The 576,716-nt window shown below is 42.0% G+C and overlaps 2 protein-coding genes and 1 long non-coding RNA gene across 20 annotated transcripts; 2 read left to right on the top strand and 1 right to left on the bottom strand.

The window, feature by feature from the left end:
* The first annotated feature begins 22,021 nt into the window (after positions 1-22,021).
* Positions 22,022-231,996, top strand: ARHGAP21 (Rho GTPase activating protein 21). Of its 6 annotated transcripts, none has more exons than XM_045003537.1 (25): positions 22,022-22,256; positions 24,051-24,135; positions 107,952-108,134; positions 116,447-116,471; positions 149,435-149,527; positions 154,471-154,549; positions 162,064-162,118; positions 180,956-182,888; positions 202,588-202,746; positions 202,905-203,007; positions 203,112-203,148; positions 203,762-203,887; positions 204,713-204,997; positions 206,538-206,602; positions 206,681-206,829; positions 215,508-215,650; positions 215,776-215,931; positions 216,042-216,120; positions 216,883-216,956; positions 217,044-217,133; positions 222,437-222,562; positions 222,754-222,795; positions 223,124-223,229; positions 225,157-225,188; positions 229,440-231,996. In XM_045003537.1, exons 2-25 carry the CDS (start codon positions 24,061-24,063, stop codon positions 231,171-231,173), a joined length of 5,949 nt encoding a protein of 1,982 aa, XP_044859472.1. In that variant the 5' UTR covers positions 22,022-22,256; positions 24,051-24,060; the 3' UTR covers positions 231,174-231,996. The 6 variants fall into 6 exon arrangements, with proteins under 6 accessions (XP_044859472.1, XP_044859470.1, XP_044859471.1 ...); XM_045003535.1 differs by having other exon boundaries at positions 23,861-24,135; XM_045003536.1 differs by having other exon boundaries at positions 22,022-22,298.
* A 5,930-nt stretch (positions 231,997-237,926) lies between these two features.
* Positions 237,927-485,063, bottom strand: KIAA1217 (KIAA1217 ortholog). Of its 13 annotated transcripts, XM_045004437.1 has the most exons (21): positions 484,915-485,048; positions 472,858-473,141; positions 362,118-362,313; positions 336,410-336,608; positions 333,186-333,279; positions 302,942-303,774; positions 296,092-296,196; positions 295,491-295,540; positions 286,995-287,164; positions 278,664-278,839; positions 271,621-271,751; positions 271,224-271,371; positions 267,213-267,702; positions 264,919-265,099; positions 253,267-253,421; positions 252,445-252,591; positions 245,745-245,864; positions 242,867-242,944; positions 241,068-242,756; positions 240,485-240,607; positions 237,927-239,484 (listed from the first exon to the last, which is right to left on the bottom strand). In XM_045004437.1, the coding sequence occupies exons 1-21, from the start codon at positions 484,982-484,984 to the stop codon at positions 238,993-238,995; spliced, it is 5,931 nt and encodes a 1,976-aa protein (XP_044860372.1). In that variant the 5' UTR covers positions 484,985-485,048; the 3' UTR covers positions 237,927-238,992. The 13 variants fall into 13 exon arrangements, 11 of the variants coding, with proteins under 11 accessions (XP_044860372.1, XP_044860364.1, XP_044860361.1 ...); XM_045004429.1 differs by lacking the exon at positions 242,867-242,944 and having other exon boundaries at positions 237,927-239,175; positions 484,915-485,053; XM_045004426.1 differs by lacking the exon at positions 242,867-242,944 and having other exon boundaries at positions 484,915-485,047.
* LOC123363462 lies at positions 317,043-324,300 on the top strand. The gene is made up of 3 exons (XR_006576766.1): positions 317,043-317,093; positions 318,141-318,224; positions 324,133-324,300. It is a non-coding gene; the product is annotated as an uncharacterized LOC123363462 (long non-coding RNA).
* Positions 485,064-576,716: the final 91,653 nt, after the last annotated feature.

Below are 576,716 nucleotides of genomic sequence, written 5' to 3'. Positions count from 1 at the left end.
AAAGTAAGAAACAAACTGGGCTTTTACTCTACAAGTAATATTAGCAAGTTTCACATCTTACGTGGATACGAAAGTTACTTTAAGTATTTCAGAAAATACTTGAAGTGGGGAGAATAGTGCCAGCAATGAAATCACCGTCGGCGTTCTGATTTGCAAACCCTTCCAGATGCTTAGAAGTGCACTAATGAGGCAAGCTGTGTAGGAACTTTAAATTATCTAGAGCTCAGGCCTTTGATTTAGGCCCAGGTCATCTCTGAAGAGCCTCCAGCACTGATGGATGTTAAATACAAGTAGCCAACTAGTGGATTTGATTGCTGGGAAGGATCAATCACCCTAGGAGCTGTCATGCAAGGCTGATGCAGCACTTTGGTGTGATATGTCTGAGTGGGTAACTGGGGAGAGGAAACTTTTCTAACTGTCACAGACTGGTAGGAACCAGCAAGAAGATGACATGGGATAACCAATAATGCTAATTGCTGTGGAACACTGCTAATGAGGGCCCAGCAAGAACACTATCAGACCCTAGCCTGTAAAATCTAACCCAAAAGCTCTGTTGCCCTCCCAGAGAGGAATGGCTTTCAAAGGGCAACCCAGGCTAGGCCTAGGAAACCATAAGGCTTAAGATTGCTCGTATACCTACTTGTTCGTCTGCCACCCTGTGAATTTATTTAGGATATTTTATTGCAACCAACATCATGGATATATGGTATTTCCTTTGTGCAATCACTAGTAAAGACTTATATTAGACTTGAGGGTGAATCCTTAATAGGAACCCACTAGGTTCTATAGCTGCATGCTTTACAGCTTCACCTTGTTTTGATGCTCCCTTGTGGCAGTTGTCACTGGCTTTAATGCTAGTTCCTTCAACCACATCCATTTGCAGCTCCCCAGCTTCTGTATTGTCCCATTGTGGAGCTCTGCTGTTCCTCTTCCTTGCTGCCCCCTACGTACTGTTCTAGCTGACCCTAGGTAGGAGACAGATAGTGGTTTGTATGGAGTCACTATTGATTGGATCCCAAGAGTACTAGGGGAGAAAAGCATCAGTGAATTACACTGGGAAATTCCTGTTGTAAGGCAAGATCACATTCACATTCTAATTTCACTGTTGCATATAAAAAGGTGAATAATATATAGCAAAATCTATCAGCTTTTATTAAAGACAGTTTTGTCTGTGAAGGTGTAAACACAGAGAAGAGATGGGGATTATTTAGGATTGTCCAACAGGAAATAACTGGGAGTAATGAGATGGAACAGAACAAAGGAAAACTACAGGAGGCGGAACATCAGGAAATATATCCTGACAGTGAAGTTTATTAGACTGTGGACTAATTTCCCGAGGGAAGTGGTAGAAGCTCTATCTCTTGAGTCATTTAAAGCTAGACAAGACAAAGCACTGAAGAATATTGTGTAGGGAACAGCCCTGCTGCAGTTGGAGTGGGATAAACTAGATGGTTTAAAAGAATTTTTCAATCTCAATTTATTTTATTCCACAATAAAATATTATGCCTTATTCAGGGCCAGTTCAGACAAGATTGGCAAATTGGCAGCTGCAGAGGATTCTCCCCACTTAGGGACAGGTTGAAATGCTAATATAATGTTCACTGATCATTCTCCAGTGCTGTGTAGTATGGAGTATGAGCTGTTTCGTGCTGATTTAGAGCTCTGTGGTGGTAACTTGAGCCTGTTAGGGAATTGGGAAAGCTCCCCCTTTATTGCAGCCTTGGTTGGGATGGAGCACATGTTCGTTCCTTCCTTTCACCAACAAGCTCACCAATTCCAGACACATTCCCTATTGTTTTCCCCACTCCACTGACCCCGTTGACCAGAGCCCTACATGTGGCATAGTTGAGAAATTTGGGGAAGCTGTGAGATGTGCTGAGTCTTGGACCTCACAGCGTGGTAGGGACCGGGGTGGGCAGCTGAATGGTTTCTCTGAAGGCCCTGCATTTGCTGGAACCAGCCTTGACTGTGATGATTTACTCCAAACAGCATCTGTCTTTTAGTCAGTTGGGGACTAATCCTACTTTCAGTGCAGTCAATGCAGCCAGGGTTGAGACCCACAGGTTTGTTGTTTCACAAAAATGACTCTGATTGAAGTTGAAAGCTGTCAGTGTGGGCCTGCTGAGGAAGCAGGGCATGCCTGCCTGCCGTGTCATTCTCTAGCAATCACCATGGTTCAACTATGCATAGGATTTTTTCAGCTCTGTATTTGGTATGTGCAAATACACGAAATGAAAGGGCAATAACAGCACAACTAGAGCACATAGAGACAAATGTTTAGAAATCTGTGAACAATTCCATGTGATTTTCTTGCTTGTTTGTACTTTCTGAGGCTCTTGCTATGTGAAAAACTCAACTCTTCTTATTAGGAATGTTTGGTCCATAGAGTTTTATTTCCTGTGCACAGACATATTCCCTATTAACTGAAATTAACAGTAATACATTTCATTCTTCCAGGCTGAGGTCCTGAGGAAATTTGGGCAGTGCCAGAAAATTAAATAGAATACTAATCTTATGCAGCACATCTTGTGGATCTGTTTTCTCTGGAATTATACAGGTAAATTTCCTGCAACCCGTAGTGACTGCTACAAGTTATTTGACCTTTGTTATTGGTCTTTCACAGTTTGTAGAAGAGGAAAAAAGAACAGAGACTCTTTGTGTGGTGACAATCAGCACTGACACCATGCAGTTTTCACGAGGTATTATTTTACTGGCCAGACACATGAACTGAATGTTGTCTGTCTTGCAGCCAGAGGCATAATAAATAAGCTGCTGTGGTTGTTGTAAAGGAGGAAAGCAAATGGTTCCAGAAGCAATAGAATTGCTTTGAGTGATTCAGAGAGCCTGCTCCTCTTACACACCTGTGGATGTAAGTGTAGATGAGGGAGTGTTACTACCCAAAACACAGCAGGGTGTAGAGAGTGGCCAGAAAGTCAATTATTTTACCCATGTTACCTACTGGTCTCCATTTCAGGTAGAAAACTGTCCCATGAACTTTCTTTCCCCTGACCTGTATACTTTTACACAGTTTATTTGTTGAAGAATTAATTCTGTTATATCAAGAGCCCCATTTATTTTTTTTCCCCAACAAAGAATGGCCACATTAACTTCTAGCATCACTTGTTTTACCTGTTACTTCCATTTTCTCTCTTCTATTCCTTTTAATAGTTTTAACATTTGCCTTAGTTTTCTAATTTCCACAGGCGGTCTTTCTTTAATTTTTCTTCAATTTATATTTTGTTAATTGCATTTCACTTCATCACTTTGTCGTCTGTTATCTCATATCTTGTTTTCATAACTTCTATATTCCTCTTGATTTTCCACAGCACAGTTTGAGTATGAAATATTCACTTTGCAAAATTTCCCTCACATAAAGATCATCAATAAGTGAGCTGAAAATCATCTTTATATCATGATATTTGGCAATAAGAAGGGCAGCTTTTAAAAGATCTCCACCCTACAGCTGCATCTCATCACTGATCTATTTAAATTTATTAATCTAACTAGAAGGCATATGTTTCCCATTACAAACAGTCTCTAAGTGATATCTATGAGCTAGTTTTAGGAATAGATCTTTGTAATTTAACTACTTTGGAGATATCAGGAAAATATATTCTTCTGGTTCAGTGCTAAACAACTATAAGTCTTTAGTTTGAAATATCTGAGGCATATGCTCCCTTCTCCTTACAAGGTGTGTAAAGTAAATTTGGATCCATATAATTGCAAAGAATGGTCACTAAAACCAAATGATGTGATTTTAAGGGTTATGTACATGATCAGAACAAGTGGAACAGGAATAACTCAGCTCCTACTTCCCATTATGTGTCATAAAACACCTTTATATCAGTGCACATATATATATGTGCATCCACACTAGGAGTATCGTACAGCTTTAACAATAATGGTGTAGTGAAAGCAGTACCACCTTTGTGTGTAGATAAGCTCCAAGCAGTATATATACTAGGTGTTGGAAGGTGTCCCTCCCTGACCTTGTTTGAAGGAAAGTCATACTCAGGGTCTCTATACACTGCAGTGCATTGGACCTAAATTCTATAGGAAGACCCCCTGTTATCTTCAGCATTGCGTTGCTGAATTGTGTGGCAGAGTGGAATTTCAGTGGCAGCTTTAGGTAAGTTAAACAGAAGGATTTTTGTAGAATTAAATATAATCAGTAAATTATTCCTTATTTGATTAATTTTTATGCTAAATCTCCATTTTAGAATGTATTTTAATTAACGCTTTCCATAAATTTTCAATGTCTAGTGTGCTGCAGGATTTTGTATTGACAATGAATAATTGTCAAGGTAGTCCTGGGCAAGCTTGGATCTTTAATAACGACATAGTGGGCACTCAATAATGGGTCAGAGGCTGTTTGGCTTCCTGGAACCCAGGCTAATTTGAGGCTTTTGCCAATGGAGAGGAGGATGTATCTTACCTCCACCCCTACCCACAAATGGAGAGTGAACTTGAGATTTAAAAATCTGTTAATCATCCCTTAGCCTATGACAGCAACCAGAAGCCCCTTTGGCCCTCATGTGTGCCCCACCATTGAATTCAAGTCGTGGATACATGTATTTGATAGATGTTCTGTTAAAATGATCAACACTTTACATTAGGCTTCAGAGTTAACATCCTAGCTGAGATGAATGGGGTGGTTCACACATCACAGAGCTATCGTTTCATGCTGTTTATTTGCAGTCTCAGGAAAACAACTGCATTGATTTTAATTCAAGTCACATTCTGAACTAGGTTTCCTTTGCAATCTTAAGGGCTAGAGAGTTATCTTTTTAAGGAAGGCATAGATTCCAGAGCACAATCCTATAACCGGGATAGATTCTTTATCTAAAGAATCATGGAAAACAACGGCCCTGCTAATTTCTTAATGTAGAGTAGTTTGGAGAGCAGCTGTATTGCTTAATTATCTGCCTATGGGGCAAAAGTAACCTTCAGGAAAGAGTATTAGGAACCCATCTACAATTTAAAGGATATAGAACAGATTACCATTGCCAAGTGAAATATGCACAAAACAACTTATTATACGACTATAGATTATTCATAAATTTGGTTTCAATACATCTGGCATATATGATATACTGGATATAACCCCTTACTATTCACCTCAGTGGAGGTTGTGTTCCAGTAATTTCATTTTATCTCTATCTGTGCACAGACGACTAATATGTTCTCTACAGAAGTTTTTCTAATTACCTTTAGAGCTGATGGACAACTCTGCCCAATTCTGTACTACTGTTGAATAGACGGTACACTGAAATCAATAAAAATCATATGTACCAGGCAGATTGGTAGCAATCAAAAACTGCAACACATAAGCAGTTCTGTAATGTGATGAATGGGGACTATATTGAAAATCAATATTTTCTTTTTCTATAGCGCTGGAGAAGTATTCATTATGAGGATCTTGATCATTACAAGTATTACCCCAAGCAAAAAACTTAACTGACAGTTACAAATGCTGCAGCAAATAGAATCCTTATATAAAACACTCAAAAAGAACTTTACAGTTTTTAAAAGTCTGAAGCCTTAAAGCATGGAAATAACTCATTACAGTAATTTAAATAGCCAATACAGTTCACACTGGTTTAGTATGTATATATAGATGTTCAATTATGTCAAACAGCACTGCAAAATTATATTCCTCCACTTGCCCTGGGTGTGTAATATATTGGCGGGGGCTAAAGTATTACTTTAATTGTAGTCTTCATGGTAAAGGGCAGACAAATAGATTTTGTAAGTAGGCCAGTGCATTTTCATTACAATTTTGCAAAGCTGATGTAAACTGTATAGGCCTCCATCCTGCAAAGGCTCCCATGTGCTTAACTTTACACACGGTGAGTGGTCCCCTGAAGTCAATACGACTACTCCCTGTGTGTAAGGTTAAGCATGTGCAGAAATCTTTGCAGGATCAGGGACATAATGGTGTATGTATTGAAAGAGTTTGTAAGTTTGTCTTATGGGTTAGAGATAAAGTTGGTAGTTGGAAGTGTAAAATGAATTTTTCACATTTGTGAATTATAAGGCATATTTCTTTAAACTACCCTGGCTATTTCCATACCTTTTAAGGTTTACATTTCTGAATTATAACTTTCTTGGCACATTCATGTTTTATATAAGATTTATATTTACTCTAGCAACCTGAAATCTAAGAAAAGGAAGTTGTTTGTATGGGACTTATGTTAAAAATGAATCTATCTAAAATGGATATGACCTGGTGTAAAGTAAAGTTCTGTGCTGAGCACACATGGCTTTCTATGCCATCGGGGTCCTACACTAGGTGTTTTGTAAAAAATAAAGCACCAGGCACACACAACTTTCTACATCAGAATTTTTTGTGTGTCCCCAGACTTCCAGGAGTTTGTGTTGCTGAGGTCCCCTCCCTCACAACTGCAGGAGGAGATTCTTACTCCAGCCAAACTTCTAAAGTTTATAGCAGCTTGTAGAGGTAAACTAATTTAAAACTCAGACAGATTAGTGCTGAAGTGCTTAGATTTCTGTGCATAACTGTAAGTGCTGAAGCACTCAGTGAATGTTAACCCATGTCGGGAATGTCTACATTGCAATAAAACACCTACAGCTGGCCCGTGTCATCTGACTCGGGTTTGCAGGGCTCAGGCTGCAGGGCTATAAAATTGCAGTGTGATCTGTGATCTGGAAACTTCTGTTAGTTGATCCTCCTGGTCTGGTGGTCTATAGCAGACGCCCACCACAACATCACCCTTGTTGCTCTCGCCTCTAAACTTAACCCAAAGACTCTCAACAGGCTTTTTTACAGTTTCAAATTGGAGCTCTGAGCAATCATACTGCTCTCTTGCATACAGTGCAACTCCTTCACCTTTTCTCCTCTGCCTGTCCTTCCTGAACAGTTTATACCAGGGGTGGGCAAACTTTTTGGGCCGAGGGCCACATCTCAGTGGGGAAATTGTAAGCAGGGCTGGGGCTGGGGTTTCGGGTGCAGGAGGAAGTACAGGGTGTGGGAGGGAGTCTGGGGTCCATGAGGGGGCTCAGGGAAGGGGTTGGGGTACAGGAGGGGTGTGGACTGTGGGAGGGGGCTCAGGGCAGGGGATTGGGGTGCAGGAGGGGTGCAGGGTGCGGCAGGAGGCTCAGGGCACAGGGTTGGGATGCAGGGAGCTCAGGGCGGGGGTTAGGGTGCAGGAGGGGTGTGGGGTGTATGAGGGGGCTCAGGGCAGGGAGTTGGGATGCAGGAGGGGTGTGGGGTGCAGCAGGGGGCTCAGGGCAGGGGGTTGGGTGCAGGAGGGGTGTGGGGTGCAGCAGGGGGCTCAGGGCAGGGAGTTGGGATGCAGGAGGGGTGTGGGGTGCAGTAGGGGGCTCAGGTCAGGGGGTTGGGTGCAGGAGGGGTGTGGGGTGTATGAGGGGGCTCAGGGCAGGGAGTTGGGGTGCAAGAGGGGTGCAAGGTGCAGGCAGGGGGCTTAGGGCAGGGAGTTGGGTGGCGGGGTGCAAAAGGGCTTCGTGCTCCGGGCTGGCTCCCTGCATGCCTGCCCTGTCCCTGTCCCCGCTCCAGGAAGCACTGCGGCCCCTGCGGGGGTGGGGGCAGAGGGCTCCGTGTGTGCTGCCCTTGCCACGCCTCCAAGTTTTAGTTTCTTGACAGTGCCAGGACATGGACAATGCTTCTAATAGATTGCACCTTTGTTATGTCCTTGGGGCAGCCGGTGTAGGAAGCAATCACTTGAGGCCAGAGAGCAGACAGCTAACCAAAACCTCCATTTTATTTACAGACACAGAGAGCTCACTCAGCCGGTTGAAACCGGCTGAGCTATCCCTTAATAGTCTAACTCAGTTGCCATAGTAACAAAACCCATGACAACCAAATACACAACATATTCCTCCCCCCCTAATAAGAACATCCCCAAAATAAAACACACACTAAACTAGAGAAGGAGGGTAGACTGCCTCCATTCCCGGCTAAACCCTGGGGATTATTTTGCCCCATAACCGTGGGTTCGCCCTAACTAAAGATCCAGCCGATGAGGAGGCCTTCTGTCTCTAGGTGGATTACGGCGAACTTCTGGTGTTGTTGCACCCGAAAGTACTAGGGGCTCAGGGTCCGCAGCACGAATAGGTGAGGAGGTGGTATCAGCTCGTGCTGGGCAAAGGGGTATCTCAGCTGCCGGCGGTAATGGAGGAGAACAGTCAGGAACAGGTGACTCATGATTCGGTGTCTCACCAGGAGGGGTGAAGTCAGACCCCTCAACTGCAGATGCGTCCTGAAGACTGGCATGACCTGGCAACAGCTGATCTACATGTCGCCGCCAGGTAAGATTCTCTGCAGTCCGGACTGTATAGGAAACAGGTCCTGTTTGAGTGATGACTGTGGCCGGGACCCATTTAGCTCTGGAAGTATAATTCCGAGCCAAAACTGGCTGTCCTGGGCTAAAGGTTCGGTCTTTTGCTCTGGGTGCCCGTCTGATGACTTGATATTGCTGCTGATGTTGCACAGTTTGTCTGGGTTCAGAAGGTTTCAGCAGATCAAAGCAAGTGCGCAGCTGTCGTCCCATCATTAGAAAGGCTGGGGAAGCCTGGGTCGTAGCATGAGGTGTGTTGCTATAGGAAAGTAAGAAGGTATCCAGACGCTTTTGAATGGAGTGTTGTCCCTTTGCTGATTTCAAAGCGTTTTTCATTGTCTGCACAAATCTTTCAGCTAATCCGTTGGTGGACGGATGATATGGTGCTGACGTGATGTGGTGTATCCCATTTGCCTTCATAAAATTTTGAAACTCCTGAGAGACGAACTGTGGTCCGTTGTCGCTCACAAGTTGTTCTGGCAGACCAAAACGACTAAAGAGTCCTCGTAGTTTTTGAATAGTACTCTCTGCAGTAGTGGACTGCATTATAGAGACTTCTGGCCATTTAGAATGGGCATCTACTGCCACCAAGAACATGCTTCCTTCAAGGGGGCCAGCAAAGTCAACGTGAATACGTTGCCACGGGTTTTCAGGCCAGTCCCATGTGTGTAGGGGTGCCAACTGGGCTGCATTTCTTACACCCTGACATGACATACAAGCTTTTGCCTTCTCTTCAATAGCACTGTCCAATCTAGGCCACCAAAAATAGCTTCGTGCAATTTCCTTCATGCGCACTATTCCACAGTGACCGGAATGTAGCTGTTCTAACATCTGTGATCTCAGGGGTGGTGGAATAATGACACGCCTCCCCCACAACAAACAACCAGATTGGACCGATAACTCCGTCCGCCTGGACATGTAGGGAACAAGGTCGGGTGAGACCGGAGAGGTTTGTCGAGATTTTCCATGCATCACCAGGTCCATAACTTGGGATAATACTGGGTCAACGCGGGTTGCCTTCTTTATCTGAGTAGCAGTGATGGGTGTATTCTCTACCTGTTCAAAGTAGAAGATTTCCTTTTGGGCACTATCTTGATGTTTGACCGGTAAAGGCAACCTTGAGAGGCCATCTGCATTGCCGTGCAGAGTGGATTTCCGATATTTGATTTCATATGTGTGTGCAGAAAGTATCAATGCCCAACGTTGCATACGACTAGCAGCTAATGGGGGAATGCCTGTGTAGGGTCCAAAAATTGATGTCAGAGGTCGATGGTCTGTAAAAAGAGTAAACTTTTGCCCAAACAGGTACTGATGAAACTTCCTAATTCCAAAAACAATTCCTAATGCCTCACGTTCGATTTGGGCGTAGTTAGTTTCTGCTTTGCTTAGAGTGCGTGAAGCAAAAGCAATAGGTCTTTCTTCTCCCGAAGGCATAATGTGTGACACGACCGCTCCCACTCCATAAGGGGAAGCATCGCAGGCCAATTGCAGGGGTAAGGATGGATCAAAGTGCGTTAGAACTTCAGAATTTAACAATGCATCCTTAGCTTTGTTAAATGCAACATCACAGGCTTCAGTCCACTTCCAGGCCTTGTTCTGCCCAAGGAACTCATGAAGTGGTTTTAGCAGTGTGGCTAACTGTGAGATGAACTTTCCATAATAGTTCAGTAGTCCTAGAAATGAGTGCAGCTGGCTTACATTTCGAGGTGGGGGAGCCTCCACAATAGCTTTAATTTTTGCAGGGGCCTTATGAAGACCTGCAGAATCGATGATGTGTCCCAAATATTCAACAGAGGGCTTGAAGAATTCACACTTGTCTTTGCGAACTCGTAGGCCATACTCTTCCAGTCTTTGTAGGGTAGCCTCTAAATTCTTTAAGTGATCCTCTTCATTTCTTCCAGTGACCAGGATATCATCCAGATAGCACTGAACTCCTGACAAGCCACACAAGATCTGGTCCATAGCCCTCTGGAACAGGGCAGGAGCCGATGTGATTCCGAAGGGTAGGCGACAGTATCGATAAAGCCCCTTATGAGTCACAATAGTCAACAGCTCTTGGGACTTTTCATCGACGTGCATCTGTAAATATGCTTGACTCAGATCAATCTTACTGAACTTTTGTCCCCCAGCCAGGCCTGCGAAGAGGTCATCGATGCAGGGAAGCGGGTATTGCTCTGCACACAACACTGGGTTGACAGTGACTTTAAAATCACCGCAAATCCGGAGAGAGCCATCTTTCTTCACTATTGGAACGATAGGAGTGGCCCATGAGCTATGGGTAACTGGTATTAGGACTCCATTGGTGACCAGGCGCTCCAGGTCTGCTTCAACTTTTGGCCTGATGGCATATGGCACAGTTCGGGCTTTCAGATATTTTGGTGGACTTCCAGGTTTAATGTTCAATGTCACAGTGATTCCCTTCATACTTCCCAAATCATCTCCAAAAACAGCAGCATGTTTCCTTAGTATAGGGGTTAGACTGGTTTCTTCTTTAGTCATCCGGTGCACTTCTGCCCAGTTCAGCTGAATCTTCCCAAGCCAAGACCTACCCATTAAGGCTGGGTAGTTACCTCTCACCACAAACAGTGGCAATTTAGCCGCCCGTCCATTGAGCTCCACCTTAACATCAATAGTGCCCAACATGGGCACAGCTTCACCTGTATACGTCTTCAGAACAGTTTTTGTTGCCTTAAGCGGAAGATGCTGTAGCTTTTCCTTATACACAGTCTCAGGAACCAGCGAGACAGCTGCACCGGTGTCTAGTTCCATGCGTATAGGTTTGCCCTCCAATAAGGGGGTTACCCAGTATTCATGTGAGCCCGCTGCCAAAGACAAAACATGCAGTGGCACTTCCTCTTGTGAGGCGGTGTCACCTTGATCATCCTGGGTCTGCTCTAGGGTATGCAAGGTTCCTCTTTTTGTCGGCCAGACCACAGGCCTCTTTTTCTTTTGTTTACAGGCACACTCAATGTGTCCCTTTTTGCCACAGTGTCGACACACCAGGTCCTTACACCAGCATTCTGATGCCTGGTGTCCTGGCTTACCACAGCGGTAACATTCTTGACTCTGCACAGTTTTGTGGGTCGGTTCTTGTGACACTTTTTGCACCCTGGGGGGTGCACCGATGTATTGTGCCTCCCTTGTAGCCAGTTCCATGGAGACAGCAATATCAACAGCCTTCTGTAATGTAAGCTGAGCCTCTGTCAGTAGGCGCTTCCGTATAGCTTCACTGCAGAGGCCACACACTAACCTGTCACGCAGGGCATCATTTAACATCTCTTTAAATTCACAGTGTTCTGCTAGCTTTTTTAAAATGGCTACAAATTGTACAACTGTTTCATCTTCCTTTTGGTCTCTTTTGTGGAACCTATATCTTTCAGCAATTACCAGTGGTTTTGGGGAGAAATGAGACCCCAGGATTTCCACAATGTCACTGTAAGATTTAGTCTCAGGCTTAACAGGGTGTAGTAAGCTGCGTAGCAGAGAGTAGGTTTTAGCCCCTACAACAGTTAAGAATATTGGCACCTTCTTTGCTTCTGTAATGTCATTTGCAATACCAAAAAGCTCAAAACGCTCAGTATACACATGCCACTGCTCTGTATTCTCATCAAAAGGCTCCAGGGGCCTGGTCAGAGTAGCCATGATTTTTAGTTTCACTTTCACAGTCAGTGCAAACAAGCAGCTTTTTTTCTTTGGTCTTTACCTTGACTTCTACTTCCTTCTGTTACTGGAGCAGCACCAGGATCCCATCCTCGTCGCCAGTGTTATGTCCTTGGGGCAGCCGGTGTAGGAAGCAATCACTTGAGGCCAGAGAGCAGACAGCTAACCAAAACCTCCATTTTATTTACAGACACAGAGAGCTCACTCAGCCGGTTGAAACCGGCTGAGCTATCCCTTAATAGTCTAACTCAGTTGCCATAGTAACAAAATCCATGACAACCAAATACACAACAACCTTTTAACCGAGGATCTCAAAACACTTAACAGATGTTAATGAATTTAGCCTCATTTTGCTCCTGGGTGGTGAATAGCTAACCTGGCCTACATTTTACACAAGGGAAAACTGAGTCTCAAATTTTCAAAAGTGGCTTCTACTATTGATTTCCTTAATTCTGAATTCAAAATTGAGATGCCAAAAATGAGGCCACTTTTAAAACTTGGGCCTAAGTGCCCTGCTTGAGGCCACAGAGGAGTCGATGTCAGAGGCAAGAGTAAAACCCCAAAATCCTGATTCTGTGTTGTGCTCTGACTGCTAGACAATACAGACCCCCAGCAAAGCCACTGCTGAATTCCTTTTAGATTCACTTGTCCACAGATCACTGTGATTGTTTATACAGGACAATAGTGTAAGCATCTTTTCCTACATATTCTAGTACAGTTGTGCATACATGCTGCAGTAGCTAATCCTAAGTAACAAAAAAATGTGCATAAGGCACTTTTTACACATGAACTGCAGAAAGAAGAGAAAGCAGGCTCTGGCCAACTTAATGGGAGTGTGTGGAGTGGAAACACCATCTATGCTTTGCCCCAGTCCATGGGCTGGTAAGGGCCTGACACAGTTTAGAGCAATTTTAGTGATGCTCTAAATAGCACCCAGCATCCTATAGTCCCAAGAGAGGTGCTCCAGCCATGCCCTATTTGCCTGGCCATGCACCCTACATACCTCCTATGCCAGGTACTGCAAGGGGTGGGTAGGCTAACCAGAGAGCCAGCATAACCAGCACTATTGCCACAGGGAGATTCCCTTATACTGGGAGAATCCTTAGGAGGCTGGGTAAGCTGTCTCTGTAGCTCGTTTTGCCACCAGAGCAACACAAAGAGTCTGGAGAACCGGGTCCTTTATGGTCTAGTTTTGTCACTGGTTTTTGGGCACTGGTTTTCTATAAAGGGTGTGTGTTTGTTTCTTTTTTGTTTTGTAAACTTCTCAAATGGATTAATTATTTGACATATTCTGTCTATCATGTGAAGTAGCATCATAGAATCTCAGGGTTGGAAGGGACGTCAGGAGGTCATCTAGCCCAACCCCCTGCTCAAAGCAGGACCAATCCCCAACTAAATCATCCCAGCCAGGGCTTTGTCAAGCCTGACCTTAAAAAGTTCTAAGGAAGGAGATTCCACCACCTCCCTAGGTAACCCATTCCAATGCTTCACCTCCTAATGAAAAAGGACAATCACCATGGACAAGAAGGGCATGATCCTGTAAGGTGCTTGGAGCTGAAGGCACAGAGCATCTTGCAGCACTGGACCTTCTAGTGAATAGTTGTATGCTGTGGAGCTTCACTCGGTTCAATACAGGTCCCCCTCTCCCTCCCCCCCCCCCAAAAGCTAGCAATCAAAATGGCCCACCGGCACTAAAAGAGCTGAAAACACTAGAATCTCAGACATCTGTTTTTGCCTCTGTTTTCAAATGTATTTAGTCTGTGAAGATATTGCTGTAATCTGTGTTTCTTTTCTTTCATTCTTTTTGCTCTCCTGAGGCATGTGACAGTTCAAAAGGCAACATCACTAAATATTAACAAACTGTTTCTTATTGTAGTGTTGGCAATGTTTTAGCCACTGATTCCTCTTAAAAGAAAGGCAATAAATAAAGGAAAGAAGATTAAATAAACGTAGTGGCTGTCAACACAGTAAAAGAGTCTGGGTGAACAAAAAAAGTTGACAAATGATGATTAACACAAATCTTGAGTCACATGTTCTCTGGCTTTTATCAAGATATTTCTAAAAGTTAATGATCTTCTGCAAAAGAGGAGCCTTGACTTTAGAGAACTCTGTGGGTTTGGGAAGGGGAATAAACTCCTGCAGATGGCAGAGAGCAATATGAGGAGGTTGGCGCCTTAACAAGCAGAACAGGAATACAGATGAGAATGCAGTGAGCAATATGGTACTCCCTCCAGATTTCTGTTTTATATTAATTATGTGGATTAATTTAATTTTATACAATGTGTACCGTATTTCTGGCCTCCGTCCCGACAGCTTCTTCCTCCTGGAGTCTAACAGTCCGTCTACACCTCATTAAAAGCAAAGACCACACTTTCTATATCAAGAAACTGACATTTTATTCTTATTTTTGACTTATGAAGAAAAATGCTTTGGGCCCAACTGTGCTTAGAGTTTTGTACAGTTTTTAGGCTGGTGATCAGTGGCTGCCTTGAGTGTTAAGTTAACTTCAGCTGTTTCTCCTGCCTCCCTTTTAATACTTTGGTCTGCTGACTATAAGGCCTTGATCCTGCAATAAACTCTTGGGGTGGACAGACCCCTGTACTGACATAGGTGCTACTCTGCCAAACGGATCTAAGTTAGGAGTTGAGATGTTATGATATTGTACTAAAAATAATTCAATTTATTTAATGAGTTAAAACATTTTGGCTGCTGCTTTCTTCAGAGAACAAGCAGTGTTGAAAAGAACATCCAAAGTTGTCTCATTTAGCAGAAGACTGCTGAAAACGTTTTGTTAATGTGGCTTTGTTTCTCAGTTCGCTATCTTCATTTCCTCTTCTCAGCCAGTGTTATGTGATTGCTGATCATACTTCTGGGTTGGTATTTTTTTTTAATCAAGATGCATTTCAAAGTCTATAGCATATTGACATAAACTGATGCAGAGTGGTAATAATTAATTTAGTCACATTATAAGCACATTATGCCCAATGCTTTAATCTCTGTCAGTTCAAAAGCACATTTCATCTTTATATATTGCAATCTGCATTGGCAATCAGTATAGCTAGTTTTCAGAGATGAAAATAAAACCACATTTCTGTTCATTAAATGCGCTGATCTGCACAGCTGGGTTTCCACACATGCTTTTTTCTTACAGGCAGATGAGCCACTTAGAACTTGCCAAATATTGGTACTCCTAATTCCTGCTGTTGGCTATGTCAATCCCTAATGCCAGACATTCTATTCCTGTTAGGTTATTAATTATATGAGCTTCCCAAAATTAGTCTTCAAATGTATTAGAAAAAAGAGGATTATCTCAAACAGCATCACTAAAAATAATGGTCCTGATTCTGCTCTGCCTACCACCTTGTATCTGGATAAAAGAAAAATAGGTATGGAGAGAACAAAAAATAAATTAAAATTTCTAGATGAGTGAGACAAGGAGGGGACTGGAGGTAAACAAGATTTTGAGGCAGGGACTTAGGGGAACAGAGCTTATATGGGCTTGCCATGTCTGGGGTCCCCTACTTCTACTTGTCCTGGAAATTCTGGCTGAGGCGGTAGTGAGTTAGGTAGAAACACTACTTATGCTATAGTGCTGAGTACATTATAAAATGTAAACCCCCGATTCTACAGATTGATTCAAAAAGGTTGCGCCATGTGCCCATCCAAAACCCTACTGAAGTAAATGGGTCTGCATTTGGTCACATGTGTGTTTTCTCAGGGATCTGATTGTAGGGTCAGGGCCATAGATACTTAAGCATGTAAAATAAATCTGAAATAGGAGAAGAAGAGTGCAGTCATTTATGTAGATACGACCTTGATAAGTTATGCTAGTAATGGGCTAGCTGTTTTAATAATCAAATTAAACAATTTACCATCAAGGCTAATTCCCACTAGAGGTCACAGATCCACACACGGGAGCTGTTACTTCAGGAGGGAGATGTAAGGTAACCCAATTTGTCCTGTTTCACTATCTGAGCACCTAAACCTTTTCTAACATGGCTGATTTTAAAGAGATTAAAAAAAAACAGTTCTGAAAAGTAAATAAATGTAAAATGCTTTACATCAGATAATTCTCACTCGTTTTCTAAAGTAAACTCATCATCGTTTAACTGAATATCATATCATTTACTGAAAAAAGTTAATAGACCCTCAGCAGGATTGAAGCTGTTCACTTATTTGTTAGGCTACAGCCTCTTTAATTAAACAATGGAGGGAATTTACAGATATTATTTACTGGCCAGTGGAGGGCTCCTTATTGTTACATGAATGCACTAGTAACCAAGAGAATTACAGTGAAATATACTTACTACAAAAAGATATATATGAAGACTATAAAAATCAAATAATGTGCATTCCCAAGTTTGTACAAACATCTAGGTCCATGGAAAAATGTTTTATCATTTAGACTTAAAAGTACACTGTCAACCTACCGTAGTTTTTTTTATCAGTATTCTTTAAATAGAATATTCTGAAGATTTTTTTTAAAAATCCTTAAACAGCACTCTAAGAAGAGTATTTTTGTTCCTCTGTTTTAAAGATCGTCCCGTGGGTCCCCAGGCCTGCAAGTCACAAAGCATGGACAGACCTGTGCATGCATATGGAGCCTCACTGATTGAATGGGGAGGTGTGCAAATGTGGAGATCTGCCGACATGCTTCAACATGTATGATTTGGGCCTTTTATCAGTTTCTTCCTTGATGGATGTCTTTGTATACACTCAATTTCATTGTTGCCCTATAAAATTGTGTCAAAAGCACAGAGTAAACATCAGACTCAAAAAAATTGAGAAATTGAATTTTGCTTGCTAAGTTCTTTCAGTTTTAGCAATTGAGGAAGTTATTTTAACAATACTATGACACTTTCAGAAACAAGTATTATTTTCATGTTGATGATGTCCTGTTTATCTTACTGTGTTTTCTTTCAACAAAATATGAAGAGTAAGAGTTTTGTTTATGGGGACAGAGTGGTGCAGTACATTTTCCTTTTTCTCTCTAGAAATGCAGGTCAATTAAAATGAGTTCTGATTGGCACTTTCTAGTCCCAGTTTGTGGATACTATTGCTAGCTAGAATGTTATACTGCAACCAACATCCCAGCACACCATGTAATATGTGTTTTTGTCTGTGGCTGGTCTATATGGTGAACTCCTTTGGATACGGATCATGCCATATTTGTTTGTAGAGCACCAAGCTTGCTCTTGGGGGTCAAATACTAATATCATAAAACCCATGTAAGCTCACACAGCCAGCAGTCTCTTCTGTACGAAGGCCAAACCATGAATGGAAGGGATGGTCTTAGTTAGGATGAACAGTAGGGGCTCATTCTTGTAAAAGGTGTGTATTGATGTAGTTTTACTCAGATGGGTAGTCTCACACGGACACTTCTGGGGTGGATTTCAGAGGGATTATGTGAAGAATAAGGTACCACTCAGTGTCAGTGATGGTGACAAATTGGGCCCTGAGGATCCCTCTCAAACTGCCATTGGAGGCACCAGAATACTTTCCACTCATCTGAGAGAAAGGTGTCTGTCTGTTTCAAAAGGACATCATTCGGGGTTAGATAATGAAATAGCAAAAAGCCCTGAAGTAAGGGGCAGCAGTATAACTTTATGTGTAGAACAGTTACTTCTTCTTTGTGTGCTGTCTCTGTGGGTGCTCCATTTTAGGTGTTCGTGTGCCCCAGCGCTTTTACTCAAAGACTTTTGATAGCAGTGCCCGGTTGGGTTGCATATCAGTGGTCCCCGTCTCGTGCTGATTCAGGCAGTTAACTGACGCTGCGCGACCAACCCCCACTCAGTTCCTTCTGTACTGCAGAGGCTGAGTAAGTCCTGTTAATAGTTCATCATGCTTCATACACTTCAGAAAAAGTGCACATTAACTGGGCATATATATTGTGCATCCTGGGAAAGATTAGAAAGCCAAACTACACGTTCACATAATGAGGTTTGAAGTCTTGCAGTGGTGCACTCCATTGTATTCCCTGCAACATTCAAACAAATAATTGTCACAATTAATCTAAAAAAAAAATACTAGCTCTAGAGGATTTGTTCTGTCTAGACCATGTGGGGAAAAAAGGCTGGTGAGGACAAACTCCTTTCTATAGTTATCATAAAACCAACCCTACTTTTGATAAAACTGTAATTACTGCCTAACCACACCTGTTTGTTTTATATAAAACTAGAGTAATTTTTGCTCAGGATTATTTTTAAGGTTCAAAGTTATACCAGTTTCACTGGTGATTCAAACATTTGCCCAAATTACCTGCTGTAGTCTGTAGTTTTTAAAAAAAGTTCGGATTGATTTTAGTATAAAATCTTAACAGCCCCTGTTTAAAGAGGGTTTCTTGTAACAAACAGATTGCCAAAATACAACTCCTTGAACTGTTATGTAGTTATTGTAACTACATAGAAGCAAACCTTATGTACTCAACGGAAAAAAGGTTCTGGAAACGTTTTAAATGCAAATATATCTCATTATACAACCAAATATGATGGACCAAATTCATCTAGGGAATGACTTCATTGAAATCAGTGGAGTAACTCTAGGGATGGTGACTCAATATATATTTCTCTTGTTTGAATAAATAATTTAAAGGTGATCTATTTTTGATTTCTTGGGTTAGTCTAATGTATCTGATGATATTTTTAATTAGGAAGTCTTTAGGCATGAGGAAAGTTCCATTCCATTGCTCGAAATGGAATAAGTGTGAGTACATCTTAGGAAGTTTGTATTGGTACAGGTTCACACACACACACACACATTGTAAATATTTTAAGCCGGTGGGGACTAGATGGATTGTTCAGGGAATTGGTAAAGAGACACAGAGCCTTTTGGCTCCAAGCTACCTGTCTGCATCGACCCCAGTGGCTTAAGTTAAATAAATTGGTTGTCTTAGTCCAATTCAAAATCAATACAGCACACAAAAATCATTGTCACTCTTATGAGTAATTCATAGGACTACTTGTGTGAGTAAGAGATTATTCAGATACCATGGAGATGGGTGTGGTATAAGAACTTCAGTAGAATTGAGTAGTTCTCTCTGTGAATAATAGTGGCAGAATCAGGTCTGTAGCCAGCACCATAGTTGGCAGTTTTGGTAAATTGACAAAAATAGAAATGGTGTGGAGAATGAACTATCCTTGCACTTCTAGAAGTGATTCCTACAGAATTTGGGCGAGGGGTAGTGGGGGGGAAACTTGCAATACCATTGCTCATTCCACACATGTTCTGTGAACAAAGAACTTAAGGCTGGAGTGCATGTGTTTACAATCACACTTTCCTATACAAAGAAAATAAAAACTGAGGTCTTTTCTATGCTGTGTTTTTCTGCACCTGTGTAGCTACACTGATATTGCTCCACTGGTGGATGTTGCTCACTGATGTAAAAGAGACTTTCAAGGCACTAGCAATCAGGCCTGGAGTTCATTTGTGTTAAAATCTGCCTATTAAAATAGTTTAAAAACTTTCTAAGTAGATACTATGATAATGTAGATTTGCAGTTAGTATTGTAGCTGCTGTAGTAGTTACTATAGTGCAGGGGTCAGCAACATTTCAGAAGTGGTGTGCCGAGTCTTCATTTATTCACTCTAATTTAAGGTTTCGGGTGCCAGTAACACATTTTAGCGTTTTTAGAAGGTCTCTCTCTATAAGTCTATAAACTATTGTTGTATGTAAAGTAAACAAGTTTTTTAAAATGTTTAAGGAGCTTCATTTCAACTTAAATTAAAATGCAGATCTTATCAGTTTAGTGCAGTGGTTCTTAACCTGGGGTGCACGCACCCCCTGGGGCAGGGCCAGTGCAAGGATATTTTGCGCCCTATGCGAAACTTCCACCTTGTGCCCCCCTGCTCCTCGCACATCAGTTCATTGAGGGGCAAATCCCAACGAGTCTTGATGGACCCCAGGAGCCAGCCGTGCCCAGGGGCTGCTCCCCAGACCAGGTTCCCGCCTCCCCACACCCTGAACTCCCCTGGAGGGTGCACAGCCCCCCCGTGAGCCCTCCCCACCCAGGTGGCCCCCCACCCTGAGTCCACTCACTGGCTTTGCCGGGCTTGGGCTGCTGCAGCAGCTCAGCAGGGAGGAGCCACCTTCTGGAGGCACCGGAGAGCCAGAGCATCCTGCTTGTGGCAGCAGCGAGCCCCAGCCACGGAAGCCACGGAGGAGCCGGCGCGGTGCAGGGGGGGAGCAGCCCTGTAAAGGCTGCGGTGCCACTAGCGCAGAGCAGCTGTGCCCCTCCTGCCCAGGGTGGCCCGGCACCCCCCTGGGGGCTCCTGCAGGCTGCAGTGGATGTATGCGGGCACCAGCCCCCATGCGCCCCCGGCTCCCCCCTCACCTAGGGTTACCATATTTCAACAATCAAAAAAGAGGGGAGAGCCCTGCCCCCGTCCACTCCCTCCCACTCCAATTGCCCCAGTCAGAACCCCCAACCTCCTCTGCTTCTTGTTCCCTGACTGCCCCCTCCTGGGATCCCTTCCCCTAGCTGCCCCCCAGAACCCCACCCCCTACCTAAGCCTCCCTGCTCATTATCCCCTGACTGCCCCAACTCTTATCCACACCCCCGCCCCCAGACAGACCCCCAGGGACTCCCATGCTCTATCTAACCACTCCCTGCCCTGACAGGACCCCCAGGACTCCTGACCCATCCAACCCTCCCCCTGCTCCCTGACTACCCCCTGGGACTCCCCTTACCAGGCCCATGCTGGTCAGATGCTGGCTCCACGGGGAGTTTTGCCTCCATGTGGAGTGCTGAGGCAGTGGGAGGGGAGGAGCTGTGGGAGTGTGAGCCGCTGCCCCTCCCACAGCAGGCTCAGGGTCCCCCGGACCAGTGGCTCACACTCCCAGGAGCCACAGAACCCGAGCATGGTGAGGGAGGAGCTGGGGGGGTTGCGCCTGCCGCCAGTCTGGGGTCCTGGCTGCGGGCCCCATTCAGCCTCTGCCAGCCTGGGGTTCCAGCGGCCAGGACCAGTCAAAATCAGCTTGTGTGCCAAAGGTGGCACGCGTGCCATAGGTTGCCGACCCCTGCTATAGTGCATATGCACAAACCTGAAAGGTTTTTAAACACAATAGATTGTTTGGCAGTGATTAGTTTGTAACCTTAAAATAAAAGAGTTGGTTTTTTATTTTGTTTTAGGATAGCATATTAACAGGAAAAGTATTTTTTTCACCCTTGGAAAAAGTCAAATGGACCTAAGTACTCCAGCTGAAGTCAATGGAAGTGCATAAAGTTAAGCACCTGTATGAGTTGTTGCATAATCAGAGCCCAATGTTGTAATCTAATCCTAATTGCAAGGAGTGCAATTGAGTTTTGAATTAAACAAAGCCTGGTCTACCTGGACATGAAAGATCCTATCCCACTTTGTAGGTGAGGAGGGTTGATCCATGTTCTCTTTTTCAGAGTTTTCCATTTCCTTACAGTTGTGTAACATGTTTAGTTGGTGGTGATGGCTGCATTTCAGTGGTGGTTCTCACCACCAACCCATATGAAAGGGGCTTCTGCTTAATTAGTGTGCTTGTGGATATTTGCATAGATGCAAAAGGAGTCAGTATTTGGACAGTTAGAAATCTTTGCCTCTGGGTTTGGACTGAATAATATAGACACCTTTCTTGGCATTCTAGATATATTATCAGGAGGAGCAGATATTGTGTGGTTGGGAGGCACAATTATCTCTTCTGTGGGACCCCCTAGATCAGAGCAGGAAGAAGGTTATGTAGGGGAAAAACATGCAACTAAGGAGACACTTCTTTGCTTAGGAAGGTGGGGAAAAGATGGATCAAGAGAACAAATCAACGCTGAATGATTTTGGAAGTGGAAAGAGTTTGTGTTCTCACCTTTAAACAAAAGTAAAACCAAAGGCCTCAAGACTTTCATTAGGAGAATTATGAGTCCTATTGACCCACTATCACAAAGAACCCCAAGGCATGGGACCTGAGTAACATCTCCCCGCCAGAGATTATTACACAAATATGGTTCAGCTGGGGGGCAGGAGATTTGTTTCCAGGAGCGATGAGTAATTGGTAGGGAAAGGGAGTTGGGGGTAGTTACTGTTTCCGGATTAAGTCACCTGCTCTTGAATGCTGGACCGGAGGTTTTGGAATCTCTCAAGACGTGGGGGGAGTGTTAGGTTTATTGTTATTATGGTGGGAATTTGTAGGTAGCAAGGTGTGAAAGAGCATTTAAAAGGGCCCTGGCCCTACAACTGTGTCAACTCAGTAGGCAGACAGCAGCTTTAGAGGGAACTTGTGCGTTTTTGCGGAGCTGGTTCCCTGGGTTGTGAACTCAGGGTAGGCGGCCAAGGGCTCCGGATCGGAGGGGCATTATAGTTGGTCAGTCACTGCGTTTTTAATGTTAGCCCAGAGCAGGCAGCTCTCGGAGAAAGCGCCTGGAAATTTGGGGGAGAAGGGCGCCAGCCCAAGCGGTAGGACTGGGCCGCGGATAACAGCAAGTTGGTGCGGCAGGAAGGGGACAGGAGTATGGGGCTACGCTGGTTTCTACTACCAGGCCTGGGCAGGAAGAGTTTTCCACGGCGCCCTCTGTTGGCTCAGCCAAGCCAGGCGTGGATCAGAGGGTGGAGCGGGTCAGGGAGGCATTTTCTGACGCTATCAGGGCCCCGTGTGTTGTTCCTCCGGGCTGAGCTTGGAGCTCCGGGCCCGTCTGCGGGTAGAGCCGGGGACCGGGGTGTGGCGATTTGGCGCGGGAGCAGGAGCCAGGCCCCTTCTGCTTCAGCCCGGGTGCGGGAACCCTGCTGCGAGTTTTGGGGGCAGGTCCCGCTCTCCCGTTAGCCAATGAGGAGCTAGTGTTGTGGGGGTCACAACGTGTCCTGTGACTTGTTGTCCGCGCCGGGCAAGCGCGGGTGTATGGGAGGTGGGGTCACACCGTGCCGCTCCGGAGCGGGAGTCTGTGGGGTGTGTCGGTGGCCGCAGGGGAGCCCCCTGGCCCCGAGGCGGCGCTTGTAAACTTCAAGCAGCAGCTGTAGTAAAAATATAAACAAGAGGTGGAAAATGCCGCCGCCCGGGAACGCAGCGCCCAGCTGGCGCCGATCTGGGTGCAGCTGGCACCACCGGCCCGATTGCCCCCGGCACCGCGGTGGGGGATTGAGTGCGAGCTTGGCTTTCATTTGCCAGGAGGCACAGACTCGTCTCCCCGGAGGGATCCGCTCAGGCGGCTCCAGCTCCTGCTAGGGACTGTGCGTTAAATCTCACCGCGTGCGCGGGCAGCTCGGGGCAGGAGCTGTCGGGTTGGAGGCAGGGAGGTGTCTGTGCGTGTGGCTTTGATCAGGAATAGCTCTAGCTAATGCAGAGAATCGTGGGGGCGTTTGATGCAAACTCCCACTACATCACAACCCCGACTTTACCAGCTTCTCCTGCTGTAATACGCGGGGTCCCCCCCGCCGCCTTGGGTCAGCAGAGGGGTTGTCTGGGACCCTGTAATTCTGCAGACAGCCTGCAGCTGGCCCGGCGGCCCCCGTCTCCACCCTGGCTGCAGGAACGGGAAGCTCCCTGCAGTTGCCTTTGCCAAGACGCTTTTTCCTTCTCGCCGAAGTTGCTCAAAGTTGGCCGAGCCGAGGTAGCAAAGTCACCACGAGCGCTGCGCCGGGCGGACTCCTGCCCCCGCCGTGCCTGGGAGGAGGGGTCGGTGGCCAGCGGGATTTCTTTCCACACCCCTGGGTCACGTACCCACCCCCTCCAGGGGCACGGCCGATTGTGTGTAGCGGAGGCGGTGGGCGCTTCCCGCTTTCCCCCCCCCCCAGTGTCTGGGCTCCGGAGAGGAGGCGGCGGAGGAGGAGGAGGAAGATGACGAGCCAGTGCAATTAGCCTAACAAGGGACGGGTGGCGGCAGCGGCCGCTTTACCCCCGCACTGACACATCTCCCCTCTCTCCCGCGCCAGCCATGAAGGTGGAAGGCGGGGAGTTCAGCTGAAGTCCAGGGGGATCGTCCTGCCCTGCCCCATGGCAGCTCCGTGAAGCCTCCCCCCAGCCCCGGCGCGGGGCCGGCTCGGGTTGCTGCTGGGCGTTGGGCGGGCGAGCGTGTGTTTTCCAATGAGGGCTCCAGAGGATTTGCTCCTCCTTTGTAACCAGGAATGAAATAATGGCGACCCGATGGGCAGCGGGGCCGCCCGGGGCAGATGGAGGCACCGAGCCGCCCGCAGGCAGCAGCAGCCAGGTAGGAGAAGCGGGGTGTGTGTGTGTGGGGGGTGGGGGCTGTTCCGTCAGGCGGGGGGGCTGGGTACGCCGCGCTAGGCCGGCTGGCGCTGAGCACCGGGAATGGCTTAGCTGGAGCTGGTTTAATGGCCGCCCCCTCCCTCCTTCCTGTCCGCCCGCCCGCCTCAGAGTGGGACGCTGGGAGCCGGGATCTGCCGGGAGGCGCCGCTACTCCTCTAGGGGGATCGCCGCAAAGTTTAAGCGGCTCCTTCTGCCCCAAACACGCACTCGTGTTGTGGGGGCAGCTGGGCTTCTCCCCCAGCTTTCGGGTGTGTTGTCAGTGTGAGGGGCAGCCTGGCCTGCCTGACCCCCATTACTCCCACCCTCCCCCGGGATGTCAGTGGCTGGGGCAGCTTGGAGTGCCACTGGTGTATGGATCCCCCTCTCCTTTTGCGGGCGAACTCCAGCACCTTGCAGTGAGAAATGTCTGTGGGCACAGCTTTAACTCCTGGATATGCTGGTAGCCGGGTCCCTGAACCCCGCGAACCTGCTGCCCCAGGCTCTGGTTTAAATGTCTGTGTGGGAGTATTTATATGCCAGTGTTGTTGGTGGAGCGTTCCTGTGTGTATTAAATGCCTTTTGGTAGCACTGCCTGTTCAGAGTGGTAGTCCTGGCTTGAAGGGCCCCCACCTCAAACCCTTCAATCTACACTCTGTATTATAGCATTCAGTGCCCCCAGTGCTTCATCATAATCAGTGCTGGACATCAAGAGTGACTTTATTCAGATCTTCTTGTATATGGCTTCAGTTGAACTCTCAATTCAAAAGTTCAATAAGAAAATCAACGTATTGTCACCATCTATTATACCGAGCCTGCAGCCTGCACAAATTCTATCCTCTTTCCCCTGGCTGTCTTTGATATTAAGGAGGAACCACCCATACTTTTGAATTTCATCAATAAGAAGAATGCTTTGCTTCATTGAGTTCACCTTAAGTGTTTTATTTAAAAAAAAAAATCTTTACATTACAACTGTCTCTAGTCTGACACTGGCCTTGACTCATTCCAGTGCCTTGATGTAACAGCAGCACACATGGTATTGTAAGATCATCCCAGTGTTGAGACCCCGGTAATATCTTAGTACAACAGGTTGAGATCGGGACAAAGTGTTAGTTTTAATGCAGAATATGTTTTGCTTTTGTTTTGTTAGTTTAAAACCTTAGCGGAAAAACTGTGACTTTTGTGCTGGGAGGTGACAATGTTAATTTCACTGATTTTTTTTAAAAAGTTATCTGCATAACTGAAAACTTGAGAATTCTTGGAAAATGCATCACATAACTTTATTGGAACATTATGGGAAGAGAAGAAACTGCACTTTTTAATGCACAAATGAAACTGCTTAGTAATTCAGCTCATACTGAATCTATTGGATCTTTGCTTTGGCACTGAGGTTTACATATAATCCACCTATCATTAGCATGGAAAACCATAATGAGTCCTTTGGAGTTTAGTCCATGTTAAGGACTCTTGGTGACTGTTTAATATGTACACTATTAACAAATGAACTAATTGTTATGGTTTGAATTAAATTATATGTGAAGCTATTTAATCCTCTGATTATAGGCATGATAGTCGTAATAGCCACATTTTACAGGCAAATTATCTGTTGAAAATAAGCATTTATAGTGGAGGTTCTCAGCTACAGCAGTTGATACAGCAGTAGTATGACCGTGGATAGCATATGTGATGGCTGAACAGATCCATCAAGGCTTTTCAAGTTTTCAGTTAATGCCATTTACATGCTGCTAGATATTCTAGAAGTAGGAGTTTTTTGCTAGGCTCTAACTTTACAAAATATAACTTTTGACCTAGAAGGCTGCCACAAAAGTGATTAGTGTTTCTAGTTTGGGACCTCCTCCCTTATATGGTTGGTTGAATTAGGGTTATGTGTACAGCATTTATTAAGTATAAATGGAGTTAAGCTCTTAAAGTGTGAATTGCCGTTTGATTTGCAAGGCTGATAATTTGCATTGGGATATTAAGAAAACAATTTAATGAAACCATCTTAATGTCTGTAATAAAAGGTATTTTATCTTTGCAGAAATATTATAGATTGCAGCTAATAGTGGGTCTTACTCACTGTGGTCATCCTGACACAAGACAACATGACAGTTACGTGGACTAGATGGTGACAAATACTGTCAGCTTGGGACACCATTATTTATGTGCAATTTCTCTTCACCTCTCAGTATTACACACGTACATTTAATAGTTGGCTGCAAATTGATTTACATGCAGATGACGCTATGCTTGAGGACTTCACATATTGACCTGTACTTACTATACGGAGAGGAGCTGAGCTTGAGTTGCAATAAAAATTACAAGGATGTAATTCCAAGCTAGTTGTTAATACAGTTCCAAACCCTCTGTGACCGTCAAGTATTGCTTTCAAGTCTTTGGCCTCACCCTCTGTAAGCACGGTAATAAGACTTGATTGTTATGGCAAGAGAAGAAATATTGGATGAGAAGGGGTGTGTCCCTGTGTCTGTGTCCATGCACACAGAAGTGGGAGAATGAGGACATGCATCTTGATTGTTTCAGCAGGTACATACTGTATCAGTAGTCTCCTGCTTTGTTGGTAGTGGGATGCGCCACTTGTTCTGCTATGTTCCGCCACAATTCCTATTAATTTTTAATTCATATTTTTCTCCTGTTTTTTCTTCTTGTCTTGGTTTCTAATTGAGTGTTGGCTTTTTCCTGTTTGCTTTTGCTTCCCCTTTGCTTAAATGATTGTTGTGAGAGCAGAGATCAGAAAGTTGGGCTTAGAATTCTGCCTGAATTCAAGGGAGCTGCGCCTATGGAGTTGGGTTTAGACTTCTGCCTAAATTCAAGGGAGCTCTGCCTACTGGGAGCTGGCAGAGAAGGGAAGCAGCTTTCAGTGAAAGGGCAGCCTGCCGCTTTTCTTGAAATTGTAGAAACAGAATTGTAAGCTGAGGCAATGATCACTGAGCTTTCTCTATCACTGCTGATCCTTCACTTTAAGGCCCCCTCCACCCCACCGCACCCCCATGTAGGGGAACACAGCATATTAAAAATGGAACGGTATGGTACACTAGAACCTCAGCAATATGAACACCTTGGGAATGGAGGTTGTTCATATCTCTGAAATGTTTGTAAGTCTGTACAAAATGTTATGGTTCTTCCAAAAGTTTACAATTGACCATTGACTTAATACAGATTTGAAACTTTACTATGCAGAAGAAAAATGCTGCTTTTAACTATTTTAATTTAAATGAAACACACACAGAAACAATTTCCTTATCTTGTCAAATCTTTTCTTTTAAACTTTCCCTCTATTTTTTTTTAAGTTTAACACAAGTTTAAAAAAAAGTATTTGCTTTTTTTGTCTCTACTGCCTCATTGCGTACTTCTGGTTCCAAACGAGGTGTGTTTTTCACTAGTACGTTAGTAACACTGAGGTTCTACTGTATTATAAAATGTCCAGCTTGCTGAACAGTTGACCAATAATCCACACTGGGGTTACCATCTTGGATTTCCTCTGAAAAGAAAGCATCCAGATCACCACTTGCATAGCTTTAAAAGCTTCACTTTTATTTTAAATAACATTACTGCTTATATATCAAATGTAATACAGGTGTGTGCTGTTTGCCTTTTACTTCTATACAGTAAAATTATAAGATGCTATTTGCACCACAAGCTCAGTTTTGGAGAACAAACTTGTATTCCATTAGCATTATTGCTTAAGTAAAAGCTATTAAGCACAGCTCTGAACTCCAAAGGATATTATCACAGGCCTACCTTTTTTTTAATCCACTACCTTTCCCCTTATGATAGCTAAAGATTTGATATGCTGGAAATATAGAGCAAGTAATGTATTACTTAGTTATGTTACTTAGAAATAATGTTTGTACTAAAATCTAGAGATAAGAGGTCTCAAAGATAAGTTTCTATTCAGTTTAACTACCAGCTAAATTATTAGGAACAGCTATCTTAGAAAACTTTCAAAGTTTTCCAAGTGGGGAATAAATGCTCAGATAGGGCTAGGTATCTGAAGGGTTTCTGTCCGTGAAGTCTGAAGTACAGTGGTAAATTAGATTAGCTGTTAAGTGTCAAGTCACAAAATACTGTATAGGTTTAAGCAGCAGAGAGTCCTGTGGCACCTTATAGACTAACAGACGTATTGGAGCATGAGCTTTCGTGGATGAATACCATGAAAGCTCATGCTCCAATACGTCTGTTAGTCTATAAGGTGCCACAGGACTCTTAGTCTGGATCTGTAAAAGCAGCAAACACGGCTACCCCTCTGATACTTGTATAGGTTTAGTAAGCTAAGGACTGTGTATTTGCATCATATTTAAAACTTTGTGGATGTATTTGTGTTCAACCCTTTAAACTCTTTGAACTTTGAAAGCACCACTTTTTCAGGACATCAGTGAATCTGGGACTGTAAAGCTTAGCTGGTGTGTAGTGTGTGTGTATATATTTAAAAAAAATAATAGATTCATAACAAGTTTATGAAATGCATGGACAGAACTTTCTCTTATGCTTACTGAAAGGAGTACTAATCCTGTGTAATTTGTGTTGGTATGGAATTATGCACATGTTTCAATCAGAGAATAAGTATGTATAATATAAATTCCAAGATTACCAAAAAGGGTGGTGGCCAGCTTTCAAAATGGCTGGGTCAAGTTTTGCTCTGTCATGCTAGAATGATGTTGATTTCAAAGGAGTTATTTTTGACCTACACTGGGGGAAAATAGAGCAGAAGTTGGAACTCTCTTTGGGAGAAAACATTACCTGTTTGGAAATCTAAACAATTTCTATTTTGGCACTATCTTGGGCTAATATAGATGAGGTATAGGCAGAGCCTTCTAATGTAGCTATGGATAACAGGTTAGGCAATCCCCATCTCCACCAAGCCTAGTTGATGTCTATCCTTAAGGATTTTGAATCCTGTGCCATGCAAGGGACCAAGTCCTGCAAAGTACTTAGCACTTTTGTAGGAGGCACGTCGTGACCTTGCAGAGTGGATCCTAATATCTCTGAATGCAAAATAACTTGTGTGCTTTTTCTAATGTGTGCTGAGCACAGATAATACACCTGTACACACTGCAGCAGGAACTGTCTAAATAGTTTAGTGTTTATTTTATTTATTTATTTTTATAAACTGGTTTGGTGCAAACAAAGTTCGAGGCCCAGTCTGGACAGGGTTTGTGTTCACTTTTGTAAATCTATTATTTAATCTAAAATGTACCAATTAATGTTAAAATGACATTTCACTGCCATCTCTGCTCCCATAACTTTTTGTTTTGTCTTTCTGAAAGATGATTGATGTGGTTACAGGGAAAACTTGTTCTGCTGACATAGTTTATATATTTCAGGATTATGCTTTTTTTGAATGTGGCATACTCTTTAAAATATGTAAAACGTCCTCCGTGGTTGGACACTTGTAATTTAATGGTAACAGAAATGGCTTGGAAAATGTGGGACAGCTTTTACTTTTTCAAGAAACTGTCAAATGATCGCAAGCACATAGTGCTGTGATGCTGGTGCCATTCAATAGAAATGCATGTAATGTGTAGACTTTTTCAGGCAAAAGGTTTTAAACACTTTTTTTTTCTTTAGTATGTCTGTAGTTCAGCTCTCTGACTAACCATTTGGACAATACAACCCCGTTCTCCGCTGCTGGTGGTCTTTTTCCCAATGATAAGAGCTGGAAGGGGGCAGAAAAGATAAGCTTGTTTAATAGATACTGTTCAGTGACTTTTTTCCCTACAGTTTTTATGTCTATTTTATATAGGATAGGAATAGAATTAATTTTTTAGGAAACTGTTGAATAAAAATGGATTTAAGCTGTTAATAAGGTGTCATTGTTTTGAATAGAGCAATAGCAGGACTTATTAATGTGAGCTACTAGCTGTGCAATATACACGGAGGGGTTTTAAGTCCATATTTTGAGCTTACTTCTTTCTTTGGTGGCAGTGTGCTATTCACCTTGTACAGGTAGTGGCCCTCATTTATTTGGCTAGATCAGTGTTTCTCAAACTTTTGTATTGGTGACCCCTTCGACATAGCAAGCCTGAGTGTGACACCCTCCCCCCAATTAAAACACTTTTTTTTTGTTTGTATATTTAACACCATTATAAATGCTGGAGGCAAAGCAGGGTTTGCGGTGGAGGCTGAAAGCTCACAACCCCCCCATGTAATAACCTCATGACCCCCTGAGGGGTCCAGACCCCCAGTTTGAGAACTGCTGTGCTAGACTGAGGGGTACAGGGGGATAATTGTCTTAATCTGTCTGTTTTTATAAAAACAAATATATATTTACATACTTCCCTCCTCCATGCCCTTTTCACAGATCACTTCTTAAAATGTATATGTTCTTTGGAAAAGGACCTATATCTTTGTGTGAGTTTATTCAGCACCCAGTACAATGGGTTATGATCCCGGTTGGGACCAATGGGTGTTACAGCGAAGTAAGCATTAAACAAGACTTGGCTTTTAATGTGAATATAGCCAGTGTATCATTTGTACATGAATATGTCTAAACAGAAAATCCCTTCTTCACTCCCAATTCCATGCTGATATAAATATTTAATAAATGTATACAAAACCCGTAGAACTTCATCAAAATGCATCCTTTTTGCCAGAGACAAGGTGCTGTTTGGTTACATTGGCTTTGTGAGGATTCTAGCCATTATGTCAGTGATGTATGCTTTGCATTGTGACTTCTTCATCTTAAGATCAGAAAGTTATTTAGTTTTATTTTTGCATTGTAAGATGCAACATTAATGCTCTCTCCAAAAGTAAGATGTTTAGAAAGTTGCTTTTATATTTTTTTAGTAGCAGTGCTGCATATATGTTAAGCTTTCCTTTTTAGATCTGTTCCTCTCTCCTCCCCTCCCCCCACCCCCCACCCCGCTTCCTTCTTCAGTTCCTTAGTTTTTGGTAGAGGAACTGTACAAATAGTGCCACTGCTTCTTTCTGGGTTAGTCAGTGGGATATAAATGAATTGCTTTCAGCTGAAAGCAAACTGTTTTTGCCTTATATTGTCTGGCTTCAGTTATAACAGCTTGTGTACTGTGAGCTCTCTTATACAAACTACCCAAAGCATTGTGGGCTGTCACTAGACTGAATGGGCATTGTAGTTTGGGGAGCCTGGTATGGATCACGCTGTTAGTAAATACTTTGTGCTAGACATGTGGTTCAACGTCAGCACCCTTCTTTAATTCTGAAAAATACGAACAGCTGTTTAGGTTTTGAATGTTGCTTGCAGTCATGAGTTTACACCCTTGGGAGGATAGGTAGTGGACCTATTTTTGTTTCCAATTTCTTTATTCCCTTTTGCCAGCTGCTACTGCTTCACTGAGGGTGAATGAGGTGTCTCCTCTGAGGCCAGAACTAATTATGGATAGTCTATTTGCTTTTATATATGTCATTTGCATAATGTGTTGGGGGATACTGTATGGTTTGCACAAAGCACTAGAAAATGTACTGTAGGGAATAATCCTGTACTAGCACCTGGGGGTGGACTGCCCAAATGAAATGAAAGGAGAGCCTTGACCCTGCTTGTAAATTAGTCTTACATTTGTACTTTCCTCACTTGTATTCATTGAATGAAATGGTAATATAACTCAGTGATTACTGGAAGGAAGAACTTGCATATATTCATTCACACTTTTTTAACAATTGTCTTTTTAAAAAAAATCTAGCAAAGTCCTCTAAAGACAATGGTGTGGTGCTTTTTTTGGGGGGGGGGGCAGCTTGTACCACTCCTCAAGTGTAAGGATTTCCTTGGGTGGAGGGGATGTTGGGTTGTAGGGATAAGTGTGAGTGTCTGGGTTTCCGTAATCCCTGCTTGTCAGAAGAGCCATTGGCGGCCAGTGTAAATGAGAGCCAAGTAATTACTAACTTTTACTCTGGGGGCTGGCTCAAGGTCCCTGAGGACAACTGTGTGATTGGGGGAGTGAAAAATAATTTGTCACCCTTGTGGTCCCTTAACACACCCAATGTTATGCAGATTGCTTCTTGGCCACAGCAGAGGATCTGGGTTAGTTTATAATATAATAAATGCACATGGTGAATAAAAGAGAAACCTATTTTTCTTCAAGTATGTCCATCTATAGGAATGTCATGTGTTTGTCATGTTGCCCTTGCTCTGGTTGCTGGGTTTCTCAAATCAAACCAATCAAATCAAAATCTTGGTGGTGGTGTGTGGTGTGTTTTTTTTTTTTTTTTTTTTTTTTTTGAGGGATGCGTGCTTTTCTGTTGACTACTGGTTGTGTTTAAATCTGTAATATTTCTGTGAAACCTTATTCAGATGAAATAAAAAGTGGGTTCTGCTTTTTTTTTTTTATATTAAGAATCAGGGAAGGATGTGAGAATGGGAGTGGATTTTCTTTTGTTAGGTTGCTACCTTGGGAGGGCTGCTTGGGAATAGTTGGGGCATAGAAGTTGTGTATATCCAAATAGCTTAAATGGTCCGTGAGCTATGCTGAAGAAAGAGTAAATAGTGTGTGTGTGTGTGTGTGTGTGTGTGTGTAAAATAAATATATATAATAAAATTAACCTTGAAATTTTCCCTGTTTAAAGGAATGTAGTCAAATACATGTAGTGAATTTATTTCCTATTATGAGGACCAACATTTGGCAACATGGCAGAACCTTTCTTTATAATGGAGCAGGCCTCTTTGGTGCCACCTATGCAGATCTGGTAACTGAATTGAATGTTTAAATTCACAGTAAACATTCTTGCAGCTAAACTGGTTTCTGATCTGGTCTGGCTGATCAGCATGGATTGGTTCAAACCTTCTTAGAACATGGTTTAAAAACAGTGGTAGCTTAGATAAAGGCTTAGGCTAAATATTTTGAAACTATTTCTAATGAGATTTGTACACACCCATGCTGTTTGGCCAAACTGTTAGATTCCATCTACAATAATAGTTCATTTGTATTAGTACATGGAAACCTCCAACTTGTTGAAGTGTGGTTCTCTTGCATAGTAGATGGATCCAAGCTATGCGGTAACAATGTGCCTGAACTCTACTAGTGTTCAAGGCTTTTGTGTAGTTAAGCCCCATTTACCTTGTGGGGGCACTGTGTTTTAACTTTGTCTTGGGACTCTAAGACATGACTGGTTGGTAATTTTAATTAGGACCTTAATTCAACTTGGTTTCAGACAAACTTATCTAAGGAACTGTGTTTAAACATTCAGTCCAATGTAGATTGACCTGTTTTGAACCTGGGTGTGTCTTAATCTTTCTATGATTCAAAGGGCTTTAAAGGGCTAGAGTTCATTGTATGCCTAAAGGGGGTGCAACACTGTGGCCACCAGGGACTTCCCCTTTGCACAAAAAGAAGTTGTAAAATCTTTTCAGAATTTGGGGTGAGGAAGGGAAGATCAGATTTGCAGACATTCACTTGCTTTTACCCTTATCTTTTTGGCACTGGTTAAGGCTCATTTGGAGGAATTCACCTTTTGATAGGGATCTCCTGGTGAAAAGCAGTCTTGTCACATTACTTCCTTTCTCTTTCCCAGTGGCTACTGTTCATTCCATCTCTTTAATCCCTTTCCTGATAAATAGGGACCTATTATGATTCCAGTGACAAGTACTTCCATTGTGCAGCCACGCAGGCTTTTCATCCCTCAACTGAGTCTTGCAAAATTCTGTTTGCTCACTCTTGCAGCCATTTATTTTTGTTGTTTGTTTCCTCATCACTCACCATGGTAGAGGGCAGATAAGTAAACTTTGTGCCTGGGTTGGTCAATTTTTATGGCAAATATACTAGCCATTCACTTCATACAAGACTTTCCCTTACTGATCTCTGAATAGGGTCTGGCCATTTACTGTGTATTTTCACTAGCTCATGTGGTCTTTCAGAGGCTGCTGAAGGGAGAGGATGTGTAATACAGGTCAACTGGTGAAGTAGTGGGCCATAGCAACTGACTTGTAGGTAGTTTTCATGTGTATGTGGCTTTTTTTTTAATATCAACTGCATTCAATTTTTGTCGGTTATAAGAACATAAGAGAGGCCGTACCGGGTCAGACCAAAGGTCCCTCTAGCCCAGTATCTGTCTACCGACAGTGGCCAATGCCAGGTGCCCCTGAGGGAGTGAACCTAACAGGCAATGATCAAGTGATCTCTCTCCTGCCATCCATCTCCATCCTCTGACGAACAGAGGCTAGGGACACCATTCTTACCCATCTTGGCTAATAGCCATTTATGGACTTAGCCACCATGAATTTATCCAGTCCCCTTTTAAACATTGTTATAGTCCTAGCCTTCACAACCTCCTCAGGTAAGGAGTTCCACAAGTTGACTGTGCGCTGCGTGAAGAAGAACTTCCTTTTATTTGTTTTAAACCTGCTGCCTATTAATTTCATTTGGTGACCCCTAGTTCTTGTATTATGGGAATAAGTAAATAACTTTTCCTTATCCACTTTCTCAACATCACTCATGATTTTATATACCTCTATCATGTCCCCCCTTAGTCTTCTCTTTTCCAAACTGAAGAGTCCTAGCCTCTTTAATCTTTCCTCATATGGGACCCTCTCTAAACCCCTAATCATTTTAGTTGCTCTTTTCTGAACCTTTTCTAGTGCTAGAATATCTTTTTTGAGGTGAGGAGACCACGTCTGTACACAGTATTCGAGATGTGGGCGTACCATGGATTTATATAAGGGCAATAATATATTCTCAGTCTTATTCTCTATCCCCGTTTTAATGATTCCTAACATCCTGTTTGCTTTTTTGACCGCCTCTGCACACTGCGTGGACATCTTCAGAGAACTATCCACGATAACTCCAAGATCTTTTTCCTGACTCGTAGCTCAATTAGCCCCCATCATGTTGTATGTATAGTTGGGGTTATTTTTTCCAATGTGCATTACTTTACATTTATCCACATTAAATTTCATTTGCCATTTTGTTGCCCAATCACTTAGTTTTGTGAGATCTTTTTGAAGTTCTTCACAATCTGCTTTGGTCTTAACTATCTTGAGTAGTTTAGTATCATCTGCAAACTTTGCCACCTCACTGTTTATCCCTTTCTCCAGATCATTTATGAATAAATTGAATAGGATTGGTCCTAGGACTGACCCTTGGGGAACACCACTAGTTACCCCTCTCCATTCTGAGAATTTACCATTAATTCCTACCCTTTGTTCCCTGTCCTTTAACCAGTTCTCAATCCATGAAAGGACCTTTCCTTTTATCCCATGACAGCTTAATTTACGTAAGAGCCTTTGGTGAGGGACCTTGTCAAAGGCTTTCTGGAAATCTATATTATATTAATTATATTGTGATTAAAAGCTCAAAGTACATATTATACAGAATATGAACGTGTATCCCACTATACAGCATAGTTAAGTGAATTAGGCCTTGTCTCGACTATACATTAAGTCGACATAAGGCAGTTTGTGTCAGCCTAACTGTGGAGGTATACACACTGCAATGCCCCTCCCACCAATTTTAACTCACCTGCTACTCTGACATAGTAAAACCACCTCCAACAAGAGGCGTAGTGTTTTATGGCAATGTAGTTATGTCTCCCTAAGTGGCCTCCAGGAGGTGTCCACAATGACCATTGTGACGGCTCTGGTCACCAGTTTGAGCTCCACTGCCCTACAGCCAGATACACAGGCATGCGCCCCTCCCCCTTTAAAGCCCTGGGAATTTTTGAAATTCCTCTTCCAGTTTGCTCATTGTGGAGAGCTCATATTGCATCTGTCCAGCTAATTATGATGGCTCCCCACAGCAAATGCACTCTTGCCTGGAATACACCGGAGTTGTTGGATCTGCTGGGTCTGTGGGGGAAGGAGGCTGTGCAGGCACAACTCTGCTTCAGCTGCAAGAACTGATTGCTTGTGACATGGAGGCAAAAGAGCAGTGCCATGCCAAGATAAAGGAGCTGAGGCAGGTGTACCAGAAGGCAAAGGAGGCCAATCATCAGTCTGGTGTGTTGCCAAAAACATGCTGCTTCTACAAGGAGCTGCATGCCATCCTCGGTAGTGACCTCCTCTCCACTGCCAGGAGCCCGTGGATACCTCAGTAGGGCTGGAAACAGTGGCTGGTGGAATGAATTCAGAGGACACCGTGGTGGACGAGGAAGGGGAGTTGAAGGATGGGGGACAGGCGACAGGGATGTGTGGTGGCTTGGCAAGCCAGGAGCTCTACTTAAGTCCTGAAGAGTCTAGCCAGTTGTGCTGTGGCACACCTGATGCAGAAGAGGGGAGCTCTGGTAAGTACTCATTGAGTTTTGATACTGCAGGGAGACATGAGCTAGATCTGTGAATAACCAACACGGGCACTGTTTGTATCTGCTTCTCATTCCCCTAAGCAGTTGGGTAGAGGAGGCCCTGTGGAAAAGTTTGATGCATATTAGGATGCCCTGGGAGTTCTCCATAGGAATCTCTAGGAAACTTTCCTGGAGCTACTCTCCAATCCTCTGCACCGGTTTCTTGGGAGAGCAGCCTGGTTTCTTGGGAGAGCAGCCTTGTTTCTTCCCCCTCTGTAGGAAACTTTGACATACCAGTTGGCAGTTATTTCTGCAGGTAACAAAGCAGCACACAGTGAGCAGCATATGGACTCGGTCTGCAGCCATGCACAAGCAGGAACTGCACCCTTGGTTACCCACAGGAGCAAGATATCCGCTGCTATCACCCTCACCTGGGGAAAACAGTGCCAGTATTCAGAATAGTGGCCCTAGGCACTTGTAGTGATACCCCTCTGAAACCCTTCCACCCTTAGTTTTTTATCTTGCCCCTTCCCCCTCTCTCTCTAGGCTGAGCTCACCTGGGGCTAGGGCTTGAACTATTCTTTGTGCCTGCCAAGGGGAAGTGAGAAAGTGGTGTTTCTCTAACTTGTTTGAGTCAAGTCTGTGAGTGCATCTCAATAGTGCCTCTGTCTATTGTTTTTTTTTTTTTAAGCTTCTGCAGACGTGCCCTTGATGGTCATCTCCTGCACACAGACTGAGTGCCTCTGTCAGATAAGGAGAAGAAACAGGAGGATTAAGGAAGACATATTCCAGGAGGTGCTGCAATCTTCTAAGTGTGAACAGAGAGCATGAAGAGAGGCTATGAAGGAGAAACGGCATATGGATAGCCAGGAGAGGAACTGGGCAGGATAGAACTGCTTCAGGACCAGGCAGACATTCTGAGGTTCCTGATTGAACTGCAGCTGGAACACATCTTTGCTCTCCTTCCCCTGCAGCTCGTACAGAACTACCTTCCATGCCCACCCCACTTTCCTCACATGTTCCTGGGCCATCTTGGTAATCCATGCACTTCACTCTGAGGGATGTGTCATAGTGAAAGCTGGACATATACTCAGCTGTGAGAGCCTCACATGGAAATGTGCTCTTCATTTTTATGTCCCTTTCAGAAAGTAATTGTATTACTGTTGAATAAAAATGTATTTCAAGAAAGCTAAGGAATCTTTATGGATCTTCAACAAATGGTGATTGCCCCATATATGAATTTCAGCAGCAATCGGAGCATTTTCATTGTAAAACACACACTCACTCATTACAAGGTTCATACTACAATGCCTAGGTAAATGCATTACAGACCGACACGTTACTGGGGCTCTTTCAAAGCCTCACTGATTAAATAGCTGCCTGTTGAGCCCCATACCAGCCCTGTATCTGTCTGCTCAAAATCAGCATCCAGCTGATCCACCTCTGCAAAAACTTCTCCCCCTTAACTTCACAAATGTTATGCAGAGCACAGCAGACTTCTATGACCATCGGGATATTTTTCTCATTGAGGTCTAACCTGCCAAAAAGGCAGCATCAATGACCCTTTAATCAGTCAAAGTCATTGTTCAATAACAGGCTCAGTAGATGCAGCACTCCATGCTGCTGTCAAGGGTTCTGGTATAAGGTTTCATGAGCCACAGGGGCAAAGGGTAAACTGGGTCTCCAAGGATCGCTATTGGCATCTCCACATCTGTGACTGGAATCTTTGGTCTGGAAGATTCCATGGTTTCCAGGTCCATGTTCTTGAAGATGCATGTGTCATGCACCTTCTGTCACCACTGCACATTGATATCAGTGAAATGACCCTAGTGATCCACCAGAGCCTGCAATACCATAGACAAGTAGCCCTTTCTGTTGATGTACTCCTCTGCAAGGTACTCTGGGGCCAAAATGGGGATGTGTGCACCATCTGTTGATCTGCTGCAGTTTGGGAATCCCATTGCTGCAAAGCCATCTATTTCTCTCATGTTCCCCAGTGTCAGTCTTTCATTGCAGGAGGTGATTAATGGCCCTGCACACTTACATCACTACAACCCTCACAGTACTTCCTGACTCCAAACTGATTTGCCACTGAATGATAAGTCTGGAGTTGACAACTTCCACAGAAGCTGGTGTCTTTGTGCCACAGTACTGGGGCAAGCTCCACACACCGTTCTAAGAAGGTGGCTTTACACATCCAAAGGTTCTACAGTCAGTCCTTGTCTTCCCTAACCTGCATAACAATGCAATCCCACCACTCAGTGCTTGTTTCTTGCGTCCAGAGCCAACAAAGCAGCTGCTCCGTGAATGTCAAAAACAATCTTGAATTGTTTCTTTCCATGGCACACAGCAGGGCAGACACACCACAGTGTCATTCAGTTTGTAGCTCATGGAATACTACAGGATCAGCCATGTTGTATTTATAATGCTCATCACAAAACTAGAGAGCACTGCAGGATCCATGCTCTGAGATAGAGATGGTGGGTGTGCAGTTTACAGGGGCTGTTGAAAAGTAGCATGAAATGTAATTAAAGCCCATGGTATGCTGGGACAGAAAGAACTGCGTTATGGGGCGGTGAGCCTGCCCCCATGAGAAACTGCAAACCCTTTCCAGAACACCCAGTGGCAGATGGTGGTGAGTTGCACAGTGGGATAGGTACCCATGGTGCACTGCTTTCTCGGCCAATGCCATCAGTGGCTATCCATTGATATGAGGCTGTCTGCTGGGGGAAGTCATTGGACTCCTCAGCCATCTTAAGTATCATCAATTTGTGCCCTACAGGTTTTTCCATATGTGACAGGTGCTTGCTTGGAAAGAGCAGGATGCTGTACCCTTTCCTTCCATTCTCTGCCGCTTCTCAGCCTCTTGAACAAGGTGATTCTCTTCAAAACAGGCTGAGGCTTGATGTCTGATGTGATACCATTGCAGTCTATTGCCAGCCAGCTCTTCCGATTCCTGGGGTCAATGTCTCCCTTCTTAAAATGTACTTTCAGGGTGTCCTTGTAGTGTTTCCTCTGTCCCCTGCGGGTCCTTTTACCATGACTAAGTTGAGAAAAGAGGACTTGCTTTGGAAGTGAATATCAGTCATCTGTGTACAATGACCGCCCAGCAAAGTTGCAGAAAGAACACTGGTATTGGCGCGATGGTCTTCCTATCTGATACAGAGAATCTTCCTAAGGCAGCATTGTTGGTACCACTCCAGATGCTTAAGATGGCTTTAGTATGTCATCCATGTCCCCCCCACCATAAAGAAGAGTGGGTGTAACTACTGCATTGTAGACCAGGTTCTTAATTTCCATCTTCAGAACTCTGATAAAGACCTGATGGAGCAACTTTCCAAAGGATACACTGGCACAATTGGTCCTATGTTTAGTCTGCACATTAAGATTGGATTTCTGGGAGAGGTGGGAAATACTCATCCTTTTCCAAGGGTTCACCACCAATGACAATTCTGTCAGTGCAAGATCACTGTGGTGGGGCTAGAGTAGGCCAGTGCGGCTTCACAGGCTGGCAGCCAATCAGGGCTGAGATTAGAGCCAGCCAGTCAGGTCTAGGCTCGGCCCTATATAAAGGCTGCCTAGGAGAGGAGCAGGCAGTCTCTCCCAGGCCTTCAAAGGGTGAAGATCTGTCTCCTGCATGAGGAGACTAGCACCTGGGACAGTGCCGTGCTGGGCTGGCTCGGGGGAGCCGAAGGGAACTCCAGCCCGCTACCTGCCAGGCTGCAGGCCCTGAGGGAAGGGCCTAGCCAGTGCGAAGGGGCTGAAGGGGAAGTGGCCCAGGGGGGAGACGCACCAGGGGAGAGAAGGAGGACAGGAAAGCTGCTGCCAAAGGGTCCCTGGGTCAGGACCCAGTGTAGAGGGCAGGCCCCCCCTTCCCTCTTGCACGGACACCCAGCCATTGAACGTGGCAGTAGTGGACTGCACCGGAACCCTGACACAATGGGTTAGACTTTAGGGTGTGGATGATCACTGGCTGGGGTGCAGAGAGACTGCTGTTAATCCCCCCCCAAAGGGGGTGAGGATGGACTAGGGGCACTGCCAGAGGGCAGTGGCCTGAAGGATGCCATCAAGTGGGAGCAACGCGGGTCCAGACACCAGGGAGGAACAGACGATGGATGGGACACCACCAGCAGAAGGCACTCCATGGACTGAGCTAATTCCCGGAGCGACCAGTGGGAGGCGCTGTGGTGGTGAGTCCCAACCATAGCACAATCATCAACTGTGGATGTACTCTGCCATCACAAGGAGTGTTGTGTGGATGTGCAAAAGAGGTTTAATTACAGTGGAGGATGATCGTCAGTGTAACTAAATTGACTTAACTTTGTAGTGTTGACATGGCCTTAGTCAACAAGTAACTCCATTTTCTACAGTTGTGGTGATTCATAATATGTAGTCATTTGCCTTTTTGAAAAAGTTGCGTGAATGAACTTCAATTTCAGTTGAATGATGGATATTGGATTAATGGATAGTCAAATGGAAAAGAACCCTCTGTTTGGGAGCACAGATAAGGACTTGTTGATAGTGGCCATTAAGATTTTCTGTACAAAACATTACCACGAGATTTTGTTTGTAATCTACTATGATTAGTCTGGGCAGAGTAACTTATGTTACCATTGTTGTCTATCACTGTCCTTTTTCCAATATGGTGTCAGGACAAGAATTATGTTCTCGCTGTTACAGGAGTAGAAATAGTAATCTGGATTCCAGAAGGTCTGATATTCCTGGAATTTTGTATTATTTTTTTCTCCAACTCTTCCTGACTTTTAAACTTTCTCAGAGTAATGTATATTTTCATTGATTTAACTATTCAGTATGTAAGAAACATTAGCAGCTGAGGCCAGCATCTTTTATGTGGCTGAATGTTAGGGTACGTCTATGCTACCTGCCGGATCAGCGGGTAGTGTTCGATGTATTGGGGATGGATTTATCGCATCTCGTCTGGACACGATAAATCAATCTGCTAATTGACGCCCGTACTCCACCTTGGCAGGAGGAGTAAGTGGAGTCGACGGGGGAGCTGCGGCAGTCGACTTGCCATGGAGAGCACGGACAGGTAAATCGAACTAAGATACTTCAATTTCAGCTACGCGAATAGCGTAGCTGAACTTGCGTATCTTAGTTCAACCCCCCACCCCTACCCCCCTGCTAGTGTAGCCAAGGCCTCAGAATACACTTGGTGAACGAAGACTTTTTTTTTGTTAGAGTGCTTGGATAATTCCTTAGCTACAACACTTTATTTTAATTAGGGTTTGTAGTGTGCTTAAACTCTGCTATATTTAATTTTTAGAATTGGGAAAACTATATTCTCCTTGTTCTCTGAAGCAAGGAACTACTTACAAGAACTTTGTTCAAAATATTTACTGAGCAGTATGCAGCGCAAACTACGGGCAGAACAAATGTTGATAAGAAAATGCATAGATGTCGTCATTGAATATAGCTGGTTTAATTCCAGGACAACTCGACAGTAATTGTAAACACTTCTTTCTCCTACCAAATTGATGTAATTTATTTTATTAAAATGGAGGCCTGTTAAACCTTCAATGGCAATGGTTTTTAATTGAAAGTGAGATATATGCTCAGGGTGGATTTGATTTAAATCACCAGTCAGGAAGACTTTTGATTTAATCATGGATTTCTACATAAAAATGCATTCATGTTGGTGGTTATAACCTTAATACATATTCTTCACAACTCAGATCTAGGTTTCATTTTTAGAAGGTACACATTATACATTTTTAAACATTTATTTTGAAAACTTTTCAGATTAGTTTTACAGCTATATCAGAAAATGAATGATTGGTTATTTCATTTACCAAAGGTAATTGAAGAGAGAGTTCACCTCCCAATGACTTCATAAATATCTCCAATTCAACAGGTTAATCAATATTTGGAGGATTTTTTTGCCATGCTGTATTAGGAGGAGAACATCACCAGACAGACATTTAAATTGTTTTATTTAACTAAAACAACAACATTAATGTATTTTGGATTATTTTTTTCAACAGCAAACATATTTTAACAAAACAAGCATATGACTCTTTGAATTTAGTTAAACATCCAAGTTTTTCAATTTTTAAAATTTCATTTAACTCAACTATGTCAGCCAGGTCAACATGAGAAACTTAAATTACTGGCTTCTGCAGCTAACTCAGTCGTCTTCGCCTTCATTTTCCTGTTTGTTCATAATCTGGAAAAAAAAACCCAAGCTTTTTTAGGTCCCAAATGATTTCTCAATTTCGAATGAATTAGTCTAAAGGAAGAAAATGTTCTTTCTACACCGGCAGAAGAAGCTACTGCTGTTAAAAGTGAGATTATCACTTCAACAGTCTCTGAATCCAAGTGCTTAAGTGACTTCCACCAGTTCACTGGTGTGCCTTTCTTTAAAACATCATCAGCAAACATATATGTCTTGAATGGTTCACCCTTAGCTCTGAATTTTATTATAGTTGGCCTTATGGAGGGATGATTGCTGGATGTCCATGTCGTAGCCAACTCCTCTTCTTCAACAGTTAAGGTTTGACTCTGGTACCGAGTATTGAGAATATTTGCAAGAAAATGAGCTGGAGATAGTGCTTGTCCCATTTGTTTTTTTAATGCTTGTAATTTAACTCTGTCAATGCATATTTCTCTTTTTAAGATCTCTCAGTTTCTTCAAAATTTTAACAGCATCAACAATAAAACAGCTATTTCTCTGCATTTTGTTCAAGACTACAGAAATAGGCTTCAGGGTACTCAGCATGTGTTCAACATTTCTCTTAATCCCAATGTTGAGAACTCTGGCTGTGACAGTGCCATCTGTTTTTTCACTATTTTGATCACAAGCTGTCATCCATTTAGGTCAGTTCTTGATATAGTGCTCAAAACAGGCCACTACTGAGTTCTATCACACGTCTTATGGAGAGTTAGCTTGGTTCCTCCCACTTTTTTCAGAGCAGTTGCTGCAAAGTGGTGGTTACGGAAGTATTTTGCAAGTTCAACAACGTTAGTCTTTATTTCTGGAACACTGACGTCTTTGGCTAGGAGGTGCATCAAATGAGCACTGCAACTGTATGTTAGCTTGGTACTCTTTTTTTTTTCCTAAATTTCTTCTCATCTTGGATACGTTTGCCACATTGTCTATGACCAAGCTGTGTATTAGACATTTGAGGTTCTCTTCCCCCCCCCCGCCAAGTTTGTTATAGCTTTTACTGCTACTTCTTGTAAGTATTCTGCTTTGTGTGCATTTCCTGATATATCAATTGTTTCTGTAAGGAAGACATTCCCTTTTTCTGTTGTCACACAGGCACATACAACAGGATCATTGTGGATATTGCTCCACTCATCAAGACTCAGATTAACAGTTTCACCCTCTAGACCTTTTGCACACTGCTCAATTTCTCTTTCATACACTTTATCCAGCAATTTGCCTGCGACATCTGCTCTGTTGGGTGGACTGTATCCTGGTCTTAACGACTGACCCATGTTAATGAAGTGTGGGCTCTCAATCATACGGAAAGGAGAGTTTGTTGCATAAACAAACCAGGTAGTTTTTGATCAATTACCTTTTTGTAATCTGCTGGTTCTTATCACAAATTTATGTATTGTTTCTGGATGATGGAGAGTGTGTTTTTGCTACAGTTTGCTACTGTGGCTATGTGACAAACATGATGTGACTGAAACACTATCATTGGCAGATAACTCTCTGAAACTATAGAAAATGATGATGATCTTGAAGGTGGATAGTCTTCAGAATCCTGTACGTTGAGGATGGATTCTCCTAAACAAAATTATTACCATACTGCTCATTTAGTATTACTCACTGGATTCGCTGACACTCGGTACTACTGTAAAGGTGAAATTGTAAAAGGAAGATCTGCCTATTTCAGCTATTTATTTATCACAACTGCATCTAAAATGATAGTACCATAGAGTAACAACTATATTTTTTACTCAAACGTGAAAATTCAAGAATATTCCAGAAGGAGGACAGGAAGTCTTAAAGAAAGAAGTATGAAATAAAAAAGTACCAGCCTGAAGATCCTGCATGTTCGGACATGTTCCTTTCATCATCTTCAATGTAGCTTCCTCTGGAGAAGGAACACTTCATGACGTTGTTTCATTCGGGCAACCAGGCCTTGCACTTCTTTGCTGCACTGTTTGCATTTTGCACACATGCCTGCTTACCCACAGGTAGAGGAACTTCATTAAAATATTCCCACACTGGGTCTCTTTTATGGCCTGCTGCCATTATAGGTTTTCCCTTCTAGTGAGAGAATGGTATGGTAGATCTCAAATCAATGAAAGCTACACTGAGAGAGACCTCAAGACTTCTGGAATATGCTGCTCAAACAGTTTCACTTTTGTTTCTACTGCCTGCCCCTCCCTTCTCACACTTATCTCCAGATCTATTCGCCCCCAACAATCTTCTATTCAGTATGGTGCAAGAAATACATTGGCATTTATTAATCATTACATGCGTAGTGCATTTTCTTCAATGTGCAGTCACCTATTGTTTTCGGATGGAGACCTCCTCTTGGCCATCAGTGTCTTCATCTGAGTTTGACTATTGTAAGCTCTGCCTAGGGGAGTGGTTCTCAACTCGTGGTCCATGGGCCACTTGCAGCCCAATCAGTACACAGCTGTGGCCCATATGACATCCTTGGCGCCATACAGTGTGTATATATGTGTGTGTGTGTGTGTGTGTATATATATATATATATATATGTGTGTGTGTGGTTACAGCCCATGTTAACAAAGAGAGAGCTGGATATGCGGCCCACAATGGTAAATAGGTTAAGAACAACTGATCTAGGGGGGGAAACTATGAAATCCCTTCAAAGGCTCCACATACACTCTCCTTCAGAGTGAAATGGGTGCTGTCAAGAGCATGTCATATCTATTTTGTTCTCTGCACTGGCTGCTCGTAATCTTTTGGGTGAAAACAATGGTGCTGTTCACTTTCTTCAAAGGCCAAAAAGCGTTGGTGCCAAGTCATCGACAATTTGTTCTGTTGCTTTTGACCCTCTGAGAGCTGTGGCTCATCTAAAACATTGGCACTAACCCTTCCTAAAGGTGAAGTTTGCAGGAGCTGTAGGCAAAGCATTCTTCTGGAATGATGTTTACATGTGGCTAAGTTCATGATTAGAGTTACAAGAGCATTTTCACCCAGATTGTTGACTGTGGGTTACACAATTCTGGATGCTTCATCTGTCTTAATCAGCTAAAGGATTAGGTTAAAGTTGCAAGCCACAGTGTTCTGCTCCTTGTATTTGGAAATATTAATGACCCAACTTAAGTCATGTAAAGTATGGACTGATACTGTTGTGGTGAGAGCCTTATAAATGTGAGTTAAATATGTATAATCACTGACAGAATACTGGCAATGTATTTTTTCTGCAGCTGAGTTATGGTGTTGTTACACTATGGGAATTCTAACTTTTTAAATTTTCTCGCCCCTCTGGGGAGACCAATATTTATCAAAAACTTTGTTATTCCCCATTTACCCCCTGCCTCCATTTTAGTTGAAATCTTTATACCTCATTGAGCCATGGGTACTAGGGCATTGACCTCTTTACTGTCAATGAAGGTAGCCATTCAGACTTCCAGACGGTTTCAGACCTGTCAAGTAGAGATCCTGTAATGAGCACACTAACATGCAGAGAGTGATGCTTACTAGCAGCAGTAGTAAACACCGGTTGTCAGTTTAGGAAAAAAGCTTGTCTAGCATTTCATAAGTTCATGCCACCAAGATTCACACTTACTATGTTTGTATAGTGTCTTCAGTACTAAATTTTGCTTCTGAAAATAAGTAAATTGCTTTGATGCCGTATTGCTGCTAATGCTCTTCTGTGATTTTTGGTTAATTGTGTCCTGTCACTGATTAAATAGACTTTGTTCCCTCATTTGCAGAAGACAGAACAGTAGCATATGCCAAACCTTTGGAAATGTTGGTGTAGCTGTTTTGTTGTAATTATCATCTGCTTTTACATGCCTGTTGAACTCGTATATCCCTCCACTGCGTAAAGTTCTTATCTTCATTTTCAAGTTTTACAAAGGTTGCAGCTGTTGGGTAGCACACACTTGATAAGAGCAACACAATCACGAGACATCAAGACCTAGTGAGAGCAGCTCATCCTGCTGCTGCTGTGGATGCTGCTTCTGACTCCTTCTCATAGTCACTCTAGAACAGCTCCTCAGCTTCTATGCTACTACCTCTATTCCAACCTACCCCACCCTACCAGAGGACTGAACTGCAGGGGAACAGCATCACAGATCCTAATGAGTGCCCTGTCTTGGCCACCCATTTGTGAGAGGAATCCAAGCCTCTTTGCTCTGGTTCTCCTGGGGTGTGTTAAGCTTTTGGAGCCTGACTGGAGTTCTGCCACTGTCCCTAGGCACACTCATGGCACAGACCTTCTCTCCGGCACACCCTCCTCCCCCCCCCCCCTCGAAGTGTTGGAACTCACTGTCCAGCCACCTCACCCCTCTGGGCGCTAGGCTGACCCTTCAGACTCCCCTGTACTTAAAAACTCCTCTCCCAGAGAGCCACCCTCAAAAGTGTGAAACTTCTGGATGTAGCTTAACTCCCTTAGGGCCACACAGCAGTTGTGAAGCAGTCAGCACCCCCACACACCTTGTTCAATCTAATGTTATGCTCTTTACTTAACAGGTAAAGTACAGATCCTGCAAAAACAATAAAACATCTTAAACACAGTGTCCCTCACTAGCTCACTCTCCCTTGGGAGTTCTTTTTTGTGTGTGTGTGTATGTATCTGTCCTGTCAGGCAGGCAGGCATGGTCCTCTGCCTCCTTGCCTACCCTGTCCTTGCAGCAGCCATCCCCATCTTAATCTGGTTAAAAATGTCTCTTTTACAGTTCCCTCAGTGACCTCCCCCCACCCCTCCAAATTCCTTTATAGACTCCTGCTGGGGCCACCTGCTTTTTTGTTCTGCCTTTTGGTAGTCTTTCATTACTCCCAAGCCTACCTCTCTTCAGACCAGAGTAAGTGTCTTCTCCAGGTAGAGCGAACCAATTGTCCAAAGGTATTTTATTTTGAACAGACTATCTTTGAGTGCTGATCATTCACCATTGTCTCTGGCCTGGCAGACACAGGATACCACCTTTCTTCCTCATGGGGATCCATGTACACATAGGCTTTCTGTGATACAGTAATTTCATGATACAATTTCATAAAATCATGCAAAGTTCAGAAGTGGTACAGACAGAACCCCTCATTCATCACAAAGGGAAGCAGCACTTTAAGGTTTTATGTATACTGCAGTTAAACACTGACTGGCCTGTGTCAGCTGTCTCAGACATTTGGGCTTGAGCTGGAGCCTGAGCTCTGGGACCCCAAAGCAGGAGGGAGGGCAACATGCCTCTGTTACTGCTTGGGTCTGCAACTCACAAAATGCCGGTAAATAATCCCATTACTCAATTGTGGGGGTTGCAAAGTGATTTTTTGCTGTCTTATGCAGGTGATGGATTCAAAAAGGGTAAGAACTGATACTTTACACTACTCTTTGGCTGGCCATTTTTAAAAAACTAGTATCCAAAAATATTAGGTGCTACACAGGAACATGAAGACACAGTCACTGCTCTGAATGACACATGACTTGATGGGGACAATAATACTAAGTTTTGTAGGGCAGGGAAGGCGAGGCAGCATAAGATCACACAAAGTGTGTACAATAGAAACAAATAATTCGCACTGGGCAGATGTATTGCATAGAATACATACCTCATTCTTCTGGTACTGATAGAGTAGTGCATTTGTTCATTTCCTCTATTACAAATTTTAAGGTGACTCCTGATAAATTATTGTGGGCTCACTTTAATGTTTGATATTTTAAAGCCTCTGATGATCTAGTTGCCAATATTTTGAGACCCTGTGTTATCTGATGTGGGTTTATTTGTGGGTGTGGGTATGGTGTGGGTTTTTTTTTTTAATTTATTAAATACTTTGTCCTCCAGGACCCCTCTAGGCATATCAACCTCTTCCTCCATCTCCTGGACCAGGAGAGTGTGACCATAACTCCCTTTGGGAGCTATCAAATACGAGTTGGATTGTCTGTCCGAGGGCTCCTTGATCAATATAAGATGTTCCCTTGGTGGACAGTGTTGTATCCGCAGCCTTCTTCACACCTCTCAACTTGGAACCTGAATGTTGGAATCTGAATGCTGTCCATATCTGTCAGCCTTAAAAGCTGCCACTGGGTGGTACAAGCCGTAACAGTGTAAAAATCCCAGAAATGTGGAACATTTGTGTTCTTTTTGTGCGTGGTGCAATAATTGATGGATTATAATAGTTTTTTAATTTAAAAACAATTGGGTCAGTGTGTCCTGCAACCATTTTTGCAGTCTGTTACAGACAGAGGGAGAGATCAGATTGCTTGGGAGTGGGGGTAAGCCTGAGTATCTTGTGTGGGGACTAAGAATGCGGGCTTGGGAGGAGTGAGGTCTATCCCAGCCCAAGGTTGACCTCCTTTTCATTAACACTGCTGCCTGCTCCCTCATTGACTAATTTAGCTTGCCCCTACTTTATCTGGGCGCCCTTACTGCTGCTGCCCTCTACCCGTTTTATCCACTTGGGCCCAGAAGTCCTTAAGTTTCTGCTTCTTAGGAGCAGGCCTTCTACTGCTCTTTTCCACTTCGTGGTGGTGGGTGGGTGTGTGGTGTGGTGGTGGTGGGGGAGGGGAGGGATGGGACGGGTGAGAATACCCTACAACCGGTGTTAGAACACAGCATCTCCGGGCCTACTCTTTCCTCCTCCTTCCCTCAGATTGAAGGGTAGAGAGGAGCAGAGGCTCTCTAGACCTGCTGGAGGACGGTCTATCCTTTCTTTCACTGTTGCCTGGTAGCTGCTCCTTTTCTGCGGAACACCACTTTAGTTGGTGAGGTAGTGGAACATCGGAACCTAAATCCACTGCAATGCAGAATGTACTGAGAAACGCAGGACACCTGAGAGCTTGGATTTCCTTGTGTGATGTGGCAGAAATTTACACTGCCATGCACCATCAATAGTGTTGCCATGCTTGAATAAGTGCTGTATTTATACCTTCTTTCTTTCCCCCTGCTATCACAGATATCTGTTTGAGAAGAATGCAGTGTCACTGAGCAGCAACATAGGCCCTGCCCTCTTACATTTTATGCCACAAATGTGCTGCTTAAACAGAAAATTCTTTCCGTTTTAGAATTATTGTATACTACACTATTCTTTTAAAAGATCTAACTGGAATTAGTATTCTTTTAAAATCTAGATTACACTTGTTTCTCTTTGTTAGCCTTGATTTTTAGTTACTGTGTATTTTTTCCATACCACTATCTGTGTGGAGGGACTGTATTGTATTGTTGCACTATTTGTACTTTGGCATTAAGCTACATTAAATCTCTTTATGTATTAAAACAGCTGCGGTCTATGATGCTCAAAATTCTTGGCTCCTATTGGAGTGGAATGACTTTAGTATGGAAGCTTTCAGACATTGCTGAGAATATAAATATGTAGAAATATTCTATTCCAAGATGGCCTATGTGAATAAGAGTATATCTTTTAATTGCGACCAGGGAGGGACCGTTTTTAACATTATGTGAATCTCAGTATTGGATGAAAATTTTGTATTGCCTTCTAAAGTCCTTTTAAAAAATGTATAAAATCTAGGCTCTTTCTTTTTTGTTAAATTAATATAACTAAACTAGGGCCCTTGACTCAAAGGCTCCCATTGACTTCAACAGGTTTTCTGTTTGTTGAGATGAGTTCCTGTCTGCATCCTGTAAAACTTGCCCATACCGGTATTGCCCTGGCCTCTTCTTTTGTCATTCAGTGTTAAACGCATTCTAAAACAATATGCATTTCTTCACCTTTTGGGGGCGAAGCCAGACTTTAAGGCACCTGCTCCCCTACTTGGTGTAAACTTTGCTTGTGCCAATCAGAAACGAACACAAACAGGTTTTGGGCCCCGTCCCCTATGACACTTCTATGATGTCATAGTTGGTACTTTATAGGCCTGCCTGCCATGTGCAGGCAGGGAGAGGAGAAAGAAAAACGAATCCTGTGTATCCTGTGTATACCCGTAACTGAGCCTGATCACCTCGAAGCCTCTCTCTCAGCTCACGTGTTTCAAACAGAGTTTCTACGTTTGCCGGTCGTTATGCGTTGGTTTGTATTTGTAAGTATCGGTTATTACTAAATGCTGCATCTTTGTTTATAAATATTGTTAGTAGATATTTTAGTCATTTTGTGTTTTAAGTTTCATTAACTCTATTAGCTAATCATACGCTGCTCCCTTACCCCTTGTAATTATCACCAATAAAACTTTAAATTGATTAATTTTAGAGTGTGTGTGTGTGTCTGCAGTTTGCATCGTGACCCATACTCTCCTTGCATCCCTTACCAGTATAGTCTATTGCCACGTGCAGCCTGGTAAATAACAGGCCTGCATTTTCTTTCGCCCCTGCGTGTACGTGGCAATTTACATGGCGTCACGAACAGGATGCAAGGGAGTTGGGCCATGCCCATGGTACGCTGCAGACCGCGCAGATAATGAAACTGAACAGTTCCAACATTTGCAGTTTTACCTTTTTACTAGCCAAAATTCGACTAATCCAAAAATAGAATGGATCTGTTCCCTTGGCTCGGTTAAAACTCTAAAAGGCTATACTGTACCATTAACCCTGGCAGATACGGGATGCCTCCACCGGTGCCACCCGAGCTTTAGGTGTCAGCCAGCTGATTGTTCCCTGCGGCCTCAGTGCACGGAGACTGTGGAGAACCTCGGTGCTGCAGATCCCTCTCAGCTTTGGAGAGAATGTAGCCGCATTGTTAGAAAATCCGGAGGTACCGTTTCCAAATTGATTCCCCCACCTCGGGTAATGCCTGCTGATCCGGCACACAAATTATTATGCCAAATGATAAAAGAATTAGATTTAATTAAGAAAACCAAAAAATTGCGACCCGATGAATATAAATCTGAGGATGTTTCCACCATCCTGTTTAGCATGATATGCAAGGCCCTCAATCTGTGCTCTGTCCTCTACGGGGGCACAATGTTTGCAGCTAAACAGGCAGCCCCAGGCTTTCCTAAAGATGATAATGAGGAGAAGACAGAAAAGGTAGAGCCCATCACTACCCGCCCCCCAAGTCCCTCTCAGAAAATTTTGCCACCCCCATATGAAGCTCCTAAAACTCTTCTGTATCCAGCTCTGCCAACAGCCCCAGAATTTACTGAATCTGAAACTGTAGCAGAAGCTTTGCCTATTGCAATAACTAAAACTAAAATAGATGCACAAACAGGCAACACCACGCAGGTTACTGAACTGCGAACGCGTACTAAGGCCGAACTTAAAGAGTTTTTAAAGGAAACAACGAAAAACCGATGAGGCATCTATGGTTTGGGTCGGACGGCTAGCATTAGAACACGGAGCCGAATTGGTGGAAGCTGGCATCTTAGCCAAAACGGCCAATTGGGCACGAGGCTTCCCGGGTCATGCTTTATTTTCAACAGGTTTTCTGTTGTCTTACATGAGCTTTTGGATCTGGTCTTTATTCCTTAGAGGAAACAACTGCCCCTAAGACAGCTTGTCAACATTACATTAGCTACCAGAATAAAACGTATATAACTCATAATAATGACCTTACACAGGCTCTGTTTCTGTTGAAATAAAGCCAGCTTTGTGCCCAATGTGCATAAGAATGGTCATGCTTGGTCAGACCAATTTGCCATCTATCCCAATATCCTGTGTTTAAGCATCTGGCCGGTCAGAGGCTTACGACACCCAAAGCATAGGGTTGCATCCCTGACCATCTTGGCTAATAGCCACTGATGGATTTATCCTCCATCAACTTATCTAATTTTTTTGAATCCAGTTATACTTTTGCCCTGCACAACATCTGCTGACAATGAGTTCCACAGGTTGACTGTGTAAGGTGAAGACCTTTTTTTTTTTTTTTTTTTTTAAATCCTCTGCCTATTAACTTCATCAGGTGATCTTTCCTCAGATGGAAGCTGTTCCATACCCTTCATCGTTTTTTGTCATTCTTTGTACCTTTTCCAATTTTAATCCTTTTTTGAGATTGAGGGACCAGATCTGCAGGTAGTATTCAGGGTGTGGAAATCCCATGGATTTATATAGTGGCATTAGGATATTTACTGTCTTATTATCTATCCCTTCCCCAGTGGTTCCTAACATTGTTACCTCTTTTGACTGCCGCTGCACATTGAGTGGATGTTTTCAGAGAACTGTCCATGATGACTCCAAGATTTTTCTTGAGTGGTAACAGCTAATTTAAGTCCATTTTATATGTATAGTTGGGATTGTTTTCCAGTGTGCATTACTTTGCATTTATCAACATTCAGTTTTGTTGCCCAGTCACCTAGTTTTGAGAGATCCCTTTGTACCTCTTCCCAGTCTGCTTTGGATTTAACTATCTTGAGTAATTTTGTATTATCTGCCAACTTTGCCACCTCTCTGTTTATCCTGTTTTCCAGATCATTTATGACTGTTGAACGGTACTGGTCCCAATACAGACCCCTGGGGGACACCGTTATTTACCTTTCTCCATTCTGAAAACTAACCCTTTGTTTCCTATCTTTTAACCAGTTACTGATCCATGAGAGGACCTTTCCTCTTATCACATGACTGCTTAGTTTGCCTAAGAGCCTTTGGAGTGGGACCTTGTCAAAGGGTTTCGGAAAATCCATGTACACTGTATTAACTGGAAAAGCAGCAAAGAATCCTGTGGCACCTTATAGACTAACAGACGTTTTGCAGCATGAGCTTTCGTGGGTGAATACCCACTTCATCGGATGCAAGTAGTGGAAATCTCCAGGGGCAGGTGTATATATGCAAGCAAGAAGCAAGCTAGAGAAATTTCCACTACTTGCATCTGACGAAGTGGGTATTCACCCATGAAAGCTCATGCTGCAAAACGTCTCTTAGTCTATAAGGTGCCACAGGATTCTTTGCTGCTTTTACAGATCCAGACTAACACGGCTACCCCTCTGATATATTAACTGGATCACCCTTGTCCACATGTTTGTTTGACACCCGCTCAAAGAATTCTTACAGGTTGGTGAGGTATGATTTCCCTTAACAAAAGCTATATTAACTCTTTCGCCAACAAATCATTTTCATCTATGTCTCTGATAATTCTGTTCTTTACTATAGTTTCAACCCATTGGCCTGCTACTGAAGTTTTAGGCTTATCACCCTGTAATTGGCAGGATCACCTCTGGCGCTTTTTAAAAAAAAAAAAATTAGCATCACATTAGCTATCCTCCAGTCACACGGTACAGAAGCTGATTTAAGTGATAGGTTACATACTGCAGATAGTAGTTCTGCAATTTGAGTTCCTTCTGAGCTCTTGGGTGAACACTATCTGGTCCTGGTGACTTATAACTGTTTGTTTTTTGTCAATTTGTTCCAAAAACCTCTCCGAAGTGTAGCCACTTTGTAAAACGTCTCTTCTCTATATTTCCAGCCTTTTTCTTGTAAAATGTTCTTTTGCATATTAATAATCAATGTACATACCTATCTCTCTAATTAATTATGCCATGTGTAGTACCTAGAGGGTTTCTTTATAACTAATGTGTTATTGAGGCATTGTTAAAAAAAAGGCAAAGCATCGTAAAATGGTAATACTTAAACACTAATTTTCTTGAGCGATGTATGTCTGAAGCAGTGTTTGAAACTTTTTTCCAGAAAGCATCATCTCTTCCTCCTTTTTTCCACTCCTCCATTCACTGAATATCTGATCCTCTCTAGAACATCACTTCCTTTACAAAATCAAAGGTGGAAGCTCTGTGCGAAAGAGTAGCAGGCAGTTCTTGATTTGCTTGATGCTTTGGAAATATGCACACATCTTACCTAACAGCAAGGTTTCCAATATACAGTCACTTACTTAACTGGCAACTATAATTCTTGTAGGTTAAGGATATTAAATAAAGCCTTGAGGGTCTGATAGTGACAGATAAATGGAAGTCCACCAATTTTAATCTATAAAAGCAGCAAAGAGTCCAGTGGCACCTTATAGACTAACAGACGTTTTGGAGCATAATCTAGTGTCTTGATTTTTTTTTTTTTAATAGTTGAAGTTTAACATTAACATTTTGAAGAGCTAACTTGACAGACTCCTGCATTTCTGGAATTTTCTGAAAAGCAAGTTAGAAACTATGATCTGGGCTACACCTAAAACATAGATTGACCTAGCTATGTTGCTTTAGGGGTATGAAAAATTCATACTTCTGGGAGATGTAGCTAAGCCAACCTAAGCCCTGGTATAGACAGTACTTGGTCTACAGGAGAATTATTATTTGCTCGGGGGGTGGGGGTGGATTTACTACTGTGACAGGAAAAACCCCTTCCGTTGCTGTAGCAAATGTCTGTGCTACAGTGGCATAGCTGCAGCAGCGTCACAGCTGCACCATTGTCTCATGTATTGTAGATGTACCTTAGTGTATGAATGACTTGGGAAATTTATTTGATACCTGCTAGGCAGAATGCTAAATGTATTACCCTGAGGCCAATGGAAAACATGGTGACGAGTGGGAAGGTAGTAAGATAAAGCTAATGATTTGTTGAGAAACCTAGCCTCCTACTCCCTGTTGCTGGGAAGTGTGAGAGTACAAGGATTCCTCCGAGGATCTTGTGTGTCTACTGAAAGAACTCCATTTTCATATTGGCTTTGGGCTGATAAACTTAAAGCTCCCACTTCAGTGCTTTTAGTTGCTGTAAGGCAGATGTTTCTTCTTTGCCTACTCCATTACCTTTTTGGATGGGAGGATATGGGAGGGGGATTAATTTGCCCCAGCCATTGAGGGGGAGGTGGTCTGTTACACTACTTGTCCCCTAGCTTCCAGTTTTATATGTGTGGGGAGCCTTCTTGCTGAATAACCCTAGTAACTGCCTTTGCTGTCTTCTCTTTTTCTGAAGTAGCTGCTGTCTGAAATGGACATGATTCTTGTCGGTTTCACATCTGCAGGCCAGGAATATACAGGTTTTACATAGCAGTTACACAAAGCATACAGATCACTGCTGCTCCTACAATAGAAGTAAGGCTATGGCTACACTTGCACTTTGAAGCGCTAAGTGTAGTCAAAGCGCCGTACTCCACCTCCCTGCGGGGAATAACGTACAGCGCTGGGAGCCGCGCTCCCAGCGCTGGGGCTTTGACCACACTGGCGCTTTGCAGCGCCGCAATTTGCAGCGCTGGAGAGGGTGTGTTTTCACACCCTGCTGCAGCGCTGCAAATTTCAAGTGTAGCCATAGCCTAAGTGTGTGTGTGGTGCTCATGCACCTTGGGTTCTGCTTTGACTCTTATTTATAGCATGTCAATCATGGTAGTATCTAGGCATTTTTTTCTTGTTGACGGATCTCTGTCTAATCATCATTGTTGACTTTGATTCCCATCTGTCAGCTCAGCAGTGACAATAAAGTCGAATGAATTCTTTCCAACATTTTGTTGGAGGTTTATGGCTTTGTTCATCTTTAAACCTTGTTATTCTATGTCACTCTTCACTTGTCTGCGCACACACATCCTCAGTCTTCCTCTATTTCTAGTTCTTTGCAGTCTGGTATGTATCGCTAAGTGTGATATCCTTTCCTGGTCCATTCTTGGCATATGTCCAAACTAATGCAGTCACCTTTCTTGGATCTTCTTTAACCAGTGTGTTCTTGTTACTTCATTTTTTATTTTCTATAGTTTTTGAAATGGTCAGTATTCCCCTCAGTTCATTTTTGCAATCAATATCTTTCATTTATCAGCTTTCCTCATACTTCAAGATTCCAACTGGTACAGCATTTATTGTCATAAGTTTTCATATATACTGATTTTCATTTTATCAATGTCTTTAGCCTTCCAGATCTTGCATTCAGAAAATTGTAGTAGCTGCTAGTCTGATTCTTCTTGTCATCTTCACAATTCAAGTTCTTCAGTAGGCCTCCAAGGTACACTTTTTTTTTTTCCTTCTTCCACTTCTTCTAGTACTTTGTCTCTGAAGTTATTCTTTATCTGTTCCACTTGTCTTCCAGTTGCCGTAATTTTTGTCTTTTCCATGCTGATTTTTCAGTTCGAATTTCCTGCTTTCTAGGTATACTTTGTCAGTTATTCTCCAAGTCCTCCTGGGTCAATATTGTCTGTCTTCTCACATAACATGACTCCTCTCATTTAATCTCTGTTACAGCCATTACTGCTTCCAGTAACAAGTGGAACAAATCTGGCAATAATATATATACTTGTCTCACTCCTACGGTTGTTCTAAACCATTCTGTTGGCTTCTTGTCTACTCACAACGTTCATTGATTTGCTGTAGATGTTTTCTATCAGTTTGATCAATTTCTTGGATGTCATAGATTCTCAAGACTTGCCATAACCCTTTCTGCCAACTGCTATCAAATGTGTGTTATAAATCTGTTGTAATGGGTTTTTGTGTTTTATGTACTACTCTGATATCTCTTACTACAAATAGCTGATCTGTTGTAATTTTGTATGGGTGTAAACCTTGTTTCTTTGCAAGCACAGCTTCCGCCTGCCTCTTAATTATCCTCTGCAGTGTCTTGGTGAATATTCTTCCTGGCACACTCACAAAGCTGATTTTTCTGTTTACTTGGTGCTTGCTCTTGTTGGTAAATCTTGTCAGATAGCTTGGGCATTGCCTTTACTGTGTGTTCCTCACTTGTTTGTAGGATCTCAGTGGGTATGTTGTAATTTCCCACTGTTTTTCTGTCTCCCAAACTTTCTATCAAGATCTTTACTAGTTTTCTAAGAATTCTGGTATCTGCTCTTTTTTTGTGAGTACAGAGGAATTTCTTTAGAATCATTTAATCTGTTGTGTTCTCTTCAAAATATTTTTCCATTACTTACTCTTTACTTGTATGCCCTTAATTATTTGCCCTTGCTTGTATCACCACTGATATCAACTCACGTGTCCCACTCCTTTCTCTTATTTTGCAGTACAGCCCCTATCACCTTTCTCTATGGGTATTTTTTTTGTTTCTTTATGTTATTCACTTATGTAGTTTGTCTCTATTCACTTTCTGTTTTCTCTCTGGTTAACCTGTTATACTCTACTCTTAGACTTGCTTTTTCCATTTTATTTTCCTTAAGTTTCCTCTGTCACTCACCTGCAGGACTTCATCTGTTAGCCAGTTTGGTTTCTTCTTTTTGGCCTTGTAGCCCAACGCTTGTTCAGCCACTCTCATATAATATCATTTTTTTTTTCACACTGTTCCATGTCTCTTCAGTGTTCGCATCTTTCACCAGAGACATGATTTTTCCCTCCTGTCCCCAACTTTTGTATTATTTCTTAGTGTCTGGCTCATTCAGTTTATCCATGTCCTAGATCTTAATTCTTGGCATTCTTTTTGGTTGCGCTCATCCCAAACTTCATTGAAGTCAGTGCTGGCATCAGTGACAAATGATCTGCACAACAATGCACTGAATTTCCATCTGCAATTCACAAATATGAAGTCCTGTCTTGCTCTTTGTTTGGCCATCTGGTGATTCAAGTCCACTTGCTGTGCAGAGCAACTTTGTTGTTATGGAGTGAATTTAAAAGGTAGTACCTTTTGCATAATAGACAGATGCACCTGCAAAGCATGGTTTGCTTGCAGCTGGTTCTGGTGACTCATTCAACTCTCTCATTGTTGGTACTAAGTAGTTGCATGCTTGCCGCAGCACCGCGTGCTGGGTTTTCATAACTAGGGTAGATAAAATTTTGTGACTTCTTAAAAGAAAATTTTCTTTTAGTTGCTAGTTTACATGCTTCTCATTTTGTAGCCTTGTAGCCATGTTGCTAACAAGCATGTCTTATAATTTAGTTTTCTACTTGTTAGAAGAACTTCAGATTTTATATTTTTTTTCTACAAAGTTCTACACGTAATGTTTGACACCAAAGAAGACAAGTCCCAGGAACTTCAGTGTCCTGTTGTGAGAACAACAAAGTCAGAAACACAAAGCTCCTAAGTAAGTAGCTTATGCTGTATTTATGACTCTGCCTTCTGATATACTGAATGTTCGCAAGTCAAAGAATTTCAGCTTTCTTGACAGATTACCCTACTCTATTGGGGTTTACAGTGGCTGGACCTTTCCTCGATTAAGTGGATTAAAAAAGACTAAATGTTCTTTTAGAAACTGTCTTGTGAGCAAGTATAGAAGGGTGGCATAATGTTCACAACAAACCTATTATATGTTCTGCAGGGTGGAGCCTGTTGACTTGTGTGACAAGCATGATGCCTTTTGGATGTCCACATTCATTTAAATATTTGACTAAAAGTGTGTGTGTGTTTAAAAAAAAAAAAATCATTCTATCCCAAATCTTTTGGTTGTAAGCAACTAATATGGCTAAAATGGGAGGTTTGCAAGAAGATCATATAACCTATGTTTGTTGTGCACTTTCTTTAAATTTGCTATCCATTGTTCCACCCTAACAGATGCATTAGCTCTGGTTGGTGGGTCAGTGTGTGTCTGTATTTAGCTGCTTTTCTGGTTTGTTGCCTCCTCATAACTCCTCCTTCCCATGTGTGTGCTTTCCTTCCTTTCCTCCTCTTCTCTCTCTCTCTCTCTCTCTCTCTCCTCCCACCTTCAAAAAATAAACCAATCAAAAACTAAAACCATAGTCATACATCAAAAATTGATGCTTGGCTTAGTAGTCTATGATGGTTTTACTTGTCTTTGGGTATGGCTACACTTACAAATCTGCAGCGCTGGTAGTTGCAGCGCTGGTTGTCCAGCTGTGCAGGGCCAGCGCTGGTGTGTGGCCACACTCACAGCTACCAGCGCTGGTGTGTGGCCACATTTGCAGCATTTACAGCGCTGTTGGGAGTGATGCATTATGGGCAGCTATCCCAGCATTCAAGTGGCAGCAACGTGCTTTTCAAAAGAGGGGGGTGAGGTGGGGCGTAGTGTGACTGGGAGCGGGCGAGAGAGAGAGAGAGTGGATTTTTGGAGCCGACACTGTGTGTTACCTTCCTGCCTTGAAAAATCAGAACATGTTCCCGATCCCTTACCCTTAACTCTTAACTGCAAACAGCCTGCAGCCAACGGACTCCCTCTCTCCCCTCTGCCCCGTTTCTGTCAAGCAAACACTCACTCCCTGCCTGCCTCATTATCTCATTTGATTGTTCACGGATTGATCACAGCAAACAGGAGCTGTGTTTGTAGATAAGCAGCTCCGGGATCAACGGAGCTACGGAGCTCTGAGTTCACAACAAAACAAAGAGAGGCTGCATAACAAAACAAAGAAAGTAATTTATAAAAGCATTCTGGGATATCTGCTAATACCCTGGAGGCCAATAACAGCGCTGGTGTGTGGCCACACTTGATGACCAGCGCTGCAATCTTTATTCCCCATGCTGAGCCAGGTGTACGGCCAGCGCTGCAGCCAGGGAGTTGCAGCGCTGGATGTGCCCTGCAGGTGTGGACACTTACTAATTGCAGCGCTGGAAAGCCTCCATCAGCGCTGCAACTCGCAAGTGTAGCCATACCCTTTGATTGAAAAGGACTTGAGGCAGAGTGCACACTACTTTGGGTAAATCAAGGGCCATTGTTTCTGTCCCCTAACCCTAAATAAGAACCTTCATTTTTAAAAGGATACCTTTAAAAATATTGCTGCTTTCTGAATTCTTCTGAATTCCTACAGTTACAAGTAAACCTGTCGTCATTGTATTGGAACAAAATGTTACAGAAAAAATATTTTTACATGTTGTGTACTGGACAATACTTTCATCATCATTTTCCTTGTTACCCCATATAATGTAGTAAGCAAGTCAGTCAGATGCACTGTGTCACTGTCAACAAGGGAGAGTAACATTCCTAAACATAGGAACATATGATTGTAAAACTACAACAGTTGGCTGGGTTTTCAGGGGTAGGTGTAGTACCTGAAACTAATTCTAGCTTCTCTTTTGCTGTTGACTAGATTCCTTGTTCATAGTGCCACTTTAAGTTTTCCTCTCCCTTGCCATATCAGGGTTGTTTTGCTGTAGTATTATGTGTAGCTAATTATGCAAGATGCAGCAGTTGACTACAATTATCTGTGCTGTTACTCTTTTTCTCTCAGTAATCTTTTCTTTTAAGGCATAGTTTTTCATTTTATTGGTGTACGTATTACACCAAGAAGTATGTATTTATTTCATTAGGTTTATACCAAAAAGAGCACTCATGCAAGCTCTGGGAGCCCTTTCCATAAATTATGAAAACAAAATTAGATCTGCAGAACACCAGATTGTCCTCTCCCTCACACATTTGATTTTTCTCATGTGCAGAAGTGTTTGTGGGGCTGGAGCCTGGGTAGTTCGGTTGAAATCAGTGGCACTATTTGGGGTAGCAGAGTTACACACCTGCATAAGTATTTGCAAGATCAAGGCCTTAAATAGCACTTTTATGTATGGTGGTGCAGTGGGAGTACTCCTAAGATTTATAAATGAGTTCTGTCTATGATGTAAGACACTGGTTCTCAGCAGGGGTACGTGTACCCCTGGAGGTATGCAAAGGACTTCTGGGGGCACATCAACTCATCTAGATATTTGCCTAGTTTTACAACAGACTATATAAAAAGCATTAGCAAAGTCAGTGCAAACTAAAATTTCATATGAACAATGACTTGTTTATACTGCTCTATGTACTATACATTAAATGTAAGTACAATATTTATATTCCAGTTGATTTACTTTCTCATTTTTACCATATAGTTATAAAATAAGCAATTATTCAATAACAGTGTGACTTTTTTTTGTATTTTTGTCTGATTTTGTAAGCAAGTAATTTGTAAATGAGGTGAAACTTGGGGTATACAACACAAATCAGACTCCTGAAAAGGGGTTACAGTAGTCTGGAAAGGTTGAGAGTCACTTCTATAAGATGCCCCTTCAGTTTGGGTTTTTATTGTAGACTTAGGTAGTCATGTGATAAAAAGGAAAAGTCTGTTCTTTTAGATTGTTTGTTTTATGTCAATTATGAGTTATTTAGGCTTCTGTTGAAATAAAAATTTTTTTTAAAGTGCATGTAAAGCAGTCTGTTTGTATCTTATTAGTAGCAGAATCCCTTGTATAGTGTCTCAAAATGGAGCCTTATATTGAGTATGAAATGTAGACCTGATTCTATTTTGATTACTTCAAAAGAGTTGCTGATCTCTTTGTTTAAATCCAGTAGTGTTAAATAGACGCTATTTAATATTACGTTAACAGTTAACTTGAGAATTACAAAATATTATTCTGAGCTTCATAAAAAATATTTTGAGCTATTTACACACTGCCCCTGAGGTACTGAGTCTGTTGACTTCTGTGGACTTTTTGCAATTGGAGCCAAGACTATATTTCTTAGCACAAACCACTGAACATTATCTTGGCTTCAGAGTGTAATATAAGTCTTGAGGAAGATGTATTTTTTTTCTTAAGCCAGATGATGAAGCCTGGAACTGTAATGTGGCAGTGCTTCTAGTAGATGAAAAGGCTGGTCTTTAGTTTACCCATAGCTTTGTTTGTATCTTGCATGGTGTGTTTTTTTTTTTTTTTTTTTGCTTTCACAAAATGCTTGTCTGTCATCCCATGGTGAGAAAATACAAGAGACTTTTTAAAATTCTGGTACAATACAAGCATTCAGTATCATGTAGAGTCTCTTTCATGCTTCAGATAATTGCCTATTATATAATGATAAATTTAGCCACCTGGAACGATATGTATAGCAGTTTCTAGGTTTTTGATCATTCAGAGCCAGATTAGACTAGAATTTTGTTTTTCATACTCTCTCTCAAAATGCTCTGTAATGAATTAAATTAATGAATGAAATACTGGTAGCAATGCAATAGCTCTGGGGTGCACTTTCAAAGGCCCAAATGGCAGTTTTATGCTCAGTTCCCATTGAAAGTTAAGCACCTAACTGCCACTTGTGATTTAGAAAATCTCCTCCCTGCAGACCATAGAGTAAGCAGCAACAGCTTAGATATTAGAATTTACTTTGTTGTGAAAGAGTTCATCAGAAAACCTGGAGTTCTTCAAATAGAACTATATGGGTAGACACCTTCCCCAATAATTTTATTTTCAAGATTAGGGTTTTAGTCTCTCCTTTTTCCAAAATTGCCATGGGAATTCCCTCTCCCCGTGCTTGAAACTCTGTGTTACTGACAGATTTACATGCTCAAAAGATTGTTTTTAGTACTAATAGAAACACCAGGCACTAATTTCAGTTTAAACTGTTTTGAAAAGTTAAAGGAAAGCCTCAAGGTTCTTTTGTATATCTGGAAACAATAGCTACAGAATTGTGTAGAAGCCTAGGGAGGAAGGGGAGTGGGTGGAGTTAATGCTTGGAAAGAAGGGTGTGTCTAGCTGGAATAACTGTTACTGAGTATTGAAGAAAGGGGAGTTGGTGTGAACATTGAGGGGGAGGGCTTGGGTTGTTGGAATCCAGTGGTTTCTGCAAGGTGGTTCTATATAATGTTGGCTAGCTTGCCTTATACCTTCACAGTATTGAATATACTAGGTGGTCTTGTGCTAACTGGAGTAAATATAAAGTTGCTGATAAACAGGTAATTAGTATTTAGTGATTAGCAACCGTCTATGAATTTACCTTACACAAGGATTCGTGATTCTCTCAAAAGTGCAGAAAACTGCTTGTTTTCTCTGGTGTGTGTTTTTTTTAATTTTTTTTGTTTGCTGTGCCACGGAATGAATATTTAGTGGAAGAGCAGAAACTTGCTCAGAGGAAAAGGGCTTTGACTAAAATGGCGCATGCTCTGTGCAGCGGAGCAGCACTACATTTACAGTAAGAACTGAATGAGGGAGGTTATGGAGGAAAAGGACTACAGGCTGACACTACTATGCAATCTCATTGGAAATCTGGCTTGAGCTAATTTAGAACAGAGAACTGAAATCACAGAAGGACAAAAATAGAAAAAGTTATTGAGGGAAATTGTGGAATCTTTCCACTGCTTAATCAACTGACTACATCCAGATAGGGGATCAGATGATCCCAGAAGAGAAGGGAGAGGCTGGTAGAATGTAATCCTCAATTTCTCTTCTTCTACCAGTGTAGATTAAAGATAGATTCTAAATCTGTATTTGTGAAGAAGGCAATGTATTATTATTTATTATTTTTTAAGCAGGGGGTTAGTACATTTGGTTTGGTTTGGTCAAAACTCCACTAGGCTAGTTGTCAAGAAAACAAGTGAGTTGGTAAAGTTTGTCAAAAAGGACCAGTACAAAGCAATGGTAGACCTAACTAAAATTACCAGACTGTGTTCTTGTGTTTTACTTACTTACTTCTGCACCCTGTTGAGAAACCCAGCCCACATGTCACTCGGGCAGGATGATGCTTCTGCTGGGTGCTGTGGCTTAGCTGTGTCCTCTTTGGGGGCACTGTGTTTTGTCTAGTCTCTGGCTAGTTAGATGTTCGATAAATTGTGGAGCTTTAACCCATTCTATCTTTGGGGATAAGGATGTGGAAGCTAAAGTGTTTTCAACTGCTCCCCCCCCCGGTAGAAATTACAATGTGGAAGTGAACTATATCACAAGATTTCATTGTTAAGGAGTAGCTTAAGGTCTGGTTTTGTATGTTTCTTGTGAACAAGAAATTCTGTACAGAACAAAAAATATGTGAGAAAAATGATGCTCTGGCATTTGGGTTCCCTACTTGGGTAACTTTAAAAATGCACAAGGTTCTTGAACAATGACCTTTTTTTTGATATGTTCATAGTGATTTCCAAATGTAACTTTTAAAACTATTTTATATTGCTTGAAACACGAACATTGGTCCAAATTATTTTTTTAACTGAACTGTTCAAACTGCAATGAGTAAATGCAATGCTAATAATGCTCTCTGCAGGAGTTAAATAACATAAAAAATGCTGAAGTCCTGTTCACACCTTAATTTATGAGGTTACAGATAGGGAATGTAGAATGCAATTCCAAAGACTTAAATGAAGCAGTGCTTTGAGATCTCTTGCAGCATTGGTCAAATGGTTCAAAGAGAATGTTCAGCATTCCAGGGAGTCTCATGATGGCATGTGACTGCATTCAAAAACACAGTTAGCTGTGAGATAGCTCATAACTATTGCTAAAAAAGAAGCTTACAGTGGTGTGCATGATTTAGGTACTCTGTTTATGGGCTCTATATAATGTACCATTTAATTTCTTTATGCAAGAACTTTTGATATACACCTGATGACTTTACTTTTTGAAATGTAAAATACCAAACTTAAAGGAAATTCACACGTTGATTCTTAAAATCTTATTAGAAAAATTCTGAAGAGCTATTGTGTAGTATTTTAAGTATTTTGTGTACTGCTTATTTTTTCTTCCTGACTCTGGGGTGGGTGGGAGTGCATGTGCGCATCAGTATAGGAATGGACATAGTGGGGAAAATTATGGATACATTTTTTGTTTTCCTTGAAATGAAAATTGGAGTCAGGATTACAGCAGTGGAATGCAGTCGTTAGCCTCTTTCTTTAATTCTTTCTTGCTGCTGATTGTTGGAGGAGCTGCAGGAGTCAAAATGAGAGCTCTGTGTTAAAGTAATATTTTGTAGGGGTCACTTATAGCACAGGCATCAAAGGAAAATAGCGCTACTGTCATTGGTTTATGAGCAGAAAAGTAAAAATCCATTTAAAAAAAGCCTGACATCCAAATTGCCTTACTTCTATACCTTATCCTCTTTAGTTCTGTTCAAATTGGAAAATGGCCTCGTTGTAACCCCTTTTACTGATGAGCAATAGCTAATTTGCATTTTTCAAATTAAACATTTTTTTTATTCTGGTTTTCTTAATTATATTTAAAATGCTATTTTAAAAGAAAATAAAATTTACAATTGTCTTTTTAAAAAAAATTGTTTATAGATTAAAATGATTGCAGTTTAAAACATGGTTCAGTCCTGGTACATAGGTATACATGCTGCAGTAAATATTTTGGCACAGACAGAAAACTGTGACTGAAACTGATGGCATGTCTACACTACCCACCAGATCAGCAGGTGATGATTGATCTATCAGGAATTGATGTATCGCATCTCGTCTAGACACGATAGATCAATCCCCAAATGCGCTCCCCGTCAACTCCAGAACTCCACCAGGTCGAGAGGCAGAAGTGGAGTCGACGGGGGAGCGGCGACCATCGATCCCACACCGGGAGGACGTGAAGTAAGTCAATCTAAGTTGATCTAAGATACGTTGACTTCAGCTACACTATTCTCGTAACTGAAGTTGCATATCTTAGATCGATTCCCTTCCATCCCCTTCACCCCCCCAGTGTAGACCAGGCCTAAGTGAGCAAGAGAGAGGGGAATTAACTGGCCTTACAGTGTATTCTGTTTTTCAGCATATTGAATGAGTAATAGTCACATCTCCAAATCTGGTCTAGGTTATGCTGTTTTGTACATGTACATTTCTTAAAGCATCTTGTATTCTTATATAACTGTTCTCTGAATTTGTGACTGATGTCTTTGGCACTCTTAAGGTTATTTTTGACATTAACACATTTTGAACATGTAGTTAAAATATATATTAAAATGTATAGTGCAGATGGCACCATTTTAGATTTCATAAAATTACAGACATGAATTTACCCTCCAGATGGTCAGTTTCATTTTTAACATGTGTTTTTATAATGATCCATGTTTTTTCTTTAAAAACAACCCCCCACACACATTGGAAAAAACCCTGCTTTTCTGAAATTGTAAGATTAAAAAGTTGACTGAATAGCTTTTTTAAGACGGCCAGGACCCAAGTTCAGGTCTTTGCTTTTCTCGTGTTATTGTTAATGCCTAAAGCAGAGTAGGGAGTTGTGCTCGAAATCACAGAATATCAGGGTTGGAAGGGACCTCAGGAGGTCATCTAGTCCAATCCCCTGTTTTGTTTTTTTTTACCCCAGATCCTTAAATGGCCCCCTCAAGGATTGAACTCTCAACCCTGAGTTTTAGCAGGCCAATACTTCAGTAGATGTTAGCAGTGAAGGGGTGTGTGTGTGTGTGGGGGGGGAAATAGGGTCTTACTAGGCATGCAAGTAAATAAGAGAAAAATGTTTTTTCTAGTTTAAGACTAGACTACCACCTGTTTTTTCAGTTTATACCTCTACCCCGATATAACACTGTCCTCGGGAGCCAAAAAAATCTTACTGCGTTATAGGTGAAACCGCATTATATTGCTTTGATCTGCCGGAGTGAGCAGCCCCTCCCCCCTGGAGCGCTGCTTTACCGTATTTTAGCCGAACTCGGGTTATATCAGGTCGTGTTATAGCGGGGTAGAGGTGTACTTGTAAGGCTTGACAGTGTGCTCTTCATTCATTGTACCATCTTCCTGCTACTCAGTAGGCTGCCCAACATTTGTGGGGTGGGGAGAAAAGAAAGGGCACTTTTCTCTAGTTTAAAAAACCTGAATTACTTTTGTGTTCCGATATCTTCATTTATTTTTTAAAACTCACCTTTTCTTCCCTCCAGCTGACATCAGGAGGGGCCTAATCAGTTTAGCTGCTTTTCAAGGGGTGGTCCCCATTCAAAATTTTCAGTGTTGTAGTATGGCAGGTCACAAAACCCCCTAGAGTGTATGAAATCTTCTGAGTGTGAGGTCTAATAAACACACAGGGTTTACTAGTTTTAATGATTTATTTTAAATTGAAATACTGTAGTACAGTTAGACCTATGCTGGCAATAATTTTGAGTTTTGCTTATTCCTATTGTTTTGCTTTAAAAAGGAAGGAAATTGAGGGAAAATGCAATAATTGATATTTTAATGTATTTAAGCACAAGTTGGTTAGGAAATTTAGGTGGGGTTTTCATTGCAAATATAATGCTATTTCACACAAGCATTAAGGCATTAAAATTCCATCCTATATAGTAATACATCTTATCACATGTGGATTGTCTGAAATAGGGTGGCTATAGGAACCATAACACTGAAATTTTATTTGGGTATTTTAAAAATCTCAGCTATCTATGTTTGCAATACAATATTTTCTTAATATAAAATGGTATTGCTGTTGAAATGTGGTGGAAGATTTCACATCTAGTGCATGTTTATGAATTGATTAGCAGCTGTGTGAAATATTTTTCTTTTGAAGATGATACTGTGCTAGTTACCCTGCTGTTTGACTTTGTTCCTCAGAGACAACAGTCTCAAGAGCGAGTGGTAATTTACCCTGCACATAGCTACCATGGAGAATATCTCCAAAACAGAGTGCTAGTTGTACCAAGTGAAAGGAGGTCGATTATGAACTGGTTTATCTTTAGATGTCAGATTGACCCTCCAGACATAAAATTCCAGTGCCTTTATTTGGTGAATATCCTAGTTGTCTCACTCCAGTGATGCAAATCATATGTATATACATCCTAGTCTCTGTATTTAGATAAATTAAGAGTTGATTGTTACTCCCCTGTACCAATTTGAATTCTCTTGTATATGACGGATTGAATCCTTGCATGTGACATGGTGTGCATTTAAAGAGCTGCTGATGCCTCATGGAAAACTTCATAATACCATTATCTGTTTAAGAACTACTCTGCCTATAGTGTCATATTTCTCTAATTTGTTCGTTTTTTTTCTTTTTTTTTAAACAAGAGATGCTTTCATGAAAGTAAGATCGGGTTCTGCTGTTTATTACACACCTTAAATCAAAATGAAAGTTTTCATTTTGACCGTGGGAAACTAAATTCTGCAGCAAGATTTCTAATTTGTGAGTCATTTTTGGTGCAACAGATGGGAAATTCTGTGGCAACTTAATTTATATTGAAAAATGAATTCAACATAAACACTGTTTTTCTTACAGTAATCTTAACTTCAATTTATTTTATCATTGCTTACTTTCATTTTTTTATATACAAAAGAGTTTTGTGTTGACTGTGTGAAATTGCATTGTAGAATTTGTCAAGGTTGAAACTGGTGGTTTTAGCAGTTTAGTAAGGGGTAGTTGGGGATTTTGGTAATTGGGAGGTGTAACCTTTGTGTTGAAATGTTCCTAATTTAGTACTGAGTTTTACTGCACCCTTATCTTTAACAACTTAGTTTTAGATTTGAGCCTTTAGGTAGGTAGATCTAGGAAACAGATGTTCTGTAAGACTACTAGATGACACTCTGAATGATGCAACTAAATTTTATTCAAAAGAAAAATGATTAGTTAAGCAAACAGGCCTAAATTATTACTATAGTTGTACTTGCATTTAAAGATGAAATAGCATATTAATGGGTGATTAGTTTACTGCCAGAGTTAAGTAGAGCCTCATTCTGGAATGTAACAGTACCCTTTTCATATTAATTGGAGCTTCCTCGCAATTTAGCAAGGCTACTTTTTATACTTTATTATAATAATTAGAATTATTGTAAAAAGTAGGTTTTTTTGCTACTTCCTTAATGGCTCTTTTAATTTCGCATACTATTAATATAAATATTTTAATAAAACATTTACAATTTTTAAAATACTTTGCTCAAACTAGTTATATAATCCTGGGTTATGTCTTTGCTAACTCTTACTTTTTTATAACATTTTGTTTTTAACTTATTTTAACCTTTTTTCACACTTGTAACTTCAGTTATTTTACTTTTCTACATTTAGCCTCACTTAGGTCTAAAACTTTAACTTTTACTTTTTTTTAACCTAAACTATTTTATAGGCTACAGAGATGTCAGAAGTAGTTTGGAATCATGGTATAAGTACACTAGTTAGATGTTTCCTCTAACACTATCAGCAGTGAGATGATGATTTTTGACATCTGAAATTATTATTATTTAGGTTTCAGACTTGCCAATCTCTGACTGCTCGCATCTGAGTTGTTTCAGGCTGGCAGCTGGACTTCGGAATACAACAGCATTGATTTATACTCTGTACCTTTTCAAGGTTTTCTGCAACCATAAGGGCTACAAATGTATTTTTCAGCCTCAATTAATGGAGCCCTGATTTTATTCAAGAGAAAGAAAAGGAAACAAGTAAATAGAAAGGAAGTAATTCAGAACTCAGATAGTTGAGAAAGGTACCTCTTTCCTGTATAATAGAGTTACTGCAGCCAAAATGTAGGCTGAAAGCCAACCTTGGACCTACATATGTGTTCAAACAGACCTCTGAGACTTTAATGCATGTGGGCAGGCTGTTGAGTTGAAGCACTGAATTCAATGTTATTACACTGCTCCAGTAGACACAGATGTTAACACGCTGCGTGCTACTGGAAAAAGGTGCCAGTAAGATTTTTGTTTGGGTATATCTAAACTAGAAAACCTTATCCTTGTTTTCTGTGTTGGTAGTTGTGGTGTAAAAGCTAATGTGTTTCTGTCACTGTTAACGAAAACCTGCTCAGAGTGCCTTAGCACTGCTATAGCTGTCTCTTTTCTGGCTGCTGCTGCAGTATGGGTAGTAATTTTTCTAGGTACACCATTACTGGTGCAGATTTCCAGGTATCTTTGCAACAGTAGCAAATTTAGTGCAGCTAAGAAGAATCAGCACTAGTTAATATGTTACTGCTGCAAAGGGAACCTGGATGAGACTGTGTAGTACTTATAGGACTGAGGGTACGTCTTCACTACCCGCCATATCGGCGGGTAGCGATCGATTTCTCGGAGTTTGATATATTGCGTCTCATCTAGACGCGATATATCGAACTCCGAATGCGCTCCCGTCGACTCCGGAACTCCACCACCGCGAACGGCGGTGGCGGAGTCGACGGGGGAGCCGCGGACGTCGATCCCGCGCCGTGAGGACGGGTAAGTAATTCGAACTAAGGTACTTCGACTTCAGCTACGCTATTTGCGTAGCTGAAGCTGCGTACCTTAGATCGACCCCCCCCCCCCCCAAGTGTAGACCAGGCCTTTGTTGCAACAAATGGAACTAATAGGCAAATTATAGGCCAGGATGTGTCACATCAGAGCAGGTGTGTAGGTTTTGTACAGTTACTTCAGTGGAAAAATACTAATGAAATTTCCCCCAATCACTTTTTTAAGAGTGTCTTTATTAACTTGATTGTTGTACTCCTACTTCCCCTCACCTATGGGTATTTTAAAAAGATAATCAAAACAGATGGATAGATGCTAAGACATTTATTTTGTTTCTTGGACGCTGGATGAGACAAACCCTTGGTCTGCTCCAGTATGGCGGTGTTCCTTCTAGCATGGAGATCTCAAGTTAAAAAGCAATTGCTCAGTTGTGGTGATGACAGTGTAAGGTGCTGAACTATAGATAACAGTGATGATGATGTGGGACAACATTTGCATTCCTGTGGGCTTAGACTAGTTAGCACAGTAAACATTGCAAAGGTACTTAATAGGAGGACATACACCAGGGAGGAGCATCTTTTGACAGCTGAATAACATAATTTGTCTACTTAATTAGGACTTGTACTGTTGAGGCTGAAACATGGTGGAAAACTGAATTTCGAAGGCTTACAACTTCACTTTTACCACGGCTTACATGTTGCAGAATCCCATGTTTTTATTAGACCTCCTTGCACTTAGCATGGATTGTTAATTTTTTATTTTATAAAATGCATCCATATCATGCTTTTCCATGGTAGTCAGCAAAAAGCTGACTCTTCTTTGCCTGTCCCTTTGTTCCATGAAATAAACTAAATGAACCCATTACCCAACCACACTTCAGATAACAGCCTGAGAAAAGAGGAGTGTCCTACATAATACCTGAAGTCAGTAGACTCAGAAATGTCTGACTAATGGAGAAGGAAATTCAAGAACCTTTCACTGTGAACAGACGGCAACCAACCAGCTCTCTGAGGTTAAAATCTAGAGATGGTTAGCAATACTTCAGCTGACCTCATGTTTTGACAGTACATTGGGAGAGGTATTCCCTTAGCCAGGGTCCAAGCCGTAAGTCTTTACAGATCAATTTCAATATCCTGAATTCTTCCTGGAAGCAAATACTACGCTATTGAAGCTGTCTGAGAATGGATGTAACGTGATCGCTGAGGGCTAACAGTGGCAAGTAGATGGGTAGCCTCATTTTGCACAAATTTTACCTTTCAAATAGCTATTGATGATAGCTTTGTTTATAGGATAATGCAGAAATTGTGGTTTTAAAAAAAAGTGAACACTTTTATGAAGTTAAACACAAAATGCATAGTAAGAGATTCACTGCATAAGCATATTTATTCCTCAAACATAAAAAGGTGCACACATTGTATAAAATGAAAACCTTACTTACGGAACTGCAAAACACAAGAATGGAGACCCCATTCTAACTAGTGAGCAGTACCACTCTTCCATCAGATGTTAGAAACTGAGATCTTTATTACCTTGTTTGCTTTTTTCAGTACTCAGCCAATTACAAGGTTTGGATCAAGCTACAAATGGGCTCAAATGTTGCTGAGCTGGATGGTCAAGAATGCAGGGTGTGTGTGTGTGTGTGTGTGTGTGTGTGTTTTAAAGACAATTGTGAATTTAACTTGCCTGTCAGCTGTGACTTGACTCCACAGTTTCCCACCATTTTATATAACAAACTGTCACATAATCTCCTTCACATACGTTGATTTGTGGTTGAAGCTTGTAGATCAAAATTTCTATGCTAGAGGGAAGAAAGTCAGAATTACATTCCATCAGCCATATTTCAGCCTTGTCTTCCTGTATTAGATTCAACTTGTATGAACTTTCTGGGGGGGATTGAGTTTCGTAGTTTCTCTGGATCATTTTTCTGTTTTGTTCTTCTGTGAGTCTAGCTTTCTCTTTAATTAAAACAAGACAGATTTCCACTGAAACTATGATAGCATTATCAGACTCTGTCTTGTCAAGTACCTCCAAAATCTTCTTTAGTTGCTTTTGTATATTTAATTCATCTCTAAAATCCTTGATTGTGTGAGATTTTTGTTTTTTTTAAATTAGTTGTCCTTGTGCTCAGTTCATATTTCAATATACTAATGGTAGTTAGATGGAATTGGAGAATGTGCCTGAGAGTTTCATTGAGTGTCATTGGGGAAGCTCAGGCATCAGTCCTCTTTCAGCTAGGCAACCATGAGGCTGATGGTTACTGCAGAAATTTTTTTGAATGTCCACAATGTGCTTTATGATGGTTTTAAAAGTTATTGAGAGAGAACTAAAGTTGAGTGTCCTGAACACTTAATAAGTCAGAATATTATAATGAGTGCATCTTGAGAAGGGACCATTCTTTTAATTCTTTTCTCATTGTATGAGCAAATGACAAGGGAAACTGACACAGTATTCTTAAGCTTTCTTTTTAGGCATGGAATCAATAACATTAAAGTATAAATGCGCTTTTCCCAGTATGGGCACTTGTAGCCATTATCGGTTGTTTCTCTTGTTTGACCAATTGTCTTTCATTAATGTTGGTGACAGTGTCAAATTTTTTTTGCTCTTCCTTTAGTTCTGACTCATTTTTTCACATGCGGTATACAGTAGTGGACCTGTAAGTTTAAATCTGGCTGGGGAATACATCTGGGGGAAGTGCTTCAGTTATTTCTTAAAATTAAGTTTTAATTTATCATAAAATTAATGTAGACAATGGTTTCAACTTTCTTTTCAAATTGTCTCCTTTCAGCTGTTTTATGGTATAATCAGATTTCCCCCCTCTTGCCCCCCCCCCCCCAGTTGTTAGCTGTGGGTTTAACAGACTGCTCCTGATTTTGAAGCTAATGTTGAAGGTCTAGAATAGGGACTAAAGTATTATTGTGGCTACTTTTTGTTGTTTTTTGTTTACTATGTATTAAGATGATGGCATAGAAAACCCACTTACAGGATCAAACTCCTCAGTATTCTGCAATTCCACTTCAATGGCAAAAGTTTCATTGAGTGGCAGCTGAGTTTTGTGATGCCCCTGCCAACCACAGAATCATGCAGATGTTTTTCTTAAAATCAATATGTTGATTACACCATAAGATGCAACCATGACGAACATAGAGACCAGTTCCTCAAAGTGATATCCCAACAACATTCCCAATATAGAAGTAAAGTCACAGTCCCAAAGCTGTAAAAATAGATGAGCCTGTCTAGGGGTTTTGCCTTTTAGGGCACATACACGCAAGCAGACACCACTTCCTCAGTTGGTGCTGTCTTCCCTACAATTGCCTGAGAAGAGGAGCCTGTATTATAAAGGGCTCCTATTTCTCCCCTTCCCTGGCATGCTTTACCACGAAAAGTGACAGCCAGGCCTTCCCTTTCCCCAGTGTGCTACCAGAGTGGCTCATTCAGCCTCACTTCAAAATTGCATATACATTGCAACTTTGACTAGGAGGTCTTCAAACCAGAACAAGAGTGCATCTCCAAATAGATTCAGCAGGACAGTAGTACAGATTCTGGTTTAAATCAGCAGTATTAGTTGAATATTTCTCAAACTCTCCCATGGATGAGCTAAAAGAGGTAGAGGAGATGATTGGTTGCCCAGGTCTGACCATTCAGTTGTTGCCAGTTAACCAATCACTACAGAAATAAGATACATCTAAGACGATAGGTATGTGCAGCCAGGTTTAGTTGTAGCAGAGGTCTCGGAGTGGAAGTATTTTTTTTTTTTTAAATATGAAGGCTATGTATTTAATAGGTGGTACTTGTCTCTGAGTTACTGCTGGTCCTGGCAATTTGGTCAATTAGTGATCCAGTGACATGTTTTGTAGAAGTAGGGATGGTTAACACTGATGTTATGGATAGTTCCAACTTGAATTACATTTTTCCTACCTAGCCTTCCCCAGCAGTTTCCATTTGGAAACTGTATTATTCACTCCACAATTGCCACATTTCACTCCATGTGGCTGGCTGAATTGATCCCTGTGTATAATTTGTATATCTGTTTGGAATCCTTTAGGATGAACATCTGTGACACACAGACCTCAGGATGCCAACTGGCAGAGGGCACAGGGGTAGATGGGGTTACAGGGGTCTACTGGGTTCACCCAAAGGATGTTGTATATGGTCTCTAATGAAAGCCTCTGTCACACAGGTGAGAGCCTTGCAAGATAATGAACTTTTTACAAGTAAAGATAATGAACTTTAGGAAGTATAACTATAACCTTTGTCTAGTGGGTTTGCGACATGAAAAAGAATCTCAGCCAGACTTGGTTGAAAATGCGGGGAAGAACTTTTGAGTGAGAGATCCTCCTATCTAAAGAACAGGGCCGGCCCACAACATTTTGGCGCCTGAGGCGGGGAGCTCAAATGATGCCCCCATACCCCCTCGCTTGGGCTAAAACTTTGAAAGTTCTCAATTCTGCCTTCTTCCTGTTCTTCTTCTCTCATGGTACTGCTCTGCTACCTACCCCAATAAAGGAGAATTAACACCTTAAAATGCCTTGTTCAAAAATTTTAAGTAACTCTTAACTTTCAAATGCCTGAGCAGCAAACTTTTTTGTCTGCATAGTAAACACTGGCATTTTTATCTGTTTGAATAATCAAAGTGGGGCTCTCCGTGCCGCTTTGGTTGCAAAGATTTGAACTGCTTCCTGCTGAAGGTTCACAGTCTGGGCCAGCTCATGCTCTGTTGAGATAGTTGCAAGGCCGACCAGCCTCTCCTGTGTCATTGTGGAATGTAGATGTGTTTTTATTAACTTCAGCTTGGAGAAGCTGCATTCTCCACTGGCAACTGTTACAGGAAGTGTTAGAAGTATGTGCAGAGCAACAAAAGCATTTGGAAAGAGGGTGTTCATATATATTCCAGAACAGCCTTTGGAGTTGATCCTGCTGAAATGTATCTTGAAAGGGCTTTCAGTTCATCACCTTAATCACTCGCATCAATATCGTGCATGCCATCATGTGTCAACACTGTCTCTAGTGCCCTGCATTGCTGGTTTAGCCCTTCTTCAGGTATGATATTCCAAAACTCCTCACTATCCAATATCCCAAATATACTGCTGTGCTCCTTGAACTGCATGAAATGTTCTTCAACTGACTGTATTGCACAATCTAGCACCTGGTTAAAGAATTCAACGTTGAATTGTTGTTTGGGGTCTCTTATGGGAATATCTGGTGCCTCGTAATCAAAATGTTGTCTTCTTCGGTGACTCTTGTATTCTTGAATGGGTGGGAAAATATATTCAGTGTGAAGTTCCTCTGCCAACTTCTGTGCACTCTTCAGAAGGTTTTGAAATCCCTCATCTGACCGGTAAGACTGTAGGTATGACTTTGCTTTGTCCAGTTGTTCCATTGCTCCAGATATATCAAGGTCAACACCTTGGAGTCTCTTGCTTACAACATTTATGTCAAACAGTATGTCATGCTACAAAACTAAGCCACACAGAAATGTGAAGTTATGTATGTTTCTGGTGATTCCATTTCCTTCTGCCACTGTTCTCCCACACACAGTTTCTGTCATAGCATTGTTCTCCATAATGGCAGCTATGGCATCATCTATCTTCCCAGTTTGGTGGTTGATAGGCTTTATTGCCTCCACTCGACTTTCCCATTGTGTGGCACTCAGTGGTTTCAGTGTCAGAGAGGATGTTCCCAGATGTTACTTCAAAATTTGCCATCAATAAGTTGATGCAGAGAAAAATACATAGATGCTTTGAAATACATAAAAAAATACAGCAGCCTCACTAGAAGCTGATGCTGCATCACTGACCACCAAGTTCAGTGAATGAGAACTGAATGGGACAAAAATAGCTCGAGGATTTAACTCTCTGATCCGTGTCTGCACTCCTCTATTCTTTCCTCTCATGTTGGCACCATTATCGTAGCCCTGACCTCTCATGTCAGGTATCGCAATTCCCGTATCTTCCAGCTTTTTAAGAAGCACATTTGTCATACCAGCTCCTGTAGTATCAATCAGTGTCAATAAATTCTAGAAAATGCTCTGTGACAATCACCATTGCAGGGACATTTTCACTAGGTTCTGTTGTTGTTACAAAACGCACCATTAAAGTAATTTGTTCCGCATGGCTGGTGTCAGGTGTGCAGTCCAGAAAAACAGTAAAATCTTGCCGACATCAGATGTGCCACAATCTTCTGTTTGACTTTTGTTGCCAGTAAGTGTGTGTGATCTAATTTTGAATATTTTTTTCCAAGGTAGTGGTGTGTGTACATTTCTTGGATGGTGACTCTTAGATGCTCCTGGAGTACAGCATCAAACTCAATCAGCTCTGCAATTTTAAGGAAGTTTCCATTGTTTGGCACATACAGGTGATCTGAAGTGCTAGGTTTTGGGTAGCAAGCATTCTCACAATGGCAATGAGCCTTTTCAGAACGTTTTGCCAGTAAAGAGGCTCTGATGCAATCTTCTCTTGATGCTGATCATCTGTGGTGGTCTTTAACCTTAGTCTCATCTCAAGCTCTTTCCACCTATGGAATGCTCTCTGGTGATTTGCTGCCTTCTCATGGCATGCCAGATTTCTAGCCAGATTTTTCCAGTCCTTTGTTCCTGTAGAACACAATGTGGCTGGAACATTAGACTGGAAGAATTTGCTACAAAAACTGCATGCAACATTCTGGGTTTTTGAGTACATAAGCTCTCCACTTTGTCACCATTGGGGATTTCACACTAGTAATGTGTTTGATGGAAACTTCTGTTTTCATTGTCTTTGGGGAACATGAAGCTTTTTACTTGCTGTGACCCATGCAGTACAAGGAAGTCCCTCAGGCTACTGCTCAAGTGAGTCCACAGTCCTGGATCATCTAGACTTAAGGAACTAAACTCAGCAGCAGCTGTTTCTTGCACCTCCACCACACTCTTCTCTGATCTATACTTTTCTTCAGGAATGTGCATGGTTACATCCATTAGAGATGGAGATATGGTTGCAGCAGTACTGCCAGGTCACCTGCACTCTGACTAATTGGACGATCAGGCATCTCCTCACCACTCACATCCTCACTGGGGCTGGAAGACTCACCGTGAACATTTGTGTCTATGTATCTCAGGAGAGCTCCTTCCTGCTTAGATAGAAAAGCTTCCTTTGCTTGCTTTCTTTTTTCTGAATGCTGCCCCAGAGGGGCGTTTTCTTCCTTCGCTCATGACTGCTGTTCTGTGCCAGATATAGTGGCTCTCAACACTCAGTTGAAGGGGACAAATAAGCAGGCTGGTAGCAGGGCCTGGTGAGGGAAGATATCAGCGTCTTAAGGGCCTAACTGGCTCCTCCTACCTCAGTTGACTGCCTGTTCTCCTCAAGTGGGTTCAGGGAAGCAGCAGGAAACAGGAAGCTTCCTGAGAAGCTGGTGTTAATCAGTCCAGGCTCCTGGGGGTGCTAGAGAGGTACATAAGAGGCTGTTCCTCCTCTCTCTCTCTCCCTGCAGCTCCTGCTGCTTTCTGTTATTCCCTCTCACCTTTTCTCCCGCCTGCCTGTTATGTCTCTTGTGCCCTCCTTCCTTTAGCACAGCACTCCACCATCTCTGTGCATGGAGAGCAGAGAGAATACATATACACCAGCAGCAGACACAATTTTCTACACTCTGGGTCATAGTGCCACCCCCCACCCCCGCCCCCCTCCAGCCTGGCACCTGAGGCGGTGGACTCCTGGTAAGGCCAGCCCTGCTAAAGAAGGATATAACTTGTTACAACAGAACCTCTGAGTTATGGACACTCAGAAATGGAGGTTGTTAGTAACTCTGAAATGTTCTGTAATTCTGAACAAGACGTTAGAATTCAGCCATGGGTGTGTGCAGGTTCTGATTCTCGGGGCACCAGGGCTGGGGGCGGGGGGAGCTCAGGGCTTCTGCCCCACAGGAGCACCAGGGCTTTAGGTCTGGGAGGAGTGCTGGGGCTTCAGCCCTGCAGCTCTGTTCCTGGCTTCTACCCTGTGGGGGGCTCAGGGCTCCCCATGGTTCTGCTCCTGGTTTCAGTGGGGGGAGGGGTCACCAGGGCTCAGGGCTTTAGCTACGGGGGGAGTGCTTGGGTTGAAACCAGCAGTTGCCTTGTAGCTAAAGCCACGAGCCCCAGCACCCCAAGAGAATCACAGGGCTGAAGCCCTGAGCCGCAGCACTCCCCCTGCGTGTAAAACTCTGAGTCCTGGTGCTCCTGAGAGTGAGAAGCCCCGTACAACCCCTCCACCCCAGCCTGGAACCCTGACCTCCCCCATAGCTGCAGCTCCAATCTCCCCGTGACTGAAGCCCTGAGGCAGTACAGTCCTTGCGGGGTGTCTGTGTGGTGGTTTTTTATTTTTTTTTTGACTCCGCTGCTGCCTGATTAATTACTTCCGGTTCCACATGGTGTCTGGTTGATGGGTAAGTCTGTAACTCTGGTGTTTGTATCTTTTAGGTTCTACTGTAGTTAAGTTTATTCTCAAGAAAGCGTATTTTTATTTTGTTTTATACGTAACCATTTGTTCCCATTTCCCACTGGTTTTTATTTGAATCTCTGTTTTCTTAAATTTTATTTTGTTTTATAATTGAACTTGGGTGCAGCGTGTAATACAGGAATTGTGGCCTAAGATAAAATTTGGTAAAGTGTTTTGTATACTATTCCTTTGGGAACAGAGGATCTGGGATTTCTGTGAGCAGTCAGTGTTGAGGAGCTGGATCCCACAGGGGGACCCTTTTTAAAGGGACTTGGGGTGGGAGTGCATCTGTTGTCGACCTGTGAGACAAAGGGCTTGTCTATACTGCACACCTCCTTCTCCAGCCAATATAGCATGGTGTAGACACCATGTTAGATCGATGTAAGCTACAGCAGTGTAGACCAGGCCAAAGACAGGACTCGTGTAAACCAAAAGAGCTCTAGTGGGTAGCCAGCTAGCACAGGCAAGACTCCCTCGTGGGGAAGACAGATGGTAACAAGGTAACTTTCAGCCGTCACAAGACCCTCTTTCTGTAAGTATAAGACTAGTATTACCATTTCTAGGCGTTCAGGTGAAAGGTTAAATAAGCGATAGGCCTACTGTGGAAGGTTCTCTTAGGAAAATCCTGCCTAATCTCTGCTGTCCTTTTTAACCTCCTGGAGTCTGGACATAAGGCTGATACCATCCTTTTATTTGTCATTTTTTAGATATTATTGATAGCTTGTGTTTTTTGATCTGGAATAGACCAACATTGCTGAAGTCCTAAGTTTCAGGAAACAGAATTTACCTTGATTGATTTTTTTTATTGATTTTCTGTATTCACATTTACTCACCTCAGAACAATTAGGCCTCAAGCCTGCAATTTATAACACATGGACAAATCTCTGAATCTGCATGGAGAGCCCCTAGAAGTCAGTGGGGCTCTGCACCTGTGCAAGTATTTACCTACACTTTTTGTAAAGTGCAGGATTGGGTCCTAAGAACATAATCAAACAATGGTCTCTCCTTTGTGTCATAAGCGACCCACTAAGAGCCAACTTCTTTTAAGTTCACACCCTTCTACTTAGCAGAGAAGCCATCTTTAAAGCTCCTGCTGGAAGCCTGGGCCCTTGAATGTCATCTTCCCTCCCTTTGGGCAGGGAGTGTTGAGTATTCTGCTCTCTAGGGCCTAACAATGTTGACCCTTGTGTCATCTGAATGGGTCAATCTATAGCCATGTGAATTCTTCTGAAATCATGTTGACCTAGGATTTTATACCTAAAATTAACTCTCCACATGGCAGCATGTTTTTATATCCACCCAATCAAAAATTCTGTACATTTTTTAATTTTAAAATTACTTCACAATGCAGAGCGCTCAGGTTTGATTTGTTTTTTTGTATTTAACTTTTTCAGGTGGGATTAACACTTGATCTGTTAAAGCGAGAGAGAGCTCTCATAATGGAGAGTCAATCATTTAAGGGCGGCTTTGTAAATTTATTCTGTGTGAGTAGTTGCCATGCCAATAGGAACTATAGATAGAACAAATTAAAAAAACTTTCTAGAGGTACAAGAGTTGGTGAGACATGACATGGGTATTTGAAAAGAGACCTAGATAAGAATCAGGGAACTACAGACTGGTTAATTTCAGTTCACCTCTATATTGTGAATGATTCTCAATCTGTTGGGGACAAAAAGAAAACAAGTATAGGCTAGTTAGAGATGGCCAGCAAGGCAGGCCATCCTTCACAAACTTGACTTTTTTTTTTCTTGAGGACATGGCAGTGGGAAAGTGTTTAGTTTGAAGCAGTTAATATAACTTACTGTTTGTTTAGATATGTCTATCACTGTAGATTCTGAGCTCCCACCTGGACTTCAGCACATTATGGGTGGGACTCACAAAAGCTCTGTGTTGTTCCAACTCATCTCCTGTTGAAATAAATCTGTTTTAGCATCGACTTCAATGGGAGTTTAAATAGGCCAATTCTGAGTACTTTTGAAAGTTTCATCCTACAGCTGTATATTGACATTGAGTTAAATCCACTGTATTTAAGAACCTCTTGGACAAATAACTGAAGCGTTTAGGTATCAATGCTGCATAGGAATCTGATAGTTCAATTTTCAATTGGTTTTGAAAACAGATTTCAAAACAGAGGCCAAAGAGTGATAAGTTAAGAAAGTAAGGCCTGGTCTACACTTGGGGGGGAAGATATGCAACTTCAGCTACGGGAATAGCGTAGCTGAAGTCGACGTATCTTATTTCGACTTACCTCCTGTCCTCATGGCGCGGGATCAACGGCTGCCGCTCTCCTGTCGACTCCGCTTCCGCCGCTCACCCTGGTGGAGTTCTGGAGTCGATGGGAGCGCATTCGGGGATCAATATATCGCGTCTAGACGGGACGTGATATATCAATCCCTGATAGATCGATCGCTATCCGGTGGATAGTCTGGATGTACCTGTACTCATCTAGTTTTGGGAGTTCACCAATGCAGTTCGGACAAGTCTAACCTTTGAACTAAAGTTTTTCATGTTATACAGTGCGCTAGAAGACTTGAGTATTCAAGATCTGCAATTTTTCAGTTGATATGAAAGTAGGAGGACTGATCCATACAAGGAGAAAGTGGGGAGGAATCTAGAGGACTTGGGGGGAAAACCGAAGGGCCTAGATGATAAGTAGCTTATGAAATTTAAAATAAAAGACACAATTTAAAAGAGGAAAGCATAAAGCAATAATGATACTGACAACAGCAAAATAAATAAATTATTGTACAAAGTAATCTGGGGGGAGGAAAAAAGAAAACATCAAGTCCCCCAGGCCCCCAGAAAATCTAAACTGATAAAATTTTAAAATACTGGCAAAGAGGGATGCTAGCAGGGGGGAAACTTACTGCAGCTGCTAAAAATCTTTGCTGAAATATGGCCTATTGCACGTGATGAACATGGAGGGAAAATGCTAATTTTTTCTCACTGCAGCATTTATTACCTAACTCTCCTGCCTCCTCCACTCTTGGCGTCTTTTTGCAGTAACTTCACTTCTAGAAAGACTTTTCCAAAATCTTCCTCCAGGTTTTCTCAGAACTTGGACTGGCTATGATGTGTGTGATCTGGAAATGTAAACTTTTACCACCTAGCAATAGTTGCTAAGTGGGACATGGTTTCTAGCCTCCTGTCTGCATAGGCTGTTAAATAGATACAGAAGGTTTCCAAAGAACTTATGCACCCAAACCTTTAGCTTTTTCCTCCTCCTCTAAACTTTTCCCAGAAGCACTTGTGACGGCTTTGACAAAAAACACATGCATGCACCAAAACCCAAAAAGATAGCAGTAAGGGGCTATAATTCTTGCAGTGACATGCTATCCTTCAGTCTAGTATACATGGCTGGATTTTTTTAGTACTAAAAACATTTTGTACCCAGAATTTTTCAGGGTGCTGTAGAATCATGCTTCCTGCCATATATCTGGACAGGCTTCTGTCAGAAAGACCTCAGCCATCATAATCTTGGTGCTTCTGAAAAAGTGATGAATGGATGCTTGTCTGAACTCGGGTGTTGACTACCAATGTTCTCAAGTTTAGAAATCAGAATGGGGTATTTTAGTGTAGTCAGGCAGGCCACATCTATAATCTTGTGTACAAAGCTACAGCTACCATTCAGCTAAGCTTTTTTTCTTGGCTCTGAATCATAAATCTCTTCTTGACATACATTTTCATGGTCCCTGCTTTGATCCCATTGGTTCTCTTTCTCGTAGCTATGGCTTCTGCTAAACCACAGGGTGAATCTGTCCCTGCAGCTTTTCATGTTTAATATTTAGATAAAGCAGTCCTCAGCCAGGCACAGGGATTCTTCCCTAAGGCAATGCAAGGGAGATAGAAGAGAAATTGACCCCAATCTCTTCCGTATCCTTTCCTGGAACTGGGCTTGGAGACAGCTAAATGTGGCCTGAACAGAGGATGCCATTTCTACAAGACTGACTCTTCATGTTTTCTTGTCAGCTTCAAATAAGTTTCTTAGATGCCCTCTTTGTAGGCATGTTGGGAAACTGAAATGCACATTCAGCAGATGTAGCTTTTGGTTTTAAAGTTTCTTGAGCCACTGTTGATTGAGTTTAATAATCTCTGTCTTTTCATTTCCTCTTAGTTCTTTACTTAAAACCTATTGGTCTTTACTGGTGCTGTTTAAATCTGAGAAAATATATTTTTTGTTTCAAAACTGTTTCAACCTATTCAGATAATAATCTTTCAAAAGCTAAAGTTTCTGTTGAGAACAAATTGGATGTGTTCTCTTTTTTTTCCATTTTCAAACCCGAAGGGAGAAGGGGAGATGCAAGGTAGACTTTCTTTAAAAGCATAAAAGGGAAAAGTAAGATGCATGGCTGCCTGTGGTAGTTGCTGAACAATTGTGGGTGTTGTCAGTCTGCTTGGCTGCTACACCTGCATTTAACAATTTCCTTTTTTCCATATTTTTCAATTTATCAAAACCCTGAGACTTTTCTCATTGTCTGGCAACATGGCAGCCACAATCCTTCTGGCTATGGAGAACTGGACACCCTTTGGAGCCAGTCAGTACCACTTGATAATTTACTAGGGAGGCTGCTATTCAACAGTATGAAGGAGAAATTTGGGATAAGTAAAAAGATTTTATTAAAACTTAGTATATTTTGAGTCTCCAAGGTTGGTGACTGTTCTGCTATGTTTAAATCAGTATTGGAATTTAAGGTTCCCTGAGCTCAAAAAAGCCTTGTCACTATTGTTTGAATTTAAAAAAATGTTCAGATACATACATGTTATGATTTGTCATAGCCAGAAGGCTGATACATTCAGATTCTTTTCTTTAATAGACAAAAAGAACAAATGAGAGATCCTCTCAGGATTTATTCTAGTGAGATTTCTCAAAATTATCTTTTTTGCCTCCCCCAGGCCTTTTTTCCTAAGAATGCATAATTTAGATCTACCAGAATATTTTTTAAGTATACTTAACAGTTCTTCCAATTTGCTATCTTGCTGACTTGACAGATGAGGGAGGAAGGGGAAAGTCCTTGTTCCTGAATCTCATCACTGCATAGCTCTGACAGTGTTGAGTACCATACGGACAAAAGCTGAGTCAGAGCAGAGAAGCAATCTGCGCTATAGGCAGGCATGGCCCAGTTCAGGATTTTAGACTGCATGATCAACCACAACTGGAGTTTGATATGTAACCTGTATTGTGCTTGGAGCGGTCAGGTTTGTCTATTCACTATATTTAATTGTTTATGAAGAGAGGATTTTATAATTATTTTGTCAAAAAGAAAAAGCTCCAAACAACCTTCCCCTTCCCCTCCCCATTCCCCAAGAATCCTGTTAGAAACATCTATAAAGCAAGGCTTACCTTTTAACCATAGAGTAATCCTTTGTAAATGGTAAATTGTTGTGTATTGCATTTGCTTTCACTATAACTGCTTGATATATAAATTTTTTAATTCTTAAAGTACTGACTGTAAACTGTCCCTGCAGAGGCTTCAATTTTGAAGGTTTAACTTTGTAAATTGCAGGAAAAAATACAGCATGTAATGGCTAGCTCAAGAAAGAGGGGAAATACAAAACAAACCCACTCCCCATCAAAAAAACATTTTTTAAATCAATCTTTCTTTAATTTACTATTCTAATATGATTCTAAACTTCCTTGACTATTTTGATAAAGGGAAGCGTTGCTCTCGTTTGTTTGTGATAGAAGAGCTTGTCATTACAAGATGAAGTTCAGATACACAGAACTATGCTTTAAAAGCACATAAGCTAAAATAAATGAACTCCCCCAGGAGACTGTCTAGTTTGTAATAGGGACAGCATGGAGCCTAATAGTGTTCTTTATGGCAGAACTGAAGAGAAGCCATAGATTGAGTTTTAGAAGATAGGTTTGTTTATAAAGAGTACAATTTTTCATTATTTAAAATACTGCTATCCAGCTGTCATAATATTTTCAGAGCAGTCTATATTTTACTTTGATTATGCCTAACAAACTTTATGCAAGCCACTGAAAATAGGACTCTAGGTAATGCACATATTTCACAATCATTCCTATATAATGTGGGGGAAATTGCTATTTGTTTGTATAAACCTATAACTTAACTTTCTAGATACCTTGCTGGTTCAAAAATAACTCCCAGGCATCACTAGCCCCTTTCAACTCTTTTCTTAAACTATAAACAGTCTTAAACACCTTATTTATACTGATACTTTTTAACTAAGCAAATATATTGTTGCATGTTAATTAAATCACTTGGTTTTTTTTTAACTGATACAGATTTGGGCAATAGCTGTCAACGTCTCTGTTTCTGTGCTAATGTATTTTTAAAGTCAGATCTATTGAAAACTTTTAATTGCAATTAGCTTGATTAGTTGCAGTTGAAAATGTAACTTTGTTGCTTGCTCTTCTACCTCTCCAATACTACCTTTTTTACTAGTTTTATTTATTTATTTAAGAAGCTGCATCATAGCTGGGCTTTTTGCCAGGACACTGAGTTTTCTCAGGAGATTGTCCTTCATATTGTGGGGAATTTCAAGGAAGGGGAAACTTCAAGCCTTATGGTTTCAAAGAGACTTGAGCAAAAAACTAATGTTTACATTATGGAGTAATGGATTCTAGGTGCTCAAAGTAACAAGAAATGACAAATGTTTCTATTAAGGTAAAATATACACATAAATGGGCCTCTTTTCTCTTTGGTTCTCATTATATTCCCTACAGTGTCTCATTACATTTCTGAATCTGTTTTGATTTCTAATCTAGTTTGCTCAGAGGTGGCAAGAAATTACCTGATTAGAGTTCAGTATGAAACACAAATCAAAGCTGACAACTGCTACCTGTATTCCAGGAATCAAGAAGACTAAAGAAAAGGGATGAGATTGTCCCCCATGATTTATTTAAACATTCAGACTAAATCATAGGTTGATATTAATATGGACAAACTGTGTGGGGATGAGTTTTTATGACTGTCAATAGAGAAAAGTAAACAGAATAAAGCAAGCAGGGATTCACATAGCTGACAAAAAGCTAGAATCAGATTAAGATTAATTTATTGCCCTATCTTACAATATTTTTCTAAAGCAAATTAGGCCTCTATTTTGAAATTTGAAGTAAGATGCTTCTAGTAATTAAGCATAACTAATGTATATATTTTAGTTGAGAAATACTGCTGAAATGCCTTGTCTTGCTAACTTTATTTAAAAAAAAATATGGAGGAATGCTGCATAGCTTTTCCCATAAGTAAAATTAAAATCCCTTTGTCAGTGGTGCACTTGTTTAATAGCTTTTCTCTGGGCCTTCATGTTTGTTTATGGGTAAATAGTCTTTTCCTATGGATTTGGATGGTCCCAGCTACAGCTAACGCTATACAGTATGTGTGGCAGATGCTTGGGACCACCCACCGCCAGACAGAGACCTACACCCCCTGTATATTATGGAACCAACCTCTGCTCAAGCTCCCTACTTCATAGTGTTCAAGGAGGGTGCTGATGGGAAAGGAGATGGATGGGGGCAGGGTTAGTCTGCTGGAGCTGTGGCTGCATGTATCTACCAGCTATTCCTCCCACACCTAGTGAATGGGGAGCACAACACTAGTTTGAGCTACTGTAGCCTCCATGAACAGTTCTGCAGTTTAGTGTGATTCCATTGCCCTTGACCCCAGTAGAACTCCAGAGCAGTTCCTAATTACATGAGCTGTGTGGGCTGTAGGTTTGCACCCTCTGGGGAAAAATAATATTTTTGTTCTGTATAGTCACTTAATATATTTTCGAGAGAAAAATAAGCTTGTTAGGTTAGTAGTAAGTATATGCAATTACTCATTAATGTAATGGAAGAGACATTTGACCCCTGAAGGCCCCTTTTTCTATTACAACACCTAGAGGGTTTTTTCAAGGCAGGAAAAAACACTAATATGAGAAAGGCAAAGGATATTTTCTGCTCGGTACTGGGTGTCTAAGATTTTAAGAACAAGCATTATGGTCTTATCAAAAATGAAAGTTAGTGTAAGTGGGAACTACTGGGTCTTATATGGAGCTGTAATTGTTTTTACTTTTGTTAGGTTGTGTATTCTGACTACATACTGTATGTGTGTATTAAAAAGTTATATTTTAAATTATGTAATGTTTGACACTAAGATGTAAACCTATAGGGACAAATCCTTCGCTGATATAAGTCCATGTTGTTCCTTTGACTTCAGTGAGTTAGGGTTTTCACTGCAAGCCCTGTGGGGGGATGACGACAGTGTGTTTCACAGGGTGCCACCTATATCTTCACTTGAATGCTGTCACATCTCATTTTTAATTTAACGTAAGATTATGCCAAAACAAATTAAGCATTTTTTTTCACTTTTTTTCTTCTTTATTGGGCCACATTTTGGCTTCTCTCCCACCCTTTCTTAAAATCACCTCATGTCTCACTGTGTGCTGAGATCTCCTGCTGCTCCTTTCTTGCATCATGTCTGACTACATCCATCTCCAGGGAGATGGGTAGTTTCAACAGTGGGAGATGCACAGACTGCTTAAAACTTCCACATGATTGCAAAATTTAAGGATTAGTTAAGGGGGTGGGTAGCAGATGGCAAGCTTATATCATGTGGGAGATTTGTCTTGTAGAAACAGATTTACATGCAAGCCTATTTGTGTTGTATGCATCTCCAAATTGTTCCATCAGTATAATAGATTATTAATCCCAATGTTAACAGATTCCAGTCTTTCTGACAGGACTAATAATTCCCAATCTGTTTTTTGAGGACTTAGCTTTATCTTTTGAAAATTATTTTAAAATTCACAATGAACTTTGAATGTTACAGGGAATCAGTGTACATTGACTTGAAGTATCAGAAACAAACTTCAGTAGAGTGAAGTGTAACTTAAAGAAGCTTTCTTTCTCTTTTGGCAAATGTGTGGAAAATAACAGCATAAACTGTACCTTTACTCAGCAACCTAACTTGGTCCTTTCTTTAACATGGAGGTGGAGGAATTGTTCCTCCGTGGTGTGTATTTTTTTGTTTTTGTTTTTGTTTTTTTTTTAATGGAGTTTTGAGGATACATAATTTCCTCAGCCTTTTAAGATGCATACATACCTTTTGGAGGTGATTCTATCCCCTTTCTGGCAAAGGAACTGCACAGACCAAGTATTTGTGAGTTGATCAATACCTTTTCTATAGTTGATCACGGGGGTTGTTTTTGAATAAAGTAAGGCTCTCATTTTCCTTGCTCCCTTCACAAACATTCAAGAGATCATGAATTGAATCCCATAGTAGTGAAGAAGACAGCCCCCACTAGGCCATGAGTCTCCTGATATAACAGCTTTTATTAATTTATTGAGGAGCAGAGCTTCTGAATGTTTCCATCAAGAATGGAATTATTCACTGTAGCTAATCACATGGTTTCATTGTAAAGAATAGGCCTGACTATTTGAATGGGTGGAGTTAGAGGTCTTTCTAGTACTGTATATGCAGAAGTAGGTATATAAAGGAGGCTTGCTATGCTTGTATTATAGGTTGGACTAATGCATAGAGTGGCGTGGCTTTTTAGTGTAAAACAGATTGACAATATAATAGTTCTGTTCATTGTCCTGGGTTTTCTTTATATGAAAGTACTGCAGTTCCCTCTGCTTCCAAATATTGTAAAGTAATTTTGGGGAAAGAGAATGAAAACAGTGCAGCAGCCTAACTATCACATTGCATACTGGCTTCAGAATGTAGAAATGCTGCAGAGATTGCTGCACTGCAGGGATACTCTTCTTTAGGAGAGTCTGTTAACATTAAAAAAGCTTTACCAAATTAATCATTTCTCAGTTAATCTAAAGGATAACAAAATAACCAGGGTGACTAAATTCCTTTTGGGAGTGACTGCAGGTTGATGGCTATTTGGCAATTTTTACATTTTGCATTGGATATTTTCATACAGTATTCATATGTTTGCATTCTACCTCCCTTCTCTTCCCCAGGAAATCTATGCATAAGGCATTTTCATCTTTCACTAGTTGTGCAGTGATTTTTTGTATTGCATTTGATTTAGAATTTTTTAAAAGAGGTACAAAATTATTCATTAAAGGAAACAGTTGATGGTTGAATTCCCTGTCGATGGATTTGTGTGGGGGCAGTTGTGGGTCTAGGTGTTAGCTTTCTTGTTGTCTCAGACATTATAAAACTAAGGGAATAAGACTGTTTTCAACATTTGGCTTTTTGTGGAATGTTTAGGTTTGAAATGGAAAACTTTTCTATAAAATCTGTTATGTAGTTTATTATTCTGAAAGCTGTCTCTTTAGGAGCCAGGCAAATCTTTTGAAGGTGGAATCTAAAAAGCTGAAATAGTGGCTCAAAGAATAGCAATCAAAGATGGCCTCATGGTTAGGGTGTTAGCTTGGACTTGAGACACAGGTTCTCTTCCCTGCTCCATCACAGACTTTGTGACCTCATACAAGTCACTAAAGCCTGGTCTATATGCTGGTTTAACTAAATTGTTGCAACTTTGCATGTTTAATTTTACAAGTACAATTTATTTGTGTATACAAACCTTTGTCTGTGTGGTGTGTCAATTTCCTATTATTACTAGGTCAAAGATGCTGCCTTGTTTTCCTCTTTTGGGTAAGGAGTTGCAGTGAGGTACGGTCTACTTCTGGCAGTGCAGCCAGTTGGGAGACATCTGGGCTGTACTGCTGGCTCAGTGTAAATCAATGTGGCAAGGCATAGCCTCAAACTATGATGAGATTGGCAGGCACAGAAACCGTGCTTGTACTGCTGGCATCACTTGCTATTTAGTCTGAAGGTGGTTTTGCCTGTGGTTAATGAAGTGGAGTTACTCTCTGAAGGCCAGGTGTTATGCTGTACATTACTTCTGATTAGTGCTTGTGCAAACTTGTCTCAGGTGTGTAACAAAGTGTGTACTGTAATGGGCTCTGATTAGAGTATAGTGAGAGATAGGGCCAGGCTATCCATTACGTTCCATCTCTCAAAGACCTGGTCATTTCAAGTAGGGAAGCAGAGAGCCTGTCTATCTCCTTCATACCTTCTTGGCAGCCATTTCATCTAGGAGCATTAATAAGTCTTTTTCAGCACTTATAGGAAGTGGAGTGGGGCATGGAAGAGCTGTGTGGGAGAGTGTGGATCCTCTAGCTGTCCCTCTGGCACTGGAAGAGAGCTGGCAAGGCAGTGACTGGCAGCCCCTCTAGGCAAATCATTCTTTATTATTTCTGTTGAGCCACTGGGAAAGCTTTTTTAACTCCTCCTCTGAGGGTTTGATCCCTTTTCCTTCTTCCCTTCCAAGTCTTGTTGCTGGAAACCTCTCTTTTGTCACTGAGAATCCCCATCATGCAGTGATGTTACCTGTTGGTAACAAGTACAGCCTTTATTACTGAAGAAGGAATGTAACCAACTTAAGCTCACATCTGACAAATGTTGCTGTTGATATGCCGCCAGTCCTGCAGATGTTTCCTTTCTTTCCAATTTGAAGAGGATGTAGCTGTTAAAGAATGGAGGCCTCTGTTAATTAAGCTATAATAAAACACGGAAGCCCTTAATTTCTTTTTGTTTTGAATTTTTTCTGACCAGAATTAGATGGAATTTTAATATTTTTAGTACTGTGATCTGGCATTGTTCTGTAAAGGGACACATTAATGGCAAGACATAAACAGAACTGCAAAAGATATTTTGTTGTGGAGGATAGGTCCATCAATGGCAATTGCCAAGGTGTTCAGGGGTGCAACTCAATGCTCTGGGTGTCTCTAAATTTCTAACTGCCAGAAGCTGGGACTGGACTACAGGGGATGGATCACTTGATAAATGGCCCTGTTCTGTTCATTCCCTCTGAAGCATCTGGCGCTGGCCACTGTCTGATGGCAGTATACTGGGCTAGATGGATCATTGGCCTGATTCAGTATGACCATTCTTACGTTCTCATGTGTTGGGATATCCTGTTCTCCCATGCTTCCGTGTGTGTGGTTTTTTTTTGTTTAAGCAGTGTTCCCTGAAATCTTCTGTTATGTAAAGTATAGGCCCTGATCAAAGTTGCACTGATTTAAATAAAGTTAGTTTAAACAGTAGTTGAATCAATTTAACTAGAATCAGTTTAAACTTCCGTGTGTCAACCAGGCCTAATCTGCTATTTAAAAAATAAAGAAAAAAAGTTGTTTTTATTATCTCCTGTGGAGAAGGAGATCCTCAAATGGAAAGTGATAGGTCAATATCCTTTTCTGATATTAAGAAACATTCAGTTTAGAGGTGAAACAAAACTCCTGATGTTTCCTGAAATTACCCCCCTACAGATGAGATGGGTGAGGTAGTATCTTCTATTGGACAGACTTCTGTTGTGAGAGACAAGCTTTCGAGCAACACAGAGCTCTTCTTCAGATCTGGGAAAGGTACTCTGAACCTGCAAGCTAAATACAAGATGGAACAGATTATTTAGCATAGGTATCAAGTATCGGGGTAGTCGTGTTAGTCTGTATCCACAAAAAAGACTAACAGATTTATTTGGGCATAAGCTTCTGTGGGTAAAAAACCTCACTTCTTCAGATGCCCAAATAAATCTGTTAGTCTTTAAGGTGCCGCCGGACTCCATGTTGTTAGAATATGTGCGAACTGCCTGTGCTAAGGGACCATGAAAGGTGAAGTGGCCTGTTAACACCTCTGCAGTCATTGAACAAAATCCTGCAGGTTGTCAGAAGTCACTCTAAGGGCTTGTCTAGACTACCACATTACAGTGCTGCAACTTTCTCGCTCAGGGGTGTGAAAAAACACCCTCCCCCCGCACTGCAAGCTTCAGCGCTGTAAGTTTCAGTGCTCTTTTTCACACCCCTGAGCGACAAGTTTTGCTGACATAAGTGCTAGTGTAGACATGGACTAAGAGTTTAGTGAAGATGGTGAAGGCAGGAATAATATACTAATTAAATATCCCCATTCACAGTGGAAAACTTACTAGCATGCAAGTGCCTTTTTTACCTAAGCACTACCGTAGTGTTCTCCTTCTGAAATTTCATGGAAGAAACTGGAAACAGAGGGAGTGTTCATGGTTTGGATCTTATTGCATTGTTCCTTTTCGTGACTTGTTAATTTTTTTGTACACTGCAGTTAATGAGTTGGCAAGTTAATGACCAAACCTTTGTAATAGTGGGAGGCTGTCTTTGACTATTTTGCTATTCCAACCTCAACATTTCTGGGTGGCTGCTTGTTACAGTGCAACAGGGAATGAGTTTCTATACTCTGGATATATTAGAGCCAAGCAGTATAGCCCAGGTAGAAGTAGCTAGTTGCCACCTCTGGTCTTAGTTACACGTCTGATTTTGGGTCCAGACCAAGGAAGAGGGCAAATCTTTCCAATTCTTCTGTCATTTAAAATATCCTGCTAATGAGGTTAGAGATTGAGCTGCCTATGAAGGAACAACAATGTAAATAAGGTGATGTTAGTCTGCAGGTTTTATGCTTTTGAGCATGCTCAGTGTGAGCTAGATGTTTCCAGAAGCCTGACTGGAGACAGACTAGGGAGCATGCTCCTACAGCTGATTAAAAATACTGCCTTCTCTGTAAACGCACCCGACTCCAGAGTGCTCTTTAAACATTTATAATTAAGCTCACCAGGATTTGATTTTTATTTTTTTTATAATTTGGATAGATATTGATGTTTGTAAGCTTTTTTTTAGAATTCTAACAATCTTTTTTTAAAATTTTCACAGTTGTGGGAATTTATGAAAAGATCAGATAACAGGGGTGAGACAGTAACTATTTAATGACAGACGTTGAGATTCAAAAAGTTAAGCTTTATAACAGTTAAATTGTCAACATCACACATTAAAATATACAGCGTAAATATCCTTAAATCAAACTAAGTTCTCAAGCATTGTTTTTCTTTGCCATCTATATATTTTGATTATTATCGATGGAAATATTTTTTTCACTGGTTTCACTGGAGTGTAGTGAACTTGACATTTGCTGATTAAAAAGCTAATCTTTCCAAGCCTATATATAATCTTTACCTTAATACAAATGATCAGTAACAAAGTGCTTAGAAGGGAGATATTTAGGAAAATGCTCTCGGTAAACTACTATGTCAGGGATGTCTTTATTGCAGAGTTAACCAAGATTATTTGGATGTTGCCCCTAATTAGGCTTCTGTCCACACCCAAAACATCTCATTTGAGTTTTGGTGGCGATTTCAACCCAATCTAGCTAGCTGTTTGGGGATTAGCTAAAGCCTGAGTGCTGCTTTCACTTGTGCTGGTAACCCACCCACTTTGCATTGGGGGCATAAGCAAAACAATTTAAATATTTAGTCCATCAGTGCTCTTTCCCCTGTGTGCCCAGAAGGAGAGACACGTTCTCCCACAATTTACCGGGAAAGAATCAGAGTGGCTCAACTTTCTGCAGGGCTAAGAACCATGTGACGTGCCTTTAAAAATCCTAGCAACACACTTGGGTGAAAACCAATAAGGAGTCTTGTGGCACCTTAAAGACTAAGGCACCTTATAGACTAACAGACGTTTTGCAGCATGAGCTTTCGTGGGTGAATACATCTTGCATCCGAAGAAGTGGGTATTCACCCACGAAAGCTCATGCTGCAAAAACATCTGTTAGTCTATAAGGTGCCACAGGATTCTTTGCTGCTTCTACAGAACCAGACTAACACGGCTACCCCTCTGATACTTAAAGACTAACAAATTTATTAGAGCATAAACTTTCGTGGGCTATGACCCACTTCTTCACATGTATGGAGTGAAAATTACAGTAGGCAGGCATAAATATACAGCACAAGAAAAGATGGGAGTTGCCTTACCAAGTGGGAGGTCAACGATTCAATCAGGGGGATGTGTCCCATTTCCAACAGTTAACAAGAAGGTGTGAATGTCAACAGAGTAAAAAAACAATTTTTTTGTAGTGCTAATGAGGCCAGTTCCATCAGGGTGGATGGCCTGTACTTAACAGTTGATGGGAGATTACTTCTTGTAGTGACTTAGCCATTCCCAGTTTTTATTCAGGCCTAATTTGATGGTGTCAAGTTGGCAAATGAATTTCAGCTCTGCTGTTTCTCCTTGAAGTCTGTTCTTGAAGTTTTTTGTTGAAGAATGGCCACTTTTAAGTTTGAAATTGAGTGTCCAGGGCGGTTAAAATGCTCTCCCACTGGTTTTTGAATGTTTTAATTCTTGACGTCTGCTTTGTGTCCATTTATTCTTTTGCGTAGAGAATGTACATTGGCCAAACCAGACATGGCAGAGGTTGCATTGCTGGCAAATGATGGTATATATCACATTAGTGGATGCACAAGTGAATGAGCCCCTTATGGTGTGGTTGGTGTGGTTAGGTCCTGTGATGGTGTCACTTGAGTAGATATGTGGACAGAGTTGGCAATGGGGTTTGTTGCAAGGGATGGTTCCTGGGTTGGTGTTTCTGTTGTGTGGTGTGTGGTTGCTGGTGAGTATTTGCCTCACGTTGGGGGGCTGTCTGTAAGCGAGGACTGATTTACCTCCCAAGGTTTGAGAGACCAAGGGATCGTCTTCCAGAATAGGTTGTAGATCCTTGATGTGCTGGAGAGGCTTTATGTGGGGGCTGTAGGTGATGGCTAGTGGCATTCTGTTACTTTCTTTGTTGGACCTGTCCTGTAGTGAGTGAAGCACCAGTGAAGAGACAGTAACTCAAGAATAGCTTTGCTTCTTCCACCCAAGCTAGGCTAACCCAGATGGACTGCATTGAAGACATAATTAAGGCTATTGCTCTCAGTAATAAACTCTATTAAATGGGGGGAGGGATAGCTCAGTGGTTTGAACATTGGCCTGCTAAACCCAGGGTTGTGAGTTCAGTCCTTGAGGGGGCCACCTAGGGATCTGGGGCAAAATCAGTACTTGGTTCTGCTAGTGAAGGCAGGAGGCTGGAATTGATGACTTTTCAAGGTCCCTTCCAGCTCTATGAGAGAGGTGTATCTCCATTATTTAAAAAAAACCAAAAGTTTCAACTTACTTTTGGGGGAGATTTTGAAAGGCACAAAAGGCACTTGGAGCTCAACTCCCATAGAAAGTAAATGGAAGTTGGGCACCTAACTCCTGTTTGTGCCTTTTAAAAATCTTCCCGTGTATGTATGTAATCGACCAGACATGCACGTAAAGAATAGGGAATATAACTTTAGATTTTCTGGTATTTGCGTGTACCTTCATTCAGAGAATTAATTTACAGTGTAAGTAGGGTAGTCCCCTGTAACATTTTACTGTTTGTTACATAAACCAAAATGCAGTCAGGGTTGTGACCTGCCCGTCACACATTATGCCACAATTTGTTGACTTGACTCCGTAGACCCACAACCCAAGTGACTCCCTCAAACCTCAGTGGGAGTCACAAAATTTACCACAAATGACTGAAGATGTATCTATGGTATTTAAACTTTCCGACCAGCAGTTGTATACTTGACTTGCAGGGTTGTTCTGAGGATTCATTGGTTAATGTTCTTCCTTGAATGTAAAGTATGTTGGATATTTTTAAGGCAACTATTGATATATCTGTTTGTTTAGTGGTGGTCAGCTGACCAGACAGTGTTAGTGTTCTATATAAAGAGAGAGAGGGGGTGTGTGTGCGTATTGTGAGTATGGGAAGGAAGCCAACTAGATGATTTCTCTGGATTTAGGATTTTTTGTTGCAGTTATCCATGCCTTTGTCACCTCCAGGCTGGACTAGTTTTTATTGCATAGGGCTACCTGTGTGAAGCACACAGAAGCTTAAAGATAACCTGCTAATGATTTGTAAAATATTGACTTGCTTTTGTGCACTTTATTTGGTCCACTTTGTTGTATGAAGATGGTCTGAAAATTTGTATATTTTGTCTTATGTGAAATATTTTATTTAAAAACATCAAGAATGTCTACTAATCTTATTTAGTTTAGTTGGGCAGCTTATTGGAAGGCTTTCAGGATGCTAATATATTGTTAAATTAAGTTCAAGGGTCTATCCTGCAGTCTGTGGATATCTTCACCGGTCAGAAAACTGTTTTATTAAATTCAATATTCAAGGCAAAGCATTTGCTGTAAACTTCAGCATCTCGGGTGTATTATGGTAACTACACAGAATAGGAAATGGTGTTTTCAGATTTGGAAAAAAACCTCCTTTCCCTCGGGACTTCTAGAAATGTCTCTTGAACTCTTTTTAGGGAAAGGGTACTTAAACTTGGGTTGTTCAGCTCCTGTCTGATTTTGATGGTTCAGTTTCTGACTGTGATCTGATAATCCATAGAGATTCAGGGATTTATATTCTGTTTAAAATGAAACTGAGAGACACACAGCTTTATTAAGATGTATGTTACAAAATAGTCTAGTTTGTCAGAACTTACGTTTAGTGAATTTAAATTATTCATTATGTAACTACATTTTTCATGCTGATGAAATGCAAGTGAAGCCTCTTTAGAGAGAAGTCACCTTTAGGAAATGATGTGTATTCTTCTACTTGACTATCATATTCAGTTCACAAGTAAAAGTGTGTAGGAGCTCTGCCCTCAGTAAGTCATTCTTGTCTATAGAAAGCAACATCTCTTTCCTGTGCACATTTTTTTTCTTGTACATCATACAGCTTCATTTTATATCGGAAAGCTTCTTCTTTTCCTTCCAAAAAGCTTTTCCTAAAGAGGGAGGTTTTGGTGGATAGGGTGTAATTTTGGGGAACACCCAGGGTGTTGGTCTGGATGGTTCATGGGCGTCTTTAACTTGTAACTAATTGATTCTTCTCTGGTCACAGCAGTGGCTGAAAATTGCTGCCATCTGATGGCTATTCATGGGGTGACATTAAAGAAATTATGTTGTGACATGAGTGATTATTTTATATATCTATATAAAATGTGTGACATGATTCATTGTAAGTAATACTTTCAGACCCATTGTTGGCAGTCTCAAAGAGCTAAAGATTGAAGATGGAGAATTAACTTTGTACATGCTCTGTGAATAAATGTCAGTCTAACATCTTTCATAGACTTTAAAGTCAGAAGGGACCACCATGATCATCTAGTCTGACCTCCTGCACATTTCAGGCCATAGTACCTCACCCACTCCTGAAATGGACCCCTAAACTCTGGCTGAGTTGCTGAAGTCCTCAGATCATGGTTTAAAGACTTCTTAAGTTACACAGAATTCACCATTTACACTAGTTTAAACCTGCAAGTGATCCATGCCTCATGCTGCAGAGGAAGGTGAAAACCCCCCAGGGTCTTTGCCAATCTGACCTGGGGGAAAATTCCTTCCTGACCCCAAATATGGCAGTCAGACCCTGAGCATGTGGGCAAGACCTACCAGGCAGATACCTGGGAGAGAATCTCTGTAGTAACTGAGAATCCTCCCCATTTAATGTCTCGTCTCCAGCAGTTGGGGATTTTTGTTACTGGCAGTTGCCAATGGGCCATATGCCATTATAGGCAATCTCATCAGTGCTAAATTTTGACATAAATTTAAGTTAATTCCCTTACAGTTTTAACTTTTAACTCAGTGTTGATCAAAAGCTTGTCTCTCTCACCAACAGAAATTGAGCCAATAAAAGATACTACCTCACCCACCTTGTCTCTTAACTCCAGGGACATTCTAATCTCAGGTCAGTCAAATTGCTATGTTACAATGCTACTTGTAGGTTTTTTATCGATCAGGTTTCAGTTTCAGGAGAATTTAACTTCAATGACGATGAGTAATTCATTCTGAAATTTCTATTTGATTAACTAGGCCATTGCTATCTACTTAAATTAATGGTGTGTGTAACACTTGTAATAAACGGTATTACTTTAAACTTTTAAAAAACATTGGCGTATACATGACACATCTAAATATTTATCTTACATTTGAATGTGTAACATTCACATCTAATGTGATTTTTTTATCTTATTTCTATCACTTGTCTTGCCCAAAATTTTTCAAATGTACCACCTATTCTGTACAAAATTGACAGTTATCTCTACACTACTACATGGGAATTAAATAACTGAATCCCTGCACTTCAGCTTGAAAAATTTAGTAATGAAGAGTTTTTTTTCCTCTATGTTCTGAGGCCAGTGGTTCAAGTACTGTCCTGTTTGCCCAGTTAATGGGATCAGACCAGCTCTGTCCTTCATGGATTGGTTCTCTGTTTTCTCATGAGCATGTAAGAGACTTTTTGAGAGGATACACTCTTACATACAAGGCAGTCTGAGGGTTACAATTTAAAGCATCTATCAACATTGTTTATAAGATCCAATTTATTGAACTGAGGGGAAAAATCACATATATACAGAAACTGCATAGTAAGGTAGTGATGTGAAGTCTTAAATAGCTAACTTGATAGCTATGTTAAAAGGTTGAATAACTTAACTAAACCTAAGTATTTAAGTTTCTTGGCCTGTCTGATCACCTAATCCCCCTCTCCTGGATTGCCCATTTCCACCACACCAAGCACAGGTTTCCTATCCTCACTTTCAATGTCCATCATTTAGGCTTCAAGTTGCCAGGATAACTTCTTATCATGACATTTACCACCCTCTTTCACTCTGCTGGTGACATTGACCTATATCATCCACTTGTTCACTTTTTTTCCAACAAGCATCTGCCATGACTCCCTTTGTGCTTGGGTAGAGAGCATCTCACTAAAATTCATAAATGACCACCTGAGTCTCTCTTAAATTCTCCTTAAAACCTATGTTTTCCATGATGCCTGTAGGTACTGCTGCTGTCAGAATAATAAATACTATACAAATAACTTCAACATGTGCTTGGGGCTTTTATGGGATTCTCCCTTTGACATCAATCCAGTTCCACCTGACTTCTGTGGGCATTGGATTACGCCCACATTATGCAAGATTTTTTGTTTCATTCCCCCCAATCGATTTAGCCACAGATGAAGAGTGATGTGAGTACTGCTATCATTCATGACTCTTGGGGAAATAGCCCATGCAGAAACCTTCTTTCCCTGGATAGTTGCCTTTCTTCTCTCAGATTCAAATTAATTCTAATCTTTCTAATCCTTTATAGATTAAAAAAATTGTAGAGAAAAGTATTATATTGGAGACCTAGCCCACTTTTAATCTAAAAGGTAAAGCTTTAATATTTTTCTTCGAGTGCTTGCTCATGTAGATTCCATTCCAGGTGTGTGCACGCCCACATGTGCGGTCGTTGGAGATTTTGCCTTAAGGCTATTTGTAGGGTTGGCAGTGGCACCCCCTCAAGTGCCACGCTCATGCGCTGATATATCAGCATCACCGACCCTACATCTTCTCAGTTCCTTCTTATCACCCATGGTGGTTAGTCAGAGCGCTTTTCCTTGCATTGCAAGGGCTAGTGGTTTTTTGTCTACTGACTTAGAGCCTTGTAAATAGTTTGTGTATAGTACAGTAACTTCTCGCTTAACGTTGTAGTTATGTTCCTGAAAAATGCGACTTTAAGCTAAACGATGTTAAGCGAATCCAATTTCCCCATAAGAATTAATGTAAATATCGGGGTGGGGGGGTAGATTCCAGGGAAATTTTTTCACCGGACAAGACTTATTTTATTTATTTATTTTTTATTTTCTCTCTCTCTCTCTCTCTCTTTAACAAACAATATAATACTGTACACAGCAATGATGATTATGAAACTTGGTTGAGGTGGTGAAGTAAGAGGGTGGGATATTTCCCAGGAATGCCTTGCTGCTAAATGATGAACTAGCACTTGGCTGAGCCCTCAAGGGTTAACACGTTGTTAATGTAGCCTCACGCTCTACAAGGCAGCACAAATGGAGGCAGCATGGCAGACAGACACACACCGTGTGTGTGTGTGTGTGTGTGTGTGTGAGAGATGCACATTGCCCCTTTAAGTATGCTGACCCCTCTCAAGTAATTACCTTTTTAAGTAGATCAGCAAGTTGAGACAGCAGCTGCTGCCAGCATGCTCCCTCTATCCTGAACCCTGTCATTCTCTCCCCCACATCCCGTAGAGATGGGGTAAGCGGGGAGCAGGAGGGAGGGGGGCACCCTGACATTAGTGCCCCCGTCTTCCCCACAACAAGCAGGAGGCTCCCGGGAGCAGCGCCAAGGCAGAGGGCAGGAGCAGCACATGGCAGTGAGGGGAGGGACAGCTGAACTGCTGGCAATTGATAGCCTTGTGTGTGGCTGCCACACAGGAACTTAGGGGAGCTGATTGTGGGGAGAGGGGGTTTGGTCCATCCTGGTTCTAAGCCCCCACCAGCTCGCACCAATGGGCTGCTCTTCCTGCAAGCAGTGGGCAAAGCAGGTGGGTGCCAAACAAAGTTAAGGGAGCATTGCACAACTTTAAACGAGCATGTTCTCGAATTGATCAGCAATGAAACAAAGTTAACCAGGATGACTTCAAGTGAGGAGTTACTGTATTTAGTGTTAAGTGTAGTTAGTAGTTAGCAGCTAGGCTTACAGTGGGGACTTCGTCTCAGGCGGGACATGCCCTGGTCTCCTGTGTTTAAGTTCTGCACGTACTGCAATAGGTCTGTGCCTATACGTGACCCCCATAGCAGCTGCCTCAAGTGCTTAGGAGAGTTGCACATTAGGGACAAGTGCTGAATTTCTAAAAACTTCCAGCCCTGCACGCAAAAGAAGCGGGATATTCGACTATGGGTTTTCCTCATGGAGTCCGCCCTGCATCCACCCTCTGTGCAGCCCTGCTAGGACTCACCAAGTATCTTGGCCGCAGTGTGCCCCTGGACTTGGGCTCCGCCTAGCACCATTTCCCATCGCCAGTGCCCAAAAAGAAGACCCAAAAGCATGGATCCCTGGCACTGGGCAAAACAGGCCATGGGTCATTGGCAAGGGACCCCCTTTGGGCCGCCCAGCCACTTCATAGCTCTGCGCTCATACCTCCCAGTCGCATCTTTAGCCCTGTGAAAGGTCCACCACTAACTCCTGGGAGTGGCATGGGACCAAAAAGCCTGATGACACTGACACCTTCACAGGCTTCCTATGCCAAGAGAGCACAGGCCTCTGTCCTCACCACCAATCCAGCATGTGCCTCAGGAACCAGCAAAGGCTCCCCACGAGGGCAAGCCAGCGCCTAAAACCCCTTGGGGGCAGTGGAGTGCCGCCGATCCCCTGAGATGAAGCAGCACTCTCTATCTCTGCTGCGGATCGCTCAGAGCAAGATGCAGGTCTCCGCATTACCAACACTGCTCACCTTCTGGCTGGTTGTCATCTCAGAGCAGGTCCCGTTCGCCTGCCTTGTGGCAGTGCTCCCTGTCGTGTCCCTGGTCCCCCTCCCCCCCAGCATCGATCACGCTCGGGGCACCAATCTCCGACCGTGATGGTCAGCAAACAAATCCAGCCGTTCACAACCCCACTGTGGTCACCAGAAGGGGATTCCTCCAGCACGGAAGCCCAGTTCAATCCTTCGCCTAGACTTTACTGGTGCAAATGGACACCCGAGGCCATGTTGACATCTATGGCACTGACTTGGTAGCACGACTAGTGGCCAGCACAGTGTTCTCATTGGCACGTATAGGGAACATTGGTTATGGCAATGCCCCCTTCACATTGCTCATTGACTGCCGCCTCGTAGCGACAGCTGGCGGCTCTGATGGAACCGGGCTCAGTGCATGAGGCACACTCAATGGTAGAGTTAGAGGGAATTGCGTCCACCCCTGAGCCTCCCTCCCCTGTGGGGAAAGATGCCCCAGAGCCTCCCCAAGCTGTGTAATCATCATCTTCATCCCCAGACGAGGCGGTTGCAGGACCCTCAAGTGTCAGCCTGTCGGATGATTTAAAAAAAGACCAAGCCCTGCTGCAGCGGGTGGCTGAGAACTTAGGCCTGGAGGTGGAGGAAATGGCTGAGCAAGCAGACACCTTGTTTAATGTCTTGTTGGCTTCTACCCTAACCTGTGTTGCACTACTGGTGCATGACAGTGTCCTTAAGATTGCCAAGGGTCTCTGGCAAACTCCTTCCTCCATTCCTCCCTCCTCAAAAAAGGCCAAGGGATACAAATACTTTGTCCTAGCCAAGGGATTTGAATACCTCTACACCCACCCTCCCCTGGGCTCGCTAGTGGTCTCTGCGACTAATGAAAGAGACAAACAGTGGCATACCAGCTCAAACCCCCCAAATAGAGGCCAAACGGTTGGATCTGTTTGGAAGAAAAAATTATTCGTCAGCCAGTTTGCAGTTCCAGGTGGCAAACCACAACTGATGGGACTTCCTCCATAAGTTCAGAGTTTGGCCCAGGAATTTGGCATCCTGCTGGAGGGCTCTGCGGCTGCCAGGTGATCCCTCCAGATGACATGGAATGCGATGGACTTGGCAGCCAGGGTGGTTGCATTAGCGGTGGTAATGAGGTGCAGTTCCTGGCTTCAGACCACAGATCTTTCCCAAGAAATGCAGACCTCGATCTAGAACCTCCCATTCAATGGGAGCGGTCGCTTTTCTGACCAGATGGATGCGAGGGTGCATGGGCTTAAAGGACACCAAGGACACCCTTCATTTGCTGGGCCTGCATACAGCCTATGAGAAAGCAGTTCCAGCTACCCCTGCTGGCTAGGCCTTGGCAGTCTTGTCCGGGATCTGCAAGGAGGAGGAACAGACACTAGTTTCAGTTGGCGTTGCCCTTCCTCCTCCCACTTAGCCCCGCAATCCACCCCGGCAAAACATCCTGGGGGCCAGAAGCGCTCTTTTTGAGGGTGTGGCCGAGAGCGACACTTTCCCAGTCACCACCTCAGGTCCACCCTGGTCTTTCCTCACCCGTCTTCATCCTTTCCATTGGACCTAGTCCCAAGTCACCTCAGACTGTTGGGTGCTGGACATAGTGTCTCAAAGTTACACCATGCAGTTTTCGGCCGCCCCTCCCACTCCTCCTTCTTCCTGTCCCTCTCATGACCAGATCCTTCTCATGAACAACTTCTTTTTCAAGAGGTCGAGAACCTCCTGCACCTGGGAGCGGTGGAGGAGGTCCCTCGGTACATGAAGGGAAAGGGGTTCTATTCCCACTACTTCCTAATCGCAAAAGGGGGCCTCAGACCCATCCTGGACCTGTGATGTCTCAAGAAGTCTCTCAAAATGTTGAAGTTTTGCATGGTCTCCCTGGCTTCCGTCATCCCCTCCCTGGATCTGGGAGACTGATACGCCACCCTCAACTTGAAGGATGCCTATTTCCATGTCTCCATATTCCAAGGTCAGAGACATTTCCTCCATTTTATAGCGGGCGAATGCCATTTCCAATTTATGGCACTCCCCTTTGGCCACTCATTGGCTCCAAGGGTTTTCACAAAATGTATGGTACCAGTGGTCGCTTACCTCTGACGTCAAGGGGCCCAGGTCTTCCCACATCTCGACAACTGGCTCATCAAGGACAGGTCTTGGGACCAAGTGAGGAGGAGCCTCAATCTGGTACGTTCCACTTGCCATGACCTAGGTCTGTTGCTAAACGAGAGAAAAATCCATCGTAAGACCAGTTGAACTCATAGAGTTCATAGGGGCGGTTCTCGACTCCACGCTAGCCAGAGCCTTCCTCCCAGAGGTGTGTTTTTTCAGACTATATCAAACCTGATCTCCCTTGTAAAGAACCACTTGCTAGCTATGACTTTAACCTGCCTGCAGTTGCTGGGCCATACGTGGTCAGTCATATCAGGCTCCACTTCTGGCCTCTGCAAGCGTGACTGGCATTGGTTTACAACCCCAACAAACACGATGTAGAGTGGGTGGTCAGGGTGCCAGATCACATCTTGTCATCCCTGGATTGGTGGTTGGACACCGGATCGTTGTTGGCGGGATTCCCCTTTGTGATCCCCTCCCTGTCGGTGACACTGGTCTACGACACTTCGGGCCTGGGCTGGGAAGTGGTGGAAGAGGCACTGGACCTGGGCGATGTAAGCACCTGGGGCTGATGGTTGCGGGACGATCTGGCTCTCCACATCGTCAAGGAGCTCAGAGTGGTTCATCTGGCAGGCCAGGCTTTCTTTCCCCACCTGAGGGGCAAGGTGGTGCAGGACCTCATGGACAATAACACAGTGATGTATTATATTAACAGAAATGGCGGAGCCAGTTTGTCAGCCCTTTGCCAAGAAGCTCTCCGCCTTTGGGACTTCTGTGTGTGGCATGCCATTCATGTGATAGCCGCGCGCCTACCCGGGACCGAGAATGTGTTGGCATATTGCCTCAGCAGGACCTTCTCGTCTCGCCACAAGTGGTCGCTCCATCCGGAGAGGGCCAGTATGATCTTCTGAAAGTGGGTAACTCCCCAGGTGGGCTTGTTCATGCCCTGCCAGAACAGGAAATGCCATGTGTTCTGTTTGCTCTGGGGGATGGACAGGAGTTCCTTGTCAGATGCTTTCCTGCTTCCGTGGTCAGGAGCCCTGATGTACGCCTTTCTGTCCGTGCCATTGATCCACAGAATCCTTGAGAAGATCAAACAGGACAGGGCGAGGGTTATCCTGATAGCCCCCGAGTGGCCTCACCGGCACTGGTTTGGCACACTGCTGGACCTTTTGGTAGTTCTGCCACTGCGACTCCCTCTCTGGCAGGACCTGGTGTCCCATAACCATGTCAGGCTCCTGTACCCGAGCCTGGAAGCATTGAACTTGACAGCGTGGCTGCTACGCGGCTAAATGCAGAAGAAACAGGTCTTGTTGGGTAGCAGAAACCCCTCCACCAGAGTGACCTACCAGGCAAAGTGGAAAAGATTCATGTGCTGGGCCTTGGATTGGTGTGTCAGGGCTGAGCAGGCCTCATTGCAAGTGATCCTGGACTATCTTCTGCACCTCAAACTTCAGGGCTTGTCCCTGTCATCAGTCAGGGTCCACCTGGCTGCTATTTTGGCTTTCCACCTTCTGTTGTAAGGCAGGTCAGTTTTCGATCACAACATGGTGGCCTAGTTCTTGAAAGGTCTGGATCATCTTTACCCTCATGTCCAGGATCCTGCCCCTCCTTGGGATTTAAATCTTGTGCTATCGAGGCTCCTTCTCTCCTGGAAGGTTATGTTCCTGGTGGCGATTTACATCCACTCACAGTATGTCTGAGATCAGGGCACTTATGTTAGAACATCATATAGGGTGATTCTACAAGGACAAGGTCTGGTTGTGGCCGCACCCAGTGTTCCTGCCCAAGGTCGTCTCCTAGTTTCATACTGGCCAAGATATTTTCTTACCGGTCTTCTTTCCAAAGCCTCATAATTCTGAAGAGGCACGCAGATTGCATGCCCTGGACATCCAGAGGGCGCTGGCCTTCTGTATTGACAGGACATGGCCTTTCTGTAAGTCAGTGCAACTGCTTGTTGCAGAGGCTGACAGGATGAAAGGTAGCCCAGTGTCTGCTCAGAGGATCTCATCCTGGCTCTCAGCCTGCATCCAATACTGTTATGAGCAGGTGATAGTCAAAGTGCACTTGACTAGAGTGCAAGCATCATCAGCAACCTTCTTGGCTCGAATGCCGATCCAAGAGATCCGTAGAGCAGCCACCTGATTCTGTCCACACATTTACATTGCATTATTATTATTAAATTTTATTAAATTACGCACTTACCCAGCAGGCCCGAGACAATGCTGGCTTTGGTAGAGCAGTATTACAAGCTGCATGACCGTGAACGCCGAGCCCACCTCCATGAAAACTGCTTGTGAGTCACCTAGAATGGAATTGACATGAGCAAGCACTCGAAGAAGAAAAAACAGTTACCTACCGTTTGTAACTTGTTCTTTGAGATGTGTTGCTCATGTCCATTCCATTACTCGCCCTCCTGCCCCTCTGTCAGTGTTGCAGGCAAGAAAGAACTGAGAGGGTGTAGGGTCGGCAGTGCCTGATATACCGGCGCATGAGTGCAGCACTTGAGGGGGCACCACTGCTAATTCTACGGATACCCCTAAGGCAAAAATCTCCTACCGCACATGCGGACACCTAGAATGGAATGGACATGAGCAACAGATCTTGAAGAACAATAGTTACAAAAGGTAGGTAACCATTTCCCCCCCCCAACTAAAGCTGTGGGGCTGTTCATGCTAATTGAAAAAACATCTGTGTGATTACCAGGTCAAATACCCAAAGTAGATACAGAACACTGGATCCGATTTGGAGGGCCTCATAGGTTTTCACACACTACTTTTTTTTTTTAAACCTATTTTGACTTTAGCTTTGAGGTAAATAAGCATGAAGTGGCATTGGCTTGGAAAATCACAATGCCTGAATATGCAGCTGGATGAAGGGATAAGAGATAATTTATTTAAACTTTATAATTTGTGCTAGTTTTATGAAATCTACATAAATATTTGGGTTATTTTTAAATACGTGCTTTTGTTTATGCTTGGAGGAATAGGGTGTAACAAGATGGAATTTTGACTTTGCTACTTGTATAATTTTGGGTGACGTTGGCATACTGAAACATCTGGGGGGTGAGTCACTCTAGGAATGAACTCAAAAACAAAGAAGTTGAGTCAGTATTTTCTCGAATAGCAAAGGATTAAACCTCTGTATCAAGAAGCCTAACAAATGAAATGCCTTTCTTATTTCCATTGTAACATTGCTCTAAATGTTGTGTAAAGTAGAAGTTGGATTTGTTTTTTGTCTAACCTTGTATAGTTCCTTTTCAAGGACAGAACACTTAACTCGTGGACCAGTTATGGAAGGGCCTTTACTACATTTGTCAGTTTTGTCAGATGGAAGGTGATTGTTGGAGGGAAGTAAAGAGGTTAAAAAATAAAAATTGATCTGGTTCAGCAGCTGCTGCTCTCAGAATACCAGTTCTGTGCACACTATATAGTAAAGAACAGAATTATCAGATAGAAAGATGCACACAATATGTTGGGGAAGAGTCAACATGGCTTTTGTAAATGGAAATAATGCCGCCTCATTCTGTTAGAAATCTTTGAGGTGATCAACAAGCATGTGGACAAGGGTGATCCAGTGGATATATTGCACTTGGACTTTCAGAAAGCCTTTGACACGGTCCCTCATCAAAGGTTTTTAAGCAAAGCACGTAGTCATGGGATAAGAGGGTAGGTCCTCTCATGAATCAGTAACTGATTAAAAGATGGGAGAGAAAAGGCAGGAATTAAATGGTTAGCTTTCACAATGTAGAGGGGTTAATAGCGGGGTTCCCCAAGGATCTGTACTGGAGCCACTGCTGTTCAACATGTTCATAAATTATCTGAAAAAAGGCATCAGTGAGGTGGCAAAGTTTGCAGACAATATATAGTTAAGCCCAAAGCTGACTGTGAAAAGTGACAAAGGGATCTCACAAAATTGGGTGACCGAGGAACAAAATGGCAGTTGAAATTCATTATTGATAAATGCACAATAATGCGTGTTGGAAAACAGAATCCCAAATATACATATAAAATAGGGGGGTCTAAATTAGCTGTTACCACTCAAAGAAGAGATCTTGGAGTCATTGCAGATGGTTCTCAGAAAACATATGCCCGATGTGTAGTGGAAGTGCACAAAGCTAACAGTGTTAGGAACTATTAGGAAAGGGATAGTTAATAAGACAGAAAATATGCTGCTGCTGCTGCTATATAAATCCTTGGTACATCACACCTTGAATACGGCATGCAGTTCTAGTCACTCCATCTCAAAAAAGATATATTAGAATTGGGAAAGGTACAGAGAAGGGCACCAAAAATGATTTGGGGTATGGAACAACTTACATACAATGAGAGATTTAAAAAGACTTGGACTAGTCAACTTAGGTATTAGGGATCTATAAAATCACAAATGATGTGGAGAGAGTGAATAGGGAAGTATTATTTACTCCTTTACATAACCAAATAACCAGGGGTCACCCAATGAAATTAATAGGCAGTAGTTTTAAACAAATAAAAATAAACACTTCACACAGTGCACAGCCAACCTGTGGAACTCATTGCCATGGGACATTGTGAAGGCCAAAAATATAGGTTGGTTTTAAAAAAAAGAATTAGATAAATTCATGGAGGTTAGGTCCCTCAATGACTATTAGCCAAGATGGTCAGGGGGACAACTGCATGCTTTGGGTTTCCCTAAGCCTATGATTGCTGGAAGCTGGGACTGGATGATGGGATGGATCACTCAATAAATTGCCCTATTCAGTTCATTGCCTCTGAAGCATCTGGCACTGGCCACTCTCAGATGATAGGATACCATTGGTCTGACCCAGTTAGGCCATTCTTATGTGAATTACAGGCCAGGACAGAATAGTCTATGTACAGTATGTATGTGTTTGTGCTATGTAAATATCTGAAATGGAATCCTAGCAGACACCCAGGAAGAAGCTTAGTGTTTGTACATGAGTAAATTGAGTCAGTCAAGATTGCAATCTGTATGGATCTCACTAGATTAGTTCAGTACACAGTATTAAACTTTAGTGCTTGGTGTATTTTTTGTTTTTGTTTTGTACGTTGACTTTCTGAGATACATACAGCTTCACTTACAATTTAAAAATAACTATATTCAGAATATAACCTGAGATTTAATCTTTGGTGGAACAAGTCTTAGTGTATTAGGCAAACTTACAGCTTGATGATATAATGATCCTGTGTGTGTATTTTGTCTTGTACATTTTATTTCTTGAAGATGGATTCTCTTGAGAGAAAAAACAAAATTGCAAATTCCATTTTTTTTAATATAGTACTTTTTTTCTAATCTATTTTAGGTGTCAAAACATAAAGATGGAAATGAGCAGAGTGAAGTTGTATCGCCATCGGAGGAAGAAGAAACATTCTCTTGGCCTGGTCCAAAAACAGTTGTGTTAAGGAGGACGTCTCAGGGCTTTGGTTTTACCTTAAGACACTTCATTGTTTACCCTCCTGAGTCTGCTGTTCACTTTTCTTTTAAAGTAAGTGAAATGAATGATGAGGGATATTTTTCAAAACACCTCCATGTTTCAGAAACAGCATTATCATGCTTTGTTATGGGTTTTTTTACTCCTTACGAGTGTGTAGTAATTAGAAAAAATGATCCATGTCAAAATAATCATCTCCTTTTAAGATAATGAAATCTTTCCTGTTTCCATGAGTGTAAATCTTACACTGAGGTGAAATACCTTCATGCATACTAATAAATGTCAGGCTTATTTGCTGTCTTCAGTACAAACTTCTTGATCTGCTTTATTCTCGCAGTGTATACTCCTTAGATAAATTGTTGCACTACTCTTCTCGCTTAGATCACAGACCAGTCCTCCTCCTCCTGTTTTTAATTCTTTTCTCTGCAAAATTCTACAGCCCATCAGTGTGGGCCTGAGACTTTATTTTTTAATTGACTTGAAAGAAACTGAAAATAATTATATGAAAAGGATAATTTAAATATACTTTTATTTTAAAAAAGCTTCTGTTTTAATAACATTTTATTTGGTAACTAGGAATAAGTGCAGTAATACTTTGTTACTGTAAAACTTGAATGTATTGCTGCTAAGCTTGGCAAATTTTTGACCTAAAACTATTGACACATCTGTCCAGATTAAAAAAAAAAAAATACAGTTTACTCAAGTGTCTATATCACAGTGTCACATTTAGAGAACAACCTGGAAAAAGAAGTAAACAATACAAGGTAGGAAATCTGCTCCACCTTTCATTGTTTACATCTGAAGTTAATGTGTGCTGCAAAGACAGTTTTCGTGATTCTTGTATTTATGTTATCTACTGAAAAGGGCTACAGCTTTCAGTTCCCAATTAGCCAGGAGAGACAAAAGATATGTATTTGCATATTCTGGAAAAAGTCTGTCAATTTTACAGTATACAGAAACCAAAGCTCATAAGTTTCCTCCTTTCTTTAAAACAACTATGAAGTAAGAAAATCTCTACGTAGTAGGTTGGTCTCTCTCAAATGACCTTGTAAACTGGAGTAATAGTAATAGGATGAAATTTAATGGTGAAAAGTGCAAAGTCATGCATTTAGGGATTAATAAGAATTTTGGTTATAAATTGAGGACACATCAGTTGAAAGTAACAGAGGAGGAGAAGGACCTTGGAGTATTGGTTGATCACAGGATGACTGAGCCGCCAGTGTGATATGGCCATTAAAAAAGCTAATGCGGTCTTCGGATGCATCAGGCGAGGTATTTCCAGTAAAGATAAGGAGGTGTTAGTACCATTATACAAGGCACTGGTGAGACCTCATCTGGAATATTGTGTGCAGTTCTGGTCTCCTGTGTTTAAGAAGGATGAATTCAAACTGGAACAGGTACAGAGAAGGGCTACTAGAATGATCTGAGGAATGGAAAACCTGTCTTATGAAAGGAGACTGAAAGAGCTTGGCTTGTTTAGCCTAACCAAAAGAAGGCTGAAGGGAGATAGGATTGCTCTTTATAAATATATCAGAGGGATAAATATCAGGAGGGAGAAAAATTATTTAAGCTTATTAACAATGTGGACACAAGAACAAATGGATATAAACTGGCTGTTAAGAAATTTAGACTTGAAATTAGACGAAAGTTTCTAACCATCAGAGGAGTGAAGTTCTGGAACAGCCTTCCAAGCGGAGTAGTGGGGGGCAAAAGACATATCTGGCTTCAAGACTAAGCTTGATAAGTTTATGAAGGGGATGGTATAATGGGATAGCCTAATTTTGGCAATTAATTGATCTTTGATTATTAATGGGTAAATATGCCCAATGGTCTGTGATGGGATGTTAGATGGGGTGGGATCTGAGGTACTACAGAGAACTCTTTCCTGGATGCTGGCTGGTGAGTTTTGCCCACATGCTCAGGGTTTAACTGATCCCCATACTTGGGGTCAGGAAGGCATTTTCCTCCAGGGAAGGTTGGAAGAGGCCCTGGAGGTTTTTCGCCTTCCTCTGCAGCGTGGGGCACGGCTCACTTGGTGGAGGAGTCTCTGCACCTTGATGTCTTCAAAACACGATTTGAGGACTTCAGTAACTCAGACATAGGTTAGGGGTTTGATACAGGAGTGGGTGGGTGAGATTCTGTGGCCTGCGTTGTGCAGGAGGTCAGACTAGATGATCATAATGGTCCCTTCTGACCTTAAAGTCTGAGTCTGAATTACTGTCTGCATTCTAAGTGTTCAGTTGTATTCAATGGGTAAAAAAGAGTGTGGTTTATGTTGATAGAAAACAGTGAGACAATTTTGGTGATCTAGTTAGCATTACTTTATAATCTTCCAAGGATATGGTTTCACATAGTGCATGCAACCATTGGGTGTTCCTCCTGATCCTGTCTTCAGGCAAGGAGCCAGTCAAGAACAAAAAAGTTTTGGCTCCCAGTTCTCTGTTTGTCTCTGTTCTCCAGTTGTTTCCTGCCTCCCTTCACAAAGGTAGCTGATGCTTTTTTTTGTATCAGCGTGCCTTGGGTGGCTACCAGACTCCTTATGGAGTAGAAGAAACTGGGCAGGAGAGCTTTGCTACTCTTGCTCCAACTCACTTTAGCAGTCTGTTGTGTTTTGTGCCTGAGCGCTTCCACTGACAGACTTGTTGAAGCCAGCCAGCAGCAGAAATTGCTAGCTAGCAGGAATCAGGTGATAACATGTTTCCCTGTTCTGCAGCACAGAATGATCAGCAGGGGGTCAGCCAAGAGATTTCTCTGGATGGATTCCAGTTTGAAGCAGAGGTAGAAGCGAGTGAGGAAGTTTTGGCTGTGTTGAACAACGTTTATGCAGCCTTGTTGCTTCCTCCTGACAGAGACCATTTCTTGTAGGCTTCAACAAGAAATGTCAGACGGTCACTTCTCTTCACTTATCCAGCCCTCCCCGCCCCCTCCCCCCAAGTCTTCTCCAGAGGCTCTTTGGGTTCTCTGTGGGTTCTTAAACATATGCTTCCAGGGACATCCCAGAGGAAGGGGAAGTGGATTAAAGTAGATCTGTCCCACTCTAGTTGTATGTCTTCATCTTCTGCCTTCACTTCTGACAGCTTTTCGGAGAGTCAAAGGAGAGTGTCCCCAGTGGAATAGCCATTCTGGCACCTCACATCTCAGACTCTAAATATTATTTCAGTGGAGTTTGAGGCCTGAGTTGAGATGCTAGGATCCCTATGTTCCTGCAAAGGGGCTATTAGGCACTCATCTTCCTTAATCCTTTTCTGTCTCTGAAATGATTAAAATGGTTTCTCCATTCCATTATGACTCTTGCTTTAAATAGGAAATTATGGGATTAGGGGGTACTTACTTACTTATGGCTGCCTGCTCATCCTCTTCATTCATGTTGGCCATTCAGTTGTTGACTGAAGTTCAGTCAGACAAACTCCACAAATTGCTCTGGAAAAAATCTCTCGTGCTGGCTTTTGGCAGTCAACAGCCTAAATGATATGGCTCAGGACTCAGAGTAGGAGCCAATATTATGGTTTCCTCTTCCATTCTGGTTTTGTTGAAATGGCAGAAGGAAGAGGAATAAGTCTTTAAAATCACATACATCTTGTCTTTTCTGGAGACCCAAAACTTCTCAGACATCTGTCTCCCTACTCCACTAGAGAGTTATAAGGTTCTTAAGGGTCACTTTTACTTCCAAAATATCCCTCTGGCAGTCCAGCTTATCAACATCCCCTGCCTAAATCTTCACTGAGATCAAGGTGGTAATTTCAGCTGCACCCCCCACTGGCAGGCTTCTTTATGATCCCATACCTGGGTAACTGCATCATTCAAGCCCAATCCCTCCAAAAGACCATTCAGGCCCCATTTCTTTGTTCTGTTTGTACTATGTCTGTCACAATGGGGTTCTGGTCCATGAGTGCAGCTCCTAGATGCCATCGTAATACAAATAAATAGGAATAACAAGCAGTATCCAGATCGCCTCAGGTCATGTTCAAAACCCTGGGACTTGTGTTAAGCCTGCACAGGAGCTCACAATCCCAGCCCCAGAGGCTGATCCTTTTAAGTGAAGTCATAGACAGGAAGGAGGCAGAAACATGAATATCCACAGAAAGGACTGAAAAGCTGGAAGTGGACATTTTGATCCTACCTGACCTGCAAATAGAGAGGTACTAGGGGCTGCATGTCTTGTCACGATCCGTTTCCCTGCTGTGTTTCTGTTAAATCCTGTCAGTTCCTTATTCCTTCTTTAGACCCTTGGGGGAGTGCTGAAAGCAAACTAGGGTTCCCTTGGCAATAAAGACTTCACTGACCTGGTACCTACACTGATCCAGTTCCCTAAATTATTCCCTTCTGTAGGTGCTCCTCAAACTTTCCATTATCACCAGTGGCAACCTGAACTGGTGAGCACCCACTTCCCTTCTAGGAGTTGCTGTTTCCTGGGAGAGGAGGGGTTTCACATTGACTTGCTAGAACTCAAAGCAGTTAGACATGTCCTGATATCCCCGAACCTTCCAACAAGTCAGCAGGTCCTGATAAGATTGGCCAACTCTGTAGTAGCTGCTTTCATAAACTGTTGGGGAAAACCAAGTTGTGCATTAAGGAGAACTGAAAGGCAGGGTGATATTGTGACATTTTCTATTGGTAATAGATTTGGGGAGATAAGCACTTCCTAAGTAGTGCACCTACTAATGTGTGCTGCGTGTTTATAATCAAGTCAGATAAGCTCATTTTGTTTAGACCCAATCTGCTGTGATCCAGCAGTTGCAGGGCACCAAATTCAAACATCTGACCGCTAAAGAAACTGAAGTGAAGTCTTAACAGAATTGGTGAAACTAGGCAGAGGATATGGGTTGGGCTTGCCAGAGAACACAAAGGGCTGTGGTTAGATTAAGGCAGTGTTTCTCAAACTTTTTGAATCTCAATCTCTGGATTTAAGAAGAAAAAATCGTGAGCCCTCCCCCAAGGCTTGAAAAGATAGGGGCATAAGCTGACCGAGGCACCCCCCGGGCATCATGGCTCCAAGGTTGAGAAACACTGCATTAAGCTGATAGTCAATGCCAACCAAGTAGAGTGTCTCTTAGTTACAGTATAAAAAAACAGCACTGCTTAGTAATAACTGTGACAAAGGCTCTTTTGTCCTAGCACATAGCCAATAAATGGCGAAAAATATGCAAACCAAATGTGAACCCTTGCAGACTGTGGAATACATGAAATAGGCTGGCAACTAAATTAGTTTGGGTTTCAATAAACGAGAAGTGTAGCTCCAAGGAGAACACAGAGTGATAATTTAGTGAAAAAGTGATGAATGCATGGGTTACTCTGGCAAAGGTCTGCACCCACAAAGATCTGTTACAGCTTTCTAATCAGCTGAAAATGTGGTGGTGGTGGGGAAGCAATCTTGGGTACTGTTATCAGGACAGTCATAAGCAGCCACATTTATTAACTACAATTCACTACACTGTCTCTATTTTCATTTCATTTTATTGAAATATAATGTTGCAATATTTGAATGTGAACAGTAATGGATCAGTAGTATTTATAAAGTAGTATTGTCATTTTATACTAGAGGCCCCAGTCAGGATCAGGGTCCTATTTTACTAATGCTGTACAAATACACATAAAGTCATGGTCTTTTTCCAAAAGAGCTTTTTATCTGAGAAGGCAGGTGACCTGTATAACAAGTGGGAGAGGGATCAATCCCACACACAATTTTATATACTTCTCTCTCCATAATATATTGTTGGAGAGATTGGGCATCAACTGTCCAACTAGGCTTTATTTATTGGCTGATTTCTTATTTGCATCATGACAATGGCTGGTCTTGAGGAAGGATATTGAAGTGTATGATAACCTTATGGATCAGTTCATCAAGGGTTTTCCATGTGCTAAGGGGCAGTTTGAGAAGATGTAAGAAGCTGACAAATGGGCAGGCAAGGCTGGCATCATTGTAAAGGTGCCAAAGGGCAGAGTGATGAAGCAGAGGAGGGTATAATGAACATTATCTGTGTCATTGTTACTAGTGCTAAGTAGCAACAGAAACTTACTTTTACAAGTGTAGTACTTTCTGCATGTTTTGTATTGTTATGAGTGATGTAATACAACTGAAACAGTACATGCTAAAATTTTGCAGCATGTATGTGAGGTGAATGTAAAAATGCTCTTAAAATTCAGAAGCATTTGCATTATCAAGCGCTCCATGTAAAAAATTTTTTTTTAAAGATTGAGATCTTTGCCTTGATTGCATACAAAATCCATTTAATATTACTCTTTTGCATCTGTTTTATGACTGAGCTGTGCATGCCAGAGGACAGATTGCCAATTGTAAAATTGGTATCAATTTGTGAAGAACTGGAAATCTACCAGTATTGTTTACTGTATCATATATTAAACTGGTCCCTCTCATGGTTTTATAGTTTTATATCTTTTATATCCTTGGAAAATGAGAATCCAAATATTTAAAGTCTCTAAAACATTTTGTTCTTGTTCTTCAACGAATTGGGTAGAAACTAGATAAATACAGATGTTTGCCATTTATGTAATTGTATACTGCAATCCTGTTGGGTGATCATAGTTCAAAACATGTTGAACTGTTACAGGAAGCAAGTGCAGTAATAATGACTCTTAACACTAGTTGTTCTCTGGGACAGTGTTTTTACTGAAGTACTGAACAGTCAGTATTGTACAAAAATGCAAAGGTATACAACTGGCTATTCTCAAAATTCACCTGATTGATACAATTGTTATAGTACAGTATATCTGCTTTTTAGAGAGACACATGTGATCCTTACTAGCTCAATCCTTTTTAAAGTTAATTTTTTGTGTTGAGGTTTTTAAAGCTTCAGCAGACTCATTGGTAACTTCTGTGCTGTAGTGACAACGTATTGTGATGCAGATTATACTGAATTGCTGTATCACAATGAGATGTGTTATAGCTAGAGGGACCTTTCCCTGGTCTATATTGTACCACATATTATAAACTTTTAGGCAACAAAAAAATCATTAACCTGGAGTAAAGGTTGGGATGAAAAGCTGTCATTACAGGAAAACAAAATTAATAGGAGAAAGATGTAGATTTTTTTGTGGTTTTAATGGAAGCAGCCTGGAAATTTGGAACTAGGGCTTCACTTAAACAGATTACACAGGTAAGATTACCAAATAACTTCTAGCTTTGCCTTGGCTTGGCTGACATGGCCTCATTCAGAATGAGGTGAACTAGTGAAGGCAAAGCTAAGTAAATTCCTAGGCCAAGCTGCTTTTTAAAAAAAAAATAAAATAAAATAAAATTGAAGGGGTTGGATTTTTTTTATTTTTTATTTTTTTTATTTTTGGGCGGCTGGGAAGAGACCCCTCATATTTCTTAATGTCTTTTTGCCTTAAATTTTCCAGAAAGGGTTCTACTTTGTAAGGCCACGTCAGTTTCCAAATTGGTAGAATTTTGATGAAGTCAGGGAGCAGATAAAATCAGCCTTAATATGGAATAGGAGGTTGACCTTAACTGTGGAGTTGCTACTGAATCTCCATATTGACGTTATAACGAGTTCTGGACAGAAAATTGACTATGTAAAAAAGGCAACTGCTTATTCAGCTTCTCCTTCCTGAGTATTTTCAAGTTATAGCTGCATACTGCACTGATGCAACTCAGTTTTTAGTTGTTAATATTGAAAAGTCAGTGCAACTATCAGAGAAGGAGCATCATCATCAACAAATTTGTCACCAAAGCTATTCTAAGTGTAGAAACTTCTATTACAGACAGACAAAGCTTGATGTTTAGATTTCAGGAGGAGTTTGCAGGATTTGCAGTTAGAAAATACTTCAAACTTATAAAGTGAACCAATTTTATGAGTCATTGATAGACAAAAAATGTGGAACCTCTCCCTTCAATTTTAGATTAATTGCACATATGCTGTACAGCTTTGCAATTTATATTTTCTTGACTCAAATAATGCCATGTGACTGCTGCTGTGTGACATATCAAGGAAGTAAGATGAGATTTGTTTGTTTAAATACACGTTTACCCCGATATAACACAAATTCGGATATAATGTGGTAAAGCAGCGCTCCGGGGGGGCGGGGCTGCGCACTCCAGTGGATCAAAGCAAGTTCGATATAACGCGGTTTCACCTATAATGCGGTAAGATGTTTTGGCTCCCGAGGACAGCGTTATATTGGGGTAGAGGTGTATACACCTTGCCAAGATTTTCAGTAATTAATGCCTAATTTTAAAAATTACTAAACATCCAGCCTCTCCCATGAACATCAGACCACTTATTTAGGTGCCTAAGTATGGGTTTACAAGCCTAACGAGGCACCCATTTTTGAAAACCTTGTCCGTACATGTTTTCTTCCATTTGGTAAATTTTACATTTTAATTGTGTGTTGTTTTTGTTTGACAGGATGAAGAAAATGGAAATAGAGGAGGTACGTATTATTATTATTTTTTAGTATTCCTTGATTATCATTAATCAATAAAGTAATGGGTATGCGCTGTACTGGCTATTTAAGATCTCTGAGTTAAAAATTACGTGTGTGACAGTGCAAGTGTTTTTTTATTGGTCTTCACATGGCATTGGAGCAGAAGTCCATTAAGCGCAAGAGGCAATGTATTCTATCACCCTTAACTTTTTTTTTTAACTTGAAAAGCAGTGTATTATGTAAGTCAGTGGCAGAGGTGAAAGTAAGCTGGTACAGTCTGGTACGGCGTACCAGCAAGAGCAAGTACGTCGTGCCGGACCGCACCGGCTTCCGCGGCGGGGATTTAAAGGGCTCTGGGCTCCCCGCCGCGAGCTATGAGCCCTTTAAATCCCTCCTGCAGCTCCGGTGCCCGGACTGGGGCTAGGATTTAAAGGGCTCAGAGCTCCCCGCTGCTGCGGGGAGCCCAGAGTCCTTTCAATCCCGCCTGTAGCTCAGCAGCCGGGATTTAAAGGGCTCGGAGCTCCTGCAGCGGCGGGGAGCTCTGAGCCCTTTCAATCCCCCCCCGCAGCTCTGGCAGCCAGGCTGGGGCCAGGATTTAAAGGGCCTGGAACTCTGCAGTGGCCGGAGCCCCGGGCCCTTTAATTTGCCCCGGGGGCTCCCAGACACTTCTGCAGCTGGGAGCCCCGGGGTTGATTTAAAGGCCCTGGGGCTCCCAGCCACAGCTGGTGCCCCAGGGCCTTTAAATCTTGAGAGGCCCCGCCTCTTCCAGATGAGGCCATGCCCCCTCAGGACTCTGGCAGTACCGGTAAATCCTGTACGTTACTTTCACCCCGGTCAGTGGTTCTCAAACTTTTGCATTGGTGACCCCTTTCGTACAGCAAGCCTCTGAGTGTGATCGCCTTATACATGAAAAACACATTTTTATATTTAACTCTATTATAAATGTTGGAGGAGAAGTGGGGTTTGTGGGTGGAGGCTGACCTCATGACCCTCTCACATAATAACCTTCCGACCCTCTCAGGGGTCACGACCCCCCGTTTGAGAACCCCTGATGTAAGTAATAGTGGCTGTGCTATGAAGTGTACTGTATAAACTTCATGGAATAACTGTAATACTGTAGTTCTCATATGAGTACTTTGTGAGAAACCAACTGATTTAGTTTTTTAATGCTAAGGCCATGATCCTTCATTATGATCCACACAGGTGCAGTCCTGTTGACTTCAGTAGCACTCCACAGAGGTACAGTGGTCCACCTGCACAAATCACAATGCAGGACTGGAGCCTGATTCTGTATACAAACTATTTTCTCTATATATTGTGGGCAAGTAATAATAACTTTATGGCTTCAGATCAGTTTGTTCTGGTGAAAGCAAGCCAGCACTTGGAGAGTTCAGGATATAAATCTAATGCATAACATTGGCTGGGATTGAAATAAGCTAAAACTTACCCACAAATGTGGCATGTAACTTTTAGAAAAATAGCTGCCTATGAACCTAACTACATGTCCCTCAGAATTTTAACAGCATTAATTTGTCTTCTCATCAGCTCCAATATTCTGCCATTCTCATTTTTCATTCCCTCTGAAATAAGACCTGTTGAACATAGTTTAGAGAGATTCAAGAAAATAAATGTATATGTAAAAGATTTTACACTGCACTTAAATTAGAGGAAAAACCCTAACCTATTTTTTCCAGCCTTCTGTGTGCAATTTTTTTGCTCCCCCTTTATTTAATTGCAAATATTAACATTTTAGAAACCAGAGCAACATCTCATTCCTGCTTAATTTAATTTTTCCTTTGGCACTTACTGTTGTCTCTTCCCTGCCCCCTTCTTCCTTGTATTTTCTTTCCTTCCTTCCAATAAGTGGTTTTGGTCTGTGAGAAGAATTTGGCTTGCAAATTAATGGGGCCTAATCAGACTGTCCTTGCTCATCTGTAACTCCCATTGATTATGGGGGGATTTTTGGGAATGCAAAAGATTTGATTGGGCCCAAAGCAAGTGACTGAACCAAACATCAAGTGTTTGGATCAGCATTGAGTTTAATGAACAAGTGCAGCTCTCTGAAGACTGGCACATTCCAATACAGATCTCTCTGGAGAGCAGCACGCTTTGTTTAAAGAAAGTTAAAAGGACACTATCTCAAATTGGTATTTTGTGTGTGGTGTGTGTGGCTGTGGTGCCTCAGGAGCAGACTAGGGAAGGAACTGTGAATCTCCTTGGCTCTCCTTTTCCTCTACTGGTGGAGCAGATTAATTCCTTCATACTTCAACATCCCCCCCCACTCCCACCAGCTCAGCTGCATTGGCTAGCATGTTCTGGGGTGGAGCCATGCCTGTGCTCAGTCTCTGACCACCTATTTCCTGCCAATCAGTGCCAGAAAGGAAGTAATAGCCATATGGAGAGTGTGTTCTCATCTGTGCTAGGATACACTGGACATGTAGCCTGCAGAGGAGAGTACCACTCCATTACTCCCTTGGCACAGGCACACACAGCAAGGAACATCCTTGCCTTTGGTGCTGAAAGGAGTCAGTCTTGTGCATGGAACAAGTACAGAACATACAATAACCAATGAACCACAACCCTGAAACTAAATGCATTTGTTATTGACAAGGTGTTGCAGCACTCCCCCATTTGGTCATAGGGATAACCTGATCAGCGAGAGGCATAGATCAATATTTATTTACCTCAAATTTTGTTCATTTGAATAGCCTCCCTGAGCTTTATTTCTCAATGGCCCATACCTAATGGTTCAGAGGGAAAGCAACAGTCCCAAAATGTACCACATTATACGATGGGCTGAGTACAAGGTGGGGACAAGTTTCCTTTTCTGAAATAATAAATTGGTTAACAGTTTACACTAAAGTCATAAGATTATTTATTCAGCAACTTAAAACGTCCTAGGTGCCTTGCAATACACCTCAGACATGAACCCTGCCCTGGGAAGATGACACGCAATATTAGAGAGAGTATAACAAAGGGCGTAGTAAGATGGAGTTGATAGAGAAGAAAAGGGGTAGCATCAGTAACATAACGTGACTGCTCACAAGAACCAGTGTCCTGCATAGTGAAGATTTGTGTGTGTGTGTGTGAGGAATAAAAACACCTACAAGTCTCATTGGCTAATTTCTTGTCAACTTCGTGAATGAAATGGGATCCTATGAAGGGACTTGAATCAGAATAGGGGAGTGGCTTTATAGAGATGCTCAGCGAGGTTCTACGTAGCCAGGAACAATGTGGAAGAAAGTAGGGAAATGGTTTTGTGTGGCAACTGGACGAATTGGATATTGGAGCTGGCATTGCAGTTGGGGGCAGAGTAGTGAAATAAAGACAAGATTTGAAGGACTATGGGGCATTATTCACATGATCAGATCAATTGGCAAAAGTGTATGTTCTTAGTTATCCACTTTGCATGGATTATAGGGTAGTGATGTGGAAATCAGAGTGGGTAGATACAGTAATGAAGAAACAATGAAAGCATGGACAAGAGGTTTGTTTGAACTGAAAGAAAAGGTTGATATAAAGAATTAGTGGAGGAAGCAATGACCAGATTTGGGCTGTCTAGGTGTATGGGGCAAAGGGGAGGAGTTGATGAAGATCCATAAATTATGTGCATAGCTTTTATTAAGAGTGGGGGGAAAAAACGTGCTTTTGAGAGAAGATGTGTAGTGGAAGAAGCCTGTTTACTCACGGAATTTTCTCAGGAAGCATTCAGCAGTGCAGAAAAGGAGGAATCAAATACTCAGGGTGCACCAAAACAAAGGTATAAGATGGTGGAATGGCATTTGGGAGAGAGCGGCACAGGAATCAAAACTGAAGGGGAGGGATTTGACTAGTCAGTAGAAGTGAGGAAGGGACGTGATAATAGCAGGTCATCAATGGTGATTTGATCACAGAAGCAGTAGGGGCAGAGTGGGTGGCATTAAATATGATTGTTTGAGGTCATGGTTATTTTTTGGCAAAAGTCAGACAGATTGTAGGCAATAAACAAAACTTCTTGGAGGCCCACGACCTGTCTGTGGTGGGACTGACCGCCGGGTGGGAGGCTGAAGCCTGAGTCCCATTGCCTGTAGGGATGTGTGTGTATGTGCTGATACCGCAGAGCTTTGCTGCGTGGGGTGAGGGTGGAGGGATGCTGACAACAGTAATGAAATCATATCCTTAAATATAAGTGGTGGTCAGGGGGAGAGAATGCAGATGTGGAAAGATTAGAGGAGGGGCAGTATTAGCTGAAGATAGGTAAGGTGAATTGCCAGGCTTGCTTGTTTTTATCTTAATATGTGATCAAGTGTTCATGTGTTGCTAGAACATCCTTTAGTACCCTAAACAGTATAAGGCAGGACACTTGGTCCAAACAGCAGAAGGGTTATTACTATTTCAGCATGTTCTACTCTGATATGTATATGATATTAGACTTCAAGAAAAGCAAAAGGCACAGCACATTGTGGAGATCATCCTCGATTGTGTTTGTTTTTTTGGATGGGATAGTCCTAGGAGCTTAAGATGTTGGACCTGCTTTCACCTACTGCTCTGAAGTCTTGCTTTCATCCAGGGTGCTCTGAAGTCTTGCTGCAAGAAAACTCAAGGTAGTCTGGGTGTAGACAAACAGGTGGGTGCAGTTGCCAGAATGAAAAAGGCTGCTGCAGTGGTGCTGAAGCTGTTTCAATTTTACATTACCTGTTCCCAAAATAGCTAGCATGCAGGGGATCAAATCGGGAAGCCTATACCCATATGCTTTTTGTAATCGAATGAATGAATTAGTTTCATGTAATGTCTTAAAGTAGAAATCAGTTAGTTTAGTAAAATTATGGTGTGCCAAAATTAAGGTGTGCTTACATAGTCCTTTACAAGGAATCGTTAATAAATGGCCTATGTAAGAAAGCAGGTAATTGAACATGGAAAGTTACCAGAAGTTGCTTTTGTACATGCAAACTGATGTATGTTTGAGTGGTGGTAGGGTATCCCATCTGGGGATCACTCAAATTTGTTGTTGTTTTATGGAACAGAGTTATTGGGAAATACGTAATCCAAAGGAGCCATCTAGTGGCAACTTCATTAAATAGGTTTAAGCTTAAGGAACGTTTTTTATTTATATATTAAGGCAGTATCACTTATGAGACTGCAGTAACATGCTTGCTTATTTTTCCTTTAGCACGTTTATATTGGGGTATTTTGTTCTTATTTTTTATTGAATTTCATCTTGTTGATTTCAGACCAATTCTCCAATTTGTCAAGGTAATTTTGAGTTCTAATCCTGTCCTCTAACGTGCTAGCAGTCCCTCCCATTTTAGTGTCATCTGCAGATTATAAGCATATTCTCCTCTCCAAATCAAAATCATTTATGAAAATACTGAATTGTACCAGACCCAGGACTGCCCACTAGATATGCCCTCTCAGTTTGACTTTGAGTACCATCCTTCAACCAGTTATGCACCCACCTTTTAATAAATTAAACTAGACTAAACCACATTTCCCTAATTTTCTTATGAGAAGGTCATGTGGGACTGTCTCAAAAGCCTTACTAAAATCAAGTTACATCACATCTTCTGCTTTCCCCCCATCCATTAGGCCAGTAATTCTGTCAAAGTATTTGATTAGGGATCTAATACACATCTGGTGATTGCCATAGTTTAGTTAGCAACATGTTTTGTTGAGGATAGAGATAGGATACGAGACAGTGGCAGCTACTGTGTCAGAGGTCAGGCCCTGGTCTTCAAGAAATTCTTTATTTGGTTCCGGATAACTTTTGGTCTTTCACAAAATTACCATTCCATTCTTAAAGATGTTACCCATTACAACACAAATGTCCCTGAAATGCCAAATCCTTTCCCCATGTTAGTCCTCTATTTCAAATGGAGGGAACGTTACTATGGATGTATTCCTCTCAAAAAGCCTTCCGTGTACCACACTAGAGAACAGAAGTAGTCAACATAAACCATACTGTCTGTTGGCTAATGATTGTGCATAAGAATGTTTAAAGACAGAAAGGGCCATTAGATTATCTAATGAACCTGAATAACACTGGACATACAATTTCCCCCCTCCAAAGCGCCCAGTAAGTTATGTTTGGCTAAAGCATGTTTTCTAGAAAGGCAACCAGTCTTGATTTGAAGATATCAAGAGGTGGAGACTGTCACTTTCCTTCAAAGTTTGTTCCAATCATTAATCACCTTCACTACTAAAAATGCGTGCCTTATTTCTAATATGAATTTGTCGGACTTTAATTTCCAGCCATGGCATCAAAGTTGTTCCATCTTTCTCAACTAGATTAGAGCCTTTAAGTACCTGGTATTTCTTCCTGTAAAGGTATTTTTACAGTGTAATAAAATCCATCTCTCAGTCTTCTTGTTGATGAATTTAAACAGATGGAGCTCTTTAAATCTGAGTGCAAGGCATTTGTTTACAGCCCTCTCTACTCTTTTGTTTATATATCCAAGGATTGCATTAGCCATTTTTGCCATAGTTTTGCACTGGGACCTCATGCTTAGTTGCTTGTCCAGTATACCTCTTAATGCTTTTCAGGGTCACTGCTTTCCAGGATCCGACCCCCCCCCCCTATATTCTCTAGGTTTGGCCTGCATACTTTGTTACTTTGTTTCTAGATTTATAACTTTGCATTTGGGTGTATTGAAATTCATTTTGTTTGAATGGGCCCAGCTTACCAAATGATCCAGATTGCTGTATCAGCGACCTGTCCCCTTCATTTGGTGTTGTCTGCAAATTTTGTCAGTAGTGATTTTATATTTACTTCTTGATCATTGATGAAAATATTGAATAATGCTGGGGCTAACACTGATCCCTGTGGAACCCCACTAGAAAAGCCTCGTTCTACGATGATTCCCCATTGACAAGTGTTTTTTCACATCTATCCAGTATCTATTTCTTAATAGAGCTGTCTGGAGGACAACAGGTTTGTTTTGCGGTAGCTTTTATTCTTTTAAAATTATTCATTCCACATTCATTCTTAATCCATTTAATGTGTTTTCTATGATATTCTATAGCGCCAATTTTTTAAATCGGAACATTGTGTGATATTAAGCCAAATGCCTTACAAAATTAAGTACATTACATTTATGTAGTTCCTTTAATCAACCAAACCTCTAATCACATCAAAAAGTGAAATATAGTGTGTTGGACAAGGCTGACTTTCAATAAAACCATATTGATGTCAGACTAATGAGTTTATAATTACTCAGGTCATCTCTCTCTTCCTCTTTGAATATTGGCACAACATTAATACTTTTCCAATATTCTGGTATTCCAACTTTTTTTTTTAAAGTTATCACTGGATCAGAGATCTCCTGAGCCAACTCTAAGGAGTCTTGAGTGCAAGCTATGTAGGGCTGCTGACATAAAAATTCTTATCCATAATTAATGTAGTTTTAATGTCCTCTTTAGTCAGTAATGGAGTGCACAGTGGTTCATCATCCTCATTATGAGTACATCATCCTGCTTCTTTCCAAATACAGAACAGAAATAACTGATTTCCTTGAAAATCCTCAGAAAATTCAAACTTTGCTCAGAGATCGTGCTGAAAATTTGGGGCGGATACAATGTGTTTTTTGGGTTTTATTTTTTTTAACAAAATGTAGCAGTTGACGCCTGATTCAAGTCCCTTATTAGATGTTCCCTTTTCTTACCCAGGATTGATGTCCGACTAACAGGCCTACAATTGCCTGGGTCACCTGATTTGCCCTTTTTAAATACTGGCACAACATTAGCTTTCTTTCAGTCTTCTGGAACTTCCCCAGTGTTCCAAGACTCTTTGAAAATCAACATTAATGGTTCAACAAGCTCCTCTGCAAGCTTGCAGCGATTTTCACTCAGGTTTGGCTGTGGTATCTTTTTTCATGAGACAAGTATGCTGTCCATTTGCCTCCTAGGTGAAGGATCCTTTGTTTCCTTGTATCCTTCAGATATACCCTAACAATCCTTTTTTTGGTCACAAACAGGACAGCCCTGCTGTGTTTCACCACTCTTGTAGATTTTTCACACTCTTCTTTTGTCTGTGGGTCTGTATGCAAACAGGCCTACGTTATGAAGCATACAATAAATAAATGGCCAGACAGGGACATTGGTGTTTGTCACCTCGGAAATGTTCCTTTCAGAGAGGGAGTATGTCACCAACTGGTGACCAGCCTTGCTCCAGAAATGTTCTTGGTTAAGAACATAACTTTTAGTATAGATATATAATTCCATAATATTAGCCATACATATATTTCAGTGATTTTTGACAACCAGTTGACTACTGACTCTTGGAGAGATCTCACATGCCACCCTTTGGTGAGCTATTATGCATATGTCTGACCCAGAGGATTCTTGTAAAACTCAATAATCACCCTGCGCCCTCTGCCATTTGGCACCAGGAGGTCACAGGAATCTCTCTTGGGAAACAGTGACTGAAAAAGATCTGGGGGTCGTGGTGGATAATCAGTTAAACGTGAGCTCCCAGTGTGATGCTGTGGTTAGAAGGGCTAGTGCAATCCTTGAATGCATAAACAGGGGAACCTGAAGTAGGAGTAGAAAGATTATTTTACCTCCTATATTTGGCACCAGGGTGACTGCTGCTGGAAAATTGTGTCCAGTTCTGGTGTCTATAGTTCACGAAGGATGTTGATAAATTGGAGAGGGTTCAGAGAAGAGTAATGGGCATAAATAAATTATTAGAAAACATGCCTTATAGTGACAGTCTCAGGGAGCTCAATCTGCTTAATAAAGAGAAGGTTAAGGGGTGACTTAAGCACCAATCTATAAGCACCTACACGAGGAACAAATATTTGATAGTGGACTCTTCAGTGTAGCAGAGGAAGGTATAACACAATCAAATGGCTGGGAAATTCAGAGTGGAAGTAAGGTGTACATTTTTAACAATGAGAGTAATTAACTGTTGTAATAACTTGTCAGGGATCAGGTGGATGCTCCATCACTGACAAATTTTAAATGAAGATTGGATGTTTGTATAAAGGATATGCTCTAGGAATTATTCTAGTGAAATTCTGCTGGGGTCATGTAGTAATTTTTGTTATCAGAAGGGGGTCGTGATGCAATGAAGTTTGAGAACCCCTGGCTTCCTCCTAACCCCAAAGGGTCAGTCACTTACCCCAGGTCAACAGATGCCCTCGATCACACACTAAAGGGAGGGGGAGGGATAGCTCAATGGTTTGAGCATTGGCCTGCCAAACCCAGGGTTGTGAGTTCAATCCTTGACGGGGGCCACTTAGGGATCTAGGGCAAAATCAGTACTTGGTCCTGCTAATGAAGGCAGGGGGCTGGACTCAATGACCTTTCAGGGTCCCTTCCAGTTCTATGGGATAGGTATATCCATATATTATTTATCAAATGAGATGATGGGGGCCCTGCCCAAGGTGGTTTGGTTTAAATTAAAAAAAAAAAAAAAGGGGAGGGAGAAGGAGGGATAGCTCAGTGGTTTGAGCATTGAGCTGCTAAACCCAGGGTTATGAGTTCAATCCTTGAGGGGGCCATTTAGGGATCTGGGGCAAAAATCTGTCTGGGGATTGGTCCTGCTTTGAGCAGGGGGTTGGACTACATGACTTCCTGAGCTCCCTTCCAACCCTAATATTCTATGATTTAAAGACAGTACTGGCAGCTAATTTCTCTAGTAAATTAACTAAAGATCTATTGGCTAAGAATAAGGGAGAGTTATTAAGAGGTTAAAGCATGTAAAATACATTAATAGGTGAGTCTAAGTGTGTAAGTACAAAATGATAGCAGAGATGTAGTAATATACTCCATAAATCTCTCAGGATTAAGCAAAATAACTTTGTGGATCTGTCTGTGTATCCAAATAGTTCATAGGTACAGGATCATTCCTTGAAATCCATTTTGTAGCTTCTCCAGAAAATAACCTGAATAGTGTCTTCTCCCACATGGGTTTTGATAAACAGAAATCAGACTCAGTCTGCACTTCCATATTGTTGAACCTTGCTTTGAGGTTATCCACCACCTTCATTTACATTTCCAAGGCTCCAATCACATTTGATGGGTAAATGTAATTACAGAGATATACACAATACAAATTTTAATGTTATAGCACACAACAATCCTTCATTAGTCTTCATGAAGTTTACACATCAAGTACATTCTCATTTTAGTACTAACACACACTTTTGATCTAGGGTTAATTAATTACAGGGTACACAATGTAGAAGTATTGTAATAGCGAACTACGGATGAAAACAGTGCAATCAACATCTTCTTTGATCTTTATCCGCATACGAGTGAATTAGTTTGAATGTATACGAACACTTCTTTGTTCTCATACAAGTGAATTGTCCTGAAACTCTGCCATGTTCTGGCATCTGGCCTGTTAGTATCACATTGTGGACTGAACCCCTCTAAAAGAGCTCGCTGTTGCATGGGGCAGGAAAAAGGTGGAAGATACACTGTGAATCAAGATGTGTAAGACTTTAACAACATGCCATGGGATTGGATGGTAATAGGCATTAGTTTTCATTTTTCTGACTAGTGTGGGACGGAGTCACCTTTCAAAAGTTTGGAAATCACAGTGCTAATCCATAATAGAAGAACCTCAGATAAGCATTGTCATCTCTCTATATCTTTGAGAGAGTTGCTGATTATTTGACGTTTGCCATCCCATGTTGATTAGCCATGGTTCCATCCACTCTTAAGTAATTTCATTGTGTGTTTACCATGGATATAGTTAAAATCGGTAAAACAAGGAATTTAGCAAGTGGAACGCTCTTCTGTTGATATCCCTGGAGTGCTGGGGTATGTCTACACTGGGGGGGGGGGTGGCGGTATTTTTCAGAAACTTGTTTTGATATTTAATTTTCTGTCTACAAATAGTCACAACTTTGTGATGGTAGGGGTGTGTGGGTGTGTATGTATGAAGTAGAAATACAATTTAATATTCTTAGTGGCAGCTCTGCTAGTATCTGGGAGTCATATGTTCAGTGTTTATTATTACCTTTTTTCATATGCTGTTCATTAGAAAATGATGAAAATGATTCTATCCTGAATTCACACTGAGACTGAAATAATTTAGTGCAGTAACTGCTGTATGTACAGGAATGACTAGCAAATGTTTATTCTTGTTCATTCACACTAGAAGTGTTTGAACACAAATTTCACATTTAATTCACACAAGAATTCCTTGGACAGTTTACAACATACTCATTGTCTGATTGCACTGAAAAATTGCACCCCTGGGTTGCATTAATCCACAAATGTTTCTAAAACAGGATTGTAACACTTTTTTGAATGATTACACACACACACACACACGCTGTATGTCAACTATACTCATTATGTTGCAGTTGCCGGATGTATTAAGTTTGAGGAAAAAACAGGTCATGTTCTGATATCTCTACCAAGAGGACAGAATGAGCATCTTGATTTTCTCACTTTAATTTTGGAAAAAAGGTCAGACGTGTTGTCTTGGGCTAATACTAATAAGTAGTTGACTAGTGAACAGTGGAAAATGTTAATGCATGGATACTTAGGATATTTCATTTGATGTATTCCACTAAAGCTATTCAGTATTTGGTTTTCTTTCTTTGATCTAAAATATTATTTTGAAACTGTTTTGAGATGATTCTCAAAAATACCCTTTATACTCATAAATTATAAGTAAATAGTGATTGGCCTTTCTACTGAATTCCTCTTTTAGCCTGAAAACTGAACAAACTTATTTCAGTGTATTGTGTTATATTATGGCACAAAAAAAATTGAGATCAGAAATCTAATTCCTACAAGATATTTTGGTATTATAGTTCATTATATTCTAGCTCATTCCATTTTCTCTCCTATTTTTCTGTAGCAGTATCCATAGCAACTACCATCATTTCAATTTCTCATCTTTCCCCAACAGTGAATGCTACCTGTAATATGTGAACTGCTCAGTTTCCTCTCTTGTAAGGGAACACAAATGGATGAGCTACTATAAGACTTCATGTCTTTGATTTCCTTGGGATCTGTGGGTGCTTAGTACCCTAAAAATCAAGCTACTTACTTAGGAACCTAATTATTGATTTAGGTGTCTACATTTAAAGTATTTAAGTTATAAAAATTCTAACCTGGTATTTTAAGCCTGTGTTCTGGCTCTGGGTAGGTGCTGGTATGATAGAGAAAGTCAAGTGTTCTTTCGTGTTGAGAATATTAGCCTTATATATCACTTCTTGTGTTTTTCTCCTGCAGATATAGAAAGTTGACTTCAGTGACAGCTCTTGTTCTGAATGAACTTAATTCCACCCACAAACTTTGTGGTCTTGGATTGATACAATGCTTTCAGAAATTAACCCACTGTATGCTTTGCATGAACAAAAGGCAATGGTGGTGAATGTAGGGGACAGAACACTGAGGAAGAATGCATTATGGGGGAGTTAGTAAATGGGGGAGTGCCCCTTCTGGATGGAAAGGAACTTGGAGTCTAGGAAAAGGGGAAGGGGGGAGAGAGAGCGTGATTAGTACCTTATCCCAGGAGTTGAGACAGTATTAGCCAGATGTGTTGCCTGCATTTTTGAGTGAATTTTTTGTGTGCATTTAAGATTTAATTTTCAGTCTGAAAAGACCACACACCATGAGATTGGCTTTTTAATCTAACTAGTGATTCTTGAATGTTTTAGCTTGGCAATTCTGGAAGAGGGTTACCTATCTGTGTGTTTAGTCAGCATTACCAAAGCCATCTTCCACTGGTTCCAGTGCTTAATACTTCCGGGGAGGAGGGGGGGTTAAAAAGATGATATTCATTTAGAAAATATTGTCATTGTTTTAGCAGAGATGGGCCTTCTGTATCCTGTGGCCACTACTTGTCAAGTGAGGGGCTATGGAACATCAACCAGTGGTCATTCATAGTTTTGTGTCATCTGGCTTTTATTAAAGGTCTTGTTTAAAAGCCTTATGATTTATTTCTCCACAGTGATTTTAGGTCCTACGCTCATCCTTTGTAGAACTGCTCTGTTTGAATAGAAGAAAAAGAAAAGTAGGTTTCCAGTTTTATTCTTGCCCCAAAACTGAACTGCATGTTCTGGAATGTTCAATATTGGGTTCATATTTAAAACTGAGAGGAGATGGCCTTGGGCTTCAAGTACCAAAGATATGAGAACATTTTTGTGGTAAGCTGGGGTATAAATCTATCCCGCACTGGTCTGTCGCACACTAACTCCGTGTGGACCCTGCTGATGCTCACTAACGGCTAGTGTGGGGTAGATTCCCACCCCGCCATGCTTGCCACGAACTGAATGTTTATGTAGATAAACCCTCTGTCATAATTGTAACCTTCACACTTTATCCAACAAGGGAAAATACATTTACAGTTTAGTGAGAATATCTGTATTTAGGAGCTCAAAGTGTGGAACACAGGCAGTTCTTCTTCGAGAGATGTCCCTGTGCGTGCTCCACTCCAGGTGTCGGTGTGCCCCTACGTCTTTGATCAGAGATTTCTGCATCAGTACTCGTACCGGCCACGCATGCACAGAGCCTGCCCCCCCTGCTCTGAGTATACCTCTTAGTGAGCATGCGCGGCTGGTTCCCTCAGTTCCTTCTCTACCGTCCCCGGCTTGAGACGGAGCTCATCAGACTCGTTAAAGAATTTCTTTCCTCATCTTAAAATAACTTGTAGTTAGCTAGTTTCTTGTTAGTTAGTTGTTAGTTAGTGTTACTTACCCTTTTTTTCCCCTACTGTTTTTTAAAAAAAAAAAAATTCTTTCAGCAGCAGCCGCTTCAGACATGCCTGGCTCCACAGGCTTTAAGCGCTGCTCCTCCTGTAAGGAACCGATTCCTCTTTCGGATGGACACTCGCAGTGCATAAAATGCTTGGGGGAGACCCACATTCCCCAAAAATGTACTCACTGCACTAAACTAAGCTCCAGAGCGAGAAAAGACAGGGAGCTAAAACTTAAACTCATGTTACTTCAAAAATCCTTAGGGTCAGCCTCAGACCCTGGCGCGGACTCTGCCTCCGCTCACCGCCACAGCTCTCCCGCTTCAAAAAGGCAGAAGAAAATGGCAAAAAGAGGGCACCTTCTGTCAAACGCAAAAGAAACCCTCAGACACAAACCCTCTCCAGTCAGATCTACTATTTCCTTACCTGTGCTCCCCTGCTTGAGCACTTTCGAAGAGCCGGGCTCCTCAGGCACCGCACCAAACCCGCCTGTGGTTGTGGCAGCAGTGCGAAGCTCCGGTGCCGAGGCTACAGGCTTTCAGTTGCCTGCCTCGATTATGGCACCCATCGGCACCGCGACAAACGCGGTGCCAACATGCCAGTATCTCCCTGAGGCACCGCAGCCTGCTATTAATAGCGCGGCACCAGCTCTGGCACCAGCATTGACAGCGCCATCTGGCACTGAGCCAAGACTGAGAACTCCTGGTGCAGACCCAGATTCCCTCACAGCAGTTCTATCAGCTTCAGCCTTCACCTTCAGCTGCCTCAGTGCTGCAGTTTACCCAGTCAAGTGACCTCCTGGTGTCACCTATGCTGCAATCACCCTTGCTTAAGGACTGCTTCTCCCCTATGAATGATTCAGGGTCCAAACAGCCTTCTTCCAGTGAAGGGGAACCTGAAATACAGGGTGACTTTTTGATGTATACAGATTCCCATCCTCGGACCCCTGTCACCCGTGGGCATAGGAAAATTACCTCAGACTATCCTCGAGATCCTGCCTCCTGGTATGGGAATCCCTGGATGGCACCACCTTTGCCTTTCCCACCACCATGGCAATATTGGGCCCCATGGGCATCTTTTCCTTGGCAGCACACCCGCTACTCCACTTCAATGAGGCGCGGCACTTGCTTGGCACCACCAGACGAACGTCCAAATGATAAGACACGTTTGGCAGCACCCTCCCATTTGCAGGATTAATTAACTCCTGCCCCTGACCCAGTAGCAACTGAAGTAACGCCTGAAGAAGCCTTACTTCTCTCCCCTCAAATGTCTTCAGACGATTTTTCAAAATTCCAGGACCTTTTTAAAAGGGTTGCCAGCGAGCTTAGAATCAACTTAGAGGAAGTCCCGGACCAACAACATGAGCTAACGGACATCCTGCAACCCTCTTCTTCATCCAGGCTGGCATTACCAATCAATGCAGCCCTTCTGGAACCGGCTAAGTCTATCTGGCAGGCTCCAGCCTCAAGCCAGCTTACCTGCAAACAAGCGGACCGTAAATACTTCATTCCCTCTAAGGGCTCTGAATTCCTTTTCTCATATCCTGCGCCAAACTCACTGGTAGTGGACGCAGCCAACCAAAGGAACAAACAACAATATTCCCGCTCCACCCCAGTCAACAAGGAAGCAAATGCTTGGACCTCCTTGGTCGCAAAGTGTATGCCTCTTCAACTTTACAATTTCGAATTGCCAATTATACTGCTGTTCTGGCAAAGTATGACCACCATAACAAATTAATGGACTTTATTGAACACATTCCAGATCAAAAGAAACAACAGTTCACAGCTTTGGTTTCCGAGGGCCAAATCATATCACGCAGGGCTCTTCAAGCAGCTCTGGATGCAGCCAATACCGCAGCAAGATCCACTGTTACTGCAGTGGTCATGCGCCGAGGTTAATGGCTCTCCTCTTCCTTTTTTCCTTGCGAGGCTCAAAGTACCATAGAGGATCTTCCTTTCGATGGTGATAAACTCTTTGCTTCCACCACGAATGAGGTACTTCACTCAATGAAGGATTCAAGGGCAACTCTCCGGTCCTTAGGAATCCAAACCCCTATGACCAGAAGACGATAGTACAGATATCAACCTTACCACCGTCCACGCTACCCCCCCCATAGACTCAACATTTCAACAGATCTCAGGAACAACAGCAACGCCAATGCCAGAGATCAAGATACCAGCGGCGTCGACCCAATTCTTCTGGGGCTCCTCAACTTCCTCCAACTAATAAGCAGATTTGAACCTTTGGTCGAGGGTCTCGAAAACATCATCTCGACTTCAGCGTATGCACCGTCTACAACTATCTTTGGACACCGCCTACCGCCATTTTTGCATCAATGGCAGAACATTACCACCGACAAGTGGGTCCTAGAGGTCATCACAACTGGGTATTCTATCCGCTTCCTCTCCTTACCTCCCACCTACCCACCCTCCTTGTCTCTCTTCAAGGACCTCTCTCACGAGCTACCCTTCCAGCAAGAAGTGCAACATCTCCTTCAACTGGGGGCTATAGAACTCGTGCCCGAATGTCACAAGGGGAAAGGGTTCTACTCCCGTTATTTCTTAACAGAAAAGAAAACTGGAGGATGGTGACCGATCCTCGACCTCAGGCGGCTCAACAAAATTATCAAAAAGCAGAAGTTCAAGATGGTTACTCTTACCACCATAATTCCAGCGCTGGAGCAGGGCGATTGGTTTTCAGCCCTCGACCTACAAGATGCCTACTTTCACGTCACTGTCCATCTGGCCCACAGACACTTCTTTCGTTTTACCCTCGGCGCAATGCATTTCCAATACAGAGTTCTACCCTTTGGCCTTTTCACTGCCCCCTGAGTTTTCTCCAAGCTCCTAGCGGTAGTCACTGCCTACCTCAGGGAAAAAAGGAGTCATAATATTCCCTTACTTCGACGATTGCCTTCTCAAGGCCTCCACGTTCGACGAAGCCCTCCGCTTCACACAACTCACCATCGATTGCTTCCAATCTCTGGGCCTGCAAATAAACAGAAACAAATCCACATTACGTCCTACCCAACACCTAGAGTTTATAGGAGCGGACCTCGACTCCAGAACCGGGCGAGCTTCTCTCACACCCAACCGATTCAATACCATAAAACTACTGGCTATGAAACTTTGCAACAGCCCTCAGGTCATTGCCTGAGACTGCCTCCAACTACTAGGGCGCATGGCCTCATGCACCTTCGTGGTCCAGAATGCACGTCTCTGCATGAGGTGCTTCCAAGCTTGGCTGGCCACGCTTCACAGACCGAACGTGCACTCGCTAAACAAACCTCTGGCCATACCCTTCCGAGTCAAAGACTCTCTCCTATGGTGGACAGTCCCCTCCAACCTCTGCTCTGGAGTCCCCTTCCTCCAGACCTCCCCAACTCTGATAATGGTTACCGACGCATCTCTCACAGGCTGGGGTGCCCACATCTCTCACCAAACAGTCCAAGGGCTATGGTTTCTCTCTGAGACCTCCCTGCACATCAATGTTCTAGAACTTCAAGCTGTACGAAATGCCTGCCGCCACTTCCTGCCACTAATCAAAAATCAGCATGTACGCATAATGACTGACAATATTGCCTGCATGTTCTACGTAAACAGGCAAGGAGAGGCTCGATCCCACTCTCTTTGCTCAGAGGCCATAAAACTCTGGAATTGGTGCCTTGCAAACCACGTCTGCATATCAGCTGCTTATCTCCCCGGGGTGATGAATACCACTGCCGACGAGTTAAGCAGACGTTTCCCTCCAGAGCACGAATGGGAGATAGACGAGGGAATCATTTTACAACATATTTCGCACTTGGGGTCACCCAACCATAGACCTCTTTGCAACTGCGAAAAACATAAAATGCCTCAATTTTTGCTCCAGGGCGGGACTGGGCAAACGCTCCCTCGGAGACGCATTCATGATCCCATGGCTCCGGGACTTACTCTATGCGTTTCCCCCAATACCACTTCTCAACAGGGTCCTCATAAAGATATGAACAGACCTTGCCACGGTGATCTTGATTGCACCTTCATGGCCAAGACAACCATGGTTCCCTTTCCTCACCAGAATGTCAATTTGACCGCCGATCTTACTGCCTCTCATCCTGAACCTGTTATCACAGCAACACGGCCGGCTTCTTCACCCCATTCTCTCCATGCTTCATCTCAAAGCCTGGTACCTGCATGGTTCTCCCAACATGAACCAACGACCAATTTCAAAGGGTTCTCCTACACAGCAGAACTCAATCCACCCGTACCACCTACCTCCGAAAGTGGAAGCGATTCTCAAAATGGTGTGCAACTAAACAACTGTCTCCTACAGCCGCACCCCTTCTCCGCATACTCGACTACCTATTGGACATCAAGCACGCCGGCCTTTCCTTCAGCTCCATCAGAGTCCATTTAGCTGCCATCACAACCTTTCATGATACAATCGACAGTACCTCGGTCTTCGCTCATCCCATCACCAAGCGTTTCCTTAAGGGACTCTAAACCTTATACCCAGATATTAAGCCACCTACTCCTCCATGGGATCTTCACTTAGTATTGTCCTGTTTAACTCATCAACCCTTTGAGCCCTTAGCCACCTGCTCCCTATTACACCTCTCGATGAAAACAGCCTTTTTCGTGGCGATTACCTCCGCCAGACGAGCAGGAGAGATAGCAGCCCTTATGGCAGATCCACCATATACGCTCTTTTTCAAAGACAAGGTTACCCTAAGGCTACACCCCAAATTCCTTCCAAAAGTTCACGCCTCATTCCACATCAATGAACCAATACATCTACCAACTTTCTTCCCGAAACCACATGCAAACTCTTTCGAAGCCACAATGCACACGTTGGATGTGCGCAGGGCCTTGTCCGTCTATTTGGACATTACCAAACCCTTCAGAAACTCTCTTCTAGACTTTTTGTCTCCATTGCGGAGCGCTCCAAAGGCATGCCTATCGCTACCCAGAGACTTTCAAACTGGATCTCCAATTGCATACGACTCTGCTATTGGATAAAAAAAGTTACACCTCCAACATCCATCAGAACGCATTCCACTAGAGCTGTATCTACCTCTGTAGCCTTCTTATGTAAAGTGCCATTGACTGACATTTGTAAAGCAGCCACTTGGTCCTCCGAACACGCATTTGTCAAACACTATGCCCTTACTCAGGGCCCTCTCTCTGATACACGATTAGGCAGAGCCGTATTATCTACTTCATTCTTACCAGATCCAAAGTCCCTACCTCCTTGAGAGATACTGCTTCTAAGTCACCTGGAGTGGAGCACCCACAGGGATATCTCTCTCGAAGAAGAGGAGGTTACTCACCTTGTGCAGTAACTGACGTTCTTCAAGATGAGTGTCCCTGTGGGTGCTCCACTACCCACCCTCCTCCCCTCTACTTCGGAGTTGGGGTAGCCTCAGTTGTAAAGAAGGAACTGAGGGAACCGGCCGCGTATGCTCACTAAGAGGTATACTCAGAGCCGGGGGGGCAGGCTCTGTGCATGCATGGCTGGTACGAGTACTGCTGCAGAAATCTACGATCAAAGGCGCAGGGGCACACCGACACCTGGAGTGGAGCACCCACAGGGACACTCATCTCGAAGAACGTCAGTTATTGGACAAGATGAGTAACCTCCTCTTCTTGTGGAAAAATCAAGACCAATGCCATACAGTTGCCACTTTAATGGGGAAAAAGATTTTTGGAGGGTGTGCGCGCGTGCGCAGTGGGGGAGGGAGTCTGTTAGATACGCTATCTAGCAGAATAGTAGCAGAAGCAGAGGAAAGACATAACAAAATCAAGTTCTTAATTTTTTAAACTTCATGCAGAAAATATTCAAAACTCCAAATCTGGCTTGACTCGCATTGGAATATATTCACTTTAATGTATGTCACAGAATTGGCATAAAATATGTTGCTTTAGAATAATTTAAATTATATATTTTTTTAGCTATGAAGTCTTCTTACTTATCTTCCTATTTTAGGGACCTGTCTCTTAGCCCCAAGCCCTGGCGCTACCTCTATCGGCTTCTGCCCCACGAGGCTCCTGAAATCGGCTCACAGCTGCCTGGTCGAGAACTGCTGGTCTAGAGGGTGCAGGCATAGGTAGATAGATAGATGGTGGAGTGCTGATGGCAGGTCGGATCCAAATTTTTGTATCTTTGCAGGGCTAGCCCCATTTTTCCAGTCTCCAGTGGCCTGGATTAGAATGTGCGCACAGGTTGCAATCCAAGCATTTTGATCTATCTGGATTGTCGTACTGAAAAGAGGAATAGGCTCTTACCAAAAGTGTACATTGCTGGGTATGAGGCACTAAAATGAATGTCCTTTGATGTGGTGATAGGCATGCGTGCCAGTACATCACTGATGTATAAATGAGCAAATAAATAAAGAATAGTCTTCCTTTTCCACTGGTGATGAAATAACATTCCTATGGCAACTGCAGAAATTGCTTAGATAGACTGAAGACTTTTGTAATATTACTTTTCTATTTTTAGCTTTTTAAATGTAATCTAGTTCTTGAAAAATAAGGAATACCCACTTGATATCCTTCTGCAGACCACCAGTAAGTGCTCCCGTAGACACTGCTGGTCCTCAGACTGCAGTATAGGAATCATGGTTTAGCATTTACTGAAACAGTTCACGATTACGCTTCATTTGCCAAGTAAGCAATTTTGTATATGATTGCAAACATCAAGAGATCAATAACTGCAAAACATGCATCACTGGAGGACTCTGTAGCCCTCCACTGATTGGATAAAAGGCTTCCCAGGAACCAGTGCTCTCTGCAATGCCAGATTATATGGGGTGCAAGCGGCATAGATTTTTATAGAGCCCAATTCTGCTTGGCAGCATGCTTGGGGAGGAAGTAAAACTGGAAGGTTCATTTGCATAGTCCTTCCCGTCCCTCCCCCCGAGTCAAAAGATTTTGTGCGTAAAAGCCCAGGAAGTCTAATTTAGCTGTGGGACTTACGTAGGCGCTATGTATTTGGCCCTGTGCCAAACTGGTCCCAACTGAAGGTCATTCCAGATGTTGCTTTTAAACCTTTAAACTTCTCTGTTCTCTTGCAGGAAGTTTTACCTCTGTGATAAGTTTATTTCTGGCGAAAGAAAAAGTATTAGAGACTAATTACAAGGCAACTATGTGAATCAGATGATCGCGATAGCACAATATATGGATGATACTGCCTTCCTGCCTTACATCTGGCATCTCAAAAGATGGCCCTGTCCCAAACAGATTATCCTTGTTATTATGGTTGTGACCGAGCAATGTGAGAAATTGTCTAGTGGTGAAGGAGTGATTCCTGGTAGTCTCAGCTGATCAGCTCATAGATAATCCTCTGAAGTGCTTAGACCAGGTAGGGTTACAGGAAGTATTGTTCAAAAGAAACTTCCAACCTAATCTTAGTTGGCCCTCATCCAAACCAAGGTGGCTGATTAATTCAGGAGATGCAAGAATCTCATGGTTATTCCTTTAACTGTGGCCTCACTGTGATTAAGGAAGGCACTAGCAAATCTTATGACATTGAAGATTCCCAGTTAGTCTGTTACAAGACTTGTGTAAAATTACAAGAGAGAACTTCACAGCTTGTCCTAGAAAGGACTAAGTGGATCCTCTAGCTTGTCAACATAAGCTGTTTTTCTCTCTCATCTGTCCCATTCTTGGTTACAGACTTTATTCCTTATGTTTCCTTGGGTTTCTTTTCCTAGCTCTGGTCATTTTTAATGCGTCTTATTAAAGTAACTCACCTGATGTTATGGGAATCAATACTCTACTTATTAAGCAAAAGAACCCTTGTTGAATACCTTGCATCCGATGAAGTGGGTATTCACCCATGAAAGCTCATGCTCCAATACGTCTGTTAGCCTATAAGGTGCCACAGGACTCTTTGCTGCTTTTGTTGAATACCTGTGACTCCATTTTCTTGGATTTTATTCCTGGTGGCATTTAACCCTGTCAGAATGAGAGAGCATCAGTGAGTGATTTTTTTCCTCCATAAGGGCTCCTCTTCATGCACTGTCAGCTTGTTATCTACACCCAGTTAACTCCTCTGGAGTTTAGTGAGGGTAGTCACAATGCAAAACAAAACTTGAGCAGTGCAGAGTGTTTTGTATTAGCAGCATAATCCACATGAGTTCTCGCTGCAGTATTAGCTCAAATGTCAGCAGCACTCAGGCTTCAACAACCTACACCAGGGGTAGGCAACCTATGGCACGCGTGCCAAAGGCGGCATGTGAGCTGATTTTCAGTGGCACTCGCACTGCCTGGTCCTGGCCACTGGTCTGGGGGGCTCTGCATTTTAATTTAATTTTAAATGAAGCTTCTTAAACATTTTAAAAACCTTTTTTATAATTTATAATAATAGAGATATACCTATCTTGTAGAACTGGAAGGGACCTTGGAAGGTCATTGAGTCCAGCCCTCTGCATTCACTAGCAGGACCAAGTACTGATTTTTTGCCCCAGATCCCTAAGTGGCCCCCTCAAGGGTTGAACTCTCAACCCTGGGTTTAGCAGGCCAATGCTCAAACCACTGAGCTATCCTTTCCCCTTAGTTTAAACCTTTAAACTTCTCTGTTCTCTTGCAGGAAGTTTTACCTCTGTGATTTACTTTACATACAAGAATAGATTAGTTATATATTATAGATTTATAGAAAGAGACCTCCTAAAAACCTTAACATGTATTACTGGCACGCAAAACCTTAAATTAGGGTGAATAAATGAAGACTTGGCACACCACTTCTGAAAGGCTGCAGACTCCTGACCTACACTATCCAGTGGGCCAGTTGGGTCCAGTTTAAAGCACCATTTAACTTGAGCTGGAGATTTTTGTGTGGCCATAGTTTGGTTGGGTAAATGCTCAAATTAATCCATGGGCTAATGCTGCCATGAAGGCGAGCCCTGACTGAGCCAGAAGGAATGCAGATTCAGTACACAGGATCCTTAGACCGCCCAAAAAGAGACGCTGTCCAGTTATGCTGACTGAAAATCCAATTCATTTTAAGTTGTCAGTAGTTTGTAAGACAATCTAACTGTAAGGCTCTGTCATGGAGAGCAGAGAGCTAAAAGTTGCGCAGTCAGAGGGAGCCAGGGTAAACTGGAGTGTCACTGCTGCCACACTCCAGCAGAGGGTGTCTGAACTCAGGGAAGATGAGGGGTTGTATAAGATACTTCCATTGTGATGTTGGTGCAAGAGCAGATCTAACTATGAGTTAGTAAGGTTGAGTCCAGTGAGTGCCCTCTTTAAGCTAATTTTTATTTCTCAAATGCATTATTTCTCTAAAGAAACTGTTTTTTATTTGACTGCATGTTCGTTATAAACTACCAGCTTTTCATGCGCACTACAGTTTCACTGTGAAATGTAGAGTCCCAAAACTGTGGATGTGACACTTTGAAAAATATGTAATTTTTTTTACTCTGGGAATAGGAGTTAAATAAAGGAAAACAATTGCCATACATGTAAGATGTATCGAAACTTTGATTATCTTGTTTATGGGTAACTGAGAAACTTTTAAACTTCAAACAAAAAGAGCAAAGAACTTTGATCTGTGATATAGGGAGTCTGTTTTAGATGACATAGCATAATTGTATGTGAGAAAGAGAGACAGTATCAATTTACCTATGTGAGGCATGTCACTTTTTTAGTGAAAAATGAGGAAGGGCAGCACGTGAAGGAACTGGAATTTAAATGTCTGATGCCTAAATTAACCTTGACAAACAGTAAAAAAAAATAATTTGGATTTAGTAACCAGTACTTTCCATAAAGGTTTCTTGATGTATGTTTGTTCATTGCCTGTTAAGGTTATCTTAAATTGAAGCTATTGTTTGTCAGTCTTCACTGTGCAAAGCTTTCATCTTCTGATTTAATTACTACTCTATAAAAGTTCAGAAAAATATTTTCCACTCAGCTGACTCACCTCTTGCAAGCAATTTTATTCAAACTATTTAAATAAGGCTAACTTTAAAAGCCAGTTTCTGCATGGTTTAATTGACCTTCCCAAATCACGAAGGGGCAGGAGCCTTCTAGTGTATTGTTATACCAAACATGTTTTCTTGCTCTGCTTTTGTGATAATTTGTGGCTAAACTCAACATTGGGACAGTAAATATAATTGTTTGGAGGATTTTTACATATTAAAGCAATGCAAAGGTAAACGTGGTAAGGGAAAAAGTTGTCATATTCAAAAGAAAAATGTACACATTTGTCCAAGTTCAGTTCGTTTTTACTTCTGTATTTTTATAACCCATGATAAATTGTTCAGTCTCAATGTATCAAATGAACAGTTTTCAAATGACCCACATGATTAAAAATATGGTTCATGCTGAGGGGTTGGAACCATCTAGAAAACAGTGACTCACAAGTCCTCTCACTCTCTTGCAGGTTTGAGTGTTCTTTGTGGAGACTTGTAAGGGACAATGACTCCAGCTGCCCTCGGTTCTTTTTTACTATTTATGTGAGGTCTTGGCAAGATTGGGGAGGGATGTTGTGCAAGTGTGAATGTGTAGAGGCAGTACACTCCGACAACTCCAGTAACAGGTGTATAGTCTTTCTTTCATGTGACAATAGTCAATGTACCTAGTGCCAGTTTGAAAAATTGAGAGAGTTTGCGTTAGTCTTTGCTACGGGACAGATTGTTCTTAATTTGTGGGCTAGGGAGGGCAGATGGAGGCCATGCTAGAAAATCCTTGCATCTAATATACTGAGAAATTCTGTGTGCTGCATTACATGGTGTGAATTATATTTGCAAACCTTTCAAGGCAGTGGGTCAATTGTGAAATTCAGGGTTTTCTTTGTGCTTTTGATATCTTAAAAATGTTCATTTGGAAGTGTCAGTAGTACTTAACACAAGTCCTGTAGTTGAATTACTTAGCAAGAAGTTACTTGCCTAGTTCAGCCTAAATGGACAGTGTAAACACAAACCTGTAATTTGGTTTATAACACTAAGTGCTTTCACACTTCTATAATTTAAAAAGACACTTAACATTTATCCCCTTTCATATGATATGGTGAGTTAGGATTGTATCTCCAGCTATTTCTTAAAGAAGAAATTCTGTATTTCTAGCTCTGTTAAGATTATAATTTAAAATGCAAACATGCAGTATTTTGGGGAATACACTTCCTGCAAAGCTCATGCTTGTTACTAATGGGGAGCAGTTTTCGTTTGTGTCCAAACAGTTTTAGTATAGCAGACTAAAGAGAACTGAAAAGTATTCATTTCCCAGTGTAAGCCTGGAAAATGTACAACATTCTTTTGTCTCAAATAAATAAAACTCTGTATTCCTGCTAAGTGTCCTGTGTATGAAGCTACTGTGTATATTAAACATAGCAATATATTTACAAAAATGATGATCAACTTTTCAGTAGGGTTGCCAAATTTGATTGGATGTATCCCTGAAGATTTCATAACATGACATAATCTTTAATTAAAGATTAATCTTTAATTCCTGGAGACTCCAGGCCAGTCGTGGAGGGTTGGCAACCCTACTCTTCAGTGTTTCTCAAGTGTGGCCACCGTGGCTGCATGAGGCCACCAGGGGCTTTTCTTGAGGCCACCACCTTCTGGGTGGTGAATGGGGGGAGGGGGAACCAGTGTCCCTTCCCCCATGGCCACCAGCAAGGGTCTGGGCCTTGCTCCCGCTGGAGAGACAAATGCTGGAGGAGCAGGCAACCAGTGAATTCCCCACCTTCTCAGGGGCGGTGGGCTTGGGTTTCAGCCACGGGGTGATGAGTGGCAGGCTTCAGCTGTGGGGCTTCAGGCTCCATCCCTGGACCACGTCCCCTGAGCACAGGGCTTTGGGCTCTGTCGCTTAGCCACCCAGCAGCAGGCTCCAGCCCCTGGGACTGCATGGCAGTGGGCTCCAGCCCTGGGTTCACCACCTTCTCCTACCCTCATGGGCCCTGTTGCCTTTCCTAGCCTCACATCTATTCCCTCTGCCATCCTTTGCCCCTCTGCCTCCCTATCCACCTCCCCGTCAGGGTTTAATTTGTACCCCAAGTCTGCTGTGAAAAGTGATATTTGTGTGTTTAATATCACTTTCACAGCAGACTTAGTAGCTAGCTGGGAGGCTTTGAAAAGTGATATTAACATACAAGCATCACTTTTCACAGCAGCAGACTTACTAGCTAGCAAGTTTGAAAAAATAAAATGAAATAAAAAGCAACCCAAAAAGCAAAAGAAACAACTAGAACAAAAGACAAGAATGTGCAAGGCATCTTATTTGTGTTTCTATTCTGTTTAGGTCCAGTAACGAATAGAGACAAGTGTACATTATTTTTGTTGAGTCTGGAGGGAAAAACTGTACATAAATAAATTGCAATGATTTGGATATGTATATGTGCATATTTATTTTTTCCCCCTAAAGTAAATTAAACATTTTAGGAAAAATTGTCAGAGCAGCCACCAATGAGAGTTGGTGGCCGCACTCTGAGGTTGTGAGAACCCCTGTTTAGAGGAGCTATTTAGTGGTAACATTACCTAGCCAATTGGCTCTTTTTTCCCTTCCATGCTTTGTAGAATGCTGTAAATAGCTTGTTCATCTGTGGTATCCTGATATTTAGTCTTGCTAAATTCTTACTTAAAGCAGAATACAGAGTAACTTGGGTTTCTTGTGGAATATAGACTTTTTTTTTTCCTGTATGATCTTGTGGTTTTGTTTGGATTCTAAGGTTCTGTGCTCCTCTGTCTTGTTGTTATGCATTGTTCAGTATGTCTTCACTTCAAGGGAACTTTCTAGTGGTGCCTTGTAATTGGTTTTATTTAAAATATTTTTCCTCAAACACAAAAAGCCACTGATATTTCCATGTTCGTGTACCCTCACGCCTCCCCAAACACAGTCTGTTATTACTTTTAATTCAATGTCTGAAAGAACCTATTTGACTTGTGATTTGGGTAGTCTTTTACTGAATCTTGTTGTGTTAGAACTGCATGAGTTGTGAAATAGTTACTTGTGCCATTGGATTTAGTATCACAATCTCTACTATTTTGTGTCTTTATGGAAAAGATTTCATACTGTGGATTGTTTAGGACAGTTTTAGTCTTTGCAGCATAACCTATTGAGACCTCTCCTACTTAGTATATGGGCACATTTTACAGTTCCAGTAACTTGTTGCATTTGAGTCTCATTTCTAGAGTACCCTTATCCTGACCTCTGTCTTGGGTGCAGATTTGGTGGTAGCTTTTGAAAACTGGGAGCCAGTGTACTTTTTGGTGTCAAGTTTATGCTTACACAACCTGGTCTATGCTTGCCTTGCAATTTATTTAATGCAGCTCTCCTACAAGTGTTGAGTTTATGGAATATATTTTCATGGCTCTTTTCATAACTTCTGCCACTGTCTTCAACATTTGATCTGCTTGTTATATTTTAACCTAGTTTTAATAGTGTCATTAGATTCTCATTTCATAGCCAGAGCCCCAACTACTCCATGACACAGTGGGACCAATTTTCTCAATGGCAATATTAACTTAGTCTTTTGCAGCAAAATATCCCTCATTTTCATGTCTACAAAAATATATAGCTATATCTTTTTGACATAAAATGTCATGATCAGTGTTTTCACCATGACTGTTCGAAAGGATACGTTTTTTATGGTCTTCAAGCAGCACCCATTCCACTCCTGAGGCTGTCCAGCTCAGAACCACCTCTTCCTCATGTATTCCAGGGAAGGGTGGAGCTTCTAGCTGGCTTCAGCACCTTCTATATGCAGGTCTTGACTGCTATACTCTTCTCCAGGTGGCTGAGGTGGCCTAATTACAAGTATATGCTGGAGTAGAAGATACAAGCTGAACTTCAGTTCTCACTCCCCAGTGTCCTGCTACCTAGCTCCATGGAATAATGCATATAGAATGTACAGTAGCCCAATACATTCCCCCTCCCCTCCCCCCCTAGGAAACCTGCGGAGCAAACATCAGCTGCAGGCAGGTCCTAGCACGGCAGGGAGCCTAGAAACCAAAATGTTAGGCACATGGCTGCTGAAAAATAGTGGATTCTGTGGCAGAAGTGCTGAATTCTGTGGCATCTTGGGAAAAAGCTGGCTAATGCCTCTTTCCAAGGAAAAAGTTGGTTCATGCATTGTGGAAGCATACAAACCCTCCCATGATCTCAGTTGGAGGAAGGAGTTGACTAATTTTTTTTTTCCCTTTTAGTTTCTAAATGTTCTGTAGGGGCAGACAATGAGTTTGTTTTATTATTTGAGAATTGTCATTTACCCTTGCTATTTATCCAGGTTTTCTCAAGGCATTCATCACTGTAGTTTCCAACAACCTCCCAAAGAGTTAAAAACTAAACACGCAAATGATCCATGGCCTAATTTTATTGCTTTATCTTCTCTCTGCTCTCCTCCTACTCCTTATCCCCTTTCTCTCTCTTTTTTTCTTCTTTTCTTTTTTCTCTAGTTCTAATTCCTTTCTTCTTTGCTGTTGGGAATATGGAAAAGCTAAGATGAAGAAGAGTTTTACACTTTTCTGAAAGCCAGTTTTACACTTTTCTGATTTCTCTAACCATTAGCTAGGGCAAAAGCTTTGAAGCTTACTCTTGCTAGGAGCCCTGTCCCCTCTTACATCCTTCACTCTTAAGGATGACCGCTTTCATCGTTACTACTTGATTAATGTAGGTACAGAGTGAGATTACTACTCAGCTAGTTTCTCAATTATCTTGATCAAGAATGGGAGTTTGCTGGGGTGGTAATTGTCAAGGCCTGAGTCAAGAGAAGGTTTAAAAATATGTGGCATTAAGACATGTTCTAATCAAAGGTGTCCTCATCAAAGGTGGCATTTGATGATTTTTACCAATAAAGGTGCCAGTTGCTCCAGATGCATCTTTCCACAGCCACAGTGGTCATGGGTCTGTGTGATGGGGTGTACCAGACTCAGAGGACCCCTGCTACAGGCCTCAGGGTCCTATCATACCCTGTCCCCAAAAAGGAGCAGTGGAACTGTCCTCCAAGTGGCCTAGAGAGGCTGCATGGGAAGCAGCCATTCCAGGCCCAGACAAAAGAAGCTGCAGTACAGAACAGGAGGCAGTTTCTACTTGGAGCCATAGGAGCAAGGATGGTGTTCCTGGCTGGCTGAAAGGACTGCAGAACCTCAAACAGATTGGTTGCTGTCGGGGACCAGGGTATCAAGGAGGAGCTCCTGGCTGGTTGCTGGAACTTGGCAGCTGAAGCCCTAAGGTGAGGGTGAAGGGGTCCTGGGGAAGTGGCCCAGGAAATTGTAGCAGCATCGTGAGTAGTCAAAGGGATGCAGCGGGTGGCTGCTATTTGTAGGGTCCCTCAGCTGGGACCCAGGAGTAGTGGGCAGGCCCAGGACCCCACCGGCCACAAGTGGAAGGGCTAAATTCTTGAGGAGGGAGTTGAACTGATCCCAGAGAAGACCTTGGAGAGGGTCAGTGATATTGGACTTTAGAACACCCCCAGAAGGGGACCTGAACTGTTTAGCGACTCAGCCGGAGAACTGGGGTCAGAGAAGGGCCCAGAGAGGGTGAAGATGTCTCCAGGGAGGGAGACCTCGGGGCATGGACCCAGGGCCATCCTTACCCATATGCAAAGTACACAACTGCGTAGGGCACCAGGAGATTTGGGGCACCAGATTTCCTGGTGCGCTGCATGCTGCTGCAGCCCCAGCCTCTTCCCCAGGGCCCCAGCCTCTTCCCCACCCCGCCTCTTCCCTGCCCCACCTCTTCCCACCCCAGCCCCGCCCCCACTCCCCCTTACAACTCCAGAAGCGGTGGGGCCTGCACTCACTGGTAAGTAGAGCGACCTGGTCCCAGCCTGCTCCGCTCCACTCCCCTGGCTCCCAGCCGCGCTGCTGGCGAGCGCTGGGGGGCGGTTCCCCCTTCCTCCCCCAAGCTTGGGAGCCAGGGGAGCAGAGCAGGTTTGGGCCGGGTCACTCCACTTCCTGCAGGAAGTGGCCAGCCCCCATCCTCCATGGAGGCCCCCGGCAGAGGCCTGGGGCTGGGCCCCACACAGCCCCCCAGTGGGGGCGCTGTGTAGGGCACCAAAATAGCTAGGGACAGCCCTGCACGGACCCATACCAGGGTCAGAACTGTTTAAAGACTGAGCCCGGGGAGGGCTAAAGGAAGCTGTACCACCCAAGGGATACCAAGATAGGCCTCTGTTGGACTCTTTATCCCGGAAGGGGTTTGTTTTGTTTATGTTTCATATATAGACTGTGTGTGACTTGGCTGGAGGGCTGAGTTACAGAAGACATAGCACAATTACAGAGACTGAGTGGAGGCGCGCACACTCTGCCAGGGGGCACTTGCAAAAGGTAAGTGCCACCCAGTTATATTGCGAATCACAGGTAGTGATGCAGATTCCTTCCAGCACTCTAATATCTTGCTCAGGGAAAATAGTGAATTCTGTAAAGAGCGGAGGGGGGCTTGGCTGTCTTAGCATGTGACTACTGCTGTCTGGAGAGAGGGCATTTGGGACTTATTAGATCTTCTCTGAGAAGCTTGTTGATAGTTATTCACATGGAGTGGAGCTGGCTTCTGAGTTTGTGTGGATGCAATCTGAACTGAGACAGTCAATCACAGACCATTTTAAAGTTCTGTGGTACAGGATTTACCTGCTGCAGTGGCAGAAGAGAAAAAAGATTTTAGTCTCAGCTACAGCCATAGCATAGGATTTTAGAAAACCTTGTTTTGGAGTTACCAGCTTCTGATCAGGTTTTCAAGTATTGGCACTTGTTTCCTTCCTTCCTGTGTCATCTGACATCAGTATCTGAGAACTAAAGAGATCTAAGGGTCTGATGGTGCCAGTCTGTCTGGCAATGGCTCATGAGTGATCCAAGTGACCTAGTCTTATTTACATTAAATCCATTTTACATTGCTCTAGCAGTGTAAAGCAGCTTTAGTGCAAATAAGGATCAGGCCTGTAGCATCTTTCTGGGTCTTCCACTCTTTGGCTCTTCAGTTGTATATAGATTTTTATTGAAGATGCTCTGGAATTTATCTGGGACCATAAATTTACAGGGGCAGACCATGGTGATAGTCCCTTCTTCCAACCTGTGTGCCTGCAGATTGATCTTGGTTTGAAGGAGGTAGTGACCTTCCTGGGAAAAGGGCTGAGTTTCTAATATTTCCTATTTCCATTTCTAAGCCAAAGAATTAGTCCAGTGTGAGACCAACTTTGTGAATTGGGCCTAAGAATACCTGTGAAGCCCAAAGTGGAGTGTTTGTGTGTAGAAGAGGCGTTTTTTGGCCACCATCTGAGATACTGTCGGTGTAGATGTTAGTCCCCTGTCATGATGAACTTTGGGGACTCCACTATTGTCAAACTCAAGCTCTCCAGGGAAGCCTTCAGTCTCTGTGCTCTGTAGATTAGTATGTAATTATCTCCACTGATTTACAGATATGGTGGATGCATGCGAAGGATTCTGTTTTTCCAAGGGATCCTTGTCTGCATTTGATGTTGAATGGGAGTGACATGGCTGCTTGGCCCCTAGTTTTGTGTATTCGGATAGAGACAATGTATAGAATAACTTGGGAGGATGGGGTGATCCAGCATTGGGCCTCTGCTGCCAACTAACTAGGAATTTAAAAAAAACAACCAAGGACAAAATGGGAGCCTTGTCTTTTAAAAGGATGTCAGATCTGTTGACTACTGATCTTTCATCACATAATATGCATTTCAGGTCTGAGCTATTGGCGGTGTTGGTGTTGTACTTACCTGAAGGGGTGGTTATAAACTGAATGTACTATATTGGTAGCAAGTATCTATCTATTATTTTCTGTTGATGTTTCCAGCATTGTTTTTTCTTTTTTCTTCTCAATTGTGTGATTGGGGTAAGGGAGGAAAATGGGAATACTGGTGGTCATGGGATCTGACCCTACAAGAGATCACCCATTTATAGGTGCTGGTCCCTATAAGCAGCTGGAACAACTTGTTCATGTCCTTAGCTTGAGCAAGCCAGTCTTTGCCTTGCATTTTTAGCTTGTCCAAACTTGAAGTATTAGTGCCTCTGAATGGCCATAAAAGGTTTAGCAGTGTTTTAATGTCTATATTTTGAGCAGGTGGAGAATGCCAGACATAGTAGGTATTTCTCCATGAAGACTTTCTTGTCAAAACTGTAGAATAAAATGTATTATACCTGTATCTTGCAAATCACATTATAAAGCACTCCAGGAATGATCAACCAGTTGGACTGCTCGACTTCTGATGTAATCACTTTTATATATGAAGTGATCTCCTTTCATAGAGCCAACTTTCTTGATTGTCCTATGGCAACTTAAGGTTTTATTTGTGGTTCTGCTATCACTTACGGTTGTAATTGCTTTTCATTGGGAGTTCAGGGTGCTCAGCAGTTGGCAAAATTGGACCATTAGGACTTGTTTGTTTGTACACTGTGGGCCAAATTCAGAGGCAAGTCTAAGATGTAATTTACTGTATTTCATTCCAGCTCTCTTGATACGTTACAGTTAAGACATAGATGAACTCTGACTTCCATCTTATAGATGTAACTTGTAGTACGCTCCGTCTCCTTATTTTAATTTATAAATGCTAGTCAGTTTCCTGCTGCACCCTACTGGACCAAATGCAAAAGTGATGTGTCAGAGGGGAAGGAGGTGGGGTATTCATGTTGCTTGTGAGTGTGCACAGTGAGGAGGCAAGAAGGTTATAAATTTCACCAGTTTAGAATCCCTGAAACAAACCTGTGAATGTCTCACTCAGTCTATGAACATGTAATATATGTACAATTTAGACGCACAATCACTATGATTAACCTTGGTGTGCACCTTGCTTTTTGAACTTCCATCAAAAACAAATTTTCAAAGACCTTTAGTCAGCTCTTGTCTGTCTTGGGGAGCTGTGAGTTGTTGTTAGAGTCAGTAGTTTCGGGGGGGGGTGTTTACAGTGCTCTCAGGATTCTACAAAGTCTAGTCCCTCTTTTGGATAAATACCTTTTTTTTTTCCTTTCAAGTTATAGCACTGTAATTCTGATTGTGATTTCAGTTAGTATGGTTTCATAAACCTGCCAGATGGGAATCTGTGAAACAAGGGATGTCCCTTATTGAATGCCACGGTCACCAATCTGAGGATGGAATACTGATGAGATGAAAAAATAAAGCTGAAAAGTGTCAGTCTTCTGATATATTCATGAGCTACAAATTTGCAACTACAGTTTAACAGACAGTTCAAAGATCTTCAATCTAGCCAAAAGAAAGCAAATGGTTTCAAATAGAACAGATGTTAATACTCTATTTGCCAAATTAATTAAGAAATAATTTAGATCCTAATACTTAATATGAAGATGAATATGGCATGATTAAGTTTTTTTTCAGAATGATTTTTACAATTCAGCATCATAATAGAGCTTAATAAAGTATCTTTCAAAACATGTGCTTTTCTTTAGGGAAGCAAAGAAACAGACTGGAACCAATGGATACCATATTTGTTAAGCAGGTTAAAGAAGGTGGACCTGCTTTCGAAGCTGGATTATGCACAGGTGCTGTTCTTTTATAGTGCTAATTTAATATAAACAAAGCTATAATGTTCTGCAGTCTTGTCTTTCATCTTGATTATTGTACTTTCTGGACTTGCTTACTCTCACCTCTCCCCCTGTGGACAGCCCAAAACACTGCTACTATAGTCTTCTTTCAGTCCCACCACTCTGACCACGCAATTCACCCCTTTGATTATTTTTCAGTGGCTTCCTGTCTCCCTACCAAAACTCATGCTCCTTTTCCTTGCCTATAAAGTGTTGCATAATATTGCCCCCACCTTAATCTTGGCTCCCATTTTATATTGCTTACTCTCTCACTGTCTGCTCTTCAGTCCTCTGTTTGCTGCTGCTTTGCTTTTTTCACAATCTTTTCTTTTATGCTGTCAGTCATGTTACCACTCCATCTAGCCATAGTTTGAGCATTGTCGCCAGATTTGTCCTCGGAGTGCCCTCTCTTCTGTCAGACCTCTACATCAAACCCAACTCTTCAAGCAATCCTTCTGCTCTTCTTCAGCTCTCCTATAATACCCTCACACTCCTTTTCCTGAGTGGTTGTCCTGTATTTTTCATATTTTTGTGTTGTCTATTTGTTTTAATGCTCCAAATCCCCAATCAAGACTGGGGTCCTATTGTGGTAGGTGCTATACAAACATAAAGGAAGCTGTGAAGAGCTTATAATTAATATAAGACAAGGGACAAGTGAGTGTGACAAACAAGAGGGAAGGGTTGAGGGAAGACCAGGGCTAACAGGAGTTTAATGTGGTTACGTAGGTTAAATGCATAACTTGATGGGTTCCAAATCATTTAACTCTCCGCCTTCCCACTCCCCACCTATTTTAAAGCAAATAAATATGAGCAATCCCCATTTGGCCTTCTCCCTAACCATTATTTTGCTTGCTTTATCTGATTTAGTCCATACATTCTTTGAAGCAGAGAATGCATCCGATGCTGGCAAAACACTCCTGGTGTGGATCAGCCAAAGTTGCACTTTATACCGATATAGTAAACACCCCCCTAATTCCCACAAGCAAAACAATCTATGCCAGGTTATATCTCTGCGTTACATAATTCTGCCTGCATGCCTAAATTGATCAGGCTCTCACCTCTTCCCACCTGTGACCAACATGGCTATGCTGGCACAAGCTTGGTGTAGATTTAGCCTAAGTTTTGTAATAATTTGTGGTTCTTTATTTAAATTTCTCAAAAAAGAAAATGTTTAGCAGGAACAATACGGTAATACAAGTTATACAACTACAGATTTATGTAGCTGGTTACCATTGTAAATGTGAATTTCTATTCTTAAAAGCATGGCAAACAGTATACTACACAAAAGCAATACATGTGTGTCAGAGAACACCCCTGATCTGGCTGTTGAGATTTTTTTAATAATAGTGTATATGTATTAATTGTCTGGAATAGGGTAATTTTGTAAGTTTTTCAAAAGAAATATGAAAACTCTAGGGCATTTAGAAATTTAAACAAAATCAAAGCACTAACTTTCCAGGCTCTGCAGTACATCCTATTTTTTTCCTCCTCACTCTGGTATAGTTTTACAATAGCAAGCATTTTCTGAGCAACAATGGCATCATTTGATGCTGGTATATAGAGAGAGATTTTTTGCTTGATAAAGTGCAACTTATGTTGAAGTTGTACAAAGAGAGCATGTTACTTTTCTGACTGAAGATGAAATTCAGCATTTGCCATACTGAAAAGGATAAAATCAATACAGAAAATATTTTATTTTCAGACTTGTTTAAAAAAAAAAAAAAAAAAAGAAGAAACCCAGATGGGGGGAGAATAAATTATAATTTTTTTAAAAAATTACTTGTGTCCTTTTAAGGAGACTGCTGATAGTCATAATATCTAATTAGGTCATGTTGCTATTTCTGTTAAAAACTTTAGATTGAAATGTATTATTGTGGCTGTATCTTGTAAATCACATTATAAAGCACTCAGAGAATGGTCAGCCAGTTAGATTGCTTAGCTTCTGACACAATCACTTTGTATATAGTGGGATCTCATTTTGTGGAACCGACTTTTCTTGAGTTGTTCCATTGCAACATATGGTTTTATTTCATTTTATGGTTAAGCTAAAGAGGTTAAAACATTTTGAAATCTAATATGAACTAAAGTTATGTTTCATTATTTTTGTCAGTTTGTATTTCATTGCTGCAAGGCACTTATTTTGTATTACCTAATGTCTCATTCACAGTTTGATTGGACAGAAACACCCAGTTTCAGTGGATCAGTTGCCTGGAAAAACTAAATGTGGCTTGCTGTAATATAGAGATTTGTGATAATCTTGTAAAATTGAAAGGATAGCCTAGCTGCAGAATGGTTTAGTTTAAACATTTTTCATAGTTTGATGTAGTTTTGTATTCATAAGTCTAATTGGGTTGTTGCTGAGCAGGTCCATAGTTCCCATGTTTGACTCTCCAAGCTTTTTACCTCCGAGATCACATCGGAGAATCCCAAACATAGTAGAAAGCAATTACAATATCTGTAACTGTAATGGGCCTGATTCTCCCATGCTTTTCCCCTTATGTACACCTATGCAAAGTGGGTATAAAATGCTATCAGAACATTTTTGCAGTCACTCAGCACAAATGTAATGACTTCACAACATACAAGGCAGGAGAGAATTGGTACCAGTGTGTTCAGATTGATTCACAATGTTGCCAAAAAGTATAGAGGTGGATTTAATCATTGGATAACTGTAACAACTTTTACCTGCTTCTTCCCACAATAAGCACATTCTCTCCTTCTGTCTATCTACGACAGAGCAAAGCCCCTTCCGCCTTATAATCTTCCTTCAATCCCTCCATTCCTGAGGCTGAGTCTGTCCTGAGTGCCACGTAAGCTTCCAGGCAATTCCTTTTTTGAGTCATTGGGCACTTGCTCCAAGCTGACCCAGATCACTTCTGCTGGTTCCCAGCCTGAGAGCTGATGTGAAAATCATGGGTAGAGCAGGCTGGAGATAAAAACTCCACAGGAAGACAGGTGATATGAGGCAATCTAAGAATGTTCATCATTACTCAATATTCTTACGTGAAAACAAGAAGTACCAAAGCAGGCAAGATTTGAAGCTATGATTTAAAAAAAAAATCAGTTCCTATTTTCAGTGCCAAAGGGAAGGATCTGATGGTATTTGGAAGAAGCCCTGCAATATGGCTGAACTTCTTAGAACAGGATTTAAAACCCCCTAAGTATGTAGCTCTTGGCCTAAATAATGACAATTTTTATCTGTAAATTTTTTTTTTGTAGCTTGAGAATGATTCAAGCATTCCAGACTAAACTGTGGCTTCAGAAAAATCCAACACTTCAGTGGAATTAGGTAGGGAATTCACAATGATCTACCTACTTATCTGGAGTTTGGCCTTCCACTAGCCAAGATAACTCATCAGTCATGTGGATTACCAGCAGAGAGGATGTTTGGCATCAAATTATCTTAGGTAGTGTTGCTTCTTGTTCTTGCTCACCGTTGGGAAACTACTTTACCCAGCAATACCAGTTCAGCAAAACAATCAGCTGAAACAAGGACTCAAATGCACTTTCACAAAGTTTACATTTGTAAACCTCCAATATGTGATCCTCTGTTAATCATGTGTTGAAAATCATATGTACAGTCTAAACCAGTAAAAAAGGAACCATTAGGTCCATTTCTGGAACTCAGCCAGGTTAGATGAGGACATGTGGAACTTTGTCCTCAGCAAGATGCCAGCAAGCAGGAGAGGTGATCACTGAAGAGTCTTCAGAAGTCATGCATTCCAAAGAGTCTCCAGTATATATCGGTAATTGGTTAACCTATTCTATAGGGTATTCATATAGGGAAGATTGTATCTAAGAAAAATAAGAGTTCTTCCTCTCTACATTATTAGAAGAGTTCAAGCCTTCTTTGCTCCTGTTTCAAAGACTCTCTTAAAAGTTGTTGTCCTTCCTTAAACATTTTCTATTTTTTGAGAGAGAGAGAGAGAAGACCAGGATGTGCACATGATTACTTTATAATTCCTATATTGTATAAGAGGGACAACCTCTTTTAGCTCTGTTGTGATAGTGAAGAGGTTAGTTTCTGTTTCAAAACTGAAAATGAGCCCACAGTACACAGATCTCTGATGTTTCCTTTATGTTAAATTGCCATCTATCTGTGGTTGAAGAGTGAGAGAAGATTATAATCCGTAGGACCCAACAGAACTACCTGGAAAAGCTCAGAGAAACTGCAGTTCAATTCTAAATTTGGTCTAAGTGGCACAGAATTAGACCACTGCACCATGTGGATAGATAGTTTGGACATTGAAAAGCTGAAAGTATCATGTTAGCGACACTAGCATTTTAAGGAAAAGAAGGAATTGGAGCAGTTTTAGAAACATTCTCTCCTTATTGCTGTCACTGCTATATTCTAGAACAAAAGAAAATTGCACTGTTGAAAGAACAGGTGCTACTGCTGGAGGTGTTCTGAATCCAAAATTACATATTTTTTTTAAGTTTCTAAACAAAAGCTTACTTGTAAATAATTTTTTAAACATATTTCAATATAGAGAAGTATCCCTCAAAAGTTGTTTTGGAGGCCAAATTTTTTAATTATCCTCTTTTATATTGTTTGTGCCTGCTTGTGTATTCAACAGAGCATTTGTTTGAGCAAATGAGTTGTTTAAGAGGTGTAATTTGGGAGCATAGAATTAAGTACCACATATGAATATTTGGCAGGAAAATTTTAATTTTTGTTTTTTATACACACTATCTACACATAAAGAAAAATCTTTTTAAGCAGCAAAGAATATGCTTGTAGTTTTTTTTTTTAAACAAACTAAACTTAAATTCATTACGTTAGTGATCCTGATTGTGAAGTACTGAAACATCCTTTTAAAATGAATAGAGAAGAATCCAGAGAACTGGAATAGAAACAAATATGCTGTATGTTTAACTTTTTATTTATTTTTTTCCCATAGGTGACCGAATTGTAAAAGTTAATGGAGAGAGTGTTATTGGGAAGACATATTCCCAAGTAATTGCTTTAATTCAGAACAGGTAAGATATTTGTAAATTAGTCAATTTTGAGTGCCAACTTAATACATTGGTGTTAGTGAGGGATAACTATTGCATGATTCTGCAAAAGTGTGTCAACCACTGTGTGTGCGTGCAAGTTTGTGTATGTATATATTTAAAAAAATATATCACCCTTCCCCCCCCGCCCCCCCCCCCCCCCCCCCAAAAAACAGTATTGTACTCATAGGAATTGCCGTACTGGATCAGAGCATGGTTCATCTAAGTATTTGTCTTTCATAGTGGCCTACACCAGATGCTTCAGAAGTATAATAAGGGAATAATAGTATAATAATCTTCCCCTCCATGAAGGTCTCATTCTAATCCCTAATACTTGGAGATTGATTTAAAAAATGAAGTATGAGGTTTTATAGCCCTTCAAAATTTTTGTTAGGATTAACTGTTATAACTCTGGATATAATTGTATACAGTGCTGTTGTAGCTATGTTGGTTCCCAGGCTACTAGAGACACATGGTGGGTGAGGTAGTATATTCAGTCTGAAGAATAGCTCTGTGTAAGCCCAAAAGTTTATATCTTGCCAACAGAAGCTGGTCAAATAAAAGATACTACCTCACCCACCTTGTGTCTCTAATCCTTTTTTGAATTTTATTAAATTCTTGGCCTCAATTACATTCTGTGGCAATGAGTTCCACACTCTAGTGGTTTTGGAAAAAGGATTTCATTTATCAGTATTGAAAGTGCCACCTTTTATTTTCATTGAATGTCCTCTTGTTCTTGTGTTATCAGACCAAGAGAAAGAAAGCTCCTGATTTACCTATTCTATTCCATTCATTATTTTATATACTTTTCCATGTCTCCCTCTTATTTGTTTCCCCTGTAAAGTAAACAGTCCTAGTGTTTTCAGACTCTTTGAGAGTTTTTCCTATGCCTTTATTCATTCTAGTCACTCTTCCCTTCTAATTTTGCAATATCTTCTTTAGATGGAATGACCAGTATTGTGCAAACAGATTCCAGATATGCTATACCTTTCTTGAGTTGATAGTTAATTTAGAGCCATATGAGATGTATAATTAAGATTTTTTTTTCTCCTGTGTGCTTTACTTGGCATTTATTAAATTGAACTTAGTTTTCTATTGTATTGTTGATTCATGTAGTTTGGTTAGGTCCCTCTAAAGTTACTCAGTCTTCTCTGCACTAGGCTAACCTAAATAACTGTCATCTTTAAATGTTACAACCTTGCTGCTCACTCTACTTTCTAGATTATTATTAAATAAACTTGAAACAACACGTTGTTACCTTTTTGCCATGATGAAAACCAACCATTTATTTCTATTTTGTTTCCTGTCTCTTAGCTAGTTTTTTGATACAAGACAGTACTTTGCCTCACAACAGTGACTGCTTAGTTTCTTTAGTAGCTTCTTGTGAGGGACTTGGTCATAGACCTTTTGAAAATTAAATTACTTCCTCCAGTTCTCCTTCATCTACTACTTTACTGGTGTTGGAAAAAAATTCTTCTAGATAGTGAGAGATGATATTTTTCTTTTCAAAAACTGGTTATACCCTAGCATAGCATGATTTTCCAGATATGTCAATACCCTGATTTTAATTATAATTTCAACCCAATTTAGCAGATATAAATGGAAGGCTTACTGGTCTGTAATTCCCCCAATCACCCTTAGAAATTTTTTTAAATATCAATATGCTATTGTATGGTATATCAGCTGTTTTTAATGAGACAGCATATTTTGGTACCAGCTCAGCCACTTCATATTTAAACTCCTTGTCTTGGATGTATACAATCTGGATCTGGTGACTTGTTGCTTTTTAAATTATTAAATTATTCCAGCACCCCTTCTTGTGGCACTTCAATCTCTCACCATACCTCATTGTTATTTCTAGAAAAGATGTACACTGAGTTTTGCAATGTAGATGCCTGTCCTCATTACTGAATGCTATGGACTTCAGCAGTGTGGCTTTTCCTTAATATAGGGCCCAAACTAATGCTTGTTGATGTCAGTGGAAAGATTCCCCATTGACTTCAATTGGTTTAATCCACATGCCTTTTGACTTGGAGAAGTCTACTGCATTCATCTAATGGTTTTGAGGACATGCAGCTTTCTCTCTCAGCTTCTGGTAAGAGATGGTAAAGTTTGATTTATACTATATATACTTTCTGGAGGATGAGAGAATAGCTCTGCAGAATTCCCATAGTGAATTGTTCCAAATGACGCAAGTCCTGAGATTGCTCTTGAATTTAGGTCTTACATCATTTACCAGTATTTGCCAACCTATTAGATTGGCCCACCAAAATTTTATCTTTATTCACTTGCATACAACAACTTAGAGACGTGATGGGCACTAATGTAAAAACCTGTAAGAGACGCACATTATTTTACTAGTTATTGTTGAAAATAGACCAAGAAACAGGAGATCAATATGCTAATTCATAGTAATGATTTTTTAGAAAGTCATTTGGGGGTTGGAAGAGCCACAACATTGGTTCTTTGCTTTTAAGGTAACTCCCTTCTTCATGCGCTGATATATATTTATTCCTATATCTGTAATTTTCACTCCGTGCATCTGAAGAAGTGGGTTTTTTACCCACAAAAGCTTATGCCCAAATAAATCCATTAGTCTTTAAGGTGCCACCGGACTCCTCATTGTTTGTGGATACAGACCTACACGGCTACCCCTCTGATACTTGAACATTGAATATGGATTTTTACAACCCATCCTTGCATTCTGTTTCCTTCTTAATTTTTCATAACATAAATGTATTGCTAAAACCGTCAGAACTATACACAAGATTAACATTAGCCACACAAAAAAGCTCATAAAATGTGGGTCTTCACGCTGGTCTAGATTCTGTGTCTTAGTGCTTTCATTTTGATGCCTCTTCTGATGCTGAGTTTGACTAAGAACAGCAAATAACTTCATTTTTATGTCATGTTTGCTTGATCAGTGCTTTCCATAGACATTTCTAAGAATTAATAATGCTGTACCTAATATTCAAACTGTCACTTCCTTTGTGTGTGATTCCGATCAGCATTATATAAGTGATAATCTTGCATACATTTTCATGAGTATTAAGGAAATGAAGAAAACAGTTTAAGATTTCCTTAATATCTTGACACCTGGCATGAAGATTTTGAGATTTACAGGTATATTTTACAAATTACGAACACTGGGAGGTCTCAAACCCCTCTGCCACAAGGTTCCTATAAATTAACAATCCCATTTAGATCACTCAAAATAGTTGAAGCCTCTTCAGTGACGTTTTTAGTTTACAAATGTTGGATTTCTTTTGGTGACTCATTGGAAATTAGTCTAGTCTTTTAAATTTTATTTGAATAGAAGAAAAATCTGTTTACACAGTTCCGCTAAACAAGCATGAAACAAGCAAGAGTAGGAGAGTGGTTGATATTCTGCAATATGTAAGAGCCCCCCTTTCCTCTATAGGAACTACATGAATGGGAACTTTGCATTATCAGCTACGTGGCTTTCTGATATAGAGTCTAAGGTCCTGATGTTGAAGTTGGATCTGCATAGATGAACCCTTGCATAGGTGTGAACCCTTGCATAATTTGCCTCATGGGGCTCTTCATGAGTCCTAAGGTCAGTTCCAGTACTGAAGTCTATATTTTTCAGGAGCAATAATGTAAAACTACAGTACCTCTCTCCCTTCCTCCTTTTCCAACTATTACTATAGAGTGTGGGGGAGTCATCTTCAAACAATACAAAAGTATTGTGAACACTATTTTTAAAGATTAGCTTATAACTTTACTGCTTATATTATCAGATAAAATGGGAAATGTTGTAAATGTTTATTTTAATGTGTCAATAGTCATGTATCGGTTAAACTTGTGCTCTAAAAAGTCTTTGAAACTTATTTTTGAAGGCTTATTTTTATGGTAGTTTGCACACTGTTTCTTTCAGTTTATATCAATCTGCTTCTGTAATGATTGGTTTTAAAAGTTAAAGAAACTGTACCATTTGGCTTAGTGTACTATACATTTCAAATGAATATTATAGGAAAACTAATTTATCATATTATACTATTTTGAAATCGTACCTTTTTGTCTGTAGTCAGTAGGAAATGGATAAATGAACTACAGAACAGAAGCATCTTTCATATGTAAAGAATAACTAAGCATATGGTATGCCTTCAAGAATGAGGCTTTGCTTTTGTGGGCAAATAAGTTTTGTTAAACTGAGTTCTGACCTTTTATTGAAACTTGAACAAACTGGATCTTCTGTGCTCTGGATCTAAAGTCTCAGAGAGAGTCATTCTCGCTCTCTGTAAGGACATTTTGTTTTCTTTTGAAAATGGTGAAATCTTGGGTTTCTCCATTTTCCAAAAGAAGGGGTATGGCATTTATTTCTAATGCCTTTAAAGTTGCCCTGTCACTTTTAATTTTTGTTGACATGCCATTTCAATGCAGTAAGCAGTGTTTTTTTTCCAGTAAATGTTCATCAGCCATAGTTAAGTCACATAAGATCAGCTCTAATATCCTTGCGTAAGACAGTCAAGACACACTGTAAAACTGACTTGGAATCAATTCAGCCTGTTTTAGTGTAGAGCGTCTTCTCTGATGCGAAGATAAGGATTTGTATCAAGATCTGTGCACACCAGGAAATGCAATGGAGACTCTTAGGGTACCTCTACCCAGCAAAATAAAACAAAACACCACAGCAGTGATTCTGAGCTCAGATCCACTGATTTGGGCTTGTGCTAAAATAGCAATGTAGACACTCTAACTCAGGGTGGAGCCCAGTCTCTAAAATGTGCTGGGGGCAGGCTCTCAGAACCCGGGCTCCACCCGGAGCCTGAATGTCCACATGGCTTTTTTTGCCCTGCAGTGCAAGCCCTAGTCAGTAGCCCCAGGTTCTGAGACTTGCTGCTGCGGATCACTTTTTGCGGTACAGATATATTCATGGTTCTTGAGTTGCCTTGGTTTTTGATAGAGCTCATTGGCATTGTTTCCAGAATAACACGTTCATAGGATTTGCCTTTGTTTGGGGAATATGAGATTACTGTTTCTCTCTGGGTAACTTCTGAACATTAGTTTTGGATTAGCTGCATGGATTACATTTTTATCATTTCTGTCTGTCTGACCCATCTTTAATCCATTTTCAGTGTGGCATTCCAGACCCACATGTACTTATGCCTTCTGAAACCAGTGGTCTGTTACTCGTGACTTTTTTTTATCTTAGTTCTTCCTGTGGGTTTAGTAATCCAGATATAAAGACCAAAGCTTGACATGAGATGCCAATAAATAGCTGACAGTACACCTATTACCATATGATTTAGCTGATTTCTCCAGGATGAGGTTGAAGCACAATCATGGGATTGGATGGGGATGCTTGCCTTGCTACTGCCTCCACTGTCTTCTCTGCCAGTTTTCAAGACCTTTAAATTAACATAAGATAGTGGAGAGTGGGTAGTTTTACTTGTATTCACACATTTGCAACTTTAATTTTTGTCCAAGATACCATAGGCAGGTACCATAGTTTGTAGGTATCCCCCAAAAAGCAGATTAAAAAAAAAAAAAAGATAGTATAGATACAGTAACTCCTCACTTAATGTTGCATTTTTCAGGAACATAACTATAACTTTAAGAGAAAGGATGTTAAGCAAATCCAATTTCCGCATAAGAATTAATGTAAATGGGGATGGGCGGGGGATAGGTTCCAGGGAATTTTTTTTCACCAGACAAAAGTCTGTCTATCCACACACACTGTGTAAGTTTTAAACAAACAATTTAATACTGTATACAGCAATGATCATTGACTTCACCACATCAACCAAGCTTCCCAGAGGGTGGGATATTTCCCAGGGAATGCCTTACTGCCAAATGATGAACTAGCACTCGGCTGAGCCCTCAAGGGTTAACACGTTGTTAATGTAGCCCCTCACTCTACAAGGCAGCACAAATGGAGGGAGGGGAGACAGCATGGCAGACAGAGACTGTGTGTGTGTGTGTGTGTGAGAGAATGAGTGAGTGAGAGGGGGAGAGAGAGAGATGCATATTGCCCCTTTAAGTACGCTGGCTGCACTCTAAGTACATTGCCTTTTTAAGTAGATCAGCAAGTTGAGACAGCAGCTGCTGTCAGCAAGCTCCCTCTGTCCTGAGCCCTGTTGTCTTACTCCCCCACCCCCGCTGCTCTATGGAGATGGGGTAAGCCGGGGGGAGGGGGACACCCTGACATTAGCCTCCACCTCCCCCCTCCCCCCCCCCGCCCCGCACAGCAAGCAGGAGGCTCCTGGGAACAGCTCCAAAGCAGAGGGTGGGAGCAGCACATGGCAGTGGGAGGAGGGACAGCTGAACTGCGGGCAATTGCTAGCCTGCTGGGTGGCTGCCGCACAGGGAACTTAGGAGAGCGGGGAGCTGAATGGGGGGGCTGCCAGTCCACCTTGGTTCCAAGCCCCCACCAGCTAGCTCCAACTGCTCTTTCTGCAAGCAGTGGACAAAGCAGGCAGCTGCCAAACAATGTTATAAGAGAGCATTGTGCAACTTTCAATGAGTGTGTTCCCTAACTGATCAGCAACGAAACAACGTTAACTGGGACGATTTTAAGTGAGGAGTTACTGTACCTTAGAAACTCATAATTGGCAAGTTGCTGTGCATATAACCACTCTTACCTGCTAGCCAAGTAAGCTATGATGGCAGATATTCTGCATTTCCATCCAGAAGATGGCCAGATTGTTTAGCTTACAAGCTAAATATGGTTGTTTTATAAAAGGTTACATTGGAATGCAAAAGAAAAACGTCAGTGGTGTGATAATATTGTGGGGGACCCACCATCCTTGCTCCAACTTCCTTAATAAGAGAAGTTTATTTTATTAAAGAGATTGCATTGTGTAGTGTAGTATTGAAGGAGGAATATTTAATTCTGTTGAATCTGCATGGTATAACATCTTATTTTTAACATATTGCATATACAAACAAACCTTGGTAAGTAAAATTCAGTATGTAAAGGGAAAAAAAGAATGAATTTATTGACCATGCTATGATTGCCATTATTATTTCATCTCTAGTGAATAGACCAGGGGTCGGCAACCTTTCAGAAGTGGTGTGCCGAGTCTTCATTTATTTACTCTAATTTAAGGTTTTGCGTGCCAGTAATACATTTTAACGTTTTTAGAAGGTCTCTTTCTATAAGTCTATAATATATAACTAAACTATTGTTGTATGTAAAGTAAATATGTTTTTTAAAATGTTTAAGAAGCTTAATTTAAAATTAAATTAAAATGCAGAGCCCCCCGAACTGGTGGCCAGGACCTGGGCAGTGTGAGTGCCACTGAAAATCAGCTCACGTGCCGCCTTCGGCATGTGTGCCATAGGTTGCCTACCCCTGGAATAGACTCATTTGAAAGGCTAAGCATTTTTTAACTTTTAAATGGTGAGTGCTCGACAAGTTCTGACATGGGGGAAGCAAGCAGACCATATCTTAACCAGTATCATTCTCCTTATATTAACTGAACATAAAATCCCCTTTTTCAAAATTGTGAGTAATATTTTCTATTGTGTTTCAGTGACTGCATACTGGAACTTAGTGTTATGCCTAAAGATGAAGACATCCTTCAACTGGTATGTTGTGTTTCTGAACATGAAAATAAGATATACTATTGAAAAAACTCATTGATTTGCTGAAATTTTTTTGAACAATGTATGCTGCTTTCTGAATACTTTAAATCTTTGAACATTTGCTGTTAGGAAGTAGTTGGAATCACAACATTTATTTTTGTTACTCCTTAACTCCCACTCTACTTGCTTATTATCTTTGAAATCTCAGAATGTGAAAGCACCAGTAATAGTTTTTAGGACCCAAGAAAAATACCTCTGTTCATAGCATTTTCCACTATATTAGTAAAATACTGAAGCTATGCTAAAGAAGTATTTTAGAAAGGACAATTCTGACACTTATGGTTGTCTGACTTGATTTAATGTAGGTTTCTTAATATTAGAACTTGAGAAAGGGCTATTTTAAGAAAATAGCTAGATTTTTTGTGACTTTTTTTTGAAAGAGCTTACTTGCACTCTACACAGAATTCAATTCCAAGTAAGAGGTACTTCCGAATTTGAAGAGAAGTATAATGTTGCACCGTGTAAAAGATGCAGTGTCACCTGAAACAAAACAGTGAACATTTCTATAACAAAATGTAACAGTTGCATATAATTTGAACAAGGAGAACTATATTTTAGAAAATGTTACTGTATGTGCAGTATTGCACATCTTTCCTGAAACTTGTAAAGTTTCCCCAAACAATACAGTATATATAGTAACTTATTTTCTAAATCAAATAGTTTTCCAAAACCTTTTTACTCAAACTGTTGTAAATATTTTTATGATGGCTCAAAACCAAGATTGAGGCTCCACTGTGCTGGTGACTGTTAAACAGAGGCGATGATCCCTGTCCAGAGGGCTTATAGTCTGAACACCCAAGAGCTGAGGGTAAAACACATGCGAATGAGCCTGGTGAAGAATTGGCACAGCCTTGTAAATTACCTGTATTGGTGTTTGTGTTAATTGGGGCTATAGCTAGGGAGTAGGAAAAGGCAAAAGGTCTGAAAAGACTTGGTTAGCTATTGACAGCAGCAGGAGTTTTGTAGGCATCACATGATAAGTGAATCTAAATTTGAAGGGTGCTTCATGTGGTTAGAGTAACAAGTCAAGAAGATCATTTTAGTAGCAGTGTTTTGAATAGACTTGAGGGGGAAGTAAGCCTACAGTAGGCAAGGCCAGGAAAGAGGAAGCTTCAGTAGTGAAGACATTAGATGATGGATATGGATGGGAGTTTTGGCTTTGTGGATTGAGAGAAAAAACTGGATTTTCGGGATTATGTCATGTGGGAATAGTGGCAAGATTTAAAAATGGCCTGAATGAGCATATGATGCCCAGGTTATGTCCTGAATGACTCAGAGAATGGTGGTGGTGTCCATAATGATAGAGAGAGGTTGGAAATGGGGGAGAGGTGCAGTGAAGAGTTTAGCTTTTAACTTAAATTCAACATAGGGCAAAAACTGGACATCTGTGAATAGATGCCAGGCTGAGACACTCAAAATAACAAGAATGGATGGTTCACACCACAGATGCATCCTACAGAATTCAACTTCCTTTAAAAAAAAAAACATTTTTTTTTAGGTCACTTAAATCTTAAATACTGCCCATAACTCATGTTGTTCGTTTAATTTTATTTTACATTTGCTAGTGCAAGAATGGACAAATGAATCTTTTCCAAAATTTGTCAAATATAAAGTTACATTAAGATTTCACTAAACCTGAAATGTTGAATGCTAAGTTTCAAACCAGAGGACACTTCATAGCATAATATAAATCTTACAACAAAGGGTTTTAAAATTGAAATAACAGATCTTTAACCAGTGTAACATACATTGCACTACTGTAATGAAATTTGACTTCATTGTTGCTATTGGAGAGGAGTCTTTTTTTTTAAATTTTTAAAAAAATATTTAACTGTTTAATCTGTAGATTTAAGTGTTCTGCTAATACATAGACGATAATGTCCATTTTTCTTGGTTAGAAATTGAGCCTCAAGTAACTATGTCCCTGATCACTGTATTCTGTAACAATTTATCAGCTAACTTTGTCTTATACTATTATCAAAAATGTCTGTGATTAACAAAGACTTATGTAACATGCTGCTGGGGATACCCATAGCTGTGAGCTACTGTTACCTCTCTGCCTCAGTAAGCGTGGGAGTTGCTGGTGATTAGATTGTGCATCAGCTCCTGGCCACACCAGTTTGTCTTTCTCACCAACATACTTCTTAATGCTTTCCCAGCGCAAATCTTGCCTAGCAGGTAACAATCGGAGAACTCCAGCCCCTGAGCTCCTCAGACATTCCTCTGCAATGCATGGCCTCTACCACTGTATATTCACAGAAGATATTAAGTTTGCTGCTCTGTTAATGAGTTGGTACATCTCGGCTTATTAATTTAACTGGGGTAAATATGACCTTCCCTTCAAACACAGAGCTGAATTGGTTTATGTAGAAATAAAACTAGTTTATTAACAAAAGAGCATGGACTAAGTAGTGGTACCAGGTGAAAAAGAGAGAGGATGGTTATAAGCAAATAAAAGTGAAAAAATGCACCTGAAAGTATAAAACTTAACCTAGCAAGACAGTCTTTGTTCAAGATGATTTCTTTTACCCACAACTTTCTTTCAAGTTTTTTGGTGGCCGGGACCCATCAAGGAGATAAGACACCAACCGATTTGATTTCCTTAAAGTGAAGGATAAAGATGAAGTCTCTCTCTGTTTCTTCTTTTCCCAAAGAGATTGCTTTTGTCTTACAAATCAGGAAGGTCTCCTGGGGATTCAGTCTCCTGGGGATTGTCTCCTGTGTGTCTCTGGGGTGCAGGAGCTACCTTAATTCTCTCTCTCTCAAGTTCAGGAGCAGGATAATCCCCACTGGTTTAGCTTGATAGCTTGGTTTACTGTTAATATGGAAATAGAGGTAAACCCACTTTCCTTTGGCTGTCTTGTTTTAAACATGTTATAATAACATCACACAGAGAGAATTTATAATTTCTCATATAACCTTAACACATGCACTTTACAATCTTAATAACCAGCATGTTAGCTTTCATATACCTCCCAAGCCATATTTTGTACAGATATTATTGCAGTAGTGTGTGGAATGTGATTACGAGGTGCCTAGGGTCATGACTGGCAACAAGTGTGATATAGATTATAATAATGTAGGAAGTTACCTTGATTCTTGGACAGATTTCTTTGTGTGACACAAAAACCCATCCCCATTTAGTGTTCTGAGTTTGAAAAAAATCTTGTGAAGTTTTGTTTAGTTTAGTTCTCTCTTGAAACCCAGTGTGACTATCTAAGAATCCCTGTTATTCCCCATGTCTTTACAGTGATCTCCTAAACCTCTTGGGCCAGCCGTCCTGACAGGGTAGGAATGCAGAGTGAGGCTTTTTTCAAATCCATCAACACAGCTCAGATGTTAGGTCCCTATCTTTCTTGTACCCCTAACCTTGCTACTCAAGGTATGCTGCATTGCCTTTGTAGATCTCCCAGGCTGTCGTCATGAGAGTTATAGTTTGAACCTATATTACTGGATGTTGGCAGCTTCAGCAGAGATGCCAAGAATAGCTTAGGCTATGAAGTCTAAAATATCCTCTTGCCCTTAAAGTCAGTTCCTTCTACGTCCGGGTTGAAGCATGCTTATGGTCTGATTGTTCTATCCTTCCACTGACCATGTTACATCTGTTTGGTGGATAAAAGCAGGCTTGGGTCTCCAGGACTGACAGTCCTGCACATCGTTTACCAGAGGTCTTACTAGAGAAGCTTCCTTTTCTGTTGCTACAAGTACTCCAAGGCTGAGCATATTGTGCTACCACTGAGCACCAGGCTAGCTCGCTGAAAAAGACTGCTAGTAGGAGCAGTTTGCTAACCAATCAGAAACATCAGATCATTGTAAATATTTCCACTATGGCCTTCATTTATCCGAATGAAAACTTCAGTGGGACATAATGTTATAGCTTTGTTGACAGAATTTCTGAGAGGGTGCAGATACTAAAAACTGATTGTGCTATGCCAGAAATGGGTTAGTCTTTTTGTACCTTTTTTTTTTTACTTTAATATAAATGTCTTGGGGGGGTGGGGGTGGGAGAGAAACAATCTCTTGAATGAAGTTTAGTAATAAAATGATTAGTTATTAATTTCAGGACGTTTCGTTCATGTAACTTCATTTTTCTTTGAATTAGGTTCCTATAACATCAGCGATTTAGAGATTTCTTTTGTGTTTCTTGTAGAGATGTTCTTTTGCCCCCAGGTTCAGTGAAGGACCTTCCTCCCCTCTTCCCAGAGCAATGCACTCTGGGGATTAGCGCATAGTCTTCAGAATAACAAAACAAAATGGAACTTCCTTTCTTTTGTCTAAGGGAAGACAATCTCTGAATGATTTTTAGAGTTGAGAATCTACATTGCCTTTCTCACGTCTAAGAATTGTATTTGATGTTAAGTAGCCTATTTTTTTAAGTTGTGGCAAATCAGCCTTTATGGTTAAAATAAAAAGTAAACTTCAACCTCAGAGTTTGAATACAGATTCTCAAAAAATTTCCTTACTGCGCACAAAGGGCTTGAGCTGACTTTTTGCTCTGTGGCAGTTAATCAACAAATTCCATGATGCAGATCTTCAGGTGGCAGTGTTTTCTTGCATCAGAAGCTCTTGTAAACTTTTGTAATTAAACACCGGTATATTTTGTAGGAAGCTTCAGAGTTAATGGTTAACAGTGGTGGTAAGTTGATAAAAGGTTCATTGTCTACCTGTATAAAGAGAGAATGGATTAATTATTTTCTGAAAATAATGTTGGTTGTGGTAAACATTAGGGTGCTTGGCAGTCTCATCAGTGTGCTGATGACTGATTACTGCGGTAAGTATTTGAATAATGTGTCACTGTTTTTCTGTTCTTTGAATATTTTATAAACATGTCCATGGTAGTGTGTGAATGTAGATTTTTTTTGTCATTAAATTTATTTCCTGAAAACAGGACTTTGAATAGTCCATTCACCTGTAGCAATTAGGAGGGTTTTCAAAGCAAGTGTTAGTTTCTGTGGAATGTTTTGCTTTCCTTATTTAAAAAGGGAATTAAGGGTGAAAGCCTGGCCTTGGTGTAGTCCATGACAATTTTCATTGACATGGGGTGAGCAGGAAACAGGTTTTTCCCATCTGTGACGGGGTGCTCAACTCACCGCTAGGATGGCACCTCCTCCTGGTCACTCTGAGGAATAGCTTGCGAAGCTGACACCCCTTCCTGTGGTTGCAAACCATCTCTCCATCTCTCTTCCACGCTGCAGCCCCTCTCTCACTCCATGATCTGCAGCCTTTTTGTGTCTTGGCCCTCTGGCCAGGTCACTCTGAATTTTCCCCTTCTGGGATAGTCTTTCAAAGTTATTGCTCAGCAGTCTTAGGCAGTTTTCCCTTTCACTGTCACATGGTGCTACTCCCTCAGCAAGTAGTAGGGGAGACCAGGACTGCCCTCAGCTCTGGGTTCCAGCTCAGGGACCATCTAGTCAGCAGCCAGGGTCCATTCCCTTCTAGACCTTGGTGCCTTTCCCTGAGCCCTTTCCTTAACATCTGGCACTCCCCCTCTCTGGGTTTGCCAGCTTTCCCAACTCGCTCCTCCTAGGGAGTAACTGTAGGCTACCTGCCTCTGCAGCCTCCAAACACTCCTCCTTCTCACAGAGAATGACTGCAGCCTGTTTCCCAGCAGACTCCTATGCTGCCAATTTCCTAGCTTCATAAATCTGGCCCAGCTTGTTCCTCCTCAACTTGGTTCCCTCACTGAGTTGGGATTGCTTAGCCACCTGATTTCCCTCAGCTGTGGCCTGCTGGGTTAATTAGCACTCTTCTCAATCTACATTAACCCCTTCAGGGCAAGCATGGGGTGAACCTCATCACAGAAACCTACACAGATTTTCAAGATTTAAAACTGTTTCCATTCGGGACACAATTCAAAATCTCAAACTTACACAAATGGACAATCCCAAAACAATTTGTCTGTCAGTCAAAGTGCTTTGATAATTTTTAAACATTTGTCTTTGATTTTGACTTTTTTTTACAAGCTTAAATGTAAAAACAATTGTTTTGAACCGAAAAGCTGATTTTAAAAAACAAAACGGTGAGATGGGACCTTTCCACAATTTCAAAACGTTTTTTCCCTAAAGTCTTTGAAATGAGATTTGTCAAAAACAGCCCTTTCACGTGAATAAATTTGGTTTTGACAAATTAGCATTTAAAAATTTTTTTCTTGGTCAGATTATTCCTGCAGCTCATTGATTTCAATAAGAACAAGACTTCTGGTCTCTCTGGTTATAATGTGAACAGAATGAAAATTGCTGAAATTTGTTTGCAAACAGCTTCCAAAGCCTTGCCTGTTGCTGGTAGCTCTTTTCAGGCAGCATCAAAATTAAAAACGGAAGGAAAGATTGAGGGGGAATGCCTATCTTTAGTCTTCTGGTAGAATCCTCTGGCTTTAGAAGACCTTTCTGGCTTATGAATGAGGGAACTGAGATGGGTAGGAGTTAGGAGATTTGGGTATGAAAATGTATGTGGGAGAGTGGTGAGAGGCAGAATTTGTTAGAAAAGAGATGTGAGGGAGAGGTATGAGTAGTTTGTTTTGGGGGAAGAACTAGGAAAGACTGAAAACAAAGAGGAGGTGGTAAAACATGTAATGTAGACATAGAAAAGGGCATATACTTTATGGGGTAGAGGGAAAGAAGAAAGATACAGAAAACAAAGCAGGAAAATATTAACCTTGGTTAGATATGGGAAAGAAGGTATAGCTAAAGCAAGAGAAACCTAGTAAATTACGTTCTGTACAGTTTATTAAATAGAAAATTGAGAGCGTATAACACATTCTAATCCTTGTTTTTAGTCACTTAAAATTTATTAACTCTTCCAGACGGTAATTTTCTAGATTGGTCCCATGATGATCTAATCTATTTATTTTGGCATGTTTGAGCAAAACTGGTTGATCTGCTTTTTTAGTAAAAAAGGCTTGCTCCATTATTTGGAAATAATTATTTTTTGTAACTAAAAAAAACCCTCTAGTATCAAAATTGCATGGGGAGAAAGCTAAAACGTAGCATAGAAATAGCCCTTATTGGAAAGAACTTTTGAGTGTTCTAGAGAACATTATTTTTTATTTGATTTAGCTGTGAGCCTTTGAAAAATCATTCCGTACGCTTAGTATTATTGGTCTGTATTTTTTCAGATTTAAAAACGCGAGGCAAAGGGAAAAAATTTAACTTAGGCATGAACAAAAAATTATCTGTGTAGTGTAAAATATGTAGTAAATGTGTAGTGAATGAGTTAAGGCTTTATAAAAAGTTCTACCACCTATTCACATCTAAAGTATAAGATGCACTTCTCATAAAGCTTGTGGAAGAGGGGTTCTCTCATGAACTTCCTATGGGATACAAGTGAAGAGATCCCTCTTGTGGACTTCAGTGTGCATTGCCTATGGTTTCCGCTGTTTTTTATCTAAATAGTTCCACAGCTTCATTATACTGTTGCCTCTTCTTTAAATATGATGATTCAATTTTAGGTTGAATTTTTTTAATTTTATTTATGGAATGTTTTCCTGTATTTGGGTTTTCTTAAGTATCCTAGGAAATTCTATTTTTTTTTTTTTAAAAGTACATATAGAGAATAGCAAGGCTGCAAGGTTCAGCACTAAACCGTCAGGGAGTGACAATGTTGAGGTTTCATTTGCAACCTCAGCTCTGCCTCCTTGCAATAGGCTTCAGGTACCTGTTCACATGCAGCACAGTAAATCATTCTTACACAATATACTGTAACAGAGAGTAGCAGTCTAAGGTTGCTCTCTCATACAGGCTACTTAATTTTGGAGCTAAGTTAATTTAACAGTTAATTGCCTCCAGAGGAAGGCTGTGCAAAGTGTTGAAAAGAAAATATATAGTAAAAGTCCATGGAATAAACTATAACAATGCATTCCTTAAATACAATTTAATACATTTTTTAAAATAGCCCATATATGGGATTTTCAGGGGCACCTAAAAGAATTAGGAGCACAAGTCTGACTGAATTTTATTTAAGTGGACAAGTCTATACTGGACTGTCACAACAATGAAAAACCTGTCGTCATAAAAAAATGACAAAAATATTGCAAACTGTTACATATGTCTAAAAAGGAGCTGTTCTGTTGGGTAGATGAAGAAGAGGAGAACCAGAGGCCCAAATATAGGTGCTTCTGTGGGCATTGTAGGGGAGAGGAGGCCTAGGAAAGACCAGAAGAGGATATGTAACTGTGCGGGGAGAAATCCCCTTCCCTGAAAGCAGCAATGAAGCCAGATGTAGTTCTGGTTGGTGGCTTCTGTGTAACAATTCAGCAGCATCTAGGGCAGGGGTGACCAACATGTGGCTCCGGAGCCACATGCAGCTGCTTGTATAGGCACCAACTTCAGGGCTGGAGCTACAGGCACCAACTTTCCAATGTGCCGGGGGGTGCTCACTGCTCAACCCCTGGCTCTGCCACACGCTCTGCCCCCATTCCACCCCTTCCCGCCCCCTCCCCTGAGCCTGCCATGGCCTCGCTTCACACACACACCCCTCTCCTGCATGCCACAAAGCAGCTGATTGGGAGGTGCGGAGAGGGAGGGGGAGGTGCTGTTCGACAGAGCTGCCAGTGGGCCGGGGGCGGGGGGGGGGGGAGCTGCTGACATATTACTGTGGCTCTTTGGCAATGTACATTGGTAAATTCTGGCTCCTTCTCAGGCTCAGGTCAGCCACCCCTGATCTAGAGGAAGTGGGATCAAAACAAAGCCTCTGATGGAGGCGGTGCTGGATCTGGGCCCTTCAGCCCTTTGCCCATAAAAATTGCCCAGCTATGCATCTCACTTTGTCCCGTAGCAGTGGACCTAACCATGATGTTCAGTTTCAGCAACTGGCACAATTGGCAATTATTTTATTAATTGGAAGGAATTAAATCTTCTGAAAACTGGGATAGTGTTAAAATATCTAGAAACAGGTATCTTGTACAGTTGCATTGAGTTTTAGAGCAGTTTATAGGCAAGACAGATGCTGAACTGAGGCTAGAAGAGAAAAGCTACTCAGAGATTGAGCATCTGGCATGAAATATCAGAGTTTAGCTATACTATGTAATCAGAAATCTATTTTTCTTTACCCTAAAAGTTTAAAGGACAGAAGCACAATTTTGTGTTGCTATTTTCTTTACTAAAAGAAGCTTTTTAGAATAATCTAACTTTCAACTGATGTAACAATAATCAGTCAAGTGCACTTGTGAAACAAAGCTATATTTATAAAAATGTGTATGATTTAACACCAGACATTCAAAGTGATGTCAGTGGAGTCAAACAGTGTTTAGATGGCCCAGTGAGTTTTCTTACATAACTCATCATTCTGCCTTGCTACAAAATGAAATATTTAAGCTAATTTAATGTATCCCTCAAACAGCTACTGTTGGAAGCTATTGTGTATAATACTGGAGATAATTTTCTAGCAGGAGCAGAAAGTAGACTGTTGGGAAAAATATACAACCTTTTGCACTTAGTTTGCTGGAAAAGAGGTGGGTATGGGAGGGTCTAGGTATTAATACTTTTAATCTACCTACTGTGAAATTCCTTTTTAAAAGGAAAGCTCCATACATGGCTGCAGCTGCTGCATTTTTCAAGAGATGCTGCTCCCTGAGAGTTGACTATGAAATCTGCACTTATTGCCAAAAGACACAGAAGTACTCTCTTCCCCTAGAGCTGGACTTTTTCCCAGAATTGACCAGTTTTGTATGGTATTGTATAACTGCCGAATTGGCACTTTTCCCCAAAGACCATGTTTTATTTTTTTCTGTAGGAGGGAAGGTGGAGCCAGGCTTGTATCCATCTTGGAGCCCTAAGGATCGCCATATTATATTCTCTCCAGCCTTTAAAACCTTATGGTAGCAGCCATGTTCCTGTCTTTGTTTATCATTTCTCAGCCCTGGGTAGTTATTTTCTGTCATGAGGCACTCTTCATGTATTTTGGGTGTTATGGCTTTAGCACTCCCAGCATTTCTGATGCAAAGAGATGCAAGGACCTCCACCCTTTTCTTTAAAACAAAATAAAACCTGTTTCCTGAATGACTCATTCAGCTTTTTTAATAATAGGAGTGTAAAAAAAATTGTTTGGATATAATCTAAATATCTTCCAGGGAACTAGTAAGAATGAGCTAATATGTTAACTTTTAAATCCAGTGATACTTAATGGCAGTGGCTTTTTCTTAAAGGGGCTAATCATTCTGTTTTTATGAGGATACCTTCAGGAAAATTAGTGGCAGTTAATTTTTGTGTGTGTCGTTCTCATGCTAGTTACTCCTCTAACACCTTTAACCCTCCTTTTGATGAGATGTATACAGTTTATAAATTGTTTCACCACTCTCATGGCGCTTTAGTTCCATTATTAATTTCCCCCTTCTGTGCTGGAACACTAATATATAAAGAGCACAGCAGCAATAAATTGATTAAACATAATAGCACAAACAAAACCACAAATATTACCCTAAATCTACTCTAAATGCATTAATAGCAGAAGACAAGCATTTCACGCTTACACATAGATGTCTCTCATAATCCAGCCCTTCTATTACCCAGATTCTCAGATTTTCTTCAAAGTGAAAGTTTCACTCCTTACTGGGGCTTTACAGAGTATAGAGACCCCCCATTTTTCATTCTCTGGAGATTCTATCATCAGCTGCAGAACTCAAAAGGTCATCTGTTCTGGTTGCATCACACCTCCAACTACCTTACTTCGAAAGATTCAAAACTGCAATCTCCTCTTGGGATCTAGCCCAAAAGGGAACATAAATGCATCCTTGTGGATTACTTTGGCAACTTGTAGATGTCATCTTTGAAGTGTCCAAGGGCTGCGGACTGTAACTTTGTCAGAAGGGTATTCTAGCTTGTGTTTAAATAAAACCACTGAGGTTGGATTCAGGAAAAGATCATTAAACTATTTTTCAGTTGGCATCCCATTAATGACAATGTATTATCTCAGCATTTGAAATAAATGGCAGCATATTACAATTTGCTGTTCCTCAAAAAACTGACTGCATTGTACTTTTTGAGAGAGAAGAGCAATTTATTTATTTTGTAATCTGGTTTAATCTTGCTTTCTTGTTTAATTTAAAGGACTTGGACTTTCAGAAAGCATTTGACAAAGTCTCTCACCAAAGAGAGCAAAGTAAGCTGTGATGGGAGAAGAGGGAAGGTTCTCTCATGGATCAGTAACTGGTTTAAAAGATAGGAAACAAAGGATAGGAATAAAAGGTCAGTTTCTAGAATGACAACTAGTGGTGTCCCCCAGATATTTGTACTGGGACCAGTGCTGTTTAGCATATTTTATAAAAGATCTGGAAAAAAGGGGTGAACAATGAGATGGCAAAATTTACAGACTATACAAAATTTTTCAAGAGAGTTAAGTCCAAAGCAGACTACAAAGAGTTACGAAGGGATCTGTCAAAACTGGGTGATGAAATTCAATGTTGATAAATGCAGAGTAATGCACATTGGAGAAAACAATCCCAACTACACATACAAAATGATGGATCTAAATTAGCTGTTACCACTCAAGAAAAAGATTGTGGAGTCGTTGTGAATAGTTCTCTGAAAAAATCTGCTCAATACGCAGCGGCAGTCAAAAAGCTAACTATGCTGGGAACCACTAGGAAAGGGACAGATAAGCCAGAAAATCTTATCATGCCACTCTACAAATTCATGGTATGCCCATACCATGATGGAGGACATGACAGAGGTCTATCAAATTATGAATATGTGGAGGAGGTGTTATTTATTCGTTCACATAATTTCACACCCAATGAAATTAATAGGCAGCAGGTTTAAAACAAACATAAGGCAGTACTACTTCACACAACACACAATCAACCTTTGGCACTCATTGCCAGAGGATGTTATGAAGGCCAAAAGTACAACGGGGTACAAAAAAGAAATAGGTAAGTTTATGGATGTCAGGTCCATCAATGCTTAGGTATGCAACCCCATGTTCTGGACATCCCTAACCTATGACTGCCAAAAGCTGGGAGTGGACAACAGCTGATGGATCACTCAATTGACTGCCTGTTCTGTTCATTCCTTCTGAAGCACCTGGCATTGGCCACTGTCCAAAGACCGGATACTGGGCTAGCTGGACCATTGTTCTGACCCAGTATGGCCGTTCTTATGTTCTGATGACGTGCAATTTAATCCTTTCTGAAACTGAAAATTGTGGAATTTTTAATTTGAATTTTGGTACTGTATTTCGGACCTGGGTCATGGTGAGCAGAGGTGCTTCTTTTGTCAAGTTAACTATTGTCCGAAATGGACCTGTATGTAGGCTGCGAAGGAGAAAACCAAGTAATTACCAGCTGAATGTATCCACATCTTAAAAATATACATCTAGCTTTAAAAACTTAATTATACCAAGAAGCAATAAATTATTGTTCTCAGCCCCAAAACAGCTTTCAAAATTCAAAGACCCTTGAACACGTTTTTTTTTTTGTTTAAATCCTCACTTGTTTTGAGATCAAATTTCTCTTTTAATGAACTGGCACTCACTCCCTGATTGAGAACAAGGAGTGGCAATAAGGACTCCCCAAAATAACAATTCTGCTGCTGCTTTCTCTTCTGCTGGTGGTGGTCAGACTCTCAGCAGTTACACTCACAGTTGTAGAGTTTAAGGCTAGAAGGGAGGTAATCTTGTCTGACCAGCAATGCCACCCAACACCCGCACACTAAACCCAACAACCAAAATTGCACCAAAATATTACAGCCCACAGGAAGTTAAACTGTTGTGTGCCATGGGCAGAGAATAGGCAGGATCAAGGGCATTAAATGAGAGACACCCAGATAATACCAGCAAGTCACCTGCATGCTGTGATGCAGAGGAAGGTGAAGAAAAATCCCAAGGTTTCTCTGCCAATCTGACCTGGGGAAAATTCCTTCACAATACCACATATGATGATTTAAAGGCTGGGCATGGGAGCAAGAACCAGTCAGCTAAGCACCTGAGAGAGAATGCTTGGTGCCACCTCAGAGCTTTAGAATGCACTGTCCAGTGTTCCATTACCATCTGTTTCCATCTCTGATGCTTTAGAAGAAGGAGACTTAAAAAACAACAACCCAAGAATACATTGGTTATGTGAAACTGAGGAAAGAGATTTCCACTTCTCCAACATGCTTTTACTAAGGCTGTAGCTATATTAAGAGGGTCAAATCCAAGGAAATTTCTGGGTTGTGGAAGAGGAACACTAGGGTATCAGATGACCCTGGAGGCCGTCAATGTCGTTGAGAGAGGGCCAATAAAGAAGTCAATCATTTCAAGCTGCGATGGTGTTTTTTGTGATGCAGACGTGCCCATGAGGAAGTGAACCTAATCTGTCCGTTTATTTCACATAGACATCTAACTATTATTGGATCATAACTTGTCTTCAGTCACTACCCACCTGTGCTGAAAGTCTGTCCCCCTTTACTAGTTACCTGAACCATGTAGTTTCCCTCAAACTAATGGGTCCATGTTGATCTTCCATGGCATTTTATCATCCTTTCAAACTATGAAATGTTTTGTAATCAAGTTTGTTTAAATAAGAGTTGTATTTTGACAGTACTCTTGGGGTGTTCGGTTAACTGAGGCTTTCAGCTTTTGAATTAAAGCAAATATTTATTGCCCACAGAAGTTAATGTAAAGCTTTACTAGTAAACACTTGGGGATGGGAGATGTTGCAGGTATTATGCTCAAGGAATGAGGAGATGAAGAGGATAGAAATATATAGTATTAACTTGCTCAGTAAACCCTGTTTTATGGCATTGAGGAATGATGTTTAGAAAATATAATTTCCGTCAGATAAATGACCAATTTAAAGTGACATTTATTTGCAGTAAAAAAAAAATTCCTTACACTGATGATGATTTAAATTAAATGTCTTGGGTTTAAGATTTTAAATATTTAAACATGAATTTTCCCAGTATTCACCATTGGAAGGAGAGAGGGTAGGTCAGTGTGTTGTTTTCATAGAATATTGTACGTCAGTAATATGTTGGGGTTTTTTCATTTAAATGAACCCCTTGAGCTGTATTCTTGGCACAAATGTGGTCTTAGCACAAATAAACTAAACAAAGATGCTGCAAGATGGGTGACGATGCATCCCTGTTTTAAAAGAGAACTGTGTCTGATATAGTGCTCCCCTGTTAATGCAGAATGGTGAATGGCAGGAATAGGCAAGAGCACAATTAAATGGATTAGTAAAGAAATGAAATATTAAGAAAATGCAACTGACTGGGGAGGGAAGAAGCCCTGCCAATGGCTCAGTTCTCCAAGATACTGATCATCTGGGTACCTGATCAAGCAAAGCACTTAAACATGTGCTTAACTTAGTGTGCAGGTGGTCCCATTGAAATAATTCAGACTTTGCATGTGCTTAAAGTTAAATATGTGCTCAAATGTGTCTGTGGGTTGGGGTCAGAGGGCACAAGTTCTCAGGATACAAAGTTTACCATGATAATCTTTTAAATCACTTATCCCAATATATTGTTTTAGTTGTTTCTGAAATGGAACTGTGTGTTTTAATTAAAATTTGACCACATGTGGTAGCTGCAGGTAATAACCTTGGAAAGAAAAAGAAAAACTGGGTTTGTTCTAATGCTAAATGGCATAAAAATGTAGTGAAAATTTAGAATGTACATCTTATGTTAATTATTTAGTGTAATATGAGCTGATAAAATATTTTATTTACTTAAAATAGGATGAAATAATTGTTGTTGTTAGAGATCCATTGTGCTAGGTGCTTTACAAGTACAGTCTCTGTCCTGAAAAGTTTTTTGCATACAAATATACAAACAAAAACAGACCGAGGATATGGGAGAGGGATAGAATTATACAGTGTTTTATGATGTAGATTATTCTTACTCAGCTTGATTAAAAACAGTGTTTTTCTTCTAAATAATGGCTGCATTTCCCATTATCTTATAAGTAGAGCATGGGTTTTCAAAGTTCATGGCACCGCAACCCTCTTCTGACAAAAAAAAAATTGCTACTTGACCCCAGGAGGGGGTACCGAAGCCTGAGACTGCCCGTGCCCCATCACCCCGTGTGTGTGTTTGGGGGTGGGGTGGGGTGGGGACAAAGCCCAAGGGCTTCAGCCCCAGGCAGGGGGGCCTGTAACCTGAGCCTTGCTGCCCCGCCCTGCATGGTTGGGCTCAGACTTCGACCCTGGGCCCCAGCAAGTCTAAGTCGGCCCTGGCGACCCCATTAAAATGAGGTCGTGACCCACTTTGGAGTCCCAACCCACAGTTTGAGAACCACTGAAGTAGAGCAACAGATTTACAGGATAAGTATAATTATAGTTCTATAGCATGCTTTCATAGAACTTAATCTGATTTTTATGGGAAGTAGGAATGTATACAAAGTTGCAATGCAGTGCTTTTGGATAATTAAAAAGAGAAACTTTGTGGGTGCTGAGCTTTCTAAACACTCAATGCATTCCTAGGTGTTTGGTAGGTCTTGTCATTAGGGACTTCAGTGGGGTAGCGCTTTTAAAAAGTCAGAAGGTCACTACCGTAATTTAAACCAAACCACAGTGGCTCATTTTTTGTAAACATATCTTTTAGTGTAACAGATTTGAAACCGTATATTAGTCTTTCACATATTAAACCACTAAGAGGAACTAAAAGACTGAAAAGAATATGCAAATTTTTCCCACTATAGTTTCAACTGTATGCAAATAGGTATATGAGTGCCAGAAAATGTATTTTGATGCATGTAAGATTCTGATTTAATTCGTGAATCTATTTTTAAAATTGGTCATTGACTGGCTGATTAAAGCAGTTAAAATTTTTCAGACTAAATAATAGTATTACCAGTATCTCCTCATTCATTTCCTCAGCTTATAGTATTATCGGGACAGTAATAAAACACAGTGCTTTCACTTCCTTAAATGTTACAATATTTCTGTGCAGGCGCCGTAACTGGGATTATAAAAGGAAGGATTTAATTAATACAAATGTGGAAACTCCTCACTCTGGTTTTTTTCCCCACTGAAAATGAAGCTTGGACTGAATTAGCTCATTAGGGAATTCTGCCAATCCCTCAGAGCCCTTTTTAACCAACTCTCCTTTCCTCACAATAGTGAGCCTGCTCTGCACAGATATTAAGCAGCTTGATCATAAATACATACCTTTGTGTATATAATATGTTTAAAAAAACAAGTTTCAGTCCTATTTTGAGCATCATTAGACAATTAGTTATCTTCTGAAGCATATTGTTAATAGTTCAACATCCAGGTTTGTCAGTACATAATTATTACATTTCCAGTCATTTTGTAATTTGAGGCATCTCCAGATCTTAGCATTTGGGTTTTTTTTTTCCAAAGTTAATGAAGCATTGTCGGTGGTGGATATATTTTACAAAGATGCTAACTCCAACACAGTTTATAACTTAGGTCTTATGGAAAACGTTAACATTAGCTTAGTCCAGGAAGGAGAACTATTTTGGTTTTTTTACCTTACAAACTAACAAAATTCTCCCTGGTCTTAATTATTTTGCATGATAATAGTCTTATTTCATTTGCATGTTTCTGAGTGTCCCTCTTCCTCCCCGTTTCTTTTTAAATTTTATTGTGAGCCTGTCAAAATCATAAATAGCCACTTTTCTATAAAAGTGTAGAAATGCAGTTTTTATATTCTGCTATAGGGGGGAAAAACTATTGGGTGCAACGTGTAATGGAAACACAGCTTGCTCCTGTTTTGTGAGGGATGGGAAAAAATGAAACCAATCACATGGGGAGGATGTTTCTGCAGAATCATCCCTCTAATTTCAGATATATAGTGTGAAAGCAGCTGCAGTCAGCTGACAGCTTGTGGTTATGTTCAGATATATGTGGGGAAGGGGTGCACTGTTTCAGATGCATAATGAAGACCTCATTTCGTCATCTGGAAGCAGGGATGGTAGCAGCTCAGGGGAGATGAGACAGTAATGTTGCTCTAGTGGAAGGGAAGCCTTGTTACACATAACCAGAGCACTCTGCATGCAGCAGTAAAGATGCACCAAGGCAAAATGGCACAAATGTATTTTGCTTTCCGGAACGGGTAGAGAATAAATGCAAGAAGCAGGTAGAAGCAGATGGACATGTCCGCAAAGAACCTGAAGTTATTTTTTTTATACTTCACTGCCCTTAACCTCTGTTGGTACCTTCCAGAGAAATTGGTATTAGATGTATTTTTAGCTTGCTGTATCCAGAATCAGTATGACAACATAATTCTGTCTTTACATCTGTAAGCAGATTTTACTATGTTTTCCTATTTTCTGCCAGCTGCAGTTTACAAAGGATGTCACAGCACTGGTAAGAAATGTACACAGTAGCCATTTGTCAGATTTTTGTAAGGCATGTTTTTCTTAAGATTTATAAGAAGCCAGAATATTAAAACCTGCAAGATGCTGGAATTGAGCTCCATATGCTGATCAGTTAAATTCCTCTCATAGCGTATAACCCTCTTAATTTGTAAAGTATGCCTGTGTTACTTTGATTTCTTTTCAGTTTGCTTTAATATTCTGCATTTAACTAATGCTCAACACAATGTTTTTTTGCAGCAGTGTTTTAAGTGCCTCGCCCTCCCCCTCAGTACTTTGCTCTCAGTCTTATGTTTATGGCTGCACTTGGGCTTTTACAACCTGTCTAATGCTAAGACAAGGCACGTTGATTGTCTGAATTGAGCATGTTATGATTTGAGCAGGAAATGCTGTAATATGATACCACACCTAAACTGTATAAAAGATCTTGGAAATCATTTTAGTCATCTACTGCATTGGCAAGATCGGAATTGTCAGCTCTCTATTTCATCACATTTTAACTAAACCAAGTAATGCTAAAGTTTTAAAATAATGTAGTAGTGTTTAAATGATGCTTGACTTTGATTTTCTATGTATGCTGTTGGTTTTGCAATGATTACAGAAATGTCTCTTGATGCAAAAAAGAGACTGATGAAACGTGCAAAATGTAATCTAACCATTTTTCTTAGGAGTCAGGCTCTTAAACACAAGGTAAGATGTGAATTATTAAACATAGAGAGCAAATTTGAAATTTTAGTTTAGCATTTTACAGTAATGGTGTATAGGGTAGATATGCATGTATTTTTTCATATTTATATCTGTCAGTTTAAGCAACTAATTTTATAATAGTGTCATTTATTGAATGTCTTCTATAACATGTCAGATTATTTAAAGGGTGGTGGGTGTTGGCTGGCAACAAAGATGTTATCAGTCACTCTTATTTATTTTACATTTAGCAACAGTGCCTTTTTACATATGAGAATCTATATTTCAGGGAGAAGTGTATACAAATGCTATCTAATCTTTTATATGGCAAGACAGCAGAGAATATTCTAGTGCTGGTTAAATTTATTATGCAGCCATTTAACCTGTCGATTGCTGTGAAATCTTAGCTCTCAGCATCAAGAGGCTTAAAAGGAATATTTGAAGTAGTATGGTTGGAGGGAATTGGGGGGCGGGAAATAATCCTTTAGTTTGTGCTCACAAATCTTGAGAAATATGTCTCATCTACCTGCATTAATTTCAAGAAATTTGTAATTCATTTGGTTTCTAAAGTGTGTGGGGTTTTTTTTTTTAGCTTTTTCTTTTCTGTAGTGACTTCACATGTTAAATTTCCAAACAGCAAGAGAGCATTAAGGGAAGAAATGTGCTATTTTTATACATTTTTAAAGTGTCCTATTTAAGATCAAATGCAGTATGAATTTAATATCCAAGCTGCCTTCTTTCTAGGGACTTTATCCAGCAGTTGCAGGAGAATGGACTCAGTGTGGTGATCTTTCCATCTCTCTGTTTTCTGTGAATTAACACTTTTTTTTAATCGTCCATCCACAGGCATATTCCCAAGATGCCTACCTGAAAGGCAATGAAGCCTATAGTGGCAATGCTCACAACATTCCTGAACCACCACCAATATGTTATCCTCGACTAACATCCACAGCTTCTGTCATGGCACAGTCTGTAGACATACTGCCTTCTGACTCTTCATTGGGCAAGCAGCAAGCCAGTAGACCAGTACGGACTTTGATGCAGCCAGACAGGGCCTATAGAATGGAAATACAAGTGCCTCCATCACCAACAGATATTGCAAAATCAAATACTGCTGTGTGTGTTTGCAATGAAACCATAAGGACTGTTGTTGTGCCTTCTGAGAAGGCTGTAGATTTGCCATCCTGTAGAACCAATCATGCCGGTCCATCACACAGGACGGAGGAAGTGAGGTATGGCTTAAGGGATCAAACCACTTTAAAAACAAAAGCATGGACCACATCACCACCATCTTCAGTGTCCACTGCCGTTGTACTTCCTCAGACTCCAGTTACAAGGCCAGTAGATCCCCCTGGAATGACAAGTAAATCTGGAAATTATGGAGGACATCCAGAAGGGATCTCAAGCACTAGACCTCCTGCAGGTTCTCCCCCAACCTCAACTAATCACTATACTTCTCCAAACTCCCACCAGCACATAGACTGGAAAAACTACAAAACCTACAAAGAGTACATTGATAACAGACGTTTGCACATGTATGGCTGCCGAACAATACAGGAAAGATTGGATAGTTTGAGAGCGGCCTCTCAGAATGCAACTGATTATGTGGTGCCAAATCGCACTATTTCACAGGTACGACGCAGAAGCACCTCTCATGATAGGGTTCCACAGTCTGTTCAGATCCGACAACGGAGCGTGTCCCAGGAAAGACTTGAAGATCCAGTGCTGATGAAAGAGTGGCCAAGAAGTGCTTCACAGGATGCATTAACTTCGCCATCTATTAGTTCCAGGAACCACAGAACTCAGTCATGGGATTACCTTGGCAAGCAGGGCGAAACAGAAAATTTTTGTGCTGAGAATCTTGTTACAGATTCAAACGGAGACAGAAAAAAGACTTATAAGTGGACTGGATTTACTGAGCAAGATGATCGGCGAGGTATTTATGAAAGATCCCGACAGCATGCATTTCACATGTCCCTTCGAGGTCCACATTTTTCAGTGGCTCCAGGTGCTTATAATTCAGACAGGCGAAAAAGCAATAGAGCCTCTGTGTCTGCTTCTCAGTTCCAGAAAGTTCCATCAGATGTAAAAACACTGCAGCCTATTAGGGATTTTCAAATAGCTGGTGGAATTTCAAAGCCTACAACCACCTCACAAGAGAGAGCGTCTCTTGTGACAGACAGAAATTCTAAAAGTAACTCTTTGAAGACCTCTGTTCCCTATGCAGAAAAATCTTCACTTCCCGTTAACCAGAGCCTGGATATTGTGGCCAAAGACCAAAGAGCAGTAAATCACTTGCATCCGAGTAGTCTGTTAAATCATCAGTCAAGAAACCGAGGAGAAAATGCCCCAGACCACAAAACAGAAATTGGCAGGAGCATCCAACCCCCCACTTCAACTGCAGCTTCTGCCAAACTTGTCCAACAGATGAGCGAGAGCTCAGCTACCTCTGATAACTTAGATGTTTCCATTAGACAAAAGATTCAAGATTTTGAAAGGGAAAATGCACAAGAGCCTGAAATTCAGCAACCAGATGTTCTGGAAAATGACACAGACACCGTTGTCTTGCGGGAAAAATCTCCTTCTGGTCACCAGACTCCACAGCCTTTGAGACACCAGTCCTACATCCTAGCAGTAAATGACCAGGAGGCTGTCTCAGACACTACCTGTTGGTTACCTAATGATGCACGTAGAGAGGTGCATATAAAAAGGATTGAAGAAAGGAAAGCATCAGGTTCCAGCCCACCTGGTGATTCTTTGGCATCCATTCCATTTATAGGTGAGCTAAACAGATTAATTGTATCAGTGTGATATATATAAAGTATATTGTTTTACTACTTTGTGTCTAATTTATAGAGTTTAAATCAAGAGAACAGCATTCAGGTGGCAAACTAGAATTCACTTAAACCTTTCCTCTGTGTGGATCTTTTTCAACACCACTTATCCAAATAGACATTAGGATGGTAAACACTAGAGTATTTTTCAGAGGAGGGAGAAATATTTCATTAGTTGTATGCTGTATAGTATGTCTAGGAAAACCCATTGTGATTCAAAATGTTTCTCTAGAATTTTCTTCAATTCCTTACACAACTCCCAAAATTGTATACCCTCTTCTGGTTTTCACTCCATGATCTGATCTGATCTGATCTTATTTGCAGTGGAGCATTGTGCATGTTATTGTTTCTTACTCATTAGAAATAATTCAGCAGAATCAGTGTTTATAATGCTTTTCAAAACACTGTAAAATATAAGGTTACTGCCCCAAGGACCCTCAGTTTTTCTTAGAGAACTATTAGCGGTGTGGTGATATGGATGAGGATCATTGTAATAACAATTTGTGAAAAAAACCTGGTCTTAAGAAATTTGATTTATAAGTAGGGGGAAGCTGTTCATTGCCAGGTCTTGGGGAGGTAGGAGCTGTTCCAGGTGTAAGCAGTGGAACCAAAGATGGTGTGAATCTGCAAGCAGGGAACAATTGAGGATTGAGTAAGAGTAGGATTAATCGTGGGTCATGAACCTTGTCATGGGCAGAGACATAAATGGGGATAGTGTTGTACAGAGCCTAAAAGATGAGACCAAGAAGCATGACCTTGGTGTGGAAGGAAAAAGGACACTCATAAGGGACTTAAGCAGCAGCAGGTAAAGAGCTTTGCAGTGTTCTGATAGATGAGAAGGCACAGAGCGAGTTACAGAAAGGAGAACGTTTCAGAATCAAGGGTGAGATGAGTTTCTGTTGTATTTGGGTTAAGTTGTGCTCATCACCATGATATCTGAGTTGTGGTAGTTGTGCTTATTCTTTAATCCATTGGAAACCTAGGCTCTGCAGACCTTTTCCCACACATGCTGATTTGCATCTGGCTGCATCATCTTGAATGTAAACATACACAGTATTTTCCATATAGTAAATATCAAGCTTGGCTTCCCAGGTTAATTTAGATGAAGATTAATTAATTGATATTGCTTGAGAGGTTGAGTGTTGCAAGGGAGTATCAGATGTATTGTCATGCAGCCCTCTTGACCATGAGTCCATGGCAACCATTTTTGTCTAGAACTAATAGATAAGCTTCCCAACCAAGTTGGGGGTCACTTCATGATACCTAACATGAAATAGTGAAGAGAATTTTTGTGTATTGGAGGGCCAAGGTGTCTTGAATACATATTATTTTTGTGTTTAGCTTTAACTGTCCTAACAGAGCAACTTTCTCTATGAATAGACAGGTGGTTTTCATATTGTCAAATTGGTATAGAAAGCATATAAGTTGTTTGATTAATTGGTACATCCTCACCATTAATTATTGCACAACCCCACATTTCTTCTCAGTGCATTAGCATAAGACAGTAAGGCATATAACCAATAAACATTTATTTTGTGCAGGTGGAGTATATTTTGTATCTCAAAAGCTTAGTGCTCTTCTACTATTACTGGTCTTAGTTTGTCACATATGCAAGTTTTACATGAAGTCTGACTTGGATATATTAAGAGGTTCTGTATGGTTTCATACATAGATTACATATATCTTGTTTGAGTGGTTCTTAATTCTCTAACCACGTGCAATTTAAATGTCATACTGTAACAGGCAAATAATACCAGATTATGATAAGATTGTGGAAAAATGGTTGGGTTTAATTTAAACAAAAAAGATTTCCCATGAACTTGTGACAAATGTGGCTTACTTCTAGATTTTAAACAGGTATGAAGATTAAAGTCAAAAGGAGCTTTAAATTATATGACAGAGGTATTTCATTTTGGTAATGGCCCTGCAAGTTAGAAGAAAGAGTTGATGATTTTTTTTGTCTGCTGTCTCATAACACCATGTACTGTGATCCTGTGAGGTTTTCATAAGCTATGTAGCTGTCTCTTGGATGTGAGACCTCCAAAGAACATGAGGAAGTGATGCTGTTGATTCAGTAGGGAGTCACTTAATTATTAAGCATGATACTAGGAATCCATATGTTGCTTTAAATGCAGTATTTTGGAGACTAATTTGTACTGAGGCCCCAGCTACTTGTGTTCATTAAAGATCAAATGGCACTTTTTAAAAGAGTAGAGAGGTATTAGTTACTAATAATATGACTTGAATAATGAACATTCTGCCAACACTTGAAGTTGCAGGTGGGTACAGTATTCTTCACTTCGGTTATCAAACCATTGTGTGGTGGTGCTGCATTTGGCCCCAGTGATGACTATATTCCAATGGATGAAGAGTTCCCTAATTTGAATATAATTGGTTAAGCATTTTTTAATCTTTTAAATAAAACTTACCTTGAAAATCTAAGGGATTTTTATTTACTATACAGTGGAAGAGAGAAGAATATTGATTTTCTGTAAAATTTTATCCTGGTATTGGCAGACTGCTTCCTCAGGGCTTTTTCTGCACCAGTATGTACACTGGTATCCACTCGGTATAAAATACTGATCTTGTTAGATAGTCTGGAACCCAGTTCCATTGTACTAGGTATATTATCCAGACTTAAATGCCTAGGGAATAAAAACTTGCTGATGTTATGTAGAGTTGACGTTTTAAATAGGCAGATTTTGTTCCATTTATTATTGCTATATTGTTACTTTTCTGTTCCTAAAACATGACCAATTGTTCTAGATGATTTGTTTAGATTTTGGTGAAGATGGGGGAGGATTTGGCGAGAAGCAAAGTACTAAAGGGTGGGGAAAATTAGCCAGGAGGCAGAGAGAATGGGTTGTTTTTCAGGGTACTCTCTGGGATCACATCTTACTGTTTTGCATCCTTCACAGAAATCCAGCCAAACGTTCCATCAAACTAATGCCTTACAGTTTCTTGCTACACCTAGGGATGCTCAGCTATAGCATGCCTCTTAAATGTATTCCTTTCATAAAATTGGCCTCTTGAGGAAGGTGGTTTAATAACTGATTTGAATCAGTAAGAAGAATACCTTGCTTTAAATAACCTATTTTAATCTTGGTTTCCGTTTGTCCTCTTTAGTAATTTTCCTAAAGAAAAGTTTAGTCTTATTGGTTGGTATAATGTTCATTTAAACAATTGTATAGCTTAACATAATTTTATTCAGATTCTTAATTTGTATAGTGTTGATTGTATTAAAAATGGTGAATGATGTTTTTTATATATTAGAGAACTGATTTTTTTTACTTGTGATTTGTATCCAGCTGCATTTGGATGGAAATTGGAATATAATTAAAAATGCATAGAAACAGCCTTTTACATTTTTATTAGTTAAAGCTACCTTAAATGTTTAGGATACATAAGAAAAAAAAAAGTAAGTTTATCAAAACATGATCTGCATTTAAAGCTGATTTATTAAACAAAGTGCTATCAATAGTTAGTTGTTCCTGGTCACCATGTCCTTCAAGATTTTAAAACTAGTAGATCTCATCCTCTCACCTAATTTTTAATCCTAATCAGTTTCTCAAGCTTTATCTCGAGCATTTCCTGCTTTTTGCAATCCCAAATGGTTTCTCAAGCTTTGAATGAATTTGGAACTGAACTAGTTAAATAAACTGAAATTAAGAAAATATTCTCAGCACCTGCAGAAGAGGCTACTGCGGTCAAAAGCTTGATGAGCATGTCATCAGATTCTGGTGTCAGGTGCTTAGATGGGAAATAATTTCCACCAGTGTAGTGGTTTGACTTTCTTTAAAACTTCAGGAGCAAACCTGTACTACATGAATATTATTTTTATTTCATGTAAATGATTTGAATAGATGATAGTACAGTTAGGCCTTAATATAGGTTGTCATAACTTCAAATTTAATTTTAATTAGATTTTTAAAAAGAAAAAGGTATTTAATTTAAAAATCGGGTGTAAATAAAACCCAATTCTTACATCAATTTTTATCTGCCCTGCTCTTGAGTGCATTTTTCGTGTATACAATAAGCAGCAAATTACTTAGAAAGATTGAAATTTTATTATCAGAGTCATGGCCAGTATTTTTAATATATTAAGACTGATAATGTGTCAGTCTCCCAGGAAGTGACATTATTTAAGTCCATCACCAATACATGTGGTATTGTAGTTGTGTATAATTTAGAGAAACTTGACCAAATGTACAATAGCTTCCTTTATGTTCTGTGTTTACAGATATAGAACATTGCTAGTCCAGAAGGTTAATAGGAGTCAAAATATGTTCAGTGTTTTTGGTCTCTGGTTCAGGTCTCTTCTGTCTGTTCAGCTTAATTTTTTTCACTAAAATTTTTTTTTGGCCATAGCAAATGGTAATTAAATGCACGTCTGTCCAAGTGACTCCAAACCAGAATGCTGTTAAGTGTTTACATAAGTGGTTAATAAAACATGCTTGAGTAGGATTTCAAGTTTTGGCATCTGAATTATCCTTATTTTATTTGTATTTTTTCAATGTTTACTCTGTCTAGCTATTACACATTATTCTTTCCTTTTGAATGTATTCTGCTGTTCATTGGCGCCAGCCTCTTACACAAGTTCCAAAGCGAGATTGTAAGTCAGTTTGCCTTATTTTAGGAGCATTTTATCAAATATTTATCTTTAAGAGTTTTTGCATTATCCCTTTTTGACCTATTTGTCTATACTCTTTTTACTTTATGACGTTAAACAAAAATATTTTTAATGTTTTGTTACATCACAGCTGTGGTTGACTCGTTTCTGTTGTGGTGGCTAATTAATTCTGGCTCATTTTCCCCCTCACACCCGTTTTGATTCCTTTCCTAGTTTCTCACCCCTGATTTTTTTTTTTAAAGTACATTAATTGCAGTTAATACTCCTTTGCTGAATTTCTAAAATACCTTTCGTCTGGGGATCTCAAAATGCTTTTCAACAATCGATTTCACCTCTCAAAACCCATTTGTATTGTGCTTGTGTGGTGGTACATTCTCCTGCAGTGGAGGAGTCAGCAACAGAGCCCAACAATCCCAACTGCTGTTCTAAGTGCTGGACTGCATGTATGATCTGACATAGTTGACAGTTTCTCATGACCAGGTACTTTTAACTTTATAAAAAAAAAAAAGTCTTCCCCATTTACCCTCTGAATAAAAATAATAGTTTTAACACCACTCTCTCCAACCTCACTTCCCAAGGTGTTTGGGCCCCTGTATAGAATAGTGTGGTTTCAAATTCACTGAAAACACCTATAGTAACTATTCTTTTAAAATTGAAAAGTAACTAAAGCATATTTAAGAAATACAATACAGAAAAGATGGGGGTAGTGGGAATAAAGAAATGGTAATAAATATTGGTCCAATACTGGTCATGCTAATGAACATTTTCCCCCTCACAGAAGTCTGTTCAAAAGTTAGTTATTGTTTTTGTTTTATTTTTAAAAGTGAGGCAAGAGTGGGTATCATGTACAAAGAAGTTCAATATACTAGGGACATCTATTGCAGGGACACCATTGCCTGTCAACCTAACTTGTGATGATCTCATAAAGACAAGTGGTGTCTGATCATAGATATTTGTTAGGACAAATGTCAAGGAGCTTTCAAATTTAGAAAAGACTTCAACAATCAAGCTGAGTTAGAGATACCTTCAAATGTGTTGTGATATTCCTGATCATTCTATTAGTTATGGGCTAGCATCTGCAAGCTGCATAAATATGTGTATAACTGCAATAAAAATTAGGACTGACACCTGTTCCTTTTGGAGGACACTTGTTTTCCATTATTTTAGCAATAGCACTGGCACAGGTTTTAACATATCAGTATTTCTATTATAAGTCTTCATCCCCTATTTTTGTCAGGGATTTAAAACTTGGCTTGCAAAATTACTATAGTTCCAGGCTCAATCTTTCAATGTTGCTTGGTGTAGGAACAAATTTTTAAAATAATTTTGGTATTTTAAAGCACAGGAGCATGAAAACAAACTACAAGTTAGTGTTTTCAAATATTAGTTTGTTTCTGTAACTTAAAATGCATTTAAAATTAAAACTTCGAATTCCAAGTGAATAGTCAATAACATCTAGAGAAGAAAATGTACTTATTAAAAACAGGTATTGGATTTTTTTAAGTGGCTATGTTGTACAAATGTGCACAACATTCTTAAGATGTCATTTTAATTAAAAAAAACAAAAAAAACCTCAGTTGATAAAGGGACCACTAGCAAATGTCTTAGGCCAAATATGTTGTTAACCTTGAAAAATATCCGATGTTGAGGGTTGCTCCTGGGGGAATTCTGCACCACTGAGCAATGCAGAATTTTGCAGAAATTAATGTGTGCGGAGAATTTCCTTTCCCTCACAGAAATGGGCTGCAGTGCCTCTGGCTGCCACTAGGGACCACTCGCCCTGGCAGAGCCCAGCGAGCACATAGAAGACGCTGCTGGGGGGTAGGAGAGGGGCTGCAGGTATCTAGGCAAGGGGAGGCCCTGTGGCTGGGCTCTTGATGGGGAAGGGGTGCAGGTATCTGGGCAAGGGGGGGCCATGGCTGGGCTCGAGTGGGGAAGGTGTATTGGCAAGGAGGAGCCCGGTGGCTAGGCTCTGGGGGAGAGGGGTTCCCCCCGCCCCAGGCTGGACTTGGGATGGGGGAAGGGGGCAGAGAGACAGGAACTGGGTTGTCATAGGGGTTTCTTTAACTCTCTGCCCTTGAGAAATTTTTGTGTGTCTGTATTGTTACAGACATACTTGCTAACAGGTATTTTGAAATAAATTACCAAAATAATTGAAACTGGCATTATTATGTAGTGTTGTTTTGACAAATAAAATTTTCAGAATTTTTACTATTTTGGCATAGAATGCCCCCACGAGTAGAAGGTATTATATTTAGACATAACCCCATGTTGTTATTTTGCAAACCTGGTAATTTGGAAATCTTACTGTGCTTGGATATTGAGATATGTAGATCCATGTATAGGTAGCTTGCTAGATATAAATACACCTGCTGTTTACTGTTAGACTAACAAAACAAGTATATGTGTTAGATGATAGCATGAATATGTCAGTGCTCAATGTAATTAGTAAGTCGTACTGCTAATTGTCCAGCTGCATTAACTTTTTGTAAAATGGATGTAGGGAGATCCTGGGAAAGATACTGGAGCGTCTGATACTGGACTTGATTGATTAAGAATGAAAGGAGGGTAATATAATGAATGCAAATCAACTTGGGGTTTATAGAAAATAAATCATGTAAAAATAACTTGATTTTTTTAAGTGAGATTACAAGTTTGATAAAGGTAATAGTATTCATGTAATAGACTTCGGTAGGGCATTGGACTTGGTACTGCACATTTTGATTAAAAAAATGAAATAAAATTAATGTGGCACGTATTAAATGGATTAAAAGGTAGCTAACTGGTAAGTCTCAAATATAATCGGGGTCTTTGTCCTGTCAGGATCAGTCCTTGGTCCTATGCTAATTAAAATTTTATTAATGACCATGAAGAAAACAAAATCATCACTGATAAGTTTGAAGATTGCATAAAAATTGGGGGAGTGGTAATAATGAAGAGGACAGTCACTGATTCAGAGAGATCTGGATCACTTAGTAAACTGGACACCAGCAAACAATATGCATTTTAGTACAGCTAAAATGCAATGTATATATCTTGGAATAAAGAATGTGGGTCAAATTTTCAGGATGGGGAACTCTATCCTGCAAAGTAGTGACTCTGAAAAAGATTTGCGGGTCATGGTGGGTAATCAGCTGAAACATTAACTTCCAGTGTGAGGCTATGGCAAAAAGGGGCTACTGTGATCCTGGAATGTATAAATAGGGGAATATCAAGTCAGAGTAGAGAGGTTATTTTACCTCTGTCTTTGGCATTGGTGCAACTGCTGCTGGAGTACAGTGTCCAGTTCTTGTGTCCATAATTCAAAAAGGATGTTGATAAATTGGACAGGGTTCAGAGAATAGCCACAAGAATGATTAAAGAATTAGAAAATGTGCCTTATAGCGATAGACGCAAGGAGCTCAATCCATTTAGTTTAACAAGAAGTTTAAGGCATGACTTGATTAAAGTCTATAAGTACCTAAATGAGGGACAAATATTTGATAATGAGCTCAGTGAGAGTAATTGGCCATTTGAAAAATTTATGGTGGGTTGTAGTGGATTTTCTATCACTGGGAATTTTAAAATCAAGATTGGATATTTTTGTAAAAGATACACTTCAGGAATTAATGTTGGGACATTCTGTGGCCTGTGTTATACAGGAAGAGGTCAGACTGGATGATCACAGTGGTCTTTTCTAGCTTTGGAATCTATGAAACGATTAAATTAAACTTTTTTTAGCAGTGTGTACATTATAGTTCTGTGGTCAAGATCAGGTGTTGAGCAAAAATTGAAGTTGATGTTCAATGTGCGTTTGCCTTAGCATAATGCAGTGGGATTTAAACTAACTCTAATCTTTTATGAACTGTTAATAGTTTTGTGGCTGCATTTTTATAAAGAATAAACCAAACTCCATTAGGAGTTTAATAATTAAATTACACCTAAAAAGTAAGATAATTATTCCTTTTGTGGGAATTATTTATGAACTGAATTATGAGGAAACAATGAAACAATTTTAATTTAAATGTTTCATTTGCAGTAGATGAAACTGGTCTTCTGCCGATTTGCAGTGATTGACTGAATTATACAAGTATTATGCTGTCGCACTGCCAGGAAAACTACTGTGGCTGTATTACTACCCCACCAAGGAAAATGATCTATTTTTGTTGTCAATTGTTTGAGCTCCTTGTACTTTGTCAGCATAATTTCGTATTGGCTCACTTTCTCGCAGCTTTCCACAGATTGCCACCACTCCCTTTACAAAGTGCATTCAGTGTTGTAAATCTGCAAGACTGATGAGTAACCAGAATTGCAGTGCAGATTTATACATAAATTACTATGTGGACATCTTAAAATAAAACAAAACAAATACATATATAATATCAGGTGTGGATTTCATAAACCCTGAAAAGTTAAAGAAATAGAATTTTCCCACCTCCAATTTGTTGTAATTCTGTGGATCTGAACACAAGTCCGCAGGTTCGGCCGATCGCAGCTCCCACTCACCGTTCCAGGCCAATCGGGGCTGTGGGAAGCAGTGCAGGCCAAGGGATATGCTGGCTGCCGCTTCCTGCAGCCCCCATTGTCCTGGAGCAGCCAACCACGGCCAGTGGGAGCCGCGATCGGCCAAACCTGCAGACGCGGCAGTTAAACAAACCGTCCCGGCCCGCCAGGGAGTTTACCCTGGCGAGCCACGTGCCAAAGGTTGCTGATCCCTACAATAGGCCTTGTTTAAATTATATACTTGTTAGACTATGGTTCATGACCATATATTAAATTATCCCTAATAAATGTTATTTTTATAAAATGCTTTATAATACATTATGAGATGGAGCTGCAGTATTTAATATTTGTGGATGAATTTTGTAGTATTGAGATACTGATAGCAATATTGCCAACTCCAAGTGCTCAAATCATAAACCAGGCCGCAAAAATGATTGGCTTAAAACTATGAAATTGTTAAAAATAATAAACGTGGGGTTCTTTTACTTTGCTGTCTGGTATTAGGGTTCATGCTTTCAAACTTTTCTTTGCAACCATGAGGGCTAGAGACTTGGGGCACAGCTACACTAGAGAGTTTAGAGCAGTGCAGCTGCACTGATGCAGCTGTCCCACTGTAAGCTCTCTAATGTAGCTGCACTGAGCTGATGGAGAGAGCTCTCCCATTGGCTTAAGTAGTCAATCCCCTGTGAGCGGCAGAAGCAGCTCTCCCGCCAACATAGCGATGTCCCTGCTGACGCTTATGTCAGTGTAACTTGTATCACTCAGGAGAGTGATTTAGTCACACCCCTGAGTGACATAAGTTACTCCGACATAGGCTATATCTACACTACAGCTATTCTCTTTTAATGGAGGCTGAGATTCTCACACTGTAAAATGAACTCTGGACAGCTGGGGCGTTAAATATTAACTCCGAATTTTCCAGGAATCATGATAAAATTGCAAGAGTTGGCTTTGCTGATTGATTGTTGTGGGGGTGGGGCGAGAATGATAGAGCTGTATTTTCCCAGCAGGAGTTTCTTGGAAGTGTGCCTGACTCAGGCACTCTCTCTACAGATGCAGCAGGGTAGCGCAAGCCAGAGTTGACCTTACTTTACTCTTTCATAGGGTAAATGGCTTCTTGCTGCTGCCTCACAGTGGCCCAGTCCTCCTAATATCATGTGCAGGTGTGTGATGGTAGCCTTCCCGATTTCCCCCTGGAGAAAGCCGGTTAGCCTTGCTCCCTAACACTCCCTATCTCCACCATGTTTACTTGTGCAGGGGTGGTCACAGACATAGCCCTTTATGGGTATGTCTACACTGCATTGATGGCCTGTGCTGGCTGGCTCAGGCTCGGGTTAAGGGGCTGTCTAATTGCCATCTAGACATTTGTGCTCAGGCTGGAGCCCAGGCTCTAGAATCCTGTGAGGTGGGAGGGTCCCACAGGTCGGGCTGCAGCCTGAACCTGAAGTCTTCACGTCAATTAAACAGCCCCTTAGCCCGAGTTGTCTGGCACAGGCCAGCCACCGGTTTTTAACTGTGGTGTAGACATACTCTAGGACTAGAACTTTTGCTAACCTCAGTCAGTTTTTAGAGAATCTGAGTTCAGTTCGGCTCTGCCAAACACTTCCTGTGTAATCTTGAGCAAATCAGTTAATGTCTGTGCATCAGTTCCCCATCTGTAACATGGGGATAATTATACTCCCTTTCTACCACCCTTTGTCTCATCCGTGTATGAAGTTAAACTCCTTTGTAAATCTTTACAGGGTCAGTCCTTGAGGCTGTCAACTCTCTGGCAGGTACTGTCATTTACTTTTTGTATATCCATTGCCTCGCACAACAGGTCGTCCCTCATCTCAGTTGAGTTTCCAGGTGCTATTGTAATACAAATAATAATTTGTTAAATAACACTGAGTACCCAGTGAGACACCTTTTGCAGGTTATGAATCTCTGGTTTAAATTGTATCGCGGATGTGTGTATGTACACAACACTTACACCTTTCCTTTGTATAAAGTTTTTTTTTGTAATGTAGGAGTGCAATCTTATTTTAAAATCAAACATGCTTGTCATGTTGCTTGTTGAAACATGTTTAACAAGAATAGCTACTGTTTCAACATACAGCTTGTCACATCATTGTAGTCTAGTTTCTTGCTGATTCATTCTCCGTCTCTTGCGTCACTGGACAGACAGTGATGTAAAATAGACTTGAGTCATATTTTGTTTTTAAATAAAGAAACTGATTTTAATGTTTAATCAGGTAGGTTTGACCAGTTATCTGTAAGTGCTTAAAAGGATATTGTCAACTGGAAGTCCCATTTTTATTTACTGTTACAAGTAACCACTGACATTACTGTAACTGAAAGAAAATATTTTTTTCTTTAATTACTCACCAGTTTGTTTGCTTTTTGCGTTTGACAGCTCTTTGTGTGCTGGCATTTTGATGGTTATGTTGATGGATGCACGGCCTTCCATAGGCTCTGCAAGGAGCTGCTTACAAGTAACAGCTGCAGCAAAGCTGAAACTGAAGAGGCAGTTCTGTGCACAGAGAGAAAAGTAGGAGTATGTGTGGTGGTGGTGATTTCAGGTCTGAGAAATACATATCAAGATAAAAAGGAGCAGAAAAGCACTTTGTTAAATTAGAGAAAACATTTTGTTCCTATTCTTCCTCAGCCTTCTTATCCTTTATCAAAAGAGGGGCTGGGGGTGGGGGGAAGAACAGGAAGACTTTAAAATCATTAATGTTAACAAGATTGTCAGTGTCAACTTGTTTATTTTTTTCCTACTCTACATTCTTTTTACTTAAGCACTTTGTGGAGTTTAAATAAAATGTGTATTAAGGTATTAAGCTAGACTGTCACTTTACTGTGGCTTAAAAAAAAAGGAGAGAGAGAATGGTTACCTGACAACTTCATAACAATGGGAAGATTTTGATATAGGCTGACTTAAAAGTCTGTCTTGGGGATAAACTTTAAAATATGATAAAGTAATTAGGGCTATACACAGTTTGCTACAAATTAGATTACTTAAGTACTGTAAAGGTCTAAAAATAGTTTAATTTTGTCTGTCTTAGAAAACAAGATGAATGGACAATACACAGCTTATTTGAGTAAGTGATGCCATTTTTAGCTTTGCTCAGGAGATAAGGAAGAAAATTTTGATTAGGTGTTGGAATAAATGAGTAATGCTCGCACCATTATTTTTAGAGAGACAATAGTTTGCGTATTACAGATTTTCCTGTTTCCTAGAAACTTTTTTATGAAGTTTTTTAAACAAAAACATTGCTTTTTAAAAATAAATATGTATCCTAGTTACCCTTCCCCATTTCAGTTGAGTGGTGCCAGATAATTGCTGAAAGAAAGGAATAAATATTTTACTCGTTTCAATAAAGCTGGCTTTCTTTTCATGCCCTGATCTAGTAATAAGTTTTTGTTTAACCAGAAAGGTATAGTTTGCTTTCCTTTTCCCTCATTCGAGAATGGGAATGCCACTCTTGTGAAGAAGAGTTCAGATCATTTTTATTCAGGTCTCCAAGCTGACAGTATTGTAGCTGTGTACTTCACCCCCAAATGTCATGACAGATACCGGGATCGTTATCAAATCTTTGTTTTTCTGAGTTATTTCGTTACTCTTCCTTTTTTTACATTTTTTGCAGGATTTGGTAGTCGTCATGTTACAGAGATCATTTGTTAGGAAAGAGTCAACATGGCTTTTGTAAAGGGAAATCATACCTCACCAATCTATTAGAATTCTCTGAGGGGGGGGTCAACAAACTTGTGAACAAGGGGGATCCAGTGAATGTAATCTACTTAAGCTTTCAGAAAGCTTTTGACAAGGTCCCTCACTGAAGGCTCTTAAACAAAGTAAGCAGTCATGGGATAAGACGGAAGGTTCTCTCATGGATCAGTAATAGGTTGAAGGATAGCAAACAAAGGGTAGGAATAAATGAGTTGTTTTCAGAATGGGGAGAGGTAAATAGTGGTGTCCCCCAGGGATCTGTACTGGGACCAGTACTGTTTAACCCTTTTTTCCAGATCATTTATAAATATGTTGAACAGTGAAGTGGTAAAATTTGCAGATGATACAAAGCTACTCGAGAATTAAGTCCAAAGCAGACTACAAAGTTACAAGGGATCTCACAAACCTGGATGATTGGGCAACAAAATGGAAGATGAAATTCATTGTTGATAAATGCAGAGTAATGCACATTGGGAAAGCATAATTCCAACTATACTACATACCAAATGGTGGGGTCTAAATTAGCTGTTACCACTCAAGAAAGAGATCTTGGAGTCACGGGTAGTGAAAACATCCGCTCAGTGTGCAGTGGCAGTAAAAAAAAAAAAAAAAACTAACGAAGTTAGGAACCATTAGTAAGGGGATAGATAAGAAGACAGAAAATACCATAATTTCTCTATATAAATCCATTGTACGCCCACACTTCAAATACTGAGTGGAGATCTGGTCACCCCATATCGAAAAAATGTTAGAATTGGAAAAGGTAGAAAGAAGAGCAACAAAAATGATTTAAGGGTATGGAACAGCTTCCATATGAGGAGAGATTAAAAAGACTGGAACTTCTCAGCTTGGAAAAGCGATGACTTGGTGGGAATATGATAGAGGTCTATAAAACCTTGACTGGTGTGGAGAAAGTGAATAAGGAAATGTTATTTACTCCTTCACGTAACACAAGTAGTAGGGGTCACTGAATGAAATTAATAGGCAGTAGGTTTAAAACAAACAGAATAAAGTACTTCCTCTCTCAACGCACAGTCAACCTCTGGAACTCGTTGCAGGGGATGTTGTGAAGGTCAAAACTGTAAAAAGATTTACATGAATTCATGGAGGATAGGGCCATTAATGGCTATTAGCCAGGATGGGGAGAGATGTAACACCATGCTCTGTTTGCCAGAAGCTGGGAGCAGACAATAGATGGATTACTTGATGATTGCCTGTTCTGTTCATTCCCTATGAAGTACCCTGGTATTGGCCACTTCCAGAAGACTGGATACTGAGCTAGATGGACCATTGGTGTGACCCTGTATGGCCATTCTTATGTTCACTTCTAGCTGTACTACTACACTGTTTTCCTTCTTCACAAGTCGTCTCCACTTGTAAGACCCAATGGGGGAAGAGTTAAACCACCTAGAAAAAAAGGGCTAATTATAAAATGTCCCTCCCCACACCATGTTAGGGATTTGTTTTTGTATTATGGTAACATCTAGAAGTCCCAATCGGGGCCTGTTATGCGAGGCACTGTACACATACCTAACAACACAATCTCCACCCCAAAGAGCGGGAAACTCTCTCTTCTGGCCTCCTTGTTTCTCCTGGGAGGGAGTAAACTGAGACAGCACTGATGTACCAGCATAACCATACTGATGTAATTATGGCCCCAGACACGTTGTCGGGGCGGAAGCAGTGCTTTCCCTTCTCCCGGGCCTGCTCTGCCTGCACAAGGTGGAGACTTAACGGCTCTGTGGAGCCTGCTTCCCGTCCCCCTACAGGAAGCAGTGGTACGGCACACTGGTGCCAGGAATTAAAGGGATGCATTACACCCCTCTACTCCCTTGCTGCAGTGCACCAGATGGCAAGTAAGGCAATTGCCTAGGGCCGGCCCCACAAAGCTAAGTTATATGCTTCAGCCCCATGTGGCGGGGCTTGGGCTTCAGACCCCTGAAAGGGGTCCAGTAGTTAGGGAAAGCTTGAGAACCACTGCACGAGACTCTAGCAACCTCTTCCAAACACAGTAAAACAATTGTTGCCAAACAACTGAGGTTTGAGTTTCTTCAGATCTCCTTAAACAACCACAAACAAAGAGTTTGATGGAATGATGTCAGATTGGAGGGAGGTCTCAAGTGTGGTTTCACAGAGCTCTGTTCTGGCTGGGTGGTGTTCAACATTGTAACTAATGCACTGAATGTAGGAATACAGAGCATATTGATCAAATTTGCAGATGACACAAAGCTAGGGGGTATTGCAAACACTTTGGACGTTAGAGCTAAAATTCAAAGGGATCTTGATAAATTGGAGAACTGGGCTATAGACGACAAAATGAAATTCAGCAAAGACAAATGTAAGGTGCTACACTTGGAAGAAAAGCCAAATGCACAAATACAGAATGGGGGATAACTAGTGGATCACAACCTCTGCATGAGTAGTCAATGCAATGCTGTTGTGTTTTTAAAAAAAAAAAAAAAGGCAAATCAGTTTTTAGGTTGCATTAACAGAGGCATATAGCACACAAGTCACAGGAGGTGATAGTACCACTGTACTCGGTGCTGGTTAGGCCTCAGCTGGGGTATGGTGTCCAATTTTGGTCACCGCTGTATAAAAAGGATGTAGAGAAAGTGGATCTAGAAGCAAGCGACAAAAATGATCAAAGGGATGGAATGCAGCCATATGAACAAAAGCTGAAGAAATTGGGTATCTTTTGTTTGGAAAAGAGGAGATTAAGGGGGGACATGATAGCAGTCTTCAAATACTTGAAAGGCTGCCATAAGAAAGATGAAGAAAAATTACTCTCTTTCCACAGAGGGCAGAACAAGAACCATCGGGTTCAAACTACAGCAGGGTAGGTTTAGATTAAACCTCATGAAAAACTTTCTAACTGTAAGAACAGTAGGACAATGGACCAGACTGCCTAGGGAGGTTGTGGAAGCTCCTTCACTGGAAGTTTTCAAAAAGAGGCTGGATAGACATCTGTCTTGGATGATTTAGATGCATCAAATTCTGCACCTTGGCAGGGGGTTAATCTATATGACCTCTGCGATCCCTTCTAACCCTATGGCTCTATGAGTCCCCTGTACTGTTTTCTCACTCTGTGCATAGAGGCATGTAGATGCATTAACAGCACCACAAAAATCTCCCAAGAATGTGTCACTACTTTGTGTGAAGTAACATACAGAAATACTACAGTGGTAAAATAAATGCCAACCGTATTGTGTTTAGTACTGTTAGTAACAAGCAGAATGCAGTCAGATATCCCAGATATCTTAGCCCAGTGGAGAGGACAGGTTTATATTGTGTGCCCTGTAACTGCAAAATTTCCATGAATTCTGAAAAACTAGGTAAACAAATGGTAACTTTGTATTTGAAAAATTTCCTTTCTCCATTCTCTTCATGTATTTTGCCATTTCTGCCACCATCCCATCTATTGACTTCATCAGCCACAATTTTATAAATTACCCATAGTAAAAACAGCGCAAGAGTTCTGCTGTGAACATCTTGGACTAAATTAGGAATACTTTCATTGGAGGCTGAGTGGATCAGCTGATTGCTTCACACACTGCACTTCCAAATATTACAGATGTTTCCATTTTTTTTAATTCTGTTGCTTAGTTTTAGTTTAAGGTTTATTTTTATAAAATAGCTTAAAATTATTACTCGTGGTAGTATTTTGTCGCCCCTTGAATTGGGTGTTTGAGCCTTTTAAGGTTAGTAAAAAAGTAAACCTTAAAGAAATAGAATTAGTATGAAAATCAGTAAAGTATGAGTCATTGCTGCCAGTTTAGGGGCTTGTGAAGTGTTTCTGTTCAACCTAGTTCATGAGTTAAATAGCACATACTGTGGGAAATCGTGTAGCATCCTGAGTATCAAGTAACACCCCAGTATTTGTGGCTTGAGTGGATTTATTCTAAATGCCAGTATTTCTAGCTTGTCATAGCAGGGGTTATTGCATTCTGACCGAAGTCTGTCATCGGAGTGCAAGCTGAGCACTCGCAATTGGCATGTTAAGAACCAGTTAAAGGAAGCAGTGCTGGAATTGTTCATTTCAAAGTGTCTCCTTTGGTCCAAATTAGAGTATGGGGTTTTTCAGGATTTGCTGTTGGAAAGGATGATCGAAGCACAGTGAAAAAGAAGACAATAGGACCATGAGGGACTGCTGTAGTTCTGAAAATGAAAATGTAATTACTAGGTTTCTCCCACCCCCAAACTATAATACAGAAGTGATTTATTAATGTCTCTAATTACTGCTGTGGAAGTAGCTTAAAACTTTGAAATTAGTTAGATAAATAATACTTTTAAGCATGGTGAATTTGATTTAAATCCTGATTTAAACTATGATTGAGTTTTCTCAATAAAAGTGCATTCTTGTTGGTTGTTAACCTTAATACATATTCTTCACAACTCAGCGATAGATGTAGGTTTCATTTTTAGAAGGTACACACTATATAATTTTGGAAACTTTTCAGATTAGTTTCATTTTCTGATATAGCTGTAAATGATTGGTTATTTCATTTATCAAAGGTAATTGAAGCAGATATTTATGAAGTCATTGGGAGGTGAACTATCTCCAATTCAACAGGTTAATAATTAATATTTGGAGGATTTTCTTGCCATGCTGTATTAGGATGAGAACATCACCAGACAGACACATATAAATAGCTTTATTTAATTAAAACAACAACGTTAAGTATTTGGGATTTTTTTCTTCAGCAGCAAACATATAATATTTTAACAAAACAAGCATATGTCCCTCGCTTCTCACATTTATCTCCAGAATTCTCTTTGTTCAGATCTATTCTGCCCCCCCACAATCTTCTATTCATTGAACTTTTTTGACACTTTGCACTTTTAGAGAGGGGTAAGGGATTGACTCTGTGTGCAGAAATTTGCAGAGGAACAATAACGTTGAGGTCTGTTATTTCTCACCTCTGTGTGTTTGTTTATTTATTTAAAAACATTTTTGCTGTTAAGCATGTTGTCCTCTGGAGAGACAAATCCACAGTTCGAGAAATGCAAAACTAAGCATCTCTGATGGTATCTTCTAGACAGAGCACTGAGTCTCATTGGGTAGGTAAAAGATTAACCTAAATAATCTATACAGAAGCCCCTGGAGCCCCATAAAATTGGGTCCCTAATCCATGAACTATTGGAACTCGTTTACAAAACTTTTCTTAAACATTGCATGAATATATTGTCTCCTACTATAGAATTAGAATTTCTAATCCCTATCCCATGATGAGATATCTTTGAGCTATAATGTATCTTAATTAAAACTATCTTTAGATAAAATGCTTTTTGAGGAAGAAACCTATCAAAAAAAATCATTGATTTTTATCCACCCTGCTTTTAAGGAAAATAACTTTTACTTTGAAATGTGTTGTAATTGCCAATGCAATCTAAAATTCTGTAAGTTCTGCTGCTGACTTTTACATTAGTACAACATAGAACAGCTTTTTATAATGGACATTAGTCTCTTAGTTCAAGACATTGCTTCAGTTTTCATCTAACATACCATTGGTGACATAGAGCAGAGGGCTGTATAAAATTACTAAACTTGTAATAGACTTTTCTACCATTTAAAAAATGTAAGTGTGCAACCAAAATGTGATAGTACAAGCTGACAGTTTTGAACAGAACTGTTAGTGACTATTTGAAAAGCACAATGCCGTTCATGTAGTTGTGTTCACACAAAGCAAAGAATAAACCTCTGTTTGTGAATGTTCACTGATTTCAATAGGCTTTTCAGAAGCGCTGCATATTAAAATTCATGGCACTTAGAATACATACATATAAATTATAGCAGTACGGTTCAGCAACATGGTCATGATCTGGTTCTCTCCATCTTTCTCCTGTACCTCTTTACTGGAATAAGTATTTTCCTAGTATTCCTAGTGTATTTTAGGAGATGTTTGTGCTGTTGCTTTGAAAAACCTGTTTTTTCAACACTTTTCATCTTGTAAGTAGTATATAAAAAGCATGGAAATGCTTAAGCTTTTTTGGATTACTGCACAATGACCCTCGTTGCTTTTGAGACTGTGAGGTGTTGGACATGTACAGACTGCAATCGTTTATATGAGCAATTAGTGGAAGATATAATTGGTAGGTAGTAGTTTTTTTAAATAGGGGTTTGGCTATCTTTTAAGTATGTTGCCATTTCAAACATTGCTGTTTTGAGCTTTTTTTTGTAATTTTTGATTGAAGATTAATAACTATTTGAGGTTTTATGCATAAATTGTAATGCACTGAATATTACTTGTATTCCATTTCTCTTGCATTTAGCCTTATGTATCAGCAACTGAATTTAGAAGTATAGTTTAGTGACAAACATCATGCTGTTTAAACAGCATACCATTTAAACATAGGAATTCTATTGTGACAGTTGTATGAACATTCTTTAGTCTTATCCCAAATATGTAACTGTTAGTATGTCCATAGGATATGGCACCAACTTTCCTTAATAAAAATGAATGTTTTAATAATGTGAATTAACTGGGTCCTTAATGTTTGAAAGGCTGGATGTTCATAGAATCATAGAATATCAGGGTTGGAAGGGACCTCAGGAAGTCATCTAGTTCAACCCCCTGCTCAAGTAGGACCAATCCCCAGACAGATTTTTGCCCCAGTTCCCTAAATGGTCCCCCTCAAGGATTGAACTCACAATCCTGAGTTTAGCAGACCAATGCTCAAACCACTGAGCTATCCCTCCCCCTCCAATGTTTAAGATATTAGTTTCTGATATTCTAATGAAGAGGCAAGTTCAGCCTGCTATTTAGTCTGAGCTTTTTACTAAACTGTTTAACATGCTAATATATTGCATATTGCCTTGTAGATGATCCGAGTAGCCCTAGTATTGACCATGATATTGCACACATTCCCGCTTCTGCTGTTATTTCTGCATCTGCTGCTCAAGCTCCCACTATAACAACAGTTCCTCCCAGTCCCACGTCTTCAGTTCCTTTAATTCGACGTCAGCTATCCCATGACCATGGTAAGTTTTTTGTTTTTAAACAAAACTTTTTTTCTTTTAAAATTGCTTTTCTTTGCAGGGAAGATATGGCAGCTTATGATGTTTTATTGCTTCAAACAGTCAAAACATAAAATGTGATTGCAACTGATTAGTATTTGATTATTTTGATTGACGTGCAGAATCTATCAGGCCTAGTATATTGGATGGTCAATCTCCTGCAAAAACTGAGAGATCCAAGTCTTATGATGAAGGATTGGATGACTATAAAGAAGAAGGAAAATTGTAAGTCCTGAACAAATCTGTGTGCGCACGAACAGGCACATGCACTTTTTTATTAAAAAGTATACAAAATGTTCATTATAATACCTACTTTTTTCTCCCAACAGGTCTATTAAACATGTATCTAGTTTAAAGGGGATCAAGGTTAGTAATATATTTAACAATATTATAAGAGTTGTGAATATTAGTGTTTGCTAATGTTATATGAATTTTAAATATTGTGCTGGATCACATATGTGAAATCACGGCAATTTGTTTGTTACCTATTTAATCATTCTAAAATGACCTTTTGAGGCCAATATTTTTTCCTGAAAGGCACCATACTGTGACAAGTAAGTAAATGTGAACTGCTCTTCTCCAATTTCTCTACTGTTTTTTAAAGGTACTTTAAAATGCCATTAGACTTGTTTTATAGCTGAACAAAAGGCTTTGGTTTTCATTTTCTGCAGCATCTCACATCTGAGCTATAATATATGATGCACTCAAGATATCAAAATAAATAAAGGTGGAATGTCTCAAGAATTACATAGGCTTGAATAGTGTGTGACTTCACAGTTAATCATTTTGTACTAATGGAATAGTAGAAATCTTCATACCCTGATAATTATTTCCTTGCACCATACACGAAGGAAACCTTCACATAGAGATGTATCAGGGGAGGAAGGGAGATGAGGGGGAAAATTTACCTAAATATAGACCTCTACTGAGAAATCTATTTAGAGGACCTCTTGATATTCTGACTCTTATTTTTCTTTAGGTCCCAGACAGCCAAAAATCTTCAGAAGACTCTGGATCCAGAAAAGATTCCTCTTCAGAGGTCTTTGGCGATGCCTCCAAAGAAGGATGGCTCTATTTTCGACAGCTTGTCTCAGACAAGGGAAAGGTATTGTGCTTTCTAATGTACATAAAGGATAATATAAAAAATACAACTGCCAAAATTGAGGGTAATAAAAGTCAAGCTGTAGACAAGAGCTGTTCCTTGTAAAGCTTTCTTGTATGCAGTAAGACATTATGTAAGGGGCACTAACAAAAGTGAAAAACATTTTAGCTTTAATTGGGCAACTTCTAAATCTTCTTTCATAGATTATCTTCGTAGCTGCCTTCATTTCTGTTGGTTTAAATTAAGAGCAATAGTGAGTAATTTCAATCTCAGATCTATTTATTTAGTGCAAATCAACTTCTAGAATGATGGGAGTGTAGATGTTTCTTATGCTAATAGTGGGACAGATTTGTGTATTTACATCATTTTTGAAGTCGAACAGACCTCATGGACCCACTGGAAATTCATAGGCCAAGATTTTCAAAGATGAAGGAACCTTATTTTCAGAGGAGAAGGGAGGTAGCTCGGGGCTTCTTACAATCAAGCCTTTTGAATGTGACGTAAGTGGAGCACCCAGTCACTTTTGAAAATCTTGGTTATACCACCTGCTAATTCTGTAACCATCCCTTCTTAAAATGTCTGATCCTTTTGCTACTGTCACATTTCCACACACACAATATTATATGCTCAGGTAGGAGGGACAGTTGAGAAATTTCCCTTTCCCTTGGTGCAAAGTGGTCAGTGACTAGTACTTTTATTATATAAAAGCTGAGTGTTCTGTGCCATCCTGTGTTCAATCTTTGTGTTCTAAAAGTTTTGTATGTGGCTTATAACTAGGTAACAATAACATGTGTGATGCACACAAACAAACTGGTTCATATTTTCCAGCGAGTTGGTGGCAGCATTCGGCCATGGAAGCAAATATATGTTGTTCTTCGAGGTCATTCACTTTATTTATACAAGGATAAAAAAGAGCAGACAGCTCCATCTGAAGAAGAACAACCTATCAGTATCAATGCATGCTTGATAGATATCTCATACAGTGAAACCAAGAGGAAAAATGTATTTCGGCTCACCACATCAGACTGCGAGTATCTATTTCAGGCTGAAGACCGAGATGACATGTTAGCATGGATTAAGGCTATACAAGACAATAGCAACCTCAATGATAAGGTAGCCATATAATATCTGATGTATAATCGTATACATTGTTTTATTCTATTGTATTTTCTTTTAATCATTATACTTTTTTATTTATAATAGGACATATATTTTTTTGTTTTTGGTTGACACTAATTTGAAATAGGGATTAGGGAGTAAAAGAAAAACTGCAGTGAAATTAGATACCCATATAACTACATCTATTTGCATAGAAGAAGAAATTCTTAATCTGTCTTGAAGTTTAAATATCCCAAAGAATAACTGAGTAATAAAAAGATGGCAATTTAATAATCTGATGTTTAGTTAATCTATACTTAACTTTAGAAATAGTAAAATAATTTTTGCCCATTAAAAAGTTGTTTAAAAAATCATTTTTAATTTAACTACAAACATATTTTAAGTTACACTGTACAATACCTGTTAAAATCCCTATTTTACAATGTAATCAGGTGGGAACAGTAATTTCTGGCCTATTCTGTCCCAGCAGACTCCTGTTGGGAAGTAGCAGTATAGGAGCAGTTTTCACTTAGAAACTTTGCACCATTAATAGTTCCATAGTGAAATATTGACAGGTATTTAAAAAAAACTGTTTTTTAATTTTCATATTCATTTACATAAATTCTAATAAACATATTAGAAGATAGAGCATGTTGTATGCATATGCACACATGCATATTATATATAAATGTTGATATCGGTCTCTATATATATATTGAATTTGAAAAACATTTTTTGTATGTATTTTTGATAGGTTTACATTTTTGTTCCGGGAAGAAAAATACTTCCATGGTGCTTCTTAATTACAGCTGTTTGAAGCGGCTCAGTTTTAGAATAGTTGGCCTAGGGAAGGTGGATTATAAGCAAAATTTGGTGAGGTGGTTAAAAGCATTTGTTAAGTAGCCAGCCATATGATAAATTGTAGAACTTTCAGTGCCACGTATGTGGGTAGGAAGGTATTGTATGTGTATAGATTGAGATTTTCAGAGCAGTGTCGGGAATATAATCACACATCTTCTATTAAAATGTAAGTTTATTGAAAATCTCTGGGTAAATCCTCTGCACTTATTTGAAAACACCTATCATAGCAGTTAACTTATAACTGATCACCACAGCTTTTCTTTAATCTTTTAAACAATGTCTTTATTTTTTCTTTTGAAATATATTTGAATATACACCTCTGCCTCAATATAACATTATCCTTGGGAGCCAAAAAATCTTACCGTGTTATAGGTGAAACTGTGTTATATTGAACTTGCTTTGATCCACCGGAGTGCGCAGCCCTCCCTCCCCCTCTAAAAAGCACTGCTTTACCATGTTATATCCAAATTCGTGTTATATCGGCTGGTGGTGTATCGAGGTAGCAGTGTATTCTCTATTCCTGAGAATACCCATTACATATTAGCTGTACTGGAATTGAACTCTACAACTACCCAGTGTATGTTATCTGATTATGGGAATAGTTGTGTGTATTCTAAAGGTGGTTAGATATGCTTTTGCAATGGTATTATCAAAACTAGGATTATGAAGTAGATCTCGACTGCTTTTTTTACAGGATACTGGTGTCACTAGTAGGGACCTAATTAGCCGGAGGATTAAAGAATATAGCACAATGATGAGGTAAGCAGTCTATATGCAGCTGGCAGTTTTATTTGCCTGGTACCTAGCTTCTCTGTACCAAGTAATGTCTTATTTCAGTTCTTCCAGCAGCAAAACAGAGCCATCCCCCAAAACACCTCGCCAGAGCCTCAGTATCAGGCAAACATTCCTGGGCACTAAAACAGAACAAAGGACACACAGTCCTCACTCTCCCAAGGAGGAGTCGGAAAGGAAGCTGCTCACTAAAGGTGTGTATTTTGCATACATTATTGTTTGTTAAACCTATAAAAAATTAACATTGTAGAAGGCCAAATGTTCAGGACATAAGAGTTGCTTTAACCCAGTTCTTCAGATACGTGAATATACATATGCAAACAAACATTAAGTAGTTTTTTGAGCTGTATTTATAATCACTGACAGTCTGGGGGCTTGTCTTCACTACAATGCTACATCAGCACAGCTTCGCCGATGTAGCACGTCTGGTCAAGACACGTTATGTTGACAGGAGAGCATCTCCTGCCAACATAGCGTGGTGTCTAAGTCGATGTAACTTGTCACTTGGAGGTGGTTTTTTCAGGCCCTTGAAGTTCTGTATTGCAGGCTCTTCTGAGGTAAGTCTTGGCTCTTTTTCTGCAACTGTCTGTAGCGACAGCAGCCACAGAATACACCAGCGTTATGCTTCTCACAGCCAAGCTCTACCAAGCTTGTCCCTTGCTTCAGAGAAGATTAATCTTATCTAGCACTAGTCTTTCCCTCCCCTGGTTGACCTGCAAATGACTAGGTAGAACCATTTTTAAACTATTGTTAAGGAAACAAAATTTTTCTCCAAAACCTTTTACAACGGTAGAGGATTTTCTTGACCCATGAATTTAAAGTACAGAAAGGAAAACATACTATTTAGGGCGAGAAAAGGTATTATTTTTCCCAGATAAGAAATTAAACTCTGCTGAGCTCTTTCTGAGGTGCCACATATTAAATTTCACAGATGAGTGAGCTGCAACTGTAAACATAAGTCAATAATTGATCTCCAACTGGTAAAGTCTGTGGCCAAAATTTCTAAAGGTAGCTGTTGGTGCACAGCACTGCTGAAAATCAGACCACTGATTTAAGTGACTGAGCACTCAGCTTTGAACATGTGCGCCTGAACTCAGAGAATAAATTCCGTTTTGTGCCCCAAACAAGTTTTCCTTTTTACTGACTATCATTATCATACCGTATTATATACTAAAACTGCAATAGCAGTTTGCTGGAGAGGTAGTGATGAGTAACCTTCAGGATCTTAAACAGCATTATTTCTCCAGAAACCTCTGAATAAGAGGACAGGATCACATCAGGAGAATTATAGTCCTAGTGCAGCCTCACTTACCTGTATCATTGAGGGGAACCAAACATGCATATGACTGAGTTTTAGCAATTGAGACTGCATCTGTCTAAGGGTAAAATTTTCAAAAGCATCCAAGTCCGATTTTCAAAAGTGACTTAAGCACTTAGAAGCCTGCGTTCCATTGATTTTCAGTGAGACTTGGGCTCCTAAGTAATTTCTGAAAATGAGACTTGGACGCTTTTGAAAGCTTTACTGTTAGCATAATTAAGTCACACAGTGCAAGCCACGCTTTTTCAGCTGTTTCTAGCCCTATGGCCTGGTCTACACTGCGGGGGGGGAATCGATCTAAGTTACGCAACTTCAGCTACGTGAATAACGTAGCTGAAGTCGACGTACTTAGATCTACTCACTGCGTGTCTTCACTGTGGTGAGTTGACTGCTGCCGCTCCCCCGTCGACTCTGCCTGCGCCTCTCGCAGAGCTGGAGTACAGGAGAGCACTCAGGGATTGATCGCTGCCTGCTGATCCGGCCAGTAGCGAAGACATACCCTAAGTCTTGGGGATTGGGTGTATCCAAAACCGCTGGTGGTTCGTTGAGAGCTTGCTCTTGAGGATTCCATTCTAGTTATGCATATGCCCACGTGCGCGGTCATCGGAGATTTTTGCCTTAGTGGTATCCATAGGGTTGGCTGTGATGCCCCCTTGAGTTCCACACTCATGCGTCGGTATATCAGGCACTGCCGGCCCTATGCCCTCTTAGTTCCTTCTTACTGCCTGTGGTGGTTAGTCGGAGCGCCTTTCCTTACGTAGCAAGGGCTAGCGATTTCATCTCTTATGACTTTGAGCCTTACGACCTTGTAAATAGTTGGTTTATAGTAGTTAAGTGTAGTTAGAAGTTAGAGTCCCAACGGGGACTTCTCCCACGGCAGGGAATACCCCAGTCTCCAGTGTTTAAGCCTTGCTTGGACTGCAACAGGCCTATCCCTGTTAGTGACCCCCACAGCAGTTGCCTCAAGGGCTTGGGGGGATCGCATGTGAAAGACAAATGTCACAACTGTAAAAACTTTCGACCCAGAAACAGAGCATCATTTGTTTGAGGGTCCTCCTCATGGAGGCTTCTCTCCAGCTGGACTCTACTCCCAGGACCTTGGCCTCAGTGCATAGCACACCCCCGGCACCAGTGCCCAGAAAGAAGACCAAGAAACACGGCTCCCTGATACTGGGCAAGAAAGGCCACGGGGTATCGGGCAAAGGACCCAGTTTGGGCTGCCCACCCAAACCGGAGCCACATGGACATGCCTCCCTAGTCGGGGCCCTTAGCCCCCCAAAGGATCCACCGCTGAATCCCGGAAGCAGTAGGGGACCCAGTCTTGTGGCGGGATCAACGCCTTCCCAGGCTCTCCTGGCACCTAGAGAGCAGAGGCCTTTACCTGTGCCGCAGGCACCACGTGTGCCACAGGAAGCAGCAAAGGCTCCCTACAAGGGCAAGCCAGCTGTCAAGACCTCTGGCTTTGCAGCTCAGATCTTCAGGGGCTTGCACTAGATCATGCGCACTGTGTTTGTAGTCCCTGCCCTCTCAATGTGGGTCTCCTAGAGGGAGGTGCCGGTCTCCATATTACCAGCACCGTTCAGCCTCCCGCCGGTTGTCTTCTCGGCGCAGGTCTGGGGGGCCCCAGCACTGGTCTTCCCATTCGAAGCACCAGTCTCCAGCGATGACCGTTGGTCGACAAATGCAGGCATCAGCAGCTCTACCGTGGTCACTGGAAAGGGATTCCTCCACTTGGAAGGGCAGATTAGCTCCTCATCAAGGCAACACAGGCGTGATTGGGCACCGGAGGCTGCATCGACTTCTACACTGCCACCTTGGCAGCACGGCTAGTGGACAGCACAGTGGCCCTATTGGAGTGCGTGGGGCATGCCCATGATGCCTGTGCCCCCTTCACACCACTTGTCGGTGACCACCTTGGAGCAATGTTGATGGCACCAGCGGCACCAAGCTTGGTGCAGGAAACGTGCTCAGAAGTTGGGGTAGAGTAGCCAGTGCCCACCCCAAAACCCGCTTCCCTCACAGGGGATGATGCCCCGGGGCATCCCCCGGCTGTTCAGTCACTGTCCTCATCCCCAGACGAGGTGGTGGCAGGATCCTCAAGGGCCAGCCTGCCAGATGATTTTAAAGAACACCTGCACCTCTAGGTCCTGCTTCAACGGGTGGCCAAGAACTTCGGTCTAGAGGTGGAGGAGATGGCCGAGCAGGTGGACACCTTGCTCAACGTCCTCAGCCTCTACCTCTGTCCATGTCACACTACCAGTGCATGACGTCCTCAAAATTGCCAACCCCCTCTGGCAAACTCCGTCATTCCTCCTACCCACCTCCAAAAGAGCTGAAAAAAGGTGCTTTGTCCTGGCCAAAGGGTTTGAGGACCTTTTATACCCATCCACCTCCAGGCTCGCTGGTCGTTTCTGTGGACAATGAAAGGACAAGCAGGGGCACACCAGTTCAACCCCAAGAATAGAGGTCAAAAGACTGGACCTTTTGGGGAGGGAAATTTATTCGACAGCTAGCCTGCAATTCTGGGTGGCGAACCACAAGGCTCTCTTGGGCAGGTACAATTTTAACTTATGGGACTTCCTCTGAAAGTTCAGAGTCCCTTCCCCAAAATTAGGCCCCAGAATTTGGCACTCTGGTGGAGGAGGGTACCACGGCAGCAAGGTGATCTCTTCAAAGGGCCTTCAACCCCACATAATGGTGCAGGCCCTAGCCAGCTTCAGATGCTGTCGACACCCAAAGCTCTTCGAGTGGCTCAAGAGATCCTTACACTCTGTGCCGCCCACACCGGCTCCCACGGTTCCTCGGTCTCGGGGAAAACCCTATGCATGTGTCCCTGTCTCAGAGGTACCGATCCCCATTGAGAGGGATGTCCTGCCAGCATTTGCCCGCCCGAAGCAGTCACGCCTCAGGACTGGAGAGGCAGGCTCAGCAGTCGGCTCTTACACCCCAACCATGGGTTCCTCCACCTCTTGGTGTGGATGCTATGTGGCTAAACCCAGGGGAGTGGACCTGTGCAGAAGGAGTCCAACAAGTCCTCCTGGAAAGTAGAAAGCCCTCAACTAGACTGACTTACCTGGCCATGTGGATGAGGTTTTCCCCCTGGGCATCCGAACGGGGCATCTCTTCCTCGCATTCCTCCATACAGGCGGTCCTGGACTACCTGCTCCATTTGGGGAACCAGGGCCTGGCGCACACTTCCATTAGAGTGCATCATGCGGCCATCTCCACATTTCACCCGCCAATCCCATGACATGACGGTCAGATTCTTGAGAGGATTGGAGAGAATCTTCCCACAAGTGTGGGCTCCCATCCTGCAGTGGGATCTTAACTTGGTTCTCTCTAGGCTCACCGGCCTGCCTTTTGAACGGCTGTGTTCCTGCTCCCTTTCCCATCTGTCATGGAAGGTCGTGTTCCTGGTGCCGGTGATGTTGGCGAGATGAGTCTCAGAAATTAAAGCCTTGACCTCAGAACTGCCGTACACTGTCTTCTACAAAGATAAGGTTCAGTTGCGGCCCCACCTGGCCTTCCTGCCAAAGGTGGTCTCCACCTTCCATATGAACCAGGACATCATCTTCCCAATGTTCTGTCCCAAACCACACAACACCAGTGAAGAGAGGAGTCTTCACGCCCTGGACGTCCAGAGGGCCTTGGCTTTTTACTTAGAGCATACCACAAGCCTTTCTGTAAATCGACTCAACTCTTCATCACTACAGTGGATAGGATGAAGGGTCATCCGGTGTCCTCACAGAGGATTTCCAATTGGATCACCTCATGCATAAGGACTCGTTACGACCTGGCGGAGGTTCTGCTACCGCCGATGGTCAGAGCCCACTCAACAAGAGCTCAGGCATCTTCGGCAGCCTTCCTGGCGCACATTCCTATCCAGGACATCTGTAGAGCCACAATGTGGTCCCTTGTCCACACATTTACCGCTCATTATGCCATTGTTCACCAGGCCAGGGACGACACTGGGTTCAGCAAAGCTGTGTTGCAATCTACATGACCGTGAACTACTACCCACCTCCAGGAGTACTGCTTGAGAGTCACCTAATATGGAATGGACATGAGCAAGCACTCGAAGAAGAAGACAGTTACCTTTTCCATAACCGGTGTTCTTTGAAATGTGTTGCTCATGTCCATTCCATGACCTGCCCTCCTTCCCCACTGTCAGAATTTCCTGCAAGAAGGAACTGAGGGAGTGTGGAGCAGGCAGCGTCCCTTATACCGCATCACACGGGTGCCACTCCAGGGGGTGTCAGAGCTAGTCGCCTATAGATACTGCTGAGGAAGAACTTCCGGCACCAGTGCATGTGCTGCGCTCACACACCTAATATGGAATGGACATGAGCAACACATCTTGAACACCAGTTACAGAAAAGATAACTGTCTTTTTCTCATGGTCTCTCTGGCCTCCATCCTCCCCTCCCTGGATCCGGGAGATCGGTACGCCGCCCTCAGCTTGAAGAACGCTTATTTCCATATTTCTTGGTCACAGATGCTTCCTCTGTTTCATGGTGGGCGGATGCCATTTCCAGTTTACGGTGCTGCCCTTTGGCCTCTCATCTGCCCAGAGGGTGTTAACAAAATGTGTGGCGCTGGTGGCTGCTTGCTTGTGACGTTGAGGGGTCCAGATCTTCCCGTATTTCGCTGATTGGCTCATCAAGGGCAGATCTCCGGAACAAGTGCAGAGGAGCCTCCATCTGGTGCGCTCCACATGCCGCAATCTGAGCCTGTGCAATAGAGTTCATTGGAACAATTCTCGACTCCACGCAGGCCAGAGCCTTCCTTCCGGAGGTGCATTTTCAGGCTATGTCAGACCTGATCTCCCATTTGAAAAACCACCTGCTCACCATGGTTCACACCTGCCCGTGGTTGTTGGGCCGCATGTACATATGTGGTCAGTCATGCCAGGCTCCATCTTTGGCCTCTGCAAGCGTGCCTGGTGTCGGTCTACATTCCCTACAGACACGATCTAAACCAGGTAGTTGGGGTGCTGGATCGCATTTGCTCATTGCTGGATTGGTGGTTGGACCCCAGGTCGGTGTTGGAGGGAGTTCCCTTCATGGCCCCGTCCCTGTTGCTGATCCTGGTCTCCAATGCGGTGGACCTGGGCTGGGAAGCCCATCTGGGCGAGCTCAGCATGCAGGGCTGCTGGTTGCGGGACGATCTTGCCCTCTACATCAATGTCAGGGAACTCAGAGCAGTTTGCCTGGCCTCCCAGGCCCCACCTGAAGGGCAAGGTGGTGCAGGGCCTTACAGACAATCGCCGTGATGTATTACATCAACAGACGGGAGGAGCCAGGTCGTCGGCCCTTTGCCAAGAAGCTCTCTGCCTTTGGGACTTGTGTGAGGCATGCCATCCATCTGGTAGCCGCACATCTACCCGGGACCAGGAACATGTTAGCAGATCACCTCAGCAGGGACCTTCTCGTCTCACCGCGAGTGGTCGCTCCATCCAGAGGAGGTCAGTACAATCTTCCAGAGGTGGGGGACTCCTCAGGTGGACCTGTTCGTGCCCAGGCAGAACAGAAGTGCCATGTGTTCTGTTTGATCCGGGGGATGGACCAGAGCTCCCTGTCAGACAGGTTTCTCATCTCGTGGTCGGGAGCGCAGATGCATGCTTTCCTGCCAGTGCCATTGATTTACAGAGTCCTCCTGAAGATCAAAAAGGACAGGGTGAAGGTTATCCTAATAGCTCCCGCGTTGCCTCACCAGCACTGGTTCAGCACGCTGCTGGACCTTTCAATAGCCGCCCTGCTGCAGCCCCTTTGGCTGTATCTGCTGTCCCAGAACCACAGCAGCCTTCTGCACCCAAACATGGTGGCGGTACACTTCACAGCATGGCTGCTGCATGGCTAAATACGGATGAACGGTAATGCTCAGCCCAGGTTCAACAGGTCTTGTGAGGTAGTAGGAAACCCTCCACCAGAGTGACTTACCTGGCCAAGTGGAAAAGGTTCATGTGCTGGACCTTGGAACAGCGTATCTGGGCCAAGCAGGCCTCACTGCAGGAGATCCTGGATTATCTTCTGCACCTCAAACTCCAAGGTTTGTTCCTGTTATCGATCAGGGTCCACCTGGCTGCTATTTCAGCTTTCCACCCTTCGTTCCAAGGCAGGTTAGTCATTGCTTATGACATGACGGCCCGGTTTTTGAAAGATCTGGAGCATCTCTACTCACACATCCGGGATCCAGCTCCCTCCCTAGACCTGAATCTCATGTTGTCAAGGCTCCTAGGGTCTCCCTTTGACCCTCTCACTTCCTGCTCTTCCCTGGAAGGTTTCATTCTTAGTTGTGATAACGTCGGCCTGCAGTGTGTCCGAGATCAGGGTGTTTATTTCAGAACCACCCTATATGGTATTCCGCAAGGATACGGTCCAGCTGCAGCCGCACCTGGCACTTCTGCCTAAGGTAGTTTCCCAGTTTCATACTGGCCAGCACATATACCTGTCTCCTTTCCAAAGCCTCGTGTGTCAGGAGGAGGAATGCAGTCTGCATGCCCTGGACGTCAGGAGGGCGCTGGCCTTCTACATAGATAGGACAAAGCTGTTCCGTAAGTCAGTGCACTTGTTCATTGATGTGGCAGGTAGAATGAAGGGTTGCCCAGTGTCTCTGCTCAGAAGATTTTGTTCTGTATCACTGCCTGCATCTGCTGCTGCAATGAGCTGGCAAACATGCCTCCGCTGGCAATTGTGACAGCACACTCGACTAGGGCACAGGCATAGTCAGTGGCCTTCCTGGCACAGGTTCCAATCCAAGAGATCTGTAGGGCTGCTACCTGGTCATCTGTCCACACATTTGCGTTTCATTAGGCACTTTCCCAGCAAGCTCGAGACAATGCTGGCTTTGTCAGAGCAGTACTGCAAGCTGCATGACCATGAACTCTGATCCCACCTCCATGGACACTGCTTGTGAGTCACCTAGAATGGAATTAACATGAGCAAGCACTCGAAGAAAACGGTTACCTTCCTTTTCGTAACTATTGTTCTTCAAAATGTGTTGCTCATGTCATTCCATTACCCAACCTTCTGCCCCTCTGTCGGAGTTGCGGGCAAGAAGGAACTGCGAGGGTGTAGGGTTGGCGGCACCGGATATACCACTGCATGAGCGCAGCACTCATGGGGGCACCATAGCTGACCCTACGGACACTGCTAAGGCAAAAATCTCTGACGACCATGCATGTGGGCTTGCGCACACCTAGAATGGAATGGACATGAGCAACACATCTCGAAGAACAACAGTTACGAAAAGGTAGATAACTGTTTTTTTCCAAGTCATGTGAAGAGACAGTAGTGTGTGTGTTTTTATATAGACTAAGGGAGGCTGGCAAAATCCAGTCAGACCTTTTCAATGGAAGCCAGATGCCTGGTCTTGTCTGAGAAACTCTGCATATTTACTGAGTGTCTGCAGGGAGTTTGGACAATGAAAGTGATGAAAATACAGCAAATCATAAAAAACTAAGTGGTTGGCCTTTTTGGTTTGATCAGAATTGGTTTTGATTGTTTGACTTGAACATTTCCATTTTCTCCCCATTTGCTTTAAATTAACAAAAAGATGAGACAAGTCCACCAAAAGACAAGGGAACATGGCGAAAAGGCATTCCAAACATCATGAGGAAGACATTTGAGAAGAAGCCATCTGCTTTAGGAACCTTTGGCGTTAGGCTTGATGACTGTCCCCCAGCTCACACCAATAAAGTATGAAAGTACAGTTTTCTTTTCACTGTAGTTTGAAAATACTTGTATGTTCTTACTTGTGTGAGACATCTTTTAAACAAAACCAACAATTTTCTCCTCCCTTCTCTCCCTCCCGCTCCCCCCAGTATATTCCACTGATAGTCGACATATGCTGCAAACTGGTTGAAGAACGAGGCCTTGAATACACAGGTATATACAGAGTCCCTGGAAACAATGCTGCTATCTCAAGTATGCAAGAGGAACTCAATAAAGGAATGACTGACATCGATGTTCATGATGATGTAAGTTGGTGTTCGCTATATTTCCATTTAAAATAATCTCTTCTAGGAGGTTTATTATGAATATAGCAATACAGAGTCTGTGTCTCTCTCTCTCTCTTTTGAATACATAGAAATGGCGAGACTTGAATGTGATAAGCAGTTTACTGAAATCTTTCTTCAGAAAGCTCCCAGAACCACTTTTTACTAATGGTGAGTTGTCTTCCCTTTTGGGCTTGTTTTAGGATTTTTTTCATCAAATATTAATCCTCATTAGGGCCTTCAAATGATTGAGAAAAAAATCAAGTGAAAACAACCCAATGAAGTAATAAACTTCCACATTTCTTTATTAAAAAGGCTGATTATGATTAAAATGGCTTACACGTGTCAGCTGACAGTAATTTTTTCTCTAACTGCCCAGGAATCACTGTAAATGGTTCCAAAACAGGAACATACTTTGTTCATGTCTATATTGCATTGTATGTAGTAGGTTAGTATACAGTTAGTATCCTATTAATTTTAGCCCTCTGCCAAACTAACCTAACACATTTTTCCTTCCTCCTCCCCTCACTGATCTCCTCATGCTTCTGAAGTAGTTTGAAATAATGTAACCGTGTGTGTCTGGATGTGTGTGTAACCACTATTCAACTTGGTAGTACAGCTGTGGGAATGGAATTTGTTGACTTGAACAGCATATGCTCCATCTGCAGTTATTTATAGGTTTGATAGAAATAGTGGGGGTTTTAAAGAATTCTGTTTAAATTAGTAGTAGGTTAATTTTTATAATCACAATCCAGTGATATTTCCAATCAAATTATTAGAATTTATCAATTTAATTTGACATAAATTCTTTGAGCTATTTTTCCATTACAGCTGCTAGATATATTATGTAAAAGTTGAAACTGGTTAATTTCTTTTTTCTACAAAACTTCTCTCTCTCTCATGCAGTAAAACAGATTTGTTTTCTTTTGTCAGACAAATATGCAGATTTCATAGATGCCAATAGAAAAGAAGATCCTATTGAGCGGCTGAAAACACTTAAGAGGCTGGTATGCTGACTTTGAATACATTTTAAATGCAGTACAATTTAGCACTAAAATATTTTAAACTCCATACTAAAATTTTTTTTGTTTCAGATTCACGATTTACCTGAACATCATTATGAAACACTCAAGTTTCTTTCTGCACATCTGAAGACCGTAGCAGAGAATTCAGAAAAGAACAAGGTATCAAACCAAATATACAAGACGTTTTGTTCCATTTTACTTATTTGAACAAATTTCATTGTGTGAGATTATCAGGTGATAAACCCATCTGTGTCAACCCAGGGTTTTATTGGTTAAAGGTCGGTAAAGTCAACATAAGGTCCTTCGCTGTGTTGAGGAGCTTTTGGATGAGATGCGTCTATATCCAAAGTGTGTACTGGTGTAACTAAAATTCATTTTTATTTACTTGAAACTGGGTACGAACTACCTGTGTGGTCACAATCAAGTTGGTTTACGACTGGCTTTATATATATATATATTGTTTAATTCTGTAACTTCAACATAAGCCAGTTCTAAACTGATTTACATGTGCCCATGCAAGGTTTCAGCTAGTTGAACTGAACAGTTCAAAACCAATTTCAGTTAAAATGGTGCAAATTTTCTGTGCAGACCTGAGAAGTCTGCTCAATCTGTTTACTGTCTGATAATTAATGTTAAAGATCTCATGAAATTAGGGGTCTGCCATTATTTCGTTTAAAAAATGTCTCATTCTCCCACTGTTTGTGTAGTATGTTATGCTCTACTTGATTTCAGTGTTCTACAGTTCTCAAGATTGGGCCCATGCTTTGTATAGGGTGTTAGGATCCTTCAGAATAAAATACTCTGGGTAAAACTTAAAAACCGCCTAAGTCCTATAGTCAAATGTCATTTTGGTGTTTAAGTGCCTAAGTCTAGTTAACTTTCAGTGAAACTTAAGCTCCCAAGCACCTATGTCACTTTTGAAAATTGGACTTAATCTCCTAAATCACTGAAATGATTTTGAAAATTTTACCCTCCATCTAAATAAGTAAGATTGTTGGTTACAAATAATAATCAGATTTTGTGGGTGAATAAAAGCAAACCTGTAAGAAATGATGATAGCACAAACCATTTATAATATACATTTTTGTGCAATGCTTAAAGCACTGTGCAGGGTGCTGTCTGATAGTAATTAGACCTTATGATAGCATTTTATATATCAGAAGTGTTTGTAAAAATTTCAGCTAATGAATCCTCATAGCATAAAGAACTAGCGTGGTGATATCTCAGTTTTACAGAGCAGTGATCTGACTTGACCAAGGCAGCGCACTGAGTCAAAGCTAGGATTCGGACTCAGGACATCCAGACTTGCAGTCTTGTTCTCATTCTTGTGGATCATGGGACCCCCCCCATTTATGAGGAGTTTATTCCATGTCATGAGCATGAGAAGATAAACTGTAAGCCACAATATATAATAAAGCATAGTAGAAGTGCTGTGCTTATTCTTAGAATCATAGAAGATTAGGGTTGTAAGAGACCTCAGGAGGTCATCTAGTTCAACCACCTGCTCAAAGCAGGACCAACACCAACTAAATCATCCCAGCCAGGGCCTTAAAACCCTTTAAGGATGGAGATTCCGCCACCTCCCTAGGTAACCCATTCTAGCGCTTCACCACCCTCCTAGTGAAATAGTTCTTCCTAATATCCAACTGCAACCTGAGACATTGTTCCTCATTCTGTCATCTGCCACCCACTAAGAACAGCCTAGTTCCATCCTCTTTGGAACCCCCCTTCAGGTAGTTAAAGGCTGCTATCAAATCTCTCTCCCCCCCCCTTTCTTTTCCTCAGACTAAATAAGCCCAGTTCCCTCAGCCTCTCCTCATAAGTCATGTGCCCCAGCCCCTAACTATTTTCATTGCCCTCTGCTGGACACTCTCCAATTTGTCCACATCCTTTCTGTAGTGGGGAGCCCAAAACTGGACACACTATTCCAGATGTGGCCTCACCATTGCCAGATAGAGGGGAATAATCACTTCCCTTGATCTGCTGGCAGTGCTCCTACTAATACAGCCCAATATGTCATTAGCCTTCTTGGCAACAAGGGCACACTGTTGACTCATATTCAGCTTCTCGTCCACTGTAATCCCCCCACGTCCTTTTCTGTAGAACTGCAACTTAGCCAGTCGGTCCCCAGCCTGTAGCAGTGCATGGGATTCTTCCGTCCTAAGTGCAGGACAATTTCTTTTGGCCCAGTCCTCCAATTTATCTAGGTCACTCTGGACCCTATCCCTACCCTCCAGCATATCTAACACCCCCCCCCGTTCCCTTGCCCAGCTTAGTGTCATCTGTGAAATTGCTGAGGGTGAAATACATCCATCATCCAGATCATTAATGAAGATGTTGAACAAAACCAGCCCCAGGACAGACCCCTGGGACTCTTCACTTGATACCGGCTCCAAACTAGAAATCAAGCCATTGATCGCTACCCATTGAGCCCAACGATCTAGCCAGCTTTCTAGCCATCTTATAGTCCATTTATCCAATCCATACTTTTTTAACTTGCTGGCAAAATACTGTGGGAGATTGTACCAGAAGCTTTGCTAAAGTCAAGGTATATCACGTCAACCGCTTTCCCCATATCCACAGTGTCAGTTATCTCATCATAGAAGGCAATCAGGTTGGTCAGGCATGACTTGTCCTTGGTGAATCCATGTTTTCTGTTCCTCATCACCTTCCTCTCTTCCAAGTACTTCAAAATGGATTCCTTGAGGACCTGCTCCATGGTTTTTCCAAGGACTGAGGTGAGGCAGACCAGTCTGTAGTTCCCCAGATTCTCCTTCTTCCCTTTTTTAAACATGGGCACTATATTTGCCTTTTTCCAATCCTCTGGGACCTCCCCCAGTCACCACAAATTTTCAAAGATAATGGCGAATGGCTCTGCAATCACATCAGCCAACTTCTTCAGCACTTTCTGATGCATTGCATCTAGCACCATGGACCTGTGCATGTCCAGCTTTTCTAAATAGTCTTTAACCTCTTCTTTCACCACTGAGGGCTGCTCACCTCCTTCCCAAACTGCATTGAGTACTTCAGCTTTTTCCACATCTGTCACTAGGTTGCCTCCCCCATTCAGTAAGGGTCCCACACTTTCCCTGACCACCTTGTTGCTAACATACCCGTAGAAACCCTTCGTTACCCTTCACATCCCTTGCTAGCTGCAACTCTAATTGTGCTTTGGCCTTCCTGATTACACCCCTCCATGCTCGAGCAATATTTTTATACTCCTCTCTTGTCATCTGTCCAGATTTCCACTTCTTGTAAGCTTCCTTTTTGTGTTTAAGATCACTGACGATTTCTCTGTTAAGCCAAGCTGGTCACCTACTATATTTGCTATTCTTTCTGCACTTTGGGATGGTTTTGTTCCTGCACCTTCAATAAGGCTTCTTTAAAATACAGCCAGCTCTCTTGGACTCCTTTTCCCTTCATATTAGCCAACCAGGGGATCCTGCCCATCAGTTCCCTGATGGAGTCAGTCTGCTTTTCTGAAGTCCAGGGTCTGTATTCTGCTGCTCTCCTGTCTTCCTTTTGTCAGGATCCTGAACTCAGCCATCTCATGGTCACTGCTGCCCAGGTTGCCACCCACTTTTACTTCCGCTACTAATTCTTCCCTGTTTGTGAGCAGCAGGTCAAGAGAAGCACGGCCTCTAGTTGGTTCCTCCAGCACTTGCACCAGGAAGTTGTCACCAACACACTCCCAAAACTTCCTGGATTGTCTGTGCATTGCTATATTGCTCTCCCAGCAGATGTCAGGGTGATTGAAGTCCCCATGAGAACCAGGATCTGTGATCTGAAAACTTCTGTTAGTTGTCCGAAGAAAGCCTCGTCTACCTCATCCTCCTGGTCTGGTGATCTATAGCAGACACCCACCACAACATCATCCTCGTTGCTCTCACCTCTAAACTTAACCCAAAGACTCTCAACAGGCTTTTTTCTAGTTTCAAACTGGAGCTCTGAGCAATCATACTGCTCTGTTATATACAGTGCAACTCCTTCACCTTTTCTCCCCCGCCTGTCCTTCCTGAACAGTTATACCCATCCATTACAGTGCTCCAGTCATGTGAGTTACCCCACCAAGTCTCTGTTGTTCCAATCACAGCATAGTTAGTTGACTGTGCCAAGACTTCCAATTCTTTCTGTTTGTTTCTCAGGCTTCTTGCGTTCGTGTACAGGGACCTAAGATAACTAGACGATTGCCCTACTTTCCCAGTATGAATCAGGAGGCCTCCCCTGTTGCACCCTTCTCCTTGTGTTTCCTCCCAGTATCTTATTTCCCCATTTACCTCCAGGCTTAGGTCACTATCCCCTGGCGAACCTAGTTTAAAGCCCTCCTCACTAGGTTACCAAGCCTACCTGTAAAGATGCTCTCCCATCTCTTCGTTAGGTGGATCCCATCTCTTCCTAGCAATCCAACAGCATCCCATGGTCAAAGAATCCAAAGCCCTCTCTCCGACACCACCCGCATAACCATGCATTTACCTCCACAATTTGATGGTTCCTACCTTGGCCTTTTCCTTCAACAGGGAGGATGGACAAGAACATGACTTGTGCCTCAGACTCCTTTATCCTTCTTCCCAGAGCCATGTAGTCAGCAGTGACCTGTATACTTGCTTATGGCTTTTGTCGTAAGGTGCAGTTTAAAAAGCAGATGATATACAGAATGAGTGGTTTGTGTGCTGAGGAGATTATTGGACACATTTGGGTATTTAAGTATGATAGACTCACATAAGGTCCAAAATGCTGGTTGCAGTCTCCAGAGGTGAATGGGAGTGGAATGGGTTCTGCGCATCACCGGTTAGCGTGTGCACAGATAGTGGAGATTTACTTTTGAGAGAAGTGTTTGATTAGTAACTGAAATTCTTCCCTGGTCGAATAAAACACTTTGAGATAAAATACAGTTTGGAAGTTTCCCAGTACGTAAGGTGTCTAGAAGATGCTTAAATACCTTAATTAGAAGGCACTGTGTGTTTTTTACAGTGTTACTATTTTTACATAATCTAGTTTTTATGTAAAATCAATAATGCAGGTGGAAGATATGAGAGAGTCCTTTTTAATTTAGCTTTTCCCTGGTTGTAAACAACAGTTTGGGTTCTGAACTCCAGTAAAGGAGTATATGTTCCACTGTACAGAAGTGGACCAGGTTTTGTATAGAAGCATCTTTTCCTTTTTATCTGAAATGTACATTTTATAAAAGGTTTAATGTAAAAAAGTTTTATGTATCAGACTTCCTGGGATGGTGGTAATATGAGCACTACTGAAAATCTTTTGAATGTCATTAGTTTAACTGGCTTCAAAAACAGCAGCAGTAATAGCTATAAACTGGTTGTTGTGCATTGCACAAGTAAAGCCTAAGTTAGATAGACTATTAGGAAGCTTCAGTAGCACTTAATGTATTTTATTGTAATGGGTATTTATTGTATATCCCTATTATAAATGTGTAATGCAGATCTACTTCCATTACTTGATAGATGGAACCAAGAAACCTGGCTATAGTGTTTGGTCCAACCCTTGTGAGGACATCTGAAGACAATATGACGCACATGGTTACTCATATGCCAGACCAGTACAAAATTGTAGAAACACTTATCCAAAAAGTAAGTGAATTAATTTAATTATTAAAAAAAAAAAATTACACGGACAGACCTGCTTTCACATATTACACAAGTTTGGCTCTGAGTTTTGTCCCTGGAGTTGTTTTCTCAAAACTGTCTTTTTTTTTAGTGATGTCCACATTTGATTGTTTCACTTCCTGTGGGGTTTTCACTTTTTTTATTTTAAATTGTAGCATGACTGGTTTTTCACAGAAGATGGTGCCGAGGAGCCTCTTGTAAGTATTGTTCCTTAAATATTTGTGTTCTAATTCATTTTAGTTTAGAACACAGTCCAGATATCCTTAGAATGCATAATATTTTTTGCTGCACCATTGTATGCTTTGCTGTTCAGAAACACCTTTCTAGCTCTCCAGACTCTGCAGTAATGAAAGAACTAATAAGTTCCATGTGTTTTTGTTAAAAGCAATAAAGCAGCAATGTGGAAAAATTGCTCATGAGGAAACTGTGTCCTCAGGTGAAATAGTGCTGTTTTCTAAATGTTGTTGAATCTTAATGAATTAATTGTGAAACGATGATGAAGAGATCTTTGTTTATTAACTGTAGACAACAGTTCAGGAGGAAAACACTGTAGAATCTCAGCCAGTGCCAAACATAGATCATTTACTCACCAACATTGGAAGGACGGGAGTATCTCCTGGAGACGTATCAGGTAACTCTTGCCTGGACAGTGTTAGTCCGTAGGCTAGAATAACCTACTCTATTAATTTACTGTAATTTTCTATTTTCTTTTACTAATAAGTTGGGTTTTTTCTTCTAAACAATCATGAGTATTTTTAAGTGTCTATAGTGGTGCTTGTATGATGCAGTGAGGTTGTCGACGTGTTGGTTCCAGGATATTACAAGGGCAAGGTGGGTGAGGTAATATCTTTTATTGGATCAACCTCTGTTGGTGAGAGAGACAAGCTTTTGAGCTTACACAGAGCTGTATGATATAGATTGGAAAGTTTTGCTGACCAATAGAAGTGTAATCGTTGAAAGACTGAGGGCTAACAAGCACACATACACTGTGTTTTATTTATTCACAATTTTCCATGTAATAATCATCACAAGGTCAAATAGATATGTGCTGCTGTGTAAGTGGTTGCTGTGATGGCAGAAAGTTTTACCTTCTATACTGTTCTAAATGGATTGGAATTCAGTTAAAACTTGTTACTTTGCTTGTCAACAGATGACATTTTCATAAGTATACTGCAATATTTTTATATTAAAGCTGATTTCCTTCTGTTTATCAATTGCCATCCTGTCGGTTTGGCTAAGTACTAGCATTGCAGGCGTGTTCTTGGTAACTCTTTTACTCCCACTGTACTGTTGCACTAACTCAGCATGTTGTTTCCCACAAAAGGTATCCCTTTGTCTCTAGCTTTTGTTTTAGTTTTTCAAGCGTTGTTCAGCACTTACTGAAACAGTCACTCTATACTGATGTTGAAACAGGTGAAATGGGAGGAGTCTATCACACGGTGATGTCACTAGTGGATTCTGTGATGTCACTGATGGACAGCTGGAACTGTAGGAAGAAGGAGGACTGTTGCCCACATTGTAGCTGCCTTGTCTGCAGAAACCCCCGTTTCCTGTAAATGCCCCCCCCAATTGATCTGTGCTGTAAATTTTCTTTTAAGAGTATTTTAAACAGATCAATGCTACTTTTTAAAAGTCTTTCTGCTGTTTCTTGTTATTTCTGAAGCAGACCCTGAGGAGGAATAGCATGGTATGGTCCACCAGTTTTTCTAGTCATAAAGCATTAGCCATGTGTCAAAAAGGGGTGTGGCATGGGGCTCAGCTCTTTAATTCTGGGGAAAAAGTCCCCCAAAACTTGGAAAATGTCAAAGAAAACATGTTCTGGTCATTGTGCTAGCCCTTTCCTACCCCCTTTATAACTGTATAACCTCAATTTTTGCTATACAATAAAATTATGGTGTTCATTTTTCATTTCATAATAATGCTTGTTATAGAGAAATACAAAACTGGTAGCTGCTGTACTCTAGCTAGGTAAAAGTAACATTTCACCAATATGTTACTTAGAGGAGAATACAGATGTAAAATTGGGGTTTAAAACAAAGCACAATGTTAAAATGCTACTCCTTATGTCAAATAACTTTTAATAGTTTGACAAAATGAATGCAACCCTGAGAACCTCAATTTGCAGCTAGGGCAGCCAGCAATATTAAGATATTCAGTTTTGCATTGTGTATCACATCAGTCATAGGAGAGTACCCAGGACAATCCTGAAAAGGTCTCTCAGCTGCAGTTTTGCAGGGCTGTACACTTCAAACATGGAATAAACATTAGTATCTTTGTTTTTTGTTTAGAAGAACAGGGCTCCTTTGCCATTCCTGTCATTGAGCTGGTTCTGCCTACAATTCACAGCATCCTTTCATGGCGGTGGCTTTCTGTGGTGCAGCTTGCATCTTTGTGAGCTCTGATTATCCACTCTGTTCTGGTTTTTATTTGCTCTCACATTTTGGTCTGTGCTTGTTTTTTTGTTTTTTTTCCTCCCCCCCCCATAAGTCCAGCATTGTCTGTAGCAAAAACAAATTTTGCACAGAACTGACCATATTATATCTGATTTTTTTCCACAGACTCCGCTACTAGTGACTCAGCAAAATCTAAGGTAAATCTTTTGTGAAATTATACAGAATAAACTTCTAATCTACTTTAGATCTTTGCATTTTGTTGCATCGGTTGTTTATACATTGACACATATGGCATTATTTAAGATTTTATTGTAAACGTGGTGCTATATTCAATATTCCTTCTCCAATTAATTTTGGAGCATGAAAGTGGAAAAAGTCACTCATTTGTAAAGATTGACTCTCATGATGAAGGGAAGCTGCAAACTCTGAAGCAACGTTTGTTACAATTGGGGTCTATATGCTATAAACTCCTGTTTATTTATACATCTTGTTTAGGCTATATAGTATTGCTTCCCTGCTGTTGACACTCAGACTAGTGTAACAACTTTTGCATGTCTGTCTCTACTTCAGTCTGTAAAGTATGTGTAGAATACAAGGGCAGCTTCTGCTGAAGGTCATGGATCCTAGCTCCATAAGAAGCCAGCTGGTATAGCCAAAGATTTCTCTGCTAAAACCCATTAGAAAGCACTTTTGAGGTAGTGAGGATGGTCTTGTGGGTATGATACAGGACTGGGACTCAGGAGCTTAGATCCAATTGCAGGCTCAGCCGCAGACTTTGTATAGGTATGTCTACGTTGCAGTTAAAAACCTGTAGCTGGCCCAGGCTGTGGGGCTGTTTAATGGCAGCGTAGACATCTGGGTTCAGGCTGGAGCCCAGGCATTAGGACCCTGTGAGATGGGAAGGTTCCAAACATCTACCCTGCCATTAAACAGCCCCTTAGCCTGAGCTCTGTGAGTCCGAGTCAGCTGGCAGGGACCAGCCGCAGGTGTCTAATTGCAGTGTAGACATACCCTATATCAGTGGTTCTTAACCAGGGGTCCCCTGGGGGGCCGTGGGCAGGTTTCAGGGGATCCTCCAAGGATGGCTGGCATTAGGCTTGCTAGAGCCCAGTGCAGAAAGCCAAAGCCTTACAGTGCAGGACTGCAGCCCGGAGCCCCAAGCCCCATCACTCAGGGCTGAAGCCGAAGCCTGAGAAACTTAGCTTCCCGGTGCCCCCTGTGGGACGGGACTCTGGACTGTTGCCTTGCTTGCTACCCCTTAGTGCCGGCCCTGGCTTTTCTGTGCAGAAAAACAGTTGTTGTGGCACAGCTGGGCCATGGAGTTTTTATAGCGTGTTGGGGGGGCTCAGAAAGAAAAAGGTTGAGAACCCCTGTCCTATATGACTCTAGGTCAGTCTTTTCGTCTAGCGTGTACTTCAATTCCCCATCTCTGTAAAACGGGAATAATACTTCCCTACCTAACGGTGGTGGTGTGAAAATAAAATCTTTTAGTGATTGTGAGGCACTTGCAGCCATTGCCATTGTGGGATCTAAGTTTGTAGCTTATATAGCAAGTGAGATTTCCACTTCCCTTAAGGCTTATTGTACTCACTTCATCAGCATTTGTAATTGCTAGGTTGTAACTCAGCACAGCTGCAAGTGAGTGGACAGGCTCAGCAGCTGCCACTTCTGTTTTAAACAAAATCTATTTTTGATGGGGGAACCCCAAAACTTTAATGCCTTGTGGTCAGCAGCATGCTAATTGCATGCTAATTACTGATCAGGATTTTCAAGATTCTGGAGGGTTGTCCCCTCTACTGCTCTTCTCTGGCAGACTGAACTTTCCATTCCTGAGGTCAGCCAGGGAGAGAGAGACTAGAAATATGGATGGATAGTTAGATGCAAATAAATGGCACCTACAACAGGTCTGGTTAAGAGCAGACTGCTCAGCCCTAGAAATGCCAACCTACAAACTTCAGAGTCTTGCTATTTTAAGTATCGGAGGAGTAGCCATGTTAGTCTGGATCCATAAAAAGCGACGGAGTCCTGTGGCCTTATAGACTAACAGACATATTGGAGCATAAGCTTTCGTGGGTGAATACCCACTTCGTCATGAAAGCTCATGCTCCAATACGTCTGTTAGTCTATAAGGTGCCACAGGACTCTGTCGCTTTTTGCTATTTTAAAGCTTCCCTTACTGATGAAAGCTTCCCTGACTTACCTTATTTATGTCATCATTGTTATTATTTTTTCCTAGTAATGCCTACAGGGTGCTAGGCAATGATGACACATAGGAGGGGGCTTGGTCCTTGCCCCAAAGAATATTTTCTTATTCTTAAGGTGTCCTAAAAAGGGAGGAAAAATAATTAAGAACATCTCTCCCCGCTGGCCTCCCCTCTTCCCCCTCCTCCTCCCACCCCGCTTTGTGATGTACAAAGACAGACTTAAATCTGTGCCTATTTTTTACATTTTTTATGATGTTAGCGTCTCCACTCATGAATCTTCCAGTCTAGACGCAACCAGAGTTTTTAAGAGTGTGAGCTGGGTAGTTCAGAGGGAGCGGAATCGTGAGTCAGACTGTTTTTTGTTATCTACATTTACCAGTTAACATTTGGAACAAAGGAAGACTTTGTTAAATAATCAGAAACATCAGCCCTTCAGTTGATTTATTAACAGTAAAAATTCTCAGAACCCTCCACCAGTGGCCCTTTGGCAAAACCAAAGAAGACCGAATTCGGCATTGTTTTTACCCTAAGACCTGGTCTACATTTGAAAGTTTTATTGGTATAACTTTGGGTTAGGGATGTGATTTTCTTTTTTTAAGTCAAAATAGTTATACCAGTAAACACCAGAGTATGGATACCAGTTTATACCAATGAGACTGGAATAAAAGTGACTTATATTGGTATAATTATTTCCCTTCATGTACAGAAATTGCTATTACTGTATAAAGCACCATTATACTGATAGAACTGCATCCAAATTAGGAGGTTGTACCACTTTAACAATACCAGTATTATTAAAGCGGTACAACTGTCTAGTATGGACAAGGCTTAAGATAATTAAGCAGAAAAATCACTTAAAAAAAATCAAACATGTTCCGCCTAAAACTTTCAGACTGCCTTTAACTAAGAAACGAAATCAAAAAGGGTGTACAAAATTTTAAGGAAAAATCTTCTGGGGTGCATCTTTAATTGTAGTGATAATTAAAACCAAACAAAAAGGATTGTCCTTAAGTACCGCACCACCCGCCTTGCCATAAGCATCCCATTAATTTTTTGTAGAAGTCATGGTGGAAGTGGGCCCTCGGAATGGACTTGAACGTGGAGAGGGTAGTGGCCTTGAGGATGAGTTCAGGGAGGGAGTTCCATGCATAGGGAGTGGCCTTGGAGAAAGCCTAGGGAATCTTGTGGTAGAAGCAGACAGATGGAGGGCTGAGGTCAGTGGGATTGGAGTCAGGTGGAAGGGGGACACACAAAGAAATAGCGGCAGAGCTATACAGGACCTTGAAAGCAAGCACAAGCAGCTTGAATTTGATGCAGAGGAGGGGGAATCAGTGAAAGGATTCCTAGAAGGGTGCCATGGACAGGTGAACAGGCAAGGAAAATTTATCTTAACCCGTGTATTGCATGGCGTAGAGGGGAGTAACTAGTCAGGGAGGCCTGAGAAGAGGTCACACGAATCTAAACAGGAGATGAGGGCATAAGCAAGATCTTTAGCTAGAGAGAAGGAAAGAAAAGCTGGATCTCTTGAGTGCCTTGGAAGCAGCAGCAGAATTTGAGCAGACTTAGGTAATACGGAGCAAGGGAAAAGGAAGAGTCAGATATTACCCTCTCCCAGCTGAATAATGGTGAGATTTGTGGTGGTGTCATTAGTGACAGAGAATCTGGGGAGCAGAGAATGCTTCATGGCCAAAACTGATCTTCCCTGTGTTAAGCTTAAATTGATGATGATACGTTCAGGAGACACTGTCAGAAAGATGGGCCTAGATCTGGGATTGGATGGACGGAAACAAGTCAGGAGTGGAAAGGTATATGTAAGTCGTCAGCATGGAGATGGTAGCTGAAGCTGTATGAGATCACTCAAAGGGTGTAAAGTGAAGAGGGAAGGACTGAAGTTAGAGCCTTGCAGAATGTTCTCTGTCAAACAGATCACATTGGATGCTGATGTTGGAGAGGGTCTTTTTAGGCTCCCTGGAGTCTCCTTAACTACTTAATCAAGCACCCAGTTAATTGCAATTGGACTGTGGCAAGTCAGAGGGACTCTGCTGCAAAGTGGAGAAGGGAGGATGCAGGGTGCCCAGTGTGGCAGTGCAGGCCCCACACACAGAGCAGAGCAATGTTCCCTGAAGAAACAGGAATGAGCACTGTGGCTTTGGAGACCAGAATACCCATATAAAATCTCAAACAATGGCACACGTGTACATGTTTTAACTGCTAACCTTGTTCCTTGATTTTTGTTTAAAACAGGGTTCTTGGGGATCTGGAAAAGATCAGTATAGCAGGGAACTGCTTGTGTCCTCCATCTTTGCAGCAGCCAGTCGCAAGCGAAAAAAAACAAAAGAAAAACCACAACCAAGCAGCTCAGAAGATGAGCTGGATAATGTGTTTTTTAAGAAGGAGCTTGCTGAACAATCTCATGGTGATGTAACAAAAGAAGACACAGCTAAAGAGGAATGTGAGAGAGAGATGGTAGGAAGAAAACAAAGGATGTTTGTTCTGAAAGAAAAAGAGAACAGCACTAAAAAAGACATGAATGTTGCAAAGGATGAAAATAAATCATTCAGGAAAGAGAGCAGCCCCTTAGAGGAGCCTTCACTACCTTACCAACAAAAATATACAAAATCACCCAATCTTGGCCATCGGCTAACAATACAGAACAATAGTCCTAAAATGCCTATTTCACAAGCCTCACCCCAGGTTGAAGAGACGGTGTCTGACTCTGGCACTATGCTTAGCACTTCTTCCCAGGCTTCCCTGCACAGATTTCCAGGCAAAAAATTAGCCAGCCCTGAAATGAAATGCAGTGAATTTTTAGCTGCTGATGTCAGTTCTATCACCTCAGATTACTCAACCACTTCATCTACTACGTACGTAACCGGTTTCGATTCTACTATGCTGAGCCCTGAAGTGCAATCGGTGACAGAAAGCAAGGGGGATGAGGCTGATGATGAAAGAAGTGAATTGATCAGTGAAGGTCGTCCTATGGAAACAGACAGTGAAAGTGATTTCCCTGTCTTTGCTACAAGTTCTGCTGCTGAAAGGATATTCAGGGGGAAAATGCAAGAAGTGCCAAAAACAAATCGGAGGAACTCCGAAGAAAGCGAAGTAAGTTGTACTGAGGGAAGTTCAACACCCAAGTTAGACAGCCGCAGACTGTTTAGCTCTCACAAACTTATTGAATGTGATACGCTATCTAGAAGAAAGTCTGCCCGGCACAAAACAGATAGCGAAGGATCAGGGGATGCCAAGAGTGAGAAGGAGTCACCTGCAATGACCAAAATGTTTGATATAATGAAAAAAGGAAGATCAACCAGCAGTTTAACTACATCAACTAGAAGTGAAACTGAAAAACAAGAACCTACGTGGAGACTTAAAATAACAGACAGATTAAAACTGCGTCTCAAAGCATCTGCAGATGATATGTTTGGTATAGGAAATCAAAAGTCTAGCTCTGCAGAGACCTCAAAGAGAAAAAATATCAGGCGAAGGCATACACTCGGAGGGCAGAGGGATTTTGCAGAAATAAGTGTTTTGAATGCATGGAAAGCTCAAGAGCAGGGTCAAAGTAGAGAAAGAGAATCTGAACTTTCAGCTGTGAATCGGTTGAAGCCAAAATGTCCAGCCCAGGACCTCTCAATTTCAGAGTGGCTTGCACGGGAACGTTTACGCACTAGCACAACTGACCTTAATACGGGTGAAACTGGAGAGCCCAAACTTGAGAACACTAGCTTAACAGATGTATCAAAGGCAGATCTGCCTTTATCTGCAGAGATGCAGGCAGATGAAGGCAGTTCTTCTAGTAGCTTGACTTTGATCAATAGAACACCACCTCTGTCAGGACCACTCCAGCTCCCTGACCAGGTAAATGGTGAAAGTTACCAGAGCATGAACAAAAGCAACTTCAGTGCAGCAGTTGATGCCCATCCTCATAAACTCTCTGGGACCCAGGTGGTTAGATCTCGATTTTACCAGTATCTTTGAAATGGGGAAAGGTCCACTACAGCAATTCAGTAGCTTACTGTTACACTTCCCAATAGCCCTGTATATATTTTCCTGTACTGTTGTTTTTATGCAGCCTTCATTTGGGCTGGTTTCATCCATCTGCACTGTGGAAAGTCTTCACAGTGCATTACTACAGCCAGAAGAACATTTTTTTAAAAAGTTAGTCTATATCTATTTTAAGAAAAAGTATATTTGATGGCTGCATACAAATGTTGAACAAAGCATCTGATGCAACATGCTATGTAGTGTGTACATGGTTTTATGACTGAAAGTTGGCCTTGCATTAGTATGCAGAAAAATTGTTCTTTTGGGTTAGTCACTAACAAGTGCCTCATCATAAATTCATTTGGTTTGTTAGGGTGCCATATTGTTAATTGTTAAATTAGAGAAACATACTACAAACAAACAAACACATTTTATTGGTAACAAATTTCATTACATTTTACAGATTTTAACACAGGTGGATACAGAGCTTCCATTCCTTAGGCATTCCAGTTGGATCTCTGAGTTTTATATTCCAATTTTAATACAGTTTTTGAGTTTTATGTGACTTGAATTTTTAATCTTTCTGTAAAATAAGTAACTTAAATGTACATATTACATGTGTATCTTTTCTTCAGATACCAGATTTGATATAAATGTTGTAACATAGGCGTGTAGATAGTGGATCCTGGATGGAACTGGTTTCTTTTATTGAGAAGAATATAATTCTGCATGAAGACTTAATGAATCCAAACTTGTATCATGCCTGTGTGCATCTACTTAAACACTGGAAATAAAATTGTTTTTGTGACTCCTTGAATGGCCTGAATTTCATTCTAATGAATAGTTTTAAATGATTGCTTACAAGTTGCAATCCGCAACTGCACCCAATATCAGAAAACCTGCAATTATTGTCTGGAGTGAATGACAGTCTGTGTGTGGAAAGAGGCAATTCAAAGGTTTTGGGTTGCAGAGTGTAAAGAAACTACTATTACAAATGTGAGAGTTATTCAGAGGTAAAGGACTCTGCGTTTTTCAAACCTTTCGTGTCCATGGGACAGTATCACAAGTATAGCATGTGACAGAACGTTCAGATGCTGAAATTTCTTTATTTTGATTTTTAAACTCAATTTACAATCTGGCCCTATCTCATACACCAACTGAAATGTATTTGGTTAGGTGGTCTTCCTTCAATGTGCAGTTTCTGTGGTACTGAGGAAAACATGAAAATATCAATAATCCTTCAGAATCACAGAATGCTGAATATCTTAACCCTTAGATCTCTGGTGTTTTCCATACCACCAGCCAAATCAGTGCTGTCTTTCATAATTCATTGTAAAGACCAGCTGATGGATTGTGAAAACTCTGAAAAAATTCTATTTACAAACAATTCTACCTACATGTTATACTTGGTTTCTCCTCTTTTATTGCCTAGCATATTTGTTCCTTACTATGTCCACTGCTGGGTATTTGCCCTCTAAATCAGAGTCCTCTGTTGGTGACAGGAAAGTTAATTGCTCTAAAGAGGGTAACAATAATCCAGTGTTGGTCTTAAGTGGGGAACGAGCAGCAGGAGCGCACAGACTCTGTGCAACAAAATTCTGTTTTCATGCATGTGTTCAGTACTAACAAAGCGCGATGTTTAGGCAGGCTTGGTTCCATATAGAGCCTTTTTCATTATGTTCAAAATGGCTGTAATAGTTCGGTACTTTAATCTGTATCTACCTTACCGTTCCTTGTGAAGACACAACTATAAACATTTATTTCCACTGCGAAAAGTATCTTGTTTGATAATGTTCTGTAAAGAGAATTTTCATGGAAGTTTTGTGAATGTCTGTGCCCAGTAGCAACTGAAATAAAAATGATTTCTGTTCTTACTGTCCCTCTAACAACTTTTAACTAGCACCTTTTCCAGATGCATAGTGATGCTGGTGCATAAGTAGCATCTCCATTTGAAATATAAGGAAAAATCAATCTTTGCTAGCTTCTCAAAGTCAGTAGTTGGCAGTTTAATTTCACTACAGTCAGGACTAAAATTCTCCTTTTAAAATGCATTTCTGCAAGGGACTTCAACACCATGGATACAATGTTGCTCTGATATCCACATAATAAAAGTACATGAAAATATGTATGGACTGCAAGTGGCCTTTAGACATCTGTTTACAGTTGAAGCAGCTTCTCTGTTAACTAGCGAAGTGTGTTCTAATACCTGTGGACCATGGGAGACCCTCCACAATTCATACTTCCTAAATAGATACTTGAATTGATTCAGCAGTGATCAAATGGAAAGAGGACTGCTTGCTTGATGGGAAATAAAGAAAAAATGGACATTCCTGGGATAGTTATAAAAAGATGAATAATGCATTTTTGGGGACTATAATTTTTGACATCTCCAAAGTGATGTTCCCCTTTAAATGGGGTAGTGTGGGAGAGACAGTTTGGTTTGAGAGCAACCACACACCTTTCCTTCCAACCTTCCAAATTAAACTATTTGAGTGTTGATTTGGAGCAGACCTTCTGTGACATTTACAATAAGCACTAAGAAATCTAAGGGGCCAATCTTCAACCACCTTCCTGCTTTTCTCTCTCACCGTGTGTCACGGAAGAAGGGGAGGGCCACCAACAGGGCTCCCTTGTTGCTGACCCTCCCGTGGAACTGCAGTTGCCCTTAGTAAATTGAGAAGATGATTCCTCAGTGTCTTGGTCATTTGGAAGGTAGAATGAGAGATGTTGCACCCTCCAGGTCCAGCTGGAGATGGAGGCTACAGCTGCAGCATAGTGACAGCCTCTCTGCTCCCTTTGTCCAATATACAGTAATGTTCAAGCATTGGGGTGCTATATTTAAAAAAAAAAAATCTCCTGGGATCCCTGTCTCCACACTTAACCTTGCTGTGATTTTTTTTATCCTCGAGTGGGAAGCTGCCCAAGGCCAAAGTGAGGGTGCATTTCAGGGTCAAAATCCACCATGCAAAAATGCCGTGGAGGGTGAGGGGAATTCTCTCCCTTCTGTTTTTCTCGGGGTTGGTGCTGTCTCCTCCCTCATTCAGAATTTCTATCCACGCTCTCCTACAGTCTTTCTTCCCCATGCTTTTATATTCCCTTTCCTCTGTGTTTTCCTTTGTCTTAATACCCTTCCTCTGTTGTCCATATTCTCCTGCATGCCACATTCCCAGATTGCTTTGTCACATCCTACCCCAACTCCACCCATTTCCCTGAAAGTGAGATGGTAGCCCTCTTTCCTACTCCCCTCAGTCCCATGTTCATGTTATTCCTTCAATGTTGTCGCCCCCAGCAATTCTGCCCTTTTGTGTAATAACCTCTCTCACTCAATCTCTTGCCCTCTACAGCCTTAATGGGTTTCACCTCCTATTCCCCAATCACCACATGCCACAGTCATCTTTCAGGGCAATCTGGCTTCAGTCCCCCAAAAACAAGGTTGCGTTGATGACCCATGGAAGGTCCGCCTCACTGCTCCAGGGGAAGGCTGGAGCCTACTGGTTCCCAGACTTTAGGAAGCTGATCCCCCTGCAATAAGAAAAGGAAGCTCACCCTAACCTAGTTTTCATCCTCCCTTTATTCCCCTCTCAGTGCACCACAGCCCCTCAGTGAGGGGCTGGGCTAAGTAACAGCCCTCTGCTCCTGTGGAGATGGTGGTTAGTAGGCATGTTGGTGAGGGATGATGGGAGGGGCCCTGCTCCAAAAGTTTGGAGTGAGTGAACATTCCAGGGCCGTAGACAGGGGAAAGGACTTCTGCCCAGCTACAAGGGAAATGGGGGAAAGGAGGGGGGCACCTGGGTTTTGATTGGGGCATGGTGGCAAATTAAAATAAATTAATGTCATGCCAGCATAGTAAGTTTACCCCAAAACACCCACCTCATGAGAGAGATCCCGGAGAGCTAGTCTACACTTGGGGGGGGGGAGTTTCGATCTAAGATGCTATGTGAAGTCGAAATATCTTAGTGTGACTTACCTGGCTGTCCTCAGGGCGGCGAGTCAACTGCCACGGCTGCCCTGTCAACGCTGCTTACTCTTGCTGAGGTGGAGTAAGGGTGTCAGTTTGTGGATCAATTTATCACGTCTAGATGAGATGCGATAAATCGATCCTCGATAGATCGATTACTACCTGCTGCTCTCGTGGGAATTCCTTGTGCCAGGACATGAGTCACAGAAAGGGTGGGCTGTTGCTTAATAGAAAAAGGCCCCATTTATGAGGTATAGCCACTGCTCTCCAGTTCCCTAGTGCAGAGAAACATGCATAATGGTGTGTGCTTTTTTTTTTTTTTGGTTCAAAAAAAGGCAGTTACAGTTTGCCTAGTCACTGATGATTTTTTTTGGTATGTGCAAGTTTTGTGGTTGAAAATCTTTCATTCTGTTATCTGTTCCCTATGGGCTGCTGTGTCCAGTTTGTATACATTTGTGAATGATAAATTTCACTTAGAAGCTTGTACATACAGCCTTTATTTTCAATGCTCAGCATGTGGAGAGCAGCTATACTGACATATTGGCTGAGAGGCTCCTATGACTTACACTACCGTAACCCTATGGACAACTGAGTGGAGAGGCCGGGTGACCAGATCACAACTGTGAAAAACATTGGGGGGGAGGGGAGGGAATAATAGATGCCTATATAAGGAAAAGTCCCAAAAATGAGGTATGTCCTGTTAAAAATGGACTATCTGGTCACTCTATGGAGAGGTGACTAGGTAGCCTTTAGCAACATCACTCATTTTTCCCCTGCACCACACAGTGGTAGGGGCAGTGCTGGGCACTGGGCCAAGGATACACAAGTGGGTGCTAAGGCTAGTATTGTAGCCATCACCTATGCTTGTGCTGCTGCCTCTGGCTCAAATTTAGCAAGGAGGGGGGTGGGGGGGGGTTAATGCAGGGACCTACAAAGCATGGAGCTTAGCTGCAGTGGCACCTCAAAACCCAGCAGGCGAGATGAGGCACCAGTGGCAATGGATGACAGTACTGCAAAATGGAGGAATGTGACACAAATGTACTTTTATGCAGGACTACATAAGGAGGGCACAGCCATAGGTGTTAGTAGAGGCAAGATTAGGATGGGCTCAATTTTAGATTTAGTATATAGTCCAGGGATCCGCGATGCCCACGGGGGCATCTAAATCCACCCGCATCCTGGCCGGCAGTTGAGCATCCGCCAAAATTCGGCGGCAACGCTTCTGCATGATGCCACTTGCTGCTGACAAGCAACGTCATTAAGAAGCATCGCTGCCAAAATTCAGCAGCATTTCGGTGGATGCTCGACTGCCGCCATGGTCAGTTGTCTGGCACCCGCCAGACAAAAAGGTTGGGGACCACTGAGATAATCTGACACTTGAGGGAAAATAGCCATGTCTAAAACCCAATTAACTAGCTCTTGTCTTAGTTTGCACAATCAATCATTTACCAAATATGGGGGGAGAGGGGTTGACATGTTTTGTAAAACAACCAAGCTCTGTTTGGATAAATTCTGTTTTGTGCACTCACGCTAGCAACAAATTGTCAAGCCTCAGACTACAGGTGGGAATCTTACTAACGGGCTCTTACTAAGCAAATGGAGTGTCACTGCTGGGAACATGGATTCATTGGTGTTATGAAAAGGGTTTGATATTATTTTCTGTCATCTAAGTGTCTTTACCAAAAGCCTGACCAGTACATTAATGAAGATCATGTAACTTGTTTATACATGGAGATGTTTTAAACTAGAGCAGAGTCATTTACCTAACTCCCACCCAGCCCTGATCTCTTCCTGCTCTCACTGACAGCCAGAAACAAATGTAACATTCAGTAAATTAGTTTATATTAAGACCAGAAAATTAGGCCATAATTTGGGGAATGGGAAGTTCAGTGGAAATGCTTTGATATCAAGAGCACTGTTTGCAAGCAACAGAGTAAAATCTTATAGCAGCAGTCTTAGCACAAAGTCGCTATCCACCCTTTTATTGTCTTTAGTATGGAGAAGACGTTTCTAAGGCTGCATACAAAGAATAAATCCACTTCATGTTAGTTCCTCAAGTGCATAGAGAAGAAAACAGGGAGAACCACAGGTCTGCTGGGAGGGAAGTATCAATTGAGTAATACTATTGTCTTAAACAAAGGAGACAAATTAGCAAAAAAAATGAGGGGAGAGGATGGAAGCTGCTTATGTCCTTGCCTGCAAAGTAACCTTACACAAGGCAGTGGGTGTTTCTGCAAAGGCAGCGCTGACGAACCATCATGTTGACAAGCCTTGCTGCTGTCTCAGTTCTAATCCAGAGCAGCTCTACTTGACACAGTGTTGGTTCAGGTATTTGCATTTGTTACTGTATTTGCATAGATACTGGTGTGATTGCTGAAGTCTTGGACAGAAGGCTTCCACTGACAATATTACTGCTGCCAGGGACTCCATGAAACTATCTGTGTGTAAGGGATCAAGGCCTCCAGCTTTCAGCCTCGAGTAACAGCAACTTGGTGGGGGTTTTTTTCTTTTTTTCTGTTAAAGAGTAATAGACATAAGAAACCAAATGGAAAGAGAAGGAGGCAGTCCTTTTTAATTAGAGAAGGGTGGTTTCCTCTTTCGCTGTTTGGCCAGATAATTCTTCAATGGCATTAGAAGGTACGAGTCCAACTCTCAAAGAAATACAATTTTACTCATTATGTCAGACTGTTTACATTAAAAGTAAAGTTTTTGAACTACCATTTGAGTTGGAACCATTGTAAAAGTTATTAGTGACAAAATACAAACACAGCATGCAGCCCTTTATTTTTGTAAAGTTCTTTGCTTAGCATAGTTCTGTATATTACATTATGGTGTTAAACAATTTATTTACAAAAACGCGAGCTATGCAAACTTTTTGCTCCTTTCCATTTGCTCAATATTCACCTCTCCCTATATATAATCTTTAAAGCATGCATAAAAATTAATTTGTGTAGTAAAACTACTCTATGTGCCCAGCCACATACAGTATTTATTTATATATATATATTTATAGATATGTACAAAAGGTTGCCAGTATACATAACAGTACAGAAGTGTACATCTTAAAATCCACACTGCAATACATGTTACCAGGTCTCAATAAAACAAAAGAATAATGGTGGATTTAGCTAAGAATAAAAGTAATGAGCAAATACCTATGTAAAAACAAAATTTATTTTTTTTTGGATAGGCAAATTATTAAATATAATTTGAATGGCAGTGCAATATGTTAAGTTACCTCATACACATTAATACCAGTCTTACTCTGTTTCTGGTGTAGAGGTTTACTGTCCAGCATAACACTTTCAAATGTACATTATAATAGTATCAAAATGTTTTGGCAAAAAGATATTGAAAGGAACCATGATGTTTTGTTGACAAAAATAGAAATCTGTAACAAAGCTAAATAACACTAAAAGAAAAGAAAAACATTTTGTTTCAGTTTTACATTTGTGTATAATCACACTTTAGTATATCTCTGTTCACTTGTAGTTCCCATAATGAAAATAGCTTTATACAAAACAACTTACTAAAATTTCTGGAACCATACATTGTTTTTTCCATGCTCTATACATTTCTGTGCACACACACACGGGTTCACTCACACACCTTCTGCACTTTTTGTAACAGGTGCTAGATATAGAAAGAAAATGCTCTATTATCATTAACAGCAACAAAGTTTTACAAAACAGCTTCACTCTAGTCTATGGTATTAATCCAGTACTTAGCACATGTTTAATATTAAGTTTCAAACAATAAAACAAAATGATACATTCTCTTGCTAAAATATTAGTTGCGGATTCATTGATAATAAACAGAAGCCGTGGTGAAGTTGCGCGCACTAGCGTTTAGACTTTATGCGGTCTCCTTGGCTGAGGAGGTGAGTTTGCTGGCGTTTCCATTCTGTGACTTGTAGCTGGTGAAGCTAGGTGTATGGATTGTCCTGATGCTCTTCAGGCCTTGGGTCAGTGAAGTGGGAGAGGTAGACAAAGGGGGGGAAGAGGAGGAGGAAGGGGGGGATGGCCGGCCATTTTGAGTCTGTAGTGAGAATGAAAGATGGTGACCTTTACCTGTGTAAGTGGGGTTCTGAAACTTTAAGGAGCCGTTAGAGACCGAAGGAATTAGGGAGGTAGAGTGAGCAGTGCGACCTGTTTGAGGACTCAGAAGGCTAAAGGAAGGAATGGACGTTTTAGTAGGTGGATTGAGAGGGTTAGAGCTGTCACCACTAGAAGCAGGCACAGAGCTGCTTTTCCCAGAGGTGGGAGAAAAAGAAGGGATCTTAGAAGCAGGTAGGGTAGGGGAAGTAGCCTTATAGTCCCCACCAGCTTTCTTAGCACTTCCATTAGCCTGTAAATAAAGATGGCAGGAGACAGTTTGTCAGAAAGCTAGTAACATAAGTAAACGGCCTGGGAAAACAGCCCTACAGAAAATAAGAATTAACAGTTCAAGGCCTGAGCTAAGTCTTGCAGCTGTGGACTGGACCTGGTAGTATCCCCAAAGTGCACAACAAAGAATGCATAGAGTGCGAAGAGAGAGAACAAAGCTTGTGTGAGAAGTCTCATCAACCTACAGACTATTTACTACACTGGTCATGCTTCAGGATTGTTAATGTGAGAATGGAGACATTTGGATGGAGCGTTAATGTGCATCTAATGCAATCCATTAAACCAGAGGTTCTCAAACTGGGTTGGGACCGCACAGTGGGTCACAGCCCTGTTTTATGGGCTCGCCAGGACTGGTGTTAGACTTGCTGGGGCCCAGGGCCGAAGCTGAAGCCTGAGCCCCACCGCCCAAGGGCTTCAGCTCTGGGCAGCAGGGCTTGGGTTCCATGCCCCCTACCTGGGGCTGAAGCCCTTGGGCGTTGCCCCTTCTCCCTCCTACCCCTCAGCCCCACGTGGGGCTTGGGGCCCCCCAACCCGGGGCGACAAGCTCAGATTTCGGTCCCCACTCCTGGGGTCGTGCAGTAATTTTTGTTGTCAGAAGGGGGTCGCGGCACAATGAAGTTAGAGAACCGCTGCATTAAACACACGGGTTAGTATCCGCGCTTCCTTTAAAACACTTTGAACAGAGGATTTCCCAGCTGTCCTGATGAATCACATTTACCAAAGGGAAGTAAACAGGTTTGGCGTAAATAGCAGATGTTTTATTGCAGGCATGCAAAGTATGGTGAAAGTGTAATAGGGATCATAAAGAGATTTTCATGCCCCCAAGATCGAGGATGTCTAGTTAGATCTCATTTGAAAGAAGAAATCCATTATTTGGTAGAATCTACGTCAGTGACTTGACTTACATTTTTTTAAAACAGCTTTAAATGTCCATCCAAAGATTTGGTTTAGGGTAAAACTACCTGTCTGTATTGGCGTGGATCCTGCAGCTTGTGCTGTCTGCCTGCTTTATCCAGGCTTCCTTGTCTACTTTTTGTAGCCATGGGTATTGGCATCCTGCTGGTCTGTGAAGTGGTGCTTGAGCCCTGTTGAAAGGATTGTAGAGACACAGGGGAGACAAGGAAATCAATGGTAAATATGAGTGCATTTAAAAAGAGGAATCACACACCATGCGCAAAGAAGCTTTGTGAGAGAAGCCAAAGTACTACATGCAGGGGAAACATCAGAGATTCACGTCATGAGCCACACCACTCTTGTTAATTCTAAGAATCAAATGGAGGAATCTGCTCAACTACTGATCAAACTGGATTTAATGTCAGTGTCATTTCTCATTTCACACAGGAGATTATTGACCCAGCTTCCCTGCATTGCCCGTCACCAAACAGCAGCAGAGGTAAAACAATCTATTAGCTGTTAGACACCTAGTGGGGAGACCAAACAAGCCACCTGAAAAGAAGCAAACAAATCACAAGACACCTCTTGCTTAATGGTGATTATTGCAGATTTTAGAAAGCAGCTGGAGTTTGATTTCTCCTACTAAGGTACCTTACGTGAAGCTGATAGGATTGACGAAGGGGATTCTGCACCAGCATGGCTCTCGTCCAATACTACAAGTTCTCTGGGTGCAGCCTCTTGTGTTATATGGGAAGAATAGGGGGCACTGCTTCTTACAGAGCCACATGCAGGTTCAGGGACAGATCTTGGACTCATCTCACTGATGGTGTTCTCTAGCTGTTTAATGGTCTGCTCAAGGCTGTCCAGAGTCCTGTACGTATTCTTTCGAATTTCATCGGTTCTAGAGCTCTGTGTTGATGTCTCAGGAATGGGATCTTCCTTCCCAGAACTATCTTTGGTAACATCCTCAGGCTGAGACCCTGTGATTTCAAATCTTTTGGCCTCCTTGTGTTGCTTTAGAGTCCCATCTTCTTCCTCCTCCTCTTCATAAACCACCACCTGTAAGGTCTTCTTCCCAGTTTTGGTCCCTGTACGTATTGCTTGAGTCAGAGCAGCCAGCTGCTTTTTAGGGAACTTAAATTTAAATTTTTTCTTAGCATCCTGCCTGCTTCCAAACTGATCAGGAGAGTCCAGTTTCACTTCTGAATTTAGACCATAAATTTGACTAAATTTGTTAAAACCGGTCTTTGCTATTTCTTGTTCCTCAGGAGTTTTTGTTTCTGTAGAGTCAGAATTAGACTGAAGTTTAAATTCATATTGTTGCTCAAGCCCATGATTTGCTAAATAATCTGTAGCAGCCCTTCCATTATTAATTGTCTGCAGTACTTCATTCTCTATCACAGGGATTTCAGATATTTCATTTTCTTCATCCTCCTCCTCTATCTTCTCCTCTGTCATCATTTTCTCTAACTCCTCATCACATTCTTCAAATATGGTTGAAAGTCTTTTATAAGCCGATCTAATATCCATTGGTTCTTCAAAGATGATGATGACTGGTTTTTTGTCCAGACAAACTACTGGTTCTTCATTCTCTGTACTCTCTACTACACCTTGTTGGCATGTCTTGTCCTTTTTGGCATCTATATTAACTGTTTGTACATCTCCTCCCTTCCTGCTTACTATATCATGAACTTCTCCAGTCGACAGAACCTGGACAGTTGTCTTGGTAATCATAAAAGCAATGTTGTCTGTTGGTGGGTTTTCTTCAACTGGAGAGCTAGCTGGAGACTCTCTCTCTTCAATATAGTTTACATTGGTATTTTTAGATACTTTAGGCCTTAGCACAACCTGACTGTAGTCAATTACAGGCATTTCTTGCTCCTGTGGTGATCTGGAAGCCTCCTGAGTTTGCAACTCTGTTTGCCTGACAAGAGGTGAAACGTTGCTGATTGGGACATATTTGCCTGCACACTCTAGTGGTTGGTTCTGAGGCATGTCATAATCAGTGTGTCTCAATATTCCATAGTTCAGCTTTTGTTTTCCAGTTTCAATAGCTGGATAATGCACTCCTAAGACATCTTGACCCCCTTTTCTTCTGTCATTTTCTGGCAAGCTTACACTAGAGAAGTTTGTGCTGATATTATGGGGGTTCTTGTTGGAATAGTCTTTATTCCCTACAAACAAATCTTTAGTGAATACAGAATTCTCATTCATTGAAAAGCCAATTTTATTTTCAGATATGCTGGAAGCATCAGAACTCCTCTCGTCTTCAGTTTTCCCATCCCTCTTCTCCTTAGGGTGGTCACTATCTTTTGGAGATCCTGTTGTATCCCCATATACCTAAGGGGGAAAGTTGGATGACTTAGTTAATCAGAGTTGTTACTTGCAAAGATTTTTTTCTCCAATTAATCACCATATCCTCAGAGGAAGTGAAGACCTTGTGAATTCACTGCTCTGTCCATTGCTGCACAGCCATGTCTATAATAGTCTTCTGATTTCTGTACCTCTTCATGGGAAAATTCCAAATTCTGGTAGGACAGTGTACAACATAACACTGCACAAAACTATGCATGTGCCCAACATGTACTCTAACCAAAGACTGTCCTTTTTATAAGGGCTCCAGAATGTGTTGTGCAAAAGTCTAAGTTATCTTATCTCTAACATTGTTTTACCTTGACCTGTTTAGACACCAGATTTCAAAAATTCCTTAGTTTGCGTAAGACTGAAGCTTGAACTAGATACAGTATTTGACTAAGATCTGTCAGGAACAAATCAAAGCATAAGTGAGGGAGGCTGACTACCACACCAAAGGGACTGATTTGTAACTGCGAATATTGACAGTCCGTGCAGCCTGAAGGCTCACCGGGACTGTCTCAGTTACACCTCCCTTCCAGGGGTTGGCACCACCATGTTGCATGATGGACACTTGAAAAAATTACCGTACTTAGTGAAAAATTACCATGGACATGTTGCTGCTCCCTTCTCAGTGTCACCATGGTACAGTCTAGCTCACCGTGAAAGTGAGCTTTGAAATGTAAACAGCTGTTTTCTAACTGCCTCTAATATTCCTCCTGTCTAAGAGGTGATGTTCTGTGTTAATGTAATTGCTGTCTGACCATACCAAAGTCATTCTACTGCAGATAAAAATGGTGTTTAAGTGAAGCACTAAATAAGTGACATTTAACACCCTGAAAAACCCAGAAAATAAAATTAAACCTATTTCTTTAAAGAAACAAGTCCTATAGGCACATGATGATTTCATCCAGTTTATACAGACACATTCCCAGGGAGGCTCTGAAGTGAGAAACCTTGCAGGCAATACTTCAGAGCAGTAAGCAGCAGGGCAACGAAGCTTTTTTTGTTTGTTTTAAAGAGCAGATATATTCTATTGCAGCAGAGTGACAAATCCCTGTGAGAAGGCTTGCCCTTCATTATTGCTTTGTTGTTACTTATGGTTTTTGCTGTGGGTATTGGGGGTGAAGAGGCACCTTGCTTATAACTGATGTAAAATAACCATTTTACAATCAGATTTCTAGTAAAAGTATTGACAGAACAAAAGTGTGAATGGAAAAAATGGTTCAAATACATCAAAAGAAAAATATATTTATACCAGCAACAACTGCTCGATCCAAGCTGCAAACTATCAGTCATGAAATTCAGTCTCCAATACAGAGGATGCATTAGAATAAAGGTACAGTAACTTAAGTGAAGTAATTTAATGGACTCCAAGTGCAGACTGTCTCAATGCATGCTTCTCAGTATTATAGATAAAGCTCAGAAAGAAGAAAGTCTGGGCTAGGTTCATAGTTTAAAATCTGTACTCAACATGCTCACAGTTTGTTAGCACTAACAGAGATTATGCATGGAGGACACAAACTACTGAATGGTTTGAACAAGGAGGAATTATCATGCAAAACAATCAAAGCCAGAGAGGAATTAAAGTTCAGTGTGACACTCCAGCCACACTTCATATAATGGTTTGTGTGTCAGAAATAACATGTCAGCTCTTACTTGTTTCTTAAGGGCCCAGACCTGCAAGTTGCTGAGGGCCTTCAGCTCCCATTACAATAAATGGCTCAATATATTTAATGGCACTTTTTGTAAGAGTGGGGAGGTTACACCTGGGACTCTGGCTGCATTCCACATCAAGTGATTACATCCTACCTATCCCCCATTCCCCTGCATTTTCAGGTTTTTCCATTTTACACTGCCTGTCCCAAACTTTAACAATGCCTAGAGACACTATACCAAACCGCCATGCACTTCACCCCAGAAATGGCTGCACTCATGGGGGAAATGAAGTGATACTTGTATAGTCTGTATACCAGTTGGTTAAGTTTGTTAGGCTCCATTGGATTGAAAGGTGCCCGTGAATGTCATGCAAGATGTAAGCTCAATTAACTTTAATTGCTGGGAGTTTGTGGTTGTGTCAACATTATTACAACATTGAATAGTATTTTTGAGTCAGTTCTTTGGAAAAAAATGTTAGCACTCAGCTATTGCACATTTTCTAAAGTATAGTGCAGACTCAGGCTGCTGGGTGACAGTACAAGCATCTGGCCTTTTCAACACTGAAGTTGCACTGTCAAAGAAATCTGACAAAATTTCTCCCAAAGAATATTTGGCTATAACCCCTTCCCTCCCCCTGCCCAAATCTTCTGTCACGCTCAACCTCAGGATTTATCCATGCAATGGAGAAAGCCAAAGACCAGGTTGAAAGGCTCCCCTTGAGCTTCAATGTTGTTTCAAGATATTACAAATCTCACTACACTTGTCATGTGATGTAAAATTTGTACTACACTATCTGCTGCTGCTGCAGGTTCATGAGTTGGGACCAAAGAGAGAAACAGTGCTGAAGGCAAAACTAGGCCTTCATAGCCCGGTTTTCAGAGGTGCTCACCTCTAGCTTCCACTGATATTTAAATGACACGTACAGGTACTCAGCACCTTTGAAACGCAGGTGACTGGTTCCTGTCACTGGCACACTGACTTAGTGAAAATGCTCTAAGCTGCTACCTGAGATGTGGGTTTTAATCCTTAGGCCTCGCCACTCCACTGAGGAGTGGTGGTGTATTATAAAATGAGTCTGTCAAGCTCGCCTCAACCAGAAATCTTATGTAAATATTAACGATGAGCTGATCCCCCCCCCCCCCCAACTTGGGCACATGCACAAATATAACTCCTGTCTGCCAGCCTCGGGGGTAAAAGCAAATAAGCCACTTGGACGGGATTAACAAGGAAAGGACACACATGACACAAAATTAGTCTTGAAGCAAGGAAAGAAGGTTATGCGAAGGGGGTGGCATGTTTGTGAGTGCCACTTGTTACCTTCTTGTCCTTGTGGTGTATTAGAGCGCCAGGCCTTGTGTCTTTAACATGTGTGTCATTTCTGGACTGGTCAGCATGACTGTTTGAATTTACATCCATAAAAGAGCACTTCTGAAAAGCCTAAGGAATGAAAATACTGCAAGTTAGCAGGACACCCAGCTGGCTTTTGACAGACACCCGCAAAGGAGTTCTGCTTTAAAGAGGGTATTTGTTTGAACATTGAAAACTGTCACTCTAAATCTCATGCTTTACAAAATTAGTATCAGCAAAACAAAAAACAAGGTTTAATTTATTCCCACTACTGCCCTGAATGTCTGAGTGAAATGCTATTTTCAGATCAGGTAGCACCTCAGGGCTGGCAAGCTCAAACTGCATTACAAATAATGAATTTGTTAGACAGTCTGCTGAGTCCCACTTTACACTCTGTGGCACACAGCGGTGAAAGGAGTTGCCTGAGGTTAAACGGGAAGACCCTGGTAGATCTGGGGACAAAAAAACCCAGCTCCCGCACCCATGTCATAACCACAAGACTGTCCTTAATGAAATGACTTCATTTCTCAGCATCTCTGTCTTTAACTTGTATGCCTAAACTTGCAGCATCTGACATAAAACTAAGCTTTCAGCTAAAGAGGCCCAATGCAAGAGAAAGCTCCTTAAGGACATGGCTGCACTGCATCAGGGAACAGGCCTTTCATCCTGGGTCCACAGACCCCGTGCTCTCAGAGCTCATGCTAGCTCTGTTGATGTTGTGGCTTGGGCGCTGAAGCCTGGAGGGGAGGGAAAGGGGAGTGATCTTGAGAGCCCAAGTCATGCTGTCTATACAGCTATTTTTCTAGCACTAGGGCAAGCCCTGCTAGCATAATAAGCACTAGAAAGACACCCTAAGTGTCTGACTCCCCCTTACTGCCCGAAACACTTTTCATGTATGGGTAATAAGCTCCATTTCCAAGAGGTGAGTAGTGCTGTTTTGTCAGCCCCTGGCCAGCCCCCAAATTCTACCCTCAGAAATGCATTTTATCAGCTAAGCTGCTGACAGGCTCAGTTGTAACACGTGTAAGGAAATGGTGGCATGTGGGTAGGGTTTGGGCATTCAGAGAACTAGAAAGGAAGAATAAAATTCCACATACACACCCCAGAGTTCTCATTTTCCACTCATTCCGTCAGGACCCAATACAGGGCCTAACTAACGGCATTTCCACTGCCACAAAACTCTTAAACCTGGCCCCATGTGTGTTCTATCTGCACACATGGAACCTCTGAGAACCTTTGGGATTTTAAGATAGGCAACAAGAAGCCTGATGATTCACACAGCCACGGGACCCCACTGTGAGCTGAGGCACAGAAAAGCCTATGCTAATGAATAGTAAGTACAGTGAAGTGCAACTGAACACAAGTTCAAGTTGGGGGAGCGGCATGGAAATGCCACGCAGGGCTGCATTGCACATGGTAACACAGGGGACAGCATCTCTGGCGTACATGTTTGGTATGTACATATGACAGTGATACTGCCCTCATGCAGGTCTTGGCGTAAACTTCTTGTTGCTATTCTCTCTCTCTGTTACCTCAGATCCCAGGTTTCTTTCCCTCCTGAACTACCATCATCTTTCTAGTCTGCTGTGGTCCCCACCAATCACGCGCTTGCGCTCTCTGGATCCTGTCACTGTTCTCAGTGCCCCAAAATGTGTTTCTCTCTCCTTCCCTGCCCCCAGCTCTCCTCCAGCTCTCCAGGCCCTGGCCTTCCCTAGGCTGTGGGTTCTTCAGGCTGCTATCAGCCACACTATAGCAACTATACTCCAAGGTGGTGAGGTCTAAGGAGTTCACGTTCTTCAAGGCCTATGGACCCTATATTTTCCTCCTGCAGCAATGCGCTGGTATAAGTCAAGTCGTAGGAGAATGGGTCTGCTGCTAAGTCCTCCTCCTTCTGCACCACAGAGTGTGGGCTCTCATACTGCACCATAGAGTGTGGGCTCTCAAGACCTTACTGAGCAGAGCTGGCTTCTCTCTAATTCCTTGGGGGGGGGGGGTACAGCCCAGCTCTCCCACTAGCTCCTAGTTCAAGAGGAGGGGCTAAAGGCCATTAGTGCCGGTAGCTGTACAATGTACAGGTGCACAATGCCGACAGCAAGTCCTGGTGTAGCACATTGGGAGTGCTGCTGACATGCACTTGCACGCTGCGTTATCAGTAAGGTAAACCAGCAGTGCTGTGGAGAAAAGGTGCATGCCAGGGAGGGAGTGGCAATGAGAATTAATTACACCATTGCAGGTAAGGAAGTGATATTGGGGTGGCAAGTATTGTGGTAACTATATAATTAATTTATCTCACTATCATGCAATTTATAGCACTAAATTACGGGATACAGTCAGGCACTTCCTCCAAATATAACATCCTTCCCCTCTCAGTCGCTCTCTTGTTACTCCCTTTCCAAATTATAAATAAGCACAGGAAACTCATAGTGGAGAACTGTAGCAGACTCTCCCAGTATTCTTTTTTAAACAAAGTTCTCTTTATAGATCCCTCTTTTTACTTAGATTCATAGCGTTTAAGGCCACAAGGGACCATTAGATGATCTATTCTGACCTGTATATCACAGGCCATTCAATGCCATCCAATTAGCCCTTCATGCAGCCCAATAACATGTTTTGCTAAAGCATATCTTCCAGAAAGACATCAATAGAGGGAGAATCCACCACTTCCCTTGTGAATTTGTTCCAATGGTTAATCACCCTCTCTGCCAAAATTTGTACCTAATTTGCTTTGGTCTGGCTTCAGCTTCCAGTTATGCTTTTCTCTGCTAGATTAAAGAGCTCTTTAAGACTCAAAAACAACGAGGAGTCCAGTGGCACCTTAAAGACTAACAAATTCATTTGGGCATAAGCTTTCGTGAGTACAAAACCCACTTCTTCAGAGGCCTGGATCTTTAGGACTCCGTATTTTCTCCCCATGCAGGTACTTATACACTGTAATCGTATCACCTCTCAGTCATCTCTCCAATAAACTAAACAGATTGAGCTCTTTTAAGTTTCTCACTAAGGCATTTACTCCAGCCATCAAGTACTTTTTTTTTTGTCTCTTTTCTGCACTCTCCAATTTTTCAACATTCTTTTATAAATATGAACACCAAAACTGACTGCATTATTCCAGTACAAACCTCACCAATGCCTTTTACAGAGGTAGAACCACCTCTCTACCCGTATTCAGCACTCCCCTCTTTATACAGTCAAGGCTTGCATTAGCCCTTTTTGCCAGAACATTGCACTGGGAGCTCATGTTCCGTTTGCTTATCCACTTGGACCCCCAAATCCTTTTTAGAGTCACTACTATCCAAGATACAGTTGCTCATTCTGTAGGTGTGGCCTTCATGCCTCTTTCCTAGATGTAAAACATTGCCTTTATCTCTATTAAAACACATTTCGTTTGAACAGACACACTTTATCAAGTGATCCAGATCACACTGCATGGTTGCCTTGGCCTCATCATTATTTGCCACTCGACCTTTATGTCATCCACAAATTTTATCAGCCTGATTTTATATTTACTTCCAGATCATTAATGAAAATGTACGAATCCCTAAAGAACCCAAGTAAAAACACCCCCAACTTGATGATGATACCCCATTGACAGGGGCGGCTCCAGGCCCCAGCATGCCAAGCGCGTGCTTGGGGCGGCATGCCGCGAGGGGCGCTCTGCCGGTCGCCGGGAGGGTGGCAGGCGGCTCCGGTGGACCTCCCGCAGGCGTGCCTGCAGAGGGTCCGCTGGTCCCGCGGCTCCGGTGGAGCATCCGCAGGCACATCTGCAGGAGGTCCACCGGAGCCACGGGACTGGCGACCGGCAGAGTGCCCCCCCTGCGGCGTGCCGCCGTGCTTGGGGCGGCGAAATGGCTAGAGCCGCCCCTGCCCATTGACAACTATATTTTTAGATAGTTTGTCAGCTAGAGGGCTGTGTGGAAGACAACAATTCTGTTTCACAGCAACTTTCGAGTTCAAACTTTGTTTTCATTTTGCATTTATTAATCCATTTAACGTGTGCTCTCTTGATACTCTATAGTGCCAGTTTCTTAAATCCAAATGTTGTGCAGTAATAAACCAAATGCCTTTAAAAAGTCTAACTGTATACAGTTTTATCAATCTAACATGTAATCTCTTCAAAGAATGATATCAGGTTTGACTAGACCTATTGTCCATAAAAACACACATTGATTGTCATTAATTGTATTCCTATCTTTTAATTCTTTTAATTGAATCCCATATCAGCTTTTCCATTATTTTGCCCAGGATTGGTGTCATGCTAACTGACTGGGTCATCCCATTTGCCCTTTCTGAGCATTGGCGCAACATTAGCATTTTTCCAGGCCTCTGGAATTTCCCCGGGACCCCAAGATTTATTACAAATTAACGTCAGTGGGCTAGAGATCACCTCAGCCAACTCTCAGGACTCTTGGGTGCAAGATATCTGGACCTGATTTAAAAATGTTTACCCCTAGCAGATATTGTCTGACATCCTCCTCTTCAGTACCCTGACTCTGACTTTCCTTCACACCCTCCTTCCAAACCCCATATTAGCCTTGTCCCCATTAAACCCTCCCATTCACAGCCTAGCAGAGGAAGAGCAATTGGGCAGCTGGGCTGCCTAAAGAGAGACAGGAAGAGAAGGAGAGGCAACCTAACTGCCTGTAGACCCAGTGCCGCAGCAGCTCCTGGAGCCAGAAGGACACACTGCAGGGGAAAACCTGCTCTCTGCCGGCAGCGTAGCTATCTAAGATGCCAGTGGCTGATGCCTGAGAGGTGTGGAGAGGAAGGATGTGTGAGGGTCACCCAAGCTGCCTATCAATTGGCAGGCCTGTCTCGTGCATTAGAAGCATTTTAAGGACATGCTATACCCACTGCTGAGTGGATTGATTAGATAATTCTGTATAGTGCTCCATAGAGCCTATGTATTGTTACATAACCCCAATCTGTCCTAATCCTAATCCAAACCCCCATTTGCTCAAGATGTTTAGTATGGAGACAGTACCATAGAGAGCAGAGGTCTCCCACCTTTTTACGCACAAGATCACTTTTTGAACTTAAGATCAACCCAGGATCTCCCTCGCCCCTTCCCCGAAGCCACGCCCCGCTCTCTCCATTTCCCCCCTCCCTCTGTGACTCGCTCTCCCCCTCTCACACCGGGCTGGGGCAGAGGGTTGGGCTGTGGGAGGGGGCTCCGGGCTGAGCCAGGGGCAGATGGTTGGCGTGCAGGAGTGAGGGTTGCAAGCTCTGGGAGGGAGATGGTCACATTGCACCTAATCTCATAGAATCCACTGGACATTTCATGGGTTTTACTTTTTATTAGTATCATTTGTGGTATATTGCTCCAAAATCCTTCAGGGATTGTCAAAATCAATGCAACATTCTCAACTGTAGGGTGTGCACTGGCTGAGCCTGGGACAGGGGGTTGCGGTGCAGGAGTGAAGGGTGCAAGCTCTGGGAGGGAGTTTGGGTGCAGGAGGGGGCTCCAGACTAGTGCAGAGTGTTGGGGTGCAGGAGAGGTTGAGAGGTGCAGGCTCTGGGAGGGAGTTTGGTGCAGGGGATTGGTGTGTGGGAGGGGATTCGGGGTCTGGGAGGGAGCTCTGGGCTGGGGTGCAGGAGGGGGTGCGAGGTGCAGACTCTGTCTGGGAGGCACTTACCACAGGCGGCTCTCAGAAGTGACTGGCTGCTGGGACGTCTCTGCGCACGGCTCCTGGGGAAAAGGGGGGTGTAAGGCAGCTCTGTGCACTGCCCACGCCTGCAAGCACCACCCCTGCAGTTCCCATTGGCTGGTTCCCAACCAATGGGAGCTGCCGGGACAGTGCTGGGGGCGGGGGCATCATTTGGAGCCACTCAGCCTCCCCTTTCCCCCAGGGGCCACAGAGACGTGCCAGCAGCCAGCCGCTTCCAGGAGCGGCATGGGGCCATGGCAGGCACGCAACCTCTGAGCCCCGCTGGACTTTTAGCAGCCCGAGAATTGCAATCAATTGGCCAAGGCTCTAGGATCGACCAGTCGATCACAATCGACAGGTTAGTGACCACTGATATAGAGTATGCAGCTCGGAAACACTAGAAACTCACTGACTGCAGTTTTAATGTTTGTTTTTTTAATACAGTGTCATTGTCAGTGATCTAAAACAGTTCCGCCTGTTGCAAAATGAAAGATCGTGGAGTGAGTCTCTCTTCTCAGAAGCTGCTGCCAGAATGATGCATCCCATTATGGAAAGCTAAATTCTGTGATGTACCAAGAACTTAGACATATATACACATAGAAAGGGGACCAAGGTTTAATGTGATGAGCCCAATCAACCGTGTAAGCCTAGTATCCTCTGCTCCCACCAACTTCCATGAGAGCGGAGGGCACCAGGCACCATGCAGGCCTGGGTCCTGCGTGACAAACTCGGGTCAATGCTGAACACACTGAATATGTACAGCACAGCAAACCTATTTGTGTATCTGTCACGGAGGATTTGTCCAACAGCAGTGCCAATACCCCTGAATAGTGAGCCACAGAAACCCTGCTTTTCCAGGCAGAACAGTGTGGTGGTTGTGTTATGTAGATATTTATTCACAAAGGGTATTTGGGTGAGACTACCATGCTCATTTTCCTTTGTGATCCTAGCTAAGAACAGAAGCAAGGTCTGTAGAAGAGAGTGAGACTATATAAGTATATCCATGTGCAACTCAATGTGCATACCTGCAATTCTGCCATTATCCTGTCTCCTTCCTCTTCCTCCTCGTCCTTTGTGGCAGATGCTGTGACAGGCAGTGGTGCCCGGGATGAGGCTGGATCTTCTTTAGGTACTTTGGACTGTGCTGTTTGGCAAGCATCTTCGCTGCCTTCCTGAAAGGGTGAAGAACCACAGAGAGCCAATATATATAAACCATGCTAGTGCAAAGCAAACACAGTAAAGTCAATAATACTGCAAGTCCCCTTATTGCATGATTTCGGGAGGGGCTGAGTTGTTTGTTTGCTTGTTTAATGTCATGTCTTAGGAGCTCACTTTTTTATCAATTTAAAACCAAATAATATGGTGCTAGATCAATATAATCCTGATGCTATTGATATAATGTGTATGAGATGGAGAGGCATCCCCATACTGCCTCCCTCCTCTTTTATTTCACTTCAAATGTAACAGGTGGGTAAAGTAAGCAACAAGAAACTCTTAAAATGTTTCTGTGGAAACTCTTGACGCTCTGAGCTGATCTTCCCCATCTGCATAAGATGGGCTTTTTATTTTTAATCTTCTTATGACACACTGGATGAAAGCCGCTTGTGATTTGCATTTTACGTTGTTATAGAGATAAGTGGAAGGATAAGAATTATGAGAACAGGACTGGACAAATCCTATTGGCTGCTTTTTGATCAGTAGGATTTCCTGGTGACCTATGAGTCACCTCTCTGGGCCATGGCCCTGTCTCAATTTTTTCTATGGTTTAGACAAACAGCTGAAGTCTTGGAACGTTTCATGTGCCAGCCATTGACTAAGTCAATTAGCTATTGCCTGAATCATCAAACCTTGACAATGGTGGTCTCTTTTTTGATTGCATAGATGACGTCTCCTGATCTCGTTGTGGAGAGGCCAGATCCTGGTAGATAGCTGCGACGTGGAGGTGGAGGAGGTGGTGACTTCACCAGCTTGTCAGCTTCCTGTTCTGCACTGGGAGCATCTTCTGCAAAGTAACATGGCATCACAGAATGATCATTGCTAACGGGGAATGGCTCTGTTTTTTGTACCCTCTACACCACATTAGAGAAAAAGTCCTGCTGCTAAGAACTGCTGCACAGAGAAATCAGGTCACTCCACATGAAAACTTACAGTGATGCCCTGGGCCAGGATTTCACCGGAGGTGTACAGGTTAGGCTGCCCGACGTACCTAGGTGCACTTCTAGCTGGCACATTTTGTAAGTGCATGTCTGCTTTCACAAGCACAAGCTGTGTGTTATGGGGGTATTTTTGCCATTACCCTGCCCCCTCTTGTGCCTGCCTCTGAAAACCAGTGAGCCTCCTCCTATTCTTCCAGCACATGGCAAGTTAAAAATCAGCGCATAATCCTGTTCTATCAGCGGGGTGCTTTCTGCACTGTGCTAGAAAGGGATTTAAATGCCACTGTTACAACTCAGGAAACACTGGGTTATGCTTGGACAGCAAAGGCACCCAGGAAAATAAAAGGAGTACTCTGCTCCAGGAGCAAGTAGGCACCACCTCTCCAATTCACTTAGTGCACTGAGGGCCGGGGAAGTCCAGCTCACCAATTATACCCTCTTCCCAGGCAATGCAAGCTTTCATTTTTTATTTTAATTACAAGTTTCAGTAATACACAGATTTGCCCCGAAATTACAACGTACTGGCTCTAATGTGAATGCTATGCCACCAAGAGAGTTTCCAACTCATGGCAGATTAAAGCATAATCCAATAGCTCAGCTATGCAACCCCTGCATTTTGACAGGGGCTCCTGAGTGTTCTGAAGAGGACAGCAGTTTCCCCAACCAGACACCACCACCCCTTACAAACTGCTACCTCATAATTCATCCCTATTTGCAGGGGGATGTTTGCACACAAGCCAAGCAGGACACACTGCAGCAAGAAACATGCACTCAGGGTTTTTTTTTCTTATTGTTATTTACAAGCTTCATTTAAAAAAAATAGAAGTCTGTTACATAAATAGATCAGATAGACATGTACAAGGGAGTTAAAAATCTTCTGTTCAGGACTGCTAGCTGCTTGGGGTCAAGAAGCAACTTTCCCCATGGACAGGATATTGCATAACTGTCAATTATGGAGATTCAGTGCCTCCCTCTGAGGCATCTGATACTGACCACTTTCAGAGACAGGATACAGGACTAGACAGAGGTTGGTCTAAATCCACAATGGCAGTTCCTATTTTTCTAATGTGAACAGCCTTGTCTTTGTTCTCTTGTTAACTCAAATGTTCTTCAGAAAAGGTTAAACTTAAAGAAATGTTCTATTGTATTATATAAGTCACCCTGGCCCTCCCTAGTTATCTGGCACTGACTCACAGGGTTACAACAAAAGTAAACCTCCAGATATGTTTTACATTAGAGCTTTTCTCTTATCAGCACATACCATTATGAAGCTTGTAATGAATTCTGTGTATGCTTCTTCCAGGACAACTAAGAGATTTTTCTTGAATTCCAGGCTAAAGGAATTAGTTATTTTCTTATCCCTTACACATGACACACAGCAATTTGGCTTCCCAGACGCTTACAGCTAATGGGTGGTAGGTCCTGTGGAAGTCACAGCTCCTTCACAGGCTTGTCCAATCTGCCAGCCTTACAAATGCAGCAAATCCTAAGCGCTAGAGCGTCCACCGTTTTCCCTGCAGTTACTTGAAAATAAGAATGATGAAAGAATAGGAGGCATGGAGGGAACGGCAGCAGATTGATTTCTATTGTGTAACCCACACCAGTGCCTTCCCTATTTTCAAAACTGGCAAATAAAAAGGAAAGAGACAGGGAACCAGGAGGAGGAAAAATTGAGGTGGTAAGTGTGACAGGTGCAGGTGCACTACCTGGCCTCTGGTGAACAAGGGGTTAATGTCAGATCAGCTTCCACACCTCTCTTTGCATGGGAGAGGCTGTAATAGAGCATAAGACTAGGTAGAACCCAAGGCTGGGTGTTCTTCTGTTTTCTCTGTTAAAGTTATTTTATTTTTATGTTATAAACCTTTGAGGAAACAGCAAGCATTTCCCCGCCCGCTGAGTCATGCTGCTAGAGTGCAGAGGAGGCTAAGGGCAAACAAGTATAATTCAATTTGGCTAAGGTTATTAAGAGTGACGTGATTTTGGGTGCTTAATTTGAGACACTTTAACAGTTCATGATTTTCAGAAGGCAGAGGCGCAGCAGTTTGTGAAAAATCAGGCACTTCGAGGGCATCCCCTGTTGGGCACCCAAAACCACAAGTAATTTTAATAATCTTGGCACCTTTTGTGTCAATTCTTTCCCATCAGGTATAGCAACAGATGAAAGATTGGAACTGACTGATGATTTAGCTTTATACCTCCACTGGAAATAGGGTGACCAGACAGCAAGTGTGAAAAATCGGGACAGGGAATGGGGGGTAATAGGAGCCTATATAAGAAAAAGACCCAAAAATCGGGACTGTCCCTATAAAATCGGGACATCTGGTTACCCTAACGGGAAAAATTAGAGACAATGGTTTCAAAGAAATACTGAATAAGAATCTCAAAAATACATAGAGCCAAGATTTCAAAAACAGATGCCCAAAATCAAGCCCATGTCCAAATTTAGACACTTTTGAAAATTAGGCCACTTAGGGTATGTCTACACTACAAGACTATTTCGAATCAACTTAAGTCGAATTTGTGGAATCGACCTTATGAAGTCGAATTTGTGTATCCACACTAAAAACACTAATTCGACTGTGTGAGTCCACAGTAACGGGGCCAGCGTCGAATTTGGAAGCGGTGCACTGTGGGAAGCTATCCCACAGTTCCCGCACTCCCCGCTGCCCATTGGAATTCTGGGATTTCCCCCCAATGCATGCTGGGGGGAAAAATGTGTCGAGGGTGGTTTTGGGTAACTGTCATCATTGAACCGTCAATCACGCCCTCCCTCCCTCCCCGAAAGCGCCTGCGGGCAATCTGTTCATGCACTTTTCTGCTCAGTGACAGCGCGGGCGCCACAGCACTGCGAGCACGGAGCCCGCGGCAGTTATGGCCGTTGTCAACTCCTCGCACTTTATCGTCCACCTCTTCCACAATCAGCTGCTGAGAAATCGGGCTACTTTTCAATGGTGCTGCGAGCACTGGTGGACCATGGGGGACGTTTTACCAACATCAACGTCGGGTGGCCGGACAAGGTTCATGACGCGCGTGTTTTCAGGAAATCTCGTCTGTTTAGACGCCTGCAGGAAGGTAGTTTCTTCCCGGACCACAAAATAACTCTTGGGGATGTGCAGCTGCCTATAGTGATCCTCGGGGACCCAGCCTACCCGCTAATGCCCTGGCTCGTGAAGCTCTGTGCAGGCGCCTTGCACAGCGACAAGGAACTCTTCAAGTACCAGCGAGCAGCGTGACCTGTGACTGTTCAGTTTCTTTACAGAGAAGCTGAACCTGCCCGTTTCTTTACCAAGTGACTGTTGACTAGCATCTGCAGTTACATACCCCGTCCACCCCGCTTCCCCCACTTCCAACACACGTTTAAAAATAAAACAGATGGTCCACTGTGACTTTACAAAGGTTTCTTTATTGATGACTTTGCGTTAAAGGGTTGAAACTGGCACGCAGACTGTGCTGGGTAGGGTGTGCGGTGATGTAAAGACCGCCTCTAAACTCGAGGAATGACAGGCTCCTGCTCCCAGAGCGGTCCGCAGTGCCGGACTGGTTGTTTCAACGGAGCCTGCCATCCCTCCTTTTTGGGACTCTGTGTGCGGGGGCTATGTGGCCTTGCGGCGTGGGAGGACGGATACAGATTCCTCTGCTGCGTGGCTCTGTGGTCCAGGACAGGGACCGTTGCATGAGATCTGTAACCCCCCTCCCCCGCTACAAAGTCACGTACCCCCCCACACACACACAGAACCTGCAAACCACCTCCCATACCGACCAGGGTGCCTACTGACTGCACTGTGTGTGTGACCTGCTGCTGATCCTGCCCCCGTCTCTGTACCCTGCTAAAGGTGACTGTCCTATGCAATACCCTACCCCCTTCCCCACCCACCCCTTCAAACGCAGCGTTGTGTAAAAAAGCATGAGGGAAACAGTAATTAACAGCAAAGTATTTTTAATAATTAACCAGACAGTCAGGGGATGAAACTGGGATTGGGGCTACGGTGAGTCAGGAAGGGAAGGAATTCTCAAAAATTAGGGTATGAGAGCTTTTGGGTACTTGAGCACTCTGCTGGGGTGCAGTGACAGTTTTCACGGTCCCTGGCGCCACTCCTTCTGGTTACTTTGGGTGACGGGAGGTATGGGACTTTGTGGCGGGGAGGGCGGTTGCAGATACACTGCGGGGAGGCTCTGTCCTCCTGGCTGCGGTCCTGCAGAACATCCACAAGGCGCCGGAGCGTGTCCGTTTGCTCCCTCATTAGTCCAAGCAGCGTTTGAGTCGCCTGCTTGTCTTCCTCACGCCACCTCTCCTCCCATTCGCTGTGTGAGCGCTGCTGCTGAGAGAGGGTCTCCCTCCACTGGCTCTGCTGGTCCGCCTCGGCTCGGGAGCACCCCATAACTTCAGCGATCATCTCGTCCCGTGTCTTTCTCTTTCGCCGCCTAATCTTTGCCAGCCTCTGTGAGGGGGATGCTGTGGCAGGTCTGGAGACAGTCGAAGCTGTGTGATGGGAAAGAGGGAGTGAATTCCTTGCAAAGATACATTTCTGCGAACAATGAACACAGTCTAGTCTGTGTCTGTGAACAACACCATGCACAGCACCTATCTCGTCCGCACTCCTGCAGCAGGCAATCCGGAAAGCATAAACTCTGTCCCTGTTCTACCCCATCGCAGTGTCCCCCGACCCTTGCACTTCTGGGTTGAGATCCCAGTGCCTGATGGTGCAAATTTCATTGTCGCGGGTGGTTCTGGGTAAATGTAGTCAGTCATTCCTTCCTCCGGGAAAGCAATGCCAGACAATCATTTTGAGCCCGTTTTCCCTGGATTGCCCTGGCATACGCCATAGCGTGGCAACCATGGAGCCTGTTTTGCCTTTTGTCACTGTCACCGTATGTGTACTAGATGCCGCGGACAGAGGCGATTCAGCAGTGCTTCACAGCAGCATTCATTTGCTTTTGCATGACAGCAGAGATGGTTATCAGCCATACTGCACCATCTACCACGCCAATGTAAATTGGCAAGGTGATGACGGGTAGCTGTCCTATTGCACTACACCTTCTGCTGCTGTCATAAGTGCCCCTGGCCGAGATCGGCCGGGGGCGCAAAAGACAAAACTGGGAATGACTCCCCGAGTCAATCCCTCCTTTATGGTATCTAAAAATAGAAACAGTTCTGCCTAGAATATGGGGCAACTGTACTAGGGTTTTAGTGTATCAGAGAACTACAGAGCACAGCCGCTCTGTGTCAGATCCCACAGGAATGACGAGCTGCGTGCCATTCACAGGGGGTGCCCCTGCAACAACCCTACCTGTTGCTTCCCTCCTCCTCCAGCCTTCCTGGGCTACCGTTGTAGTGTCCCCCCATTTGTATGCTGAAGTAATAAGGAATGCAGGAATAAGAAACAGTGACTTGTTAGGGAAATGGAATGAGGGTAAGGCAGCCTCCAGCTGCTATGATAGTCCAGCATTACAGAATCTTTTCTTTACACATGAAGGGCGGGGGCTGATGGAGCTCAGCCCCCTGTTGCTATGATGAAGACGGTTAGCAGGCCGTCTACCTATGGGCTGATGATGAGGACAGGTAGCAGTCCTATTGCACTACATCATCTACCGCAAGGCTGATGATGAGGACGGGTACCAGTCGTATTGCACCATCAGTCAGCCATGAGGCGGGGGAGGGGGGGCGAGGATGCTACCGTAGCGTGCCGCAGCATCGCATCTACCAGCAGCATTCAGTACACATAGGGTGACATTTACAAGAGTCAAGAGACGATTTCTTTCCCTTTTCCTTCTGGGGGTGGGGAGTGGCTGTACATTGACGAGCTATGCCCTGAACCACCGTGGACCCTGTGTTTGACCCTAGAAGCATTTGGAGGTCAGCCAAGAATGCAAATGATTTTCGGACACAGCGGGAACTGTGGGATAGCTTGCGTCCTCAGCCCCCCCCCTCCCTCCTTCCCTCCATGAGCGTCCATTTGATTCTTTGGCTTCCCGTTATGCTTGTCACGCAGCAGCGTGCTGACTCTCTGCTACGCCGTCTGTCCGGAGATTTTTTTAAAATACTTTGGACCGGGCGTAACATTACGGTAATTTTCCTAATTAGATGCAGGAGTCGCCGAGCGAGATCGCCCTGAGGAGGGTCACTGAAGGAGATAGAGAGCGCATGCTGCGTGAAAGCCAGCACAAACCAGGGCCCTATGCAGCCATGTTCGGGGAGGCAATGCTCCCTGAGTACCTCATGAAAGCCTGGCACGGAAAGGTGTGCTACTACGGAGCACCCAATAAGGCAGCTCTCCCCAGGAACCTCCTGCGGAGGCTTTTCGATTACCTCTAGGAGAGCTTCGTGGAGATCTCCCAGGAGGATTTCTGTTCTATCCCCATATATATAGAGACCTCCTTTTCACATACTTCAGATTCCTGTTATATTAAGAATAAAAGTTTACATGTTTAAAGCACTTACTGAGTGATCCTTCCCCTGATTCAGGGTCCGGGTTAACGGCCGGGGAGGGTTCGTAGGGGCTCTCCGTGAGGGTGATGAAGAGATCCTGGCTGTCAGGGAAACCAGCGTTGTAAGCGCTGTCGCCTGCCTCGTCCTCCACAAACCCTTCCTCATCTTCCCCGTCTGCGAACATCGCCGAGGAACTGGCCGTCGACACTGTCCCATCGTCAGAGTCCACGGTCACTGGTGGGGCAGTGGTGGCAGGCTCCATAGCGTCCGTTTGCCGCTTTGATTTTTTGGTAGCCTTGTCTGGGGTCCTTGATTTTCACGCGGCGCTGCGTTGCATCCCGGCTGTATCCTCTGTCTCTCATGGCTTTGGAGACCTTCTCATAGGTCTTTGCATTCCGTTTTTTGGAGCGCAGCTCCGAAAGCACAGACTCCTCACCCCACACACCAATCAGATCCAAGAGTTCCCGGTCAGTCTATGCTGGGTCCCTCTTTCTATTCAGAGATTACATGAACTCCTCTGCTGGAGAGCTCTGCATTGCTGCCAGTGCTGCTGAGCTCGCCCCGATGTCCAACCACGAAATGAGATTCTAACTGTCCAGACAGGAAAAGGAATTCAAATTTTCCCGGGACTTTTCCTGTGTGGCTGGTCAGAGCATCCAAGCTCGGACTGCTGTCCAGAGCGTCAACAGAGTGGTGCAGTGTGGGATAGCTCCCGGAGCTACTAAGTTCGATTTGCATCCACACCTAGCCTAATTCGACATAGCCATGTCGAATTTAGCGCTACTCCCCTCGTCGGGGTGGAGTACCGAATTCGAACTAAAGAGCCCTCTAGGTCGAATTAAATGGCTTCCTGGTGTGGACGGGTGCGCGGTTAATTCGAATTAACGCTGCTAAATTCGAATTAAAGTCCTAGTGTAGACCAGGCCTTATTCAGGTGCACTAATTGGATGTAAGAGCCTGACTTCAAGCACTCATTTTTTTAAATGTTAGCCTTAATTTTCCAGGATAAATATTTCAATTTCTTAATCTGTTCTGGGTGGAGAGCAATTGAGACCATGTTTTCTAGCAACATGATCCATCCGGGCTCTGTGTAAGAGCATACAAAGCACTCTGTTAATTGGTTGCTAACATACTCTGTGTACTGTATTAGTAAAGTAGGTGGTCTGTCTTCCCGTATGTCACTCATTTTTCTAGCCTAGAGTAGGCAGTAGCATGTTGAAACTTTCTTTCTGAACTGTAGAAGATTTGAGTGGTATGTGAAATGTTTAATCATGGAATTAAGTAAGGAAAAGCTTTGCTATTCCTTTAAGTTATGTGACTATTATAGGATTCATTATGCAAAACAGAAGGCAGATGTCCCATCATTTCATCAAATTTCTCCATAAATCTGCTAGCTGGACACCATGCAAATTCTTATTCTAAAAATGGATTAGTTAAATATGTAAGTAACAAAAGCTCCTCTTTGTTATCGTCTTTTACACCTTCTCAGACATTGTCACAGCTCAGTGCACCCATATAATATTTATTTTATCTGATTCTTTCTATGCTGTGCCATTCATCTCACAAGCAAATGCTGTTAGAAGCCAGTCATCTCACTGAACTGTACACAATACCTGGTAGTAAGGGGGGTGAACTTTAACCACCTAGACATCTGTTGGAAATGTAAAACAGCAAAACACAAAATCTGGGACAACTTTTTGTTTCAGAAAGTGAAGCAAGTAACCAGAGGGACAGCCATTTTAGTCTTGACTCTGACTAACAGGGAGGAATTGGTGGCAAATCTGATGGTGAAAAGTAACAAGGATGAAAGTGATAATGAAATAATAGAGTTCATGATTCTAAATAAAGGAAGCAGTGATAGTAGCAAAATAAGGACAATGGACTTCAAAAAAAAGCAGACTTTAACAAATGCAAAGAACTATTAGGTAAGATTCCATGGGAAGAAAATCTAAGAGGATAAGGAGTTCATGAGAGCAGGCCATTTCTCAAGGAGATTAGAAGTCACAATTGCAAAACTATCCTAATGCGAAGGAAAGCTAGGAAGAACAGTAAGAAGCCAGTATAGCTCCAGCAGGAGCTCTGTAATGACTGGGTCCAGTACTATTCAGTATTTTCATTAATGACTTGCATAATGGAAGTAGAAATTTGCTGATGACACCAAGCTGGTTGGGGCTGTGAGCACTTTGAAGGTTTTGATTAGAATTCAAAACAACCTTGACAAATTGGAGAATTGGTCTGAATTAAACAAGATGTAATTCAATAAAGACAACTGAAAAGCACTAAAGGAAGGAAAAAATCAAACGTACAACTACAAAATGGGGAATAAATGGCTAGATGGTAGTACTGCTGAAAAGGATCTGGGGGTTATAGTAGATCATACATGGAATATAAGTGAGTAGTGTGATGCGGAGGTGAAAAAGGCTAATATCATCCTGGGGTGTATTAACAGGGGTATTGTATATAAGACATCAGAGGTAATTGTCCTACTCTACTCAGCACTGGTGCGACCTCAGCTGGAGTAGTGTCTAGTTCTGAGTACCACACTTCAGCAAAGGTGTGAACAATTGGAGAGAGTCCAGAGGAGAGCAAGAAAAATGATAAGTTTAGAAAATCTGAGCTATGAAGAAAGGTTTAAAAAAGCCTGAGCCTGTTTAGTCTTGAGAAAGGACAAATGAGGGGGAACCTGATAACAGTCTTCAAAATACGTTAAGGGTTGTTATAAAGAGGATGGTGATCAATTGTTCTCCATTTCCACTGGAAGTAGGACAAGAAGTAATGGGCTTATATCTCCAGCAAGAGAGATTTATATGAGATATTAGGAAAATCTTTCTTACTATAAGGATAGTTAAGATCTGGAATAGGCTTCCAAGGGAGGTTGTATAATCCCCATCATTGGACATTTTAAAAAACAAGTGGGACAAACACCTGTCAGGGATGGTCTAGGTTTACTTGGTCCTGACAGAGTGCACGGGGGTGGACTTGATGACTTATCAAAGTCCCTTCCAGCCCCACATTTTTTATGATTTTTTATCATTATGAACATTTAGTCTGTCTTCTTGCATAACACAGGAAGTCTGACTAAATTTACACAGGATTTCTCCTAGTAATTCCTGCATCAAGCCCATAATTACTGGCTGCACGTGTCTTTTGGAAAGCCATCCTATCTTGACGTAAAGACTTCAGGTGAGAGTGAATCCAACAAATTCCTAAATAAATGGTCCCAAGTATTAATTCCCGTCACTGTTAAAATGTTGTGCCTAATTTTAATCAGAACGTGTTAGCTTCATCTTCCAACCACTGGATCTTGTTAAGTCTGTCTGCTAGATTAAAGAAACATTAGTCACCTCTTACTCTTCTCCTTCATAAACTATAAAGACTGAGATTTGAAGTCTCTCACTGTAAAGGCATGTTTTCCAGACCTGAAAGCATTCTTGTAGCTCTTTTCTGAACCCTTTGCAATTTTAAACACCTTTCTTGAAATGTGGACACCAGAACTGGACACAGTACCCCAGTTTGGTCTCACTAATGCCATATACAAAGGTAATATAACCTGTCTACTTGTACTTGATCTTACCCTGTTTATACATTCAAATGGTACATTCAGTGTTCCCTCTAAATTGTATTTTTTGTACTGAGCCAGATACAAACTCCACCGAGTACTACATTTTTGTATAGGATTGCGTGTGTTTGTGTCGGAGGATGAGGGGGGGTTATGAATGCTGTGAGAGGTGTGCAGGGAGGACTGTGTGTGTGCGTGCACACATGGGGGGTTATATGTGTGTGTGTTGAAGACCGTGCACAGGGTGGCGGGTTGTGTGTGTGTGCGAGTCAATGTGGGGGTGTGGTGAGGGGTCTGGGCGTGTATTGGAGGGTATGTAAGTGTGCTTGGTGAGGGGTATGGTGCGTGTGCATGGTGAGGGTTGGGGTGAGGGGCAGGGTATGGATTTGTGGTGAGGAGTCTGTCTATGGGAAGGCTGAGAAACATGCAGGGGAATTGTGTATGGGTGGGTGGGGTGCAGATGTGTGTGCATCACACACTGGTCCCTGTCCGCACCAGTGGCAGGGTCCCAGAGGAAGGTGATTCGCTCTGCAGCAGCTGCCTGAGGAGCCCAGCCAGGGGTCTGTATGTGGAGGGTGGGGGTGGTGTCAGACTGCACTTCCCTGCGGCTGGGGGTTTCAGACCACCCACCACCACCCCAGGCGCACCCAGGAAGGGGCCGTGGCTGCAGCTCCCTCTGCTCTCACTCCCACTATGTCCCTGGAAACCAACTGCCAGGCATGTGGGTGGGCTGGGTTGGGGTATTGGTACGTTGGCCTGATTGGGTTACAGCTCTGCAGCCTGCACTGCCCTGGGCTGACATGGCAGAGCCCGTCCAGGCCCCTCATCTGAGCTCTTGCACAAGGTGCATTCTGGAGCCACCACCCCTTCCCAGCTGCGTGCGTCCCCATCCCGAAACACTCCCAACTCCCCCAGAGCGAGGAGGTGAGGGGGGGCACACACGCCGTGTCACAGGGTAGCGGGACCAAGCAGAACAGGTTCTTAAAGGGTCATGCCATATCCCTTCTGGGGCCGCACTGAGGAGATGTGAGCAGCAGGGATTCAGACCTGCGCTGTATACACAAGACTGCTGCATCACTGGGCAGTTTAAAGGGAACATTGCTTGCAATCGCCCTCTTAGCTACAGCATCACCCCAGGAGCTCAGGTTTAGCTGGTGAACCAGCATGACCGCTGCATCCTCTACAGAGTTCCTGCTTCCCAGGACATATCTCCCATTCTGTCTCACAGGGAAGGCTAGGATATTGATAAAGGTGCTAAGTAAATATATAAACTTAAATGATCATTTTAATAAAAAAAACTTTTCTCATTTAATTTTCTCAAAGATGCAAACCCTCAGTTCACAACTGCAAACCTTACCTGAAACCTCTAATTTATCCACCGCCTCCAATTTTGGCAAGGCTGTGGACTGCGGAGGCATCTCTAAGTTAGGGATTGACTTCATGATATTGGCCTGTGCCTCTTCTAAAAGTTTTTCAAACTCCTTTCCATTATAGTGATCAAGGTTCTGTCTTTTCTCTTCCCATTTCTTTTCTGCTTTCTAAAAAGAAGTACAGCATTTGGTTAGTGTTCTGATTTCATTGGTCTCTACTCTGTTACTTCTACACCTCCAAATATAAACATTATGAATCAAAACTGGTTAGATTTTCTCAGCATTGGTCTGTAGTGAAGTAACAGAAGTTTCTGATTTCAGTTTGGTTCCTAGTGAGCAATATTTCACATCAAACATTCACAGCCTATTGTTCAGCACACTTTAACATACTATAAGCTTCTACTGCTCTGGCCTCCAGAACGCAGCTAGCACCATCGTTTCCTATAGAGCACTCCTTGCAAGTCAAATCAGCCTGAGAAAACTTACAGACTGCATTACCTCCTATAGGTTTCTTTCTGAACTACTGCAGGCACAAAACATTTACTCAAAAATTGAAGGAAAGCTATTATTTATTTGTTGGCAAGTCTCTGTGCCTCAGTTTCCTCATCTATAAAATGGGGATAATAATACACATGACTTCACAAGGGTATTTGGTGGGCTTATTAATAATATTTGTAATGCACTTTGAATGTTATAGCCATGCAAAATAGTGTTTAATGTTTAAAAACAGACAATGCCTGTTACATATTGTTTTAAAAACACATATCACAGTTACCATTGTGCTCACCTTGGTGTAAGCATTTGGGGTAACGTTGCTAGGAACAACCACAAAAAAACGTTGACAAAACTCCATACGGGAGCAATAAATCTTTCTTTTTTAAAAAACTGATGAAAAATGCTCTGGCTCCAGATTAATTTACTTAGTTCGCTGTTTATTTTTGTTTTGTGATGGAGGCTACACATACTTTACTCATTGCATCAAAAAGTTATCTACCTGCACTGTAGCTTATGTAAGTATTTCTTGTGACTTCTTATAGCAATACACAGCAGATGTTGACCTGCAGATAGAGTCCTAAATATTTAGCCACTGCTTAAGGAGAAAGCCCTTAACAGCATGTTGTTTTTTCCCTCAACACCCCCAACTGGAAATTCCATGTTAAAGTGACAGAGAAAAATAATCAACCATTAGAAAGTATGGAAATATGCAGTGCTAAGGTCACCCAAACATCTTTAATTCTGCTCCTGTGTCTTCCCAGCACCAAGCCACCATAAGCCACAAGGAAGTCCTAGACATGCTGTGTATCATCTTCCAATCAGTGACTCAAAATTGAGAGGTGATCTAACTGGGATTTCTTACTCGAGTAGATGGCCTGATCAGGCACACCTTTAATGGAAAGTGTTGTTATGGAGCTATAGCAAAATACTCCAGCCATCTTTAAGACCAAATGCAGTGAAAGGAAAAAGGGAAGCCTTTAAATATCTTAATCAAAAGACCACATTCTGGAAGATTGGTCAAAACATCCCCCAACCCCAAAAGTATACAGGATTTCAAATTTTGAAGTGTGGCTACAATGTACTGCCTGCCATGTTACCATGACACTTAACAGACAAATACTTTTAACATGGTAAGGACTGGACTCAAATTAGGTAGATTACGCACCTGGAGCATGGGATGGTGGGGGAAATCATACTTGTGTATCACAAAAATGTGAAGGGCCAGAGCCGTGTACTACACAGCTCCCCAACTTCACAAAATTCCAGTTGTTTGGGTGACCTTACTGAACATTTCCATACTTTTTAATATATATAAAATCTTACCTAGGCATTTCCAGGCTGATGTTAAATCCTCCACTTACCCCACTCCTGAAAAAATCCTACTTTAATCACTTAACACCTGCCCAATAATAGAAGGGGATTTATAGGTTTCACTCCTGGTTAACATGATTTTTAGTTTGGGATTTAAAAGAAAGTAATCACCTGACTCTAGTAATCATTTCTTCAGTGTCAATAGAGCACTCAGAAATGGCACCTCAGGCTTTTTTTTTTTTTTTTTAAATGACACTACATTTTGTCTTCGTTCAAAATAAGGGGTAAGATTTTCAGAAGTGCTTATGGAAGTTATGGGCCCAACTCCCATGGACTTTTCTTTGGATATCAGATACCTAGGTCCACTGGTATTTTGAAAATCCTACCTAAGGTTTCAAATGCATGCTGGCAGCACCCAGTAAAGTCAAGCTTGGGCCCAAAGAGAATATCACTGGTTAAAGAGAATACACTGTACCTCAATTGACACAGCTCGGTTCCTGGTACTTGCAATGTGAATTTCTTCAATAAAAAGGCTTTGCATTACGGAACCATTGACCTGTGGTGACTGAGACGTCTGTGATTGCTGGGTTGCTGCTGTGGACTCCAGTACAGTGACTGGCATGATGGGGGTGTGATGGCTTGTTGCTGACAAACCTACAGAATGGCTGGTGACCAAAGGTGAATTCTGGGTATGGTTGACCAGTGCTGAAGAGTGCTGATATTGATGTATGACTACAGGAGAGCTCTGTACATGATGAACTGTCATTAAGGGTAGAACTTCTGACTTGACTGAAGACCCTTGCACCTCTGCTGTAACTCCAGCTATGTTTTGCTGTGGGTATCCAGGGACACGTATTAGCTCTTCTTGATTTTTCAGAACTTCGGTTGCTGTTGCCTTTTCCATGGCACTGTATTGCATGGCTTGAGAAGGATCCACGCCCTTCAGCAGACCTTCTGTAACATGTCTATCAAAACAAATCACACACATCATCATTCATTATTTATTAAATTTGCATATAATTAGTCCAGTCATTTGCTATATATTAACTTTATTGGCTGTAATCTGGATACAAAATATACTTTTGGCAAAAACTCTCTTTTCCCCCACCCAGTTAGAAACAGAAATCAATTTGGTAATTTTCAAGTGCGAGGAAACTAGAAATTAAAAGGTTATAGGTGTGACGTTGCACTGCATATATTTTATGGAAATATACTAATGAGTGTGAATATAATGTAACTGGAATATGCTTCATGCAAAAGGTCTCTTGTAAGGTATCATTACAAAGCTTATAATCTACTGAGTGTTTTCATCCTATTTGTATGTATCACTCTTGTATCTAAAGCTAGAAATATGAAGTATTACTCTGAAGTCCTATTGTAACTATGCAACGTTTGGGCCATTAATAATGGCTTGGAATCTTGATGGCTCCCATTAACCAGGACAATTGGTTGTAAATCGCTCTGTTTACTTGTAAGCCTTCCTGTGTTCGTGTAAGTCAGGCCGGGAAGAATGGAGGCTTGGGGTCTCACAGGATATGTGACCATGTCACCTGGTACTGGAATCCACCTTAAACCTCAGAGGGGTAGCCGTGTTAGTCTGGATCTGTAAAAGCGGCAAAGAGTTCTGTGGCACCTTATAGATTAACAAACATATTGGAGCATGAGCTTTTGTGGGTGAATACCCACTTCGTTGGATGCATCCGATAAAGTGGGTATTCACCCATGAAAGCTCATGCTCCGACATTTGTTAGTTTATAAGGTGCCACAGAACTCTGCATCTTAAACCTGGTGCTTTTCCATTTAGAAGGAGGGGGTGGGGACCCAGAGAGACAAAAGATTTCCTTCTTGGGCCAAGGCTATGAAAGGAGCTGGAACTAACAAGAACAATACCGGGGAAAGGATTGGGCCCAGACTAAGACGGAGTCTAGTCTGTGAAAGAAGCTTATTGGAACATCTCTGAGGGTGAGATTTACCTGTATTCAGTTTCTTAAATGTATTAGGGATAGACTTGCGTGTTTTGTTTTATTTTGCTTGGTAACTTACTTTGTTCTGTCTATTACTTGAAACCACTTAAATCCTACTTTTATACTTAATAAAATCACTTTTGTTTATTAATTAACCCTGAGTAAGTGATTAATACCTGGGGGCGCAAACAGCTGTGCATCTCTATCAGTGTTGTAGAGGATGGACAATTTATGAGTTTACCCTGTATAAGCTTTATACGAGGTAAAATGGATTTATTTGGGGTTTGGATCCCATTGGGAACTGGGTGTCTGGGTGCTGGAGATAGGTGACTTGCTGAGAAGTTTTTGGTTAAAGTCTGCAGCTTTCGGGGCGTGGACCAGCCTCTAGGTCTGTGTTGCAGCAGACTAGCATGTCTGGCTCAACAAGGCAGGGTTCTGGAGTCCCAAGCTGACAAAGAAAACGGGCTCAGAGGTAGTTTCAGCACATCAGGTGACAGTCCCAAGGGGGTCTCTGTGATCGAACCCGTCACAATCAGTATTTTCTGATGTAAGCATGGCAGAATAAATTAATAATTAATAGAATCAGAGAAATTAGAATAGAAAAGACAGGTTAGATGAGCTAGTCCACCCCTCTGCCAATACAGGAATGTCTCTTCTAAGATACTTTCTAGAATAAAGATGCCAATCTTAAGCCTTAAATTCATCGCACTTTGTTTCTTTCTTTCACACACACACAACTTAGATTTTACTATAGCGTAGGTGTTTAGCTGAAAGTTACTAAAATAATATACTTTGATACCTTGGTGCTGACTATTTCAGGGTTGCCATTGGCAAGAAAATTCAATTTCATTACCTCACAAAATTAGCATTTGTTTGCTGCTCATGTTTTCTAATAAACATGGATAATAGCTGTACTTAGTGGTTGAAAAATCTCAAGTATGGCTTATATGTTTCTGTCACATCTTTCATTTCCAAAGCCCAGAGTAAAGAATTCCATGAAACCACGAGCACACCCAAAAATATTTGCTATTTGTTTCCCGTTCTCTAGGAAAAACCAAAACTTGTTAGTGATGCTAACATCATGTTAGCGATGCTTTGTGTTAGCTATTTCTTAGTGTTATATTTTGGGAGATTCATGCTGTGCACTCAAATTGTGCCTGATCTAACACCAATTGTTGTAAAATGTCTACAACCGACTGGGTTAGAGATGGGCACAAACACACATTGCATGGCTCCTGAGCCAAATTACCCAACAGTCAGGGATATCTTGGTCAGGGCTTTGGATTCAATCCATCCCTAGTTAGGGTCTACTAGACTATTGTAGCTGCTTTAGACAGAGACTTTACATGGAACAACTGAAGTCATGATTTTCAGTATGTGGTTAGGAAGTTCTAAGAGGAACCCATATTTAACCCCCAGCTCTTGGCACTCCAGACTGAACCTCTAGGGGCCCTTATGGAAGGACTACAACAATAATGGCTAGCAAGATTCTCTGACCTCATTTCCCAGCGTGCTTGGAGTCAGAGGTGGGGACAGAAGGAATTAGAAAGCCTTGTTGGTGTGGTTGATCCAGTGACAAGAAGGTCACTGGATCAACAACAAGCCAGAGCTATTCAACCCCCCCGGGGGGGGTAGCCTGACTCTACACCAATGGACCGAGTTTAGTCTCAGTTTTAGTTTGGAAGCTGAGAGAGGCAGCACAGCTCAGGGACGTTTCTGCTAAACTCTCACTCCTCGCTAAGGGAGATTTTGGACTCCTATAAGACTTCAGCTGCATGGATCAGGAAGTTCCAGCACTGAAGTGACCAGCATCCAGCAGAGTGAGAGATACAACCTGGTACTGGCTACCGAGAGCCAGCCAAGACCCCAGGAGGATTCCAGACCAGGGTACAGCAAGTCCAGCTGGAGTCAGGAGAGGACCCTGCCCACCCAGGGGACTTCAGTCTAAGCTGACAAATGCCACAGCACGGCAACACTCCATCTCAGGACATTCAACATCAGCCTACCATCTGCCTCAAGGAGGTGCCTAAGAGGGTGCCAGAGGTTGGTGAGTGTTAGGAAATGGAGAACTGGCTTTTTCATAAATGTATTAGTTAACCATAACTCTTTCCTTCCCCTATTTTCCTGTCCCAGTAAGCCCCCCCTTTTTATTATGCTGTTATTTTTGGTCTGCTATTTCTTTGCTGGGGTTTGTTTTCATTTATCTTATTATCCCTTACGTACAGGACTTTTACACTACTTGCTCTTCCTTCTCTAGGGACAGCACCCTGTGTATTGGCACAGTGAGGAGTCACCAGGCATCAGAAAAGAACCCAGGACCCAACCCTTGCAAAGAGTGGGGAAAAGTTGCTCCAGGTATTGGTGATAGCAAGCACTAGAGAGAGAAAAGCTATGCCTCGGGGAGGGGCTACATATACAACCTTATAAACAAGTCATGGCTCTGAAAACCTTTTGACTCTGAATGGAAAAGGCTTTGCAGTGCTCCTTGCTGGAACTGTTCAGAGTTCTGAAAAACAGCTCACCTCCTCAGCGTGGTAAGGATATCTGTCATGCTGCGGACTCGTTTCAGCAAGCTGTCTAGTTTATGGGGCTCCTCCTTCAGAAACCTCACGGCTTCCACTTCAATGCGGAGGATCGCCCGCATTTTATTCTGCAATGTCGGAAACTCGCCTATGAAAACAAGAACCACCAAGTTCAAGAGAAAGTGACAAACGCTATTTAAAAAAAAAAAAAGAGTTGGATACATGCGTGTGTATTCAACAGTTATGTACCTGCCTGCACACAGAGATCACACACTCAGACCCCCAAGACCTTTAATTGATTTTTTGAAGGGAACGATCAATTCTCAGATCAAGACACAAACCTACATCACTCCCAAGTGTTACAACAATCAAACCAAACATAAAAGGGAAACTACACCTTTGAGGGTGGCAACAGCTTCTCCTACTTGCCGCAGAAGAAAAGCCCCATCTTCAACATCTTTCAACGTCACTATCTTGTTGGTGGCAGTAGAGTCCTTCTTCAGCTCTTCAACAAAAGCTTCTAGCTCACTGTTTAAAAAAACAAGCAGAAATAGAACTTGTACTGAGTTTTGTTTTGTGAAAATAGTTGGAATCGAATGGACAAATCTGGATCAGAAATATCACAGCACCTTAAAACTGCTACTGACCCCTAACTAGCTTGATACCGAAAATAACAATGAGTGCCTAAAAGGAGGGTGTGTGAGACAGCTAGAACTCCAGCTTCCCAGCAGGGCAACTTCCTCTCAACACAATGGGGTTTGGGAACATGCTGAGGATAATAAAATACACAGAGGCAGCACATGTTATGAGAGGTTTTGTAAGGAACAGGCCACCATGTGAATATGCTGCCCTGACACCAGGGGGCACAAATGATAAACATAAACTGTAGCACTGCGTGACTACCTCAGAACAAACACACAACCCCTGCCCCCCAAGTCATGAATATTTGTTCTGATAAAAACCTGCCTCCATTCACACCCATTTTGTGACCACTTTCACTGCATATTTTAGCTAATGAGTTTACTAGCAGGAATATTCTCAGAAACAGCAAATGTTATGTTAATACTAGAGAATATCCTGAATACATTGAACTGATACATGTAAGTAATCACATCTGAATCCTGAGTCTAAGAGTTACACTCACCCATTCAGTGACAAGCATGTGACTTACATGTCCAATTAAAATTGACACCAGAGCTTGACTATCAAATACATGCCACAAACAGCTCGTTAACAATCCACAGACCAAGGTTATTTGTACAAACTATTTGTCAGATAAGAGCAAATACCAAATTATATCTGAGAAAATCATAAGCTGCTCTTGGACAATTCAGAAACAGGAGTGGACACAGATGTGTTGAATTCAGCATTCATCTATCCATGCCTCAGTTTCTCCATTTGTAAAATGGGGCTAATGATTACTTACCTCTTTTGTAAACCACTTTGAGATCTATGGATGACAAGTGCTATGTAAGAACTAGGTAATAACAACAACAATCAGTGACTGTATGTGACAGCCAGGCACGCAGATATCACAGTGATGGGCATGATACAAAAACCTAGATAGATATAAGAGAGCCGTATTACACTGTTCAGTTGTCAAGAAAAGGGTAAGGAAATTGACAACAGGCTGAAAAAGGCATAAGCAGCCCAACTAATTAATTATGGAAAGCCAAAGAACAAATAGCAGCTTTTTGGGACTCCAGCACCTGTGTCCTGCACTCTGCCCTTATAAATGCATGTCTTTGCTCCACAGTATCTCTACCCTAAGGACTAATCCTTGGGGCAGGCTATGGCGAGCAAATACAGCATGTGAATTTCACAGTGCTCCTCTTAACTTCCATCCAGTCAGCACCCATCCTTTGTTATATAGCTGACCAGGGCCGCCCAGAGGATTCCGGGGGCCTGGGATCTTCGGCGGCGGGGGGCCCTTCCGTTCCAGGACCCGCCGCCGAAGTGCCCCGAAGACCCGCAGCGGGGCTCCCCCCGCCGCCAAATTACCGCCGAAGCGGGACCCGCCGCCGAAGTGCAGCTCAGTCTTCGGCGGTAATTCGGCGGCAGGGGGCCCCCGCCGCGGGTCTTCGGGGCACTTCGACGGCAGGTCCCGGAACGGAAGGGCCCCCCGCCGCCGAATTACCGCCGAAGACCGAGCTGAACTTCGGTGGCGGGTCCCGCTTCGGTGGTAATTTGCCAGTGGGGGGTCCTTCCGCCCTGGAGCGGAAGGACCCCCCGCCGGCGAAGACCGGGAGCGGAAGAAGCTCCTGGGCCCGGCCCCGCAAGAGTTTTCCGGCCCCCCCTGGAGCGAGTGAAGGACCCCGCTACAGGGGCCCCGAAAAACTCTCGTGGGGGCCCCTGTGGGGCCCGGGGCAAATTGCCCCTCTTGCCCCCTCCTCTGGGCGGCCCTGTAGCTGACACCGATGAATGCCTCCCACCAGTTGTTTGCAGTGCTGTTGTAGCGACCTGAAGAAGAGAGCTCTGTGTAGCTCGAAAGCTTGTCTCTTTCACCATCAGAAGTCAGCCAATACAAGATATTACCTCACCCCCCCTTGTCTCTCCCACCAGTTGCACGCTCTTTGGATTCTACATTAGGGTCAGTGCTGTGCTTTAGTCACATTTGAGATGCTGACAGCTGACTAGAGCTCATTATCCCTAAGAAAGGTTTACTTGCTCCTTGTGAGCAGGCAGGGTCTGAAATGTACAAAAACCCTGTTTACAAAGATCTGGAGAGAAGGATTTGTGTTATTTCAATCTGCCTGCATGCCAGAATGGAGCAGATGTGAATAAGGCACACCTAAACTGAGAGATCTCACTTTAGGACCACCAGCCTGGAAGGTCTCCCAATACAAACGCAGATGAGAGAAAACATCTTGCTTATTAACACAGGGAGGAGAAATCTCAAAAGAGGCCACTAGGTGGCACCAACTGAATGATATTCTTCTGCTTTTACAGGGAAGGAGGTAGTCGAATTTAAAATAGCTATAACACATATCTACTTCTCCTACATTTGTGTTCACAATAAAGAAGACACAAACAGCAGGATATCACCTGAAGAACAGAGCCAACACAGGAAGGATTTTGCAAAAAAACCCTCAGCTTTCCATCATTAAGCCCAGAAAACGTTGCTGTGAGCTCAAACCTTCTGGTAGGAGGTTGCTGCACAACCAAGGACCATTGATAGCTCTGTCACGCGTACCTGTGAACTTGATCTCGTAGAACAATGGCTTCAATGGCCCTGATACACCCAGCTGCCTCAGAGTCAGGAATAGCAAAGCAGCGTCTCTGAAATTTGGGCTCTATGCTACTGGAGACCTCAAAATTAGGACCAGAACTTTGAATTGGCTCCTGGCTTGAATGGGGAGACAGTAGGAGGCATGGAGCAGGACAATCATCTTTTGGCATGTAAGGACCACTGTCACATAGCCAGGGATAAGGGAGACATCTAAATAGCAGGGGATGGTGTCTGTCTCACTTTTGTTCACAAAGAGAGAGTTCTTTCCAGACTTCGGTATGAAAGTGTGGGTCACACCAGATAGTAACATATAAAAGTTTTTTCTAACTGCAATTACACACGATAATAAACATTTGAACATAACAGGGAAATTTAGAATACATTTTAAATATGTTATATCTGGTTTGAAATAATATATTCATACCAAATTCAGAGATGCTGGAACAATTTTTATAGTGGGGGTGCTGAGGTCCATTGACCCAAACAAGCCATACAAACCCTGTGTATGATGGAAACCACTTCAAGCCAGGGGGATGCAGCAGCATCCCCAGCACCCCTAGTTCCAGCACCTATGACCAAATTTGACAAGTGTGTGGAACGCTGGGAGAAAATACTTATTCTCAGTCTACAGTTAATGAGAATGCAGAGAAGAGGACATTTTGTCAGCACTCACAATGCTAAGGATGCCACCTTGCAGGCTGATGGAAACCAGATGTCCTGATTATGCAAATATGATTTTCCTAGAAAACCTGCCTACTGAAGGCAGAGATTCCGAGACGCTATTCAGCAATGCTGATGACACCTACTCCAATTACAGATGCAGGATGCTCCTAGACAATGCAGAATTGCTAGTGTTCTTCAAAATTATTGTAAAATCATAAATACTAGTATTAAATTCTGATTCTGAAATCTTACTTAAAAATAATCTGAGTACTTTATTTTTATGTCTGTTTGAAATTTTACAGAAGGGGCACAATTATTCTATTTTACTGTTATTAGAAGTGCTGTCAGCTTTCACCTATAGTTTATGTTCTAGCTCTGAGAGAGAACTTTGTACAATATGTATGGCATACCATGCATTGTAGTTTTACCACGTAACGCATTGGTAACTAATGCATTTTTACTGGATACATCTGTGCTCTCCGGCTATCACAATTTATAAATAATTTATAAATAGGCTGCTTATAACTATGGTTTATAACCAACTACAACACCTTCTATTCATGTGCTTCTAACCATCTATAAAACATACGACTCATGTCTGTAATATGCTTATCACCTCTATTAATCATATATTACCTTTTTCATAACCTATTTATAAATGTATCCTTCACTTAAATTGTGACTGATATATATTATCCCAATTTGCCTTTGGAATCTAGCTGGTATTGAGGCAACTGGTATTTGGTAACTGACATCCAAAAAAGGTATTGTATCTTTGGCTTAGATCCAATTTAATTTATTAAAAATGTCTGCCTGAAAGTACAATCATCAGGCATGCAAAATGATCTGGTTTACATGGAGTGCACTTTCTACATGCCTTCAAGGCAGACTGTCTAAGAGATCTCCCTGGACTTCACTGGATATCTCTATTCTCTGAGATGAAACTGAAGTCCCAATCCTCTTCTGACATAAATTGGCACAGGTCTACAGATTCCAATGGAAACAAACTAGTAGTGAATTTGATTTAAATTGGTTTGTAGAAATCTCCTTCATTTGTAATATGAAATTGCCATGATTTTTGTTTTTCCAATTGGAAATATTCCTCAAAGTAGCAGAGAGGAGAGTTAAACCAAGAATCAGAAAAGCTGGAAGAGTTTTTCTCTCTGTTCCTTCAGGCAATGCTAAAGTTCATATTCCAGGGGAATTAACACATTTTTACAAATGTAGCTGAATCCCTGAAACTCCTTGACTCTGATGAGGAAAGTCTGTAGAACTATGATTTGGAAGAAGTCAATAGGACAATGATTAAAAGTCTGAGAAATGATCATTTTCGTGTCCTGTTACTGTGCATTTACTTTATAGGTCTGAAGTGGTGTCAGATGGAAAGCTTCTATATAGAATGTTAACCTTTCTCTGATGTTACCAACTGACATTTGAAGTGTAATTTTATGGTGTATGTCCTGATAGCACCACTAAGTTCATCTAGGCACTATTATGAACAAAGAACACAAAGGGTTTCTCTACACCGCAATTTAAAACCTGTGGCCAGCCTGTGCCAGCTGACTTGGGCTCACAGGGCTCGGTCTAACGGGCTACTTAGCTGCAGTGTAGATATTCAGGCTCAGTCTGGAGCCCAGGCTCTTGGACCCTGTGAGGTGGGAGGGTCCTGAGCCTGAATGTCTACACCGCAATTAAACAGCCTCTTAGCCTGAGCCCCGGGGAGCCTAAGTAAGTTGGCCTGGGCCAGACATGGGTGTCTAATTGCAGTGTAGACATAAGAGAACTCCAGCCCCAGAGTGTACACAGTCTTAGCTAATACACAGTGTGTGAATAAACCGATGAACAGGACAGTGGCGGGGGACAGCACTGTCTGTAGCTCAGTTAGGATTGTGTATAGGATTACAGTATATAATATTGTAAATTCACAATCTTGCAGCGAAAACACAAATTCCTAGATTAATATTATCCTTTATAATCACAGATGCGATACTTTTGTAGTAAATCTGAGTCATTTGACAACACATATATTAACACAGAAGATTGCTTTCCCTCTTTGTTTATAAATATCAGAATTGCTGGTATGGTAGAGTACCATGATTACTGTTTGCAGTGAGAAGCTGATTATAAAGCTTCTCTGTACATAAAGGAGCAATTTTTCAGGTGTGGCCAGATATACATTTGGATCAGCAATAAAAACTAATTAATTAAATAGTATCTTACAAAATCTCAGTGTTATAATTATTTAGATCATTTACTGATTTTTTTTTGAGCTAGATCCCAATTGCATCACATTTTCAAAATCAGAGCTGCACTAAATCGCTGGCCATCGTCAATCTCAGTAAGCCAAAGAATTGAGAAAGAAGCCTCTTCTAAATAGTCTTAAATTATGGCATCCTGCAAATACTCTTCTAAATGTAGGGGTGTGCATGGAAGATCCCAGCAGACAATGGTAAGAGGAACACTCATAGATTCCAAGGCCAGAAGGGGTCATTAAGATCATCTAGTCTGACCGCCTGTATAACACAGGTCATAGAATTTCCCTGAACTAACATAACTGACATAATTTATTATAATTAACGTTTATTTTTCCTTTTCAAGTCCCCCACATCCTATATTATCAGTGCCCATTCTATGAGATATCCTAGCATGCACTATGGAACACTCTCTCTATACTATATTTAACTCTAAGAATATTATCTCCCACTGCACCTCTTTCTCTCTTGAAGAAAATTTAGTCCCTCCTATTCTTTCCTTTTACACTTACACCTTATTTAATATCTGGGTACATGGAGGCCATTGAAATTGAGGGGTCATGTTTGTTGTGGGCATATGGATGGGGAGTTCTGAAGACGGAACCTAACCATCATCACTTAGCTAAGAACCCTCACCCAGTTAGAGGCCACTGATTTGCACAATATATGGTCACTTAGAATACAGCTGGTTGAATTTATTTTGGTGGAAAATGCAGATTTGGTGACACCAATGTTTTTTGTGAATTTGTGTTGATTTTGCCAAATTGTTTCAGTTTAAAAAAGTCTAAAAAAATTGAAATGGTTTGCTCTGACATTTTAAAAATGAAATATTCTGATTTTTGGTTCAAAATGAAGTATTGTTTCAAAATTTCCTTGAAACTTTATTTAAAAACCAACCAAATGTTTTAAGATGGTTGAAATCTAAATGAAATATTTCATTCAACCCCAAACAATTTTTTCTGACTTGATTATTTAAAGTTTTCAAAAAAATTGGCTTTTGTTTTGTCCCAAAATGAACCCTCCCCCCCCTGCTTTTTCAATAGTGCCAGCAAACCAAAAAATCTGTTCTTTTCCCAGCTGTACTTAGATATAATTCTTCAACCATAATCAGACTCTCCCTGCTCTCTCTCAGCCTATGAGAGTGCATGGAATTATGTAAAGAAGAAAAAGGCATGCATGCTAAGTAGCACTTACCCACATGAGCAGTCCCACAGTGAAATCAATATTCTATAAAGGAAAAAGCCAAGCATGAAAAACAAACAAGCTCAAAGCACTAGGAGAGGTTTCCCCACCCACCATAACTTCTTCACAATCTTTTCCTCTTCGTGGAGGTATTTCTGCCTTTCTTGCTCCACCAGGATGCGCTGTCGCTGCACAGGATCCTCCAGCCTCTTCACTGTTTCAATCACTTTGCCATTGATTTCCAGCTCAGCTTTCTTCATCATTGCCCTCAGCATCTCCTGGTTCTGCAGCTGTTGCACAAAAGAAATCAACTTCAATTTTCCTGCCTGACTAACATCCCTGGTAACTGAACACATTGGAACTCTCAGAAATAGGTTTGGATAAACAGCCCTACAGCTGAATGAACATACTCCCTCCCCCGTTAACTTTATCCATAAATGTTATGTCAAGGAGAAGGGGGGAAAGAGCACAAATTCCATTAACTTCTAAAGCGTGTGTCTGACTTACAGCAGCAAGCTGACAAACAGAATGTGTAGAGTTCATTATGATGTACTATGTCTGGCACCAATTTCACCACATACTTCTGTAGGGACTGAAACCTTTATACACCATTCAACGTGCCATTAGAAGGCGTTTTATAAAATATCAGTGATGAGCTTCCTGCCTTGTGCCGTGTAATAAGAGTGCAGCCGCTCCTCTGGGAGCTGTCACACTAAAGGACATGATTCCCTTCTGTATATGCCTCTTACTAGTCCTTCACTAAACTTGCTGGACCATCATTTGAAAATATCATGAAAGGTAATGTGAAAACTGAAACATAATGAGCTTCTTTGAGGGGCACTTCTCAGTGTTGCAAGCAGTGGATACACCACTCAATGTGATGGAATGAAAGACCTACAACTAATTTGCAATATACATCAACAACAAAGAGACTTTTAAAATGTGGGTTTTCTCTAAAAAGTGACTATTTAAAAAGGAGACTTTCTTTCTCAAGAGATCTGCCATCTGCGCATACTCAGCCACAGACCTTCTCACTTTAGTGGGCAATGTAACCTGTTAACCTTGCAGAGCCGAAACAGTTAGGAGAGCGTGAACTGGATCATACTTCTACTTGTGCATTAATTGTGCACTGAATTTTACCTACAGGGTCAATCAGTTACACTTGTACAAAATGGTTTGGAGGCACTGGGAATCCACAGGTGTCACTGAGATCATAATTGGAAGATAATCAGAGTGCACAGATATCATTAAATACCTACTTTGGCCTGGAGAATCTTCATTAGTGGAAAAGGAAAGAACCCACCTTGGCTATGCTGCCCAGGATGAGCTCACCGGGCTGACAGTTAAAAAAAAACCATCTTTTTACTTGCAAACCTATCACTTTTTCCTTTAAAGAGGGAGTGTCTTTTAGAGAAGAACTGCTCTTTAAGATGTAATTTTCCACACTACAAGTAAAAATCTTCTATTAGAAGATGTTGCAAATTACAGAGGCCCTGGGTGACTCGTATATAGGCACTGAGCAAGTTCCGCCTATGTTGCCAGTGAACACTTCTTATACACTCTTTCACAAGTATGTTTAAGAAATTCCAACTGCTCTTCATTGGGCATGGAGTGCTGGGGAGAGGAGATGAAATACAGGAACTCCTCACTTGAAGTCGTCCTGGTTAACGTTGTTTCATTGTTAGGTTGCTAATCAATTAGGGAACATGCTCGTTTAAAGTTGTGCAATGCTCCCTTTTAATGTCGTTTGGCAGCTGCCTGCTTTGTTCATTGCTTGCAGGAAGAGCAGCCCGTTGCAGCTAGCTGGTGGGGGCTTGTAACCAGGGTGGACCGGTAGCCCCCCTATCAGCTCCCCGCTCCCTTAAGTTTCCTGTGCTGTAGCCACCCAGCAGGCTATCAATTGCCAGCAGTTCAGCTGTCCCTCCGGGCACTGCCATGTGCTGCTCCTGCCCTCTGCCTTGGAGCTGCTCCCAGAGACTCCTACTTGCTGTGCAGGGGGGAAGGGGAGGCTAATGTCAGGGTGTCCCCAGGGCCAGTGCAAGGATATTTTGCACCCTAGGCGAAACTTCCACCTTGCACCCCCCGCTCCCCCCGGAGCATGTATGTAGCAGGCTATGTCCATAGATCTCAAATGCTTTACAAATGGAGGAAAGTTTCATTATACTCATGTTACAGATGGGGAAACCGAGGGACAGAGCCACCCTGACTTGCCCGAGATGACACAGTAAGTCAGTGGCAGAGCTGGGCACAAAACACAGGTTCTACTCATTCCCAGGTCTGTACCCTTTCCACTGAATCCTGCTGCCTGCTTCCCTCATGGGTACAGTGTTGGGAAGAGGGAGGTGATCTGCTACTTTTCCCTTGGTCTCTCCACTGCAGCAATGGGGCTGTTGCCAGGTTATTTGGTGAGCAGGCCCTGGCTCTCTCCTCTGCCCCAAAGCATTTATAACCAAATTAATCTGGAGGCAGGTGGCCCAAAGGCCAATGGAAGTTTTGGAGCCGTGTCTTGGTCATTCGGCAAAGCCACAGATGTCCTAACCTCTTCACACATGTCAGCCCCCTTCTTCCCCCACCGCCCTCAGCCTGTTGGGCTCCCCAGTGTACTGGGACCTGCCCCTGCCCCCGTGACCTGACACCATGTGGAAGGCAGTGTCCAGCTGGGCCCCGGGGTGATCTGCAGCCCCTCTCCAGCCAGTGCATTGGCCCCCCGAGGCCCCCCCCTCATGCAGCCCCAGCCCCAGCCCGTGGGTAGCTGCAGCCGGGCGCCAGAGAATGTGAGCGGCCAGGCTCCCAGCTCCACTCACAGGCTGCTCTGGGCTCCCCTCCATGAGCCCCAGGCGGAGATCTTTCCGCTTCTCTCTGGCCGCTGGCTGCGCGGCTGCCCCTGCTCCTCCTGAGTCCTCCGGCCCATGCTCGCAAGGCCGCATTCCGAAATGGGCTTTAGAGCTGCAGGCGGGGCCCCGGGGCCCCCTTAGCCCAGGGCCCTGCAGCCCCTAAAGCCCCTGCGTTCCAGGTGGCCCTGCCTGCCAAGGGGGTGGGGGTCAGTTCCCAGAATCGTGGCACTGCGCAGAACCACCTGCACACCCCCTGTACCAAACAGGAGCTGCCCCAGGTAAGTGCTCTGCACCTCCTGCCTGCCCCAGCCTTGAGCCTCCTCCCGCACCTCCACTCTGAGCACCCTCCTGCACCCTAACTCCCTCCCAGACCCTGTACCCCCAGCCCTGAGCCCCAGGGGAGAGCCGGGGCACCTCCCCACCACAGTAAAGTACTGTACAGTATATAATGTCTTTTGTCTGCCCCCAAAAAATCTCCTTGGAACCTAACCCCCCGCATTTACATTAATTCTGATGGGGAAATTAGATTCACATAACATCGTTTCGCTTAAAGTCGCATTTTTCAGGAACATAACTACAACGTTAAGCGAAGAGTTACTGTATCTATTTTTAGGTTTAACACTGGGGCATTATCTTCTGTCTCAGCAGTAAACATTTCTCAACACTATTACAAATAGAATTCCAAGTGTAACAGTCCCCTGGAAGGCCTGCTATTACCGACTTTCCATGGCTAGGGTCTCCTACTTTCAGTTTTATTGAGGTCACAACATGAAAAGTAGTAAGTGAGGCTCTGACCAGTTAGCACATTTAGGATCTGTGTAGGCATGAGAATGATTCTGTGATACTAGCAATGTTCTAGATACAGGGTAAAATTTTCAAAAGTGCCTAAGGGTCTTAAGAGTCTAGTGACTTAAGCACTTCCCACTGACTTCAAGATTTTATTTCCAAACCCTATCTGGATTTCCACCTTCCTGAACAAAAACACAACAGTTTTCATAAGAGCATTAACAATATAACTTGAAAAGAAATGCTGCTGCCTAAAATGCCTGGGAATAGTCACCCAGTCTTGCAAAGATGGTAAAGTTCAAAGATGTTCAAGACAACAAAACCACCTCAGAAGCTGACTTAGGAAGGAAAATAGAAATCAGAAATAGAAAAGGCCTGTTACGTCACTGTTCATCTTTCCAGTCAGTGAAGGAACTAAATAGACAAGTCAATACATTGCTTCTGGCTTTCCAGATTTGTATTATCTAATCTGTCCTCTGCTGTGCACTCCTACCTCCCCATTAACATCAGTGGGATGCACACTGAGAGGAACGTTAGCTCTTTAGTGATAAGGCTCTGGGTGTCCAGAGTGTTTAGGCTGTGATCGGCAATAGGTAGCTATTTCAAAACTGTGGGAGGAAAAACAGAGCCGAAGACAACAGCTGCAAGATTAGTCAGAAAAGTTGGGAAATGTTCCCTTTTTTTTTAATTGTATGGAATTCTAAAAGTTTGCAACTGCTAAATTCCATACTAAATCATTTAAAAGGCATTTTGTATACGTTATCGCTCAGTGTGGGATCAGTGTTTTGATTTACACTGGTGTACGCCAACATGGTAGTTTGAGACACACAAATATGCTGTGGTGCAAGGCATCTAGACTTGGGAACTTGTCTCTTTATTCATAGCTCATATACATACATATTTGAACCCTGAGGTCGGAGCAGAGGTCAAGGAAGGGTAACAAATAAATAAATAACTATATATAGCACCTCTTATATAGCACTTTTTACCATAGGTCTTAAAGAATTTAACAAAAGAGATAACCATCATTTTACAGATAGGGAAACTGAGGCACAGAGGAGACCTGACACGCCCAAGGTCACCCAACAGGCCAGTGGCAAAGTCAGGAACAGAATCCACATCTCTGGAGTCAAAGTGCACTAGATCACATTGCCTCAATGATAAAAGCAAAATGATGAGGGCAATGGAAGGCACATGTCATGTTAGGTTTTATATTTTTTATTATTATTACAGGTGACACAGGTAGTGACACCACTTGTTAAGGCTGCCCAACACTTCCCATTACGAGATCCTGTTTTCAGTTGCTTATAACTTTGAGAGTCTTTTACCACTGCGGCTGCAGTTTCCCATGCCGGATGTCTGCCTCAGGCTGTATCTATTAATATTTATTTATTTAATGGAAAGTTCCAGCTAAAATAGTGCAGCCATTTCTGAGAACAAGATTAGAGAAAATCAATTATTTTGGCCTTCTTAAACAAAAATTCTTGCAGCTGTTTTGTTGAGAAGCTCTAGCACCTTTATGCTTCAGGCTAGGGTCTTTAAATTTGGCTGGAGGGGGTCACAATGGTGCCACTGATGCATCTTTAACTATCTTTGTGAAAACCTATCTAAAATTTGACCAAGTAATAAACCACTGAAAAATCTCAGGTCACACACAGTAGAAACTTGTTAGAGTCTGCTCTGAGCATGCTCCATCCCAGAGCTGCAGGGGCTGATCAAAGCATGGTCTACATTACACAGTTAGGTCGACGTAAGGTAGCTTACGTTGACTTAACTCTGTAAGCATCTACACTGAAATGTAACTCCCACGGATGTAACTCGCCAACTACATTGACTTACCACCACCACCACAAGAAGCATAGTGCTTAAGTCGATGTAGTTAAGCTGATGCAGTGTCATTGTAGACACTGCATTTCTTCCATTGACTGCGGCTGCCTTTCAGAAACTGTCTCACGATGCCCCACACTCACAGTTAAATCAGTGCAAGTGCTTCTAGTGAGGATGTGCACCGCTGACACAAGGAGTGTAGTGTGGACCTATAAAACCGATTCAATTACTGCAGTGGCTGTACCGACGTACATTAGGGATGTTAATCCCTAATCAGTGGGCTGGCACAGCCCTGACCTCAGTTTGCCTGTGGCTATACTTGCTGCTAGCAGTAACTGTTAGCACTGGATAGTTCTGCCAGCATAGGCAAGGTGTCACCATCTCTTGGGTGATCTCAGCGTCTCCTGACTCACCCTCCTTAGTCTGCTCTCTCAGGTCAGTACCTGGACCCCCACCTTCAATTAGGTCTGTTTGGCCTTCACTTTTTGGACTTGCAGTCTCCTGGCTGTTTTCTTGAAGACAGCCTGGTGCAGAGCTGTCGCCACCTTTCTGCTCCTTTTCCTTCTCTGCACTCTCCCTTTACAGCAGGCCTTGTTTCCTCTATCAGTCACAGCTGGGGGAAGGAGGGGGGCTGCCTCCATGATTGGCAGCTCTGGCAGCTGCACAGGTTGTGATCAAGCTGCTTGCTTGTAAATAGGACAGACTCTCCTCACAACCACCCTGCCTATGTTCAGTATGGGGTTTGTAGATCCCATTACACACGGCTTGTGTGAACTAATGGGTCTTTTTCATCTCCGATCTCTAGGATTCCATTATGTTAATTAATGGTACCTTGAAGACTAGATTCTGAGTTGATAGTGTGCCAATTCTTAAAAAAAATTGTTACAAGTACTGCACCTGTCCCTGAGTCAACCTGCCAATTTTTGTGCTTGTCAGCTGGTAAGCTCTTGGGGGCAGGGACTGTCTTTTTGTTCTGTGTTCGTACAGTGCCTCGCACCATGGGATCCTGGTCATGACTGAGGCTCCTAGGTGCTCCCGTAATACAAATAAATATTATTTTTTCTAATCCTTCAGAATTATTTCTTTTTTTGTTGCTGTGTGAAAGACTCACAAACAACAGAAGAAATTGACTGTACAGCAGAAATAGCGAAACTGACAAAACACAAAGTGCAGTCAAATGTATGAACTAAACAAACAGGAGAAAAAGAGAAAAATGCTTTCCTTTGATGTCTTTTCAGGCAGAAGTGTAATTTGTAAACAGAGGGAGCCTCTTTGGGTTAAACCAGTATCTGTCTGAAAAACTCTTAGCCCCGTTTAAAGAACATGAGGGAAAAAACTGCTGCATTCTGTTAACTTATGACAGAGAATCTCCCATTATAGTAATTTTAAAATAGTCTATGTGAGTAACATATAGGACATCTCAAACACAGGACCTCCCAGGATTGTTAATATGCCCAGGCGCTACCGGAGTGACCACTAAGAGAACTGCATTGAAATAAATGGAGGGGGTAACTTGTCATAAATGGCTGCGGAGTCCTAGAAACCTTTCTCGGAGGCTGTCCTGGAAGGTACATATATGATAGAATAATGCAAATTTACTTCCTGGGAGAGAGACTGTGAAGTGTAACACAACATCCAGCTGGGTATACAAGATAGGTTGATATCTGCATATAGATGGGCAACATTATTAAGAAATATATTAAAATGCATTTGTATTCCAGGGATTTATTCAAGCCTAAATGAAAAAGTAAGCACATGAATATAGCAGCATACACAAAATCACCTGCCTGATCCCATCTCCTCCTCTCCAGCAAGCTAAGCAAAGGATATAGGACCACCTCTTCATTCACAGGCGCACTCGCTTTACTATTATTAATCTGACCCTCCTGTCCCCTCCTCAGCTTGTAGTCACCACTACTACACTTTCTGTCTAGGTAAGAGGGCAAAAGGCAGAGCATACTGTGTATTCTAATCTGTGCTAATATCACTCTGTTCCATAATAATAAACCAGAATTGCAAAAGATTTGAGGTCGCTTTCAAGGTGGGGTGTCGTGCATGGCAGAATGTTAGCTGGCTGTTCCTCTATCCAGATGGATTTACAAGAATAAATTTTACATTTCCCGTGATGAAGTATTTATCTAATATATGTGCCGCATTTGTCCTTCAGCTTCCAGTTAGGCAAAGGACTAAAGAATTGTACAAATATTTCCACAGCGTTTGGGGTGAGCAGTATGTATTTACATACTGTACAATGAGTGTGTGTGTCATATAGCCTGCTAGGACTTCTGAACTGAAATCTGCAGTCATCAGTAACATTTGAGAATCTCTCTCAAATTGTTTCTCATTGTCTCTGAAGTGCTGACACTGTGTAGGTCATGAAAGCATTGGTCAAATACAGACATACTATAACAGAAACAGTCTTCTTAGCTCCTACTACATGATTCTTTTTCTTTTTGTCCTAAAGAGGTTGCCGCCTACTTTTGGTCTCTGAAAATCAAAGGCCCTAAAAATTGTACAGCTCATTCACAGACCCAAAATTATTATTTGGCTTCCTCACAGCTGAAGTGTTCATTCAGGAGGGTGAAAACTACTAGGTGATAAGATCTTTAGTAGGGCAGAGACTGCGTCTTCATACATGTTTATGTATGGCACAATGGGGACCTGATCTACCTGGAGACTTTTGACACTACTGTATTATAAATATTGAATTAATAACTAATAATAATAGGCAGGAAGTCATTTTTCTGGCTCTAACCAATACTACAAAGGGAGATACTTTTCTTGTGAAAGGTGCATATGTTATAACGGTTTGTACCTGTGTCTTTGTGCCTTTTGCTTTTCCTTTTTCTCTATCGCTGTAGTACTTAAAACAACACTTACACAAGCAGCAGAAGACAGAAAAGGCATTGAAAGGCACAATGTCTTACACTCTAATCCCCAGGAAAAGGCTTTCAAAACCGGGACATGTGCTCATGCAAATGAAGGGATGTGACCATACCTGTAGCTGCTTCATCTGACGCAGCTGCAGCCGAAGGTCTGACACATTGCATCTCATATCATGTAGGCTGACTTGCATTGCTGGGGAGCCAACGGGTGCAGGGTGATTGATGATGGTAGTTGAGTCAGTAGTTGCTAATGAATTCTTTCCACCAGACATGTGAGCAGCTCCTGCAAGTAATGCCAGCAAAACTATTTAGTTTACGAAAAGTGAAGGTCCAGATGCATTTTCCTCCCCATTGCGAGCACAGCAGTTTCAGCTTGTATCTTAAATGGATGAAGATAGCTAATTTCAGACTTCAGTGCTCATTATCTATCAAGTGGCTGTGATTTCTGCAACCAATATGCAACTTTGCAGTGAGATATCTGAGGGCCTAACTGTGTTGCAACTTCAGCCATGTCGGAGGATCTGGTTACCCCAGACTGGTTACTACGTGGTTCCATTTTCTAGTACAGATGGGAGATTAACTGTAACTGCAAGTCATGCTGATCACCCACTGGACCATTCCATACCAAACAGAACTGTGCTGGATCCAGGTTTGGAGATAGCTATGGTCTAACTGGGCCCTCCCAACATGGCTAAAATTGTAGTGTAGGGTTAGGCAGGCCATCCATCCAGTTTTAAGCCAGATAGTCATTTTAAAAATATATAAATTGTCCTCTGTCTGGTACAGAAATAAAACTGGACATGGTTTTGTGTTGGATCATGAATGGACAGTGCCATTTTGAAGAGCTTGCTGCTCTGCCCGCCAGCATGATGAGGCAGCAATGGCATCCTTCATGCAGCGTGACCGTGCATGCTAGGTCATGCTGATGGGGGCGGGGGACCAATGCAATTCCTGGAAGTATTGGAGTATCCAGCATTCCGGGGATGTGGCAATGCCCAGTCTATGTAGGGGCCATCTGAGACTGACAAAGATCCTGCACTACCTATTTGTTGACTGATTAGCATGGAAAAGAGATTTAACCAAGCACACAGGTATGTGGAAAATGAGCACAGGAAAACATCCTGGTCGGCTAGCCAATGACCAGTTACATGTTCCCAGCCAGCAACTCCACAGGCTTATTCTTAAATAGGGTGACCAGATGTCCCAATTTTATAGGGACAGTTCCGATATTTGGGGCTTTGTCTTACATAGGCACCTATTATGCCCCCACCCCTTGTCCTGATTTTTCACATCTGCTCTCTGCTTACCCTATTCTTAAAAAGTATAAAAAGAGTAAGCACCATATTCCCAAACCAGAAATAAAATGGTGGCACAACAGACTCTATCCAACTGTATGCTGCCCCCCCCCAATCTGCCCATCCCCTCATCTTCGATTGCTCTCTGTACACAGAATTGCATTTAAAATCAGCACTGGTTGTGCAGGACTCTACACATGATTTTTAAAACAATCACAGAAAGCTGTGAAACTATGTTCTTAACAAAACATTATTCCTTGATCAAGCATCAAAGTTAGGCCAGTTCTTTTTACATGCATAGTAGTTTTCTTTATGTAATACAATCAAATCTGAAATCAGCAGTCAGTATTCACATTACATCTGTATTTTGACATTTCTCACTTTTAATTGTCTTCTTAGTGTGTTTTTTCCCCTGAAACAGACAGAGTGAGAGACTGTAAGCAGGACCTGCCTCATTTTTTGAATAACTTCACAGTATTATGTTGCCTTGCACACCCTGTTGGTCACAATGGCAAGTCAGTCCCTTGTGCACAGAGTAAGAGGACAGTATGTCTGCAGGTTTCCTGTCTGTTATACATCTGACACTCCCATTCCTCCTCACTCCAACCCCCTCCTCCACTCTCAGGAAAAACCTACAGCCTGCATAAACTGAAAACAACTTGTCAATGACGGTAGGAATCCTTCCTGTGCATGGTAGCTTAGGTTACTATTTGCTTCACCTATGCCCCGCTCTATGACAAGTGTAATGAAACCAAACTAAAGCTAGAACTGCAAGTTTTCTTTGCTTGTTAAGGGTAATTCCTGAGTGCAGAGAGGGACACTCTGCACACCACACCCACTGCATGAAAACAAACCCTGAGGATTTACATTTACACCCAGTCCACTAATCATTAATTGGTCTAGCCAACTAGCAAAGCATACAGTGATTCAGCACAGCCTGCTGCAAACACGTTGTTCCTTTGGCAACAGGTGTATGTGCCTTATCATATTATTTCCTCAAATCCTTCCCACATGGAAGATTGAAAAAAAGGTGAACTGTCCATTTTCCAATGTGTCTCTTTGTTTTCATTTAAAAGGAGGCGAGGGGGGGGGGGATTGTAAAAATCATGTTTAAGAGTTTATTTAAATATGTAAAATCAGGAAATAAAGCAGCAAGTCCTGTCCATAAAAGCATATGCATAATGGACTGCACCCAGGCAGTACACTGCTGTACCATACCATCAACTTCCTGATACATGATCTAACCCCCGGCTTGAGGCTGTAATGCTATACCTTACTTCAACACCCTCCAGTTAGATCTTAAACAACACCATCTTCATTTCATTGCTGAGCAAGCTGCCACACATTTTTGCTACACTTCAGCATCATTCAATACTCTCTTCCCTTCTAAAGAGCTCCTTTACAAAATGCAGTGCTTGAGATCTAAGCAGCCTGTGTTTATTGCTATCCTGTGCACATTTCACACTGCAGTTGAATATACATCAATACTTATCTATGTATCTGCCAATATGTATGATGCAGCTTTCTTTGTAGGGACATCTCACTTTCTCCATCCCATATGCACCATTTTTTTTGCAACTTTTTAAGTAGAATATTAAATTCACAGACAATACAGACAGGATCCCCAAAAGGTTCTGAAAGCTGTTCTCTAACAGTTCAGTTTCTTAGCCACAATTCTGGGCTTTTTATTTTTTTTTTAAAAGCCTACCCCTTTAATCCCTGCCCCAGGCAATAGCTCCCACAGTTCAATCACCAAACCAGTGATCAGACAGGCAGGTGTATGCCATAAGCACTCCAAAAATCCGGCCCCCAACCAGTACATATACCTCCCACACTTGCCTGTCCTCCTAGAGCTGGATTGTGATCCGTTTCCCTGAAAGACAAGTGCCCACCCACTGACCAATCTAATCTCTCTTCCTTCCTGCCACTTGGCTGCCATTCCCTCTCACAGGTAAGTCTTGTTTTCTGGTGTGCCACTCCAACCACTGCCATGAGCCTGCACTAGCCCCTTGTTAGCCATGATACCCATTGCTTTCTCAAGCACTACAGGGAAGCACTTGGAATATGAAATATTAGTATAGGGCAGGCTCTCAGCAAGCGTGGGAGCGCTCTGGTGATCAGTAGTTGGTTTCCATAAACTGGTATTTCATCAAAAAGGAATAAAAAGGCATCTGAGTGAGAAGACAGTTGGTATGGGGAGTGTAGTTCTCTCTCTTGGAAGCAGGCCTAGGCTATAGACTGGTGATTAGAAGGCCAGTTAGACAAGGGGGAAAAGCCATTTAATACAAAATATACTTTGTACTTCTACAGTGTTTTGTATTGAAAACCTCCAAATATTTTACAAAAGTTAGTGAACAAAGCTGAATAGCAGCCCCTTTTTTATACCGAGGCACAGAGAGGTGAAGTATCTGTAACATGCTCAGGACCAGACAGATAGTCTGTGGCTGAGCATGGAATAGGACCCAGACTTTCTGACTCATAGTCCTTTGCTAGAGTCACAAGACCATCATTCTCCTTCCATTTTACTATTCTTCAGAACACATTTATTTATATCCAAGCCACTAAAGGTGGTTTGGGTTTGATGCAGACTAGACTGAAGAGAAAGATAAGGCCAAATACAAAGATTTTTTGAACTGGGTTGCCCAGCCACTCGTTAAAAATAGCCCTCTTGTATTCAAATATCACTAGGGAATACAGTGTCACGATCATTTGAATCTCACAAATACTAGAATAGAGTCCACCAAACAAAATAAAAACATTCAAAGTTAAAGCTGCAACTTCACCACTAACAAGCTGTGGCTCCCAGATTTTGAAGGGTTCCCTAAAGAGCAAATCATTTTACACATATACGTGTGACTTTGCCCGAGTCAACCAGGGTGCATAAAGGATCATGTTTCATTTGCAAGAGTCAATAGAGCTTGAAGCCTGCATGGTCCACTTTCAACAGGTGTATCCATGAGAGAACATTTTGAAGACATTGCTCATTATATAAGGAATTCACAAAGGGCAGGATCTCCACTGCAATGTACAACCCACCAACAGTGATGGATTAAGACAAGTTCAAACAAAAACATTGTATGCATTATGGTCTGTCCTCCGCAATAAACAACAACTTCTTAAAGTACAGAAAGAAACATATTCCACCTCTTTTTAGGAAATTCTCATGGCCCCTTCCTCCCACCCTTCCAAGGAAATAGGCAAGTGGGATTGGGCCTGTGGTTCTTCGGTAATCTGTGCCTTCTCTATCCCCGCTACTTGAAAAGAAAAATAGAAGGGAAAGAATGAGGGTGGGTGGGTGTTTGTTGGTGTGCATATGTCTGGGAGAGATATAAATCAATCGACAGAATATTTCTAATTTCTCTTGGTTTTGGGGGGCTGAAGTGGTTTATAGGGACATAGTTACGGGATTCCCATTCACGTCAGTGGGAGTTGCACATCTAAAATTGTGGAAGATCACTGTTTTTTTAAACTCTTTTGTGCAGTTTATTATCATTTCTGTGATGTGTGTAACAGAGTTCTGAGAAAAAACAGAATAGAGACTAAAGGAAAAAACCATGATAAACAGACTTTATGACTGTAACAGTCTCATTTTATTTATTTAATATTTCAAGCTAAAAGATCCAAAATGTTGGCAAACTAAAAGGAAACTGCATACCACTTTTTGGTTTTCATGAAATACCATATTCGAAATAACAATATTAAAGCACAGAGAGGTACCTGTATGTACAATTTAGTTTGAGTTTGTTTCCAATCAGCCTTTCCCATATTATTTCTGTCTGATCAAAGTCTCCTGTCATCAGGATATTTGATGTACAATATAATGTTGAAATATATTTCTGAGTCACTTTTTATCTTCCACAGCTGTTTCTTTGTTAAGGATGGGAAGCAATTCACATTTCTGCTTACCAGTGCTCTAGAAGGGATTGCTCAATCAGTGTTTTTTTTATAGCTCTGTCTTAAAGTGGTATTTGAAATGACTAAAGATGAGGCTATGTTTGCTGTAGTTAAGTGGTAGTGTATATTTTAAGAGGCTATTCCCTAATGGGCATACCTAATCCATGTCAGGGATCGGTCAAAACCAAACGAGAGTCAGCAAAACTGGTTTTGGAGGGTGAAGGTATGTTAAAATTCAAATGTGTAGAGGAAAATAAATGCATTATTTAGCATAAGTTGACAAGCTGAGCTGAGCTATAAAGGAAATAGGAGCGCTAATTATCCACATACCTTGGAACATGTAAGGCCTTGAACAGAGGCAGTCCTTGCTTGGTCAGACCAAAGATTATTGTACTGTGTAAAGTTTTCATATATAACCATAACTTATAACTCAGTAACTAAGCAGAGCTTTTTCTGTAGAGTGTATTTTGCATACCCTTTTATTTAAGAGGTGCCCCCCTCTTTATTACTACCCTATACCAGTAAAATCTGATTTTATTTAAGATCATAGGAATTGGAACTGGGCTTAGGTAGCGACCCTCATAAATCTGAACTCTGACCTAGGGAGAACTTAGTGACAGTAGGTAGCTGCATGACTACAAGATCTCAGGCATGGCGGGGTCATGATCTCCATCCCTGAATAGTGCTGTAAAAAAGGTTTGTGTGAATTAGTAAAGGCACAGAGACAGCCAGACGACCTAAAAGGTACACAGTGCCATTACAACAATGCAATACAAAGATGGGTAGATTTCAAGTTTCCAGTTATTATAAATGGTTTGTTAATGTGTATGTGCTATAATACCAGAAACAGAAACCTTTCAAATTGTTCAAAATATATGACACATCAGTCTAGTGGGAATGGGCACAGCATTGGCTGCCAGGAGAGATTCGGTCATAAGACTGGTTTATGTGGTCTTGGGAACACCTCCCTACATCAGTTTCACCACCAGGAAAAGGAGAATAAATAATACTTGCCATGGCTACCTAGTACAGGCTCTGTGAAGGTTAATTAGTGATTGTTGTTACCGTGCTTTGTATTTGACAGGATCTATGTGACTGCAAAATATTATCTGTTTTTATCATATAATGACAATGAACTGGGAAAGAGGATAGGAATGTTATTGAATATGATCTTATTGCAGCTTCCTAGAAAGATAGATTTTCTCTAAGTTGCCTGAAAGTACTGAACATACACTTTTTTCTTTACAAACTATACTGTTTTTATACCAAAGAATATTGTCCAACCTATTTAGGGCGAGATCCTGAATTGCGTGGGGTTCCATGTAGGCTCAAGGGTTCAACTGGAGAGATGCAGTTCTAGCATCAGGCTCTTAACTTGTTCTCTGCTGCATATGTTCAATATTTTCTAGTTCTGGTCTGTTTTTCTATTGGCCATGTTCAATCTGAGGTATACTGCAATTCTAGGGAAACGGAATTCTTGGAGTTGAATTAACATCACCACTGGAATGGCTGGTGAGTGGTTTAATAGATTTGCTAATAAACTGTAAGGTTGGCAACCTGTATTTCATGCCAGAGCAGAGTCCTCTTAGCTGGAACAGTGTTGCTAGCAATTATGGAACTGCTTTTGCTTGCATTCAATCCACTGTAACAGACACACACACAGGCCCAGAAAGAGAGAAATTAATGAATGCTGCTATAGCAACTGACACTTCTGCAAATAATTTAAAGAACTGTAGTTGCACAGGTGGTTATGTTAGCTGGCATGTTCTTTTGTAATATCCTTAGCCCATCCCTCAAAATTGCCCAGAACGGTGACTCTAAATATGACCTAATCCTGATTTAGGGACTGATGACTACCCAACACATCTTAGGAGGATACCAATAGTTAGTAACAGATCAATGTGGCTTATCTTGCTGACTGCTAGGTTTCTTAGCATCATTATATCTAAAGTATCTTATTGCCAAATTACCCTTACAGAAAAATCCCATAGAAGTTAATAGAGATGAAATCTATAAGGTTCTTTAGAAATGTAACACGGGTCTGTAGCGAGTGACTAAAAATCTATAGAATTTAATTTAGAATTATACCTTGTCGTAGGGCTGGTTTGTTTGCTTTAAATACCAACCAATAAAATTCTACATCAGGGCTAGAATTATCTATTTAATTCTATAGGAATGCTTAAACATCCTACAGAAAGGTTGTAATTCTCTATTAAATTATATAGGACATTTCCACAATAGATAAAAATCTTTTTTTCCTTTTACTAGTTGACAATTTGGATAGGTTAAAAAGGTATTCAATAGTATTTTAAAACATCTCAATATGCATAATTAGGGTTTTAGTAACAATGCAAGCAATGAGAGCCTGGTCTGCTCTGGAGCTGAATGTGGGATCATAGTCTCCTCACTGACTCTACTGGCTGCTGCTCCTCTCTTTGCAGGAGCCGGTCTGCACACTCAAGCCCACGTCACTGCGTTGGCTACATTTGGGTCACATTTTCAAGTTTCCTTTCCAACCATAAGGGACAGAAGCAATTTTTAAAAATAATGTAAGCAAGATGCTAATACCCTCATACGATTCAGAGCTATAGTCATAGGCAAGTTCCTATGTCTTAATCCTGCCTTGTCTATGGCTGTATCTAAACTCTGCGGAGGAAGGGCCCAGCAGAGCACATGTGATCATATTCTTAATATCTGCACAGTCTGCTGTGAGCGCTATGGGATTTTGATACCTCACATAGGAAGAGCTTCTCTTGGGTGGAGTTTGTGAGGATACCAGTATTTTTCTCCCCCCAGACAAGTCCAGATTGGGGATATACATTATAGGAGACATGCATATGCAGTGAAATTCACCCCTTTTCAGAAAACCAGCACAAGGGCTATGCCTTACCTAAACCTTGTGCTGGCTCCCTGCACAGGTGTGAATTTCACTTTGAAAGAAGAATAAATCCTGCCCCTTTAGAGTAACCACTGGTAACAGGGAACTGATTGGTTCTCATATCCTTTGCCTACAGGAGGGGTTCTTAACCTGGGGTGCACACACCCCCTGGGGGTGCGAGATGCCCTTTCTGTGGGTGTGAGACATGCCAGATTTTTTTAGAAGGTAAGTCATCAAAAACACAAATTAAGCACAGGAATGTAAGTACAACTAGTTTGTTTAATCAAACCTATGTATTTATTAACATTGTATATTACAGTAATTATTAAAAATGTATAAACAAAAATATATATAGGTATAACGGGTGCGAGAACATATTCTGAGAACCAAAGGAGTGCAGGCTGCCTATAGCACCACTCGCCTATAGCATTGCTTCTGACACTATAGTTACAGTGAATTCCCATAAGATGTTAATATCTACAGGACTCTGAGTTACGGTGTAGATTGGTATATTCTGTACAATTAAAAAAGAATGGTCTTACCTGCACTGTCAATATTGCTCTTACTGGACATGGTTTTCACCATCTTCTCACTAAAGAAAGAAAGAAAAGGAAAGTCAGCTTTAAAATTTCCAAAATGGAATTTTTCTTGCAAATAGCTATTTAAGCAACTTTAAAGGACTAGCTTTACTGTAGATTTGCAGTGAGGTTTATCACAACTAAATAAAAATTACCCTGCTGACCATACAAACTGGGTTTTTGTTGTTGTCAGGGTGGTTTTTTGGGGTTTTTTTGTTTGTTTTTTTATTTAAATTGCGGGTGGATTGTGGATTTGTTTTTGTTTTTTCAAAATAATCTTTTAAATACAGGTTAAGCAAAGGGGTACATTTCCAGCACTAAGCACAGAGATTTAACCATATTATTCCTATTAACATCAACAAGAACAATGCAGTTCAATCTCCATTCATTGGCTGGAATACTTTTCCCACTCTGCCTAACAATCCAGCGCTTATCAAAAGTGATAAAATAAAGTTTTTAAATGTTGAGCGTTCGGTCTTCTGTTATTACATTAAAAGTTTAATTTTGCTAATTGATCATTAACAATAATTACAGAGAAACAGATTTAATGAATTCTTTTTTTTACCTAGAAGCATCTTTGCTATTACTTGTATTTGGCCCTTTAAAAAGCGCAGACTGAACAAGACCAGTTAAACTGGCAATCTGTTTCTCCATGGCTTGCATCCTCTCTCTGTAAGACAAGAGAATCGTTTGTTAAAGCCGGATATATTTGCTTTCAGACTCATTTTTCTAGATGAATGATTATCACAGGATTGGAAAGATGTTTGTGCAAAGGCTCATGGGTATCAATTTGCATACACCTTGTTAAAAAGGTGGATACATCCTGGTTTTAGACAAAGTGTCGTACGATAACAAACAGACAATACAAAGACATCTGCATGGGATAAAAAACAGATGATAAAAAGTATAGATTTAATATAGTGATCTCATGAAAAAGGCACTTAGCTCGTCAGCTAATACCTCCTGGAAACTATTGCAAATCATCCTCCTCAGAAACAATTCTGCAGCTATACATATATTTTCCTGTGGTTTTTTAAATCTCCATTGAGACTAGAGTTTTACCTGAGTATAAGGACTACAGGATTAAGGACTTCAAGCTCCTTGTTGTTGGCATTTTAACTATGTGCAAAACCAGAATCTTTGCTTCAGAAGCATTTAATCTGCTCCAGCTGTGTGCTTCCTACCCAAATTCAGAATCCTTTGCATTTGACATCACAGCTGTCTGCTGTGGAAAATCATTGCAATGTCACAATCACAGGCATAGGACTTCAGGTAAAGCAAGAAGACATTAACTCTAAAATAAAGAGATCCCATTGTCATGCAAATGTCCTAAGTAATTTAAAAAAACAGGTGAAAAGAAATAGAGAACAAATATGGTACATAAGGGCTATTGTCAATATTTTCCTTGAAGTGCTGGTCTGTATTAAACAACAAGGACCACATTTTTGGATAGGGAAACTGGATGTCCACGCACAATTGTGTACCTATATTTGCATTTGTAGTTAACATGAGTGTACATACAAATCAGGTAAATGTCCATGCAACCAGCTCAACAGGTTCCAAAATAGCAATTTGCACACACAGTCCCTTGATTTTCACATGTCATCATGGTAACTGCCTGCCTGTAGACACATAATTGCGTATGGCCTCAAGTCTGCCTTTCTGAAAATTTGGCCCTAAATATTTAATACATTTAATGTTTTACACATGTATAAAATGTGGCATGACACTATATTTTTATCTTTACTTCCCTAGAGAAATCAGTGAGAAATCAGATTAATGCCATTCCAGAACATGCTAAGAATCATCCGAAAAACAAGATGATCAGTAACAATCCCTCTCAAAAGATGAGTGGCCTGATATAGCAGTGGCAATCGTACTGCTTTGCAGAAGATTTTCACAAGAGAAATTGAGACATTCATACTCTGGGCCACTGTAAACTAAATGGTTGGTGGGGACACACATTCAGAGTTAGGTTTTTACTATGTTACCACATCCACATGCCATCTTACATGGGAGCTAGGCATATAGCAGTGCCTGCTCTCAGTATCAGGTCCCAGTTCCAGCTTCAGGTTGGTTCCATAAAGAATACTAGTTGGTATGGGAAAGTCAAGCATGAGTTGTCAATGGTTGAAGCTAAATGAAGTGATTGAAAGGATGCCACCATCCCTGCCACTAGTCACCAGAGATCACCTCACACCTACTCTGGACATGAAATTCCACTTTGCTGGGAAGCAATGAGCTGCGTGGAGCTGTGAGAGATTCAGCATCTCTGAAGCCTCCATAAGACGATGTCAAGGAAACAGGACACCAGAAACATCTGTGATAGACAAGATCCTTACTGAAGGCTGAGCAGACACAAAGAAGGAGAGGGATCAGTCAGCTGGCATCAAGGGATAAACTCTGGTGTGTCCCGTCATTGCTTTAAATCCCTCCCCCCCACCTTTCATGCAGAAAGGCCACTTTAAGGCCACGCCCTCAAATGTTAATGAATCTGACCTAATTTATTTTAAATTAAGAAATATGTTGCGTCATTTCTGTTTCCACCATTATTGATTTCAGAGCTAAGAAAAGTGCTTCCGACTACAGTAATCTTTGAAACCATCTAGTGGAACAAAGAGCAAGCACTACGCGTCTGAGGTAAAACTATTCTAACAAACTTTAATGCAGTGTTCCTGTCACTTAATAATGAAAGCAGTTTTTCAGGTAATATCAAAAAAGCCTTTCTGGATCCAAACTGAACTGGAAGAAAATTATCTGCTTTACTAACATATAAATAACACTGTCTTTCCATCTCACACTTGACAATCTGGAAATAATTTTATTGTTCAAATTAAATTATGGCAATACAAAACTAATAATGAAAGGTAAGGAAAATACATTTTTATGAGAGAGGGGGCAGGCTGAGAAGTAGAAGATGATGAGGAACCAACTTGTGCAATCAATAGCCCATGTTACAGTAACATGGTAAGAACATTAAGGATGCTAAAGAACGCTACATACAGTCCAGAATGCATTGTTTTGTAAAAGACCAGGCAGGATTTTTTAAAATGGTTCCATCCTTATGTCCATGTATTTATTATGATCATCTAAGCCAAAAATCTCTTAAGTGGGTGCCTAAAATTAAACATCTAAACTGATATTTAGTCAACACAGTAAAATTAGCCTGATTTTCAGAGAACTCACAGCTCCCACTGAAGTCAATGAAAGCTACAGGACCTTTGCAGATCAGACTACTTCTATTATGGTGCTGAATATGAAGTGCACGAGTTTGATTATTTTTCCTTTAATCATTAAATTCTCTGAATAAAAGATTACCATCAGACCCTGTCACAGGATTGTACATAAACATTATGACAGCTGGGTCTAAACAGGCAGATGATCTATAGCCAGTGATGCCTGTGACTCTGTAATTCCAGCTACGGTCTGGAGAAGAAAAATATGCTTTGGTATCCTGTCCCCCTCCTGTCTCCTACAGAGGGAATGTGCTGGCAAGCTTTCCTCCCTGAGTCAGAAGGGGGTTAGAAATAATGTGTTATTGAGACCCCAGTGGCAGGTTGGGATGCAAAAAAAACCCAGGAGAGGAGGAAAGAAGAATGTGTTGCATGGGAGCAGGAAAGAGAAGAATGTGCTGCCGCAGCTTTCCTGAGGACCCCTCCAACCATCTTAGTGAGAAGGAAGAATGTGCCCTCATCACCCCATGTCCCAAGATTAGCCTCCGTATCCCCCACAGCAAGGAGGAAGGGGAGGGTTGCTTGTTTTCCACTGTTACTAAAGCAACTGCACATTTTGACTGTACAAGAATAAATAGGAACTTGCTTGCATTGTTTGGTATGATTTTCACAGGAACACCGGGAGAGCCAGTTGTTGAGAGGAGAAGGGCAGGGCAAAGACTGAACATACACCCAGTTCCAACAGCTTTCTCAATCATACTCGGCACCTCCTGCATGATGCCTTAGCAAAGCAAAGTACTGCTGGAGAAACTCCTCAGTTTTATTCTTCAGGCATGCAGTTTATAATTCTCTTCCTAGCCAGTTGTTCAGAAAACAAGACTGTCACAGCCTCACCAATCTCACTCTCTGAGAGAAGCACAACAAATACAAAACCTTGTCCTTCTGCAGCCCAATCATTGACAGTTCTGAGGCTTTAGATTCTATCATTCGGTTTATTTCTTGCGATTCAATTGATCTTTGTGGGGAACAAGTCATCACCTGTATTGTAATTGGTTGGGGGTCATTCTGTGCTGGGCACTACACTCTGCTACACTGATATCCTTTTCCCACTGGGAAATATCCAAGCATTACTTGTATGTTCCTTCCCTTTCCTGGGGGCATCTTTTATGTTCATACTGTAGAGGAGCTGCCTCCTGCCTGGTACAAGCACAAACTAGAAATTCAATCATGCAATCATTCATTTATGTTCATTGTCTACCCTGGGCTATGTGTGCAAACTACTTTGAATACTCATATTTAAATGGCTCTTCAGATACCACCCCAGGAGATACTTAGCATGTTATCCCAGAGCAGGCTTTTTCAATGTGATGACATTTTATGTTTAAACCAAGGTACAGATTCTATACAATTCACCAGGGACAAAGTTAGATACAGGCAAAGACATATTTTCTATTTAACCATGGGAGAAGAGCATATGTTAAAAATTTTAACATCATAAAAATAGGCTGGTAATTTGTGTATGAACTGCTTCTAGGCAGAGGGAGAGCTTTGCATTTCTCAATTCCCAATTAAGAGTGGTATTGACAGACCTCACCTGAACTCTCTTCAGCAGGCAAGGTGGCTGGGATGCAGGAACTCCAGGGAGGGTATAAAGCAAAGTGTAATGGGAATACTCTGCTTGCTGTCCCCAAGTAAAAGGATGCACACAATTAAAGAGATGTCTGATTTCCTGCGTACATTATCATACATCTCAATCATCTTATAATAAAACCAGAATCAACCTCTCTCACCTACACGGTAAATTAAAAGGAACGCTTTTAAACACTACTGAGTGCAATAATCTTTGCCAATTCTTATACATGAGCAATTATCCCACATCAGCTATAGGAAGTGGAATGTCTTATCTTGGTCACATTCCTCAAATAGCAGGATGCCAAAGTGCAGGTGCCATTCCCCTATACAAATCATATGGGTTCAGCCACTTAGCTTGGCTTTCATTGGATGAACTGCATGCAGAGAAACTATATGTGATTCTGCCCATCCACAGAGAGATATCACTGCTAGCATTCTTTCTGGAGATACAAATTAGCACATGCCTTTTAAAGGGTGCAGCCTGCACTGCCTTCTGTAGTTAGCCAACTCTACTGGCAGGTCTGGGGAAAGAGCTGTGGCCACTACACCACCTCACTCTTTCTGGAGAGGCTAGTGCTAACAAGTGGTTTTACTGTTTATGAAATTATGGAAGGATTATTTTAATAACTCTTAAGGCTCTTTATAGTTGTATAACTCAAAAACATATCCTAAAGTAATATTTCAGAGGTTAGACAATAGACTAATTTGCACTGATTGCTTTTGGTATTTAGAATGATTTTTTAAAATAGCCCAGACACTCAAGGTTTAAAGAGACAAAATAAAACACAAGTGCTTTCCAGTGTAATTTTGTTAATAAATAGTGGGCTGAATTTTAAATACATGTATATGTTTAGAAGGGCTATTATGCAAATATTGTATTCATAATTTTAAGTGCACTTTAGGGACAATAATCATTGCTGGTGCAAAATTATTTGCAAATTCACTAGTGTATATGTGTGTGAGTGTGCACACATGCATGTGTGTTCAGGCATGTGATTACACTTGGGGGTATCCTTAAGTCTCATGCTGTGCTGATCCTCTTCCTAGCTAATTACAGTTTGAGGAGACTTATTCTGAGCCTGTCAATCAGATGTGTGGTAGAAGTCTGCTCAGGCCTAATTTTAAAGCCCAAACTGGACCCAAACCAGACTGGAGAGTTTTGAGTCACTTTCAGACCCGATCCAAAGCCGGTATTTCCCCGAGCTTGTGTCAGCACACTGCTGCCTTGGGGCTCAGCCTGGTGAGGATTTCCCACTCCTCACACCCCATAGACGTGTGCTCTGCGACTTGTCAGTACACTCTCTCTGTAGCATATACAGTGCAATAAGGTGGCAGTGGCCAGCAGCAGTTGAGGCACGTAGCCACCACTGCACCAACCCCACAGACAGGAGGAGGTGATCGGAGACAACCTGAGCAAGTTGGGTTGCTGTCAGACCAGACTCAAACTTGACACTTGAGTTGGGTTCTGTTGGGTTCCTGTCGGGCTGCAAAACTCTACATAGTGGGGGCACTGTGAGGCACTCCTTCTCCCCCAAGGCGGAGTCATTACTTTCACAGCTTTTAGCCTTTGAGAGCCTACCATTGTCCAGCTAGCCTCCTTCAATTCCCTAAAGAGTTCTATAAAAGTTAGCAACACAGACAATAGCCTATCCATTAGTACAACTATACTGGTATATCTTAGCCAATTGCCAATATAATCATCTTTCTGCCCTAGGGTAGGGTGTATGGCCACAGAAGTCATCTGTGCTGGTACAGACATTTGTACAAATCTGACTCTTAAGAAGACAGGAGAGATCACATCAGGTGATAACTAACAGGTAGGTCATCAATTAACCATTTGTGATGATGAAAAAAATCAGCAGAAAGAACATTCTTGTTTCAGTTACTTCAACAGGATGGACTTGCTGATCTCAGCAATGCTCCCCAAAGAATATATTAAAAACAAACTATTCTATTTTTATGCAAATTCATGTTTTACAACAGATAAGACAGCCAGTGATAAATTCTTCTATTTCCTCACACTAGATGAGAAAACCCCCACTCCATACAGAATAGAAATTGTAATATCAGAGTGCCATTCTGAACAGGTGTGAAATATATTCCCTTATTAACACTAGCGGCATAACATTTGTTCTTGTAATATGATTTATTTGTCAGAAAAAAATCCCAGTTAATTATTCTATTTTTTACAATGATTGCAATATACACTAATTAATATGATTGGTATATCTCCAATTATTACCTATCTCCTAGAGCTAGAAGGGACCTTGAAAGGTCATTGAGTCCAGCCCCCTGCCTTCACTAGTAGGACCAATTTTTGCCCCAGATCCCTAAGTGGCCTCCTCAAGGATTGAACTCACAACCCTGGGTTTAGCAGACCAATGCTCAAACCACTGAGCTATCCCTCCCTGGATAATCATTAGGAGGCAACACTTTTTTGGAAGTAAATGAGTTCTTTTGGTGCATAGACCCCTTTAAATTACTTACTGCCCTAATAATTGCGTAAGGACCACACCCCAGTATACTGGGCTCCAATATGTTAAATGAGGTTATGCACACAGATCAGGGCTCTCTCTCATTTACATACCTGACATTCTTGCTCTGTCTTACCTTGTCTCTTTGTCTTTGGGCACCGCAGTTGATCCATAGCCAAACACCTGTTTGTCAGCCGCAGACTGAACTACTTCGACCATGCCAGGTGAACCCACAGCATTCCGTGCTTTTGCTTCCACAAACATAGGTGCTCCTGGTTCTTTTTTAAAGGACTGGCGACTAGGAGAAGACCTGTCCGGCTGGACGACATGAGGGGGCACGTGAGTGTTATGCTGAGTATGAATATCAATCAGTCTCATGTCAGTGACTCTGTGAGGAGAGGCAGGAGGAGTTTTAGAACCAAGAGTTGGCAAATGGCTGTCAGGGTATTTTCTAGGTTTTTGTCTGTACAAAGATTGCTCCATCATTTCAGGTTGCAGAGAGGGACTACAGTAAGTGTTTGAGGACCTCATTGTACTGCGATGATAAGCTATAATGTGATCAGGAACATCAAGAGGGTGTCCAGTATGGGGAGCAGCAACACTCATCCTCCCCTCATGATACAGATAGGGGTCGGCATACAGGCCTTCATTTCGAAACAGTGCAATGTTTTTGTTACTCAGGTCCTCATCTGGTTTCACGTCCCTTCTTTCCAAAATGGCACTAGGGCTCGGTGATATGGATCTTGATGCTGGCACACTTGAGAGCCTGTCTCTGGGAATTGTTGCATTGCCTGGCACGCCCATGGGCCTGGCCCCACCATAAGGAATTCTGGATGGAGACGGAGGCATAGAGTGGGGCACAGCTGTCATGGGTGATGAGCTTGGAATTGCATGAGAAGGATGCGTAGCAGATCCTGGCCGGGGAGTATTTGGGCCATCTCGGCCTATGTAAGCAATTTCTCTCTGCATCTGAAATAAAGGAAAACCATATGAGACACATCTTTACTCATTAGTTTACACATCACATTAGCTGCTGCTTAGACATCAACTACAGTAAAAAGAATTTAACATAAATTTCTTTATTATCTATTTAAATAAAATAAACTCTTTTGAGACTGCAGCTCCTAATGAAAAGAGGATCTGCAGAAGGCAGGAAAATTCCCCCCCCCCCCGGCGGCATGCCGCCCCAAGCATGCGCTTGGCGTGCTGGGGCCTGGAGCCGCCCCTGCCTGCAGCCCTTACTCAAGCAAAATAAACTCTTGTAACCAATGGGACATTTGCTTCACTGCAGGATTTGGCCCTCTGATAATATCTTGCCGAGATCATTACTTTTGTGCAGAAATCTGAAAATTATACGTTGAGTGTATGTAGCATTATTGTCGAGTGTAGGTAATTTCTGCTAGAGTATTGTTGAAATATGTGAAAATGAATGTGCACAGAACAGTTTTCTGATATAAAGCACGTATCACAGACTTTCTGTATCACATGGCCAAAGATACTAGAGTGACTATTCATACACTTTGTTTAAAAATAAAAGCCACTTACAACCACTTCCAGCTAAAACGGACATAAAAAGAGCTGCAGTAATTGCCAACAAGAAGGTGGGAACAAACAGGAAAAAGAAGGGGAACACGTCTTTTGAAGGATGCGTTAGCTATGCCCCTAGCCAGCTAGCGAAAGACTGAAAACTTTGCAGACAATGGCATGCTCATCTGCTGCAGGGAACAGAGCATCTCACTCTGCTCAGCAGTGACCTCTCCAGATGACTGAGCATTACCACTGACAGGCACAGAAGGGGATCTCATTGCTGCAAGCTTAATTAATGCCTCTGATGACGAGTCTTGAATGATAAGTAGGGGAGGATGAGGATCAGCTGGGTTCCATCAAAGATGTAGGGGACCTCATTTCCAAAGGAAAAAATCTTCACTTCGCTTTAGAATGTGTTGTCCACTCAATATGGTATGTCTACACTGCGTGTGGGGGTCAGCCTCCCAGCCCAGGTCCATGGACTTGTGCTAGTGCTCTAAAAATAGCTGTGTAGACGTTGTGGCTTGGGCTGGACTTTGGGCTCCGAAGCCCAGGGTGGAAGGGGGGTGGGGTTGGAGAGGAGGGGAAGCTTGAGAGCCTGAGCCGCAATATCAAAGCAGCAACTACACAGCCATTTTGAGTGCACTAGCATGAGCCCCGCTACCACACGTCTGAGGAACCAGGCTGGGAGGCTCGCTCCAAGATGCTCTATAGATATGCTGACATCACACTCCATCATTTACATGGGATTCCAGCAAAAAAACAAATTCATCACCAAACCAGAATGATCACTACCTTAACTTGTGTAGAAACATTCGCCTTATGTGCCTTGTTACGCATCGTCTGTTTGAAATCCTTGTCAACTTTTACTCCTTCATATTACGATAATGTGGCTGGATTTGCAGCAATCACAATGCATGCCAGCTAGTGAAGCAAGGAGTTACATTCTCTCCCTATCCCACCCACAAGTTTTTCCATTGTTAAGGAAATTGTCATGCCTGTATATATAATACAACTGTTCCTCTCACAGCTTTGAAATTACAAATGACTCTCCCTAGGACTGGAGTTCAGGGATTTGCAATACCAGGCATCGACAAGAAGAAAGGAGAGGAGATAACCTGGCAGCAGCAGCAAAAATACAGAAATAAATAAAACAGAACAAAGAAGAGCACAAGGCTGGGCTGTGAAAACAATAACAAACTGCAAGCCAGACTGTTTCAGCCACAAGGAGAGACATGGACATTTATCATTTGTTCAGTGAATTAGTATAATTTGGGATTTTAAATAAAAACACTGTACAATAAAATTTAACATGCACAACCCCAACTGAATAAAAGATAAAATGAGTGAGATGACTGACATTTTACATACACAGCTGTCTGTCCTGTTCTGAGAGACAGGGCTGGTCTTACAGGTGGGCACCGTGGTCAGGGGGATGCTGTGGTCAAGCAGACGCTGCAAAGTAAGAGGTGAGCTCCGATGACCTGGGCTCCGCTCTCCACTTGTGGGTGGCTTCATTGCTGGCGTGGTGTTCCAGCTTGGCAGAAAGGGCAGGCAGGTCGGGCTGGCTCCCAGCTGGGGGAGAGGTGAAAGTTGCGGGGGGTGTTGTTTCAACTTGTGGCTTGGGAGGGTCTGCCCCAGGGATGAGCTGCAGGAGTGCCACTGGGCCTGGGAATGTCCCCTGCAGGGTGGGCAGGGGCCAGGGCTGGCCTTGCCCCCGGGCTATACCATGCGCCAGTCTGTGTTGGGCTGTGGGGTGAGCTGCTTCTGCCAACTGTCTCCTTCTCTCACCCCAGGCTGCCTGGTGCAGCCCACCCACCAGGGTAGCTGCTCACTTGCCCCCAAATGCCTGTGGAGCAGGGGTGGAATGGGCGTGCCTGGGCTGGTGGCAACTCTCTTGTGGCCACACAATGGTGTCCACAGTTGGGCGGTGCTGAGGAGTGGAGGCGGCGGTGGAGCTCCCTGGGCAGGTTCCCAGCAGCTCGGGGAAACAGACCCTTTGCTGGGTGTGAGCTGTGCTGGGCTTCCATTTGTGCCTTACTGCACTCCCATCCCTCCAGCGCTTTGCACACTTGCCAGCCCTGTGTTCTTGCTGTGGGTGCCAGAGGCTTGGGTGCTACAGCGAGCCAGCACTGAGTGTCCTGGCTGCCCATGCTGTTTGCAGCTGTCTCTGCTGGAGGTGCACACAGTCCACACCATAACTTAAAAGGTTCTCCAGTAAACTCAAGGTGTGTGACCGTACTGTGTATCTGTACTTAACCTCAAAGAAAGGGCGCCAAAATGCAAATTTGCCCATGGCACCATTTTCCCTAAGGCCGACCCTGTTCGGGGACAGTCACACACTGTGCTGTGTGTCTTCTGAAGCCAGATGCTATGCACAGGCCTGATCCAAAGCTCATTGAAGTCAATGGAAAGACTCCTGCTGACTACAGTGGGCTTTGGATCAGGCCCCCCAAGTGTAAATCTGACATGTGGCAATGGGTGCTTGTGACTGTGAGAACAGGACTGAGACCAAAGTCTATCATCATTGTGCACAATAACAGTCTCCCAAGGTGCAGAAACATAGATGCTGGGATTCCCAGGCAGGCAGACACATGAGGAATTTGATAATATGAGGCGGAAAGGAGAAAAGTGTCAACAGGAAACTTGAGAAGCCCAGAATTAACAGTGACAGGTCTAATATCCCCTAGTCAATCCAACACTCATGCTGAATGGTCACTCATTTCTCCTGAGGCAGAGGACCATTCAGCACAAAATTCCTGTTTTCTGTTTAGGTGCATTAAGACATAAATGAAGAATTCACATAGGACCTGGAGTATTGTTCAAAATAGGACTGGCCAGTACCTGGCATTTACAGTCCTTACCCCGTAACCATTTGTGCCAAGTACTGGCACATTTATTATTATTTATTCCCTATTTGTACTACAGTAGCACACAGAGTTCTCAGTCAAGACTGGGGCCCGACTGGGGCCCCACTGTTTTGAGCATGGCACAAACATATAGAAAGACACTGTCTCCGTCCTGAAAAGTGTATAATGTAATTGAAGACATGACTCAAAAAGTGGGTGTAACAATCAGAAGAAGGGAATGGCAGGGGTGGAAAGAGGAGGAGGGAGGGCATGGGCATGGGGAGGGGCGGCTCCAGGCCCCAGCACGCCAAGCGCGTGCTTGGGGCGGCAAGCCGCGGGGGGTGCTCTGCAGGCGCCACGAGGGCGGCAGTCAGGCTGCCCTCTGCGGCTTGCCTGCGGAGAGTCCGCTGGTCCCGAAGCCGCGGGACCAGCAGACAGTCCGCAAGCAAGCTGCGGAAGGCAGCCTGCCTGCTGTGCTTGGGGCGGCAAAATTCCTAAAGCCGCCCCTGGGCATGGGTAACAATGACAGGAACACAGGGTTATGTAGATGAGATACGTGCACAGCTTGATGAATTGGAGTCATACAATTTTTGTGTGTTTGGATTATAACTTCTGCTTTCACCTGTCCAGTTTCTTTTTCTGTTGTTTTGCCCCTGTTCCAAGTACCCAGATTTTTTGCCCATGAGCACTTTAGAACTGCATACAACGGTCTCTTTTTTCCTTCTCATCTCTGTTCTAACTTTTGTGAGTTTCTTCTCTCTCTCTTTTTAATTCTTTTTTGCTCTCTCTTCTTTATCCATCCTTCCCCTACTCCCCTCCCCCCTGCTAGCATACACTGGGCCTCATGTTCTGGTGTGAAAGGCAAATGCCTCAGGAACAAAGTAAAGAGGCCACTGAGCTGGCCCGAGCCAATATAAGTGATCTCCTGCCACAGCCAGCCTGCAGTAAGGGTGAGGGTAGGAATGTTCCTAATGCAGTCGTGATGTCCAATGCTTCACAGTTGCATGTTATGGAATGGAAGCCATAAAATAACCCCCTGCACAGTGCATGTACGGGCTGGGTAGAATTGCAGTCTCTGAACTCTGGGGAGTGCAGGGCCTGGCCCATCCCTAAGTCCCCGAACCGCATGGCACCCCAGAGGAGACGATGGAGGCCTTGTGGGCAGCAGAGGACAAGCATGCAATTCAGTAAAAGATGCAGTGGTAGGTGTGGCATGTTTCATGATGCATTTTGCCTTCCAGTGCTCCCGTTGAGGCTGCTCTGCCATGCTGCCCCTTACGCTAAGCTGTACCTAAATGGTACTATCTAGACCACATCTTTTGTATTTTTCCCTTGCATACAAATAAGAAGGAAATGTTAAAACAAAGGACTGATACTCTGAACTCTGTTCCTTGCTCTACTATCAACTCACTGTGTCCTTAGGCAAATCACATCACCTCTCTGTGACTTGGTTTACTCAACTGTAAACTGGATTTAATAATTAATATTTTTCAAGGGCTTTGAGATTTTTGAATGAAGATGCTATGGAAAATGCTAAGTATTATTACAAAAAATTAATATATTTATATGTAAATAATTGTTTAATGAATAGGTTCTGTAATCACTCCACTAGAAAAAAATCTTACTACTTTGTTAATCAAGTGAAAGATTTAATTTTAAAAAGACAAATGAATTAATTTATTCCTTCATCAGAATAAAATTAAAACCAAACTGTCCTAATTAACCTGAAATCTTAGTTTTAGTAGTTGCATTATAATACAGTTTCTATAGCTGAGTTACTGACCTTCCATTCTGGCTTTGCACTGCTGGAAGAATAAGTCAACTTTACTAAATTTTGCAAATAAATGTCAGTATAGTTCTGCACTGGCTGAAATAATTTAATTTGAAATAAGAAACAGTACCTCTGAAAATTAGACCTGGTAAATGGTTTGAAAAACACCAGTGGCCTCTAAGCACAATTGAACATGTCACTAGTGCCTATAAAAAGTATTAATTTACTGGCTCCAGTGACAACCCCACATTAGAGTACCTAATCGACTGGACGTTGCAGATTGCAAAGTAGTGGTTTTTCCTCCTCTGCCCATGCTACCATTCCATGTTTCCATTCTTTTTTTAATCAACAACCCTGCAGTCTGCCAATGTTAATCAGGACTTTGGATACTCCTTCCAACTCCCCTGCTCTCTGGCTCACAAACCCTATATAGAGTGACAGCTCACTTCTAAATGGGGGTGAAGTGGGTGCGTTATAGGAACCAATGGGAGCTGCTCAGCTACTCTGGAAATGTTGAGGGAGGTGTTATGGTGCATAAGCTATAATCCTCCTACTAGCAGGAGAACTTGTTTTCCTGGAAAGTGGCTGCCGATCACCTCACCTTCATACTGTGGTGTACCACTGCTATAGGCAACATTCAGTCCCCGTGGCCCAACACAGACCTTCTTCGGCGCTATGCATCCATATGAAAAGGGGTATGGGCACATGTACTGTCTAGCCATGAGAAGCATAGTGCACTTTTTCAATGTACTATATGGTTGCTGCCTGCATGCTGGCTCAGGTGGCGTGTGCAGCTTAGCTAGTACACCATCTCTCTTTCCATATGGCACAGGATCAAGCACATACTTAACATTTTTCTTGATTATACCCAGTTCTTTCATGTACACCTGCACATAAGCCTAGCCTCTACAGCTATACAAATGTTTATCTCATGGTATTTTACATGTTTGGCTCAGATGTTGCCCTTATGTATACCTGCTCACACAAGTTTAATTCACACAGTATCCTAAAAGTCCTATGGGGAAGCAAAGAATACCCATTTAACTTTTTATTGAATATAGAGCAAATCTGTAAAACTGCAAGCTAGCCACAAAACAAACTTAAGAGCAAAAATAATGGCTGACTACTTAAACTCATCTATAGTCAATGTGTACATTAACCATGGCTTCTATATACATGTGGAAAAGATTTTCAGGACAGATTTTAGACTGTCTGTTGTTTCAGGCACAAATTTAAAAAATATTTGTAAGTACTTTACCTCTAATCCATGTATTTGTGCCTACTGTTCTGAGACTACTATTAAAAACAATACTATTTTTTTAACTAGACAACATTGCAACTCAAAGACAAATAAAATTATCCTTGCTAATGGTTTTTATTCTGAAATAATTAAAGCCACTTACTTTTACTTAGGGCAATCACCTGCATGGATACAGCAATAAGAAGAACATTTGGTTCCACTTCATGAAATACAGTTCTTTTGTTTACAGCCTTGAATCTGAATCCTTGGTCTAGAATATGATATTTTAGGCATCCAGCCTTCTTGGAAAAATATTTTAAACCTTAAAAAGGCTCCTCATTCCCTCTGCTTGCAACAAGTATGGGCCACCTTGTTTTACTGGATCATCCAAAAAGTGCCGCTTTAAGAGACTAAAGTACTTTTCCACAGGAGAAGTCTGCAATTTCTCCTCCCCTTAGAAATTAGTCACTAAATAACCTTTCTGGCATGTCACCCAGCCACAAACTGTGCATCCTACCACTATGTAATTCAATCACTGAACAATTTCTTTAACGTGGGTGTATAAAATATAAAGAAGAGACTAACATTAAAGAATGAAGCAATACAGAGTCCTGCAAAGGAGTGAACCATAAATAAAACAGCAGGTAACCTTTATTAAGGGAAGAAGGCTTATTCTAAAAGAAAACAATATGAAATACACATGTTAATTATTCAGTAAGAACTCAGTAAACTCAGCATTGCAGAAAACGTAGGAAAAACGCAGAACACATTGATTTGAGCAACTTTTAAAGTATTCAGATTGGCAGAGAAATTTAGTGGAGTGAAATCTGAAACTATCCCTAAGATATAGCACCTGAGCAAAACAAGAGGCTGTCTACTAATTAACCAGTCACCTTAGCAGCTTTACCAAGCTGAACTTTGAGACCATCGTAAATCACTTTCATTGCTATCTCATCAGAACATTGCACAAGCAATTAAGATCACTTTTGGAAAAAGAGAATTAAAAAAAAGCAACTGTCGATTATTTATTTAGGATGATTACAGGAAAACGACCTTCCCTCCGAAATATTCAATAATGTTGTATATACATTTTTAAAAATACAATACTCACTCAGGTTGGAGAGATGGAACTGAAATGACACAACACAAGCACTTTACAGCACTGCAGTTATCTGCTGGGTGTTTATTTTTAAAAAATGCTGCCTGTGTCATTATAGAGAGCATTTGTGGGCTAGAGCCACAAAGGGATTTAGATGCTTAGCTGCCACTTTCGGTGCCCAAAGCCAGAATCTCAAATCCCTGCTCAACTGCCACCTAACCCTGTAGGTGCCTAAGTTTCCAGTGGTGAAATCCCCTAGTTGCCTGAATTTCTGCCATTGGGAATGTGCACAGCTGCCTAAGCCCTGACGCCAAGGCCCCTAAGCCTCAATGGAATTCACAGACTAGGTGTCCCCCTGCTTATCTTGCCTGCGGACCCCAATCTGGTAGTACACTGGGTCTTGGACAAAACACAGCTGGAAGAGGACGAGAAGATAGTGGTGGTGCTGCCCCCTTTATAACTACAGCACCCATGCAGGATGATCCAGGTTCAAATCACTCCTTTGCCTAATGTGGAGCAGGGATTTGAATCTAGGTCTCCTCTTCAAAGAGTGCCCCTAATCACTGGGCTATGAGGAATCTCTTTCAATCTGTCCTGCTGAAGCTGTTCCACTTTGGTCATTGGAACAAGGACTAGAGCCTGTCATTCCCACATGCCAGCTCGGTGCCCTAACCACATGGCTAGAGAGTCTCTCTCCCACTTGCTCTGGCCCAGTGGCTGTTAAGTATTCTACACGAAGGGGAACAGCTTCAGCAGGAGAGTGAAAGGGCCTTGCCCCAGAACACCCTTTAGCCCAGTAGTTAGGGCACTTACCTGAGAGGTGAGGGAGCTGGGTTCACAGCAGGCAGAAGGGGAATTTAGAGAGGGTTCACAGCTGTGATGCCTGAGCAGGAGACACCTCCCTCCAGCCCAGACCTAGGCACCTCAACTCCCTCTCATTGGCATTTCTTATTGGACGGCTTAGACGTTTCCCCACTCAGCGTGCTGGCTTTTGTGGATCTCACTGTTCGGTGCCTATCTCTCCCTATACCTTGCATAGGAGCCTGGGCACCGAACTCAGGGCTGTGGATTACATTAGGTGGCACGGTTCCTAAAAGAGCTGTCCATAAATGACATCGCACAGTTTTTGGTGATTTTCAAGACCCACACACCACTTGTAACGCTTGTTAACAGTGAAACAAACACAAAATTAAGGACCCAACCATGCACCCCCTTAATATGTTACTTAATATACAGACAGCCCCAAACATTAGGCCTTGCAACACGGATTACAAATCCCCTTTTCTGTGGTCCTAGCCCCATGGGTTTTTTCAGCTGGAGGAAAGGCATAAAGTGTTACTGATGAGAAAGGGGGAAAAGTGAGAGCTGTACTAGTATTGGGAAATTTGCTGGGTTAATCTCTACCCTCCCTCCTTCAAGAGAACCAAACTCATACAATTTGAGTTGTACGTGTATGGGATTATATGACTGACATCTGCTCAATGTGCAGCGGCAGTCAAAAAAGCTAACAGAATGTTAGGAACCATTAGGAAAGGGATAGATAATAAGATAGAAAATATCATAATGCCTTTATAATAATCCATTGTATGCGTGCATCTTGAATAAAACATGCAGTTTTGGTGCCCCATCTCAAAAAAGATATATTAGAATTGGGAAAGGTTCAGAGAAGGGCAACAAAAATTATTAGGGGTACAGAACAACTTCTGTAAGATGAAAGAGTAAAAAGACTGGGAGTTTTCAGCTTGGAAAAGCAATGACTAAGAGGGGTATGATAGAGGTCTATAAAATCTTGTCTGGTGTGGAGAAAGTGAATAAGGAAGTGTTATCTACTCTTTCATATAACACAAGGGGGGTCACACAATGAAATTAATAGGCAGAGGCTTAAAGCATACAAAAGGAAGTATTTCTTCACACAACACACAGTCACCCTGTGGATCTAGTTGCCAGGGGATGTTGTGAAGGTCAAAACTATAACATATTTCAAAAAAGATTTAGATAAGTTCATGGAGGATAGATCCACCAATGACTATTAGCCAGGATGGGCAGGGATATAACACCATGCTCTGTATGTCCCCCCTCTGTCTGCAAGAAGATGGGAGTGGACGACGGGATGGATCACTCAAAGATTGCTTGTTCTGTTCATTCTCTCTGAAGCAGATGGCATTGGCCACTGTCAGAAGACAGGATACTGAACTAGATGGACCTTTGGTGTGACCCAGTATGACTGTTCTTATGACTCTGTGTGTGTGTGTATTAGGGGGAGGGAGTCATCCATAATGGGGTGTGATTGGAATAACACTTTCTATTCCATGGTGTTTTCCCCAAAGCACTTTGCAAAAATTAATTTCGCTTCACAACACTTCAATGAGAAAGTCATTATTACAATTGTTTCACAGATGGGCAAACTGAGGCACACGGTGGTTTAGTGACTTGACTAAGGTCAGTGGTAAATCTAGGAACAGAGTCCAGGATTTTGGACTCTCAGTCTCATGCACTAATCAATAGATATCATTTCTGTTTCACTAAGCAGATGGAAGAACTCTTTCACATTACAGACAGCTTTGGCATGTTGTGACACAAGCACCATTTTTAAAAAAAAAATGTACAAAACATCACCACTGGTCTTGACTAGAATGTCACAGTATTTTCACACAATATACTCATATTTTTTAAAATAATAGCTTGATTAAATATTTGCACTAGAAATATATTAATGGAATGTCATGGCATAAAAAGACCATTAAATCAATTTATTTGTATTTTGAATTTAATCAGTCAGGGTTTGTTGTTTCTTGTGGCTATAGGAAGCAAAACATTCTCTACCATTGAGGCATCTGGTTTACATTTGGCCGCTTTAGCTAGCCCATCAAGCACTCACTTTTCTTAAATGGGGATTTGGATGCTTGATTTAGTTATAACTAAAGTCAGAACTGCTGACCAACTGGACCCCAGAAACACCAAAAGTGGAAACCAGACAAATTGTTTAATACATACTGATAACACAGGTGCTTCCTAACAAGTGCAGTATACAGTCTACCAATAGCCCTTTTAAAAAAAGTTTAACAACCCTGCTGTGAGAAATCCCATTAATATTGTTATAATATGGAGTATATAGGGGGTCACTATATCTTACTGTAGTTGATCTGCAATGACTTACAAACTGGTAGGATCTACATAAGGACAGCCATATTGGGTCACACCAATGGTCCACCTAGCACAGCATCTTGTCTTCCGACAGGGACTAATGCCCGGTACTTCAGAGGGAATAAACAGAACGGGCAGTCACTGAGTGATCCATCCCCTCTTGTCCTCTCCCAGCTTCATTTTCCATAACTGGACTCTAGCATAATAAAGTATACCCCAGAACACCAGCTATACTCTGACTGGGTTCCTGCACATCAGACACAATATACAATAAGCTTCAAGTAGTCTGATGCACAGGAAGGCTTTTATTACTTAAGGAATGAAGCCTCTTTTAATTTGAAAATATGTCATAGCCCAAATTTATAAATAATGCATGGACATGTCATTACCAAGACTGCAATTCAATCTCTGGGTTCTTATAATACATACAAACCATTCAAGCATCACTCTCCATTTTAATTACTTTATCAGAGCCCCTCAAGGCTTGTCTATCTTGCCATGCCTTATCCTGCTTTTATTTGGAAGATATTTACTTGTTTATAATATTCCATATGAGGTTTCTTTTTCAGCTTGATACACAGTACAAAAAGGGCATGATCCTGAGAGGTACCGAGCACCAGGCTTCATCAGGATCAGGCACAAAATTCTGGGCTATTTACTGCTCTAAAATCCATGTTAGTGAAAGGCTGAAGTCACCATTGGGCACTTAACTACACCACTCTCCCTAATTTCCTCTAAAACACTAATAACTTCATTAGTCTCATGGAGCTTTGCAGATATTTTCCCTTCCCATTAATTTCTCTCTATTTTTATTAGTTGAAAAATGTTACAGACACCAGGGGAAAAATATCATTTATAAAGGTTGGACAAGATTTTTTTTTAAAAGATCTATTTCAATGCATATGTGTGACACAAGGATGTTTCCATTTTATCATCTGACCATTCTGACAATTATTCCTTTTCTTTTTTTAAATATTTGTATAGCTGGAAATAGTTAAGTAGCTAGTCTCTTGTTTTTCATTTCTATAAATAACTGTTTCCTTGAAAAAACGCAGACAAGCTGACTTACGCACTAGACTGTTTATTACTAATTTAGGGCCTGAACCTGCACTCCAGGGCAAACTTTGCCAGAGTATGGAGTCAATGGGAGTTTTGCTTGAACATGACTAACTAATACAGTCCCACAAAACCCAAAAACTAAGGTAATTTGGAACAAACTTTTAAAATAGTCTCACATTTTCTAAAGCAGCCCTCCAGCTAAACATCTATATTTATAGCCACTTAGATTTCTGTGGCATCTCCAAAAAGATCGAAAAATGGACCCGTCAGAATTCTTATTTGAGTTCTGATGGCAGGTCCAGATGGATGGGGAGGTAAGAGGATAGTTCTAGCAGCATAAGGAGGCTTAGAGCTGTGACATTCACTGATGATTTAGCTTCTGCGCTCTTAGTGAACCTTCTCATTTGTATTACCTCTTAACAAGGTCTTCACAGATTCCTAAGGCACTTGCTAAAGCAGAGTATATCCTGTGGTAAACACAGGTGCTGTAAAGTTCCATCACCTAATATTCATTCCAAAGGTCCCATTTCTTTTTAAAAATCACTTAACTATCGACTAGTGTGAACCACCGTAAAGAGCTCTATAGTACTTGTGCTTCAGTACTGGCAGAGAAGGACTTCCTGTAGAAGAGATGGCTCTGACAACGTTAGGCAAGCTGTGTCTGAACCCACTGAACCCAGGAACCTGAACACTAAGCCAGCATCATTTTTTTTTGCAGAATATATTTTTAAAATGTTTTAATAGTGTAGATTACATTGTGTGCTCAGTCATTTGGTGGTGGCAACATTTTGGCAGAATCAAGAATTTCACATGATTAAACATTTATCAGAAATGAAATACAGGCAAGTAGGGGTGGGTGAATCTTGTGGAGGATGAAGATTCTGCAAGCCTCTCCAATTATTTCTGGGGTCACAAAATTAGGGTCAATATAACAAGCCCTTTTCTGAAGCTGCATGAGCCAGGGACTATAGGATCGGCTATTATTTCAAGCTGCAATCCTCCCACTCCCCTGTAATTTAAACCTCATGTTTTCTCCCAGAGGTGATTCAATACAAATAAACATGTTTTTCTAGCTAACAGGAAGTAATTGGTGTACACACACACATACACACACATATATATTGTGATGGAGCAAGGCCAGATGGCTACAGGAAAGTACTGAGGAACAGGTATGTTAGCCCCAGGCTAAGCAAATCCCTAGTACCATGGGAACCAAAATGGCAGTTGCTCCAGGATAATCAAGGCACCTGGGGCCAATTAAGAACTTTCTAGAAGGCACAGGAGAGAGCTACAGTGATTGGAGCACCTGCAGCCAATCAGGGCAGGCTAATCAAGGCACCTGGGAACAATTAAGAACTTTCTAGAAGGCACCGGAGAGAGCTACAGTGATTGGAGCACCTGCAGCCAATCAGGGCAGGCTAATCAGGGCACCTGGTATAAAAAGGGGCGCTCACTCCAGTCAAGGGAGGAGGAGCCAGAGGAAGGAAGTGTGTATGAGGAGCTGGGAGCCAGAGACACAAGGAACTAAGAGGGTGTACTACTGGAGATTGAGGAAACACCATACAATCAAGCAGTATCAGACACCAGGAGGATCCTATGGTGAGGATAAAGAAGGTGTTTGAAGGAGGCTATGGGGAAGTAGCCCAGGGAGCTGTAGCAGTCAAGCAGCGGTTACAAGTAGCACTATAGAGACTGCTGCAATTCACAGGGCCCTGGGCTGGAACCCGGAGTAGAGGGTGGGCCCGGGTTCCCCCCCAAGCCTCGCTACTCCTAATCAGACATAGGAGGAGTTGATCCAGACTGTGGGTTTCATCCAAGTGGAAGACCACTGAGGGGAGGAAATCTGCCAATAAGCACAGGACCTACTAGAGGAGAGGAGGAACTTTGCCACAACATATAAAAGCCCCCTCTGTGCCCCCCCCCCCCCCAAAAAAAGCTAAGCTGGCACTGGTGGCTGTGCTAAACTATACACATCTACAATTGTGCTGGTTTCATTGGCATTTTTCTCTTCCCTACCTGTTACATCTCTGTCTAGGGTTCTCACTCAATCTACTCTCTGCTCCATTTTCACCTTGTTTTTTCATTGTCTTTTCCCTCTGCCGCAAGACTCAAACCGAGATGATATAACCCGAATGGGATACTCGCAGCTTCTTCTGCCTTCCTTATTAGCTATCCCACTTCATTTTTGGAATCCCATGCTTCCTTCCTCTTTCCTAGACAAGGCCTTGACTCCATCATATACTAGCCAGCCCTGGGAGACACAACAAGGCAATAAGGGAAGAGGAAGGTCAGCAGCAACATGCCGGGGGCAGGGAGGGGCTCCTCTGGCTGGCATATCCTTGAGCTCAGAGGTTGCAGGAGAGGGGGCAAGAGGAAGGAGACAATGGGACTAAATGACCTAACCTACCTATAGGAGAGAGACTAACAGGTTTAAGGCCTATGAACTCTTACCTTAGAACTATAGGGAAATGTTTTAATACATTTACCTGGGGTTGCAGTAGAAAGCATCCAATGCCTGCTGGATCCTTGGAGAACCCTCTTGGAGAGTTGAACTTTTGTTGATATGACCTAGGACTGCTAAAACAGGCATGTTTTGAAATTGCTCAATATTTTCTTGTTTTCAAGTCAGGTTTGTTTGCGTTACAGGAGCTACTGGAAAGCTCTGGAAGGCCAGCTGTGAAGAGCCTGGTAGTTTTCCACAGACTGAGAAGTGTAAAACCTAGAGCTCGGGTCTGCTTTGCTTTTTGTCTGTTTGCTCTGTGTCTGTCCTTTTCATGTGTTTCCTTATTCTCCCAAGTCATGGGAGTAAACTGGTATCACACCTACTACACCTCAGCCCATGGTGCTTTTGGGATTTTCTCAGCACACCAGATCCAGTCCTGGATTTGAGTGCTGCCTTCTCATTTGATGCCAGCCCATTGGTTCCAGACACGGAAGCCTTGTCTACTCTGGCAGCAGCATGTAGGGAACATGTAGCCACATGCCACAGTGAAAAGCATGCTGTACCTAGACTGTGCTGTGTAGCTACAAACGGCAGCGAAAAGCTCGGGTGGGGGGCTGCCTTTCTCTGCTGCCTCCCCTCACCAAAGCCCTTCCCTGCTGCCAGCACTTCACACTGCAGTGGGGAAAGGCTCTGGCAGCAGAACATTATGCTGATAAAAACAGCAGTGTAGATGGGGGAGGTATTGCTTGGGCATGTAGAGAGCTATGAAAAGTACATTTCTTAAGGTTCTGGTGTGTCTGTACTCCCCACAACAGTGCCTCACCATTTACAATGCTATTTATACCCATGCAGTGCATGTACTGTACATACCACTGTTAAGTGTAGACACAACCCGAGAGAGGGAATAAATGTCCACTAGCTGGACTTTCAACCTGGCCTAAGGTCTCTGCTTGGCCAAGTAAAGAACTATACCTCTCTTCTGTAGCTGACAACCATCATCACCCTGACACCAGCAGACCAGAAAAGAAACACCTATTTTCCTGTTTCCCTTCTCCTGTCTTCTCTTTTATCCATAAAAAGCAACAAAGAGTCCTGTGGCACCTTAAAGACTAACAGATGTATTGGAGCATAAGCTTTCGTGGGTGAATACCCGCTTCGTCAGACACATCTCCTGACGAAGTGGGTATTCACCCATGAAAGCTCATGCTCCAATACATCTGTTAGTCTTTAAGGTGCCACAGGACTCTTTGTTGCTTTTTACAGATCCAGACTAACACAGCTACCCCTCTGATCTTTTACCCATGTCTGCTTGTGTTGGACTTGGCAAAACTCCCAACACTGAAAATTAACTGAGAAAGTTCTGATTGTTACAATATCAGTATCATTTCCATCATTAAGGAAAAACAACTGTTTCAGTAAATGCAATTTTTACTGCAGGGTTAGTAATTAAAGCAGGAGGGAAATGTCATGTATGGTTATCGGAAAGCTAAAGAAGCCTAAAATACAGCAGCAGCCATGGGGTGCAAAGTAACATTTAAATAATCCATAAACCATGATAGCGGGGAACGAAGAGTGAAAGGAAAGGCAGTGTGGGGGTGGGAAGTAGGGAAGTGAGGCTGGGAGACTATGGAAGGAAAAGAGAAAGAAACATTGTAGGTAGTCTGTGCGAGAGACTGGAGGTGAGAGACAGAAAGAGAGAGAGAATCTGGGGGTAAAGAGAGCCTAATGGGTGAATCAGGAAAGGGTTAACAGATTGTGAGGACAGAGGTACAGAAATAAGATTAGGCCTTGGAGAAAGAAAGGGCAAGAGTCAGAGGAAGAGAAGAGAACAAAGTATGGGTATGTCTACACTATGGGATTATTACGATTTTACATAAACCGGTTTTTTAAAACAGATTGTATAAAGTCGAGTGCACGTGGCCACTCTAAGCACATTATTTCGGCAGTGTGCGTCCATGTACCGAGGCTAGCGTCGATTTCCAGAGCGTTGCACTGTGGGTAGCTATCCCGAAGCTATCCCTTAGTTCCCGCAGTCTCCCCCACCCATTGGAATTCTGGGTTGAGATCCCAGTGCAAAAACAGTGTCGCGGGTGATTCTGGATAAATGTCGTCACTCAATCCTTCCTCTGTGACAGCAACGGCAGACAATCATTTCGCGCCCTTTTTCCCTGGATTGCCCTGGCAGACGCCATAGCATGGCAACCATGCAGCCCGTTTAGCCTTTTGTCACTGTCACCATATGTGTACTGGATGCTGCTGACAGATGCAGTACTGCAGTGCTACACAGCAGCATTCATATGCCTTTGCAAGGTAGCAGAGACGGTTACCAGCTATAGCACCGTCTGCAGTTGGAAATTGGCGAGGACGGTTATCAGTCCTTTTGTACCGTCTGCTGCTGTCATGGGTGCTCCTGGCTGGCCTCGCTGAGGTCGGCCGGGAGCGCATGGACAAAAATGGGAATGACTCCCCAGGTCATTCCCTTCTTTATGTTTTGTCTAAAAACAGAGTCAGTCCTGCCTAGAATATGGGGCAAGTCTACTAGAGAACCAGAGAGCACAGCCGCTCCGGGTCAGAGCCCCAGAGATCCCGCAGAAAAGATGATGCCATTCTAGGGGGTGCCCCTGCAACAACCCCACCCATTGCTTCCCTCCTCCCCCAACCCTCCTGGGCTACCGTGGCAGTGTCCCCCCCATTTGTGTGATGAAGTAATAAAGAATGCAGGAATAAGAAACACTGACTTTTTAGCGAGATAAAATGAGGGGGAGGCAGCCTCCCGCTGCTATGATAGTCCAGGCAGTACAGATTCTTCATTAGACATGAAAGGGGGTGGGGGCTGATGGAGCTCAGCCCGCAGTTGATATGATGAGGATGGTTTTCAATCCTTTTGCACCATCTACCGGGAATGATCAGGCGTCATTCCCATTGTTGCCCAGGCGCCCCCGGCCGACCTCACCAAGGCCAGCCAGGAGCACTCACGGGATGATGAGGATGGTTTTCCACCATTTTGCACCGTCTGCCATCAGGAAAGGAAGGGGAGGGGATGCTGTTGTTCAGCGCCACAGCACCACGTCTACCAGCAGCATGCAGTAGACATACGGTGACATTGAAAAAAGGCGAGAAACAATTTTTTCCCCTTTTCTTTCACGGGAGGGGAGGGGGGTGAATTGACGAGATATACCCTGAACCACCCGGGATAATGTTTTTGACCCTTCAGGCATTGGGAGCTCAGCCAAGAATGCAAATGCTTTTCAGAGATTGCAGGGACTGTGGGATAGCTGGAGTCCTCAGTCCCCCCTCCCTCCCTGAACGTCCATTTGATTCTTTGGCTTTCCGTTATGCTTGTCACGCAGCACTGTGTTGAGTCCCTGCTGTGGCCTCTGTCTGGAGATTTTTTTCAAATGCTTTGGCATTTCGTCTTCTGGAACGGAGCTCTGATAGAACAGATTTGTCTCCCCGTAAAGCGATCAGATCCAGTATCTCCCGTACAGTCCATGCTGATCAGCGTTCCACGCTGGGCAAACAGGAAATGAAATTCAAAAGTTTGCGGGGCTTTTCCTGTCTACCTGGCCAGTGCATCCAAGTTCAGATGGCTTTTCAGAGCGGTCACAATGGTGCACTGTGGGATACCGCCCGGAGGCCAATACCGTCGAATTGCAGCCACACTAACCCTAATCCGACATGGCAATACCGATTTCAGCGCTACTCCCCTTGTCGGGGAGGAGTATAGAAATCGGTTTTAAGAGCCCTTTCTATCGATATAAAGCGCTTCGTTGTGTGGACGGGTGCAGGGTTAAATCGGTTTAACGCTGCTAAATTCAGTATAAACACGTAGTGTAGACCAGGCCTATGACAGAGAGATTCTGGGGGTGGAAAACAAAGTCAGAAGGTTACAATGACAAAATGGAATGCTAGAATGGAGAAAGTGAAGGAGGGGAGAAGCAAGAATATACAGAAATGTTCCTGAGAGCTAGGAGATTTTGGTTTATTGACTGCAATCACAATGAATTATATTGTACCTATCCAGCAGAAAATAATGGGAAGGTGGAAGGAGAGGAAGAGAGAAAGTGTGTCCAATTTAAGCCAGTGTGTTTAACCCAGCCTATGGGGGGAAGAGAAATGCATTTTAGGCAAATTACAGCTGGGAGTGGGGCAGATGCCTCAGGCATCTGGGCAAATGCCTCAGGCTCTTCCTGGCCTGAGAGAGTGAGGGTGTGGGGAGCAGGGACACACCAACACTCCCTGCTGCAGCTTGAGCAATGCTCTAGCCCTCCTCTGTCCCTTCATACTTCTGTAAATCAGAACAACAGTGTTGGAGTTGCACTTTCAAAGCTACAAATGGCCTCCATACGAGGCATAATGAGCTTGTCCAGTTCTATTGGTCAGGAAGCTTAAGGGGGAAAGTGACATGCTTCCCTCGCAAAACGACAGAGAACAGTGATGTTCTACAAGTTGCATTTCAGTGCAGTAGCAGAGACTTTACATTACTTTACATCTGGGTGCAGTGGGAATGGTTCCCAACTGGAAATGCTGAAACAGATGTTCCAACATGTGTACAAGCACTTGTGGTTATGTGAATATGCAACTGTTAATCCAACTCTGATTATTCATGGAGAACTTCAAAAGGTTCCAAGGTTATACGATGGCCGGATAAGCTCTAACAAGCCCTTTGTGTGTGTGAGGAGTGGAAAATCCCCATCTTTTGCACAAATGGTTGTGTCCCATGCCACTCTCAAAATACAATCCAATTCGAGACCACACATACATATGATCGCTGTCCCAAGGGCACTTGTGGCAGCTTGTCCTTGTCCATCGTCCCACCCAATTGTCTCTCCCACTCCTGTAGACCAGACTCCTGGGAATACAATTGTTTCCTCAGGGTAAAATAGGAATCCAATCTACTGATGAGGGAAATGCAGCTGGGTTGCAGGAGCATTTAAAGCAATGCATAACAATAATAATGATGCTAATACATTAAATTTCTTACCTAAATTGAGTTCAGCTTGGAAGATATATCGGTCCAGATTCAGGTAGAAATGAGGGCTCTAAATTTGCACTAGGCTGTTCATATTTTCCCTGAACCCATTTGCATATCCTTAGCTGTCAGTTAATGTAGATTAGTTTTCAATGAAATAGCTTCCTTGGTTTGCTTATGGAGTTCTATTTAAAGTAGGAGAGAGGAATGAGGATGAATTCTTCTGTCACTTTTAGCATGCACCTAAGACACTCCAGTAGGAGCTTTGGGTCCAGCCATGCTTAAGACAGATGGAACACCATGTTCCAAAGACACTGATGCATGTGTGAGATCCAGAACGTTCTGCATCAACATAACCACACACAAGCACTCCAGAAATCAAAGTCTGCCTGTGTGGGGGTTTTCTCTTTCACCACCAACCTTAATTCTGCCGCACAAGCTATCTCCCTGGTACCAGACTGCATAATTCTACCCCTGATCACAAAAGCAAACATCCAGATGAGCCAGTTTAGCATGAGTTCATTTCTGAGTATTTATGAGAAGGTTTATTGGGCCTTTTTTTTTTCACAAATAAACAGAATGTGAAAGTAAAAAGAAAAAAAACCCCTCATTTTAAACTTGGGTGACTAGACATCCCGATTTTATAGGGACAGTCCCAATATTTGGGGCCTTTTCTTATATAGGTGCCAATTACCTCCCCACCCCGTCCCGATTTTTCACACATGCTATCTGGTCACCCTATTTTAAACTACCAAATTTAACAGAAGGAAGTTAACAAAGCTCTCATTTTCTTCCTCAGTGCACTTTCCAGACAAAATAGCTTGGATGATAGCGAGTGCATTTCAGCCAAGATATGTCATTGTGAATGAAAAAAATACAAACACATTGAAACATAACACATTTCTGTTCTAAAAAGGCTGGTTTTCCATAATGATATCATTGGTTTGCCAATATCCACATTTAACTCAGCAGCATGCTATGGCCCACCCTAACCAAAAGCTATTCTTCTCTTTGGAATGAACATGTAAAAGCTGTACTGATTTTTGGAGAATTAAGGTAGGAGCCCTTGAAATGGCTGGGAATTAGTGTTACACTCAAATAGCTTTGTTTGTTTGTTTGGTTTACTTTTGTACTGCTGCTTTTAGATAGGATTTTAAGTACATAAACAAAAGTTGCCTGCTTTGTGCAGATGTAACAAGCATTTCCTTCCCTTTCCCCTTAAGAGATCAAATGCATTGTCAAGATAATACATACAGACGCCATCAGCCTTGAAAGCCAAATCCTTAAAACCAGTCTCGATTCCAGCACTTCCTTGGGGCACTGCTGAACTGATGGATTCATCCATTTCTTTTTCCAAAAAAGGAATAGTTTCAAGCATATATAGCTCTGGTACAGATCAGCATTTTTATTTGGTTTAAATATGTTGTATATCAAATTTCTACTCTTTAAAAAAAAGAAGTCCAGTGAGTAAGTGATCTCATAAATCAAAATAAATGCATGGCTTCTTGACTCTCTGATCTACTATTCAGCTTTTATTTTTGTTCCATATTTGTAGCTTTTCCTACTGTGCCAAAGCCAAATAGAATGGAACAACTTCTTATGATTAAACAATAATAAAGAAAAACATAACCTTTAGTCTCATCTGGAATTATCAAATGACTGAGTCAAAACATGTTTTCTATTACAGGAATATGGAATAGGTTAGGTTACAATATATATAGGATACAATATAGTTTGTCGCTTAAATCCTGCGCATATTTACACCTGTAACCCACTGTTACCACTAAATAAGAACACATCAGATAAGAAGGAAAACATTGTCACAAGTTCTGCACCCAGCACTATCTTCAGTCCTCATCTGTAGGAAGGAAAGGTCAGTGGATGAGTATAACAATGGATCCACTAGCCCCTTTCCTCATCCCACACAACAGTGCATAGGGAGCCCCCATGCAGCTGGGCTTTGTGGCACATGCCACTGTGAACCTGCTGCAGAACTGATTTGCTTTGTTGTGGGCTGAATCTTCCACTGCTACAGAGGAGGCCAGCGAGTATTTGCATTAACACCTCTTTTACCACATTAACATAATTACTAGCATGGTCTCAAGAGTAATTGTTCTGTTATGTGAACATTTATTTTCTTTCAACTTTACTTCCTTCTGTTCAACATTTGACAAATGCAAAGACAATCTAGCAATCAGCGTACCAGGACAGACAAGTAATATAATGAAATGTGGGGGGTCTTAGGGCTTTATCCAACAAACCTTTTGGCCTATTCAGCCACTTAATTTGCATATTAAACTTGTCCTAAAGCCTAAATATATGTTTCTGTACATTAAAGAAAGAGATAGGATTCCAATACCATATACTTCTCACAGTGCCCTTTTGCCTACTGATTTTTGCACCTGTCTTGTTTATGCTAACTCAGATTATTTTTGCCCCAGATTTTATGTGTATCCAAGAAGGGATGTTCGTACTGCTCATATTTTCAGGAGTCCGATCAGTTTTCTTGACTCCAGATTAGAACTGACACCATGTAATTATAATCAAAGACCACAGCTGTGTGGGTGGATTCTCCAAAAAGATCAAGAGTTGGATCTCTTTTCTGCTTCTATAGAAAAAAGAGGATGAAGACAAAGTAGGCCTTATCTCCCTTATGGAATCTGGCCCTTTGGCTGCTATATTTGCCTAGAGGAAAGCAGTTGGTTAAACAAAGAAGTGAAGACTCAGCTGTGAGCAAGGAACTCCGATCCTGTACAAAGAGTTGTACTTCCGGATAATGTAATATGGAAGAATGTTAGGGAAGGCTAAAGTAAAATCCTGATTAAATAAAGCAATGTCAGGCTTAAAGAAAGAAGAACTGTTCCTTCCAACCAGGCTGGTGTCACAGAGAGCACAATAGACTAAATTAACCTCAGCAAGGTGATTTTTAATCTCTGTTGAGGTAAGAGCAGATGTGCAAAGCTGTATGGAAGACTGAGAGCCATCTTTGGTTCGAGTGCTATCCCAGAGCTTACGGGGTCTTCTGAATTCTCATAAGCTTCCTTATTTACAACGGAGGACTGGTTTCTGACAATGGCGGACACAGCCGTGAGTATTCTTATAGTATGTCATTGCATTAGCGAGTTCTAGCAATGTCTGACTCTGCCAAATACTTAGGAAATGGAGGTAACTAGCCACACTACTGCAAATTGATTTGCCAAAAGCAAAGGCTGTGAAAGAGTAAAACATCCAAGGAATAGGAACCAGGAAACCCTCTGTAAAAGTACGTGGATTAAGAATAAAAGCAATAATAAACAATAAAAATGGACCCAAACCCAATTCTCATGTCCTTATTCAGGGAAAACTCCCATTGAAGCCAATGGGACTTTTGCCCAAGAAGGCCAACCTCACAATTGGGCTTTGTGTTAGGCACTTGGCCTCCAGACTCAGTCACAGGCCAACAGAAAACTTGAGTTGCTCTTAAATAATTCTATCCGGATGACGCAAGAGGTGTACTGACATGCTCCAGAGCAAGCTGCTTGCAACCCTCAAACAGAAAGAGAGGCCGTTAAAAGGAAATAAAATCACTATTAAAGTGAGCGTATCATGGTGGGAGTCTGGATCTATTTCTTCACAGAAAAAGTTATTGGGGATTCCAGATGACAGGCTTGTGATATCTTAATCTAAAAAGAGAGTAACATATAACTGGTAGATTCCTGGTATTTGCAGAGTGGGTGAGGCATACTCATATTCCTAGACTAGTTGATGTTGGCTAAAATGCTTTTATTCAGATCAAGTTTGATATCATTTAACTTGAAAATAAGTAAGCAGAATTTGGTTTTAACAGACCCATTTTATTCTTTGGCAACTTTTTAAAATGCTACTTTTAGATTGTTGGTATATTACAGAATCTATATAATTATATAGAACATGAATGACATTTTTTCAAAATAAATATAATTTAACAATAGCACATTACCACTTAATTATTTAAAACTCCACAATGAGATCTCCAACCAAACATAGCTCAGGATCTGTAGATTTAAACAGATCATTTTATGTGCAATACTTGAGATTTATATTTTGTTTTATTCATAGCTAAAAACAAAAATGAACTAATTCTTAATCTTCTAGCCACCTTCTCAATAATCTAGATCACTTATGGGGTAATTTTTATAGTATATGTAAGACACATGAATGAAAGAGCACGGGTACATTTATTATATTTCATAACAGTTTGATTAGATACAGCTACCTCTCAATGTCTTCTTCCCTACAGCAGTATAAATAATTGGCAGCTCAGTAATAGGTCATTCATTAAAAATAGTAAAACTCATGTCACAGAACAATTCCAGAGCATCAGATACTATATTTATATATTATGTTGAACTCTCAACCAGATTTCAAATGACAAGTTAGAAAATAAACAAATTATTACTTTCAATACACAGATATTAAACTAGACACAAAGACTAGTTTTGAATAAAACATTTCTTTTTCTGGAAGATCTAAAAAAAAATCTAGTTTTGATCTCTGGTTTAAATCCCCAGTTAATCTAAATATATCCTTTAGCCAAAAAGAAAAAGGAATTCCATATTCACTACAAATAGGCATCTTACCTTACATCTTTTGGTGAACTCCTTTTCTAGAAGCATCTGGCAGGTATTAGAACACAAAAGTACTTTCAGCTAAGCTTGTCTTTATATTTTCTTAAAACTAAACTTAGACAAAACATGTGGGCTAAAACAGCAGCAGCCTCCTTGTTCAAGAGATTTCATGGATATTCACAGGCTTTGCTTCCACTGTCCGAAAGTTAAGTCTGAGCAAGAAAGGCATTTTTCCTGTCCCGGAAATCAGTATAACCAAAACTAATGCTGAGCTAATGAGAAATGTTTCTTCCATGTGTTCTGTTTGGCAGACACTGCAAGTCATATCAAGGAAACACATGATGTTTATAAATACAATATGGCTCATGTTGTCATAACCTCTCAATGACAACAACAGCACTAGAAAAAGCAGGCAGCAAAACAGCAGGAAAGAGGATATTTGTATCGTTTAGAAGTTCTGTATCAGATATACATATCTTGGCTTTTTTCCTAAAGAAAATGTTTTATGGTAGAGAGATCAGTAAGGCAGTGTATGGCAACTTATAAACATATGATGGGTATTCCTAGCATTATCATGCATTCAAACAACTACGTGTTTAAATATTTGTTCTCAGTTTTAGGAGTTACAATCTAAGCAGATGGCTATATTGCAGTCACAGGGTGTGATTACAGTTCAAATAAACATACCCAGGCTCGCTTTCATTTAGCTAGCTCAAGTCCTGGAGCACGGAAGCTGCAGCAATGTGCACTTCAGTGTGGCTGTACAAGCCTGTCCAGGAATCACTCGCAAGTCTAGTGCGCACTGGAGCACAAGCTGCCATAGCTTCACTGTTCTGGTACCTGAGTTGCCTCAGCCTGCTCTGAGTAGAAGGGGGCTTCATGCATAGAGCTGCCCCTTTTAAACCCTCCTGCCCGTTCGGTTCTCAGGGGATGCGTCAGTGTCATCGTGCTGGCCCCTTGTCCCCTTTTGCAGTAGTTTGACCTCTCCCCTTCAGCTCCTCCCAGCCATAAAGCACTGTTCCTTCATTCGGCTAGTCAGGCAAATCCCCCTCCCCGCCCCAATGGTTCGGTGCAATCATTCTGGTACCTAAGCTAGCTCAGTATGTCTATACACCTTGTGATTGCAGTATAGACATACCCTACGACTGTTACAAAAAATGAGCAAGTGGTCAATAATTTTGGCAACACTGTTATTTTTACTTTTTGCATTTAATGACATGAAGATTTTTAACTGGGATGATTTAGTTGGGTTTGGTCCTGCTTTGAGCAGGGGGTTGGACTAGATGACCTCCTGAGGTCCCTTCCAACCCTGAGATTCTATGATTCTATGAACTTGAACACAATCCAATGAAACACCGCTAGGAATCTCCCATAATTTGGATGCCTTTGTTTAAAGTATCTGAAGAACTTAAAAGCATGATCATGCATTTATTATCTCTGTGTCTTTCTTTAAAAGGTTGTAGAGTTGTTTTTAAACTAAGGACTAGGGGAAAGTTGACAGGTGCAGATGAGCACACGGTGCAGGCAGGCACATCTCTTAGGGATTAATTTATTAAGGAGGGAACTCTGTATTCTCACAAAGAGGATAGGAAAGAAGATGGTAAAGTAGAGCTAGGAGCTAGAGATGGACAGTCATATTTAAATGAGATACTTTTACATGAAGAAAAGCAACTGAATATTGACAAAATGTACAAGTCTAAATACTAATGGATGAACTACAGTGCCTGTCATTAAATGAGGATTTTGATATAACAGACATCACAGAAACTTGGGGGAATGAGGATAACCAATGGGATGGGTAATACCAGGGTACAATACATATATATAGAGAGAGAGAGAGAGGTTGCGCTGATGGGGGAGTGCCACTATATGTCAAAGAAAGCATAGAGTCAAATGAAATAAAAATCTCAAATCAAACTGTGCCATAGAATCTCTATGGATAGAAATTCCATGCTTGAACAATAACAGTACAGCAGTAGGAACGTACTAAGGACCACCTACCAAGATGGTGACAGTGATTGTGAAATACTCAGGGACATTAGAGAGGCTGCAAAGAGAGAAAATGCAATAATAATGGGGGATTTCAACTATCCTCATGTTGACTGGGTACATGTCACCTCAGGACAGGATGAAGAGATAACATTTCTCGACATCATAAATGACTGCTTCTTGGAGCAGCTTGTCCTGGAACCCACAAGAGGAGAGACAACTCTTGAGTAAGTCTTAAGTGGAGCACAGGATTTGGTCCAGGATATCAATATAGCTGAACCCCTTGGTATTAGCAACCATCATATAATTAAATTTAACACCCTTGTATGGGGACAAATGCCAAAGAAGCCCACCACAGTAGCATTTAACTTAAAAAGGGGAGCTGCACAAAAATGAGGAAGCTAGTTAAACAAACATTAAAAGGAACAGTCACAGGGGTGAAATGCCTGCAAACTGCATGGAGAATATTTAAATCTACTGATAGGCAAAGTAAGAAAAATGTAGTTTGAGAACCTATTATACTTTGATTTAAGGATACTAACTTTGTATATTTGGATATGTGATGTTGGCAATTTGAGTTTTAATGGCTTTAAAGCTGTTGACTGTCATTAAATAATTATTGTCTGATCCCCTCCATAATTTCCCATAACTGAAAATTTAAATAAAAAAATAGGAAAAAAGCTTTAAAATAAATATCAATATTATCTATCAACGTTATAAAAAAAACATCTAATTCTGCCAATCCTAAGTATAATACAAAAGATGTGTAACAAGATCTGACTTCGTGAGGTGTTGATTCACATTTCAAAAGTAATCTCCTTAAAACAGGACAGGCAATAATCGCTTTATCCCTAGATTTACTGAAACAGATGCTAATGCTAAGCACTTTGTTTACAGTAATTACTCCTTCCTCCCCTCTCATTTTAGTAGAGTTACTTTCAATTTATCTAAGCACCATGGTGAAGGTAGGAAGACTGGAGTGATATCTTTCCCACCACCCAACTTCTTCTGTATCCTACATCTGTCTGCCTCAATGCAGCTGCAGAACGAATGCATTCTTACTCTTGAGTTCTCCCGCTCCACCAGATACAAAAAGGTGATCACATATATAAGCAACAAAACATCAAATCAGGTGCTACTTTTCAGAATTCTCAATGCTGCCTCACCGATGTCTTGAACTCTGACTTGAAGGGACTACCTCTCAAATTGAAAGGGGCATTCAAGAGTTGACCAAACCCAACTCTGCTGAGCTTGCGAGATCTAACGAAAGCACATCCCCAGGTGAGCTGGCTATAGACCAGGCAATAACAATTCTTGGGAGATGTGAAGATTTTGAAATGCCACCTCTGGTAAGACACACACCCACAGAACCACCTCAGAGAATATAGTGGAACATGGTAAAATAATCACAGAATTGTAGAAACGTAGGGCTGTGTAGCAGGGTGGTCCCCTGCTCCTGCCCTGAAGGGCTTAAAGCCCTGGGGGAAGGTTGTGGCTGGGAGCTACTAAGCTGGGCTGATTGGGACGTGGCTGCAGCTGGGCCATGCCCCATTCATGCCACAGCTGGCCTATATAAAGAGGCTGGGAGCCAGGAGCTCAGGAGTCTCCCTCTGCCTGTAGAGGGAGATGGGCCTGGCTGCAGGGAGCTAGACATAGGGTACCTGAGTGGAGCAGGGCTGGGGAAAGGGCAGAGGAGCTGGGGAGCTCCAACCTGGAAAGCCCAGGGGTAGGCCAAGGCAGTAGGTCCAAACCCTCCTTGCCAGTGATGAGTAGGCTGATACTGTAGTCTGCCCCCAGAGCGTGGGGCTAGATGATGACTGGCAGTAGCCTTATACTGAGGCAAGGTGGGAATAGTGGGTGGGGGCTCCCCAGGGAGGGGAGACCCTAAGACTGAGGGGGTACTGCCAGGGGGCAGCACCCCAGGTAAAAGGGCACTGGGTCCAGGGAGGGACATGGGGGCCAGAGGACAGGCAGATCACCGGCCTGCAGAGGGTACTCCAGAGCTGAATTGAGCTAATTCCCAGAAGTCACCAGCAGGAGGCGCCGCAGGGGTGAGTCCGCACCTCTACAGGCTGAAAAAGACGTTAAGATGTCCTCTAATCCAGCCTCCTGCATTGGTATAGAGGGAGCCACCTTTATTTTTGAATTATCCCACTTTGGCCAGAGGGAAAGAGTTTAGCCATACTCAATATGTATCTGTGGGCATAATCTCAGTTGCACAATTCTATATTTTAATGTGAACAATACACATTTTAACCACTGTTTTTACAGAGAGCCAACATTTGTATTTGAAACAACTTTATTAGATAGTAAATATCTGACACAGGGCCAAAGAAGTAATCCAGATTGCTGATATTTTGATTTTATGTACACATTAGCAAAACATGCCTGAATACCAGTCCATCCCACAACACACACAAAAGTTACATTTAGCCCCCCTTTCAAGTCGGACAATACAAATTTAGGCCTACTGATGTAATGTCAATGCATTATTATTACAATGGTTAACATTACTATAGGCACCGAAAATGTGCCCTGCCCTAGGATATTAATGATATATTTCAGATAGATCCGCTTACTGCTCCATAGAAGTCAATAGTATTTCAGGATTCTCAGCACCTTGCAGGAAACACATAGCAATTCATCAGATCTGTCCCTAAAAGAGCTGCTACCATTCTATATACAGATTTTTAGCAATGCAGTGAGATGAATAATCAGATAATTGGATTTTCTGACCCATCAGAGAGATTGTTTTATGATGTTTTAAAATTCAAATATTTAAATAAAATAATTATAGGAGAGGTGATTGAAAATACCACAGGAAACTGAACGACTGCCACAATTATACTGAAACAACAATGCCCTACACCATTACAACTGCAAAAGTGCTTAAATATAATCAAACCAAAAAAGCAAAGATCTGTGGCAGATGAAAAAGAAATTGTGAAACCAAGAACCAGATGCACAATTATAAACTAATATTTTTACAGGAGTTCCTCAGAACATTTGACATCCACTTTGGACCATGTATAAATTACTAAAAACCAAACAGCACACTTGCTAGTAACTGTATCCTTCTTGAAGGCTTAATATGATTTTATTATTTCCTATATATATTATATTTAAACAAAAAAGAAAACAAAGGGAATACATTTCAGAAGCTTTCTTGGCAAATTGAAAGGCAAAGATTTCACCTTAAAGATTACTACATTTATGGTATTTTTGACAGACACAAAAATTGATGCTCTTTTCAAAACTGCAAAGCATTTATTAGTATGTTGAGTCTGAGATGGCCATTTATGAAGCACATCAGGAGACAGGGAGCTCAACCGGAAAGCTTTTGAAAATGGTGTTGCGAGTTGCACTACTAATAAAGTTAAACCATGCTCTGCTCTGTTGAAAAGAAGAAAGAGTTTGGTGCCCACTAATGAATGAGACTTCAATTTGCATTCTGAAACAAATTACTAAAACACTGTGCTGTGATTTCAGTTCTTTACTGTGAATGAATGAGGGATCAGAGAGCTGTTAAAGTAAATAATGACAAGGAATGAAGTAACAGATCAATAAATGAGTTAGCAGGATGGATCAGTGTCGTCCCCTTGCAGCAAGTATGTATTCACGCTATATACGTTAATGTAAACATTTCACATAGAAAACAGGAGATAAAATAAAAATGAATATAAATCAACTCTGGCACTTACCCTTATATCTCCATTTACAGTTCTGGATGTATGATTAAATGCATGAGCAGGATCTTTGTTGTAAACTTTAAGGAAAGATCTGTCCTGAATGTTCCTGGAATCAAAAACATCAACAACGATAGTAGATGAAAGCAGTTTTATTTTAGACATTTCCTTTGCTTGCCCTAAGGATTCAGGCAACAGACAAACACCATCACGATATTGCTGCAACTGACCAATAAAAAACCCTACTGCTATAAAATAGACAAACAAATAGCAAAACCTACTTCAGTTCTCTTTCCCCTGGGAAGTATCATTCTTTCAGTACAGCTCCACACCCGTAAAAATCAGGTGGTACTGAGTTTCTTTCAAGATCCCTGGCACAGAGTGAAAACACTTTGTAAGATAATAAAGCTCTAATATTTACAATGCACCCAAAAGGGTTTAAGTTAATATTTAAATGCTTTATTGTGTACTCTACACAAACACATGAATTTCTGATATTCTAATGAGCACAAAGCAAAAGAAAAATACTCTTTTGAAATTATTCTTGAGGCAAAAGTAACTTACGGTAGTTTGTTCACAAAACCGAAAATATTCCATAGCGATTAAGAACTCATCAGCGAATGTAAAAACAAATGTTCATGCCTCCAATCTTTCATAAAGCTTTTTTTAAAATAAAAAAGCACAGCTTTGATAAAAGCAACTACAGAATTTTGATGCAAATTGTTAGAAGAAAACACCAAAAGATTTTTAAGATTAGCACAAAGAGCCTTGTCATTCATGAGTCTTTTTATAAACTGACTCATTTAGACAACAGACGACAGATGTTTTACATTAGTCTCAAAACCTACCTTACAATAATTTCATAGATTAGAAATCTGCACTGAGTCCTGCTAATTTCTTGTTCAGTACTAATCAGCAACAATCTAATTAACGGCAACAATCTAAACACACTAATGTCCTTTCAAAACTGTGATTCCTTTCATTTCACAGTAGTGATTTCAAGAGAATTTGCACACAAGACTGAATTTCTTTCCTCCAGGTATAGCAACAAGTTTAGTGGACTGATCTTACTCATTAGGATTATCATTTTTAAAAAATGAAGTGAAACATTCTTGGGCTGGTCTAATTTCTTTCTTTTAAAGTCATATTACAGTCAGCGATTGCTTTGAATCTGTAACTAGTCAGAACTTGCACTGCTGCTGTAGGCTTCAAGTAGTCTATTAAAAAACCACATAGCTTAACAGACAGATCAGTCCCATCTGTTTAAGAAATATATGGTTAATGAGAAGTTTAGGGTTGATGAGAGTTAACTACATGTAGAATGCACAAGAAAATACCTCTCCTTTAGCAAATTTAGGTTCTTCGTTTATTTATGGCAGCATAAACTCTTTTCTGTCTTACAAATATGGAAAAAAGGTGACAGGTCTACGTTTAGTTAGTGAATAATTTGTGAACAATGTTAACTGTATGTAAAATTAAATAATATTCAGTGCCAACAGTACAGATGTTACATATAAGGTAAGGACAAAATTCTGCTCAGAGATCTGCATGAAGAGTCTAAACTACAGAATTCTGCTCTCCATATGGACATGGAATGATTCTTTGTTAATATATTTCTCAATGAAAGGAAAGTTCTCTCATTTTTTCAGTTCACTCTTAGCTCACAAATGATGATGCCATAAACAGAGGCAAGGTGGGTGAGGTAATATCTTTAATTAGACCAAACTTAATCTACTCTTTTTTCTATCTCTAAAATGATGGTTGAGAGAGTTTACTCAATTAATGTCAAGTTCGGTTTAAAAATAGCTCCATAGCTATCTTGTAGTAATATGACAGCTTGAAGTAAAGTAGTGCTTTAAGGCAACATAGTAAAATACAGTGCATTTGATCTCTGAAGTGAATTGTATTTAGCACCATATCTCCATTCCACTCCACCTGAAACTTTTCTGATAACAGGTATACATTTGTGTATTTTTTTATTTGCACGTCTGTTTTACATTCACTATTTGACAGTGTTAGAACTGAACACTTTTCCTTCTGTCCCTCTTTCTCTTCTGCTTCGCTCTTGTGATTTTGTGTCTGTTCTGATATTTATCATATACTACCTTACGAACAGTCTGGTGTAAATATATGCCACATATCACTGAACTACTTTTCACACCATAACAAATTTGTGGCCAGCCACATGGTTGTAACTGCTGTGCACGTAGGCCATTGGGAACTTCTTGGTGGTTATGGGTTAACATTCCAATCCTTCTGCTCCAAAAGCACAAATACCAATTGGTGTCAGAAGTTCAGAGCTTAAGAAACATGGTTGAGCAGCTCTGATTCCATCCAGCAGAGGACATGCACATACACACATACACACACACAAACCAGGTCTTTACAATATTCTAGTATGCAGTAGTGGCTGAGATCAGAAGTATTTTTAATTATTAGTATTAATTATTTGTATTAATGTAGCACCTAGGACCAGTGGCAGGTATCTAGTTGCCCAGTCCTGATGGAAGCTAGAGCAGCAGTGGGTACACTCCAACCTCTGCCACTGGTGTAACGGATTGTACGCTGGTGGTAGATGATAAATAGCAGTGCTCTGCTCCATGACACTCCCTCCAGCCCACACTGTGCCCCAAAACACCCATGACACTTTTCCCGACCCCCCTTTACATCAGGGGGGAGGGATAGCTCAGTGGTTTGAGCATTGGCCTGCTAAACCCAGGGTTGTGAGTTCAATCCTTGAGGGGGCCTCTTAAGGATCTGGGGCAAAAATCAGTGCTTGGTCCTGTTAGTGAAGGCAGGGGGCTGGACTCAATGACCTTTCAAGATCCCTTCTAGTTCTAGGAGATAGGTATATCTCCAATTATTATATTACTTTCTGTCAGTAGAGACAGGGATCTGTTTTAAGGCCACTTTGTGAATTATTTAATGTTTAATATTTCAAATATACATGTTTTGGTAAAAACACAATAAAATATTAATTGTAAAAGCTAACCAAACTTATCTGTATTACATGAATATTTAAATAAAGTATATCATACATATACGGCTTGTGCAACAGATGTGATACATATCGCTTAAGGCATGTGTCAAACTGTGAAAACGCCAAATTACTCAGACACCACTGAACTTGCCTCAATGTGTCAGACCTGATATTTGTTAGATATTTATCAGCTTAACTTTTTTCACGCTATTGATGCACTGTAGAAAAAAAACCCAACTGTAGTTCTGTGTTTACCTACCTTACATCATTTAGTTCATAGTATATGTTTCTGCTCTCGTCCTTGATGTAAATGGCAACACTGGGAGACTCCAGCATTTTCATTGTCAGCTGCTGGGGGAAGGCACTTACGAAGAGGGCACGAATCGTGTCTGTGCTTGTAATTTCATTCGGCATCCTTAACTGTTTTGTTTCATCTCCATACTGAAGATATAAAACTCCTAAAAGCAAAATACAATTGAAGATTTTTTTTTAAAAAATGCATGGAATAAACCTAGACTCCAAAGTCCACATAAAGCAAAATCATATATTTAATTCTATACTAGAATAAGCAAAGCTAGATGTGTCTCTCTCACATACATCATACCTTTTCACTACAATACTGGAATGAAGAATGTCTCGTGGATATTGATTATTTGTTTCTATACCACAGAGTATTCCCAAAGCAACGTGTTATTGCAGGGGATCTATTTTTACTGTTCTTTAGTTAGATCAAAAGTTTACATTAAAAGAGCTAATTTTAAAATAATACTAAAATGAACCCATACTACAAGGAAGGTGCAGGTAAGTCATGGGAAATTTTCTGTCAGCCGAGGGAAAAATTAATCCGTGTATCACTTAGGTTCTTTTAAGCATAAACTCTTTGCTTTAACTTCACACTTACTCAACGGGGTTGATTTTCAAACCAGCTCCCCATTTTTGCAAGCATAATTTTGTGCCCACAATTGATTTATCAGCAATTTATTTATTTATAAAATTGTAGGTGAAATTCATAGTAGGAACAAAGCTGAAGTCACTAAAAAGCAGATCTAGCTTGACTATCAGACACTTTAATTTTGAGTGTTTCTGTGTGAAATGGTTTGCAAGCTTAATTATAATCTCTAACACATCACGGTATAGTATAGTAGAGGGGGTGGAAAGAAAGAATCTGAGTCATATATAGATAGATGTATAGATTTTAAAGCCAAAAAGGATCATTCCAATAATCTAATTTGGCTTTCTGCACAACACAGACCAACAAACCTCCCCCAGCAATTTCTGCATTAAGCCTATCACTTTTGGTTGAGCTTCAGTACATCTTTTATAAAGGTATCTAGTCTTGATTGAAACACTGCAAGTGATGGAGAACCATCATATGTAGGTAAATTGTTCCAACAGTTATTTACCATCACTGTTAACATTTTGCACTTCATTTCTAGTCTCAGTTTGTCTAGCTTCAGCTTCCAACTAGTGGATTTTGTTATGTCTTTTTCTACTAGGTTAAAGAGCCATCTACTATCAGAAATCTCTTTCCTTATGTACGTACTTGGAGACCATGATCAAGTCACCTCTTAAACTAAATAGATTGAGCTTCATAAGTCTCTCAGTACCAGGCATGGTTTCCAGACCTATTTTTCTTCTAGTCAAAAGTAATTGTCAATATTTTGCACTTATATACTGCAGTGCCTTTCATCAAAGGATCTCAAAACAGACTTTAATTAATTACTGGTATGTCCAACAATATTCCCCTGAGGTAGACAAGTACTGTATTATATTCATTTTACAGATGGGCAAATGGAAACACAGAGGCCGTCCTCTCCTTGTGGATTCTCGTATTTTCTCCCACTGGACCTTGCTCACTAGGGGTGAGATTCTCACTCCAACACCATCCCCTTTCTGATAGAGTGACATAAAATGGCATAAAAAGCCTTGAATCTGGCCAGGGGAGAATTCCCCCAGTGTAGGAACTGAGGAAGACAGCCACAGACTATCCTGTAAGACCTGGCATCTGAGCCATGCCACGAGTAGGAAGGACATGTTGGGGGTGGTGCCACAGCCTGCCTATAGGCATCTGAGGACAGGCTGACATGATGTTAGAGAGCCCTGAGGGGCTACCTATGTTACACCAGTGGCCTCTCCAGCCCCTAGAGAAGCCCTGAATCAGGAGGGCACAAAGGTACTTGAAGAGAAGAGAATGACAGATCTGCTCAAGTGTGACTATGTTGCTCTTCTTTGGTTAGTCCTCAGAGGATATAAGCCACAATACCAACAACTCATTTTCTTCTTTAAGTCAGCTGTTTTTTTGGTAAGGGAACAGAAATGCCTAAATATTATCCTTACTGATGATCATCCGGTCTATGGTGCTACCGCCCAAATTACAAAACCCATTTAGATAGTGATATCTTGGTTTAAAGTCAAAATTGGTTATACCACCAATGATGGGGTGGTGGAAGGGTTTTATTTTGTATATTCATGAGCTACCACCAGTGACTAAAAGTTTGTGCTCAAGTCCTGGGACATGAAGCCATTTACTGAAAAATATAGAAGACATATTAATCTAAGATGAGTTTTCTTTATCCTCAGCTCTTAGTATTTTTCTCATTATGTTGCCCATAATTGCTGTAAATGAATGAATGCACATTTTGGCAGGTGTTCCCACAATCAGTGAGCAGATCATTGTACCTAGAGCAAGAGAAGGCAGAACATGTTAATTTTTATGCATACTAATCAGACTCCTCAACACCAGATAACCATTATTTAATATTAGGCTGCTTTTAAAATGACACTGTCAGTACCTTTTCTATAGTATTATGAATGGATGATATTGTTATGAGCTGGGTTAAACCTTGTTATGGGTTGAATTAAAGCCTCATTGAAAATGAGGTGTGAACACACCCTTCAATTAAGATAAGTGTAAAACACAGTTAAGGGGCCAGACCTAAAACTTTGACATAATTTAGTCTGCCCAGTAACTAGGAACACATGGATGGACGGTTCCATTGGGCATTGTTTTGATCAGATGTGCTTGTGGCATAGGTGCTAGAACTAGGGGAGCAGGGGTGGTGTGGGGTAGCGTGGAAGAAGGTGCTGCAGCATTCCCTGGCTTGAAGTGGTTTCCATCATATACAAGGTTTACAGTTTGATTCAGTGGCTCTCAGCATCGCCAGTATACAAATTGTTCCAACACCACTGGCGTTGTGGGGAAAAAGTCTAGCTGGAGGGAACAGACAAGAAACAGAGAAACTCAAAAGCAACAAAAAAGCCAAGCAGTAGCCTGTAACCACAGCACAACCCTGAAAAAAGCCTAGAAAAAGGTTCTGGGTCAGGGTTGCTGGCTAAAGGAAGATTGGGCCTGTAAACTAAGAAACGACTCCTTTTGTTTCTGGTTCCTCCTGTGTTTGGAGAAGCAGGACATTGTACATTCTTTGTAAATGAGTAAGATTGCATCCAAGAAAATACCAGACTCCATCATCAGTTTCTACTTCCAGCTGAAACTTTCCCAGGGTCCTGAAATTGACTAGCTGCTCGGGTCAAAAAGGGGTAACAATATCATCCTGTGTCATTAAGGTTGCACTCAGATTCCATTACAAACTCTATTTTTAACCTTTTCCTTTGGCAGGCAAAACTGGACTGACCCATAAATTGCCAGATTTACTCCAAAGATTTAGGAGAATTTTTCTGAAAGTTTTTTTTTTAAATGGCCTATACCTCAAAAACTGTTAAGTGAACTTTCTTTACTCTGAATTGAAATTATGATTTTTTTTGTTAAACATCCTTGAGAACTCATGTAGTAGATATATTTGAAGAAAATAAGCTGTAATTAATCAACATTTTAATGATTATATCTAACACCTGTATTCACTGTTCTTAAGCAAGAAAAAGTTTTGCATGTGATTACTTTCAGCGTATACGAGAATTTTTCTTTGAAGGTGGCACTCAAAATGTTTTTAGTTGATAAAAGATACTTAACATGACACTTTAAAAGTGATATATCGATGCCATATTTTTTAAAAAACTCAGTAACCAAACAAAACTTTTTGTTAACTTTAAACTAAGTTTGCTACTATGTATGAATATCAAGAAATGTTAGTTTAAAACAAAACAAAAAAAACCCTTTAGGGGATAAAGGGTTTGGAACATTCCCAAACAGCCTTAACTCTGCCCTTCCTCACACACCCTCAACCTATACATCGGAAACTCACTTACAGTTGTTTTAAGAGAGATTTTCCAAATAAACTTATATCTAATCTGGAATGATTGTGCCTTAACAATATAGAGGTTTTATGTACAAATCACAGAGTCCTTTGGTCCATAAAACTTATTAGCATGGGAAAGAACATTTTCAAAGGAATTATGGTAAATTCTCCTTCTCCTATTCTCCCTTATATTGCACACTTTTTAAAAGCCCCTGCCTTTTCCATTGAGTTGCCTGATCCATGTCATAATATGGCAGTACTTTAGGGTGTTTCCTGTTGGAGAAAACTAGCTGTTCATTCCAAAAAAATCCTGTTTCAGCATGATAGACGAAAAAGGGACTTTTAGATCCATTATTTTAAATCATCCACCTTGTTCCACACACATATCTCGTCAGGCTGAAACTGGGATAACTGGCAACACCCTAATGCCCAGCTTGAAGGAAGCAGCTACACCCCTGGAGTCATTTCTTATTGTCAACTAATAAATTACTCACATTAAAACTACAGCAAGAGGAAATAGTGTCTAACCCTGGTGTAGCTCTCATTAGGACAACAGCATAGCTGCCAGCAAAGCTGATGGAAAAGAAGCCAAAGGAAACAAATGCTAATGTTTTCATGCATCCTAATGCTCCTCTTGCACTTACTCTTCTGTCACAACAGATTCGCTAGAAAGATTAAGATTGTGCTGAGTTTTTACGAACACAAAACAAACAAGACAACAACGCAGAATGTAATAGGCTTAACTTCAGGAGGACAGGTAACAGAATAATGAAGGCTATAGTATATAACGCATCTGAAAGTAGTAACTCGAGTTAAACAATGCTACTACTGCTAATTCTAAGCATGTCTATAGCAGCAGCTTACTCCACAAGTGGTCTCATTGACATCAATGTAACAACTATTTAATATCAATAAGGGTGTCAGAATCTGGCCCAAAGTGAATACTGGAATATTGATACTAATGTCCCCCAACAAACAGATCAGATTTTGCCATGAATGTTATCTGAGACAAATATAGTATAGTATTTAAGGGTGTAACAGAGGTCAGAACCCACATTGTTCTTCTTAGACATGTATCAGACAAATAGAGATAACACACATTGGTGTCCTTATCAGTGAATTCTGCAGACACACACAACTTTGCTACAGCAACACTTCTTGTAATGGAGAAGAAATTCCTTAGTATACAGTTGTTACTATCCCCACACTCAACACTAGCCTTTCCAGCTATACAGCACATTCTTTCAGAACTAGTCTGAGGTCATTGCCATCATCCTTGTGGTATTTCTAGCCTGAAGCCCTAGACTATTTCCTTTAGCTCCAATCTGTTGATAATATCTGTTCTCTAAATTTAAAAAGGGGTCTCTTAATATTCATAGCTATCTTCACAGAATCACAGAATCAACGGGCATAATCTGTGGCATGAAATAAAACTAAAAGTATATGTTTAATTTAATTTTCTTTCTACCAGAATAGCATGAATAGTTTTGTTCAAGTTTCTCCAGCTGTTTGGTAGTGTTTTTCAGTAAATGTAAAAAAAGTGTTGTGTTTAGTTCCTTAAATCTACATACTGCTAATCTGTCCAAACCTGTTATTTACTGAGACTAGCTGTAATAGGTCTGTTTCATCATGAAAAGAACACACAGGAAATGCTAGGGTTATATATTATTTCTACCAGTGTATCCCATGAAGTTGGGATGCGTATTCCATGCACCACTCAAATAGGAAAGATTGTAGCGTTTTACAAGTGCCTGCTGCAAATGGATGAGTTTAGCCTGGATCATAGAAAATAAATTAAAATAAAATACTAGTTCTTTTGCTTAGAGAAGAACTGATGACAATCCAAGTGGTCACTTATGATGCTCAGACTGTCATCTTTTTATATGTGAAAGTTCACAATTCAGTTAGATGAATGGGGCAGTTCATGCTTCTCAAAACTATTGTTTCAGGCTGTCGGATTTTGGGCAACGCTGCTTCAGTTTACTCAGCAAATTCTACAGTATCAAGGAATACAGAGGGTTCTGCTTATCAATATAAAGGACAAATATCCACATTAATACTTTGAGATCTTGTGGCAGCCTTTAGCATCATTAGTGATACAGTCCTGCTGACCCATAAGACGTGCCATGGGACTGGGCCGCACAACTGCAATGCAGTTTAGCTGGGACTGACTGGGAAAGCCACATGTAGGTTTCAACCAGTTCAGCATTCAGCAGCCCACCTTCTGAGTGTGATAGATTAACAAGAGCATATTACTTAGGGGCTAAGCATATTACAGTGGGTCTCTGATGCCAGATATGATTCAAGGACTTATTAACTAATTTTTAAAACACTTGATGCTCTAGTTCCTGGTCTGACTACCAGTGAGAGACCATCCTTCACTCTGCATTTTACTGCAGAAGTGGCTATGAGCAGGGATATTAAAGCTGATGGTCCCTCAGACCAAAATTCTTAGGGGCTTGCAACAGGTATTGTTTGGGGATAAGGAGCAGTAGGGAGTTCAATAACCAAGGCCACTGTGCTAGACTTGCCACTTGATATTAAACATGGAAGAGGGATTTACATATATGGTAGAAGGCAGGATTTGGCCTATTTTTATTGTTTTTCAGTGGTTATCCATAAATAATTTGCCAATTTTACTGTACAGATGTGGACAGAGCACTGGACTGGAAGTCAGAAGACTTGGGTTCTAATTCAGGCTCTGCTACTGACCAGCAGTTCAACCTTACTCCATTGTCTGTGCTTGTGTTTCCACCCACTCTCCCCTCACCATGCATTTTGGTCTTGTTTGTTAAGATCACAAGCTCTTCAGAGCAGCAATTATCTCTCACTATATGTTCATATATTACCTAGCACAATGGAGCCCGATTTTGGTAAGGATCCCTTGGTACTTCTGTAATACAAATAAATAACAATAATGAAAAATTCTTGCTCAAGAAAAACAGCAGGGGAAATAAACAGTCCCAGAAATGTGCCTATGTAGCTACATTTCAAGCTAAACCTGTCTCTGAAGGCATGCTCTGGCTCAGGGGCCTGATGCTCCCCTCCTTTCAGCTGTTTTACACCAGTGCAACTGCACTGAAGCCATTTCAGACTTACACTGACACAAACTGTTGTACCGAAGAGGAGATTCAGACCCCCTATCATTTGACCCACAGTATGCATATAATGGTTTTCAGCACAATGTGTATGTGCTGAGGCTGTAATGCTAGAAAGGATTCTGGCTCCTTGGAACAACTTTTTTATTCCTCAGGTGCACATAAGAGATATCCGCTCACACATAAAGGAAGAATGGATTAAAGTAAACAATACATGTGATTACCCAGCTTCTCTTGGGAAGGTGTACATTTCACACTTCCCCTGGGTATAGTCCAAGAAAATGTGTAAGTACAGTAAATGAAGTATGAAAGCTTTTATGGACTAGCATATACCGGTATGGTTGTTTACGTCGCTTTGTTTTTTCTGCTGCAAAATGTTTCAAGTAAGATAAAGTATTTCTTTTGAAGTCCAATAAACATCAGTCATGATTTTAAACTAAGGAAGGAGATGAAGTCTAGAAAGAACTGACCAGAAAAACTAGAGTTACCTTAGGATATTTTCATTTCCTAGGATTCCTGTTTCAATCCCATAATTGAAACTGGTTGTTTCAGGCTGTTTTTCCTGCAGAACTGCCAGCCAACTCTAATTTTTCTGACTATGACAGCAAATAAGTACATGTTCATTTTTGCATGTTGATGTGCTTTTCATGCATTACAGAGTCAATAGACAGGACAGGGGAAAATGATTTGAGAGGATTAACTACATTAAAGCCATACACAGTCCTTAATTTGAGATGCAATTCCCAACGTCTTCCAGGGGAGTTCCCCCCTATGGTTTACCAGCTATATGATATATGGCCTAAAGGCAGTGGTGGATTAAACCTAGAGGCCAAATCCAAAACCCAGTAAATCAGGTCCTAAATGGGGCTGGATCCAATCTTAGCAGAAAAATCTCTAAAAGCAAATCAAGGGCCTCCTCCCCAGAATGACTAGTGAATGCTAACAGCCATATCATATTAACAGCCATATCATTTTTTATTTTAATATTTTATAGAAACCTGACAACATACATTGCATGTGCGCGCGCGCGCACACACACACACACAGAGCTAATCCCACACAAAAAAGTACATAATTCCAGTTAATCACATAGGGTAGAGCACTAAACAGAATCAGGAGACCTGAGGTCTATTCCCAGTTACACCACTGGCCTTCTGGGAGACTTCAGTCAAGTTACTTCCCATTCTTTGCTCCAGTTTCCCCGTCTGTAAAATGGGGATAATGACACTGACCTGCTTTGTAAAAAGCTTTGACATCTATTGATGAAATGCAGTATTGGTGTGTAGGTTAGGTATTATTCAATTAGTTATTATAGAGCTACATATTTATTATTATTATATCTGAATTATGTAGCAGTGCAATCTTTACTCAAACCATTGAAATCTGTCTGTCCGTAGTGAAGTAGAGAGTCATGAGATAAATCATCAGGGAAGATTTTAAAAGTCCAGACTCCTGCTGTGCCAATACTTAAGCATGTGTGTAATGCTACTCTTGTGAGAAGTCCCACTGAAGCTTACGTATTGGCAGGATCAGGCAGTTTCTGCTTAAAAACAGTGCTGATAAAGTCAATGGACTACTTAGGTGAGCAGGCATAAACAGACCTCTCACAGTAGGGTTATTGTGTTATAAGTCAAAAATACACCTAAGGGTCACCCTGTCCCAAAACCACCGACCAAGATTTAGTAATGGTTTGTCACCGTGATGGTATAACTTAATTTACCCACAAGGTGAGAGCTGGGTGTGGTGGGGTGGAGGAGTGTGTCGCACTGTGATAAAAGTTTATTTAATGGTAGCCAAGATAATACAACTGGTTATAAAAAAACAGAACAGGGATGTTATTTAAATTGGAACAAACAGAACTGGATACTAGCTACCTGTAATAACATCCCTCCAGCTGCCCTCTTACCCTCTTTCTGGTTCTCAGTTTATTCACAGACTCTGTTTCGCCCCATCTCTCTGTCTCCCTTGCCTGCACCATCTCCCTCTTCCCCCTCCTGCTGAGGGGAGTGAACATCTCATCTCAGTTTCTCAGGAGTAGCTACCTCTCCTCCATGAAAAAATTTACAGTACATTCACCCTGAACACACCCTAAATCATATATCCCCATACGGGATCCAGTCTCTTTACCATATTTATATTCCTTCCCCTTTAAATATGCTGTTCCTGTGTTGAGTTTTGGACTGGCTTCTGGGATGATGATTTCTCAGAAGAAATCTATACCCAGGCTTGATCAGGGCACCTTGAGCTTTCAGTCATAACAATGTCTGCCTGGATTTCTCTGACACTTTTAACGCTACCACACAAACACCTATCAAAATTTCCTGATGCTCACAGACACTCTCATCCAGGTTTCTCGCTTCACTTGGCTCTGTGTTCTTCACCTGAGGATCCAAAGACAAAAAAGGGTCTTGGCCGAACATTAAGTAAAACGGTGAATACACTGTGAAACTGTGTATATGCCCATTGTAGGCCATTACCAACTCTGGCAGATATGGATTCCAATTTCTATTCTTCTCTGGCCAAAGTGCCCTTAACATTTCATCCACAGTTTGGTTAAATGGTTCACATTGTCCATTTCATTGTGGATGACACTCATAGAGATACCATATACCTGGCATAATCCCTGGATGACTCCAGCATCAAATTTCCTCCCCTGATCTGAGTGCAGCCTGGTGGGACACCCAAAATGCTCACACCAATTTTTCATGATTGCTTTATCAGTTGTGTGGGCAGACTGATTACTGGTATTTCCACCATCTACCTGGTGAACATATCAGTTAAGACCAGTATATTTTCATATCTGTCCATAGAGGGTTCCAACAATGTGTAGTTCTTTGCTAGCACTTCTAAAGATGCCAATACATTCATACAGGTTAAGACCACCTTCTCTCGAGGAAACACATCTCTAGCGAGAGCACACCTCTTGCACTGTCATATCGAGATCTATACATCTTGAGTGTGCAGTAATGGAGGTTCTTTGAGATGTGTCCCTCTTTGGGTGCTCCACTTTAGGTGTTCGTGTGCCCCTGCACTTGTAATCAGAGATTTATGGCAGCAGTGCCCAGGTGGGTCACACATGCATGGTCCCCGTCCCCTGCCGCTTCAGACTGTAAACTGGTGTTGTGTGACCAAACCCCCTCTATTCCTTCTCTACTGCAGAGCCTAATAATAAACTCTGAAGTAGAGGGGAGGAGGGAGGATAGTGGATACTTTATCTTTGAAGAAGATTGGGTAAGGGGGGGGGTCAACCATGAGCACTCCCAGTTCTCCCACTCTCCTGGTGGATGTAATGGCCATTAGAAATGCAATCTTCATGGAAATATGTAGCAGGGACCTTGTCGCCATAGGTTCAAATGGAAGGCCGGTGAAGGCATGGAAGACTAAGTTGAGGTCCCATGGTGGGTTAAGATTTCGAACTTCTGGGTAGGAATTGGAAAGGCCCTTGAGAAAGCGTTTAGTAAGAGGGTGTGTAAAAGTACAGAATCTGTCTGCTTTGCGATGGAATGCCATGATGGCAGATAGATGTATTCGCATCAAACACATGGAAAGACCCATCTGTTTTAGTTCTAGCAAGTAAGACTAGAATGAGAGGTAAGGGGGCTGAGCTAGGAGAGGCCTGTTTGTGTTGGCACCATGAGTTGAATCGCCTCCATTTATATATGTATCAGAGTCAGGTAGTTATCCTGTGGCTGTTTAACAAAAAGTATGTCTGTGGAACATGTCATTTCAGATCCCGAGAGCCAGGCAGAACCACGCTTTGAGATGGAGTCTTTGAGGCTCCGGAGAGATGACATGTTCTGCAATAGCAGGAAAAGTAGAAGAAGGAGTGTACTTGGCGGACAGACTGCCATGTGGAGAAGGTAAGGATACCATGTTTGTCGCGACCAAGTGGGGGCTATTAGGATCATTCTAGATCTGTCTTGTCTGATCATGTGAAATACGCAGGCCACGAAGGGGGTGAGAGGGAAGACGTATAGGAGGGGAGCACTCCATTTTATGAGGAAGGTGTTGCCTAGAGAGTGTGTACCGAGTCCCTCCCTTGAGCAAAACTGGGGCATTTGATATTTTGTGCAGTTGCAAAAAGTTCTATTGTTGGAAACCCCCAAGTTCATAAAATGGTTAGGAGTACGTGTGTGTTCAACTCCCACTCATAGTCCTGATAGAAGTTCTTGCTCAGGGTATCTGCTATGGTTTCCTGACAACCAGGTAGGTCTGATGCTGTAATCTGGACATTGTGCTTGATGCACCATTGCCAGAGTCACATGGCTTCCACCCAGAGGGAGTGTGACCATGCTCCTCCGTGTCTGTTTATGTAAAACATACCAGTGACATTGTCCGTGAGGATCTGCACCATCTTGTCTTTGATTATTGGTAAGAAGTGGGAGCAAGCGTTCCGGACCGGTCACAGTTCTAACAGGTTTATATGAAGATGGGACTCTGTCCTGGACCATTGACCCTGTATAGAATGTGGTTTCAGGTGTGCCCCCCAACCTAGAAAGGATGCATCCGTGGTGGAGGTGAGCAACAGTGGATTCTGCAGGTAGGGCACCCTCCTGCAGATGTTGTTTGGATTGGTCCACCACAAAAGGGAGTCTTTCATTGTGTCTTTCATGTTGAGGCACTTGTTTATACGGAGTCAGGCTTGTAGACACCACATATGTAGTCTTGCGTGTCTGATGACAACGGTCGTGACTGCCATATATCTTAGAATTTGTAGGCAAGTTCCGACAGACACTTGCGGGCTGTTTTGTGCCATGGAGATCAAGTTGGTTAAAGTCAGAAATCATTTTAATGGTAGGGAGGCAGTTGAGGTCTGCCCCAATAAATTCCAGGTGTTGAACTGGTGTCAGAGTAGATTTTTGTATGTTTATATGAGGGCCTAACCTTGTAAATAGAGTTATTGTGTGTTCGGTGGACTTTAGTGCTCCTAGGGTGACCAGATGACAGAGGTGAAATATCGGGACGTGGGGGGGGGCAAGGGGGCGGGGCGAGTCGAGCAAAAAAAAAAAGAAGTCGGCGGCGGAGCGAAACAAAAAACAAAATAAAAAACCCGCCAGAGCACAGGAAAAATTGGTGGGGGCTGAGAACCCACCAGCAGCTCCACGCCCCGCTCCAGCTTGCCTCTGCTCTGTCTCCACCTCCCCCCTCGGGGAGGGAGGGTAGCAGCACGGAGAGCCCCCCACATCAGCCAGAGGGACCTGCCAGGGGGCCAGGTGAGACCCAGCAGTGCTAGCCTTACCTGGAGCGGCTCCCAGTAAGCAGGCAGGTCCCCTCCCTCTGGCTCCTAAGGTTCGCGCAGGTCGGATCAGGTTGAGGGGGGCAGGGGGGGCTCGCTGCCGGCGCCTACAAGCCCCACCCCTGCAGCACACAGCAGAGACCTCCTCGGCGCCTCTGTGCATGCCTGGGGGAGTGGGGCTGCAGCACTCTGCAGGCTTCTGCCGGGGGAGCGGGCGCCAGGAGTTCAACTGTACTGCCCCAGGGCTCAGGAAGAAGAGGTGAGCGGTGCCGGCAGCATCAGCTTGCGTCCTCCACCAGACGGTTCCCCGATATCGGGACAAAGTGCGTCCCGACCGATGGAAGATCGGGACGCGGGACAAGTCCCCTAAAATCGGGACTGTCCCGATAATATCGGGACGTCTGGTCACCCTAAGTGCTCCCTACAGTGTCGGTGCTTTCAGCAGACAATCATCCAAGTAGGGAAATATCATGATTCCCTCCCTGTGTAGGTAGGCAGCTACTATGGCTAGTACCTTTGAGAATACCTGAGGCATGGTGGAAAGGCCGAAGGGTAGAACTTTGTATTGGAAATGATTTTGTCCTATTGCAAATTGTAGAAACTTTCGATGTGAAGGATGGATGGATATATGAAAATATGCGTCCTGGAGGTTGAGAGTTGAGAACCAGTCTCTCCTTTTTAACACTGGGATTGTGGTGCTTAGTGTGATCATTTTGAATCACTGTATTTTCAAAAATTTGTTGAGTCGCCGCAGATCGAGGAGAGGTCTCAAGCCTCCTGTTTTTTTCTGTGTGAAAACATAATGGGAATAGAACCCCTTCCCTCTGTACTCAGATGGTACGGGTTCTACTGCTCCTAGAAATATGAGGTGGGTTACCTCTTCTTGCAGTCTATGCTCGTGAGAAAGGTCCCGGAAGAGGGACGGGGCAGGGGTGGGTGGGTAAGAGGTTTGGACGTAAAGGGGATGGAGTAACCGGTTTTGATCATTTCTAATACTCATCTGTCTGTTGTAATACTCTGCCAGATCAGGTAACGTGGAATCAGGCGATCTCCAAAGGTCTTGCAAGTGGTAGATGACTCCAGCATTGAAAGAGATGGGGTTCTCAGGCCCTCAACCAAATTTGTTGTCTGGAAGTCGATGACTGAGATGCAGTATTTGCAGGAGCAGATTGTTGTCTTCTCGAGGTTTTCTCTTTCCGCCCCTGAGGTCATAATATCTGTGGCATTGTGCATACGGAGGGGGTTGGGATCTTTGAGGGGCTTGATAACTTCCCTTCTTTTGATCTTAGGTGTGTAAATGCCCAGGGATTGCCCAGACTCTTGACTCCTTGAGAATGTGTAACAACTCATCTGTTTTCTCCGCAAAGAGTTTGGATCCCTTGAATGGTAAGTCTTCTATCCTCAACTGCACTGGCTTTGGGAATCCCAATAGATGGAGCCAGGATGTCCTCCTCATAACCACTGCAGTCGCTATGATCTCGCTACTGAATCTGCTGAGTCAAGAGCAGCCTGTGATGCTGTTCTGGTTATGAGTTGACTTTCTGTGATGATAGATTTGTACTGTTCTTTTTTGTCATCTGGAATAAACGCAGTACATTCAGAAAGATTTGCGTAGTTATTGTGGTCATACTTTGCCAGTAAGGCTTCACAGTTGGCTATTCTTAATTGGAAGGTTGCAGCAGAGTATGCTTTGTGGTCGAAAAGGTCAAGCCATTTCCAGTCTTTGTAATAAGGGGTGTTTCTGGGTATTGCTGTCTACCACGTCCATTGACTGCATCAATCACCAATGAATTTGGCATTGGATGTGAAAAGAGAAATTCAGTGTCCTTTACAGGCACATGGTACTTATCAGACCTCTTACAGGTAGGTGGAATCATGGCAGGAGTATGCAAGAGCAACTTTACAGGTTCCATAATCACACAATTCATCAGAAGGGCAATTTTAGATGATGTCCAGTGAGGTAGCAACTCTCTTATAGAGTCTTGGAATTGTTTGAAGTCATCACCTGTGTTGGCAGGTGGGGTCATAATAGTGTCATCAGATGAGGATGAAGAGAAGTGGACTTCAGGTGGATTGTCCTGGTCAGAGAATTCTTCCTCCTCTTCAGCCCCCTGTTCTGAGGTGTCAGGCGGTCCTTGTGGTGTTAATAAAGGTGATTGATGTGTGCCAGCTCTGGAAAGACTGGCATATACACGTTGTTGTTGTTGTTGTTGTGGATATGCTGCCCACAGGCTCCAAAATGGCCATTGTGGCAGGAAGGGCATAGTGAGAATCCAGGGGTGCCCGTACCAGGGTTGGTTTGGAGGATTTGCTGGGTAGTCCTTGCACAGAAATGCATGCGTGATGGGAGCAGCCACAGGGGAGGAATGTTGTGGAATGTGCCCGGCATCCTTGTCTCCATCTTCATCCTCACTCAAGAATTGCGGAGCAAAAGGAGGTGGAGGGCTGGGTTGAGCAGGTACCACGAGGACTGAGGTACCGTCAGTGCTGAGGATGGGAGATTCCAGCATAGAAGAGATGGTGAGGTCTTTTTGGCAAAGGAATTGCTGCGAAGTGGATGGCATTGGTACCGTTGGTGTGGTAGGAATCAGTATTGCTGAAACCTACCCATCGCTACTGATGTGTGACTGGAGTGCATAATGTCCGCACTAGGTGGCATCAGCATCAGTGGGGGTGCTGAGGTGCTTGGCACCGAGTGTTTAGTCACGTCTAGTGGTACCACGGTATGGGGTTTCATTTTCACCTTGGTTCCTGTGTCCGAGCTCGGCTGTTTGGCTGCTTTTGTTTTCTTGGTACCAATGGTGCCGGAGGGTACCACTGTTTCGGCCATTGTCATGGCCAGTGTGGTCAGTATCTTGGCCAACTCCAAAGTAGGGGATGTGGTACCCTGATTTTTTTGCCGCCTTCTTGGTGGGCTGATTGGGAGGGGCCACGTGGGGTGAGTACCTCAGGCTCAGACGCCGGATGGAGAGACTTCTCCATGAACAGGAGTTTAAGTTGAAAATCTCTAGCCTTCCTGGTGCAGGCTTTTAGATTGTGACAGTGCGAGCACTTCTGTGGTATATGTATCTTGCTGAGACAGTGGACACACTGTGAGTGCTCACCTGAGAGAGGTATAGAAAGTCTGCAGGTGAACCCTGGGGAGCCAGGCATGTCCCTCAGGGAGCGTACTCTCCTCATAAAGGGGATACAAATACTTTGCTGCGGCGGTGAAAACGGAAACCTACAGCCCTATGAGGATAAATTAAAATTAATTTTTTTTTGAAGAAACGAAAGTACTAAAGCTAACTATTCTAACTGAAAACTAGAAGCTAAGGGAAACTATTCTACATAGAAAGCTGTGAGGTGCTGCCAGTTGCTCCAACTGAAGCCAAAGGTGATAGAGAAGGAACTGGGGGCGGGGAGGGTTGGTTGCACAGCACCCAAGTTAACCGCCTGAAGCGGCGTGAGATGGGGACCGTGCATGTGTGACCCAGCCGGGCACTGCTACCATAAATCTCCGATTATGAGCGCAGGGGCGCACAAACACCTAAAGTGGAGCACTCACAGGGACATCACTCGAAGAAGAACTCTGAAGTACCAAAATGATCTCTCTGATTGTGCTTGGCTTCAGGCATCTCCCTTCAGAGCCATCTGAACACTATCAACTGTAGCAAACTCTCGCCATCCTGAGGGTGTTGCAAGTGGTAATATAGCAGTCCTCGTTGTAAAACAAATCTGTTTCACCCTCACATCTATTTCAGTCTTTTTCCTTGCCCTCAATAAGAGCAACAGCAACAGGACAGATGTCCAGATGCTCCATCTGCGTTTTTCTCAATGCCTCAGGGGAATAACTAATGTCCTGTAATTAGATACTTCTCACCAGACAACACAGTCCCACAATTCTTGTCTCTGAGTGCTCCCTTTGCCCTTCCATCCAAAAGTTAGCCTGCTACTTCTGGTTTAATGAAGATAAAATCATTCGGTTGATGATCTCCTTTGGGTTCATTCCATGTAGGCAATCTGGATAGTACACTTCCATTTCCATTCACTTTTCTTGGTTTGTAACAGATTTAAAAATCTAATTCAGCATGTTTTGCCAACCATCAGTTTTCCACTGCATGCAAATCTGTTTAAATACTTGAGGGGACTGTGATCTGTCTTCACAGTAAACTTTTTATAGATCAGATATTCTATGGATTTCTCCATAGCAACCCAATTTAAATCCAGCAATTCCAACTTGAATGCAATATAATTCTGGTAATTTCTTTCAGACTTCCAAAGTCCTCTACTGATGTATGCTATCACTCATTCCACTCCCTCCTCTACCTGGCTCAATACAGCTCCTAAGACATCTTAACTCATCATCCCTCAGTCCTATCACTAGCTGATCCTTCTGGATGGCATCTGGGTCTGTCACGTGGCTCTTATCTCAATTCTGCACTTTGGAGAGTTTCTCCTGTAGATTGTAGGCAAAATCCTGTTTCATCCTCTTCCTGATTTCTCTCACTAAATTCTTGTGAGCGATTTCCAACAGGGGCCTTGTCCCCATACACACGAATCAGCAACTTGAAAATGTTCTCTGTGCTTTCTTCTCCAGAAGGAATAAGGTACTTTACAGTGTCTCTGGCTTGTCCTTTCAGGTGGTCCTTAACAACCTCAACTGGAGCTTCCCTTAGGGTCCTTTGAGCTGCCTTAATCTGTCTTACCCATTCGTCAACAACCAGGTCCCCTGGTTTAACCACAGAAATCCAGAGTTTTCTTATCCCTGGGCATATACAAAGTATATAACTTGGATACTTCTACTAAACAGTTGATCACCACCTTAGCCAGAAACAATGCCTTCCTCTGCTCTTGTCTTGCCTCGTGCAGAGTGGACACCTGCCCTGTAATTCTGGGCTCTTGCTCAGTCAACAAAGTCTACAGTGCTTTAAACTGTGCCTGTAGCCCCTCCATGATGCATCCTGTTGACTCAGAGATACCCTTCACCAGTCCAGAGATAAAGTTACTCCAATACTCAACTCCGGTCCCCTACTTGATCCTGTTTGTGATGCCAAACAGGTGTAAACAGACCTCTCAGTGTAGGATTACAGTGTTACATTTGAAATACATCTGAAGGTCACCGCATCCCAAAACAACCAATCAAGATTAGTAACGGTCCGTTACAGTGGTGGTATAATCTACTCAGCAGGTGAGAGCTGGCGGGATGTTACACCATAATAAAAGGTTATTTAATGGTAGCCTAGATAATACAACTAGTTGTCAAAAAATAACATAACGGGGATTTTTTTTAAACCAGAGCAAACAGAACTGGATTCTGCCTACCTACAATAACATTAAATAGATTAAGAATATATACCATAAAAATGTATAATGGTTTGGATATACTTTTACACACACACACACACACACACACACACTCTCTAACTTACTACTGAGTGTACTTAGCTAAATATAACCTCTAAATACAGAAATATATCTATATCTCTATATGCACAGGCTAGTACCTTATAGGTTATTTTTTTCTAGTTCAAGGTTCCCCTTTCCTCAGCTACCTCACTGGGTGCTGTCTGACACCTCCGTCAGTCTTTGAGCCTCACATGCTTCTTGTGACTTCCTGAAGAGATAGTCTTAACTCCAACGACGCTTGCAGCAGTGCAAATCAAATCAGACCCACTGGATCTCAAGGCCTTTGGGTCTCCTGTTCTGGATCTTGGGAACCACATGGATCAATGATAGGAGATGACCAGAATCAATGGTCAGGAACACACCGCTCAGTGGTTTGAGCATGGGGCTGCTAAACCCAGGGTTGTGAGTTCAATCCTTGAGGGGGCCATTTGGGGATTGGTCCTGCTTTGAGGAGGGGGTTGGATTAGATGACCTCCTGAGGTCCCTTCCAACCCTGAGATTCTAAACATGGACTGACTTAACCAAACAGCTTTAAACTAAAGGGACCCTCTTCTGCACATCTGTTTGTCCTGCTCAGTCTCTCCACTTACTCTTAGTTTCTCTCAGACCTGATTTCCCTCTGTCCCTCTGGCTGCCCTCTCATCCTCTGCCTGTTTCTCTCAGTTTACTTACAGACTCTGTTTCTCTCAATCTCTCTCTCACTGGCTCCCCTGCCTGCCTCTGTCCCTGAACCTTCTCCCTCTTCCCCTCCAGCTGTCACTTTCCCTCCCACTGAGGGTCAGGGCCAACTCCTATAAGTTGCTCAGAGGGACGGGCTATCCTCTGTCCATAAAAATATGCATTCACTCTGAACATCCACTTCCTCCAAATCATATATCCTCACACAGGGTCAAGTCCCTTTACCTTATTTAAATAAAGTTATGCAATTTGCTTATGTGTTTGCAGAAGAAGGGCCCAAATATAAGGACCAGTGGGTTTTAAAAGACATTTCAGGGAAGAAACTTCTCTGAATGGTCCACTTCAGCTGCTCTGGCTCCTTCTCCCAAAGCAGGGAGCCACGAATATCACCAGCTATTGAACACCAGCTTTCTAGGCAGGCAGGCTGGCTGCTGGTTGTCCCTCTTCCCTCAGATCCCAACATGACCTTATCCCAAAGGGTAAGGGAAGAATCAATCAGACCCCATGCTGGGTCTATCTGTTGTAGCCTGGCTGCCCAACAGAAGTGAGTGGGAAAGTCCACTGGGCTGGGCAGAGAGGGAGATGGGGTGTGTGAAGCTGCCCCCTCTTTTGAGTGCCTATAGACTGCAGCCAGCACTCAGTGGAGATACTGTCAGGTGGGAGTAAGGCCAGGAGCCCACTACGCAATGGTGTTCTTGAACCCTTCTCCTATTACCACTCTCTCCTGTTCCCAAGTCCCCATGGTAGATCCCACCACTCTTTGTCAGTGCCCTCCTCCAATGGCTCCTCGGATGCAAACCTTTGTGTGTCCATGTACCCCCTTCCCAGTCTGGTACCCAGAGCCATGGATTCTGCCTTAATCCAACCCTGTTTATAGTGCCCAATCCTGAGAAACACTAAGCACCTGCAACTCCCATTGTCTTTAGTAAAAGGTGGCAAATGCACAGCACCTCTCAGAAACGGGCCTTTACAGCCTGATTCTGTGAAGTGCCTTGCACCCTCCGCTGCTCTGGAAGTCAAAGAGGATTGAAAGTGCTTGGCACCTGACAAAATCACGTCTCACTGTTTGCAACTCACAAACATTTGTCAGTCTGCATTTCTTTAGAGAGGCATTAAAACAATGACATCAGTGCAATCCAGCACATACATGCACATACTGATGTTTTTGACAGGTTGCATAATATAATTGTGTACTTGTCCATTTTTATTTCCTTTAGGCAAATTGCAAGTGAAGTTTGTTGAGAGCTTTTGAGCCTGTCCGGGTTTGAGATTATTCTTGTTCTGACAGTTTTGCTAGAATTCCCCCCACCCCGAGATATCAAGTTGGAAGAAATCCCAGCTTTCAAATAAATATTTTAAAATATATTTTATTTTGTCCCTCATGGAGGATTAATTCATTTTAATGCTACATTTTGTACTCAGGTGGCAGATTGATGAGAAATGTGCTGATTCTGATAGACCCTTTTGTCAAGAAAGACCTTAATTTCAAGAACCATGGCTAAAGTTTAAAATGGATACAGGGCTGGAATGTCTCATGGGCTGGCTCAACATGGCATGAATTGGAGCCTAGCATGTCATAATGACCCACAGTCATCATTAGTAAGGCTACATTTTAGTCACGGGTATTTTTGGTAAAAGTCATGGACAGGTCATGGGCAGTAAACAAAAATTCATGGCCCATGGCTTGTCCATGACTTTTACTATATACCCCTAACTAAGCCTTGGGTGGGGAGCTGCTGGTGCTCTGGGAGGGCAGTCTAGGGGCGCTGCGAGTGCTGGGGTGTGTGTGGCCTGGGACTCCCGCTGGTGCTGAGGGAGAGGGGAGCAGCACGCAGCCTGGGACCCCCGCTGGTGCTGGGGTGGGGTCGGCAGGACTGGCAGGCTCCCTACCCAGCTCTGCGTGTCCCTGCAGCTCCTGGGGGGCGGGGGGAGGGAAGGTCAGAGTGGCTCTGCATGCTCCTCCTGCCACAAGCACCAGATCCGCAGCTCCCATTGGCCAGGAACTGCAGCCAATGGGAGCTGTGGGGGCAGGGCTCATGGGCGCAGGCAGCGCGCGGAGCTCCCTGGCCCCTCCGCCTAGGAGCTGCAGGGACATGCCGGTGGGAGCCAGGGAGCCCCTCACCTCAAGGTAAGCGCCGCCCCACACTCCAACCCAGTGTCCCTAGCCCTCTCCCACACACCTAAACTGCTGCTGCTGGCCCAGGAGCTACTCAGCTCAGGCAGCTCCTGAGCCAGGACCGGCCACTGCAGAAATCTTCCATTACCGACACCCAGCCTCAGGGCCAGCTCCAGACCCCAGCGCGCCAAGCGTGCGCTTGGGGCGGCGTGCCGCAGGAGGGCAGCAGGCGGTTCCGGTGGACCTCCCGCAGACATGCCTGCGGATGGTCCGCTGGTCCCGTGGCTCCGGTGGAGCATCCGCAGGCGTGCCTGCGGGAGGTCCACCAGAGCCGCGGGACCAGCGGACCCTCCGCAGGCACGTCTCAGGAGGTCCACCGGAGCCGCGGGACCGGCGACCGCCAGAGCGCCCCCCGCAGCATGCCGCCCTGCTTGGGGCGGCGCAATTCGTAGAGCCGCCCCTGCCCAGCCTTAATCATTAGTACTGACTGACAAAAACATGATGCCTGAGTAGCCAAAGTGCATTTCCACTATTCTCACTCACTCCACCTCCTAATAGACATTTATTCAGTCTGTATTTTAAAAAACAACCTGATTCCACTTGACTTGGAAAAAATATGAATGTCTATGAGAATACGATGTTTAAAACAACACTGTAAAGTTTATTAGGCTTAAACCCATAAAAATCGATCATTTTTCCTCTGTCTTAAAAGAACAGTGTTCAGTAGTTTAGGATTAAAATTTAGGTTTTGTTTAAAAACATCTAAGTAAATAAAGGGGCAAGGGTACGTATTTACAAAATATATTAATAGAAATATTTTCATGTACTTTTAAAATTTAAATGAAAAAAAGCTTTTTTAAAAAATGTAAATATTCTCTTGCAGTGCTAGAAATACAAATAAAACCAACAGCATCATGCTGCTGTACAGGAAACAGGATGTAAAATGGACTATGGCCTGGATGCACTAGAACACATTTTTAAATGCATGTAGATCCCTTTGCAGGATTGCAGCCTATGAATGGGAAAAAAAAACTGACCAGGTATTTTTTACTCCGCAACTTGCATGAAGTATATTAGCATGCACCCCAAGTTCAATGTTTACTGTTTTTAGTTTAGTTTTAGGGGTATTTTTTTTGTTTTTTTGTTTTTGTTCCTTAGCATTAGTGAAACTGGTTTTAAAGAAAAACATTGGAGGGATTGATAACAATAGAGTACTATATTACCATAACAATAAGTTGTACAAGAAGTATTAATTTACACCTGGGCAATTTTAGGACTAATTTTTAGCGTACCTTTAAATAAAATATATGCAATTAATATTTCCTAAAATAAGAAATCTGAAGTGACAGATTCAGGGGATAACAAAGTATTTCCATCTATATTTTTAGCAGATTGATCCCAAGTGTTGTGGGAAATTTAAGTCACATGTGTAGTTGTAAACACTTCTACCCCACTTGCAGGATGAGAAAAGGCCTTATTTCACATCTTAAACTAAAATACCTTAAAGGTGCTTCAGTGTCAAATCTAAATACTCTAAATTATTTCATATCATGTGTCAAGGTTCCTCCCCCACTCTGAACTTTAGGGTACAGATGTGGGGACCTGCATGGACACTTCTAAGCTTAATTACTAGCTTAGATCTGGTAACACTGCCACCATCCAGAAATTTCAGTGTCTGGATCACTTTCTGTCCCCCCAAAACCTTCCCCTCCCTGGGCAGCCTTGAGAGGCTTTTTCATCAAGTTCCTGGTGAACACCGATCCAACCCCTTGGATCTTAACACAAGGAGAATTTAACCATCCCCCCTCCCTTCCCCCACCAATTCCTGGTGAGTCCAGATCCAATCCCCTTGGATCTTAACACAAGGAAAAAAATCAATCAGGTTCTTAAAAAAGAAAGCTTTTAATTAAAGAAAGAAAGGTAAAAATTATCTCTGTAAAATCAGGATGGAAAATACTTTACAGGGTAATCAGATTCATATAGCCCAGAGGAACCCCCTCTAGCCTTAGGTTCAAAGTTACAGCAAACAGAGGTAAAATCCTCTAAGCAAAAAGGAACATTTACAAGTTGAGAAAACAAAAATAAGACTAACACGCCTTGCCTGGCTATTACTTACAAGTTTGAAACATGAGAGACTGATTCAGAAAGATTTGGAGAGCCTGGATTGATGTCTGGTCCCTCTTAGTCCCAAGAGCGAACAACCCCCAAACAAAGAGTACAAACAAAAGACTTCCCTCCACCAAGATTTGAAAGTATCTTGTCCCCTTATTGGTCCTCTGGTCAGGTGTCAGCCAGGTTTACTGAGCTTCTTTACCCTTTACAGGTAAAAGAGACATTAACCCTTAACTATCTGTTTATGACATCATGTCACTTCACTCCCATCTTTTGCCTGTTTTTTGCCTATCTAGACACCTGTGATGTATGAAAGACAAGTTGATATTGTCAGGATAAATGCAATGCAGCTCTCTCTACTTTAGCATGGGTTTGAGGGGATGGTCCACTATAAGACATGTGAAATGAGAAATGAAATAACATTTTCTGATGGAATTTGTGATGGCTTTTGAGAGCCCACTGCTTGAACCTGGTAGACTGCACATCACAGATGGTCCAAGTGTTAAATTATCCATTGTTAAATTTTCATAATAAGATTCTCTCTACCATAAAACTTGTGACCATAGGGCAGAGCCACTCTTTAAATAATGGCTGAGGCAGATTTACCTATTGCCAACCAACGAGGATGATATTTTCTAGTTTGGCCTATGGAGAAGAAAGCACTGAACAGAATGTCTGTGTGCAGCGGAGAACAGTCCATGTTGAGAAAAAGGTTTTAATTGCTTTTTGTCTAGCTCAGAGGCCCCAGTTCATTACTGGAATGGATGATATATCTTGAAATGACTGGCCTGTGTGCATGTGTGTATTTTAATACGGATGCCTGAATGGCCAAATCAGGTTATTGCTAAACACACACAGTGAATGCTAAATGCCCTGTAAATCAGTAGTAAGACATACAGGGTTCCCACAGTATTATATCCCTACAAAGTTCCAATGTACTCTACATACATATAGTAAATTACATTTTCCAATAAATCTGAGCCAAGCTGATGGTCTGAGGACTCACTAGACAGCACTGACATATGGGCAGAACCGGATTCTCCATATGTATAGTAAAAACATATAAGCATATGAGTATGTGCTTAAAAGCAGGTTTTAAACAAGATCTCATTGGGTTGGGTGGAACTTTCAGGCTGTCCCTTCAAAGTGTCCTCCATCAGACCAACTTGTCCCTTCCAGCTGAGGTGGATGAAGCTCCCTCTGGAGTCCATCTCCTGGCTTTGGCCAGAGTGGGCCACTGAGGAATGATGTGAGACACTCTCTCTCTCATCCCCAAATTTGTGTGCTGCCCTTTTTAGCATTGCTAGTGCCTGCTGGCTTGGAGAACCCTTTTTAGTTCTGTTTTCTATTTTTCTTTTTAATTTGTTCTGTTCGTCAGATATCAAAACACTCTAGACAGAAATTGCCTTGGATCACTGAGGAATAAATAAACACTTGTGATCAGTTTATGAGCTCTCTCTGTGATGTATGGTGCAGCCTTTGGTTTATGTCATTCTGCATGTAGGGAAATGAGATCCTACAGAAAATAAGCAACATTTCAGTTTATTACCATTGAGAAACATGCTTTCCTCAGAAATCTGCATGCAAGTTATGATGTCTTCCAACATCAGTCTACCTGCCCTATGGCATTATTCTTCAAAAATCTAGTTTCTACCTCTGCCATTCATCTGTTGGGAAGAGAATCTCTCCAAGAAAAATAAAATCTATTGCAAAACCAATTCTAGTTTAAAATTAATTTTGTGGAAAAATTGAGCTAAATTCAACCTTCAGATGTGGGGGAATTCAAAGTGCTGTAACAGGAGGAGCAGCTTCCCCTGAGAAGAGCCCCTCCTGGGGGTGAAGGATCGAACTGCTGTTGGTTGTGCCTCAACTCAAATCTGAAGGCACCTTCCTGGAAAAGTAGGGTAGTTTAATCACCATGTCCATTCAAATCCCTATTCTCTTTACAAAGGCTGCCATAAAAGATTCCAGCGGTAATGTGAATACCATCCCTTTTCACTAGGAATTGGGCCACCACCAATCAGCCATTAGACATTAATCATTTTTCGTTATTACAAATTGGGCAGAATTTGAACATCTAAGATACAGAGACCTTCCTTTGTATCTCATGTCTAGAATTAAGGTCCCATCTTGTAAACACTCATCACTTAGTACAGTGTTTACTACCACATAGTAAGAATAATACTTGGTAATATATATTTGAGGTATTGGGCTGAGATTGTTAATAGACTCTTCAGGGTAGGGTCCACATCTGTCTGTCTGTAAAGTGTCTAGCATGCTTTTGGAGGCTGCAATAATACTCTCACTACCAATTCCCTGTGCCGTCCAGTCTCCACACTGAACTAATCTGAAAAGAATAAACTGGCACTGTCGCAGAGGAGTGCCTGTCCTGTAGCACCCCCTGCTGGCTGAGTGTGGTGCTGCTGGTGCTCCTTGTCTCCCTTCTTCCCCAAGGCGGGTGTCTCCTTGGCTCTCCACACACCAGTCTCTGCTGGAGAGGTGGCTTAGCCCTCTGGCCAAGTCACATACAAACCTAACGCAGGGTGGCAAAAGTCCAAACTAAAAAGTCCCAACAAACAGAGGGGTTGTTTTGCCCTTTGGGGGCTTTCCTTCACTCTGATTTCTAGGCTACCTTTAAGAGTATTTCTGGCTCTGGGATAGAGCATTCAGCCCCCCAGGGTGCTATCCCTGGAGTACAGTTCTCAACCCCTTCTGGGATATGTTCCTTATGTCCTTCCCTGCTCCGGTATAGAGCACTGGGGCCCCGGGCTGGTTCCCCTGGAGTACCCTGCCTCCTGCAGACCCTGGATGAGAGCCTTCCACTCTCAGTGGTACCACTTTCCAAACTGAGCTTTATCAGCCCTCTTATAAGGCCCAGGTGTCGATTAACTACCAAGTGACCATCCTTCATCCCAGCCCCTCAGACTGGGAAGCAGCTAATAAATTATGGCACAGATGCGGCTGGCCCCCATCTCCCCTTAAAGGACCTGGTCTCCTTGTGACAGGCAGTAACAATAATGTGCTGCAAATGTCCATATTTTGTTAACCCTAAAACACTCTAAAGACAAATGTTTATGTGCAGAGAACATGATGCCAAAGTTACAGGCCAGAAGCAGAGCAATTAAGGATCCTGGAAAATATTTTACCTAGTGATCTCTCCTTTGTTTGGTTCGCTGATCTCACCACTGGAAGGCTTGCTCGTGTACGGCTGCCTCTGGAAAAAGGAGTTGGAGAATCTCCCTCAGACATGGCTTCTAAAGAATCGGCAGATGCTTCGGACAGATGTTCTGCCTGGTCTCCCAAATTGGACTGTGGGCTCTGAGACAGCTTTGGGCTCCTTGTCTGTAAAAATAAAATAAATATATCATTTATTATATTGCAAATGTCACTAGGAACATCAAGATCCAACTGTCTGGAGAAAAAAATATAATGAAAAATAGTTCATTCAGCCTCTAAATGCAACATTCTACAAGGCCTTGTGTGCTCAAGGTGACTTCTATGTAAGTTATTTTAAAATATACTGTCCCTGGATATTCCATTAAGATTTTTATTGCTGTACATCTACCGTACAAATTTCATTTCTAACAATGACCTGAGGCTGACATATTATAGCATGGATATATGGCAATTCCATTCCCTATTGCTCAGACAACTGTTAACATTGGTTATGACAACAAAGGTGCACCACACACACACACACACACACACACACACACTCTCAACCTGTAGGATTAGAAATTCATCCAATAGGTTTTCTTAGATCTGCTCTCAAGACCAGTGAGTGAGTTCTATAAAGAGGAAACTGGCAGCTGAGTAGCATAGAAGTATTTACATTTTTGACAACTGAAATGCTATTATTAATAATTAAAATCTCTAAAATGTTGCACTTATCTTGAGGAGTCTGTTGACAAAAATGTTCTGAAAATAAATTTAGCAGTAAAGCTGTCAGATCTCAGTATCAGAATTGCTACTACATATGCTGTGAAGAGAAAGGGTTAGCAAGGCCACAATAGCAGTCTAAAATTTTTATCCAACATGCTAAAAAATTATGAGCTAAACTCTGCTTTCATTTGTATCAGCATAAATGTGGAAAAACTCCAGATTAACTGAATTGCTTGTGATTTCCAGTGTATAACAGCAAACACAATTTAGCCACACAGAATTAACTGTAACTTCCATTAACTGCTAGATACTGTATGTTAAGATAAGTCTACCTAACCATCTCTGCTGGTACCAATCCAGGTTTTTATATTAGCTCCTATTATTGGAATTGCTGGCTAACAAAAACAAACTCAGTAGGAGAGGCAATGTCCTGAACATTTTCATCGTTGACTTCAAAAATATTAATACATTTTACAATTTATAAGGAAGTTGCATTGATAAATATACAAGGGTTCTGTTTTCTCTTTTGCAGAGAACAACAAACTTATGCCACTATAAGTCAGACTGAACTTAGTAGGGTAGTAATTTTCCATCATTTCTCAAGCAAATGCTACATCCAAAATAAATAATATACCTACCCTAAGTACAGCAATGCAAAACAAGAAAGGTTCTCACCCCCCACCAGAACTACAGTGGAAATATAAACTTTTTAAAAATGTCAGTTTATATTCCCAGGCATAAAATGTCATATATTATATCCCTCTTTATTTCCTCTCTCATTTAAAGGTCAGATAGTTATATTAAAAATACCCTATAGTTAGGCTAAAACTAACTCCCATACTGGGTTTGAAAAATCAGTCAAATTAAAGACAAGTTCAAAGAAAAGAAAAGAAATGAAAAGAAAAGGCCAAGACAACACATTTTGCTGATATGTGGCTTTTTCAGCAGTTTCTCATGTGAGATGGAGAGAGCTTGTTGCAGCAATGTCACAGATCATGTAATACTGCCCATGTGACCTTGAATATAAGCAACAACTCTTAACTTTTATGAGGTTTTCATTAGACTTCTCTACACCCCCAGCCTTCTCTGCTGCCAGCTTGTCCAGTTGCTCACATACTATAATAAGTTAGAAATATCTAATGAGAAAGCTAAATTCTCTGGAGCTTTGCACTTATGAAATGTTAGCTATTATCCAATGTCCTGCAGTGAAATGATTTTGAAGCATTGAATTTTTCCAGGAATTAAAGCTAACAACATTTACCCTTAGCAAACCAAGACGTGCTTTGAAGTACCTCTGACATGATCAGCTCTAGTCTACAAGGTTGTAAACACAGAGACTGGTGCATGTACAATACTGCCTGAGAGTTTACAGGTGACAAGTGACATGCAAACATGAAGGATTTCAAGAAGTCAGTACGTCTTCCATTCAGTTATCTGAAATGTGGCTTTTGGCAACCATCATTGCTAAAATATTTTAGTTACATAGGTATGCTTGTTAGACGCTGTTACCAACTAAAGTCACTAACTTAACTCATTGAACAATAAAGAGAACTAAAGCACTTTATGAAGCTCAGTTTCCTGTTCTGTTCATAGAAAAATCATAAGGAAAATATAAAGCAAGGTGCAATATAAATGAATCAAGACAATCCGGTAGAAACACTTCATGGTTTAAGTTTGCTTTTTGAAAAAATGATTTTGATAAAATAATTTTGCTTCATGTTTCCTCCTGCTACATTTGGTTGCATTGCTTTTTAAGACAAGCAGGATGACGAAGTTATATCTGTGCAGTTACCAATATCTGTTAAGTTACATTCTTGTTTTGAGCAATTCTTTAGCATTTAATAGAAAACTACTCAGATCCCCCTCAGGATTAATGCCAACTTCACAGTGACTCACACACAGTGGCTAGCATTGCTTAATCAAAGCACTGCAATGCTAAGAGGCTTACCAAAGACTAATTAAGCAGACTCATACAGTAGATTCCGTAAAAACAAGAAGCCTGATTCTCCTTTTACATGCACTAAAGTAAATCTGGAGGGGCTCCACGGAGGTCGATGGAGTTACACAAATGTAAAACCATGGCAGTGAGAAGTGAATCAGGCCCATAACGTACAGCTATATGCCCTGTAGAAAGCCTCGAGCCATCTGTGGCGCTCGACTAATGTAATATTTTTAATTTTAAACAGATAAAAAGAACTATCACCGAGGAATGATGGCCATCCAAATAGTTCTGAGATATCAATGCATATAAGGACTGGGGTGCAGTTTTCTTTTTGCCAATGGTGAGCACCAGGTTGGATGTTACAGTGACAGTCAGAGCAAGTTACTGGACATATCAGGTATCTGAATTGCTTCCTAGAAAAATTGCCCCCCCCCGCTGAAAAAAAGGGGGAAAAAAGCCACAATCCATGTCTATGGAACCATAAACTACTAGAATCATTGTGAAGATAGTTGGGGAAGGCAGTGGGGAAACTGGCAGTAGTATTTCAGTGCAGGTGTCACCACTAGGCATGTTCACAGAATCACAGAACTGGAAGGTACCTCGAGAGGTCATCTAATCCAGTCCCTGGCACTCAAGGCAGGACTAAGTATTATCTAGACCAGTGGTTCTCAAAGCCGGTCCGCCGCTTGTTCAGGGAAAGCCCCTGGTGGGCCGGGCCACTTTATTTACCTGCCGCGTCCACAGGTTCGGCTGATTGTGGCTCCCAGTGGCCACGGTTCACTGCTCCAGGCCAATGGGAGCTGCTGGAAGCAGCGCAGGCTGAGGGACATACCGGCTGCCACTTCCAGCAGCTCCCAGTGGCCTGGAGCAGCGAATAGTGGGAGCTGCTATTGGCCGAACCTGCGGACGCGGCAGGCAAACAAACCAGCCCGGCCCACCAAAGGCTTTCCCTGAACAAGCGGCGGACCGGCTTTGAAAACCACTGGTCTAGACCACTGGTCTAGAAACACCTGACAGGTGTTTGTGGGATCTCCATCACTGGGGATTTTTAAGAGCAGATTGGACAACCTCCCTAGGCAATTTATTCCAGTGCTTAACCACTCTGACAGTTAGGAAGTTTTTCCTAATGTCCAACCTAAACTGCCCTTGCTGCAATTTAAGCCCATTGCTTCTTGTCCTATCCTCAGAGATTAAGAAGAACAATTTTTTCTCCCTCTCCCTCTTCCTTGTAACAACCTTTTATGTACTTGAAAACTGTTATGTCCCCTGTCAGTCTTCTCTTCTCCAGACTAAACAAACGCAGTTTTTTTCAATCTTCCCTCATAGGTCATATTTTCTAGACCTTTAATCATTTTTGTTGCTCTTCTCTGGATTTTCTCCAATTTGTCTACATCTTTCCTACAATGTGGCACCCAGAACTGGATACAATACTGCAGTTGAGGCCTAATCAGTGTGGAGTAGAGCGGAAGAATTACTTCTCATGTTTTGCTTACAATACTCCTGTTAATACATCCCAGAATGATGTTTGCTTTTTTTGCAACAGCGTTACACTGTTGACTTATATTTAGCTTGTGATCCACTATGACCCCCAGATCCCTTTCCGCAGTACTCCTTCCTAGTCAGTCATTTCCCATTTTGTGTGTGTGTGACTGATCGTTCCGTCCTAAGTGGAATACTTTGCATTTGTCCTTATTGAATTTCATCCTATTTACTTCAAACCATTTCTCCAGTTTGTTCAGATCATTTTGAATTTTAATCCTATCCTCCAAAGCACTTGCAACCCCTCCCAGCATGGTATCGTCCACAATCTTTACAAGTGTACTCTCTATGCCATTATCTAAATCATTGATGAAGATATTGCACAGAACTGGACTCAGAACCGATCCCTGCGGGACCCCACTCATTATACCCTTCCAGCATGACTGTGAACCACTGATAACTACTCTCTGGGAAAAATTTTCCAACCAGTTATGCGCCCATCTTATAGTAGCTCCATCTAGGTTGTATTTTCCTAGTTTGTTTAAGAGAAGGTCACATAAGACAGTATCAAAAGCCTTACTAAAGTCAAGATATATCACATCTACTGCTTCCCCCCATCACAAGGCTTGTTACCCTGTCAAAGAAAGCTATCAGGTTGGTTTGACACAATTTGTTCTTGACAATCCATGCTGAAGAAAGGTAAGCAGATAGTAACTGAGATGACAGAGAAATATGTATAGAAATGACACTACATAGGTTTCTGATTGCAACCCTCCACTGCAAGTCATTAATGTATTTAAAAGTTACCTAAATACTTAAGGCAGTATATAAGACTGGAGAGTAGTCCTTTAAATAGCTTGTGAGCCCTCCAGTGGAGATCATTGTGTTCTAGGTTTTAGAAGTTTCCAGAGCCCAACCAGAACAGTGTGCCTATATAGCTAAGCCTTGCATATTACGTATATTCAGTAAAAATGCTTATATTTGGAGCTGTGTCCATGTGGTTCCTACATGTTATATTTTTTGTGTAAAAGAGCAAAAGGCATAACATTTAATGTAGGAGAAAAGATTAGACTTGCTTCACAAAGAAGTCCTGGAGCCTAGGAGGAACTCGGGTGTGTGTGTGTGTGTGTGTGTGTGTGTGTGTGTGTGTGTGTGTGTGTGTGTGTGTGTGTGTGTGTGTGTGTGTGTGTGTGTGTGTGTATGTATCTCTCACACACACACAAACTGCCTAGTAACTCATGAACTGCTTTTGGACATGTGCACACAAAAACAAGGAAACACCACCATTATCTAGCCATACCCTTGGGACTCAGTAATGCTATGACACAGAGAAAGGATACCTATAATTGGTCAATAGGGCTAGTATTCTTCCTCAAACCCAGGACTTGCTAGAGAGCAAATATCCTCAATCCACATCGGGCTTTTCTCTCCCATAAATGCAAATTAATGAGGTTCCATTTTACATTTGTTTGCTGCAGTATGCTTGATTGTTCACTCGGTTGGGATTTTTTGGCACATTCTCCAAATTGTTCTCCAAACAGGTCTTCCAGCATTAGTGCTGCTTAAATGGGTTCAGCTGTAATATATAGATGCAGAAAAGTCAGTATAAAGGATGAGGGATTCCTCTCCTACTTCTCAGTAATACTTTGAAAATACTACTTTGTTTAAATTTTCTTAGTGACTATGAAGAATGTGTTCAGGAATTGAAAATGATCCCATCTAAGATGTTTCTCTTCTGACTGGTCTTGGGATTTATGCAAAAGGATAAAATTGTGGTTAAAGATCTCCTGATTTGTGGTCTGTAAGCAAATGTCTTACTAAAGGAAATAACCTTAAAATAGTCATGTTCATCCCTTCATTTCAAGTGAGAAGGTTATGAAAGAGTAGAGGACCCATCTGGGTTTAATAGGAGAAAAGAGAGATATTGTCAAATTGTCACAGATATTGATCAGTGAAGTCAAGGGAGGTGCTTAAATAAGGAAGGTGAAGTGCTGTAGGGGATGCCAAGTAGAGAGACATATTTAGTAACCTACTGAATACAAACGACTCTCCTTGCTTTCAAGGCTTTACACATGCTGCCTCACCTATCTAACTTCTCTCATTTCTCTCCACTAATCTTCTCATCTCATTTCACCATCCAAGATACATAACTGTCTCTTTTACAACTTCCTTCCACTCTCATTTGCAGTTGTTTTCCATGCTACTCCATACACCTGAAAACCTCTTCCTTCATTTCCTCTTTCACATCCTTCCTGAAAACATGCCTTGAAGGAGATCCACAAACCCTGCACACTTCCCCCATTACCCTTATCCAGCTGAAAAAAAGAGCTAAAAAGCCCTCCCGCCCAAAACACACACAAAAAATACTTAACTTTATTCCTCAACCACTCTGCCCTTTATTGCTCCCCTCCTCACAACCTTTGCTTAGATCTTGTCTACTTAGACTGTGCTCTCATACGTTTCTGTACCGTGTCTGGCCCACAGTTAATGCTATACAAATAGTAAACAAAGGTATCAACACATAATAAAGAGATGGTAGACACGGTGTGGTGTAATTTTACCCAGTTATATGCTCTAAGGAACACCCTAAGCACAGTCAAAAACACTTTCTCTAGCTTCCTTTTGAGGCTTCAAGAATGGGAGAAAAGAGAGGGAGTAAAAAAAAAAACCACCTATTTTTTTAACCTTGTCAATACTCTATTTCTCCTGTGGGTGTAGCGAAAAAATAACTACCTGGATGTGAAACGGACTTTAGATGTACACATAACACATGTACAATGAGCTCAGTAAACTGCAAATACTATAACTGAATGTGAGCTCTCATTACCATAACCCTTGCTCCTCCTCATCCTCACCCCACCCTGATTGTTTGCATCTCTCACTTGTGTTGTATCTAAATTGCCCTATACGCTGGTTGGGGAAGGGACCCTGTCTGAGAGTCTAGCACTCTTTGGGGTACTATATTATCACAACAATATTCTTTTATTTAGGGATGCTGTTAGGGCCACACTGATGGAAAAAGAGAATCTATATATACCAGGGGTGGCCAAACTGGCTTGCGAGCAACATGTGGCTCTTTTGCCATTAAAGTGCAGTTCGCAAGCCTCCACCGTCCTTCCATTCTCCACCTACCAGACTGGGTGGGAGCTCGGGACATCTGCCTTGCACATATATGGGGTGGTGAGGTAGGAGCTTCAGTCCAGTGCGGAGGAGGGTCTTGGAGCTTCAGCCCTGGGGGGTGCACCTGCCGGGGCTCCAGGAGGAGTGGGGCTGAAACCCCAAGCCCCAGCTCCCAGTAGGTGTACTCTGGCTCTTGAACTTCTAAAGATTGTCATATGCAGCTCGGAGGGACATTAACTTTGGCCACCGCTGATATATACTATCCACACACATATACACATTGTATATATTTATAGAATCATAGAAATGTAGGTTTGGACCTTGAAAGGTCACCTAGTTCATCCCCCTATGCTGAGGCGTGTCTAAGTATATCTAGGTTTCAGAGTAGCAGCCGTGTTAGTCTGTATCTGCAAAAAGAACAGGAGTACTTGTGGCACCTTAGAGACTAACACATTTATTTGAGCATAAGCTTTCGTGGGCTACAGCCCACTTCTTTGGATGCACAGAATGGAACATATATTGAGGAGATATATACACACATACAGAGAGCATGAAAAGGTGGGAGTTGTCTTACCAACTCTGAGAGGCCAATTAAGTAAGAAAAAAACTTTTGAAGTGATAATCAAGATAGCCCAGTACAAGCAGTTTGATAAGAAGTGTGAGAATACTTACAAGGCAGATTCAATATTTATAATGGCTCAGACATTCCCAGTCCCTATTCAAACCTAAGTTGATTGTATCTAGTTTGCATGTCAATTCCAGCTCAGCAGTTTCTTGTTGGAGTCTGTTTTTGAAGCTTTTCTGTTGCAAAATTGCCACCCGCAGGTCTGTCATTGAATGACCAGACAGGTTAAAGTGTTCTCCTACTGGCAGGGCTGGCACTTCCATTTAGGCGACCTAGGCAGTCGCCTAGGGTGCCAGGATTTGGGGAGGCAGCATGTTGCTGGGAGGGCAGCAGGCGGCTCCGGTGGACCTCCCGCAGACGTGCCTGAGGAGGGGTCCGCTGGTCCCGCGGCTCCGGGACCAGCGGACCCTCCGCAGGAATGCCTGCGGCACGTCCACCGGAGCCGCGGGACCGGCAGCGAAATGGGTAGAGCCGGCCCTGCGCCTAGGGCGCCAAAAACCCTGGCGCAGCTCCTGCCTACTGGTTTTTGAGTGTTATGATTCCTGATGTCAGACTTGTTTCCATTACTTCTTTTGCGTAGAGACTGTCCGGTTTGGCCAATATACATGGCAGAGGGGCATGTATACCTAGACCATCCTGACAGGAGTTTGTCTAACCTGTTCTTAAGAACCTCCACTGACAGGGGATTACCTCCCTTGGTAACCTGTTCATTTATTTAACTATCCTGTTAGTTAGCAAGTTTTTCCTAACATCTAACCTAAATCTCCCTTGCTTCAGATTAAGCCACATACTTCTTACTCTACCTTCAGTGCACACGGAGAACAATTGACCACCATCCTCTTCATAAAGCTCTTAGCATATTTGAAAACTGTTTATCAAGTTCCCCTCAGCCGTCTTTTCTCAAAACTAAACGTTCCCAATTTTTTTAAATAGAAAATGTGTATGTGTGTGTGTATGTGTATATCTATCTATCTACACACACACACTTTCTATTTAAAACACAGCTATCCATGTGTATATATGTATATATATATATATATATATATATATATATATACATACACACACACACACACACATTATATATACATTCTTAAAATGACTTTTTCCTCTAGCACTTATTTCAACAAATAGAGTAACTAAACCCCATACACATACACATCTTTGTCCCAAAGCAGCAAGTGCACACACACACAACTCTCAAGGATTTTCACCTGGGAAAAGGAATATATTTGGTTTGGGGAAAAGATGAATTAAATATAACTATCTTTTATTGCAATTTTTCTTCTTTGTGAATTATTTCATTATCTTTAGATGAAAAAGCTGTGATGTGGCATTCACTGATCATAACTTACAGAAAACCATATAATTCCAGAAGCAGCCTCATACAGGCAACTGCGTTATTGAGGGCTAAAAAACCAGTAAGTTATTTATATTATTCCCTCATGGTTGCTCATATATTAATAAATGACTCTGGCTCCTACTTATTTACTTTAGGTATGAATGTTTCATTGTTTTCTGTTAAAACAACTGCAACAAGTTACAAAGCCCAAAAGCTAGTTCCTCATTCATTTTCTTTTGGATTGGACAGCCACGTTAATTTGCTGTGATTTGTAGAGACTTGTCCTCCCCGATTAGCAGGTTCTTATTAGAAGAAATATTTGCTGTTGCACTCATGGGCTCTCAGTGTCTCTAGTGTTAAAGCAAGCACCCTTACCTCACCTGTCTGGACACACTCCCTGGTTTTCTTGCATCTGTTCCTTCACAACTTCATTCACATCCTACATCAGTGGCAAATAGTACCTGCCTCCCAACAACACATACACAGAGAGCAAAGCCTGAATTAATCTTCTCTATTGCAAAAATACTTGACAAGAGAGCCGCAACCAGGAGGCTACTAGTCAACCTGGGTCATTCTGGTGCATTGTTGGTGCCCCACTGATATGAATTTACATCAGTGACAATCAGCTAATAGCTTGTGAGACACATGCTGGTTCTGTGGCCCTAAACATTACTTTGGTTGAATTGTCCTGTCTGACTGGTGCTTAGTCAGTGCTTCCTGAGTCTCAAGCAAAATATGAGGAATGGAAATCACAGCAACATCCCAATGTTACCTGAGACATGAGTAATTAAATAAAGCATAGAATGCAATGTAAATGGACCTGCAACACAGAAGCCAGGCAGATCTTTTCATTCTCCAAGGAAGAGAGAAAAATAAGCCACAGGAATTTCCCACTGAGGTAAGAAGGGTGACACTCTTCCCATTTAGTAACCTGGAGGGGAAGATGAACTTATGCAATGATGTCAAATTGTCATAGGATGATGTTGCATTAAAACTTGATAATGTTCAGTCACAATGACATGTCACCAGATAACCATTATTAATGGATTGTCATGAAGGAAATGTCAGGATGCTGCACTGAGTGATTATTTTATGCATCTCTGCAAATCTATTTGAGGATGAAGCTATTCTCTGCTATTAACACTAACTGCATATTTACTATTGCATATTTACCCCAACTTTTTTCATCTGACCTAGACAATATGTTTACTCAGATCCCACAATTTATCATTTATATTTTTAGGGTGGAATTATATTCAAATCATCCTAAAAAGCTGCAGAATTTTCCACCAGCCTTCAGAGCTCCTGCTCATGACTGGCTGCATGCCTCCTGCTGTTGTAACCAGCCAAAAATATATCTTGTAATTCGACTTCTGTGAAGAAATGAGCTTGAAATATGCAGGTCAGTTATTCCTACTCTCCCTTCTCATCACCACAGACTTATCGGGGTGATCTTCAAAGTCACAATTTAAACTTCTTTTGATGCTCCTATATAAATCTTTCTGGTCAGTTCAAACTTGGGTGCCTAAAGTTAGGCACCTAAATAAATGAAGCCAGATTTTCAGGGCTGTTGCATGCCTGGAATTAACACATTTATTGAAGTCGATGGGAGGTGTGGATGCTCAGCACTTATTACCACCATGCTCTTATCTAGGTCTCATTGGCGTTACTGAAGTTTAAAAATGTTGTCCTAGGGAACTTGGCAACAGGCCTGCCAGCAGTTTTCATCACTACAGAGAGTTCAGGGCTGAAATATGCAACATGCTTGAGGATCTGTTTCAATATTTATAAGTAACCAAGGAACCCTCAATTTTAAGCTTCCTCCAAAAAGTGCATGGTGGGTGGACGGTGCCTTAGTTTAACTGAAATGGCACACACTCCCTCCTCCCCTACCATCCCCCCCAAAGAAATTCCTATTGAGAACAATAGGATGGAGAGGTTAAAAGAGAGATACTCAAACATATAGATATTAAACTTTAATATTAGCTCTTAACCGATGTATGTGTAACCCAAGGTTTTCTATTGTCACAAAGGACAGTCTGGGATCTGGAGAGGTAGCTAATACACAAAACTAGAACAAATTCTATTGGTAATATTTTAAATGTGGTGCTGTAAAAATCCAGAGCAATGGTCCACCTTACTATTCTACCCAGTGAAGAATTCTGGGATCCCGCCACATTTGCTCATGGCAGATAAGTTTTACAGTCTTTGTCATCTCATCCCATGTGGACTCAGGGTTACTGTTCTGCTATTTATTAAAGGTGTCCATAATTTCCAACTTGGATATTTACACTGGGCTTATCTAAACTCTCACTGTAGTTTCAGTTGGAACTTTTTATTTCCCTCAAAAAAACCACGCTGAGGAGTATTCATGGTGCAGAATGACCCATGCTCCATCCCAGAGGTGGCTGCAATTCCCACCTACACAATCTGGGAAGTGCTGTGAGAACTCTAAGGATGAAAGGGATAATTTAAATAAAAGCTGACATTACACTTATCAAAGGGAAAAGAGCCTCACCCACTCAAGTAGCCATAAACCACAACCAAAAAGAAATACTTAAATATATAAACAGATGCCTAAGTGCACCTTGGGGCTCATGTGTTCTGATCCAAGGGACAGATTACAGTCTCACCCCTCTCTCCCATGCACACACCCAAGGAAAATAAAAGGAGTTTCCGCACCTTTGGTGTTTTCCCACCAGAGCAAATGAACAAGCTATGGAGTAGTGGGGAGTAGTGAGGGCAAAAGACATATCTGGCTTTAAGACTAAGCTTGATAAGTTTATGGAGGGGTGGTATGATGGGATAGCCTAATTTTGGCAATTAATTTAGCAATTGATCTTTGATTATCAGCAGGTAAGTATGCCCAGTGGTCTGTGATGGGATGTTAGATGGGTTGGGATCTGAGTTACTACAGAGAATTCTTTCCTGGGTGCTGGCTGTTGAGTCTTGCCCACATGCTCGGGGTTTAACTGATCGCCATATTTAGGGTCGGGAAGGAATTTTCCTCCAGGGCAGATTGGCAGAGGCCCTGGAGGTTTTTCGCCTTCCTCTGCAGCATGGGGCATGGGTCACTTGCTGGAGGATTCTCTGGACCTTGAGGTCTTCAAACTACAATTTGAGGACTTCAATAACTCAGACATAGGTTAAGGGTTTGTTATAGAAGGGGATGGGTGAGATTCTGTGGCCTGCATTGTGCAGGAGGTCAGACTAGATGATCATAATGGTCCCTTCTGACCTTAAAGTCTATGAGTCTATGGAGACTCCAAAGCTGCCCTTGTCAGATCTATTTCAGTGGGTTCTAAAGGCTGGAAAGAATTTTTCCATGTGCTAAATATTTTGCCCAAAAAAAAAAAGAATCAACAATCACCAACACCAAGTTGCTTTGTAAGTTGGTGAACTCTTCAGGGCAGGGCGTCAGCCATGGCCTTCTGTGTTTGGAAAGAACCTAACATCTGGTGGGCTCTACGAGGAATAAATCAATAGATGGGGAAAACAAGTATAACAAAGAGCATTGTGTAGGGCCTTAGGCAGCACTGTATTTACATCTGTCTCCTTATTTGAGACGCCTCCCACCCCATGGAAATGGATGTGCATCATTAAGAGCCTCTGAAATGTTACATCTGAAATATTTATCAGAGCACCTATGAAAAATTACTGGGCTGGTAAAATATTGATATTACAGTAGGGTGACCAGATGTCCCAATTTTATAGGGACAGTTCCGATATTCGGGGCTTTGTCTTATATAGGCATCTATTGCTCCCCACCTCCCTGTCCCAATTTCTCACACTTGCTATCTGTTCATCCTATATTACAACAGCTCCCTTTCTCCTCTCTTGAGATTTGTCACTCTTCCTCCCCCTCCCCTTTCCCTCTGCTGCTGCCCTATGGGCATCTCATTGTTGAATGAGGAGCAGACTGCACCTCTCTTTATCATCCTCTGCCCTTGTGCTTCTCTCCCTTTTCCTTTCTGTCTGCTTGCTTGATTTATTTGCATATTTAAGTCCTATTGGTGGATATAAAATGAGCCAGCAAATAGCATAATATCAGGGTCAAACAGACAAACAAGGCTATTATGCACTGTATACACAGAAAAAAAATATGCCTAATATCCCTGTTCTTATCCCTGTAAAAAAGAACACAGAGTGTGATCACTCTCAAAACGTCCTGTTTCTTACCAACAGGATAAAGTGATATTTATGGGATTGAGAGATTATGCATTTGACTGCAGTATAAAGCATTCTGGGACATGCTTTAAATCTGCATTCATATATAAACCACACAAAATATGCTGGCAAAATAAACAATAAAGATGCAGTTGAGACACCCATAATTATATATGCCATATACAAAGTGGAGGAAGAGCTCAATGGAGGACAGAAAAATGTAGGGTTAACTTTTTAAGTGTGAATCATATGTGTGTGTGTGTGTGTGTATGATTGTGAAGACCATGGTTTAGTCATCTCAGGGTACTCTTGTGAATATCTTATGTTTTTCACTAGCAATTTCAGGGATACATAAACATATATGTTTATAAATCCATAGGATCTAAAAGATTAAAATGTTGATGAAAGTGGTCATGAAAAGATAGATTTCATGATTCTATGGAAAGGAAGGAGTGAGAGCAGCAAAACAACAACAATGGACTTCAAAAACCAAACTCAGGAAAATAGTAGGTAAGGTCCCATGGGAAGAAAATCTAGGGGGGAAATGAGCTCAGGAAAGCTGGTTGTTTCTTAAGGAGACAATATTAAAGGCACAACTGAAAACCATCTCAATGCGAAGGAAATATAGGAAGAATACTACGAGGCCAATATAGCTCCATTAGGAGCTCTTTAATGACCTGAAAAATCAAAAAGGAGTCCTATAAATAGTGAAAACATAGACAAATTGCTGAGGAGTACAAAAGAGTAAGCACTAGCAAGTAGGGACAAAATCAAAATGGCTAAAGCACAGAATGAGTTACATCTAGCAAGGGACATAAAGGCGATAAGAAGAGGCTCTTTTAATACATTGGGAGCAAGAGAAAGATGAAGAAACGTGTAGGTTCTCTACTTAGCAGTGAAGGAGAGCTAATAATAGATGACACCAAGAAGACTGAAGTGTTTAAAGCCCATTTTGCTTCAGTCTTCACTAGACATCTGAATGGTGACCAGATACTTAACACAGTTAACAGTAACAAAGGGGAAGGGTCACAAGCCAAAATAGGGAAAGAACAGATTAAAGAATAATTAGATAAGATAGATGTATTCAAGTCACCAGGGCCTGATGAAATTCACCCTAGGGCACTTAAGGAACTAACTAAAGCAATTTCAGAACTATTAGCAATTATCTTTGAAAAATCATGGAAGATGGGTGAAGCCCCTGAGGACTAGAGAAGGGCAAACATAGTATCTATCTTTAAAAAGTGGAACAAAGAAGATTCAGGGAATTATAGACCAGAGAGCCTAACTTCGGTTCCTGGAAAGATCCTGGAACAAATTAAACAATCAATTTGTAAGCACCTAGAGAACAACAGCGTTATAAGAAATAGGAAGCATAGATTTGTCAACAACAAATCATGCCAAACCAACCTAATTTCCTTCTTTAACAGGGTTACTGGCCTAGTGAATGTGGGTAAGCAATAGATGAGATATATCTCAATTTTAGTAAGGGTTTTGACACAGTCTCATAAACAAACTAGAGATATGTGATCTGGATGAAATTACTATTAGGTGGGTTCACAACTGGTGGAAAGACTGTACTCAAACAGTAGTTATCAATAGTTTGCTGTCAAACTGGGAGGGCATATCTAGCGGGGTCCCACAGAGGTCAGTGCTGGGTCTAGTACTATTGAATATTTTCATTAATGACTTGGATAATGTAGTGGAGATTATACTTATAAAATTGCAGATAACACTTAACTGGGGCAGGGGAAGCGTTTGCAAGCACTTTGAAGGACAGGATTAGAATTCAAACCAACCTTGACAAATTAGAGAATTGGTCTGAAATCAGCAAAATGAAGTTCAATAAAGACAAGTGCAAAGCACTTCACTTGGGAAGGATAAATCATATGCACAACTACAAAATGGGGAATAACAAGCTAGGTGGTAAAACTGCTGAAACAGATCATCGATTAGAGTGGATCAAAAATTGAATGAGAGTCAACAATGTGATGTAATTGTGGAAAAAGCTAATATCATTCTCGGGTGTATGAACAGAAGTATTGTATATGAGACATGGGAGGTAATTGTCCCACTCTGCTTGGTACTGGTGAGGCCTCAGCTGGAGCTCTGTGTGTCTCACTTTAAGAAAGATGTGGACAAATTGGAGAGGGTTTGTTACAGGAGTGGGTGGGTGAGATTCTGTGGCCTACATTGTGCAGGAGGTCAGACTAGAAGATCATAATGGTCCCTTCTGACCTTAAAGTCTATGAGTCCCCAGAGAAAAGCAATAAAAATGATAAAAGGTTTAGAAAACTGACCTATTAGGGAAAGTTAAAAAAACTGGACGTTTAGTCTTGAGGAAAAAAAAAACTGAGGGGGGACCCAATAACAGTCTTCAAAATATGTTAAGAGCTATTACACAGAGGACGGTGATCAACTGTTCTCCATGTCCACTGGACAAGACGTAATGGGCTTAATCTGCAGTGAGAGAAATTTAGGCTAGATTTTAGGAAAAACTTTCTAACTATGAGGGTAGTTAAACTCTGGAGGCTTCCAAGGGAGGTTGTGGAATCCCCATCATTGAAGGTTTTTAAGATGAGGTTGGACAAACACCTGTCAGGGATAGTGCAGGTTTGCTTGCACACAGGGCAGGACTTGAGGACTTTTCAAGCTCCCTTCAAGCCCTAGATTTCTATGGCTCTATGATGTAACAAGGGACTATGAAGTGGCACAAGTGTGAGGAGGCATGAATAAAACAGATGAACATCAAAATCCAGTATGGAAATTGGGCTGGGAGCCATTGGAAAAGATAGTATGTAAATGTTCCCATTCCTTGTATCCCTCTCCATATGCCACCCCATTGGTATGCCCCATAAGGGTGTCCCTCCAAGGGGCACAAAAATCTAATGTCCTATTAAGGCACATTCTTATAACTTTCAAAACCACAAGAAAGAGCAAACTACAGGATCCCTTTGCAGCAAGTATGAAAACATACATAGGTAAATAAGCATCCTCACCTCCACAGGCCAACTTTTCTGCAGCTGTTTGATCTCTCAATTAATTAAAAAACAAAAATACCGTTCAAGTATATAATGCAATATATATAGAAATCAGCACGTTTTAAGGTGGTTATTAAAGCATTGGGGTCACATTCTTCCCTCAACAACATGCACTCAATTCCCACTGAGTTGAAGGAGTGGGGTGCATCTAACAAAGACAAGAGTGTGAACATTTATGCCTACCATGCCATTAGAGGCAAACTCAGAAATAAAAATAACGTCAAAGGATCCACATGCATCAGATTGCTGTACTCATTTTGCTTGATATGAACCATACTTCACCATGGTGGAATACAAAGGGAAAAGCATGCATGTCCAGATTTACTCAAGGACACTAACACTAGTTGTGAGGCAAACCACACAAAGATAAAAGGTAACAGGCTCAATCCAAGGCAGAGTGCATAAAAAGAAAGTACAGTACTAACTCTCTGAGAGGATTCAATTTTCATCAAGTACCTTTGAATGTCAAGTTCTGAATGAAGGGAGACCAACATACACTGCAAAGCCTGTGGATCAAAGAAAGAGACAGATAGAAGGGGGGGGGGAAAGAAAAAAAAAGATAAAATTGTTAAAAGGAAAAATAAATCAAAACAGAACAAAAAGAGAATGGCCTGTTCATAATGAAACTGTACTGCAGCATACCAGCAGCGGAAAGGAAAGATGAGATATATACTGGAAAAATATATAGAACAAAAGGCAGCGTGTACACAGTGAGCAATATAGTCTTATCACTCGGTAACACAGTTTCACTTCAATATTCCAAGAAGAAGTTCTACAGCATTGAACTCAGAAGGTGCACTAGGAACTGGTGAGTTGTGAATGTTGACAGTGATCTTACTATAACCCAAGTTTACATGAAGATAATGCCATCTTGTTAGCCTGTCACTCCCCATAGCATCCAGCGTCATCAGAGGGGAGTGACAGGCTAACATGATGGCACAGTCCTTCCTGATCATACTACGAAGAGCGTTCCCTGATGTTGTGAATTTACTGCAAGTTTCACAATAGTTGGAGTTTTGCATAAAGCTCCAGCTCCCAGAGTCATAGGATTATGACTTTCATTTAAAAACCAGTTTCTAGTCTTCATAGTTATGGAGAAAATCTTGAAAATATGAGGCTTAAGACCCACAATACAAATAAAAAGAATCCCAAATGTAGTATTGTTAACATCTCGTGATTTTAGGGAGCCTAACATTATTTTTGAACACTTGGAGTTGTACATGTAATGCTACATGTAATTTAAATGTAATTTAATCCTCTGTTTGTTTGTTTCTATTAAATGAAAAACATTTTACTGTATTTCTAAATCTTCTCCCCTTTCAGCCTATGTCAAACTCTTATTACAATTGTTATAGTGCTTAATTTGTGCCAGGACTTGCTACGGCACCGCTAGGCTTGACAGTTAATAGCCCTGGCACCCCTGGGCTTCCCACATCAGTTATGAATGTAAAAAAATGCTTGAGTCCTCTTTCATTACAAATTAAGCACCACAACTGTAATGACTCTGCTATTGCCTATTCTATACTTTCTGCTATTAGTATGAGCCAAAGTGAGAAACTAAGCTAATGGATAACTATTATCTACTACAAATATCTTATAGAGCAAGTGAGCACATGTCATATAGTACCAACACTATAATTAAGACAGTAATCCAAAGAATCTTTCAATTCTTGTACACAAAACTCATGACAGACATGATTGTATGATATTTGATTCCAGGGGCAAGCCTATTAGTACACAAATATTCTATATTTCTTCAAGATTTAGTCAACTAGATAAGGGTTTTTTTTTTTGGGGGGGGGGAGGAGAGTTGTACCTCTTCTTAAAATAAAACAATAGAACACTTTTCCCCGATGACAAATATAACATTTAGATTTGTTAAAGTAAAAAAAGATTTTTACAAACACAAGATTGTACAAACACAAGAACATACTAAATGCAACCTTGAAGCACTAACTGGATAAAGTCCAATCCTGATCCCAGCACAAAGGCACAGACAACACAGTCAGTTGTCACGGTCTCTGAATTCATGTCAGTTTTTGCATTTGTTTCTGAAGTCACCCTCCCAAACACACATACTCCAAAAGGTTTTGCTTTATTTTTAATTGAGAAATCATTCAGATAGAAAAAATCCATCACATTACTTCACTTTTTTTACATCAAGTGCTAAATCCCACAAGGCCAAGTTGCTGGATTGTGTGCAGGGCTTTCCATGGGAAGGAATCTCTCCCCCAGCTGCAGAGCTTCCCTGCAGTTTCTGTAGCCCTCATCATGCACAAGACCCTAATTGTGTAGAGTGCAATGATCCACATACTGGCAGATTCACCAGCTCCGCTCACACTCTGACCTCCAGCTCTTACCCAAGCTCCATTGAACAGGGTGGAATTGAGCTCCATGCCCAATGGGTTCCTTAAATCCTGTCACCCCACAGAGTGAAACCAAACTGGTGCCACTGCCTCTGGAGCCTTCCACATAACAAAGGAAGGGGCCAGATTTAACTCCCAAGTGTGTCTCATTATTAAAGTTAGGAAGCCACTTGAATAGCATGTCTTTTTAGGGGGGAAATTTCTCTGTTATTAAATTAGCCTTTTAAATATAATCAAATTGTTATGTAAATTCTATAGCAGGCAGGCAGGTCAGAATACACAGTTAAAAGCGATCAATCAATTTCACAGACATCTAAAAAACCCTCTCCTCTTAGTATGACGACATATTCTCTGCCCGTCAATATCACATGTTGCAGCATGCGCACCAAGGACTGGAGCTAGAAGTCTTTGAGTAAACATAATCTGACAGGGAAAAACCCCCACACAAAATCACAAAATGGACAGTCATATAATACAGGAAGTCTCCCAATATAATAGACAAGTTAGTGCTATGAAGGCAAGTGAAGACTGCACAGTATGTTACAGAGAAGACTTCAGATCAGATCAGACTTCAGTATCAGGAGAATACTTGGACATGGTAATATGAAAAGAACATTACTAAAACTACTTTTAAATGCTGTGATCTGAAATCAGGGCCTCACTAGAGATAAGCCTAGAACGTATTTTGAAAAAATTCAGGTCTGAATCCAAACTTTGAGGCTTGGACCCATCTCTAATATTAACCTAAATATTTCTTAGGTATTTATATGCCTTCCACTCCCTAACTCATCACCATAGTATCCCAAGTACCTCAGAAATATTTAAAAAAATATAAAACAATACTAATCTGTTTCCTCCCTCCCAGCCTGTAGGAGAAACAGCTTGATTTTTATTTTATTTTTCATATGTAGGTATGTGTGTGAATGTACACAGACCATACAGAGGGAAAGCTAAACTAGAGATGAGCTTCACATTTTAGTTCTCAATGCAATGAGGACTGTAATCCTTTTCTGATACAGGAAGGAGTTTAATAATGTAGGGTCAGCATCTGTGAAAGTTCTCTCTTTCTCACACCTCCTCCTCCACTGGTTGACTATTTCATTGGCCCACACTGGAATGTAGCTGTCATGGGACGTTATGGCCACGGAGAGAGAAGCAGCCTCTCAGGTTGTTAGGGACAATCCCATGAACAATTTACAGTATCAGAAGAGAGATCCTGAACCGGACTCTCTATTTAATGTAGAGCCAGTACAGCGAATAAAGCACTGGGATGATGTGCTCACAGCAACCTGTGTTGGCAAGCAGATGAGCTGCTGTGATTGCTACCAGATGGGAGCTTTTTCAGGGCCTGCAGCTTCATTCCTATATATAATGGGCCAGATCCTCAGCTGATGTATATCAGCCTGGCCCCATTGAATTTCAATGGCAATACACTGATCTATACAAGTGAGGATCTGGCCCAATGAGTTGAATGAGTTCGTAGGTAGCAGTTTTAGACCGAGCTGGATGAGCAAGCGTCTCAGAGGGGTGATTAAGAAAAAACAGGAAGCGTACAAGGACTGGAAAATGGGAGGGATCAGCAAAGAAACCTACCTTATTAAGGTCAGAGGGTGTAGGGAAGCAGTGAGAAAAGCAAAGAGCCGGGTGGAGATGGACCTAGCGAAGGGGATTAAAACCAATAGCAAAAGGTTTTTTAGCCATATAAATAAGAAGAAAACCAAGAAGGAAGAAGTGGGACCGCTTAAAACTTTAGACGGAGTGGAGATTAGGGATAATCTTGGCATGGCACAATATCTAAACGAATATTTTGCCTCAGTCTTTAATGAGGCTAATGAAGGGCTAAGGAATAGTGGTAGAGGGACTGATGGGAATGAAGATATGGGGGTAGACATTACGGTATCTGAGGTAGAAGCCAAACTTGAACAGCTTAACGGAAGTAAATCGGGGGGCCCGGATAATCTTCATCCTAGAATATTAAGGGAATTGGCGAGTGAAATTGCAAGCCCATTAGCGATGATTTTTAATAAATCTCTAAACTCGGGGATTGTACCGTTCGACTGGAGATTAGCTAATATAGTTCCTATATTCAAGAAGGGGAAAAAAAGTGACCCGGGTAACTACCGGCCTGTTAGTTTAACATCTGTAGTATGCAAAGTCATGGAAAAAATTATAAAGGAGAGAGTGGTTACGGACCTTGAGGCCGATGGCAACTGGGACAAATTACAGCATGGTTTTACGAAAGGTAGATCGTGTCAAACCAACCTGATCTCCTTCTTTGAGAAAGTAACAGATTTTTTAGACAAGGGAAATGCGGTGGACCTAATATATCTTGATTTCAGTAAGGCGTTTGATACGGTACCGCATGAGGAATTACTGGTTAAATTGGAAAAGATGGGGATCGAAATGAAAATCCAGAGGTGGATAAGGAGCTGGTTAAAGGGGAGACTGCAGAGGGTCGTATTGAAGGGTGATCTGTCGGGTTGGAGGGGGGTTACCAGTGGAGTTCCTCAAGGTTCGGTTTTAGGTCCGATTTTATTTAATCTATTTATCGCTGACCTCGGAACCAAAAGTAGGAGTGGGCTGATAAAGTTTGCGGATGACACCAAGTTGGGAGGTATTGCCAATTCGGAAAAGGATCGGGATATCCTCCAGGGAGATTTGGATGACCTTGTAAACTGGAGTATTAGTAACAAGATGAAATTCAATAATGAGAAGTGTAAGGTTATGCATTTAGGGATGACTAATAAGAATTTTAGTTATAAGCTGGGGACGCACCAGTTGGAAGTAACGGAGGAGGAGAAGGACCTAGGAGTCCTGGTTGATCGTAGGATGACTATGAGTAAGCAATGTGATGTGGCCGTTAAAAAAGCTAATGCGGTCTTGGGATGCATTAGGCGAGGTATTTCTAGTAGAGATAAGGAGGTGCTAGTCCCGTTATATAAGGCGTTGGTAAGACCTCATTTGGAGTATTGTGTGCAGTTTTGGTCTCCCATGTTTAAGAAGGATGAATTCAAACTGGAACGGGTACAAAGAAGGGCCACTAGAATGATCCGAGGAATGGATGGCCTGTCGTATGAAAGGAGACTTGAGGAGCTCGGTTTGTTTTCCTTAACCAAAAGAAGGACAAGAGGAGATATGATTGCACTCTTTAAATATATCAGAGGGATAAATACCAGGGAAGGAGAGGAATTATTTCAGCTCAGTGCTAATGTGGACACGAGGACAAACGGATATAAATTGTCAGTTAGGAAATTTAGGCTTGAAATTAGACGAAGGTTTCTAACCATCAGAGGAGTGCAATTCTGGAACAGCCTACCAAGGGAAACAGTGGGGGCGAAGGACCTCCATGACTTTAAGATTAAGCTGGATAAGTTTATGGAGGGAATGGTATGATAGGATAACGGGTTTAGTCAATAGGTCAATAACATGCCACACTGGTAATTAGTACAAAGGGTCAATGTTGGGATATTGTTAGCCTTTTCCAGAGGGTCTGGCTGGAGAGTCTTGCCCGCATGCTCGGGGTTCAGCTGATCGCCATATTTGGGGTCGGGAAGGAATTTTCCTCCAGGGTAGATTGGCAGTGGCCCTGGAGGTTTTTCGCCTTCCGGGGTCGCTTGCTGGTGGATTATCTGCTACTTGAAGTCTCTAAATCACGATTTGGAGCATTCAACAGCAGAGTCAAGGGAGAGAATTAGTTCAGGAGTGGGTGGATCGGCTTATGTGGCCTGCATCTTGCAGGAGGTCAGACTAGATGATCATAATGGTCCCTTCTGATCTTGAATTCTATGATTCTATGATTCTATGAAATCCCGGCTCCAGCCCCCGAGCCCTTTAAATCCCAGCTGGAGCTGTGGTGGGGATTTAAAGGGCCCGGAGCTCCGAGGTGGCCACTGCCCTGGGCCCTTTAATTTGCCCGTGAGCCCTGGGGGCTCCCAGCCACCTCTGCAGCTGGGAGCCCTGGGTTGATTTAAATTTATACATGTTTAATGTATGTGATTTATTTTGGGGTGGGGGGGCACAAGGTGGAAGTTTCGCCCAGGGCTCAAAATATCCTTGCACCGGCCCTGGCTATAAGGAGGCAGTAGAAAAAGCTGCACAAGGAAATCAATTTCTGATGGGAAAATGTGGAATGTGTAAGGGAAGGAACAGAGAAAGGAGCAGAGAGATACACTGAATATAGTCTGTAGAATCAAGTTTGGAAAAGCCATGGTTATAGACATATCGAGACACACTAACAGGCAAGTATGAGAAGGATTTACTATTACATGGAGAAAAACTGATTTCAGGAGCCAGTTTTTACTATGATGAGAAAGGTAATAGGAACAAAGGAAGCAGCTGTAAAACATGCTGTTTTTGAACTGTAAACAGAAATGGAGACAGCAGTGGCCTTGGAAAAGGTGTAGAAAGCTGAGACTCAAAGGAGGAAAGCAAAGATGCCAGGAATGTGCTGACTCTCATGAACTGGAGTCCTGAAAAACATCTAACGCATGCAATTGGCAAAGTAGTATCAAATGATCAGCATGCAGTAACTTAGGGAGAAAAAAGTTAAATAACTTAGTGCTGAATATATTAGTAATTATCCCAATGCCTGAGAAAAGAGACTGAATGAACTGTAAGACTAGCTTGCGGGATCAGCTTGCTTAGTAGACCAAGGGAAAGTATTCACTATACTAAGCAGGATCAGGCCTTTTTAGCACTAAGATTCTAGACCTCCAAAGAAAAATCCAAGTGCTTCAAATACTGCTATTGGTGATTCAGTAGGAGGCATCCTTCCCCCCGGGTTAGTCTGAAGCAATGCTGCAGAATGGTGTTAGGAATGAATTGTACAGTTAGAGGGTTTTTGGAGGAAAAGTTACACTGCTTTTCTTACTAGCTGTGGTCATTAAAATCTGGGTGGAGCTTTTCACTAGAGAGTGGGTGTTAAACTCAGTTCCCCAGATCACAGGATAACTGAGAAATCCTTGTTTTATGTTTGGTAAATTTCAGAATTTCAGAAAGGAAGCAAGTCCTTACAAAGAGAACAAGTTGAATTTATACAGGCCACCTAGGAAAATTATAAGGCTGCTCAGAAGTTTTACAAGAGATTTCTAAAGCCCGGTCTAGAATATAGTACTATGTATTAAGCAAAGACATGTTAGCAAGAAGGCTAGAGTGCTATAAAGCAATAATGGAAACTGAATGTGCTTACAGCCTCTTACCAACTACCCTTTTCATGATCATGCAGAATCATGTCAAAGTCAATACCGGAGGGAAACTGTAATGGGAAAGCAAAGAGCTGGATATGACTATGTAGATGATGATATATTACTGGGAGGGTCACTGACTCATATGTCCTCTTTAAGAGCTTAGAACTGAAGGAAGGAAATAGGGATCAAATATCTATTTCCTGAAAACAAGGATTTTGTTGGGAGTATGTGAGCAAGCCAGGATGGGAAAAAGTAAGGATGGCAGCATAGCTGGGTTTGAGCCAGAGAAGCTGTTCTAGTAGTAATTTTAAAATAGCAGAAATTTGTCAGACAAGGAAAACAAGATACTTAACACACATATTAGGGCGGAAAAGGTGAGCTCAGATGAATTGCAAGCGGTATGCAAGATAGCCATTTGGGCAACATATGAGGAAACAGGGGTGGGCAATGACAAATGGTTTGAAAGTAATCACAGAGACAATAAAAAGAATGAGGAGTACTTGTGGCACCTTAAAGACTAACAAATTTATTTGAGCATAAGCTTTTGCGGGCTAAAACCCACTTCATCGGATGCATGCAGTGGAAAATACAGTAGGAAGATATATATACACACAGAACATGAAAAAATGGATGTTGCCATACTAACTATAATGAGAGTAATCAATGAAGGTGGGCTATTATCAGCAGGAGAAAAAAAACTTTTGTAGTGATAATCAGGGATGGCCCATTTCCAACAGCTGACAAGAAGGTGTGAGTAACAGTAGGGGGAAAATTAGCATGGGGAAATAGGTTTTACTTTGTGTAATGACCTATCCACTCCCAGTCTTTATTCAAGCCTAATTTAATGGTATCCAGTCTGCAAATTAATTCCAATTCTGCAGTTTCTCGTTGGAGTCTGTTTTTGAAGGTTTTTTTTGTTGGAGTATTATGACTTTGAGGTCTGTAATTGAGTGACCAGGGAGGTTGAAGTTTTCTCCGACTGGTTTTTGAATGTTATAATTCTTGACATCTGATTTGTGTCCATTTATTCTTTTGCATAGAGACTGTCCAGTTTGGCCAATGTACATGGCAGAGGGGCATTGCTGGCACATGATGGCATATATCACATTGGTAGATGTGCAGGTGAATGAGCCTCTGATAGTGTGGCTGATGTGATTAGGTCCTATGATGGTGTTCCCCGAATAGATATGTGGATAGAGTTGGCAACGGGCTTTGTTGCAAGGATAGGTTCCTGGGTTAGTGTTTTTGTTGTGTGGTTGCTAGTGAGTATTTGCTTCAGGGTGGGGGGCTGTCTGTAAGCAAGGACTGGCCTGTCTCCCAAGATCTGTGAGAGGGAGGGATCGTCCTTCAGGATAGGTTGTAGATCCCTGATGATGCACTGGAGGGGTTTTATTTGGGGGCTGAAGGTGACAGCTAGTAGTGTTCTGTTACTTTCTTTGTTGGGCCTGTCCTGTAGTAGGTAACTTCTGGGTACTCTTCTGGCTCTGTCAATCTGTTTCTTCACTTCAGCAGGTGGGTATTGTAGTTGTAAGAATGCTTGATAGAGATCTTGTAGGTGTTTGTCTCTGTCTGAGGGGTTGGAGCAAATGCGGTTGTATCTTAGAGCTTGGCTGTAGACAATAGATTGTGTGATGCGGTCTGGATGAAAGCTGGAGGCATGTAGGTAAATATAACTGTCAATAGGTTTCGGGTATAGGTTGGTGTTTATGTGACCATTGCTTATTAGCACTGTAGTGTCCAGGAAGTGGATTTCTTGTGTGGACTGGTCCAGGCTGAGGTTGATGGTGGGATGGAAATTGTTGAAATCATGGTGGAATTCCTCAAGGGCTTCTTTTCCATGGGTCCAGATGATGAAGACGTTATCAATGTAGCGCAAGTAGAGTAGGGGCATTAGGGGATGAGAGCTGAGGAAGTGTTGTTCTAAGTCAGCCATAACAATGTTGGTATACTGTGGGGCCATACGGGTTCCGTCCCACCACCAAACTCAGCCTGGACCAGTCCACACAAGAGATCCACTTCCTGGACACTACAGTGCTAATAAGCGATGGCCACATAAACATCACCCTATATCAGAAACCTACTGACCATTATACTTACCTACATGCCTCCAGCTTTCATCCAGACCACACCACACAAAATCCATTGTCTACAGCCAAGCTCTATGATACAACCGCATTTTCTCCAACCTCTCAGACAGAGACAAACACCTACAAGATCTCTATCAAGCATTCTTACAACTACAATACCCACCTGCTGAAGTGTAGAAACAGACTGACAGAGCCAGAAGGTATACTGTGAGACCCTGCGGGTACTGATACAGACTAACATGGCTACCACTCAGAGACAATAAAGTCAGCCAAATATAGATCAAGAATGTAGACAGAGGGAAGAGAACAAAACAAGAATACTACATGAAACATTCAGATTCACAATTTGACATTCCAGGCTCTAACCAGCATATTCTACCTTTACAGCATCATACAAAATGCATATGTTCTTTGGCTGTTGGCTTATTAAAAAATCACAGATGAGAACTATACATATGCTACCTTAGCAGAAACAACTTTTACCTAATTACCAAACAAAAAGCAACACGAAAGAGTTAAATTCTCCTCTTCTCTCTCATATTTATTGCTCTCTCAATATATGTAAACATAACTTCTATTGTCAACAATTCTTTATTATAACGAAAGTAACTAGAAAAAGCTAAATCTGAAAGTGTCTCTCAATGGAATTCAGCGAATGCCCCCTAATATTATACATATATAGGTGGTATTAGGGAGCATTAGTTCTGTGTGTGTGTGTGCGCGCGCGCGCACATGTGTAATTTATTTAAAAATTAAATTTTAAAGGAAATGTTAAACCAGTGGTCCTCAAACTTTTTACCTTATGCCCCCTCTTACCTCCTTCATGCCCCCCCAGTTGGGGCCAGGAGTGGAGCCATAGCTGCAGGGTGGGGTGGGGGCCCCACAGACAGGGGTAAGGTGGCTGAGGCTGGGGCTGGAGCCTCGGCCAGGGGCAGAGTCAGGCAGCGAGCACACCAGACACAGACCCCTGGGGGCGGAGCCAGCAGCCAGGGCCACAGGCGCGGGGCTGACAGTTGGAGCCAGCAGTCAGGGCTAGGAGCAGAGCTAGGTGGTGCTCCTTCCCCGTCTGGCCTGGGCCCCAGCCATGCCCCCTGCAGCATTCCTCCATGCCCCACTAGGAGGGCGTGCCAACAGTTTGGGGACCTCCGTGTTAAACAGTCTGGAAATGAAAAGTGAAAGGATCCAGCATGTTCCCCAGGACCACGTATTCCTTCATCTTTCACTGTTACTACACCCACTTGTTTTGTTTGTAATAGAAATAAGCTAATGGATATACACTAGTGATTACATATCTGGGGTGAGGGAAGAGAGTTTCCTGTTCCCCTTAGGAATACTCCCCAGCCTTCTCTTTTTGATCCTTCAAAGTGTTGAGTGCTCTGGCCTGATCCTGCCAAGCACTTAAGTACATGCATATCTTTAAGAAATCACTGGGACTACTAACATACTTGAAGTTAGGCACATGCTTAATTACTTGGCTGGAGTGAGGCCAGAACGCTCAGCACCTTATAGAACTTAGCCCTATATCCCTGCTCTATTGAGTCCTAGCCAGCCCCTTCCCTGCCCACCTTTTTATAACCATGAAAGATGACTGAGAAGTTCAAAGAAGTGAGAAGTGTATCTTGCATTCTTACGTGTCTGTCTCCTCTACATTTATTCAAGCACCATCTTGAACAATGTAACAGGCCAAACCAAATTCTTTGTGCCATGTTGGAACAAATTAATTGGGTATAGTTCCTCGAGACCAATGTAAATCCAGTTCAAGGAGCTCTTTTGTGCAGGAAAATTCTGCACACAAGAAAGCTTGCAAATTATAGACATATAATATGGCATGGAAAGTTTTGAAAAAACACTGGCTAAAAATGTCAAACATGGATGCTTAAAGTGAGTCATGTAAATCCACATTTAGTCACCTAATTAAACAGCCTGATTTTAAGAGGGACCAAACACCATTGCTCTCATTAATTTTAATAAGAGTTGTTGGATGCATGGCAACTGAAAAATCAGGTTCTTTTATTTATAAATTGATTTATATAAAATGTTCAGCTACTTAAACATGGATTTATGGCCCTAACATTAGCAAGTTTGAAAATGTTAGCAATTCTCTTTGGAGAATGTTCTGTCCTGATTTCCTGTATTTCTCTTCCACTTTTGTTTTAGTAGCTGGGACGCTTGCACAAACATAGGTTCTTTGTTTTTAAGAGTCCATCTGTTCCTATTGATTCCCTACCTGAAGTTATTATCCTATCTAACATCACAATTTATTGCTGAGAAAACCATTGCCATTCCCCATAAGAAGATTATGATTTATGGGAAGAAAGAAGCATGCAGAGATAAGCTGTAAAGAAACAAAGATCCTGATTGGAAATGTCCCCAGTAGTATAAAAATATAGGGAAGAGGAATAAAACAAATCATCTTTCTCTCTCTCTCTCCACCCTCCCTCCCTCCCTGCGCGCACACACTTTTTCAATATACAATTCATCCCTTTCATTTTCCTCTGGTGTTTCCTTCTCAATATTACATAGACAATTGGCTGACCTGGTTATTCATATGACAATCAGTGGTATATGGCACATTACAGAGTACACAGTAACAATTTATGGCCTAATGTGAACACCAGCTTCTGAAATATTGAACACATGCCTTGTCATTTTCCATTGGTTATATCTAATTGTGATTGATTTTCCATGAGTTCTTTCTCCTTAGACTTCTTTTTACCTGCACTATTAATTAAATGGCCATTATTTTCTTTTCTGTGATCAGCTCATTCAGATAAATCTGATAAAAGCTATTCAAAGTGATGGAAATAAAAAGCCCACCCAACCCCATTGGTTTGAGAGCCCAAATTGCAACCAAAGCCACAATGTCTACATTTAGTGTGCTAACTGGAGCCCCGCCATAGCAAGTCTGTCTACACAGGTTGGGATGCTCACTACCAGCTGCAGTGTAGACATACCCTGAGGGCCTTCAACTCCTCTTAAAGACAACACCAGAGCTAATTAATGCCAAACAACATGGATTTATGTAAAACAGATCATGTCAAATTAAGTTGACATAATTTTTATATGATTATAATTTTGGTAACTAAAGGTAATAGTGCTGATGTAACATACTTAGACCTGTATAAAGAATTTGAATTGGCACCACACAACATTTTGATTAAGAAACTAGGACAATACAAAACCAACTTGACATACACTAACTGGATTAAAAACTGGCTAAGTGATAGGTCTCAAAATGTAACTGCAATCCAGGAATCAACATTGAGCATCTGTGTTTCTAATGGGGTCCTGCAGGGATCAGTTCTTGGCCCTATGCTGATTAACATTTTTATCAATAACCTGAAAGATAACACATAATTAATTACCGATAAATTTAACAGATGGCACAAAGATTAGTGGAGTGGTAAATAATGAAGAGAACAGGTCACTGATACAGAGCAATCCGAATCACTCAGTAAACTGAGCACAAGAAAAGAATATGAGTTTCAATATGGCCAAATGTAATGTTTTAGAAAAAAGATTGTATGGCATTCGCACAGAATGGGGGCCCTATCTTGGGAGGCACTGACTCTGAAAAAGACTTGGGGTTCCCGGTGGATTATCAGGTGAACATGAGGTCCAAGTGCAACAATGTGGCCCAAAAGGTTAAGGTGATCTTTGGCTGTATAAACAGGAGAATATTGAGTAGGAGTAGGGAGATTATACTATCTGTATTTGGAGCAACTGCTACCAGAATATTGTGTCTAGTTCTGGTATCCACAGTTGAAGAAGGATATTGAAAAATTGGCGAGGTTCAGAGAAGATCCACAAGAATGATCAAAGGACTGGAAAACATGCTTGACAGTGAGAGACTCAAGGAGCTCAGTATACCAAGAGAAGATTAAGTCTATAAGAACCTACACAGGGAACAGAAATTTGATAAATTTGATGAAGGGCTCTTCAATCTAGCAGACAAAAGTATAACGAGAGCCAATGGCTTGAAGTTGAAGCTAGACAAATTCAGACTCAAATAAGGCCTAAATAGTTAACAGTAAGAGTAATAAACCATTGGAAAAACTTAGAGGGTTCAGTTAGATTCTTCATCACTGGAAATCTTTAAATCAAAGATGGATGATTTTGTAAGAGATATATTTTAGTTAAAACAGGAATTAATTCAAGGATGTCCTATGGCTTGTGTTAGGCAGGAGGTCATACTAGATGATCACAATGGTCCCTTATGACTTTATAATCTATACATTTTAATTCAGACTATATCACCAAGGAAAACAAAGCACATCTACAAAATAACTCCTTTTAAAACAATCAGATGTTTACTGGTATGGACCATTCTTCCTTATGTTTTCTTTTCAAGAAGCAGTTCTGTTGCCTCTGCCATTCCAATTGCTACAGCGAATTATTAATTATTATTAATTTCAATGTCATTTCAAAATGTATTGTTGTTTCAAATGTTATATATCAGCATATATGAGTATTGCAAAATGGTGCATCTACTATGCACTATCAAGATACATAACAAAAAATATTTTTTGGAATACAATGATCAGCTAATAAATAAATAAGCAAACAAATAGTAATAAAATCACATTCTAGCTACTTCAATAGAAATGTCAGTTCAAATGTATTCCAACCAGAAACACCACAAGGATGCTACTGGCTTCATAAGACATATAAAGCAGGGACACAGAGCTAGACTTGAAATTCAGGAGCTGATGTCATAATTGTTCAGCAGCCAAGTCAGGACTATAAAACCAAAAAGAATCTGCAGCATATAAGCAGTTTTCAACTTATAAGGCTTCCAGCACCTTCACCAATGGATAATAACTTGCTATACAGTTCCCCCATGCACATTTTAGGTACAAAGGAATGTAAGTGTAACTATGAGATATGTCTTTTAAAAAAATATTTCGTTTCTGCTCCTGCTTCTATTTTTTCCCTTCAGAATTGAAGATGTTTCTTGCATGGAGACCATCTGTTTTTTAACAACTTTGATTATAACAAGTCTCATCCTTCCCCACTTTCAGTGATGGCACCACTCATAGCTAACAAAGTTTACATGAACTAGTAGTCTACCAAACAAACCAGTTTTCAGCAGTGTCAGTCAGTATGAAGTAGACTGGTATGTGGTTTTCTGATGATAGAATAATGGAAAATGCAGTAAAAAGATTACATATGCCTCAATATCCCTTTTATTCTCTCTCAGCTGATGTACTGCTGTTTTAGCATATTAACCATAGGTGGCCTTAGAAATACTGAAAATATACAAACATAAAGGATAAAAAAAATCCCTACAGTGACATGAATATTTTATACACACCACCAGATGAACACACATTAGCCTCTTCTGTGCATGACAGGAAGAAATCCTGGCCCACTGACGTCAATGAGAGTTTTGCCTTTCACTTCAATGGTGTCAGGATTTCATCCACACAGTCTGATTTTCCGTTATTGAAATTCCTTAAAGTGGGAATTCGAAAGATTGAGTGAAAAAACTGTATTCCGACATATTGTTTCCCACAGGGAAGTTTCTCACAGTAATTTATTTCCCAACAGCTGTTTTTCTATTGAAATTAGTTGTAATACCTAATCACTTTTAAGAGAGAACACACTAATAGCTCTATTGGCCACCTATTTAGGTGCCTAAATATAGACTGGGCTGTCTAACTTTTATGAAGAGGCCACAGCCCTTGCAAATATAATAGTGATATTTTTGCAAGAGTTTTTACTAATTAGGTAAGAAAGATGTCTTGGAAACTGGAAGGAAAGACTACTTCTTGTCTTCTGGCACTGGGGCGGAAATTACATCAATTATTTTTGCCCCGATTTTTCAAAATTAATCCACTTAATTTTATGGGCTAGAATGCAGGGAGTTACAGCAAAATGTACCTCCCCCATTTCCCAAACAGACAGATCTCCACCCCTCTGCTCTAATTGTGAGCAGTGAGAATTCTGTACTTGAAATTTACAGTAGCTAACCATTCATTCCGTAAGTATATTGCTTTGTTTTCTTCAGTGTCCTGGAATGCATGTCTTCTTACATGCTTAAGTAATAAGAAGCAACCAAATTGTCAGTTCCGATCAAGACAGATGAGCCCCCTAGGCTATCTTCGAAGTGCTATGGTGTTAGGTATTTTGTTCACTGCAAAGACTGATGAAACAACTTGGGACAGCTATATTTGGACTCAAGAATGTTCTCTAGATTGACTATCTTCAGGATATGGATATCACTGTCATTCATGCAAGGATAGATTCCAAAGAGTTACCATCTTGATGAAGATTTCAACCTAGATACCACCACAAAAGAGGGAGAGAGAAATAGCTGGATAATGGAGTCTTCTGCAGAGATCTTGAGGTTCTCTCTCTGACCATCAAGGTTTGAAAACAAGAATATTCTAATACTGAGGAGCTGAAACTGAGATCTGTAAGAGGAGCTATGTAGCTCTTTACAAAGACAAGAAAATATTTCACACTTTTAATGGCTCATAGAGGTCTTCCCCCGACCCCCACTGAATATGTTCCTTGATTATAGTCAGTCATTCACTGATTACAGAAATTCCCACAAGCATTTTAATTTCTTCCACTGTAAAAGTAGTAACTTGCTGAAGAAGGAGGGTCATGAATTGCTGTTAACCAAGAGGTAATGCTTGAATCAAAAAATTGGTGAGCTTGACCAGGGTACTGAAGTGAAGAAAGCTAACTTCTGTTCCCAGCTGCACCACTCACTCACTATGTGATGCTTGGCAAGTCTCTTAACCTTTCTGTGCTTCATTTTACACATCCGTAAAATAGAGAAAAAAATACATTACAGGGTTGTTGTGACCCTAACTCATTAATGTTTCCAAAGCACTTTGAGATCCTTGGATGGATGAAGCTATAGAAGTACAAAGAATCTAGTAGTAGCAGTAGTAGTAGTAGTGAAGATGTACAAATCTGCATGGTTTTTCATTTTCAGTAAATACATTAATGTATATATTTGTAGAGAGATGCTAACCTTACATGCCAAAAGCTTTGTTGCCTCATTGATCTCAGAGGAGCACCAGGATATACCTGGGGGAATGGGTAGGTCACATAACAGTGTAATTGCCCCAAAGGAACTTTTCATAGGCTGGGGGGGGAATAGTGCAGATCTCTCAGGGGGTGTCTTCACAGTAGCTTGGAGCTAGACTACCCAGACTGGGAGACATGCTCATGGCTGCGGTGTAAACATGTCCTCATAGGTACTGCAGCTCCATGGTGAATCTCCTCTGGAAAGCTCATACTTTCAGGATACTGCCACTGACTTAGCATCCTGTAGCACAAGAGTTATGTTCTCTTGAGCAGCCCATCCACGTTCACTTAACCGAAGTGAAGTTGTTAAGAACAGTTCTGTAAAGGCAGAAGCTAAAAAGAGTTCACTGCAAGTTAGCTAGTGTAAGCCAAACTGAAAAAACTAATAGACTACCCTACCAGATCTGCAATCCATTGATTGAGCTTTGAGTTTCCACTTAAATCTGGAATTCAATAAATGGTTAGTTATTTTGAAAATAACTGAAAAGGGAATTGCATTGCAGACCAGTTCTACATTGCTATTGAATAGAACAAAATTATGTCTGGCTAGTCTTAATTTGTTCAATATTTTGCATGAATGCAAAATTCTGAAAAGAACTACTTGCTTGATATTTTCCTACAGTATTAATAATCTCATGGTATTTGGTTGTTTTGCATCAGAAAGATCTAGTGAAAATAGTCATGAAAATAGAAGGGCACGACTAACATTTTGGCAGCAGCAAGTACCGAAATGCCACCTCAGAGTCTATTGATGTAGTGGAGGAAAATTTTTCTTTCTATTATAATCATAGTACAGCTTGAGATGCAAATAGAGAGATTATTTATTTGTTTATAAAAAGAGAGGGAGCAGTTTTCTTCCAAGTGTCTCAAAATATTTTACTTTGAACTGGGAGTTCTGGAGAAGAGAGATTTTGAGAAGACTGTAAAAGCTTTAGCCTCTAGGGAAATTCTTCTACAGTAGTTTTGGACAATAAATAATACTCCTCGGCATTAAGACAACACCTGCTGAAGTTCAGAAATGGAGTGTCTGCTGTCTGGAATGCACCCCAGGGATTCTTGCAGATCATAGAGAGATGAGGTTTGCTATCTCTTATCTCGAGAAGTTGCTGTTTATAATATGTTATCGCAGATTCTATTACTTGGCCATAGAAACTATTTGTTGTATAAACTGTTCAAGTCCTGGGAGTGTTCATACCTCACTGATGGTTAAAATTATTCCTGTACTGTATACATTTTGTAAAGTGCTTTGGGATTCTTCTGGATAACAGGCACTATATTATAAACATAAGATCATGTTCATAAAGTGTATTGCCATTAATCCTTTCTGGCATCCACATAAAGATATGGACTTCCATTGTCTCTCAATAGGAAGCTGAAGATAATACTTCTTGCATGGAGATGGCCTTTTTTGTAGAACCTTCTAAGCCACCACAACTTTTAGATCAGCAACTGACAACTAACTAGTCTCAGTTTTCCCAACTACTAGTTAATTTAACCTGGAACAGCAAGTATTTGCTCTTGACTTAAATTGGTCATTTCTGAAAATGTTATTGGGTCATTTCAATATATAATCCAGCACAGAATCCTTTTTTCAAGAGAGAATTATGAGGTGTCACATTTTTTTCTCCAAGCCAAATGAGACAATTGTCTGCATTGTACTGGATCAAGAAAATGTCAGGCTGATCCAGCAGTAAAATTCCATGACCCACAAATGAACCATTTAAAATAATGTTTGAATGATAAACTTAGTTCTCCCAGTCCAGAATCTATGTTGTGCTGTACAAAAAAATCAGATTAGGAAACTCAGAGGTATCTCTGAAGCAGCAGTGAGTAGGACCATAAAGATCCACAGAAAGTAAATTATGTGTATTAATGAGGGAAATCAAAAAGCTTCCAGTAACATGAGTGAGAAGAAGGCAAAGAGCTGAATAACTGTGGAGAAAAATGTGAGTGAGCACATTTAGGTTATTTTGCAATGCAGAGGGCTCTAATGTTACTTCACAAAATATGAATTGGAAACACTGTTTTTATTGGTCCCAACATTGATTACAATGGCAGTTTATTCTAGGAGATGACATCATCATATACATGATGAAGCAGATGAAATTTAAACTAAATGCTGACAAATCCAAACCTGATTTTATTCCTTTCAGTAATTGAAGAATATTCAGAGAATTATTGCTCTAGATTAATGAGAACCAATATGCTTTTCAGCTACAAGCTAACAGAAATGAAAAGAAGTTTCTGTAGCATAAATGTACAACAGCCACAGGTCACTTAAATACATAATACTAATTTGGAAGGTTGCTGTCTCATATTACAAAGCCTTTCAATCTAGGTAATAAAACCTTTGTGTTTTGTTTACATAAGACATTTAATGGAAACTTGGAACAAAAACAAACCTGAAAGTGGCATCTCTCTCTGTTTATACCTTTTAAATACCTGCTGAATAATGAAGTATGGCTTAAAATGGATCATGCCTATCTAAAATCTAGACACTAAAAGGTGGCACTGACCCTCTGAAAGCTTTTACCTGAATTATATTCACACTCTGGGTGGAGGGGGAGCAGAGAATATTAGGCTGTGAACTGCTGTAACAATAATTAGAGTGTTTACATATGGGTGGAGGGAGGTGTGTAAGAAGAGAACATGGGTTTAAATAACAAGAAAAATTGTTGGCAAACTTCAACTACTTCCTCAAACCTAATAAAAGACACTAAGAGGGTCACCAAAATGTTGAACTCCAAGGTTTACCAACTGCAATTTAGAACAGAGGTTCTCAAACTTTGTAATAGTTTGGACCACATCTTACTAGAGGGAATGGGACAGGATTCTCAGCCTGCAGAAGGGGAAATGGAATAAAGGTGGCTGTATGTCAGTTTTACATGTCCCCAGACCCCTTGTCCGGAGGCTGGTCAGAGGCCAGTTTGTGCCCCAACAATTTAGAGAAGGCTCTGAGCTGCCCCAAGTTGCACCTGGCGGCAACAGCGCTCAAGAAGCATTTCCATAGATCACCAGAGTGCAGCAGCACCACAGCCACAACCCTTCTCCAGCCAGAGACCACACACACCTTCTACACAACGGGCTGCGAGATGGGGATGGCTTGTGTAGAGCTATTACACTGGCTGTAGTCTACCAGGTATTCCCTTTACAATAGGGAAATCCTCAGGTGGCCACTCCTGCTGGCTTTCTGGCTCCTTTGTGCCACAGCCAGAGGTGGGCAAACTAGTTGGGGAGACATGATCTAGACCTTTGCACTGTGAACCACCTGCCTTCCCCTTCACAATAATTTTGCCGATTTCCTCTCCCATTTGCAATCACACAAAATCCTTATAGCAACTTGAATAATTGCCTAAATGGAAAAGTAATAAAAGGACAGTGATGATTTTTAGCTTCTTTTAATGAAATTTAGCACCTGGAAATATGAAGAGAGTCAGGACGCTGCAGATTACCACCAAGTGCTCTATAGTTAAAGAACATATGCATATTCTTCACCTGAACTTAATAAATTATGTGATTTTTCTCTAGGGTTTTGACTATTTGTCTTTCTTGCTACAAGGAATAATGAAGCAGTAGTTTAAAAGTGTAATCACAAAGTATTATGGCACAGGAGCAATATTCCTGGGGCCCTGTTCTACTTGCATAACATGTAAGTAGTGGGTCTTCCAAATTCATAGCCGTGAAAATCATGTCATGGACTGTGAAATCTGGTCTCCGGACGCTAGCTCTCAAGCCAGAGCAGAGAGCGACATCTGCTGGCCGGGCACTTAGTTCTGAAAACAGCGCTGCCACCAGCAGCAGCGCAGAAGTAAGGATGGCAATACTATGCCATGCCACCCTTACATCTGCACTGCTTCTGGATTGCCACCCTTACTTCTGCATTGTTATTGGCAGTGGAGTGGCCTTCAGAGCTGGGCACCTGGCTAGCAGCCACCACTTTCTAGCCACCCAGGTCTGAAGGCAGACCGGAGAACAGCAGCTGCTGCTCCCACGCCCAATCTGAAGTCAACACTGCCACCAGCAGCAGTGCAGATGAAGGGTGGCAATACTGAGATCCCCCCTTCAATAGGCATGTGACCCACTTTTGGGTCAAGACCCCCAGTTTGAGAAACACTGCAGAGAAATCACACATTTTTCGCGGGTTGGTCACAGCATAAATAGTAGATTTCGCAGATGTGCTACACAGCCACTAAATTTGCTGTGATCAACCCCCCAAAAAAGTGTGATTTCTCCATGATTTATGTAGACCCCTGTAAATAAGTAACACTTCTGAAGTCAATGGGAGTTATTTATAAACTGAGGCTCTGGTGCCTTTGGAATCTTTGTCACTTCAGTAGTTATCATCTTACACATCTTATTAGTTCATAGTTATTGCTCATGTAGAATACTCAGTGTACACATGATTGTGTGCGTGTGCATGGGTCTCTCTCCCCATTCCTTGGGAGTGCATAATAAAAGCAGCTCTTTTCTTTGGCAGAAAAAGGGGTCTTCCCTTTGATTACTAAAACTGCCAAAATGAAAGAGCAATGATAAAAGGAAAATGAGGAGGCATTCCAGAAAAATACTATGCAAATTGCTGTAGATGAAGTCACCCTCTGCAACCTCAATATGTTAAAATCATAATGTATCAGTCTGCTGAAAACTTAGCACCAATTCAAACCACACTGGTTGTTTCCATGTTAACGACAAAAACACACTTCCAAATTGTCTCTCTTTCTTATGTGCAGGCTTTCAGGGCCAGGCTTAATTAATCAGGCAATTTAGTTTTCCATTCCCCATTGGAAAAATAGAAGCCTCACAATAGACATTTTTGGGGGTATTATTGGGAAGGCTAGAGGCAAGAGATAGGATAAAATCCTTTTAGACTTCTCTATGGTTCAAAATTAGCAAACTGAAGGAATAACATCTAATGCAACAGAACATGCTTTACCTCATTTTAAAATGTTATTTTCTGGTTAATGAAAGTATCTATAACATGTACCATAGCTTTAGTAACATATAAAGGCATTGTAATTTGGAAGACTTGGATTTTGGTAAATTTACTGGCAAAATACATGTTTTTTTCAAAAATAAAGTATGCAACATTTACTAATATAGTGTCATGGCGTACTTTTTTCTTTTTTTTTTTCTTTTCATATATTAACTGAAGGGGTTCAGAAAAACACACACAAATGCATTCTGTAAAGTAGACATTTTGCTGGAAGGAAGATGCATATAGTTGAATGTAATGACAGAGAGCTGATGTACAACTTAAAGCACTAATGTTATACTTGTATAAACTTTAAACAAATACGACGCATTAAAATAATGTAGCTTTAAGGGTCTGGGTCCTGAAACCAACAAAACCCAGAAACTTCCAAGTTTGCTCTGATTATTCATTCTTTCTCCTGTACCACTGAGAGCAAAACAATGCATACCCAAAATACTGTCAGCAATAACTTGGTTTTCCTGCACATTGGTCATTTTATTCAGACCCTGGGCTTTTTCAAACAGAGTTGTTTGTATTAATTTCCTTTTATTTCCTTTATAAGGTCAATGAATGGATCTTAATGCAGGGATCAGTGACCAACTCTCTCTTGTCTGCGACCCATATGCTTCCCTAATCTGTCAATACATACAAAGAATTGTGTATTATTTACTAGCCTGGGGGCCAGATTCTGATAATGATGTTTATGGTCTCTAGAATAAATGTATATTTTTGGGTGTAAAGTATTTGCAAAGGCAGATCCTGCCACCCCCTACTCATGATGAGTAGCATTTAACTCCTTCAGTAGTCTCACTGATTTCAGTGGTACTACTCAACATGAATAAGGGTGGTAGAATATAGCCTCAAATAGTATATACACCTCTACCCTGACATAACGCTGTCCTCAGGAGCCAAAAAAATCTTACCGCGTTATAGGTGAAACCACGTTATATCAAACTGCCAGAGTGCTCAGCCCCGCCCCCCGGAGCGCTGCTTTACCACGTTATAGCCGATTTCATGTTATATAGGGTCGCGTTATATCGAGGTAGAAGTGTATCCTGTCTACCAGGATGGCTCCTTTGGATCCAGTATGATATATTGTATACATTCACATTTAAATACATTTTTAATAAACATTTGACCTAATGGTAATTAGTCCATAATATGAATCATTTTCTTCACATTTTATTGTTTGCATTTTAAGATATTTTTCAGACACACATCCCTAAAAAGGGGCCCTAAGGAGTAATGTAAAAGGCCAGGGCCCAAATCTTCAAAACTACACCCACGCAGGAGGATCCTGAGAAGGAATAAAGATGCATGATTCCTTTGTGCAGGGCCGGCTCCAGGCACCAGCACAGCAAGCAGGTGCTTGGGGCAGGCAACGGAAAGGGGAGGCACGTCCAGCTCTTCAGTGGCAACTTGACGGCGGGTCCCTCGGTCCCTCTGGGAGGGAAGGACCTGCCACCGAACTGCCGCCGAAGAATGAAGTGGCAGCGGTAGAGCTGCCGCCGAAGTGCCGCCGATCGCAGCTTTTTTTTTTTTTTTTTTTGCCGTTTGGGGCAGCAAAAATGCTGGAGCTGGCCCTGCCTTTATGCTCGCAGAATCCCATTGTATTGGACAGGATTCTCCATGGGTAAGCCATGTGGTGGATCCCACTGTAGGACTGGGGCTAAAAATTTGGCAATTACTGTGATTATGCAGACAGAATATATCCATGCAGTTTTGCACATGCAGCAGGGCACAAGTTTCTCCTAGAGTTAATGTATGCAAAGAAGTAAAAAACTTGCTGAAATCCCTTCACTGAAGAAACAAACACCATCACTGTAATTACATACAGAAAATAGCAATAGCTATTAGGGGTATGCACAGGAATAAAAATTTGATGGCTTTTGGAGAGGCATATTCTGTGTCCCAGCCACACCCCTGGCACTGAAGGCGATCGCTCTCCCCGCTGCAGCCGTGGGGGCCACAGGAACTCACTCTCCATGCTGTGGCCCCAGGACTGGAGGAGTTCAGTGCCCCTTCTGATTACTGGGGAGGCCCATGCCCCTGCTTGCCCGCCCTGTGCACACACCTGATAGCTATAATATTACCTCAACCCATAAGGCCTGATTCCACAGTCCTCACATACATCTGAGGACTCATTACAGTCAATGGAAGTGGTATCTGTGGAAAGACTGAATAACTTGGTCAGCAGAGCTTTTAGCACATGCAAGCAGTGGTACGACAAGAGTCAAGGTTTATTCCATTGCTTACTTTCATAAAATGCCAGTCTTGTGTAGCTTTCGAGGACCAACCTGTGAGAACAGTTTTGATAAGAGTGAAAACCAGTTTTTTAAAGTCCCCTTCTCTCCTTCCATTATAAAGCTCACTTTAGTACCAATCAATTGCTCTTCACCTCCTTTCCCCAAGAAGCTTCAGCTGTTTCCAGGCCCTGGTATAAATATAAACCTGAAGCTCAGGTTCCCTGTAGAAGTCATAGCTTATATCAGACAGAAAGCTGCAAATATTTTCCCATACAAAATTCTTTAATCAGTACTTTAATCAGTTCTTTAATCAGTGAAATTATAAACCAGATGGAATACTGGCAACTAAAAGCCACCATTTTGATTGCAAACCATCTCTCAGAGAGAGAGAGAGAGAGAACTGCTATTGTAAAGAAAAACTCATTGTAAAATAATTGAAATCAATAAAGGCAGCACAGTGCAGACTAGCTGGAATACTGTTCCAGTGTTGCTACAGGAGGTGTGCAGCGCGTCCATGAAATTAGGGTGGCTTTTATGATGCTTATAAGAAATTAACCAACTAGTTATGACCAAGTTAGAAGGGCAGTTGGGAGGGGTGGATGTTTGTTTATTTTTAATGGTATATTTTGACTTCAAATATAGACTTACCTCTTATTTTATTCTCCCTCATATTTTGCCTTCTTAAATGACAAGTTCTTAAATGATAAGACGGGGTCTGTTCCCAACACAGCTACCAAAACACAAATAATAAAAGCTTTCCACAGCTTTGTAAGTGGCTGTTGCTACTCACAACTAATCAGGATTGTTCTGAGGGCCCCTGCAGTGGCACTGAGAGTGAGATTCTAGCCATAGGAACCAGCAAACAGTCACCAGTAGCAAAGTGAGCCTCAGTTCCAACAAACAAGAGCTACCATTTTATTTCAGGATTCACACTAGCTGCTGGATGAAGCATTCCACCAATTTTATACACTCCAGAATATTTTAGCTTAATTTTGCAGCATCTAGAGCAGTGGTTCTCCACATATTTACCATTGTGGGCTGCATATGCAGCTCTCTGTGTTATGTGGGCCGCATCCACACAATATATACACTACCTGTATGGCCCTGAGGAAGTCACATGGGCCACAGCTCTGTGATGATTGGGCTGCAAGCGGCCCGGGGCTGAGAACCACTGATCTAGAGTAAGAGGAGGGATGGCTTTATGGAACATTATTGTATTAGTTTCATAAGAAGGGAAATAACCTAGCTGGTCCTTGTCTGACAGATTATTTCATGTATATTTGAAGGGGAAAACTGTAATTTGAGAGAGAAAAAAGCAGAAATGGAAAACTATATTAAAAATACCAATGAAATATTTCAGACTTTTAGCATGGCTGGATTATCCTGTTCTCTACCCCACAGATATACCCCAGTATATTTAGTCAAAGCTAGATATCGCTTTGGCCAAGAGACCGTTCTAAATTTCAAAGCAAAGTCAGTCAAATACCAAACAATTATTCCCTTGGAATCAAAGCGAGAGTGTAAGCACAATAGAGAGTAGATTTCACTGCAGACACTAATGATCTAATCAGGATAAGCTTAATTGCATTTGGTTTTGCAACTAGAATGGTGCAGTCAAAAAAGGAGAGGCTTAAGGTTCTCCCAGAGCTTCCAGCCATAACAGAACTATGTGAATAACTATTCACAGCTCAGAGCAAACTCCACTCAGGCAGTCGGTTGTCATAATATGATCATTTGGAATTGCAAGTCCAAACAAGGTGACTATTTTTGGAGGTATATTTGATTTATTGCACTGTTGAGGATCTGGACACCTTCTGTATCATAAGAAATGATGAGGCTATGAAGATTTGTGAAGCGATTTGTTTAAAAGCTCAGGAAATTTATGAATAAATAATCTGTGCTAACCTTTCAGTAGTCACTTTTCTCTCACAATATAAAATATATTATTTCAATACCACTAGTGCTGTTGTGGGGCTCTCTCTGTGCTCATCATCTCCTATATAGACCTGACACACAGCAGCTGCACTCTCTGGTAAGGTTTGAAGATTGCCTTTGCTAATTACTTTTATAAACCTGGGGCTGTAAATAAAATGCAAATAGCTCTTTATATTCATTGTTAAGATGTGAGGTAATTCCACTTTTCTTTTTAAAATATGGACGTTGAACTTTGCTAGCTTCTTGCAAGTGAGACTAAATCATCAACCTAGTACATTATTACCACCCTGTTTTGATCTATAAATCGCAGAAGGGTTTTCACCTTTAAGTGTCAGTCATAAAAGCAGGAGGTCCAGTACCACTGACGGACTGCAATGTATTACAATAACTTCTATCAGTTTCAAGAGTTGTAAATAAAAATTGCATAGATTATAAGGCTGTGATCTTTTCTGGCCTCCAGCATAACACAGGCCACAGGACCTTCCTAGATCAATTTCTGTTTGAAGTAAAACATATCTTTTAGAAAAACATCCCATCTTGTTTTAAAGATTTCCAGTGATTAAGAATCTCCCTCAACATTTGGTAAACTGTACCAATGATTATTTACCCTCACTGCTAAAAATGTGAGCCTTATTTAGAGTCAGAATTTCTCTAGCATCAACTTCCAAACATTACATCTTGTTATACCTCTGCCTTCTAGACTGAAGAGCCTTTTATTATTTCTGTTCCCTATGTAGGTACTTACACCCTGTGATCACATCACCCTGTGGACTTTCTCTTTGATAAGAGAAATAGACTGAGTTCCTTGTGCCTTTCACTGTAGGTCAGGGGTGACCAAACTGTGGCTCCGGAGCCGCATGCAGCTCTTCAGAGGTTAATTTGCGGCTCCTTGCATAGGCACTGCCTCTGAGGCTGGAACTACAGATGCTAACTTTCCAATGTGCTGTGGGGTGCTCACTGCTCAACCCCCTGCTCTCCCCCAGGTCCTGCCACCACTCCACCCCTTCCCCAAAGGCCCCTGCCCTTTCCTCCAAGCCTGCCATGGCCTTGCTCCTCCCCCCTCCCCACTAGAGCCTCCCGATCACTGCAAAACAGCTGATTGCGGTTGGCAGGAGGCGTGGGGAGGGAGTAGGAGGTGCTGATTGTCAGGGCTGCCGGTGGGCAGGAGATGCTAGAGGCTGGATGGGTATAGCGTATGGGGGGCTGCTGACATATTACTGTGGCTCTTTGGCAATGTTCATTGGTAAATTCTGGCTCCTTCTCAGGCTCAGGTTGGCCACCCCTGCTGTAGGGCATGTCTTCCAATCCTTTAATCATTCTTGTAGCTTTCTCCAAACCCTCTACAATTTCTCAACATTCTTCTTGAAGTGCGGACAACAGAACTGGATACAGAGATATATCCAATGATCGTGTACCAGGGGTTCTCAAACTGGGGGTCATAACCCCTCAGGGGATGGCAAGGTTATTACTTGGGGAGTCACGAGCTGTCAGCCTCCACCCCAAACCCTGCTTCGCCTCCAACATTTATAATAGTGCTAAATATTAAAAAATGTGTTTTTTTAATTTGAGGGGGGGTCGCACTCAGAGGCTTGCTGTGTGAAAGGGGTCACCAATACAAAAGTTTGAGAACCACTGCTCTTTTGGCCACTGTGTCACGTTCAACTGATTGATATTCACCACAACCCTCATGGTTTTTTTCAGAGTCACTACTACCCAGGAAAAAGCCCCCCATCCTGTCAGTATGAACTACATTCTTTTTTCCTAGATCCCCGATGTTACATTTGGCCATATTAAAATGCACAGTTTGACTGCGCCCAGTTTACCAAGTGATCCAGATCACTCTGCATTACTGAGCTGTCCTCTTCATTATTTGCTCATTTTCCATTCTTTGGGTCATCTGCAAATTTTTTCAGTAATGATTTTTTATTCCAGGTGACTGATAAAAATGTTAAATTGCATAGGACTAAGAACAAATCCCTGCAGAACCCCACTAGAAATACACATGCTCAATTATGAGTCACCATTTACAATTATGTTGTGAAACCTACCAGTTAGCCAGTTTTTAATCCATCTAATACGTGCCATGGTGATTTCGTATCATCCTAGTTTCTTAATTAAAATGTTGTATGGTACCAAGTCAAATGTCTTATAGAAGTTTAAGTATACTACATCAACACTATTACCTTTATCAAACACAAAATCTAAATTTAAAAAGATATCCAGTTAGTTTGACAAAATCTATTTTCCATAAACCACATCAATGGGAATTAATTATATTACCCTCCTTTAATTCTTGATTAATTGAGTCTCGTATCAGCCAATCTGTTTTTTGTGCCCAGGATCGACATCAGGCTGACAGGCCTATAATTACCCCTGTCATCCTGTTTACTCTTTTTTGAATGTTGGCACAACACTAGCTTTCTTCAAGTCTTCAGGAACTTCCCCAATGTTCCAAGACCTCTTAAAAATCAATATTAATAGTCCAGAGAGCTATATGGAGTTGGGCTCATTGGAACTTTATATACATACTGGTCAGACAAATTCTATGAAACATTGCATCAATCCTAAGCACAATGTCCACTCCTCTGGCTCTCAACTTTGGGCTTCTTCCATGAGGCATATCAAAGTTATATAAAAAAGCGTTGTCACCATCCTACCATAAAATAAATAAATAAATAACTTATCCTGGTGATGGATATGATATAAGAACCTGAATAGAACAAAATAGATTTATCTGTGTTTTGTAGATGCCTGAGTACACGGTTGGTGCTTATATAATAACAATTAATAATAATAATGAGAAGAGCAAGGAGGATGATAATAATAACCAAAAACTGAAAGATATGCTTAATGTTGCTTTTAAAAATAGTTGATTGGCTGATACAGTGGCATATCTATCAAAAATGTGAAACACACTCAGAAATTTTTTTAAAGTCCAGGTCTCAAAATAGGCAGAAACGATAAGGATCAAATCATCTGGGACCAGCAAGGACCCCACTTCTAGCCTCAAATTAGAAGTAAAGTACTGTAACTCCTCACTTAACGTCCTCCCACTTAACGTTGTTTCAAAGTTACATCACTGCTCAATTAGGGAACATGCTCATTTAAAGTTGTGCAATGCTCCCTTATAACGTTGTTTGACTGCCTGCCCTGTCCACTGCTTGTAAGATTCTGTGGAAGAGCAGCGACTTTACAAGGGAGCATTGTTCAAGTTCCTCTTCTCCACCTCCTCCCCTCCCTCCCAGCGCTTCCCCCACCGCCAAACAGCAGGGAAGTGCTGTGTCTCCGCTCCTCCCTCGCCCTCCCCGAAAGTCCTAAGCGCCACCAAACAGCTGTTTGGAGGCACTTAGGACTTTGGGGAGGGGTGAACGAGCAGGGATGCAGCTACTCCGGAGAGGAGCTGGAGTGGGGGGCAGGAAGAGGTGGGCCTGGAGTGGAGCGGGGACAGGAAGAGGCGGAACTGGAGCATCCCCTGGCAAAGTCGGTGCCTGTTCTTCTCTGGTGAAGCTGCCGCTGCTGCTGCTGAGAAGGTGCTTCCTAGCGTCCTTGCCTGTAATGGGCTGTGGGGGTAAGCCTGGGGCACTTCCAAACCACAGTACAGTACAGTAATGTAAAGTATATAATGCCTTTTGTCTGCCACCCAAAAATTTCCTTGGAACCTAACCTCCCACATTTTTTACATTAAATCTTATGGGAAAATTGGATTTCTTTAACATCGTGTCTCTTAAAGTTGCATTTTTCAGGAACATAAATGCAACGTTAAGTGAGGAGTTACTGTACTAAAACATGCACTTTAAAAAAATGCTTTCTGTTGGTTCAACTCAACAACAAAAATCAGGTTCCAAGATTAAAACAATGAAGAAGTGTAAAGAAAATACTATATATGGAGGAAAGAAAACAGTTAGTTTTGATACCTGATTAGCACATCATTGAGGTATATGTGAAGGTCTTTGGCATAGACTTAAAATGTGAGTGCATTAACAGTGGTCTCTACTCCCTTCCTTACAATTGTACTGCAGCAATATATAAACTCCCTTCTTTTTTCTATTTCCATATGAAACACTAATTAATTTACACGGCTCTCTACAGCAATTCTTTATCAGACCAACAGGGATAAAGATACCCTACTGCCCTTATTAGACTTATGAAGGAATGATCCCATGAATCTCATTGCTATTAGGAATGCATGTATGCATATATATTAGTTTAGTATAATTTTAAGACTTTTTGGAACACAAGACACATCAGTGGTATGAAAGTGTCCATTACATGTCACACCCACAGTCCATCCAAATCAGATGGGTATCAAGAGGATTATTTAGGGAAGCTGGCACCTTTCTGCAAGCCAATGGACTTTTGGACAGGCCAGTGATTGCTCTAGGTCCTAAATCCAGCAATTTTTTGCTATAAATTTATGGTCCATTTTAGTTTAGTTATAAACTTGCCAACATGCAGATTGCAGTCAACACCTCAGCAGTACAAAGATTTTACCTCAATTAAAAAAGAGCCACCTAAAATTAAGTATTTCTGAGTGTACAACCATCACCAATTCCCTGCTGCAAGTTTTGAAACTAAAAGGTTCCAAGTTCCCTCAACTATTCATTAAGAATAAGTGTTGTGTTTCAGAATCACAGACCAGCTGCAATTAATCCCAATTCTAGGGTTCTACTTGAGCTCCGCTATGCCACTGAAGTCCCATTTAAGCCATTAATGCAGGGCTTACATGATGCTGAAAGCCTTTTGCTATCCCTTTGCAGATGGATGAATTTCACTCACAGGGAATATAAATTTAAGGTCCTGATCCTACAGTTGGAAATGCTAATTTTGACTCCTGCCCCCAATGGCCGTATTCCAAATCCACATGAGTCCAGGGGTCTGCACTTGCTGATCTGATTGCAGAACTGAGAGGCCTTCTTCTGGGAATTCAATCTATATTTTTGGACGAGTGTCAAGATATTAATATCAGCCCCCTAAAAGTCGTAGTTTTTCACTTGTGTATCATCCGTAACTTTAATTTGACAGATATTTTGATCATATTTCACACCTTAGTCTCTTTGCCATGACTATCAACAACAAACCCTTGAAAAATGTCTACCAGATGAGTTAAGAATCACATAAAATGTTGAAAGGAAAAGTTCATTTGACCAAAGCAAGTTCAGCCAGTTCTCCTCTCGCCACCCCTCCCCGCAAAAGTTGATGTTATCAAAAGATCTGCCAGACATGAAGATGGGTGATCAATTATAAATCCATATATGACCTTGTAATGACTCCTTTTCTATATGTCTTACTGCATAGCAGGTCAAACGTTATTTTTTTAACCTACTCCAGACAGAAGAATTAGCTGGGAAGTTAAAGGAACTGCTAAGAGTTTCTGAACGGAACTTTCTGCTTCAAATCAGCATTTCAAAATCATTCCCAGCTGTTAGATCTGAATTCTTAATTGTACATGAATGGTTGAGGAGAAAGTAATCAGCAGTTGCAGCTACAATTTGTCATATGGACTGGATAATCATAGATAGCTGAGTTATGGTTTTTGACCATTTTTGGAGATATGGGCACCACATTTATTCTTCCAATACTATTATCTAGGCAAAAATGTTTAATTACAGATTCCTTCACACTTTCTATAGAAGAATTTTGAGTTCAGAATGATATGTTTCAATTGCTGAAGCTTTTACTCTTTCAGAATGTGAAAATCAGGGATACATGGTGACAATTCAAAACATTTTAAAGCTTAAAACCAGTTATTGGCCCCGATATTGTGTTCTTCCCCTACCTGATATATTTGGAATCCCAACCAAATCTAACAACAACAATGAAGGTTTAGATTTAAAGTAACAAAAACAGGAAAAATTCAGAGTTTAGTCTGTCATTCCTTTTCCACATCACCTCATTGTGCTCCACTCCTATATTGCAAAAGTCTCAGATGAATGAATTATGTTCTACATGTGCTGCAAAGTGTTGGCTGATGGGAGAGAGTTAAGAAAGAATCCAAGCCTAACTCTGAGAATGTTCCTCCATTTGAGATCTTTTAATTAGAATATCTTCCAACTTGCTTCCAAACATATCAGCTTGAATACAAGTTGCAATGTTTCCAGATGTGCTGAAGTACATTGGGTCTTAGATGTTTAGTACATCCCTGATGTACATGTGAAGGACAATGGTATGGACTTCAAAGTACGAGTACATGAACAGTGCAAAACAGGGGGTCTAACATAAGTGCATATCAGAGCGATAGAAAAAGTGGATATTTAACACAGTAAATTGTGTCAGTTAGTAACACGGAAGCCACTACAATATGGGTGAGATGTGGACTCTATTAAAAGACATGATGGAAAATAAGTTAAACACATATATAACTCATCCATTTGGCATTTCTTTTAAAAACATTGGAAAGCATCAGACACAACTAAGATTAAATGTCTATAAAATTTATTTTTAAATGAGACATTTTTTCACCAAGATGTACAAGAACAAAGCAGCACTTAAAACCTCAACAAAGAGAAACTTTATTGCTGCTGTCTAGAAAGTTTAGACCCAAGCCTTATTTTATTTTTTTCCTCATGACTGTGGTTGGAAACTACTGCAGTTTACTTGGCATGAACTGTATCTGTTCTGGCAAAATATTCAATGAGGGCTAAAGATGCCAAGGAAGTGCAGCATTGTGAAGCTCTCAGTCCAAAGCTCTAAACATTTTAAGGATACATTGAGAATATCATATGCTTCATGCGAGGTACTCCTCCATGACTGAATAATATACTACATATTTGAGGCCCAGTTGGCACAGATGGGTCAGCCTTAAAAAATGGCTCTGTATATACAGAATAATATTGACCAGTAACCACAAAATACCAAAGAAAACTAATGCCAAGATGTTACATTTTATGTGAAAGAACTTATGTCTCAAAATGCTTTTTAAATTATTTCTCTCATCAAATTATTCTAATGGTCACTAAGATATTTTTGGAAGCCATTAGAACAAGAAATATACATACACACTTATTATGTATTTATTCTAGGACATTGATTCGGTTAAACTTTATTGATGTGTTTTAGCTTAAATGGCTACATATGGGAAGCAGATGAAGCGAGTTGAAATTATTTTGGTAAGTTAAAGTTCTAATTAAAAACATACATTCAGTAAAAAGCAGTTAAATATATCTTCTGTTCTTCAGGGAACCTGTGGGATATTTCTCTGACCATGTATACATTTCTGAGCACTGAACTAAGATAGAAATCTGTAAGACTACTTAAATAACTATGGTATATCAACTCCTCCAAAGGCACTTTGTTTATACTAATTTATAATTCTAACATTTTCTAGACTACACAATGCTTGTAGCTTAACATATTAGCCAAACTCTGGACTTCAGACATTTAAAACAAACACAGCACAATGATATCTTAGCATGGCAGTTACTAAAAATAAAAAAGGGCCACACAGTTTGTAGCATCTCCTCCACAACACCGTAACCGCTCAGACAATACTTAAACTGAAGATGTCTTAAAACAACTCTGTTAAAAGGAGAAAGAATATGAGACTAATGGATCATGGATGTGAAGAGGTGGGAAAAAGAAATTTGCTCTTTCTAGTCAAAATTTGCACCACGGTTTTCTTTAATAATCCCTTGCAATGAGGATTCTTGAGACTCAGGAAGGAAGACTCTGGGGCCACACTATCCTCTTTCAGAGGGTATATCTTAAAGCCAGACCTGTAGGGCAAAGGAAATGACCAATGAGAGAGGAAGAAGTCCCAGGATGGCAATTTGTGGTTTCATACAGAACCCAGGCTTCTAATGATGTCTAGAGGTTTGCACCAGAGTCTTGGAGGAAGGACAGAACAAGGCTCCTTCTCTCTGAACCAGAAGGGATCCTGCAAAATGTAGTCCTAGGGGCTGCTCTGGATTTGCAGACCTTCCCAGTAGAGCATGCTGATAATAGAAGCAGACATAATGGAGGGGACTGTGTACAGGATTGCCAAGTGTCCACCATCTCTTGTGAGAGTCACGCATTGCCAAATCTCAGCTAGATTCTCATGCACCTAACTGACCACAGGAAGGCAGCTGTTCTCCTTTGTGGTCACTAAAGGCTGCTTATGCTCCAGAAAGACAAGCATTAAGACAACCGCTCTGTTTCCCCTGCTGGATCGGATCAAAGTTCCCAGGTGCTGGAAGGCCGTGGCAGTGCTGAGGCTGCAGCACAAGGTAAGGGGCCCAATAAATACCCAGCTTCAGCTATCTGAACAGCCCCTGCACTCCAGGAATCCATGCACCCCAGCACTCATTTACTTCCCCACCAAGCGTTCTCTGCACTCCAGGAGCCCCTGACCTCCCCCAGGACCCACCTACTCCCTCAAGGAGTTCTCTATCCCCCAGAAATACTGACTAGGCCAGTGCTACTCCCAATTTCCCACTGAGTCGCCTCCCCATGCACACCTGACCCAGCCAGAGCTGCCAAGTTTTGTGTAGCTCCATGTCCTATAGATTCCCCACTGCTGGGGGCAGGGTATTTTGATCATAACCTTATGATTATGGCTATATGTAAATGACTCAAAACATGTAAATGAACCATTAAATAATTTGCATAGAATGTCACAGATGGAGCAACACCGAACGTCCAAGGTTTAGCATGGAGGGAGCGGGAGGCGCTAGCAATGTCTCCCAGTCACTGGGAGAACTCCCCCTGCTTATGTTCATCTGTAACTGCCAGATTTCCAAGAGGACTTTGGAAGCCCAGAAGTGATGCCTGGAAAAAAGATGCCCTGGAAAATGGTTGCTTTGAACTTTATTACAAGACTATCAGTTTGTTTGGACTTTGGCACCAGACCTCTGGGGACAATCAGGGTTTTTCAGAAAAAGTAACTCCTGGGGCGGGGGGGAGAGCTTCACTGTTTGTGTTTTAAATAAAGAGAACTTAGTAGTTGTGCCCTTCAATAGATGATCAGGGTTAGAAGAGACCTCAGGAGGTCATCTAGTCCAAACCCCTGCTCAAAGCAGGACCAACCCCAACTAAATCATCCCAGCCAGGGCTTTGTCAAGCCGGGCTTTAAAAACCTCTAAGGAAGGAGATTCTACCACCTCCCTAGGTAACCCATTCCAGTGCTTCACCACCCTCCTAGTAAAATAGTTTTTCCTAATATCCAAACTAGATTTCTCCCACTGCAACTTGAGACCATTACTCCTTGTTCTGTCATCTGCCACCACTGAGAACAGCCGAGCTCCATCCTCTTTGGAACCCCCCTTCAGGTAGTTGAAGGCTGCTATCAAATCCCCCCTCACTCTTCTTTCCTGCAGACTAAATAAACCCTCAGCCTCTCCTCATAAGTCATGTGCCCCACTGCCTGATCATTTTCGTTGCCCTCCATTGGACTCTCTCTAATTTATCCACATCCTTTCTGTAGTGGGGGGCCCAAAACTGGACACAGTACTCCAGATGTGGCCTCACCAGTGCCAAATAGAGGGGAATAATCACTTCCTTCGATCTGCTGGCCATGCTCCTACTAATGCAGCCCAATATGCTGGTAGTCTTCTTGGCAACAAGGGCACACTGTTGACTCATATCCAACTTTTCATTCACTGTAATCCCCAGGTCCTTTTCTGCACAACTGCCACTTAGCCAATTGGTCCCCAGCCGGTAGCCATGCATGGGATTCTTCTGTCCTAAGTGCAGGACTCTGCACTTGTCCATGTGGAATCTCATCAGATTTCTTTTGGCCCAATCCTCCAATTTTTCTAGGTCACTCTGGACCCTATCTTTACCCTCCAGTGTATCTACCTCTCCCCCCAGCTTAGTGTCATCTGCGAACTTGCTGAGGGTGCAATCCACCCCATCATCCAGATCATTAATGAAGATATTGAACAAAACAAGTCCCAGGACAGATCTCCGGGGCACTCCGTTTGACCAGCTGCCAACTAGACATCGAGCCGTTGATCACTACCCATTGAGCCTGATGATCTAGTCAGCTTTCTATCCACCTTATAGTCTATTCATCTAATCCATATTTTTTTAACTTGCTGGCAAGAATACTGTGGGACATCATATCAAAAGCTTTGCTACAGTCAAGATATATCACGTCCACCGCTTTCCCCATATCCACGGAGCCAGTTATCTCATCATAGAAGGCAAGCAGGTTGTTCAGGCATGACTTGCCCTTGGTGAATCCATGTTGACTGTTCCTGACCAACTTCTTCTCCCCCAAGTGCTTCAAAATGGATAACTTGAGGTCCTGCTCTATGATTTTTCCAGGGACTGAGATGAGGCTGACTGGTCTGTAGTTCCCCGGATTCTCCTTCTTCCTTTTTTTAAAGATGGGCACTATTTTTGCCTTTTTCCAATCATCTGGCACCTCTCCCAATCACCATGAGTTTCCAAGGATAATGGCCAATGTCTCTGCAATCACATCAGCCAACTCCCTCAGCACCCTTGGATGCATTGCATCTGGCCCCATGGACTTGTGCATGTCCAGCTTTTATAAATAGTCCTTAACCTGTTCTTTCACCACTTAGAGCTGCTCACCTCCTCCCCATACTGTGCTGCCCCGTGCAGCAGTCTGGGAGCTGACCTGGTCTGTGAAGACCGAGGCAAAAAAAGCATTAAGTACTTCAGCTTTTTCCACATCATCTGTCACTAGGTTGCCTTCTCCATTCAGTAAGGGTCCCACATTTTCCCTGACCACCTTCTTGTTGCTAACATACCTGTAGAAACCCTTCTTGTTACCCTTCACATCGTTTGCTAGCTGCAACTCGAATTGTGCTTTGACGTTCCTGATTACACCCCGGCATGCTTGAGCAATATTTTTATACTCCTCTCTATTCATCTGTCCAAGTTTCCACTTCTTGTAAGCTTCTTTTTTGTGTTTAAGATCAGCAAGGATTTCACTGTTAAGCCAAGCTGCTCACCTGCCATATTTGCTATTCTTTCTGCACATCGGGATGGTTTCTTCCTGTGCCCTCAATAAAGCTTCTTTAAAATACAGCCAGCTCTCCTGGACTCCTTTCCCCCTCAAATTAGCCTCCGAGGGGATCCTGCCCATCAGTTCCCTGAGGGAGTCAAAGTCTGCTTTTCTGAAGTCTGGGGTCCATATTCTGCTAGTCTCCTTTCTTCCTTTTGTCAGGATCGTGAACTCGATCATCTCATGGTCACTGCTGCCCAGGTTGCCACCTACTTCTACTTCCCCTACATATTCTTCCCTTTTTGTGAGCAGCAGATCAAGAGAAGCATAGCCTCTAGTTGGTTCCTCCAGCACTTGCACCAGGAAGTTGTCCCCAACACTCTCCCAAAACTTCCTGGATTGTCTGTGCACTGCTGTATTGCTCTCCCAGCAGATGTCAGGGTGACTGAAGTCCCTCATGAGAACCAGGGCCTGTGAGCTGGAAAATTCTGTTAGTTGGCCTGCTACATCTCTTTAAGTAGTCCAGTCTCGTTGGTGGGCTTCAGAGATGAATTACAACATACTGTTAGTAAAATTAGCATTAAGGGCCTTCATGACTTAGCTTCTTGTTGCCTACTTGCTATTAGATTTTATCATGTTATCCTTTCCCTTTCTCCCAGCAACCTCTGTTCTGCCAATACTGTTTGTCCACTGCTCCTACAAGCCACTCCAAACCTTCTTCTCTGCTTCCCCTTACCACGTGGAATGCCCTTGTAATGCTGACAGACTCGTCGGCAGGCCAGATCAAATCCGGGGCCTCTGAAGCTTAGTGCATGAGCCTCTACCACACGAGCTAAAAGCCAACTGACTGTTAGCTAAAGCTGTGCAGCACACTCATGTTATCTCTCTCTCTCTAGGTCATCTCAGTGCCACTAGATGGGACAGAACACCACATCCAAGAGCTGTGTGGGTTACACCCTCACCAAATTTGTTCATAAGGCCACGCCTTACATTCGCTTTCAAGTCCCTCAAGACAGACTTCTACTATGAGAACTACCAGTTGATAATGACTAGTCTGGTGGCTTTAAGAATAAGGGACATTGATATTTCTTGTTTATGTATTTATGAATTTTTTTAAGACCTACTAATTAATTGTCCACCCCGCTAATCTAAACATGTTCTTATCATTGTTAGCCTCATCCTCCCCCTAATCCACTTTGATCCCTTGCTACATCCATTGCTGAGTCTTGTCTTAAATTAAATTGTAAACTCTGTGGGGCAGCAATGATGTTTCTTGCTGTTTTTGCACAGTTCCCATCACAACAGGGCACATGAGCCCTACTGGAATATAAATAATACATCAAAGTCCAGGATCGCAAGAGAAAAGAGCAAAATAAACCAGGTGGGGTAAATTGTAATGGAGTTGCACTATGGCAGAACTCCACTGGGACACTTATGGAACCATACTCCTCGTATTTACTGCAGAAAGATGTAGCCCATATTCCATCACAGCCTGACTGCCAGAAGCCAGAGTAATATGCTCGTGTAGTGTGTATGAACATCTCCCCCCTTTATTGGCCACTTCCAGTGAGGATAACCCTGTTGTTTAACAACAACTAAAACAGTTACTCCTTTACTATCAACAATAGATGAGAGTTTGCTTTTCATGCTGAAGGTTCCAGGTTTGAAACCCACTGAGCACCTGAGTGCATATATGTTTTTAGCAATGGCTCTTTATCCTAGCAAGTATGCAGAAGGGACTGGACCTTGTCCATGTCTCTAACCCATCTAACCACACATTAATTGCAGCATGAAGCTTCAATAAGTGAACAACAGTGCTTAGGGAGCACTGGTGCTTCTGCGTTGCATGACCGCACTGGTGAAGGGAAGCACTAGTGCCTATGCTTTGCCTGAACGCACTGGTGAAGGGAGGTCGAAGAATACATGTGAAGGACAACCCAGAATTTAGCCCTAACTGTATGACTGATTACTAGAATTTTTGAAGGATGAAGACATGCTGTTGAATTGGGCACATTTCTTAGACTTATGGAGAATAAAGACAGACATTAGGTCACATATTTTCTAAAGAAGCAAAACACGATTAGAGCAGTTTGAAGTTTGGGAAACCTTCATTAAAAATGGCCTTCCAAATTTACTAGATGCATGGGATTGGGCAAAATTCCCTTCCTGGGGAAAGGCAGAGGAAAAATGTATTTTCTGCAGGTGGGAAATAACTGAGGGGGACATGAATTCTGCACATGTGCAATTTTACAGAATTCCCATAAGAGTGAAGGGGTATATAAGATAGGAGGAGGAAGTTTCACTGGCTCTGTACACGAGGTTAGTGAGACCATTACTGAAATACTGTGACCAGTTTTGGTGCCCACAGCAGCAAAAAGGAGGTTGAAAATTTGAAAGGGTTCAGAAAAGAGCTACAAGAATTATTTGAGATCTGGAAAACCTGTCTTATAGTGAGAGACTTAAGAAGCTCAATTTATATGGTTTATCCAAGAGAAGAATAAGAAGTGACTTGATCATATCTACAAGCACTTACATGGGGAAGAGATTCCTGATAATAGATGGCTCTTTAATCTATCAAAAAAGGCATAATGAGAACCAATGTTGAAAGTTGAAACTAGACAAATTCAAACTAGCAATAAAGTGTCATTTAAAAAAAATAGTGAGGGTAATTAATCATTGGGACAGCTTACTGATGTCTGTGATGGATTGTCCATCACTTGAAGTCTTTAAATGAGGACCAAATGTGTTTCTAAAAGGTATGCTCAGACTCAACCAGAAATTATGGAATTGATGCAGATATTGCTGGATGAGATTTCTGGCCTGAGGAGGTCAGACTAGTTATAATGGTCTATTTGAGTGTTATAATCTATGAATTTATATTCTGTAGGTGAGATTTGTACTTATGGAAGTAAGGGACTGAAGTGGTCACCCGGTAAAGATTCAGGAATTCGGTGCAGCAAAATTAGGCCACAAGGGGACAGCATTTCTCTCTCACCCATCTTGGTCAGACAGAGATTTGATCAGGCAATTATTTATTGATCATTATTAAGTCTGATTGTCATGGCAAGAAGACAAAAAATATATATCTTTAAAAAGGAAATCACAGAATAAAATATTTATGTTTGTCATTGGAAATGGAGAAAAATCAAATAAAAAATATTTATTTTACAATAAAATTGTTTAATGCCTCTTAAAAATGATGAATTATTTTATAGTTATTTAAAAGCTCAATACTCCACTGGACACATGAGATATTTGTGTATATTTTCATTGAGGAGACAGTGACAAAGGCCAGAACTTTGTATTAAACTATTTTTTGTCATGACCACGATGTTTGTGACAAAAAGCTAATGATTTAGGGCCAGATTCCACACTCCCCCCTTCACACCGTACTCTACCTTACCAGGGAAATTGTCCAAGAGAGGCCAACAAGACTGTTTGTGGAGAAAGAAAGAAATCAACATGGGCTCTAAACTTTTACCTGTTCAAATTTTCAGATTCATGGCAATTAAATTATGTTATTCTTCACCCAGCTGGATTTATTGTGGATTTCTACAGCAGATGGAAGGCTCCTGCTACCCCATGTTCTCTTGGTTTGCATCAAGTTCTGTGAAGTAAGATCACTTCAAGGCTTAATCTGAGCTGCAAGTGCCAAAGTGGAGCTAAACAACTATTTTTCTTTGTACCCGTCTCACTCTGTTTTTCTTTTCATTTGCACCATGAAAACAGGCCTCTATGTAAACAGAGCTGAAGGCAGTCTACAGCTTGGCTTTATTAGGAATTGGTCAGGAGCTAACAGGTCAGCAAGAATTTGTTTTGAAAACAGAGGTTTGAAGTTATCTGTGTTTTAACAGCTTTCTGCTGAGGAATGAAGTTATCTTTCTGTTGTTTGTGTGGTTTAGTTACTTATAGAAAGAACTCTAGCTCTCCCTCCAACCAAAAACAACCAAACAAACAACAAAAACAAAACAAAAAAACACACACAAAAAACCCAACAACAACAAAAAAGGACTGTGAAATCTATGAATGGGTAACTAAAGTAAATACCAGTCAATAAAGCACAAGAATCATTAACCAAAGCACATTTATAATGATAAAACTGTAAGGAGGGAAAAGGCATTTGTCCAGAGAACCAGCTTCTAATATTCCAACATCACTTCGCTTACAAAAGCAACAGACATACAGGACAGAAATTGGCTTTCAGTTCCACCTGTCACCCTGTTGACTTCAGTGGGATTGAACAGGTATAGCTGAGGGCAGGATTTGACACAGAGAGACAATATGAAATCATTTCTGCAGGTGATGTGCAAAAGGAGTGATATAATGGTCTCCTACTAATCTTATTTCTGCAGCAGGTTATCCTGCATAAAAAGAGTGAGAGAGACTTCACAACGAGTTCACAGCAAAAGGCCAAAATAGGTTGGTAAACTCAGAGTTTGAACAGTAAAGCACACAAACATTTGCGTCTATGATGCATATTCTGTTTAAATGGTCTGTGGATGTACCTTGTTGTCAGTTTAGTGAGTTCTCCCTCACAGTATTGCACTGCAACTGCTGTAACAGAGCATTTACTCTCCAAGCAACTCAACCCTTATAATCCTGCCAACAACAGAACTATTTTAAGCCAGAAATATCTATGTCTAAAAGCAATCCATCAATAAAATACAAAATACTGATTTTTGTCTTCCCTAGCAGCCCAGGATTCTACATAAAAGACAGCCAAAACCACAAAGCCTGGAGTTGACTCATCTGCTCTATGAACCAAATATTGAAATCTCCAAAATATAATGCAACAGCCTGCCTGCTGAGAAGAGGCTAGAGTGGATAAAAAAAACCAACCCTATGAAATGCCTCTTTTTACCTTACCCAGTATTCATGAATCCCAGACTCTCTGCTTCATGTTTGAAACATTGTCTAGGCCAAAGAGGCTAAGGATAGCACTGGCCCATGACCACAAAGGCATCCATTTGAGATTCCCAGTCATTTCACTGAAAATATCCACTTTAGAAAGCCATATTGTAATTCTATTGCAACTTTTATTGTGGGGCCAAACCCCAGCTCCTGCTCCATCCTCACTGGCTGCTCTAGCCCAAAGGAAATGTTAAGATGGTTTAAAGAGCTAGCTGGGATTCCCATGCATAAAGCTGACACATCAGACTCTCGTGGTGTTATTTGCTCCTGGTCCACACAGTCCAGAGGCATTCTGAGGACAGTTGGAGACTCAAGTGTGCTGTGGCCCACCTAAGCTGGCAGAGCAGTCTTTAGCAGACCATTCCAGCCAGCACAAGTTAGAGTGCTCCCTGAGGCTGCTCTAACTTTCAACTGGGACCAAACTGGTCCCTGACTGCCACTACTAGGAATGCTGCTCAGTACAGTGGGAAAGAACTACTGTAGAGTTTAACCAGGAGGAAGTAGGAAACAGAATCAACCTTGATTTCCCCCAGATATCCAAACTGCATCACACACATTACTAATGAAAGACCCAATAATAATATTTTTTTCTGACAGGGCCTTTGTTCGATGTCCAAAACTGAGTTTGAAATGGCGAAATAACAATATGTGATCAAAGGGAGTTATTTAAAAAAGACAGACGTTGTTTATAGCTAAACATTTCCCAAACTACTCAGTTTGCAAAACACCTCACTGTATTATCTCAGTGAAAAGCAAACTTCAAAAAACCCAAGACTGTTGCTCCTACAATGTGGATCAGAGTAAAAAAAAATGTTGTGGCTGTTCGTGTAGCATTCTGAAAGAATGTTCTTCCTGCCCACTCAAACAGTACTGAAGATTTATGCACATAATTTATTGTTATGCTCTTATGCAAAGAGAAGTTTGGGTCTTAAAAGGACCAAAGTAAGATTAACAGTTTGGACCTATTGACAGTCAAAGATTTGTTTCTTTCCTGTTTAAACACAGAAGTTTAATCTAATAAGCACTACTGAGACACAATAGACGATATGATTTTAAAGCACTTTAAAAAAGAGGCAATATTCAATCTGCCAGTCTTACCCAGCATTTATTCTATGCAGATGCAGGTCAGGGAGTCTCTCAGTACAGGGGAGCTATGGTTTCAGAAGGTGCATAGAGAAGCAGGGAGTGAGAGTCCCCATCCTACTTTTAAAAGTATTGTCAGTCTAGACTGGAATTAATTATTTCACAGAAGCTTTCAATGCTATGTGACTACCTACAATTTCCCCCTAAAACCATTTTTACTCTTGCCTACTATACAATACATATTAAAAATATGACTTTGCTTTGTGGAGGCAAGAGCTTAGGGATTTATGAAAGAAAATCTCCAAGGTAGGGCTAAAACCAAAGATCTCAGATCCAGGAAACTTAGCAAGAAGCAAATGAACAGTTTTCAGGAACTGCATCAGGAAAAGTACTAGCAGCAGTGAGCAGCACTTATCTTCCCCCATCCATGGTCAACCCAGCGGACAGTGGTAACACAACCATCATACAGCTTCATAGACCTGGCAATCTTTGAATCCTCTTTTTTTTTCCCTGGAGTATCCAGGCGCTGAGGACCAGCAGAACTCCTGAGCCTACTCAAAAAATCACTAAAGTCAGTGGGAGTCTTTTCATTGATTTCGGTGGCCTGTGGATCAGCTCTTAAGAGCTACAAATCCTAAATTAAAGATTCCAAACTCTACATACCCATTTAAAAGATACATTAATTTAGCATGAGGAGAACAGCAAACAAAAGGGGACAAATTGGCTCAAAACCTATTGCGTTACATATCTGTATAGGTTTATTTGGTCCTGCTTCAGCACAGAGGCTGGACTTGATATAAACAAGCAAGGTAATATATTCCAGAGACCTCAAGTAACCAATGAATCTTCAGTGATGCCTCATTTATCTTCCACTGCAAAACATAATACCAAATAGACAGAACAGTTCCTTTTCTGCTGAAGTGAAGAATGAAGGAACACACAGTCATGTTACACATTTACAACTTCAGCAGCAACAAAAAGGGAACATAGGCCTTTATTTCATGTTTCACAATGAAACTAAGATGCATACCTATCCACTATAACTATGGTCTTTGTGAGTTAATGCTTACCTTTATAATGTGCATGTACTTCATATAGAGATGATCCAGAATTCAACCCCCAATTCATTCATATATGTATAGGTTTTGTTGGCTACCTTTTTTATAAACCTTTTACTTGTGTTTCCCCAACAGGAATTGCTTTGGTAAACCTCAAAAAAATCATGATAAAACACAGTAAGTCAAACAGGAATTCTAGCAACCAAGAAACCTTTCTGAATGCAGACTAGAGAAAAATGAATGTGTTAAATCATTTATTTGTACTGAATAAGTACCAACAGGCTCCAGTCAGGGATCAGGGTCCCGTTGTCCTAAGCAGTGTCCACAGAGTCTCTGCTCCAAAGAACCTGCAGTCAAAGTAAATGACAAACGAAAACAGGTGGATACAAGAGACAGATGTGGGGAGCACAAGTGATCAGCAAGACAATTATGAGTGGTTTAACAAGCAGCAGTCACTGTGAACCAGCTGCACAGCCATTGCTAAATGCATGTAGGCATCGTGACAGATGTGAGTTTTAAGCAAGGATTAGAAAGAGGATAATGTAGTGTCTTTGCAGATTTTTATGAGGAGCTTCTGATAAAAGTGGGATGAAGTTCAAAGGTGTTTGAGGGTGCAAATGTCCTACCTGGGGGCCATTCAGCATTTGTTACAGCCACCCTGTCAAATCAAACATAATATGGAGGAGTATGAGACATACCAGAGCAATGTCAGTGTGTATGATTTTGTTGTACAGTGGACTGAACACTACTAAATGTTACTTGAGAAGGTAATTATAGATCCCTTAAGTGGCTCCAGAGTGAAGGTCATGCTGCTGTGTGCAAAGGGACTGATTCAAATCCAACTGAAATCAATGGGAGTCTTTCCAGTGAGCTCTGATTCTTAAAGCAAGGCTTCACCTTTTCTCCCATACTAATTCATTAACATTTTTAAAAAGTGTTAATAAACTAGACATGAGTTTTCTACCCAAAAAGTCATGAGGTTGAATTCAGGCTGTGCATCTGAGTGCAATTGTGAGGAACTGGATGTGTGTATTATGAATAGTTAGATTTTGGAATTCAAAGGGAGTTTTTGCTGGGGACCTGAGCAGTCTGAGTCTATTTGCGCAGGAGGATGAACGGGAGATAAGGCATGTGAATATACCCTTATGCAGATATTAGTTTTTTCTTAAAGGGTAATTTTTAGTGATTGTGTTGTATAGACTCTAATTAATGAGTTTGTGGGGGTGGGTGCATTAGATGATAAGAGGAAAGCATTACTACTGCAGTGCTCGATACTCTGATGCACTGAGGATGCATGCATGTCTACAATATTCAAAACTCACCCCTCTGCCTAGCAATTTCCTTTCTTTTATTAACAAGAAATTAACCTTAACCTCAGCTTTCTCCCAGCAAGACTGTTTCTAAAGTGTGCCCTCTGCAAAATCTCCTGTCTCACCCATTACCCTCTCTTCTCATTTTAGAAATGCCTCATCTTTTATCCTCCTGAGCTGGGAGCTAATGAAACCCACCCATTCTGGGTGCTGGATAAGTCAGCAGAACAGCAGTATCTCCATGCAGGGATCTGGAACTTGACATCCTGTCACAGGCACTTTAAAAAGATCCCCCTGGGCACAGGCCAGGAAGGAAGGAAGATTGTGTATATGAGCAGCTGTTCAATGGTGTTTCAATAATCCATGAAGAATCATTTATTCAAGCCATGTTTATAAAATGTAGGACTCGTTGCTCAAACGCTTCATTTTTGTTTTATGGGACAGTTTGACATGTTCAATGACTCCATTTAAACATTCATTTCAAAACTGTCATCAACTGCCAAGTGCTACACTAAATATACTAGGTTCACTACTGTAACAGGATTGAATTAGGAACTCTTAGAGCTGAACATGCAATGATGAACCACCGAACAGATAACATCCACCTAAATGATGAGCCATTCTAAGAAAATAAGTCAAATGGATTTTTCATCAATAAAGGCTAAGTATGCAATTCTAGGAAAGTATTGCCAAGCTTGAAATACTGCCAAAAAAAAAAAAGGCAACAGCCTTCAAATAGCTGGCTTTGTGGCTATGCTCGTGTGAGCACAATATTACTGCAAGGGCCCTTACATAACTAGCTGCTTTCAGTGAAAACTTACTGGCCAATGCACAAAAACCTGAGGACAAGCTTCTGTAGTCAGAGTTTATATGAAAATGGAGTAAAAATGAAGAAAACACCTTCAGTGAAGACTTGCTGCAATCTCTTCTACTTACAATTCTCTCTGCAGTTTCAGAGAGAGAAAATATACATACCCATGTAAAATATATACGGTTATTTGCAATGATTTAGCCTGTAACCATAAACTTTAGCTTACAGTCAGTATACCTTCCCTAAACAGAACATGGAGATGTGCAAAACTTGGCAGCTTTACATAAGGTTGTTGGGTGTTTGGAACTGGATATGTGTATTGTGTCAGTGGAGGTAAGGTGCCTAAATACCTTTAAAAATCTGACCCTTAGATTCAGTGCCTAAGTTCCTCCTGTAAAATAGGGATAACTTCCACCTCACAGGGATGTTGTGAGGATAAATATATTAAAGATTGAGAGGTGCTCAGGTACTACAGTAACTGGGGCCATATAAGTACCCAAGATACAGAGACTGTGATAGGCACTGAGTAAACACAGAGTAAAAGATGATTCCTGCTCCAAAGTGCTTTGTAGAGCTAATTGGATCCTTGTAGATGAAAGGTAGAGAAGATTCAATAATTTTAAAATCTCTTTGTTATATGAATATCAATCACAATTGTATATATTTTAGAAACAAAGGTACAGTCTACTATGCTGATGAGAAAACTGTAATGGTTGGTCATTATCTAAGAAGAGACTGAATACACAAGGAAATAGAAGAAATGGTGTCATGATCTGAGAATTACTTAATGCCTTAATATCTGATCTGAATTTACTGCTGGGCCTTATTGCTTTAATGGATCTCAGCAACTGCCAAACTTGGAGTGGTTTAAGTTCTGTATTTGAATTTCAAGGGTTGGGCCCATTTTTTATTAGAAAAGGGGAGATTAAGAAGGAACATGATGAAGGTGTATATATGATGAGTGATAAGAGAATGGAATGGAAGTTACAAAACTGATAAAGAGTCAAAATTAAGAGAGTATGAACTGAAATAAAGAAAGGGTCTGGTATTAAGGGAATACAAGTAAGATATCTCTATGCAGGTATCATTGATGTGGAAGGGGCTGTTACGAGCAGCAGCAGAAGGTGAATCTGTGAAGATATTCAAGAGAGAATTAGACAAGCAATTAGAGACAATAATGTTTACAGGGTATGAATGCCAGACTGAAAACTGGATGGACCAAAGTTTGGTTATATGGTCTCCTTTTGTCTGCAATTAGTGTTTCAGCTTTCCCAGAAATCTGATAAGAGTAAACTTGAAAGTCTCTCCTTCAAAGAGAAAAAAAATTACCCAACTCTTCTCTTTAACATAGAGATGCTAATATAATTATAAAAGAGAATCTTCTGATACTAATCATGTGGTGGTGACTCACCTCATTATTACCAAGTGTGTTGTTATTTCAAGACTTCTCATTTTCTTTCATTCTAACAAGAAATACATACTGTAGCTCTGAAACAGCTCAGTTCATCTTGGCCAGCAGCAACTAACATTTACCACTGCTTGTTAGAATACCAAGGAGGCAGAACACCCATACAGTAATTGGCTAACAGGGCTATGGCTACACTTCCGGGAGCACGGAAACTATTCCTGTAATACCTTCCGGGCAAAAGCAATTGATGAGGAGTACAGGACTCACTGTCTATGCTTTCTGTGTCTGAAATACAATGGATATTGAGTATCAGAGAGGTAGCCGTGTTAGTCTGGTTCTGTAAAAGCAGCAAAGAATCCTGTGGCACCTTATAGACTAACAGACGTTTTGCAGCATGAGCTTTCGTGGGTGTCAAATTTGCAAATGAACTGAAGCTCAGCAGATTCTCTTAGAAGTCTGGTCCTAAAGTTTTTTTGCTGGAGGATGGCCACCTTGAGATCTGCTATTGTGTGGCCAGGGAGGTTGAAGTGTTCTCCTACAGGTTTACACTTAAACTTTAGGACCAGACTTCTAAGAGAATCTGCTGAGCTTCAGTTCATTTGCAAATTTGACACCTTCAGTTTAGGATTAAACAATGACTGTGAATGGCTTGCCAACTACAGAACCAGTTTCTCCTCCCTTGGTTTTCACACCTCAACTGCTAGAACAGGGCCTCATCCTCCCTGATTGATCTAAGCTCGTTATCTCTAGCTTGCTTCTTGCTTGCTTATATTTACCTGCCCCTGGAAATTTCCACTCTTGCATCCGACAAAGTGGGTATTCACCCACGAAAGCTCATGCTGCAAAACGTCTGTTAGTCTATAAGGAGCCACAGGATTCTTTGCTACAATGGATATTGAAACACTGAGCAGGAAAGAGCACCTCAGGGACAGAATGTTCATGTTCAGAGAAGGCATCACATAACTACCTAATGACCCCCCTTGAACTGCATCTTGCCTTAATTTTCTTTTTATCAGTGTATAACTGTATAACCATGACTCTTCTGAGTGTCCATTTTATTTAATTCAGAGTCTGAAAACCAACAAAAACCTCTGTTCTTTTACCTTAAGTTCAGGTACATTTAAAAAACAAGAACATTGCTTATGAAGATAACCAATGCTAATTATCAACTCTCCTCACCTCTTCAACCTTTGGTCATATAGCCATCTAGCATAACTATACTACAGCCATTGCATCCAAGTGTCTAATAATGAATATTGCTCCCCTTTTAACACACTTGGGACTTGTCTACACTAACGCTAAAGTCGACGAAACTATCGTCGTTCACGGGTGTGAAAAAACCACACTCCTGAGTGACGTAAACTACATCAGCTTAAAGAGGTGTCTGCACCATGCTATGTCAATGGGAGATGCTCTCCTGCCGACATCGCCTCTTGTTGAGGTGGAGTAATTAAATTGATGGGATTATGTCAATTATGTTGTGCTGATGTAGCACAGTAGTGAAGATAAGCTCTTGGTTAATCCATTTAGGCTTGCTCCTGTTGACACTTACACAGGTGCTTAACTTTTAAGCAGTAGTCCCACTGAGGCCAATAGTGCTATTCATGCTTAAAGATAAGTACATGTACAAGTGCCTGCAGGATCAGAGCCTTAGATAGGACTAAGACAAAATGGGAAGTAAGGGAGAAGATGCACTGTAATGGAGTGTTGTGTAGAACAGAATATTCTGCCCTCAAATGACACTTGAGGCAAAGTCTGCCCTTTTCTTTTTAAAACTATATTGCAGTTTTATACAGGTTTTTATATTATTTTATGTCCCAAAGGACACTAAATGAAGTCCCATTTGCAATACATAAAAATGGAACAGAAATGCATTTTGAAAGGAATATATCTAGTAAATTAAATCTCTATACAGTAATAATAAATTATTATTCTTTAGCTTATGAACACTAATGTGTCTATTTCCCCTTAACTAGTATATACAACTCCAGTTAGCTAGCATTAATGAAATTCATGTCAGCATTGAAAACCGTATGTCCCTTAATGTACATTAAACATAGCAAATCAATTATTCCCATTCTTCTGGATCCACAAACAATACAGATCTCTAAAATGAATGCCTATTAACGGAAGCAATTACTTTTATGATATTTGTCAGTGTTCCTCTTGTACAAGTGAAGGAGATGAAATCACATGAAAGAATACTGAATTAAAAAAAACCCGTATAAATCAGAACACAGAAAGAGACATGAATAGACACTTGTGGCACATTCCAAACATAGCAGAAGGGGTATCAGGGGAAGGGGAGCAAAAGGAGAACAGTCACATCTAGAGTGACATCAGATTGGATACGACCTGCACTGTCTCAGGAGTTTCCACAGCACCAACAGTTCTGTGACGGGCTATATCAGCCCCACACTGGTACAGCAGGGATTAAACCCTTCTCTCTTAGCCGAGGACGCCACACCCCCTGGTTCTGCTGGGCATGCTCCAGCTGGAAGCAGGATATAAAAGCCAGCAGAGCAGCTCAGTCTGGGCTGATTGCCGGCAGGGAAGGAGGTGTGTTGCTAGGTGTGTGGAGGGAGGACTGCCTGCATTCCAAGATGTGGAGGCCAGCCAGTTGGAGACAGACTCTGACATGTTGCCAAGAGGGGAGAGACCAGAGAATCCCAGAGATGGAGAACCCCAGAGACTCGGGTAGGAAATAAACCAGGGAAGTTTTGTGAGGAAACAGTTACAGAACCGGACCAAGGCTCGGCGTATTTTGGTTGGAGCCCTGGTGAGGGGCAACCCCGCTACCGATAGGGCCCTGGGTTGGGACCTAGTGGAGAGGGTGGGCCTGGGTCCCCCTATCCTGGCCACCACCCACCCTGAGTGGTGGCCCCACTCACCAGTATTGTGGACTCTGGTCGCTAGGCCACACTGCCCTGAGATGGAGGGCAGCCCTTCCAACTCGACCGTGGGGCTGTGCCACACCTCTCCCCCGCCCCTATGAGGTGATGGGGTGTATCAGCCCCGTGACAAGTTCCAAACATGGAATCCTGTACTCATTACTTGACAGATAAGTACTGTAAATGGTACTAATTACATTAAGGGAGAAAGCGCATCCCCATTGAAGTTAGTGGGAGTTTTGCCATTACCCTTAATGGAGCTAGGATTACACTCTAAATGTTTAAACCATATTTTGTTATGTCTCTCCTGAGATCTCAGTGTGGGATTTGTAATGACTATAGTTTGGTACACAGCATGTCACTGGACTTGTTGCCTCATGTTTAATTTTTAAAGTCTGAGTCAAATTTATCAAAATGCCTGAGGACTAGCATTAAGCTCCCATGAACTGCAGCTAACAATGTAATGCAGATGTGGAACAGCACTACTGTATACTGGCCTCTGCCTTCAGTTATGGATGCACAGTTCCCATTTACTTCAATGAGAACTACTTAGGTTTATCTGAGGATGGAATTAATGGTTGGATTTATGTCTGAACAAAGATGCTTTGCACCTTCAAACCAGGGATTTCAAAGTGTGTTATAAATATTCATATGTTTTGTCTCCAAGATAGATGGAGAAACTAAGGCACAGAGGGCTAGATCCTAACATATAAGCCAATGGATATAAGCCAATGGATCTTGGCTAGAGTGATTAAGTGACTTGCCCATCATCACAGAGGAAGTATAAGTTAGAGCTAGAAACAGAACCCAGATTTCATGACTGCCAATCTTGTGCCAGCCTTCCTCCTTTAGCAACCATATTTATACAATGGTTAGCCTTGAAAGCTTTCCAATTTTTACTTTCTTAATTGGATAATAATGCCATTAGTATTCAGGTTATTCCTTATAATAAGTATAGTTAGTATTGGAAAAACTGAAATAAGTTACTTGCCTACAAGTTTTTAATGGTGACCAATGTTAACGATAAGATAAGGGGAATCAAATATCTCAGTGTTATGGCAGAAGCTAATGGTACAGATGGCTCAAGCAATTCTACATTCAGAATTTTGAGGGTGTGGTTTTCTTCATGGCCCTAACATTTTCCTCCTGGGGGTGGAAGGGATTTTTGCACACAGGGTTGTATAAATTTTTTTTTTAACTTTCTCAGAGCATGCATTTGTCTGTGTGAACACAGAGAAACAGAGCTGAAATGGAGAATGGATTTGGAACAGTTTATTTATTCTGAAAAGCAGAATAACTGCATCCATTTGATCCTTGATGTAACAGGGTTGAACTCTGTGTTATAGGGTTTTTATTTCTGCATATATATATATATATATAACTATTTCATATTGCTTAAAGTAAAAATACCAAATGTCCAAACATAATAATAAAATTTGTTCATCTAAAGTTGGAGGACTCAGTGCAAATGCCTAAAAATATTTTGTTAATGACCCTTCTTGTTTGTTTTTATGTATACAAATTTATAGCACAAAATATTTCCGCAGGCAAATAAGTGCTCCTGAAAATACTTTGCATATGTAAAATACGACTGGGCCCGCTTGACACCAGATCTGGTTTGCTAATACATTTGTAGAAATTTCTGACATTTGTAAAGGGGTCTATAATTTCAGAATGAGACTTATCTATGGCACGTTCAAGGAGGTCTGTAAACATCTGTGCTCTTCAAACCACACATTCTGATTGTTCTGTTCTTATGAGGCATTCAGAGGCATAGGACTGAAACATGGAAATTCTACTGTTGGAAAACCGCTGCAGAGCAGCAGTGTGACTCACACTTGTGTCAGAAATATATATGTGTCTGCAGTCGCAGAGAATCCAGATACCTTGGTTTTCTCATTGTAAGCTCCTACAGCACAGTAATGCAAATTTTAATCTCATTTGTAGATGTGGTTTTGGACAACCAAAGGATGCAGAAGGAAGCCTAAATAAAACAATGATAATCTTAATGGCTTGCAGCCACACACCTCCAGTGATGCAGTCAGATTTTACAAACTAATCAGGATTGCACCCGGTTACAATTTAGCAGACGTTAACAACTTTTGAGTTCTTTAGGAAGTGGTACTGGCTATCACACTAGGTGGAACCCTTCTTCTCAGCAGTATGGAACAAATGCCCCTGACATTTGGATGCCCTATTCTCCCCGAGGTGCTCTCTTCAAATGGGACATAAACCAGAGTTAGAAAATGCTACCAGACATCAACTAGCAAGGAGACGAAATCCATTGGCCAGAGGTAGATAGAAGAGACGAGATGAGAGGGCATTCTTCTCCCCACCAGTGAGGTCTGGGTCAGTGCCCTGATTGGAAGTCTACCTCACCCACCAAGCTGCTGGGAAGAAGGAGAATGCTGTGATTTTCTTGGACACTTCCTTAGTTTCAGCCTCTGACTCACAGGTGCCTGATACATAGGTGTTACATAGGCTTCTCATCTCCTGTTGACTCTCCTATGCAAGGGGGATCCTCATCAGCCCCTTTGGGGCAGCTTTAAGTCAGGCAAAAGGGGACTGGACCAAGGTCTGTAGCATGAGAACATTAATGCTATAGAAAGCAATACAGATTTTATATGAAACCCCAAAATGTATGGCTGGGTCAGAAAGCAACAAAGTCCAAAGGGTGTATGGTTAACGCTGCCATAACACTTTCAACTCTTGGGCCTGGTCTACACTAGGACTTTAATTCGAATTTAGCAGCGTTAATTCGAATTAACCGTGCACCCGTCCACACCAGGAAGCCATTTAATTCGACCTAGAGGGCTCTTTAGTTCGAATTCGGTACTCCACCCCGACGAGGGGAGTAGCGCTAAATTCGACATGGCTATGTCGAATTAGGCTAGGTGTGGATGCAAATCGAACTTAGTAGCTCCGGGAGCTATCCCACACTGCACCACTCTGTTGATACTCTGGACAGCAGTCCGAGCTTGGATGCTCTGACCAGCCACACAGGAAAAGTCCCGGGAAAATTTGAATTCCTTTTCCTGTCTGGACAGTTAGAATCTCATTTCGTGGTTGGACATCGGGGCGAGCTCAGCAGCACCGGCAGCAATGCAGAGCTCTCCAGCAGAGGAGTTCATGTAATCTCTGAATAGAAAGAGGGACCCAGCATAGATTGACCGGGAACTCTTGGATCTGATCGGTGTGTGGGGCGAGGAGTCTGTGCTTTCGGAGCTGCGCTCCAAAAAACGGAATGGAAAGACCTACGAGAAGGTCTCCAAAGTCATGAGAGACAGAGGATACAGCCGGGATGCAACGCAGCACCGCGTGAAAATCAAGGACCCCAGACAAGGCTACCAAAAAATCAAAGCGGCAAACGGACGCTACGGAGCCTGCCACCACTGCCCCACCAGTGACCATGGACTCTGACGATGGGACAGTGTTGATGGCCAGTTCCTCGGCGATGTTCGCGGACGGGGAAGATGAGGAAGGGTTTGTGGAGGATGAGGCAGGCAACAGCGCTTACAACGCTGGTTTCCCCAACAGCCAGGATCTCTTCATCACCGTCACGGAGATCCCCTACCAATCCTCCCCGGCCATTAACCCGGATCCTGAATCAGGGGAAGGAGCAGTCGGTAAGTGCTTTAACCATGTAAACTTTTATTCTTAATATAACAGGAATCTGAAGTATGTGAAAAGGAGGTCTCTCTATATATGGGGATAGAACAGAAATCCTCCTGGGAGATCTCCACGAAGCTCTCCTGGAGGTAATCGAAAAGCCTCCGCAGGAGGTTCCTGGGGAGAGCTGCCTTATTGGGTGCTCCGTGGTAGCACACTTTTCCGCGCGAGGCTTTCATGAGGTACTCAGGGAGCATTGCCTCCCCGAGCACGGCTGCATAGGGCCCTGGTTTGTGCTGGCTTTCACGCAGCATGCGCTCTCTATCTCCTTCAGTGACCATCCTCAGGGTGATCTCGCTCGGAGACTCCTGCATCTAATTAGGGGAATTACTGTAATGTTACGCCTGGTCCAAAGTATTTTTAAAAAATCTCCGGACAGACGGCATAGCAGAGACTCAGCACGCTGCTGCGTGATGAGCGTAACGGAAAGCCAAAGAATCAAATGGACGCTCATGGAGGGAGGGGGGACTGAGGATGCAAGGTATCCCACAGTTCCTGCTGTCTCCGAAAAGCATTTGCATTCTTGGCTGAGCTCCAAATGCTTCTAGGGTCAAACACAGTGTCCGCGGTGGGTCAGGGCATAGCTCGGCAATTTACGCACCCCCCCCACCCCCAGAAGTGAAAGGGAAAACAATCCTCTGTTGACTCTTTTACATGTCACCGTATCTTTACTGAATGCTGCAGATAGATGCGATGCTGCAGCACTCAACACCAATATCCTTGCTCCCCCCCCCCCGCCATGGGTGGCTGACGGTACAATATGACTGATATCCATCGTCATCATCAGCCTATTGGCACATGGGGCAGTGCAAAAGGACTGGTAACCATGCCGACTAGCATCTGTCAGGTCCCCCAATGTCAAGTGCATCTAATTTTTCATGGTAGATGGTGCAGTATGGTTGATAACCGTCTTCATCATAGCAACAGGGGGCTGAGCTTCATCAGCCCCCACCCTTCATGTGTAAAGAAAAGATTCAATTGCCCCTGGACTAGCAGCAGGATGCTGGGCTCCTCTCCTCCACACTCCTTAATGTCCTATCTGGACTATCATAGCAACTGGAAGCTGCCTTCCACTCATTTCTCACTAACAAGTCACTGTGTCTTATTCCTGCATTCTTTATTACTTCATCACACAAGAGGGGGGACAATGCTATGCTAGCCCAGGAAGGCTGGGGGAAGAATGGAATGAACAGGTGGGGTTGTTGCAGGAGCACCCCCTGTGAATAGCGTACAGCTCATAATCTATGCAGGATCTGACACAGAGCAGCTGTGCTCTCTGGTTCTCTGATACAGTGGTTCTCTAGTACACTTGCCCATATTCTAGGCAGGACTGATTCTATTTTTAGATACCAAAAAGGAGGGATTGACTCAGGGAGTCATTCCCAATTTTGGCTTTTGCGCCCCTGGCTAAGAGCAGCCAGGGGCACTTATGACAGCAGCAAATGGTGCAGTGCAAAAGGACTGGTAACCATGACCATCTTATTACCAATTTATGGTATGGTAGATGGTACAGTATGGCTGATAACCATCTCTGCTGTCATGCAAAAGCAAAAGCATGCTGCTGTGTAGCGCTGCTGGACCGCCTCTGTCAGCGGCATCTAGTACACATACGGTGACAGGCACAAAAGGCAAAACAGGCTCCATGGTTTCCACGCTGTGGCGTCTGCCAGGGCAATCCAGGGAAAACGGGCTTGAAATGATTGTCTGCTGTAGCTTTCCCGGAGGAAGGGATGACTGACGACATTTACCCAGAACCACCCGCGAAAATGGTTTTTGCCCCATCAGGCACTGGGATCTCAACCCAGAATTCACAGAGACAGACTAGACTGTGTTCACTGTTCGCAATAATGTATCTTTGCAAGGAATTCACTCCCTTTTTTCCCATCACACAGCTTCGACTGTCTCCAGACCTGCCACAGCATCCCCCTCACAGAGGCTGGCAAAGATTAGGCGGCGAAAGAAAAAGACACGGGACGAGATGTTCGCTAAACTTATGGGGTGCTCCCGAGACGAGGCGGACCAGCAGAGCCAGTGGAGGGAGACCCTCTCTCTGTACCAGCGCTCACACAGCGAACGGGAGGAGAGGTGGCGTGAGGAAGACAAGCAGGCGACTCAAACGCTGCTTGGACTAATGAGGGAGCAAACGGACATGCTCCGGCGCCTTGTGCATGTTCTGCAGGACCTCAGGCAGGAGGACAGAGCCCCCCTGCAGTGTATCTGCAACCGCCCTCCCCCGCCACAAAGTCCCATACCCCCCTCACCCAAAATAACCAGAAGGAGGGGCGCCAGAGGCCGTGAAAACTGTCACTGCACCCCAGCAGAGTGCTCAAGTACCCAAAAGCTCTCATACCCTAAATTTTGAGAAGTCCTTTCCTTCCCGCCTCACCCAAGCCCCCATCCCAGTTTCATCCCCTAACTGTCTAGTTGATAATAAAAAATACTTTTCTGTTAATTACTGTTTCCGTCATGTTCTTTTAGAGGAGACTGTGTTTGAAGGGGGGGAAGAGGGTTGGTAATTGGACAGGACAATCACCTTTACCAGGGTACAGACATGGGGGCAGGATCAGCAGCAGGTCACACACACACTGCAGTCAGTAGGCACCCTGGTCGGTATGGGAGGTGGTTTGCAGGTTCTGTGTGGGTGGGGGGGTACGTGACTTTGTAGCGGGGGAGGAGGGTTACAGATCTCATGCAACGGTCCCTGTCCTGGACCACAGAGCCACGCAGCAGAGGAATCTGTATCCGTCCTCCCCCGCCAAAAGCCCACATAGCCCCTGCACACAGAGTCCCAAAAAGGAGGGATGGCAGGCTCCGTTGAAACATCCAGTCCAGAACTGCAGACCGCTCTGGGAGCAGGAGCCTGTCATTCCTCGAGTTTACAGGCGGTCTTTACATCACTGCACACCCTACCCAGAACAGTCCGTGTCCCAGTTTCAACCCTGTAAGGCAAAGTCTTCAATAAAGAAACCTTTGTAAAGTTACAGTGGACCATCTGTTTTATTTTTAAACGTGTGTTGGAAGTTGGGGAAGCGGGGTGGGCGGGGTATGTAACTGCAGATGCTAGTCAACAGTCACTTGGTAAAGAAACAGGGGCAGGTTCAGCTTCTCTGTAAAGAAACTGAATAATCACAGGTCACGCTGCTCACTGCTCGCTGGTACTTGAAGAGTTCCTTGTCGCTGTGCAAGGCGCCTGCACAGAGCTTCACGAGCCAGGGCATTAGCGGGTAGGCTGGGTCCCCGACGATCACTATAGGCATCTGCACATCCCCAAGACTTATTTTGTGGTCCGGGAAGAAACTACCTTCCTGCAGGCGTCTAAACAGACCAGAGTTCCTGAAAACACGCACGTCATGAACTTTGCCTGGCCACCCGACGTCGATGTTGGTAAAACGTGCCCCATGGTCCACCAGTGCTCGCAGCACCATTGAAAAGTAGTCCTATTTCTCAGCAGCTGACTGTGGAAGAGGTGGACGATAAGGTGCGAGGAGTTGACAACGGCCATAACTGCAGCGGGATCCGTGCTCAAAGTGCTGTGGCGCCCGCGCTGTCACTGAGCAGAAAAGTGCACGAACAGATTGCCCGCAGGCGCTTTCAGGGAGGGAGGGAGGGAGGGAGGGCGTGATTGACGGTTCAATGATGACAGTTACCCAAAACCACGCTCGACACATTTTTCCCCCCAGCATGCATTGGGGGGAAATCCCAGAATTCCAATGGGCAGCGGGGAGTGCGGGAACTGTGGGATAGCTTCCCACAGTGCACCGCTTCCAAAGTCGACACTGGCCCCGTTACTGTGGACTCACACAGTCGAACTAGTGTATTTAGTGTGGATACACAACTTCGACTTCATAAGAGCGATTCCACAAATTCGAATTAAGTTGATTCGAAATAGTCTTGTAGTGTAGACATACCCTTGTGCTTCATCATACCACAAGCCATCATATATCAGCCATAAACCCAAGATAGGTGCTTAGACAGATCAGACAGACAAATGCAGCATTCATGGTCTTCTATCAGAGCTTTCCGCAATACACTGGATAAGCTTCTTGAAGAGCAGGGGATGGCTAAGTTCCCTATCATGAGACTGAGTCCATCCAGATCTCTGTTCCAACCCAACACCTTCCCACCTACCCAGCTGCATCAGATAATCTTCATGTGTGCTTCTGCAGTATGTAATCTTTGCTTTGGTGTCTGAGGCCTTCCTGATGAAGGTGCATTCCAGGATGGCTCACAACTGTTCTGGCAAGTACTTCAAAGAAGGAAGAACAGGAGTGTGTGCGCCTGGGACGTGGGGGCAGAGGCCTGCAATACAGCTAAGCACTTTTACAGATCAGAAGTGAAGACTGTAAGTGCAGGGTACAGTTTAATAACCTGCCTATTAGGATTGTAACAGAAGCAGCCAGCAGGATGGAGTGGATGTGTAACACAGCTTTTGGGTCCCATCTTGAAGTTACTGTCTTTGAATGTCAGTAGCCAGGCTTACCGATGTCACCACTGGGGCAGGGCAGCAAATGTAAATAGTTCCAAGTCTTTGAAAGAGACACAGACCTTCAGCCTCCATACTTAAGCCTTACAACATGCAGGGAACTCGCTCAGAAATGGGATAAGCAGCCACAAATTCCTGGGAGTACGTGTTTACGAACAGCACTAAGCAAGGTGTGCATTTCAAGGCAACAGCTTCGGTGCATTGTGGGGCATGAGGCCAAAGACAACAAGGCCATCAACTGCTTGAGGAGTGCACCAATGACCTATATAATGCAGATTCTACTGTGGGCTTATTACTACTATAATAGGAGCTCTCTCTCTATATATATATTTGTTAAAAGCACTTTCTATCACTAATTTTATCTGAAGGTACAAATTTCCATTAATGGTGGTTACACTTGTCAAGTCTGTGTTTGTGATATTTCCCATTGGGCAGGGAAGACCATGGTGCAGTAAAATGTTGTTTTAAATTCACCCACTGCATTCTTCCATTAACGAAAGCATTTGCTAGTGAGCAGACAAGAGGAAACAATGGGGAAACATTTATAAACACTTCTCACTACTATTTTGAATGTGTTTATTGATAGATTAATTATTTAAATGTCTCTTTTTGGGAGACACTCTCCTCTCTCCATTCTTTGGTCCACAAACTGTAGCTGACAGAGAAGCCTGGTTCCTGGAATAAGTGAAGGAAGCAGCTTTAAATGAGACATTTTTTCTTCTCCAGCACCCCCCTTCCTCCCTTTCCATCTAAAATAGTTCTCACTTCAAGCAACTGAATTGGCTGAACTTAAATCAGCTCTGTAAGTGTTATTGTTTATATAGTGCGAGGGGTATTTTAATTTAAATGAAGCCCTGTTACCTACAGGAGTGCTGCTAAAAGTTCCAAACAGACTAGGAAGGGAAGCAGCAGTTTCCCAAGGCTTCAAAAGGTTTCACAACTTGAGGAAAGGACAACAAGAACGGGGTTGGGAGAAGAGGGTATTTTTAGAAAGCAAAATTCCTCTGTCCATGATGTTAATGGGGGGGGGGGGTAGGTATGAAATGCAGTTATTCCTCCCTTTTTTTTAATCTGACACAATGGCCATAAGGATTTTCTGCTGTTTCTTCCAGCGATGCAGTCCAAGCTATACTGTCCCCAGTGATAAAGTCCTGGAAATGAGATGCTATATAAATGGGTGGTTACTGCATTAAATGCACTATTAAAAAGCTACATTTACAGTGATGCAAGAACTAATCTACAGAGCTGCTGGGATTTTCCAAGACCTGATATGGGAGTTAATTCTCTTCATTTTACAAAATTACACGAAAGTTCTTTTTCGTTCACATTGTTCTTTTGGACCTCTTCTGTGAACCTTAGTGAAACCTTATCAAAGCATCTCTTACAAAACAGACCTAGCAAAGGCGAGTTGCTCTGCAGAATAACTATCTGAAAAGTATAACTGGGTTCAAAAGAGATTTAGATAAATTCAAGGAGGATAGGTCCATCACTGGCTATTAGCAAAGATGGCCAGGGATGAAACCCCATGTTCTGAGTGTCCTTAATCCTTTGAAGCTGGGACTGATAAATTGTCCTGTTCTGTTCATTCCCTCTGAAGCATCTGGCACCAGCCACTGTCGGAAGAGAAGATACTGGGCTAGAGGGACAATTGGTCTGACCCAGAATGGCGGTTCTTATGTGAGAGGGCATCAGTTCAAGATAATCAAAAAGGGAAGACAAAAAAGCATAATAAGGACATCAAGCTACCTAATCTGTTTTCAAGTTGGACCTCAAGGAAACCATGTGCAGCTCTTTATGCACCCTTGAATACCAACATTCCTGTCCATAGCTTGCTACTTTTATATTGCAGACATAGCTGAATCCCACCAGTCAACTTCTATGCTTTTAGCAGCATGTAATCATATACAGAAGATATGTTTCAACAAAAGTTGAACCATATATCAGCCTATTGTCAGTCTAACATATTTTATCTTACTTAAGGTTTGACACAATGTTTTTAGTATTCAAGAGTCAAATCCTATGCTTACTCCCCACTGACCTCTGAGCAACCCCTTTGGCAGTAATATAAACCAGTGCGGAACTTGCTCACAGAAGTGCAGCTGCAATTCAAACACACTCATTTCTTGATCTTTGGATCTGCAAATCAGCAGAATCTCAGACAAAGTCACTCACAAATAAGCAAGCCACAAAACACACACTGACTGTTCATGCTCTTTGGCTAAGATTTTTAAAGGAATTGCTAGGCATCCCAGCCGACAGAGTTATCCAGCTACCAGTTTTCTTTGTGGAACATTAAATAAAGCATCTCAAAGGAAGACACAATTCAGACATAATAAAGGACAAGAGAGATGACACGTAGTTCAGTCTTTTGCCCGTTATTTTGTTTCCTGAGATGCTTTACCTTCTGTGACCAAAATAATGGCTCTATTTTAAAAGAAACTTGCAGGGACAAAGTAAGTGCTGAAAATCCACCTATCTGGTGAGACAAATTTCTCTGACACACTATAAAAGCAACTGGGTATATTCTGCACACCAAGATCTTTTTTAAAGGTGTATTTAATTTACATTTCTTAGGCTTTGATATCACCTTGATCAATCAATCCATCAGCCCTCAGAGAGAGAGAGAGAGCACCAATCACAATACATCATTCATGTTGTCCTAGCCAGTCCTTCAGACAACCTCTTGGCCAGGCTGTCAGTGGCACCGGACACTCAATTGGCATAGTGCACCGCAGCCCAGAACCCCCCAGCGATCTGCCAGCCTCAGCCTCTCAAAAATAGCTGGGATTACAGGCACGCTACCACTTCACCAAACAGGCTTTAATATAAATTGGCAGTCGTGTGAGGAGAGAGAGATACTTTAAAAGATAAATCCTACTGGCATACATTTCCATTCTAAAATCAGTTAAGAAATAACTGTCAACTCATATAGTCTCTTTAGCATTAAAAACGACATAGATGAATTAGTACAAACCAATTATTATAAATTGACCTACTTATCAATTATCTCTATACAGGCACTCTTAATCTAAGTCAGATAGAGATTTCAGTAAAACATGAGAAAAGTAGTTTTAGGTATAACACCTACCCCTGGATTGTCCTGCCAGTTTCTTTGGTTTTATGATCATATTTCCTATGTAAAGAAAAAGAATTTTCTATCCTTACTGCTGCATGAAAGACCCACACAAATAAAAGAGGAACTGACTAACTGCACAAGGGAAACAGTGAAGATATCAAATGCAGAAAGTAACTAAATGGAAAAGTAGAAAAATATTTTTCTCTAATCTCTTTTAGTTTGATAATCTCACATGTAGTTGTAACACTAGGCATACCCTTTCAGAAAGAAGTATAATTTCTTAGTTAACAGTGTCCCTTAAAGTGCAGCAGCAACTATGTATGATAAAAAATGTGTAACAGGATGACCAACTTTAACATACCCCTCCTACTAGGCTCCTCTCTTCCAGCCCTTGACATTTAAGTTACAGCAACTGAGGGTATGGCTACACTTGAGATTTGCAGCGCTGGTGGAGGCTTTCCAGCACTGCAATTAGTAACTGTCCACACCTGCAGGGCACATCCAGCGCTGCAACTCCCTGGCTGCAGCGCTGGCCGTACACCTGGGTCTGCTTGGGGTATAAGGATTGCAGCGCTGGTGCTACAGCGCTGCTCGTAAAGTGTGGCCACACACCAGCACTGTTATTGGCCTCCAGGGTATTAGGAGATATCCCAGAATGCTTTTAACTAAATTACTCCGTTTGTTTTGTTATGCTGCCTCTCTTTGTTTTGTTGTGAACTCGGGGCTCCGGGAGCTGCTTATCTAAAAAACAAACACAGCTCCTGTTTGCCGTGATCAATCTGTAACTGACTGAACAATCAAATGAGATAAACCCACTACCTTGCTGTGAATGAGGCAGGCAGGGGGATCCGAGTGTTGGCTTGAAGAGAGAAACAGCGGGGGCAGGGTGAGAAAGGGAGTCAGTTGGAGCAGCTGCTTATCTGGTCTGCAGGCTGTTTGCAGTTAAGAGTAAGGGGTCGGGAAAATTTTCTGATTTTGCAAGGCAGGGAGCTGATACACAGTGTCGGCTCCAAAAATCCACTCTCTCTCTCTCCCCCGGTCCCTGTCACACTGCACCCCACCCCCCTCTTTTGAAAAGCACGTTGCTGCCACTTGAATGCTGGGATAGCTGCCCATAATGCATCACTCCCAACAGCGCTGCAAATGCTGCAAATGTGACCACACTGCAGCGCTTGTAGCTGTGAGTGTGGCCACACACCAGCGCTTTCCCTACACAGCTGTACTACCAGCGCTGTAACTCCCACCGCTGCAACTCTCAAGTGTAGCCATACCCTGAGTCTCAGTAGGCCAACTTTAGAGGTGGTATGTAAGAGAGTTACATGTCAGTAAGTGTGTGAGAGTCTAAGTTAGTGTGACTTACATACTGAGTGAGGGCACTGGAAGTAAATTTAAATTACGCTTTTTAAATACTCCCTTCTATTCACTTACACCCTGGAGTCTCATGTTTAGGAGAGAAGACTGCTGAATTCAAGCAGGCTTTCCTTTATATTGCAAATCAGCTATTGTAAAAAACCCACTTGCCCAATTCACAGAACCAGGTGACCAAAGGACACTCAATACCTAATACAAAAGACATCTTATATGATGGGAAAGGGATGGCATGGGATTGCAATTTTTTTGTAGAGAAGAGCTAGTTAGAACAGTGTTTGTGAGGAGAAAAGAAACACAGTATGGCTGAGGTTTTGAACAGAGAGTGCCAGATTTTGTGACCTTCCTGAGTTGTGGATGGTGCAAGATCAGGGTGGCAAAGTTAAAGGTTTCCTTATGTCCTTTTTGTAGCCTCTCCCCCAACCCTGGGATCGTCTTTCATGGTGGGCTAGTCCCTAGGATAAAGCAAAGTAGCCTCAGAATTGCTCTACTTTATACCTATCTGCCTATGGTCCTAGGGGTCATTCTGGTAGTCAGCAATCACTGAGCATATAGAGAAATTTCCATTCATGTCCTCCAACACCCTCCCCTACCCCTCACCCCGCAATGCTCTTTCACTTTTGTAAGAGGTAAGATTCTGTAATAGAATTAATCTCCAGGAAATGTGTTTAACAAGAGGAATTTAATAATGATACTTATTGTTGTAGTTAAATATCACTGTGTAATAAGTTTATTACATTTAATGTCAACCTCATATGTCTGTTACATAATGAGGTCTTAATAAATGAGTTTATTATAAAGGTTGATTATATATTAAAACTTTTACACTATTACATGCATTCAGGACTCTTAAAGGGGGTATTTTACTATAAGAATTTCTAAACATACAATATTCAATATGTAACTGAGTTTGTAAGTTTGTCTTGACCTAAGCCACCTATGAAAAATGTATGTCCATTCACTAATATGCCACCTTTTGAATGGTATAATTCATAGCTGTAGTTTCACATATGTATATATCCTTATCTGGATCCTATTAAAACAAATATAAGTGTAAATAGTCCTCAGTAAACACCAAACACATCTACCGGAAGCCATGATTACTATAAAGAGATTGCCTTTCATTGCAAACAGCTGGTTATTAATAAACAGCCACAGGAGAAGCCCTTGAAGGAAATGCTGTAGGAGAGAAATGGTATTTTCTCTCTGAAGAAAAGTAGCATGTAACTAAAGGCACTGTGGAACTGAAACCTTAGATCTTCTTGGCAGACTTCCCAGCTACCACTTAATTCTACGTCCCGTGTGAAGTTTTACATATCCTCCTATTTGAACTAACCAAGCCATATTTAGTTTCCTTGTCCTACTTGTTTTTGAGCTACTGTCGCAATGCTGTTACTATATAAAAGAAACATGTCATACCATAGTGGTTTACACCTTCTATTAGTAGTCTGACTGAGGGCTGCTTTTTCTAAATCTATAATTTATCTAAAGAGACTGGCTGGTGCTTCAGTATTTTGTCTATCACACAGGACAGAAATATGACGTGGGTCATTGGAACTAGTAAGAGTTTGGCATTCTCAGCTCAGTTTTTGTAGACCTAATGTAACCCTGGAGTACATGTAGCTTGGGGGGGGAGGGGGCTCGACCCATATGAGAAAATATTACAACTGTAATTAATTTATATTACAGCTCCATTCCACAATTTGGTGCTGGCCAATCAAATAGTAAGACAGTCCCTGCCCCAAATAGCTCGTTGTTGAAGAAAAGCAACTAATGAAAGATGAAGAGGAGGGATAAATCATACAACCAAAGGTTTCTGGTTTTTTGTTTGTTTGTTTTCCCAAATAGATGGCAATTATCTCCAACTGGCCACTATTAGTTCATGAGGGCCCCATGGCTGAAGTAGATCTTGAGAGGGACTGGAGAGTGGACACTGCAGCCAGGGGTGCAATTTCCATCTTGAGTAGACATACCCACTAACTTTGATCAAGCTAGCATGCTAAAGATAGTAGTGTGGCTACAGCTGTGCAGGTGGCAGTACGGGCTAGGCACGCGAGTACATACCTAGAGGGTCAGGCAGCTAGCCTGTGATGCTGTCCTGCTATTTTGTAGCATACTAGCTTGATTAAAGGTAAAGTGGGTAAGTCTACCTGAGCTAAAAATTACACCTTAGGCTACAGTATAGACACACCTGTGATGCTGGCAGACCCGGTGCCAGCTCACGCCAAGGCCCAGGGCATCACTGAACACTGACAAGTGCATAGCTGGAAATCTGTCTACCTTACGTGGGGGTTAATGTAGTTAAAACACCTATTAGTGTTTAGACTTTTGGGAATGCTTGTAAATGCTGCATATATTTAATCCTACTTACAATATTTGTATCCCATGGTATAAAGTCATATTGAGTGTTTGCATCATAAACCTCTGTAATCCTGTAACTCTCCAAACAGGAAAAGAAACATTAACTAAGGTAAAGCCTCTGTCCTGCACTCAAGATGGCCCATTGAAGGCAACTGAGGCATTGTTTAGCATCAAAGCACAGAGAGCTTGGTGATTGCATTCCTCCTCCTCTCCAGGAAGAGGAGGCTTGTGCATGAACTCATCCTGTCAGCTTGGACTCTGGGGTAAGGGGAGGTAAAAATACATGACAAGGAGAAATTTGGTCTCTTTGTGCTGGACTCTGAGGGGCAAAGATTCCTAAACATAAGCAAGAAATCCCCATGCTGCTTGGCATGGGCCAGCTCTAAAGGACAGAGAGCTGCTTATTACAGAAGTTCGTGTTACCTTTTTAAATTTGAGACTGTAACTCATTTGTGTGTGTATGTTTCCTGTTTTAACCTTGTAAATAAGTTTCTTATTTCTTTTCTAAGTTAATAAATCTTAAGCCAGTCCTGTAATAAACTAACTACAGGCATCTTTGGTTTGAGATCTGGGGTAAGTGACTGGTCCTTTGGGAATTGGAGTAAGCTGAATATTGTTAAAGTGGCAAAGAGTTCTGTGGCGCTTTATAGACTAACGAACGTATTGGAGCATGAGCTTTCGTGGGTGAATACCCACTTCATCGGATGAATATTGTTCTGATTTTTGGTATAAAGTGAACAGGTATCACATAGTCCAGCTTGCCTGGGTAGCAAGATAGACTGGAATGCCCATGGAGAGTGTGTGTGACTCCATGGTAAGACTGTTATAGTGCTTTATATGTTACTGGGTTGGTGAAATCTAATTACAGACCATACAATCAGTTTGGGGTTTCTGTCCTGCTCTTTGACAGTTTGTTCCGAGTTTGGCACTCATGGTCCTGGGCTGCTTTAGACAGCGTGACAGTACCCACAAATTAATTCAAGTAGGGAGTCCCGTTCCTATAAGAAAGTAATGTATCTGTGAGAGAAGCAGGCAGACATACATATTGCAAAGTATAAAAGCACAAAGTAGAACAGACTAAATAAGAACAACAAATTTGACTGGGGAGGGAGAGGGAAGCAACGCAGGGAAATTTTTCTAGTGCTACGCCTCATCAGTAAAGAAAGACAAAGACAGGGCAACAGGAAGATTATTAACAGTTCAGCAAAACTCTCCTCAGAAAAGAGAAACATGCTAATAAACACTGATTAAATTACATTGAAAATTCCCTCTGTTTAGCCAAAGCTTCAATTGTCTAAAAGGACTCGTCATCCCACTACAGCGGGATAATCAAAGTGCTGTGCATTCTGAAGAGATGCTTGAAAATAATTACAAGCTTTATTTTATTCTTCCCCCACACCATTCTTTACCCTGTGCTACTAAGCATGACATAAAATCAATTTCATGCTTCATTCTGTGATTTTTCCCTCCTCCCACCAAAAAAAAAAACAGTTGTCCGAAAGTACTGAGTTCCATCTTCTTAAGCTATCTCAGATGTGAGAGATCCCACACTGCAGCATATATACACACTTAGCTACATCAGCAGGCACAACTACCTCAGATCATTAAAACACAAGACAGTTCAGTGAACTCGGAAAACACTGTTCAAATCAAGAAAACCATTTTCCAAATCATGGGCCAGGAGTACGTCATGCACCTGTGGCAACATCTCCACAAATGAAGAAAGGAAGGAACAACCATTTCAAATAAGAAGTGTGTGTAGGAGGCCAAAACAGAGGTCATGAATCCAATTCCACCTCCACCCCCAAAATGAAAAACAAACTAAAAAGCCTCTGATGCTTCAGATAAGAAGGACCCAGATCTCAGCCATTCCACTTTTTTTTTTTTTAAATAAAACAGCCCCTGGTTTTGCCTGTTCCCAGTTGAAACCCTTGCAAGGTATTTTTAGAACTACTGTTCCAAGATTTTTATATAGTCACTGTCACCATCATGGCTTAAAAGTTTAATCTCTGTGCCTCAGCTTTCCAGTATGTAAAGTGGGAATGACAACACTTACAGGACACAATCCTCAGGTCTGGCCAAACTGCATTCAGCACAAGACCTGATTGGGGAAGGAGCACCTCTTTGCTCCCCAATGCACTCTTCTGCTGGGGACCAGTCTAGCCTCTGGCACAAGTCAGATCAGCCTGGGGGTTGCTGTAACTTATAAGGGACAGTCCAGGGATTGCTGGAGCACAGTAGCACTCCAGCCAGAATCCCTCCCTCGCTGGGCATACTCCAATACACTCCCTATGCTGGCGTGAGAGCCAGAAGGAAATGGTGTAGAGTTGGCTACACTGGCTCTATATCACATGATGGAAATTCTCCCTCATGAGGGGAATTCCTACCGCCTCATCAAAGCAGCTTTATACCTTATTGTCATTGCTACAGCAGTGGCTCAGTATCAGGCCCCCAATGCTTATCACACACAAGACTGTTTGTATAGGGCTCTGAAATAACATCTCAACAGCGCTGCACACACTTTACAGGTTTCCTACTGATCCTAGGTGAAAAGCTGAGACAAAACTCTCTCCTATCTGAAGAAACCCTGCAGTTACAATTGGCCGCATATGGAAGCCCTTTTCCCACCCATGCAGAATTCCGGAACTCTCAGGAGGCATATCATCCTTTCACTTTACTAATGTTGGCTTTGTAGATAAAAACAGGCAGACATGCTAAGAATCTGTTCTGTTTGTGCTATTATTTCAGAGAGGGACATCGTACTGAGATTTATCACCTGAAAGAACATTAATACTAATTCCACTAACCGCCACCAACAAAATTTATATTAATAGCTGCAATATATATGGCTCTTCCTACATACTGAACACTAGAAGATTGTGTAAAGTTAGTTACCACTTTTAAGTGACACACAAAAGCTATTAAAATCCTCAAGTGATTCCCTGTCAAATTCCCTGTGATTTATACCCCATATAAATACCTCATTGTTTTGGATTTGCATGGGTTGTAAATTAGAGCAAAATCTGGCTCATTAAGGAAAGTGTATGGATTAAAATCCAATTAGCTTCAAGAACAATGGAAGCTGTAAATCTAAAGAAAAAACATTTGTTACACTGATGCTCACTAGACAGACAGCTCAACTTCTGTGCTGGAGATGTGTGTGTATATATCTGTCACACACATACAGATTTTCATGCAGTTTGGTTTAATTCAGGGTTATGCTGCTGTGTTTCCCTAGCTTGCAATGAAGTAAACAATAAAGAGTAAACACTTTCTAAAGTTTGTTTCCTACAATAAGTATGATTTCCTGTCTTTATGTTTTTAGTACAATAAAGGCCACTCACTCCAGGTACAATCATGGCCTGTGAAGTTAGCCTAATATGGTAAAATTCTTGAACAGTTCATTTTGCCTGCTACTTTCCTGCTTTATTTCATTCTTATTAGAAAGATGAAAATATTTCTGAGCTCACAAATAAAATGTGTTGTTATTTAGTTATTGCAACACCAGAGCAGACAGACATTCTTTCAGATAATTAGTGAAGTATTTAATAATGTTATACAAACCCTAAACATTTATAATCTCAGCATTTCTTAACCTTTTAATATATGCCTTTATTGCCCAAATAGCAAAATGGTTTGTGAACTCTGGCAGCTTCCTCATTTGTGTACTATGTGACTAAAACAGACAGGTCAAAATCCTGCCCGCTGTGTACACCTATAACATAGGAGAATTCCACAAGGATTCAGTGGAAGAGATCCTGCCACAAAAGCACAGAGCAGCAGCAGCAGCCACCCTGTGATTTGCACCCCTTCCTTCCTCCAACCAACTTCCGCCCACAGAGAGCTCCCACACAACAGAGCTCCATTTTATTCAGGGAGTTCAGACCCATGAGAGTGGACTCACTGCTCAGCAGAGACATGCTGGTTCCTCTGAGTTTAGGGGCTTCTACCTGGTGGGATTTGGGGGGCAGCAATTCCCCATCAGTATTTTTAAAGGTGCTTAGAAAAGAAGCTTTGTTTTTGCACAGAGATACTTGCATTTCATTGATAAGTTAAGCAACATATATTAAATAAATGTCAGCCTTAGTCTCTTGTTCTGCCAGGGGCATGGAGCACTGCAAGCACAGAAACACACAGAGCTCCTGCGAGGGAAGGCAAGCCTTGCATCACTTAGTGGGATGAAGGAATCACAGCTAAGAAGTTGTGTTAACAGACGCCAGAGATAGTCCTGTTCAGTTTCCAGTTAGGGCAATGCTGACTGCAGTGTGGTGCTTTGAGAATAGTAAGAGGTAACAGGAGAGACTGTGAAGGTTCTGCAAAGGTAAGAACTTCAAGAGCAGGGAGAAAATGTTAGCTTCTCATTCTAGTGTGTCTTCAACATGCTTTTTCCAAGGAGTTTCATGAGGTCATTTCCTTTTCCCTTTCCACTCCCTTTTCGTCTCCTACCTGACTAAAAGGCAGTTTTGCTGGGGGCTTTGTTAACCCCCCCACCCCTCTCCTAAATTCTATGGCAGACTAGTTATTCAAGAGACTGCAGTGAACAATGTAATTTTTTAAAGGTCTTCTATCAGCATATTATTATTAACATTTCTATAGTGCTATAAATGCATTAGAAATGCATAAAATACAATGAGTGTAGGGAGAGGAATACAGAACTCCCTGACTGATGGCATGATGTCATTTTGATTTATTTCTTAAATAATTTAGTAGTTGATTCCATCATCCATATCATGTAGATTTATTTTTATCTGACTGCTCTGTAATTGCTTTTAGTGCAGCTAAAAAAGTCTATGCAGAAAAGCATTCAACCCCAGCAGAGAGTATAGTATACATGAAGCATACAGTTTACTAATTAGCCTCTTCCCAAGACACACTGTTTTTCTTGTAATTATATATTTCACAACAGATGGGAAGCTATAATACTTTTAAAGTGAACTGACACTTGAACAGTTCTTGCAAATTTGGTGAAAATCAGTTTCCTTAATTCTTTGTAAGTATGATAGAATGGCTGATTGAAAAGGACGTTGCAGGGACATATACATATTATGTACAAAAAGAAGGTATATTCCTCTTCTTTTCTAGATAAAAGTGATTTAAAGTGTCTTCTTTTTGTACATAATCTGTATATGTCCCTGCAACTTCAGATAACTGTGATTCAAAGTATCTTCTCTTTAGGACTCCAAGTTTGCAAACATTTTATTGAATGCTAGATCAGCAGCAAATGAAATGCCAACAGATAACAGAAAATGGAAAGACCCAGTTCTCCTGACAGGCCTACTAAGGAATAACAGTTTCAGTGGCTCAACTTCAACAGGTTCACAGGTTTAGTTCAGGATTCAGAAGGAAAAAATGTGGATTTTTTTCACCTAAAGCTTATCTTTGTCTTTCCGGTCTAGAAATTAAATTGGATATTTTTCAAGACCAGACTCATTTGCAAGAATTCTGGTATTCCTGCCTTGGGCTAGGATGAAAATACTATAACAGAATGCATCTGAAGAAGTGGGGTTTTTTACCCACGAAAGTTTATGCCAAAATAAATGTTAGTCTTTAAGGTGCCACTGGACTCCTCGTTGTTTTTGTGGATACAGACTAACATGGCTTCCCCTCTGATATATAACAGAATACATTATCTCAGAGCATTTCAGAACTTATACTTCCCAAACCAGGAAGCAAATGAAAGTAAAAATTTACAAAAATGAAGAGAAGTTAATCACATTCTTTGAACATTAAAAACAGTCCAGTCTGAGTTTGGGGCAAACTTTGGATTGGCTCTTATTCCAGCTGAACTGGTTCACTCAGCCATAACCGAAATTGGAGAGGAAAAATTTCTCTAAATTCCTAAGAGTGATATTCCAGATTTTTAAATTAATATTTCCCTCAACACACACACCTCTGTGAAAGGTCCTGAACTGAGAAACCTGGAGACCAAACCCTCTCTCTGCTCATTCACAGAGTGAATACAGTACTGGCCACGGGAGTGTAAGCTTCTCTAAGGTACCCAGCTGGGTCATGGAAAGACCAAACCCCGGGGGAGAGGCCATTCATACATGGCCCCTCTGTTAAGACTAATAGTTAGTATGATAACTCTGGTTGTGATATGGACATCTATCCAATGAGACCTAGATTGAGTCCACTAAATTCATTTTACATAGGCCAACAAGAAGCCTTCATGTGCTACCAAAATCTGGTCATTACCAATCTGGGGTTAATTTTAAATGAATGCCAAGACAGACTGAGAAAAAGAGAATGGAGAAGAAAAGAGAAACCCTGGAAGAAGGTGGTGTAATTATCCAGTAAATTTAGAACAGACTATACCAAATTCTTCCTTCACATAATCTGAATGCACAGTTCATAAATTTTTTTACGTGTGTTGGATGGTTTCAATAAAACATGATTTATGATAAAAATTTCAGCACACATTTAGTTAGGGTTAAATGCATTTTGTAAACAAACTTTTTTGATTCACTCTGCAATAATCATCAAAAAATATTTCCTCTACATAGTAAGGGAGAAAGTCACCCCACCCCTACCCCCCATATCTTCCAGCACAGCTATACAGAGCCCAATTTCACCACATACAAGAGATGTGGAACACTCTGAAAACAGTTCCATGGCTACCCAGCCTGTGCAGCAGAACTACATTTCCTCAGAATTGGAGGCCCTCTGTTGCATCTACACTATTGGTTGGGTTTCACACTAGATGCCATATAGTCTCCCACATAACAACTTGATCTTTATTCCCTTTCAAAACTACACATACCTCTGTGAGATCCCCTCTTCTTCTAGTAAAAGAACATGGTGAGATTAAGTATAGATCATTGCGGTTGCCCTGTGTTGTTCCGTCAACTAGTTTTCATTACTATTTTACATACTTTTCTAAAACTAGAATTATCTTCTGTCCAGGGCTTGCAGCCTCTCCATGGTAAGCACAGTATATTTCCCTTTTCTTGTTTCTGGCCCTCTCTGTAACCAATATTCCTCATCACTGAACTGCATAAGCCACTTATCTTTCCTAGCTCTTTCTCTGCCTGAGTCGTTCTGAATTCTATTGCCCTCCTTCTTCATCCTGACATCCCTTCCCAGTTTTGTAATATCAGTAGATCACTATCAATTTACTACATATTCCATCTTCAGGACCTCATTGATACACATCGGAACCTTCTTTTAGTGACATTTTGCCCAGAATAATTTCACTATGGGTTAAATCCTGATCTCTGAAGTCATGGCAGTTTTCTAGTGACCTCAAAGGAATCAGGATTTGGTCACATAAAGAGAGGTTTTGTATAATCATGTTTGTATTTTGCACACTACTGTGCACTGAAACAATGAGGAACTTTAATGCTACCTTACATAAACAGAATTCCAAAATGGGGCAAATCCTAAAATCCTTAGTTTGGCAAAGCTCTCATTGAAGTCAATGGGGATTTTGCCCAAGAACGGATTGAGTAGGGATTTAAGGATCTGGATCAAGAAAGAGGTTTCACTGTACTAAGAGTGTACTCAGACTGAAAATTACTTGGGGTGGAAATTATTTAGATATTCTTTATGTGTTTATAATGCCTAGCACAATGGGCCCCAACTCCTGATTGAGACCTAGAGGCACTGCTACAATACAAATCATAAAACAAAAAACAACAACAATAAATAATAATAATTAATAATACAAATTAGTTCTAATTTTGGCAGTTCACCAGTCACACCTTATCCTATCCCAAATTTAAAATTAATCTCTGTTTCAAAGTGTAAAGGCAATTCTTTTTCAGGTAGCTCATTCTCTTCATCTCTCTTAAATCCTAATACACACACTTTAAAAAAAACCCTGAAAATTGCCTCTTTTATTTAAGTGCTTAAATATGAATATGGTTGTTTCCCTATAGGCACCTAATACTGGAAAATTTTGGTCCGTATTTTGTTGTATTAAATGCTTATCAAAGGGCAAGTACAGCATGTTCCTGGCTATTAACTGGTTTTGTTACTTTATATTAATAAAAAGTAATTAAGCAGCTAGAGCTATGGTTTCATATTAACAATTGCAAACTGCAGCCACACATAGAACCTATTTTAGGATAGGTATTAAAGTAATTATTGTGATATTCTTAACAAGGCAAGATTCCTAGCCTGTGCCTATGGGCTAGTGAAGAACAGGGCTCCATTGTGCTAGGCACTGTGCAAATGCAGAGTAGCAGATGTTCCCTGCCCTGAAGAGCTTACAATCTAAACAGACAAGACAGACAGAGCGTGGGGGAATGCGTATAGCACACAAGCAGAGTGAACAATAGGATAGCAGCAAACATATTAATGCCATAATTTGGGGGAGGGAGTAGTTAGGATGGGATCAGCTCAATGGATAGAAAAGGGAAGGGAAGTGGGGAGGGGAACAGGGCAGAGGAGAAAGTGGTAAGGTGGTAAGAAGGGCAGGTGAATGAAGTTGGGAGGAGAAAAAGTGAAGTCAAAGCTGTAAAAGTTCTCTGAATGTCTGAAATGTGTTACAATACCAATATAGTCTACATACTGAAATTGCTACAATTCCTTAGCTCAGTGAAGTGGTTCAAGCACAGAATGTTCTTCCAGTTCTAGTCCTTTGAACTCTCAAGTTTTTGTGGGTTGTTGGACCATTAACTTAAAATGTATTTATTTGTGTGGTTGCAGTTCCTTTAAAAATATTAAACACATTTTAAAACATGGGATTGGAAATAGGATATTGAATCTTATAACTTCTGGGTGTATTTATTTCCCACCAAATCAATCTATGCTCCAACCAACCAAAAACCAAACCAAACCAACAACAAAAACAGGGATCAAAACCTGCAATGATCTGCCAGCCTAAAAATAAACAAACCAGGGCATATATACTATCTCCCATCACTGCCTGCATGCACTAGTTTGTTTAATTGTTAGGCTGACAGACAGTCACACATCATCTTTTTGGTTATATTAGCAGATGGACCCTAGCTCTTTAGTGAAAATAAATCCATCACTGGATTCCAGAAACTAAGCCCTTCCAGTTGGGGTCATTGTCCAGGTAAGTCATTTCCTCCCTTCCCCTCAATTAAATAATATGGGACTTTCCCTTCAACATTAGGGGAAAATCTGATGGGAACTCTTGAGTGTCACCTTATGGAGGTACTTCTGCACTCTCCAAACTCCAACACAACCTCAGATTCCACTGAGAAACTAAGCTTTGATCCCAGAAGGTGTCAGACCCTCTGTTAGGCTCCCTGATCATTCCCCACCCACCCCTTGACATCACAGCTCCTGAAAGAGACATACATTTGAAAGTCTCTCTTTGGTGCCTATGTTCTCCCACACTCTTGGTCCACCATTCAGGGTGGAAATGGAGGATGGGGAAACGGAAATTACATTCACATCATGGACCAATGATTACCACTTTGTGTATATGGGTCATTGGACCTGTTTAGATGGTCCACCCTTGAAAGTTAATTTATCCCAAGCCCTTCTAGAGGGCTTTGGGGAAGGAATTTTATCCCTCTCACAGATTGCTTGTCTGATAATTTACTAGAATGTTATAATGATCTTTTCTTTTCAACTATCAATACAGTGGTCCCAAGGCAGCTGCTTCCAGCAGTTTGTCTTCACAGGTTGCCATGGTTTTCAGGTGGCTAGTGGTAGATAATACAAGAGGGAAGACAACTATCACACGTTGGCAGAAATCCCATGATGAAGCCAACCAATTGTGTCATAAGATTTGTTTTAAACTCCTGTTCTGTGGCTGTGCAAATGACAAAGGAAAGTCTGATTAATCCAAGCTGCTTAGAGTAGGACGGAACTGTCTGTACCTGAAGTAGCGTAGCACTATGTCAAAGGCACAAATGTGAAGTTCTCTTTCCTTGATTTTTCAGGTTGCTGAGAGGAAAACTGTTCCACATCCTTCCTACCTGGTGCAACCTGGCAGTGCAGTACTACCTTTGCAGGTGATGGAGACTATCCCTCCTTCAAAGAAAACATGGTGGCTGCTGTCCTTTGGGAAGGGCTGGTACCAGCACATCCTTTGCTCAAGAAACCCTATCTTGATCTTTGCAGCATGGACAATTATTAACTTGTTTCAATCTTCTCTTTTTGGGTAAGATTGCAACAAACAAGGCAACACAACTTCTCACAATATCTAGATACCTCAGCGTTGCCTTACCTCTAGTCATTCTGGGTTTAGGCCTGGGTATGGTAAGCAAACCACACCTGTAACGATAGCCAATGTTTTCTTCCTGGCAATGGATGAAGATCAGCATCCATACTGATAGTTATAGCATTTGATACTATTTGTATGGGATGTTGTTAACTCACTAGTGAACCCCAGCAGGAATGGATGAGGTCAATGTTGTGTTCATATGTTCCCTTCTTTTTGAGACCCCCACAAAGAATAGTGTTAGGTGGGTAATCTTATGCCTAAAGAGCTCTCTCTTTTCGAGCCCAGCATAGTGCCACCCCTTTGTTCAATGTTTATATGGGGCTCTTAGGAAAATTAGTGAGGAAACATGGGATTATGGTGACTTCATTAAGTTGTTGACATCCAGCTCCATGTTTCCATCTTGGGGCAGTTGAGCATCTTACCTAGTGGATGGTTGAGACTGAAGCCTGGATGGGAACAAGCTGGTTGAGGTGCATCCAGACAAGACCAAAGTGATATTGGTAGCTTGAGTGAGCTAATCAGAAGATATGGCAGACATTACCTCAACCTATCGGACTGAATGGGAGCATGTTTGCTATATGTATCCTCTTGTATCCTCAACTTCTATTAGGTGATCAGATGGCAGTTGTGGGAAGATTGCTTATTACCATCAGGTTTTAGGCAAGTGATTTTCCTTTATTTTGCAAACTAAGGAGCATTTATCACCTTGAAATTGGGCGATTGCATGGTACTACATATGGGGCTGCCCTTTAAGACAATTTGGACAAGTAAGTTGGTGTGCAATATAGAAGCTCACTTGTTGACAGGCATATTGCACTAACAGCACATTACCCCACGGCTCTGTAACCTGAACTGATGACCTGTTAGTTTTCAATGCTGGTTTTGATTATAAAGACCTAAAATGGTCTGGCACTTGACTAATTCAGAGACTGCCTCTATGCCTACGTGACACTGTCATAGCTGCAAGCAGAAGACTCTCTCAAGCTATCAGATGCCAGTTTAAAGGACAAGGTATTTTCTATGTCTAATCCTAAACTTAAGGATACACTCCCCACATTTGGCATGGAATAGATTAATTTTAAGAGCACATTACAAGACTCATCTATTTTCCAGGGTTTAGGGGGAGGGGAGAGAGGCAAGGGATGACTGTGGCCTTTGGAGAAGGTAGGGCATTTTCATTTTTGACCGACTGATTTGTTAAGTGGTTTGGAGGGGAGAAATCAATCTGGTTTGGGCTGGCTGTTTTAATTTTTATTTTATTGCATATTTAAATATGTACATGAGCCTAAGTTTTTGGCATATATTAAAATAAATTGTAAAATAATAATAGAGTATCGCTCTGTACTTGTATTGCCTCAGTTATTATTATTTTGAAGAGGAGAATGATGAATGGGTTTTTTAAAAGAACTCTTTGAAAACCACAAAACCTAGATATTCAAGATGCCTTTAAAGCCCTAGAAAAGATAAGCCAAAGCAAAGCAAAAGTGGCTAGATACGTAGCTCTTTAAAGGCTTGATAGTTCTTCTAAACTGCTAAACAAGAAACACTCCAGACAAATGTTGTCTTGCTCTTGACACCAAATACAACATTCTAAAAAACACGTGATTGTTCATATGAAAACTGGACAGGTGGTAGCTGAAAGCACCCAACAAAACCAGAATGCATTTAATTCCTTCATTGCAGAGGCAGAGCTAGAAGCTCTGTGCTGAAAGAGAAAGATAATGTTTATTGTGCTACTACACAAGTTATTGAATGATTGTCTAAACCGAACTCAGACGGCCAGGTGGCAACTGCCAGTAAACCTGCAGGTGAACATTTCTCATTAGCTACAACCTGCAGTAGCTTTCGTTTGATACACTGAAAATGCAGCACACCACCACCATCTAAACCAAAAGGCTGTGTATGCCTTGGAAAAATAATCTTCACAATGACAACCGCACAGATTAAAATGGTAACTCTCTTTCTTTCAAACTACATTTGTAGTTGTTTAATTTAAAAGGATTGAATTATTTTTTCACTTTGTACAACTGAAACCTGTGTCACTGAGATAAATCACATAAAGGGCCTAATTCTCCTTCTACAAGTGTAACTCATCAATGTCAATTGCAGTTAAGGCAGGAAAATCTACCCAAAAATATTTAAAAAAAACAAATGTGTCTCAAAATTATTTTTTTGAGTATTTGTAAACTTTTTGTCATAATCCCCTTTTTCTTCCTCTATAGACTACAAAGGAGTTGCCTAAATTTCAATCTAGGTTTGCCAATCTATTATAGTCACAAAAACACATCTTCCAGACATACTGGATGCACTGTAATTCTTGGCAAACTAACATCTCCTGTGTGGCAGGCTTAATTAATGCAGAAACAAGATCCAACATGTCAGTTCACAGTTCCTTTTAATATAAAGTGATATCTGCTGGTATGGCAGAAGGAGGAAAAATCCTCCAAGTCAAAATATTATAGCAACAGCAAAAAAGAAAGTTATATAAAACAAATCAAACTTCATTGTCTAAATGATTTAAGAGTAGAAGACTACAACTTTCTAACTCTTGTTAATGATATCTTCAATTCAGAAGAAGCCTGCAAACTACCAATTATTTCAATCATGGAAGATTTCCAATAAATGGTATACACCTTTCACAGGAATGTTCTCTATAATGAAAAAAACAATGTGCCTTTGGGTTGGGGGGGGAAAAGAGGGGGTTAAATAAATAAATGACAGATTCTCAGAACCATGAGAGGAAACTGAATCATAATATAATATAATATGTTCAAGAGAAGTTTTCCATTCCAGACTACCAACCTCTCTCTCTTGATCAACAGTGTATGTTAAACCAAATGTTCATCTCATATTTAAAAAAAAAAGTCTAGAAACATTAAATGCTTTTGTTTTTTATTTCAAACATTCACCCTTTGTGGGAAAAACATTTTTAGATACACTAATCTGTCTCAGATATCCATTAGTTTCAGCTACATAACTGAAGGGAAAATAGACTCTTGCTTTCTATCATATATGTACCTGGTTTATCTGAGGTGCACCCCAGGAACAACAAAGAGATGAGAAGCTCCTTTCTCTTCTTGTTTCTGCTAGTGGAGAATTAATGGGCAGCTCCATGTCAAAATCTGTATCCTTGCTATTAAAATTTTCTCAAACCTACTAGTGCAACTGAGTCACTGTTTTTCCCCTGTGAAGATTTTCCAGCTGCATGTCTATACAGTAAATACAGGGATGCTGGTGTAGATCTATATGTAAAAGTCTTGCAAATCAGGCTGTGATTCATAAATTAAAAAGGACCGGTTTTTCATGGGTGCATACTTACATGTGGGTGGGGTTTAAATGAATACTAATTCACACATTAGGTACAAGCAGAGGGGAATTTGTCCTTTTGTGCCAGGATTAATTTCTGACATATATAAAAGTAGAGCACCATTCAGCAATGAACAGAAGCTTTCAAATATGAACAGTTAAAGGGCTATGAAAAAAGTGAGATCAGAATAACTCAGTTAATACTGCGGTCACAAATGCAATGTAATTATGCTTATGTTTCCTCGGTTACAACCAAGCATCATACATTATCTTCTCAATACTCTTGCACACAACTACATTAACATTAATGGAAGTTACACACTGGTATCAAGAAAGCCTACCCTATACTACACTAAAATCCCAGCCTCTGGATGAGATTAACCCAGTTGTCCAATTACTGGATTAGAAAAGTATCCCTGTGAAATCCTCCTTCTCAGCAGCATCTAGCAGCTGAAGAAAGGATTGGAGAGGAGTAAGGCCACGTCTATACTTACCCGCCGGGTCGACGCGGCGAGTTCGACTTCTCGGAGTTCGAACTCCGTCTGATCTAGACGCGATAGTTCGAACTCCGGAAGCGCCGCGGTCGACTCCGGTACTCCACCGCGGCAGGAGGAGTTGCCGGAGTCGACCTTGGAGCCGCGGAGTTCGCTTCCGCGGCGTCTGGACGGCAAGTCATTCAAACTAGGGTAGTTCGAATTTAGCTACGTTATTCACGTAGCTGAATTCACGTACCCTAGTTCGAACCAGGGGCTGTGTGTAGACCAGGGCTAAGACTCCTTAGTGACTGACAGCAGCAGCAGGTGTGTGAAGGAAATGAAGAAACTGAAAGTGTGGGTCACAATATCCGGTCTGTATAGGATTTACAGGATAAAAAGAAAAGAAAAGAAAAGTACACGAGCCAGGTTTTAAATGCTATGTCTGACATCAGAGGAGGAGAGCCTGTCAGCCAATCTATCAGGGGCCTGATCCTGCCTTACTGAAGTCAATGAGAATATTGCTATTGAGTTCAGTGGGAGCATGATTAGGACTAAAAGGACCTTGCTACTTGACCTGCCTCTCCTAATTTTCAGCTTCTAACATTCCCAAAGACCCAAGCACTATACTGACTTTGAGAAGCCCTTTTACTGCTCTTTGTTTTAGAAAAATCCAGTAATATGACCACAACTTTTATTTAAAAGTGCACTAACCATTTGATAGTGATCTACTGATATTACAAAACTGGGAAGGGATGTCACTAACCATTTGCACTTATATACTATGGTGATAGGCACAATATAAAGACCTATTGTAAAACAGACAAGATAGATAGATTAGACAGAACATGCATCCTTCTTATTCCTGCTCTGACATAAGGGTGAAGGGATCCCTCCAGCCTATACTCCAGGCTGTTGGGTTTGTGGTGGGTAAAAAGATGGCAATTTCTGTGCACTGCTGAAAAGCTGAGAAAACAAGGATGTACTCCATTAAAAGTAATTTGCCAACAGTTACTTCCACATCACGATATCAGAGATACTACAATAATTCCCTATTCTAACTGTGGGGGAACAATGTCACTCTCTCATATCACTGGATAGTAACTGTTGAAATGATGTTGGCTTTTTAATGGCAATCACTGTAAAATGATTATTGTACTGGGAAAGCTCTTATGCACAATTAATGTGAAATGGGCCTTTTTCATAAAAGATTGCACAATGAAAGCATGAAAATTAACACAAATCATCTATGCATTTCTTTAAGACGAATCTTTAAGGGGCACAACGTACCTCACAATATGTACTGCAAAGATTTGCTGAAATGGGGATTTTTAAAAAAAATTTTAAGACAATACATTTTCAAGATCTACAGTAAATGTTACCTGTCTTTGTGCTATAGTTACACACTCTTTAATGGGGGTGTTTAAATTATATATTTTTAAACATGTCATTTCTGTACGTTCCAGTTAAGGAATTGAACAATACAAACTGAGTGTTATTTAAATCAATCATCTTATGTCATCCAATTATGTATTTATTCAGTCCATGAAACATAAGTAGCACTTATTTTTACTTGTTCTAATCAAAGTCAAATATTTGTTCCTTCTGCAAGTAATTTATTGCTAATTACAACAGACTGATGTATAAGATTATGTAGAACAAAAAGACAAGGTTCGGCAAGAATAAATGGAGATGAAAAATATTGCTTGCAAGGACCGAGAAAAAAAACAACTCAGGGCACGTGCACACATGCCCAACCCTCATGGTATATTGTTAGACTTTACACACCAGCACCAGCATGTCCACAAAATAGCTGTGAGCTGGAAGGACATTCTGGTTATTAGTCGGCAGGAAGTACACGAAGCAAGCCATAGAATTTCAGTCAAGTCATCATTTCTTTCAAATACTGAGCTTCAACCGTTTTATTATCAGCATCTAGATACTATGGTGACTGACATGTTACAAGTATGATAGATAGATAGATGATACCTCCTTCACAGGGACTCCACCCACTTAAATCTAAGCAGGGTAGTCTTCTGAGTAGCAGTCCTCAGGCTTTAAGTGGTAGACAAGAGTCTATTGGAACCTCATGATGTCTCTCCAGGAGAATAAGTCCAGTACTAGATTCAATAGACTAGACTGTGGAAACAGCCTTCACACTAGTGAGTGTAGCCTCCCCAGGAAATGTTACAGAGAATCCCCCCCCCACACACACACACACCCCTGTTCACATAAATTGTTTACATTTGTCTGCTGACATCTTAGGTGTCCAGGGATCATGAAGATCAGGAAAAGGGAGCAAGAAACCCTGGCCGAGCCTTTCTGTCCCACTAGTGTTGTTGCTTTCAGATGTTCCTCAAGAAAGTCTTTGCTGTTCCTAGAGGATGGCTCCAATGCCAGGAGCTTCTCCTCTGCTTGGGCTGGAAAGAAGGCCTGGTGCCCTGGAAGAAGACCCTTTGCAGGAGCGTGCATCCTTATTAGGCTTGGCCTGCAATGTGGGCAGGGAGCCTCAGCAGGGCTTTTCCTTGCCCCATTGCTTATGGCCATTGCCTTTGCACGATGTGGACAGCTCACCACCCGACTCATTTCTAGAGCTGATCAAAATGTTTGTCAGGAAGTGTATTTTTATTTTGGGCATCAAACGGCTTTTCAAACTATGTGGAACTTTTTGCAAGTTTTTTTTATTATTCAAAATTTCCCAGTATTTTACCAAAACGAAACATTTGTTGCTATTCAAATTGATAATTGTATTATTTTGTTGTCCCTCTAGACTTCTCTTATTTATCTCTTTTCTAGTCACGAAATGAGAGGGAACGAGGGGGCTTCCAAAAGTGAAATATTTTCATTTTGATTGGAATTAAAGTGAATCAGAATGAGAAATTATATTCTGAACTGAACCAAAATGAAAAAAAAATATATATTTTTTTTACAAAAATACTGTGAAAAATTTAAAAGGAAACAAAACTTTCCGTTTCCTTTTAAATTTTTCACAGGAATTAACAGCCATAGTTGACCTGCTCTACTCATTTCCCATATAATAGACAACCAAACAGCCATCAGATGCACAGCAATAACTTTCATCAATACCAGATTAGGCTGTATTTGAGCTAGCAGTGAAGAGATTAAAAGCTCTATATGCCCATCACCCACAAACTAGTGCCCCAACACGTGCTTCCAGACTTGCCTCTTCTGACTTGTTTTCCCTCAACAGTCCTGTGCTACTCTCAGTTACTTTCCTTTCACACACTCTTTTGTGGCTCACTCCATGGGCTTGTCTAAATGGTCAGTTAGTGTGAGGCAAGTTGGGGTGTAAAGTTACAGCACTCTAGCCACATGTGCACTAAGTCACCATGAGAAGGATGCTACCATCCACTAGAAATTCTGTAGTGCACTTTGACCTACTGCTGTTGCAAACAGCAGCAGGGTAGTGTGCTGTACATTCACAACCTAGCTGGCTGTGCAGTAAGTGTCCATGTGGACAAGCCCCATGTTTAAATGCTACCAAGTGAAATGAAGTAATGTTTTAAGTAAGAAGTTGGGGTGAATAGAGGAAATATTTTCCCTTTTATTAAATCACTACATACCACTTGCAGCACAAGTGCCATACCCTAGAGGTTTTGATTATTTAATCGAAATATGAACACAAAGAATGAGAGAGGGAGGGGACAATAGGCTAGTAATTTCAAATTCTAAAGAATCAGGTCTCATGGTACTGATAAACACATACAAATTATATCTAACATAATAGAAGGAGTCTTGAATGTTCAAGGATAAGAAACTAGCTAGGAGCTGGAAAGCAAAGAGGCAAAAGGTTCGCAGTGGGATGTTCTGTACTAGGTCCCATGTGATTTAATATCTTTATTAATTATCTGGAAACAGGGTGAATAGGAAAGCAAAATTTGCAGGTGACAAAGTTAATGTGGTTAGTTATGATCAGAGAGGACTCTGAGGAACTTCAGAGACACCTAAACAACCTAAGTGAACGGGCAACAAAATTGCAAAAGAAATTCAGCATAGATAAATGCAAAGTTATGAACATTTGACGGAAATATTTAAATTACCCTTGCAGGGTTCTAAATTAACTGTTTCAAGTCAAGAAAGGAACCTGGGCTTACTGTAAACAGCTCAATACAGACTTCTGCTCAATGTACAGTTGCAGTCCTAAAGACTAACAAGATGTTAGGAGCAGCAAAGAATCCTGTGGCACCTTACAGACTAACAGACGTTTTGCAGCATGAGCTTTCGTGGGTGAATACCCACTTCTTTGGATGCAAGCAGATGTTAGGATGCATGAAAGACAGGACAGAGAATATTACAGAAACTATTATTATGTCCTTATATAAATTAGTGGTGCGGCCTCATCAGGAACACTGTGTGCAGTACTGGTCACCCAATCTCTAAAAGGATATTGCAGAGCTAGAGGGGTTTCTGAGAAGAGCAACAAGAATGATCAACGGTGGGAAAAATGCTCATATGAAGAGAGATTGAAAAGATTGGGATAGTTTACTTTAGAAAGGAGATGCATAAGAGGGGATAAGATAGAAGTATATAAAATAATGAGTGATATAGAGAAGATAGATCAAGAACTTCTGTTCTCCCTGTCTCAAGCACAAGACCAAGGGGACTCTCAAATTAAAATGTGAGAAATTCAATACTATTAAAGGGAATACTTTTATACTCAACATGTAATAATACTACAGAACTTGCTGCCATAGGAAGTTGTTGGGGTCAAGAACTGAACAAGATTAAAAAAGGAACTGGACATTTATATATGAACCAAGAAAATCCAGAGTTGTCATAATGAATAATGATACATTTTTGGAAGGGATATTAAACTTTTATGGCTTCGGGGTTTAAGCCAGTTTCTAACTATGAGAGATAAGCAGAACTAATGTGGGGGAGATTATTCCATCTGCCTACTCTGGTGTTCTCATGGCTTCCTCTGAAGCACCTGGTACTAGCCACTGTCACTTACAGAACACTGGGCTAAATGGTTCTTGGATTAGATCCAATATGGCAATTCCTGTGTTCAAGAATTCTTTAAAAAGTTGTTTAAAACAAACCCCCAAGCCTTGAAGACTCAGTGGCAGTATATCAGCCAGCCAGTGAAAACCTTTCAAAACTACAGTTAACTAATGTGTGTTTGCTCAGTGATTACTAGGAGAATAGGTTGTTGGTGACTGAATGGGGTCCCTGAGGTCTTTCATGAGGGAGACCACACAAAATGCAGAGGTATGGAAGGTACTTGCCCAATGGTGCAAACACACGGTATCACTACCTCCCCTCAAAGAGCACCCACATCAAAGCACAATGCCCTTGTTTGTTTGGTGTGCTAAGATGCAAAAACTCGCTTCATTTCCAATTGTATTGGTGCAATCAATCAAGCCATGCTCTTAAATCTGAGAGAGCAAATGCTAGAACACACAGTACTGGAGAGGCTCGATTGCCCCAGTGGGTGATGAATGCAATGTTTAACAATAGTGTTGTTTCAGCTAGCCTATTCATGAGAAGAGAAAGGAAACTGAAAATGCTCTTTCATAAGAGATTTGCTTGAGTTGTTTACTCTCGCTGTCCTAAACACAGCTCTAAAAAGGGTTTTTACATCACAGGGATTAGGGTAAAATTGAACTAGCTGCTCTGGTGAATCCAACTCAACCTGCCTTTGTTTAGAAAAACAAATGAAAAATGTTGTTATACAATAATGGTCAGAAGATGTGTGAGGTATGTTTACTTTGCTAATGACTGACACGAATACATGTCCCACTCCCAGGTGATCATATGAGAAGAGCATTAAATAGAAGTCCCCAGTGTAAGGCTAATGGGACTACTCATGTACAAGTTTAAGCACATGCATAAGTGTTTGCAGGATCAGAATCAAAGATACAGACACTGGTCCTAATCAGTAAAGAAATTACCTTTTCCTATATAGTCAACTTTCCACCTACTAGCTCAAAAAGATTTTGTATCCCATGCGTTTCAATTTAATTTAAAGGGAGTTCCCTACTTTTCCCCATATTAAAAGCTGTCCAGTGTTGGCTGCCATGCTCTAGATCAGTGGTTCTCAACCTTTTTCATTTGCAGACCCCTAAAAATCGCTTGTCTGACTATACAGTTGAATTCTCTTCAGACAGTTTTCAGTCTAAGACTTTCTCAGATGCCTTAGACATAATCCACAGACTCCTGGGGGTCCACAGACCACAGGTTGAGAACTGCCATTCTAGATAGCCCATCTATGCTCAGTCTTCCCCACTCTTCCAAATTAGTTTGTTCTCGAGTATGTTTTGCTGGCCTTGTGGAATCCACATACCTGCTGGATGTGGTGTTCTGTCCCATATAGTGGCACTGAGACCACTTAGAGAGAGATGGAGATTAATGAGTTTGCTCTACAGCCTTATCCACCAGCCAGTTGGCTTTTAGCTCATGCGGTAGAAGCTCATGCTTTATGCTCCACAGGTCCCCGGTTTGATCCCGGAGACCAGGGTCTGTCAGCGTTACACTTGCTCAGAGAATTCTGTTTTAAGTAGTGGTATGAACAAGAAAACACCTCAAAAAAACAAGTGGCAACTGAATTTATCTAAATGGAGCATTTAGAGGTAGAGGTCTTCCTCATCATGCCCTCAAATTTACAGTACCCTAGTTAACACAAGGACCCCCAGGAATTGTTATATTGGAAAAGACCAATGGCCCACCTACTCCAGTATCCTGTCTCACAGGAAGGTACAAGGAAACCCATAATGAACAACTATGGCATTTTCTGCCAACAGGGGAATTCCTCCACAGTTAGATATGTCCTCAATCAGTTTTACTGGGCCCAAGGTGACTGCCTGCTTCTAAGTAATCTAACACGCATTCCAGGGCCAATTCAGGCAATGAAATTAAATCTCTCTCTCTCTCTCCCAGGTAAAGAACAAGAGGTTTTTTTTTAAAAGGTTCATTGCAAATGCAAAACGTCAAACAGCCTCCTTTTAAATAGTTGAGACTGCTTGTTGAACAGGTAGCTCCTAGTTAAGTTGAATGCTTCTAGTATAAAAGTCCTTCCTGTTATAGCTGTTTTTATTCTTTTCAGGGCTACTTCTTGTTTGTGATACAAACCTAAAGAGAAATTAAACTGTTTTTCAGTATGATTTACTTTGAGGGGAAATAGCTTTATTAATACTTTTTGCTGCTTTAAAAAAAGAACAGTTACTTTATCACTTTCAACTGATAAATACAAATGAAGAAACCACATGGTGTAAATATTATATGGCAGAAACTATTTCTACATCAGTTAAACTCCACTTATGCCATTCATGCTTTTATTGCTATCAGTTTAACATGTTATAGAGCAGTGTACATTTACTCACTACTTCAGTCTCTTACTTTTACAGCATGAGTGAAATTAAAACACTTTCCACTTCTGCATCATTCTCAACATTTTAACCCATCGAATCCACTTCACGACATGAATGAAATAATGCTTTGTTCATATTAATGATTTGTACACATGGGACAAAGGGAGATGTGCAGAAGCAGCATGGATTCCCTCTTTTCTCCTGAAACGAGTGGAAGCTCCCTCCACAAGTTTGTGGCTGTGTGAGTTCATAGGGTCATGCAGAGGCCAGAAGGGGTAGGACTGAACTGATCTCTGTATTATCCCTTTTAGTGTGTGGAAATGTACTATGCAACATACTGCTGCTCCTGTCAGAAATATGTGAGTGGAAACAACCTTGATGCTTTGAAAAGTGCTCCACACCTTGGAAAGTGCTCCACATCTCAAGGTGGTGTAAGGAGGCAGGCATTGGTGGATATCTCATGATAGCCCAGCCTCCAATGTCTACACTGCATTGTAGACCCAGGTCTGTGGAACCCAGGCTTATGGACTCGGTACTTACTAACCTGCACTTCAGCATCCACATTATACTGTAAACCTGGGCTTACAATTGCTGGACCCAGATCTCACAGACATCCTAACACATCCATACTGCACTACACAGACCTTCTGACTTGAGTCTGTGACCTGAGCTGCATCCACACTGCAAAATTACAGGCATTGGTCTCAAGTCACAGCAGGACTCAGGCTCTAGCCCGTCCTCCCCTCTCCCCCGGCCTTGCACAATTCTAGGACTCTGGTCCTGAGTGCTTGCTGACCCAAGTCAGACTGATTTCTGTGTGGACAGAAGGGGGACTTAGGCTCAAATCTGAGACAGACCCCAGGCTTAGTGTGCAGTGTAGACATACCCTAAAAGGGATCAAACTGTCAGACTTCCTTACCACAGTATGTACTCCATGCTGGGCAAGCCTGAAAAGATCAAAACTGTGCAACTATAACTAAGATATAAATTAGTAGGCTTTTTTTGGTTAAACAAAAAATAATAATCAGCTAAACCAAAATCAGTCATAGATAAGCCAAAAGGTTGGGGGGCTGGCTAGAAAATGTAGCAGTTATATACATCCCAATTAAAAACGTTTATTCTCAACACCCACAATATTTACGTTACAATCAAATGCTGCTTTTCTACTTATCGGTTCAGACCAAAAATCTATTTACATAGCATGACCAGCACTGAATCATTTTTTTCCATACCCCTTCCACATCATTAACCAGCATCAGTGTCATTAATGCAAATATGCTAGTTCATTTGACACATTGTTCAAGAGTACATATTTTAATATTAAAAACCTAACACCAGACGTTAAAAAATGTGTAGGCTGCAAATTAATTTAATAATTTCCCATTAATAACTATTTCTAAAGATTTTACTGAATGAAAACAAAACAGCCGTGTAATGAACTAATGCATATAAATATAAATGCAGTTAAAGATATTTCTTCACTTTTTAATCCTCTCAGACTCATTCCTACTTACTTTGGTAATCAATACTTGTTAACAGCAAGTTTATTTTAACTTGCATGATCAAGTAATGCAGAATGTCAACCGTTCTTATACACTGGTTTTTCAACTGGAATTAGTTAAAGTGTTTAAAACATTGTGCAGCCTGCTCATTTGCTAAATCCTACTGAGGGTTTACATTGAACTGATCAAGTTTCTATCCTGAGTTTACATTTCACAGGTGTTTTTAGACTGAACCTATGATCTTTCTGGTTTCAAATATCTATGCTTGGACACTAATTACTCAAACCCCACCCTTCTCTATCTTTAAGCTAACCTTGTAGATGTAAGGCTGCTTCAAGTAATTTTATCACAGCAGCATCAATGAGGGAACTGTCCCCTGCTTATAACTGTTTACTTGGTGTAACTTGCTGATTTATGTAAACACAAAAGAGGTTACAGCTAAGCACAAAGAGATTTTATTCTCTTTTAAATGTAGAAAATCCAACACTCTGGCTTTATCCTCAAAACCATAGAGATAAAGTAGTTTACTTGTGCTGTTGGATTTCCCCTCCAAACACTGTTGTCGACTTCCTACCAGATCTGCATTTATCCAAGACAAGCCTTTTTTTTAAATCACTCTCATAAATTATGTTGCAATATAAGTGCATATATTTATAAAAAGTACTTCACTGACTGATTCTATAATCTACTAAAATAAATGCTTCTGCATTTTGCAGATTTGAAATGCTGGAATAAATGTAGTTGTAATTTTAATGTCTTGTTTTATCAGTTAAAGGAGACACATCTGGCAATAATCTACAAACAACTACAGTGTCTCAGTTCTTGGTTTCTCCTCCAAAACACTACCTACAACATTTTTGCAGCATTATTCATATAATCAGCATAATGCATTACATTGCCTTTCAAATTATTCAGAATTCTCAGTTCATTCAAAAAAGAGCTTGTTTTAAGAAAAGAAAAGAGAATATGCCATGCCAGAAAGCTCAGTTTATTGATTCAGATCTGCTGCCAAGAGGAACAATGCAGTAAAGCAGACTTCGGCATTTCAAAAATGTTTTTACAAAAAGTGCAAAGAGCAAAAAGAGTTATATTTACCTAAACCTAGAATTCCACAGGTGAGGCAGGAGATAAATTATGGAATCCTTTAGTCCCAAAAGTTTTAGTTTAGAATTAATTCTGTTGTAATCCTTTACGATTGTCAGGTAAAATGCCCTCCATGTCTCTGCCGTGTTTTCTTTTGCCCTTTTGCAGCAAAACTCTGTCATTTGCATAAAACCTACTTCTAGCCTATAAGAGTTTTTGAACAACCACATGTTAAATTAGCTGTCCTGACATGCTCTTGCAAGCATGACATCATAAATCTCCATAGTTACCTTAACCCCACCTGCCTGCATGCAAAAGTTACCTGTCAGGTTCAGACCTACCAGTTTGCTTCAACTGTACATTTTTATTTTTAAAAGAAGCAACCCCATTTTGTAGTTATTCTGGATTTCACACCAACAGGGTTTTTTTAGATTAATAGAAATCTAACTTCATTTGAAATGGATTAAATTGTTCTTCAGAAAACACTAATTGAAATGCTAGGCATTGCTATCTGCCCCTCCCTGTCTAACAATGTATGTGATTAGTTAAAGAAAAATCCTACAGTGCCACATGTGTCTCAGATTGTACTCTAAAGTTACACGAGAAACTCAGCTTTTGAAAAGATTCGATTGATATGGCTTCTACAGGTTCGTTTTCTTTCTCTCTCTTTAAAAAACTTTTTACTGATATAACTTGTAAAACAGGTTCACCTCAGGGATTTTTTTCCCTCGTCTCCTTTGAAAGAAGTTTAGCATTTTTAACCTTTTAACTGCAAATACTTTTTGAGTCTCAGAGCCATTGTCCTTGTTTATATACTTTTTCCGGGCCCCTATTAACCACAGTCACTCCCCTCAAAGCAGGCAGCATGTCACTCCAGAGCTGGAGAAAGTACTTTCTTTCTTTGCTTTCCTTTTTAATCTTGTTGTGGACCTTTTTAGTCCCTCACTCTCATGAGCATGGTCCTGACAGAGGCATGATACATGCAGGTATTACAGAAGTTTCCACTACACCTCTCTGCTCTGTTAGTATACATAAATCCTGAGCTGCAACAAACCCTGGCTACTGTACTATTCTTAATAAAAGTAGTACCTAGCTCTTACATGGCTAACCATGCAAACAATTAGAATGAGACCACTCACTATTATTTGTTATTTCTATTACAGCAGAGCCCAGAGGCTGTACGAACAAAGACAGGCAACCCGTCTTGGTGAGCTTTCTGTTTCAAGACAAGTCACAACAAATGGGACTGGAAATGGGATGATAAGAGAGAGAGGAATACACAGCTACAAAAAACTAACCATGTGCACAGCTGGGAGTTTCAAGTAATTAAAAATTATAAGATACAAATGAACAATATATCAGCAACCCCTCTAGCTTTTTACTTAGCGATTTTCAGGTGGCATTTTCCTGTAGACATTATGGAAGAATTGAGGAGCAATTTACAAAAGCAGGGCAGTGGCTTTAACAACTGCTTCAGAGAGGGCTTTCTATGCATAAAGCCAGCATGGAAGAAAGCATTAAGACACTGTGGAAAAGGTAGATGGTCAGCCAAGGCTGGTATCATTCACATAGTCGAGGGAACAATATGACATGATAACCAAAACTCATTTTCACCTCCATAGTTTCACCATAAACTAGAGGCCAAATTCTCTATTGTACAAATCTGCTGGCTGCAGCAAAGAGTGAGAGAGAAGGCCCAGAAGAGAGCCAATTAAAGCCTCTTGATTATCTGGCCAGTTCCATGTTGGTCATGGCCCTGGTAGAAATTAGAGCAAACTAGGAGCTGCTCCAAATTCTGCCATCTGATAATGGTCCGCAACAGAGCATCTACCGACTGGGAGTATCTGGAGTGTAATATAGCCTAACCATGACACTTTGACACTGGGGTTGCCAGGGATGTGCTGGTATAGTATCTGGCTAAGACTGCAAGGGTTTCCCACACACATTGGAGTGCAACAGGAGTGAAGTGGGATCATGTAAACATTCAAAGTTTTCATAGGTGTAATAACCCATTATGGTATTTTGTATATATAATCTATATGTGTGTATATAGTACTTAGCTCTTATATAGCATGTGTGTGCATATGTGTATGTACCTTGTATACACACACGGTACACACACATATTTTGTAATTATAATATACACACACACATACATAAAGGCAAAATTTCATTACAACCTTCACTATTGAGCTGCTAACGTATTTCCATTACATGCACGTGTGCACACACACAAATGGTAAGGAATAACAATTATCTCTGAATTGTGTGTCTGAGATTATAACAGACTATTCTGACATATTTCTATTAAAAAGTCCCTTACTATCAAATAGATACTTATTTTTGCATGTTTTAATGTGGTTCTTTGTTTAGTTTATGGATGTTTAAAAAAAACAAATGATGAATGGATGAGATCTCCATTCCTGAAAGCCCCAAAGAAACATGGCCTGATCCTTTGATAGTAATTTCAAGATAATTTTGTTTTAAAGTTTACACTCATTAAGAGAGTACATATGTCTAATCATCAAAAAAATAGAAACAGGCTATATTCACATAGATTTCATCCCCAATAAATTATCAAGTATGACACATTTTAAACAAACAGCAAGAATGGTTACTGCATTCCTTCTGTAATTTATTGGCTTCAGAGAGAGATCAAGTTACAAATTGTGTAGGATGTCAGGCTGTGCAGGCTGTTCAAACCTAGGTTTGCAGTGTCTGCACCACTGGAACTAAATATTTACATGACTCAAAAAGATCTTATCTTAGGTCTCCCCCTCCCCCTCTATTTAATTTGTACGCTATCTTTATCTACCACCCAGCACATTCCACACAACCATGAAAGTTCATGAAAGAGATAAAAAGTATAATCTCTTACAAAAATCCAAGATTTTCCAAGGAAAGAAGAGGCCTGTATAAAAATAGGGCATAAATCATACCAGTTAGTGCTCAGGACATAGAGCAATCTGAGCTCATTTTCTTTTCTTTTACCAACAATTTTATTTTGAAGCACTGGAAGAATATGATCCTAGGCTCCTTGGAATAGATGGGGGAGAGGGAGAGAGAGAGAGAGAGATTTTCAAACCAATGTTCTGACCTAAGGGAAGGCCTCCAAAATGGTAGGACTTTGAAAATGCTGAGCAAGAATCTCAGAAACATTAACATCCTAAGCTAATAAAGAAGAGGTGGCTTATACAATAAGTACCTTCCTCATCACAGGCACACAACATGAGGGGCCTTTGAGGAAGAAGTATTCATAGGTGTGAAAAAAGAAATGTCTCTATATAAAACATGGACAAACATATGAATCCATAGAAAGTCCAATCACAAGGACTACAAATATGTTGCTAAATTACTTTGATTTTTACTCTCAATTTGCTGGTAGTTAGTGCTGGAAAACCTACAAGCACTAAAAAAAAAACCTTTAAAAATGTGGCCTCCCATCATTTGCTAGACTGAGCACATTGGACACCATGTTTTTTTTGAACAGTAGTACCTTTTCTCCGGGTTTGCTAGCCTCTGAATTTTTGAGCTTACTTGGCATTTAACAACTTGTGCCATAAAACAGAGTTGTTGTTTGTTTTTTTTAAATCCAGGAAGTGAAAAATTAATTATGGAACAAAATGTTTGTAAATAAACCTGACAGAAAAATAAAGTTGAATACTGTATTCGGCACCAGAGCACATCACTATGTCCTGAACAGTTTCAGTGTTCAAAGGTCAGCATGGCAACATAATACATCAAGATGTCACATCTTCCAGCTTCTCCCTGCTGAAAAGCCACTGCATGCAGCCAAGAAATAAAGCCGCATGAGGCACATTTCTTAGAGACCAGTATCTGCCATCAAGATAGTTTGGAGAATGCAGATACTTAAAGAATGAGTCCACTCCATTTGTGTTAGTGGATTCAAAAGGAGAAAGGACAGCAAATAAATGGGTAACAGCCATAGGTGCTGGAACAGGGGTGCTGCCACACGCCCTAGCTTGAAGTGGTTTCCATCATTTACAGGGTTTACAGTTTGGTTCAATGGCTCTCAACACCCTCACTATAAAAATTGTTCCAGCATCCCTGGTAACAGCTCCAACTGAGGTAAACCTACACTGTGTACAAATGTTTTATTTTCTGCTAAGCTTGACTTCCCAGGCTGAAAATGTAGCTAAAGCTAACAGCTGGTCCCATATTTTTAGGTAAGATGGTTAGCTGTCACCTGAAGAGGAGATAAATGTTCTCTGACTATTCTGGTTTCATTTTTGTCCTACCAGACTCTAATATATAAACTCTTCAGAAAACTATTACCATATATACTCATTCATAAGCTGAATTTTTTTAGTAAAAAAGGAAAGCACCAGAGAAGGGGGTCGGCTTATGAACGGGTATAGAGAGGGAGAGGTGGGACACAGCCCCTCTCCCCAATAGAGGGAGCAAGGAGAGGCAGCACAGCCAGCAGAGCCAGAAGGTAAGAGGCGGGGCCAGAGTCTCTCTGCTTCTGGCCACGCTGCTTCCCCACCCCCCCAGCCTCCAAAGCAGCCGCAGCCATGCTGCTTGCCCCGCCCACCAGAGCAGGCTGTGGCTGCGCCACCTGGCCCACCGGAGCATGCCGCCCAGCCCATCCTGCTGGAACAGGCTGCGGCCGCGCTGCCCAGCCTGCCGGAGCAGCTCCAGCCAGGCCAGAGACATCCTCCCCGGCCCTCCCCAGATAAGGTGGGAAGGGATGGGATGGGGAGAGTGTGGGGGTCCCGGGCTAGGGGTGGGGTCATGTGGGGGGTGGTTACTGGGGTTATTCCCCTGACCCCCAGCTTCTTCTCCCCCCCCCACAAATTTCCCCACCAGTTGCTGTCCCAGCCTATCATGGTAAGCAGCTGGCATGCTGGGACACTTTGTTTACTTAGGTTTACCTCCGTGCCTGAGGACGCTCGAGGTAAACAAACCATCTTGACCCGCCAGCAGCTTATTCGCATGGCCTGGGAGCCAAAGTTTGCTGACCCTTGAATTATAGGGTTGGCTTATGAACGGGTCATAACATTTTTCCATTTTTACTTATCCATTTGGGGGGGTCGGCTTATAAACAAACCGGCTTATGGTCGAGTATATACAGTTCACTGAATGGCACAAAAATGGCATCAAATAGTCATACTCTTCCCATTTTAAAAAAATCTAAAAACAAAACAAAGGCCATCCAATTACATTTGTTTAGGGTCTGCTACTTTCCCATTTTTTCTAACCATTTAACATTGAATTTTATAAAAGTTAGATATACTTTTTTTTAAACAAAAAGCAATAAATTACTTTGTTTCCATACCTGATCTCTCAGCCTTTCTTGGTGTCCCATTATTGCAGTAGCATGATGGGGATATTTCTGTTTCAGATGCTCCAGAAAAGCCTCTCTCTTTCTGTCCATTTCTGATGTCTGCATTCCCAGTATTTCTTTGGAACTGCGAGGTCCACCTACAGTATGTCTGCGAGGGATGTTGCGGGTAGGCTTTGGATTGGAAGTATTATTGTTTCCAGTTGCAAGGAGTTCTTTAGATCGAAGACATTCTGCATCGTCTAATGATGTTACATGCAAATTGTTTTTTCCCTGGTCTGAAAAAAATTAAGAGTATTATAAGAACATAACCGCAACAGTCACATTTATAAGGAAAAAATATAGCTAGGTCAATTAAAAAAATAGCAGTATACAATATCCCGTTCTACACCACTGATGGGGGAAAGATGTGTTATTAAGCTTTAATAAAATACACAGACAGACCAGCTGTATTATACAGTACTTAATGCCTCATAAAGAACTGAACATCATTTAAGAAAGATGTCCCTCTATACCATCTTCACTATTATCTCAAGTAAAACGAAGATATGGCAAAGCCTTTACTCCCTAACTTTTAAAATCTATTGGATGCTTTCCACAAGAAGAAACAGTTTTCTTCAATATGTTCCAGTACATTTAATGAGCCTGTAACTAGTCTCCTTAGGGAGACCAACTGATAAAATTCCTTTGACAAAGCAGATTTCAAATCCTTAATCTTTTCAAAGTATGTTTTCCACATGCTCTGAAATGCCTATAAAATAGTAAGAGAAGCACTTGGGTTTTGTTTCTGTTTTCTGACTGTAGCCAGGTTTTAAATTTCATGGATCTCACTTGGATTTTATACCTCTCAGACAGCAGATTGGAAAATACAGCATCACTTTTTCAATAAACCACTCCTCGAGAAATAAAATAAAAGCAAGTTTTATGTGACAGAAAAGAGGAAAAAAGTCAGATAAATGTTACAACTTTAAAGTCTTCTTTAAGACCAATGGCCATGGATACTTTTGTAAAAAGATAGCTAGACATAGAGGGTATGTTAGTGCTAGCTTATCTGAAGGTAACTGTGTAACATGAACCCTCTGGTGCCTGAAGAAGTGTAGGTTGGAGGTTTGTTACCTAATACGTATGAAAAAAATCCCCTCTCTTTTGTCAGCAAAGGGGAATAACAAACAGCAGCATTGAAAAGGCCTTCTAAGTCCATTTTGTAGCCTTACTCACTCTTGTTATGCACTCTTGAATGTCCTTATTAACATTAACTCTTTATAGATTTTAAATGTTCATCCCTTTAAATTTCTTGCTTCATTTATCTCTGTATACTGCTATCTCACTAAAAGTTCTTTATCCTCATAGCACCCCCCAGTAGATCTCGAAACACATCCCTTTGCATGTTACTGTATTTTGGGAATTGATACATTCTCCCAACTTTCATAGATTCATCAATATTAAGGACAGAAGGAACTATTAGATCAACTAATTGGATCTTATGTTTTATGACCTCCTGCACACAGGTCACTCAGTTGCTCCTGATACCATCCCCACTTGTCTGTCAAATCCACCATTTAGGTCCTCACTATGCAGTAAGACACACATTGGTGGACTCCCACTGATTTCACTTTAGATTGCATGTTCTTCAGAGGAAAGGACTTTTCTGTGAGCTATCTAGCACAGTGGTTCTCAACCAGGGGCATGTGTACTCCTGGGGGTACACAGAGGTCTTCCAGGGGGTACATCAATTCACTCATCTAGATATTTGCCTGATTTTACAACAGGCTAAATAAAAAGAACTAACAAAGTCAGTACAATCTAAAACTTCATACAGGCAAAATGAGAAAGTAAGCAATTTTTCTGTAATAGTGTGCTGTGACACTTGTATTTTTATGTCTGATTTTGTAAGCAAGTAGTTTTTAAGTGAGGTGAAACTTGGGGGTATGCAAGAAAAATCAGTCTCCTGAAAGGGGTACAGTAGTCTGGAAAAGTTGAGAAAAATGGTTACCTACCTTTTGTAACTGTTGTTCTTTGAGATGTGTTGCTCATAGAATATCAGGGTTGGAAGGGACCTCATCTAGTCCAACCCTCTGCTCAAAGCAGGACCAATCCCCAGACAGATTTTTGCCCAAGATCCCTAAATGGCCCCTTCAAGGATTGAGCTCACAACTGTGGGTTTAGCAGGCCTTTGCGTAAACTACTGAGCTATCCCTCCCCCACCCCATGTCTATTCCAAGTAGGTGTGTGCGCACCGTGTGCAGTTGTTGGTAGGTTTTTCCCCTAGCAGTACTTGTCGGGTCGACTGTGGAACCCCCTGGAGTCGCGCCTTCATGGCCATGTATATAGGTCGCTGCTGACCCGTTGCCACCTCAGTTCCTTCTTGCCAGAATACGCTGACAGAGGGGAGGCAGGTGGGTCTTGGAATGGACATGAGCAACACATCTCAAAGAACAACAGTTATGAAAGGCAGGTAACCGTTTTTCCTTCTTCAAGTGCTTGCTCATGTCGATTCCAAGTCGGTGACTCCCAAGCAATTCCCAGGAGGAGGGGTCGGAGTTCACCGTGTCACAGACTGCAGCACCGCCAAATGCTGCACTGTCTCTAGCCTGCTGAGTAATGGCGTAGTTGACGTAAAGGTGTGGATTGGATGACCATGTTGCTGCCCTGCGATGCCCTGAATGGGGAGCTGTGCCAGGAATGCCACTGAGGATGCCTGCATCCTTGTGGGGTGCGCTGACAAGGCTGGGGCAGGTATCTTTGCTAGGTTGTAGCACGCCCTGATACAGGCGGTGATCCATGATCCTTTGGGAGGACGCTGGGAGCCCCCTAATCCGCTTAGCAATTGCAACGAAGAGCTGTGTCGACTTTCAAAATGGCTTTATCCTTTCAGTGTAAAAAGCTAACACTCATCTGACATCCAGGGAGTGGAACACCTGTTCCTGGTTTAACTAGCATGTGGCTTAGGGAAGATCACTGGAAGAAAATGTTCTGATTCACGTGGAATTGCGAAACTACCTTTGGGAGGAAGGCCAGATGCGGCAGCAACTGTACCTTGTCCTTATAAAAAGCAGCATAAGGGGGCTTGGACGTCAAGGCCTTGAGCTCAGACACCCTCCTGGCAGAAGTTATGGCCACTAGGAATGCTACTTTCCAGGAAAGACAGAGGAGCAAGCATGTTGCTAGGGGCTCAAAAGGAGGGTCCCATCAGCCTTGAGAGCACCAGGTTGAGATCCCAATGCGGGGATTGGCTCTCTTATCAGAGGGTAGAGGCTATCTAGTGCAGTGGTTCTCTAACTGTAGGTCAGGACCCCAAAGTGGGTCATGAACCTGTTTTAATGAGGTCACCAGTGCTGGCGTTAGACTTGCTGAGGCCCGGGGCCAAAGCACGAGTTCCACCACCTGGGACTGAAGCCCAAAGGCTTCATGCCTGGGTGGCGGGGTCAGGCTTCATCTTCAGCCCTGGGCAGAGGGGCTCACGTTACAGTTCCCCTGTCTGGGGCTGAAGCCCTTGGGGTTCAGCCTTGGCCCCCAAGCCTGGGATGGAGGGGCTTGAGCTTAGGCTTTGCCCATCTCACCTGGGTTTGTGGGCTCAGGCTTCGGTCCCCCCTCCTGGGGTCATGTAGTAATTTCTGTTGTCAGAAGGGGGTTGCAATGCAATGAAGTTTGAGAACCCCTAATCTAGTCCTTTGAGGAAGCAGCCAACCATGGGGTTAGTGAATACTGACCAGCCAGCAGAACTGGGATGAAAAGCCAAGATGGTGGTCAGGTGCAACTTTATTGATGACACTGCCAGGCCTTGCTGTTTCAAGTGCAGTAAATAGTCCAGAAAGAAAGGAATCGATGACTGTAATGGCGGAGTGTCTCTTTGCAGAGACCAGATTGAGAATCTCTTCCACTTAGCCAGACAAGCAGCTCGAGTGGATGATTTCCTGCTGCCAAGGACAACCTCCCTAACGGAGTCTGAACATGCGAGCTCCAAAGGAGTTAGCCACAGAGTTTCCATGCTGTGAGGTGCAGAGTCTCTAGATTGGGATGCTGGAGGCAGCCGTTATTCTGCATGATCAAGTCCAGGACCAGGGGCAGTGTTATAGGTGTTCCACCAACAGGTCTAGACGCATGCTGAACCAATGTTAACATGGCCATGCTGGCGCTATCAAGACCATTGATGCTCCCTCTCTTCAGACCTTCAGCAGATCATTGTGTACAAGCGAGAAGGGTGAGAATGGATACAGCAGGTGCCCCTTCCAAAGAAGAAGAAAGGCATCTGCAAGCGAACCCAGGCTGTGATTCAAGAAGAACAGAACTGCTGACACTTCCTGTTGAGCCATGTTGCAAACAAATCTATCTGGGGAAATCCCCACCTCTGGAAGATGCTGATTATGACATCTGGGCGGAGGGACCGCTCATCATTGTGAAAGGACCTGCTGAGATGATTGGCCAGTTGATTCGGAGAGCCCGGAAGGTGCCAATGCCTGCAGATGTATGGAGTGGACAATGCAGAAGTCCCACAGCTTGAGGGCTTCCTGGCACAGGGGAGAGGAGCGAGCACCTCCCTGTTTGTTTATATAGAACATCGCTGTTGTATTGTCTGTCAATACTGATACACATCTGCCCTGCAGATGGGTTTGAAATGTCTGGCAAGCAAAGCGAACCGCACATAGCTCCCTGACGTTGATGTGCAGTGATAGTTCTGCCTGAAACCATAGACCTTGAGTCCTTATTCTTCCCAAGTGCACCCCCAACCCATTGCCAATGTGTCCGTTATTAGAGACAGGGCACTCCTGCACATACCGCTTGCCAGTCGAGTCATCACCTGAGGGACTCAATAACTGGAGGAATGAGTGGGACCAACTTGTCTAGGCCTGTACACCAAGGCTAGCCAAGCCTGAAGGGAACGGAGCCACAGCCTGGTATGCTGTACTACATATGTAAAGGTGGCCATATGGCCGAGCAGCTTCAGGCAATTTTGCGCCGTAGTGGTGGGATATCGCCTGAGTTCCTCTATGATGGCTCCCAAGGAGAGAAAGCGAGTTTCCGGAACGCATGCCCTGGCTTGACCAGAGTATAGGAGAGCTCCACTGAACTCTATCCTCTGAGTAGGGGTTAGGGTTGACTTTGCCACATTCAGTATCAGGCTGAGCCTGTGGAATGTCGTCTGAACTAGACTCACATGGGCCTCCACTTGGGCCCTGGAGTGGCCTTTGATTAGCCAGTTGTCAAGGTACATGAATAGTTGCACCTGCCATTTCCACAGCAAGGATGCCATGACCAACATGCACTTGCTGAACACCCGAGGGGCTGCTGGGAGGCCGAAGGGGAGATAGTGAGTGCTGACCACAAAGCGGAGGAACCAGCTGTGGGATGGTACAATGCACATTTGAAAATACGCATCCTTCAAGTCGAGGGTGTCATACCAGTCCCCCGGATCCAGGGAGGGGACAATGGAAGCCAGGGAGACCATGCTGAACTTTATCTTCTTCATGAATCTGTTGAATTTTCGCAGGACTAAAATAGGTCTGAGCCCACCCTTGGCCTTCAGAATTAGGAAATACTTGGAACAGAACCCCCTGCCTCTGAACACTAGAGGGACCTCCTCTACTGCCCCGAGCAATAGCAGTGATTGCACCTGAGAAGAGTCCCTATTATAGTAGAGATAGGCCTGAAATAAAAGCCCAAATCCAAATGTCACCAAACTTTGAGAAGTGTGAATTTGGCTGCTTTCTCTGTGACACGCTGAACCTAAATCTTGAACCCAAACAGCTCCATACCCATCCCCATACTCTGAGTGTCCCTAGCATCTGTTTGCCAGAAGCTGGGAGTGGATGACAGCAGATGGATCACGATAGCCTGTTCCATTCATTCCCTCTGACGCATTTGAAATTGGCCACTGTCAGAAGACAGGATACTGGGCTAAAATGACCACTGGTATGAACCAGCACAGCTGTTCTTATGTTCTTATATTCCCAACCCTGGAGAAGTTTAGATCTGCATCCAAATTCAAACTTTCTAGTAAAGAGAAACACTACATAAAAGTTACAGAAGGATGACTTGTTGCAGACTCAGAACATCATACTCCTTGATAGTGATACATTCTTTTTTTACCTGTCTTGCATACCTCTTGGTAACTGGCAATACACTTCTCATTGTAGGAGGCTCTAGAGTTCAAACCTAGACTTTCATACTAAATTTGCCTCCTTAACATGTTCCTTTAAATATGCAAAAACCCACAAAAACCCACAATCAATGCAGTTTTTAAATCTTTAGCTGACTTTGAGCAAGTCACCATTCCTAAAAGTGTCTCCAACATCAGAACATCAGAGCTGCAGCCACACATGTTGAGGTCTATTGGACAACGCAAATTTTCCATGTGTAACTTAATTACAAAAACTCCCAACCTCAATAACTTTGTGATGATGCCTTCTGAAAACTCAGGGAGAAATCCTACCACCAGATGCACTGAGATTTGTTTGAAAGAAGTGGTAAAAATTAGTATTTTGTTTGCAATAAAGAAATGTGGCTCTTCCAAATGCATCAGTGTTCAAAAGGTTTCTGTAGGCTGTGCACCCACATCAATGAATCTCCAGTAAGAGGGATAATCTGGCATTTTTAATCCATCATACACCAAATATAGATATTATATTTCTGAACTTGTTGAAATGGAAGTGCCAGGCAAAAAGACGTTCTGTATTTCTAGTTGAACAGGGGCCATCTCAGATGTCTGAGTATTAGGCATAAGCATGGCTATGTATATACCCCTCACACACAAACCCCCTAATGTAAGGGTCACAATAGCAGCTGTGAGCACTTCCTTGAGGATACAATACAGGCCTTGTCTACATTTGCTGTGGAATTTAGGGTATGTGTAGCTACATGCCACAGTGAAAAGCAGGCTGCGTTCACACTTGTCACTGTGGTGTGTAGATCACAGGCCCTGGTTCTCATGGGGAACTTCAATCATCCTGATATCTGCTGGGAGAGCAATACAGCAGTGCACAGACAATCCAGGAGGTTTTTGGAAAGTGTAGGGGACAATTTCCTGGTGCAAGTGCTGGAGGAATCAACTAGAGGCAGACCTCTTCTTGACCTGCTGCTCACAAACAGGGAAGAATTAGTAGGGGAAGCAAAAGTGGATGGGAACCTGGGAGGCAGTGACCATGAGATGGTCGAGTTCAGGATCCTGACAAAAGGAAGAAAGGAGACTAGCAGAATACGGACCCCAGACTTCAGGAAAGCAGACTTCGACTCCCTCAGGGAACTGATGGGCAGGATCTGCTGGGAGAGTAACATGAGGGGGGAAGGAGTCCAGGAGATCTGGCTGTATTTTAAAGAATCCTTATTGAGGTTGCAGGAACAAACCATCCTGATGTGTAGAAAGAATAGTAAAAATGGCAGGTGAGCAGCTTGGCTTAACAGTTAAATCCTTGCTGATCTTAAACACAAAAAAGAAGCTTACAAGAAGTGGAAGGTTGGACAAATGAACAGGGAGGAGTATAAAAATATTGCTCAGGCACGCAGGAGTGAAATCAGGAAGGCCAAATCATACTTGGAGTTGCAGCTAGCAAGAGATGTTAAGAGTAACAAGAAGGGTTTCTTCAGGTGTGTTTGCAACAAGGAAAAAGTCAAGGAAAGGGTGGGCCCCTTACTGAATGAGGGAGGCAACCTAGTGACAGAGGATGTGGAAAAAGCTAATGTACTCAATGCTTTATTTTGCCTTTGTATTCATGAACAAGGTCAGCTCCCAGACTACTGCACTGGGCAGCACAGTATGGGGAGAAGATGACCAGCCCTCTGTGGAGAAAGAAGTGGTTCGGGACTATTTAGAAAAGCTGGATGAGCACAAGTCCATGGGGCTGGATGCGCTGCATCCAAAGGTGATAAAGAAGTTAGTGGATGTGATTGCAGAGCCATTGGCCATTATCTTTGAAAACACATGGCGATCGGGGGAGGTCCCAGATGACTGGAAAAAGGCTAATGTAGTGCCCATCTTTAAAAAAGGGAAGGAGGAGGATCCGGTGAACTACAGGCCAGTCAGCCTCACCTCAGTCCCTAGAAAAATCATGGAGCAAGTCCTCAAGGAATCAATTCTGATGTACTTAGAGGAGAGGAAACTGATCAGGAACAGTGAGCATGGATTCACCAAGGGCAAGTTATGCCTGACTAACCTAATTGCCTTCTATGATGAGATAACTGGCTCTGTGGATGAGGGGAAAGTGTGTTATTCCTTGACTTTAGCAAAGCTTTTGATACGGTCTCCTACACTATTCTTGCCGGCAAGTTAAAAAAGTATGGGCTGGATGAACGGACTATAAGTGGATAGAAAGCTGGCCAGATCATCAGGCTCAACGGGTAGTGATCAATGGCTCCATGTCTAGTCGGCAGCTGGTATCAAGCAGAGTGCCCCAAGGGTCGGTCCTGGGGCTGGTTTTGTTCAATATCTTCATTAATGATCTGGATGGCATGGACTGCACTCGCAGCAAGTTTGCAGATGACACTACACTGGGAGGAGTGGTAGATATGCTGGAGGATAGGGATAGGATACAGAGGGACCTAGACAAATTAGAGGATTGGGCCAAAATAAATCTGATGAGGTTCAACGAGGACAAGTTCAGAATCCTGCACTTAGGACGGAAGAATCCCATGCACTGCTACAGACTAGGGGCCGGGTGGCTAGGCAGCAGTTCTGCAAAAAAGGACCTAGGGGTTACAGTGAACAAGAAGCTGGGTATAAGTCAACAGTGTGCCCTTGTTGCCAAGAAGGCTAACAGCATTTTGGGCTGTATAAGTAGGGGCAATGCCAGCAGATTGAGGGATGTGATCATTCCCCTCTATTCGGCATTGATGAGGCCTCATCTGGAGTACTGTGTCCAGTTTTGGGCCCCACACTACAAGAAGGATTTGGAAATATTGGAATGGGTCCAGTGGAGGGCAACAAAAATGATTAGGGGGCTGGAGCACATGACTTATGAGTAGAAGCTGAGGGAACTGAGATTGTTTAGCCTGTAGAAGAGAAGAACGAGGGGGGATTTGATAACTGCTTTCAACTACCTGAAAAAGGATTCCAAAGAGGATGGATCTAGACTGTTCTCAGTGGTACCAGATGGCAGAACAAGGAGTAATGGTGTCAAGTTACAGTGAGGGAGGTTTAGGTTGATATTAGGAAAAAGCTTTTTCACTAGGAGGGTGGTGAAGCACTGGAATGGATTACCTAGGGAGGTGATGGAATCTCCTTCCTTAGAGCTTTTTACAGTCAGGCTTGTCTCTCCCACACCAGAGCCTTTCCTTGCTTACAGAGCCTTTCGTTGCCGTGAGGAAAGGCTCTGGCTGCAGGGAGACAGTGAGAGACTAAACAGAAGTATAGACATGGGAGGCACTGCTTGGGCATGTAGAGAGCTGTGTATGGTGCTCACCCTAGGGTTCAGGCATATAGGGCATTCTACTCACCTAAGCTGTACCTCACTGTCTACACTGTTATTTATACCCATGCTACCTGGGTGTGCAGTGTCTGTACTCTACACAACTGCCATAAGTGTAGATATACCTTAACCTGTATAACACAAAACACAACAGAAAGTTCATTAAATTTGTAATCCTGCTTCTACATCTCATGCAAAACCTATCCATGCTCTTCACTTGAGTTCTTAGAGATATCTAAAGATTCATTAGTCAGTATGAAGAGATTCAGAAACACCAAAGTGTTTTACCATTATTTGTTATATATGGAGACATCAAGAAGGAACCAAAATGCATGGGGCTATGTTAGCCTTTTCTAGCACTACATGTGAGAGAAAAACACTCAATTCCTAAAATTATCCAAAATGTAACAGTTTTTCCCCACACATTACTGAAAGGAAACAAATGCAAACTAATTGTTACCTTTGCCGTGTGTAGGCTAGGTTATTAATACATATGTTACGGGACATATTCTTTTCATGGCATTGACAGACATGTAACATACTATAAAACATTGCAGTCCCTATTGTGCACCAAAAGAAAGCAACTTATGTTGATTAGGAATCCGGCAAACTAATTTGAATAAAATAACCCCCTCTCCCCACCTGAAATTTGAAACAAACTGAACTCTAACCCTTTCTGAAGCTCTGGAATGTCTGCATTCGAGATCCCCTTACCAAATCCCCCGCTAAATGTACTTCCCTTGCACTTCTTACCTGGTGGCAGGTCACCTTGGGGGAAGGCAAGAGCAGTGATTGTGAAATATTACAATACACACTGGGGCATTTTAGCTCCGGGTGCATGTGAAGATCATAGGGTCAAAAGCAGCGTAATCCAACAGCAAGTTTCTGGATCCTGCTACTGCTGAACAGCAGAATGGGCAGGCTTTCCATACCTTAGAAAATACATATGGGATGAGAGGGCATTGAGGAAAGAGTCAGCCTAACAACATCCCCGTCCGAAAACTTTGTAATGGGTAAAGGATCGCCTGCTTGTCCCTAGAAGACTGCATGGGTTGTAGGCAGGAGGAGGATAAATGTATCACCCCTTAAAAAGGGGTAGGTGAGAGAGAATGTGCTGAGGAGGTGAGAGATCGGCATGTGATAAGCCTGTCATGCTCCTGAAGAGGAGACCTTTTACCTGAGAAATAAGTGGGTGGCTGGACCTTCCTCTAGGAAGGTCTGCTATCATGGTGGGTGGAGGGTAGGCAAATGGGGAGTGCTGTATGACTAGATAAAGGCTTGTGGGGACTGGGATAGTGCTCAAAAGGCTTGAAAATCTGACCTGGGTACTTATCTGAATTAAACCCAAATTCAATTTTTTTTTGAGATTCATCCATCACTATAGGAAATATAATTTAATGGAGAAAACTGACAGGGAAAAATAACTTAATTTTTGGCCTACAAGTGGTATGTCCATGATAATCCATCATGATAATCTTTTGGATTAATTGTTGTGACCTGGATCTTCCAGTTTCAGGAGCTGGTCCAGACTGACCTCTGCTTTCCACCATCACATGAATTTCAGTATATTTTGCGTGAGTAGTATGGTAATAGCATGTTATTTCTTTTTGCAATTCAGGAACACATTTTAGTGAACATTTTGTTCTCTGTACACACAAAGGTGCGTGCATACACCCCCCCAAATGATGTGGATGGACTATGAGTTACCCATTGCTCACATATTTACTATGATCTGGCAAAATGTCAAACAGTACTAATGACCACATTGGAGTTTTGTTTATTATATACTTTTTCTAAATATGCCACCTATGTGATAGTCACAGATATTACTGACTTTTAATACTGTGAAAAACAAAATATATTTTCAATTACCATTTATACCCAAACATATTATGCTTATTTTATACAAACACAGGAGCATATATGTTTCACTGAAATCTGCATGAGAAATACAATACATGCATGTGTATTGGAAGTGTTCATAAAAGCTATCATGATTGGTGTTCTATAAATACTTATAAGAGATAAATTTAGATTAGGTATCTGTCATGCAACCTGAATGTTTGTAGGGAGTGGAATACCCTACATAAAAATTCATCAGGAAACTGTTTTCATTAGGTTTCAGACAAAATAACAGTGCAATGGTAATTGTACAAATGCACCACAGCTGACCTTACATGAAAACCATGCTCATAATTTCTTGGCTTCATTCCAAAATCAACCCAACTCATTTCACACAAAGTAAATTAATCTCATGACAATCTACTGTAGATCTGTGTGTTCTAAAATAGGAATTGAAAAAAAACCAATCTCAATACTGCTTCCATAAAATGAAGTGTTTCTGCTTCTGCTGTTGTAGTATAGAGAATTTAAAAGGCAGCCGATAGTATTTATCCTTCCCTAAGGAAGTAGCATATCACATTGCTTAATGTGTCACAAAATGTGACCTCAATATACACTCTGCTTTAGCTATTAAATAAAAATCTTTCTAAAGAGAAAGTTAAACATAAAAATCCCCAAAGTATCAGGCAAGTTTTCAAAAGTCATATGCACAAGAAGCACACTTTTTATTCTCTTTACCTCTAGTTATAAAAAGCAGCAATGAGGCACATGTTTAAATGTAACTCTATCTTCGACTGATTCTGTTACTTACCCTTCATCTGTTTGCTGTCTGTTGAATAAGCCAGGCACAGCTCAGATTTCTGGCTTTCATTTTCCTCCATTGTCCCTGCCTACTTCACAAGCTTTCCTTGAAAACTTTTAAACTGCAGGTTTAAAAACTACCAGAAGCAGCCTCCAGGAGAAAAGAAAGAAAACTAGCCTTCTCTACAGTACAAAGTTCCTTTAAAAAATGAAGTGCATTCCAGAAGTACAAGTATCCGTTATGGAATGGTGGGCAGTACTTTCAGAGGCTGCCGCTTTTGCTGCTGTTGCTGCTGGAATAGTCCCTGAGCACTTCTCAGTGAGGGCCCCAACAGGTGATGGTCTTTTCTGCGGGAAAGACTCTAGCCGGCTTCTTTTCCACTGCTCCCAACTACAGATATACTGCAGCCAAGTAGCATTATGAAAGGGAACATTTCAAACAAGATTATAGGCCTGAATCTCAGCTGGAATCTGAATCCTTAGCTTTCTAAATCTCTGTCATGGGACAAAGCCATTCCACAGAATATTTTTTAAACACATAACCACTGAGCCCACAAACATCCTGATAAATGCTCCTGTGTCTTTTTTTAATGTGCAGTTTAAAAGTAATTCATTATGTAAAAATAGAGGGATTTTTTTCTGTTGAATACTTTCAAGCTGCTCAGAAACCAAGCAGAATGTAATTAAGATATATAAACCAATAGAACTAAGTGTAAACCACAGTGAGCAATATATAAGATGGAAATTTGGCTTAGATGGAATTTGGTGAGGAAAGTCAAAGATATACAAATAAATATCAAGAGATTATTTTTGTTTAGTTCAGAAATTAGAAGCCTACATGAGATACAGTAGACCCACCGGATCATGAGGCAGTAAAGGAAGTTACTGAGGAAAATAAAGATGTTGCATCAGTCTCCACCACAGTTAATTTTTGGGAGTATACCAAACCTGAACCTACACTTTTAAGGTAATAAAATGGCGGTGTTGTCAGAGATTGAGATGTGAAAAAACAAGGTCCTGGAACAAACTGATAAATTAAGGAACAAGCAGCCAACAGGATCAGATGGGAAATCTGTCCAAGAGTTCTGAAGGAATTTAAGAATGAATGGGGTCGGCTGAGGTGCTAATGAAATCATGCAATCTCTCAATAGACAGCTACTGTCCTGGAACACCAGAGGCAAGTTAATGTTGTAGATATCTAGTACTGATTTCTAGACACCCCGTCTTAGAAAGGATACAGAAGAAATTGAAGGGCTTCCGAGATGGGTGATGAAAATTATTAGAGATATGGATAAACTTCTCTATGAAAATAGATTGAAAAGACTGGGCCTATTCAGTTTAGAGAGGAGACAAATAAAAGGATGGGATAAAGATATGCAAAAGAATTAATAAAACACAGAAGGTAAATCAGGTGATCCAGTCTACTATCTCTTGAGGAAGTATAAAGGCAAAGCCCATAAAATAAATGGAAAAACTCCCATTGACTTCAAAGGGCTTTAAGTCAATGAAACTGAAAGACAAAAAAATTAATACTAAAAAAAAGGAATGCTTAAATATATATATATAAAATAAATAAAAACCCTGGGGAACGCATTGCCACAATACATCACTGAAACCAAGAGTTTTGCAGGATTCAGAAAAGGATTGAACACGGATATGGATAGGGTGACCAGATGTCCCATTTTTAAGCCCTCCTGCAAGTGTCCTGACTTTTTCTTAAAAATGGGCAAATTGTCCCGTGTTTTCTGTCTCCCCCACCATCAGTACTGGTGGGTCCTGCTGCTGTCCGGATCCCTGCTTCCCAGCCACACGCCCACCAGCGGTGAGTGGAGGGGTCCAGTGGCTGATGATGGGGGTGGGTGTGCAAATCTGGTGGCAGGGTGACGATGCAGCACGCGGGGCTAGCTACTCCCCCCAGTGATCCGTCAGCACAGCCCCACAGCATGCCAGCTCTCAGCCAGCAGGGCTCCGCCCCCCGTCCCATTTCCGGCTGGCACTGACTGCGCGTTGTGAGCTGCAGTGGCTGGTGAGTGCGGGCAGGCGCCAGGCAGCGGCTGGTTACGTGTTGCCTCTGCTGCCCACCAATCAGCCCTTTACATGCTCCCCCTCTCACTGTCCTCTCCCTACTTTGCCCCTTCAGCCCCCAGAGCCCCGCTGCTCCTCCATAAACCTCCTGGTGGGACGCGTCCCACTCCCAACACTGTGCAGAGAACCAGCCCCTGGTCAGAGCACTCAGCTCACCAACAGCCTGGCTAGCAGACCCCTTCCTTTCCCTACTGCCTCGGGCTTGGCCAGCACCCCGGGAAAGCCCACTACCCTCTGACCTGGGGTGCTGGCCAGGAGAAGCCAAGCACTACATGTGCCAAAGCGCCACACAGCACTGGCACGGGGAAGCTTCTCCGCTCCTCAACTAAGCTCTGGATTGGGATGGGGGAAACGATTTCCAGCCTGTTCACACCCCAAAGCTGCAGGCTCCACAGCAGCCCCCGGGGCAGGGGCATAGCAACCCTCTTCATCCCCCCGCCCCATGGGTCCTGCCCCCAAGGAGCACAGAGCTGCTCTGTCCCCCAGGCACCCTCCCCTGCTGAGCCACCTCTCTGGCTGGGTTTGCTGAAGCCCCTGCAGTCAGGTCCCCTGGGCCCTGGTGCACAATGCATCCCTTAGGGCTTAACCCCTTCCTGCCTACATTGTAGCAAGAGGTGGCTGGTTGTGTCGGTGGCCAGCAGCAGCCTGGAGGTGTTAGCTGTCTTTCAGCACTGGAGTTGTGGGGGGAAGAGATGAGTTCTTCAAAGACATGGGCCATGTCATCCCTTCTCCTCCTCCTCCTCTTTCCCTACGGCAGGAAGCAGCTCTCGGCCCTTCCCTCCTGCACAGCGCTGAAAGGCTGCTGCTGGCCACATTCTGGTGTGAATGGTGGCAGAAATCTGGGGCGGGGGCATGTGACCCTGCATGCCCTCCCCCGCCAAGTGTTGCCTTGGGGAGACACGGTGCCAGGTACCAGGAGAAGCGGGTCCATCCCAGGGGCCCAGCCAGGCATGGAGGGCGGCAGGCAGGGAGGGTTGGGTTGGTCGGTCACCCCCCGTTTGAGAAAGGTGTACGTGAGTGTGTCACCTCTCCCTGTGTGAACCCTAAAGTCTTAAAGATAAGAAGGTAAATAAAAAGAATCCAACTACGCAGCATTTCTTTTTAACAGGGGCTCAGTCAACTTGATGTTAATTTGAACGCTTGTACTGCAAAGTTCTGACTGATTGCCATTGAACTCACTTGAATATGAGTAATTTTACCAGCTGTCCCATATTCAGCATAGGGAAATATGGTCACCCTAGATATGGATAACTAGAAAACCAACCCACAGTTACATTGGGTGGGTAAGTTCTTCCTTAATTGCCCACTTCAGGATCTGTTGCACCTTCCGCTAGGCAGCCACTACTAGTCCCTGTCAGAGAAGACAGAACAGTAGAATAGATGGATCACTGCTCTGATTCAGATTAAAAATGTTTATGTTTCTACTGTGTGAATGGTGTAAATGTCAGTCATATATGGAAAACAAATTGCCCCATTCCTACTGAAAAACCGAGAATCCTGTTCCCAAACCCAACAGATGTAGGGCACCTGGCCAAATTACAGGATGAGCTACACTGGCCCTGTGCCCCTCTGCATCCCCTCCTATCATCCACTGGGAGATGAATTTTTAAAGTATCTCTCACAGGACACCGCTTCCTCTGGAACGCCCTCTTAAAGGTGATTCCTCAATGTGTGTAGATTTCCCAGACGGGACACATAGACCCAACTAGAGAACCTTCTGCAAAGTCTGAGGAAAGTGATGTGAAGGAGACTGACATCTCTACACCCCTCAAACCAGAAGAGATTTGCTCCTGGAAGTTCTCTTCTGTATGTGTATCTGGGTGAAATGGTTGAGCTCTCAATTTGGACTTTTGTATACTGAAAATTTGAAATTTTTTGAAAATTCAATACAGAAATTAAAAGAACACAACTTCTTCACTCCCTGTATCCAATGGTCCCAATCATACTAAGAGAAACTCCAAATCCCTTAAGTTCGTTACTATTAACAATTGAAAAATAATCAAAACCACTGTTCTTTATATACTCTGGATTAGATCAGATACACATATTCTCTTATTAAAACTACCTACAAATATTTATTTTGTACCTTACCAATAACTTTTACTCAGTCTTGGAAAGTTCCCAGAAACTCAAAGTAGCACACAAAATGTCCATACAGAAAAGATGGGGAAAGCAATCTAAATATTTGTGCTGCTATTTAAGATTTCCAGCATAGTATACTAATTGCTCTGAATAAAATTATTCTATAGCATCCCAGCAATTTAAAGAAAACATTTAGTGGGATGTATAGTATATCTACTGTAGTATTTTTATTGACTCCAAGTTATACTCTGCCTACTCTGATTTTTGCATAAATTAAGCCCAGAAGTTATGGCTGTCCCAAATAACTCAAATTGACTGTGTTTTTAAATCACATCTTGAGGATACACCTCCTGTACACAAGGAGAAGATAACAGAAGTCCAAAAGGGGCAGATAACATGAGCAAGAAGGAAGAATTAATCAAAGCAGGCAAGTTCCACACACAGAGAATGGAAAACTTAAGAGCATTGTTCTACTAAACTTCAAGTATGGAAGATTCATCTTCCAGCAAGTTAAATTGGCCCCTTGACAACATTAATATGCAGAGTTGGACCTACAGAGCAAATAAGCCAAGGTCTCACTGACTTTGCAGCAGCATTACCTGGCAATCTCCATATAAGGATGAGCTGTTTTGGTTTGTTTTTAAACAATTCTGCCATGTTCTACGTACAAACAACAGACTTTCCTTCAGCTTTGGAGATGCATGTAGTCTTGTTCTAATTTTCTTTTAAACAAATATATCCATTGTAATCAATACCATAAAGTTCATCCTCCTCAGAATCCCAGCCTATGTCAGCAAAGCTTATGTCACTCAGGGGTGTGAAAATTCCACCCCCTGAGTGACATAAGTTACACCAACATAAGCACTTGTATCCACAGCGCTATGTCAGTGGGAGAGCTTCTTCGAGCAACATAGCTTCTGTTGCTCACAGAGGTATTTTTTTTTATGCTGACGGGAGAGCTCTCTCCCATTGGCATAGAGTGTCTTCACCAGACGCACTGCAGTGGAACATTGCAGCAACCACTGCAGCCCTATACATATAGACATGGCCTTAGTTATGCTTAAAATTCCACTCAATTTTGCCAAAAATCTAAACAAAGGATACATTTGCTTTTTCCTGGATTTCAAAGAATAAGATGTGGATAACACATAAAATCTGGATATGCAATGATAAATTTTCAGCTTAGCAGGTGTGGTAAACTTTCAGTATAGCATGTGTGGCTTTAAATACACCATTCCTGTTAAACGTGTATCTGCTATTATTGTTAAGTCTCCAAATACAATAGCATGCTGAAAATGTACCCTTCAAACTGTTAAGCACAAAGCATGTGTCATCTATCAGTAAAGAGAGCTATGAGATAAAACCATAATGGCAGATAATGATTTTGTGGTCATGTTTAAACTATTTTTGACATATCCAATTACAATTTTTGATAGTGTAACTCAAATAAACTCCCCAGTAGGATGATCACTAATCATAGATAAAATAATCCTAGTTCACATCATGCAAACAAATTTTGTTTATTTATAGGACCTACAACAGTAGTTCTCAAACTTTTGTACTGGTGACCCCTTTCACATAGCAAACCTCTGAGTGCGACCCCCCCCTATAAATTAAAAACACTTTTTAATATATATATTTAACACCATTATAAATGCTGCATGCAAAGCAGGGTTTGGGGTGGAGGCTTACAACTCGCAACCCCCCATATAATAACCTCGCGACCCCCTGAGGGGTCCCGACCTCCAGTTTGAAAACCTCTGACCTACACTAAAAAGCAATTCTTTTAAATTACTGTATTCCGATCTGGAGCTATCAATATAAAAAACAAAGCATGGGCCTAATTAGGAGAACAGAATATTCATCTTTAATTATATTTAAATTTAGCAGTCCAGAACTTCTTTACGTAAAAAAACTTCTATTTTAGTATGAACATAAAAGTAACAACAACAAACGCTGATGAGCTCAATTAGTAAAATGTATATTATGCAACATTGGTTGAAGCGGTTACTCACATCTGAAAAAACTGGAGAGTTAACTATCAACAGCTATATCGCAAGATATGCTGACATCACACAGACACCTCAAATTGCGTGAAATCATGTAACTCTTGACAAATCTATCGTATAATTACTCAAAATTAACTAGCACAACATAGCATAATCTGCACTAGAGAAACCCAATCAACAGTCTACCTTTCTGGGTAATTTACCACTGAATCTGAGAAATCCTGTTCTTTTATCCCTTTTCTACAACATAACAAGTAACATACATTTAAACTCAACATTCAGGCAAACTAAAACATACACAGTATTTGGGTTTGAAAAATGCCTTTTACATGTTATTTGTTTCAAAGACACAAATTAAATATTGGTAAGGCCTGAATCTGTGAGAAGTCTATGGGAGATGCAGGATCAGGCCCTTGCTGCAGTGTTTGTCTAGGCCATTAAACAGTCAGCAATTGTTCCCACATAACCTTGAGGATTTGAATAGCTGAAGAGAGATACAATTGGCTACTGAATCCTTCAACTCTAGGGGACTGATAGAAATCTGACCATTCTTGGTAGTAAACAAAAGTCATTCTTACCAGATAGATTTGGTAGATTAGATTAAATATAAGAGAAAACAACTTTCAGTAACTATAATAAACTGGACTAATTATAGAATCACTTTGCAAAAACAATGCACACGTTAGCACTAACTTCTACCTTTATTAATAATCTCTGCAGAGGTGCCTGGGGCTGAATGGGTTTGGAGACTAAACTGCTCTCATATTCCTACAGGTCATCTTGCCTGCTCAGTGCTGAGGCACATTGACAAGCAACATGGGGATGTTTTTATGCTGTGATACATATTCTATGGCTCAGGGATGAACTTCAGTGGCCAACACTGTCTGGACCTAAATTCATTCCAAAAAGAAAATGACTGTGTTCAAGTAGTGTCCAATGTTAAAGTTATGGAAATTAGCTCACAGAAGCAAAACAAAGCAAAAACAAAATCAGTAAAGTCTATTGATGTTAGTTCACTAACCGTATTGCAAGGGAGAATCGCTTTTTGCTACTGTTTTAGATTAAACCATTTCTGGTTATGAGGTATATTACAGATTAACAGATTTTAAGGCCAGAAGGGACCATTGTAATAATTTAGTCGGACTTCCTGCATAAAATTGGCCATAAGACTTTCATGAATTAATTCCTGCTTCTAATTCCAGTAGATATGCTTGAGCTAGTGCATATATTTTAGAAAAACATCCAATCTTGATTTTAAAATTCACAGTGATGGAGAATTCACCACAACCCTTGGTATGTTGTTCCAATAGTTAATTGCCATGTCTGTTAAAAATCTACACATTATTTCTAGTCTGAATTTATTTAGGTTCAACTTCCAGCTATTGAATCATGTTATACTTTTGTCTGCTAGATTGAAGAGTCCTCTGTTATAAAATTTTGTTCCCAAAGTGGGTACTTACAGACTCTGATGAAATCACACCTTAACCTTCTCTTTGATAAACTAAATAGATTGAGCTCCTTGAATATTTTACTATAAGGCAAATTTTCCAATCTTTTAATCATTCTTGTGGCTCTTTTCTCTCCTCTCCAATTTTTCAACATCCTTCTTGATGCATGGACAGCAGAACTGGACAACAGTATTCCAGTGCCAGATACTGAGATAATATAACCCCCCTTGGATATTCACCATTACTACATCCAAGGACCACACTAGCTCTTTTTGGCAACAGCGTTACACTGGAAACTCATTTTCAGCTGATTATCCACTATGACCCTCTTTTTCAGAGTCACAGAGTCCTCCATTCTGTATGTGTGGCCTACAGTCTTTGTTCCTAGATGTTAGACTTTATTTCTGGCCATATTAAAACTTGTACTGTTTGCTTGCAACCAATTTACCAAGCAATCCAGATCTGTATCAGTGACCTGTCCTCTTAATTATTTATCATTCCCCCAATCTTTGTGTAATCTGCTAATTTAATCAGTAATGACAATGTTTTCTTCCATGGCATTCATAAATATATTCAGGGGTGGCTCCAGGCCCCAGCACGCCAAGTGCGTGCTTGGGGCGGCATACCGTGGGGGGCGCTCTGCCGGTCGCCGGGAGGGCGGCAGACGGCTCCGGTGGACCTCCCGCAGGCGTGCCTGCGGAGGGTCCGCTGGTCCCATGGCTTCAGTGGAGCCGCGGGACCAGTGGACCCTCCGCAGGCACGCCTGCGGGAGGTCCACCGAAGCCGCGGGACCAGCGGACCGCAGGACCAGTGGACCCTCCGCAGGCACGCCTGAGGGAGGACCACCAGAGCCGCAGGACCGGTGACCAGCAGAGCGCCCCCTGCGGCATGCCGTCGTGCTTGGGGCAGCGAAATGTATAGAGCCGCCCCTGAATATACTAACTATAGTAGGGACAAGAACCGATGCCTCCAGGACCCGACTAGAAACACACCCAACTCTATGATTATTTCTTATTTACAATTACATTTTGAGCCATCTTTTAATCCATAATATGTGCCATGTTAAATTTTTTATCATGCTAGTTTCTTAATCAAAATGTCATGCAGTGCCAACTCAAATGCCTTACATAAGTTTATTACATCAACAGTATTACCTTTATCAACCAAACTTTAACATCATAAAAAGTTAGTTTGACAAGATCTATTTTCCATAAACCCATGTTGATTAGCATTAATTATATTTCCATCTTATAATTCTTTCTAATCAAGCTCTGTATCAGGCGTTTCATTATTTTGTCTGGGACTGAAGTCAAACTGATAGATTTATAATTATTTGTGCCATCCCATTTACTCTTTTAAAATAGCACAGCATTAGTGTTTTCAGTCCTCTAGGACTTCACCAGCATCCAAAGATTTATTTCTTTTTTAAATCAACATTAAAAGTCCAGAGAGGTCCTTGTACTGCTGTTTAAAAACTCTTGGATGCAAGTCATCCAGACCCACAGATTTTAAAACATCAGACTTAAGTAGTAGATTTTTAACATCCTCCTGATTTAATTTTGGAATAGAGAGTATTTCATCATCATCAATCACCATATGAATAGATCACCTCGCTTTTTCCCAGATACAAAACAGAAATATTTAACACTTGTCTTTTCTGCATTATATTATTGACTATTCTAGAATATTGATCTAGTAATGCAATCCCATTATTAGGGTTCCTTTTGCTCCTAATATACTCCTTACTGTACTTAGCTCAGCCGGCCATAGATTTCTCCTTGTGCCCCTTATCAATTTTCTACAGGTTTTGGCTAATTTGCATTCATTGTGATCAATTTTTCCTTTTGACCATTTTTTACCACATTATACACTGTTTTATATTTTATTGCTGCTTTCACTTCCCCTTTAAGCCCAGATGATTTGTAGCTGCTTGTGGCCGGATTGGTTATGTGTTCTATCGATAATGCCTATTTAATGTTGAATCTAAAATCTCATACTGGGTCAGACCAAAGGCCCATCAAGCCCAGTATCCTGTCCTCTGACAGGCAGGCCCTTGGATGTATTTCAAATTATAACACGATAACCCTACTCTGAGAGTTCAGTTTACACAAAGATTGTGTAACAGTTCAATAATATTTCTGAAGCCAATATTCGATAGTCCCCAACCTTCCTCCATTTTTGCCACTGTCATGGGGCTATCTGAATACATTTGTGTACCATATCTATGGAACCATATGAAGAACCAACATTTTTTTGAGAAATATTAGTATTTATTGAGGGACTGGTGATAATATTGTAGCTGAAACCTAAAATAAAATAATTTTAAAAATCAGCATTCGGTATGAGCTTCTCTGCACGGTTCTGCAATGGATCTAAATCATGACCCACTACACTTCCAGAATTTAGTTTCTTTAGAGCAGATAAGAAGCTACCAGTTGTGCCAAATTATAAAATAGTTCTTAAAATCACAGAAGTTAGTTATAGAAAGATATACTGGAGCACTGAATCCAACTCCTTGTTAATTCAGGCTCTAATCCATAAACAGAGTGCATAAAGAGATACTGCACTGCAACATTTCTGCATAGAACATTCTCTGATTTTTACACAATTGTAACATGCACTGTTATTGGCAATGAGATCATTCAACTTATCTTCCTGCGAAGGCAGGAGAAAATGAAAGGAAGATCAATCAAGTTTTTTCCCATGATCATCTGTGACACTGGATCTATAGGCAACCATAGTTAATACACTAAAGCCTTGATCCTACAAATCATTTTGTGGAGCTCAGCAGGTTCACAAGATTGTTATGTCACAGTACAAGTTCATAGAGATGCTATATGTGGGTATAAATATGGTTAAGCTGTAGGTGAAATCCACTTCACTGAACAGAAGACTCAATCACCTTGCACACTGGCAAGCGACGGGGGGCGGGGGGTAGGGTGTATTGGGGGAAGAGGCGGTGTGGGACTGGGCTTCAGGGGAAGGGCCAGCATGGGAGTGGTACCTTGGGGGAAGGGGAGGCATGAAGGGACAGTGCTGGGGGAGGGGGGGAGACATGCTTCAGGCACCCGTGGCCCCCCACTGTTAGGAAGCTTCTGCTGCCCCTGGCGCACAGTAAAGAAGAAACTAGGCATGGGTGAAGAATAGGCATTTCTAAGGAGACAGAGGTTTAAGAATGACCCGTATCAACCTAATGAGGCACATAGGTACGTGCTTCCCCTTAGGTCTTAATCAAGGTACATGGCAGAAGAAAATCTGCAGCCTATGCACTCATTAATGCAGGATTAAGTTCCCCTGTGCATTCTGTCCCACTCACTGATTTACACCTGTTGCTTTTATGTACAATACTGCATTTGCTCTGTTTAGGATTAAGCCCAAAATAGATATAACCAGTGTCCAGTATTACAGCTACTATTAAAAAGGGTGTCTAGGCGGTTCAAGATTTGATTTTATATTGTCTGTTCAAGTAAAGCCTATGTGGGTAGTTATCTGTAGTTACAACCATGTGATGGCTGTTTGGTGGCCTAAGTGGAATAATTTGGTGGTCTTCCTCCAATACCAAGAATTGAGTGGTTCTAATCCATCTCCCTGCCAAAACAGGACTGCAAGTCATAGTGCCCTCCCCAGGCAAACCTGGAGCTTCCTTCAGTTCCTTGCCAATGGGACTTCCTTCAATTCCCTTGGCAGACTACTGCACAAGTTGATACTTCTCACAACGAGGAAGATTTTCTTGATATTCAGCCTACATTTTTTTCTTGTCTGAATTTCAGGATGTGTGCTAAACTGTGTGAGGGGTTTTTATGGATGGACACCTGAGACCGCTAGGAAGTAAATTGAGACCACCAAATACTTTTGTATGAGATCATGAGACACATTTTTTTCAACCCACACTTCAACCCTCATGTGTTTGAAACAAATGATTCAGCCTTAAAAACAGTAAACACTTGTGCATGCTGTTTGTTTAGTCACAGAAAAGGTTTCGGTCATCAGGAATCAGCATTACTACTTGACTTGAACAAAAGTTAACACAACTCATAGTATAACAAATGTTCTATTTCCTACTTAGCCTTATGTCCCTCAATAAGCCTGGACAACATCAACAAAGCTAAACTTTGAAGTACTGTAATAAGGGTTTTATTTTAATGGTAAAATGGAACAAAGCTAAATTAAGATAATTTAATTACTTGAATATCTTTGTATCATAAGGCTACCCTTAATTTGGTCTTGTCTTCATGTACTTTTATGACTCTGAACTAGGATTATATTACTATATTGCTGCCACCACCAGGACAACACTGTACTCAAAATGCGAGACAGCTGCAATCTCTCCACCCATCAGTTTAACTGAGTTTTCTCTAGTTCAGTTTACAAATACAGTAGAACCTCAGAGTTACAAACACCTCGGGAATGGAGGTTGTTCATAACTCTGAAATGTTCGCAACTCTGAACAAAACATTTTGGTTGTTCTTTCAAAAGTTTACAACTGAACATTGATTTAATACAGCTTTGAAACTTTACTATGCAGAAGAAAAATGCTTTCCTTTTCTTTTGTAGTAGTTTACGTTTAACACAGTACTTTACTGTATTTGTTTCCCCCTCCCTCCCCCTGTCTCTACTACTGCCTGATTGTGTACTTCTGGTTCCAACTGAGGTGTGTGGTTGACTGGTCAGTTTGTAACTCTGGTGTTTGTAACTCTGAGATTCTACTGTACACAATTCAGAAGTGTTAACTTCTGCTTTTGTAGACACCAAACAAATGGCTGTAGAAATAAAATGACCTTTTGTTCTTGGCAGTTGCAATAAGTACAGTTTAATCAAATAAAAAGCTGTGCCTGGGTGGGAGGGAACACAGCGTGGGGTTGTTCTTGGGGGAAGCAGGGAAAAGTAACCTCTAACATTTGCAAACTGTTTTATGTATTTTTCAACTTACACATTTAAGGCAAGGGAGGGGAAGGTCACTTTAAAATCCATCTGCTGCATCTTCAAATTCTATTTTTCCCCAAAGTAAAGCATTTTGGTTTTGAAACATTCCCTTTTGGAAGAACTGCAAGGCTGTGGTGAGCTCTAAAGGTCCAGCTTTTGGATAATGCTAGAACAACAGGCAATTTCTGAAACAGAGGCTAATGCTGGCTTTACTGATGTCAGCAAGATCTGTTTGCAAAAGTACTTGCAGACATGGTCTGGTGATCAAAGGTAGTGAGTTCATCTCTATAAATTACAATTACATTTGTAAAAAATCATGACAGACTGTTTAATGCAGCTCTTACGAACACCACATGGAGGTTATGAGATTGTCAGAAGATTGCATTTTTCTTCAGGCTCAGCCTGAAGAATATCTCTTGAATTAATAAAACAAAGTATACTTTGATGGCCCTTGGGGCTTTAAAAAAAACAAAACAAAACAGAGATCAGTCGTGTTCTCACTACTGTGCTAATATGCTTCCATGTTTTACCTGCCTTCTGAGCACTCGGTCCACATCTTCAAGCTTTTCACCACAACCAGGAGGGCTAGAAATGTACTTTGTTTTTAAATGAAAGCTGAGATCGCCATGCAATCATTTGACTCCAAGAGCTGGGACTTTATGCAAAAATATTAAATATTGCGAGACTCATGATAATATCATGAGACTCAGCAACACTGTGCTAGATTTAATGTCAGTAAGTTAGACATTATTTTAATTGGTCTTGTAATTTCTGTCTCTTTCCTACTCGGAATGATACATTGCAAATGACAGAAAAAGAAGATAAAACTTTTGAAAGGAGATTAAAAACTAGGAGAAGACGTCCTTACAGATCTGATTCTATAAGGATCCGATTCTAACCCAGTCTGAAATGTCACGGGCAGATTCTGGCCTTATATAAACAGATGCAGCCTTACAGGCTTTCATTTATAAAAGTTCCTTTTGTATTCCTTAGAGTGCATGAACTCCATCTTAGGACAGAATGCTACTGCACCTTCTTCCTACTTGTAAAAACACATATTGATGGCTTCTCCCACATTCTGCACCTTCGGTAAACTTCCAAAAGAAAAAAATTGCCCTTTGAACCTTCCCACTGTATACTGATGCCATCATTAAACTAGCTGATTAGGGGGAAAGCTGACAATAGAGGTACTCATATTGTGTTTAAATGCTACTCTCTCTCATCTTTAGGGATACCCACCTATTTTAACTAGTCAGCCCAGACATACCAAAACAGTTCAGTGTTTAAAAGTGTCACAATCTTTACTTTCAGATTCAATATATCAACATGAATGAATAAATTACCAGGAATTACCTCTGAAAACATTGGCATACAGCAGGGCTAGTTGGGTGGTCTTCCAAGAGTGCAATATACTGCTACGAGGGAAAAATAAACTCAGGTCCCAAGCTCAGAATCCTACTCCCTCACCAGCTGGGATGGGAAGTACTGTGGAGGAATAACCTGGGCCCCTTGGGGAATGGGAAGCCTACTTCATACCAGGTGGTCATGGGCCCTTCCCTCAGGCACTACGCTGCACTGACGGGACTTAGAAAGTGCCACTTTCCATTTTTCCTCCATTGGAAGGAAGGTTCCCTATTGTGTAGGGCTTTTGTGGAAGGGCAATAGGATAAAAAGGGAGGAGGGGGAAATTTAGAGTGATCCACAGAGCTCCACGAGGAGCACAGAGGCAGGGCTGGCACTAGGCACCAGCAAACCAAGCACGTGCTTGGGGTGGCACATTTTCAGGGGAGGCATTCCAGCCATCTTTTATTTTTTTTGCTTCGAGTAGCAAAAGCCTAGAGCTGGCCCTGGCAGCAGCAGCGTCGTGCGCGGGGGGCGCTCTTGGGCCGCTGAGGTTCGCACCGCGGGGAAGCAGTGCCTGCACATTGTGGCTGGGCTGGGCAGGCTCCGAGCACGGGGGGCAGGCTCCGAGCGGGGGGACACACAGAGCCGCCTGCAGGTGCCACAAGGTGGCTGCCCCCCCAGCATCGCAGCCAAGGTGGGGCGAAGCGGCCCGAGCTGCCTAGGAGCTGCAGCAGGGAGGCCTGAAGCAGCAGCATCAGCGGGGCCATAAAGGGCAGGACACTGGTGGGGGGGGGGTGAGAGTCCAGGGCTGGGGTGAGGGGCAGCCAAATTTTTTTTTTTGCTTGGGGCGGCAAAAAACCTAGAGCTGGCCCTGCACGGAGGTGTCCCGGGAGGGGGGACAGCGGTGGGTGACAGAATAGGTACATGGCGAATACCTTCACAAATTTCAACATCATGCCAAAATATACCAAGTAAATATCCTTTAATCAAACTAAGCTTTAAAGTAGGATTTTTCTTACTTTGCCTATCTGTAAATTTTAATTATTATTGACTGAAATATTTTTTCATTGATTTGTGAGAGTATAGTCAAATCAACATTTAACTGTCTTTTACTGATAATCTAATCCTTTCAAGCCCAATATGAGTAACTCTGATTTTTAAGGCTATTAATTCATTGAGGAGCTGACATCTCAATAAACCATAAACATAAAGTTCATTTACTTACAGACAATTTAAGAGCTTTCCATTCACCATCTATTTTTAAAGTGTGTAATATATGGATATGCATTTAAACTTTGAGTGTATTTTTAAATTTTCATTTATTTTTTAGCCCGTCCTGCTTCCTCCTCCTGTGATAATGTATCTTTGTTAAAGCCTGAGCTCGTAGCCATGTAATTTTAAAGTTTAAACTGCTCATGTATTAAAAAAGCTAAATCATGGGATGTTCAATGTTCTTGAAATTCAGCTTCTTTTTTAATAAAAGAAAGTTATATATTAAAAAAAAAAGTGAGGCAGCCACACGGGATGGAAAGCTTTTGAAAGCTGCAGCTGCAGCTAACAGCTGATTTTTTAAAATCAGCCATTATCTTCTTTTCTAATCACGTGAGCTCGGACCAGCTTTCAATAAACCACAAATTTACCCACACAGGTTCCACCACTTACAACTCATGTTTTTTCTTGAAGGAGCTAAAATAGGAACTGTAAACACTTCTTCCTGACTCCAGAAAGCAGTATGTGACAATCCACAAAGGGGCCATTAGCACATTGAAGGTGGGCAAGTGAAGCCTGATACAAGTGGAAGAGGTCAGTGTAAGATAATAAATACAATGAATCCTATTTGTGTTATTTCTACATAGCAGGTCGTGTCAGATAAAAAGTGACAAAACTTTAATGCAGTGCTGCCCTTGGGAGTACCTGGAACAAGCAATTCCATGGAGTCACCAAAGTAGCTGGAGAATTTAAAGTGCAAACTCTCCCATTTCTTATTCCATATGGGACAGAGCAGAAGCTCTAAAAAGCTCCCTGTTCTTTGGCCCTGCATTCTCTAATATCAGCACATAGTAGCATGTACATTTGAAAAAAAACAACTCAAAACCCAAACTCTACCAAAACAAAACACTACCATTACACACACAAATCTCCCCCGGGGAGAGGATATGAGAGAGAGAATGAACCAAACATGACAGATGTTAGCCATGTCACTTAATTAACTACTGAAAGATACTGCACGGATGGTGGTCAATATAAGAATCTATACAGAATAGAATAGAACCCAGTCTTGAGGAATGCTCTTGGGAAGGTAACTTGTTCACCCACTGATGATTCAAATCATCAACTCTTATTTGAGAAATCTCATTCACTCAGAAAAGGTGTCTAAAAGTAACTTCTCCTCCCCAACTCAAACTTTTGATCACAGGGATTGGACTATTCAGGGGATTGATTGGCAATAGGGCTTCCAGGTCTTTCACTTCAGAGTCATTCAAATAATAAAATCATTAAAAGACGTCAATGTGGTAAGTAGTGATTGTGGTAGTACATTCATAACTCTTTAATCACATAGCAATACTCCATGTTCCAAAAAGTTGGCAGTTTAGATAATCCCCTTTAAAGGTTACCTACTCTGCATTTTTGCTTTCCCACCAACCCTGCCAAAGCAAGTCAGGCAGAAGGGAAATTAAATTGATAAAAAAAAAATCCCAACTTTAAAAATAAAATGGCAGTTCTTTTAAACAAACATGTTCTCAGTCTCCTGCAGAAATACAAACTCAAATGGCTTTGTGGAAATGCTGCCACCGCAAACAAGATTGTACCTATAAACACTAGCATGTGTGTGACAGCACACTCCTAACCACTCACTTGCATGTGATATACTTTGTTTGTAAGTTAAAGTGATAAGCAAACCCAACTAGCTTAAAAAGCACTTCAAGCAAACACTGCAAATCTAAAGCAGTTTCCCATAGGTACTATTTAGCAGAGATATAGTAAATACACACACAGAGAATACTCTTGTTTATCCAAAATGCTGTTATCCAAACCTCTGCATTATCTGAATCCCTTCCTTGTCTCCCATGTATCTCATGCTGGGGGATAAGAAAGGGATTCGGATAATGTGCAGTTCAGATAATACAGCAGAGACCCCAGGCCAGGACTATGAGGAGAATGAGTAGCCCCCAGCCATGGAGGAGGCCACCCAGCTCCTGAAAGGCTCCTGGCAGCAAAGGGAGCCCTCTGCTGCAAAGGACTCCTGATCCCTGCAGGCACAAGGTGCGGGGAAGTCTGCAGTCCTGCCGGGTCAGAGCCAAGGCCTGACTAGGGATCTTTTCTCTGCCTTGCACCTTGCCCTTGCAGGGCTGGGTATCACAGGCCCTGAGGCAGTGCAGGGAGCATTCTGCAGTCCTGCGGTCACAGGAGTGAATGACCCGGACAGAGCAGAGAGACGGCCAGGACTGAGAGAAGACAAAACGAGCCCCAAGTCATAGGGGAGGCCAACCCACTGCTGAATGGCTCCTGCCCTCTTGATTATCTGAACTCCCTTACCTGAATAAAATCCACGTCCCTCATGCTATTCTGATAATCAGGAGTACAGTGTGTACACACACGCTTGTTGAAAGCTCTATTCTACCATCCTCTCTTTATTTCTTGTTCCACTGTGAACACACACCTAAGATGCATGTTCTTACTCTTGAAACACCATATGTTTTGTCTCTGAAATTCTCCCCCAAATTAATTTGCTTCCTAGTTCCTCAGCTTATTGTAGCCAAGGATAAAAGATATCAAATATATTTAGGATATAGAGGTGAAATATAAGCATTAATTAAAGTTGTAACACAGGGCCTACAGGCCTAAGGCTTATAAAATATTCAGCTTAGCCACAAAAGGCCTTAGGTCTGAAATAGGCTGATGTGTGTAGTTCACTGAGCAATAACACTGTATCCAAAAATTGCAAAATTCCAGTAAAAGATGTGTTAACTGCTGAAGTTTTGGCCAATATGTTGCAGTGTCTCAGTTAATATCGCAAGATGACTAGTAGTAACATCTTGGGGAATTTTAACTTGATAATGTGTTATGGTAACTATTTGATATACACGTCAATGAGTAAAACCATAACTAATTAGGTAGCCTAGGAAAAACAGGGCACCCCAAAATTAGTGGGCTGTGAAAGTGCGGATAAGGCAAAAGGGGCTGGAGCTCTTACACATGAGTCTGAGTCTCAGTAGAGGTAAGCATAACTTTGGATAAAAGGTGTTGCCTAGCCTGTGTGCTCGGGGGCAATGCACAGAGAAACATCAGAATGACAACCCTGGGGGATGATGACAACTACGATGAAAATGAAGAGGAAGATAATGACTGACACTCTGGGGTTCCCCAGTAGGAGATATGAGTGATGCCAGTCATAGGGCTAAACACTTTGCACTAGCTCTCTGTATGTTATTGTTTTTCAGTGTTTATGGGATTGTCTATCTGCTTAGTGGATTTGTGATCAATTGCAATTGTTTCTGGGGTGCATCTAGGGCCTCTCATTGTGATGGGGGTGGGAAGTAATAGCTCAGTGGTTTGAACATTGGCCTGCTAAACCCAGGGTTATGAGTTCAGTCCTTGAGGGGGCCATTCAGGGAACTGGGGTAAAAATCTGTCTGGGGATTGGTCCTGCTTTGAGCAGGGGGTTGGACTAGATGACCTTCCGAGTCTATGATGGCAATAATAATATTCCTGGTGCTGTAGCCCTCAGGAGACTGAACTTTTATTAACCATTGCAGTCTAAGAGATTAATCATTAATCAATACATCAATCTATTAATTAGACTACATTATCATGGGTTTTAACTTACTCCCCCATTCCCTTTCCAAGAAAGTTTTTGTTAGTCTGGAGGTTGTGGAAGGGCAAAGAATAATAATCTTTTATTAAGCAACTATGCACAGTAAGAAACTTTTACTAACAACATTATGACTGACTGACTTGAAAGAGGCCTATCCAGAATATCAGCATCAGATTTTCAAGTTCTTTAGAAAACCCTTTACACTGAATTATCAGACATGCAGGACGCTGATGGGAGTTTAATATCTGAGATTATGTAATATACTTCCACCTTAATAGGGGAAGGCGATCAGAACAATATAGAACATTGTGTGTGGGGACCTATTGTCACCATAGACATCTTTATCTTAAAAATAATGGTTTCCTCAAGCCAGGGCAATATGGGATCTACTGGGATAATGTCATTTGCAGTGCATTTTTCAGTGTGACTAAAGATTGCTTTCCAAAATGTGGTGCGTATCACATCATTTTATGTGATCAAGAATCCCAACAGCACCATTTCTTTACTACCTGAAACTGAAGAAGTGTTTGTGGGATTGTTCGCAGATATTACCTAAAAGCCCCAAATGAGTACAATCTACAAACCATGTAATTTCTTCCAATGGCATTGACTGCATGCTGCTGTGTGTTCAGAGCAGACAGACCTGCACTCTGCTGGAGATCACTACATCTGAACACAGATCTGAACCAGGGGATGTGGTTGCAGGAAAAAGAGGAGGTCCTGCTAAAGCAGTTTAGCCATCACCTGCAGTACTGACAGTGCAGATATGAGGAAAATTAGAGAGCTTACATCCCCATAAGAGCTGGCTGGAGAAACTTATGCTCAGAAACGTCTTCCCCTCTTGCCCCTAAGAGTTGAGGCACTTTTTAATTCTGAAGGGGCAGCAAGGTAGATCAGATCACTGACTCCTCAATTGGGCAATATACTGCCCCTTGTCCACCTCAAACCTTTGCACGGGGATGGAGAGGTGGAGACTCTCTGGGCGGTGTAAAGCCTTCTTCATGTTTTAGGGTAGTATATTAAAACAAATATTTAAAATGTTATTTTGCCCTCCACCACACACCAGAAACATTTCCCTGTATTTTTAGACTGCAATATGATACTTCTGCTGACTCCAGCATAGATCATTTTCCTAAAGAACCATGTATACATTTGATCCTGAAAAGAGCTTCATTTTTAGGGTCACACTATTTACTATATAAGGCTTTGCAACTTCCATTGCTTTCACTGTTTTAATACCAATTTGCTTTGCAACAAACAGACACAAATTTGTTTTTTTTTTAATTTTAAAAAAATCTTTTTTTTTAAATATGTTTCTTTCTAGGAGGAGGCGCTCCAAGCCATGCTTTGTGTAGCTATCCAACCCAGAGCATATGCCAGGGATGCCATCATCACCATAAAGCAGAGAATTTACAAGGACTGTTAAGACCTTCACCTCATTAGAATGGATTTCTGTTTCCAATCCAATAGCAGATGGAGCTGAAGCGTTTCAAGATTTACTCTCATGACTTTAAAAAATGGAGCATGAAACCCATTCAAACTTCTGTTTGTAGCACTCCAGAAACTCACTGTCAGGGCTGTGCTAAAGGAGGTGCAGACAGTACTCCCTTCCACACTAAAGGCATGTGTACACTGCCCCGTAGTTCAATAACTCCCCATGTGGATTTTTCAGGCATGCATTTAGAGTTCCTGAGTGCACACTGCTATTCATACCGACTTAGTCCAAACTACAGAGCACTGTAGATATGCCCTTAGGCCCCGATTCCACAAGCTACTTCATTCAGGCAGATCCCTGTACTTTCCCCCACTGAGCACAGCAGAGCCCTTTGGCCTATACAGCATATGGAATCAGAAAGGGCATTGCTCATCCAGATAACCACACCCGACCCCCACCCCCTCCCACCATTTTATGAGTTTGTTCTCTTGTCTGCTTCTCTTCTCATCCCTCAATTCATTTTCTAAAATGTATTTTGCTGCTGACACTGCCTTCTTCCTCAGATACCTTCCAGCTCCTGTGTGAAAGTGGATAGCCAGAAGCTACAGTGCTTCACACACACAGCTGAAGAGGTGATGAAAGATAAGAAGTGGCCAGGGGTTCCATGGGCATTTGTAGATAAATGAAGAGGAGGAGGTGGTCACAGGTGGGGTGGAAATTGGGTTGGGCCTTGGGTTTGTCTTCACTGCAGAATTAGTTCAAGGTATAACTCAAGTGCTGCCCCACACTGACTCCCTCCACACACAAAAATCTCTAGCTTGAATTAAACACTGGTGCTTTAAACATGAGCTAGCTGGCCTGTCAGGGGGTGTGGATTGAAGCTCCAGTGCTGCTGACTGGAGCTAATAGTGCACTGGGAACGCAGCTGCAGGTTGCAGACTTGAGTTAGTACAACTCTTCAGCTGCTAATCCAGTTACTCCAACTAGGCTAGTTCAAGTGTAGTCACTCAAACTAAATGTTGCTGTGAAGACAAGCCAGTTAGGTCATAAATTTGAGAATGCCAGCTTCTCTCTGCAAAAAAGATGTTTTGTTTTGTTTTTTAACTGAGCTTAGCTAAACTGAATTAGCTAACACTGGTTAAAATAGCTGTAAAAGACACGGCAACTCAGCTCTTAACTCCTGTTAGCAGCTTGAATTTAACTGTAGACATCCCTATAGGCTTTAACGCAAGCTGCTCACCCAAGTTAAAAGCTGAATTGTCATGTCTTCATGGCTATTTTAACCAGCGTTAGCTAATTCAGTTTAGCTACGCTGATTTAATAAAAACCCTCCACTCTTTGCAGTGAAGACATACCTTGGGATCCACATCTTCTCTCCGCATGCTCCTGCCAAGCCTTCAAGCTAGCCATTTCACCATTTTTCCCTGTCGTTTTTTTCACAACTATGTCTACTTTCACACTAACTCCATGCCATTTCCCCAAGGCTGACACTTACCAGATCGATACAGTTCTTTCCTGCTTTGAGGACAAAAGGATATATCTAGTCTCTACCTTGGATCTTGAAAATATAAAATACTGAAAAACATGAAAGCAGCAGACTGTCAAAATGACTTTCCATGACACACAACAAAACCCACCACCAATCGCAAGCAACTGCAGTTTAAGCAGAAAATGGTGCAAGTGCCACACAAGGAGCTAAGGGAATTAATTCACATTTTATTTGGTTTAATGTTGATCCCCTCTCTTTTGTTGTGTACTAATCCTGATGGTATCACTTTTTAGTTCCTGCCCATAAAATACACTTCTTTTACAAAAACAAACAAAAATCTCCTATCCTGGAAAGTCCCAACGCACTCAGAGATAATATGTTGGCCTTCATCCATTGTCTGCTTTAAAGCTTCCTTTGCAGCTTCAATTTACAGCACTCTAATGGAAATAAGGGGAAATCAGCTGAACAAAGATGTCAGATTTCAGCCATAATAATAATACTCAAAACCCCCAGAGTTGTTTCAAGACCAAGAATCTTTTTGATGAATAGTTCTCCTCATCTCCAAAAACATAAAAGAAAGCTTACATAAATCTAAAGTATATTCTACCACTTTTGCCTCTGGCTATTAACTATGCAGAAAGATGTGCTGTGAACTGTATCGCTGAATACCTTCTAGAAACTCGGCACCATGGCTTGTCAACTTGTGTAATATTGCCCTCTACTGGATGGAATACATCTCAGCTTCATATTAATGTTTAGCAGTTTCCTGGTGGGGCTGGAAACATCTGCCCCCCTCCACATAAATGGGCTTTGCAGAAAGGTTATTATTTATTACTGAGATAGTGTCATAGAGGTTCATGGCATTTTACAAAATCAAGTGAAGACGGAGTCCTCACTTCAAAGAGCTTAGATTGCTTAGACTGAATGACAAGTCAATAGTTTCTGTAATTGAGTTACTCAGCAATAAAAACAGATCTCCTGAAATGATGATCACAGATGACATTATTGCAGAGTTACACAAGGCAGGGAGTGTCTCAAGATATATCAAAGCAGACACAAAAAGAGTTGGTTCCAAGAGAGAGAGACATAGAGACATGTTGAGCGTGGACAGCCAGTGTCCTAGAGCTGTTTCACTGCCTGTATTTATAAACTGAACTTTTCTAACATGTCTCTGAGAACATCCACAATCCAATAAAAAAAAATTTACATCAGGAACAAACAGGAAAAATATTCTCCCAAAATAAACCATCCCCACAAACCTGACCCTCCCACTCTAACACATGCTCAGAAAACTTTTCTGTTTTTCAGTTTATATGCTGTATTGGGGAGGGGGCAGGAGGAAGCCTTGCATTTCATTCAGTCTAAAGGCCAACAAGCTCAAGTTCTGTCAGACCAGTAGGGGAGATGAATTCCAGAGAATGCCAGTTTCCTGATGTTTAAACCTAGGAAGTGTTAACTCTACACCCTCAGTTGCTACTGTGGTGCATGGGGACAGAAGCAGTCACTCAGGTAGCCAACCATATATGGTGCTTTATAGATTAAAGTCAACATTTTGATTTAGCAAACAGGGAGTTAGTGCAATTCCTAGATAGCTACTGTGATATATTCCTTGTTTCCCACACCATCCAACAGCCAACCAAATTCTGTTCCTGCCCTAGCTTCCCAATGGCCTTCGGAGACAGCCCCAAGTAAAATGCATTGCAATGATCTAGTCTTGAAGTCACAGAGGCATTGAATGGTAAGGGAAGATCCTGAATAGAAAAAAATAAAAAGTTCTCAAATTCTTTATCAGACCCGGATGACTCCTAGGCACGGTCACTCTGGGATAACTGATATTGATGTGGAATCCAGTAGCTTACCCTCAAATTGTCATCTTCTTGAGCAAAGGAAGGTCAAAACTTCTCTATAAGGGGGGCATGACAACTTTAGAATACCTCCCCTCCCCTGTTCCCTAGCATCCTCTGTATCTTCTCAGGTTTCAGCCTCAGCTAGCTCACCCTCATCCAACTTCCAACCATGGCTAGGCGCTAAGGGTAGAATTCACCCCTGTGCGGAAGGCCAGCACAAGACCTATGAACCACTTATGTCCAGTGATCTTGGTTACTTAATTATGTGATTAAGGCCTAGTGTCTGGTTTCTCTACAGGGGTGAATTTCACTCTATTACAGCAGACACTTCCTCATATAATTTGTTCTTTACTCCTGGGGGAATTCTGCACCACTGAACAATGCATACTTTTGCAGAAATTAATGTTGGGCACATAGAATTTCCTTTCCCCCCCCACCCCAGAAATGGGCTGCAGAGATGTTGGCCACCACTAGGGGCTGCTGGACCCAGCAGAACCCAGCTCACAAATAGAAGACAAGGCCAGGGAGAGGGGGAGGTGGAGGGAACTGGAGGGTTTCCATAAACTGTAGTTCCCAGCATGCCCTGAAGGAAGGAGGCAGCAGTGGGCAGGAAACTCCATGCAAGCCCAGGACCCTCGCTCTGAACCCCTGGGCTCTAGGACGATAGGGTCTCTAAGTGTCTGGGCCACGGAGGGGCGCAGCTGGCCTCTGGAGGGTAGGGGGTGTGAGTGTCTGGCCCTCCAGCTGGTTTCTGGAGGGGAGGGGCAGAGAAGCAGGAACTGGATTGTCATAGGGATTTCATTAACTCTCTACATCTGAGGGATTTTTTGTGTGTGTCTGTATTGTTACAGCAATACTTGCTGATGAGTATTTTGAAATAAATTACCAAAATAATTGAGACTGGCATAATTATATAGTGTTAGTATGATAAATAAAATCTGCAGAATTTTAAAATACTGTGTGCAGAATTTATAATTTTTTGGTGCAGAATTTCCCCAGGAGTAGTTCTTGATGCATATTTCATTTTCAAACCACCCATAATGCCCTCAATATGAACCATGAAGATCTAACCATTGAAGAGATATTCAGCTATTTTTATTGCTTTCTTTGGATACAGTCATTCCTCACTGGTTGAGGGTAAAAGTTTTTAATCAAGCATCAAATATAATGGCAGATACAACATAATGCAAAAAACAGTTTTGAATTGCACGAGTTATTCCTTATATATTTCATATCATGTTTTAACCTTACTTCATTTGCTTTTAAGAGATGTGGATAAGTTTAAATCCCAAGAGCACAGTAGAGTTGCCTACGGAAGGAAAAATACTCAAGGAATTTATGTCTGATATGCAGAAGAAGCTTAAACCTGGCAAAGTCTTCATACATATTAGATAAAGGACTTAGAAAACAGATGCTCCTTCTTCCTAGCAGCCAAGAGCTTCTAATATCCCAACAACTTGTTAATCAACCAACATATGGTACTACTTTGCAAAGTCATACTGGTGTGTTTTGCTATTTACATGGTCTTTTCCTAAGGAACTATTGTTAAAATCCAGCCATTGATGTGGAATCGTGTGATAGTCATTTTTCATCTCCACATTTTTAAATTTATCAGGAAATGAAGAAGTGACTAGAAAAGCCATTTTGATTTTTCAAAAGGTTGAAAAGTCCGTCACACATTTAGACACTTATCAAAACCACATTTTCATAGGGCTTCAGACAATGCGTGAATTTAATTAAATATATTTTTATAGGAATTAGGTGATTTTTTCACCACTCAAAAGTTGCTGAAAGTACATTAGAATTCACTTCAAAACTACAACATTAAAATGTTGCTAAGAGTTTGTAACCAGATAAATTAATAGTTCAGGTCAAATCTCCACAATCAAGGCAAAATTTTAGGTATCTGGGTAGCGTCATTAGATGGTGCCCCATCTTTGAATACACAATAGAGGCCAGATACTAAACTATGAATTTTTTGGCTTGTACTCTAAGATAATGTAAAATAAATAGCTTGTTATCTCAAATAATTTTTTATAAATGTGAATTTTGAACCACCTATTAGCCATATGGTAGACCATATGGTGGACCATACTGTCTCCTGAAGAGCCATTATAATTCATCTGCAGTATGATTCTTGTAACATTCTCCTAGTGAAGAAAATATATATTTTTTAAATTAATCCTAGAAATGTATTTAAATGCTAAAATAGCATTGCTCATGCTGGTCTTGCTTCCATCAATCCTCTATCTGTATAATTTACTTACCATCCATCTGTTGGACCTTAATGGCTTCTGATATTGTTGTCCGACTTCAGTATAGCTCTGTTCCACATCCATTTTGTTGTATCCATATACCCCGCACTTAGTAGATGGCATAATCTCTCTCTAGGGTCTAAGGTAGCTCTTTCAGCTACATTTATATTGTTTGTTCTGCTCATGACTAATAAAGTAGGAGGGAAAATGCTGAGATTTTTCATTTAAAAATCACTATGAATAATTTTAGGGGTGGAGAAAATCACCACGATGGACACCCAAGCCTGGCAAGCAGGGGGGTTTTAAGCTATTTTTTTAAACTGTAAGAGCCAGAGTCTTTCATATTTTTAATGAAATCTTAGGTTAGATGGTGTAAAAGCAGAGAGATTCACCAGACCTTTCACTGAAGCAAGCTCACATGTAGAAATCGCCATTCATCTGCCTCAATGGGTGGGAAACTGGTTGGGCCCAGCAGCAACTGGGACAGGCTCAGGTTCTAGCAACTCATTGGCTGGCTTGGGGAGGAAATTGGCAGAGACCTGCACGGGTTTTTGCCATCCTCACAGCATTTAATCATTTGTGATAGTACTTGGTAAGGATGTTAGTTTGTCACAACTTGCAGCTGGTTTCCAGTGCAGTTAAAAGCAATGGTTCCAAAAGTAAAAGACTTGAGATTTTAATGATGGGCCTTGTGCTCATGGGATAGAAGACCTTGTGGCCTTCACAGGTTGAGGTCTCTCGTTTTAGTACCCTCTGTCACCCGTGTGGGATTTGTGAGTGGTTAGACTCAGAAGAATGAGCCGAGTCCTAGGGGTAAGTTAAATAGAGTCAACCTCCAGTTATGTTTATGGTAGGAGCCCTGTAACCTATTCACTGGAACCATTTAAAATGCCTGGTACTTCAGAGTCTGGGTGATGGGGAGAGTCCTCCCTTGTGTTAAGTTTAATAAATTTGTGGCCTGCCCCTTAAAATCCATCTCTGTGTTTGTTCTCATTTGCCACTGTCCACGTCGACACCTCTAATGCTGGAAATTATTGGAAACCTTTTGCCATGGTAGAATCAATCCTATGTGTTAGTTCTCATTGAGGATTAAAATATAGAACAGATTTGAAACTTTTAGATAAAGCCATTTTTGAGTTATAAATGGAAAACTTAATTTTAGAACAATTTTCAGTAGGTGAAAAACACCAACTTTTCAAAGTCTCATAACTGAGAAATAGCATGTCCAATTTAACTCAAAATTTTAATTGTTTTTTTTAGCCTAAACAAAAGAAAAGATGTTCTTTCAGTTTAGAAGGTCAAAATAAAAAAGCTGGCTAATAACTATAATTACAGCATCACTGTTGGATTGTGTCTCCTTAATGTTGTTATAATAAACATTTTCTGCAAGATTATGAAATCTAAACAAGAGCTTTAATGTAGAAGTTCTCAAACCTTCCATAACATAAACATCAACATCATTTTAATAGAGTGAGAAAGGGTATGTCTGGCTACCTATTTGCAATCTCATAACACCCGTGTAGCAACTACAGCAGTTACTTATATGGAAAAGTAACATTAGGAAAATACTGGATATATTTTTAATGCTCTTTAATTCAGTAAGTATTTGTTTCATCTTCATTTCCCCATCTTTTCTGGTGCACTCAGTTGGAAAAAAGGGGAATGAGCCAGCACATGTGACCAGCCTGTTCTCCATGGACATCCAGCAAATGCTCCACAGACTTCAATTTGCAAGCTTCTGCTCTAATGCATCCAGTTTTGAAACAGCAGTACAAATTAAATTAAAACATTACTAAGTATTTTTAAAATCACAGCAAACTTACTTTAGATTGTTAGACTGTGGGTGCAGTAACCTTGTTTTACACCTGCCTATAATAGGATGGCAGGTTTTGGAAAGTACACTACAGTCATCCTGATGCTAGGTGCTTGTGTAACCCACACACTTGTGGGTGTGGTGTTCTGTCCCATCTAGTGGCATCAAGACCGCTTAGAGAGATTTAAATGAGTCTGCTCTACAGCCTTAGCTAAGAGGCAGTTGGCTTTTAGCTCACGTGGTAGAGGCTCATGCACTAAGCTCCCGAGGTCCGAGGTTAGATCCCCCCTGCCGACAGCCAGGGTCTGTCAGTGTTACACTTGCAACCCTGTATAGAGAGGTCGAAGTATTTTGCAGACAAACTCTGGTGTTAGATCAGGTGTGAGAGTCCAAACAGCGCCAATCTTGGAGAATAAAAGGGAGGGAGCGTCTCTTTGGGGCAGTGGAAACTACAGTCAAGAACAAGAGATTTGACAGGGAAAGCCTATGAACAGCCAATCTTGGGGAGAAACCTTAGGTTGATATTTCTGTTTTGCGGTTGTTTTCTTAAATCAAAAATAAAAACAAAGGAGATAAATTTGGATTGTGTACACAAGGTATATATTCTGTTTGGAGAGGGGTAGGAACTTTTTATGTTTTTATCATAATGCACAGTTATGGCATGATAAAAAATAACCCCTTAAATAAACCATCTATGAAAGCTTGTTTACCAGCACAAAGACTGCCTCACAATTTTATTGTTTCATAGGCAGCATGGTAACCATACCATTTCTATAAAAACAAGTTAATTGCTTTTATATTTGGCAATGTCTAATATATTTTTAAAAGGCTTTATGATCCCATTAAAGTACTGAGAATTGATCATCGCCAGTTTTCTTTGATGACTCCAAGGATTAAGAGAGCACTGCCGCTCTCTGAAAGTATGGAATTTGGCTCTTACTTGATTCAAGAGTTGAAATCTGGGATTTTGGCTTGCAAGATTGTTTTGGATTTTATCCTTTTAGTATTTCAAAATAAAGAAAAATACAGCAAACTGAAAAGTAGGGCAAAGTAATTAATCTTCAAACTAAAAATTGCAACATCTGCTTTACTAGACACTTGAAAAGTTTTCTAAACTTATATAGTTGGAAGATAGTCTGGTCTAGTCTAGGTTGTTTATTCATTATTAAACATTGATCAAATCTATTTTAAGTTATATAAAATTACACCATACAACTCTCTATGCTGCTTACCTGCAGAGAGATTACAAACTCCTTCAAACAGAAACTGAGAGCACCTTTGCATTTGTACAGCACCTAGCATGATGGGGTCCTATATCCTGACAGGGGCTTCTGGATGCTATCCATGAATGCACAAAAAACAGCCACATGAATGATTAAAGGATTAGAAACCTGCCTCACAGTGATAAACTCAAGAAGCTCAATCTATTTAGCTTAACAAAGAGAAGGTTAAGGGGTGACCTGATCAGTCTCTAAGTACCTACATGGGGAACAAATATTTGGTAATGGGCTCTTGTCTAGCAGACAAAAGTATAAGAAGAGCTTATGACTGGAAGTTGAAGCTAGACAAATTCAGACTGGAAATAAGGTGTAAATTTTTAACAGTGAGAGTAAGTAACCATTGGAACCAAGAGTCCTGGTGGATTCTCCATCACTGGCAATTTTCAAATCAAGTTTGGATGTTTTTTATAAAAGACATGCTCTAGGAATTATTTTGGGGAAGTTCTCTAGCTTTTGTTATACAGGAGGTCAGACTAGATGATCAGAATAGACCTTTCTGGCCTTGGAATCTGTGAATCTATGCAGGGGTTCTCAGGACAAATCTTTTGGTGGCATAAGTGTGCGGCCACCAATTCTTGCTGGTGGCCGCTCTCACACTTTTTTCCATAACACTTAATTAGCTTTAGGAAAAACAAATAAATATGCACCTACACATGTCCAAATCATTGTAATTTATTTATTGCTAGCTAGTAAGTCCATTGTGAAAAGTGATATTAACAAATATACAAGTATCATTTTTCACAAGAGATTTACTCAGCCCTGGCAAACCTAGGGACAAATTAAGCTCCGAATGGGGGGTTGGGGGAGGCAAGAGGGACCAGGGACGAGGGGGTGGGTGGGTGGGGACCCAGGGAAGCATCAGGGGGCAGCAGCCTGAAGCCCCATAGCCAGAGCTTGAAGCCCCATGGCCAGCGGACGGGGCCTGGGAATGGAGCCCAAAGCCATGTGGCTGGAGCCTGGAACCTACCATCACACAGCTGGAGCCTGAGGATGGAGCCTGAAGCCCCATGGCCAGAGCCTGCCAGCCCGCCACCCTAAGGCTGAACCCCAAAGCCTGAAGCCTACCGCCACTGGGAAGATGGGGAAATCACTGGCTGCCTGCTCCTCCAGTGTTGTGCCCCAGGTGTCTCCAGAGGGGGGTGGGGCCCAACCCCTGCTGGTGGCCCCAGCAACTAACACCAAGGTGGTGCATCCAGGAGCAACAGGGAGGGGAGGGGCTGCTACTTTACCCCCTTCCCCCAATGACAGCCCAGGAGGCTGTGGCCACAAGAAAAGCCCCTGGTGGCGGCATTTGAGAAACACTGATATAGCAATGGAGTATAATAATCCCTTCTTAGTAAAATGTTTAGTTTGCATCTAAAGAAATTCAGTCATAAATCTTGTTCAATGTCCACATGAATGAACCTGTATCTGTGTAATAAATATGGCACAAATAGTCTCTGACATTGGCACACATGCTACAGCAGCCTTTCAAAGCAGCTGTTTGATGTGCAAGATTAAAAAAAATTTCTTGTCAGCCATGTTTGGTTTTAGTTTATTGGGGAGGGGGGGAGCGGAGAAGAAACAACTGCTTTTGCTGGCTAACACGTGCGAACGGTGATAAATGTCAGAGGGCGGCACACTGGCGCATAAGAGCACTTCAATGTGTAAAATAAACACTGGCAGCTTGAAGGCAATGTCAGAGGATGTTTTGATAAATTACCTGGCCTAGTTTGTTTTTTCAATCTCACTTTTTCTTATTTGTTTTATTTATTTATTCTGCTGCAACCAGAAAAGACAAAAAGATCCGCACACTCAAAAAACCCTGGCACCTTCAAAGGTGTAGCAAACTTATACTTCCCAGAGTTTAAACTCTGTGGGGCAGACTTCATTGTGTGTGTGGGTGAGAAAGAGAGAGAGTGAGAGAGACAGATATGGCTACAGTTGAGAGTTGCAGCGCTGGGAGTTATAGCGCTGGTCGTACAGCTGTGTAGGGAAAGCGCTGGTGTCTGGCCACACTCACAGCTACCAGCGCTGCAGCGTGGCCACATTTGCAGCGCTGTTGGGAGTGATGCATTATGGGCAGCTATCCCAGCGTTCAAGTGGCAGCAACGTGCTTTTCAAAAGATGGGGGTGGGGTGTAGTGTGACAGGGAGCGGGGGAGAGAGAGAGAGAGAGTGGATTTTTGGAGCCGACACTGTGTATCAGCTCCCTGCCTTGCAAAATCAGAAAATTTTCCCGACCCCTTACTCTTAACTGCAAACAGCCTGCAGACCAGATAAGCAGCTGTTTCTCTCATCAAACAAACACTCATCCCCCTGCCTGCCTCATTCACAGGGGTTATCTCATTTGATTGTTCACAGTCAGTTACAGATTGATCACAGCAAACAGGACCTGTGTTTGTTTTTTAGATAAGCAGCTCCCGGAGCCCCGAGTTCACAACAAAACAAAGAGAGGCTGCATAACAAAACAAAGAGAGTAATTTAGTTAAAAGCATTCTGGGATATCTCCTAATACCCTGGAGGCCAATAACAGCGCTGGTGTGTGGCCACACCTGACGAGCAGCGCTGCATCACCAGCGCGGCACTCATTACACCCCAAGCAGATCAGGTGTACAGCCAGCGCTGCAGCCAGGGAGTTGCAACGCTGGATGTGCCTTGCAGGTGTGGACAGTTACTAAGTTGCAGCGCTGGAAAGCCTCCACCAGTGCTGCAACTCTCAAGTGTAGCCAAGCCCAAAGTCACAGGAATGAAAGCAAATGTCATACTGAGAGGCAAGGAGGAATGCAGAGCTGACTGCATGGGATTTTGGACCTGTTCTGATTTTTACCAAAGCTGTTTACCTGCTCACACTGAAAACTGTAGAAATTGCTTATGCTATTAGGAGAGATGTTTCTGAATAAGGTCAACAAATATTTATTCATGTATCATCTTGCTAGTTTTCAGTTAAGCTAAGAGAAAAGTATAGCTATGTGAACACTAACTTTAATAAGGTCACATCCAATCAGTTATCCTGGGCTTGCTTAGAGGGATGGTTATATTGCACGGACTCTCTAATAGATATTTGAACAGAACCATCTGACTCACCAAGGCACCCAAAAAGAATCTGAACAATTTAAGAAGAATGTGGATGTTATAGATGCAGAATACTGATAGTACTGGTCTCCTTTAATCCTGGCTCCTGGATACTGAAGCGTATTCCAAATGTGTCAGCCAAGCACCTAGGCAGCCTGTCTTGATGTTTTACATTAAAAAATGCAGTTCATGTGCAATAGGTGTATTTTTTTCATAAAATGTTACATCATTCCCAGATCCCCGGACTGTTTTTCTACTGAGTTCACTGTAATTATACACAGTATTTGCCACGTCCCTTTCCCCCAAGAAAGCAGGTAAATTGTTTTAGATTTACAGCTCAGGAAGCTTAATTTGCAGATAAAATCAAGCTGCACAGAATCAAAAGCTATATACTGAACTTTTAACTTACTTAACTATCATCCTTTTCCAACAAAGCCTTCTGCCCCAGTTATCAGCAAAAAAAAGTGAATTTCCTCCTTTTTAGACTATTCTTGACACGGACTTCAATAAGTCTTCCTTTTCAAGTTAGCCTTCAACAGCAACAGGAAGCTAATTTCAACCCTACACTCATCCACAGGCAGGAACACACACACACTTTTGGCTGCAGCTTCTCTACAAGTCAGCATAGCAACAGAACTTAAGAAAGAAGTTCTCTGAGCTTTGAACAAACAGTTTCCAAAACACTTCACAACTGCAAAAGCATGAAGTTCCAGCACAGTGCTTACTCTCCTTTCCTCTCAGGTCCAGAAAAAGTCTTTGCTGAGATCAGTTTTAATAAGGAAGTCAGTCTTCCCTGACCTGTGGATGCATACAACTGCACTCTTATAGAATCAGTCCTGATAAATAATCCAGCAACAGTTTATGAAGGGTAATAAGGGAGAGATTGCCTCATCTCCAGAATGTTAAACAAACATTAAATTAAGCCAAAACAGCTGCATCGACACGGTCAACTAAAGCCTCCCACTATTGCATGAGCAACAGTGGTTAGTAAACAAAGGACTACGTGTTTTTACCACTGTGTACTAACCCTGCTCAAAGAAGGTCTCACTGGAGGGCAAAGCAAGAAAGGGTTGTGGAACATATTTTCAACAGCTGGCTTTAAAATCTGAACTACACAGTCCAGAGTAGCCTTGATTTTAAGAATGCAGTGATGTGGAAACCCATTCAACCCCTGAACAATCTACTGGACTCTTTACTGTGGGCAATTTTCATCTTTATGTCTGAGCATACACAACTGTCCAGTTCTACAGGAAAAAGTAACATTTCACATCAACTGGCAATTCATTGTGTCTAGTAACAGAAAAATAGGGGTGTCCCCCTACAAGCAATGCACATAATGATCAGCATTTTATTTTCTCTCCCCCCATTCTTCTAAATCCTCTCCTGTGTTAAAAGATGAAGAAGGGGCCTCTGTAGGAACAAATGTCCATGAGGATCTTCTAATGGAGATGCCCCCACATTATATGGTAACTTCTCTTGTTCCCTAGCAGAGAGAGCCACAGGGCACATTTGCAAATCTGGTGTAACCCAGGAAATGTGGGAGGCCACAGTCATCTGTGGAGCAGCTCTGAATCTCTGCCCCGGTATTCACTTTTTCCAGCTCCACTAGAGCTATGCTATGAGGGAATCAGGGCCAGCCTGAGGAGACTATATGGAACAATACGTACCTTTTTTCCAGGGATTTTCTGCAGTGTTTATCTCCCTCTGGCCTGAGCACTGCCCCTGCTACCTCTATCCTTTTCATCTCTTTACTATGGGCATAGACCTGAGAAATACAGAGGGGCACCAAGGGGATGAAGTGCCACAGAGGTAACGAATCCATGGGGAGAAGGAGGGCACCACCTATGGCAACAACCCTCCATATATAGATCTATGACAATTTGACCAACTGAAATCTAAGATACTTTGAGAACAAGCTAAATTGAAGTTGATCCCTGAATCAGAGCTTCATTCTAACAATTACTTTTTAAAATGGAAAAATGCAGAGTATAGGCAGATGCTCACCAAGCACAGAGGCAGTGATAAACTAGAAACATTAACGCAGAGACACAAAACATACAGGCAACCCAGAAAGAACCGCACTATTATCAATGGGACGAAGGGGGGAGAGTTGCAATTGAAAGATATTTTCCCCAGTGGTGTAGAAAGTATGAAGAAATACAGGAAAGATACTTTCTCAAATTATCTGGCAAAGTAAGAAATCTTCCACTAAAGAGCAAGGAAATAAAACTGAGCATACTTCTAGGACAAGTCAAAGAGACAGCAGAAATGACTTGACAATGTGTGCCTACCAGCTATCTGTTTTGCATGAATGCTACTACCAAATGGACTCAAAGTACAAACATTCACTGATATGCTGAAGCCTTACCCTGGGCTGATAGTTGGTTGCACTTTATTTAACATTGGCAACACTTGTATCTCTTGTAATCTCAATAAAATGTGGTACACATCAATTCAGATTATGATTGTTATTTCATCTGAGAAAAAGAGGTAACACCTCAGGCTAATTTGATTTCCATACTAAAATCCAGGATTTTCTAAATATTGTGCTAAATGCCAAAACATCTAAATCTAAGATATAGGCTGCACCTAAAATCCTATATAAAAACTGCAACTTAAAGCAGTGAAAATATATTTCAATTTTGTCATTTACTAGATCCTGGCTCTACCAATCTTGTAAACTATGCCATTAAGGTACATCAAAGGATTTATGTATTTATTTATTAATAAAAGCCATAAATAAATAAAGGAGATGTGTTCTTAGCAAGTTACCAGAAAACTTAAACAGACTCATTTAGTATATTATGGGGTTTTCTGCTGTCAATAAGAAATATTCACTGCAGTTTCATAGTATTAAAGACACACTTAGATAAAGAACAAGAAAAATAGAAAAAAAGATTAAGGTCCAAAGGCCAAAAAAAGCTTATTTTATAGTATTTACAATGCATTTTAGCCAGTGAGGCAAACAGAATAGAATTCTTACCTAATGGAAGACAGACTGCTACTTTCTCGGTCAGAAAGTTTACCAATTGTTTAGCTAGGAAGCAGAGGGAGAGGGGGGACGGGAAAGAGAAGGAGTTACTATACCCTGATATGGAATTATTTTTTGAAGAAGTAATTCTTCAGTCTACAAGGAATCTCAAACACTCACAAGTACCCTGTGCAGATTAATGTACTGCACAGGAAAGGTGTAAGTATCATTGTAAAGACCTACATCTATTTCAGTACATTTCAATTAATTCTTTTCTTACCTAAATGTTAATCTTATAATATCAGTTAATTTTTTACACTTCTGGTTTCCATCCTCCTCACAACACGCACAGCAGTATATTTATACAGCACCAAAATCTATATCTTAGACAACGTGTGCTTATATATTTTATAGTATAACACAAGCAGTACTTAGATTTTGACTGTGAACCAGAGGACATACATACTGAGTACACAGATAAGGATTCAGTATTCTACAATCTTTATGATGTCAATCGCAAGGGTCATTATCCTGCCTAAGTATACACACTCATTATTATTATTATTTATTTGTTATTTGTTTATGGCAACACTCACGATGTGCTTCATGCTTTCTATACATTCAAGAAGAGATGGTGTCTGCTCCAAAGAGCTCAAGTCTCAGACCAGACAGAGGTAGGTGGAAGGGAACAACAGGAAAGTTTTATACTCATCAACGCAATTCATTACAAATTGAATGGCAGCAGCGGGTCTTTAAAAGGGACTGTTTAAATGTAGACAAAATACAGCCCTTGCAGGCAGATGAGTTCAAGGAGCTACCTTGCACAAGAGAGTGCATGGGCGAAGCTGACAAAGGGGAGGACAAGCCTGAGAACATGGGCAAACCAGTGAAGGGGAGAATGATGCAAAGCTTGACAAGGGAGGTTAAAGAGAAAAGAGCTGAGACATATAGAGCTTTGAAGGTGGTAACAAAAAACGTGGAGAACAGTGGATGGAGGAGTCCATGGAGGGATTCTGGGCAGGCAGTGACATGATCTAATTGATGGGCAAGGAAGATGTCTTGAAGATAAACATAAAGCTTAGGTCACTATTAGAATTGCACCACAAATGGAGTCTCCAATCCAGACTTCCTGGAATTCTGGGGGAAGCTTCATGAATTCCCTAATCTGACCCCGACTGTTTGCGTTTTATGCTGCATTCAAAATCTGAGAGGCTTCATTTCTGATAATGCTTCATATAATAATTGCCACTTGTTTCTAGCAGTGCCCACAATGCTCTAGAATCTTACAAACACAGAAGGAGGTACAATTGCTGCGCTGAAAAGCTGACAGTCCAAAAAGTCAAAACAGAACAAATGATAGAGAAATGAGACCAACATAAAAGTAACATGGTCAGTTAGGGATTGGCCATGTTCTAATAATAAACAATGTATATTTTAATACAAAGATATATATATATATATATCTATATATATATATATATAGATATATATATATATATATCTCTCTTATCCTACAGGTAGCTAACTGGTTGATATTAGTGAGGTTGTTGGATACTTGGGGATGGATGGAGATATATATATCTCTCTCCATCCATCCCCAAATATCCAACAACCTCACTAATATCTCCATCCATCCCCAAGTATCCAACAACCTCACTAAAATCAACCAGTTAGCTACCTGTAGGAGTCACAGTAGAAGTGGGTCTTTAGGCAGGACTTGAATGCAGGAGAAAAGCGGTTCAACACAGATGTTCACAAGGATGTTCCATGTGATGAGGGTGGCATAGAAGATAGGCAAAATCTCCCAAGGTTCCCATTATTTGGTGCCAAAATTTCACAAGAGCTGTACGACCTGATTTGGGCTCAGACCCAAAACCTATCCTTAACCTATTATGAATCTGAACCTCACTTCCTCATCCCAATGCTACTATTTATTCTATAGCACAGCAGATCTGAGTAGCATTTCATGGACAAAGTAAAATGACAGGCCCCAGCCTAGAGAAGCTTACAATCAATATTAGGGCCTTCTCCTATTGTAGTAAATGGAAGTTTTTCCATTGACTTCAAAAAGAGCAAGATCAAGGACTAATTTAAACTAAGGACACTGAGGATGGGCAAAAAAAATGTATGTGGGAGGGAAGAGGTGAGGGAGCAGGAAGAGGATGGAAAAAGGAAAGAAGTCACAGTAGAAGAGAGTTATAGTGAAAGTGTAACAAAGAAGTATGCCTTTCTGGTGTACACAAATTGTTGAGAGGATATTTTAAATAATGAGTATTTTTAACATAATATATATTATATTAAAGGTTTGAAAGGAGCAAAGACAGGCAGGAGTCGGAGTGGGAGTTAGGGGTAAAAGGCTGATCACCTGTGAGTTGTAGGAGTAGAAATTATCACTGACACTTTAATAGTAGATATACCGGTAAGTCACACAGGGATAGGATGAAAAAAGTAGGGGACCCTGGATTCTTGAGGCACACTAGCAAAGTGGAAAAGGAGCAGGAACAGCCCCTGAGGGAGCAGAAGCTGTATTTGGAGCAGCAGGAGGCAATGAGTAAGTCCAGAACTGCAAAAGCCCAGGAACCATTAGGAAAGGGATTTATAAGACAGAACATATCATAATACCACTATATAAATCTATGGTACACCCACATCTTGAATACTGTGTGCAGTTCTTGTCACCCCATCTCAAAAAAGATACATCTGAATTGCAAAAGGTAACAGAGAAGGGCAACAAAAATGATTAGGGGTATGGAACAGCTTCCATACAAAGAGAGATTAAAAAGACTGGGATTGTTTAGCTTGGAAAAAGAGATGATTGAGAGTGGATATGATAGAGGTCTATAAAATCTTGAATGGTGTGGAGAAAGTAAATAAGGAAGTGTTATTTACCACTTCACATAACACAAAAACTAGGGGGTCAGCCCATTAAATTAATAGACAACAGGTTTAAAACAAACATAAGGAAGTACTTCTTCACACAACACACAGTCAACATGTTGAACTCATTGCCAGGGGCCATTGTGGCAGCCAAAAATATAACTAGGTTCAAAAAAGAATTAGATAATTTTAATGGATAGGTCCATCGATGGCTATTGGCCAAGATGGTCATGGATGCAAACGTATGCTCTGGGAGTTCCTAAACCTTTGACTGCTAGAAGCTGGGACTGGATGACAGGGGCTGGATCACTTGATAAGTTGCCCTGTTCATCCATGCTCAAGCATCTGGCACTGGCCACTGCTGGAAGAGAGGATACTGTGCTAGATGGACCATTGGTCTGACCCAGAATGGCCATTCTTATGTTCTAAAGAAAGAGAAGGATGAGAGTCTAGAAGTAATTAAAATATCATGTTATATTCTCAGATATACTAGGCATGTTGGAGATCAGAATTTAGTCACCTATAGTAGAATTCCCTTTAAACCCCCATGCCTTCATAATCTGCAGTGCCAGGCACTCGTTTGCAGTTTCAGCTGAAGGTCTACAGACTGAATGGGCAACCTGCCTAAACTATCTTATCTACTCTGCTGAAAAAGGAATCCCCTGGTGAAGCACAGTGGCACAAAAATGTGGAAAGTTTGCACTGTTGCTGCCAGTGTGATAATGGCTCTGTGATAGATTAATAGTACTGGAGATTAACTAATACCTTGTGGGACCACTAATATTAACTTTGAAAACATATGAGTTTGATCATGTGGTCTTTTTCCCTTTTTTGTGTGCGCTACAATATTGATAATGTACTTCCATTCTGGGCAATAATTTATCATCAGGGTTTTAGAAGAATAACTGAAAGGGAAGAAACAACTTCAGAGCCCTAGAAGGAGCAAAAGGCAAGTAGTAAGGAGCTAAGGAAAAAGGAACCACAAACATCTATAAATAGAGGGTCCAGTAGGAAGTTCCTGTAGAGAGATTTGATCTGCTATTGTATTCAGATCCTGGCATTACAAGTTAAGGTCTAGAAGAAGTCATCATCTTTAATACATCATCTCCTTCCTACTGTTCCTTAAAGCAAAGAAGCTGATTAAACATCCTGCCACACTCTGGTAACCTTAACAGTACATTTTTTCATTTCACACTGTAAAAGGTCGGTTACATGCTAAATTGCTCTTCTCTTTGCAAATTGACACTAACCATTATAAAACTTAGTAACAGTTGCACTTTTGGTCTTTTCAGCCAACCATGAAAGCATTAAAATGTAGCATCAGACAACCAGTTACACGCACACACGTTAGAAACAAATATTTGCTTCTCTTTAAAGAGCTTGATTAATTTAGTTAAGCTGCAGTTCTTCACATCTCCACACCTTATCTTTCTTTACACCCACATGAGATGAATGGAGGTGAGATCTTATTATAAATATTTAACCTGTCTTGATCTCATAACTCGTTAAACAATATAAAGAGCAGATGATTTAGACAGGGATCTTAGTGATACAGTGCTACATTTCCTTCAAAATGTAATTTTAAATTTGTTTTTTGAAAAAAGTATAGGGCTTTTAAATGGAAAGACTGAAAACAATATAAATTTGAAAGCATTAAGAATCTAACTTCTATTAGCATTTATTTTCCTCCTAGAACCAATGTTGTTCCAAACATACTCATTTATGAGCACCTAAGTTACCAACTGGAAAGAAGCCATTTATAAACTGCTGCCAAGTTAAACCAGCAAAAATGTATATTTTTTTTTATATTTTATGAGAGATAAAAGTGCCAACAACTAAATACTGCAGGATCTCTGCTGCAGTGCAATTTGTGAGATCCCTGGCACTGCTTGGTGGGCTCTTTACCGACTTTTCTGCAATTTTCTATTAAGTAGTAGTTGGAGTTCATGGGGATGTTGGGGCTAGGTCATTTGTGGGTTCACATGACTCACCTGCTGGAACTAAATGGGACCCAGGCAACTCTGCAAACTCCCAGTGCAGACAGTGTGGTCAAGTGGCTAGAGCACTGGACCGGAGAGTCAAGGACCCTAGGTTTTATTCCTGGTTACATGACCCTCAGCAACTCACTGTCTCTCAGTTTCTCTGTTTGTAAAAAGGAGGTAATGATCCTTACACTCCATTTTGAGATGTACAGATATTCCGCACGGAGTATCCTTATTACTTTTCGTTGTCCATCAGAACTCATACACTTCACATTCATTTTGTGTGTGTGTGTGTGTGTGTGTGTGTGTATTAGACACAACCTGAAACCTTGCTTTTTCTAAAATGTTTTTAACCAATTGTGGAAACTTGGGCTGTAGATTAATCGCAATCTCAAAAAAATTAATCATGATTAATCACACTTTTAATTGCACTGTTAAACAATAGAATACCAATTGAAATTTATTAAATATTTTTGGATTTTTTCTACATTTTCAAATATATTGATTTCAATTACAACACAGAATACAAATGTGTACAGTGCTCACTTTGTATTATTTTTATTACAGATATTTGCACTGCAAAATGATAAACACAGAAATAGTATTTTTCAATTCACCTCATACTAGTATTGTAGTGCAATCTCTTTGTTGTGAAAGTGCAATTTACAAGTGTAGATTTTTTTTGTTACCTAACTGCACTCAAAAAACAAAAACCATGTAAAACTTCAGAGTCTACCAGTCCACTCAGTCCTACTACTTGTTCAGCCAATCGCTCAGACAAACAAGTTTGTTTATATTTATGGGAAATAATGCTGCCCTCTTCTTATTTACAATGTCACCTGAAAGTGAGAACAGGTATTTGCATGACACTTTTGTAGCCAGCATTACAAGGTATTTACATGCAAGATATGCTAAACATTTGTATACCCCTTCATGCTTTGGCCACCATTCCAGAGGACATGTATCCACACTGATGATGCTCGTTTTAAAAAAAAAAAAAATTAATTACATTTGTGACTGAACTCCTTGGGGGAGAATTCTGTCTCCTGTTCTGTTTTACCTGCATTCTGCCATATATTTAATGTTATAGCAATCTCAGATGATGACCCAGCACACGTTCATTTTAAGAACACTTTCACTGCAGATTTGACAAAATGCAAAGAAGATACCAATGTGAGATTTCTAAAGATAGCTACAGCACTCGACCCAAGGTATAAGAATCTGAAGTGCCTTCCAAAATATGAGAGGGATGAGGTGTGGAGCATGTTTTCAGAAGTCTTAAAAGAGCAACACTCTGATGTGGAAACTACAGAACCCGAGCCACCAAAAAAGAAAAACAACCAGATGGCGGCATCTGACTCAGATGATAAAAATGAACATGCATCAGTCTGCACAACTTTGGATAGTTATTGAGCAGAATCCATCATTGGCACAGATGCATATCCTCTGGAAGGATGGTTGAAGCATGAAGGGACATATGAATCTTTAGCACATCTGGCACATAAATATCTTGCAACTAGGGATCGAGTGGCTAGGCAGCAGTGCTGCAGAAAAGAACCTAGGTGTTACAGTGGACGAGAAGCTGGATATGAGTCAACAGTGTGCCCTTGTTGCCAAGAAGGCTAACGGCATTTTGGGCTATATAAGTAGGGGCACTGCCAGCAGATCGAGGGATGTGATCATTCCCCTCTATTCAGTATTAGTGAGGCCTCATCTGGAGTACTGTATCCAGTTTTGGGCCCCACACTACAAGAAGAATGTGGAAAAATTAGAAAGAGTCCAGCGGAGGGCAACAAAAATAATTAGGGGGCTGGAGCACATGACTTATGAGGAGAAGCTGAGGAAACTGGGATTATTTAGTCTGCAGAATTGAAGAATGAGGGGGGATTTGATAGCTGCTTTCAACTACCTGCAAGGGGGTTCCAAAGAGGATGGATCTAGACTGTTCTCAGTGGTACCAGATGACAGAACAAGCAGTAATGGTTTCAAGTTGCAGTGGGTGAGGTTTAGGTTGGATATTAGGAAAAACTTTTTCACTAGGAGAATAGTGAAGCACTGGAATGGGTTACCTAGAGAGGTGGTAGAATCTCCTTCCTTAGAGATTTTTAAGGCCCATATTGACAAAGCCCTGACTGAGATTATTTAATTGGGGATTGGTCCTGCTTTGAGCAGGGGGATGGACAAGATGACCTCTTGAAATCCCTTCTAACCCTGATATTCTATGATGCCGGCTACAACAATGCCATGCAAATACCTGTTATCACTTCCAGGTGACACTGTATACAAAAAGTGGATGGCATTGTCTCCTGGAAATGTAAACAAACTTGTTTGTCTGAGCGACTGGCTGAACAATAAATAAGACTGAGCAGACTTATAGGCTCTAAAGTTTTACATTGTTTTATTTTTGAGTGCAGTTATTTTTTTGTACATAATTCTACATTTATAAGTTCAACTTTCTTGATAAAGAGATTGCACTACATTATTTGTATTAGGTGAATTGAAAAATACTATTTATTTTCATCCAAAATATTTAAATAAATGGTGTTCTATTATTCTTTAACAGTGCGATTAATCATGATACATTTTTTTATTCATGCGATTAATCACAATTAATTTTTGTAATCGCTTGAGAGCCCCAGTGGAAACAGCTTTATTTTCAGATGATCATGCTGGGATGTAGTCAGAGTACATTTCAAGGAGGAAGATAAATAATAAATAGAAAAATCCAACTCCATGTTCCCTCCTGCCTTAGCTGATAGAGAGCCCACTATCTGTCTGGCAACAATGCAGAGCACTTTGATATGAAACTACTCCCAATGAAATTAGAGTTCTGTCATAATTTTCAATGGGAAGATGTTCAAGAAATGGACCTACTGCCTCAGTCCTCATGTCTGTCCCTCCCACATTCCACAGGCAGGAAGGGGTGGAATTAAAGGAGCAGGAATAAGTCAGCAGTCTCCTCTGTAGACTGACTGGTGGGGAAGCAGGCTGGCCATAGACTCTCCCACCTTTCCTAAGGATTTCTTTAGCGTAGAAGGCTCCTCAGTTGGTGCAGGGTAGGTAGTCCTTCCTGCAGACCCTGGGCATAAGGGGCATGTTGAGGTTTAGCCAAGCAAAGGGCAGCGTGACTAGAGCACAATTCCTGATGGTGGAATGGCCGCTTGAGGATCAAAACAACCAGGCAAAACTTAAAGCAATTCCAAGGCTGCTCTAAGGGCTATAGCAGCTGGCATTCCAGCGGGCTCCCATGCCATGTCAGCAGCATTGAACAGTGCTTGGCTGCAGCTGAGCACTGAGGTATTCTGTGTTCCTATAAGTTGAAAGGTGTTACATACATGGAAGCTATTATGCCTTTGTAGAGCTTTTAGTGTTGCCAAATATAGCTTGTGGTGTTAATAATGGTCCACAGATATCCAGGCTCTGGATCTCAGTTTCACAGAACGCTGCTCCCTTCAGTCACAGAGGCAGCATAAAGCCATTTCACATAATAAAGCAATGTATCATAATGCATACGAACAAAACATATCACAGCTCTTTGAATTTGCATTCCCTGACTCTTGAATCTCATCATGGTACATTAACATTCTCTTAACATAGTTCTTAATATGGAATTTCCTAATTAAAAAAAAAGCTGGAAAGGGAAACAATTCCATACAATTCCAATTCCACCACCACCAGAACATCATGCACTCTTATTATATCTTCTGAAATGTACATGAATGAGACCGGGGCTCCTTTTGAGTTGTGCCTCATTCAGTTCTCCCTTACAAGATGCACACATTCACTACACAACTAAGCAGAACCACTGCACCAGCTGGGATCTATTTCTACCACCCTTTCCCAAGACCTGAACACCAGCAGGATGAGAGAGGAGAATACTTACAATGCGGCACAAGGCAACCCCACATATCAGCCATGAGGAATCAGACACAAAGAACTTCTGTAAGCAGCAGGGCCCCAGGAAACCAAAATCGGCAGCAGCGGTACCCAGAACTGCTGCATTAGCAGGACAGGGAGTTAGTGGCCCAACCAGACCTACAACTGATCCAGTACTCAGGGTAATTTTTTTTAATTAACTGTACCTCAAAAATGTTTGTAAGAATTTTCTTCAAAAGCTTTACAGAAATATCCTCTCCTTTGCCTGCAGAGTGCATACAGTATTTTTCAGCCCAAAGGATTTTCCCAAGTTAAAATCATAAAAACATTTCAAAATAGTTGCAACCTCAAACATGATGAGGAGGCTACCACATTGCTATATCACAATATATTTTTGTGTATGGAGAGATGGTTAGCAATTCTTTCTCCTTTCTTGGGGGATAGGTTGTAAAATGCTGTTTGTTTGTTTGTTTTTTAAGAAGTACTTAACTATTTCCGCCCCCAAGGGTGAGGCTTCCTTCACTGAAAATTGTCAACTTGTGGAGCATAAGCCTGCAAGGTTTCTGTAGCTCAGCTTGATGTTCTAGTAATAGGGAGGGAGGGAGAGAAAGGTTTAACCACAAATTGCATTGGAGAACTCAAATGATAAATTTGAGAAAATATATTTCTATATATTGTATCAGAAAATTAAGCAATCATTTTTCTGCTCTTCTGGGTTTGTGGCAATATTAATCTGCTTTGAGTTAGAGCAGTTCAATTTAAGTGTTTTTTGATGTTGCCTCTGGAGGAGACGCTACAAAAAGCTCTAGAGTTAATGTTTGAGCTTTTCTGCAAAATCTTCTGCCATAATACACATAATTAAGTGTGCAGCAGTGATGGCAGGCAGCAAAAACCCTATACAACTATGGATTTACTTCTGCTTTCCTTTAGGTAGAGCTGGAGGGCTGGGTCACTTGGCCAGTATGTACAGTTCTCCCTGGCTTATGTCAAGAATTAATTTGAAAACGTGAACATAAAGTAAACCTATCTGTATTCATTTCTCAATGAGTTTGGTCTGTTGAACAAGGAGGATGGTAAGACAGGGATTGATGATTAGGACATCTATATTAACAATTTCCAGCACATTTTTATTTATTATTACTCAGCTCATGTCATTATGTGGATTTTATATTTTACTGTCAGTTTGTATTCTGAAATGGCTTGGCTCTTTACTAGATGTTTTATTAATAAATAAAATGCAAAGGATCTGATATAATAGTCCTGACTCAGGTCTGCGGACAGTGCATTTTTGACTGTTTATATTTAATCTGTCCCATCTTGTCTCCTGTCTATGTTGATTTAGTGGTATTCAGGCCCAAAAGCAGGAACACAACCCTCCCAAACTGGCAGTCAGTATTGAAGGACTAGGTGGAATCTTTTTCATTAATGTTAGAAATCATCCAATCCAAACTCACATAGCCCATATCATCCCCATCCTGTCCAGTACACTGCCATCATACTTGGTCCACCCCTGGTCCTTGGAAGAGATGTGTTTGAAAAGCTCTGTTCACATGCCAAAATACATCAGTATGAAATATATCAACATAAAGTCCACTTTTATGGTCACACTTTTCTAACAAACTGGTCCAAGAGAAAATCCTAGACAGTGAGCTCAGGCTTACTGTATACGTCAGTGATAATGTCTTCATATTGTTTCCCATTACTTTTCAACTGTAAATACAGAATACAGAAAAAATTTCATCTCAATTCAAACTAAATGTTTACTATTCACTAGCATTAGGAAGTGTCCAACCCACAGAAGACTTAAAACTCGAAATTGTCATACATTGTAATAATAATGATGAGTACAGTACACTACATTTGTATATCATTTTCAGCTAGAAGCAATCTAAAACATGTATAATATCCTATGCCTTTTTTAATTTTTATTGACAATCACTCACCCCCCACAGAAATGAAGTGACCTCTGGGTTGCAATGTGGCCACTGTTCTGTGCTAGATTCACTGTACATAGGTTTTTAAGAAGGGAAATTAATAATAATAATACATTGTTGTCATATAGCACTTTTCATTAGTAGATCTCAATGCACTTTACAAAGCAGGTCAGTATCATTATCCCCATGTTACAGAGGCAAATAGAAGTGAAGTGACTTGCCAAAGATCACCCAGCAGACCAGTGGCAGAGCAGCCATGTGAAACCACAGGGGGATTTATTCTCTCATATACACACAGACACAGACACACACACCCCCAAAACATATGCAGCCATGTAATTACCCAGACTGGAATTAGGCCAAGGTACCATGGGAACTTTAATGAGGAGTGGTGAGGGACTCTGTTGTAGGTCTGACCCAAAAGGCAACTGTATTTAAAGCAATACTACTTAACGTACAACACAGTTTAGCTAAAAATTACCAGTGCAATATATGGAAGCAAAAAATTCTATTATTAGGCCCTATTTGGAGCCTGTGACCCTGGCTCATCCTGGAGTTCAAGCCCTGATAATCAATGTGCTTGAAGCTCATCCTAGTGGATAATAGAAAATTCTGCTCCATTTCCTCTGGGACTTCATGCTCATTAGTCACAGCATACCAATTAAAAGCTTTGTTAGAAAACCAGAGGAATGTGACATAGCACATGTACAGACCAGGAAGCTTCTTTCACATATAACATGGATGAATGGCTTTGTATGGAATGCCAAGCATCACATTAGTAGGTCGTGTGCATCAGCATGCAAGATCAACAAAAAAAGCACAAGAATTTTTAAGTCAGCACTCTTAGTAAGCAACTGTTTTTAATTCTGACTGATAAGAATTCAAATATTCTCCACAGCCAACATCTTCCTTCTCGACAAAGCAATGTTAAAGAAAACTTTTTTTAAAAAATGCATTCTTATGCACATTGTCACTCATGTGATAATCCTAAAAAACATATTAAACATGACCTCTGGCTATGACCAGTTTCTTTTCTTAGCCATCAGAGGTGAAGTTGGGGTTAATGCCCTGACAAACTGCTTATGAACTAGAATAACAACTATTTTCAAAAGGGATTATTGCCATTATAAACCACTGTCAAGTGTTTGTAACAGCAATTCTTAATTAAGAAAATAACAGGACTCAGCGTCTGTGCTCAGATCATGCAGCTAACAACTGACTCTGCCTCAATCAAAACAGAATGGAATACAACACACATGCAGATTTATTTTTGTAATGATTTGTGTTTGAGATCGAAACTAAAATATTTAATGTAAGACTTTAAAAATAACCATTGGCAACATCTGCCAAAAAATGTACATTACATTTTTATGAACCCCTGGATTTTATTTCAGCATTTCCCTATAGCAAATCTGTTGCTTCCAGAGAGGTCTTAGGGTTAACATCTCATATTGGCAGTGTGCAATAAACCTTAGTGGAGGCAATAAACTCCACCTTTCAACTTATATTTTCATTTCTACAATTCAGAGGCAGGATAATGGTGCTGTTTTGCATATTTTTATACTACAGACAGAATATTTTGCAAAATATTCCATATGTGACAGATATCACCACAAATTATGTTGTTGCACCTTGAGAGACGCATCACAGAAATATGCACAGAATAGAAGCTGATTTTGTAGCACGAGAGGGCCTTTGAACCTCTGGGGAGGGTGCAGGCAGAAAGGCTGTGCAGGGGACTCTTAGAGCTGGCTAATGTCTAAGGAGGATGTTGGGGCTAGCTGGGGCAGGGCTTCTGGAGCCACAAAACTTCCACACATAAGCTCTGGAGTGCAGGGCCGGTGCAACCATTTAGGCGACCTAGGCGGTTGCCTAGGGTGCTAGGATTTGGGCGGCACCATTTTCTTCGGCAGCAACTGTGGCAGCCGGATCTTCAGCCGCCGCCGGCATTTAGGCGGAGGGAGCTGGGGCAGGGGAGCACGGGGAGGGACGCCTGCAGCAAGTAAGGGGGGGGACGGCACGCAGGGGAACTCCCCGCCCCAGCTCACCCCTGTCCCGCTTTTTCCCCAAGCACGCCGTGGCTGCTTCACTTCTCCCACCTCCCAGGCTTGGGGCGCCAATCAGCTTAGGTGCCGCAAGCCTGGGAGGCGGGAGAAGTGAAGCAGCGATGGCGTGCTCAGGGTGGAGGCGGAGCAGGGGCGGGGGGGCCCCTCAGGGCGGAGGGGGGGAATTGCTGCGAGGGGGGCGCCTCAGGGCGGAACTGCCACAGGGGGGCACCTCAGGGCAGGGGCGCGGGGGGGGGGGAGGGCACAAGGTGGAAGTTTCACTTAGGGCGCGGAACATCCTTGCACCGGCCCTGCTGGAGTGGTGGTGACTGCTATTCTAGTCTGTTGGGTGTAAAAGCTGAGGAGCTTTGCCACCTCACAGCCTGAAGGATGGGGCAGATATTCATTCCCTACTCTAATCTTGACAGGATCCCACACTGAGTATGGTGTGAATTTCACTCTTTTACTGCACTTCTCATAATCAATGCTTAACCTAGCAGCAAATTCAATCAGAACAGGGACTCTGTAGGTTAAGGTAATAACCATTGTGTTTTCAACAGCAGGCCACAAAGAGTCTTGGTTGTTAGTCAGTTTGAATGAGTCTGAGGATATGCCTAACTCTTTTCTTAAAAGCCTCATTTATAAATGTGCCTTAACCTGGTCTTTTTTTTTGTACCCTCTAATAACTGTGGCTGTAAATGAGGGTCCTTAGACTATCCAATTTGCTGGTGCCATACAGTAATCATTGATAGGTGTGAAACAGAGAGGTCCTGTTTAAAATATTGGGCCTGAAATGTTCCCCTGAAATTAGGCAAAAAGTTATCACAATTTAATGTGAAGGGCAGTGTCTTCCACACCACACCACACTCCTCAATGTGCAACGCCAATATCTAAGGAGGTATTTAAATTACTCAGTTCAGTCTTTACTCTGGAGCCTACATAATACCACACATCACACATCACCACAGTATAACAATGATGTTGCTTTGCAAAAAGAACGGTTACTCACCTGTAGTAACTGTTGTTCTTCGAGATGTGTTGCTCCAATCCATTCCAGTTAGGTGTGCGCGCCGCGCGTGCACGGCTTCTCCGGAACTTTTTCCCTAGCAACCCCGGCGGGCCGGCTGGCGCCCCCTGGAGTGGCGCCGCCATGGCGCTAAATATATACCCCAGCCGGCCCGTCCGCTCCTCAGTTCCTTCTTGCCGGCTACTCCGACAGTGGGGAAGGAGGGCGGGTCTGGAATAGATTGGAGCAACACATCTCGAAGAACAACAGTTACTACAGGTGAGTAACCGTTCTTTCTTCTTCGAGTGATTGCTCCAATGCATTCCAGTTAGGTGATTCCCAAGCCTTACCTAGGCGGTGGGGTCGGAGTGAGACGTGGCAGAATGCAATACCGCAGAGCCGAAGGCTGCATCGTCTCTAGACTGCTGCACCAACGTGTAGTGGGAGGCGAAGGTGTGGACCGAAGACCAGGTGGCCGCTCTGCAGATGTCCTGGATGGGGACATGGCTCAGGAAGGCGGCTGACGAGGCGTGCGCCCTCGTCGAATGAGCGGTGAGTCGGCATGGTGTCACGTGAGCCAGCTCGTAGCATGTCCGGATGCATTGCGTTACCCAGGAGGAGATGCGCTGGGTAGAGACCGGCTCGCCTTTCATGCGATCAGCGACTGCGATGAAGAGCTGGGTGGAACGCCGGAAGGACCTTGTCCGGTCGATGTAAAACGCCAGCGCCCGACGGACGTCGAGAGTGTGGAGCTGTTGCTCTCGGGGCGAAGCATGGGGCTTCGGGAAGAAAACCGGGAGAAAGACGTCCTGATTAAGGTGGAAGGCCGAGACCACCTTTGGTAGGAAGGCCGGGTGAGGACGAAGCTGCACCTTATCAGCGTGAAAGACGGTGTAGGGGGGGCCCACCGTCAACGCTCGGAGCTCCGAGACTCTCCTTGCCGATGTTATGGCAACCAGGAAGGCCGTTTTATAGGAGAGGTAGAGGAGAGAACACGTGGCCATAGGCTCAAATGGTGGACACATGAGCCTGGCCAGGACGAGGTTCAAGTCCCAGGTAGGGGCAGGGCGACGTACTGGCGGGTACAAGCGGTCGAGGCCCTTCAGGAAGCGGGAGACCATCGGATTGGAAAAGATGGTTCGACCCTCGACCGACGGACGAAAGGCGGACAGCGATGCGAGGTGGACCCGCAAGGAGGAAACCGCCAGACCCTGTTCCTTAAGGTACCATAGGTAATCTAGGATGGTAGGGACAGGTACCACGAATGGCTTGAGCCCTTGCTGGTCACACCAGAGCGCGAACCTCTTCCATTTTGCCATGTAGGTGGTACGAGTGGAAGGCTTTCTGCTCTCAAGCAGGACTTGCTGCACCGCCGCCGAACAGCCCCTCTCTGCGTGGGTCAACCACGCAGGTACCAGGCTGTAAGATGGAGGGACTGCAGGTTCGGATGGTGGAGTTTGCCGAAGTCCTGCGTGATGAGGTCCGGCCACAACGGGAGGGTGATGGGCTCCCGAACGGAGAGCTCGAGCAGCAGGGTGTACCAATGCTGCCTCGGCCAGGCTGGAGCCACGAGTATCATGGTGGCTCGATCCCTCCGAAGCTTCTGGAGCACTCTGTGTACGAGTGGAAACGGAGGGAAGGCATAGAGGAGGTGAGTCTGCCACGGATACAGGAAAGCGTCCGACAGAGAGCCCGGCGAGTGCCCCCGGAACGAGCAGAACTGGAGACACTTCCTGTTCGCCTTGGAGGCGAAGAGGTCGACCCGGGGAAACCCCCACCTCTGGAAGATTGTGTGAGCAACGTCGGGACGGAGGGACCACTCGTGGGAGAGAAACGACCTGCTGAGATGGTCGGCCAGCGTGTTCTGCACTCCCGGAAGAAAGGACGCTTCCAGGTGAATGGAGTGGGCCACACAGAATTCCCACAGGAGGATCGCTTCCCTGCAGAGGGGGGACGAGCGGGCTCCGCCCTGCTTGTTCACGTAGAACATTGCTGTTGTGTTGTCCGTGAATACTGTCACACAGCGGCCTTGCAGGTTGGTCCGAAAGGTGTGACACGCAAAACGGACTGCTCGGAGCTCGCGGACATTGATGTGGAGTGTAAGCTCGCTTGCTGACCAGAGGCCTTGAGTGTGGAGGTCTCCCAGGTGAGCCCCCCATCCGAGCGCAGAGGCGTCCGTGGTCAACGTTGCCGATGGCCGAGGAGGGTGGAACGGGACTCCGGCGCACACGACCTCCGGGTCGAGCCACCAGCGGAGGGAGTCGAGAGCCGTCCTGTTGACTGTGACCACCATGTCGATGGCGTCGCGGTGCGGGCGGTACACCGTCGCGAGCCAGGACTGAAACGGACGAAGGTGAAGTCGTGCGTATGCGGTGACGTATGTACACGATGCCATGTGGCCCAGGAGGCGGAGGCATGACCGCACCGTCGTAGTCGGGAAATTGACGAGGTCTCGGATGATGGAGACCATCGTCTGGTGTCGAGCGCGAGGGAGACAGGCTCTGGCCATCGTGGAGTCGAGGACCGCCCCAATGAATTCGACTCGCTGCGTCGGAATCAAAGTTGACTTCTCGGTGTTGACAAGAAGACCGAGGCGCCGAAAGAGAGCCAGGACCTCTATTATCTGACTCTCCACGAGCTGTCTGGACAGACCGCGAATGAGCCAGTCGTCCAGGTACGGGTACACGTGAATTTGGTTCCGTCTCAGTGCTGCGGCGACGACCGCCATGCATTTGGTGAATACTCTGGGGGCGGTCGAAAGGCCGAATGGCAACACGGCGAATTGGTAGTGGGCGTCGTTGGCCACAAACCGAAGGTAGCGCCGATGAGGGGGGTAGATAGCGACATGGAAGTAGGCATCCTTCATGTCGAGGGCCGCAAACCAGTCTCCCGGATCCAGGGAGGGAATGATGGTCCCCAAGGTGACCATGCGGAACTTGGGCTTGAGTAGGTATCTGTTCAGCCCGCGAAGGTCCAGGATAGGACGTAGCCCGCCTTTTGCCTTGGGGATGAGGAAATACCTGGAGTAAAATCCCCTGCCCCGCCTGGAGGGAGGCACCTCCTCTATGGCACCCACGCTCAACAGAGTCTGGACCTCTTGTAGGAGGACTTGCTCGTGAGAGGGGTCCCTGAAGAGGGACAGGGAAGGTGGGTGGGAAGGAGGGGGCGAAACAAACTGAAGACGGTATCCCGAGTGGACCGTGCTGAGCACCCAGCTGTCCGACGTTACTCGGGACCACTCCAAGAAAAAACGGGAGAGGCGGTTGTGAAATAAACGAGGAGGATCCGTAGGGGAGAGTGATGTGCAGCCCTCGTGCGTCCCATCAAAAGGGTTGCTTCGCCGCCTGTGGGGCTTTGGAAGCGGCCTGGCCCCGGTTTCGGCGGTTGCCCGACGGGCGACGGCGATTTTGGGCCGGTCGCCGAGCCGGGTAGGGCCGGTACCGCGACTGATAGCGGGAGGGCTGCGGGCGGAAAGGTCTACGCTGCGTAACCGGCGTATGCATCCCGAGTGTGCAGATCGCCACCCGGCCGTCCTTGAGCGACTGGATCCGCGAATCCGTCTTCTCCGAAAACAACCCCTTGGTGTCAAAGGGCAAATCCTGGAGAGTAAACTGGACCTCTGGAGGCAGGGTGGAAGATTGGAGCCAGGCGATGCGCCGCATTGTGACCCCTGTTGCTAAGGTCCGTGCCCCTGAGTCCGCCGCGTCGAGGCCGGCTGTAATGGAGGAGCGAGAGGACCGCCTCCCTTCCTCCAACATTGTGGTGAAGTCCTGGCGGGATGTTGACGGCAGGAGGTCAGTGAACTTGGCCAGGGACGTGAGTATGTCGAACACGTATCTGGCCAGGAGGACCTGTTGGTTACCGATCCTCATCTGCAGGCCCCCTGCCGAATAGACCTTTCGGCCGAGAAGGTCCATCCGTCGTGCCTCTTTCGCCTTTGGGGCAGCGGCCGGCTGGCCGTTACGCTCCCTATCGTTAACTGACTGTACCACTAGGGAGTCCGGAGTTGGATGCACGTACAAGTACTCATAGCCCGAGGGAGGGACTGAGTACTTCCTTTCCACTCCCCTGGCTGTGGGAGGCACGGAAGCGGGCGTTTGCCAAATGGTGGTGGCGTTCCGTTGGACCGTGCGCACAAAAGGTAACGCAACCCGGAGTGGCATGTCTGACCCCACCACGTTTGTGATGGGGTCCTCGTCCTCTTTTACCTCCTCTATAGGGAGGTCCATAGCCGTCGCCACACGGCGGAGTAAGTCTTGATGCGCCTTCGCATCAACGGGGGGCGGCTCTCTTGATGCCGCGCCAGCCACTGCCTCATCGGGAGAGGATGAGGAGGATAACTCCTGAACGACCTCAGCCGAAGAGGGGTCCACTGCGTGGTGGGCTGGGGGTTCGGAGGGGCACTCTGGCACCAACGGAACGGCTGGCGGTGGGGATGGCGGTGGCCGAGATATAGACGCCTCTGGGACTCTGCGGTGGGCCCCTGGAGGCCTCGGCGGAGCAGGCATAGCGTCCGACTCATATTGCGCCCATGGGACCCAAAAACCCCACTGCTGGGCCCCGCTAGGCTGGGCTGGTGGCGTTGGAGGCGGGAGCCCATAGGCTTCTGCGCCGGAGGCGACCGACTCAGGGCGGGAAGGCCAGGGAGGTGCCAAAGAGGGTCCAGGGCACACCGCCGGGGGATGCTCTTCCGCTCGGCGCTGGGAAGGCGACCTCGCTCGACGGTCTTCACAGTGCCGGGAGCTGGACCGGTGCCGGGAGCTCGACCGGTGCCGGGAGCTCGACCGGTGCCGGGGGCTGGTCCGGTGCCGGGGGCTCGACCGGGAGTAAGATCTCCGATGCCGAGACCGACCATGGTCACCGCGGTGCCGGGAGCTCGACCGAGAGCGGGAACCGCGACGTCTGGAGCGTCCGCGGGAGTCGCGGCGCCGGGAACGGTGCCGGGACTGAGACCGGCGGTGCCTAGTTGGTGGCGACCTCGATCTGGTGCGACGTCGGGAGTGCGATCGGTACCGCGAAGAGGAGCGGTACCGGGACTTCGACCGACGAGGAGACTGCGATCGGTGCCGTGATGGGGTGCGGTGCCGGGAACGCGATCGGCGGGACGGCAAGCTGTCGACGGTGCGGGAGCGAGACCGGGACCGTGACCGACGTCCACGCCTTGATTCCATGGAGGGTGGCCGGACCATTGCTGCCGGTTTTCCTCTGGAGACGACAGCCCGCGCCGGCGGTGCCGGGGGCCGGAGGCCTGGAGCCTCTATGAGCTGTATCAGCTCTCGCGCAGAGGCGAACGTCTCCGGCGTCGACGGCCGCCGAGGCTCGACCACGGACGGCACCGGGGAGCGAGGCGGCGCCGGACTCGAAGGCCCTTGAGGCGCCGGAGTCACAGGTGCAATGCACTGCTTGTGCAGAGGCACCACAGGGGCTGCAGGCTGCGGAGTCGCCTTGGCGGAGTCCTGCACGCGAGCCTGAGCCAAAGCCTTCGCCAGCCTTTGTTTCCTGGCGGGCGAGAGCGAGCGGTGCCGAGTCTTCGCAGCCGCTTTCTTCGCCGGCGGTGCCGCAGTCGGTGCCGGCGGTGTGTCCTGCACGGAAGGAGGCCGCGGAGGCGGCGCGGGCGGTGCCGGTGGTTGGAGGGACTCCTCCATGAGGATCTGTTTCAAGCGGCTATCTCGATCCTTGCGGGTCCGCGGCTTGAATTTCAAACAGATCTGGCACTTGTCAGTTCGGTGCCCTTCGCCTAAGCAGCGGAGACACGCGTCGTGCGGGTCTCCTACGGGCATCAGTTTCTGGCACCCCGTGCAGGGCTTAAAGCCCGGCGCTTTGGGCATGAGCCCGCACCGGCTAAGGCAAAAAAAAGGGGGGGTTCCCATCTAACTAACACTAACTATGCTAACTTAACCACTATAACTAACTATGCTAACTATGTACAACAAAGAACTAGAGAAAGCTAGGGACGTGAAGGGCTATCAAGCACTCCACAGTTCCAACTGCCGTCACGGGCGGTAAGAAGGAACTGAGGAGCGGACGGGCCGGCTGGGGTATATATTTAGCGCCATGGCGGCGCCACTCCAGGGGGCGCCAGCCGGCCCGCCGGGGTTGCTAGGGAAAAAGTTCCGGAGAAGCCGTGCACGCGCGGCGCGCACACCTAACTGGAATGCATTGGAGCAATCACTCGAAGAAGAACATTGCTTGACAATAACAGGGATTTCATGACAATTTTGAATTTGACACTCCGCTACCTCAATCAGGAAGTTTCTGGAAAGTATAGGGGACAATTTCCTGGTGCAAGTGCTGGAGGAACCAACTAGGGGTAAAGCTCTTCTTGACCTGCTGCTCACAAACAGGGAAGAAATAGTAGATGAAGCAATAGTGGATGGGAACCTGGGAGGCAGAGACCATGAGATGGTCGAGTTCAGGATCCTGACACAAGGAAGAAAGGAGAGCAGTAGAACAGAGACCCTGGACTTCAAAAAGCAGACTTCGACTCCCTCAGGGAACTGATGGGCAAGGTCCCCTGGGAGAATAACATGACGGGGAAAGGAGTCGAGGAAAGCTGGCTGTATTTTAAAGAATCCTTATTGAGGCTGCAGGAACAAACCATCCCGATGTGTAGGAAGAAAAGTAAATATGGCAGGCGACCAGCTTGGCTTAACAGTGAAATCCTTGCTCGTCTTAAACACAAAAACACAGCTTACAAGAAGTGGAAGCTTGGACAAATAACCAGGGAGGAGTATAAAAGTATTGCTCAGGCATGCAGGAGTGAAATTAGGAAGGCCAAATCACACTTGGAGTTGCAGCTAGCCAGAGATGCTAGGAGTAACAAGAAGGGTTTCTTCAGGTATGTTAGCAACAAGAAGAAAGTCAAGGAAAGTGTGGGCCCCTTGCTGAATGAGGGAGGGAACCTAGTGACAGAGGATGTGGAGAAAGCTAGTGTACTCAATGCTTTTTTTGCCTCTGTCTTCACAGACAAGGTCAGCTCCCAGACAGCTGCACTCTGCAGCACGGTATGGGGAGGAGGTGACCAGCTCTCTGTGGAGAAAGAAGTAGTTCGGGACTATTTAGAAAAGCTGGACGAGCACAAGTCCATGGGGCCGGATGCACTGCATCCGAGGGTGCTAAAGGAGTTGGCCGATGAGATTGCAGAGCCATTGGCCATTATCTTTGAAAAATCATGGCGATCGGGGGAGGTCCCGGATGACTGGAAAAAAGCTAATGTAGTGCCCATCTTTAAAAAAGGGAAGAAGGAAGATCCAGGGAACTACAGGCCAGTCAGTCTCACCTCAGTCCCTGGAAAAATCATGGAACAGGTCCTCAAGGAATCAATTCTGAACCACTTAAAGGAGGGGAAAGTGATCAGGAACAGTCAGCATGGATTCACCAAGGGCAAGTCATGCCTGACTAACCTAATTGCCTTCTATGATGAGATAACCGGCTCTGTGGATGAGGGGAAAGCAGTGGATGTGCTATTTCTGGACTTTAGCAAAGCTTTTGATATAGTCTCCCACAGTATTCTTGCCAGCAAGTTAAAGAAGTATGGGCTGGATGAATGGACGGTAAGGTGGATAGAAAACTGTCTAGATGGTCGGGCTCAACGGGTAGTGATCAATGGTTCTATGTTTAGTTGGCAGCCGGTATCAAGTGGAGTGCCCCAAGGGTCGGTGCTGGGGCCGGTTTTGTTCAATATCTTCATTAACGATCTGGAGGAGTTTGCAGATGACACTAAACTGGGAGGAGTGGTTGATACGCTGGAGGGTAGGGATAGGATACAGAGGGACCTAGACAAATTAGAGGATTTGGCCAAAAGAAATATGATGAGGTTCAACAAGGACAAGTGCAGAGTCCTGCACTTAGGATGGAAGAATCCCATGCACTGCTACAGACTAGGGACCGAATGGCTGGGCAGCAGTTCTGCAGAAAAGGACCTAGGGGTTACGGTGGACAAAAAGCTGAATATAAGTCAACAGTGTGCCCTTGTTGCCAAGAAGGCTAATGGCATTTTGGGTTGTATAAGTAGGGGCATTTCCAGCAGATCAAGGGACGTGATCATTCCCCTCTATTCAGCACTGGTGAGGCCTCATCTGGAGTACTGGGTCCAGTTTTGGGCCCCACACTACAAGAAGGATGTGGATAAATTGGAGAGAGTCCAGCGGAAGGCAACAAAAATGATTAGGGGGCTGGAGCACATGACTTATGAGGAGCGGCTGAGGGAACTGAGATTGTTTAGCCTGCAGAAGAGAAGAATGAGGGGGGATTTGATAGCTGCTTTCAATTACCTGAAAGGGGGTTCCAAAGAGGATGGATCTAGACTGTTCTCAGTGGTAGAAGATGACAGAACAAGGAGTAATGGTCTCAAGTTGCAGAGGGGGAGGTTTAGGTTGGACATTAGGAAAAACTTTTTCACTAGTAGGGTGGTGAAGAACTGGAATGGGTTACCTAGGGAGGTGGTGGAATCTCCTTCCTTAGAGGTTTTTAAGGTCAGGCTTGACAAAGCCCTGGCTGGGATGATTTAGTTGGGTTTGGTCCTGCTTTGAGCAGGGGGTTGGACTAGATGACCTCCTGAGGTCCCTTCCAACCCTGAGATTCTGTGATTCTATGAATCCCCAAGTGTCAGAAGAACTATGCAAGGCCCACCACTAAACAAATGAAAATACAAAGGCAAGTTGCTAAACAGGCAAAGTGAGTGGCTGAAAGGGTAAACTTAACCCCTGCTCCCAATACCCCCCCCACTCCCCCCCAAAAAGACTTGTTTTCTCATATTTTCTTCAGACCCAGACCTAATGAAGACTTTATGCCAGGAGAGGTATGGTTTTGTGACGGTAAAAGAACAAAACTGCCTTTGCAAGAGCCAAAAAACATGATGACGAAATACCTGGTTTTTCACTTTTTGTGAATCCAAAGAACAGTGTGAAGGGGCACACCATCACGCTGGTCAGGAGGAGGCTAACGAGCTCTTCTGGGCCTGTGCTATCTTAATGAGATGCATCTGCAAGGCCTGTTCAGCCTGGAGTAGGAGGAGCTTAAAAAGGGAAACTTACCACAGGAAAGGATGGTGAAGGAGAAGAAGACTGCTCCACCCAGAGACTGAGGGTAATAGAGGCAGTTCTGCAGAGAAGGAGACAGCTGTGGGATTCACCACTGCTGGAGCCATCCTGGCTGACAGCAAAACAATATGCCCCAGGAAGAGGAGTAGGAGGTAAAGCCCACTTAGAGAGACTAAGGCCTGGTCTACACTACAGAATTAGCTGCCATAGGTCAACCTATCTTGGTAAGTGTCTATACTATAATGTTGCTCCTGCCGATGTAAGTCGTCCACTATACTGATCTAATAACTTCACCTCCATGAAAGGTGTAGCACTTTGATTAATTATAGTGCCGTGTAGACACTGCATTGCTTATATCACCTGTTGCTTCCTTTGACAACCCAAGTTCCACAGCCCCAGAGCTGGTCAGTGTTGCTTGGGCTGTCGGCCCCAGGGTGGCAGGACTTGGACTGACAGTGCCCAACAATACCCTGCTTAAGTCAGTGCAAGCACTCCTCGTGAGGACGCGCACCACCGACAGAAGGAGTGTAGTGTGGACATGAAGAGCCAATTTAATTACTGTGATGGTTGTAGGTCGACCTAACTTAACTCCACTTAATTTTGTAGAGTAAGCCTATAAAACCCTAAGCCTGTAAAGCTAAACAAACAGGACTGTCTGAGAGACTGGTCCTTGTTCTAGCCAGAGCCACATCTCTTGCAAGGGGAAAGGAAAAAGAAGAATCAGCCCTCTGCCTGGGTGCAGTTGCCTCAGAGAGCTCCGCAAGTGTTACCACATGGGGTAGAAGAGAGCATAAACGATGGACAGAAGGACCTGGGGGGTGGGTCTAGGGAGACTCTCTCCCTCCCCAACAGGATTTGGGTTTTCTGGGGCTTGGGGTTTGTTTGTTGCCAGTTTTGCAGCTCTCTAACTATAAAACTATGTCCTGGTGTGAAACTGGAATCTACTGCAAAGTGCTACAGTAGTGGCTAACGCAAGTGCTCATAAATTACAAGTCAGGGCCCCCAAAAATATGAGAATAAAAATTAAAAATTGTATTTGCTTTTTGGTTTCTGATCCTTTAGGGTACAAGGTACGGTCAGGTCACATTTTCAAGCTCTTCTGTGCAACCATGAGGGGCCAGCAACTTACTTTTATTTTTAAATGAAAGCTGTGATTCTCATGTATTCACATGACTCTAGGAATGGGGGCTTTAAGAAAACCAACACATTTTGCAAGACATGCTAAAAATCACGAGGGGCTCAGTAGCAGAAGGTTCTTTTTATACTGATGTTTGTGAAAGAGAAAGCAATAAAAATGTGAATTTTCTTTGACTGACTGTAAAAGCCATAACACCTTGATTAGCATTTTAGTTTACTTTCCAATGCGCCAAGATGGACCAAAAACAGTTTTTGGGCCAGCCTGATGGCAGCTAGCAGTATCTTTACCGATTTTTAAGAGGTTGCAGTAAACCAGTTGCTGGTTAGTGCTCAGCAGAGCAAGCCACAAACAGATACTGAAAAGTAAATGCATCAAAACTTTAAGAACACTAAGGATAATTTGGGTTGCATGAAAGGAACTGAAAGCAGAATTTGATGCAGAATTCTGAGGGGACTGAGTTTTCACTAAATAACACATTAACAATGTTTTCATTTTTGGTGGAACTTAGTTTTTTCATTAATTTGTTTCCTAGTGAAACACAGAATCATAGAATCACAGAAGGCATCTACCTATATTTTTAAAAGATAAGGCAAAAACAAACATTTAAAAAGTGTAATAAATACTAGTTTTAAAAAAGGCAGGCTAAAAAGTTGATTCATACTAATTACATACAGAAAATCAGCACTTACCCAAACACATTTTTAATAAAAAATACCTGTATGTATATGCATTTATAAATAGGTTGTGATGGTGAATTATAAACTCGATTTAGATTCACAACCTACAAACTACATTGAAACTCACTAATTTACAAAACAGACTTTTGCTGCACTGTAAGATTAATTCCCCATTTTCATTAATTCCCCATTCATTGAGTTACAGTAATGAAAACTCAAAGAAAATCTACTTACTTGCAATTTTGTTGTTAAAATAATCCAGAATTTCCAGTTAGTAAATAAACGTAAAGAGTTTGAGAATTTTTGTGCTTTGCTCCTCGAGTGTGTGGAATCTTTTTGGACTTCTTCACATTATGTTTCTCACCATGACACAGTTTTACCACTAACACTGGATTTTTTTTTAAAACAAATTTATCGTAAGGATGAATATTTAACCCAGCAGAATCACAGTGCCCTTTTGAACGGGTACCTTGTATTCCTAGTGACATTTATCGTCACCCAACTCGTGTTATGTTACGGCACTGTGTGGACATTTGGAGCAAAATGAAACAGGCCTCTGAAGTTGTGTGTGTTAAAGAAAAACACGTGGAGGATTTCCTGCTGTGGACTCCCCACTGAGGCACAAATTCAACGGGGTGTGGAATTCACTTGTTAAGGCTCTCTGTCTGCTTGTATCCACAGTACCGTGTCTAGCAATGAATGGATGAGTTGATTACTATTGCTCTTCAGATAACTTTTAATACCACCCCCATTCCTAAAAATGCACTTAACAAATAGGGATAACTGGGGGGAAATAGAGAATTAGCTTCCTCTGTCTTCTAATGTCTCTAAAGGCAAGTGGATTTTTTAAGATCCCATTTAAACTCATAAGAACAAAAGATATGTATATATGTGTTGCATCAGATGCTGAGCATAGCCATGTGTTTCTTTCTTCCTCTCCCGCGACCTCCCTAAGGTTCCCCCTACCTCCCTGCCTCCTTATCTAAGATAAGCAGCCTCAGGTTACACACAAAGTACCTTGTAAAAGCATGGTCTGGAAAATTAAATCGTGAAAGGATTAATGTTTTTTTTCTCCTTCACAAATACTTTTTGCTTCCAGAGACTACATTTCAATTTATGAACCAAAGCCACTGGCCACTTTGGCACAGAGGAGCACCTAACATCCATACAAAATAATCATACTCCAGGGATACTTTATCTGCCAAAGTAACAGTAGTATGGTCTAGCTCATTGATATAGATAAACATGCAGAAAAGTAAATAAAACAATTCCTTAAAGAAAATAAGCTTCTAAAAGGCACTGTCACATTTTTAGTGTTTTTTTTAAACTGGGTTCTTTCACTATCTATTCTTTGTAATACTAGTTAGGCGTTTGAAAAAAAATCCCTACCACTTTCCTTGTCCCATTTCCAAATGGTAAACATTGTTGTCTTTTTGTGTTTTGAATAGAGCTGAAATATAGGCCCGCTCAACATATTAGAGACTAGAAGTGTTTGGTTTTTTCCTCTGCCTTATCCCATCTCCAAAAACCAGCCACCACCAAAAAAACCTCATATGTAAATCAAATATTACTATGAGTCAGGAAGAAAAAAACCTTCTCTTTACATGAGGTCTTAAACTATGTTAAACTCAAACCTGGTGCATCTCATAAGTTCATGATGTGGGAAAATGGAACCAACTTCCACAGAGGGCTCAGCACTCCAATTCCAAAAGGGGTTATTTTGTGTCTCTTATAGATTCCTAGGTTTCATTGCTATCATCTAATTAACCTCCTGTGTAGCACAGGCCATAGAATTTCCCTAAAATAATTCCTAGAGCAGATTTTTTTAGAAAAACATCCAATCTTGATTAAAAAAATTGTCAGTGATGGAGAATCTACCATGAACCTCAGTAAATTGTTCCAATGGTCAATTACCCTCACTGTTAAAACTTTGTCTTATTTCCAGTCTGAAATTTCTAGTTTCAACTTCCAGCCATTGGATCAGGTTCTGGCTTTCTCTGCTAGAGTGAAGAGCCCATTATCAAATATTTGTTCCCCATGTAGATACTTTTAAATTCTAATCAAGTCACCCATATCCTTCTCTTTGTTAAGCTAAACAGATTGAGCTCTTTGAGTCTCTGTTTTCTAATCCTTTAATCATTCTCATGGCTCTTCTCTGAATCCTCCACCATTTATCAATATTCTTTATGAACTGTGGACACCAGAACTGGACACAAGATTCCAGCAGTGGTTACACCAGTGCCAAATACAGAAGTACTACAACTTCTCTATTCCTACTTGAGATACCCCTGTTTATGCACCCCCACGATCCCATTAGCCCTTTTGGATACAGCAGTGCACTTGGAACTCATGTTCAACTGACTATCAGTAAGGCTATTTTTATTCACGGGTATTTTTAGTAAAAGTCAGACAGGTCACGGGTGATAAACAAAAATTCATGACCCGTGACCTGTCTCTGACTTCTACTATATACCCCTAACTAAAACATGGGCTGGGGGACCGGAGGTGCTCGGAAGGGGGCAGGTTGGGGCGGGGTGGCCTGGGACCCCTGCCGGTGCTGGAGGGGGGGGAAGGGTTGGCGGGGTTGGCAGGCTCCCTTCCCAGCTCTGAGACGCATGTCTCTGTAGCTGCCCGAGCCACCCCGAGCCAGGTGCACCGGCCGCTGCAAAAGTCACAGAAGTCATGGAATCTGTGACTTCCATGATCTCTGTGACAAACTCGCAGCCTTACTTATAGTTGCTGAATTAGCTGTTCAAGAACTGTTATGCACCCCACCAACCATATATTCCTTGCTAATACATACAGTTAAAGGAGGGTGGCCTACAGAAAACATACAGGATAGAAAATGTGTGAAAAAGGAGGGAAAAAGGAAGAGAGAAGGAGAATCAGATACAATCTGGGAAAATGAGGAAAAGAGAAGTTAAAATGGAAAAGAAACAAAAAAGAAAAATGCAGAAAGCTGAATGGAAAAGAGTAAAGAGCGAAAGAAGAGTTAGGCACACAAAAGAATGAACAAAGCAGAAGTAAAGGCAAATGTAAGAAAAACAAAGGAGAAGATAATAAGGAGACTATTTTACAAAATTTGAACCTTTGAATCCCTCCACAGTTTCTGACCCATCTAAAGACAAATGAAACATAATCTCAAACCTATATACATACATACTTCACTGGCATGGCCATTTTCTGACATTGGCTATTGCTACCCCTTCTGTAGAGTGTTAAGGCTAATCTGACCAGAGTTAGTGACCAAGGCAATTTGCTGTGGATTTCTGTCCATAGGAGTTCTGTACACTCCTTCCCAGGACTTCCAGTAGTGTATTATAGACGAGATTCTGATCTCAGTTACACTGCTGTAAGCCTGGAATAACTCCTCTGAAGCACAGTTGCACTGATGTAACCAAGTTCAGAGTGATGCCTATGTATGCAGAACAGGACAATTCACTTGCAAAAAAAAACCCCACTAGCATAAAAACAGAATAATCCAAGAAGAGGAGGTGCACAGCTGGCTGATAACCCATGCAATCAGTCATAAATATTATACTCTAGTGGGAATCATTCTGCAGTGAAAAAAGATTAAAATAGCTTTGCTAAAATGTCCTAGCCCAAAAACAAATCTATGCATAACAGTGACACTCTAATGCTTCCTTGTAACACATTTATTCACTGAAATCACTCAAGGCTGTGTAAATTGCCATCATTTACCTAAAATGAACTGGATTAAAAAATTTTTAACCAAATACTTTTTTCCCCCAGGAGTACAACGTTATGTCTTTATCTTCTGCCACAGAGGCTTTCTACCCTATCAGCAGCAAAGGACAGGAGGAAAAGCACACCACAATGCCATCAAAGTTAAAACTGTTCTTTCACCCACAGTTCTGACTTCTACATTTCACAAATCAAAAAACAATTTGAGCTATTTTAGATATTGGTCTTTTCCAGATCAATGGGACTTAACTCCTTAAAGCTGAAAAAGAAAATCCAAAGAACTGCATAGCAAAAATGACATTACAAAATATAGCCTGGGGTTGCAGATATTTTGTATGGGCATTGAAGAAAAGACTGCATTACTGAGCTAGACCAAAAGTCATTTCCAACAGAGTCCCTTCATCCTCAGTTGCTCCATACATTGTTGCCATGAAAGGGATTACATTATATAGCACTGCACTAAACCCATTTATTCCCTTATTTTTTTTAAATCATAGTATAAAAATAATCAGCTCAGCTCCTCATATCATTCATAGAAAGATTAATAAAAGAGGATATTCCTTTTCTCTGTTTTTTTCCCTCTATGCTAATAGTACAGCAGTAAAGTTTATGCTCCCCATAAAGTGCAAGAAAATGTATTTTGCTTCAGATACCCAACATCAGAAGTAATTGCTGTTACAAACATATTGCAAGATGCGGTCACATTTGGCACACATCAAGATTTTATATGAAAAATTTAGCATAATACCAGCTGCAATGTGGGTTTTTTTCCCATATATATACTGTCAAAATCACTTGTGACGAATAATAGCCATGTGATGAATGAAGCCATATGCAGCAGAAACTGTTTAGAAATTTTTAAAGATTTTAGTCTTGGTTCAGCAAAAAATATCTGCATATTAACATACTTCACATTGTGAGCAGACTTTCCAACTAAAATACAGAGCAGTACTCAAAATGCAATTATTAATATTTATTTTTCTTTGAGGCAGGGGCGGCTCTAGACATTTCACCGCCCCAAGCAGGGCGGCATGCCGCGGGGGGCTTTGGTGGACCAGCGGAGCCACGGGACGAGCAGACCCTCCGCAGGCACGCCTGCGGGAGGTCCACCGGAGCCACCTGCCGCCCTCCCAGCGACCAGCAGAGCTCCCCCCGCGGCATGCCGCCCCAAGCACGCTTTGAGGGATGAGAAACATATACAGCATTTATCTCCCCATCCTTTTTGCTCCTCCCCTTCCTCCTCTCTCTGAACACATTCATTTCTCAATTGAAATGGATACTGTGATTCTAGTTATATAAATATTATTTGAGGCTATTTTGTTTCCTATTTTCTTTCTTGATTTATAGCTAATTACACATCAGTAACTTAACTTTAACATTTTTCAAATTAAAGTTGTCCTCTAATTTTAAGGCATTTTCTTTTGTACTAAATTTTCTGAAAATTAAGGTATTTAATACATAGCTCCTGGAATCTGTTTGCATGCACCAGCATGGTGACATCCGCATCACACACATGCACTGATCTGGAAGCCTGTGCATGGCCTTTTATTCCCTAAAACAATATTTGATGCACCTAAATTGCTGATATCCAGAGATGGGAATATGACACAAGCATTTCTTTTTCAACATTACATTAGTGTTTACAAATTATTTTCATCTTTTAAAAAAACAATACATAGACCCAGCCAATAACTTTGGTCTTCCCTCTGCTCCTCTTTTATAATCACCATGGCTTCAGGCTGATTTTTGCCATCTAATAAAATCCATTCAGGGCTCAAGCCTATCTTCAGACACTCTCTGGATTACACCACAGATAGTAGCTGTATGTTCCCAATGCTCTCTCCAATATCTCCCTCCCTAAAGGCATTAGCATCTCCTTGCCTGCTTCCTACAACTATTTCCCTCCAACAGCCGCAGACTGCTAAATTTTCCCATGGAATGTGTGTGTCACACGGTTTCTTCATTGTTTCATAATCATCCTTCTGGTTTGGATTTTAGTCTGACATCATGAGGCTGTCATCTCTCTCAGTCCCCATGGTACAGGTGAGAAAATTAAATTGGCATGAATAGTTCTTATTAACAAGCCCTGATGCAATACAAAACTGCTCATAAATCAGTATGCCCAAAATGGAGAAGAGATGATCAGTAAAGTGATATATTTTGGGGGTGGATTATGGGAACCATTAATTCCATTGCCCTTTGAAAATAGCTTCTATTCCTTTACAAACTTGTTGGGTGCAATCCTGGCCCCAGTGAAGTCAAGAGGAGTTTTGCTTCTTTGTTTCTTAATTTTGTTTTCTGCTGCTGCTTATTTCTCTCCACCCTGCCGGCCTATTTTTTCCATCCTTCCCTGAACTGGGGCCTCTCAGCCCAAGTCATATCTTTATCTGCTTGTGCTGTTCTCTCAGTGCATCTCGGGCAGTGCAGTGTTCAGGGGCTTGGGGTGAGGGTCATAAACCCTTCTTTCACAGTGCGGAGAAGTCTCACTTAGTCCATCTTCCTTCCAAAGGCATTCCCTTTGTCTTCTGCTTTCTTTGAAGATGGGATCCCAACATTGCTCCTATCATGTCATGCTGTGGGTGCTGGCAGGCAGACACAGAGAGAGACGTGTGTGGTTCCAAACTAATCATTTTATTAAAGATAACGCAGAAGTGACATGGCAAGTCAGCACCACTTCCGGATACATCATCTCATCTCCCAGCCACCCGGTAGGTCCTGGTTCTTTCTCCACACCCCTCGGCTCCCCAGTGGCTACAAAATACCTTAGAGCAAGTCCCAATCAACCCTATACTCCATTAATTCCACATTAGCATCTTTCATAAGGGATGTGGCCACTGCCCTCCTCCCATCCCAACACAAGCCAATTCACCACAGCAGAAGTTGTCTTAGAGAGGCAAGTGAATTGATCTGATGCCCTTCCCCTACCCAAAAAGCAATGCTGCAAGGAAGTTTGTTTCCTCTTCACTGCATCCCAGGAATACTGTTCAGAAGAAGTGCCAGATCCCGCTCTTTTATCCCAGGACAGTGGTGACAAATATACAGCCCAGAGGCTGGATCCGGCCTTCCTGATATATTTTTTGTGGCCCACATAACATTCCTGTGGTGCAGATAATCAGCTTTCTTTATAGGTGATGTGGGTAGCGATGCATATAGTTAAGTTTCCTGACTATTACCAGTATAAGATTCTGCTTTCAGGTTGCTTATAATGTTGTCACACTAACAACTTAGGCTGAAATTTTCTGGAGTGGGTATCTGCCTAAGGCTGTTTTTTTTGTTTGTTTTTTTTACATGTAGGGTTTCCTCCCCCCTAGAAAAAGTACTTCAGGTGTTTCTCAGAACAAGGCTGCGGAAAAATATGCTATTTTATCTTTTACTTTTGTTTGAGAAGCTCTCATGCCTCCTTGCTTTAGAGATAGGACTTAAAATTTGGTAGAGACGTTGCCCTGTGTCAGGGATGTGTGTGTTTAGCTGTTCCTATGAAAATCCACCAAATCTGGCCATGTTATGAACCTCTGAAAATGGCAGTTGGCACATGCTTAGTTGAGATGTTAGAATTTGGGAGCCAAAACCTCCAAAGATTCTGTCTGCATTCTTGAGTCTGAAGGCAGCCTGAAGTAGCTCAGAGAGGCGTGAACTCCTTCATCCTCAGTTAATCTCATAGATGACAAATTAATGTCAACATTAACTATTGCACTGATGATGATTTTAGCGGATGGAATGAAAAATGGAAGAGATGTCCAGGAGGGTGGTACAGGAAGAACTGGTGCAGGGAAGGAAATGGAAGAACAGAGGGGATGGACACCCAGAGATACACAAGAAAGATGGAGAGAAATGTATAAAAGAGTGCAGGGAAGAAAGAGAAACGAAGTACAAGAATAGTGGTGGCCCTATGTGGAGCATATTTTCCCACTGAATGATTCTGAATGTGACAATAAAGTTCTTAATAATGAATACTAACTAAACAGTCACTATATTAGAGCCAGACTGTACCCTTGATCTTTGTGCAAACCTCTTGTTATCAATGGAAACTCTGCTGGGGTGAAGCAGGGCACAGAGTCCTACATTTATACCCACAGACCATAACTAAAAATGGAATTTGACCCTCTCCACTGAATGAGTTAATGCACCCCAGACCTAGGAGCAGACTTGGGGAAACCCACAGCACTTTCCCAAGCAGGAGTGGTTTACAGGGAGAAAGCTGTCTGGAGACTAGGAGAGCTGGCACAACTCTCCTATCTGGAGAGATTTTTGGGGGAATGGCAGTGTTCAGGGCTTGTACTGCAGAGTGGTTCACAGAAGATGAATTTTGTCTCTCTCTCTCTCTCTTTCTCATGCAGCATGGACACCAGTGGTCCCAGCACTATGTACTTCTGCATTAGTGCTCAGGCGTATAACCAGACAAGAACACATTCCCATGAAGTGCATGGTTATTTTAACGCCAGTGTAATCACATTCTTTTAACACTGTTTAGGTTGCAGAAAACCGGTATTGTTATTTCACTAGAACTGTGTTTAAAAAACAGAGATTATTTCTCCAGGGATACTCCACTGGAATTGCCTTCCTTTAAGAAACAGCACATCTGGCCTAAATAGATTGGCAGTGTTCCTTTAAAATAGTGTAACACGGAAAGAGTTCAAAAGATTTTCCTTGGAGCCTACTGCACTGGGAAAAAACAGGAGAGAAATAACACATAGCCTTTTAAAAGGTAATATTCACAATACCATATTAAGAGGGAATCTTACATAATATACAGTTCTATGGTTAGATTCACCAAGCCACAAGTTTTTAAACTAATGTTAGAGACAGTAAATATACCTTAAACCAGAGAGTGTTTAATAATTTTGACACATTGAGCATGTTGATTCTTTGATGGTCAATGTTATTTACTATCATTAAGCAGATATCTCCTAGACAGACACATCCACTTAAGTGTTAGTGTTCTCACCATAGGTCCCCTTACAGCTCATCAGTTGCTTGGGTTCCCGCAGGCAGGGCTGAGGATGCAAACATAATTCATCGCTGCCTGAGGGATGCTATCTAAGACAAGCCTTTCATTCTTTCATTCCTCAGCCAGAGGAATTGATGTGTGCAGTCCTCAGGAGTTAGCTGCTTCATCCAGAAGCACTCCCTGGCTGCTAACCTAACAGCAGCATTATGATAGTATTAATTATACAAGACAATCAGGCACTCAGGCTTCCTAGTAAAGACAAATAAAGAGGTTCCCAGGCTCCATGAGGCAGATGAGGTTGAGGGGAAAGGGAGAAATGTAAAGGGAAGATGTTTGGAAAGTTATGTATATTGGGAGAAGCATTTTAGCAATTATTATTTTTTAAATTTTAATTGAACCACTAAGAAGTGCACATACCTCATAGATTTACAGACAGAAGGGACCATTAGGTAGATGATATAGTCAGGCCTTCTGTATATCACAGGACATAGAATTTCACCCAATTACCTCTATATTGAGCCCAATAACTTGTGTTTGACTAAACCTCATCTGAGTAACATGGGACTATACCAGTGTAACATATTCTTCCCTATCTTTCAGTTTCCTGTCCCAACTCTCCATCACACCAAAAATAAAATTTTGAGTGCTTTAGAGTAGGGGCTGTTACTATTTAATTGTACTATAAAGTGCCTGGCACACTTTTAGGTGCTGTAAAATCAATAACCATCATCCATAATAAACAACTTCCTGTGAGGGATTAAGCTTTAGCACCAAAAGGAAATAAGCCCTTAAAGTGGATATCAGTGTATCTGACAAGTAAGATTAGTTTTTTAAAGACTGGGAATGGGTGTAACAACTTAACAGTATCCCATTCTTAACAACATCTGTCATCTTTCAAAAACAAACACATTCCCCATCACCATGCTCTCTAGATTCCTAACTCGAGACCACATAATAAAAAATGGTTTTGTTCTGTAGAAGGTGGTTGTGAGGGGGGATTGAGTTTTTTGTCTATTTAAAAAACACTTGACCCAATGAATTGAGAAGTTTGTGAAAGAGGAAAGCCCAGGGTTTACACATATTTCTTGCAATCTTGGTAGAAAATAAACATTTGTCTTTTCTCATTACTTTAGAACAACAAAGCTAACATGTTTAGAAACATACTATGGATCTATTATGGAATGAGTTTGGCTTCAAATACACAGCACACACATGAAAACAAACACCTTTTATGGGAGGGGTGGGGGTGGAATCAAATCAGACATTTGAAAATTATTCCAGACAGATTTTGTGTGCGCTTTGGGTGCTGGGTACACTAATTGCACAATACTACTGATCCAGCCCTAAATGTTAATGCTCTAACACATATTTCATGCATGATTTGCTGGGTGCAGCAACATTGCATTGACTCACCGCTAAAGTATTTTATTCCCCAATTACCCTGATTCACTAGCAAACAAATCAGGCAGTACATTTTTCCCCAATGTATTTTACCCAGTTTAATTAATAATAAAAATGAAATAGTCCTGCATAAAAGCAGATCATTGCATATAGGACCATTTTTGGCTGTTGTTCCCTATGAGCATCAGAATGCATCTATAATTTGGCAAGATAATAATCCCATTCATTTTAATTCTCAACCCACCTTCAGAAAGATTCAAAAGTCACTATTGATATTTAAAAAATATATTTGTATTGATCTTTTGCATGAATAATGTTGCAATATCCATTAAGAGAGAGATTACAGTATTTTCAACACTTCTTACACAATCAACTTTCTTGGCACATTTGGGATACTTCCATCCTAGCATTATCGAACCTATCTGTTTACATTTCCTCCATTAAAAAAATAGTAATATTTTCCACATATATCACCTTTCATACCAGGATCCCAAAGCACTTTACAAGGGTGTGTGTGTTAAAGATCATTATCCCCATTCTAGTGTTGGGGAAAACTCAGGCACAGAAGATAAGCAACTTGCCTCAACTCACACAAGTCAGAGAGTCAAGCATCAAAACAGGTCTCCTAATGCCTAGTCCCTTTTCCTTTCCACTTATATCATCTCTCAAAGATGATTCAAGAACCCTGCATCTTCCTAAGGAACTCCTCTCTATGTCTAGGCTGTACCCAAGAGATTATCTTGTGGATAAACTCCCCTCCCATTCACAATCACATAACATCTCAGTAGCAACTACAGCAGTTGTTTATATGACATTAACAAAAAAACCTTAAAATGAATCTAGCTACTTTTAATGTAATTTAGTTGTCAGAAATAAGATAACAAGCACCAGCTCTCTGCACCTCACAGACCACAGTAAGAAATCTCTGTCCTGACCTAAGGGACCTTTCACCTCATAAATCAGCTTCTTCAAGGTGCAAGTGCATCCAATTCCATTTGTGCACTTTCAGATTGTGCTGTTCCCTTATTGTAGTTAGACATAATACACCTCCTGGCAAAAGACAAGGTAGCCCGGCAAACTTTCTTTGGTATCACACTAGACCAACACCAGAGAAGTTATTCAACAGTGGGGTGCACAGACTTTCTGTGCTGATTTAAAATGATTGTAACTTTTCACTATTGACTTTCCATAAGCAGGCTTGAGTTTAACAAGTTTTACATCATTGTATCAGAGTTCATTAATACTCTTTGGAGCAGCGCAGAACAACTCAGTTTGTCAGAGGCATGACATATAATTATACTTTACAGCAACTAAACAACTATTGACAAGATTGGGGGCCACATTAGAGCTAGATTAGATTAGAGCTATATAACTTCTAAAACTCTAACACCCTAAACCTCTGCAGGTTAAAGTGATTTTCTATACAAAAAAAATTAAGTTAAGGAACATTAAGATTGCATGGTTAAGCACTCAATAATCAGTGCCAAAGTTAAGGTTGCCGGCATCACAGGCTGCCAATATTTTAATAAGGGACTCCTACAAAAATGTTCTCCCAAAAATGTTAGTCAAACCTGAGGTCAAACCTGTGTACTGCATCTGGGACATCTGTGCTTACAGACAGAGGGGGAAAGAATAAAGACTCTCACATGTATAAATTTCCACTCATGCTCTCAGTTAGAATTCATTATCTGATATTTGAGTGATGTACCTTTTCTCCAGCTCTCTTTAAATTTCTACTGCTTGTTTGAAGATGCAAATGCAAAAATCTTTAACAAACTATTAAACTAGTTCACCTCTATGAATCTTTGTTACTTAGCTCTGATGGAATAATGATTCATAACACATGCTAGAGAAGTGGTGTGAAATTTCCCACACTTTTCTTTTTAAAGTCTTCAGCTATGAGCTGGAGACAACTTCTGTCTTTCTCTAAGGGTGAAAGATGATCTATTGTTTTTTCAGAGGTTATTTGACTGAAAAATATAATCTATATTAAATTATGTAAAACTTACAGTAGTTATGGAATACTGAACAGGAACTATTAAACTAAGAAGAAAACTAATGAACAACAATTTCAAACCTTGGTGCCTAAAGTTAGGCTCCTAAATCTACGTCAAGGCATTTAAATTAAAAGTGAATAGTCCAGTCTAGAGCAGAGGGGATGGAGGGTGGGTATTGGAATCCAAATAGGGACCACATACCTCAAAGAACCTCCAGTTAAAGGTAAGTAACCTCCTCTTCTTCTTCTTCAAGTGATGGTCCCTATACGAATTCCAAATGTGGGTGAGTAGCGAGCAGTGATTGACGTGGATGTGGGTGCGAGGATATGGTTGAAGGTGCTGTTTGCAGTACAGCTCTGCCTACTGTTGCGTTCACTGCCATTGCATGGGTGATGGCATAATGGGAGATAAGGGTGTGTACGAATGCCACAGTGAAATACGACAGATGTCCTGCCAGGAGACATCAGTGAGGCAGACTGACATAACTGCTTGAGCCTGGGTAGAGTGCTCCATGATGACATCAGGTGGCTTCACGTTGCTGAGTGTGAAGCATTCTTGGATGCACCCAAAGACCATTTAGAAATGAGTTGCGAGGAGCAGGCATAGTCCTTGCATCATTCAGCAATCACTAGAAAGAGTCAGGTTAAGGTGTGGAAGTTGCGGATTCGTTGCAGACAGAATGCCAGCAGAAGTCAGAAATCTGGGGAGTCAAGGAGTCTGTTTGCAGTGGCGATGTGGGGTTTGGGGCAGAAAACTGGAAGGTGGAACTCGGACACCACCTCAGGAAGACATTTAGGGTGTAGATGCAAGGATCTTTCTCTTTGTGAAATATGGTGTACGGGGGCTCAGCCATCATAGCTACCAGTTCACTGACCTGTCTAGCTGAGGTAATGGCCACCAAGAAGATTACCTACGTGGAGAGATGTGAAAGAGAGGACATCACCATGGGTTCAAAGGGTGGTTTCAATAGAGCAGTGAGAATGAAATTAAGGTCTCATGAGATTTTTGGACTGGCAGGAAGATATGGAGCAGGCCTTTAGTAGGTACTCTGGTAGGATGTGTGAACATGGAAGTGCCATCCATTGTCGGGGGGAGAGGAGGAGGAAGGCACTGAGTGCTGCCAGGTGGACCTGTATGGAGTTGAAGCCTAGGCCCAAAGTCTTGAGTTCAACAAGGTAGTCCAGGACGATAGGTATGGATATTGTCATGAGTGGGTATTGGTGGTGGAGAGCCCAGGAAATAAAGCATTTTCATGTTGCTTGGTAGCAGGCTATGGTGCAAGACCTTCTGCTTTGGGTAAGGATGTGTTGCATTGGGGTGGAGCAGGCCCTGTCTATGCTTGAGCTCCATCCAAAAACCAAGCTATGAGGTGAAGAGAGACAGGATTGGGATGCCAGAGACAGCCCCGGTCTTGTGTGAGGAGATCTGACTGTGTGTGGAGATGGAGAGGTATGCGGGCAGACTGGTTCAGGAAGTCCATGAATGTGGCCATAATGGGGGCTATGAGCACCACCCTCACTTGATCTTCATGAATCTTGTGGAGGACTTATGGGAGGAGGGGAAATGGGAAAAGCATGGTGGAGGGAGTCCATCCAGGGGATGAGAAGGGTGTCACGCTGGGAGTCTTCTCCCACTGCCCCTCTGGAGCAATAAAATTTGTGGTTCTCACAGGCAGCAAAAAGGTCCCAATGTGGGGTGTCCCACTCATGGAAGAGGCATTGGAGTGTGGTGTCTTGCAATTCCCATTTGTGGTTCATATAAAGCATCCTGCTGAATGCATCTGCAAGGGAGTTTTGGGTGCCCAGAAGGTATGTGGCTTGCAGCATGACCTGGTGTTTGATGCACCAGTTCCACGTGTGGATGAACTCTGAATAAAGGGAGGGAGACCTGGCATCTCCCTGTTTGTTGATATAAACCACTGCTGCAATGTTGTCGAAGAGTAATTGGATGTGCTTGACTCGGATGAGGGAGAGGAGTGCCTGGCAGGCAAGGCAGATCGCCCTCACCTCCAGGACGTATATGCACAACCTGGGCAATTGAGGCATCCATACACCATCTGCTGTGTGACAATCCAGGTGAGCTCCCCAACCTATGAGGAAGGCATCTGTTGTCATTGTGTTTCATGGTGTGGGAGAAGGGAAGAGGACACTGATCGTGACCTTTAAAGGGTCAGTCCACCAGATAAAGAATTTCAACACCTGCCGTGGATCAGAACTTTGTTGTCTGGCTGGTCTGTGTTTGTTTGGTGGAAGGAGAGAAGCAAAAGTTACAGGCAATGTGCGTAGAGGCAAATGTGTGGTGTCACTGAGGTACACACAACCATGTTGCTAACAAGGGAGAGACAATGGCAGACAGTGGTTCAGGGCTTGCAGTGCAGGTCCACGATTAGGGTCGTGAGCGTGGCAAAGCAGTCCGTTGGAAGGAAGGCTCATGCAGCAACAGAATCCAGCCATGCCCCAATGAAGGGAATGGTCTGGGTAGTACAAGGAACAATTTCTCCTTTTTGATACAAATGCCAAGAGAGGTGAGGAGAGGGCAGAGTGTGAGGATGGTGGTGAGGCGATTTTGATGGGAACATGCAACAAGGAGCCAGTCGTCACGATAAGGGAAGACAGCGTAGCCAAGATGGCGCATGTGTTTGGCAACAATGACAAAGACTTTGGTAAAGACTCATGGAGCCATCACTATGCCAAAAGGCAGGACCCTGAACTGGTAGTGGCTGGTTCCATCTCAGAACTGGAGAAACTTTCAGTGGGTCAGGTGAATATCGATGTGGAAATAGGCATCTTTCATGTCGAGAGCTGTGAACCAGGCTGTGCGGGGAAGGGATGGGATAATCGACAAAAGCATCACCATATGGAATTTGGACTTCCAAATAAAGATGTTGAGCACTCTGAGGTCCAGAATGGGATGGTGCTCTCTGGCCTTCTTCGGGATGAGGGAGTAGGGGAAGTAGAACCCTCATCCCCTGTAGGGAGGTGGGACTAGTTGTATGGCACCCTGGAGGAGGAGAACATTGACTTCCTTTTGGAGGGTGCTCCAATGGGAGGGACCTCCAGGAAACATGTGGGGTGGGGGCTGGTGGGGTGGAAATGGTAGGAATTCAATGGAGTATCCATGGCCAATGACCTCTAATACCCAACTGTCTGTGGTGATCTTGCCCCAGTTGCGGGTGAATAGGGCAAGGTGCTCCCCAAAGATGACCTGACGTGCGATGGTTCTTGACATGATCATCAAAACTAGTGCTTGGCCAGCTTCGGGTCAGAGGGAGACAGAGAAGAGATGGTCATGGCAGAGGCTGGGTAGCGTGGTCTCTGGGATTGCTGGCAAGATGATGCCTCCAGCTGACTGATAATATAGTGGATGGAGGGCCTGCATGCAAGGATGGTACAGCTGCCATTGCTGTCTGCATCTTGGAGCTGCAGTATAGATGCCCAGAGACGAGAGCTTGGTGCAGGAGTCCTTGAGAGAATGCAAGGACTCCTCAGTCTGTGCACTGAACAGCTTTTGAGCATCAAAGGGCAGGTCCTTTATGGTGGTCTGGACCTCTTTTGGGAGTGCACAAGATTAAAGTTAGGAGTCTCTCTGCAACTCCAATCCAGTAGCAAGTAAGCAGGAGGCCACACCAGCTGTGTCCACAGCAGCCTGAAGTCCCACCTTGGCGGCCCTCATCATGCAGTGCCTGGAACTGCTACTGTCAGTCTGGTGGGAAGAAATCTTTAAACTCCGTAAGTTTAGTATAATTCTTGAAATAATATTTTGCCAGGAGAGCCTGCTAATTGGCTATCCTGAACTGGAGGCCTACAGAGGAGTAGGCTTTGTGGCCGTGCAGGTCCATCTTTTTAGCTATTTCATCCTGAGGGGTGGAATTTTGAGGATGTCGTCAGGCTTGCTGCGGCATGGATCACGAGGGAGTTTGGGGGAGGGAGGCTAAAGAGAAAGTCTGCATCCTTGGCAGGGACAAAGTACTGTCTCTCTGCCTGCTTAGGAGTGGGGACATGGGAGACTGAGGTGTGCCATACCATTTGAGCCAGCTGCAAGATAGCCTTGTTGATGGACAGAGTAGTTCTTGAGGGTCCATGGCATTGGAAGATGTCCAGCAATTGGTGTTGGGAGTCCTGGACCTCCTCCAATAGGAGTGCGAGGTCCATCACCATGCGCTGTAGAAGCTCTTGGTACTCGTGGTGGTCATCAGACAGGGAGAGGGAAGTTGGGATTATCGCTTCATCTGGGGAGGAAGAGGCCACCATGGGAACCAGCAGTACTGGTGGTTCTGGTTCCACTTCTCCTTCCTCCTCCTCATACATTGACAGCACTGGATAGCACACGGAGGACAGGTGATAGAAAGGCACGGATGGAGTGGGGCAGGTCCAGTAGGGGTCCTAAGGTGGCCAATGGTAACGGTTGCCAGCCCCAAAGGGCAATGTCAGGGTCATAAACCAGTGGGGAGGTCGTCAGTGTCATGAGTCCTGACTGTGGTGGGGGGCTGGGGAGAAAAAGGGCTCCGGTTTCAAGAAACGCTCAGACTCGGAATGGGAATGACAGAGCCATCGGTAACCATCAGGGGCTCCAGTAGAAGCACTAAGGGTTCATCCACTGGAGAAGAGAAGAAGGTGGCTGGTGGTCCCAAAAGCAGGGGGAGACCAGGTTAGGGAGAAGTAACTCCTCAGTGGACAACAGTGGGTCTATGCAGCCGTCAGTGTGAGGGACCTCGCGGGACAATCTCAAGGTCCAGGCAATGCAGATGGTACCAGCAATGCAGGAGGCAGGTGCACCAGTGCAGGCAATTGCCCTGACAGGTCCCATCTGTGCTTCTACTTATGCTCCATCCACAGAAGCTTGGGAGCTGGGGCAGCCAGGTCTACATATGATTTCTCTCCCAACCTGGCACAGCTTGGGAAGGCAACACTGTATTTATGGGCAGTCCTGGATGGGGAGCTGCGGTTATGCCCCAGCCATGCTTCTTAGTCTCATGGCGAGGCTTGTCCAACTTCTTTGGTACCATTAAATCTGGCATCCAAGAAGTGGACGAGGGCACTCGCTGCCAGTGATGGCTGCTGCATTGGTGGCGCCAAATGCTGCAATGCCGTTCTGCCGGTCGAGGATCTGACTGCGTGTATGCACATGACTTGCTCCATTAAGAACTTCCAGAGGTGAAGTTCTCTAGCTTTCCACATTTGAGGCGGGAATGATTAGCAGGTAGTACAGTGGACAACAATGTGGGTCTCACCAAGGCAGTCCAAGCAACATTGGTGCTCGTCACTCACAGAGAAGGAGTGTGGGCACGAGGCACAGTTCTTAAAACTGGCTTGCTGGTGCGCAATCCCCAGGTGGGAGAAACCTCCCCAAACGGTGGGAAGAACGCCAGTAACCAAGCTAACTGAAGAAACTACTAACATAACCAATCAGAAAACAAAAACCAACTAACTTCAGCTGTATACATGGAAGAATGGACAAAGGTCACTCTCTTAGCCAGGCTGAGAGTGAGAAGGAACAGGGAGTTCCGACTCTGGCCATGTGGCTTTAAGAGGAAACTGAAGAGGCATTGACCTGCATGGCCTATTATAACCTCAGACAGGAGCAAGAGGTGACATACAATGCATGCAGGTCAACAGACACAGCTATGAAACCTTGCAGCTCTGGCACATGATGTGCATGCACATCCATGTTTGGAATCAATATAGAGACCATCACTCGAAGAACCACCGAATTTTCTAGTGGTGGCAGTTGGAGGCAGGTTTGAAAGCTCGAAGCCTCTGGTAATTGGCTGAGCCTTAATCAGTGGGCGGGGCATTCACGCAGGCCAGGGCTTTATAAAGCCGCGCACAAGCGACCAGGGGCTGCTAACAGGGAGTTTCGCAAGGGAGTTTGGAAGGGGAGTGGGAAGGGAGTGGGAGCCCCTCGCCAGCCCTAACCCCTTCCCCGTGGCCCCCCCCTAAAATCCTAAAACCGATATACCAAACTACATTCTAAAACTACTTTCCGTAAACCACCCTTTCACTAACTAGGAGACAATGCAGGCAGAAGCCCAGCAGCAGAGTGGGGGCTATCCAGTTTATTGCACTGACTGTCGCATGTATGATTACCTGCCCTGTGGGCGGGTGGCGTATGTGTGCAGTCGGTGCAAGGAGCTCCTGGCCCTCAGAGACCATGTACGGACTTTGGAGGCCAGGGTGGCGGAACTGGAGGAGCTGAGAGAGGCAGAGAGGTATGTTGATGAGGCTTTCCGGGACACTGTAGAATTGTCCCACCTCCGCTTAGACAGCTCCTGTGCTGTTGAGGAGGAAGAAGGGCCCAGGGAAGTAGAGCAGTCAATGGGAGCAGAGGGAAACCTTCCCGTAGTTGGGACCCTCCTTCCAGATGGTGCTGGGGTTACCTCTCGCACTGAGGTTGCCTCTCTGGGGGAGGGAACTCGAGTTTCTAGGAAAAGGCAGGTGTTAGTAATGGGAGATTCGATTATTAGAAATGTAGATAGCTGGGTCTGTGATGACCGGGAGAACCGTATGGTGACTTGCCTGCCTGGTGCGAAGGTTGCGGATCTCTCGAGGCATCTAGATAGACTTATGTGTAGTGCTGGGGAGGAGCCGGTGGTCGTGGTACATGTAGGTACCAATGACATAGGGAAGGGTAGGAGAGATGTCCTGGAAGCCAAATTTAGGCTGCTAGGGAAGAGACTGAAATCCAGGACCTCTATGGTGGCATTTTCAGAAATGCTCCCAGTTCCACGTGCAGGGCCAGGTAGGCAGGCGGAGCTTCAGAGTCTCAATGCGTGGATGAGACGATGGTGTAGAGAGGAGGGGTTCACGTTCATTAGGAACTGGGGAAACTTCTGGGATGGGAGGAGCCTATACAGGAGAGATGGGCTCCACCTAAACCAAAGTGGAACCAGACTGCTGGCACTAAACATTAAAAAGGTTGTAGAGCAGTTTTTAAACTAGGAGATGGGGGAAAGCTGCAGAGGAGCGTGTGGATCGGACACAGACTTCTCTTAGGGGAGAGTCTGATGATAGAGAATCTCCAGGTTATAGTCAGGAGCAGAGGAATGAGAAGTATAATGTAAGGGCCGGATCAGATGATAAACAGTCACATAAAAAAGAATCTGGCACATCAGAAAAAGGTAGGCTAATAAACAGGGACAAGTTTTTAAAGTGCTTGTACACAAATGCCAGAAGTCTAAATAATAAGATGGGTGAACTAGAGTGTCTTGTGAGAAAGGAGGATATAGATATAATAGGCATCACAGAAACCTGGTGGACTGAGAGCAATCAATGGGACACAATCATTCCGGGGTACAAAATATATCGGAAGGACAGAACAGGCCGTGCAGGGGGAGGAGTGGCACTATATGTTAAAGAAAGTGTAGATTCAAATGAAGTAAAAATCTTAAGCGAATCCACAGGTTCCATAGAGTCTATGTCAGACACATAGAAAAACAAACTCTTGAGCAATAGTCAACATGGTTTCTGTAAAGGGAAATCGTGTCTTACTAATCTATTAGAGTTCTTTGAAGGGGTCAACAAACATGTGGACAAGGGGGATCCGGTGGACATAGTGTACTTAGATTTCCAGAAAGCCTTTGACAAGGTCCCTCACCAAAGGCTCTTACGTAAATTAAGCTGTCATGGGATAAAAGGAAAGGTCTTTCATGGATTGAGAACTGGTTAATGGACAGGGAACAAAGGGTAGGAATTAATGGTAAATTCTCAGAATGGAGAGGGGTAACTAGTGGTGTTCCCCAAGGGTCAGTCCTAGGACCAATCCTATTCAATTTATTCATAAATGATCTGGAGAAAGGGGTAAACAGTGAGGTGGCAAAGTTTGCAGATGATACTAAACTACTCAAGATAGTTAAGACCAAAGCAGATTGTGAAGAACTTCAAAAAGATCTCACAAAACTAAGTGATTGGGCAACAAAATGGCAAATGAAATTTAATGTGGATAAATGTAAAGTAATGCACATTGGAAAAAAACCCCAACTATACATACAACATGATGGGGGCTAATTTAGCTACAACGAGTCAGGAAAAAGATCTTGGAGTTATCGTGGATAGTTCTCTGAAGATGTCCACGCAGTGTGCAGACGCGGTCAAAAAAGCAAACAGGATGTTAGGAATCATTAAAAAGGGTATAGAGAATAAGACTGAGAATATATTATTGCCATTATATAAATCCATGGTACGCCCACATCTCGAATACTGTGTACAGATGTGGTCTCCTCACCTCAAAAAAGATATTCTAGCACTAGAAAAGGTTCAGAAAAGAGCAACTAAAATGATTAGGGGTTTAGAGAGGGTCCCATATGAGGAAAGATTAAAGAGGCTAGGACTCTTCAGTTTGGAAAAGAGAAGACTAAGGGGGGACATGATAGAGGTATATAAAATCATGAGTGATGTTGAGAAAGTGGATAAGGAAAAGTTATTTACTTATTCCCATAATACAAGAACTAGGGGTCACCAAATGAAATTAATAGGCAGCAGGTTTAAAACAAATAAAAGGAAGTTCTTCTTCACGCAGCGCACGGTCAACTTGTGGAAGTCCTTACCTGAGGAGGTTGTGAAGGCTAGGACTATAACAATGTTTAAAAGGGGACTGGATAAATTCATGGTGGCTAAGTCCATAAATGACTATTAGCCAGGATGGGTAAGAATGGTGTCCCTAGCCTCTGTTCGTTAGAGGATGGAGACGGATGGCAGGAGAGAGATCACTTGATCATTGCCTGTTAGGTTCACTCCCTCAGGGGCACCTGGCATTGGCCACTGTCGGCAGACAGATACTGGGCTAGATGGACCTTTGGTCTGACCCGGTACGGCCTTTCTTATGTTCTTATGTTCTTAACACAAGCCATAAAAGAGTGTGGTTTCTGTGGAAAAGCAGTGGTATGTTTAGTTAAACTCTTCTGTCTGAGTTGATTGCTTCTAATCACTTCAGATCAGCTGTCACATGTCACATGACTGTATTGAGACAGTGTTGCACTCATAAAAGTGCCTCTTCATTTGGAAATGCCATAATTTTTTATAATCATAGAATATTAGGGCTGGAAGGGACCTCAGGAGGGCATCTAGTCCAACCCCCTGCTCAAAGCAGGACCAATCCCCAGACAGATTTTTGCCCCAGATCCCTAATTCGCCCCCTCAAGGATGGAGCTCACAACCCTGAGTTTAGCAGGCCAATGCTCAAACCACTGAGCTATCCCTCCTCCTCACTCTCAAAATACAGATTTAGGCCATGTCTACACTTGCAAGCTTACAGCGGCACACAGCTGTACTGATACAGCTGTGCAGCTGTAAGAGCACTGGTGTAGCTGCGTTATGCCGATGGGACAGAGCTCTCTCATCAACATAATAAAAAACCTGCTTAATGAGCAGCGGTAGGTAGAGAGAGCATCTCCTGCTGACATAATGCTGTGCACACGAGTGCTTATGCCAGCAAAATTTATTTTGCTATGGGGCATGTTTTTTTCACATCCCTTAGCGACAAAGGTTTTGCCAACCTAAGTGCTAGTGTAGACATGGCCTATGTCAGTCTGCCTCTAGAGTATTGTTTGCAGTTGCACTGACTTAACATGCAATAGAATGTGTCAAATAGTGGATTTGTTTTAAAAAAACAGAAGATAAGGAAAAAATTCATTAAAAAAAAAATTTCTGTTCAAGCAGTATAAAAAACAAGGTGCTTTTTAACCTAACTCTGAACTATGCCTGGTGAACGTCTACTCATGTGATTTTTTTCTTAACAATGCAGTGATTTGACAAGCATCCAAGGAGGAAATATTAAGCTTTCTGGATTTCTCTTTCAGTCAGCAAAAATATAATATGTAATGACAGAGCTTTAATATCAAACAGCTTAGTTTTAGAACAGCCCTTACTAGCGTCCTATGGCTGACTTCTTCATTTCATTGCCATAGGGAATTAGCGTGAAACAAATTTCAGACGTATTCTTGAAAGAGAGAAGGAAATCAATACACAGAAAGTTAATGGAGAGTTTAATCATGGACTGTTTAGTCCTCTGGTTTTTACATTCCCAGAATAGGGACTTAAAACTGGGGTAAATTGGTCAGAATGAGTGTAAGAGGCTAAGGTACGTAACAAAGTAATTTTGCATTCAGTGGTTGTGCAAAACCAGTTTAAATTTACACCTTGAGGGGAGGGATAGGCTCAGTGGTTTGAGCATTAGCCTGCTCAAACCCAGGGCTGTGAGTTCAATCCTTGAGGGGGCCATTTAGGGAACTGGGGTAAAAATCTGCCTGGGGACTGGCCCTACTTTGAGCAGGGGGTTGGACTAGATGATCTCCTAAGGTCCCTTCCAACCCTGATAGTCTGTGAACCTTTTATAGTTTTCTAGGGAAAAAGCCTAAACTCAGTCCCTGGTGAAGCAGGTGCATCTCTAAATACAGGCAATGGGGCTGGATTTGGCCTAAGAGTGCTGGAAATAGTGTAATTTAAGCTAAAGCAAAGGGCTTGCTTTATCATACACACTTCTGTTAGTGGTTGGGCCTTCTAAACCCACTTTGCTTGTAAATTATACTCATTTTGCACGCTCAATGGTAAATCAGGCAGTTGTACTATTTTTCTACTTACATCCTTCTCCTGACTTACTTACACCAACAGGAAACTTACACCACAGTTTACATCATTGCTGAATTTGTCCCAGAGACTTCCAGGGGAGTTGCATCTGCTTACTCCAGGCTGCATGTGACTGCATTTAGTATATGTTCTGTAATTTAGGTTAAATTGTTGGAGACTCCACTACCTCTACTGCTGCTGCTGCTACCTTTCAGCTCAGTGTTACTGGGTTACTGTCTATCGAAACAACAATTTAACAGCACAGAAAACTAGCTGTAAACTGAGTGCTAACAACAAACAACCGGATGTCATTTATTCCAGTGACCAAGGTTATAAAAGACCAAAAGGGAGCTGTTGTGTAGGTAATAAAAAGTAAAGACCTAGCAACACATGATATGAGTGGTGGCAGCAGAAGTGCTACCAACTCTTGTGATTTTATCACAAGTCTCATGATATTTGGTGGTTCTCATAAAGCTCCAGCTCCAGAAGTCACGTGAACACATAAGAATCTCTACTTCCATTTAAAAAAAATTCTAACCCGCATGGCTATGAAGAAACACTTGAAAAAATAACCCAAGTGTATCCCAAAGATTAAAAAAACAGATGGCAAATATTAAGAACCTAAAATGTTTTTTTTTCAAATTCATGATTTTTGGGGGTGGGGGTGGGGGCTGATACATAATTTTTTGAATTCTTGAGGTTAGCAATACTTCAGAAACTCCTATGGCAAACTTTGCCTACAGCTATACCACAGCAGGCTTTTGTGCTGACCCAGCTTGTGAGATTTAACAAGTATGGTCAGTACTTAGCTGAGAAACTACCAAGAAAAAAAATCCCAGCTGGCACTCTTTCTTGTAAATCAGGACTGAATCAATGCTCCAGCATGGTATTAAGTTTGTGGGTTGTGTGTGTGTGTATGTGGGAGAGGATCACTGTGCTGATGGGGGTTCATCTTTCAGATGGAGTGCAAAACTGGGCTCTTTAAATATCCCCACCGTGCTATTTAGAAGAATATGGTTCTAGCCATAGAGATCTGGACAAATTTTAATTTCAGTAACTAATTCCAGGTACAGTACTCCCTACAATTTCACCCGGAAAGGGATTTTTTCTTCATTTCCTAAACAGTTGTGTTGTATTGCTATGCACTATTAAAGGACTGCCATGTTCAATACCCACTTAATATTGCTCTCTGCATCTCTGCTTCTCCTTATTTCTAGGTTCCTGCGTCTAAGGTACAAAAACCTGGGACATCTGGAATCCTGAACACACAAAACTGGACAGCTAGCAGTGTAGACTGAGCACTTGTAAAGATTTCCCAGGACAGCTACCTCAAAAGATGGACAATCCTGGGAAACCCTGGACAGGTGGCAACTGTGTCACATCCCCTTCCTGTCTCTTAAAAGTAGCAGCTCTCACAGGCCAATTTGCTTCTCCTTTACCCTTCCCATGAAAACATCAGCCGGTGCAATTGCTCCCCTCTGGGAAAAGACCACCACAAACCACAAAAAAAACCTGTTGGGCCTGGAGATGCTCACACTCCCCCTTCCCCCCCCCCACAAAGAAGTGATTATTACTTATTTTTCATATTTCCCAAATTCCTCCTTAGCTGGCCTGGTTTCTTACCATCTCTTTTCCCTCCCCATCCAATCCCACTTATTAGTACCATTTGCTATTAAGAAGCCTTAGAATAATGGGCAACAATGTCTACTCACGTTTGTTACTGTTAATATTTATCATAACAGCACAGATTTAGATGCACCGCACTGCTCAGATATTCAGTTCTTTCCACACACAGTAGTTTGAGAAAAGGCTTCCTTTTGTATGATGATCTGAGATTTATATTTTCAAGTCCATGCAGTAGGGCTGCAAATGCTCTTGAGAATTAGGATTTAAAAAATTAATTGAAGGGATTAGAATCAAAGAATTATATAGAGAGAGAATGAAAAAAATCCCCAAAGAGCAGACTTTTATATATAGAAGGAGGCCATTAGCAATTCTACCAGATAAGTGAACATACAAAGAAACATGTTAAATAAAAGTGGAAGAGGTGTTGTGGGTTGTCATTTTTTTGTTTGTTTGTTTGTTTTTATTATACTGGCATGCTGTCCTTTCTTTCTTCATCAAACAAGGAGCATATTTCCTAATGAACAGCCAAGGTTGCCTAAGTAATGGGGGTTAAAGAAAACCTGTCCACAGCTTGTTTGAGAGGTTCACAGCTTTTCAACACTACACAAATAAAATTATCCAAAATTAACTTGACAAGTGATACTTAAAAATCCATTCCCAAAGCAGGGTCCACTTCAACATCCAGTTAAATTTTACAGAGCACTTAACATTGAGCAAACCTGAAACTAGTATAGGGGAGGGAGAGGATTCAAACCTCCAGATCCAAACTGGACCCTGTGGTTTTGGTACCAGGACAGAACCAAAATTAGGAAGGGCCTAGATTCAGGTTCAAGTCTGGAGGAGGCTAATCTCTCACAAAAAACATCCAAGTTGATGAGATTTCTGCCAGTTTGGGCTCAGATTCAGTGTCTCAAACCCAAACTTTATTTTAAAATTAATCCGCATTAATGTGGTATTTGACTGATTTTTACTATATACCCTAATACTAAAATACAGTGGACTGAATTCAGCCCTGGCTAAAGGGGATGCACCTACACAATATACAAAATTACTATAAAATTATACATAAAAATGTTGAAAACTCTATACAGAAATTATACACACATTGCATGTGTGGAAGTGATATCCATATGCTAAATTGCAGGACCATGTGGTAAATTTATCATGCACCATTAATTTATCATACCTCACCTGCACTCTGGCCACCTATCCATCTGCCCATAATTATTCTAACATTTCAAACCTAGGACCAGTTTCAAACAGCCACATTTTGAAGATAACCAACCTACCAGAAGAATGTTACTTTCTTTGCCCTTCAAATGTGGCATTTTCACATCGTACCCCTCCAAAATTACCCCTGCCTGATCAAGTCCTGCAGTAGCAACTGCTCTTCTGTATTTAAAAGGATTATGGCTTGTAAATCCAGCCCCATGGGACCGTATAGAACCAGAAATGGGTGTTTTATATCATTATGAAGGGAGACTGCTAGCTTCCCAGTGGTTTGCATGGCACTCTCCTTGTGGTTCCAGGAGGTCCCAAGAGAAAAGATTACGAAGTGGATATATTTTTATGGTTAAAGTAAGAGTGGATGCTTTTGTCTCCCCCCCTCCCCCGAGTCCTACACAGCCGGACCCCTGGTAAGGACAACAATTAAGGACAACAATTTTTAACTTCGGTGCCTAAAGTTAGGCACCTAAACCTGTAACCTAATTTCTTCTCGGAAGTGCTGAGTTCCAATTTAAGAAATGTATGTATAATCTCAAATGAGGAGACATATACTCTCCTTTCCCCACTGCTCCGCTTACTCCACATTTAAACCCATGCATCAATAGATATACAAATACATTTATACTGTAGATAAAAGAAAGCATTCTGCTTCCACAGCTGCTTAACGATAACTGTCTCAACTATGCGATTGTAAGTTTCCTAAGTAATTTTAATAAGACTCTTCTCCAGTTCAACAGTCAGAAACACTTTTATCTAATGGTCTTTATATTTAGATAATCAAATATCATATAGACCATTTGATCCTCTTCCAATTTTAATCCTTCTCAAATAAAATTACTGGTATGGGTGTGCAAAATATGCAAATATGTCTTGAGCAAGAAACCTTAAACACTTAAACTGCAACTGTCGTTGTGTCCTGTGTTTGTGCAGCACCTAGCACAATGGGGTCCTGGTCCAAGCCTGAGGCTGGCAGGTGCTACAATAATACAAATAATACTCCTGTTTGTTTATAGGGTACAACTCCTAGTCTCCTCATTGGTTCTTAAAATATTACCACATCCTATATCATAATGTCTCATAATAGCTGACTTTTTAAAATCTCTGTACAAACTTCTCAGGATAGAAGTTTACAAATAAAATAATACATAATGGCAGTAAAATGAGAGGAAAGCTAACATTAAGTTTGGGAACTCCTGAATGTGTGTGTAGACAAATGCTTATTAGAGGATTATCTGCATACAGTAGCTTGATTAATACAGTGAAACCCCGCTATAACGCGATATTTGGGGTCCAAAATATTCCATCGCGATAAATGCGGGATAGCGGTATAGTGGGGTTTCAAGCCGGTCAGTTTAAGTCAGTGGTCCCCAATGTGGTGCACTGATGTGCCCCCGCCTAGTGCCCAGCAGGGGAGAGAAGCCGCGGCCCTGCACCTGCCAGGGACAGAGAGCACCGGCGCCCACAGCCTCGGAGTTCTCTGTCCCCAGTAGGCGTGGGCCCGCAGCTTCTCTCCCCTGCTGGGCACGAGGCGGGGGCACATCAATGTCCCAGCGGGCACCATGGTGTTGGGGACCACTGGTATTAGGCCTTAAAGGGGAGCCAACTTATGATCGCATTATATGCGATTTCGCGTTATGGCAAGGCATGTTATTGCGAGGTTTGACTGTATTAAACAGTGTCAGAGAAACAAAAATACTGTAGGCTAAACATAAAAATTGTTGCTCCCTTATTCTTTTTGTAATGAACTTCCTCTAAAGGCTATCCTATAATCTTACATGTGTTCTGTATTTTTAGGTATATCTCTGTCATGAAATAGCATGAAGTAGAAATTCCTGACAGATGTAGAACTTGGCCTTAAAAATATTCACAGATGTTACTTGTACATCAGAAAGGTAATTTTCTAATCTAGGCCAGGATTTAATATTTCTTTATAAAAATGGTAGAAAGAGGATGGTTAATTGCTAATGCATATGTACTAACGGACATTCTTATTTTGCATCCTATAAAAATGTAACAGAGAAGAAAAAAAAGTGTAAAGTTAGTAACTTGCTCAATTTCTTGCAGAGGATGTAAATGATAGTTTTGTACCAACAATGTGATGCTCCCTAGGCTTCTTTGGTTTAGACACCTAAGAATCAGAGATGGGCAAACTGGTTTTGTGTAAATGTGGACCCACTTGAACATGTGAATCCAGGAGTTTTACTCTGATGTTACTGGATTTGCATTCCAGTTAGCATCGATTACAAAACAAGATGCAGAGGAGAAAATGAAAATATGATAAAAAAAACCTAGGGTAAAAAATGGAGCAGAGAGCAAATAGAAAAACAAATATAGAGACTATGGAAAAAAGAGTAACTGGATATCCAAATAGGGTTACTTTTTTCCAATAGGACTTTAAGTGAAAACAGTAAGAGAAAAAAAAATGTTTTCTAGTGTTTTATGTGAACTGACCTTGGGAATATATAACATAAGCTGTAGTTTAAGTGCCTTTCCAGCTGTGGCATGCCTTTCACTTCACTGACATTAAAGTTACACACCACAAGCCACAAAAATTCTGCAAAACCTTTTTTTTTTTTTAACACAACCCCTTAATGCTAGTAATCATGACTAGATGGAAGGTCCAGAACATAAGCTAGATGTTATTTGGTTTTAATATAATATTTAACATTTGTCGTTTCTCTCTCTCTCACACTCACATTGGAGAAACAGGTGATAAACTGTACAGGAATGTCACAAAATTGCAACTGTTGTATGCAGTGTTGTTGTAGCCGAGTTGGTCCCATGATATTAGAGAGAGGCAACATGGGTGAGATAATATCTTTTATCAGACCAACCTCTGTTGGTGACAGGTTTCAGAGTGGTAGCTGTGTTAGTCTGTATCAGCAAAAAGAACGAGGAGTACTTGGGGCACCTTAGAGACTAACAAATGTATTTGTTAGTCTCTAAGGTGCCCCAAGTACTCCTCGTTCTTTTTTCTCTGTTGGTAAGACAGACAAGCTTTTGAGCTTACACAGAGCTCTTCTTCAGGTCTGGGAACTGTACTCAGAGAGTCACAGCTAAATACAACAAACAGTTTGTCCAAACCATGGGAACAGCCATGAGTACTAGGATGGCTCCCAATATGCCAAAATCTTCATGGTCCAGCTTGAGGAAGAATTTCTGGACAAATCGACCATGAAACCACGGATAAACCTGAGATACACTGATGATATTTTCATCCTCTGGACAGATGACCTAAACACCCTCACAGATTTCCACCACAACTTCAACAACCACCACCTGTACATTAAAACTCTCTAGATAGTCCCACACTGGACACCATGATCAGCTTCAGCAATGGAACCCTACATTCAACTATAAACAAGAAACCCATCAACCACCACACCTACATTCACAGATCTAGTACCCATCCCAGACATGTTAAGAAATCTGTTCTCTACAGCCAGGTGCTCAGATATCACAGAATATGCTCTGAGTACAAAGTCCGGTACACGTACCTTAACATACACAAAACTGCCTTCACCAAATAATGACACTCCCTCAGAGAAGTAGATTGCATCATGGAACAGGCCATTCAAATACCACAAGAAAACCTGATTCCATATGGAAAGAAAAACCCTCCGACTGCACACGCCACAATGGAACCATACAGGATATCGTTAAACAATTTCAACCCATACTTGATGGGGACCACATCTTGAAAGAAATCTTTCCTGAACTCCCTCTTCTGGCCTTCAAACACCCCCCTCTCCAAACTCATTATCAGAAGCAAATTCCCAACAGACCAGGATACACCAATTCAAAGCGGCAGACCCTGCCAGAACAACAAGTGCAAAACCTGCAGACATATCCCCACAACTACAATGATCAACCACCCCACACATACACAATACAACTTCAAGATCCATTGGTCCTACACATGCCTATCACAACATGTGGTATACCTAATCCAGTGCACTAAATGTCCCAGTAATAACTCTGTGGGTGAAACAAGACAATCACAACACTCTTGAATGAACTCACACAGAAAAATGATAAGGTGAACATTTCACAAAGCAATTGCTCAAAAGGTTGTTACACGGAAGTACGGTGACCAGACATCCCGATTTTATCAGGACTGTCCCGATATTTACTTGTTTGTCTCATGTCCTGACCGAACATCGGTTGGGATGCGAATTGTCCCGATATTTTGCCCTCCGGCGCAGTCGTGCCCCCCCCGCCCCAACTCCACCCTGGCCCCGCCCCAACTCTGTCCCTCCCTCCCCCATTGGATCCCTCCCCAAATCCTTGCCTGGCCCTGCCCCCAGCCCCGCACCCTCACTGCCCTATTGGATCCCTCCCCAAATCCCCACCTGGCCCCGCCCTCAGCCCCACCCCCTCACTGCCCTATTGGATCCTTCCCCAAATCTCCACCTTGACCCCGCCTCTTCCCCAAGCACGCAGCATTCCTCCTCCTCACCCCTCCCTCCCTTTTTTTTTTTTTGGCTTTTGTTTTTTCCTCCACCGCTGGCTTTTTTTGTTGTTGTTGTTGCTTGCCAGCAAACCTCCCCTCCCCCGGCTTGTCCCGATATTTCATGTCTCTCCTCTGGTCACCCTACATGGAAGAGGGAGAAAAATTGTTCTCTTTAACCTCTGAGGAACAGGACAAGAAGCAATGGGCTTAAATTGCAGCAAGGGCCGTTTAGGTTGGACATTAAGAAAAACTGCCTATCAGTGTAGTTGAGCACTAGAATAAATTGTCCAGGGAGGTTGTGGAATCTCTTGTTGTCTAACATGCTCTTAAAAATCTCCAGACACCTGTTAGGGGTGGTCTAGATAATAGTTAGTCCTGCCTTGAGTGCAGGGGACTGGACTAGACGATCTCTCGAGGTCCCTTCCACTCCTACAATTCTATGATTTTGTATCTGACCTATTAGTTCTCATCCTCAAAGGAAACTTTCACAACTCCTTCAAAAGACAAGCCTTGGAGCTTAAATGTATAAAACGTTGCCAGACACTAAATATCATAAACCAAATAAAGAAATTGGATATATGGCTTATTACAACATGCTAGAAACCACACAGACCAATTTTTTTCTTGGCGGCCCCTCCTTTCCCCCCTATAACTGGAGAGAGGTTAACGGGTCATTTCAACTGGAATGGTCTCTTGAAATGTGTGTTAACTACTTATACTAAATAATCTGTTCCACCTTGTATTCAGCTATGACACACTAAGTACATTTCTCAGACCTGAAAAAGAGCTCTGTATAAGCTCAAAAGCTGTGTCTCTCATCAACAGAAGTTTGTCCAATAAAATATATTACCTCATCCATCTTGTCTCACAAAATTATAACTTATCACCTGCCCTCTTCATACTAACCCACGTCCCTGGGACTCACTTGACCCCCTACCCATGCCATGTTTCCTCCTTTACCCATATGTTTTGGGAGGACAATTCTACTACATCTTCCTTAAGGCCCAGGATGGGTAAGATTCAGCCATGAGCCAGGAATGGTTTTGTACCCAAAGTCTGATATTGTGGGACGTTCCAGAGTTAGAAATGGCAGTTTTATACCACTGGGACGGAGAGATTCCCAGCTCTCTAGTGGCATCCAAAAATCACTCCTAGTCTTGAAGAGCTAGAGATATTGGATCTTATGGGCATATCATCTTCATGCATCAAATAACTATTTCAGATCATTTTTTGAGAGGTTTTATATTTACTAGTTTAAATTTCCCTCCCTCTGAATCAAACACTGAAAAATCAGGAAGTGCAAGAATTAAGGTGAATTTTGAGTGCTTGTCTTTACATCTTTAATATTCTTTCAGCACAGGTCTTGTCTGCGTAAGATGCCATCTGTCAGAGTAAAACTATTTTGAGAATGTACACTTATTGGGAATATTTTGTTGCATCTCTCCATCAGCAAAGCTGTGGTTCTTAGGATTCCAACTGCACAGGATTCAGAGGGAGAGAAATTTAAACTATCTTCTCAACACACCCGTGAAGTGAGGGGGCAGTATTATCCTCATTTTACAGATGGCAAACTAAGGCACGGAGAAATTTAGGTCAAAAGCGTCCCCTAATTTTGACTGAACAATTTAGATGACTAGGACCTGATTTTTCAAGTACTTGGCATCACACGGCAGTTCATATGTTCAAAGCACAGCTTCTTTTGACTTCAGCTGCAGCTGTAAGTGCTCAGCACTTCTGCAAATCAGGCCCCAGGTCTCAAGTTGGGCAGCCACAAATGAGGCACACACAATAATGACTAGGTGAGAAAAGTTTGGTTTAAGTGACTTGCCCAGCATCACATAGGAATTCTGTGGGAAAGGCAGGGATAGAACACAGTTCTCGGGGACAGAATTCAAGTGACTTAACAATGAGACCTTTCTCTTCCTGCAGTCCCCTGCCTCATTCACTACACACCTTTTAGATTCTGCAACAAATGAGGCAAGAGTCCTACAGACAACAGTCTACTTCACTATACAAACCAGATTAATCCCCAGAGCAGGCCCATCCCACACACTGAAGGAGGCCAGGGGGCTGTGGAAAAAGCAGTATGTGATCATGTAATTAAAGACGGTATCAAAATGTATACACACAATGGGGGGCACATTAAGGTTGCATAGGAAACCTTAATTCTGCATGACAGAACTTTGAATGTTTGACTTTGCAACCCTGGAAGCAATGTGGATGGATTTGCTGCATGCCATGTGCCAGAAGAAGTATGGTGCCAGTCAATACTCCTCTTAGAAGAGGCGGAGGAGTCTCTCCAAGCCCTGGAATGATCCTGGTTCATTTTATGGGACCTTTTCCTCACCATACCAGAGCCCAAACATGAACAGCCTCATTTGTTGAGTCCCAAGGTGATCATGGATCAGATGAAGGCCTTGGTGCCAAAGTGGGCCTCGTGGCCTGCTCCAGAAGATGCAGCTTCAACTAT

This window comes from Mauremys mutica, chromosome 2, assembly GCF_020497125.1.
Source record: "Mauremys mutica isolate MM-2020 ecotype Southern chromosome 2, ASM2049712v1, whole genome shotgun sequence".
Taxonomy (NCBI): domain Eukaryota; kingdom Metazoa; phylum Chordata; order Testudines; family Geoemydidae; genus Mauremys; species Mauremys mutica.
The sequence above is the reverse complement of the archived record's forward strand: the minus strand, read 5'-3'. Positions and strand labels throughout refer to the sequence as shown.

Bases quoted from the DNA above. Each gene is read 5' to 3' on its own strand.
- ARHGAP21 (XM_045003537.1), top strand. From the start codon at position 24,061: ATGGCGACCCGATGGGCAGCGGGGCCGCCCGGGGCAGATGGAGGCACC. The intron at 162,119-180,955 runs GTATGTTGTGTT...GTCCATCCACAG, and splicing joins ATGAAGACATCCTTCAACTG to GCATATTCCCAAGATGCCTA. The intron at 204,998-206,537 runs GTAGCCATATAA...CTTTTTTTACAG, and splicing joins ATAGCAACCTCAATGATAAG to GATACTGGTGTCACTAGTAG.
- KIAA1217 (XM_045004437.1), bottom strand. From the start codon at position 484,984: ATGGAGGAAAATGAAAGCCAGAAATCTGAGCTGTGCCTGGCTTATTCA. The intron at 245,865-252,444 runs GTATGCACATTG...TTCATTCCTTAG, and splicing joins GGATAATGGCAGAATTGCAG to GCTTTTCAGAAGTGCTCTTT. The intron at 239,485-240,484 runs GTAGTTTTACCC...CTTTATTTACAG, and splicing joins ATCCACGCCAATACAGACAG to GCTAATGGAAGTGCTAAGAA.